This window comes from Schistocerca gregaria, chromosome 8 (assembly GCF_023897955.1).
Source record: "Schistocerca gregaria isolate iqSchGreg1 chromosome 8, iqSchGreg1.2, whole genome shotgun sequence".
In the NCBI taxonomy this organism is placed as follows: Eukaryota; Metazoa; Arthropoda; class Insecta; order Orthoptera; family Acrididae; genus Schistocerca; species Schistocerca gregaria.
The window spans coordinates 186,682,152-187,258,867 of NC_064927.1; the positions used below are offsets into that span (position 1 = coordinate 186,682,152).

General features: G+C 42.0%; 2 protein-coding genes across 4 annotated transcripts; both read right to left on the reverse strand.

Moving 5' to 3' along the window:
- Positions 1–157,086: 157,086 nt before the first annotated feature.
- On the reverse strand, positions 157,087–401,450 carry LOC126284024 (fatty acyl-CoA reductase 1-like). 2 transcript variants are annotated; one of them, XM_049982575.1, is made up of 11 exons: positions 401,378–401,449; positions 326,258–326,357; positions 285,070–285,167; positions 220,934–221,169; positions 209,632–209,880; positions 204,387–204,532; positions 194,968–195,077; positions 185,294–185,486; positions 176,482–176,724; positions 165,740–165,997; positions 157,087–159,141 (listed from the first exon to the last, which is right to left on the reverse strand). In XM_049982575.1, the coding sequence occupies exons 4-11, from the start codon at positions 221,153–221,155 to the stop codon at positions 158,922–158,924; spliced, it is 1,641 nt and encodes a 546-aa protein (XP_049838532.1). In that variant the 5' UTR covers positions 221,156–221,169; positions 285,070–285,167; positions 326,258–326,357; positions 401,378–401,449; the 3' UTR covers positions 157,087–158,921. The 2 variants fall into 2 exon arrangements, with proteins under 2 accessions (XP_049838532.1, XP_049838531.1); XM_049982574.1 differs by lacking the exon at positions 326,258–326,357 and having other exon boundaries at positions 157,198–159,141; positions 401,378–401,450.
- A 112,540-nt stretch (positions 401,451–513,990) lies between these two features.
- LOC126284026 (serine/threonine-protein phosphatase PGAM5, mitochondrial) lies at positions 513,991–535,138 on the reverse strand. Of its 2 annotated transcripts, none has more exons than XM_049982577.1 (5): positions 534,709–535,138; positions 534,347–534,519; positions 534,048–534,262; positions 528,454–528,584; positions 513,991–517,405 (listed from the first exon to the last, which is right to left on the reverse strand). In XM_049982577.1, the coding sequence occupies exons 1-5, from the start codon at positions 534,879–534,881 to the stop codon at positions 517,255–517,257; spliced, it is 843 nt and encodes a 280-aa protein (XP_049838534.1). In that variant the 5' UTR covers positions 534,882–535,138; the 3' UTR covers positions 513,991–517,254. The 2 variants fall into 2 exon arrangements, with proteins under 2 accessions (XP_049838534.1, XP_049838533.1); XM_049982576.1 differs by having other exon boundaries at positions 528,454–528,587; positions 534,709–535,106.
- Positions 535,139–576,716: the final 41,578 nt, after the last annotated feature.

The window sequence follows — 576,716 nt, forward strand, 5'->3', positions numbered from 1 at the left end:
CCCACTGATTAATAACTCACATCTATCTGGCCTCTGTGAGCTTCCCCTGTTCGTAACATATCACCACTATTACCATGTCATAATAAGCGGAGTAAATCTAATGAAAATCTGCTTGCTGGAAATTCAATCTGGGTTCCACGATATCCCTCGAACAATCTACTCATTTATGTCTGTTTAAGAACAATTGTTCCACGCATGCTTCTTGCTGGTTTACATTATCCTAGTAGAACATACCGTGATCTTCCCCTTTGTCATTATTTCATGCTTGCTATCACCTTCCGAAATTAATGATATCCTATGGATTCTCCCCTACATTAGTTTTCTAAGAACTTTCCATTTCACTGGGTGCGTGTGAGTGGTGGAACACGTCCATTAAGGTGGCAAATGTAATGGGATCCCTGCTAACATCGTCTCGGACCTCCTTTTGTCCGGTTTAGTGCAGCAATGCGACGTTGCATGGACTCAAAAAGTCGCTGTAAGGACGATGCAGAAACATTGAGCCATGATGCCTCCACAGCCTCCATAACTGCGGAAGTATCGCGGATTCAGGATTTTGTTCACGAACTGACCTCACGATTAAATCTCACAAATGTTCGACGGAAGTCACACGAGGCCATCTGGAGGCCCAAGTCATTCACTCGAATGGTTCAGAATGTTCTTCAAATCAACCGCGAACAACTGTGGGCCGCTGATATGGCAGATTGTCATCCATAAAAATTCCATCGTTGTTTGGGAATATGAAGTCTATGATGGGCTGCAAATTGTCTCCAAGTAGCCGAAAATAACCATTTCCAGTCAATGATCAGTTCCGTTGGACCAGAGAACCCAGTGCATCCCCATGACCAGCCTGCACAGAGGATTGTTGACAACTTGTGTTCATAGGTTTGTGGGGTCTGCTCTACACTCGAAACCTAGAATCAGCTCTTATCAACTGTAATCTGGACTCATCTGAACACACAATGATTTTCCAGTCGTCTAGGGTCCAATTGATATTGTCACGATGGCAGTAGAGGCGCTGCAGTCGATGTCCTGCTGTTAGCAAAGGCACCAGCGTTTGGCATCTGCTGCTGTAGCTTATTAACGTCTAATTTCGTTGCACTGTTCTAACAGATACGTTCGTCGTACGTCCTATATTGATTTCAACGGTTATTTCGCTCAGTTTTGCTTGTCTGTTAGCACTGACAACTCTAAGTAAACGCTGCTGCTCTCGGTCGTTAAGTGAAGGCCATCGGCTACTGCGTTGTCTGTGTTGAGAGGTATTGTCTGAAACTTGATATTCTCGGTACATACTTGATAGTGTGTGTCTCGGAACACTGAATTCCCTAACGATTTCCTCAACGGAATGTCCTATGCGTCTAGCTCCAACTACCATTCTGCTTTCAAAGTCTGTTAATTCCCGTCGTGCTGCCTTAATCACGTCAGAAACCTTTGCGCATGAGCCACCTGATTACAAATGACAGCTCTGCTAACACCATGCCCTTTTATACCTTCTTTACTACCTTGTGTACATGGTACTACCGCCACCTGTATATATCGCTGTCCCACGGCTTCCGTCACCTCAGTATAAAGTGTCCATGTCTTCCTGTTACCGGGAATCTAATTAGTATATAAAATCGTTCTCGGTCAATTTATTCTGATACTATGTCGTATTAGGAGGGTTGGTTTTAACGACTGAGTTCAATAGTCAGGTTTAACTCAGGCTGCATCGACGCTCCTCGCCTGGTCAGTATGGAGGTGACTGGCTGCGATCAACTATGATGGCCCATAGCGTACAGGGGCTGCCGCACAACGGTTTTCTCGTCCACGCAGACACAGTAGACAGCAATGGCAGACTGCAGCTGTGGTCAGCAAGAACGTAGCAGACTGTCCATCATCTATCAAATTAGGTGGCTTCACTAGAATTCAATAGACTGTCATTCTCTCTGGTTCTAGTGCAGACTTAATGTCTGTTTGAGATTTGAAAACCTCGCTATTTAAAGGGCCGAGACCGCGCCTGTGACGCGCTGCTACAATGGGCTCCTTCTTACGTGTGGCATTGTAGCAAGAAGGAAGCGACCCTACATTTCTTCTCTGATTTCTTTATTACTAACCTGGTATCCTGCTGCTTCGGTTGTCCCTCGTTGCAGTAGTAGCACTCAGGCGCCAGGTTCAATGTAGGTTTGTGCTCCTACTGAAATGGGGTGTATCGGGATTCCAGTTGTTAACAACGTTTTGTAATATAATCTTTTTAATGAAAATGACTTTAAAACATGTGTCACAGACTTTCCAATGTGGCAGCTCTTGGCTGCGCCGTTACACTCAAGACTTTCCAACACCGTTGTCACTTTCAATACTCGTTATAGGTAGTGCCCACAACATGAGGCATTGACTGATAATTAATACCGTTCACTTTAACTGTATATCTTGTTTATCACTTCTATATTGGTGGTCAGTGGTGCATTCTGCTACTGCCACTGCCTACTCGCGACCGTCCTTTTGGAGCCGCCTCCGGTTACTCGACCGTGCGTTTTGAGTGGCACCTTGCTACTAACTTCGCACCGTCTTCCCGACGCATTATTTGAGACCCCACCTTTCTCCCTCAACCAGTAGGGATACTCCACTTGTCTCCCACGCATATAGATATCAAAACTCTCAGCCAATGGGCGTTCAGATCGCTGTTGCCAGGCGGATTTGACGTCACGTTTGCGGACAGTATCACGGACGTTTGTGTCGGAACACTTTCTCAGATTGTTAGGTCCTACTCCCGAATAGGTGGATCTTGTCTCTGCTAAGGTTGCACAACATTGTCTCTTATGATGTTATCGTTAATGCTCCTTGCTGATGCATTGTTGTCAGATGGACATGTATCCTGGATGTACAGAGCATTCCCGAGCGTTTACATCTCGAAAAGCTTCATAAAAGTGCGCAACAATTAGCATAAACACGTGAAGGGAATGCACATATGCACTGCAGTGCCTCTTGGCATATGAGCGCAATGCAATGCTTGAATTTCTGCTTACCTCACTCTGAGGTCGGTTGCACTGACGGTATACCTTGTTGCCTTTCTATATCACCAACTCTGAGGTAACCTTAATCTGAGCTCATCTAGTAGAACTTTTAAAGAAATTAAACCATGTACAATAATATTATTTTTCTGCGCAACAGTAAATAGACGGCCACAAACAACTGGATCCTTCCAGCTTATTCCGTCTTGGTCATTCGTATTACATGCTTTTTCATTTTTGTGAAAGTATTACACAGAAACTAAGGAAATTCGATAAAAAGATGAATAATATGATGCAAGTTAAAGAGGGAGGCAGGAGAAAGGAAGGGAAAAGGAAGAAACTAATAATATCAGCTGCATCAGGTCTTGTTGCGGATTCAGTGGCGATGAGTGAAAAATGTGTACTGAATTGGGACTCGAATCCCGGATCCCCTGTTCACTAGGCAGGTGCGTTATCCGCAGCGTCACCTGCACACAGTGTTTACCGTAAATGCGAGGACTATCTCGACACACTCCCAGGTCACCTCACACTACCGCCTAGCGCCACCTATCCGGCCTATGCCCTCCATGGCCGCGATGTTTTAGATTCTTGCTAGACGTAAAACATAACAGTACATCCGCGCTGAAGGTTGTGGAACCATTTCTCATCGAGGCGAATCAGTTATAGGAATGCTTTTGTGTCTGTTCTGTTGGCCATGTGAATACTTCTACGGCGGGACTTCAAGAACTAACTTACAAATTATTGTAGCAGGTCAAGTAAGTTTGACCAAATGCAGCACTAAACTACAAAGTGACACACATACGTGACACTGTTTCTCAGCAGAGTCACCAAGTCTCTGCAGACAACGATCGGAAAGTCTACCCAGTGGCAGCTGTTGTGTAACAGTACAAGAGAACCCGAACACCCTAACTTTCGACACATTGGCGATTTATTGGTTATTTTTCTTTGAAATGCTGTTAAATGTAACATAGGAGCTACAATCCAAAAGATACGGCACTTAATCTACCGCACTGCTGCTCCACTTGACTCAGTGAAACTTGGCATCTGGGTGGCGAGCACATTTTCGGTTGTGCACGTTCTAAGGAGCTTCCGCGCATGCGCAACTCGCGCGACGTAATTGCTTTACGGGCCAAATACGTACGGATATGCACGTAAATGGAAGGTGGAGAGGGGAAGAAAGTAAAGGAAAGGGGAGGATTATCTCCGTCAGCTGCACTGGGGTATTAATGCGGAATCGGCGGCGATGAGTGAAACTGGGACCTCCTGCGCACTCGACAGGTGCAGTAAGGACTGCGCCATCCGGGACGCAGTGTTATCTCACCTGCAAGGATTGTCTCGGCCAGTCTCACAGCCGATCCACACTTCGAACGAGGGTCACCTGTCCGCAGGTCCTGCCCATTTCCTCCATATTTGCTCTTCCGAGATTCCCACAGGAGGTCGGACGTATCTGTGCATCCGCATTCGTGTCCGTAAGAACGGACACCACACATTCATACACACGGATTTGATAAAGAACTTTCACGGTTCACAATGTGCACAGCTAGTCCTTGCCACTCAACTAGAAGTTTACACCAGTGCCACCATGCGGTAGCACACTGCGGCAGACTTTTATCCCCATTCGCTCGGCATATCCTGCTGGATATGGTGATTCACTCGCAATACATGGTGCCCCATTTATCTCGACCACCCTAAATGACTGTTTGTCCAGTTGAAAATTGCAAAATGTCTCAAGCAAATGTTCTTTAGCAGTCAGGGGGACATCAATCGGCATGATTGCTTTTCTTTGTAGCTTTGTTTTTTACAAAGATATAAACAGCGCTATGACTTTTCTAAATGACACCCTGAATTTTTTATTTGGTAATTCATTTCCTCTCCTAAAGACCTATTCAGAATTTATCACAGTGTACCATTCACTGAAACACAACGTTATTAATTACGTAACACAACATTGACTTTGGGCCAGGGATCACAAACTCGCCCACTTGTTGGAATTGTCAGAAAACAAATTAAAACCAAGTAAAAACATAACACAAAATTGCCTTTGACTCTCCTGCACCACTGCCAAGGAGAAGAACATTCAAAGATGCTCAAATTGATGACCCTGGACGCCGATACACTGGTGCACTCGTTGAATGAAAGAATTAATTACCGCTTCCAATGTTGCCAGCAGAAGAGATTTACAAGCAAGCACGATACGTTACTGCATGTCCTCTGGACTTGTTGGAATACCACGATAGTCAACGTCTTTAATGCACCCCCAAAGAAAAATGTCCAGAGGATTTAAATCAGGAGACTTAGCAAGCCAAGTAACTGTTCCTGCTCGACCAATCCATCTGGCGGGGTACCTTCGGATCAGAACACGACGTGCACGCAAGGCATGATGTGCTGGACATCCATCGTGTTGATACCACATAAGCATTCTGGTTCTTAGCGGCACTTCATCCAGAAGAGGAGGAAGATTTCATCTGAGCAAGTTGGCATAAGCTGTGCCGTTTAGACTACCATAGATAAAATAAGGGCCAATAATTGCAGTACCAAGCATCCCACACCAGACGTTAACTCTCAATTGATGCTGATGTTCCACCTGTCTAAGCCATCGTGGGTTGTCGCTGGACCAATAATGCATGTTGCTTGTATTTATTTACCTGTTCTTTGTTTGAGAAGAAACATTCATCGATAAATAGAACTTTGGAGAAGAAGTTCGGGGTTGGCGAGGATTTGCAGCTGTGCCCTGTACACGATTCTGGAAATCATTCCCATGCAATTCTTGATGTAGGTGTACATCGCAAAGATGGAACCGGTGAAGTGTAAGAATACAATGTACACTGGTTTTAAGAATGCCAATCTCGTGTTCAAGTTGTCGTGTGCTCACATGTGGATTCATAGCAACGGAAGCGAGAACAGTAACTTCGGCACCTTCGTCTGTGCGAGTGCATTGTCGGGGGTTGAGACTTCCCGTTTCCTGAAGCGTTGCAACAAGACGAGAAAACATCCGTCGGGAAGGTATGTTCTTGTCAGGATATCGCTCTCTACACAGTTCCGCTGCCTACATAGCATTTTGCCTGCCTTCAACAACAACAACAACAATAAAAAAAGAAACGTTATGTCGATGCAGTTTGTAGGAAGGACAGCCTTTACTGTATGCCTACTCTACACAACACTATTTAAAAGGACTAAACTACTGTACTAAATGCACCTGTACATAAGAAAACAATATTGCAGTTAATGTTTTGCTAACTCACATTCAAATGGCTCTGAGGTCATCAGTCCCCTAGAACTTAGAACTACTTCAACCTAACTAACCTAAGGACATCACACACATCCATGCCCGAGGCAGGATTCGAACCTGCGACCATAGCGGTCGCGTGGTTCCAGACTGTAGCGCCTAGAACCGCTCGGCCATCTCGGCCGTCTAACTCACATTCCCCGTAGATGAGTAGGATTTCTACTTTCACTTCGTTGGTGTACATCCTACTCACATGACTTTTCAACTGATGATAGTTGACGGAATGACGGGTGCGTTTAAATTTGTTCTCTGACTACGTCAGCACGTTGATGTGTTCCATTACTTAGAGTACCTGTACTAAGCGCTGGGAGTGTCAACGCCAATGTTGTGTTACGTAATTAATAACGTTGTGTTTCAGAGGATGGTGCACTGTGATACATTTTTGAATAGGTCTTTAGGAGAGCAAATGAATTACCGAATAACAAATACAGAGTGCCATTTGAAAAAGTGATACCGCTGTTCATATCTTTGTAAAAAACAAAGCTACAACGAAGACAATCATGCTGGTTAATGTCCCCCTGACAGCTAAAGAACATTTGCTTGAAACAGTTTGAAATTTGCATCTGGACAAACAGTTATTTACGGTGGTCAAGATAGATGGGACACCCTGTATAGTGAAATAAGGTCGGGCGTCAGTATATGTTAAAGTTGTACTGAAATAAACCTATTTCGTGGGTTTCTAAATGAGTCGTAGTGTATTAAGTTATTAATTTTATCGTACAGTAATCCATTTGAGGCGCTGAGAATGATAAGCGCCTAAAGCACGTCACCGTCTATTGTGAGAGTGTAACATTTATTCATGCTTCTGAGATCTGTTGATTTTCAAATGATGAGTCAGGTTTTTCTGTGCTGTAAGCCCACATTGTGTATATGATAAATTCACGAAAAGCTGTATCACTGGTTTCTCTGACATTCACTTAAATGTGGGATAGACGTCGGTGTGCTTTAGGACCTCATGGATCTCAGCGCCTCATTTGTATTCTAGTCAAGCGACCATGTTGGCAGACATTACTTCTTGAGTTTAATCATTTCCACGAACGGCAGTTTGTGTTTGGAGTTCGTTGTTTACTGAAGGAACCGGCTTTCGTGTGCGGTGTAAAAATGAACTATGTAGAATCTATTTTCAATGCTAACTGAAAAGTAAAGCTGTGAGGAGTGGTCGAGAGCTGTGCTTGGATAGCTCAGTCGGTAGAGCACTTGCCTGTGAAAGGCAAAGGTCCCGAATTCGAGTCTCGCTCCGGCACTGAGCTTTAATCTGTCAGGAAGTTTCATTTCAGCGCTTAATCCTCTGCAGAGTGAAAATCTTAATTTAGGAACAGAAAAGTATTTTATCAGGAAAAGTTAGCCGCTAAGGAAATGGATCATCCGAGAACAGGTTCTTTGATTGAGAGAGTGTCGAAATCAAATAAGCGTGACTAGAAGCAAACATTTTAACAATGAACTGTACATTTAGCACCAGTTGCTGTGATGGTGAAGCCTATGAATATCTGATTTTCAGCCCGGAAGTAATACGTCTACAATCTAGTGTATCTGTCCGAAAAAAAGGAAAAGCACCTTATTTCGTTAGTGCCCTAAACTGTACTTAATTATGTACCAAACAATAAAATTCCACAAAATCAATTCTTTCTTTTGCCAGCTAAGTTATGCATATTATTAATACTATTTTCGATTATTCCCATTTAAAGAGAGCGTTTGAACTTGAATTCCTTTATGATGATTGCTTATGTTTTTTCTGAGCCCAAATTTTCTTCATCTGTTCACTGTGTTGTTTCTTTCGCTCCGCGTTCCATTTGCAACCTGGTCTTTTCCGTGTTGTGGTGTCAAATTTATGTTTTTTGATGATATTCCTGAATTCAGTTCTATTTTCTGCATCGTTTACTGTTATGTGTGCTTGTCTGAGGTCTTCTTCAATTTCTTTTATCCATTTTGTTTTTCCCCTGCCTGAGGTGATGACTTTAAGAACTCGCTTTGAAATTCTGTTTTCATTCATCCTGTGGATATGTCCATAGAACTGCATTCTTCTTTTCCTTATTGTATCCGTAATCATGTCTATGTATTTATATAATTCTGATGTTGGTCTCTTCTTCCAGATTCCTTGCTCTTGTATCGGGCCAAAAATTTTCCTGAGAGTTATCCTTTCTTGTTTCTCTATTTCTCTGATTTTAGTTTGGCCACTTATTTGTGTTGTTTCAGATGCTATTAATTTCACACTCTCAAATTAACGTGAATTCAAAAATTTGTGGACGTCCAGAATGTATACTCACGAGCCGCCAGCGGTTCTGCCGATATTTCAGTTCCTCGACTACAGAAATCTGCTCCTTGGTCACGAAGCTAGTCGAAAAACCGCCCTGTGAACATTCTCGCAGTCGGAAAAATCTGAAATTGCTGCGAATCAGTTCTTCGATTGTTTGGACATTGTCTCCTGCGGTCATCCGCGTCACCCACATATGTGCAGCCTTGGTCAAATTGTTGGTATCATTTCACTACGGTCGGACGATACATTGCGTTTGGTCCATAGACTGTCAGAATTTCACCGTGAATCAGTGTTCAGTTTTGCCCACAATAACCTTGCTACTCCGCCTACTTCACTTTGGAGTACGTTTCCATTTCACTTCCACTCTGCGATTGACCTGTCATCCATACTGCAGCATAACGATGTCTGCGGGAAACGGAGAACAAGTACTGTTTTCTGAAAATCCGCCCTCTCGTTACGCAACGGTCTTAGCGAGGGACTCCACGTGTAACTTTGTCTTTTGAAGTCCCCACGTAAATGGAGGCAGCTTGATGGTTGCATAGTCTACCTCGAATAACGATTCTCTAAAGGTGCTTAACAGGATTTCTGTGATTACAACGTCGACCTCCTTCCAACAGTTCCCGTTTAAGTTCTCCAAGCATTTTTGTCACATTTGAATAAGGGTTACACTGATCAATCACGATGCTATCAGTAAGTCCCTGATACCGACCGATATGCGGTGTCAGGTGTACTTCGTTATAATTCCATGCACTGGCGCACTAAACTTGATTATGTCGTAACTGTGTTTTGTGTTCGATTCATTTTACAAATGCACCGCAGTTTCTCGGAAACCTCCTAACAAATCTAAGCGCTAAATTAGCCTTCTGTATCTCCAACTATGCGTAACAGTCATTCATATCACTTCATTGTAATACCCCCAGGTATTTAAACCACGTGAGAGCATTTTAAAGTTCACTTCTAATGCTGTAATCGGTTACTGTACGAATACTTTCTCTGTCATTAAAATGCAGGCACTGTTATGTTAGAGAATTGATTTTTACACAGGATACACCAATGCTTTGCTTTTTAAGAATTACTGGTGAGGCTATCTCGATCATAGTCACCCTTTTATCAGTTTACTAACTGCATCAGTCTTTTCGGAAAGGCACAATATACACACAGCCTAATATCGAGACAAAAAAGATGAGTGACATACAGCGTTTAGCAGTGACGTCATGTATCTACTTCTTTATGTACCCAGTGTTTATGTGTTTTTCCCTTTAAAAGTCGATATTGTCCTAGAGTACTAAAATAATATTTATTATGTGTTCAAAATGGTTCAAATGGCTCTGAGCACTATGGGACTCGACTGCTGTGGTCATCAGTCCCCTAGAACTTAGAACTACTTAAACCTAACTAACCTAAGGACATCACACACATCCATGCCCGAGGCAGGATTTGAACCTGCGACCGTAGCAGTCGCACGGTTCCGGACTGCGCGCCTAGAACCGCGAGACCACCGCGGCCGGCATATTATGTGTTCACTCAGCAGTGAATGCATAACTGATATGTATAGGGCGTCTGACAGGGAATGGTCAATATTGAGTGATATGACAGGAAAGATCATTCTAAACGAAAAAGTGAGGTAAACATGGTATATAAAATCCGTTCATTGAGAGCTATGAGCACTTCTGCATTTTCGGCACTGTGAAACAGATCTCTTATATTGCAACCTCTGTGCTTTCCATATTCCATATTTTTGGGCCGCGGGGAGTGGCCGCGAGGTTCGAGGCGCCATGTCACCAATTGCGCGGCCCCTCCCGCCGGAAGTCCGAGTCCTCGCTCGGGCACGAGTGTGTGTGTTGTTCTTAGCATGGGTTAGTTTAAGTATTGTGTAAGTCGAGGGACAGATGATCTCAGTAGTTTGGTCCGTTAGGAATTCACACATCGTTGAAAAATATTTTTTTGAGGAGGCAGTACTGACCGAACCAAGGAAAAATGTCGAGTAAACATGGGCTCTAAAATGCATACCTTAAGAGCTATGAACTCTTAAGTAAAATGGATGTACACTATGTGATCAAAAGTATCCGGACACCTAGCTGAAAATAACTTACAAGTTCGTGGGACTCTCCATTGGTAATGCTGGAATTCAACATGGTGTTGGCGCACCCTTAGCCTTGATGACACCTTCCACTCTCGCAGGCATACGTTCAAGCAAGTGCTGGACGGCTTCTTGGGGAATGGCAGCCCATTCTTCATGGAGTGCTGCACTGAGGAGAGGTATCGATGTCGGTCGGTGAGACCTGGCACAAAGTCGGCGTTCCATAACATCCCAAATGTGTTCGATAGGATTCAGGTCAGGACTCTGGGCAGGCCAGTCCATTACAGGGATGTTATTGTCGTGCAACCGCTCCGTCACAGTCTGTGTATTATGAACAGGTGTTCGATCTTGTTGAAAGATTCAATCGTCATCCCCGGATTGCTCTTCAATAGTAGGAAGCAAGAAGGTGCTTAAAACTTCAATGTGGGCGTGTGCCGTGATAGTGCCATGCAAAACAACAAGGGGTGAAAGCCCCCTCCATCAAAAACACAACCACATCATAACACCACCGCCTCCGAAATTTACTGTTGGCACTACACACGCTGGCAGATGATGTTCACCGGTCATTCGACATACCCTCACCCTGCCATCGCATCGCTACATTGTGTACCGTGATTTGTCACTCCACACAACGGTTTTCCTCTTTCCAATCGTTCAATTTTTACGCTTCTTACACTAAGCGAGGCGTCGTTTGGCATTTACCGGTGGGATGTGTGGCTTATGAGCAGCCGCTCGACCTCAAATCCTTCTCACCTCCTGCGTGACTGTCATAGAACTTGCAGTGGATTCTGATGCAGTTTGTAATTCCTGCGTCGTGGTCTGAATAGATATCTGCCTATTACACATTACAAGCCTCTTCAACTGTCAGTCAACAGACGAGGTCAGCCTGTACGCTTTTGTGCTGCACGTGTCCCTTCACGTTTCCACTTCACTATCACATCGGAAACATTGGGCCTAGGAATGTTTAGGAGTGCGAAAATCTCGCGTGTAGACGTAGGAGACAAGTGACACCCAATCACCTGACCACTATCAAAGTCCGTGAGTTCCGCGGAGTGCCCCATTCTGCTCTCTCACGATGTCTCATGACTACTGAGGTCGCTGATATGCAGTACCTGGCAGTAAGTCGCAGCACAATGCACCTAATATGAAAAACATTTTTTTGCGAGGTGTCCTGATACTTTTGATCACATAGTGTAGTTCACAGTAGCGAAGAGGAACAAGTGCTCACAGCTCTTAAGGTATGTGCTTTACAGCCCACGTTTATCTGCCATTTTATTCTCGTTTTGGTCCATACTCTTGGCGTCCCTCCATTCTCGAAGGACGGTAGTGTATCATACTTGGCTCAGACTCTGCAACGTCTGCTGTGGCTGAAAATTCGTAGTCGGGAATTTCAGCCCATACTACATTTTGGGTGCTTGAAACGTCACGGACTTCGAACAGAAGCCTCTCTACCTTTCCGCCTTGTCCTCTTCCGCAGTTGTTGTTGTGTGCGTTCGTCCTCTGCTGGCTTGACCCCATTTCTCACAGTTAGTCGCCACACGACATGGTCACAAACAGTACTTTCCCAGCTACTTGCATTAATACTGGCCTTGGTCGTGATCTCTTTTGCAGACATCCTCGAAGCGAAGGTGCGATCTTCCCACTGGCCTCACACCCTCCTGAAGTACTCCGTACAGCAGTTTTTTCGGTATTCGCTGAGAATCCATGCGACTGGTGTATCTTAGCCGCCTTAGACGAGGGAGTGCATGAGTCCTGGTAGCGCCTTCGAGCTGTAAGACTTCGGTGTTGAGTATCTGAAGCATCCTCCGGAGAGAGCGGAGATGAAAGCTGTTCAGTCGAGATTCGTTATTAGCAAGAGATGTCCGTGTGTCACAGCTATAGAGAAGGCTGCTGATAACACAAGCGTTCCATACTAGTAATTTAGTTTTTATTGCGAGCAGGCCATTCTTCCATACTCTGCGTTTCAATCTAGCCATGACAGATTTGCTTTCGCGATTCTGTGAGTAATCTCAGTACCCACAGACAATGTTCTACGTATTATAGACACCAATTAGATAAGGTCATCAACTACGTGCACAGGATTTCCGTAAATGCTGATGGATGGATGGTTGGTGGTGCCCTTCGCTATTATCTAAGTGTTTTAGAGGCTGATGGTAAGACCAAATGTATCATATGTATGTGATAATTTGTTAATTTTATTTATGTATTCTTCCGTCGCTTCTTGATAGAACAATTCCATATTGAGGGTTGTATAACACTTAGGCGGTGTTTTGTTCTACTGATTTTTATTTGTATGAACCCACAACAACAGACAAAGTAATACCCTCATGTTCACAACACCCAATAACACACTAACATGCAGCCTTCCATTCCATCGTACATCGCCTCACATCCATACCAACGTCAAAACAGATTTTCCAAACAGAAGCAGACCCCATTAAATATATTGCATATAACAATGGCTATAACCCTGAATTAGTTGACAAAATCCTGCACAAGAAACAAAGATGGAAAATCTTGCCCTACATTTATGCCCCTTCTGCAATAACAACTACACCAAAGACCAACTGGTGTACTACTCCATATCTAGGTAAGCTATCAGACAAACTAGCCGAAACACCGAAATCTCAAAACTATTAAACATCATTATATGGAAGAGTTACTACAGCTTATCTCTTATTCAGCAGCAAGGACAAAACAGATAAACTAAGCAACAATGGGGTATACAAAATAACCTCCACTGACTGCAATAAACTGTGCATTTGTCAAACGAGCCGGGCCATATCAACAAGGCTGACTGAACATCAACGCAGCTGGAGATTAAACAAATCAGACTCCATCTTTGCTGAACATGTGCTCAAAAAAGGCACAAATACCTAACACACACAGAAGTGCTGCATATAGCCAACAAACGCAGAAAACTCAGCCTACTAGAAGCACTTGAAATTAACACTTTGCCATAAATCCCTAGCTGGTTCTAAAGGACCAATTGCAACTGAGCACATCACCACTCTTAAACTTTACACAATTAAGTAAACCTGCTACTAACCACTAATTGTCCCAATAGTAAACAAATTCACACCTCAATATAATGTAATATCCCTTATGTGTTTGTATTCCTAACTGCAACTCAACTGTACAATGCAATTTTTGGTGTATATTAATGCACAATTTTCTAATAACAAAATGTAACCCCCAAAGGAAACATCGCTGTTGTAAAACCAACAATTAATGTGCATTACAACTGTTTACAACAAATACCAAAAAATTGTAATTTTGGAATAATGTGTATTCTAAACAGTTCTAATTGTTGTCATACATGGTACTGACAAACCATAAAATGTGATTTATTATATTAAAGAACAGTTTTATAGAACAAAATGTCAAAAGACCCGTTTGACAATTCCAAAGAGAATACCACAACTAAAGACCGTATGTAAGTGCGTTGTGTCTTAATACAGAATGTTTGGTTCGTAAGAACACAAGCTCCTTGTTAACAATAGCCAGTAGTTATCTGAAGATGGCCTAATAAGGCGAAAACTAGTTCATAGAAATAAAAATGAGTTGAACAAAAAACCGCCGGTTATTCAATCCTCAATCTGTTAATTATATACTGGAGCTCATTTTCTGTGTTTTCAACCAGAGCTGCATCGTCTACATGTCTACAACTCACGAATAACAACTGTACTCGGTTTGGTCTTGAGGAGGGCAATGCTGAAAAGATTTTCGTCAGACCTCGTATGTAAATGCACCCCGTCCCCACTGTCTTCAAAGGAAAATATTAACAGAAGGGGAAAGAAGATCCCAAGCAGAGTAGGAGCTAACCCACACCCTTGCTTTACACCGATACCGACAGAGAGTCTTTCCGATGTTTTACCGTTGTAGCAGATTGTTGCTTGCGTTTGCTCGTGGCAAGAGGAAGGTAATTGTAGTAGTTTAAAAGGGCGTTCAGTCTTCTGCAGCAACTTGAAGAGCCCCTTTCTGCTCACCAGACGGTTTCACAAAGCCAATAAAAGCAATATAAAATTGTATCTGTTGCTCAAGACACTTCTGTTGCAGCTATCGTAGAGAGAAGATCACATCCAAGATTGTTCGGCCGTATCTGAAGCCATATTGAGATTCTGGGTAGATCCCGGGAGCTAGGATTTGTAATCGCATTAGGATTGTGCATGCATATGCCTTCCCGTTTACACTTAGCAGTAAAATGCCTCGGTAATTATTGCAGTCACTTGTGTCACCTTTCTGTTTATAAAGGGTGACAATCATCTAAATATATGACATAAAATCGTCGCAAGTTCCGAACGGCTTGCGTTAGCACGTTCAAACTGCACGATCACCCGCGGGACATGAAGGGAATTAGTATGCGCACGCCGGCCGCTGTGGCCGAGCGGTTCTAGGAGTTTCAGTCCGTAACCGCGCTGCTGCTACGTTCGCAGGTTCGAAGCCTGCCTCGAGCATGGGTGTGTGTGATGTCGTTAGGTTAGTCAGGTTTACGTAGTTCCAAGTGTAGTGGCTGATGACCTCAGATGTTAAGTCACATAGTGCTCAGAGCCAACCAGCATGCGGATGCCCACGTGCCTTGTTGTTGTCGGCCGTTTGCACATGAAAATGATATGGAACCGCGTGTCTGAGCGTATAGTGGTTGCGAAGGCCTACTATGTGAGCAATAACAGCCCAACTGCTGCTCAGAGGAAGTTTGCCACCGACTTCAAACTGAAGACAACCTGTCAAAGTGTGCTCACAATCAAGAATGTGGCTCGCAAGTTTGATGGAATGGGTAGTGCTAGTGATGACATTGTTGACAATGTCGGTCGTCCAAAAATGCTAAAAACGCCTGAAAACATCGAGGAGACACGTGCTGTGTTTCAAACAAGCCCCAGGAACTCGATCAGACGAGATTCACAACAGGTGGTAATCAACCGGGAGACACTGAGACAAATTGTTGTTGAAGACCTACATCTCTTCCAAACAAAATTCAAACCCATAAGCCATTATGCCTCAGGACCATGGAAGAGCGGTTGTGTTTCGCCAGTACTATTTTCCACTGAACTGACGAATAGGGCTAAGATGTTAATATGTTTTCCGGCCGTAGTGGCCGTGCGGTTCTAGGCGCTGCAGTCTGGAACCGCGAGGCCGCTACGGTCGCAGGTTTGAATCCTGCCTCGGGCATGGCTGTGTGTGGTGTCCTTAGGTTAGTTAGGTTTAACTAGTTCTAAGTTCTAAGGGACTAATGACCTCAGAAATTGAGTCCCATATTTCTCAGAGCCATTTGAACCTTTTTGTTAATATGTTTTGGTCTAGTGCCAAAGCCCACTTTCATTTGGATGGGTTCGTCAATAAGCAAAATTGAGGCATTTGGGGGGACTGAGAATTAAAATTTTGCGATCGAGGAGTCTCTTCACGCTCAACGGGTGACTGTGTGGTGTGCAAGGTCCAGTCACGGAATAATCGGTGCGATATTCCTTGATAGCAAGGCGACTACCGTAAGGTTTGTGAAGGTTTTGGCAGATGATTTCATCTTCATTATACAAAATGACTCTGACTTCGACAAGATGTCGTTCATCCAAGACGGAGCTCAACGCCATTGAAGCAGCAGAGTGATATATTGGAGGAGCACTTTGGGGACCGCATTTTGGCTCTGGGATACCCAGAGGCCACTGGCATGGGCCTGGATTCGCCGCCATATTCTCCGGATCTGAACACACGTGACTCCTTCTTGTGCGGCTATATTAAAGATAAGGTGTACAGCAATAACCCCAAAACCATTACTGAGCTGAAAACAACCATTCAGGATGTAATCCACAGCATCGATGTTCCGACACTTCAGCGGATCATGCAGAATTTCGCTATTCTCCTGCGCCACATCATCACCAATGATGACAGGCATATCGAGCAGATCATAACCTAAATGCGGATATCTGTAGTGACGTTTACATGTTGAATAAAGTGTGTGCACGCCGTAGTTTGTAATTAATTTGCGTTGTTTATATAGATCAGTAAATGTAAGGCTGTACAAAATGACCATCTTCGAATTCCGCACATTCAGTGGGGCGTAAGCTTCTTCCCAGCTGGTTGTGAGTAGTGAGTGTAAGTTTTTGAGAAGGACAGATTTGTCATACTTAACAGCGTCTGCAGGGCTCCCATCTTCACCTAGAGCGTTTTCTATAAGCAAGAGAATCTATTGCTCTGCTGAGCTCTTCTACAGCAGGCATTGCATATAGTTCTTCTATTACTGGCTTTTATGTGATGGCGTCATGTGCACCCCTGCTAACTTCATTCTCAGCTGCATACAGCTAGAGGTAGTGTTCAGCCCAGGGTTCCATTTACTTGCCTTCATCATTTATGGCTTCACCTGTCTAGGACTTCAGAGGAGTTATTTTTCTGACTGCTGGACCAAGTTCTTTCCTTATTTCATCATACATTGCATTAGTGTCCCCAGAATCGACTGCTTTCTGTATATCTATACATAAATTCAGCTAGTAGTTATTTACCCATCTCTAGGGTGTTTTTGCTGTGCTCTGGTGTTTGCTTCTAGCAAGTCATCCCGAGATCTTTCATTTGGCTTTCTTTTATGAGCAAGTAATCCTTTCCGTTTAGCCTCAATCAATAACTGGTTCCATCTCCTCCAAATTTTGCTCGTACTAGTCTTTGTTTCTATTTTCTTTTATTCAATTGGCGAATACTGCCAAGTTGTAGAGGGTGTCAGAACGTTGTGCGTATTTGTTATCACTGTTTCTTCCTGTTTGTACGTTTACTAGTAAAGCACTTTAATATTACTGGCAAATTCCTGTTTTCGATGTGAGTCATGAATATGATTTGTGTTGATACAGGGGTGAGCTCTCGATTTGGCTTGGTAATATTTCTTATGGGTGAGCTTCATTGTGCACGCCACGAGAGCGTATTTAGCACTGTGATAGCTTCATGTCAAAAGCACACTTTTGAGATCTGTATGCCTAGATAAGACAAAATCTAGAGATGAGAGCAGGGGTGTCTCCATGATGCTTTCTGCCGTTCGTTAAGTTGAAAAAGTCTGTTTGTAATGCACAGTCCATAAAAGCAGCATACTTACGACAGTCTCTGGCAATTTTCATTCACTTTTCCCACTCGATGATGACGCAGGCAAATCGGCCACATGTCATTATCTGATCCAACTGGAGCAGTAAGTCTCCTGGAATAAATAATGACACGGAACCAGGTACTTTGGTTATTCTTTCCCTGAGTAAATCATAAAGCAGATTCTTCTCTTCCATACTGGATGATAAAGTGAAAGCGTGCCCATTCAAAATGTTGATAGTGCCACTTGAAGAGCATATTTGTAAAGTAATAATACGCTCGGTTCTACCAGATGATCTCACAATACAGTTCAGGAGCGTGTTTTAACTGCGAATCCTACGCTGTGAACTCCTGGCTCGTCTTGAGATTTCCCCTGCCAGCAGAATGTGTAGTTAGCCTCTCTAACAGAGCTCGTGTCTGGGGTCTGCGACTCCAGCAGTCGCACAATGTTCAAATTCAAATGGTGGAGTTCTCTGTCAGTGACAGCAGTCTTATGAATGAAATCAACCTCTTACGTATCGTCAATATACCTTGGATACCTGGTTCTAACGTTTCAGGTGCAAGTACGAAATGGTTATTCCTTTATTATTCCCTCTTTGTCTTTAGTAGGTATACTATATCAACCCGCTTGTCGAAGATTACTTCTAAGTGCCACACACTCCACGAAGCTGGCGGGTAATAGCGGGACAGCACTTTATTGGTTGGTGGCTGCCCAGCCAGGGCAGACGGTAGCTGTCAAATGAGATACAATGACCTCTCCCACCACCAGAAGTGGCACATGGCGCTCGAATCTTACGCCAATCAGAGCATATAATCGGTAACTGCCTCTTCCAGTATCGTGCCGATCTCTTTGGACGTCGCTGAATCCTCTCCAGGATGCCACATGCCTGAGCGATAAATATAAATACACGTGAGTCGCCCAATCTTTATAGTGTCCCTCTCGACCTAAACGATACTGTCCAGTGGAAAGAAAAGCCAGTACGTCTGGTATCACTTTAGTTGCAGGACTGGTATCACTTTAGTTGCAGGAGCAGCTGGTTGGGGACGTAGTACGCCTTCCAGCCGCCTTTGGGTCCCCAGGTTTTCTTTCAGGGTGTTCTCTCCTCACTTAAATTACAGGCCCATATCATTAACGTCGATATGCAGCAGGATTTTAGAACATATATTGTGTTCGAAGATTATGAATTACCTCGAAGAGAACTGTCTATTGATACAGTCAACACGGATTTAGAAAACATAGTTCTTGTGAAATACAACCAGCTCTTTACTCACACGAAGTGTTGAATGGTATTGACATGGGTTTTCAAATTGATTCCGTATTTGTAGATTGACGGAAGGCTTTTGACGCTTTACCTCACAAGCGTCTGGTAGTCAAATTGCGTGCTTATGGAATATCGTCTCAGCTGTGTGACTGGATTCGTGATTTCCTGTCAGAGAGGTCACAGTTCGCAGTGACTGCCAGAAAGTCATCGAGTAAAATAGAAGTGATTTATGTGGTTCCCCAAGGTAGTGTTATATGCCTTCTGCTGTTCCTTGTCTACATAGACGATTTAGGAGACAATCTGAGCCGCCGTCTTAGAATTTTTGCAGATGATGCTGTCATTTATAGTCTAGTAAATCATGAAAAGATCAAAACAAATTGCGAATTGATTTAGAAAAGATATATGTATGGTGCGAAAATTGGAAATTGATCCAAATAATGGAAAGTGTGAGGTCATCCATGTGAGTGTTGAAAGGACTCCGTTAAGCTTCGGTTAATCCATAAATAAGTCAAATCTAAACGCCATAAATTCAAATAAATACTTAATTCCAATTAAGAAAAACTTAAATTGGAAAGAACACATAGAAAATGTTCTGGGAGACTAAAGACTGCGTTTTATTGGCAGAACAGTTAGAAGATGCAACATGTCTACTAAAGAGACTGCCTACATCACGCTTGTGTGTCCTCTTGTGGAGTACTGTTGCACGGTATGGGGCCCTTACCAGACAGAATTAACGGAATACACCGAGAAAGGTCAAAGAAGAGAAATACCGAGAAATAGGGTAGAGAGTGTCACGACGTGATACAGGATTTTGGATGGACGTCATTAAAACAAACCCTTTTTTCGTTGCGGCGGAATCTTCTCACGAAATTTCGATTACCAACTTTCTCTTCCGAATGCGAAATTTTTTTTTAATGCCTACGCAAACAGGGAGAAGCGATCACTATAATACAGGGTGATTCAAAAAGAATACCACAACTTTAGGAATTTAAAACTCTGCAACGACAAAAGGCAGAGCTAAGCACTATCTGTCGGCGAATTAAGGGAGCTATAAAGTTTCATTTAGTTGTACATTTGTTCGCTTGAGGCACTGTTGACTAGGCGTCAGCGTCAGTTGATGCTAAGATGGCGACTGCTCAACAGAAAGCTTTTTGTGTTATTGAGTACGGCAGAAGTGAATCGACGACAGTTGTTCAGCGTGCATTTTGAACGAAGTATGGTGTTAAACCTCCTGATAGGTGGTGTATTAAACGTTGGTATAAACAGTTTACTCACCTAAGGTGAACGTTTTCTGTGCCATTTCAGCCAATAAAGTTTTTGGTCCCTTTTTCTTCGAAGATGCTACTGTAACTGGACTACAGTATCTGGAGATGTTAGAGAATTGGCAGTTCCCGCAGCTCGAACAAGAACCACAACAATTCATATTTCAGCAGGATGGAGCGCCACCACATTGGCACTTACCTGTCTGTAACTACCTGAACGTCAACTACCCGAGGCGATGGATCGGTCGCCAGGCAGCCCGTGACAGAGCACTTCATCACTGGCCTCCAAGAAGCCCTGATCTTACCCCCTGCGATTTTTTCTTATGGGGATATGTTAAGGATATGGTGTTTCAGACACCTCTCCCAGCCACCATTGATGATTTGAAACGAGAAATAACAGCAGCTATCCCAACTGTTACGCCTGATATGCTACAGAGAGTGTGGAACGAGTTGGAGTATCGGGTTGATATTGCTCGAGTGTCTGGAGGGGGCCATATTGAACATCTCTCAACTTGTTGTTGAGTGAAAAAAACCTTTTTAAATACTCTTTGTAATTATGTATAACAGAAGGTTATCTTATGTTTCTTTCATTAAATACACATTTTTAAAGTTGTGGTATTCCTTTTGAATCACTCTGTATAATAAGGGAAATCAGAGCTCGCACGGAAAGCTACAGGTGTTGGTGTTCGTTTTTTTCCGTGCGCTGTTCGAAATTGGATTACTTGAGAATTATTGTGAAGGCAGTTCGATGAAACCTATGTCAGGCAATTAAGTGTGATTTGCACGGTATCCATGTAGATGTAGATCCCTCCCGAGACTAACCACAACGCACTCTTGCGTAATGTAGTTAGAGGAGGAAAAGGTAGGATACGGGATATGTAGGATATAAGATGGGTGAGTGTCAGGTAAACTATGTCTGACTCCTCTGCTGAAACCTGCCCGGCTAAGTTAGACCTGCCAGTAGCTACGCTATCGATTCCTCGGAGCACGCAAACTCTCTTGCCCATACGAATAGTGCTACGACAGCATGGTAACTTCTGGGAGAGTGATCCATAGTATGCCCTCTCAAAATATGGGAACAAAATACCTTGTAATAGAAGAGATTTGTTTCACCGTAGTGAAGAAGAAAAAGTGCTCACACTTCTTAAGGTACACATGTTATAGCTTATATTTACTAGAATTTTTCGATACGAATGATCTTTGCTGTCATATCGCTGAATATTGAATATTCCTTCTGCGACACCCTATGTTACTGTAGCTGGGATGTACTACGCACCTAGTAACGTTTTAGCCTATCAAACGTGTCCTCTTCTACAGGTGATGTTAGTATATCTCTGTAACAATGTAATGATTGCATGCAATGTATTCTACAGTCTTCTTGTTGTCATAGTTTCAATGCGTAATTCGATGAATGCCTTCATACTCCGACGAAGAGTCACATATTTCGTTCGACGTTTGGAAACTTAAGTAAAAAGTATTATTAACAAGTCCATCAATAATATTAAATGTGATCACTACATTTTTATCAGTTGCATGGAATCTGAGTTCTGGATAACTAGCAGAAATGAACGCTTCCTTTGACTGACTATCCACATGTCATCGTCGACTTATTGTAGAAATTCTTCCAGTCACTCCATAGTCACCATGTGGACTGTAAATCTGTTGTTCTGAACGTGGTTTACAATGAGACCTACTTGCATACCTTAACGCACAGCGCGCTGCCCTGCTAGACTGGGAGATGAGAAAGACTGTTGGTAAGGTACACTTCAAATGGTTCAAATGGCTCTAAGTACTATGGGACTGGGAGATGAGAAAGACTGTTGGTAAGGTACACTTCAAACGGTTCAAATGGCTCTAAGTACTATGGGACTTAACATCTAAGGTCATCAGTCCCCTAGACTTAGACCTACTTAAATCTAACTAACCTAAGGGCATCACACCCATCCATGCCCGAGGCAGGATTCGAACCTGCGACCGTAGCAGCAGCGTGGTTCCGGCCTGAAGCGCCTAGAACCGCTCGGCCGCAGCGGCGGGCTCAGGTACACTGTCAAGCCTTAGTGTGCGTTTTACGAGCTTTTCCACGCTCGTTTAGGTAACTACTGCCGGGGTGGTCCCCTATCTCCGTTTCAGAAAAGACGATCCACAAACAGTTAATATACAAGAACACACGGGAGAAAGTTTATGCGACTCGCAGGTATAGGGCGTAAACGACTTCCATCCATCTGATTAACTTCGGTCAGTGACGGGAAGGACGCCTTGCCTCAAAGTTAAATAAAATTAATTTACGAAATTATGAAAACAGCGACATGTACGACGGTACAAACATTAAAAAGAAGAGACAATTACAGTTAATTATATTTGTAGGCAAAGGTACCATATATACATATGGATTTCTTTTCTCTTCGAAAAAAGGAAAATAATTATTCAAGGCTTCATCGAAAAAAGAAAAGAAACAGAAACTATTGATAAATTTCGCTTAAACCAAAAGTTTTCTCTCCATTGTGGAATTTATAACACGATGCTTTTTTTTCAGCATAATTCAAAATTTCTATTACAAGCTTCTAGGGGTTGTAGAAGGGTCTTAGTAGATTAATTTCAGGAAAGGAACCCAGTCCGGAAACACACCGTTTGGGTGTAAAATCAGTTTTAAGATCGGACCGCTTTTTAGTCTCCCACTTCACGGTACGCACACAAGTTGAGATGAGGGCTCCATCTTCAGTCCCTATTGTGTGGCAACATGGATACCGAAGGGTGTTTAGGTAGCTACCACCTCTCTTCTCAGAAATATTAGTCGCGAGCTGTCGGAAGAGTTAAAGGCCTTCACGCTTGTGCGTTGCAAACAGCAAAGGAAAGAGTGACACTGCATACGAAGCACTTCTTGCGAAATAGATAGCATTAGGGTCTTCAGCAATCAGAAAGATGTTCATAATGAGCAGTTCTCTAAGACCTAACTGTAGATGTGTATTTCATATCGTCATAACTTCTCCCTATCTAGAGAAATAGCGAAGCTGCTGTTAGTCTTTCAAATGGTTTGATAGCCTCCATCGTGACTGTATCCTGCGAGTAACAGAAAACTCAAATATTGAATAAAACAACAAGTTTGCTATTACCATTAACTGTTTATGTCCACAACGGGTTTCAAATGTTTAAGCCTCCATCATCAGGTGGATCTGTATGTGTTTATATGACATGTGTGTTTGTTTACAACTTGGGTAATTTGTGGCACTGTCTAGTGGCCCAATAGTAGTAACACAACACGTACATGTCATATTAACCCTAGAACATTAAACTTAGGAAAATGTTAGACTGCTACTAAATCGTCGTAAAGTTTAATTCTCTACCTTTTATTCAAAGGAAATCGTCTACAGGTTACGCCGAAGTTGATTAAGAGTATTAGATCTCCAATAATAGGTAGTAGGAGTAATCCACTAAATTACAGGCCCATATTGTTAACGTCAATATGCAGCAAGATTTTAGAACATTATTAATGATCTAGAAGAAAACTGTCTATTGACACACAGTCAATATTGGTTTAGAAAACATGGTTCAACTAGCTGTCTATTCACATGATGTGTTGAGTGCCATTGACAAGGGATTTCAGATCGATTCCGTATTTCTGGATTTCCGGAAGATTTTTGACACTGTACCACACATGCGGCTTCTAGTGAAATTGCGTGCTTATGGAATATGGTCTCGGTTATGTGACTGGATTTGTGATTTCCTGTCAGAGAGGTCACAGTTCGTAGTAATTGACGCAAAGTCATGGAGTAAAACAGAAGTGATCCTAGCGTTCCTCAAGATAGTGTTATAGACTCTTTGCTGTTCCTTATCTATATAAATGATTTGGGGACAATCTTAGGTTGTTTGCAGATGACGCTGTCGTTTATAGACTAATAACGTCATCGGCAGATCAAAACACACTGCAAACCAATCTAGAAAAAATATCTGAATGGTGCAAAAATTGGCAGTTGACCCTAAATAACGGAAAGTGTGACTTCATCCACATGAGTGCTAAAAGGAATTCGTTAAACTTCGGTTACACGATAAATCAGTAAAATCTAAAAGCTGTAAATTCAACTAAATATCTAGGTATTACAATTACGAAAAAGTTAAATTGGAAGGAACACATACAAAATGTTGTGGGGAAAACAAACCAAAGAGTGCGTTTTATTGGCAGACACTTAAAAAATGTAACAGATCTACTAAGGAGAGTGCCTACACTTGTCCGTCCTCTTTTAGAATACTGCTGCGCGGTGTGTGATCCTTACCAAATAGGACTGACAGAGTACATGGAAAAAGTTCAAAGAAGGGCAGCACGTTTTTTATTACCGCGAAATATGGAAGAGTGTCACAGAAATGATACAGAATTTGGGCTGAACATCATTAAAAGAAAGAAGTTTTTCGTTGCGATGGTATCTTCTCACGAAATTTCAATCACCAACTTTCTCCTCCGAATGCAAAAATATTTTGTTGACACCGACCTACATAGCAAAAAAACGATCACCACGATAAAATAAGGGAAATCATATCTCGTACGGAAAGATACAGGTGTTCGTTCTTTCCGCGCGCTATACGAGATTGGAATAATAGAGAATTCTGAAGGTGGTTCGATGAACCCTCTGCCAGGCACTTAAATGTGATTTGCAGAGTATCCATGTAGACGTAGATGTAGATACATATCATGTTTATGTCCTAATTTAATCGTACATTTACGAGAGCATAGTAATCTTGAGTCAACAAATATAAATCCACCTGATAGTATAGGTTTAAACCTTTGAAAGACGTTTTAGTTTCAAGAAAAAGTGTCTAGTAACAGTAATCTTGTTGTTTCATTCGATATCAATAACAGTCACGATGAAGACAAACCATTTAAAGATTTAAATGTTTTTCATCGGTTCTAGGCGCTTCAGTCTGGAACCGCGCGACCGCTACGGTCGCAGGTTCGAATCCTGCCTCGGGCATGGATGTGTGTGATGTCCTTAGGTTAGTTAGGTTTAAGTAGTTCTAAGTTCTAGGGGACTGATGACCTCAGATGTTGAGTCCCGTAGTGCTCAGAGCCATTTGAACCATTTTACTCTTTCTTTTTTTCGTAACACATGCAAAAAGGTGGGCAAAGCCAGCGCATCGTCGGCTGAGCGTGCATTTTCCGGTAAACAAACTGGTTCTTGTACACGCATGCTTGGATCGTGTGGGGGCGCGATAAATTTGTGCATGTTTGAGCAGACGCGCTTGTGCGCACGTTCTCGTCAAGCACGCAGGTACACGTGCGGCCACCTATGCAGAAATGAATAAAATAATTATTCATGATTTTAATTTGCAGCTCCTTGTGTTGGCCGTGTTTGCAGTTAAAATTGTTGGATGTGAGTCCACCAGTTATGCAAAACACCGTTTTTTCTCAGTACCCAAACATGTTTCGGCACCAGTGTGCCATCATCAGTAGGTTTTAGTTTTTATTTAGTCTGTAATGTTAAGATTTTTGTTAAATGATTATAAAATTGTGTGCATCTTTAGTTCAAACAATAGGTCGTTTCTTTTTGCAAATACCTTTACCTTTAGTGTGCATGAATTCTCTGGACCACTTGTGTGTTAATGCTGCAGGTAGTTTGTCATCTGCAACCAAACGATGTTGGTGAGAAAGTTTTTTTTTTATGACCAACGGCTCTATAGGCTCTATAGGTTAACTCCTAGCAAAAAACTTTCTCCTAAAAAAATGTTCAAACGTGTGTGAAATCTTACTGGACTTAACTGCTAACGTCATCAGTCCCTAAGCTTACACACTACTTAACCTAAATTATCCTAAGGACAAACACACACACCCATGCCCGAGGGAGGACTCGAACCTCCGCCGGGACCAGCCGCACAGTCCATGACTGCAGCCCCTAAGTTTCTCATCAACATCGTTTGCTTGCAGATGACAAGCTACCTGTAGTAATTAACACACAAGTGATCCATAAACTTCATTCACACCAAATGTAAAGGTATTTACAAAGAGAAACGATCTATTATTTGAACTAAAGATGAACATAATTTTATAATCATTTAACAAAAGTTTCACATTATAGAATAAATAAGAATTAAAACCCACTAATGACGGCACATTGGTGCCGAAACGTGTTTGGGACTGAGAAAAAACGGTGTTTCGCATAACTAGCGGACCTCACATCCAGCAAAATAATTATTGTTTGCTTCCTGTACCAGCACCAACTGCCCGAGAGAAACCTGTGTAGCATAGTGCGATGCAGATTGGGAGCTGCTCACTGAAACATGTGAAGCGGCTGCCTTTTATGCGGTGGGTGAATCTGGCGCCGGGGCTAACTCGTTCACCAGTACGGCCGGCGCGTCGAGACCCATTCTCATCGGAAGAGGATGCGGCTCCGCGGTTGCGCAACGGCTCTTCCATCGGTTCGCCGCCGCGCCGCTTTCGCCCGTAAAACTCGCTCCTCTGTCAGCGAGAGGAATGAGCGTCGGTTATAATGGAAATTCCGTTGCAGTCGCTGGAAAGTAGCCGGCGACCGGTCGACCTCAAGGCGCGATCCGCTGCGTCTCCATTAAGGCGGATCGCCCGCGGCCTGTGTCTGGAGCACGCAGCTCTTTGTACACTGCTGCACAAGCAAACTGCGTCATCATCTCCCGCTGCTGTACACCGTCGAGTCACGTCCTTGCGGCCGCCTTCTACGTGTAACCCAGGATAACCTCACTTTGCAGCACACAACACACGCTGTCAGGTGCCCTATGGCTTCCCACCGTTCTTGAGAGACGAGTGAGTGATCTGAAAAGTAATGCCTTCTGATTTATTATGCGGAAATTCTTAAAAATTTGTAAATAAAACAAAATTTATTAACATTCTACATTTTTAGTCTTCATGTATACATGCATTGACAAAAAAAACCTCGCAACACCAAAAAGAAGTTGTGCAACGTAAACGAAAGTTCTTAGGCATGTTTCTGTACTTCAAATGTTATGTCTATTCAAATTTCGTTCCAGTCACATAACATAGGCTCTAGAGTGCCACTATGAGGATTCAGATCAGGTTGGCTTTAAATACACTCTGTAACGATCGTGAGCGTTCGTTACCTTTGAGACTGGACATGGTGAGTTGGTGTTAGTCAAGAATACCTTTAAGGCGACAAAGAGGCCATTATCAACACCTCTCTGAGTTTCAACGAAGGCGTATATTAGGACTAAGAGTTGTTACAGGGTAAACTCAAGCTCTGGCACGCCAGTCAGAAAAGATAGAGCAGAAAGGGCTGTGACAAGACGTCAGCCAATTAACTCCTGACCGACCCCTCTCCAAGACGACAACGCGATGGCAGCGGCCTCTATGCGGGGAGGACTTAAGCGGCGCGTCTGACTGGTCGAAGAGAAGTGTCGAGGCTACCGACCTGAACAGCAGTAACTGTATTACTTCGCTTGTATTAGGAATTATATGTAGTGAAGGAGCTTCTTTATAGCCCCCCCCCCCCCCCCCACTTCGTTTTTCATCTCCTCCCCCCTCTTTTTGCCCTCATGTCTCCGCAATATCCTTTCTTTCAGGAGTGCTAGTTCTGCATGGTTTGCAGGAGAGCTTCTGTAAAGTTTGGAAAGTAGAAGACGAGATACTGGCGGAACTAAAGCTGTGAGGATGGCGCGCGAGTCGTGCTTGGGTATCTCAGTTGGTACAGCACTTGCTCACGAAAGGCAAAGGCCCCGAGTTCGAGTCTCGCTCCGGCACACAGTTTTAATCTGCCAGGAAGTTTTATGAGCGCACACTCCGCTGCAGGGTGAGAATCTCATTCTGGTGCCCATGAATTGACCGACGAAGTGCAACATGCAGGGATCTTTATTCCACAAACTGACATCCAGTTCCTGTATTACACCATGAATGTACTTAAGCCGTGCGTTGCTCGCATTTGTGCCATCTCTTATTTAACGCCCTGTTTTTACCCTACTACCGCCTCGTTATGTTAATTTTCAATTACTGCTGTCAGTTGCTGTCTTGCCTGCCTGTGAGCGGCAGCAGCAGCGCTTATCGATATAGGTCCTACCGTATTATCTTTGCTGGAGTGCTATTACTTCCTGGTGGACGTGTGTCGTCCCACGGGTTGGAATGCGCCAGCAGTGCAGTTCGGACTGGGCATTGAGAGAGTTGGAACGCGCCAGCAGTGGAGTTTGGACCTGGCAGTCGGGCAATTGGGACGCGGCAGAAGTTTGGTCGGGTTGGAGCGGCAGTGAGGTCCGGATAGCCTTGACTCGCCCGACTGTTGCCGGCACACATGGCTTCAGTGGGGACGGTCTTGGTTCATCGTCGGTTGGTCGTCTTACCGGACGACGTGTATTTGCTCGCCGATCGCTTATGAGTCGGCGGTGTGTGTCTCAACACGTGGTTCGTCCTTGTGATTGCACACTGACTGCCGTTAGCATCGTCTATTTCTTCTTGCAAGTGTTCGTGAAACTGTGTATAGTTTATGTGTTTCTGACTGACAAGTTAATTTAAATGTTGTCGGCGTACTGGCCCTGAGTTGGTTGGTTGGCGTGGAGTAGCGCGGAAGGACAGGATAGCCATCACCCGCCCAGCGACTGCCGACATTCACGTTTGAGTGGCAACGACCTTGCTTGGCCGTTTGGTCGGTCGTCTGATTAGAGGACGTGTATTTGGGTCGTCCACCGTTTATGGGTGGTCTGTGATCCGTTCTTTTTGTTTTTCCAGTCTCCACTGTTAGCATCGTTGAGTTTTGGTGCAGGTGTGGAGCGGATCTGATCTTGATCATTCGCCTGTTGACTGTTTGTGAGTTGGGTTGCCGTGGGTTTGAGAATGGTTGGCCTGGCTGCCTGTCTTGTCTCACGTACGTCTTGGGAAATGAGTATCGTGAGAAAATCAGAAAATATGGAGCTCATGCGGAAGCTTTGCCATCATAATTGTTAACCCATGTTCTGTATTCAGTATCATCTCCATTCTACTAACCACCGCAAGTCTTCACGAATTCCGGCAAGGGATGCTACACTGAAGCCCAATAGAATTGCATCGCCAGGGAGGGCAGGACATAATGAATTTCACTTACTGTGAGTGTGGTGACCTGAGTGAGTCCCATAATGAATACAAGATTTCCAGGTGGTATGCAGAAATAAATACCCTATGCAAAAGTAACTGACAAAAACACTGACCTCGGGAACACAAATTCAACAAGTTTGATAACACACAAATGTTAATCTTCCAGATTTTGATTTGATAAAAAAAAGGGTGAGTCTCCAAGTTCACTGGTTCGTTGCCAGAAATTGACAACAGTCAGATTGTTCTGTGTCTAGTCGGACAACAACCTCTCATTTCAGTTAAGTGGCACCATTACAAAATAGAAGTTGAACTGTTGAGTAATGTCTCAGGAGCATTAATTCCGTGGGAGGCCAAGGGCGGCGGGGGGGGGGGGGGGGGGGGGGGCGCCGGACACTCGTTGAGGTGCTGCTCTGACAGTTCTCTGTGGTTTTTTGCTCCGGTTGGAACCGTCGATCTGTGGCCAGACGGCCACTTCTGTACAGGTTTTGTGGATTAATATTTGCTCGGTATACTTGGTGCCACATGACTGGTGAAGGTAAGTAGTATCGCACAATGCGTCACCTCCTGCGGCGATGGAAGCTCCTTGGGTGATACAGCTGGGGCTGCACATCCCACGTGGATGCTGGAGACTTTTCTGGATGCTGGAGACTATCTTGAAAACATACTTGCTTGTTTTGATCTGCAGCGTTGTTGACATACATTCCCGCCAGGGTAGAGAATCCGGCGAAAGTCCTGAGGTACAGGAAGCCATTTGTCGCATCCATGTAGTAGGTAGACGGGAGTACATTGTATTTCATCCCCTACCTCGTCCCCCCTCCCCCCTCGCCCCACCACACACACACACACACACACACACACACACACACACACACCTAGGTGAGAGAGTTAAAGAGTTAGGTCTCGTGGTCCTGTAGCCCTGGTGTGGTGGTTATGTCCGCTGGTGCGGATGTCCTGGGTCACTCAACACCAACGTTCATTAGGATGGGGCATCTGCCGTGCCACCGGAGTAGTGTTGACGACATACCTCCCTAAGTTGCTGATGCTATGTCAGCTATTGTTCCAGCTAGGGGACTGGCTGTGGTGTCTCTGGAACAGAAAAACTGGCAGAATTGTCGACGGAGACACCTCAGTCTCTGAAGTGTAAAGCTGTTTATTGTGATTGCTGGATCTAATTTGGTCTTCTGTGTGGACCATAGTAGGACAGCGGCACAAATTCTGGTTAGAAAATCGCTGATGTCTCCACCTTCCAGTATCAGCATTTCTACAAACCGCTCTTCCAGTACTAGGTTACTATTGAGGAACTTATTCTTGTCTTATGGCAGGCCACTGACCTCCCATCCTCTCTCCTCCTCTCCCCTTCCTCTCGTTCCCCTGTTTTGCTGTCGGTCGACGCTAATGCTAATGTTGATAGGGATATCCATCCTGGCACTGCGGTAGGTTGACAACGAGTTACTCACTGAAGTTGCTGATGGCCAGTGTGTGTGGGATCCCACTGTTCTCGCCCAATTTGCTTTCAGCCGATTGGGATAAATTCCCCCTCCCCTCCCCTTCTTATTATAAAAACCTAACATGCCTCTCATTCAATGTCTGCATGTTGCCGTGAAAGGATCGTTATGAAGTGCTACCAGCAGCGACCACCCATTGCCAGCAGCCAGAATACAAAGCAGACAAACACTGTACAACACCCCAAATACAGAGTCTCTAATGACATCCCTTTTCACAGCAAAAGATATAAAAACCAGTTATCCTGACCTTCGCGGTAGCTACTGGCAACAAAATATTAACACTATTGAAAGTTTGACCAACACAAATACTAGGGAACTAACAACATCTATTCCACGGAAAGAAGTAAATGAAAGACTATCAGATGATCACTTAATCTACGAAGCATGAAACTCTAAATAAAGGGTTCAAAATATATGGCTTAGGAAGATTAAAACCCAGACGAGATATAGCGATCAGAGATAACATTTATCCAAGGAAAGAGTTATAGCCGCATCGAGCTGTACGTTCGCTGCGACTTCAATGGAAAACTTCAATAGAGATGTTAATTCACTCTCTTATAGACGTCACGATAGAAGCACGCTTATTGACCGATACAAGATTGCCTCAGACCGATCTGGAATTTTAAAGTTTTTCAAGTATCGTCTTGACGTATTAGTCAAAGTTCTGAAGAAAAGTGATAGAACATTTACCGTTTAGCCAGACAACGGAAAAGATATTATACGCGAGGGAAAAGTAACTTGTCTGATACTTAATCAGTTCTAGGACTCAGTCGTCGTGATCTGTGATCGTCACGAACCTTGAAGGACCCAGCAATATACCAAACGCCGACATAAACTCTGCAAATAGACTTGAGTAAGAAACACATACAAGCAACCATGAAGAATTCACAGGTACGCCGTGTTGTCGGAATCTGTAGTCAATGTCAGAATTGATGATGCAGATCGTAGCTTCAGCTCCTTGAATGACAGATCGGTGTGCTTTCTAGTGCAGTGGTTAGATAATTCTGAAGTTCAGTAAACTCAGTTATAACTTTAATACTTCGTGTCGTCTACATTATTTAATTGAACTTTGTTGTGTAACTATGAAAGAATTATTTTCTGGATAGAAGGCCGAAGCTAAAGGTGATTGAGTGACATTATTAACAGTGAACAGTAATGGAGCATTTTACTACGACGCTTTCTGTACGTTATTTAGAGAATTCATTATCTCTGGATTTACGACGTAGGAGTTGTTTCATTGCCACCGTATCGATGCATTAACGACGCTATAATACTTCATAAATCAACATCCTGCAAGACAGTAATGTGGCATCGGCATCGGTACCGAGTGGTGCAGTCACTGTGTGTAGCAGTAAAGAAGACAGACGTCCTTCGAACATCATTCCTTCAATTATAAGCGAGGGCGTGCTGCTCCATCAATACGCGGATATCTGTTAAAGGGAGATAATACATGAATCTAAACAAACAAAGCGAGGAGTTTGTTTTAACAGTTACAGATCGGAGTTGTCGTGATCGACGGACGCCGACCAGTGTCAACCAGACTTAAACAACCATCCCCATCGAGCCGACACACACACATGCCACAACTGTTAGATCTGAAAGCAGGCATTTGCCCTCAATTATTGATAGTAACATTATTAATACTGTTTTTATTCATTTATTAATATAGTCGTTTATACTTATGTTATTGATTTTATTTTTGTCAACACAACACCCCACTGATCTGGTACTAGTAGACCTGCAGGACCAGGAGATGCAGGTATTTGACACACAACAGTCTGCACCTCTGAAACAGCAACAGTTCACAGGTGGACTTTCTGTTTTATTGGATCTGATAACAGCAGCCTGAGCCGGCACGTCCTTAACTTGTCGAGCCTCAGTCAAGTGCCAACAGAATACTGGTGCTCACCAATATATATAATTTGACTGTTAACAGGTCTATATGCACAAATGTTGGCCTAGCACTCGACAGTGACTTTGATGTGGTAACTGCAGCAGGAAATGTTCAACGTGTTGGGGCTAAAGTGCAGTATTCAAGGTATTAATTGGTCTGTCAATGCAGCTTTAAGAATACATAGTGAAGAACATAATGACAGAGTACGATCCATCCCATATGCCCATTTAAAAGTCGATATGGACGGAAAGTCTGTGCTTCAGTTAACTTCAAGGACACTCACATTTACCTGAAACATTTGAATGTTGTGAATTTGAGTGATCTGGTCTGTGTGTTAGTGATGGTGATTCACCGTCTGAATTTCTGGCTTTCGTATGTCAGAGGCGCATACTATGACTTCGTGAGCTATATCTGTGGGAACAGTGTAAATATGAAGCAATTAGAACAATGTATAAATGCTTACATTCAACCAGTGCCAAAGTGTGCATATGATAAGCATAGAGTCCATAGAAGCTGAATTCACAGCTGGTATATCTTTGTATGTTGTTAAACCAATAGGTCTGAATGCTATACAGGGGGAATTTAAGGTGTATAGAAGGCAACTGTTTGCTAAATATAACTGTAACAAATTTTTACGATGTATATATGTAAATAAAACGAAATAATTCACACTAAGTTGTTCTTATTTCCCCCATCCCCACCGCAGTATTAAAGTATGAATAAAGAGCAAACTGAAAGATGTAGTCATCAAGGCTTAGTGGGTATAGTCTTAGATAATTAAACAGAAACAGCTCTCCCAACCATCCTACTAAGCTGTGGTGACGACAAATTTCACCACGTTTAAGAAGAAAAAATATATATATTCAGGGGAAAAAAGGCTAGTTTGTCTTCTTTGTCTTACAACAGTCACGGTACAGTTGAGCTGGAGGAAGACCTCAATCTGACATCGTGAATTCACATCATAATATTTATAGCAGAACTCATAGTTTGATGTAGGCACATCACTCTTAAAACAGTTGAGGTAGCAAGTTATATCTGTTTGGGATATCACATGGCAAAGGTATAAGTTGTGTAAGGAACATAAGTCAACTATATTCAAACTACGACGTCTTTCAGTAAGTATCAAATATACACTTAAAAGCATTTTACCCCTGTTTGTAGATTTCAGCTACTTCAACATATAAGAAACATTAATACAATCCTCAAAATATCCACGGGTGTACTGCCGGTATATAGTGTCCAACGGGCACAATATTTCGGCTATCAAACATGTTGCCATCATCAGGTGAACTGACGGACTGACCGTGTGGTTAGCCGGGTGTGCTCTTTATACGTTTCCAAACATAAATTTCAGAGACTGGAAGGATATTCTAGCTTTACTTTCAATAAATTATTTTGATCACTCGATAAGCCTTTTTTCTGGACGACAACTGGAACATAGCTTCTGAAGTAAGTATATTACTTATACTTGGGATATGAAACATCCCAAGCAGACTTCGAGATAGCTAAACTATTAAGTTTCCTTTTTTAAAAAAAGTGCGTTTAAAATGCATCGTGTAATGCTGCTGAGTATGACCGTAGCCCGATATTAAGCCCGAAAACTAGTGATAACAGTAGGAATATTATTTACAAGTCATGGGATGCATGTGTCGATATCGGACGTAGGCTTTGACCAATGACGTAATGATGTGGCGTTTGCAAACAGAATGGACCACAAAAATGAAAATATTTGTTTCGCTTACATGTTATTATTTGGAAGCTATGTTGTGGTGACATCGTGATCTATAGCGTGGACAAGGTTTAGGTTAGGTTAGAAGGTGACAGTTCGGTAGAGAGTTGGCGTGACTGACGAATGTGATGTCATGAGAATAACTGCAATCCTTGTTATGACGTGTATGTTACGTGGATTGGATGACGATAAGTTTCTGTCTGTATGTTCGGTCTAATGTCTGGAAGTACTGCAGGGATTTTGATATAGTTTTCACTCATGCATAGACTGACTTACAAGGAACGTTTGTGTACGAAATTTATAAATATTTAGTGCAAATTAGCTGAACTATAATGAATTAAACACGCCTGCCATCGAGAAAACGAAGCCATTGCCATGTAGTGACAAATGACGGAATTTCTTTGAATCTTCCATACATAGTACAAGGTTCCTTCTGCGTTTTTACTTCTGTATGTAAAGGCTGACCTCAAAAATCGCTGGAGGTATTTTGATACAGTTTTCTCTAACAGACAGACTGATACAGCTCACAGCTTCCACCATTGCCTCTAGATGTCACTACAAATACTAAATGCCAGTAAAGATGGAAAGATAACCTTCCTGCCTCCTCAGAACTTCACTGGTGTACGCTGCTTAATAACAGTATGCAGGAGCCCATACACAAAACTTACTGCTGTGCCAGATAAGTCGTTTGGCTGTAGATACACTGTGTCTCTGCCGATGACCAACTCCTACGCCTCACTCCTCTCCCTCCAGCTTAACTCCCATCGCTCCGCCATTTTTGTCTCCCTCGACTTCGAAAAGGCCTACGACCATGTCTGCCATCCCGGTCTCCTGTTTAAACTCCAAACCTACGCCCTTCCTGTCAACTACATCCCTCTGATGGCCTCCTTCCTCTCCCGCCACCCCTCCTACGTTACCATCCATAATGCCAATTCCGACACCTTCTACCCCTCTGCAGGTGTGCCCCAGGGCTCTGTCCTCTCCCCTCTCCTCTACCTCCTATACACCTCAGATATGACCCAACCCCCCCCCCCCCTCCAGTACACCTCTTGCAGTATGCCAATGACACCGCATTCCTCGCCCTCGCTCCTACCCTCCAACGGTCCCAATGCCTTCTCCAGAATCACCTTGACCTCTTTGCCGCATGGTGTAACCAGTGGCTCCTGAAAATCAATCCTTCCAAGACCCAGGCAATCATCGTAGGTCATACCACTCGCTCCTGGATTTCTCCCTTGCCATCTGCATCCGTCCTGCGCACCTCTCCCCCACCCTCACCTACCTTGGTTTCACCATTGACCGTCACCTCACTTGGATCCCTCATCTCCACTCCACCCAATCCAAAGCCCACAACCACTTCTGACTCCTCAAACGCCTCTCTGGCCAGACATGGGGTTGCACCCCTCTACCGTCCTCCACACCTACAAATCCTTAATCTGTCCCATACTCAGTAATGCCAGTCCCGCCTGGATATCCCCCCCCCCCCCCCCCCCCCGATTCTGTAAGTCCCTCCAGATCCTCGAGCGCCATGGACTCCACCTTGCCTTCTGTACATACCTCCTGTCCCCCACAGAGATCCTCTATGACCTCATTCCTTTCCCCCATCTGCTCCTATTCCTTGAACATATCCACATACTCTACACCTCCGACCGCCTTGATCCCCCTCACCCCCTGGTTGCTCCTCTCCTCTCCCATCCCTGCCATCTGCCAGGCCTTCACTGTTGTGTCCCCCCTACCCTCCATCTCTACATCCTTCATCTCGTTTCTCAAGGTGGCTTCCATGAACTCCCCCTCATAGGTGATGCCCCCTCTCCCTCCATTTATCACTCATATCAACTCTGATCCTCACTCCCCTCCTTTCCTCTGTCCTTTCCCTGAGCTCCCCCACTTCCATCTTGTTTTCTCCCTGCCTAACCCCTCCCTGCCTCCCTTCTCCCCTCCTCTGCCTTTCCCTACTCCCTGCTGTCATGTCTGCCCAGCACCCCCCACCCCTCTTATGGGTCCTTATCCTCCATCGACACCTTTCCCCCCTCCCCTTCGTTTTTCGTCTCCTTCCCTCCCTTTTTCATTCCCATCATCTGTCCAGGTTCCCCCCATCTGCCCTCGGTTGTGGTACATCATATTTGCCAACTTTTTAGTGCAGTGTTCAAGTTATTGTTCATCTTTCCAAAGTGTTGCGAACAGAAATAATGCTGTTGCTGGGTGTGAATTTTATATCTCTTGCGAATAGAAACCAGACTGACGCTCTGTTTTTTAATTGTCTGTCTATTATTTTACTTGTCTGCTTCATATGTATGTTATTAGCATCATCATCCCTTTGTTACATGTTTTAAGTTCCACGATTTTCCGCCATGTTACCATTTAAGTCTCCGATTTTATCGCCAGTTTTTATTTTTTATTATCTTCTTCCTTTTAAAACAAATTGTGTTGACTGAAGAGCGGCATACTAAGCTGCTGGCAGCCCACCCCCTTCGGGGGGAATCGAAACTCAATAAAGAAAAAAAAATACACTGTGCCACTCTCGTGAAGCAGATAGGTCGTTAGTTGCATATAGTTTATTGTTATTAACGCAGTAGGCACATGTGGCAAGGTTTAGTGACCAGGGTGGGAGCAGTGAGACAGCAGCAAACTGGGACCTTCCCCACCTCCCACCCCGAGAGCCTGACCCTGATTCTGCACCTGAGCGGGTGGAGGGTAGGGGGAGGAGGGGGAGGTAGGGGGAAAGGAAAGCCATATTCTCCTTATACGGAGCTGTAACCGCTGCAACTGGTGGCTGCCACCTAGCGGAACGGCGCGAGGTCAGGAGACGAGGTGTCCGGTGGCTGAGCCGGCCTGTACGCTACGATGACGCGCAACCTGGCGCCGTATGGCGAGTCGCACGCTGAGGCTGTCATTCGGGCGCTCACCGTGCATATCACACAATAGGCGGGCGGGCCTGCCCGTTCTGATGGTTGGGCCTGCGGCGTTACCTAACGTGCCCGCCACAGGATGTCATTTTCCGCTGGCGGCTCACGCACCCGTGGGAAACTCTTTCAGGAGGCAGACGTTTCCCGAATGAACTTCGGAGGCCAATTGAAACGTTCCGGGAACGGAGAACTACAAGTGGACAGAAAAAAAAGCGGCGGAGCGCTTACGTTCTTTGCGACACGGCTCGTTCAGCCGCCGTGCGCCAACCTGAATGGCCGTCTGCAATTGCCGCTGCGAGCGACACCCGCAATAACCAGACGTAATGATATTGTTTACGTGGACGTGTGGCTGCACGAAGGCTGCACTGCGACCTAGGCTCAAGCACCATTTACACACCGGACTCTGGAGGTAAACACAGGGAATATAATGTCACGGGAGTTACGTAATTGCAGATATACCCATTCTCGCTGTGGCACCATTAGTGCAAGCTTCAACTGGAACATCAGGTACGTAGTAAATTATGTCGTTAACAAGCGACCACCACGATTATGTTAAGTTAAAGTTATTTTCTTACTGTTCCTGCCTCCAGGTTTTACGGCTGGTGACACATAATAAACTTCTAACTCACCCTCCTCTTCATTAAATTTAATGTCCTTTCGGTGCATGGACCGATATTAAAATCCCGACCGAGTTCCGACTGCTCTAAAAACTACTACTACAAACGAGCTCTTTGCCTTCCTTGCTGCGGCGGCTTTTGTTGTGGCTGTACTGCTCGCTAAATGCTGGTACCTGTGCTAACAAGGGAACCTCCCCATCGCACCCCCCTCAGATTTAGTTATAAGTTGGCACAGTGTATAGGCCTTGAAAAACTGAACACAGATCAATCGAGAAAACAGGAACAAGTTGTGTGGAACTACGAAAAAAATAAGAAAAATATACAAACTGAGTAGTACATGCGCAAGATAGGCAACATCAAGGAGAGTATGAGCTAAGGAGTGCAGTGGTCCCGTCGTTAGCGGGAGTAGCTGCGGAACAAGAGGTCCTTGGTTCGAGTCTTCCCTGGAGTGAAGAGATTAATTTCTTATTTTCAGACAATTATTATCTGTCCGTCCGTCCGTCCAATGCGAGGTAACTGCGCCGTAGTATGGGGACGCTACACCTAAACAAACATCGAAACAAAACATATGTTTTGACAGAGCACAGGGGAAACTGTACGACTGTGAAACTGTTGCATTCATTTGTTGCAGTTTATGTGATAGACTCTTATGTCTTCGTCACTTTTTTGGGAGTGATTATCACATCCACAAGAAAACCTAAATCGGGCAAAGCAGAAGAATCTTGTTACCCAGTCGCCAAGTGTACAAGTTAGGTGGGTCGAAAACATATTCCTGTCATCTCGTGGTCGTGCGGTAGCGTTCTCGCTTCCCACGCCAGGGTTCCCGCGTTCGATTCCCGGCGGGGTCAGTCCCATAGTGCTCAGAGCCATTTGAACCATTTTGTGACGCACATGCCGTCACCAGTGTCGTATAGAATATATCAGAATTGTTTTCCTGTAGAGGGATCGGTTGACCTATGACCTTGCGATCAAATGTTTTCGGTTCTTATTGGAGAGGCACCTCCTTTCGTCTACCAATCGCACAGTTTTGCAATGCGGTCGCAAAACACAGACACTAAACTTATTACAGTGAACAGAGACGTCAATGAACGAATGGACAGATCATAACTTTGCGAAGATAAAGGAAGTCAACTTTTCACTCGAGGGAAGACTTGAACCAAGGACCTCTCTTTCGGCAGCTGCTCACGCTAACCACGGGACCACGGCGCTCCTGAGCTTACTCTATTCTTGATGTTGCCTATCTAGCACATGGATTACTCAGTTTGTATATATTGCTTATTTTTTTCGTAGTTCCACACAACTTCTTCCTGTTTTTTCGATTGATCTGTGTTCAGTTTTTCAAGGGCTATCCACTGTGTCAACTTATAACTAAATCTGAGGGGGGCGCGATGAGGAGGTTCCCTTGGAAGAAACGGCGATCCGGATGACCGAAGTACTTATTATCCGATTTTTCGAAAACTATTAGGTGAAAAATCTGATTTTTGCACGTCTTACAGTCTGATATCTTTGCTTCATTAAGGACCGAATTTCTTTTCCGTACATGCCATAATTACTGTAAAGTAAAACACTACGCGAAATTTTAAATATTTTGCACAGATAAAAAAGCATTCTGTAAACTATGCGATTTTAGTTCATACATTGCAGTTAACGAAATGTAGATAAAATACCGAAATTTTATTAGAATTGAGAGCAGAAGGCTACCTAATTTCGTTCTTGGGGTTATTAGTCTTACATCCGAAGGACGGTTTCACGCGAGGCGACCATTCACGTCCTAGTGCCTTTCAAATCATGTAGTTATAAGCAGTCATCATATCTCATAACGCCGATGCAGTTGACCTAACTGTCTCGCCCTCTAGGTGGGAGAATAGCGGACTAATATTCAGCATTTGTTGAGCAGCCTTCATGATCGATGTGGAAAATATGAGAAGAAAATTATTTCCCACCCATGTAAACTGGCTGGTTGACTGCTTGTACTGCTTCTACACATTTCCCATCTTTATTTGGTTGAGAGAACAGAGACGACGATTTGTTGTGTGTATCGAGATGGAGAAATACAGGTGGAAGAGACATTTGCTGGTTCTGTAGATGTTACAGTCAAAACCCGTTTTTAGTTAAAACGCTTTCTTACTAGTTAAAACTAGTTTTTACTTAGACACTTCGTTGAAATGCGTTTTGCATAGTTAAAACTAGTTTGAACTGACTTTCGTTTTTGACCAGCAGTAAATTCTAGTTGTAACTAAGGCTATCAGTATCAATTAGTTTCAACTAGTTAGAACGCGTTCTAACTAAACTAGACAGAACTAGTTTTCACTAAATTTATTTAGGGTGAAATATTAAAATTAAGAGCAACTACGTTTTGATTGAAATAAAAAAACAGCATTTTTGTATTGTGCAATGCAATATTTATTGGAATATTGATCATACATCGAAGTCATTAATATTAACTCCAGCAATACAAAAAAAACCATACACTGAAGAGACATTTTAAGGAATATTACAGAGCCTTATTAACAGTATTAGCTACGAAAGTTAAAACAAAAAAATCATGCAGTAAAAGTATATTAATTACTCATACATTTGACAAAAGTTATTACAGCCTTAATAAAAGAGAAACGTACCAAACAAAAAAAACACACACAGCGAACAAATCCTTGTCCTGATCCTAAGCTTGCCGGCCGGAGTGGCCTTGCGTTTCTAGGCGCTACAGTCTGGAACCGAGCGACCGCTACGGTCGCAGGTTCGAATCCTGCCTAGGGCATGGATGTGTGTGATGTCGTTAGGTTAGTTAGGTTTAATTAGTTCTAAGTTCTAGGCGACTGATGACCTCAGAAGTTAAGTCGCATAGTGCTCAGAACCATTTGAACCAACCTGACTCTAAGGCTGCTATCTTGGCAGCAGTTCTTAATGATGCCTTTGTCTCCGGCTCGTCTTCCACGAGCAAGATGTTCTCTTTGGACACGTCCAATTTAGGATCTGGAAGAGAACTTTTAATTAGCTTGTTTGAAACGCGATTAGGTACTTAATACACGTTATAAAATATATTGAAATGTAATTATTAAAACTTAAAATATTAATTAATTACTTGAGTAGTTAGCAACATTTTCAGAGCATTAAATCAGTGATCTAATGAATATGTCTGACATTTGTCTTTAATTATTGAAATCAATTCAGAAATACATATCTCCAATGCAATTTGTTGAGTATCCCATATTTCGTTCCAGTCTTGTGCAAGCCCTGTTCATCTTCCTGAAGAACAACTCCAATAATATTGGGGGGATCTGCTTTTGCTCTATCGATTACAGGAATCGGTATAATTACATTGTCACTGATTTCTACAGTGGCGTGTATTGAATCTGAAGCCATCTTCATTCTTTAGGCCTGTTTCGTCAGGTTTTCATGAGTGTTTTCTCTAGTTTTTCGTATTTGAAATTGTCGTTTCGTAATAGCTACAGCTTCTGGATCTTCGTGACAAGCTGGAGTTATTTGAGGCTCTGCACTCGCACTAGCTACGGTTATGGATCCTCTTGATTGGCTTCTGCAGTTGTTGGAGACTGTATACTTGTACTGGGCAAAGCTCCTGCATCTTGTTGTCTGGATGCAGCTGTAATCTGTCCATTGCTACTAGCCATAACCGCTATCTCCTCTGAGTCGTGTGATAGTTAAAGTTCATCAGGCATCTCATTTAATGCGTCATTGTAAATTTTTTGTACGTTTCTCTTTTATTAAGACTGTAGCAACTTTTGTCAAATGTATGAGTAATTAATATACTTTTACTGTATGATTATTTTTTTCCACTGTTAGTATGGCTCTGTAACGTTCCTTAAAATGTTTCTTCAGTGTATGGTTATTTTTGTATTGCTGTCGTTAATATTAATGACTTAGATGTATGATCAATATTCCAATAAATATTGAATTGCACAATAGAAAAATGCTGTTTTTTTATTTCAGTCAACACGTAGTTGCTCTTAATTTTAATATTTGCCCCAAAATAAATTTAGTGAAACTATTTGTGTCTAGTTTAGTTAGAACGCGTCCTTACTTGTTGAAACTAGTTGATAAATCAGTAAAAACTAGTTTTAACTATGCAAAACGCCTTTTCACGAAGTGGCTCAGTATAAACTAGTTTTAACTAGTAAGAACGCGTTCTAATTAAAAACGGGTTTTGATTGTAACATAAACATGAGAAGCACATATGATTACGAGTATTAAAAGCTTAGTTGACTTTTTAAAGTACAAGTATGATCTAGAATGTTATATCATTGACATCAGCATTCGTTAAAAAATACTATTTTAGAGTTCTCAGTCAAAAATCTTCGCAGATGAGATGAGTTTCTAGTTACTCAGTGGTTTGCAACATGTTGCACATAATTCCCTTGCTAAAGTTTCGGCTTCCTAGTTATATAGTTTGCACTCTTTATCTTCAGAACTACAGAGTGCAAGCGATCGGAAGCATACTGCTGTGTGATTGATATCAAGAACAGACGCGTAAATGGTATGATATTCTAGCAAACCATGTGAAAATACATGAAATTCTGGAAATCTTGCTGTGGCCGAGCGGTTCTAGGCAGTTCAGTCCGGAACCGCGCTGCTGCTGCGGTCGCAGGTTCGAATATTGCCTCGGGCATGTACGTTACGTTAGGTTAGTTACGTTTAAATAGTTGTAAGTGTAGGGGACTGATGACCTCAGATATTAGGTCCTATAGTGCTTATAACCTGGAAATCTTCATATGCTACTCGGTGATTTCAGCATAAAATTATACAAATACGTAGTTTTTTTGCGTGTAAAATCGGATATTTCAGCTGATATCATTTTCGAAATCGTTAAATTAATTCATGATTGATGAGTATTTCTCATCAACAGAGCTCAGAAAGTGAATGTTCTTGCAATCCAAGAGTCTGAAGATGGTCACAACTCTTTGCACAAACGATGGCAGCCAGCAGGCCAGACCAGAAAGGCTACCATTGGCAGATGCCTTTGTGCAATGGGGAACAGCCCGGCCTTTGTGCACCACTTCAGTGAGTGATCACTGTCCATGGAGGGCACTCTCATCGCACACTTGCCAGCATATGTGGGGGCAGCTACCTTTTGCCCAGTGGCCGCAGTGGATGACCGACGAACCTCACAGGGAATATCTAGTACAGTGACTATGCATGGTACATGTGCTTATGTTTTTGGTGTGTCTGTAGTATGTGTATGACTGTCCGGTGGTTGATAGCTATATGAGGGATTCAGAAGTGATTATTTTGTATAGGACAGGATACAACTTGTGTTTACTACAATAATATGGTATGGTGGCACAATCGTTTGTGGTGATATAGCCTCCATGAAGATCGGTTTCACACCAAAAATTTCGCACTTATATCGACTGTAGCAGAGCAATGTAGTTGACAAAATGTGTCATTGGCGAAAGTTTCCATATTTCATGATCTGTAGATCACTTTTGCAGGGTCTAGCTGTAAGTGAAATGTGACTGATTTTTGTTTTTCGATTTGTGCAAAATAGTTTACCGCTGAAATTCCCATACCAGTAGCAGCAATTTGTCGAGTAAATTCAGTAACATTCACTCAGAATGCTCCATGTCGTCAGAGTGTCACAAGACATCCTTTGTGGGGGCACTGGAATCTCTACAGACCGGTCTGAACATGGCAGGGCCAGAACAAAGTATCTGTGAAAAGTTCCTTGACATCAGAGAGTCACGTGATGTCTTCTTTATTGGAGTGTTGAGAGGCAAGTCCAAGAGGACCAGACTCCTCTGGTTGCTGGGATGCTGTCCTCCACCTGCCATTGTGGCCTTTAGAGCATCTCCACACCAGCAGTTGTAGGACATCGAAAATTCACCAAAAATTGCAGGCATTTCCCTCATCTATCGGAGAGTGCCTCGATTTCTAGGAGAATCTTTCAGACATCAGATCTGCTTTGTGTCTAAGTCTTTTTTTTTTTCTTTCCTCACAATCTGTTGAGAGTTTTGACGTATGTCATGAACGTTTAGATATGTAATTGTTCTGATTTTTCCATCTGTACTTAGACACCAGGAAATTAAAAAATAAGTGCCTCAACATCCTTGACTCAAGCAGCAAATGTAAACTAAGCCCATTCAGCGTTTCTGAAACGTGATGAACACCACAAGAACCATAGAACTCAGAACTTTTCTTTCTCTTCCTTTTTTTTCTTTTTTTTCTAGAAGGTAAAACTTGAAAAGTAGTGAGCATATTACTTGAAGTTACAGATATATTTATTTATTTGTTTCGAGTTGTAGGTGAAAGGAGCTGTACTGTGATCTTTAGAAATAAATAAATAAAATCAGTTGTGTGAAATCCATCCCTGAAAACTGGTTAAATAAACAATGTTCTGCACTACCTTGTTCCTGCAAATTATTTAAACAATATTCCAATGTCCTAAATTATCCTACTGTCGTCAGATCTTTCCAGTCCAACAATCCAACACAGACTGAGCGATTTTTCCTGCCATTTTTCCTAGGAGAGGAGGGGAGGGAGTGAGCCATGTATGGGACATCCTCTGGTGGTGGCATTGCTAACTGTTCAAATAAATAAATACTGTGTGAAATTGTTTAAATAAATACTATATTGATCCTCAACGTCCGGCAGCTGAACACAGACTGAATGAGTTTCCCGCCATTTCCAGATATGGGGCTGGTGGGGGGAGGGATGGATGAGGGGAGTGGGGGTTGGGATGGGCGAGCTATGGTGGGTGAAGAGGCCCATATGCCTAATGGGGAAAGCCTGTGACATCATCAGGGTGTGTGGGTAATTAAGTTATCAATTAATTAATTTGCATAATCAAATTGATATCAAAAGTGGCTCACAACCGCTTTGTCCTAATACTAACGACATGCATAATGTGGCTGCTTTTCATGAATCACAATGTTCATCCTCCAAACTATGTGTGATAGCATGACATATTTTTATAAGTGTATATAGGTACTACCTGCGGAATTTATTTTGAATACAGTTAGTAGTACAGAAGTAATACATTTAAAGGTCATGCATGATGCAGCAGTTTGTCACACACCTTGTTGTTTATAACGTCGTATCTCCTGACCTATGATGGGTAGGTGAATCTTAGCACTGTAGTGACAGTTGCCAGACAATAACAGATATGTGTAACTCATTTGGTTTGAATCGATACAGTGGTTTAGAGAAGATGTCATACGCACTCATGACCACACACACACACACACACACACACACACACACACACACACACACACACACACACTGGACAAAAGAATTAGAGATTTCCAGTTCACTCACGATTTGTTGTTGTTGTGTCTGGAGTACATAAAGTGATTACATGTATCAATGTTACTACATGGTGTAGCCCTCGGAGACAACAGAGCAGGCATTGACTCTAACATCCACTAGATCGTGAAGATGGTGAATATTGTCTTCGGGTATGATGCACCATGCCTGTTTGACCTCTTCACATAGTTCTGTAAGAGTTATTGATTGACGAGTCCCATCATACCCCACACGTGCGCCATTGGCGAAAAGTTCTGAGATCGAGTTGACCAGTCTGGTTGCTCCACATCTTGGAGAGCATGTTGAGTTTCACCAGCAGTGTATGGGCGAATATTATCATGCTAGAACAACTCATCACTTCCCTGTTGCAAGAACGGCAAGAAACCAGGGCTGACTACATTCTGCACATGCTGACCACTCGTTAGTGTCCCCCCCAGAAGCACCAAGGATGAACAAAAGCTGTTGCTTATTGCACCCCAGTGTGTCTTGAACAAATACACTCTGGGAGGCAGCGCTTACCATGTGTAAGTCATAAGAGCAAACGACCGGCCCTTGCGTACGGGCAGAATTGGTTTCATTTTATCCATACTGGATGAGAGGCGATACCGCTTTTCAGACCAATAGTACGCTGCGTTTGAAACTAAGAAATAATTTACAGCGGAAAAGCGATAAATATGAGAGAGATGGAGTCTATAAAATTCAGTGTAACACGTGTAAGGGAAGCTATGTAGACCAAACTGGTAGGTCCTTTAAAGTACGTTACAAAGAACATAGGGATGTTTTCCGGCTTAATAATTTCGAAAAGTCAGCTGTAGCCACGTATATTTGGGAAACGGGACACCCCGTGTCGGCAATAGATCAGGATCTCGTTATTTTACATAGACAGGACAAAGGCAAAAAGCTGTATCTATTAGAACAGCTGGAAATTACGATACGTAGCGTGGATAATCAGAACACACTGAATGAACAGCTAACTGGTGATATAAATAACTTTTTCAGACATTTAACTGGTTTCTTTTAGTATCTACATTTTTAGCAATTGGCAGGATACCAACATTTCATGAGGTCCTTGGAACATGGATACGTTATCTGTTTGTATCGACATCTCTGTGACTTCCTTGTTTACTTGCGCGAGAGCTCACTCGCGTTTCAGTGTTGTGTTTGGCTACGTGGTGTGTGGTATTAACAAAGACACACGGGGGGTTTACGACGATAGAGGAGAGAGCCATGTGGTTAGATGCTGAATACCATAGGCGACACCATTTTAGAGTTTTTTATATTTTGACAACTATGTGGAGATGCACCTTGGAAGACACGGCTGCAACAAGGGAAGTAGCCACGATGATTTAATTTTATTATCAATTTCATTTTGCCTGGTGCATATTCCATCTTAGCGACTTTTAACAGGTTCTTCTACTTTTCATTATTCTGATGATGGAAGCTTGACTTCAGAAACGCGTCAATCTTGGTGTTTTACACTATAAACGAGTGGTTAAGCCGATATATTTTTTAACTTAGAATTGCTTTCATCGCTGAAGACTATGTTGCGCCATTCCACCTTCCAAGTGAACCTCTGACGGGACCATTCCAGTAGTTGGCATAGGTGCTATAACGTGAATGGAAGACAAGCTACAGGTGTGTGTTTCAATGGTCCCAATGCTAATAACCAGATCGCAAGAGTTCACGTCGACACGTCTGGGTTCACAAGCGCTCTTATCTTTGGGGTGGTAGCTGTACAACTGCCTCTGCTTCTCTTACAATACAGCAATTCTGGTGGGTGTCTGTGTTGCGTGGGCGTACAGCTACTCGTCTACGTGTATGTGAATGTTCACGTGATCATTGATACGAACGTAGCTGCATAACTGACGCAGCACATCCAGCTTGTAAGGCAATTCTCTGAAAGGTTCATCCTGCCATTCGGAAGGCCACAATCTGATTCCTTTTGGACTCGCTCACTTGGCTGTAGGAAGCGCCAGTGCGTCTACATGGCATGGTTACCGTCTTCCTTCACACGTTTGTACCACACTGAGATTTATGGCTGTGAGTATTCGCTACTAAAGATTAGACACAAATGGCGCTCTCGTAGGTACGCTACCAGCGTTGAAACCATCATCAGTAAATCAGTCTTCCAAGGTGGCACATGGCGTCATCGGATCAAAATCGACGTCGCACTTACAGGTGTGCTAATTTTTGTTTCTGGAGGTATGTATAAGGTCCACACTTTGAATGTAATGTAACATTAACTCTGCGTGGCTTATATTTGACGAGTCCTTGTAGGATTCTGGAGGTATGTGGCACTAGATGTCCACGTACAGATCACGCAGTTCCTTGACCTACGGGACTGTGGTTTACAGACTCGGATCTGGCACTCGATAGCGTCCCAGAGTTGTTCCATTGCGTTTAGATTAGGCGAATCTGGTGGTTGAGCCGTGGAAACTCACTGGAAGTCGATCCTCACCCCCTGTTTTCATCTCTGGTCGTCAGTTGCGACGAAGGTGGTACGCTCTGTCGGCGAGACAAGGGTTCGATCAAGAGATATCAGAGAGATATCAGGCTATTGTCTCGCGAAGTGGTAATCAATTTGGTCAGCGTCGTCAGTACTTGCGTTGTTTTTTTGACGGCCCAGGGAGCCTAAGCGCATGTGAACTGTCGAAGACTGTAGCTATGAGGACCTGGCTCGCTTATCTGCCAATTGGTTGGTTGGGTAATTGATTTGGGGGAGGAGACCAAACATCGAGGTCATCGGTCCCATTGGATCAGGGAAGGATGGGGAACGAAGTCGACAGTGCCCTTTCAAAGGAACCATCCCAGCATTTACCTGAAGCTATTTAGGGAAATTGTGGAAAACCTATATCAGGATGGCCGGACGAGGGTTTGAACCGTCGTCCTCCAGAATGCGAGTCGAGTTTGAAAATCTAAGCTGTCAAATGTAGACTCTTAGGTGTGTTAAGATGATTTTTCTGTGCTTACGTCGTTTTATATGAACATGTTTTCTGAACTCTGTATCTGCCTGTGCGTTTACCCTCAAGTTGTTTTAAGACCAGTTCTCTCCTGTACTACGGATTCATATTCATGATTTATTGCGCAGGTCGGTGTTACGATCCATTAAGTTCGGAGTGATGCTGAATAGTAATTCAGGATACCCACGCCAGGGTTTGAGATGTTTAACTGAAACTGTTGTCTTGATAATCTCTGATCATTGTGGGTTTTTGTTGCTTTACGCTCTCTCAGTACTGGCATTTAATCTGTTCCAGGAAACACTGTGTATTGCCGACAATCTAGTTATTCGGCCAGATATTTTTTAAGGAGTTTTGGGCGTTGCCTCTGAATGGGATAAGCAATAATAACTGTAAAGCAGATTTGGAACTGGATATTTGGAGAACTATTTTATGGCAATTTTCATGTGGCTTTGAACAGAGCGTAATAAATTCTTGTTCACGATTTGACTGTAGTTAACTATGTGTTCATAATTTATATTTTGTACACTCAGTTGAAAATTTGTGACCGAATAAGACTTCCTTAGAGTGTTCCGGGCTTATATGTGTTAATTTGATGTGGTGTGCACGGGATTGGCGTGTAGCTAACTTAAGATTTACTAATGCATGCTCTGTACTCCAGGTGTCTACGCTAAACTTGCTTACCTGCGGGCCTTGTACTGCCATGTGCGGGCGTGAGTGTTCGAGCTTGGTTGGGGACGGTGAACCTTTTTTCGCACGCCCATAGTCTATCGGTATACTGGTGGCCCCCCGCCGGCTGTCGATCGATCGCGCTAGCGGGTATTAGCTGTCTCTATTGTTATCTGCGACGGTATTATCGGTGCCCACTCTGTGCTTTAGTAGCTTGTGTTTTCCAAGAGGTCACTAAATTCTGTGTTAAAGAAAAGGGTTTTACAGTGAAGAGCCAAATAAATTGGTGCGCCTGCCGAATAACGTGTAGGACCCCCGCGAGCACGCAGAAGTGCCGCAACACGACGTGGCATGGACTCGACTAATTTCTGAAGTAGTTCCGGAGGGATTTGATACTATGAATCCTGCTGGGGAGTACGAAGGGTGGAGATCTCTTCTGAACAGCACATAGCAAGCATCCCATATGTGCTCAATAAAGTTAATTTCTGGAGAGTTTGACAGCCAGCGGAAGTGTTTAAACTCAGAAGAGTGTTCCTGTAACCACACAGTAGCAATTCTGGACGTGTGGGGGTCGCATTGTACTGCTGGAATTGCCGAAGTCCGTCGAAATGCACAATGGACATAAATGGATGCGGATGATCAGACAAGATGCCTATGTACGTGTCACCTGTCAGCGTCGTATCTAGACATATCAGGGGTCCAGTATCTACATCTACATCTACATCCATACTCCGCAAGCCACCTGACGGTGTGTGACGGAGTATTACTCCAACTGCACACGCCTCACACCATTACAGAGCCTCCACCAGCCTGAAGAGTCCCTCACTGATATACAGGTTGTTTCCATACCCGTACGGGTCCATCCGCTCTATACAATTTGAAACGAGACTCGTCCGACCAGGCAACATGTTTCCCGTCATCAACAATCAAATTTGTTGACGGGCCCAGGCGAAGCGTAAAGCTTCGTGTCGTGCAGTCATCAAGGGTACACGTGTGGGCCTTCGGCTCCGACAGCCCATAACGATGATGTTTCGTTAAATGGTTCACAAGCTGACACTTGTTGATGTCCCAGTATTCAAATCTGCGCCAGTTTGCGGTAGGGTTGCACTTCTGTCACTTTGAACTATTCTTTTCAGTCATCGTTGGCCCCGTTCTTGCAGGACCTTTTCCCGGCCGCAGCGATGTCGGAGATTTGATGTTTTGCCGGATTCCTGATATTCACGGTACACTCGTAAAATGGCCGTAAGGGAAAATCCCTTCATCGCATTTCCAAATAATCTTACCGAATGTAAGATGTCCTTTCCCCAGAACTCGCTATATCAGAAAACATCTATTTTGTAGATCCGTAAATTCTTCTTTTAAATGCCGCTATAATTATTGTTATTAATGTCACAATTACTATCATTATTAATATTATTATTATTAGTTTACTATTATTATTGGTATTATTATCGTTCTTAGTGGTTGCAGCGGCAGTAGTACAAGTAATACCAATATTAACTTCTTTAGTACGTAGTCCGTATAATTTACTAACACCGCCACTGTACATACTCAAATGATTTTAATATTAGATGTCATACTAAAATTATTGTTTACTTAGGTAAAACGAGGTACTGTATAAAGTAAATATGAAACCCTGGTCAGGACCACTAATCAGATGAGGTTAAATAAATAAATAAAATAATAATTTTTATGACGCAGTGACGAGTGTAAGTCCTTCAATAGGAGGCCGGTGAGTTGCGTATCCCTAGTCTACGACAGTTATCAATTTGGGGTACGGGGATAAAAAACACAGGGTGTCCCAAAATAATGTATACGCTCTTTGAAACTGAACATCTCTTTAATGAAAAGTGTTAGAAATACAACTTTAGTGGTGTTAGGTGCCTCATGGTCTGCGTTAAGGTGGTAAATGTTCAAACTGGTGTCCGTCCATCGCAATACACCGTCGAAAACGACCTACGACTGAGCGACACGCCAACTTAATTGTTACCAACGGCATAGCATCACAGGCTTGCTCAAGTTGCTCTCTAAGATCATCCAGTGTGTGTGGTATCGCAGCGTAAACTGTGTTCTTGAGAGTACCCCACAGAAAGAAGTCTATAGGAGTTAAACCTGGAGATCGAGTGGGATATTCCACATGCCCTCTTCGTCCTATCCATCTGGCAGGGAATGTACGATTGAGAAGTGCCCTCACATCGAGGTGAAAGTGAGGTGGTGCTCCATCCTGTTGAAAGTAATAATCTTCATTTCCAAACACAACGCTAAGACCAGAAGTTATCATTTCCAACATTTCCAAGTACGAGTCGCCCTTGACAGTGTTGTCAAAGAAGTACAGCCGATTAACCCTCTCGACGACAGACCACACCAGACTTACTGTTGGTAGATTAACATGCCTTTGCGTGCTACGTATGGATTCTCCTTGGCCCAGTACATTCAATTATGGTGGTTCATTGTTCCATAGGTACAAAGAAGGTAGCTGCGAAGAAACCATGAGTAACAGAAGAAATACTTCAGTTGATTGATGAAAGGAGGAAGAACAAACATGTTCCGGGAAAATCAGGAATACAGAAATACAAGTCGCTGAGGAATGAAATAAATAGGACGTGCACGGAAGCTAAGACGAAATGGCTCCAGGAAAAATGTGAAGACATCGAAAAAGATATGATTGTCGGAATGACAGACTCAGCATACAGGAAAGTCAAAACAGCCTTTGGTGACATTAAAAGCAACGGTGGTAACATTAAGAGTGCAACGGGAATTCCACTGTTAAATGCAGAGCAGAGAGCAGATAGGTGGAAAGAATACATTGAAAGCCTCTATGAGGGTGAAGATTTGTCTGATGTGATAGAAGAAGAAACAGGAGTCGATTTAGAAGAGGTTGAGGATCCAGAATTAGAATCGGAATTTAAAAGAGCTTTGGAGGACTTACGGTCAAATAAGACAGAAGGGATAGATAACATTCCATCAGAATTTCTAAAATCATTAGGGGAAGTGGCAACAAAACGACTATTCACATTGGTGTGTAGAATATATGAGTCTGGCGACATACCATCTGATTTTCGGAAAAGCATCATCCACACAATTCCGAAGACGGCAAGAGCTGACAAGTGCGAGAATTATCGCGCAATCAGCTTAACAGTTCATGCATCGAAGCTGCTTACAAGAATAATATACAGAAGAATGGAAAAGAAAATTGATAATGCGCTAGGTGACGATCAGTTTGGCTTTAGGAAAAGTAAAGGCACGAGAGGCAATTCTGACGTTACGGCTAATAATGGAAGCAAGGCTAAAGAAAAATCAAGACACGTTCATAGGATTTGTCGACCTGGAAAAAGCGTTCCACAATATAAAATAGTGCAAGCTCTTCGAGATTCTGAAAAAAGTAGGGGTAAGCTATAGCGAGAGATGGATCATATACAATATGTACAACAACCAAGAGGGAATAATAAGAGTGGACGATCAAGAACGAAGTGTTCGTATTAAGAAGGGTATAAGACAAGGCAGTAGCCTTTCGCCCCTGCTCTTCAGTCTGTACATCGAGTAAGCAATGATGGAAATAAAAGAAAGGTTCAGGAGTGGAATTAAAATACAAGGTGAAAGGATATCAATGATACGATTCGCTGATGATATTGCTATCCTGAGTGAAAGTGAAGAAGAATTAAATGATCTGCTGAACGGAATGCACAGTATAATGAGTACACAGTATGGTTTGAGAGTAAATCGGAGAAAGACGAAGGTAATGAGAAGTAGTAGAAATGAGAACAGCGAGAAACTTAACATCAGGATTGATGGTCACGAAGTCAATGAAGTTAAGGAATTCTGCTACCTAGGCAGTAAAATAACCAATGACGGACGGAGCAAGGAGGACATCAAAAGCAGACTCGCTATGGCAAAAAAGGCATTTCTGGCCAAGAGAAGTCTACTAATATCAAATACCGGCCTTAATTTGAGGAAGAAATTTCTGAGGATGTGACATGCTGTTGCCTCCTTGAGCCCCCCGGTTCTAGATGTACCCATGTCCGATTCTAAGCTACGCTACAGATCAGTTTGCAAAATAAAAATTTATTTATGGAAATATACAGTACAATCACCAACAAATTTTACATATTCACATACACCTTTGCCTTTAACCCAAATGAATACAGATTCGTTAACAGATATTTTCCTCCTGTTACGAGTATACAATGACAAGGAAGAAGGAGAAACATATGCAGATTTACCAAAATCCTTATTAGCTAATTCAGAAATATGGTAAGTGCGGAAGGCAATAATGTCTTTGTCAACAAAACTTTCAAGTCCAGGAACAGTATACAATGACAAGGAAGAAGGAAAAACATATGCAGATTTACCAAAATCCTTATTAGCTAATTCAGAAATGTGGTAAGTACGGAAGGCAATAATGTCTCTGTCAACAAAACTTTCAAGTCCAGGAACACTTGGTACTCCAGTACCTCCTCGAACAATGGCAACAGTAAACCATCCGTTACCATGACCAAACGTATCGTTTATATCTAAACTAAAATTAAGTCTACAACCGACGAAAACAGCAGGACCATCCAGCAGAGCTTGTGCAGCGACAGACTTAAATGGAATACGATTCTTCTTGTCTCCAGCTGTTGTAGCAAACTCGATGTTCTCGATGGTCTTGTAGACTGTTTGTTTAGAACGGCGGCCAATTCCGAAATATGGTAAGTGCGAAAGGCAATAATGTCTCTGTCAACAAAACTTTCAAGTCCAGCAACACTTGGTACTCCAGTACCTCCTCGAACAATGGCAACAGTAAACCATCCGTTACCATGACCAAACGTATCGTTTATATCTAAACTAAAATTAAGTCTACAACCGACGAAAACAGCAGGACCATCCAGCAGAGCTTGTGCAGCGACAGACTTAACTGGAATACGATTCTTCTTGTCTCCAGCTGTTGTAGCAAACTCGATGTTCTCGATGGTCTTGTAGACTGCCGTTCTAAACAAACAGTCTACAAAACCATCGAGAACATCGAGTTTGCTACAACAGCTGGAGACAAGAAGAATCGTATTCCATTTAAGTCTGTCGCTGCACAAGCTCTGCTGGATGGTCCTGCTGTTTTCGTCGGTTGTAGACTTAATTTTAGTTTAGATATAAACGATACGTTTGGTCATGGTAACGGATGGTTTACTGTTGCCATTGTTCGAGGAGGTACTGGAGTACCAAGTGTTCCTGGACTTGAAAGTTTTGTTGACAGAGACATTATTGCCTTCCGCACTTACCATATTTCTGAATTAGCTAATAAGGATTTTGGTAAATCTGCATATGTTTCTCCTTCTTCCTTGTCATTGTACGTCTGGAGTAGTGAAACATGGACTGTGGGAAAACCGGAACAGAAGAGAATCGAAGCATTTGAGATGTGGTGCTATAGACGAATGTTGAAAATTAGGTGGACTGATAAGGTAAGGAATGAGAAGGTTCTACGCAAAATCGGAGAGGAAAGGAATATGTGGTAAATACTGATAAGGAGAAGGGACAGGATGATATGACGGCTGCTAAGACATGAGGGAATGACTTCCATGGTAATAGAGGGAGCTGTAGAGGGCAAAAACTCTAGAGGAAGACAGAGATTGGAATACGTCAAGCAAATAATTGAGGACGTAGGCTGCAAGTGCTACTCTGAGACGAAGAGATTAGCACAGGAAAGGAATTCGTGGCGGGCCGCATCAAACCAGTCAGTAGACTGATCACCCAAAAAAAAAAAAAAAAATAAATAAATAAATAAAAAAAAAATAAATAAAAAAAAAAATGTTCCATCAAGATTAAACGTCGCTTCATCTGACCAAAGAATTCTATCTTGGTAACGTCGCTCTGCCTCACATCTTTTTATGAACCACTCACAAAATTCGCTTCACCTATCAAGCTCATTCTCGTTAAGAGCAGGGAGAAGTCTTGGAATGTAAGGCTTAAAGCTCTGAGACCGCAAAATTCCATTAACACTGCTTGTGCAGATCCCAGTCTCACGAGAGCATTGCCTCACAGTTTCCTTCGGGGATCGTGTGTATGCCTGGATTACTGGATGAACACCCTCATTGTCTGTTGTACTTCTCTTTCGTCCGCTATGTCCCTTCTTCGTATTGTACACCGTTCCTTCGACTTCAAACTTATCTTTTATTCTTGTAATTGTTATTCTTGTCTGTACTGGTGTTCCAAATTCATCTCTCCGACGTCGGCGTACCGTACTAGCGTTCTCTGTTTCCCAGTAAGACTTTAGCACCCATTTCCCTTGTTCAAACGATAACAACATATTTGCTGACAATCCTGAAACAAAAGAAAGCATTGTTATCTTTTTCACCGCCTTCTAAATTATTATCCATAACAATTGTATTTCTGCCTCCTTTAATTAAAGAGATATTCTGTTTCAAAGAGTGTATACATTATTTTGGCACTAACTGTATAACGTAGGATCCGAACCACGTGTCGTTTCTGGAGACTTTTCACATCATTAAGAGGTAAAGGCTAAGGTTATAGTCAGACTGAAAATTTCCGTGGTCTGACCGGAATTCGATCTCGCGACCTCTCGATTTCCCGTCACGGCTTTACCACTAGACCATCAGACCCGATACACCTTGTTGTCATAAGGGACACCTGAGTAGCTTCTGTATTATATATAAAGGTGTAATGTGCAACTACATGTTGCGGAGCGAGGCTTCAGTTCTCGTAAAGAAGTGCAGCGAGATGGCACAGAACATGCTTGCGGCGGGACTGGGTTCAAATGTAAGTTTCCCGTGATTTCTTTAAATCGCTGAAGAAAAATTTGTTGGGCGCTGATTTCAGCAGCTGAGATCACGTCACTATTACTATAATCTTTGTTTGTTATCGATGCTCCACGCACTTCTTTTTTTTGGCGACTGCTGTTAAGCTTCTTCCTAAAAAATCGAATCTTTCCTGAGGAAGCTGACTGCTGGCTCGTTTTATAACATACTCCGAGAGTCATATTGGCAGCAAAGTCTCAGAATTTACGGTCAATAAGGACATGCTTCTGTGAAGGTGGCTGTCACGAATTATGACATAAAGAGAGAATCCTTGATGCATTATGTGGAAATCAGAGTCATATGGCTGCGACAGGTCCTAGCACTGCGCACTTTCCTCGTCGACATATGCCGACGTTGGGTGATTCATGCTAAGAGCTAGTAGAATTCCTGGAAGAAGAGGCAGAGGGAGCTCGTAAAAGAAAATATATGGGAAAGGGCACAACGCAAGTAGCGTGCTGCCTCCTGCAGTCACCCATTCCCAAGAAGGTCGCACAAAACGCAACACTACGCGGACGTCAGAACTATAATGCGAATAACGCGGGCACTTGGTACATCACTGCGAGACGGTGTAAGACATACACGATCACCTCAAGATCTGAGATCGCACTATCGGTATTTCCTCTATTTTGAAATGGGACGGGGCAGCATCCTTTATGTAATTGTTAAGCATGGCAGTAATAGAAAAAATCAAGAATAAAACCGTATACTGTCTTTTCATTAGCGTAGGTTACTTTTTCATTATACATATTGAACCACAGCTTCTTCATCAGGGATTCAGTTCGTTATCAACGGTGCTTCACTGCGATCCCAATATGCCAGCAACACGAAGCTGTGAATTTTGCTACCTATGTCGTACGAGCAATCTGTGTGCTAATGGTCTCGCTCTATTCACCAAGAGCACGACTTTTGGCTCAGTAAAAAATGCCTTCAGGAATGCCCATGAAGGTTTGTTAGCATACTACCGCAAAATCCAGTTTAAACTAAACTCCTCAAAGACACAAGTTTGTGATTTTAATTTGAGGAACAGGAAAGTTGCTCACAGTTTAAAGAGCAAATGGTTAGGAATCGAGGTGGAGCACTATGGCACTCCAAAAAATCTGGGAATTGCTGCCGACTGGTCTCTTACGTCAACGATACATTTCAAGAATTGCATACTGAAAGACTGCACCAGGAACGATCTGTTGAGAAACTGACCGGATCACAATGGAGTAGCCAGCCTGAAACTATCCGAACTTGGTTTTATACTATATTGCAGCAGAGTCCGCCTAACGTGTTTAGTATATCTCAACGAGCACCAGACGGACGTAGTTCTTAATTATTATGCGAGAGTGGTTGAAATCCTATCCAGTCAAATTCGAAGAGAAATTGCCGCGAACGAGGAAAGAGAGGAAGTGGAGGGGTAAAGGACACATCTCATGTGTGTGCATGAACTGCACGCACCGCAACGGAAGTAAAGGGTATCATCTTGCCGCACTGACTTTTTTTGCTAGGGTAAAACCATTATATTGCAATGCATATTAGATATGACATGATGAAAATACAAAGCATAAACCAACAATTGGTTGTTTAAACGACTTAACCCGTTGACTGCATATACCTGGAAAGAGTCAGCGTATTTGTCTGCGTCACACAAGTTCTGACGTAGAGCGCGAGTGGTATGACATACAATAAAGTCAACACGCATTAAGTAAAGTTAAATATGTAAGAAGTGTTCAAATTAAAAGTTCTGCATATGCCTCTTTGGGATAAGGTAGTGACACATCTAGTGACGCGGCTGTAGCGTCGTCACCTCCCTCTCAAAAGTTAAAAGTTGTGTTACTCACCGTCCTTTTTGACGTCCGAGGTCGGATATTCATCTATTTCCTCGAGCACGGATATACCATTAACAGAGTGACGTGTACAGTGAGACATTCCGTAGCCTACGCAAGTCCAGAAAGAGCAAACGGCGTGGGCTGCTTCTGGAGGCAGTGATTCTGCTACACGATAATGCGTGTCCACACGTATCCAAGGTCACACACAATATAGTGGCAAAGTTCAAGTGGTAGACTCTTCAGCATCCGCCTACAACCCGGACATATCACCTGGCGACTTCCACGTATTCCGTCGGCTAAAGAATCGTTTCAAAGGGAAGAGCTTCAACTCGGACGACAGACTGAAGGACACAGTGGAGGAGCTGGCTCCTGTCACAGCCACAGCTATTCTGGGAACAGCGAATCCTTCGGCTCGTGAAACACTGGGATAGTTGTACTAAAATGTGTGTGTGAATTTCTAAGGAACCAAACTGCTGAGGTCATCGCTCCCTAGACCTACACACTAGTTCAAGTAACTTACCGAACTTACGCTAAGAATAACAGACACACCCCCACGCCCTGCGGAGGACTCGAACCTCCGGAGGGAGGGACCGCGCAAGCCGTGATATGGCGCCTCAAACCGAGCGGCAACTCCTCGCTGTGGATAGTTGGGTTCAGGCCTATGGTGGTTACTTCTGAATAAAGATTTCAGTTATACCAACACTGTTGTTTTGTGCCTTTTTTTAACACCCCTGATAGTAAGTATACAGAAGGGGAGGATGTGTTACAATAAAATATTTAACTGCATTACTGGACTTTAGAATATAATTACGCGGGGCGTTCAACAAATAATGCAACACACATTTTCCTGAAAGCAGTATGCTTTTATTCAGAATTCCAATACGCCATGTTATTCTCCACTCTTTTGGTTACCAAACCATATTTTTCTACATAATCTCCGTTCAATGTGACGGCCTTCCGCAACTTACTGGGAGGGCCTTTATGGCTGCACTATATTGGTCGACATCGGAGCCAACGTCTTGCTGCATGAACAAGTTGCCCATCATCCAGTACTGTTTGCTATAGAGTGCATCCTTCGTTGGATCAGACTGTTGTAAGGTGCGAAACAAGGGCTGTAAGGTGGATGAGGAAAAAGAGTCCAATGAAGTTTTGTGAGCTCCTTTCGGGTAGGCAGATTTGTGTGAAGCCTAGCGTTGTCACGGAGAAGGATAAGTTCGCTTGCATTCTTTGTGGCAGCGAACACTCTGAAGTCGTTTTTCGATTTCTTGAGAGTACCACAAGACACTTCACAGCTGATCGTTGCACCATGAGGGAGGAGCGGGCTGGTGTGGCCGAGCGGTCCTAGGCACTTGAATCTGGAACAGCGCTACCGCTACGGTCGCAGGTTCGAATCCTGCCTCGGCATGGATGTGTGTGATGTCCTTAGGTTAATTAGGTTTAAGTAGTTCTAAGTTTTATGGCACTGATGACCTCAGATGTTACGTCCCATAGTGCTCAGAGCCATTTGAACCATGAGGGAGGACATCAAACAGAATAAACCCTCCCGAGTCACAGAAAACCGCCGCCATGACTGTACCACCTAAGGTACGGCTTTGAACTTTTTCTTTACAGGAGAGGGTGTGTGACGCCACTCCACTGATTGCCGTTTTGTTTCCAGTTCGAGATTATGATCCCATTTCCATGGCTTGTGGCAATGTTCGACAAAAAAATTGTCGCCACCAGGTTCGTAACGTGCAAGCAATTCCGCAAAAATGGTTCCTCTTTGCTCCTTATGGTCTTTTGTTAGGCGGCGAAGAGCCCAGCGGATACACGCCTTTGAGTACGCCAACTGCTGGATGAATGTGTTAGCACCACCAATAGAGACGTTAGTTGAGCAGCGAGGTTTTTAATTGTGATCCGTCGATCACCTCGAATGAGAGTGTCCGCACGTTCCAACACTGCAGAGGCGACAGTTGCGTGTGGCCGGCCGGCTCAAGGGAAACAGGACAGGCCGTGCGACATTGTTGTGATGATGAAAGGCGCATCGCCCCACGACTCACCGTGCTTTTGTTCAACACTAGGTCTTCGTATACATTCTGCAAGCACCTACAAGCGCCTGCGATACTCCAGTTTTCCGCCAAAAGAAAATCAGTCACAGCTCTCCGCTTGGGACGCACCTCTGTTACAGGCGCCATTTTGAAGGCTATCTATAGCGCCGCCACCTATCGTAACTTCATGAGACTGTAGGAGCTGATGTGGAACCTTTCCAGGAAATCCAATGAAGAATTCCACATTTATTCAACCGAAATTGGCGAGAAAAAAGTGTTTCATTACTTACTGAAAGCTATATAATGTACATGGATGGAATTTCGAGCAACACCAAAAAATCTGGAGGTAGGTTTCCCACCAACAAAGTAAGAAACTTTTGAAGCCATCAAATCATTCAAAAACAATAAATCAAGTCGTGAAAATTCCATTACAGCCGAATTATTCAAATGGTTCGAAGTAAATACTATACAACAGATTTTTGAGAATATTTAGAAAACTGAAAAGATTGCGGAAGACTGGAAAATAGCATTAATCTACCTGCTACACAAAAAGGGAGACAAACAAAATATCAAAAATTACAAAGTGGCATACAAAATGTTATCAAAAATTCTCCTGGACAGAGGGATAGAAACTTTAGAGGACCAACTGGGAGAATATAGGGTGGTTTTTCGAAAGGGAAGAACCTGCACAGAACAGATTCTTAACCTAAAATCAATAATTGCTCACAGAATGTTAACCAGGCAACGTATAATAGTATCGTTCGTTGATTTTTTTAAGCGTTTGACTCGGTAGATAGAGGGCCAATAGATAAAACCATTGGAGAATTTGGTGTTAAAAGGAAGATTAGCGAATATAATTCATGCAAGTATAACAACTACATTATCTAAAGTTAAATTTATGCGGAGACTATCTCAGTCATTTGAAATAAAAACTGGTGTTAAACAAGCCGATGGTTTATAACCCTTACTGTTCAAATGCATTCTAGAAAAAATTGTAATGATCTGGAATTTGGAACAAAAATGGTTCATATGGCTCTGAGCGCTATGGGACTTAACGTCTGAGGTCATCCGTCTCTAGAACTTAGAACTACTTAAACCTAACTAACCTAAGAACATTACACACATCCATGAGCGGGGCAGGATTGGAACCTGCGACCGTAGCGGTCGCGTGGTCCCCGACTGCAGCGCCTAGAACCGCTCGGTCACAACGCCCGGCTTGGAACTAAATAATCACAAAACTGAACATTAATTCTAGGAATGAAAACAAATGGAATTAACATAATGTGAAGGACAGTCAACTTATTGAAAATCAGATTTAATAAAATAGGCTATATTAAGGTGAGTGAAAGTCCTAAATCCGCAGTGGATTTTATTGAGGTTTTCCCTGTATGACGGCCGCTCGTCTTTTGACAGAGTTTTGGAGATGTTTTACTTATCATGCATGGTTCGGACCGGATGCCCATCTGAGGGTTCATCCATGGTTTTACCAAGGAGTGACATGTTTTTATGCGCACTTGCACCATAGAATTAGTGGCACATGAAGTATTAGTTTTTGTGAGTTCATCGTTTTACTATCCACTTTGTTTGGTAGGTTTTGTTGATTATAAGCGCCTCTACTTACGTAGTTTCATTGTATATGCAGATATATCCTGAAGATGTACCTGCAGGGTATGAAATTGGTCGTTATACAGAGAAAAACACAATAAACAGCTATTGCGGATTTGGACTTTCGCTCAGCTTAATATAGTCTATTTTACCACCTTTGATTTTGCTTTTGTTGATTATCCTTCACATTGTGTACAAATTCTTTGACTGTGGCTGCCCGGCCTATAAGGTTATTTGTAGTGAATGGAATTAAGATAAATGCCTGGCTTTTGCAAGCGATTTTGCAATACTTTCAGAAAATCTGAGAGACACAGCTACTCAGATATATCTTTTGGAAGAAATAGCAAATATATCCGGTCTAAAATTACAGCTGAAAGAACTAAATTCAAGACAAAATGCAATAAATTCACAGAAACACAAAGCCAGAAAATAAAGCGAGTAAGTACATTGAAATATCTTGTAGAAAATATACAAGAGAATTGACTATAACAGTTTGCAGTAGATGTAAGACCTAAAAAATGGAAAGATCACATGGTTTGACAAAGAATATTTGGAACAAGAAATACATATTTAGAAAAACCAAACCAAAACACTATACCGGTACCACAGTGGTACGACCAGAATGTTTATATGCATGTAAATGCTTAACAATGAACTATAAGCTGGACGGAACAGAGGTACTTGAAAGACGGATAGTTAGTAAAACAATAAGTGCAACATAAACAACAAATGGCTGGGAAATGAGAAGTAATGAGAACATCTACAACAATATAGAGTAAATATCAGAAGTAATTGCTAAAAGAGGATTAATCTTTTTTGGAAGAATGAAAACAGGCTCACGAAACAAATATTCCTGTATTTCTGGAAAAAGAAATCGGCAGTGTCATTGATCACAGAAATAAGGAATGATCTAGAGGGAAACAACATCAAACAATCGGCAGTAACACACAGAAATCTTTTCAAGAATAAAATATTAAGTTTAGAATGCTTTCAATGCAGAAGAACTAAGATATCGGGAACAAAATAGACAGAAGAAAGGAAAAGACAACATGAGAAGAAGATGGAGTACTGGAAAAATTAAAACAAGGAAAGAAGAGGATATGAAGTTATTATGTGATCCTAGTTGGTCAACAATAAAATGGATGGTTTAAAAAACTTACAATAAGTTTATTACCAAACCCATTACACTGGACAGCTCAGGCCACCAATACACCAATACGACCCCGCCTCCCTCTGTTTAAGGAGTAAACGTCTCTAACAAAATGACAATAAGATCTTTTGATATGCTTCGAGACTTATAAAGATCTTCAGATTTTCATTTATTTTTGAAGGAGATGATCCTTTACACAAATTTTCGAAAGCTACGGAGAGAGAAACTTTATATACACTGCCTGCAGACAGTACACATGGAAAAACATTGCAACTTTGATCTTCAGGCATCAGAAGCGAATTGATTTATATCACATTACAGTTGCATTTTATTACGTTTCTCAAACACTGCAATTGTTTTACAAGAGCGTTTCCAAACATATAAAAATAATAGAAAAAATCGTTTATTAACTTACATGTTATTGGTGATTGTAAAGTAATATTAGGAATTCAAACATCTTTAGGAAAACTCTCTTCACACAAACGAACAATGAAAACCATAGTCCCTGCCACGCGTTTCCACGTGAAAGGTTTTGTTACAAATTCTGTTGTAGAGGGTGATCAGAAGCAGTCGGAAAACCTTGTGAGGGTGTTACATGGTAGGTTGTGCTGAGCAATAACTGTTAAGAAAAAAATGTTGCGCCGTTTACAAGTTAATCAGCATTGGAGTTAGCCAATTACGCCATTGCACGCGTAAATTCAAGCGGCCCGTTGTCGCCAAATGTGTTCTTCTTTTGGTTCCCAAAACCGAACAAGACAGCGATCCAAAACTTAGACATGGGACATTAGTAAGGGTCGAAGCCGAGCCAAATGCCTCCAGTTTCGGGTGCTGTCATCTATACTGTGAGAACGACTGCTGCGCCGACTGAATTTTGGAGGGTAAAGGCCTGATTGTCTAGATTCTAATTAGCTCGGTAACGGCACAACGTGTCGAATTATTTTCTTGTCAGTTATTTCTCAGCACAACCTATCCTGCAACACCAGAACATGCTTTCCAGACTATTTCTGATCACAGTGAATTTCTAGTCCATTAAATTCTTTACTTTGAGGGTTGTACTACGATCTGTTCTCAGATTTTAATAAAATTAGTCTTCTAAAGAGTACCTCCTAAATGTGAGTGTAGCGTTCTGTGAACCCCAGCATGATTCGTTTATTGTTGATCGACATTGTAGTTAGAAACATACACTGATAAGCTGAAACTGTATGACCACGGTCCACCAAATGTATCGCATGGGGCTTTGCAGGTTGGTGACATGAAAGGAAAGAAGGAGTATATAAGGGGGGAGACAAAAATGGGAATCATACGAGCCGCAAGTGGTTAATAGTCCACTACCATAACCGACTTTGACAAAGGGGAGATTGTTATGACTCGGCTCCTAATAACGAGAAAATCAGGACCGGTGAATCTTGATCGTGTGCTCGCGTGCTTCTGTGGCGAGCATCACTAGGAAGTGGGAAACCCATGAGTAGGCAAAAAGGGTTTGGACGTCTTTACGTGATAATTGAACTTGGAAATTGGAGGCTAGTCCCCTCTGTAAAAGAAGGTAGACGACAGTCTGTCGTAGATGAGATGAGAGAATACAATGCTGGTGCAGACACAGATGTTTCGCACCTCACTGTTCAGTGCACATTGTTAGCTACAGGATTCACTAGGAGACGTCCCCTACTTGTTGCTGTGTTGCCCCACAGCCAGTAGCGGTTGGACATGACAGAGAGATCATCGAGATTAGACTGCACATCAATGGTAACGTGTCACCTGGTCGGATTAATCGCGTTTCTTGTTACGTCAGTTTGATGGTCGAGTGTATACAGTGTGGTACATTGATCGTGACCGGGCCAAATATCACACGAAATAAGCATCAAACGAAAAAACTACAAAGAACGAAAGCTTGAAGGGGGAATTGAGATGGCGCTATGGTTGGCCCGCTAGATGACGCTACCATAGGCCAAACGGATATCAACTGCGTTTTTTTAAAATAGGAACCCTCATTTTTATTACATATTCGTGTAGTACGTAAAGAAATATGAATGTTTTAGTTGGTCCACTTTTTTCGCTTTGTGATAGATGGGATGTAATAGTCACAAACATATGGCTCATAATTTTAGACGAACAGTTCGTAATAGATAGGTTTTTCAAATTAAAATACAGAACGTAGTTACGTTTCAACATTTTATTTCGGTTGTTCCAATATGATACATGTACCTTTGTGAACTTATCATTTTTGAGAGCGCATGCTGTTACAGCGTAATTACTTTTAAATACCACATTAATGCAATAAATGCTCAAAATGATGTCCGTCAACCTCAATGCATTTGGCAATACGTGTAACGACATTCCTCTCAACAGCGAGTAGTTCGTCTTCCGTAATGTCCGCACATGCATTGACAATGCGCTGACGCATGTTGTCAGGCGTTGTCGGTGGATCACGATGGCAAATATCCTTCAACTTTCCCCACAGAAAGAAATCCGGGGACATAAGATCGGGTGAATGTGCAGGCCATAGTATGGTGCTCCGACGACCAAGCCACCTGTCATGAAATATGCTAATCAATACCGCTTCAACTGCACGCGAGGTATGTACCGGACATCCATCATGTTGGAAGTACATTGCCATTCTGTCATGCAATGAAACATCTTATAGTAACATCGATAGAACATGACGTAGGATAGCGGTATACAATGCACCATTTACATTGCCATGGGGTCCAATTATCCTTCCCCCCATAATGCCGCACCATACATTAACCCGCCAAGGTTGCTGATGTTCCACTTGTCGCACCCATCGTGGACCTTTTCCAACAGTCACGAAGCAAATACCGTCATCACTGGCGGAATGTTACGTGATACCACGTACTCATACGTTTGTGACAATTACAGCGCCATCTATCACAAAGCGAAAAAAATGGTACAACTAAAACATTCATATTCATTTACGTACTACACGAATATGTAATAAAAAATGGGGGTTCCTATTTTTAAAAAAACGCAGTTGATATGCGTTTGAGCTATGGTAGCGCCATCTAGTGGGCCAACCATAGAGCCCTCTGGTTTCCCCCTTCAAGCTAGACGAGTTTCGTTCTTTGTAGTTTTTTCGTTTGATGCTTATTTCGTGAGATATTTGGCCCGGTCACTATCAATGGACCACCCTGTACACGTCGTTATCCACGTTAACGACTTTTCGAAACATGCACCGAGACACAGACAGATGCCAGATGGCAATCTAAAACATCATGAAAGCTGTAGACTACTTTAACATAGTTGTGGCTTACGTGAGGCTCCTCATGTTTGATGTCTTGCACAACGGTGATGGCACCTTACAGAAAGGTATCGTGCTCTAGTGCTCTGGAGAAAGTAAAAGAGAAATTTGAGATCACTGTTGTTTGTTCTTAAAATCGTTCTACTGTAGTAACAGATTTTAAACGCATTGAAGTTTAGATTTCCTCAATAAATGAAAATTTTAACCGTGAGTGCGAAATGTGGGCTTTGACGCAGGTTCGCGAATAGAGGACTAAGAAGTGAGATTTGTTCAACCTATTTTCATTTGGGCAAACGCAGTGAGGAAGCCAGTGGACATTCTAGTTAGATCCTCTCCTGGAATTGCAGTATAATTAGCCAGAATAAGTTAATAGAGGAGCAGTAGCTTAATGTCTGTGTCCTTCAAATGCAGTTACAAAAGGCAAAAGAGGAACTAGATAGATGAGCAGTGACAAGCGGGCTAGAGAATGGGAACTGGCAGTTCACAAGAAATTAGGAAAAGGAGATATTCAGATACATGCGTGTTCAAAAATAGATTTTACCAACTGTCAGAGTCTAATGGAGAGGAACCTCTTACAGCTATAGGTGTAGGAAGCATGCAGTAGACCTCAGCAATGAGTGAGCCTATGTCAGTTGCGAACTGTAACAAGAAGAAGAATATTCTGCTGATAGGTAGTTCTCGTGACAGAGGTGTGGCCAGTAACTGCAGGAAGTGTTGGGGAGTGAGTACCATATCACCAGCATTGCGAACCCTGCAGCAGGGTTGGCTAATTTGACTGTTAACATAGGGAAGGCCACTCCGGCCGGCGAATAATCACATTTCATCAGAAAGTACAAGGTATTATAGATCAAATTAGTGAATGTTTACAGATGTAGACTCTGATATTATTGGTATTTCAGAGCACTTCTTATGTATTGTGATAATTCAGAGGCTTCCTTTACCAAGCTGTAGGTTAGCTGGCTGTTTTTCGAGGAGTTCTCTGCGGTGCGGGAGAGCGGCCATGTACATAAAAAATGGTATTCCTTTTGAGTCGATTGATGTTTCAAAGCACTGAACGGAACAGGTATTTGAATGCTCTGCAACTGGAGCTGAATTTAGTGGAACTACTAATTGTTGTTATTTAGAAGCCCACTGGCTTATATTTCACAACTTTTCTGCTCAAGCTAGAGAGGGCTCTTAGTTCGCTTTATGGGAAGTACAAAAAATTAAATGTATGTGGTGACTCCATTATTAATTGTGTAAGTGAGTGTGCAAGAAGGAGGATGCTGGTAGATCTCCTCAAATCATATCATCTAATTCTAATTATATTCTTTCCAACGAGAGCGCGGAGGAACAGCAGCACAGCGATAGACAACAGTTTTATTCATTTTTCATTAATAGAAGGGCATGCTGTCAACAAAAAAGCGAATGACCTTTCAGACCATGAAGTACAAATTTTTACTCTAAAAGCTTTTTCTGTTTAATCAGGTGTTAAATTTAGTTATAAACTATTTAGAAAGGCTAATCCAGTTGCAGTACAGACCTTCTTAAAACTGATTAAAGAACAAGAGTGGCAGGATGCTTATAGTGTTGATAACATATCGATACATGTAATGCTTTCCTCAACACAGCCCTAAAACTCTTTGAAAGTTGCTTCCCATTAGAACGTTCGAATCAGGGTACTAACACTAACAGGCAGCCTGAATGGCTTATTAGGCGGATAAGAGTATCTTGTCGAAGAAAGTGGGAATTATGTCAAAATGTTAGAAGCAGTCACAATCGAACTGTAGCAGCCCATTACAGACAGTACTACATGGTGATTACAAACGTTATTAGGAAGATAAAAGGTATGTGGCATACAAATAGAGTAGCTCTTTCTCAGCATAAAATTAAAGCCATACTGCCAGTCATGAAGGAAGTGTCTGGTCAGCAGCACCAGGTTGTTGCTAAAAAAGTCAATGCGTAGAAGAAATGTTTCAGTTACTGAAATGTTGGATATATGTACAGTATTTAATAACCACTTTCTGAACAGAAACTTAATTCCTATAGGGAATCATATAAGTCCCTTGGAAAGTAATTTTGCGGGGCTTTTATCTGAAATACTCCTCTCTGATACTGAAAAGGAAGATACTGAGTCAGTGATGAAATCACTAAAGATTAAGGACCCTCATGGAAATGACTGGGTGTCTAGCAGAATACTGAAGTACTGTTCTGCATATATTAGCCCCGTACCTAGCCATATCTGTAACCTTTCCTTTCGGGATGATCAGTTCCCTGACCAATTAAAGTACTCAGTTGTGAAGATACTTTACAAAAAAGGAGAAGTGGATGATGTAGACAATTTTCGACCTATTTCTATGGCATCAGTGTTTGTTAAGTTACTGAAAAGGCTGTGTATAAAAGCATAATTGATCATTCCAGTTAACATAATTTGCTGTCAAATGCACTGTTTGGTTTTAGAAGTGGTTCAACAACTGAAAATTCTGTATTATCTTTTGCCTGTAAGGCTCTGAACGGATTAAATAAAAGTGTGTGAACGCTAGGCGCCTTCTTTGATTTAACTAAGGTGTTTGATTGTATTAATCGCCAAATATTAGTGCAGAAGTTGGATCATTATGGAATAAAGGGAGGAGCTCAGAGTTGCTTCATGTCTAACTTTAAGCAGAGACAACAGAAGCTCCTTATCCTGCAGTATTGAGAATGGCTACGACGTGCGGTCACAATGGGGCACATTTAAGTGCGGTTGTGCCACAGGTGTCGGTGATGAGGCCACCCCTATTCTTATTTATACATTTTTATTTATGTAAATTATATGCCTTCTGGTATTACAGATGATTCTAAAATATTTGTGTTTAGCTAATGACACCAGCTTGGTAATGAAGGATGTTATGTGCAGTATTGACACAGTACCAAATAACGCAGTTGAAAACATATGTTCATGGCCTGTAGAAAATAAATTGGTGCTAAATCACAGTATGACTCATTTTTTACAGTTTCTAACACACAATTCAACAAAGACTGACATGATTATACAGAATGGGCATATGATTAGTGAAATTGAACTGTTTAAATTCCTGGGGGTTTAGATAGATAGTAAGTCAATCTCATGTTCAGGATCTTGCTCAAAAATTAAATACTGCTTTATTTTCCTTTAGAATATTGTCTGAAATAAGTGAGAGTTCAACACGAGAAGTAGTCTAATTCGCTTATTTTCGTTCGCTTATGGCTAATGAAATTATTTTTGGGGGTAAATCTTTTGAGTCAAAAGGGGTATTTTTGGCTCAGAAACGAGCGGTTCGAGCATTATGTGGTGTAAGTTTGCGAACCTCTTGACGGCCCCTCTTCAGCAGTCTGGGAATTATACATTGGCCTCTCAGTAAACATTTTCTTTGATGTTGCTTTTTGCTAACAGTATCAGTTTTTTCCCATGAGTTGGCAGTATTCACTCAGTTAATACTAGGCAGAAGTCCATTCTGCATTTGGAACGCAGCTTCTTGGCTCTTGTGCAGAAAGGCGTATGTTATTCTGCTGCATCCATTTTCAATAAGCTGCCACCAAAATTCAAAAGCTTAGTAGTAATTCACGCACTATCAAGTCCAAACAGTAGAGTTTCCTCGCGGCACACTCCTCCTTTACTGTCAATGAATCCCTGGAAAATTAAAAATTTAAGTTAATTCCTGTGTTACGTTGATGATTACGTTTCTTTAAACTTATTGCTTGTCGTCTGCGTGGGATTCATATATGTTTCATTTTATCTATTGTTATTTTTCTGTTATAGTTCCACGTACTGACGCGTTCCATGACCATGTAGAGTTGCTTTTTGATTTGGTCCTACGAAAAATTATATCTACACAGGATAAAAAATAATGTGTACGTTGATGCTTGGCCAACAAATTCCACTCATTTCAACACGATGGAACAGACCTGGGACGCTACCATATGCCAGTTCTGCACTTACAAACTGCTGTCCTCTAATTTACGGGAATTGCGGGACCTCTTAGTGGACATCAAGTATTACATGTATCCACAAATCTGCCAAGAACTTGTCGAATCCACCCCTCGCAGTATTGCTACGGCACTGCGTTCCAGAGATGGACCAACACGATATTAAGCAGGTGATCGTAATGTTTCAGCTCATCAGTGGATACAGCGTGATTAACCTGCCCTTAACCGATGTCTTCTTATGCAACCTGCAGTTCTATATCCACTTTCAAACACCACGTGCAAGTTTTTCACATTGTCTCGCTCTTTACGCGCGAATTATAATTCCTACAGAGAAAATGAACAGGACTTCTCTGTAGGAAATTTAATGTAGCTAAATTTTACACAAGGGTAAGTCTCCGCTAGAGGCCACTGTTTTCGAATTATTTAAGAAAAACGTACAAAACTGACCTTTAGATGTACCCCCATTAACATACTCACCCCTCACCAGTCAAGATTTCTAGTATGTTGTTCGTAGCACTCCCTCCTATCACCGTTCAAAAATCCCCCGCTTCACTAACTCTTCCCCTTTCTTGGTCTCTATTGATTGGGCTATTATTCCACCAGCATAATCGGCTATTATTAATTCAAATGTGTACATGAGGAAAATGAAAGAAAAACGACATTTCTAAACGTTACGCTACAACTGATTACGTTGAAAATTCGATCCAAACTTAGCCCTTACAAGCACAGTAGTTTCGTAGTCAGAAGTCGTGACGAATACAACCATGTGATTGTTTATTTTACGCTGTTAAAATTTACAACACTGTTAGGTAAAATCTGCAGAAACACCAATTTTAGAATTAGTAAGCGCTCTATTAAGCCGTTGACAAAATAAAGCTAGTCAATGAAGACCATAAAAGCTCGAATATGAGAAGTAATTCGTGCAGTCATACATTTTGGTAGAATTGCAGGAGGTAGTGATATGGGTAACATTCTACAAATCCTGACCGTTGGGGACTGAGTGTGGAAGTCTGGGGTGCGTTTGAAGCTCACTATTGTACTTTTTTCTTGAATAATTCAGCCTTTAGCGGAAATGTATTCCAGTACAGAGTTAAACTCCCCGCAACTCGTGGTCTTACGGTAGCGTTCTAGCTTCCCTTGCACGGGGTCCTGGGTTCGATTCCAGACGGGGTCCAGGATTTTTCGTGCCTCGAGATGACTGGCTGTTGTTGTGTCGTTTGCATCACCATCATTCATCCCCGTTACGGTCGGAGGAAGGCAATGGCAAACCACCTCCACTAGGACCTTGCCTAGTAAAGCGGTGCGGGTCTCACGCATCGTCCCCTACGCTCATCGAAGTATGGGACGTCATCATCACACAGTTAAACTACATTCAATATCTTACAAAGATGCCCTGTTTATTTTTTCTGTGGGACTAACAGTTTGCTGGTATCGAGCGAGTGAAAATGAAAATCTCGTGCGTGGTTTTTGAAGGCCACATATAGAATTGTGGGTTGTGTAAACTATATTGGTAGGAGCAATTAAATCACCCTCTACGTCCACTTCGCAAAGAGGCTAATCACGATTGGGTACTGTGAGTCAAAAATTCTACGAGGTGACCACCAACGACAGGAAAGTTTATTTGTTTGTGTAATTAGTCTTTGCGTAAAAGAACTTCGTTGTGAAAAAATCTTTTAGCTACTTTTTCTGTGGTTGACTTCGAGATAAAAACGAGGATTTGTGAAACATCTGTCACATGTCTTCTTCGCCGTATAACTGGTCTAGAGATGGATATTCACTTCTTCCAAAAATCTAATCATGATTATTTGGCCTGGAATCTCTTTGACTGGAGTAAAATAGTCTTCAGTGACGATTCCTCCTTCGAACTGAGTCTCGATGACAAGTGAAAACGTGTCTGGAGACGCCCCTAACAGCGGTGGAATATCAACCTTACTGTAACCTACATACGGCCCAATGGCCAGGACAATGGAATAATAAATAATTGCGAAGGTGGTTCGATGAGCCCTCTGCCAGCCACTTAAATGTGATTTGCAGAGTATCCATGTAGATGTAGATGTAGATGAGATAGTTTGGGCAGCCATTTCTTTTCATAGCAGAAACCTTTGACTGTCGACCGGGGCACTCTTACAATACAGCGGTACGTCGACGATATTATACGCCCCGCTTTGTTGCCTTTCAAGGCAAACAACCCTGGATTCACATTCCAGCAAGATAATGCCCGCCCTCACACAGCGAGAGTTTCTACTGCTGGTCTGCGTACTTGCCAAACACTACCTTGGTCAACATGGTCACCGGGTCTCCCCCAACTAAGAACATTTCGAGCATTGTGGACAGCGACCTCCAACCAGTTCGGGATTTTTGACGATTTAACGGGCGAATAGGACAGTTTTTGACGCGTTATCCACAATGGTTAAAATGGCTGTAAGCACTATGGGACATAACGTCTGAGGTCATCAGTCCCCTAGACTTAGAACTACTTAAACCTAACTAACCTAAGGGCATCACACACATCCGTGCCCGAGGCAGGATTCGAATCTGCGACCGTAACAGCAGTGCGGTTCCGGACTGAAGCGCCTAGAACCGCTCGGTCACAAAGGCCAGCACGCGTTATCCCTCAGGAGAATGACCTACCCTATCAGTCAATGCTAATTCGCATAACTGTTTGCATAAGCCGAGGTGGACCAACGAATATGCCTCGCCCAATTTGTGAACTTCTTTCTTTTGAATAAATCATCCATTTTTTCTAAAACCGTAATCATTTGTTTGTCCGAACATGTACATCATGTATCCAGATGTCCGTCCCTTTCAGATAATTTCCTTGGTGGTGCATTTTTTTTTTTTTCAGTAGCGTGTATCTGATGTAGATTCGAGAATGATGTGTGGCGCTTATATGTAGGCAGCTGGAGGTCTTAGGTTCGTGCTAATGAAGTGATTTCGTAGAACCGCGATATTTTAATTATGTGAGCCCATGTCTAGCTCTTTCACTCTATTTTGTATTTGCTTTCTATGGAGAGTTTCCTGTAACGAGGGAGTAAGATGATAATCATATGCTATGTCTCCTGTCTGTAAACATGGGCTTGTTAGTTCCACTCTGTGTCTGTAGGTATGCCTGCTTTCCATATTCTTGTATGGAGCGAATGAATACTTTTTATGTAAAATATGACGCTGGTGGGTCCGCACCGCGCGTTCCATACTCTCTTAGTTGTACTAGGTTGAGTCTGTTATCTGTTTGTCTTATTTTTCCAACATCTGCAACAAAGCGACGCTTTGTATTCACTTTCATCGATCATCTTCCGTACGGTCCCGACTTTCATATTTCCTTAATGAACACCATCGAGGGCTTCACTATTACAGTGATGAAACGGTGCAAGCAGGCTGAAGAGTGCAAGGTGTGGCTCCATCAACAAAGTTGATCATTCTTTAGTGACCGTATCAACACACTAGTTTCTCGTTGAGAAAAATGTGTTCGTCGCCAGGGTGACTATTCTAAGAAATAAATATGTAGACATGAAGAATAAAGATTAAGTTATGAAACTTCTTGGCAGATTAAAACTGTGGGCCCGACCGAGACTCGAACTCGGGACCTTTGCCTTTCGCGGGCAAGTGCTCTACCATCTGAGCTACCGAAGCACGACTCACGCGCCGTACTCACAGCTTTACTTCTGCCAGTATCCGTCTCCTACCTTCCAAACTTTACAGAAGCTCTCCTGCGAACCTTGCAGAATTAGCACTCCTGAAAGAAAGGATATTGCGGAGACATGGCTTAGCCGCAGCCTGGGGGATGTTTCCAGAATGAGATTTTCACTCTGCAGCGGAGTGTGCGCTGATATGAAACTTCCTGGCAGATTAAAACTGTGTGCCCGACCGAGACTCGAACTCGGGACCTTTGCCTTTCGCAGGCAAGTGCTCTACCATCTGAGCTACCGGTAGCTCAGATGGTTGCCGGCACGGTAGCTCAGCGTGTACGGTCAGGGGGTGAACTGCCCTCTGTAATAAAAAAACTGAGTGACTGGATCAAAAACGAACTTCAATGGACGTCAGGTGACGTCCGCCACGAACAATTGAAACGAACAATAACGAACAAAATGAGATTACCAAAAAAAAAAATGGTAGAGCACTTGCCCGCGAAAGGCAAGGGTCCCAAGTTCGAGTCTCGGTCGGGCACACAGTTTTAATCTGCCAGGAAGTTTCATATCAGCGCACACTCCGCTGCAGAGTGAAAATCTCATTCTGAAAGATTAAGTTGTTAATAACATTTAATTTATTTAAAAAATTTTAAGGCAATTCACATAAAAATCCGGCGTCATTACTTTTTAGCACGCCATCGAAGTTTGTCTAAATAATAACAAGGTATTTTACGTGTGATGGTAAGGTGGTTTCTTGCCCCCAGAGACAAATATTTAATTCGTGTTGCTTCTGTGACTGCAAATTAATACGGTGTCAGTGTTCGAACAGTACCAATTGACTTCTGATTGGGTTTAGTCGTTCCCTCCACTCGCTTAGCCAAGATGCCATCTTGTATATATAGGCGTTGGGCAGATTATAAAAGTCTGTCGCATGTTGATTGTTTATACAGGCGTTGGGCAGATTGTAAAAGTCTGTCGCATGTTGATGTGTGACCCCAGTATGCAGTACCATCTGCGTATAAGGCTGTTACTTCATTCCATCACCGACCTTTAGAGAAGTCAGCTGCGGAGATGTGATTGCTCCCTATGGTATCGCTGTGTGAAAGGGGGCAGAGCTTAAGCCTCCCGTAAGCAATTAGACTTAAAAGGCAGCGGGACCCATGCCTCCCGGACATGTATAACAAGTTGAGGCCGCTACGTTGGGATCACAGATTTACTTCAGACTGTGTACATCTTTAGTAGGCCGTCAAATCAGCATAAAGTGCCAGTAGTAAGATGCACTACTCTGGCAGTTCCGAGAAAATCGCAAATTCTATTATGTAGCTTGAGTATCTGTGGGTAGCTACTGCACGTTAGAGTTCGTGGTAGTCAAGTGATTAGCGTTCCAGCTTCGTAAGATCAGTGTGTATGACGCGACGATTCGACTCCCTCTCGAACTTGATTAATAATCAATTTTCCCTCATTGGTCATGTTATTGAATTTACATGATACTTGATACGTATACAATAAAAAACTACGTCTATTTGTATGAAGTTTCAATTTATGTTCTCCAGGTCTGTATGAGAAATGCTATCCTGCTGTGTCTCCTGCACATCCGAAGAGTAATTGTACATTACTCCTACGGTCTGACTCATTCTGACTTACTATTTATCGAGGTTTGGCTTTGGCTTCCCAAGCCAGTTCCTCGTCCTTGAAAATTTAATTACAAACAGTAAATAGTTAAATAACATATGAAATTCATTACAAGATATGAAAGTGCACGTCGTTTTTTAATTACGTCTGAAATGCCATATGCATCGAAGCGCCAAAGAAACTGGTACAGGCATGTATATTCAAATACAGAGATATGTAAACAGGCAGAATACAGTGCTGCGGTAGGCAACGCCTATATAAGACAAGTATCTGGATTAGTTGTTAGATCCTGCTCCTACAATGGCAGGTTATCAAGATTTAAGAGAGCATGAACGTGGTGTTATAGTCAGCGAACAATCTCTGCCATGCTGAACGATCCTCTTCAGTCATCGTAGGTCCCGTTCTCGCAGGATCTTTTTGCAGCCGCAGGGATGTCGGAGATTTGATGTTTTACTGGATTTCTGATATTCACGGTACTCTCGTGAAATGGGTGTATGGAAAAATCGCCACTTCTTCGCTACCTCGGAGATATGTCTTCCATCGCTTGTTCGCTGACTATAACAGCACGTTCATGCTCTCTTAAATCTTGATAACCTGCAATTATAGGAGCAGGATCTAACAACTATACCAGATATTTGTTTTATATAGGCGTTGCCGACCGCAGTACTGTATTCTGGCTATTTACATATCTCTGTATCTGTTCCCCTCGTCGGAGGTTCGAGTCCTCCCTCTGGCTTGGGTATATGTGTTGTCCTTAGCGTAAGTTAGTTTAAGTTTGATTAAATATTTAAATATTACATAAGCCTAGGGACCGATGTCCTCAGTAGTTTGGTCCAAAAGGAACTTACCACAAATATTCCAATTTCTGTACTTGAATATGAACCGGCCGGTGTGGCCGTGCGGTTCCAGGCGCGTCAGTCTGGAACCGCATGACCGTTACGGTCGCAGGTTCGAATCCTGCCTCGGGCATGTGATGACCTTAGGTTAGTTAGGTTTAAGTAGTTCCACGTTCTAGGGGACTGATGACCTCAGAAGTTAAGTCCCATAGTGCTCAGAGCCATTTGAACCATTTGAAGTTGAATATGCATGCCTATTTTCTTTGGCGCTTCACCATGTATAAACAAGTGAAAGGACAACGCACGGAAGAGATAATCATTAAAGAAGTCGACACCCTTCGTAATTCCATTTACAGAGCTAGGCGGAAAATTCCACCTAAGTTACCTACAAGTATTCAGTAGGTTCTGGCTGATCTGAATATATTATGCGTGAAAACTAGAGAAGGGGCGGATTTGTTGTTGCATAATGATGTTGACAATAACGTTACAATTATCCTTGAAGCTCAAGACTAAAAATATTTTGTCATTGTGAGACAATATATGTTGATGGAACTTTCAAGTATTGCACATAGTTGTTTGTCAATTGTTTACGACCCATGGCCCATGGTAATGTTAATGAACAATATAATCCAACCGATTTTTGCTTTGTTATCTTATCAACGTGTCTTTTCAACAGTTGTTGATAAATATGATAATGTATGTCTGAAATTATCACAGTCAACTATGTTTTCAGACCTTGATGAAAGCATTATGAAAGCTGGAACTGAAATGTGAACTGATGTAAGAATCCAGGGTTGTAAATTTCATCTAACAGAGATTTTAGTGGAAGATAAAATCACTGGCACTTGCACACGGTCACTATACCACAAATGAAAACGGAAAGTTTCTGTCTTATATATTTTGTTTGCCAGTGCTGAATTATGATGTGGTCGTTGACTGTTCTGTTGAGAGCTTAATGTCAACGATGCCTGTGTGTAAAATACGAAAAACGTTCTGCGACTACTCAGTGAATGCTTACATAGACGGAAACACACTCTTTCCTCCAAGTATGTGGGCAGAACTAAGCTGCAATAGACAGAGAACACCAATGCTTGAAAAAATTTCCACATCAAGTATAACAGTTAGTTCTACTCCTGCAGCCTAGATACACACAGATTTTCGAGACGCTGAGGCAAATTCAACTCGACACCAAAATTGTCTCGAATGAGAAACAACAGCCCACAGTTGCACTGAATTACGTTTATTTTAAACCATGACCATGGTTTCTGCTATAATAATATAGCCTTCTTCAGAAGTCCTAAAAATGATCAAAATAACGTCTAGACCAGTGATACAATCTACACGTAAACTTCAAAATTAAATAAGTTCAAATGGCCCTGAGCACTATGGGACTTGACATCTCTGGTCATCAGTCCCCTAGAACTTAGAACTTAAACCTAACTAACCTAAGGACACCACACACATCCATGCGCGAGGCAGGATTCGAACCTGCGACCGTAGCGGTCACGCGGTTCCAGACTGAAGGGCCTAGAGCAGCACGGCCACATCGGCCGGCATTAAGTAAGTGATAACATATTACTTACATACACACTAATAAATGAAAAATGTCTTAGCCCAGCGGCTGGTTCAAGACCATCAAAATAACTTCAACAGACATAATCCTGTTTCGGACATAAGTAAATTTACATATGACACCGTATGTCCTCCACCACTACCGCTGTTATACTGGGCGCACGGTGTCACCATAGGTGGCGCTCACCACAGTGAGAGACATCGCACCGTTTATCAGTCAACTAGTCAGTATGTACGACAATAAATCAATAACAAGCCTACATTTGCAACTGAAGGACCATATACCATTAATACGAATGTCTAACAGATGAAGTACTGTTGCATACGATCATTAGAGTGGTAGAACATTAACAATTTCATATAACAAAATGTAACCTATCACTATTTGATGCATGATTCAGAAACGAGACTATCATATGAAAATGTAACTTCAGCTTAAATAATACGCTCTAAAAGCTTATAGTGCTAATGCTACTAACCGACCGTAGTCTTTGTACATAGCCACACTGCCAATGACTGACATTATTTCTACGACTAACACCCTAGTGCATGAGTGCGACTACACGGTACAAGATGACAAAGGGCACATTAACGTATCTGTCTCAATATAAACGGCTGTTAACATAAAAGCAGTTCATGACTCATTATGACAAATTCCTACTGGAGCATTGTCCTAAAACATTAGTTTATCTCAAAATATAATCATACAATCCTATGGCACAATCGAGTAACGACTAGTGCCTATCTACTACGCCCAATACGAGCAGAAAATCTTCAAGGAAGCTGGAACTTTTCAAATAACACTGATTATTCAGTAAATTCCTACTGTCAAACCTTTTGTGCTTGTATATCTGCTCCTCCTCCAATAAATCTAACTTCATACCCTTTTCTTCTTTACACATTAGCTACGTGTCGTTAACAGCTTGGGGCCTTTGTGTTTCTTCGATGATGTGTTCAGCAAACATTGACACATTCTTATTCATACCCGTCCTCGACAGCATATGTTCTTTATATTTTATGGCCATAGGCCTACCTGTTTGCCCTATGTAATACGCCGGGCAATCATTACATTTCAATTTATTAACTCCTGATTGCAGTAGCTTATTATCTGTTAATGCAGAAATAAACAAAATTCTGTTTTAAGGTATTGTTGGTGGAAAATGCTACATTACAGTCGTGTTCACGGAGCACACGTTGCATTTTATATGTTTCCTGGAAGCGTAATAGCTAGAAATCTCTTACGTTCATCCCTGTTGTTCACAGACCTCATCAAAGTGGAAACTGTCTTTTTGTTTTGCGCTCAATTATATTATCGACTGTGTTGGTGTTACAACCATTATTACCGGCAATCTCTTTTAGGGTACACACTTCTTTTTGAATTTATTTTATTGGTCTTGACGCAGACGCTGGGCTAAGACATTTTTCATTTGTTAGTATGTATGTAAGGAATATGTTATTACTTACCTAATTTTGAAGTTTATGTGTAGATTGTATCACTGGTCTAGATATTATTTTGATCATGCTTTAGAACTTCTGAAGGAGGCTATATTAGAAAAGCAGAAACCATGGTCAAGGTTTAAAAATAAACATAATTTAGTACAACTGTGGGTTGTTTTTCATTCGAGACAATTTCGTAACGGTTGCTATTGTCGCTGCCATGATGAAAATAACGACACCAAAATCACAATTTCTCAAAACGAAAAAGAGGAAGAGAGCTTAACCGCATTTAAAATACATGAACAAACGGTATAAAACATCAAGGATCGAAAAATTACAAGAATTCCATATGAGAAATTAGTTTCCTATATAGAAAAACCTGAAAGCGCAAAACAAAATGGAAACTAGTGGCAATTTTAATGTTGGCCGTACGTTGTTGGCTAGTATGACAGTAAATTTGCAAGCGTATTCAAACATTTGAAAAATGTAAATTTGTAAATACTTTTGGGGTGTGAGACAATTCATCTCCTCGTCGTGCATCATGGATAACCCTAACCGAGCTGTTACAAAAATCAGCATCTCTCATTTCTGCAATAGAGGTTCATTTTCTTTTCACCTAGTGTGGGATAATCAGTGTCGTTTTTCCTTATTACTACGACAAAAAAATTTTTACAGCTTTGAGTAGAACGTGCTTAGAACGGGTGAAGTGGGTTCCTTCTCTGATTGAGGGAGGCTTTCGTCATGCGCCCGTGCGAAATCATGCAGTTCATAACAAACCTTATCTGCGACGGAAAAGTAAACGTGCAGGTGGGTGATCAGCTGCTGACATGCTCATATCAATCTCGTCTCCATACTCCTTTAGCAAGCGGGAATGGATTTCAGTCGAGGAACCGAATTATACGTCTCTGTTCTATACGCAACTCGATGTCAGACGTCGTTTTGGAATTCTCCTGCTGCTGCTATCAATCACCAGGCAGCAGAGGTACCGGATGTAGGTGGAAAGCTTTAAAAATTAGTACTGCGCCAAAACAATCTGGTTCGGACACTCGAACTCACCACATAAGACAGAGGCATTAATTTCAGAATGAGCCTCGTATTAATCTTATGACACATGACTTATACACTTTGATGCGTGTCTTCCATTTTTGACAAAACATACCTTTGCGAAATTCGTGCTTTCATAGCTGTTTAAATAATGTCCACACTCTAACGGAAAAGTGGACAGTGACGTAGCATTTATTATCTTGACAAAGACCGCTTTTGTCTGTGATGGCTACAGTGCTGGATGCGCTGGCTAGTTTTACTGCTGCCGGTTTGTTTGTAGCGTGGGAAAACACAACCAACAATTAACTGCCAGTGTTGTGCGCAGTTGTTTGATAGCAACTCTGCATGCCTTAATCTACATTGCAGCGTGAGGCAACTTCGGCGGAAGTCATCAGCGTATCTCACGAAGTGTGAACGTGTTTACGCAACGTGTACGCCTTTTCTGCAATCGGACAACAAACAACACTAGCCTGTTCTGTTTTTATTATCACCCTGGCAGCCCTAGGGAACACAAAGAGAAACCTCTAGAAACTACATATTCTACGTATAAGTCGGAGAAGAAAGGAGAAATGCTGGTTGAAACTCCGTTCCAAAGGAAATCGGTAACCACTAGCTAGAATTAGTCAATGAGAAGAAAAACTGCAGTCAGTCAGAATTTCCTTTTATAATTATTTTTCCGTAACTAGTTTCAAGCCTAAGCACGTCTTCAAAAGGAAGAATAGATTTCGTATGCAAGTTTTCGCTTTTCTCGTAAAAATAAAGTGTTATGTACCGGTATCTAAACAATATTGAGTTCAAGTTCTTTCCGCTACGTTGAACCACGACGCAGGGCAAATGCCAAATTGCATTAGGAGTGGGAATAATGTCATGGACCTCGTCAGGATGTTAATTAATTTACTGAAAGTAGCAATAAATTGGAATTGCCTCGTGGTCCATGGATCGTAGCTTCGATAAGTCTTTTCAAGTCGTCTCGATAAAAATTTGTGCTGACTGCATTTGGCAAATAAGGAATCAAGATTACCCATATCAGTGTATCATGTATTTGAGGCCAAAGTCTGAACTACGCAACAGCGAAAAGATTGAAAATTAGGAAATGAAAATGAAGTTATACAAGATCACATAATTTCACGGAATCCATATCCTGAAGACCTGGTCGAGACTATGAGACAAGCGAACTGGAGTAAAGAAGAAATTTCTGTCAACACATCATACACGAAACATATCAATTTGTGGATGCACTGTAATGATTGCTGCTACCGCAGAAAAGATTCGGTACAGGATGAAAAAATATGCCAAGTGTCGGAGAAGGGTTGAATATTAACAGGGTAAGGACAAGCTGAGACTTAATAAATATGGTGAATGAAAAACAACGAATATTAATAGTAATATAATCAACAAGTTGAGCAACTCGGGCACTTGGGGTAAATGACTCAGTCGAATGGATGTTCCAATTTCCGCCTAGTGTTTAGATTTTGGATAGCTAGGTATTTGGTACCACCACCATCTTAAAACCTTTTCAGACATATATTTATTATTCTGTCATGCAGTTTCTGTGATTACTAATAGACTTCTCTCCAGTGTGTCCTGTTGAGGGTAATCTTAGGTTTTAGAATATCTTTACTTTTAGTAGCTACTATTTTTGTTTATGTTATTTTTGTGTTGTAATTCATGTAAAAATTACATTGCAGTAGTTATTTATTTCGAGCTGTAGCAAGTAATCCAAATTTGGGCTATAGCCAGATTTTGGACCATTTTGTCAACCTGACCATCCCATGCCGGTTTCGTTTTAGAATACCGAGAACACAGACAAAATATATCCCGCAGAAAAAGAGAAGAAAAAAAGATATTACCAAGATGAATTCGTGCAATCAGAGATAAAACCATGAGGACAAACTTCTCAAGAGCTCTAATCCACTTGGATAGAGCTATGCTGGGAATGTCTGACGTCTCAGTCCTTTTAATTCAAACAGATCTATACCGTCAACAATTAGTTCTTACGAGATACGACAGTGCTTTCGTTCCTACGGCAGACAAGGCAAAACACAGCAAAAGACGTAAAGCAGTATGATCTGTCGTTATAACTGGCCCTTCCTACAAAACAAGAACAAAACACTGTGAAAAACAAACTGAAGTTTGAAAAAGAGATCAAATCTCATCCAAGAAAGTGAATGTGAAGAAAAATATAAGATAAAGAAAAAATATAAATGTAAATGGATGAGAAAACGACAAGATAGTTCAAATATGTCTCAGAGAGATAAACCGGCCACTCCATTCGTCGATGACTACTTGAGATATTTAGACTTCCCTGCTGAAAAAAAAGCCATGCACTGAAGACGCAGAATGTATTTTGTGTTACGGTAATTATTCTTTTTAAGTGCGCAGAGAGTCGTGTTTTATGTGCATCATGTGCAGTAAGTGGGCACACAGTGATTATGCAGGACCTGATAAAAACATTTCTATTGTGACTTTTATTAAGAGAGCAGAATGTTTTACGTCACGTGACTACATTTTATGACAAACCATAGTGATTTAAAAAGAAAAATAAGCATTTTGTTTTTCAGCATCTTTATAAAAAATTTCTAATGTTGCATTTCATGAATAAATTATTTTCCATTAATTTACAAAGTTTCTTCAATGATAACTCAATACTTTTAGTACTAGCTCAAATTATACCACGTCTCTAAGTTGTGTCAACATATTTTTATAAAACCAGAATAAGATAAAACAGTGAGGATATATTACACTTCACCATAATAATTTACAGCCCGATACTTTAAAGTATTGTTTACTGAAACATTCTTTAATTTATTATCAACAGAATGTGAGTGACGTCTTACAAAGTAAATGGCAGTCCAAATGCAGACCACTTCCTTTAATAATACAAAAATAGAGAATAAAAGACAATGAAGATAACTGTGATTCTAGCTGAGCAATTCAGGTACTTGGTGTAAATGAAAAAGACGAGTGGACGGTCTCTGAAAGAAATAATATAAATATGGCGATTGAAAAACGCTGAAGATTAACAGTACTAAAATAACTAGTTGACATGTGGGGTAAATGAGAAAGACGGGTGGATGGTCACGGAAAGAAATAATAAGAAGCGAGAAGGAAGAAAATACTGTGAATACATAAGAGAAACGGAAGAATTTGACGATATCGTAAGAAATAAAATGTAGATTGAGATTTAACCACCTTTTGAGGATGAAACCACTAAACATGGACAAAAGTCGAATTGCGGAGAAGAGGTAAGAAGAATGGCATGCTAAACCGTGTGTTTTTCAGAGAAGCCATCCATGCATTTTTCGTAAGCGATTGAGAGACACTACAGAAATTATAAATCTGGGATTTGAACTGTCGTCGTCGCGAATGCAGTGTCTTAAACACTCCGTGAACTTCTTCGGTTATTGATATCAAAGACATTTTGCTTTCATTATGATATTAAATGCCTGACATTGATACAAATAAATTGTAAATTTTTTTATGTTGCTAAGCAACAGTCATACAGTAATTTTTAAATGAGCACACTGCCATTTGACTGTATTATTATTTATTTAGTTACGACAAAGGTTTCGGTCTTTTGTGTCTTTTCAAGTGATTGAGTTTATGCCATTAACATATATTGGTTGATGTCCAGCAATATATGTTAATGACATAAACTCAGTCACTTGAAAATGGCATAAAAAGCCGAAAGCTGGCTGGTAATGAAATAAACTACAATACAGTCAAATGGCGGTGTGTTTATTTAAAAATTGTAAACTCGATATCAGAAATAGTTCCACGTATACAGTTTGTAAGATAACAGTCTTGTGCGTGTTTATATAAATGGAGTTAAATGGAATGTCCTACAGCACTAGACTCGGTTTTTGCAGTAGCCCCGTCTTTTTTAACAATTAAGGAATAGGTGGTTGAACTAATACGTATCGGACCTTTCACGGAAGTGATCACTGTCAAGGGCGTTCAGATACAATCGACAACATATTGGTGGACGACCGAGGATTAAAGGTGTATGAAATATCTGCTAATACCAAAGGGTTTTGCGTAGTATGGGTATTGCAGTTTTTTTAATTTTGACCAAAAGCAAACGCTAAAACCTACTTCCCACCATTGCTTGGACCTGTTTAAAAATAATTCAGTTGATTTTGTGCCCGATTTATTGATTCGTGGGAGAATACACACAACCTGACAAAAAACTAACCCACCCAAAGAGGAACACGAATGAAGTCACGGACTGAGAGCGTACTTGATGTTATTCCAGGGTTCACAAAATCGTTTCAAATATACAAAAGATTTCGAAATGTGAGCTGACTTATCACCCCCTCTGGACTGGATACATACGCCGGTTTTGTGAAAGGTGTCATAAAGACATTACACCCTCACCTGAGGAAAGTTGGCCTACAACTCTCGTCCCTAGTCTTAACATCCCTGATGCTAGAACTGGAATAGAGTTGACATCCGCGCTGCTCCCTCAGATGTTCTATCGGGAACAGTTCTGGGGACCTTGTTAGTCATCGGGTTACCTCAACCTCATACAGACAGTCCATAGACACACGTGTCATTTGTGGACAAGCATTGTCCTCTTGAAAAATGGTACCACTATACTGTCCATGAGAGGTAACATATGAAAACGCAAGATGTCGTGACTTACTATTGTGTTGTCGCAGTCCCCTCAGTCACTACCATCTTTGACCCGAAGTTATACTCAGTGGCTGCCCACATCTTGACTCCAGGAGTAACCCCGCTGTCTCTCTTCACAACAATAGAAGAATGGGGCCTCTCCCCAGGTTGCTGCCATACTCGATCAGCGACGGTCATCCGGGGCTATGCAGAAGCGCGAATCATCGCCGAATACAACGTGACGCCGTTCATCAGCAGTCCACGGTTCCCGATCATGGCACCACTCCAACTGCAGCCGTTCGTGTTGTGGTCTTAACGGCAGCGTGTATTTCGTACTGTAATTTCCTCTTCCGGTTGCTGCTAGTCCAGAACCAACGTTTCAGGATGACACAAAATGTCGGAGGGGCTCCATTTCTTGTTCTCGGATAACAGGCATAGCTGTGAAGGGACTACGATGTGCTTGGTGCAAATACGACGATCGTCCCTTGTGGTAGTCATATGTCGTCGACTGGAATCTTGAAAAAGAGTATACCTGCCCTCAAGTTATCATGCAGTCCAACATCGATCCACTGTCACATCCGAATGTCCCATAAATCTGAATATTGTACGATTTGATCAACTAGCCGAATTCTGACCCACAATGTGGCCCTTTTCAAACTCTGCCAGGAGCTGATAACATTTTATTACAGTGATCACTCATCATTTGAGGTTTTTCACATTATATGTCGTACCAGGTCTGGTAACAATACTAAACACAGACAACAGTAATGCACTTTGGTGGCCGTTCTACCTGTCAAGGGAATTACAATTCTTATTATTTACATACTGGCCGATGTTGTGTACCTGTACGAAGTTACATTGAAGTCCTACTATGTCCTCTGCGTGATCATCCTTTTCCGTCAGAGAGTGTGCAAAGACATTCGTGACTGTAAAATATTTTCAGCACAATGAAAAAGTTATGTCAGTTGTAGGTACAGGTAGGTGTTATATTTCCGTTAAGAAATCGCAGTTCGGGGATGGAGTGTATTAAATTTAAAAAAATAAAGAAACTACTACGAAGTACAGTGATTTAAAAATGGACCACATCGAAAAATAAGTCTTATTTGACTTATGAAACACAATATTTCATTGACAGTTCTACAAAGTAACTGTCGTAGCGATTGTTATGAAATTTCCCGGGATATAATAAGGTCAATATTATCTGAGGAATGCGCCTGACTGACCCCAGTGATCAGAAACAACCTAGACAATAACCTAACAGAAGTTGTGTGTGCCATTTCAGGAGGCAGGAAGCAGAATATGGTAATATGTGAAGATGGATCGAAGAGACTGGCTGGTAACGATGCCTTTAAGTTGTATCCACCAGTGATGACAACGGCCTCAATGTATTTTCTGGAGGTCATATCCTTCATACATTTGAAAACATCATATTACCGCAATGAGCTGCTGATAAAATACTTTATTTATACAACCAGTTTGTTGTCTGACTATCATCAGATCCATAAAAATATTTACAGAATCATGTTATGTGAAATATAAAATCGTTATTGTCAGGTGATAAAAACATGAATATCATATACGGACTGATAACAATGTCTCATGGTTTTATCACCTGACGCTAACTATTTTAAATTTCGCCTGACATGATGCTGTGAATACTGTTATGAACCTAATGGTGGTTAGATGATTGAAACTGCAGTACTTTACCAGCAGCTCAAGGCGGTAACACGACGTTTTTCAGATATCTGTGTCAGTTAAAAGTCCATCCTTACGTATGCTCTCCTAATAATTGACAACTGATCATGAACTAGAGGATGTTTCGGAAAGATCCATGCGATTTCACAAGACAATATTTTCCATGTGAACGAAGATAGAAACGTAGGGGAAATTTTAACTGATGCAAAGGACTACAAAGTTTTTATTTGCGAAAGATCCATCCGATTTCATAAGATATTACCTCTTACATACATACGCATACAACCTTGGGGCAGCTTTTACGACTACGTTTAGGGTCAAAGATTTCATGTACAAATCTCGAATGGGCGCTCCACCTGACAAATGACAAACGGCCACACGATACCCATACTCATCCCCTACTTTGGCGACGTAATGAATTCGTATTTTGCGAAATCGAATTGAAGTCAACTGTTTGCGACAGATGAAAATTTATCCCGGATCCGGAATCGAGCCCGGATTTCCCGCTTATCGCGAACTTTCACCTTAAACTCTTCGGTTGCTTGAGCACCCCTTCAGTACCGATCCGAACTTCCAAATGTGAAAGAGTCCACAGCATTACTCTCGCATATTTCGTGATTCCCGGACAGGGAGAGAGAAATATCGTTATTTCAGCCCGTGGAGGGATCAATACACCATTAATGATTACAATGTCCATGTTTATACAGTGTCGATATCTTAGGATTACAGTGTTCTCCAGAAGCATGCATGCATGGTAAGGCGACTGCTCGCCATAAGCAGAAAAGTCGGGTTCGAGTCTCGGTCGCTCACAAATTTTAATTTGGCACAAACAGCTGATCTCAATACAGATTAGAAATATACAAAGAAATTTCGTAATATTTCCCACAGTTGTAATCGTCAGACCAGTGTGTGTTCCTTCAGACATGCAACCATGTATGAAGAACGTTGTAATCTGAAGAGACAGCCACTGTGCAGCGTATAGCTGTTACAGGCCCAGACATTTTTATATGTGGTACCTTATTATATACACACATCAGTTTGTTGGATTTTTCTTCTCTCTATTGAATGTTATACCCACAAACACGTCACAAACTTTATAGCTTGATGTTTTGTGTATGGTCATAATTGCACCACAACGTGACTAATGCGTCAGTCAAAGAAAGTTACTTGGCCTGCCATAAAAAGCCCCTTCGTAGATTTTAATGTCAGTGGGCTTACAAACAGCTGAAATCGTGAAAACTGAACAATTCTCAAGCCTCTGTGGAATCCCAGTTAGATTCTACACTCCTGGAAATGGAAAAAAGAACACATTGACACCGGTGTGTCAGACCCACCATACTTGCTCCGGACACTGCGAGAGGGCTGTACAAGCAATGATCACACGCACGGCACAGCGGACACACCAGGAACCGCGGTGTTGGCCGTCGAATGGCGGTAGCTGCGCAGCATTTGTGCACCGCCGCCGTCAGTGTCAGCCAGTTTGCCGTGGCATACGGAGCTCCATCGCAGTCTTTAACACTGGTAGCATGCCGCGACAGTGTGGACGTGAACCGTATGTGCAGTTGACGGACTTTGAGCGAGGGCGTATAGTGGGCATGCGGGAGGCCGGGTGGACGTACCGCCGAATTGCTCAACACGTGGGGCGTGAGGTCTCCACAGTACATCGATGTTATCGCCAGTGGTCGGCGGAAGGTGCACGTGCCCGTCGACCTGGGACCGGACCGCAGCGACGCACGGATGCACGCCAAGACCGTAGGATCCCACGCAGTGCCGTAGGGGACCGCACCGCCACTTCCCAGCAAATTAGGGACACTGTTGCTCCTGGGGTATCGGCGAGGACCATTCGCAACCGTCTCCATGAAGCTGGGCTACGGTCCCGCACACCGTTAGGCCGTCTTCCGCTCACGCCCCAACATCGTGCAGCCCGCCTCCAGTGGTGTCGCGACAGGCGTGAATGGAGGGACGAATGGAGACGTGTCGTCTTCAGCGATGAGAGTCGCTTCTGCCTTGGTGCCAATGATGGTCGTATGCGTGTTTGGCGCCGTGCAGCTGAGCGCCACAATCAGGACTGCATACGACCGAGGCACACAGGGCCAACACCCGGCATCATGGTGTGGGGAGCGATCTCCTACACTGGCCGTACACCTCTGGTGATCGTCGAGGGGACACTGAATAGTGCACGGTACATCCAAACCGTCATCGAACCCATCGTTCTACAATTCCTAGACCGGCAAGGGAACTTGCTGTTCCAACAGGACAATGCACGTCCGCATGTATCCCGTGCCACCCAACGTGCTCTAGAAGGTGTAAGTCAACTACCCTGGCCAGCAAGATCTCCGGATCTGTCCCCCATTGAGCATGTTTGGGACTGGATGAAGCGTCGTCTCACGCGGTCTGCACGTCCAGCACGAACGCTGGTCCAACTGAGGCGCCAGGTGGAAATGGCATGGCAAGCCGTTCCACAGGACTACATCCAGCATCTCTACGATCGTCTCCATGGGAGAATAGCAGCCTGCATTGCTGCGAAATGTGGATATACACTGTACTAGTGCCGACATTGTGCATGCTCTGTTGCCTGTGTCTATGTGCCTGTGGTTCTGTCAGTGTGATCATGTGATGTATCTGACCCCAGGAATGTGTCAATAAAGTTTCCCCTTCCTGGGACAATGAATTCACGGTGTTCTTATTTCAATTTCCAGGAGTGTATATGTAATTTGCAGCTATGTTTGCCCCTCTCTTAACATATAGATCACGTGAACAAGTAACATCGTCCAGTCGGTTTAAGAAAGCATATTTCACAACAGACTACAAGAAGGGTAGCAGAACTGATCCATAACACTATATTCCGTTATTATTAAGATCCATTTGTTGTAAAATCTTAAAACTTATTTTGAACTTAATCATAACAAGATATCAGAAAAGCATATCTCCTCTGTATGAAACAGTATACGAATTTCTTAGACTTTCCCTGCGATTCGGTGTCATCTCGATGAATCGGGTGTACTGCCGGTGGACGTCGTAATTCGGCGTCTTCATCAGGTGTTTTCTGCAACTAATGAAGACGCAGAGTTACAACGTCGAAATATTGTTGGGAAGACGCAGACTACCGGCAGTACACCCGATTTCACGTGATGACAAACCGTAGACTGTCTGAAAACATTTACCATGCAAAACCTAGCTCACATTTCTCTCACATTGCATCCTGAAAGCCATGAATCCGGGCAATCAGGTGGATTTACTATGTACTGACTTCCAGAGAACATTTGATCCAGTACCACGCCAACGCTTATTGACCACAGAGGGTTTCGTGGTAGGGAGGGCGCGACCTGCTATCTTGAATAGACAGTCATGGAGAGATGTACAACTAACTTTAGGGCCGTCCCAAGGAAGTATTATGGGATCCTTGTTGTTCGTATTGTATATCGCAGGACGTTTTGAAATTGAAGACAGGTAGCCCGTTTATACACTGTCGAATATAACATTTTACGCTCCAGGATACAGTTAATACAAAGAACTGCCGAATTATCTTACTGTTATCTCGCGTGTTGTGCACGAAGAGGCTTTGCCACTATTCATGACTGTGTGGTGTTGATTTACAAGCGCCTATATTCTCTGTCAGTTCTTATATACAGACAATACATCTAGATGACCAGCCAGATGTATCGCTACGTCCGCACGTCAGTGAGACATGCTTGTACATCATGCGATTACTGCTTTGGAAAAGCGGGATTGTGTGGAAACCATGGTTTTCATGCAAGATGGGGCAACATCTCATGTCGTTCGACTTTTCAAGAACGTATCTCCCAAGGTTTCTAGGTTCATGGCCTGCAAGATCACCTGATCTGAATGTATGTGAATTTTTGGATCTTAGGATATCTAAAAGAACGCATTTACCAGGAACACGTTCCATGTCTGCCTGATGTGGTGGCCAGTATACAAGAGCAAGTTGCTCAAGTTCCACTGGAACTGCTGCGAGCAATTGCTGATCAGGTCATTTTACGGATGCAGCATCTCGTCGATGTCCCCGTTGCTCATATTAAACAAACTGCTTAAGAGGCAGTAAATAATAAAATCAACCTCATGCCTTTGTCAGTATTGTGATTTCCGGAAAGCATTTGACTCGGTACCACACCTACACTTATTGCCGAAAGTGTGATCATATGTGGTACTAAGCGAAATTTTTGCCTGGATTGAAAATTTATTGGTAGCATGTTATCTTGGATGTACAGTCATTATCAAATGTAGAAGTAATTTCGTGTGTGCCCCAGCGAAATGTGTTGGGACTCTTCTTGTTCATATTGTACATTAACAGCCTTGCAGACAATATTAACAGTAACCCCAGATATTTTACAGATGATGCGGTTATCTGTAATGAAGTGCTGTCTGAAAGAAGCTGCATATATTGTCAATCAGTCCTTAACAAGATTTCAGAGTGGTGCAAAGACTGGCAAATTGCTTCGAATATTCAGAAACGTAAAATGGGGCACTTCACAAAACAAAACAAAAAGTATAGTCCTATGACTACAATATCAGCGAGTCACAGTTGGAATCGGTCAACTCATACAAATAGCTGGGTGTAACACTTTGTACACATACAAAGTGTAATGATGACGTAGGCTCAGTCAAGGTAAAACAGGTGGCAGACTTCAGTTTATTGATAGTTGATAGAATACTAGGGAAATAAAATCAGTCTACAAAGCTGATTACTTAGAAATCACTCATGCAACCCATCCTAGAATATTGATTAACTGTTAGGGACCGCACCAAGTAGGAATAATAGGGTATATTGAACATATGCAGAGAAAGGTACCACAAATGAACACAAGTTTGTTCCACTTCTGGGAAAGAGTCACAGAAATGCTGAAGAAACTGAACTGGCAGACTCCTTAAGACAGACGTAAACTATCCCGAGAAAGATTGCTTATAAAGTTTCAAGAGCAGGCTTTAAATGACAACTCCAGGAGTACACAACCCATTACCTATAGCTGCCATAGAGATTGTGAAGCAAAATTATATTAATTGTAGGATGCACAGAGGCATTTAAACAATTATTTTTCCCGCGCCCCAGATGTGAATGGAATGAGAAGAAACCCTAATAACTGCTACTATGGGACGTACCATCTGGCATGCACACCACAGTGGTTTGCTGAGTATAGATGTAGATGTAGATAAGTGGTGCCTACAATGAGTATCTTAACAAAAATAATAAACGTGTAAGGCATCCAGATTTTACGGACCTGACATGAGCATGATCCATAACGCCAGTACAATAAAGTTTGAGATTCTCAGAAAATAATAAGTATGTTATATCAACAAAAAGCAATTGCATTAATCTCATGTACCGAAAACTAACAAAACAATATCTATCAATATAAGGACAGGGCACGCATAAGTAAGTTAAAGTGAAACGCAATTTGGAGACGAACTGAGCCGGTTGTTTAATGGCATGAGAAAACCTCACTTAACAAGAGGACGGCAAGCTTCAGCGGAGAAAGGGATAAGGCCAGAAGAATACATTGTTCCTTTTAATGTAAATACGGCCAGGACCGAGCGTAAGCTGCTGGATGGCTTTAACAGGGCTAGGCTGCGATCTAGCAAGAAAAATAAAATTCACCTATAATGAAATGGCAGTTGTCTGAAGCCATATTGGACGATGCAGACGCAACACAGTGGGGAGATCCCCGCATTTTGAGAACTAAAATTTCAGAATAAATCTCTCTCATCTCGCAGCAGACCACACAAGTGTGTGGAAAATAGCAAGGGCATTGCGATCTTTGCTTCTGCGAAGTGTGGACGATATGCTTCATGGTTCAAATGGCTCTGAGCACTATGGGACTCAACTGCTGTGGTCATTAGTCCCCTAGAACTTAGAACTACTTAAACCTAACCAACCTAAGGACATCAAACACATCCATGCCCGAGGCAGGATTCGAACCTGCGACCGTAGCAGTCGCACGGTTCCGGACTGCGCGCCTAGAACCGCGAGACCACCGCGGCCGGCGATATGCTTCATGTACTGTGGCGACAGATAGCAAAGACGTAGTTAATTATTCCTGTGGGAATTTTTTGCAGGCAAAGAAATTGTGCACACTGCTCCAACCCTTAGCGAGTTTGCAATAGCCATTATTTCGACTAGTGAAAATTAACATTCTACAGAACGCAGGAAAGCTGAGATTGAGTGAATTCAGTCAAGGCCAGAGTAGGGAATTAACGTTGCAGATAAAGCTCGGGGGTAACGCCATTGCAGATCCCGCTTGGTAAAATACCATTGCGCATTAGGCCACAGTAAATGTTGCGTCGAAATTTTGCCCACTCAAACTTTCGTACGCATTGACCATCGAAAATCAAAAGCTAGGATACTAACTTACCCTCACATTGAGTACATGAGAGTTTTCCATTGGTTTAAAAAGTAAAATTATTCTCCACCAACTCAGTGCATTGACAAGCTACTCGATTGTAGACGTAAGTTAGAGATGAAGAATTTTAATCATTCTTTCCTGTGATTAAATTTTCCATATGTAGAGATAACAAATGTAATAATCGCCAATTCAATATGTCCAAGAGTAAAATATTTTGTTATTGAATGTTGGAAGTAATTGAATATGATTGTTGTGCATCACTTGATCCTAGAAACACAGTGATAAATTATATGTAGAATGAAAAACAGAATAGATGTTTTGTCTTTCTAGAACAGATCCCAATCTTTCACTTTTATTAATTCATGCTTTCTAGCTACGTGACAGTAGCATTTCTAATTATTTTTGTTATGATCTGCACCTAATACACTCCTGGAAATGGAAAAAAGAACACATTGACACCGGTGTGTCAGACCCACCATACTTGCTCCGGACACTGCGAGAGGGCTGTACAAGCAATGATCACACGCACGACACAGCGGACACACCAGGAACCGCGGTGTTGGCCGGCTAATGGCGCTAGCTGCGCAGCATTTGTGCACCGCCGCCGTCAGTGTCAGCCAGTTTGCCGTGGCATACGCAGCTCCATCGCAGTCTTTAACACTGGTAGCATGCCGCGACAGCGTGGACGTGAAACGTATGTGCAGTTGACGGACTTTGAGCGAGGGCGTATAGTGGGCATGCGGGAGGCCGGGTGGACGTACCGCCGAATTGCTCAACACGTGGGGCGTGAGGTCTCCACAGTACATCGATGTTGTCGCCAGTGGTCGGCGGAAGGTGCACGTGCCCGTCGACCTGGGACCGGACCGCAGCGACGCACGGATGCACCCCAAGACTGTAGGATCCTACGCAGTGCCGTAGGGGACCGCACCGCCACTTCCCAGCAAATTAGGGACATTGTTGCTCCTGGGGTATCGGCGAGGAACATTCGCAACCGTCTCCATGAAGCTGGGCTACGGTCCCGCACACCGTTAGGCCGTCTTCCGCTCACGCCCCAACATCGTGCAGCCCGCCTCCAGTGGTGTCGCGACAGGCGTGAATGGAGGGACGAATGGAGACGTGTCGTCTTCAGCGATGAGAGTCGCTTCTGCCTTGGTGCCAATGATGGTCGTATGCGTGTTGGCACCGTGCAGGTGAGCGCCACAATCAGGACTGCATACGACCGAGGCACACAGGGCCAACACCCGGCATCATGGTGTGGGGAGCGATCTCCTACACTGGCCGTACACCTCTGGTGATCGTCGAGGGGACACTGAATAGTGCACGGTACATCCAAACCGTCATCGAACCCATCGTTCTACCATTCCTAGACCGGCAAGGGAACTTGCTGTTCCAACAGGACAATGCACGTCCGCATGTATCCCGTGCCACCCAACGTGCTCTAGAAGGTGTAAGTCAACTACCCTGGCCAGCAAGATCTCCGGATCTGTCCCCCATTGAGCATGTTTGGGACTGGATGTAGCGTCGTCTCACGCGGTCTGCACGTCGAGCACGAACGCTGGTCCATCTGAGGCGCCAGGTGGAAATGGCATGGCAAGCCGTTCCACAGGACTACATCCAGCATCTCTACTATCGTCTCCATGGGAGAATAGCAGCCTGCATTGCTGCGAAAGGTGGATATACACTGTACTAGTGCCGACATTGTGCATGCTCTGTTGCCTGTGTCTATGTGCCTGTGGTTCTGTCAGTGTGATCATGTGATGTATCTGACCCCAGGAATGTGGCAATAAAGTTTCCCCTTTCTGGGACAATGAATTCACGGTGTTCTTATTTCAATTTCCAGGAGTGTATTAGCGGCCTTACAGGGCCAGGTTCATATTTATAAAGAATATCTGTTTAATACCCTGGGCTTCAGAAGACAGTTCAGATGTTTCTCCTTTTGCGCACATTACAAACAGAAACATCACATCACTCATATTTGCAGATAATATAAAGCAACCAAAAATTTTCCTGCTAAAGAAAAGTAAAGCAGTAGATACAAAAAATTACTATCTCATTTATGTGCTGTCACCATTCTTAGAAATAAAGGCATCAGTTATGAAAGACAGATTAATGAGTTATTTGAACCAATACAGCCTTTTAAGCGAACCACAGTTTGGTCTCTACGCTACTCTTGCAGAGTAACTGTAATATTGGAGATAAAGTAATGACGTTCCAAAAAGAAACTAACAGGAAGTTTATTTATTACGTCACATAGTCCTCGTCAAAATCTTACATCCTAGTGGCAGTCTCTAGTCCTCCTTCTTACACTCTTTATACGCCTTTTATAACAATCACTACATTTTTACATTCAGTAAACTCGATGATTACCATTACAAAAGTTATCAGCAGATACGAAAAAACATCATCCGCTAGTTACAAATGAAATGCCTAGAATATGATTAAAAAAATCAAGCACAATCCTTCTGCTTTTAGGGAAATATCGTCGAAATGCTTTGAATAAGCACTACAAATAACATTTTTGTTAATTATTCAGAAACTCTTCCATCCCAAATCGTTCTCACATGTTAATGGTTTCAAATATAAGTACATTATTTTTTGTTGTGAAAAGTTTTTGAATAAATATTACACTAGTACAAATAACGGCTTTGATAATAAGATTTCGTTTCATAGTCAAAAATATTCCATTTCAAGAGTTTCAGTAATTGCTAAGTAATTAGGCTTCGTTATGATTATCAATTGCATAGTAATCTGATATTATATTATTCATAGTTGTTACAGGTTTCAAACATTACAAAAGCAGTATTTTTGATGCCCCTTTCACTATTTGATTGTTTGTAACTTAACTATTCTAGTTGTAATCAAATGGTTGATTATACATGTTCCTAGCAATGGGTAGATGTAATATTGACCAATACTTTGACATGATGTTATTGAAAACTATATTTCGGTGTTCAGAAAATGAAAATACCTACATTTTTCCTACCTTACGATATAAAATTTAACTAAGCAACATGAATTAGCTTCAGTGTTGTGTGAAAGATAAGCTAAATTAGTTCTTGAGATCATATGAAAAACTGGTTGTTATGTTTCAGTCTGCAGCTCGTTGTCTGTGCCAAAATGTTATCGTAGCCAGCAGTACCAGTGAACAGAGATAAAAATCAGAGGTAGTCAGTTTCGGGCTGTATTCTGGATGATAAAACACTTTCCATCAAAAAAGCTGCAGGAGCGTCTTCATTGCCCCTGCAGTCTACGGCCGCGAATTTTGATGAAGAAAGAAACAAATGACAGTTACATTATATGGGGTTGCGTGAAATCAGGCGAAATCTGTCGGCGGACGCCCATACTTCGCGGAAGACACTATTTTCTATGCACTTCACATGCTCACTGTGCGCTCAGAATTGCAAAGTGCAACGTGGCACAATCGCCGGGCATACTGGAGACACTGCTCTACATATCTGTGGTTTCCGTTTCGCGACCGACCAGAACTTGCATTTGAACACTTCTCACACAAATACCTGGATGTAACAAACAGTAAGAATATGAAATAGAATGATCATACAGGCGTAGCCGTACGTAAGACGGGTGGCAGACTTCAGTTCATTGGTAGGTATAATACTCCACTGCTCTTATCTGAGTGGGCATATTACGTTTCATCTTGCGCGTAAATTATCTTCATAATTTTCTTACCTCTTCAATGGGCCAGCATATCACCTTCTATGCGAAGAAATATGAAGGCTGAAGGTTAGTACTATAAAGAATACGGTTCGCTATATCCGCTTATTTTTGTAATTAAAAATTTTCAGTCAAGCTCACGTAAAACTGCATTGCTATGATATCCAGAAATACAAAATGAGTGGAGCGCTGATACTCGCAATTAGCTCAGAATTTCAATTGGTTGTTTAAACGAAAAGCTAACAGCCATTTAGCTTTAAATAATTTTCTCCAAATATCACTTTCAGGTAATTGTACAAATATTTTCAATAACAGATAGCTCCTAGATCCTCTTATCCCCCAAAGCATCAAATCTGCTGTATTCAGTTATTTAGAGCAGAGATCACTGTTGTTGTTGTTGTGGTCTTTAGTCCTGAGACTGGTTTGATGCAGCTCTCCATGCTACTTTACCCTGTGGAAGCTTCTACATCTCCCAGTACTTACTGCAACCTACATCCTTCTGAATCTGCTTAGTGTATTCATCTCTTGGTCTCCCTCTACGATTTTTACCCTCCGCGCTGTCCTCCATTACTAAACTGGTGATCCCTTGATGCCTCAGAACATGTCCTACCAACCGATCTCTTCTCCTAGTTAAGTCGTGCTTCTCTTCTCCCCAAATCTAGTCAATCCCTCCTCATTAGTTATATGATCTACCCATCTAATCTTCAGCATTCTTCTACAGCACCACATTTCGAAACCTTCTATTCTCTTCTTGTCTAAACTATTTATCATCCATGTTTCACTTTCATACATGGGTACACTCCATACAAATAAAGAACTTCCTGACACTTAAATCTATACTCGATGTTAACAAGTTTCTCTTCTTCAGAAACACTTTCCTTGGCATTGCCAGTCTGAATTTTATATCCTTTCTACTTCGACCATCATCAGTTATTTTACTCCCCAAATAGCAAAACTCCTTTACTACTTTAAGCGTCTCATTTCCTAATCTAATTCCCTCAGCATCACCCGACTTAATTCGACTACATTCCATTATCCTTGTTTTGCTTTTGTTGATGTTCATCTTATATCCTCCTTTCAAGACAGTGTCCATTCCATTCAACTACTCTTCTAAGTCCTTTGCTGTCTCTGACAGAATTACAATGTCATCGGCGAACCTCAAAGTTTTTATTTCTTCTCCATGGATTTTAATGCTTACAACGAACTTTTCTTTTGTTTCCTTTATTGCTTGATCAATAAACAGATTGAATAGCATCGGGGAGAGGCTACAACCCTGTCTCACTCCCTTCCCAACCACTGCTTCTCTTTCATGTCCCTCGACTCTTATAATTGCCATCTGCTTTCTGTATTTTACCACTGCCACCTTCAGAATTTGAAAGAGAGTATTCCAGTCAACATTGTCAAAAGCTTTCTTAAAGTCTACAAATGCTAGAAACGTAGGTTTGCCTTTCCTTAATCTAGCTTCTAAGATACGTCGTACGGTCAGCATTGCCTCACGTGTTCCAACATTTCTACGGAATCCAAACTGATCTTCCCCGAGTTCGGCTTCTACCAGACTTTCCATTCGGCTGTAAAGAATTCGTGTTAGTATTTTGCAGCTGTGACTTATTAATCCGATAGTTCGGTAATTTTCACATCTGTCAACACGTGCTTTCTTTGGGATTGGAATTATTATATTCCTCTTGAAGTCTGAGGGTATTTCACCTGTCTCATACATCTTGCTCACCAACTGGTAGAGTTTTGTCATGACTGGCTCTCCCAAAGCTGTCAGTAGTTCTAATGGAATGTTGTCTACTCCTGGGGCCTTGTTTCGACTCAGGTCTTTCAGTGCTCTGTCAAACTCTTCACGCAGTATCATATCTCCCATTTCATCTTCATCTACATCCTCTTCCATTTCCATAATATTGTCCTCAAGTACATCGCCCTTGTATAGACCCTCTATATACTCTTTCCACATTTCTGCTTTCCCCTCTCTGCTTAGAACTGGGTTTCCATCTGAACTCTTGATATTCATATAAATGGCTCTCTTTTCTCCGAAGGTCTTTTTAATTTTCCTGTAGGCAGTATCTACCTTACCCCTAGTGAGATAAGCCTCTACATCCTGTAGCCATCCCTGCTTAGCCATTTTGCACTTCCTGTCGATCTCATTTTTGATATGTTTGTATTCCTTTTTGCCTGCTCCATTTACTGCATTTGTATATTTTCTCCTTTCATCAATTAAATTCAATATTTATTCTGTTACCCAAGGGTTTATAGTAGCCCTCGTGCTTTTACCTACTTGATCCTCCGTCTTTGTAAATTTTCCGTCGTAATAGCAACATATATATTTTTGCTTCTGATTTACCAATGTTCCAAGAATTGTTTCTTCAGTACATAACTTGCCAATATTTATGATGAAAAGGTCTTCAATAGTAATTCATCTTGCAATAAAACATTGATGTTCAACGCTTCACAAAGATTTACTGCACTTTCGCAGTATTCATACTACTGCCACGTAATAAAATTGTTACGTTATTGCACAAAGGTCTGGAAGCACACTTGTCTGATCATGAATTCATATAAGATTATTACAAGGTAGACAATATTCATCTTTTTCATGTTTTAACAATTCTCAACAGTATATAGCCAAAGCTGAAAGCATCTTCTTGCGAGAAATGGCTGGCAGGTCGGCAATAACTTTGTCAACAGGGCTCGGCAGACCGGATGGTCACCCATCCAAGTGCTAGCCCAGCCCAACAGCGCAAAAATCCGGTGATCTATCGGGAACCGGTTTGATGAATGGAAGCTAGCTCCAAATGTTGAAAAATGTATGTTAACGAGGAAGACTAGGAGAAACAAACCCATAATGTTTGGATACAGCTTTAGTAGCGTCCTGCTTGGCACAGTCACGTCGTTTAAATATCTGGGCGTAACGTTGCAAAGTGATATGAAATGGAACGACACTATCAAGATTGCTGTAGGGAAGGTGAATGGTCGACTTCGATTTAGTGAGAAAATTTTGTGAAAGTGTGGTTCACACGTAAAGGAGACTCCATATAGGGCTCTAGTGCGACCCATTCTTAAGTACTGCTCCAGGGTTTAGGATCCGTAGCAAATCGGATCGAAAGAGGTCATCGAAGCAATTCAGAATCGGGCTGCTATGTTTGTTATCGCTAGGTTCGAACAACACGCATATGTTACGGTGATGCTTCGGGAACTCAAATGGGAGTCCCTCGATGGAAGGCCACGATCTTTCCGAAGATCACTATTGAGGAAATTTGGATAACCGGCGTTTGACGCTGACTGCAGAACGATTTTACTACCGCCAACATACATTTAGTATACGGACCACAAGATAAGGTATGTAAAATTAGGGCTCATACGGAGACGTATAGTCTTTCTCTTCCTCTGTTTGCGAGTGGAACAGGAAAGGAAATGACTCGTGTGATACCATGCTGAGTAGCCTTTGCCATGCTCTTCAGCCGGCCGGAATGGCCGAGTGGTTCTAGGCGCTACAGTCACAGGCTCGAATCCTGCCTCGGGCATGGATATGTGTGATGTCCTTAGGTTAGTTAGGTTTAAGTAGTTTTAAGTTCTAGGGGACTGATGACCTCAGAAGTTAAGTCCCATAGTGCTCAGAGCCATTTGAACCATTTTTGAACCATGCTTTTCACTGCAGTTTTCAGAGTATGAATGTAGGTTCATCACTGCTGCAGGACTCGAGCAACTTGAAACTGGCACTGTTCTAATTGATATGACACGACTGTTTAAACCAAAACAGATGGTGAACTGAAATGTTGATAATATCAAAATTGTGCTCAAGAGGTAAAACAAGAAAAGTTAAACTGAATCTGAAACGACAGTTTTAGGAGATACTCCGCTTTTCAACAGTTCATTACTTACTCGTGCATCGATATAATCTTGTTACTTGCTCCATGAAGTTTTGGGTGTCTCTTCCGGATAACGTTAACTTCTTGCCACGATATTTCGTCGACAACCGTTCAGCCGTCTCCAGGTGAGTGTTTTGCACCGGAGACTGCCAGTTCACAGCGCTAACTTTATACTAATAAGTTTCGAGAAGGTGTGCGAGAAAAAACAGCCGCTACATAAGCCACCTCTGTCGAGTTTAGCACCCTTCTCGAATACTGCTTCATAAATGGCACGCAGGCGCATGTGCCGTGGTAATGCTACGAGTAGACTGTGCGCTCCCTGTCGGAAAGCGGACTCGTGGAATTACAATTCAGATGACATATTAATGAAATTAACTGACACTAGATGAGTCATTTGTCATAAAACGTTTTCTTTCGGAAGATGTTAAAGAAATCACCGGGTCCCATGCTTTATTCAACTGAAAGCCGCCATCACGATTAATAAGATCTTCTGCCAAACGCATTTGAACCAATTCCTTATAACTGAATTCCAGGAATCAGGGAACATTCTATGGGTTACTCTGCCACGGAGATCTTGTCATCGGCGAGGCATCGGCGAGTTCCTTCTGAGATTCAATTATTAAGCTTTCACTACATGAGGCCTGAAACCCAGTGACTTATTCAAGTTCTTCAGAAAGAAAACATTTTATCACAAATGACAAGTCTAGCGAGGATTAATATTATTAATTTGACATTCGAATTTTTACTTCTCAAGACAGCTTTCCGACAGAGAGCGCGATTGCGAAGTGTCACCATTAAATGGCTCAAATGTCTCTAAGCACAATGGGATTTAACATCTGTGGTCAAAAGTCCCATGGAACTTAGAACTACTTAAACCTAACTAACCTAAGGACATCACACACATCCATGCGCGAGGCAGGATTCGAACCTGCGACCGTAGCGGCACGCGGTTCCGGACTAAAGCGCCTAGAACCGCACGGCCACACCGGCCGGCTTGTCACCATTACACAAGCGCCTGCACGCCATAGAAGGAGCAATATTCGAAATGGGGGCAAAGCACGACAGAGGTCGCTGATATAACGGCTACCTCTGGACATACGTTCCGGCACCTATATTTCGTATAAATTTAGTGATTCAAACTAGCAGTCTTCAGTGCAAAACATACAGCTGAAGTTGGCTTAATGGTTGCCAGCCGAAATATCGTCGCAAGCAGTCGATGTCATCTGGCTGCAAGCCCGAAACTCCATGGAATACTCTTCACCTCGAGAAAAATACAAGAATCACAATTACGGTACATGTTGTTACTACATACACTTCTATACTACGAGGGTTGCCCAGAAAGTAATGCACCGCGTTTTTTTCTCAGCCGAAAACAATGCTATGAATGTATTATTTGAAGTCTCCTGAGTGAGGGCGCCAAGTTTCCGTCACTTCCGACAGAGAGCGTAATTGCAGGACAGTTTCAATATACACTCCTGAAAATGGAAAAAAGAACACCTTGACACCGGTGTGTCAGACCCACCATACTTGCTCCGGACACTGCGAGAGGGCTGTACAAGCAATGATCACACGCACGGCACAGCGGACACACCAGGAACCGCGGTGTTGGCCGTCGAATGGCGCTAGCTGCGCACCATTTGTGCACCGCCGCCGTCAGTGTCAGCCAGTTTGCCGTGGCATACGGAGCTCCATCGCAGTCTTTAACACTGGTAGCATGCCGCGACAGCGTGGACGTGAACCGTATGTGCAGTTGACGGACTTTGAGCGAGGGCGTATAGTGGGCATGCGGGAGGCCGGGTGGACGTACCGCCGAATTGCTCAACACGTGGGGCGTGAGGTCTCCACAGTACATCGATGTTGTCGCCAGTGGTCGGCGGAAGGTGCACGTGCCCGTCGACCTGGGACCGGACCGCAGCGACGCACGGATGCACCCCAAGACTGTAGGATCCTACGCAGTGCCGTAGGGGACCGCACCGCCACTTCCCAGCAAATTAGGGACATTGTTGCTCCTGGGGTATCGGCGAGGAACATTCGCAACCGTCTCCATGAAGCTGGGCTACGGTCCCGCACACCGTTAGGCCGTCTTCCGCTCACGCCCCAACATCGTGCAGCCCGCCTCCAGTGGTGTCGCGACAGGCGTGAATGGAGGGACGAATGGAGACGTGTCGTCTTCAGCGATGAGAGTCGCTTCTGCCTTGGTGCCAATGATGGTCGTATGCGTGTTGGCACCGTGCAGGTGAGCGCCACAATCAGGACTGCATACGACCGAGGCACACAGGGCCAACACCCGGCATCATGGTGTGGGGAGCGATCTCCTACACTGGCCGTACACCTCTGGTGATCGTCGAGGGGACACTGAATAGTGCACGGTACATCCAAACCGTCATCGAACCCATCGTTCTACCATTCCTAGACCGGCAAGGGAACTTGCTGTTCCAACAGGACAATGCACGTCCGCATGTATCCCGTGCCACCCAACGTGCTCTAGAAGGTGTAAGTCAACTACCCTGGCCAGCAAGATCTCCGGATCTGTCCCCCATTGAGCATGTTTGGGACTGGATGTAGCGTCGTCTCACGCGGTCTGCACGTCGAGCACGAACGCTGGTCCATCTGAGGCGCCAGGTGGAAATGGCATGGCAAGCCGTTCCACAGGACTACATCCAGCATCTCTACTATCGTCTCCATGGGAGAATAGCAGCCTGCATTGCTGCGAAAGGTGGATATACACTGTACTAGTGCCGACATTGTGCATGCTCTGTTGCCTGTGTCTATGTGCCTGTGGTTCTGTCAGTGTGATCATGTGATGTATCTGACCCCAGGAATGTGGCAATAAAGTTTCCCCTTTCTGGGACAATGAATTCACGGTGTTCTTATTTCAATTTCCAGGAGTGTATTAGCGGCCTTACAGGGCCAGGTTCATATTTATAAAGAATATCTGTTTAATACCCTGGGCTTCAGAAGACAGTTCAGATGTTTCTCCTTTTGCGCACATTACAAACAGAAACATCACATCACTCATATTTGCAGATAATATAAAGCAACCAAAAATTTTCCTGCTAAAGAAAAGTAAAGCAGTAGATACAAAAAATTACTATCTCATTTATGTGCTGTCACCATTCTTAGAAATAAAGGCATCAGTTATGAAAGACAGATTAATGAGTTATTTGAACCAATACAGCCTTTTAAGCGAACCACAGTTTGGTCTCTACGCTACTCTTGCAGAGTAACTGTAATATTGGAGATAAAGTAATGACGTTCCAAAAAGAAACTAACAGGAAGTTTATTTATTACGTCACATAGTCCTCGTCAAAATCTTACATCCTAGTGGCAGTCTCTAGTCCTCCTTCTTACACTCTTTATACGCCTTTTATAACAATCACTACATTTTTACATTCAGTAAACTCGATGATTACCATTACAAAAGTTATCAGCAGATACGAAAAAACATCATCCGCTAGTTACAAATGAAATGCCTAGAATATGATTAAAAAAATCAAGCACAATCCTTCTGCTTTTAGGGAAATATCGTCGAAATGCTTTGAATAAGCACTACAAATAACATTTTTGTTAATTATTCAGAAACTCTTCCATCCCAAATCGTTCTCACATGTTAATGGTTTCAAATATAAGTACATTATTTTTTGTTGTGAAAAGTTTTTGAATAAATATTACACTAGTACAAATAACGGCTTTGATAATAAGATTTCGTTTCATAGTCAAAAATATTCCATTTCAAGAGTTTCAGTAATTGCTAAGTAATTAGGCTTCGTTATGATTATCAATTGCATAGTAATCTGATATTATATTATTCATAGTTGTTACAGGTTTCAAACATTACAAAAGCAGTATTTTTGATGCCCCTTTCACTATTTGATTGTTTGTAACTTAACTATTCTAGTTGTAATCAAATGGTTGATTATACATGTTCCTAGCAATGGGTAGATGTAATATTGACCAATACTTTGACATGATGTTATTGAAAACTATATTTCGGTGTTCAGAAAATGAAAATACCTACATTTTTCCTACCTTACGATATAAAATTTAACTAAGCAACATGAATTAGCTTCAGTGTTGTGTGAAAGATAAGCTAAATTAGTTCTTGAGATCATATGAAAAACTGGTTGTTATGTTTCAGTCTGCAGCTCGTTGTCTGTGCCAAAATGTTATCGTAGCCAGCAGTACCAGTGAACAGAGATAAAAATCAGAGGTAGTCAGTTTCGGGCTGTATTCTGGATGATAAAACACTTTCCATCAAAAAAGCTGCAGGAGCGTCTTCATTGCCCCTGCAGTCTACGGCCGCGAATTTTGATGAAGAAAGAAACAAATGACAGTTACATTATATGGGGTTGCGTGAAATCAGGCGAAATCTGTCGGCGGACGCCCATACTTCGCGGAAGACACTATTTTCTATGCACTTCACATGCTCACTGTGCGCTCAGAATTGCAAAGTGCAACGTGGCACAATCGCCGGGCATACTGGAGACACTGCTCTACATATCTGTGGTTTCCGTTTCGCGACCGACCAGAACTTGCATTTGAACACTTCTCACACAAATACCTGGATGTAACAAACAGTAAGAATATGAAATAGAATGATCATACAGGCGTAGCCGTACGTAAGACGGGTGGCAGACTTCAGTTCATTGGTAGGTATAATACTCCACTGCTCTTATCTGAGTGGGCATATTACGTTTCATCTTGCGCGTAAATTATCTTCATAATTTTCTTACCTCTTCAATGGGCCAGCATATCACCTTCTATGCGAAGAAATATGAAGGCTGAAGGTTAGTACTATAAAGAATACGGTTCGCTATATCCGCTTATTTTTGTAATTAAAAATTTTCAGTCAAGCTCACGTAAAACTGCATTGCTATGATATCCAGAAATACAAAATGAGTGGAGCGCTGATACTCGCAATTAGCTCAGAATTTCAATTGGTTGTTTAAACGAAAAGCTAACAGCCATTTAGCTTTAAATAATTTTCTCCAAATATCACTTTCAGGTAATTGTACAAATATTTTCAATAACAGATAGCTCCTAGATCCTCTTATCCCCCAAAGCATCAAATCTGCTGTATTCAGTTATTTAGAGCAGAGATCACTGTTGTTGTTGTTGTGGTCTTTAGTCCTGAGACTGGTTTGATGCAGCTCTCCATGCTACTTTACCCTGTGGAAGCTTCTACATCTCCCAGTACTTACTGCAACCTACATCCTTCTGAATCTGCTTAGTGTATTCATCTCTTGGTCTCCCTCTACGATTTTTACCCTCCGCGCTGTCCTCCATTACTAAACTGGTGATCCCTTGATGCCTCAGAACATGTCCTACCAACCGATCTCTTCTCCTAGTTAAGTCGTGCTTCTCTTCTCCCCAAATCTAGTCAATCCCTCCTCATTAGTTATATGATCTACCCATCTAATCTTCAGCATTCTTCTACAGCACCACATTTCGAAACCTTCTATTCTCTTCTTGTCTAAACTATTTATCATCCATGTTTCACTTTCATACATGGGTACACTCCATACAAATAAAGAACTTCCTGACACTTAAATCTATACTCGATGTTAACAAGTTTCTCTTCTTCAGAAACACTTTCCTTGGCATTGCCAGTCTGAATTTTATATCCTTTCTACTTCGACCATCATCAGTTATTTTACTCCCCAAATAGCAAAACTCCTTTACTACTTTAAGCGTCTCATTTCCTAATCTAATTCCCTCAGCATCACCCGACTTAATTCGACTACATTCCATTATCCTTGTTTTGCTTTTGTTGATGTTCATCTTATATCCTCCTTTCAAGACAGTGTCCATTCCATTCAACTACTCTTCTAAGTCCTTTGCTGTCTCTGACAGAATTACAATGTCATCGGCGAACCTCAAAGTTTTTATTTCTTCTCCATGGATTTTAATGCTTACAACGAACTTTTCTTTTGTTTCCTTTATTGCTTGATCAATAAACAGATTGAATAGCATCGGGGAGAGGCTACAACCCTGTCTCACTCCCTTCCCAACCACTGCTTCTCTTTCATGTCCCTCGACTCTTATAATTGCCATCTGCTTTCTGTATTTTACCACTGCCACCTTCAGAATTTGAAAGAGAGTATTCCAGTCAACATTGTCAAAAGCTTTCTTAAAGTCTACAAATGCTAGAAACGTAGGTTTGCCTTTCCTTAATCTAGCTTCTAAGATACGTCGTACGGTCAGCATTGCCTCACGTGTTCCAACATTTCTACGGAATCCAAACTGATCTTCCCCGAGTTCGGCTTCTACCAGACTTTCCATTCGGCTGTAAAGAATTCGTGTTAGTATTTTGCAGCTGTGACTTATTAATCCGATAGTTCGGTAATTTTCACATCTGTCAACACGTGCTTTCTTTGGGATTGGAATTATTATATTCCTCTTGAAGTCTGAGGGTATTTCACCTGTCTCATACATCTTGCTCACCAACTGGTAGAGTTTTGTCATGACTGGCTCTCCCAAAGCTGTCAGTAGTTCTAATGGAATGTTGTCTACTCCTGGGGCCTTGTTTCGACTCAGGTCTTTCAGTGCTCTGTCAAACTCTTCACGCAGTATCATATCTCCCATTTCATCTTCATCTACATCCTCTTCCATTTCCATAATATTGTCCTCAAGTACATCGCCCTTGTATAGACCCTCTATATACTCTTTCCACATTTCTGCTTTCCCCTCTCTGCTTAGAACTGGGTTTCCATCTGAACTCTTGATATTCATATAAATGGCTCTCTTTTCTCCGAAGGTCTTTTTAATTTTCCTGTAGGCAGTATCTACCTTACCCCTAGTGAGATAAGCCTCTACATCCTGTAGCCATCCCTGCTTAGCCATTTTGCACTTCCTGTCGATCTCATTTTTGATATGTTTGTATTCCTTTTTGCCTGCTCCATTTACTGCATTTGTATATTTTCTCCTTTCATCAATTAAATTCAATATTTATTCTGTTACCCAAGGGTTTATAGTAGCCCTCGTGCTTTTACCTACTTGATCCTCCGTCTTTGTAAATTTTCCGTCGTAATAGCAACATATATATTTTTGCTTCTGATTTACCAATGTTCCAAGAATTGTTTCTTCAGTACATAACTTGCCAATATTTATGATGAAAAGGTCTTCAATAGTAATTCATCTTGCAATAAAACATTGATGTTCAACGCTTCACAAAGATTTACTGCACTTTCGCAGTATTCATACTACTGCCACGTAATAAAATTGTTACGTTATTGCACAAAGGTCTGGAAGCACACTTGTCTGATCATGAATTCATATAAGATTATTACAAGGTAGACAATATTCATCTTTTTCATGTTTTAACAATTCTCAACAGTATATAGCCAAAGCTGAAAGCATCTTCTTGCGAGAAATGGCTGGCAGGTCGGCAATAACTTTGTCAACAGGGCTCGGCAGACCGGATGGTCACCCATCCAAGTGCTAGCCCAGCCCAACAGCGCAAAAATCCGGTGATCTATCGGGAACCGGTTTGATGAATGGAAGCTAGCTCCAAATGTTGAAAAATGTATGTTAACGAGGAAGACTAGGAGAAACAAACCCATAATGTTTGGATACAGCTTTAGTAGCGTCCTGCTTGGCACAGTCACGTCGTTTAAATATCTGGGCGTAACGTTGCAAAGTGATATGAAATGGAACGACACTATCAAGATTGCTGTAGGGAAGGTGAATGGTCGACTTCGATTTAGTGAGAAAATTTTGTGAAAGTGTGGTTCACACGTAAAGGAGACTCCATATAGGGCTCTAGTGCGACCCATTCTTAAGTACTGCTCCAGGGTTTAGGATCCGTAGCAAATCGGATCGAAAGAGGTCATCGAAGCAATTCAGAATCGGGCTGCTATGTTTGTTATCGCTAGGTTCGAACAACACGCATATGTTACGGTGATGCTTCGGGAACTCAAATGGGAGTCCCTCGATGGAAGGCCACGATCTTTCCGAAGATCACTATTGAGGAAATTTGGATAACCGGCGTTTGACGCTGACTGCAGAACGATTTTACTACCGCCAACATACATTTAGTATACGGACCACAAGATAAGGTATGTAAAATTAGGGCTCATACGGAGACGTATAGTCTTTCTCTTCCTCTGTTTGCGAGTGGAACAGGAAAGGAAATGACTCGTGTGATACCATGCTGAGTAGCCTTTGCCATGCTCTTCAGCCGGCCGGAATGGCCGAGTGGTTCTAGGCGCTACAGTCACAGGCTCGAATCCTGCCTCGGGCATGGATATGTGTGATGTCCTTAGGTTAGTTAGGTTTAAGTAGTTTTAAGTTCTAGGGGACTGATGACCTCAGAAGTTAAGTCCCATAGTGCTCAGAGCCATTTGAACCATTTTTGAACCATGCTTTTCACTGCAGTTTTCAGAGTATGAATGTAGGTTCATCACTGCTGCAGGACTCGAGCAACTTGAAACTGGCACTGTTCTAATTGATATGACACGACTGTTTAAACCAAAACAGATGGTGAACTGAAATGTTGATAATATCAAAATTGTGCTCAAGAGGTAAAACAAGAAAAGTTAAACTGAATCTGAAACGACAGTTTTAGGAGATACTCCGCTTTTCAACAGTTCATTACTTACTCGTGCATCGATATAATCTTGTTACTTGCTCCATGAAGTTTTGGGTGTCTCTTCCGGATAACGTTAACTTCTTGCCACGATATTTCGTCGACAACCGTTCAGCCGTCTCCAGGTGAGTGTTTTGCACCGGAGACTGCCAGTTCACAGCGCTAACTTTATACTAATAAGTTTCGAGAAGGTGTGCGAGAAAAAACAGCCGCTACATAAGCCACCTCTGTCGAGTTTAGCACCCTTCTCGAATACTGCTTCATAAATGGCACGCAGGCGCATGTGCCGTGGTAATGCTACGAGTAGACTGTGCGCTCCCTGTCGGAAAGCGGACTCGTGGAATTACAATTCAGATGACATATTAATGAAATTAACTGACACTAGATGAGTCATTTGTCATAAAACGTTTTCTTTCGGAAGATGTTAAAGAAATCACCGGGTCCCATGCTTTATTCAACTGAAAGCCGCCATCACGATTAATAAGATCTTCTGCCAAACGCATTTGAACCAATTCCTTATAACTGAATTCCAGGAATCAGGGAACATTCTATGGGTTACTCTGCCACGGAGATCTTGTCATCGGCGAGTTCCTTCTGAGATTCAATTATTAAGCTTTCACTACATGAGGCCTGAAACCCAGTGACTTATTCAAGTTCTTCAGAAAGAAAACATTTTATCACAAATGACAAGTCTAGCGAGGATTAATATTATTAATTTGACATTCGAATTTTTACTTCTCAAGACAGCTTTCCGACAGAGAGCGCGATTGCGAAGTGTCACCATTAAATGGCTCAAATGTCTCTAAGCACAATGGGATTTAACATCTGTGGTCAAAAGTCCCATGGAACTTAGAACTACTTAAACCTAACTAACCTAAGGACATCACACACATCCATGCGCGAGGCAGGATTCGAACCTGCGACCGTAGCGGCACGCGGTTCCGGACTAAAGCGCCTAGAACCGCACGGCCACACCGGCCGGCTTGTCACCATTACACAAGCGCCTGCACGCCATAGAAGGAGCAATATTCGAAATGGGGGCAAAGCACGACAGAGGTCGCTGATATAACGGCTACCTCTGGACATACGTTCCGGCACCTATATTTCGTATAAATTTAGTGATTCAAACTAGCAGTCTTCAGTGCAAAACATACAGCTGAAGTTGGCTTAATGGTTGCCAGCCGAAATATCGTCGCAAGCAGTCGATGTCATCTGGCTGCAAGCCCGAAACTCCATGGAATACTCTTCACCTCGAGAAAAATACAAGAATCACAATTACGGTACATGTTGTTACTACATACACTTCTATACTACGAGGGTTGCCCAGAAAGTAATGCACCGCGTTTTTTTCTCAGCCGAAAACAATGCTATGAATGTATTATTTGAAGTCTCCTGAGTGAGGGCGCCAAGTTTCCGTCACTTCCGACAGAGAGCGTAATTGCAGGACAGTTTCAATATACACTCCTGAAAATGGAAAAAAGAACACCTTGACACCGGTGTGTCAGACCCACCATACTTGCTCCGGACACTGCGAGAGGGCTGTACAAGCAATGATCACACGCACGGCACAGCGGACACACCAGGAACCGCGGTGTTGGCCGTCGAATGGCGCTAGCTGCGCACCATTTGTGCACCGCCGCCGTCAGTGTCAGCCAGTTTGCCGTGGCATACGGAGCTCCATCGCAGTCTTTAACACTGGTAGCATGCCGCGACAGCGTGGACGTGAACCGTATGTGCAGTTGACGGACTTTGAGCGAGGGCGTATAGTGGGCATGCGGGAGGCCGGGTGGACGTACCGCCGAATTGCTCAACACGTGGGGCGTGAGGTCTCCACAGTACATCGATGTTGTCGCCAGTGGTCGGCGGAAGGTGCACGTGCCCGTCGATCTGGGACCGGACCGCAGCGACGCACGGATACACGCCAAGACCGTAGGATCCTACGCAGTGCCGTAGGGGACCGCACCGCCACTTCCCAGCAAATTAGGGACACTGTTGCTCCTGGGGTATGGGCCAGGACCATTCGCAACCGTCTCCATGAAGCTGGGCTACGGTCCCGCACACCGTTAGGCCGTCTTCCGCTCACGCCCCAACATCGTGCAGCCCGCCTCCAGTGGCGTCGCGACAGGCGTGAATGGAGGGACGAATGGAGACGTGTCGTCTTCAGCGATGAGAGTCGCTTCTGCCTTGGTGCCAATGATGGTCGTATGCGTGTTTGGCGCCGTGCAGGTGAGCGCCACAATCAGGACTGCATACGACCGAGGCACACAGGGCCAACACCCGGCATCATGGTGTGGGGAGCGATCTCCTACACTGGCCGTACACCTCTGGTGATCGTCGAGGGGACACTGAATAGTGCACGGTACATCCAAACCGTCATCGAACCCATCGTTCTACCATTCCTAGACCGGCAAGGGAACTTGCTGTTCCAACAGGACAATGCACGTCCGCATGAATCCCGTGCCACCCAACGTGCTCTAGAAGGTGTAAGTCAACTACCCTGGCGAGCAAGATCTCCGGATCTGTCCCCCATTGAGCATGTTTGGGACTGGATGAAGCGTCGTCTCACGCGGTCTGCACGTCCAGCACGAACGCTGGTCCAACTGAGGCGCCAGGTGGAAATGGCATGGCAAGCCGTTCCACAGGACTACATCCAGCATCTGTACGATCGTCTCCATGGGAGAATAGCAGCCTGCATTGCTGCGAAAGGTGGATATACACTGTACTAGTGCCGACGTTGTGCATGCTCTGTTGCCTGTGTCTATGTGGCTGTGGTTCTGTCAGTGTGATCATGTGGTGTGTCTGACCTCAGGAATGTGTCAATAAAGTTTCCCCTTCCTGGGACAATGAATTCACGGTGTTCTTATTTCAATTTCCAGGAGTGTAGATACTGTAGGTGATGTACGTTACAAGCAACATGCTGTCACTGAATTTCTCACTGCGGAGATAGAAACTGTGGTGAATATTCACAAACGCTTGAGCAAAGTGTATGAAGCATCTGCTGTCGACAGAAGTATAGTTAGTCACTGGGCAAGGAGGCGGTTTGGTGGGGTTCGTCGATTTTCACCGGCCGGGGAGGCTTTCCACAGCCGTCGCACCTGACATGATGCAGCGAGCTGCAGTTGTCACTAGCGAGGGCAGACGCAGTACGACTCGGCAGCTGGCGCTGCATCTGTCAGTCAGTAAAGGAAATGTGTATGCAAGTATCCGCATTGTTGGATATTCAAAAGCGTGTGCCAGATGGGTTCCTCGGTGTCTAACGGCGCATCACAAGTCGCACAGAAAATACATTTGTCTTGATTTGTTGCAAGGTTTTGAGGCTGATGAGCAGGCCTTCTTCTCCTGGACTGTGACAGGTGATGAAACCTGGGTTCACCATTTTGAGCCCGAAACAAAACGACAGTCGATGGAAAGGCGCCATTCCCGCTCTCCACAGAAGGAAAAAAATTGAAAGCAACTGCTTCCGCCGGTAAGTTCATGATCACCATGTTCTGGGACTGTGAAGGTGCGATTGTCATTGATGTGATGCCAAGAGGTGGTACCTTAATACAGGACCATATGTCAACACATTAACAAAACTCAAGAAGCAACTCCGACGACTTCGGCGCCACAGAAAGCAACGAGATGTTTTGCTGCAACGCGATAACACACGGTCCATACAAGCGCGAGGATTGAAGAAACAAATGCGGTGCATTACTTCCTGGGAAACCCTCGTACTATAACCATCTTTCCTCTCTTCCCTGCCCCCTTCGCGAAGGGCGCGTGGGAAGGCTTTTTTTTTTTTTTTTTAGCTGCTCGTCGAGGCCCTGAAGACCCAAGGGACGTCGACCGACCTCAGTGTCATCCTCTGTCATACGGCGTGACTTGGTGCAGTATGGAGGGTCATCTGGTTAGCACACCGCTCTCCCGGCCGTTTTGCCGGCTTTCCACGGGAAGGATGGTTGCCGATAAATCTCAGTACGAGTTCTGTTTACTCTGATTTTCGCGACGTGCTCATTTCGAGGGACATATGAGGGAGGAAGCAATATGTTGCCCGACTCGTTCTGGAACGTACCCTCTCGGTATTTCAATAGAAACCTTTTTGTGGTTCAAAGCGCCTTTTTTGTAGCGTCTTCCACTGGAGTTTCTTAAGCATCTCCGTGAAGTTCTGGCGCTGACTAAATGAACACGTGATGAAACACGCAGCTCTTTGTTGGTTTTTGTCTGTCTGTTCTATTAACTCAAACTAAGAAAGGTCCCAGACTGCTGAGAGACACTGAAGAATACTTGTTATTCGCTTCTTTCGTGCATGAATTGCAATTTATTATTGTACTTATCCTACAATTTATTTTATGTTGAGATTCCAATTTAGAAATAGTTAACGAAAGTTTCTATTCATTTTCATTCACGCATTCACACATCCTCTTCCTTTCATTCCATCATGAGAGAGTACTTACAGGGATGTGGGATGAGTCAAATTAAATATTAGCTGGCAGTACCAGTCATTGCATGCTTTCAGCATCCAGTCTTTTGTAAACAATAATACTGAAACTTCCTGGCACATTAAAACTGTGTGCTGAACCGCGACTTGGACTTGAGACCTTTGTCTTTAGCGGATAAGTGGTCTACCGACAGAACTATAAAAGCACGACTTATAATCCGTCCTCTTGACTTCATTCTGCAAACATGATATTATACATGATGGTGGTTCTGCTTTGAATGTTCAGGGCTTTTTTTTAACGGGAATATTAAAAACTTAGTGAATAGAATGTTAAAAGTTACTTGCTGAACGTAATTACTGAAGAAAATGATGAAAATTAGGGGTAATCTCTTGCAAACGCTGTGGTCTCTAAGGATGTAATAGGTGTAACTTGGTATTCTCAGAAGATATATGCACACCCATTATATCGCAATTGATAGACCGTCAATAGCTAAATACTTATTTCTGTTCGAGAACTCGTTAAAAACAGTATACTGTTTACCAGATATTTTATATCTGTGACTACACTATCATGTATTTTTACCACTGGGTATTAAAGTCGCCGGCCGGGGTGGCCGAGCAGTTATAGGCGATACAGTCTGGAACCGCGCGACCGCTACGGTCGCAGGTTCGAATCCTGCTTCGGGCATGAATGTGTGTGATGTCCTTAGGTTAGTTAGGTTTCAGTAGTTCTACGTTCTAGGGGACTGATGACCTCAGAAGTTAAGTTCTATAGTTCTCAGAGCCATTTGAACCATTTGAATATTAAAGTCCTTCGGAAACATGTTCTCACTACAGGTTAGCGGTAATGAATACAATTTCTTTTTCCTAGTACAATTACTGAATGTTGTTTTTGTTGTGGTCTTCAGTCCTGAGACTGGTTTCATGCAGCGTCCTGTGCTGCTCTATCCTGTGCAAGCTTCTTCATCTCCCAGTACCTACTGCAACCTACATCCTTCTGAATCTGCTTAGTGTATTCATCTCTTGGTCTCCCTCTACGATTTTTACCCTCCACGCGGCCCTCCAATACTAAATTGGTGATCCCTTGATGCCTCAACACATGTCCTACCAACCGATCCCTTCTTCTAGTCAAGTTGTGCCACAAACTCCTCTTCTCCACACTTCTATTCAATACCTCCTCATTAGTTATGTGATCTACCCATCTAATCTTCAGCATTCTTCTGTAGCTCCACATTTCGAAAGCTTCTATTGTCTTCTTGTCTAAACTATTTATCATCCATGTTTCACTTTCAGACATGCGTACACTCCATACAAATAAAGAACTTCCTGACACTTAAATCTATACTCGATGTTAACAAATTTCTCTTCTTCAGAAACGCTTTCCTTGGCATTGCCAGTCTACTCCCCAAATAGCAAAACTCCTTTACTACTTTAAGTGTCTCATTTCCTAATCTAATTCCCTCAGCATCACCCGACTTAATTCGACTACATTCCATTATCCTTGTTTTGCTTTTGTTGATGTTCATCTTATATCCTCCTTTCAAGACACTGTCGATTCCGTTCAACTGCTCCCTGTATTTTACCACTGCCATCTTCATAATTTGAAAGAGAGTATTCCAGTCAACATTGTCAAAAGCTTTCTCTAAGTCTACAAATGCTAGAAACGTAGGTTTGCCTTTCCTTAATCTAGCTTCTAAGATACGTCGTACGGTCAGCATTGCCTCACGTGTTCCAACATTTCTACGGAATCCAAACTGATCTTCCCCGAGTTCGGCTTCTACCAGACTTTCCATTCGGCTGTAAAGAATTCGTGTTAGTATTTTGCAGCTGTGACTTATTAATCCGATAGTTCGGTAATTTTCACATCTGTCAACACGTGCTTTCTTTGGGATTGGAATTATTATATTCCTCTTGAAGTCTGAGGGTATTTCACCTGTCTCATACATCTTGCTCACCATATGGAAGAGTTTTGTCATGGCTGGCGATCCTGAGGCTGTCAGTAGCTCTAATGGAATATTGTCTACTCCCGGGGCCTTGTTTCGACTTAGGCGAATACCGCTCTTAATCTCAAATTTAAATCAACAGTTACTAATACCGTGTACCCATCATCTTAAACAGACTTCACACGAAATTTTCATTACTTTTTCTGGTACAAGAAAAATATTTCTTCGAAGTAACGATCTAACCCAAGATATTTCACAGCAAGACACAATAAACACAAATCTAGCCTGATTCCTGTACCGCTAAAAGCAGGCAATTATTCGTGCAACTGAAGTACTTGGGTCATGAAGCTAATCCTTTTAGTAGATCCATTATGCTACTTTTCCAGTTACATTTCCTTCATACATACGTCCAGATACTGTTGGAATTTTGTTCCCTTTTTAGTGATACTAAATTCGGTATTACCCTTGTGCAGTATGCAGATTGTCTATCTGGATCTTCCCAAAATCTAAAAGGAGTCCATTTGTATGAAACTATTAATAATTAACACATGTAAAGAACTTAGATAAAGAACGCGAATGAAATATACTAACGATTAATCTGTTAACTTTATTTTAATTCTTTTAATTCCTACTGATAATACTACCAGTTTCCTAATTTTTGCAAAAACGATTTATTTTGAGGGATTGCAAATAGTATCGGCAGTAGAGATCTCCAATCTTGTTTACTGAGTAGCAGTGTGAAAATATGGTATTTTATGCAGAGTCTGTGATGTTGTGATAATTAAAAAATTTTTGGTGTTACTCTTGCGAAGTTTTGAGAAAAGAAGCATTGCGCTCTGGATGACAACAAAAGCTTATAAAGAAAATTAAATAGAACTAGTAACTATGAGTATGTCACATAACCGAAAGTTCAGAAAACGTACGCATTCAGCATAATGGATGCCAAGTGCAGCAAGTGAGCATAGGCAGAGATTATCATTCCACTCTACAGCAGTTTCGTGATTAAATGAAGACCAGAGAACACAAAAGGAAATAGAGTTAATACATATTCGAATATTTCAATCTTATTGTTTTGTTTATCTTACAATACATGTTAATAAATTTTACGTATTTACCTTTCGTTATTTTCCAGAATATCTTGTAGCCAAGAGCAGTGAGTGGTACAGTCCAAAACACTACCCAACATAGTGTCTGACTGCGTCAATATGATCACGTGCGTTTTCAGAATCAAAGATACGGGAACAATTGTCGTGAGTAGAGAAACAATTTAGATCTATTTTGCACACCTCTCTCAGAATGCATCCAATTACAACTTTAGCATTCATATGGAAACAGAGCAGTACATATTTCCTGGAGTGTAATAATAATACAAACATCTGAATAACCGTAAGTTGAATAACCGTAAGTAAGACGCTTTCATGGGTGAATAAAGTAGTAGGTGACGCTTATCCATTGGTTGACATGATTCTGAGTAATTTTCGGCAGAGCATATATTAACTAGTGGTGTAAATAAACATGCTGTATACTATTTATTCTGTTGATGCTTACATCGACCACAAAGAATGAACATTTCAGCCTGTTTCAAAATATATGATTGTAGCTATTAAGAGCCAGAAATCAACGTGTGTGTTTAAGTAAGTATTCGGCTGTCATTAACAGAACTCATAACATATTTTTCACGACTTTCCGTCCTCCGCATACCATTATTTTACAGCACGCGAATCTTGAACAGCACGGCCTATTACTGAGAACGCCAAACAATTTTACTGTTTTCATTCTGCAGATGAATAACATACATTTCGTTATTTATTCATTCTAAAATAAATTCTTAATGAGAACTAAGAATAGTTACATAACAAATTACATTAATTACATCATTACGAGAATCTTAGTAGTGTGTTTTCATCTTTACTGAGTCTTAAACTATGTTCACAATATTCATCAACTTATTATTTCTTCATTGCTGTTTAGTGCTATTACTTATTCTTTCAGCGTTTCCAGTGGCATCTTCCTCCACTCTCAATCGGTTGTTCACAGAAAAAGAGCTCTAGATTTTCTGGTACTAAAACTCAATACCGCTACTATGACTGCTATTGATAACTTTTGATCACTAATCGTCTGGGCACAATCACGCATCATATTATCTGCTATCACTACACTAATTTTCTCTACACAGGACACTGAGAAGGACACTCACACTTTATTCTTACCGGATTGTATCTAGTTTTTCTGATTTGTTTATACGTTATGTAACAGATCACTCATGCTGTTAGGTCAGGCAATATCTTGCTGCCATCAGACTCCCTAGCGACAAACCAGAACACATTACTCTTGCATTTCCTTCACTGTTCCGTTACGCAGCCAAGCTCAGCTATTGGGCTACTTGCTCGTTCCCTGGGTTCGTCTACGGGCCTTTCTCGACATTGATGTGGTGTCTGTTGACTATATCATGGCCTTGCTTTTTCTGAGTAGCATCAGATACAGGATGTGGCATACATAAGTCGTCTTTCACTCTAATATGGTCGTAAGTGGTTTTACCTCTTGGAACCTGAAACTGCCTTGCGGTCGTCACTACACTGGCCAACAAATTAAAATATAAATTTTTATGACGCCCGTAATTGTCTCCCATTGCGAAACTTAAATTTTAAATTTGGCTCGAAGGTTGCTGCAAACTTCCACTGTAATGGCGCAAAGCGCGGTGCCCTTCGATGTCATCCTCGGTTTCGGCGACGCTGCAAACAGCCAGGTGTCGACACATGCGAAAAAAAGACCACTTCTCAGAAGTTCATGTGAGCTGTAAGATGGATTAATGATTTCATACTGGCACAAAATTTCATTGAAATTCTGCCAAACGCCACCGTGGTAGTGTCACACGATGAGAAGGTCGTCTGAACCCCTCTTACCAACATTTTAGCCCTTTTGCTCCTTCTTTCGAGGTTTTCTTCTTGGCCGAGGAAAGCGTTTGAGACATATCGCTACTCAGAAACGACACTAAAATGCTTCAGGCAGCGTCATAAACGGCGTCCCTGTAATTGTCCCTTTCCCTGGTGCATTGAACCCTGCACAAATTTGTGGCGGAGAACGATAGTTGGCACTGCGATGAAAAACAGGAAGATTGTCTTGACAACATTGGACACGGATGACACCCTCGGAGATTGCAAACCTTCTCTAAGGATGTTGTGGGGCTGCATACTCACCGAACCTGATCGCACAGATTTATACTGCAGAGCGACCACAGTTTTTGCGCTCGTGTACAACCTGGAACCACTAGGGACCGTTCAAAACCAATCAACGAAATATGAACATGATCCTAAGCAGCAGGGTCCTTATGTTTTTACAACCCTCTTTGTTTGTGACTTCCTTTGGCTTGATCACGTGGGAGTCCAATAGTAACGTACACGAATAAAACCGCAAAGTGTCACTGTTAGACCCACAAGTTCGGCCACATCCTTGGCGCCACCCACACAATTTTTCTGAGCATGTTTCAAATGCACCTACCAGAAACTTCGATACCAATTCGGCCTGGCAGCTGCTCTAGCGCCTGAAGGTAGGCAAACCCCACCCAAGTGTTGTCGAAAGGGTTGCCTAACCCTCAGGAGTTGGAGCCGCTGCCAGGCTGATTTGTTGTCGAACCAAATTTGTTTTCGAATGTGTGTATGTCACCATAACGTTACGTCCAGAATTTGCGTAAAATATCTTTATGATAAACAAATACTGTTTGCTTCCATTCTATAATGTGAACTGAGATACTGGTTAGTAAGCAATAATTTTTCAGAACTGCAACAATATCACAGAGAGAGTCATATATGGCATGTGATTAAATCATACTAAACAAACATTTCTCAACATCAATTTGCGCCACTCTGTAGTAACTAGATGATGAAGATCGAGTGACAGTGTAGTCCGATAGCAATAATTTGACGGCTGTAAAGGAATTTTGGGAGACCTTGACAGACTGACAGACATGAAGAGACCGGTGGGACATGTGTTGAGAGCAAAAAAGATCCGAGAGGGGCCAGTTAAGAGCTTAAATATTTGAACTGAGACGAGCGGACATCCACACCCTGCTCTTCCTTGTGAAGTGTCGTTTCCAGCTAAGCCTTTTCCCACCTTCAGTTCGGTAGTTACTCCATACAGAGAATTCCTCAACTTGCGCAAAACTTAACCTTGGTATCGGGTCTTTGGTATAGGTGTACTTTCTCCCTGCTGATTGTTTCATTTGAATTCCAATCATTCTGACATAAAATTTGACAACGTAGATCACTAACGATCTTTACATCGTCTCAGTTTAAATCCTAAGCATACTTACACAAAATTTTACTCCACACATCGCTAATGACAATTACTTCGTCTGGTAACAAGACGTGCAATGGAGTATACAGGATGTCTCATTTATCTTGACCATCATAAATAACTGTTTGTCCTGATGTAAACTACTAACTGTTTCAAGAAAATGTTTAGCCATCAAGGTGACATCAATCAGCATGATTGCCTGCGTTGTAACTTTGTTTCTTATAAAGATATGAACAGCGGTATGACTTTTTTAAATGGCACCCTGTATTTTTTATTTGGTAATTCCTTTCCTCTCCTATAGACCTATTCATAAATGTATCACAGTGTACCATTCACTGAAACACAACGTTACTAATTACATAACGCAACATTGATTTTGAACCCGGGATCACAAACTCCTCCACTTGCTGTAGTTGTCAGAAAGCAAATGAAAACCAAGTAAACATATAACACAAAATTGACTTTGACCCTCCTGTACCATTTCCTAGGAGTAGAACATTTAAAGGTGCTCAAGTGGTGGTCCTGGACACCAATACAGAGGAGCACTCGTTGAATAAAAGAATTATTTACTGCTTCCAGTGTTGCCAGCAAAAGAGATTTACAAGCAAGCACGATATGTTACTGCATGTTCTCTGGACTTGTTGGAATATCGCGATAGTCAACGTCTTTAATGCATCCCCCAAGAAAAATGTCCAGAGGATTTAAATCAGGAGACTTAGCACGCCAAGTAACTGTTCCTGCTTGACCAATCCATCTGGCGGGGTACCTTCGGATCAGAACACGAGGTGCACGCAAGGCATTATGAGCTGGACATCCATCGTGTTGATATCACATAAGCATTCTGGTTCTTAGCGGCACTTTATCCAGAAGAGGAGGAAGATTTCATCTGAGCAAGTTGGCATAAGCTGTGCCGTTTAAACTGCCATAGATAAAATAAGGGCCAATAATTGCAGTACCAAGCATCCCTCACCAGACGTTAACTCTCAATTGACGCTGATTTTCCACCTGTCGAAGCCATCGTGGGTTGTCGCTGGACCAATAATGCATGTTCCTTGTATTTTCCTGTTCTTTGTTTGAGAAGGAGCATTCATCGGTAAATAGAAGTCTGGGTTGGCGAGGATTTGCTGCTGTGCCCACTGACAGAGCTGTATACGATTCTGGAAAACATTCCCATTCAATTCTTGATGTAGGTGTACATGCTAAGGACGGAACCGGTGACCTGTAAGAATACGATGTACACTCGCTCGTCTTCAATCTGTCGTGTGCTCACATGTGGATTCACAGCAACAACAGCGAGAACAGTAACTTCGGCAGCTTCATCTCTGCGAGTGCTACTACGATTGCGTTGTCGTGGGTTGAAACTCTCGTTTCCTGAAGCGTCGCGACAAGACGAGAAAACATCCGTCGGGAAGGTGGGTTCTCGTCAGGATATCGCTCTCTGTACAGTTCCTCTGCGTGCGTAGCAATTCACCTACCTTCAACAACAACAATAAAAGGAACGTTACGTCGATGCAGTCTGTAGAAAGGAGGACAGCCTTTACTGTATGCCTTTACTCTCCTGCGCAGGAGAGCTTCTGTGAAGTTTGGAAAGTAGTAGACGAGGGACTGGCGGAAGTAAAGCTGTGAGGAAGAGGCGCCAGTCGTGCTTGGGTAGCTCAGATTGTAGACTCGCGAAAGGCAAAGGTCCGGAGTTCGAGTCTCGGTCCGGCACACCGTTTTAATCTGGCAGGAAGTTTCATATCAGCGCACACTCCGCTGCAGAGTGAAAATCTCATTCTACCAGGCTTTTAAGTTGGTACTGGCGGGTAGAGTTTGCAGGCTTGGAGGAAGCATAAACTACAGAAAAGTCCCCACCGTAGTAGTTACGCTACTGTCTGTGACGATTAATGTCGCAACGCCGAGGATGCACCCTTTAGAGACACAATCGTTTCCCATTCAGTCTTTTTCGACTAAATATATATAAAGTACCTGCGTGATAGGACGGGGCATATAATGATGGGGAGCCGTTCTCAGAGGCAACATTGATGGAGATGCCAACTATATTACCTCTCGAAATAGTGTTACAGATTTTTTAAGATCGAAAAATACACTCAAAATATATGTGGCTTGGTTAGGGCAGTATATTGTATTATTGTTTCTAGCAGAGCCAGAATGGTTTAACGAATACTGAAAGATACTAGTAATATATTTGGTTTAGAGAAACCAGTAAAACCAGGCATTCCCTTGCGGCTCCATATTTTTTCCTATGAGCTTGTGGTGACAAACTCTAATAGCTACACAATTCTTCCCAAATTTCAGGGACTCTCACGGTATGTTGAATTTGGCAGACAAGATTAATTATTGATTCATTATCACGTGCAGCATAATAACCCATATACAATGTCAAATCATTCTCACACGTGTGAAGTGACAGTTGTGAAATACCGTGTTGTTGAACTGCCCTTCTTGGTGGTGTGTTCCATCATCATGTACGTCATCTTTCTCACATTGATCTGCATACAGCCATTCTTCATATTACGTCACTTCACATGCCATGTCACCCAGAAATTCTCCTAGTGATCCGCCATACTGTTCTATACTTTACAGACTTTTATCTGGTGTCCGGGTGCTACATAAACCCACTGTCTCTTCTCGCTTTCCTTAACGCACTACTGGCCATTAAAATTGCTACACCAAGAAGAAATGCAGATGATATATGGGTATTCATTGGACAAATACACTCCTGGAAATTGAAATAAAAACACCGTGAATTCATTGTCCCAGGAAGGGGAAACTTTATTGACACATTCCTGGGGTCAGATACATCACATGATCACACTGACAGAACCACAGGCACATAGACACAGGCAACAGAGCATGCACAATGTCGGCACTAGTACAGTGTATACCCACCTTTCGCAGCAATGCAGGCTGCTATTCTCCCATGGAGACGATAGTAGAGATGCTGGATGTAGGCCTGTGGAACGGCTTGCCATGCCATTTCCACCTGGCGCCTCAGATGGACCAGCGTTCGTGCTGGACGTGCAGACCGCGTGAGACGACGCTACATCCAGTCCCAAACATGCTCAATGGGGGACAGATCCGGAGATCTTACTGGCCAGGGTAGTTGACTTACACCTTCTAGAGCACGTTGGGTGGCACGGGATACATGCGGACGTGCATTGTCCTGTTGGAACAGCAAGTTCCCTTGCCGGTCTAGGAATGGTAGAACGATGGGTTCGATGACGGTTTGGATGTACCGTGCACTATTCAGTGTCCCCTCGACGATCACCAGAGGTGTACGGCCAGTGTAGGAGATCGCTCCCCACACCATGATGCCGGGTGTTGGCCCTGTGTGCCTCGGTCGTATGCAGTCCTGATTGTGGCGCTCACCTGCACGGCGCCAAACACGCATACGACCATCATTGGCACCAAGGCAGAAGCGACTCTCATCGCTGAAGACGACACATCTCCATTCGTCCCTCCATTCACGTCTGTCGCGACACCACTGTAGGCGGGCTGCACGATGTTGGGGCGTGAGCGGAAGACGGCCTAACGGTGTGCGGGACCGTAGCCCAGCTTCATGGAGACGGTTGCGAATGGTCCTCGCCGATACCCCAGGAGCAACAGTGTCCCTTATTTGCTGGGAAGTGGCAGTGCGGTCCCCTACGGCACTGCGTAGGATCCTACGGTCTTGGCGTGCATCCGTGCGTCGCTGCGGTCCGGTCCCAGGTCGACGGGCACGTGCACCTTCCGCCGACCACTGGCGACAACATCGATGTACTGTGGAGACCTCACGCCCCACGTGTTGAGCAATTCGGCGGTACGTCCACCCGGCCTCCCGCATGCCCACTATACGCCCTCGCTCAAAGTCCGTCAACTGCACATACGGTTCACGTCCACGCTGTCGCGGCATGCTACCAGTGTTAAAGACTGCGATGGAGCTCCATATGCCACGGCAAACTGGCTGACACTGACGGCGGTGGTGCACAAATGCTGAGCAGCTAGCGCCATTCGACGACCAACACCGCGGGTCCTGGTGTGTCCGCTGTGCCGTGCGTGTGATCATTGCTTGTACAGCCCTCTCGCAGTGTCCGGAGCAAGTATGGTGGGTCTGACACACCGGTGTCAATGTGTTCTTTTTTCCATTTCCAGAAGTGTATATTATACTAGAACTGACATGTCATTACATTTTCACGCAATTTGGGTGCATACATCCTGAGAAATCAGTACCCAGAACAACCACCTCTGGCCGCAATAACGGCCTTAATACTCCTGAGACTTGAGTCAAACAGGGCTTGGACGGCGTGTACAGGTACAGCTGCCCATGCAGCTTCAACACGATACCACAGTTCCTCAAGAATAGTGACTGCCGTATTGTGACGAGCCAGTTGCTCGGCCACCATTGACCAGACGTTTTCAATTGGTGAGAGATCTGGAGAATGTGCTAGCCAGGGCAGCAGTCTAACATTTTCTGTATCCAGAAAAGCCCGTACAGGATCTGCAAAATGCGGTCGTGCATTATCCTGCTGAAATGTAGGGTTTCGCAGGGATCGAATGAAGGGTAGAGCCACGGGTCATAACACATCTGAAATGTAACGTCCACTGTTCAAAGTGCCGTCAATGCGAACAAGAGGTGACAGACACGTGTAACCTATGGCACCCTATACCATCACGCCAGGTGATATGCCAGTATGGCATTGAAGAATACACGCTTCCAATGTGCATTCACCGCGATGTCGCCAAACACGGATGCGACCATCATGATGCTGGTTTAAATGGTTTAAATGGCTCTGAGCACTATGCGACTCAACTTCTGAGGTCATCAGTCGCCTAGAAATTAGAACTAATTAAACCTAACTAACCTAAGGACATGACACACATCCATGCCCGAGGCAGGATTCGAACGTGCGACCGTAGCGGTCGCACGGTTCCAGACTGTAGCGCCTAGAACCGCACGGCCACTCCACCCGGCATGATGCTGTAAACAGAACCTGGATTCATCCGAAAAAATGACGTTTTGCCATTCGTGCTTCCAGGTTCGTCGTCGAGTACACCATCGCAGGCGCTCCTGTCTGTGATGCAGCTTCAAGGATAACCGCAGCCATGGTCCCCGAGCTGATAGCCCATGCTGCTGCAAACGTCGTCGGACTGTTCGTGCAGATGGTTGTTGTCTTGCAAACGTCCCCGTATGCTGATTCAGGGATCGAGATGTGGCTTCACGATCCGTTACAGTCATGCGAATAAGATGCCTGTCATCTCGACTGCTAGTGATACGAGGCCGTTGGGATCCAGCAAGGCGTTCCGTATTAGCCTCCTGAACCCACCGATTCCATATTCTGCTAACAGTCATTGGATCTCGACCAACGCGAGCAGCAGTGTCGTGATGCGATAAACCGCAATCGCGATAGACTACGACCTTTATTAAAGCCGGAAACCGGATGGTACGCATTTCTCCTCTTTACACGAGGCATCACAACAACATTTCACCAGGCAACGCTGGTTAACTGCTGATTGCGTATGAGAAATCGGTTGGAAACTTTCCTCATGTCACCCCCGTGTAGGTGTCGCCACCAACGCCAACTTAATGTGAATGCTCTGAAGAGCTGATCATTTGCATATCAAAGCATCTTCTTCCTGTCGGTTAAATTTCGCGTTTGTAGCACGTCATCTTCGTGGTGTGGCAATTTTAATGGCCAGTAGTGTAATTTGGTGAAATTTGGTCATTGCTAGTCAAAAGTGTGCATTAACAATAGGTGTTCATTGGCAATAGGATCTCCGCATAGCGAACCGTCTGCTCCTGGTTAATGTCTGGCTCTTCCCATTTTATTAGTGCACAGGAAATCTAATGGTCTTAGAATATACACATCAGAGAGTTAGTGGCTCACAGTTAAAGTGCGCCCCACCAGATCCTGGACGCCTTCTCCATATTAAAACAAACCCAATTGCCTGTACAGTGTGCAGCTGACCTTTCCGGGCAGTCATTTTGATAGGCTGTGTATATGCATATCAATAAATGGTGACTGCACTCCATATCAGTCACCACTTCTCATTAAGAGGTTCTGACGAGGGTGGAAAAGCATATCAAGAAATCGATGTCAGACAGTGACCGCACAGCAATTCTTAAATAAGTGCAGTGTTCAAAATTATAGGCCTGACTTCAGTCTGTAGTAGAATTTTGGAGTGTGATAAACACTCGAATATTATAACATTTATGCAGGCTGAAAATCTCCTCTGTAGGAATCAACATGGGTTCCGAAAACAGCGGTAGTGTGAAACTCACTTTGTTCCTCCATGGCAGTAGATACCGGCCCTCTGATTAACTGTGTGTTCGTTGACATCTGGAAGGCATTCGACACAGCTACGTACTGCCGTTTAATGAACAAAATCGAACGCACTGAATATCAGACCATCTGTGAGAAGGGATGAAAGAATTTCTAGCAAACGGAGCACAGCATGTCACTCTCAAAGAAGATAAATCTTCGGGCATAAGGTAACTTCGAGCGCGTCCATAAGTAGTGTTACAGAACCATAACTTTTCATAATACACAGTATATGAATGACCTAGTGCAGTGTTTCCTAACCTGGGGTGTAAGTACCCCCTGAGGGGTAAAATGTAATTCTCTGAGGGGTAAAAACGAAAGAGTTCAGTTGCATTTCGCTCATGAAACTAAATTATTTTTAAATGACCTGTACTATTTTCATTATTTCGAAAAACTGTAGTACTGCCTACATACGTTACCAATAATCACATTCTTTTTAAATACTGGAAGCTAAACGTGACACAATATCGTGGGGGTCATAGCTAGCGAAACGAATACATAACCATCATCTTCCTCACAAGTGCGCCTATGATAATAAAACTGAGACATACAGTATTTATATATCACATATGCTTAAATATTTCAAGAAAATGCCTTCTCCGAGCTGTACGTAGTTCCAGCAAGAGACCATAAATTGCCTCATTTTTAGCTTCGCAACAATAAACGAACTAGCCGGCCGGTGTGGCCGAGCGGTTCTAGGCACTTCAGTCCGGAACCGCGCTGCTACTATGGTCGCAGATTCGAATCCTGCTTCGGGCATGGATGTGTGTGATGTCCTTAGGTTAGTTAGGTTTAAGTAGTTCTAAGTTCTAGGGGACTGATGACCTCCGATGTTAAGTCCCATAGTGCTCAGAGCCATTTGAACCATTTTTCAATAAACGAACTAACTGACAGCAAAACACAACACTAACTGTGTAATGGTTACTACACTGCTGTAGAGGCTAAATTGTATTACTATCATTAGTGGCAGTACTCTGACACAAAGCACTGGCAGTCTGAAGTCTTCCAATTTCTGATAGCCCAGAAGTAAGGAGTCCGTCACTCAAGTGAGGTACCAACAGTAGGCATCAGTGTAGGGCACACGTTTTAGATCAGTTGAGTGTTGAGGCTGGAGAAATACTGCTAAAGCGCGCGCCTGGAAACGGAGAGGTTGTAGAATCCAATACCAATCAGACCGCGAATTTTTCAGTTTGCATTTTAAGCTAGCCTTTAACAATGTAATGAATCTCTATAAATGATAATTGCTTCGGATTCCAAGCTAAAATGTAGGTCCCCTTTCCCCGGTTGGATAACTGGCGTAGGTTAGGACCACGTAAGTTGCCGAAGTGGCGTCCAATTAAAAGACTCTCCAGCCTTTGAGCCACACGAAATTATTATTATATTGTCCGCCCCGATAGCTGAGTGGTCAGCGTGACGTATTCCCGCCCTACGGGCCCGGGTTCGATTCCCGGTTGGGTCGGAGTTTTTCTCCGCTCAGAGACTGGGTGTTCTCTGCATCATCATTTCATCCCCATCCGGCGCGCAGGTCGCCCAATGTGGCGACGAATGTAATGAGACCTGCACCAAGACGGCCGGACCTGCCCAGCAAGGGGCTACCCGCCCACTGACGCCAAACGCTCATTTCCATTTCTTCATTATTATATTTAATGGGAAGTAAGATGTGAGTGAATTAAGTGTCCTTAGGAGGGGAGTGGTGCAAAAGGATGCAAGTTTAGTAACAAGCGTCTACCCTCAATGGAGATAGTTGGCTTTCTTTTCTGAGAAGGAGTTGAGTACTGGTTCACCATCCCATAAAAAAAAAAAATTGCTAGAAATAAGCAGTACTAATTGTCTCACTGAAGCTTTAGTTCGTAGTTTAATAAAAGCACCCACAAAACTAAATATCATTTATCTTTAGTCATTTTACAAATAAAAGCGTCCAAAGAAAATTCTATTTCATTCTAAAGTATAATTAGGTGTCATTGTTTACAATGGTGCGGTGGGGGGGGGGGGGGGGGGGAGGGGGAGGGTAGGGTTAGAAAGAGGAGGGCAAGGTAATTGGTGCTGGCTAACATCTGATTCCACTCGAGGGTAATGATCTCAGAAAGGTTAGAAACCACTGACCTAGTGTATGACGTCGGAAATCCATGAGGATTTTCGTGGTTGATGTATACTACAGAGAAGTCGGAACGCTAGAAAATTGTAGCGAAATGCTGGGAGACCTGCAGAGGATCTATGCTTGATGCACGGAGTGGCAGTTGACCCCCAACATAAACAAATGTATCGTATTTTGCGTAAAAAGGCAGAAAGACCATTACTGTATGATTACACCATTGCAGAACAATCACTGGAAGTAGTTACGTCTATAAAGTTTCTATTAGTATGCATATGGAGCGATTAAAGTGGCACGACCACATAAAACAAATCGCAGGTAAAGCTAGGCTGAGATTCATTGGTAGAATCCTCAGGTAATGTATTACACCCGCAAAGGAGGTAGCTTACGAAACCCTCGTTCCATCAATACTTGAGTGTCGCTCATCAGTCTGAGGTCCGTAACAGACAGTATTGATAGAGAAAATAGAGAAGATCCAGAGAAGAGTAGTGCATTTCCTTACAGGTTCATTTAGTAAGGGTGAAAGCGTCACGAACATGTTCAGCCAATCCAGTGACAGACGCTGCAAGAGAGGCGTTCTGCATCATGGTATGCTGTACCGTTAAGGCTCCGAGAGCGAACGTTCCTTGAAGAGTCAATCAATGTACCGCTTCCCTCCTATGCATATCTAGCGCAAAGACCACCAAGACAAAATTGCAGAGATTCGAGCTTACCAATAATCGTTCTTCCTCTATACCATTCGCGACTGGAACCGGAAAGGAGGAAAGTGACAGTGGTACACGAAGTACCCTCCACCACACACCGCAAGGTGGCTTAAGGATTTCAGATGTAAAAGTAAAAGGCAAGAGGAAATTACCTTCTCAATAGCTCGATCTCTGCAATTGTCAATAGTGCGACACAAGACATAGGTGCATTAACGTGCCCATAAAGGAGGATGGAGCTGTGGAAGAAGTGCATTGAAAACTTCATTGTCTAGGATTTACCTAAATACATACATGTGAAAAATATTACACTGTCAAGTCGCATAACTACCCACTGCAACGCGGATCGCTGCGAGTAGTGCAGGAAAAGAGTGAATGAGGTACAGATAGGAACACGGGGCCACGTTGACTCCAGTGCCGTGGCAAGCTGCGCTAGGTTTCTCGGCTGAGGATCCGTGGCGTGAACAGCCCGATCCAAGTGGTCCCACAGATCCTCGATTGAGTTTAAATTCGGGAAGTTTGGTGGCCAGGGGAGAATGGTAAACTCACCCTGCTGCGCCTCGAACCACGCCTGTACACTGTGAGCTGTGTGACATGTCCCATTGTCTTGCTGGTAGACGCCTGGATGTTGAGGAAAAACAAACTAAATATAGCGGTGGACATGGTCCCCAATGGTAGCTGCATCCTTGTGCTGGTCCATTGTGCTTCGCAGAATGACGGCATCACCCGGGGAATGCCACGAAAACAACCCCTTAGACCATTACGTTCCCTCCTGGTTGCAGAGTGTTTGCTTTCAGATGTTTCACGCCATCTTTCCGATGGCGCATAAAACGTGATTCATCTGGAGAGGCCACCTGTCGTCACTCAGTTGCCGTCCAGTTGCAGTAATAGCGTGCAAATTCCAGCCTTCGTCACCATTGAATAGCAGTCAACTTAGGTGCATTAACCAGGCGCCTGCTGCGGAGGCCCGTACGCAGCGACGTTCGCCAAATGGTCGTCGAGGAAACACTGCTCGTGGCTCCTTGGTTCATCTGGGCGGTCACTTGCTCAACATTGTAGCAGGCTGTTAAACCGCACATCTCCGCAGCCATCGTTCACCCTTGTCATCTACGACCTGTGCTGCACTACAATTGCCTCGGCGACTGATTTGGATAGCGTCATTTTATCATGCACGGTATACGTTAACCATGGCGGCACTCGAACTGTTTACAAACTTAGCCTTTTCGAAATTGCTTCCGCTCATGGCCCGATCGCTAACTGATGATGCCCTTTTGAATGTCAGATAAATCGCTTCATTTCCGCAATACTACAACGATTGTGCTGATTTACGCGTCCCCCTACACGCTTTATACCCTCCGCTGTGGGTGGTTACTGCACGTTGACGTCGAACTTCCGCGACGATCACATTAATGTGACTGAATCGTGCATCACTGTAGCACTTGTGCTAGTGCAGCAGTTCCTTCCAAGTTAGTGTTCAAAGGAGATGAGTGGAATCTCTACTTGATAAACACATTCACTGCGTCGTTAGTCCTCTCCCCATAGAAGTCTACCGTTCTGTAGATACAATAACAGTTCATCAAAGGACCATAAGTGCCATCAAATCTGTGTCTTGGAGAAACAGACTCATTGACTTCGCCGATGCAAAGAGTCTCAGATCCTATAAAATGATCTAAACCGAATGAAGATACAATGGCACATGCATACCAAATTAAAAATGAGGTTTATCTGCCTCGCCGGCCGGTGTGGCCGAGCGGTTCTAGGCGCTTCAGTCTGGAACTGCCTCGGGCATAGCTGTGTGTGATGTCCTTAGGTTAGTTAGGTTTAACTAGTTCTAAGTTCCAGGGGATTGATGACCTCAGATGTTAAGTCCCATAGTACTCAGAGCCATTTTTTATGTGCCTCCTTCTTTTCACTTCATTGACGTGATGAACTTGCAATAGACAGGGATTTTTCAAGGGCCTAGAGGCACACTTCAAAATTTATCAAAATTTATATCTCTTAAATAGCGTCATCATCAGATCCCTTGAAGAATACGAGATGTGGAGGATCGGTGGTGTGGATATTGATCTTGGTGAGTTTTAATTTTTTATCGCTTCTAACCCTTTGTGTTTCAGGGCGGAATGACTTTTACAGTTGCTATTGTCAAAGCTAGTGTAGATTTTGCTACTTTTTGCTCTATTATGGACCAGATATGTTTGCAGGTAACTATAGGAGTAAGACACGTTTTGAATGTGCAGTTGCTACTGCAAAAGCTAGTGGTCTTCTCTGCTTACTGGGTCTGTGTTGCGGTATTTACTTTGGGAACCTGTCTCTACAAACGATATTGCAGTGTCTGTGTTTTACAGTGTACTGTATAATTATCCTTCACACATACATGCAACAGATACTTGCTAATTACGAAGTGCATTCAAGTTATAACAAAAATTCAAAATGGTTCAAATGGCTCTAACCACTAAGGGACTTAACATCTGTGGTCATCAGTCCCCTAGACGTAGAACTACTTAAACCTAATTAACCCAATGACATCACACACATCCATGCCCGAGGCAGGATTCGAACCAGTGACCGTAACAGCAGCCCGGTTCCGGACTGAAGCGCCTAGGACCGCAAGGCCACAGCGGCTGGATTTATGTTATAACACCTCCGACTTCTGTCGCAGGACTGGAAACACATAGAAACGTGTGGTTCGTTTGAAAATAAGCGTCCTCTTGTGTATGCATGACGGACTGTACGGCTCACACAGCCCTGGTGGCAGCGGTGAGAGTGAAGACTGTGTTTGATACTTAAAATGGTGGAGTTTTCATTACAATAACAAAGTGTAATCATTCTTTATCTCCCTTTGTGTGATGTGACTGAAACTCATCGCCAGTTGAGTGACATACACACATCATAAAAAGTTTTGCATCACCTCGGAATCGAGCGTTCCGGAACCTATACAGAAAATTGGAACAGAGATCAACATAAACATCATTTCCGTCCTTTTTATTGCTCATGAAAACAACACATTGCATGTTGTACCACCATACAGCGAGACCTTCAGAGGTGATGGTCAGGTTGCTATACACACAAGTACCTCTAATACCCAGTAGCACGTCCTCTTACATTGGTACATGCCTGTATTCGTCGTGGCATACTATCCACAAGTTCGTCAAGGCACTGTTGGTCCAGATTGTCCCACTCCTCAACGGCGATTGGGCGTAGATCTCTCAGAGTGGTTGGTGTGTCAAGCCCTCCATAAACAGCCCTTTTCAATCTATCCCAGCCATGTTAGATAGGATTCATGTCTGGAGAACGTGCTGGCCGCTCTAGTCGAGCGATGTCGTTATCCTGATGTGCACGATCGGGAGGGGAGGGGTGAGAGGGGGGGAGGACGAATTGTCGTTCATGAAGACGAATGCTTCGCCAGTATGCTGCCGATATGGTTGCACTATCAGTCGGAGGATGGCATTCACATTACAGCCGTTACGGCGCCTTCCATTACCACCAGCAGCGTACGTCGGTCCCACATAATGCCACCCCAAAACAGCAGGGAACCTCCACCTTGCTGTACTTGCTGGGCAGTGTTTCTAAGGCGTTCAGCCTGACCGGGTTGCCTCCAAACACGTCTCCGACGATTGTTTGTTTCAAGGCATGTGCGACACTCATCAGTGAAAAGAACGTGATGCCAGTCCTCGGCATGTTGTTGGTCCCACCTGTACCGTGCTGCATGGTGTCGTGCCTGCAAAGATGTGCCTCGCCATTCACGTCTGGAGTAAAGTTGCGCATCATGCAGCATATTGCGCACAGTTTGGGTCGTAACACGACGTCCTGTGGCTGCGCGAAAAGCATTATTCAACATGGTGGCGTTGCTTTCACGGTTCCTCCGAGCCATAATCCGTAGGTAGCGGTCATCCACTGTAGTTGTAGCCCTTGGGCGGCCTGAGCGAGGCATGTCATCGACAGTTCCTGTCTCTCTGTATCTTCTCCAAGTCCGAACAACATCGCTTTGTTTCACTCTGAGACAGCTGGACACTTCCCTTGTTGAGAGCCCTTCCTGGCACAAAGTAACAAACCGGACGCGATCGTACCGCGGTATTGACCGTTTAGGCATGGTTGAACTACAGACAACTCTAGCCGTGTACCTCCTTCTGGTGGAATGACTGGAACTGATCGGATATTGGACCCCCATCTAATAGGCGCTGCTGTAGCATGGTTGTTTGGGCGGGTTTAGTGACATCTCTGAACAGTGAAAGGGACTGTATCTGTGATACAATATCCATTGTCAACGTCTAGCTTCAGGCGTTCTGGGAACCGGTTCGATGTGTACGTGGTCATGGTGTCATGGGTGTGCCTAATGTGTGCTCGTGGGTGCGAAAGTTCAAAGAATGCAGAACGTTGTGCGACAACAAGCCGGGACAACTTCGGCCTCACATCAGGCAGTCTAACGACATGATTCAGAGAGCTAAGAAAGTTGTTTCGAAAGATCATCGAACAATTGTGGAACACGTCACTTTCAAAGATGGCATTTCGGTGGTACCTGTGCACGCGATCCTGCTTCGGACCCTGAAAATGCACAAAGTGTCCTCCAGGTGGGTGCCACGAATGCTGTGGGACACTGCGTGTGTGGCATATTGCCAGCCAATATTGATTCGCAACGACGGCATGAAAGAAATTTCCTTTTCATCGATTGTGACAGTGTATGCCACTTTTCAATCCTGAAAAGTCAGCTAAATAAAACGACACACACTCAGCGCTACCAAAAAGAATTCGGGTAAACTCCTGTGCCGAAAAACTAGTGGTCGCCATGTTCTGTGACCTTACTCATTGCGTTGCAAAGGGCCCTTTGGTGACAGGGTGAATCGCACCAGGATGTTTGGAAGAACGAACTCCTTTCAGCATTGAGTGAGAAACGGCTGGAAAAGGCTGTGTGTGTTCTCTTTTACGAAGACGAAGCACCAGCGCATCGTGTGGAAATGATGTTGCTGTTTTTCCGTGACAGCTCTGAAATATTTCTCATCCTCCCTACTCACCTGGCCTGATTCCCAGCGACTTTTTGATATTTCCAGCGATGAGAGACAGTCTCTGTGGTCGCATATTCATTTCTCATATCGCTACTGCATCAGCTATTCCAAAGTGGTCTTATCAGAATTCTAAAGAAACCGTCACAGCTGCCGTGGAAGCATGGTGTCGAAGATGTGAAAAATGTGTACGGCTGCAGGGAAATTACGCCGAGAAGTGACACCATCTTCATAGTTTTCGTATGATTACTTAATGAGAAAAAAAGTCGGACGTATTATAACTTGAATCACTTCATATGTTGAAAAATTGTGTCATGTATCTGAGTCATTTTTTAGTGAATGCAGCCATGGAACTGTGTAACTTACATTTTGAAGTCCTCTCGTATTTAGTAGTTAACGAATACAGAGTCATTACAAACAGTCTGATAAGCTTTATGTGTGTTGAAGTGGAAGTTGTCCTGAGATCTTATTGTTAAGAAAATAATCCGATATGTTGCACCATTTCAAAGTGATTTAACAGTGAATCAGGTTGTCGCACGTGCCAACTCAAGCACTTCCACGTATTAAAATGTGGCAATGCACGGACATTTATGGGTTCGTGAGTTACCACTAGCAAAAGCTATAGTTCTCGAAACGCTCGTTACCAGTTAAAACGTGCCTTTTTCGGTAATGATCAAATTAAAGTAGGTGAGCAAAAGCTACGGTTGGCGAAATGCTCGTCACCACTTAAAAAGTGCCTTTTTTGGAAGTGGTCAATTTAAAGTAGGTGAGTAAAAGCCACACTTGTTCAGTTCGAGAAAACCGAATGAAGAACGCGTTTAGCGATAGCGTCTCTTGCAGGCTGCTTGAGCTTGTGTACACAAGAACTTGATTGGCCAACTTCGATACTAAATTTCTAGTTGGTGTAATGAATGGCAGCTAGCTCTAAATGTGAAAAAATGTAAGTCCGTGCATAATGGATAACTAGTATGATCAACGGCAGCTAGCTCTAAAAGTGGAAAATGTAAGTTAATGCAGATGATTAGGAAAAACAAGCCCCACAGTGTGCGAATTCAGCATTAGTAGTGTGCACATTGATACAATCACAGCGATTAAATATCTAGGTGTAACACTGTAAAACGATATGAAATGGAACGACCATGTGAGGATTGTGGTAGAGGAGTCGAATAGTCTATTTTCGTTCATCTCTAAAGGAGGTCACATACAGAACACCAGTGTCACACATTCTTGAGTATGCCTCGAGTATTTCGGATCCCCACGAGCCCGCATTGAAGAAAGACATCGAAGCAATTGACAGTCTGGCAACTAGGTTTGTTACTGGTAGGTTCGAACAAAATACAAGTATTATGGAGTTATTTTGGGAATTCAAACGGGAATCCATGTAGGGAAGGCGACGTTGACATTCTTTTCGATGAACACTGTTGAGAAAGTTTACAGGATTGGTTTTTGAAGCTCAATGCATAACAATTCTACAGCCGGCAACATCACAGAGATAAGAGGAATTACAGGTCGTACAGATGCGCATAGATAGTCGTTTTCCCCACTCTCTGTTTTCGTGTGGAACAGGAAAGGAAATGAATAGTGTACCCTCCGCTACACACTGAACTGTGGCTTGTGGAGTATGTACTCCGCCCTCGACTTTCCAGGAAATTTCTCGGGCTTAAACTATTACCGGGACCGAGAGCTGGCTGAAACCCAAAGTAGGGAAGCTCTGACATATTTAGCGATTCGTGAAACATGAATATGAAAGACAGATTAGACGCCATAGGAGGGAGTGTGTTCACTGCAGTTGCCAAAAATATTGTCTCTATTGAGTTCGGATTTGAGTGAGACAGTGAAGTTATCTACACTCATGGTCATAAATTAAGGATAATGCTGATACATGGTAAAATAACGCTCTGGTGGGCAGTTTGCGGGTTTAAATCACCTCGGGATATAACCATGCGGTGCATTTGACCTTCGGTCGTCGCACGGTGGCGCTGGCAGCAGTCCACATACGCAGAGGTGTGTTGGCGCATGTCGGAGTACGGTGCAGCGAGTAAGTGTGCAGACGTTTTCAGACGTGCTAATGGTGACTGTGTGTTGAAAATGGCTCAAAGAACACATATTGATGACGTTATGAGGGGTAGAATACTAGGGCGACTGGTGGCTGGTCAAACACAGCAGGTCATAGCATGGGCCCTCCGTGTGCCACAAAATGTGATCTCAAGATTATGGCAATGATTCCAGCAGACAGGAAACGTGTCCAGGCGCTACAGTACGGGACGTCCACAGTGTACAACACCACAAGAAGACCGATATCTCACCGCAGACGGCCACGGAGTAATGCAGCGACCTTACCGAACAGTTGTCTCCAGACACACAGTCTACAGACGACTGAAGAAACATGATTTATTCGCCCGGAGATCTGCAAGGTGCATTCCACTGACACCTGGTCGTAGGAGAGCCCGTAAAGCCTGGTGTCAAGAACACAGTACATTGTCATTGGAACAGTGGTCCCAGGTTATGTTCACAGACGAGTCCAGGTATAGTCTGAACAGTGATTCTCGCCGGGTTTTCATCTGGCGTGAACCAGGAACCAGACACAAACCCCTTAATGTCCTTGAAAGGGACCTCTATGGAGGTCGTGGTTCGATGGTGTGTAGTGGGATTATGATTGGTGCACGAACACCCCTGCATGTCTTTGACAGGGGAACTGTAAAAGGGCAGGTGTATCAGGACGTCATTTTGAAACATGATTTCGCCTTTTTGGGGGGTGCAGTGAGTCCTACCTTTCTTCTGATGGATGATAACGCACGGCCACACCGATCTGCCATCATGGAGGAGTACCTTGAAACAGAAGATATCAGGCGAATGGAGTGGCTTGCCTGTTCTCCAGCACGTCTGGGATGCTCTCGGTCGACGTACCACTGCACGTCTTGAAACCCCCACGACACTTCAGGAGCTCCGACAGGCACGGATACACGAATGGGAGGATACACCCCAGCAGCTGCTCGACCACCTGATCCAGAGTATGCCAACCCGTTGTGGGGCCTTTATAGGTGTGCATGGTGATCATATCCCATATTGATGTCGGGGTATATGTGCAGGAAACAGTGGCGTTTTGTGGCACACGTGTTTCGGGTCGGTTTTCTCAACTTATCACCAATACCGTGGACTTACAGATCTGTGAGGTGTGTGTTCCCTATGTGCCTATGCTATTAGCGCCAGTTTTGTGTAGTGCCACGTTGTATGGCACCACATTCTGCAATTATCCTTAATTTATGAGCATGAGCGTAGATGTGTATAACAGGTCTAGGTGAAATCAAGTTCATTGTTGGATGTTTTTACTAGCTACTCAGTTCCACTGTGACAGTTGTAGAGTCTTTCAAGGAAAGTCTACGGTCGGTATTGCGGAAATACCCAGATCATGTAATATTAGTTTGAGATGACTTTAACCTACTGAGTACAGACTGGAACGTCTGTGGATTCACTGCTGATAATACTGACAGGCAGTCTTGTGAAGTACTTCTGAATACATTTTCTAAAAACTGCCTTGAGCCACTAGCTATACAAGCTACACATAATGGAAGTATTTTAGACCTTGTAGCGACAAAACTGGCTTGGCCTTATCGCCAGAGTCAGTATACTAACAGAGGCTAGTGATCTGCATGTCACCATAGCGACGATGGTCAGCGAAGTTAATAAATCAGTCAAGAAAGCCAGGAGAGTGTTTATGCTAGACAAAGCAGGTAAGCAGTTGCTAGCATCCCACTGAGACAGTGAATGGACTCCATTTAGCACCAATACGATGGACGTAGACAGATTATGGGCAAAGTTTAAACTGATTGTAAATCGCGCCAAGTAAATCGTGCCAAGGAAATGAATTAAGGATAGAAAGGACCCTACGTGGATTATTAGTCAAATTCAGAAATTGTCGAAGAAACAGAGACTGTTGCACTCTCAGTTCAGAGAACACATACATATTGACAGGCGAAAGTTAGTAGAAATCCGTGCGTCCGTAAGAGGAGCAATGCGCGAAGTATACAACTCCCACCCAAAAGATCTTGTCAAGAACCCGTGAGAATTCTGGTCATAAAATCACTAAGCGGTTCGAAGGCTTCTGTCAAAAAAAAAAAAAAAAAAAAAAAAAAAAAAAAAAAAAAAAAAAAATGAAATGTGTGTGAAATCTTATGGGACTTAACTGCTAAGGTCATCAGTCCCTAAGCTTACACACTACTTAACCTAAATTATCCTAAGGACAAACACACACACCCATGCCCGAGGGAGGACTTGAACCTCCGCCGGATCCAGCCGCACAGTCCATGACTGCAGCGCCTCAGCCCGCTCGGCTAATCCCGCGAGGCGAAGGCTTCTGTCCAGTCACTTGTCGACCAGTCTGTGGTGGCAATAGAACACAGCAAAGGGAAAGCTGAAGTTTAAATTTCACGTTTAAAAAAACATTCACACAAGAGGGTCGTACAAACACACCTTCGGTAGACTGTCACACGGACTCCTGCATCGAGGACATAGAAACTGGCATCTGTGGCCTAGAGAAGCAACTGAAAGAGTTGAAAACAAATAAGTCCCCAGGTCCAGATGGGATCCCAGTTTGGTTTTACAGGCAGTTCTCTGCGGCATTGTCCCCTTACTTGGGTCGCATTTATCACGAATCTCTCGCTAACTCAAAGTCTCAAGCAAATGGAAAAGAGGACAGGTGACTCCTGTATAAAAGAAAGATAAAAGAACAGGTTCACACAATTACATACCAACATCCTTAACATTGTTTTCCTGCAGAATTCTTGGACACATTCTGAGATGGAACATAATAAATTTCGGCGTGGCCGAGCGGTTCTAGGCGCTACAGTCTGGAACCGCACGACCGCTACAGTCGCAGGTTCGAATCCTGCCTCGGGCATGGATATGTGTGATGTCCTTAGGTTAGTTAGGTTTAAGTAGTTCTAAGTTCTAGGGGACTGGCGACTTCAGAAGTTAAGTCCCATAGTGCTCAGAGCCATTTGCACCACTTTTGAACCATAATAAACTTCCCTGAAATAAAAAAAGGTTCTGTCTACAAACCAGTACGGATTTAGAAAGCATCGCTCGTGGGAAACTCAGCTTGCCCTTTTCTCACACGATATCCTACAAACCATGGATGGAGGGCAACAGGCAGATTCCATATTCGTATATTTCTGAAAAGCATTTAGCATAGTGCCCCACTGCTGTTCCTTGACGAAGGTCCGAGCATAAGGTTCAGGTTGCCAGATACGTGAGTGGGTCAAAGACTTTTTAAGTAACAGAACTCAGTATATAGTCCTTGGGGGCGAGTCTTCATCAGAGACAAGGGTATGGTCAGGAGTGATCCAGCAAGCGTGATAGGAGCGCTTTTATTTTCTGTGTACGTAAGCGATATGGCTGACAGGGTGACTTGCAATTTACGGCTGTTTGCTAGTGATGCTCTGGTGCGCGGGAAGGCGTCGTCTTTGAATGTCTGTAAGAGTACACAAGATGATTTACACAAAATTTCTGGTTTACCTGATGAATGTGAGCTTGCTGTAAATGCATTAAGATGTAGGGTAATGCTGTTGTGTAGTAATAAGAGTCCTGTAATGTTCAAATACAGCATCAGTAGGATGCAGCTTGACACAGTCACTTCGATTAAATATCGAGGAGTAGCGTTGTAAAGCGATATGAAATGGAATAAGCACGTCAGGTTGGTTGTAGGTCAGGCGAATGTTCAACATTGTTTCATTGGGGAAATTTTCGGAACGTTTAGCACATCCATGACAGAGGCGGCATATAGAATGCTAGTACGAACCATTCTTACTCTTTGAGTGTGGTCCCCACCAGGTCGGATTTCAGGAAGATTCATAAGCGGGCTGTTAGATTTGTTACCGGTAGGTTCGATCCGCACGTAACTATTACGGAAATACTACGTGAACTCAAAATGGAAGCCCTAGAGGGAAGACGATGCTCTTCCCACAAGGCACTATAGCGCAAATTTAGAGAACCGTCATTTCATGCCGACTGCAGGACGATTCTACAGTCGCCGACGTACATTTCGCGTAACGATAACTTGCGATAAATTAGGGCTTGTACGGTGGCTTTTAGACAGTCATTTTTCTCTTGCACACTTTGCAAGTATGTATGTAGATGTAGACGAAAATGACTCGGAAACGATGCAATATATCGAATTATTTTTACAATTGCTTCTCAGCATAATCTCCCCTGCAACACCCTTACAAACTTTTCATACTGCTTCTGACCACCCTGTATATTTGGAGTGGTCGGTGGTAGCTGCCTCACTCTGAATACGATTTGTCTGTCTTCCTTAATCAATGTTCTCTCATCACATACCGGGAAATACCATAAAGTCATTCTGCTGCATTTTGTGCGTGGTTCCGTTAAATGCCATTAGTCGAATTGCGTCATTGTTCCAAGGACAATGTCCCCTTCGGTTTGTCTACTCTTCCAGGGGACAGCCACGGGACTCTTATACTGGTGGGTGATGATTCTAATGCTCGTCCAACCATATGGATTAAGATTTTCTGCGATTTCCCTAAATCCGCTTAAGAGGGGACGTTGATGAAATTGACCAAAAATGTCAATTTTCGATTTATTTTTTATTTGTTAATATAACTAATGCACAATAAGTTCTCAAAGTTTCAATGTTGAAATCGCATCCGAAGTGCCTGAAAATTAATTAAAAGCGTGACGCGGCCTCCCTGCCACGCTCACGTTTTGAAGAAGCATTTCAACACCAGCTTAGTGAACAACGATTCTGTCTATGACTTTCAACCAAAGGTGTGCGAGATACATCTAGAAAGCCCACTGACAGGTTTCTGGCCGATTCTGCACTTCTCAAAAAGTGTGTCCATGTCAAAACCCAAAATCCAAATGAATCTCTAAGAATTCACTCATACGGAAACGATGCCCTAAAAACACATTTGCATCTGCTAAAGTTGTCATAATTGCAACTTATGACGCAGTTACTGTATTTAATGATGGGAACGTCTGGAGGTTGAAAGTATTAGAAAGAATGGGCTTCAAGATACGAAATTTTACTCAAGACATCCTGAGAAAAATAGATTTATAGCGCGTCTCTGGAGCTGACAAGTCAGTTGAACATCTGGTAAAGGAAAGAAGACAGACAACAGGAAACCAGAAGAGAAGCCTTGAAGGGAAAGACGACCCAGAGTACAAATGTGGTGCCTTCTGAAGAAGAGACACAAGGGAAAAAGTTGGGTTGAACATTAAATTGTGTTTCATGAAAAGTTTGTTTTTAAAGTTTATGTTCCTTTTCCTCAGATTCTATGAATGTTAGAATTATGAAATTTTGTACACATGTTTCTGTAAACCTAATAAACGTTGTCTCAAGAGCAAATTTTGAAATTCTGATTGCAAGCTGAGATATGGGGCAAAGTGCTTGGAATTTTGCATGAATTCAAATTGTACTTGGGGAATTATAATTAAAAAATTATGAAAATTCTCCTGTTTGACCTATTCCGAAAACCTCATTGGAGAAGCTTACAACATATAAAGAGACGAAACAGAAATTTTTTTTGTAGAAATCTCTTGAATACTTTCTGAGAAAAAGGAACATGCATTATTTTTTAAAAATAAAAAAAAACACAAATTTCATTAAAAAAAAGTTGAATATATATAATCATGTGTTACTTTCATGTAAAGCGTGGTACAAAATTTCATTGTCATATCTCGAAAACTGTGGATTTGGTGCATTTTTGAAACAGTGAGTGTTTTACATCAACGTCCCCCCTTAAGCTGAATTCTGAGATGGTTCCTTCGAAAATAAACCTCCGAAACCTTCCCTAATCTGAGCTTGTGCTCCTTCCCTAATGTCCTCGTCACCGACTGGACGTTGGACACTATTGTTTCTTCCTTTGCAATGGCCTCGATGTCCGCTGAGCGCTGAAGCCTAGCACAGCCGCCTCTTTAAGGTCACTTCGAAGAGGACAAGCAGGCTGTCATACAACTGACAGCTTGTTTGCAGACCCTGTCCGAAGCACAACTTGGAGTTACGCAGAAAGCTGTGGCATTAAAAAGAGTTTCTGCGAAGTGTTTACATTGTACCTGACGCAGCAGTCGTCCTTTACTCGCCTGCCACGTCACTGTTTGCGTGAAGGCTGTCACACGTGATTTCATAGCTACCGTAGGTGACGTTTAATAACCAGAGCTTTCAGCAGAGCGATTGTCCCGTATGCTTGCAACCAAAAAATTGCTGTAAAAAATTATCAAACCTTATTTAATGCAGCAAATGACGCTCCCTGTAAATGTTTACATTGCTCTTATTTCCCCTATCATTAGCGTTATCAGCAGCAGCAGCCATTTGACGTAGATTGTTGAACAAGGGCCCCATATAGACTTTGTGCAAAACGCTCTTCAGCTAGACCCGTGCATGTTGCTCAGCATGGTTTATGATGTGTTAAACCCACCTTAAAACCTAACGCAAGATTTTAGAAAAATCAGGACACGTTCATAGGGTGTATCGAGGCGGGGAAAGGGTTCGACTGTGTAAAACGGAGTAAGATATTGGAAATTCTCAGATAAGTAGGTATGAGCTATAGGGAAAGATTAGTGACGAGAGGTCCGCCCCCAGTAGCTGAGTGGTCAGCGCGACAGACTGTCAATCCATAGGGCCCGGGTTCGATTCCCGGCTGGATCGGAGATTTTTCTCCGCCCAGGGACTGGGTGTTGTGTTGTCCTAAGCATCATCATTTCATCCCCATCGACGCGCAAGTCGCCGAAGTGGCGTCAAATAGAAAGACTTGCACCAGTCGAACGGTCTACCCGACGGGAGGCCCTCGTCACACGACATTTCATTTCAGTGACGAGAGAAAGACGAATGAACCAAGGGGGAATGGGAGGCCAAGAATGAAGTGCTTGGCTTAGAAACGATGTGGAGCACGAATGCAATCTTTCACCACTATTGTTCAATCCTTAGGTCGAAGCAGTAACTATAGGAATAAAAGAAAGTTTCAGAAATAGGATTCAAATTCAGGGTGAAAGAATATCAATGACGATACTGCTTAATGACAGTGGAGAAGAATTGCGTGACATGTTAAATGGAATGGTCTAATGAGCACACATCATGGGTTTGGACTAAACCAAATAAAGGCGTAAGCAGTGAGGAGCATCAGATATGAGACAAGCGACTGGTCAAAACAGGGAACCATAAAATAGATGAAGTACAGGATTTCTGCTACGTTGCAAGCAACGTAATACATGACGATTGATGCAAGGACATAAAGTCAGACTAGCTATGGCAAAGAGGGCATTCCTGCCCAAACGTCGGCCTTAACCTGTTTTTCTTCGGGTCAACGTTTTCGAACGAGAATAGAGGAAAATTCCCAAAACAGAAACTTCATGGTATTTTTTATTTTTTTAAAACAGAAAGTAGCAAAAAATTATGTTTTAAAATTGTGTAATATTTACTTTATAACGTTGTGCACCATTTAGATTGTACTCTTAGAAAAAATCATTAAAAGTTATTATCAAAAAAAATTATTTTCCGAAACCTTACACTTAGCGATTTTGATAAACTGTTGCCAAAATCGGACCCCTTCTAAAAATAAGCAAAATATCACTAAACAAAGTTTAAAAAAGGCACTGAATTACCTAAAATATAATCTAGTTTCAAAGTAGGTATAACATAGTACCTTCTAGAACGCTGCAGAATTACTCTGTGCCCGCCCCCTCCCCCCGCCCCACACCACGAACCATGGACCTTGCCGTTTGTGGGGAGGCTTGCGTGCCTCAGCGATACAGATGGCTGTACCGTAGGTGCAACCACAACGGCGGGTTATCTGTTGGGAGGCCAGACAAACGTGTGATCCCTGAAGAGGGGCAGCAGCCTTTTCAGTAGTTGCAGGGGCAACAGTCTGGATGATTGACTGATCTGGCCTTGTAACACTAACCAAAACGGCCTTTCTGTGCTGGTACTGCGAACGGCTGAAAACAAGGGGAAACTACAGCCGTAATTTTTCCCGAGGGCATGCAGCTTTACTGTATGGTTAAATGATGATGGCGTCCTCTTGGGTAAAATATTCCGGAGGTAAAATAGTCCCCCATTCGGATCTCCGGGCGGGGACTACTCAGAAGGACGTCGTTATCAGGAGAAAGAAAACTGGCGTTCTACGGATCGGAGCGTGGAATATCAGATCCCTTAATCGAGCAGGTAGGTTAGAAAATTTAAAAAGGGAAATGGATAGGTTGAAGTTAGATATAGTAGGAATTAATGAAGTACGCTGGCAGGAGGAACAAGACTTTTGGTCAGGTGATTACAGGGTTATAAATACAAAATCAAATAGGGGTAATGCTGGAGTAGGTTTAATAATGAATAAAAAATAGGAGTGCGGGTAAGCTATTACAAACAGCATAGTGAACGCATTATTGTGGCAAAGATACACACGAAGCCCACGCATACTACAGTAGTACAAATTTATATGCCAACTAGCTCTGCCGATGACGAAGAAATTGAAGAAATGTATGATGAAATAAAAGAAATTATTCAGATAGTGAAGGGAAACGAAAATTTAATAGTCATAGGTGACTGGAATTCGGTAGTAGGAAATGGTAGAGAAGGAAACGTAGTAGGTGAATATGGATTGGGGCTAGGAAATGAAAGAGGAAACCGCCTGATAGAATTTTGTACAGAGCACAACTTAATCATAGCTAACACTTGGTTCAAGAATCATAAAAGAAGGTTGTATACATGGAAGAAGCCTGGAGATACTGACAGGTTTCAGATAGATTATATAATGGTAAGGAAGAGATTTAGGAACCAGGTTTTAAATTGTAAGACATTTCCAGGGGCAGATGTGGAGTCTGACCACAATCTATTGGTTATGAACAGTAGATTAAAACTGAAGAAACTGCAAAAAGGCGGAAATTAAGGAGATGGGACCAAGATAAACTGACTAAACCAGAGGTTGTGCAGAGCTTCAGGGAGAGCAAAGGGAACAATTGGCAGGAATGGGGGAAAGAAATACAGTAGAAGAAGAATGGGTAGCTTTGAGAGATGAAGTAGTGAAGGCAGCAGAGGATCTAGTAGGCAAAAAGACGAGGGCTAGTAGAAATCCTTGGGTAACAGAAGAAGTAATTGAATTTAAGTGATGAAAGAAGAAAATATAAAAATGCAGTAAATGAAACAGGCAAAAAGGAATACAAACGTCTCAAAAATGAGATCGATAGGAAGTGCAAAATGGCTAGGCAGGGATGGCTAGAGGACAAATGTAAGGAAGGTTCAAATGGTTCTGAGCACTATGGGACTTAACATCTGTGGTCATCAGTCCCCTATAACTTAGAACTACTTAAACCTAACTAATCTAAGGACATCACACACATCCATGCCCGAGGCAGGATTCGAACCTGCGACCGTAGCCAAATGTAAGGATGTACAGGTTTATCTCACTAGGGGTAAGATAGATACTGCCTACAGGGAAATTAAAGAGACCTTTGGACAAAAGAGAACCACTTGTATGAATATCAAGAGCTCAGATGGAAACCCAGTTCTAAGCAAAGAAGGGAAAGCAGAAAGGTGGAAGGAGTATATAGAGGGTCTTTACAGGGGCGATGTTCTTGAGGACAATATTATGGAAATGGAAGAGGATGTAGATGAAGATTAAATGGGAGAAACGATACTGCGTGAAGAGTTTGACAGAGCACTGAAAGATCTGAGTCTAAACAAGGCCCCCGGAGTAGATAACATTCCATTAGAACTACTGATGGCCTTGGGAGAGCCAGTCCTGACAAAACTCTACCATCTGGTGAGCAAGATGTATGAGACAGGAGAAATACCCTCAGACTTCAAGAAGAATATAATAATTCCAATCCCAAAGAAAGCAGGTGAAGACATATGTGAAACCGAACAATCAGTTTAATAAGTCACGGATGCAAAATACTAACGCGAATTCTTTACAGACGAATGGAAAAACTGGTAGAAGACTACCTCGGGGAAGATCAGTTTGGATTCCGTAGAAATGTTGGAACACGTGAGGCAATACTGACCCTACGACTTATTTTAGAAGAAAGATTAAGGAAAGGCAAACCTACATTTCTTGCATTTGTAGACTTAGAGAAAGCTTTTGACAGTGGGGACTGGAATACTCTTTTCCAAATTCTGAAGGTGGCAGGGGTAAAATACAGAGAGCGAAATGCTATTTACAATTTGTACCGAAACCAGAAGGCAGTTGTAAGAGTCGAGGCGTATGAAAGGGAAGTAGTGGTTGGGAAGGGAATGAGACAGGGATGTAGCCTATCCCCGATGTTATTCAATCTGTATATTGAGCAAGCAGTAAAGGAAACAAAAGAAAAATTCGGAGTAGGTACTAAAATCCATGGAGAAGAAATAAAATCTTTGAGGTTCGCCGATGACATTGTAATTCTGTCAGAGACAGCAAAGGACTTGGAAGAGCAGTTGAACGGAATGGACAGTGTCATGAAAGGAGGGCATAAGATGAACACTAACAAAAGCAAAACGAGGATAATGGAATGTAGTCGAATAAAGTCGAGTGATGCTGAGCGAATTAGATTAGGAAATGAGAAACTTAAAGTATTGAAGGAGTTTTGCTATTTGGGGAGCAAAATAACCGATGATGGTCGAAGTAGATAGGATATAAAATGTAGACTGGCAATGGCAAGGAAAGCGTTTCTGAAGAAGAGGAATTTGTTAACATCGAGTATAGATTTAAGTGTCTGGAAGTCGTTTCTGAATGTATTTGTACGGAGTGTAGCCATGTATGGGAGTGAAACATGGACGATAAATAGTTTGGACAAGAAAAGAATAGAAGCTTACGAAATGTGGTGCTACAGAAGAATGCTGAAGATTAGATGGTAGATCATATAACTAATGAGGAGGTATTGAATATGATTGGGGAGAAGAGAAGTTTGTGGCACAGCTTGTCTAGAAGAAGGGATCGGTTGGTAGAACATGTTGTGAGGCATCAAGGGATCACCAGTTTAGTATTGGAGGGCAGCGTGGAGGGTAAAAATCGTAGAGGGAGACCAAGAGATGAATACACTAAACAGATTCAGAAAGATGTAGGTTGCAGTAGGTACTGGGAGATGAAGAAGCTTGCACAGGATAGAATAGCATGGAGAGCTGCATCAAACTAGTCGCAGGACTGAAGACCACAAGAACAACATACTCTGTGGGTTCTTTGCTGAACACATATCCTGCTATAAAATGTTCATAAAGGCTTTCTTTCTGACAGTTTGGTTTTGTGACTTTTAACAAAAAATACTAACACACTTTTCACTAAGAATTTCGTCTTTGAAAGTGAGTAAGCCCCGAGAATAAAATTTTCCGTATCAAGCTGCCTATTTTGTTTATGCTGCTTCCAGTGGTGTACCTTACAACATCTTAGACAGCCGCATAAGTGTTGTTTTTTTGGAGTATGAAACTGTTCACTGGTCTTCTTCAAACCCGATTTTTTTCTGAACGGCTTTGAGGACTCCACTTTCATTGATTAACCTTTCCCATTGTCCTCTTCTAACCTGCAACAAAATTCTAAGAGAGCAAGAGTGTGCACTATTACAGACACACGTTATACATGAAAAAGAAAGGGGTCCGTCTTAAGCAACTGGAGGGGCTCCACTTTACGCAACTACAGCCTAATTTTGCTAACCAGATAAATTTTTAGCCATTCATCTAAATGAAACTGTTTAATCGTAAACATTAATCTTAAACCTTACTATTAAAGAACACATATAAGAGTACCTTTAGAGGCGTACCCGTCAATATCTACGAGAAATAACGAAAAATGTAGCACAATGTAAAAACGTTTTCTATTGTCAAAACATGTAATGGAGAACTGACAAGCAACAAGCGAAGCGGACGACTTGTGGACTCTTCTACAGAATGGTAGAAGCCTAACTACTATTTAGACTTTGTTCCACTAGAGTTCAGGAGAATTCACAGCCAAAAATGAGGGAGTCCGCTTAAGCGATGGAAGTGGTATAATGGGCCTCCACTTCGATTTTTCATACTTACTGCCACAATTTATTTACTGTCTACTTAACAGTTCCTGTCCACATACTATGACATGTCTTTGACTTAATTGTCATATAAAATTTCAGGAATGATGCATGGGATAAAACATATAATTTGTTTTATGAAAACTTCCACAATCTGCAAGAGCTTCTGTAAAGTTTGGAAGGTAGGAGACGAGGTACTGGCAGAAGTAAAAGCTGTGAGGACAGGGCGTGAGTCATGCTTGGGTAGCTCAGTTGGTAGGGCACTTGCCCGCGAAAGGCAAAGGTCCCGAGTTCGAATCTCAGTCCGGCATACATCTGCCTGGAAGTTTCATACGAGGTGAATGAAGTCTAACAGAATCAAATAACTGTAACAACCTGTTGCTTAGAGAAGTAGATGACAAGCAAACCATAAATGGGCATAGACAAGATGCCAAAAAAAGAGAAGCTAAAGCGTTATTTCCTGTACCCATTACTTTGATTGATTCTGTTATGGCTAACCTGATGACTCTGTTGGTAAAGCAACAGAGGGTTAGTGATCTGAAGGTTGCTGTAAGGTTAGGAAATTAGTTAAATGAAAGATCTTTAAATATGACCAAGCTATGATTGGTTAGTGAAGCTGAACCATATGTTATGTACCATATGGAAATGGGTAAGTCAAACTCTTTAAAGAATTTGAAATGGTGTTTCTTTATCAGCGATGCCACAATAGCAGTGCAAAGTTTTTCACAGTGACTTAGTGGTCTATAACAAAACACAACAAATTGTAGAAGCATTTTCAGGAAGAATTCAGAAGGCCTGCACAGATATCCATGAATTAATGTAAAACGTGGAGGCAAATAAAATCATTTATCAAGAAGCTGAGAACATGTAGTTGGGTATGTTTTAAAGAGGATATGTCAATAAAGCTGTTATACAGGGTGAGTCACCTAACGTTACCGCTGGATATATTTCGTAAACCACATCAAATACTGACGAACCGATTCCACAGACCGAACGTGAGGAGAGGGGCTAGTGTAATTGTTTAATACAAAAATGCACGGAAGTATGTTTTTTAACACAAAACTACGTTTTTTAAAATGGAACCTCATTAGTTTTGTTAGCACATCTGAACATATAAACTAATACGTAATCAGTGTCGTTTGTTGCATTGTAAAATGTTAATTACATCCGGATATATTGTAACCTAAAGTTGACGCTTGAAACCTCCGACGTTCAATTGCGTGTTGTAACAAATACAGGCCACGGGCGGCCAGCAGCATCTGCAGGGACATGTTTACGATGACTACCGTGTTTACGAGTGTGGCTGTAGTGCACTGTTGTGGTTTGGTCTCCGCATGTAGCGCTTGCTGTTATTGTTATTCTGCATTCGTCTCCGCACGCAGACCAACTGTAGTACACCGTGTTACTAGACGTCTGTGATAGTGTAGTGTTGTAGGAACTGTGACCATGGTGTATTCGAACTCTGAAAAGGCGGAGATAATTCTCATATATGGCGAGTGTCGACGAAATGCAGCTGAAGCGTGCAGGGTGTATGCAGAACGGTACCCGGACAGAGAGCATCCAACGTGCTGCACATTGCAAAACATCTACCGCCAACTGTATGCAACAGATATGGTCGTAGCACACAAACGGGTCCGTAACGGGCCCGTCGCAGGAGAAGCGGGTGTAGTTGGTGTGTTAGCTGCTGTTGCCATGAACCCACACGAGTACACGGGACATTGCGAGAACCGGTGGACTGAGTCAAAGTAGTGCCATGCGCATACTGCATCGTCACCACTTTCACCCGTTTCATGTGTCGCTACATCAGCAATTACATGGTGATGACTTTAATCATCGAGTTCAATTCTGTCAATGGGCGTTGCAGTTCTACCTGTTTACTGATGAAGCGAGTTTCACAAATCACGGGGCAGTGAATCTACGGTCCGTGGTCCGTGGACAATCCTCGTTGGCTCAGACAAGTAGAGCGACAGCGACCGTGGACTGTAAATGTATGGTGACCACCTCATTGGTCCTCACTTAATTGCAGGGGCCCAAACAGCTGCAACATACATCGCGTTTCTACAGAATGATCTGCCAACGTTGCTTGAAAATGTCCCACTGGAAACGCGTCGATGTATGTGGTATCAGCATGAGGGTGCACCTGCACATTCCGCAATTAACACTGGGCTGACCATTGACAGGATGTTCGACGGGCGTTTCATAGGACGTGGAGGACGCATAAATTGGCCAGCCTGTTCTCCTGATCTTACACCGCTGGACTTCTTTCTATGGCATACGTTAAAGGAGAAAGTGTACCGTGATGTGCATACAATCCCAGAGGATATGAATAACGTATTGTGGCAGCCTGCGGCGACATTACATCAGATGTACTCCGGCGTGTACGACATTCATCACGCCAGAGATTGCAATTGTGTGCAGCAAATGATGTCCACCACATTGAACATCTATTGGCGTGACAAGTCGGGACACACTCTATTCCACTCCGTAATTGAAAACGGAAACCACGTGTGTACGTGTACCTCATTCCTCATGGTAACGTACATGTGCGTCAGTGAAAAAGACCAATAAAAAGGTGTTAGCATGTGGACGTAATAAGCTGTTCCAGTCTATTCTGTACCGAAGGTCCATCACCGTTCCCTACGTAATTCGGTGCTCTCCGATACACACGATCGAACAGCGGAGGAGCGGTACTCAAGCGTCAAATTTAGGTTACAATATCTCCAGATATAATTAACATTTTACAATGCAACAAACGGCACTGATTACTTATTTGTTTATATGTTAAGATGTGCTAACAGAACTAACGGGATTCCACTTTAAAAAAACGTAGGTTTGCGTTAAAGAACATACTTCCGTGAATTTTTTTTATGGTTTGTATTAATCAATTGCACTACCCCCTCTCCTCACGTTCGGTCTGTGGAATCGATTCGTCAGTATTTGATGTGGTTTGCGAAATATATCCAGCGGTAATGTTAGGTGACTAACCCTGTATAGTGGCTACATAACTTGAAGAAGCAACATACATCGCGTTTCTACAGAATGATCTGCCAACATTGCTTGAAAATGCAACAGTGGCACCAGTGGTCATCCAAAATCACAGTGGGCTTGGAGATAATGGTTTTGGCTTATCAGTGTATTTGCACTGAATGAAAACGTGAAAAATTTAGTGGGGAAAGATAAATCTGCTATGGAAGTTCTGTTGTTAAGATTTGTGGATCTGTTTACTGTGGAGACACCACTGCCTGCAACATCAGTTATCACAGAATACCTGTGCACAGAAAAACTGTACAAAATTCCATGGCTCTTGCAGCCAGTAATGGAGGAGTTTATTATTCAGCATTTGGCTGATGGTCTCATTACGAATAGTGATAGCCCATGGGGAGTGAGCATTGTAACTGTCCCAAAGAAATCAGAAGATGACACAAAAAATATAAATTTTGTTTGATTACCATTACTTGAATGCAAGGTATATTGAAAAAGCGTATTCTATACTGAATGCGACAGACATTCTGAACAACTTGAGTCAGTGTAAATGTGTCTCAGCAATGGATTTAAAAAGTGGCTATTACCATTTACAAGTAGTTCTGAAAGACCATCTAGGACCATGTTTACTGCTCTTTGAGGCCCTTACCAATACTGCTGGTTCGTGTTTGATGTTAAAAATGCATCAGCTGCATTCCAATGTCTACTAGATGAAACGTTCAGAGAAATGAAACCAAAATGGTGTATGGTTTATACCAATAACATCACTGTATTTTCAAAAGATGTCGAAGAGCATAAGCAGTTACTGGAGGAAATTTTCAAGAGGACACAGGCACAGTTGGAGGAAGCAAGGCAGGAACTCATAAGGATCAAGGGAGATAGGGGCAGGAGGTTGGTTGAGAACTGGCATCTGGCAGGATGATAGGAAGAAAGAGAATGCAATCTGACAGTTTTATCATCAACGCTAAACACAGGTATCTACCACTGCCAGAGTTAAGTTGATAAGAGCCTCAGGTAGAACGAGGAGTAGGAAATGTGCAGCACACTTCAACTGAGGCAAAGAAGCCTAGAAATGTACAAAGTGTTAGGAAGAAGAAAGTGCTGCTGCTAGGTAGTAGCCATGGATGAGGTGTAGGCCCCCACTTACAGGAAAGTTTAAGGGCAGCATACCAGGTCACCAGTATCTTCAAGCCAAATGCAGGGTCTTTATGTAAAGACTTTACAAAAGAGGACCATGTAGTGATAGTGGGTGGGGCGGAAAACAGTTTGGACAGGAATGAGACATATGTCATAGGTGGTGATCTTGACAAGATAGCTTCCCTGACTCACGGCACCAATGTACACTTTGTTGAGCTGTTCCAACATCATGATCGACCACAACTTGATGGAGCTGTGAAGCGAATCAGTGTGGCGTTAGTGACGGCTCTGAGGACAGCCAACTCTACTCATGTTTCTCTGGTGCTGTCGGGACTACCAACATATGGGTTTTTACTGGGCATGGCCTACACCTAAACAGGATTGTGAAGGGAAGATTGGTACAGCTGATTCATGAATGTATAGGGGTTGGATCTCGGGCCACGCATGGTCAAATACAAATACCTGTTGTCGTAGGTATGAAAAGTAGGCCTTTTTTAGTATAAATCCAGACAACACGTTCCCATGCCTAAAGAGTATCTCCAGCAGTTTAAAAAATATTGAAACAATCACTCACAAGACAGATTTTAACACTTCAAATATCACACATACCAAATGTCACAGAGAAAAACAAACCATTGGAAAGAGTAACATGGAGCATTTCACAGATTTAACAGTCCTCCATCAAAACATGCAATCAATAAAAAATAAAATACAACTATTAGAAGTTGAGCCCCGATCTTTAAACTGCACAGTAGTTTGTGTTACTGAGCACTGGTGTAGAGACACAGAAATCCAGCATGTAGTATTATCATTGTATGAAAGGACAAACCCTTACCGCAGAACTACTTCAAGGAGTGGAGGATCATGCATTTATATCAGAAAAGGAACACAGTTCAAATCAAGACATTACCTCAATACAGTAAGTGAAGACAAAAACTTTGAAATATCAGCTATTAAATTAACAGGGCTTGATATCACCAAGAAATTAATTATTTTGTGTGTATATAGATCACTCAATTGTAGTTTGAACACTTTTTACAATAAATTAACAGAAGTTCTAGATAAAGTCTCAAACAGAAAGATCAATATAATTCTGCGTGGGGACATTAATATCAACACTAATATAAATGAATCCAGCAGTACCTTCATAAATATCCTTCAAACTATTGTCATGTCGCTATTGGTCAATAGGGCAACAAGGGTTGTTACAACGACTGCATCAGTAATTGACCATGTTGCCACAAATATAGACAGGGGAAAATGTGATGTATCTGCAAAGGATCTCGGACTATCAGGCCATCTCTGTCAAATAACAACAGTAAAATCACACCTTGAATCATTCGCCAAACTACAAGCCTACAAACAACATCTATCAGAAATCAAAATAAAAGATTTTTCAAAAGAACTAGAAAAAGAAAGCTGGGATGAAGTGTATAAGGTAACCAATGTGAATATGAAATTCTCTAAATTCTCCACATTGTTTAAATTGAACTTTTAAAAGGAATTTCCAAAAGTATACATGTCTGTATCAACATCTCACAAAAACAGATGGATAACAGCATGTATTTAATAAGTCCTCCCAAACACTTAAACACCTCAGTTCCATGAAAAAGATTTGCAATGATCCATAATTTTAAATTTCTCTCATACATACAAATAGATCTATAGTAAGGCGCTGACTGCTGCAAAAAAGTCATTTAATGATAAAATAATATATAATACAGAGAATAAAAGCAAAACAGTATGCGATGTTATAAAAAAGGAAATGGGGAGAGGCAAACAAATGCAGAATAACATACTGCCAAGGGAGGGGGATAAGGCAATAAATGATCCACAACACATAGTAAACTATGTAAATGAGCATTTTTCAAGCATTGCAGAGAAACTACAGGAAAAATTCCCCAAAACAAATATAACACCTGTAAGTAATGTTGCACTAAATACAATGATGTTACTTCCAACCACAGAGAATGAAGTCAATAAAACTGCTCAAAAACTAAAAAAATAAAAAGTCAGTAGGCTTAGATGAAGTACCAATGTGTGTACTGAAACAACACATAGGGATTATACAAGGCCCCTTAACAAATATAATAAATGAATCCTTCACATTAGGGACATTTCCAGAGCAGTTAAACCACGCAAGAGTTGTTCCTTTGCTTAAGAAAGGTAATGCAGAAGACATAGAAAATTACCAGCCCATTTCCCTACTGTCAGCATTCTCAAAAATAATATAAGGAATTATGAAAGACAGATTAATAAATTACCTGAATAAATACAATATTTTAAGAGAATCGCAGTTTGGTTTCTGAAAGGGCAAAAATACAGAGTCAGCCATAGTAGAATTCACAGAAGTTGTACTTGATGCTCTTGATGAAGATGAGTGTGTCACAGGCATATTTTTTGATCTTTTTAAGGCGTTTGATACAGTCAACCACAAGATTCTATTAAATAAATTAGAAGCATTAGGAATAAGAGAAGTAGCTAATGACTAGTTTTGATCATACCTAACAGATAGAGTACAAAGAGTAGAGATAACACATACTTCAAATAAATCTAACCATTTAGTATAACACTTATCAGAATCAAAATACATTGATATAGGGGTTCCACAAGATAGCATATTAGGGCCAATACTGTTCCTGACATACATCAATGACTTTCCCAGTAGTGTTACTCATGGTGAAAAAATTCTCTGTGCTTGTGACAGCAATATTATAGTCACTGAGAAAACAAGAGAACTCGTTGCTGAGAAAGCAAATGAAACTCTCAAGGAAGTTTATGATTGGTCAATAAGCAATAAAGTGACATTGAACACAAAGTAAACTTGCCATGAATTTCAGCTTGAAGAGGAAAAATGACAATGTTAAATTAAATGTAGATGGCACCTCTATAGACTGTGTAACAAATGTAAAATTTCTAGAAATGAATATTGATTCTTGGTTGAAGTGGTGTGAACACACAAAGGTACTTGCAAACAGAATGTCATCAGCATGTTATGCCCTTAGAATCCTGTCATCAGTGTGTAACATGCAGTGTCTTTTAGTTACATATTATTCATATGTACACTCAATACTTAGCTATGGCATTCTTTTTTGAGGAACAAATGCACAAAATATGAACAAAATTTTCAAACTCCATAAAAGAGCAATAAGAATAATAACCAAAAATACTAGTTGAGCTCATTGTAAAGATCTGTTCAAAGCACTGGGGATTTTAACTGCTCCATGTGAATATATTTACCAGTCAGTTGTACACATCAAAAACAACACTGCACAAACAGCTCTGTCCATGACCACGCAACAAGAGATAGACTCAACTCACTTTTAGTAAGAAAAAATAATCATAAAACTCAAAATAGCATTTTCTATCAAGGAATAAATTGTACAATAAATTACCAAAAGAGATTAAAGAAGTTTCAAAAATACACTTACTTAAAAAGGCAGCTAAAAAGTACCTGTTATGCAATACATTTCATACATTGAAGGATTACTCAGATAAAACAGAGTAGGGGTTTGAGAAAAAAATGTTATACAAATAAATAATAATAATGATTATAAAACATCCAACATTCAACATAACACCTTCACTTTCCATCAAGAACCTCAGTGCCACAGCAGTTTCACTCCTATCCAAAGGCCTCATCTTTAGCCCTACACCCAAGTTTAATTGTGTTGGAACTTTCAAAGACCTACTCTCCTTCTCCCAATCCTTACCATGGAAACACTTCTTTGCCCTAATTCCTCCAACTAAAGACATTCTAATACCAACATTGAACCTCACCTCTCCTAGTTCACTCTGCCGCTTGTAATAAAAATTGCCTCCCCAGAACTTTCATACTTCAGTTGAAATGTTCGATTCCATATAAATTTCTGCCTGACTTGAGTTCATGTTTATACTTAAATTATATGTCCCACATCTAAAGAGAATTTTGCATGTCCCTGACCACCAGAACACTCTATTTCTGATAATATAATTTTATTTTTCATATCAATCCATTTAGCAACACTGATCTTGAACCATGAAAGTTAGTAATCACAAATGTTAACTTACATGAGTCAAAAACTACTTTACAGTGAAACTAACATTGTTTTGCTTTAATTTTCATGTAAAACTAATTTCTGTTTCCATTTATAATTTTTCTAATTTTATTATTGATAATCAACAGTTATACAAAGACAGAATGCTGATAGTTTTTTTATAGTCTCAAACTTTGCAACCTTCATTATTAATTATTAGGTGCATAATAAATAATAATATACAAATAAATAATAATGTGCATCACACAGCTTCAAAAATACTCAGCCATTATGTGAACACTCATCAAAACTATTCGAACATCTACCTTCCATTCATTATGTCAGCATAAAACTTGAAAATTCATAGTACGACTGGACTCTCAGGACTGGGCTCTCACCATATGATACAGTATACAACAGGAAAGTGCCTTCACCCTTTAAGGTAGTGAAATCTAGGGATGAAAGAAACAATGATTTAGTAAAATAAGTTTTTGAAAATGTTACGCGATATTCAGCAGATTGAAAAGTCTTCTTCAGGCAGGAAACACAGACACTTTCATACAAGCAAGCGTACTTCAAGCACACATGATCACTATCTCCAACTGCTCCAGCAGAATTCTGGCCAGAGTGGCTGGACATAGTGGTCATATGCCTTACTTTTATTTCTGACTCTGCTATAAACTTATCATTAGCCATTAGTTCTGCCTGATGTACAGCTTTTCTATATACTTGAACGTACTTGACTTAGAATGTAATCAGATTCTAATAATACAAAATACTATACTGTGAATGTTTTTAGTAATACCAGAACATAAAAAAGCCAATGGCATTGCCATAGTGGTAACATCAGTTCCTGTCAGACCACCAGAATTAAGCATTGCCAGACTAGGCTAGTACTTGGATTGATGACCATTCTGTCTGTTGAGCGCTGTTGGCAAGCAGGGTGCACTCAGCCCTTGTGAGGTAAACAGGAGCTACTTGATTGAGCAGTAGTGGCTCCAGTCTTGTAAACTAACGTACAGCCAGGAGAGCAGTGTGCTGACCACACGCCCCTCTATATCTGCACCCAGTGATGCTTGTGGGCTGAGGATAACACAGCGGCCGGTCAGTACTGTTGAGCCTTCATGGCAAGTAAGGGAAGGTTTTGGTTTTAGAACATAAAAATTTGTGTCATATACATGAATATAATATCAGCATCTAACATAACTGCTTGACTATGCAGAAAGAACCTCTGTATTTTAAGTGAAGTTAGGTATTTCATCAACCTGAGTTACTTCCATTCAACGAACTGCAGTATAAAAGTGGAGCATTATTCAATATGTGTGTAAGACAGCATATGTTGGAACATCTTAACAAAGGACTTTTAAGCTCTTTATGTATTTTCCGACACATTAACATCCCACATGACCAAAAGGATTATCTGTATTAAACTTCCCCAACTGCCCACCAGTTTTTGTTGGCTTCAAATATGTTATCTCATTCCACATATATGTAGCAAATTATATCTGTGACCACAAATACTTCTCCATTGAGTGGAACACATATAGAAATACCTGTGGCACATCAACTGATACTAAAATTCCAGTCTCACATATGAAGTTGTTTTTGTACCATCCATAACACTCTTTTAGTTAACAAAATACTCACATGGTTGATATATGGTGATGATATCTTCATAATCTAAACCCAGTACAAGACACATTCTCTTCTCTTTCAGACAACCTTAACACCTTATTTTATTAACATTTTATTTTCTCCTACTTGTTTCAACCAGTCAATTGGCTGGAGATTGACCACTGTGTTTCAGTGTCTTCTTAAAAATCTCTGTAGGTATTAAGCCTGCCAACTACAAACCTCACCTCCCTTCTATAATGTGGCACCAATAATGTATGGTACATCTGTGGTGATGAGCAGTTCCTCTTACAATTTGCTTTATACATGCATAGATTCATTTTCCAGTAATGATACGAATGATGCTAAGTATAAACAGATCTTATTAGTTGCAGATATGGCTTAGTGTTATATATGTCTCCAAGAATATGAGAAAATCTAGTAATCATTTGACTGTCAGTACTTACTCAGATACATTTAATTATTTGACATTTTGGTTTGCGTTTTAAACTTCTGAGTTTTCTAGCTATAGGGTCTCACTGTATAGAAAATTCAAACTGATTACGATCAGACACTTTGATTATGGCTCGTATAATTACACCAGACATAGGAGAAACATTACAGATAATAATAGCTCAAACATCTCCACCAGAGACAAAAGCACACCTTGTCCAAAGAACACTGAGTCCAAAGACAATTTAGTCTGCACTTGGCAGGTAGCAGTTACTGGTGGTTGATGGTCATCACAGACTGGTTGTACTATGGGAAAAATAATTAAGCAAACAATTAAGTTGAAAGTTGTACTTCCATGTATTATTACAAAAACATTTTATAAATATTATGAATATTATTTATGTTACAAGACTTTTTTTTCAAGAAACAAAGTAAAAATTATAAACATATAAATTATGGGAACTTGTTTCTATTGTATGACTACAGATCAGTTCCTATTCGGATGTTTCCTATTGTTGATAACAAAAGTTTACATAATAAACTAGTAGAAATCTGAAGCTGAGCTTGGCATAAAATACAAAACAAAAAAGTGATAATTTTTAGAAATTTTCTCTTATATTCCAGTGTTTTTACAGCTACTTAAAAAAACCAGAGATGAACATATTTTTGAAAACTTACTAAATTTGAATATTCATTTAATAGAACACTAGCTACAAAACATTTTCTTAATAGATGTGAAACAGAATGGCTACTAACAAATTCTAACACAAAAACATTTTAATGCAAAAATAAAAATAAAATTAGCACTCCTTTTTGTTAGTAGCTCATATGTCACAAAGTGGAATGTAATGAGTATCACATCTTCCTTTTAATACTTCTTTGCCACAAACTGATAAGAATAAAAGAAGATTAAAATTAGAAAATTTCCCTTTGGAAAATATTGATAGATGGAACAGACCATGACCTACATTAAGAATGAACTGATGATCAAAGAACAGTCATCATATGTGTGAGATTTTCTGTACACACAATCCTCTTATATGTTCTATGTAGAAGAAGAGTTTCCATATTCACTCTTTTATGCCCGTTAACATGTTTATCATTTTAATTTTAATTTGAATATAGGTCTGCCACATCAATCAATCATCAATCTTATTCCACTCTGTACTTCCCACTTATATTTTAAAATAAGTTATTTTTAATATTCTTCAGCAAATCTGTTATTTCCTTTCAACATGGCATTTAAAATATTTTAGCCACATGCAATAACATAAAAACTTCTCTAGTCAGAAAACTACACATCTTTCTTGATGATTAATGTGTGTCTTCCCATGTTTCCTGAGCTTCTCATAAATACACTCTTTCACATTAACTTGAACTTCATCACGGCTTCACAATGACAGTCTCGTTCCTGAGATTCCTCATTCTCATGAGACAACATGTATTTGGATCACAAAAGAATCTTGTTTCTAATGTGTCTGCTTCCTCCTTTGAAGCAACAGTTACAGCACAATGAGATATAGTTTCATGAGAATGGTTAAAAGAGTTTCTAATAACCCCTCTTCACATAGAATTTTAAAAGTTCACATTATTCGCATGAATAAGAGAATTCAGTGAGTTAAGTTCATGGGAACCATACACTCTTCATGTAAAGCTGTAGCTTATAAAAAATCATAAACAGAACATTTCTTAATTTGTTCTTCCATTCGTAGTTGTATTATGGAACAATAACCTATAACATTGCTAACAGAGGTTTTTTTCAATCTTGGACCATATGAGATGTGTCATAAATTAAATCTTCTGGAGACACAGAAATGTCATCTGCAAGTACCCTAACAACAGGAACATTGTTGAAAAGTGTTACAATGTGTCCCATCACAAATTCCAGCGTCGCCAGTATAGGTTCTGACCATGTGTACAAGGACCAGATGAGGAGGCCATAGAAAATTGCCAACACTGTATGATGTAGCCAGTATAACCTAGAAAGAGAAATATATTATCAGTAAAATACAGCATTTCCAAATACAACTAAAAAAGTGTTTATCAGGAATATACTTAAGAGAGAATAGTTTAGTTTAATCTTATACAACCTCAAATAAGACAAACTGAAACTGCTAAAAAGAAGTGAAATAAAACAATAATGTACTATATGAGGATGTTGTATGTTTAACACATTTAAACATTTGCCCCTTGTCCACCTCGGAACAGAAGTTAAATAAAAAATTTTATTCCATTTTTAAGTGATACCACTCACTTTTTTATAGAAATTATAAAATTCACTCATGAAAAGTAAGGTTTTCCAAATGTGAAAAATATTCCAGTCATTTTAAGTAATTCTACCGAGGGTTCTTGGTGAAACATTGTATATTGTATTAACTGAATGAAACACTTATTTAGGCTTGTTTCACAAAGTTTAATATTGGTGAATGGCAGCATTGTGCACTAGCAAATGGGCTAGTAACCCAAAAGGAATACAGGAAAAAATGTTGTGAAACAATGCTAAAAAATATAATTCTAAAAGCAGTCATTAGATTGAATCACTGACCATGAAATGTGTGGTCATAGGTACACAATCCTCAAGGTACAACACCTTCCCCTAAATTATATGATTATTGTAATTTTTTTGTTTTTCTAATGGATAAAAGAACTAAAATGAAATTAACAAATCTGCAGATTCCTATTACAGAAACTTATTGATATGTAGTTTATTGAAGTTAGATACCTCTATAAATATCAAATATGCTCCCATTATTAATCTTAATTGATTTCAAGTCATAATTGCAGACATCATTTATGAGGTGGGTAGTTCCAGACTTTATGACCATCTTCAGACATATAGTCATCACAATGTGATCCATAACAGCAGGATCATAATTAAAATAAAAAATGTCGTGTGACGAGGGCCTCCCGTCGGGTCGCCCGTTCGCCGGGTGCAAGTCTTTCCATTTGACACCACTTCAGTGACTTGTGCATTGATGGGGATGAAATTATGATGATTAGGACAACACAACACCCAGTCCCTGAGCGGAGAAAATCTCCGACCCAGCCAGGAATCGAACCCGGGCCCTTAGGATTGACATTCTGTCGCACTGACCACTCAGCTACCGGGGATGGAAAGCACGATCATAATGAAGCATGATCATAGTTATGATCAAGAAGCATCTCTCTCTTAATGAAACGGATCTGTTGTAATGCCTAAAATTGGTCTTCCTCCAAATAACATAAGCAAAAATGACTGGAAATTAACTGATTTATACACCAAATGATGTCAGTTATCAATGGACAATACATATTCTCTAGTTAGTGTTTTCATTGTATTTATTCTCTAAAAGAGGTCAGTATCATCATATTACAGCCTTAATTATCATTTTTAACCATTTTGTTTTGCATTATACAGTTGTCATTTATAATGTCTACCCATCTACCCACTCAAAGATTCTTATACTGACTTATGACATTATGTTGTTCAGCCATAAATTCATTATTCACTCTCTCATCATTCTTTTTCAGTACTATCAGTGACGAATGAATCTTTCATTCTGTTTGCCAGATTACGACTTAAATACCTGCCCTGCCTTTTGCAGATTCATTGAAACTCAGTACATGCTAGGTCCTGCTTGAAAATTTTAAAAACCTGTTTTTTTTTTTCTTACATGTCATGTCCTATAAAGGCTCTTTTGCATAGCTTGCTCAGCATTGTGTTCTGGGAGAGCAGGTATACTCAAGGATGGACTAGGAAATCCACCTTGTTTTTACTTCAAATCTTATGGTCATTCCTATGTTATGACATAGCTAATCAGGACTTTGTATAATTTCTTCAGTCTCTTCGCCACCTTCTATAAACAGTCCAAAAAATTTATATTTAATCACAGAATAAGTGACTTCTTCCTATTCACTGCAAAACATTTATTCTACGTGGCAGATTATTGTAGACTTCTGAAGTGAGGAATGAAACATAAATGGAAAACAACAAGCAAAATCAGATTACATTTATGTCACTGGCATGCTTGGTATTTAATACATGCCATAAAATCTGTTGGAAGAGGATTATGAAAAACTGTTACTGGACTGGACTATCCTTTATGACTTATCAGTTAAGCAGACATATTTTTCTTCTTTTTTCTGTTTTCATCATGTTATGAAAATCATTAGATTAGCAGGTTTTTTGTGTGTTGTATGGACCATAATTGTAACCTCAATAGCTCTTAGTTTACAAACGCAAAATACTCTCTCAATGAAAAATATCACAAAGAAATTTGATTTCAGTTTGAAGTTAATTTCATTATCTATAAGAATCTTCACATCACTGGCAGAAATCAGTTTGGTTATTTATTTGTCATTCACTGAACTATGTAGTTCATTTATCTTGTAATTGATCTATTAGGAAACTTCTTGTTATTGTTATTTGGACAAATATGTATTGTATCCATCTTGTATTATTATGTTATAATTAAAAACATTTATCATGTCCAAGTTTTTATTTTTATTATTATTATTGTTATTATTATTATGATAGCACTGATGACACCAATTGCATGTAAATATGCTGAACGGTGGAATAAAACATTTGTATTTTTATTTATTTGTAATACCTTACTGCTTTCTGTCCCACTCTACAGAAGAGTGACAGATAATAAATAATTTTTCTTTCTGCTATTAAATTTAGGATATATATATATATATATATATATATATATAGAATAGAAAGAAACTTCCACATGGGAAAAATATATTAAAAACAAAGATTCCAAGACTTACCAAGCGGGAAAGCGCCGGCAGACAGGCACATGAACAAAACACACAAACACACACACAGAATTGCTAGCTTTCGCAACCGATGGTTGCTTCTTCAGGAAGGAGAGGGAAAGACGAAAGGATGTGGGTTTTAAGGGAGAGGGTAAGGAGCCATTCCAATCCCGGGAGCGGAAAGACTTCCCTTAGGGGAAAAAAAGGACAGGTGTACACTCGCACACACACACACATATCCATCCGCACATATCCACATGGATATGTGTGTGTGTGTGTGCGAGTGTACACCTGTCCTTTTTTTCCCCTAAGGGAAGTCTTTCCGCTCCCGGGATTGGAATGACTCCTTACCCTCTCCCTTAAAACCCACATCCTTTCATTTTTCCCTCTCCTTCCCTCTTTCCTGACGAAGCAACTGCCAGTTGCGAAAGCTCGTAATTCTGTGTGTGTGTTTGTGTGTTTTGTTCATGTGCCTGTCTGCCGGCGCTTTCCCGCTTGGTAAGTCTTGGAATCTTTGTTTTTAATATATTTTTCCCATGTGGAAGTTTCTTTCTGTTTTATATATATATATATATATATATATATATATATATATATATATATATATATATATATATATATATATATATCACACATATATACACACACACAAACACACTCTCCAGTATGTGATCTTCATTTAACAATGTATATGGAATTCTCAGAGAGGAACAGACACTCTTACTATGTCATGTGTTGATGTACACATTATCTTGAGCTATTGTACCACAGTGTCCTTCTTCATTTTCTGTGTTACATTCTCCTTCTCTATGTTTAAAAAATTATTAATGTGATCCCTTTTCTATCTGTACACTCTTCTATTTGAAAGAATAATGATACCAATGTATGCAGTTTTCTTATGTGGCTTCTTCTATTGTTTGGTAGTCTTTGTCAATAATTGAAACATTTTTGCAATATGTTGTATTTTGATGATTCACACGGCTCTGAGCACTATGGGACTTAACATCTGAGGTCATCAGTCCCCTAGAATTTAGAACTACTTAAACGTATCTAACCTAAGCACATCACACACATCCATGTCCAAGGCAGGATTTGAACCTGCAACCGTAGTGGTCACGCGGCTCCAGACTGAAGTGCCTAGAACTGCTCAGCCATAGTGGCTGGCCTGTTGCATTTTAAGTCAGTTTTTAGTACCATCACAAAATGATTTGCTGATCTTTTATCATTTGTACACATGTACCAAGTTCCACGTTCATATTCTTTTTCCATATGTATATGTACATTCATATGTTAAATTTTTACATTTTCCTTGGCATGCAGAGCTGAAGTTTTAGCAAGTTTCTCAGTGATAAGGCTCCCTTATGCTACTGTAGGAGCATGAACACAATCATGCATTCTGCCAACCTGCATTGTGAAATTACATTGGAGGGTGGTTGCCATTGGATGCTATTCAGTTATATGTTTTGAGTCCTCTCATTTCGTGTTATTACCCTCTTTCCTTATCACTGTTTTCTTTATTCTTCTCTTGAGATATAATTTTTGCTGAATTCCTCCAAAGGTACCAGATTTTCTCTCCATCTGTCTATCCACATGCTATGAGACATATCGCTTGCCTTGAAGCAGAGTCCAAATTGGTATACTTTACTCTTGTGTTTATGCTTCTGGCTATGGTATTTTTTTTTTGTACCAAATTAGCTGTAGAATCACAAAATTACACAGATTTGAATGGACTTTTCTTTGCAAGCAAAGCTAATATTTCATGAGTAATAGAATATCTATCATGTAACAAAATAGACATGCAAGTATATTGCCAATGACAATCCTACAATTTTTTTATGTTTACTATAATTTGTACCACATTTTTGAGAAGAAGTAATGGGGGTTATGTGCTCTTTCAAGAATTGTCAGTTTTCATTTTATAATTTGTTTATGATGATAACTTCCAAAAATTTTCAACCTCAAATTTTAATAATATGTCTTTGTATATGCTTTGTATGTGTCTAGATACTAGTTTAATTCTTGCACTTTTTGACTTATGTTGATTGTTTAAGAATCTTATACAAACATTTGTGTTAATTGCGTCTTTGTCTTTGATCTCTTCTTTTTTGCCTAAATAACGCAACAAGAGAAAGTTTTATTGGTCTATTTCTCCCAAATACTGAGTCAAACCTAAGTTTTTAAAGCTGTATTCTATTTACTTATGCATGTCTGCTGAAGTCCCCAATGTTCATGCAAAGAAATGTTTTAACAAGAAAGGGTGCAAAAAAGGGACTAATACACTGCAGCGAATATAATGATATGTTACTTAGGACACAGGACGGATGAAATAAAACTAAAGTGAAGTCAGTTTTGAAAATGACAGTAAACAATCACTATGAGCATAAAACTAAGACAGCAAAGTATAAATAATTATAGAAAATGATCATGAACTTACTTTTACTTGTTATAAAACTCATACACACATTAAAGACAATTGAAGTATTGTGCACTGAGACACTATTCAAAAAAATGTCATGGAATGTTATAATACTATTTTGTACACTATTAGAATTTTACTTCTGCAACTGATTAATAATCATTTTGTTAGTTTTGCATTGCATTGTTATGAAATGCCACATAATTAGTTAGAGTGATTTAGTTTTCATGCACTAAACTAGTGTAGCAAATGTGTGACTATCTTTTTCTTTTTTTTCACATAGGTTCAACTGATAACTGTGAAGTTTACAAATATAAACATTGCTATGTTCTATGTAGGAAAGATCTTAATTATGTTACTTATGCACAAAAAAATAATGGACAATGTTCCAGCTCAATAACATAAGTTTTGTTAATTAAATATTATTGTTGACACATCACTTACATATAGCTTGCATATTTGAGCTATCAGAAAATTGTTTTTCAAAAATTTAATAATTTCTACATTTTCTTTTTTTTCTAAATTAAGCTTTGGGCAGTTCCATTATTTTGCTGTCAACATTTTGCTCACGTTTGCATGCTTACAAAATTCTTGCTGGACTACATAATGAAACTGCTCAGTGCACCTTATTTCATCATGTAATGTAGAATACAATACACTGTTAAATATACAATATGATCCAAGAGAATATAAATTGAAATGTTGCTTTTAGTTTCATTTTAGCAACATTAACATAGTTTCTTACACATTTATTAACAGAAAATATTAATTTAACAAAAAAAAATTATCAGCTATCAGGAAACATAATTATTTTTATATTTTCTATGTTATTTCAAAATAGTAATTTCATTTAGTCACTGGTATTTACAATTATTATGATTGTATTTAATGTTTGAGCAATTTTTTTGAAAACTAGCTTAAAAGACTTTTTCTACATGAACACATAATCAAATGTAAGTTCCTCTAAATGTAAAAAAAAAAAAAAAAAAAAAAAAAAAAAACTGACATGTGATTGTAGCCACTTTTAGTGATTGTGTAAGTTGTTGTAAGTTGTTGTTATGAAGATACTGTTCAGATACTGTTCAACACTAGGTAGTAGTGCATAATTAGAGGAATATTTATTATCCTCCTAGATGTTCTTGTAACTAGCTCTGGATCTAATTTGGATTTGGGTCATACTGTCAGGAGACAATAGTGGTCAAGTTTGTGTGAGCTGTGAATGTAGGTATTAGTGAGTGTGTTTTTCTGTCTGATGAAGGGCTTCATCTGATCACTAATGTCTAATAGTCCACTATTAATTGCACTTGTCTGCTGATCAGTGTCTCTTTAATGTGGTGATTATCAATTTATCCAAATATTTATATCATTATTTCATTCCATATTTTCCATTGCCAGGCTGTAATATAAATACCTACCGTCTCATGTGCCGTTGAGCATTGGGCAAATTTTCTATGTCTTCCTTCAGGATATATAATTTTGCCCCAGTAATTGCTTTTCTGCAAAAATCAAACCAATCAATTGGTTTTATATCAGTGTAAAATGTTTCACGATCTTCGGGAACCATGGAGTCAGCTAGTGCATGAAGTCTATCATTGTAAAATAACCATTCATGCACCATGTAGTAACTCAGCATTCCTTGACCCACTTGCAAACGATTCTGTACATTAACCAAGCTGCAAAAATGTTTCAGTCATTAGTAAATATTCAAATCAAATATTGTGAGACAAATAAAACAGTGACAGAATTTGTGAAGACTGTTACACAAAAAGCATACAGTTTTGAAGTTTCATAGTGTTAACGTTCACTAACAAAAGAAAGACATGGAATGTCACTTTTTATTACCAAAAGTATCATTCTGTATTAAACTTTTGAGATTTGTCAGATAAAGCTCTAAGTAACATATGTAAGCATATATACAAGAAGAGATCGAGATGGTGTTTAAATACTTAGCTAAGTAACTGGTCTGCATTCATCAAAAATTATGGAAACAGTTATGAACCCCCTAAGTTTGTATTGTAAAGTTAACTTTTTCTGATATTAAACATGCAACCTTATTCAGATAGAAAAGTCAAACAGTATCTCACTGGGTAGCATATAATACAGATGATCTTAATGCAAATACATTTCAACACTAACATTAGTGGATTCCATGGCTTACTGAACTGGAATCTAATGTTGTGATGGCATGTACTGATAAGTCCATTTTGATCATTCCTTTAATAATAGAGTGCCTAGAACACTTAAAAATTAATATTTTGTAGGCCCACCTAGAAAAATGAAAGTTTATTCTTTCTGCAACATATGATTTAGATAGAGGTGTCACTTTAAAAAATAGTGAGTATGTTTAGTAACTTCACTTTGCTAATATCAAGAGAACAATATTGAACATTTGAAACGTTGAGAAAAATCTTAAAGTTTATATTATGTAACTGAATCAAACTTTTTTCAAAGTTTAAAAGAAAGATATGAGGGAGGATCAGAAAGTAATACACAATAATCTTTTCCACCCCTGGTATTGCAGCTGGAATGTTGAAATTTCATGATGATACAGTTTGAAGTTTATGTTACGGAGGATATTTAGCTTTCATGTTCAACTCCAGTGAGAGAAGCCTGAATTACAAAATGGTGGCGCACATCCTACTGTCATGAACTTGTGAAGAGCATTAAAAAGTGGGCCAAAGAGCATAAACCTAGTGAAATTCATGGGGGCATGTGTACCATGTATGGAGATGACTCTATGGACCATAGCAGTGTCTCCAGGTAGTGTACATTCCACCAAGAATGCTGTGTGAACCTTAGTTATTTGCCACCTTCAGGCAGGGAGTAACAGCTGCAACGTGGCAGAATGTCTAAGACATTGAGGAGGCAATTTTGAACGATTGGCATGGGCAACTGTGGACCTTATCACAGCAGTTCAACATTTCCTTTTGCATGGTGTATAATATTGTTTGTAATGCATTGAAATTTTGTAATGGTAGTGCTTGGTGGGTACCTAAGAAACTGATAGACAACTACAAGGGCCAGCAAATGACAACAAGCTTGGCTCACTTAATATATAATGCCAAAGAAGAACATACCTTTCTGAAAGGAATCATCACTGGTAATGAGTCATGGACAAAACAAAGCAAGTATCTATGGAGTGGAAATATGCTGATTTCCCAGTACGAAAAATGTTTGAAGTGACTCAATCTGCTAGGAGAGTGCTTGTGACAGTGTTCTGTGACATGCATAGTTTGTTACTGGTGGACTTTTCTGAACTTTGAATACTGAAATTAAATTATACATGTGCAACAAATTGGTAAAGAAAGAGTCTAGTGTAAAATTCCTTGGCATAACAAGCCAAAGCAACCTGAAATGGGACACACATATTGACTCCCTAGCAACTAAGTTGTCAAAAAATATATTTGCAATCAGTACTATTAGCAAGTTCTGTAGAGACACCGTAGTCCTAAAGACTGCATACCACGCTCTTTTCTCCTGTCACTTGAACTACAGTATTGAAATTTGGGGGGCAACAACCAAAGCTAATCTAGATGAGCTACTCATTCTTCAAAAAAAGGGGTGTGAGAATAACCTGTGGAGCAAAATATAGTGAATCTTGTCGCAACTTGTTTCCAAAAACAGAGGTGTTAACTGTTATAAACACATACATTGTAAAAGCCATATTGCTTGTGAAAAGACTGCACCCAAACACTTATTCAGATTTCTACCAGTACAATACTAGAAATAAAGAAAGATTTTACATTGGCAGCCACAGAACAGCACTTTATGAAAGGGGGTCTCAGTACACAGGCATCAAATTAGCTAATGCACTGCCACGTGCAGTCATGGCTCTTCCTACAATAAAACTGAAACATCAACTTAAGAAATTTTTAGTAAAACACCCTTTGTACTCATTAGAAGAGTACCATACTTATATGAAGAACAACAAATGCTTTGTGAAATTATGTGAATAGAAATCAGTAAACATCTTATTGTAATTTTGTTGTAAATTAATGACGTATTCAGAAGAATGTGTCTTGCATATTGTACAAATAACTTTAATCATTACTGTTTCTTTGTACATGTGCAGTGTACCATTTGATGTTGAATAAAGATATTATTATTATTATTATTATTATTATTATTATTATTATTATTATTATTGTGAAGGCTGCAGCTTACATTTACACTTTGATTAAATTGTGTCATGTCCTTCATGACAAATATCACAACATTAATGCTGATGGTGTCAGATTTCTTTATGGAAGTGGTCTCTTTTATATTGCTATTTCTGTTCATGAAAAAATTGCCAATTTGGGTGAGAGTGCTCCAGCTTCCAGCATATTGTCAAGACCTTGCATCATCAGACTTTCATCTGTTTGGTCCCATGAAGGAATTCCTGGTTATCCAATGGTTTGTGACAGATACAAAAGTGAAATCAGCAGTCTGCAGATGGCTATACTCCAACCAAATGGACTTGTACAAATAGGGCATATAGAAACATGTACCATGATAGAAGAAGTGTGTTGAGAATGTTGGTGACAATGGAGAAAAGTAGGTACAATATAAAAGTTCATTTGTGATTTTTTTATTTTGTTACCCTAAAATTATTGTGTGTTACTATCCAATTCTCACTCATATGTTTGCCAATATTAAATATCTTGACTGAGATAAAAATAAACTGACAGGACTTTTTGTATTACACATTAAATAAGCTTCTGGAAGACATGAGACTGAAGAGAATCTTGAGAATGAAAAGAAAGTTGTCAGAAAACAAAAATGTAAAAGATGGTACATTAGTAAGCACATTTCTAGCTTCAGTTTGAAAATGATAAAGAACAGAATGGAGAATCTTTGTGAGAAACAAACAAAATTAAAATCAGGAATTACAATACTAATACCAATAAAACACAGTAAATAGGTCAAACGAAAGTGGGAGGAGGAAAATAAGTACATAAAAATAAAATTTCTCACAGAAGTGGCTGATTTGTGTTGAAAACAGGATGTTTGCAGAATAAGAAGATATAACAGAAAGCAAATTCCAGTTTTCAAGAGAAAACAGTGCTGGACAAGAGGATCCAAGTGTAGAGTGTGATATATTGTTGTGTAGCAAGTAAGATGTATACAACAGATGCTGTCAGGGGCCACCACCACAATGGCATAAGTACATGCTTGGCAGCTCGCAATTTCATAAAGCAGCCTCCAGATGGTGCACACAAGCACAAACCTCTTCTTTCCTGTATGCAACTTCCTTAAGTGTGTTGTGTACATTCATGTGCCACAAACACTTAGAGAGGCCTGAACCAGCTGTTAGACAGTTCCATTCAGTGCCTGCAGCCCACTCTGTCCAGTGTTTTAAGACTACCTTCTGACTTATTAGTAGCTATTTGTGGAATAATTGGCCTGTATAGTGTGTCTTAATCACTATTATCAGTTATAGTGACAATATCATAGAGTGACAGCAAATGTATTAGAGATAACATTGCGTTATGTTTAGGACATCAAGTGCCACACCTCACAGTGTACCCCATGTGCTTAACAAATGTTATTGCTTTATTCCCTATTTTGTTGCCACAAATGTTTACTTAAAAAGTGTGCAATCAACCAGTTTCAAGGAACAATAGCAAGGAAATACATTTCTGCTATCACAGATGCTTGGATGAATTAATAGTAGCATTCTGTTACTATGTTCTAAACATGAAGCATATACCCAAGCCTTTTGAGTCATGTCTTAGAGCATGCTCAACAAATGGCTGCTGGATTTACTTAAGGTATACAGTTTGACTAGGGGAATTCATGGATTTCAGTATTTTCTGGTGGCCTTTGCAGTGAACACACTATAAGTGGTGAATGGTGTGACTATTTTTTTGATATGGCACAGCTTTTAATGTTTTTGTTAGTGATAGTGAAATGAAGCCCTGTTGACAGTTGTGTCTAAGGACATTATTTCTCACAGTGATACCACAGACGTTCTCACGTTACAAAAAATGCACCTAATAGTTGATGCCAGTGTTTGTTGTTGTTGTTGTGGTCTTAAGTCCAAAGACTGGTTTGATGCAGCTCTCCACAGTACTTTATCCTGTGCAGGCCTCTTCATCTCTGAGTAACTACTGCAACCTAAATCCTTCTGAATCTGCTTACTGCATTCATCTCTTGGCTTCCCTCCATGATTTTTGCCCTCTATGCTTTCCTCCTGTATTAAATTGGTGATCCCTGGATGCCTCAGAATGTGTCCTAGCAACCAATCCCTTCTTCTAGTCAGGTTGTACCACAAATTTTTCTCTCTTCGACTTTATTCAGTACTTTCTCATTAGTTACACGATCTACCCGTCTAATCTTGAGAATTCTTCTGTATCACGGTATTTCAAAAACTTCTATTCTCTTCTTGTCTAAACTGTTTATCACCCATGTTTCACTTACATGCTTGGCTACACTCCATACAAATATTTTCAGAAAGAACTTCCTGACACTTAAATCTACACACAATGTCAGTGTAGGTAAGCCATTTCCAGGAGTGTCAGATATCAAAGGTGGAATGATATATCCTGAACCCACACTGACAGTGACTAAATAGGATTTTGGGTTTGAGAAGCCAGGCAAGAGGGTGACTCACCATTCAATCCAAAGTCTTTTCTCTACAGTTAATGAGGGCAACACTACAGTAACCATCGGGTCTAAATGGTGCTTTTCTGGTTTCAGTAGAGGCAGTGGGATTACACTCCTCCATGGGTTGGAAAAAGTTCCAGATTAGGCTGAATAGTGCGCAGAAGATTTTTCTAGTTACCCAGCACCATACCACAACATGGCATAATGGTGTGTCATTAACCACAGACAATTGTCCATTCAGCTCCTACATAGAGAAGGGACAATTGTAATTGTATATTTTTCATTGTCAGTATTATATTAGTAATGAAGGGCCAAATCCTGACAGTCTGTGTCGACAGCCGTTCATTCAGTCAGAGCGCAACTGTCCTTGAGTATGAAGTAAACTAATAAATAACAGTCAACATGGCTTTCGAGTGGGACACAGTACAGAAACAACCATATTGGACTACACAACAGAAATAGTAAGAAACTTGGAGTCAAATAAACAGTTTGTTGGAATTAATCTAGATTTATCCAAAGCCTTCAATACTGTGAACCATGTAATATTACTAGAGATACTTGAAGCAATAGGCATCAGAGGCACTATTAAAAAATGGTTTGAATCTTATCTGCAAAACAGGTCACAAGTTGTTGAGCTAAGGTCATCCAACAATCTTCACAACTATAAACTCATATCTGAACCAAAACAAATTGAAATAGGCATTCCACAGGGCAGCATTCTGGGCCCATTGTTATTTCTAATTTATATTAATGATATCCAGGCTCCAGACAGCTCAGCCAAAATTCTACAGATTTGCAGATGACATGAGTATCATAATTAGTGATATAAAAGAATCATTGTGTACAACAGCAGAAAAAATGCTCTCATACATACAGTCATGGTTTTATTCAAACAAGCTGACATTAAATACAAACAAAACAAACTTTATACAGTATGGAAGCAAGTGTCAAGGGGAAAATATGTGCCTTATTCTGGATAGCAAACAAATAGAAAAACTGTGCACGGCAAAGTTCCTGGGAATGCGAATTGACCAAGATTTAAACTTGACTCAGAAACTTAGCTCAGCATGTTTCGCCTTAAGAATAATATCCAAGGTATGTAGCAAAGAATGTATTAGAGTGGTGTACTTTAGTTATTTCCAATCAGTTGCAAGCTATGGCGTAAGTTTTTGGGGAAAAACCAAGTCAAGACTAAATGACATTTTTATTATGCAAAAAAGAGCTATTCGTATCATGACACACAGCCCACCACAAACTCACTGTAGACCCTTATTCAAACAACTAAAGATACTTACAATACCATCAATATATATTTTTAAATGCCTGGAAATGATCAATAAAAGTAACTGCGATCTCCAAACCAACTCAAGCTACCATGATCACAATACAAGGCATTGTAAAGACTTCAACATTCCCTATGTAGCAAAAACTAGAAGTCAGAAACATGTTAGCCATTTAGGAATAAAGCTTTTAAATGCACTTCCATCTCAAATGAAAGAATTGAAAGTCAAAAATAACTTCAAGCGTCAAGTAAAAAATTACTTGATGGAAAAATGCTACTACAGTGTAAATGAATACCTGTCTCAGAGTGTGGATTGAAACCTGTACTTACTTTTTAAAAAAATTCAAACTAATTTAATTATGTTTTCAACTTCATAATTATGGTACTTAGGAAAAATCTGTTAAATACCTGTAATATGTTTTGTGTATTAGACATAGTTCATGAGCTGTAATTGTTTATCATGAGCACCTAATTTTGCTTTTGGGTAATAAGTTCATGTACACTACTTATGTACTATGTGTATGTAATTTGTTTGCTGTTTGTATATGTTTGTCAATTTATTATGTGTGAGTGTTGTTATGTGTTACGTGTAATCAAATGACAAATCCTGTATCACATGTGTGATCTATTGGATGCTAAATAAATAAATAAATAAATAAAATAAATACATTTTCAGAAGTTTCTCTAGTCTTGGCAATCTCAGCTGTTAAGCCAAGTTCCTCATTCTCAGATATCTATAAAATTCTATCATCATACCCAAGTTACTAAATCACACATACAGGGTGAAAAGTATTTAAACTGACAAACTCTGGGAGGTTGTAGGGGACGTCAAAACAAATATTTTTCTCTAATGCCATTTTTTCTTATGAGGAGTATTTAAACTGGCAGAGGAAAATTTCTCTGGTGGAAAATTAATTAAACCAACAAACACTTCCATTTTTTATGACCAAGAGACAACACACTAACACAACCCAATTTCAATTACAGTAGATTTTCAAAAATGCCTCCATTGACATGTAAACAAAGGTTCTGCCTGACACAGGCAAAAACCCCAGGAGTATCCTGAATTGTTCCTGCTGCTGCTACTAGCAGGGCAACCAGATCCTCTTCTGATGCAAGAAGAGTTGCATAAACAAGGTTGCACATCTCTCCCCACACAAAAAGTCCAGAGGGGACATATCTGGGGATTGACCAGGCCATGGTACAGGACCACCTCTGCTAATCCACGTTTATGGGAACCATCGGTCCAGGAATCAATGCACACAACGACTGAAAAGTGCCAGCGCCATGTTATCTTGGAACCACATGCGTTCTCTTGTAGGGAGCAGGACGTCTTCCAGCAATTCTGGCAATGTTCTGGCAAGAAAATTGTAATAGTGCCTGCCATTTAATGGCCTAGGTAGCGGATACAGCCCAATTAAACAGTCCCCAACAACACCAACCCACACATTAACAAAAAACTGCACTTGATGAGCACTAGTAATTGTGGCATGTGGGTTATCCTCACTCCAAACATGCGAATTGTCCATGTTGAAGACTCCATCACACCTGAACATTGCTTCATCAGTAAACAACACAGAGGATCGAAACATAGGATGCATTTCACACTTTTCTAAGTACCACTGCTAAAACTGTGTTCTGGGTGCTGGGTGGATAATCAACTGGTTCCAGCTTGTGGACAACCTGTAAGTGAAATGGACGTAACAATTGCTCTCGAAGGACTGTTCTTACATTTGTCTGATTCGTCCCCATGTTACGTGCAGTTGCACGAATGCTGATTCAAGAATCCCATTCCACATGCTGCAAGACAGCTTCCTCAAATTACAGAGTTCTTAATGTGCGATGACATCCCTGTCCCGGTAATCTGCTAAGTGACCCAGTCTCATACAGACATTGGTACACAGCAGCAAAGGTTATATAATGCGGGATACGGCGATTAGGATATTGTTCTTGATAAACCCGCTGTGCAACTCGTCTGTTGTGATGCGCTACGTAGTACGCACCAACCATATCATTGTACTCACTCCAGGCGTATCGCTCCATTAGTAAACAGAGACAATGCACTACTACACTGGTGGACAGCAGTTGCCTACAACTGAAGAACGTAATACGCCCTCTAACAACTGAAGATCGTAATACGGCCTCTAACAATTAAAGAGCGTAATACGGCCACCACCGGTTAAATAATACTCATAGGAAAAAATAATTTTTGGGAAAAATATTTGTTTTGATGTCCCATACAACCTCCCAGAGTTTATCGGTTTAAATACTTTTCACCCTGTAGAGTCTACAGCAACAGAGGAAACAAAACTGGACATTGAAAGCTAGTTTGCTATGTGGCAAATCATTCATTGGCAGATGAGTGACTACCTTCCTGAATTTTTATTAACTACTTATGTCCTGGAATTTCCATTATTAAACAATCATATATTGTAATGATTTTTAATATGTCTTATCTTGCAACGTTGCTCTGCATGTTGTTACAGGTGTCACTAATCAGTAAAGACTTACAAATCTTATGGCCTCCAGCTTATTTTTATTTATGATCTATGTCATTCCAACTGTATCTTCATTCTCTGGCAACTACTAACAAAAACTCAGTTCTTTCCATTTAAAATACCTTGCCTTTCCCTTTATAATGCTACTGTGGGACGTAATTTAAATATGTATATTAGTACAAAATTAAAGTAAGACCTATGTAGCCATGAAAATTCATACAAAATGAGGCACTGATACAGCACAGTAAAGGCAATGATTCAAGTCCCATGCTGTGAGCCAACTGGGAAATATTCTGAGATGATAACACTGAGACCATAACAACTACTTTATTTTCTAAATTATGAGCCTTTGCTTTCAGGTTTTTACTTGGTTAGTAGATATTATAGGCATGCTAAAATGCACTGACAGTCACCATTGTATCAATTAAATGAACTTCTGTGATGTGGTCCTCAGGGACAATACATGGTATTTCTGAAGAACTGTGCAAATATTGAATATGATATGTCAGCGAAGTATCTGTATTGCTCCTAGTAGTCCTAGAAAGATGTATAGAGTTGCCATTTTGATTGCATATGACAACAGTGTTATGAATCATGCCTGGACTGCCAATGAGCCATTGCTCACTGAATAGTGACTGACTTAGAAATGAGGATCAATATTCCAACTGGGCCTTCAGCTAGAAAAGTCAGGAACCATTTATTGACAGTTTGGCACTGAAAAAGGTTACTATATATTCAACTTTTGCTCACATCTCATCACTGTGGAAGTCACCTCCTATGGCGCAGCAACAGACACTACTCAAGAGATGAATGGTACAAATTTGTGTCTGGGTCAACGCCTGCATTATATACAGTAATGATCATTAATGGATGAAGCATTGACAAGATAGTGGCAAATGCCAGAATTATAAGAGGGCAAAATGCAAGACCTGCTCAAGTGCTGGACACACAACTTACAATGTTCATACAACTGTGATGTTTTCTGAGAGAATACTGGACAGTGAGAGCTACATCCAAGTCATCACCCACTCCTTTCTGTTACCATTTGTACAATGTCAGGGCAGTCCATTCATACAATGTCAGGGCAGTATGCTTTTCTAGAAGGACATTTTACATATATGTACAACTCATATTATCCAATGCATTGTCCAATATGTTTATTGGATCTTCTGACTGCTATGACCAGTAGAATTTTCCCCATTGAGGATGTATGAGACATGGATAGATTCTGTCTGCTTTGATCTCCATTATAGCCAACACACTTTGATAACTTTTGAGAACAAGTGAACATTATCATGCAAGTTGACTAACCACATGTCTTTGAATGTTTGCAGAATTACTTTTTAGATACAAAACACTATACAAAATGTTACAACTTCTGCACAAGATAATCTGTTCATAGGTATATAATCAGAAAGTTTCATCATATGCAGTATACAAAATTTATAGTGTGTGACTAAACCATTATTAATCTGAAAAATGTTGCTTTGGTGTTCCCTTTATTCATCTTATTCCAGTATACCAATATCTATTAATCTGTTTTTTTTCTGTGTGAAATAGAGTTATTTTTAGAAACATCATATTTTAAAACAACACAATCAAAATACTGAAGAATAAAAGCAGTGACTGCCATAAATGTTTATGACTAACTGTAGTATGCCAAGAATAAAACTTATCAAATGTTCTAGAAAATTAATATGATGAATCGCTATTTTTACTCTGAATGTTGTAGGAAATAAAAAGAAAGTCTCTTTGTTGTAAATGAGTGTGTCTTATTTGGTATACGTACAAAGGTTTCTTGCCAGCTAGAAACACAAAAAAGTCAATGATGTAAGCTGGTATCATGTGGAAGAAGATATGGCGAAGTTTGTGCAGGAATGGTGATGATGTCATATCTCCAACTGGGTACCAAATGCCTCCTTCAAGAGGAATTTCTTTTAGTATAATTGATCTCAGGATTTCCAAAACACCACCCCATGTTACAGGGTTATCTCGTCCATTTGTAATGTTGCAAACATAAGGGCTTTTTGGCCTGTAACAGAAAATAATTTCAGTGCATCATTATAGATAGATGTTCATTAACCACACAGCAAGAAAGAGAAGAATTTGTGGTAGACATTTAGTAGTTTGACAATTTTTTGAAGTCATGATAATAACTGAACAGGCTTATAATAGGTATGTAACAATCTACTAATTTCTTCAAACCTCAAATTACACATAAATAAAACTACTATTAAATAAATATTGTCTAATACCAAGAAATGATAAATTGTAGGTCACTGACATTGATAAGAATGCTTTTATTTCAACAGTGGTTATAATGAGAAAGGTTTATAACATTATATCACCAATGGCATGGTAGTCCAACATATGTGCATAGAGAACAGCATTTTATGCAGCAGATGCATCCCCTGGCACCATGTGGGGTCATGTGGCATGAATCAGTGATTACCAGAGCCAGCTGGAAAGGGAGGCACCTCTTTACAAGTAGGGTTGCTATACTACTTGGATAGAAAACACTGGTCTTGGGGCACAGAACAGTCATGTTCCAACAGATTCCTGTTTTCAGCATCATGTGGCATATTTTCCTTATTCAAAATGTTCTGCTCAATCTATACATAATTGAGGATTACTTATGTTGCCAATTTTTGAATCTGCCTATTGTTAATCATCATTTACATATTTTTATTATAGCCCATTTGTATTGACAGTAATAGCGTCAAACTGAGAACTAACAGATCACAAAAAGATTGCAATATTTCATTAAAAGTATGTCTACATAATCAGAAAAATACCCTTTTTCTTAGAGACTATGAATTTAAAAAATTCTATTGTGATTTTGTTCCTTCAAATAACTACAGAAAATTTAGTGGTGTATCTAAACTGTGTGCATCCTGCATGAAACTGACAAGCATTTTCATCAATATTCCATAAATCCATTATCTGTAACCTTATACATGTAGCATATCTCTGTTGATGAAGTGACCACTTATCTACATCTACAAAGGTACTCTGCAAACCACTGTGAATTGGGCAGTAAAAGGTACTTCCCATTGGTTCATGTTTTAATTAAAGTTTCTACCTATTATATTCATGTCTGGAGAATGGGAAGAAAGAATGCTTAAAAGCCTATGAGAGTGGAATAATCAATCCCAGAAACGGAAATAATCTTTCTGAAAGCTCTATATCTAATTTTCTATTCAAAGAAATGTACTGTCATATTATATGTGCTGGCTCTTCTAATACTGAGTGACAATGTAAAATCTGTATATAGTGCATCCCTTCAGATACCATTTATGTAAAAATACATTTCTCTTTAGGTTTAGAAGTGGACACACGTGACATTTTAACATCAGTTTTCAGTTAATGAGAACTTGCTTAGCTATTTTGTACTTCTTATCATCAGTACTGGAATGTCTGAGCAAGTGATCTCAACTTTGATGAATGGGCATCTCAATTGTTTAATGTTCAAGCACCTATGTATAAAATGTGCAACCCAATAAAATTGTTTTGCACTGTTCCATTGTTGTTTCCCTTTTGAGCCCATAACCATTCCTTTATTATTGCTTCAGTTAACACAGTGATAAATTGTTTTCATGTGTCCAAGTGAGCAGTAGTAATAAAACAAACAGTTAATTAGATGAGAAAAAATTACAGTATGTGCAAAATGATACATATTACAAGCTAGCAGCACAATCCTGTATGAGGCAGCTGTCTATGAGGTAATTAGTAATCAAATAAGTGGTTGGGTGGGATCTGATGCAACTGTGCTGTGTGATGTTTTAAGAGGGTCATTAGTGTGGTGTAACATCTGTCCGTGGCCACAGACTTATATAATGAAATTTATTTCAGTATTGTTTAATTAAACAGCACTTTAGGTCATATTATGTAAATTTATTTTGTCATTGTTTAATTAAAGTAAGATTAAACTGTGATTTTGCTCATACCTTGGTAACATAGAGACAGCTCTTTATATGTGTAGAAAGTATGCTGGGTGGCTGCTCATGTTATGAAAAATAGTGTGCCTGTTCGAGGATTAAAATACTTTAACTTACAAATTACATTTAGTTAAAGGTGTAGGCAATATAGTATCAAATTTATTCATTTATACTGCATTTAATGGCATTGTTTTACCTGATAACAGAATGTACGACTATAATATAAGGTCAATAAAGGAGAAATGATTTTCTGAACAATCTGTCACCATCTGGGTCACACTAAAATTTTAAAATAATATAATAGTACCGTCACAGTCTTTTGCATTAGTTTTGAAACTGTTAATTTTGCTGTTCTCTGTATTTGTAGAACATCCAATGAATTATGGAAATTTCTGGCAGAATGTAAACAATGTACGAGTGAAGGAGACAGCTTATCAAATATTAGAGCCATTGATTTGCCAATGAGTACACACAAAAGAAGGAAAACTTTGCTGGGTTTTGTAGGAATCCTTTAACAAGCTAGAGTACATATACATAAGCCCCCCCCCCTCCCCCTCCCACACACACACACACACACACACACACACACACACACACACACACACACACACACACACACACACGCACGCACAGCTACATTGTGCCAGCTAAACCCACAATGCTGAGACTGCAGTTCACCAAGTTAACTGGGGCTAGGGTTTGTATTGGGTAGAATGGATAGAGGGAGAAAGGAGTGGGAAATGGGATGATGAGTTTGGAAAGTGTAGCTGATAGATTGAATGGAAGCAGCAGGTGTGTGGGATAGGAATAGAGGAGGGAGACAGCAACTGCACAGAATAAGTGAGCATGGGTGCAGGAAGACGATGATGTGGAGGCATCAATTTGGAGGAGGTTACTGAACAGTGGAAGAACACTTTTAGGTAGAGGGCATGGGTGCTATAGGTTAATGGAGACAGAGCTTAGGAGAGTTTTGTGGATGAAGGATGTGTTCCAAGCATAACTGTGTAGTTGAGAAAAGCTGGTACTGGGAGGAAGGACCCATTGGCATGGATTGTGAAGTAGCCACTGAACTTGAATACGCCATTTTCAATGTTCAGTAGTGTGTTTTGTCTGCTCATGGCTACTTCTGGCACTTCATTCTGATGGACAGCTGGTCAGTCACCATGCCCACTCATAATGCAGTGCAGAAATTGCAGCATTGCTGGTATATGACCTAGCTGCTTTCACAGGCGGCACTACCTCTGATGTAGTAGGGTAAGCCTGTTATAGAGCTAGAGTAGGATGTGATGACTTGGGTAATCAGGCGGGTCTTGCATCTGAATGTCCCACAGGGAAACGACCCATGTGAGTCATAACAGCATATTGATGGACCAGGATATTGTGTGAGTTGAATTGGTGATGAAATACCACTTTAGGAGGGGTGAGAATGATCATGGATAGGATTTCCCTCATTTCTGAGCATAATTATAGATAGTCAAAGCTCTGGCAATGACCATGGTTCCATTTACCACTGGCAGATACTTGATGGTGGGAGGGGGGGGGGGGGGGTGCTCCTTTGCACTGAGTTCTTGGGATGGTGGGAGGAGCAGGTATGTATGAGTATATGGGATGGAAAAACTGTTTGTGAACTAGTTCTGTATTTTGGGGTGGCAGGGATGAGGGGGCAGGGGGCACGGGGAGGGGGGGGGGGGAGGGGAGGGTAGTAGTATTTGTTTATGAAGATTTTTGTGAAAGCTTCAGTGTAATGTGTAAGGCAATTCTTGTCACTGCAGATACACCAGCCATTCCTAAATGGGAGCAATTTTGTGGTGTGGAACGGAGGGCCAGCTGTCAAAATGCCACTACTGTTGATGGTTAGTGGGCTGGATAAGGACAGAAGTATTGGTGGAGCCATCAAGGAGGTGGAAGTCAAAGTCAAACTCTATAAAGTGACATATGAGGCTGAGAAGTACCAAGTGAATTGCAGTGAGAGAAGGTGTTCAGGCTATGCAGGAATGTGGACAGGGTGTCTTGACCTTAGGTTTTGATCATGAAGATATCGTCAGTGAACATGAACCAAACAAGAGGTTTGAGGTTTTGGGAGGCTAGGAAGGTAGTCCATTCCATTCCACACTTGAATCAACAAGTCCTACTTTATTGAACTGACAGTTTCAGCAATTCAATTTCTCAGATTTTGAAGAGTGGTTGTCATAGGTAAGACAAAAAGTCTGTCTTTTTTGTACACCCAGATAAAAAATCACAAGGTGTGATGTCTGTTGACCTGGAAGGCCAGAAGCAGTGAACAATATTTTGTTGTTCATCTCTTCCAGTCCATCATTGTGAGATGGTATTGTTAAGATAAAGCTGCAGTTCAAGGTGAATGTGAGGTGGAGTGCCATCATGTATAGAAATGAAATCACTGGAATCTTCATGAAGTTGAGGAAACAACCAATTTTGCAGCATGTCCAGGTATAACATTCCCATCAGTTTTCTCCACAGAAAGGTCCTTAAACCTTTGTGAATAGGAACAGTACAAAAAACATTCAGTTTTTGTGTCTGTTTCATTTTCAGTGATTACAGCATGATTTTGTGACCCCCAAATTCTTGCATTATTGCAGTTTACTTTACCCATTAGATCTTTTATTTAGTTTGTCTGTAATAAACAAATGAAAACTGCTGTTTCTTTTTGAATCGCCCAGTGTAATGTTAACATGATATTTTAAAATTCAAGGTCCATTCTATGTGCTTGTGTTTATGCAAAAGTGATTAAATCCATTTCATTATTTATACAACAAATATTCTTGACTGGATTCTTGATGTCTTCGAAACATCCAGTAGCTCTAGTTGTTCCACCTTTTGGTACTTGATATCACCAAATTAGCTCCTATATGTGACGAAAAACAAAATTTGCTAGATGAAATGTTTGTACTCAGAAAAAGATACCACTGCCACATTACTTTCTGAGCCATATTTGTTTTATGCAGACAGCCATAAAACACCTTAGTATAAGCTATTTTACATTTCAGTAACTTCTGATCACAGATCAGTATACTGTCTGTTCTGTAGCCCAAAAAGAGATTACATTGCTATTGAAAATATCTCTAACAGAACCATGACTGTTTTCCATTTTCTTGTATGGTCCATTCTGCCATAAATTTTATCTTCAGGCTTTATCCAAATTCTTGGTTTATTCTCTTGCTTAACATTGCATGTTCTTTCAAAATAGATAAATAGCCCATTGAAAATTTTGATAATATACAGAGTGGTTCCCTTAAACGCTTCAGCAGAAATATCTGTGGGACAACAATAGGTACTGAACAACAACTTTTGTGGGTATGAATGTAAGGCAAGGGCTCTTGAAAGCCAATACTATGAAACACTCTCAAATTCAATCAAATATTACTTACAATATAAACTTATGTCTTTTTTTTTCTTTTTTTAATGGACAGCCCATATTATTTCTTACTCAATTAGTAATGTGAAAAATCACAAAACTATTGGCATTGGTTGCATAGTAATATGTCAATTACATTCTGGGAAACTACAAAACTGACACATGAGATAAAGAAACATGACTCTATTCCAGATTCTGAGATGCAAGCATGAATCCCATGTTGCTCATAATTGCCATGATAGATGGATGTTATTTTTCTTTTACTATTATCATGAAGGACAAAAATATTAATAGGATTTCCTGCCACAAACAGGGATATATGCTTAATGTTTTCAGTGTTGCACATGCTGCTTACCTGTGTACAGACTACAGAATGGTACTGGTCAGTCTACTAAACCAACAATTCCGAAATCAATGGGTAGGATGGGGCAGCCCTTTCCAGAGACTTCCAGTGTGGGCACCAAACCTTGTCCCATGAGCCTTTTTGTCTGAGGACATGTGAAAAATGTGGTGTATCAGAAGTTTCAACAACAATGAATAACATGAAAGCCAGTATTGGCACTGCATATGCTGCAGTAACACCTCCAACACTGACACCAGTGAGCCGACCAGTCTTTGTGCATGCTCAGCGGAGTTGCCAAGTAAATAGTGGTCTCTTCAAACATGTGTTGTAGTGTTTCTGCTGTGAGAAATACAATTGCATACCAACATACATTCTGTGTTTCACAGGTACTGTTGTACATTTATTTTATCAGTTCACCGTGTGCAAAGGTTTAATTGTAATGTAATCATTAAAAATGTCCTGTGGTATATTCTGTATGTGTCATGTTCCATTATGTAATTGATGTAGAACTATGTACAACTATCATTTATCCTTCTCTTAGATCCTTGGCTATCCATTACTTATGTTTGCTCTGGCCACTGATATTTGGAATTGTGTTACTGTTATGTCCATTCTAATACTGTAGTGAAGATTAATAAAGTGCAATTGAGTAAACCCTTTCCTTATTTTTCATTGCAGGTAAATGGACATTTGTATTGTTTCCAGTAAATAGCAATAAGTACAGCGTCTGTCACAGGAATGTGCAGCAGCAGCACATTTCTTTTATTTCAAGTGTCAATTTCACTTTGCATTTTCTTCGGATGTAATTGAAGTATTGCAATGCAACTAACATCATTCTTTTTGTGATTTTTCATATCGTTCATAGCATAAAAAATTTACCCATTTTAAACAAACATAAGTTTAGGTGGAAAATAATATTTGCTTACATTTTAGGATGTCTCATAATATTTACTTTCACAACCCTCTGCCTTCATTGATACTAACAAAATTCACTTTTCAATATCTGTTGTTGTTCCAGAGATACCTGCACTCAAACATTTAAGCGGGCCATCCTGTACATAAACTATGTATGGATCACCTAACTGATTTGTTTAGTTGCTTGTTTTGAGTTGAAGATGTAAATGTCATGTGACTAGGGTCTCCCGTCAGGTAGACCGTTCGCCGGGTGAAAGTCTTTCGATTTGACTTGCGCATCGATGGGGATGAAATGATGATGAGCAGGACAACACAACACCCAGTCCCTGAGCAGAGAAAATCTCCGAACCTGGGCCCTTAGGATTGAAATTCTGTCGCGCTGACCACTCAGCTACCGGGGGTGGACTGGGTTGAAGATGCATACCAGATTGAAATTGATAATCATATGAACAATAATGGTTATCCTAATAGAATTGACTTCAGTACCTGTGACCAGAGTTCTCAAGGCAGTATGTCTGTATTTGTAGAAAACATTTCTGTTACTACTAAATGTGGCGATATTCCTGTCACACTGCCACTCATACTTAAGAGTAGAACTTGCAACCTGAGGTCTTATTGATGTCAGCTTAAATTGATGTTATTATCCTGTTCATTGGCATAAATAGTTACACACTTCTGATTCAGATTCTTCATTCGTCATTCAGCATTATTACATGCAATAGACCTCATTAGTTCACTTAACCTATTAACTTTATAAAATACATTTTTACATATTTAAGTTCATATTCAACATTTCTAAAAATTCTACTAATGAATAGAATGGGTTAGTTCACAAGAAGTAGCTTAACTTTTCGTTATGTACTTTGATTGGTATGCTTGAGGCATGTTTAGATAATTTGTTATATATTTTAATTGTCATATACTTATGCTTTGTTAGTTTCTGCTCATCTATTTTGTGGCAAGAGCACAGAAGTACAGATTCTTGTATTGTAGTCATGCCTTTGATTTGCTAGACCTAAATTTGGTAGTTCAGTAAGTGTATAGTTAACACTATCAAGAACATATAGATTAATAACTGTTAATATTCTATATTTAATGAACAATGGTTTATAATATGCTGTGTTATCTAACTTTGCATTACTCTAATTATTACAACAAGATATTTAAGAAAATATATATCCTTTTGCTATATGTATGCACTAGACAGGATTGCCTCAAATGTTACATTGTATGCCTATGGATTGGCTGTTGCCAATACTTTTTATATTCCTTGTCCTTATTACCTTTGTAATATGAAGTAAATCTGTTATGGTCTAAGTTTCATTCTTTGCAGCCCCAGTGCCTTGGTTCTTTCACACTATTTTTAGACCATGTGTGCAGTTCTAAAGAATAGCATGCCATTTTTTTTTTATTTTTACTCCATCTCAAGTCTAAGATTCAATTGTATGGTCTTTTTGAGCCAAGGACATGTATTATGGAAAAGATAACTTCAGTTTTCACCCACCACGTCATTTGTCTCAAATTGCAAATCCGTTTACCACAGTGCATTTGTTACTTTATCAGTCTTATCACATTTGTTAAAAGTCACACTTTTCTTCTATCTGTTTTATAGCAATACTATACTTTTTATCTGCTGCAGCTTGCTTGTAATAGGCCTTAAAGGGTAGTTTTATGAACAACTGTCTGTACTGCTGTAGGTATGTTATTTAGAGAGATTTCATATTCATAGGCTCTGAATATGTTATCAATTTTTTGAAATATATGCTACTACTAGTACTATTACTGTTATCATCATTTTAATTTTAGAAGGTCTGGATATATAACAGCCTAGTCTATAATCATGTGTAATTGGCACAGAGGTCAAGTGAAATAAAAGTAAAGAAACCGAAACAACTAAAATCACTTTATTTCAATAGAATTCATCACTGAAAGTGAAATGATGAGTCTTGATTTTATGCAGTATAAAATGAAAATGAAAAAAGTAAAACCACTAAAATAAATAACTGAATTTAATAGTTATTATTGCACCAACCTGTTTTCTCCAAGATGCCAAGCCAGGGCAATTATGGCATTTGCTGTGCAGTCTATAGGTACTACATCTGCATAAATTCCAGGATGTCCAAGCACTGTCCTCAGAACACCTTTACCTGCTGCTATTAACAGACCAACTGGTCCATTTGTATTATCTGCCCATCCTGGCATGGGTTCCTTCCAGGATGATATCACTGTTGAAAAGAAAATCATTGTCAACATGCTTGGTTCTAAAAAAGTTCAGTAAAGAACCCGAGTAATACAGCATTTAAATATTTTAATGACTAAATGTATTGGTAACTGAAAACTTCAGAAGTTAACATAGTCAAAATATTATGGATTTTCTTAATGCCAATTTCAGTAAAGAACTCAAGTACTACAGCATTTCAGTATTTTAATGACTAAATGCATTTGTAACTGAAAATTTCAAAAGTTAACGTGGTCAAAATATTGTGGATTTGCTTACTGCCAATTTCAGGGATGTAGTATTCAGTAGTACAATCATCAACACAAGTTTTGCCACAACTTCTTTTCCTCCTCCTCCTCCTCTTCCTTCTACTACTACTACTACTACTACTACTACTATTAATAAAAATAATAATAATAACAATAAAAATAAATCAGTTACACTAATGGTGCTAGAATAAGGTACACAGAAGAGACCTGCTCTGAACAAGTGTCAGTATTACATTCAGACAATGTAAGTATTGTCAAATGTGCAGTGCAAATGGTGTAGTGACTTCTGTAGAAACAAGAATCAATCTGGTCTCAATTTGCCAATAACTGGTAAACAAGAAAGTTGTAATATTCCTCTCCATTTGAACAGAAAAGTGATACTGAAGATAAAAAATATCTGTTCAAAGCTATGGAAATGGTTAATGGTGCAAAAAGTATGTTTATGAGAAAATTCTCAAAGCAAAAGAGCCAACTACATCATGCTCCAAGTACACACTGCTCAGGAGGAAACTGTCAGAAAAAAACCACTTAGTTACTGAATGATAGGCATTTCAGTCTTGAGAAAAAAAAGTAGACAGTACTGATATTAGTTTTGCATGAGCTGCTCATCATCTTTCTTTTATCAAATATTTATTAACCTAAACTCTTCGGACCTATCACACACTTAGATGTGAACTACATAAATTAGCCAGAAAGCTAAATTGTATTCTTCTTAACGATAGCAAAATGTGACAAAGAGTTTCAGATAAAGTTTCAGCTAAAGGGTATTTACTGCTCTTGGAAGATAATACACTACTGGCCATTAAAATTGCTACACCGACAAGAAATGCAGATGATAAACAGGTATTCATTGGACAAATGTACACTCCTGGAAATGGAAAAAAGAACACATTGACACCGGTGTGTCAGACCCACCATACTTGCTCCAGACACTGCGAGAGGGCTGTACAAGCAATGATCACACACACGGCACAGCGGACACACCAGGAACCGCGGTGTTGGCCGTCGAATGGCGCTAGCTGCGCAGCATTTGTGCACCGCCGCCGTCAGTGTCAGCCAGTTTGCCGTGGCATACGGAGCTCCATCGCAGTCTTTAACACTGGTAGCATGCCGCGACACCGTGGGCGTGAACCGTATGTGCAGTTGACGGACTTTGAGCGAGTGCGTATAGTGGGCATGCGGGAGGCCGGGTGGACGTACCGCCGAATTGCTCAACACGTGGGGCATGAGGTCTCCACAGTACATCGATGTTGTCGCCAGTGGTCGGCGGAAGGTTCATGTGCCCGTAGACCTGGGACCGGACCGCAGCGACGCACGGATGCACGCCAAGACCGTAGGATCCTACGCAGTGCCGTAGGGGACCGCACCGCCACTTCCCAGCAAATTAGGGACACTATTGCTCCTGGGGTATCAGCGAGGCCCATTCGCAACCGTCTCCATGAAGCTGGGCTACGGTCCCGCACACCGTTAGGCCGTCTTCCGCTCACGCCCCAACATCGTGCAGCCCGCCTCCAGTGGTGTCGCGACAGGCGTGAATGGAGGGACGAATGGACATGTGTCGTCTTCAGCGATGAGAGTCGCTTCTGCCTTGGTGCCAATGATGGTCGTATGCATGTTTGGCGCCATGCAGGTGAGCGCCACAATCAGAACTGCATACGACCGAGGCACACAGGGCCAACACCCGGCATCATGGTGTGGGGAGCGATCTCCTACACTGGCCGTACACCTCTGGTGATCATCGAGGGGACACTGAATAGTGCACGGTACATCCAAATCGTCATCGAACCCATCGTTCTACCATTCCTAGACCGGCAAGGGAACTTGCTGTTCCAACAGGACAATGCACGTCCGCATGTATCCCGTGCCACCCAACGTGCTCTAGAAGGTGTAAGTCAACTACCCTGGCCAGCAAGATCTCCGGATCTGTCCCCCATTGAGCATGTTTGGGACTGGATGAAGCGTCGACTCACGCGGTCTGCACGTCCAGCACGAACGCTGGTCCAACTGAGGCACCAGGTGGAAATGGCATGGCAAGCCGTTCCACAGGACTACATCCAGCATCTCTACGATCGTCTCCATGGGAGAATAGCAGCCTGCATTGCAGCGGAAGGTGGATATACACTGTACTAGTGCCGACATTGTGCATGCTCTGTTGCCTGTGTCTATGTGCCTGTGGTTCTGTCAGTGTGATCATGTGATGTATCTGACCCCAGGAATGTGTCAATAAAGTTTCCCCTTCCTGGGACAATGAATTCACGGTGTTCTTATTTCAATTTCCAGGAGTGTATTATACTAGAACTGACATTTTATTACATTTTCACACAATTTGGGTGCATAGATCCTGAGAAATCAGTATCCAGAACAACCACCTCTTGCAGAAATAATGGCCTTGATACGCCTGGGCATTGAGACAAACAGAGCTTGGATGTTGTGTACCGGTACAGGTGCCCATGCAGCTTCAACACAATACCACAGTTCACCAAGGGGAGTGACTGGCGCATTGTGATGAGCCAGATGCTCAGCCATCATTGACCAGACATTTTCAATTGGTGAGAAATCTGGAGAACGTCCTGGCCAGGGAAGCAGTCGAGCATTTTCTGTATTCAGAAAGGCCCGTACAGGACCTGCAACATGTGGTCATGCATTATCCTGCTGAAATTTAGGGTTTCGCAGGGATAGAAGGAAGGGTAGAGCCACGGGTCGTAACACATCTGAAATGTAACATCCACTGTTCAAAGTGCCGTCAATGCGAACAAGAGGGGACCAAGACCTGTAACCAATGGCACCCCATACCATCAAGCTGGGTGATATGCCAGTATGGCGATGACGAGTACACGCTTCCAATGTGTGTACACCGCGATGTCGCCAAACACGGATGCGACCATCATAATGCTGTAAACAGGACCTGGATTCATCCGAAGAAATGATGTTTTGCCATTCATTCACCCAGGTTCGTTGTTGAGTACACCATCACAGGTGCTCCTGTCTGCAATGCAGTGTCAAGGGTCTCTGAGTCTCCAGTCATTGGATCTCGACCAACGCAAGCAGCTATGTCGCGATCCGATAAACCGTAATCGCGATTGGCTACAATCCAACCTTTATCAAAGTCGGAAATGTGATGGTACACATTTATCCTCCTTACACGAGGTATCACAACAATTTTTCACCAGACAACACCGATCAGCTGCTGTTTGTGTATGAGAAATCGGTTGGAAACTTTCCTAATGTCAGCACATTGTAGGTGTCGCCACTGGCACCAACCTTGTGTGAATGCTGTGAAAATCTGATCATATGCATATCACAGCATCTTCTTCCTGTCAGTTAAATTTGATGTCTGTAGCACGTCATCTTCATGGTGTAGCAATTTTAATGGCCAGTAGTGTAGTTGATGAAATTTTGGTAAAATTGCTAACTACAATACCTTACTACCTATGACCATAAATACATAATTAAGAAAATAGATACAGCTATCTGAAATAGTTTAATGTACGGTACTGTACTGCACAACAGCATACCAATGGTATCAACTCTTATCCCGCCCCCTTCTCAACCAATGCTTGACTTTCATACCCTTTGGCTTTTATAACTGTAGTCTCATTTCAATACAACTTACAGTTGACCTTTATTTTATAACTGTTGCCTTCAGAACTTGCAAGAGTATATTCCAGTCAACGTTGTTAAACATTTTCTCTGAATTTACACATTCTATGAATGCAGGTTTGCCTTTGCTCAATCGATCTTTTAAGATAAATTCTAGGATGAATATTGAGTCACAAGTTCACATATTTCTCTAAGTGCAAAATTGATCTTACTGATGGCCAACTTTACCTGTCTTTAGATTACTGTTTTGATATTTCATATTAATATTTTGGAACATGACCATTCTAAACTGCACTAAAAGGCACCAGCCTTGTTTGGAAATTGTATTACTTCATTTTTCTTTAAGTTTGAGGGGATTTGCCTGCCTCATATACTAGGTGGTTACAATTAAAGTGCAGATACTCATGGCAGTCCAATGTGGGCTGTAATTATTAAATGGCAGTAAAACTTTGTAGATATTATAATGTGTTAATGTGGTACTAATTTATGCTGGAAAAAAATTGTACACGTAGAAATGCTTCCATTATGTAATGGATTAGGAATGGAATATGGGCAGAAAAGATCAAGCAAGTGAGAAAGGCATAATATTTATTTTATTATTAACTACCACTTACATAGTTTGTTCAATATAAGCACTGGAGGCATTGTTGAGATTTTGTTCAGACCAGATTTGCACTCGGGGCCAGTATTGGACTAATTTTTTCTAGTGTAAATCAATTTTGCATTAACGTTCTAGCAAATCTATCAAGTTTTGCTGCCATACATTAATTACAGCCCACACTGAACCTCTGTGAGTTATAACCACCCAGTATGTAGATATCGAAGTAGACGACAGAGGGATAGAGAAACAATTAAAATCGCTCAAAAGAGGAAAGGCCGCTGGTCCTGATGGAATACCAGTTCGATTTTACACAGAGTACGCGAAGGAACTTGCCCCCCTTCTTGCAGTGGTGTACCGTAGGTCTCTAGAAGAGCGAAGCGTTCCAAAGGATTGGAAAAGGGCACAGGTCAAGAAGGGACGTCGAACAGATGTGCAGAACTATAGACCTATATCTCTAACGTCGATCAGTTGTAGAATTTTGGAACACGTATTATGTTCGAGTACAATGTATTTTCTGGAGACTAGAAATCTACTCTGTAGGAATCAGCATGGATTTTGAAAAAGACGGTCGTGTGAAACCCAGCTCGCGCTATTCGTCCACGAGACTCAGAGGGCCTTAGACACGGGTTCACAGGTAGATGCCGTGTTTCTTGACTTCCGCAAGGCGTTTGACACAGTTCCCCACAGTCGTTTAATGAACAAAGTAAGAGCATACGGACTATCAGATCAATTGTGTGATTGGATTGAGGAGTTCCTAGATAACAGAACGCAGCATGTCATTCTCAATGGAGAGAAGTCTTCCGAAGTAAGAGTTATTTCAGGTGTGCCGCAGGGGAGTGTCATAGGACCGTTGCTATTCACAATATACATAAATGACCTGGTGGATGACATCGGAAGTTCACTGAGGCTTTTTGCAGATGATGCTGTGGTGTATCGAGAGGTTGCAACAATGGAAAATTGTACTGAAATGCAGGAGGATCTGCAGCGAATTGACGCATGGTGCACGGAATGGCAATTGAATCTCAATGTAGACAAGTGTAATGTGATGCGAATACATAGAAAGATAGGTCCCTTATCATTTAGCTACAAAATAGCAGGTCAGCAACTGGAAGCAGTTAATTCCATAAATTATCTGGGAGTACTCATTAGGAGTGATTTAAAATGGAATGATCATATAAAGTTGATCGTCGGTAAAGCAGATGCCAGACTGAGATTCATTGGAAGAATCCTAAGGAAATGCAATCCGACAACAAAGGAAGTAGGTTACAGTACGCTTGTTCGCCCAATGCTTGAATACTGCTCAGCAGTGTGGGATCCGCACCAGGTAGGGTTGATAGAAGAGATAGAGAAGATCCAACGGAGAGCAGCGCGCTTCGTTACAGGATCATTTAGTAATTGCGAAAGCGTTACGGAGATGATAGATAAACTCCAGTGGAAGACTCTGCAGGAGAGACGCTCAGTAGCTCGGTACGGCCTTTTGTTAAAGTTTCGGGAACATACCTTCACCGAAGAGTCAAGCAGTATATTGCTCCCTCCTACGTATATCTCGCGAAGAGACCATGAGGATAAAATCAGAGAGATTAGAGCCCACACAGAAGCATACCGACAATCCTTCTTTCCACGTACAATACGAAACTGGAATAGAAGGGAGAACCGATAGAGGTACTCAGGGTACCCTCCGCCACTCACCGTCAGGTGGCTTGCGGAGTATGAATGTAGATGTAGATGTAGATACATATACATCAACATTTATACTCTGTAAACTACCATGAGTTGCATGTCAAAGGGCACATCCCACTGTACCAGTTATTAGGGTTTATTCATATTCTATTCACATATGGAGCATGAGAAGAATGATTATTAGGGTTTATTCCTGTTCTATTCACATATGGAGCATGAGAAGAATGATTGAATTCCACTGTGAATGCATAATTATCCTAATCTTATCCTCACGATCCATGTGCGAGTGATACATAGGAGGTTGTAGTATATCCTTAGAGTAATCATTTAAAGCTGGTTCCTGAAACTTTGTTAATAGACTTTCTCAAGGTAGTTTACGTCTGTCTTCAACAGTCTACCAAATCAGTTCCTTCAGTATATCTATGGCGCTCTCCCATGGATTAAACAAACCTGTGACCACTCATGCTGCCCTTCCCTGTAGACATTCAGTACCCTCTGTTAGTTCTATATGGTGTGGGCCACAGACACTTGACCAATATTCTAGAACACGTCACATGAGTGATCTGTAAGCAATCTCCTTTTTATACTGATTGCACTTCCCCAGTAATCTACCAATAAACCAAAGACTACCACCTTCTTTTCTCATGACTGAACCAATGTGACCATTCCATTTCATATCCATAAAAAGTGTTACACACATGTATTTGTATGAGTTGGCAGATTCCAGGATACTACTTTTTTTCATTTTTGAAATGCAAAATTCTACATTTCTGAACATTTAGAGCAAGTTGCAAATCTCTGCACCATGTTGATATCTTATCAAGATCTGATTGAATACTTATACAGCTTCTATTAGACAGTACTTCATTATAGATAACTGCATCATCTGCAAAAGGCTTGATTTTACTCATAATATTGTCTGCAAGGTCATTAACATACAACATGAACAACAAGGGTTCCAAAACACTTCCTTGGGGCACACCCAAAGTTATTTCTATTTCTGATAATGACTCTGTGTCCAACATAACATGTAGTTTCCTCCCTGCCAAAAAGTCCTCAATCCAGTAACACATTTTACTTGACACCCCATATGATCATATATTTGACAGTAAGAACTGAGTCAAATGCTTTTCAGAAATCAAGAAACATTGCATCTACTTGGTTGCCTAGATGCAGAGCTTTCAATATGTCATGTGTTAAAAGTGCAAGTTTTGTTTCACATGACTGATTTTTTCAAAAATCATACTGGTTGGTATTGAGGAGGTCATTCCATTCAAGATACTTCATTACGTTTGGGCTAGGAATATGTTCTAGGAGTCTACAACAAATCAATGTCAAGGATACTGATGGTAGTTTTCTGGATCATTTCTTCAATCCTTTTTGTAGACAGGTGTGACCTGTGCTTTCTTCCAAGAATTGGGCACAGCCTCTTCTTCAAGGGGTCTAGGATAGATTACAGTGAGAAGATGGGCTAACTCAGCCACAAATTCAGTACAGGATCTGACAGAGATTCCATCAGGGCCTGGAGCTTTGTTCAGTTTTAACGATTTCAGCTGTTACTGAACACCACTGATGCTAACATTTATTTCATGCATCTTTTCAGTAGTAATTCTCCTAAGTTTTCTTTTTTAAAGGAGCATTTTAAAACTATGTTAAGCATTTCATCTTTTGAATTGCTACCTTCAGTTTCAGTTCTTGTCTTATTTGCTAGGGATGAACACTACCTTTGGCACTACCAACAGCCTTTACATATGACAAGAATTTCCTTTGATTTTGTGAAATGTCATTTGACAATATTCTGCTATCATAGTTATTGAAGGCACCACACATTGCTTTCTTGTCAGACAAATGTGTTTCATTCAGCGTGTCTTATCTTTAGCCCTATGCTTTGTTTTACACCTATTATGCAGTAGTCTCTGTTCCTTGAGAAGTTTCTTTACAGTGACTGTATATCATGGAGGTTCCCTCTCATTATTAACTGTTCTACTGGGTACATATCTATCCAGTGCATGGTCAACTATTCTTTTAAACTTGAGCCAAAGCTCCTCTACATGCTCCTGCACTGTGCTGAAAGTTTCAAGTTCCTCATTAAGATATGACACTACTGATTTTTTTATCTATTTTGGTACTCATTGCCGCCACAACCAAGTCATGGCCATTGATACCAGTTTCAATGTAGACATCCTCAAAGATGTCAGCTCTATTCGTTGCTATTAGATCCAATATATTTCCCTCACAAGTAGGGCTCCTAACTATTTGTTCTAGGTAGTTTTCAGAGAAGGCATTTAGTAAATTTTCACAGGATGTCTTCTAATACCCACCACAAACAAAACTTAATTTTTCCAATTAATTGTTGGTTGATTAAAGTCTCCACAGATGATTACAGTGTGATTGGGGAACTGAGGATTTCTCTGAAGTTTTTGGTTACATCAGAAGATGAGTCTGAGTGCTCAGAGCCATTTGAACCCTTTTTTTTTTTTAGTGTCGTCTACTCCAGGTGACTTGTTTTGATTAATGTCTTTCACTGTTCTGTCAAATATACCTTAGCATGTCTGCTTCTACTTCTCCTTCTCTTTCCAAAATACTATTTTCAATTTCAAAGAACTAGCTGTTTCCAAACATACATGGCATACTGTAACACATTCCCTTTAAATATGTAAATTCAACCCAGAACTCGGATATACTAGGCCATGCTATAAAGTAATGCATCAAATTTTTTATGTGAAAACTCTTAAAGTTTTTAACATTTATATTTTTATTCTTAATGTCTATATATTTTTTTTTCTCAACAGTTACTCTGGCAATGAACACATTTCTCCCAACGAAAGAGCAGTTTTTTGATACCATCACTGCAGAACGTTTGACTTTGTTGACAAGCCACACAACCTCACCTCTGCTTGCATTGCTTCATCACAATCAAAAAGTGTAGTCCTAAAAGGTTTTCTTCAAGTTTTGGAAAGAGATGAAAATTAGAGGGGGCAAATCAGGACTGCATGGGGGACACCTGATGACAGTGAACAAGGCACAGTGGTCTTGTGTGGTCTGGAACTGCCATGCTGAAAGAGTGTGTGTTACATGTGTGGATGAACTCTTTGAATTTGTAATTTGATTACAGCATGCTGTTTTTCATGCACCAATTTAGTTACATTACACACCACCATCTTACATGTTACAGTCCAGTGCCCTTTAGGCAGAGGGCTAATTACACACAAAACTTGCATATAATTTAAACGGAATTGTCACAGTTCTCTTTTATATTGTATTTTTCCTCACAGACACTTCTGTTAAAGGAAGTGATTATAGAACTAGCACTTCATAAAATAATGGCTTCTGCTTACCTATGGATGGCCTGGCGATTACAATAGGCAGCTTCTGTGCATAATTTGCAACTAACTGTTCAGCAAGATTCTTGGATAAGGCATAAGTATTTGGAAGATCACCCACTAACCTGCAGAAAAGAAAGAGCACAACTGAAAACTGCACATTACATGCTAGTAATTATCAATAATAATTTAAACTGGCTGTTCCATGCTGGAAGAAATGAGGGCAAATCAACTGGCAAGAGGGAATCACATAGTGACAATCAACAGTTTAATAGATACATATCCTGTATGTTCTACAAAATACTGTCTGGTGGCAGAGATGAGAATTTTGTATTCAACAACAATGTCACTATTGTTACAATGATAAAGTGAAAAGGCAATCAGTTTTTGACCCATACATATTGTATGATTTGAAGTTTCCAAACAGAACATTATACAAATTTTGTATGATGTCAGGTAATACATTTGGTAGCTTGTAAGCATTGACTCAGTGTGGTAACACAACAGCTTGTTTTCTATTTCAATTCATTGATTCAGATAACTAAATTAGTTAGAATGGACCACTACTGTAAGTATCTACAAATTATGCCATTTTGTTGCAGAGATTGAACTGGACTTACACATGTAAAGTTTTGGTGTTATCTATATTATAGTGCTACGGAATCACTAAATGTGGTCTCCGTTCTGGTAGACCTAGCATATAAATTAATACATACTGACAGTCACGAAACATTCTTGTCTACTACTACAGAGGTCTTCTGCTACAGTCACGTGGCATTGTTGAGTAGGAGACTCTTGAGGGATTATTCAGCCACTTAACTGTAAATGTGTTTTCTTCCTCTGTACATAATACCCCTCTTTATGTGATGTGTGAGAGGTGAATCTCAAGTACATCTGTTGAGTGTAAGTGGTTGTAATGGGTGTGTATAAAGTGTGGTGTGAATGTTATATGATAATGAGAGAGAATAGAAAGGATGGAATCTAATGCTGGAATGTAGCCTTCTCCTCTCCAATAGCCCCAAGAGGCCACTGAGCTTAAATGACCCCATCTAACTGATGTATCACCATCAACAGAGTCATACTCTCACTTCATGAGACATCATGTAGAAGTTTGGAATTTAATCCAGGACATTGATGAACTATCTGGAGCTCAAAACTTTACAACACCTCCTGTCCTCCCCTTGCTGGTAAAATACCCATGGTGAAAAGTTATTCCACTATCAGTATTCAAATTAGCAACATGCTAATCAGCATCACCACAGACACATTCCTGAGTGACCTCAGCTGTGGTGATAGGTATGAGGATTATTATTTTGACAACATTTTAATTTCTATAATTCCATTTTATTGGGATGCTGAAGCTCGTAGAAGTAACACTGCCTTAAGCAGTGCTGCAGCATACAACAACACCAAATAAGCTATTTCCCATAAACACACTGGTAATGGATGGACCATGTAGCACTGTCGTGAGCCATTGCCGTGAGGAGACACTTTTGAGCCATGAGAAACAATCTTGCTTGACAGTCCATATGCAGGGGTATCATAAATGTATTACTATGTAGTAATTGTTAATATCCGCTTTTGGCATAGTAAAATTCAAATAGATAAGCTACTTTAGACACACAGGTTGCATGCTTGCATCTCCAAACAAATCCATGGTGCTTCCAGAACTGCTTTGAGGGATTATGTCAATGACAGGGTTATGGAGGCCAGATAGGAGGAAGCCTTATTTGCCAATTGATTAATGTAATCCAAGAAAGGGTTAACTTTACGTAAACAGTCTTGACAAGAGAGGTATGACCATTTGTACTGTTTCACCTACACTACTTTCTATGGGCTCATGGCTAAAGTAAGAAAGTTTTATGGAAATTTTGTATCATTAGGTATTCTTGCATATTGCGTCCCTTGTGTGGGGCAAATGCTATTGAAAAACCTGTGTAATGGGTAGTAAAGAAGATGCAGTTACTCACCAAGTACTGTGTAGGAAGTGAACTGTGAATTAAAAGTGACTGAAATATGTGGCTTGCAAGTAACAATCTTGAGTTTGAATTGCACACATCTCATTGTGCAAAAAATTTGTTTCAAAAGATAAAAAGTTCACATCATGGAAAGTTTGAATTGTGTCCAAGTGTTACGAACATTTCATGAGTGAAATATAATGAACAAACATCAAAAAGACATTATGAGGAAGAAGAAAAGAGATGGTTGGAGTAAGAGTGGCAAGAATAGCCATGTAAACAGAGGAAGAAATGCTACACAAAGCAGCATGTAGAAAGTAGTTTGGCTGTGAATGGGACGTACTTGAAGCACACACACAGATGTCTGGAGTTTGATGAAACCATGCAGTTTTCTCCTACCAGCTTTGTCATCCAAAAAGCAACAAAACATACCTAAAATTAAAGTTCTTATCAGATATAAGAAAGCATAAATAATAACAATTTTGTAGCACTGGTATATGTATAAGGTTATACAGCTTAACCCTTGAATGTGTGCACATATGTATAAATCAAACAATGTAAAATCCAGGATTGAATGTAATGATACCATAGAAGGAAAGTTTCTACTCACACGTACACACACACACACACACACACACACACACACACACACACACACACACACATGCAAACACAACTTGCACACACATCTGCAGTCTCAGAGAACTGAAACCACACTGCGAGCAGCAGCACCAGTGCATGATGGGAGTGGCTACTGGGTGGGGGTAAGGAGAAGGCTGGGACAGGGAGGGGGAGAGATAGTATGGTGGGAGTGGCAGACAGTGAAGTGTTGCAGTTTAGACGGAGGGCACGAGAGAAGGTGCGGATGGGGGAGGGGGTAAGTAGCGGAAAGCAGAGAAATAAAAAGAAATTAAAAGACCGGGTGTGGCGGTGAAATGACGGCTGTGTAGTGCTGGAATGGGAAGAAGGAGGGGGCTGGATGGGTGAGGACAGTGACTAACGAAGGTTGAGGCCAGGAGGGTTACGGGAACGTAGGACGTATTGCAGGGAAATTTCCCACTGTACAATTCAGAAAAGCTGGTGTTGGTGGGAAGGATCCATATGGCACAGGCTGTGAAGCAGTCATTGTGATGGGGGATGTCATGTTTGGCATCGTGTTCAGCAACAGGGTGGCCCACTTGTTTTTTGGCCACAGTTTGTCGTTAGCCAGTCATGTGGACAAACAGCTTGTTGGTTCTCATGCCTACAGAGAATGCAGCACAGGTGGTTGCAGCTTAGCTTGTAAATCACATGACTGGTTTCACAGGTAGCCCTGCCTTTGATGGGTTAGGTGATGTTAGTGACCGGACTGTAGTAGGTGATGGTAGGAGGATGTATGGGACAGGTCTTGCATCTAGGTCTATTACAGGGGTATGAGCCATGAGGTAAGGGATTGGGAGCAGGGGTTGTGTACCGATGGATGAGTACATTGTGTAGGTTCAGTGGGCAGCAGAATACCATGGTAGGAGGGGTGGGAAGGATAGTGGGCAGGACATTTCTCATTTCAGGGCACGGCAGGAGGTAATCGAAATCCTGGCAGAGAATGAAATTCAGTTTCTCCAGTCCCGGATGGTTGTTTTTGACAAGGATGTGAAGATAATTGTGGTCGGTGAAGGCTTAAGTGGGACCCGGAGTATATTTTGAGAGAGACTGCTTGTCACTGCAGATGGGATGACCACGGATGTCTAGACTGTACGGAAGGGACTTCTAGGTGTGGAATGGGTGGCAGCTGTCAAACTGGAGGTATTGCTGGTGGTTAGTGGGTTTGTTATAGATGGAGGTACTGATGTAGCCATCTCTGAGGTGGAAGTCAGCATCTAGGAAGGTGGCTTGTTTGGTTGAGTAGGACCAGGGGAAGCAAATGGGGGAGAGGTTGTTGAGGTTCTGGAGGAATGTGAATAAGGTGTCCTCACCTTCTTCAGTCCAGATAGCAAAGACGTCATTAATGAATCTGAACCAGGTGAGGGGTTTACGCTGGGTTTTTAGGAAGAATTCCTTTGGATGGTCCATGAATAGGTTAGCATAGGATGGTGCAATGCGGGTGCCCATAGCTGTACTGCAGATTTGTTTGTAGGTAATGCCTTCAATGGAGAAGTAATTGTGGATGAGGATGTAGTTAGTCATGGAGACTAGGAAGGAGGTTGTTGGTTTGGAATCCATAGGGCATCCGGAAAGGTGGTGTTCGATAGCAGTAAGGCCATGGTCATTAGGAATGTTAGTGTACAGGGAGGTGGCACCAATAGTAACAAGCAGGTCACTGTGTGGTAAATGGACAGGAGCTGTGGAGAGTCGGTTGAGAAAGTGGCTGGTATCTTTTATATAGGATGATAGGTTTGGGGTAATAGGTTGAAGGTGGTGGTCTATGAGAGAAAAGATTCCCTCACACAGTAACTGGCCACAATGGGGCGTCCTGGGTGGTTGGGTTTATGGACTTTAGGAAGCATGCAGAAGGTGGGAGTGCAGGGAGTGGTAAGGGTAAGTAGAGAGATGGACTCTGGGGAGAGGTTCTGGGATGGGCCTAAGGATTTGCGTAGTGACTGGAGATCCCGCAGAATTACTGGAATGGGATCATTGTGGCATGGTTTGTAGGTGGAAGTATCTGACAGATGACGGAGTCCTTCTGCCACATAATCTTTGCAGTTCAAAATAATGGTGGTGGAGCCTTTGTCTGCAGGCAGGATTATAAGGTTGGAATCAGTTTTTAGATTATGAACTGTGGTTCTTTCTGCAGATGTAAGGTTAGTTTGCATGTCGAGGGATTTGGGGAATGATGGTTAGGCAAGGTTCGAGGTTAAGAAATTCTGGAAAGTTAACATGGGGTGGTTTGGAGGCAGTGGGGGTGAATCACAGTTGGATAGAGGAGTGAACTGACTGAGGCAAGGTTCAATATTAGTCTTTGCTTGAGTCTCATTGGTCGGGTTGGTGGCGAAAAAGTGTTTCCACTGTAGGGATTGGGAGAAGGAGAGAAAGTCTTTAACTAGTCCTGCATAGTTGAATTTGGAGTGGGGCAAAAGGTGAGGCCTTTAGAAAGGACTGATATTTCTGTGGGACTAAAGCTTCTGGAGGAAAGATTCATAACTGTGTTGCAGGTCTGTTTAGGTTCCGGGTTCTGTGTGGTGGTGGGTGGAGGGAGGTGTAAGTGTAGTAGGGCAGCGAGACAGGATTTGTCAGCTCTGAAGGGGTGGGAGGGGGGAAGGGGTTGGAGGGTGTTGCAGAAGTAGTGGACAGTGGTACTTTGAAGCGGGAATAGGAATTGAGCAGGATGGAGAGCTTTTTGATGTGGCGTTGTGCATGTTGCTCAAGTCCCTGCACGGCAAGAGTTTCAGCGTGTGTTAGGGGTTCCAGGAATTTGGGATTACATAGCAGGAGAATTTTGTGGATGGAGAGAATGTACTGTAAGAAGGATTGGGCTTGGTTGATGTGGTTTTCCAGGTTTTGCAGGACTATGTTGGTGAGAGCCAAGGATTGGAGGAATCTGAACAGGTGGAGGTCACTGTGGAAGGAGGGGTGGCAAACTGAGATGGGTAATTTGATGGTAAGGTGTTGTTGCTTGGCTCATGAAATACCCCCTACTGGCCTCACCATCCAATCTGTGCCAGGAAGGGCTCTCAACAAGGGAAGTGTCCCAGCACCTCAGAGTGAACCAAAGCAATGTTGTTCAGACATGGATGAGATACAGAGAGACAGGAACTGTCAATGATATGCCTCACTCAGGCCACCCAAGGGCTACTACTGCAGTGGATGACTGATATCTACAGAACACTGACAGCAATGCCACCATGTTGAATAATGCTTCTCATGCAGCCACAGGACGTTGTGTTATGACTCAAACCGTGTGCAATAGGCTGCATGACACACAAATTCTCTCCCAACATCTGTGGCGAGGTCCATCTTTGCAAGCACAACAACACAACACCATGCAGCATGGTACAGATGTGCCCAACAACATGCAAAATGAACCCTTTAGGATTGGCATCATGTTGTCTTCACTGATTAGTGTTGTATATGCCTTCAACCAGACAATCATTGGAGACGTGTTTGGAGGCGACCTGAGCAGGCGGAACGCCTTAGAGACACTGTCTAGCAAGTGCAACAAGATGGAGGTTCCCTGCTGTTCTGGAGTGGCATTATGTGGGGCTGATGTATGCTGCTGGTGGTCATGGAAGGCACCATAATGGCTGTACGATACGTGAATGCCATCCTACGACCAATAGTGCAACCATTACAGGAGCATATTGGCAAGGGAGCTCTCAGAAACAAAGTAATGCAAAACTTTTTTTGATGTGTGTAGATAATAAATCACAATACCTGTATATTTCATCATACTCTTTCTGCACCCTTTGGTGTGGAGTTCAACCAACTTTTCTTCTTGATCTAAATAGTTTATTTCCTTAGACATCTACATTTTGCATCTGCATCTATACTCTGCAAACCACTGTGATGTGCATGGCAGAGAGTAGGTAGCATTGTACGAGTTACTCGGGTTTCTTCCTGTTCCATTCATGAATGGAGTGTGGGAAGAATGATTGTTTGAATGCCTCTGTTCACAATTATTCTAATCTTGTCCTCGTAATCCAACAGTGAACGATATGTGGGAGGGATGGATAGAGATTCTCATTAACATGATCTGCCCCACCATCACCATTATGTTGCTGTCTACAATACATGTTTGCAAAGAAGTAACCTTCTAGTTTGCAATAAATAATTTCATCAGATTTTTAACCCATGCTCATTTAACACTAATACATGAGGTGCGTGTTCATTTACAAAAACCTGTAATATATTAGGCTTATTTCTAAGGTACTAAATATTTAGGTGCATGACACTTAGTGGTACTTTTCACTAATCACACTTATTTTATGGGTGAGGGCTATGTAGCCCATGTATGTGTGCTGTACAAATAATGTGTATATCTCTGTTGGGGACTGAAAGAGGTTTTTCTGTAATACTGTTTTCAGAAATTTCGATGTTACTTAAATACTCTGCAGTAACTATTGCATCTGTATCGTGACAACTATCATCTATGAAATTATTGCCCATAGCAAGAAACACAAAGACTTGGAAAAATACACAGCATACTCTGCACAACAATGCTGATTCAAGAGAAGACTGAGACATGTTTCCATTCTGTACAGACTGCAGTTTAATGCATAACTTTTGACTCATTATAGATGAACCTCAGACATCCACTATGTTAGAGAGAGAGAGGCTCTGTCAGTTAATTAAGGTTTTTAACATGCACTATAACTGGAGCATTGAAGTAGATATCTTCTATCACATTGCAGCTGAAGATCTCTGGAGTGTGTAAAGTCTAGCAACTGTCTAGCAGAATTGTATGATTGGAATACATCTGTTCTTAAGGGAAAAAAGTGTAGTAATATTTGTGATAGGAAAATTACACATGCTGTAAATTTTGAAACTATATTAAATCATTTATCACTTCTTTTAAGTGTTGTTGTTGTTGTTGTGGTCTTCAGTCCTGAGACTGGTTTGATGCAGCTCTCCATGCTACTCTATCCTGTGCAAGCTTCTTCATCTCCCAGTACTTACTGCAACCTACATCCTTCTGAATCTACTTAGTGTATTCATCTCTTGGTCTCCCTCTACGATTTTTACCCTCCACGCTGCCCTCCAATGATAAATTTGTGATCCCTTGATACCTCAAAACATATCCTACCAACCGGTTCCTTTGTCAAGTTGTGCCACAAACTCCTCTTCTCCCCAATTCTATTCAATACCTCCTCATTAGTTATGTGATCTACCCATCTAATCTTTAGCATTCTTCTGTAGCACCACATTTCGAAAGCTTCTATTCTCTTCTTGTCCAAACTATTTATCATCCATGTTTCACTTCCATAAATGCCTTTTAAGTGTACAGACTTTTTAATACATGCTCATCTTTTGCCCATCAAAACCATTTGCCATACAGCAATATTTACCAAATAATTGTTTATACACACTAAATTTGGCATATATGTAATCTTTCCCAGTTACTGCTATAAACTCATCCAGCTCAGAACCAACACACAAATTTCCCTATACTTCTCGCAGTGTCACTGAACAAATTTTTCACATTTTCAGTTACTGGTCATCATCAAAACACATCACATCAGTAACACCCACATGTTTGTGACAGTTGTTTTGACAATACACTGTATGTTATCACCCAGTCCATTGTTAGTTTAAGTGCACTTCCACGAAAACTTCTTACTATTTAGGCCCTAAGAGAATTGTTGCTGGTGTTGTCATTGCTTCTGGTGGAGAAAACACTGACACTGTTTTGGTCTGGTGTGATCCCGTCAAACATAATTGTCTACCGCACCGGTGATAAATTCACTGAATGTGAGTGAGCTGAACCTTTCTATAATGTACCACATCCTCTTATCTCAACAACTAGTTCAATTGCAGTGTCTCATGAAATACCAACACTGACATGTTGCCACCTACAATCGGGCAAATAAAACACATACCAGTATGTGAACAGCAGCATGGCACTAATGACTAGGTGAACTGCTGGGATCTTACAGGATTGTCAGAAACTGTCTGAACAGCTTGTAAGGGTATTATAGAGGAGATTGTGCTTAGAAATAATTGTTAAGAAAAAAATCGATATGTTGCACTAGTTCCACGTTATTTAACATTGAAGTTAGCCAATCAGGTTGTCGCATGCGCAAATTCAAGCAACCTGCCTGAGGCAGTGTAGCCAAACGTGCTCTTCATTTGACTTGCTGGAAATGAAAACAGGGAAATCATTGGATTACATTGAGGATCGAACCTGCCGTTCACCTTGTTGGGCTCTCGTTTGCAAGTAATGGACGAAAAAGTACCGTATTACGAAATTCCACATGATACACATGGCACTTAAAAATAATAACATTGCAAACGGTAGTGAGGTAGCATATTGGTGAAGGGACATTCGTAACATGCATAAGGTTGTGGGTCGAATCTCGTCAAGTGATTTTAAATTTTTATTTGTAACTCGTTATCGCAATGACTCGTATGTACTTATGTACTTTATGAACTTTGTACGCAGTTCATTGCTTTTAAAGTAATGTCTTTTTATTTTTGCTTCTTTTTAACGATTGTGAATTATCACAATAACATGTCCCTTCTTTCTTCCTATCTTTTGTTTACATATTGAAATCTCTTTTCAAGTGATTTGGATTATTTTTATTCGTCTATCACAACAATGAAACATTTGAAATTGGCGATCTATCGATTAATAACCAAAATGAGAAATAATCTATTTATAAGACCTACTTAAGACATTAGACATACAGACAGTTTTAAAGTATAAGCAGGAAAGAATTAAGTTGATTGAATCAGTTTGAGAGCAATGTGATTTACAATTTTAATTTGTATGGGTCCTGCACAATTTTTTGAAAGGCTTTGCTCAAGCAAAACTTTCCTGGAATCAGAGCTTTTGTTGTTACTTACTTGGGCGTTATCGCTGCTAACTGGTCATCGTCCATCCATGAGACAATATCTATTATCTTCTCTGGGTCTGCTCTCGCTGGATACAGTTTCTCCTCAAGAACAGAGTTGTCACAGTGGCAGAAAGACGTTGATATGTGTAAGAACACCTGAAAACAACCAAACTTTTTATCAGTACCTAAAATTAGAAAAAGAACATAAAACACATTTATGTTGCATCAGACCTATGTCAGCAGTACTTCTCTTAACAACCAATCGTCCAAGCTTTTGAGTACCGTAACATTTGTTTTTCGGAAAACTATTAAAGCCGATTTGAATGTGGCCCAGAAATTTCCTAGACCATTAAAAACGAAACGTAGGTCAACTTAACCTTTCTTATAGAAATATGATTCAAAACCTCTGTGGTTTAAAGAAAAACAACAACGTTTTACTCCTTTTGGTACATGATACAGGTTAATTATATTAAAACAATGTACCTGTCTCTGGGGAGGTTAATTAGCACTTAAGCGAAGAAACAGGAATTTTGTAGGATAATGAATCTACTTTGAAGATTGATGTGTTTTCATTGTTGAAGTCAGGAGCAAAACTTTGTCTTCCACTTCCTATTTTGGACATTTTAAAGATAAAAAGTAACACTTTTTTAATCTAAATATTCCTTTTGTTTAGAAGGTATTACGAAAGGTCAGAATGAATGTTGCCTATTCAAAGTGCATTCATGCGCAGCCTTCAGACACTTTGGCTACCTCAAAACAAGGTGATTAGCTATGAAGCATTTCTCTAGATGGCAGCAACCAGAATGCTTCTCGAATTCACCCTGTTTAGTCAATCGTTTAGAGTTTTGTGATACTGTCGATACAGTATTTTTTATGTATCTTGGAAAGTTGTAACAAAGCTTAATTAAATAAAATTGGTTCCATTCGACGTAAATGTATTATATTGAATGATGAACTAGTTAGCAGAAACCAGTCTTATTGTGATATTATGGTACCCAGTATTCCAACCTACCAATAGCTTTTATTGCGAATGTGACGATACCTTTTTTATTCCTTATCTTTTAACTGATTTTATAGGTCTAATTTTTTAGAGTCATTTCAAGTATTACTGCTTGAAAGGTTTTAAAAAATTTACGCTTTATAGATACCTTTTTACCCATATTAGTTTTGTGTTTCTGCTCCTATTTTATTAATATCATTGCACGAAATTTAAAATTGATGTTTCATTGCTTCACCTGTTTTGTCTTCCGAACATGTACTTTAGTTATGCAATTGTTTTTTGGAAGCACATTGGTTGGCCAACGTTATCTACCTTTAACATCTAATACTATGGTCGTATAATCTTGCTTCTACACCTTTGTTTGTGTGGCTGGCTTTGAGGGCTGACACCCTATTCTCGATCACATTATCTGCTACTTGTCAGCTTTATGCAACGCTCCATGCTGTACACGCAGGAACACAATTGGCTACGTGGTACGTTAAGATTTCTTAAATTTCCCTGGTTTTTCATAGTTTTCCTGTTCAGCAGACACTGTAGCTACACCTGGCAATGTATTCATGGTTCCAGGTTCCGTAATACTTTTATTCATCCCATGATGAAAGGCGATAGTTCTTTATAAGATCTTATTTTAAGGGGAGGTTTACTATCTTTTGGTTTAAAAAATCGATTTTTTAAAAATTGCATTTTTGGATCCATAAAAGTGTTTAGAATCCGCCCCTAAAACGGTTTTTCCAAATACATAAACGGAATGTTTGTTATTCGCAGTTGAACCAAAAAATGCACCTGCCTGAAATCGGCCTTCTTCACGCACCAGTTCTTTTTCTTTCAGAGGACGAGCTATTGTACGATGCTTGGGAGGAAACACACAAAATTTAAATGAAAGTTTGAACGCGTGTGTTTAGAATTTAGCCCCCAAGCATTTGCATCTTGGTGCGAAGACTGTGGAGATTGCTAGTTTCCTGCCAGTGAGCAGCTTCAACGAAGGGTATTCAGCAATTCTGAAGACCATGACAACGATGGACGTCACCCTGGGGCTTTATTCGACGCAGTTCGCCAAGGATTCGGACGACCACCGGATTCAAGCGGCCGAAAACCGCTTGTCACCGGCCGTACGATCGGCTCTGGAGCTGCGCAGAATGGTTCAGAACACGCAGAACGCTGTGAGGAAGAGGAAGTATAGCGAAGCAGCCTACTCACGCCTTATAAAATTCACATCAGTCTTTCCATTGTGTGCCAGCTAGTCCGCTGTAACTAGCTCTGACGTCATAAATGTTTCGCAATACTTTAAAAATCAAGTAAATAGCCTGAAACGTTTCTAGCATGTCAGGAGTAATACTAAATCAATATGTGTTGAATATCAGTTCAATAACTTTAACCATTTTCGAAATTTGGACGTTTTTCTGTAAAAATCATTGGTGCAACAGAAAAGAGCTAGAAACTCAAAATTTGTGTTTAAATTCCTTTTGCATAATAATTTAGTAGAAACAGTATTTTGGATCTCACAAATTAAAATTTTAGTTGAAATTCATGATTTTATGGTTTTTGTCTTAGAAATTAAGGAAGCAAGATAGATTAAGTATGCGAATAAATAAAGCTAGGATGTTTAAATTTAAGTAGATGGGAGATCCGCTATAATCATAAAGATGTGAGAAGTTTCAACTGAATAACTATAAAACTATAGCGATAGCGTATCTCCAAAGAGCAAATTCAGAGCTCGTCTACTGCGTGTAGTGTAATTAAATTAATTCTCTCGCCCAAAATATTTGACTTAGCCACGTCAGACTTTTATTATGCTTACTTACCTATGTGCTGATTGCACATTTAAATTGAGAGCTTCATCGGCCATCAGCAAAGGAAGCAATGATTTATTCGATAACTTAAAGTGGTGCATTACTAGCCCAGCGGCTAGTCGGGAGAGCAGATTTGATCAGGCGTTCCCTTAGCCGTCCGCACAGCGGCTTTATATGTAAGAATGCTGCACGAGAAGAGAAGAAAGGCACCAGTTCTCTCCAGACGCTGATTAGCGCACCACCTGTGTCGGGAGTCGCGTCGCGTCGGTATCGTTGATATGTATGTCGTATTTTTACGTGCCGCTACAGGACAGACATTCTACCATTATTAGAGTGGCGTTTGATGAACATTATCATCAAATTATTGCGAGCATTCACTTAAACATTTAATTTGAACAGTTGTAGTTGCATCAGCGCATTAGACTCTGAACTGCTCTGGGAGTTGGATTGTGTGGATTCTTTTTGGTCTGTGACTTTCAGAATATATTGAACATTTTAGAGAGAATGGTTTTTGGTTATGAATCCCAGACAATCTCCTAATTCCTCAGAGCTATAAGCTGTAGCTATAAATGTATTTCTCAGATGAAGTGGGCACTAGGAATTCTAACTACAGGCTTCACGTTTTGCTAATCACTTTCTGGTTGCCAATATTGTAGTTAGAGAGCCAGTGTTGAGAACGGCAAACAACAGCATAAATACAAAATATTTATTCTATTAATCCACCCGCCGCCCCACAGAAGGACTAGTTTATTGATACGGAATATCAGATTGAACGTAAGTTGCACAATATTGCATTTATATATAGTCAAAACATCAAATGCGTTTTTTTATCGCGTGGAATGGTAACTTCAAATCTACTCAACCGATTGACATGATTCTTTGTTTCCAACGAAGCTAATTAAATTGTCTAGGGGTTGTACCACTTTTATTCCGAACCATCAACTATAAATATTTTTACTTGGCCGACGAAGGCGAAAAATCGATGAAGAAAAGAACCCTATTTTTTCAAATGGCTGCCATTATGTTTCCTATGGTCCAAATAACTTAAGCGAGGTACAACTCCTATAGAATCTTATATACTTTTCTAACGTCAACTCAATTTTGATTTCAGACGGGTTGGCTGACCTGTGACATACCGCGCGTGGAGGTCTACATCGAAATTTTGTTTCGTTCCGACGGCAGTTCCGCCTTTTCTCTTCGATATTTCTGGTCGAAAAAATTCCAATTTGTAGAGGAAATATCAATAAACATTTTGACCAAATTTGACGTTGATATGTGTAACACATCCCGAGAAAAAAATTCTCAGAGAACACGGTTTTTTCGGGTCAAAGATAGTAAACCTCGCCTTAATGACATGTGTGGGCATTAATGAACCAGTGTTGGTTTTCCACATTAATTGCAACGTAAGTTCACAGTTATGGTTAATTGCAGAGATGGCTGCACAGCCTGGAACTTTGCAACTTTCGTGGTTTTTTTTTTATCGACTCCATTTTCCATTTTTAGTCTGCATATGTCTCAATATTGTTATTTTTATTTACTAAGATGGTGCCTATTCTTTCGGACATGTCCGAAAGAACAGATACCATCGGTGACCACGCAGCTCGTTAGAATGAAATTACAATGAAATGAACACCCTTAGCTGCAGGCTTTGACATACGTCAATATACGTAAATATATAGCTAAGGCTCACAGGCCACTTGACCATCTTCTTCTTATGTGCGAATGCACAAACAGTGCCCGAACTCTAACGGGAATCGGCAACGCGCCGCGAGTAATGAGTATAATGGGCGGGGGCACTACGAATGTAGTGCAGGACAATACGTTGAGAATGTGGGTTTCGGGGGAGGCGTGTGAGTGATAAATCCCTGCAGTCGCGCTATCCTCTGTGTCCTCGCTGACTCAGATGAACGCCAGCACGGTAACTCAGCGTGTTCGGTCAGAGGGCTGCTCGTTCTCTGTTATAAAAAAAAAACTGAGTTAATTGATCAATGACGAACTGAAACGGGTGTCCGCCACGAGCAGATGCAACGAACGAAAACGAACAAAATGAGAATTTTTAAAAAAAGTGGATAGAGGGTCTGCCATGTAAGCAGGAGATCCCGGGTTCGAGTCCCGGGCGGGGCACACATTTTCATATGTCCCCATTGACGTATGTCACGCCTGTAAGCAGCTAAGGGTGTTCATTTCATTGTAATTTCATTGTTATTTTTCACCGTTAGGCCAATATGATGATGCCCCAAAAGAGCGAAACGCGTCATTGCCTGTAAATAAAAAATATGTTGCATCCGAGACTGTCTTATTTCAAGAGTGTTAATTAAGTCTGGTGGAATGTTTATGTGACGAGACAGATGAGCCACTGGGAAATCAGAGTACGGAAAACTGGAATTGGGAACCCACAGAGTTGGAGTCTGTGTACAGCATAGCTTCCGGTTAGCGGCAGCACTTCCGTCCGGTTGGGCTCTGACCTGCAAGTGCGGCAGCTGCTCGGCCAGCTGCAGGGCGCGCTTCGTGCCCACAACGTTGGTGACGACGGCGACTCGCAGGCTGTCGTCGAAGCGGACGCTGGCGGCGCAGTGGAAGACCACGCTGACGTCACGGCGGAGGGCGGCCAGGTCCTCATCCGCCAGCTGGAAGTCCGGCGCACTCAGGTCGCCAGCCACCACGGATAGATGGCGTGCGAAGTCTGGCCGCTGCGCGCGTAGCTGTGAGAACACCTACACAAGCAGGGAGATCACCAAGTCACTTTCGACAACAGTCTAACATAACAATAACGACACTCAATCTCATTTTTGTCCTCCCCAGCGATCGCAGCGCCCCAAGCGGCCAGCAAGCGACATTTTTGAATCCGATATCGGATGACTGCGAATACTAACGGTTATATTCATCTGTAAGATGGTTTTTAGAATTGAGGGTGTATGTATTGCCATAAAAATCGACCATACCAAAAAATTACTCCACATTTGTGATTATTTATCTTCCTAAGGACCCTGGGAGATACGAAACGTTACATTTATTTACGATTCTCGTGTAACATACATACACTACTGGCCATTAAAATTGCTACACCACAAAGATGACGTGCTACAGACGCGAAATTTAACCGACAGGAAGAAGATGCTGTGATATGCAAATGATTAGCTCTTCAGAGCATTCACACAAGGTTGGCGCCGGTGGCGACACCTACAACGTGCTGACACTCTTCAGAGCATTCACACAAGGTTGGCGCCGGTGGTGACACCTACAACGTGCTGACATGAGGAAAGTTTCTAACCAATTTCTTATACACAATCAGCAGTTAACCAGCGTTGCCTGGTGAAATGTTGTTGTGATGCCTCTTGTAAAGAGGAGAAATGCGTACCATCCGGTTTCTGACTTTGTTAAAGGTCGGATTGTAGCCTATCGCGATTGCGGTTTATCGTATCGCGACATTGCTGCTCATGTTGAGCGAGATCCAATGACTGTTAGCAGAATATGGAATCGTTGGGTTCAGGAGGGTAATACGGAACACCGTGCTGGATCCCAACGGCCTCTTATTAGTAGCACTCGAGGTGACAGGCATCTTATCCGCATGGCTGTAACGGATCGTGCAACCACATCTCGAACTCTGAGTCAACAGATGGGGACGTTTGCAAGACAACAACCATCTGCACGAACAGTTCGACGACGTTTGCAGCAGCATGGTCTATTAGCTCGGAGGCCATGGCTGCGGTTACCCTTGACGCTGCATCAAAGACAGGAGCGCCTGCGATGGTGTGTGTACTCGACGACGAACCTGTGTGCACGAATGGCAAAACGTCAATTATTCGGATGAATCCAGATTCTGTTTACAGCGTCATGATGGTCGCATCCGTGTTTGGCGACATCGCGGTGAATGCACATTGGAAGGTTGTATTCGTCATCACCATACTGGCGTATCACCTGGCCTGATGGAATGGGGTGCCATTCGTTACACGTCTCGGTCACCTCTTGTTCGTATTGACGGCACTTTGAACAGTGGACGTTACATTTCAGATGTGGTACAACTAGTGGCTCTACCCTTCATTCGATCCCTGCGAAACCCTACATTTCAGCAGGATAATGCACAACCGCATGCTGCAGGTCCTGTAGAGGCCTTCCTGAATAAAGAAAATGTTCGACTGCTGCCCTGGCCAGCACATTCTCCAGATCTCTCATCAATTGAAAACGGCTGGTCAATGGTGGCCGAGCAACTGGTTCGTCACAATACGCCAGTCACTACACTTGATGAACTGTGGTATGGTGTTGAAGCTGCATGGGCAGCTGTACCTGTACACGCCATCCAAGCTCTGACTCAAAGCCCAGGCGTATCAAGGCCGTTATTACGGCCAGTGGTGGTTGTTTGGGGACTGATTTCTCAGGATCTATGCACCCAAATTGCGTGAAAATGTAATCACATGTCAGTTCTAGTATAATATATTTGTCCAATGAATACACGTTTATCATCTGCATTTCTTCTTGGTGTAGCAATTTTAATGGCCAGTAGTGTAGTTTCTACAATACGATGTGTATGTAGTGCCATAAAAATCGACAGTACTAAAAAATTACTCCGCATTTGTGATTATTTAGCTTCCTATGGAGCCTGGGAGATACAAAACGTTACATTGCAGAATAGTTTATTTACGATTCTCGTTTAACATACGTACATTGTAGAATAATATCTTTTTCCTTTAATAACAAAAAAATGCTAGTAAACACCAGGAGACCTGATCTTTTTCAGGAAGACGTCGTATATCCATCCAACAAATCAGAGCTTTCAGCCAAATCAATGAATGTGGGATGTAGGAAACCTGTATAGAATATAAGACCTACATTATTTAACGTGATAAATAAGACACCACAGCTGTAGCTCAAGGGAAACCTGTACAGAGGTAAAATAAAATGTCAAAAACAATGAAACTATTTCCCAAAACAGGAGAAAGTAATTCCACAATTGTTGCTAAATCTGAGCCACAAACGGCAAGAATCTTCAATACTTCCACTTTCGAAGGAAAAGTAATTACATTTACAAGAAAAATACTGTGTCTTAGATAGTCGAGTGAAGTGTAAGAAAGGGCAAATCAGTGTCCTCCATAAAAAAAATTTTAAAGTGTCAGGGAAAGTACCTAAAACAACATAAAAATATATGCTCCCCTGCATCAAATCTGTTTACATTTTCTTTTTTTCAGTGGAATAAGCTGCAAATACAGACATATTCAAAATTATTTCTTCATGAATGAGTTGCAACTTATGTCACAGAATCAGTGTGATTCTGCTCTTTTTACATTTATTTCATGATAATTTATTGGTAAGTTACTAAGGCATGGAATCCAAGAATATAACAACTGCCCCCTTAATTAAGTAGAAAATAATTAAAATTAAATATTCTTGTAATGCTTATAAGTGTCTGCTTTCTCACCGCATGCAGCGCTAGTGTCGCCCCAGCTGTCAAAGTGTAACAAATTTCGCGCCAGAGAGTGTCAGGACTGTATTTATTAGACTGTGCTTTCGGTCTAAATTTTTCACACCAGCGTAGGTAAGACGCCTGTGAGTCACATGTAAAAGAATTTATGATACTTTCGAACACGCTCCGTCTGCACAAGCGATGTTATTACTCTCAAGTCAGCAAGATGCTTGTGGGCAGACCTTGCGTCATATCATAATCACGTGCCTTTGAAGGCGGTGTCTGTTGGCCAAAAAAGTTCTGTTCTGCGCATCTGAATGCTCACTCCGTTTATATTTGTACTCTGTGGTAATGGAAGAGTAGTAACCTGACTGTATCAAAAATAGGCACCTTGTGTACTGAAACAAATGGGAACGTAAAATAATTGCAGGTTTTGAAGATTAAGGTGAAGTGGGGGGGGGGGGGGGGGAGTAACAGCTTGGGGAGTGTACGAATACAGCTCAGAGCCTGTGTTGTTCACTATGTGTAGCGTGACGTGAAGTCTCTATGTAGCACAGTGCAACTTGTATGAGTAGCTTTACGTATATCAAAGTTCATTCAGAAAATTAAGTTGCTGGGCACAAGTATCTCCATATATCGTGATGTTTTCTTTTACATCCATAATTGGCAAGCCTCGTGACAGTGTGTGGAGTAGGAAACTTTACATATCATTATCATTTTCCCCTTTTCATGTTCGAATCATAATGATGTGCAGTGGTTGCTTCCCTTCAAATTGTTACTACTAGAGGAACTGAAGAGCCACAACGTTATGACGACCTATCTAATAGCATGTTGGCTTACATTTGGGATGGAAAAAAGCAGCAATTTTGCATGGTATGGTCAAGACCTTGGCAGTTTTCAGGAGGTACGTAACACCAGATGTCTAATCACACGTTACACAGTTCCCATTATTACGATCTGGTGGTCTGTAGGTACAGAGCTGGAACCCAATAGCGGCTCAGATGTGTTCCATCAGATTCAGATCAGGGGAATTTGGTGGCCTAGATATCACTGTGAGTTCACTATAATGCTCCTGATATAACTGTAGCACGACTCGAGGCTTATGACATGAACAACTATCCTACAGAAAGATGCCCTCGCCATCGAGGAAGGCATCAAGCATGACGGGATGCAAATCAAGCATGACGGGATGCAAGTGGTCCAAAATATTGTTCACGCGGTCTACAGCTGCCATGATGCTACCATAGGTCTCATGAGAACCACGTGAATGCCCTCCATAGCATACTGTGTCCCCAATGGTCTGCGTCAGAAGTTCGGTGCATCTTTCGAGCACCGGTTAACTTGAGTGACAGTGTATGCAGCCACAATCATCAACCTGGTGTAATAAGAAGCGTAACGCCCCGACCAGGTGACACTTTTCCATTGATTCACGGTCCAGTGTTGATGATCCCATGCTCGTTACAACAGCAACTGACTGTGTCGTTCGGTCAACTTGTGAATCCGTAGGGATCGTCTGCTGTGGAGGACCCATGTTCAATAATGTGCACCGAACGAGGTGGCGCAGTGGTTAACACACTGGACTCGCATTCGGGAGGACGACGGTTCAATCCCGCGTCCGACCATCCTGATTTAGGTTTTCCGTGATTTCCCTAAATCTCTTCAGGCAAATGCCGGGATGGCTCTTTTGAAAAGGGCACGGCCGACTTCCTTACCCATCCCTTCCCTAATACGATGAGACCGATGACCTCGCAGTTTGGTCTCCTCTCCCAAAACAACGATGGCATTTCCATTTTTTTAAATTTACGTCCTTCAGATGGCGTCCTCCTGCACGAATGCATTCGTGAAATCTGCTGTTGAGATACCTCATTGGCCGCTGCAACATCTCAGCTGGGATACTGTAAATTGCATCCAAAATTCCCTGTTCTAACTCATCCAGGGTTCTTGGTCGAGTCGTGTAGACTTTGCTCTTGAGGTAGCCCCAAAAGAAAAAAGTCACAAACGGATAAATCGGGCGATCTAGAGGGCCAGGGAATGTTACCGAATCGTGAAATCACACGGTTGCCGAACAATTCTCGTACATATGCCATTGATTGCCGTGCAGTGTGCGATGGCGCCCCGTGCTGTTAAAACCAGGCTTCTTGAACGTTTGGGAAGTTGTTCAATGCAGGTGTAACGAAAGTTCATAACATCTCCACTTAACGATCAGCATTGATAGTTATAGTGTTTCCCTGTTCATTTGCGAAAAAATGTGATCCGATAATCCCATGTGATGAAACACCACACCATACTGTCACTTCAATAGCGTGTAAAGGGCGTTCATGAACGTCATTAGGATTTGTGTTTGCCCAGAAACGGTAGTTCTGTTTATTCACATAACCTGTGAGATGAAAATGTGCCTCATCTGGCATTCACAACTTCTTCAGAAATTCGTCATCATTGTTTATTTTTGTTATTATTTGTTGACAGAATCCTAATCGTAACCGGTAATCTTTGTCGTTTAATTGTTGCACCATCTGCAGTTTGTACGGATGAAATTTTAAACGCAGATGAATTCTTTGAACACTCTCTCGGGACATTCCAACCACGAATTGCTTACGAATTGAACGCTGTGGGCTCCATAAGACAGACTTGCGCACAACATCAATGTTCGCTAGAGAACGCACACTTCTTGGTCGTCCTGTTGGCTTCTTCTTGAGGACAGATCCAGTCGCTTCAAAGTTATTAATCCAACATTCTATCGCGTGTTTCGACGTAACGGCATCATGACTCCCTCTGCGCCGCTGCCAAACTATCATTGTTTTTATAAAACATTTTTATAGCTAAATGACGCTATTGTCCGTTCACTGACCCATGATTACTGAAATGGCGGATTGTTTACTCGCTAACTGTCACGAACCAGCATTGCTGTCACCTGCCCATGACTGCTACTACTCATTTCATACATTCCCATGATTCTGTCACCCTATATTTTTTTTCCTGTCATAACTGTTGACCAACACTTTCAAATGAGCGTTACACTGAACATGTGACCTCGCACTCAGTGGGTTCCTTAGAGAGTGGTCTTCGCGACTTACTTATATGCACTGGACATGGATTCATTTCCCAGTACAGCCAAGAATTTTTCCATGTTGGGAGCCCTGCACCAGGTAGACTCAAGTACGTCTTGCCAACTGAGGAGCTTCCTGAATGAGAAGTAGCGATCCAAGGTGTGCAAAGTTGTCAACGGCCGGGAAAGCGGTCTGCTGATCCCATGCTCCTCCATGTCCCATTCAAACGACGTCAATGGTTGATACGACGCGACGTTTGGTCGGTTCCGATTGTCCTATCGGAGGCCAGAACGGCGCAGCTTTTTGTCTTGTTAGTCCGAGAGTATAATAAGATTATGGTAGGGGTGGTTCGGCCTGACCAAAGTGTAGCAGTAAACTGTGTGGAGACACTTTGAGAAGTGGTCCACAGGATTTTTTAAAACAATTATTTAATACATTTAGCTGTTGTTGCCAGTAACATCCAGAAGGTAATAGCTGCGTACTAGAGTTTTTGATTTAGCCCGGACTAGCGTCCATTTATGTAGCCATTCAAACATCTGTCTTAGCGTTCCTATTTTACAGTATATGAAGGAAGGTTTGAACGACGAACCGGAGCTGTCTCCCAGACAAATTGTTCGAATCGATTAATTCCTTTTGCAAAAGATTTTAATTAGGCTATAATTATTGTTCAGCTAACAGCACCATTTGTTTGTGCACCGTTAGGATTTCGTTTGCAAAAACAGTCACCCTCGTTCAGATTTTACCTGCAAAAAGAATCACTCTTAAATAACTGCGGACTAGAGACAGACTGATGGTTCAAATTTGGTCGACCAGTGTAGCAGACTGTTGGTCTAAGATAAGTTCTAACTATTTGAAAAGAAAAATTGTGGTTCTTTTCGATTTTACGTGCGATTTATATTTTTCTGGGCTAAATGGATAAAGTCAAAACAAAATTTTTTATCCAGTATACTATCTACGTTTTTCTGGGAGGTTTTTGGAGCGCGCCACTTGTATAGTTCGAACTTGTACTAATCGGTTCAAATTTTGCACAAATGTAGATAAATTGATAAAATAAGAACGAAATTCTTTTTATCTAACAATTTTACCCGTTATCTAGATGCGATAGATTAAAGTCGATCTAAATTTAACACGTCAAATTTGTTTCCACACGTGAACGGAATACGCTGAAACGATTTGAAGTTAATCAAATAAATAAAAAAGCTTTCTTACGCCAATATTGAAAACTCGCTTTGAAAGATATAGCTTCACTTGGATTTAAGTGCAAGAAACGTGTTATTTGTGATTTTTTTTTTTTTTCGCGCTCCACTTCTGTGATACAAACTTGTGCGAATCAGCTCAAGTTTTATAAGAGGGTAGATGAATACATGTAATTAATGGTCGTCCTGTTGTTTTGTGAAAGACGTATCCGTTGCCACAATATAAGCAACATGCTTCGAAAGACAATAAGGGGAAAAATACCTATAGCCGCGCTGTTAGAGGCGCCATGTCACTGATGGTGCGTTCCCTCCCGCCGGAGGTTCGAGTCCTCCGACGGGCATGGGTGCGTGTGTTGTTCTTAGCATAAGTTATTTTAGGCTAAAGTCCCTGATCGTGTGCCAAAATCTAGAAGGTTCGCCAGCCATAGTAAACAATACATAATATGTACGAATATCATACACACAATAGCTGAAAAGTTTTTATGAGGGGATAAAATTTTTGGGGTGGATTTGTTGCTGGCAGGGTGGCAAAAATTTTTGGATGTCTGTTGAGGGTGGCAGGAGGGGGTGGGGGGATTGATTCTTCCTACAAACCCACCGCTTGTTACACGTTTGGTGAGGGGTGTAAGGACGGATAGATAAAGTTATGTGCGTCGAGAGTGGGATGGATCTGCAGTAGGAAGTATCCGAGAGTGGCAGTACATCTACAAATAGGAATTATCCCAGAGTGTGGGTAATGCATCTTATACTTTAATGACAGATTGTGTCATATTGCGCATGACAAATGCCATTTTGCGTGACATGATCGCATATGTCATGTTATACGACAACACTGTGGTTACTTCACTTGACATGTTGCATTAAATTACATGAAATGTGTACTAATACTCAGTTGCGGCTCGTGTGTATACAGTCTGGGTGTTCACAAATTTTTACATTCAGAAAAAATCTGAGAGTTTGTAATTAATAGCATCTGCTGTATATTAGACATGCATATGAATAAGTCTATGCAACTACAGCGACTGCCAGTAATAATCACAACAGAAATAATGATAATAATAATAAGATGTATAACTTATATGGCAAAAGCAAGAATTATTTTTGTGGAATTTTGTTGTTTTCTACACAATTACGTACAGTTTAGGACAATAAAGAAATAATGCCTAAGTTTTCGCAATCCTCCATCTTGCATTTTTGTGTAAGTGGGAGTTTTCGTGCTTTTCCATTTTATTTTTTTTCGGACAAATGTGTAATACCCCTATTAGGTCACGAATTTATTTCCGGGCTGAAAATCAGATATTTTTACGCTGCATTAACAAAACAACTTCTGCTAACTGCACGCTTCCTTCATAAATGTCCGCTTGAGTGACGCTTATGTGATTTCGTCACTGTTTCAATCACAGAATCTGTTGTCCGAAGCCCTAGTTCCTTAGTGGCGAACTTTTCCTAGTAATTTAGATTTTCACTCTGCAGTGGAGCGTGCGCTGATATGTAAGTTCGTGGCAGAGTAAAGCCGTGTGCCGGACCGACACTTGAACTCAGGACTTTCGCCTTTCGCGGGTAAGTGCTCTACTGATTGATATACCGATACACAACCCGCGCCAGCCGCAGTGGTCGAGCGGTTCTAGTCGTTTCGATCTATAACCGCGCGACCGCTACGCTCGCAGGTTCGAATCCTGCCTCGGACATGGATGTGTGTGATGTCCTTAGGTTAGTTAGGTTTAAGTAGTTCTAAGTTCTAGGGGACTGATGACTTCACATGTTAAGTCACATAGTGTTCAGAGCCATTTGAACCATTTAACGGTCCGCTCTCACACCTTGACTTCTCTGTTAGCATTTAAAACAGATTCAAGATAGTTCATGTTTACACTGTACACGAAATCCGATTCCTGCACAGTAAATAACCAACGCCAAACACAAAGTGCCGTTTATGGAAATAATTAAACTCAAGTAGTAATGTCTATTAACATGGTCACTTGATTAGAATAAAAATGAGGCGCTGAGATTCATAAGGCCCTAAAGCACGCCGCCGTCGGTCCCACATTCGAGTGAATACCAGAGAAGACAATGGTACAGCTTTTCATAAATTTTTGTATATACAGTGTGGGTCTAGAGCACAGACAAACGTGACTCACCATAAGATCAACACAGTTCAGATGCGTGAATAATTGCTACAGTCTATATCAATTGACGCTCTATCTGAGCGCCTTAATATACTTTAACTCATTCAGAACCCATGAAATAGGTTTACTGTCACTACAACTTTAGCATACAGTAACGTCCGATCTAATTTTACTACAATACAGTGAGTGAACTAGCATATATGAGAAGTGTGCTATCATCTAACACGATTTACCTTACTAGACTTTAAAATTGCTACACCACGAAGATGACGTGCGCCAGTCGCGAAATTTAACCGACAGGAAGAACATGCTGTGATATGCAAATGATTAGCATTTCAGAGCATTCACATAAAGTTGGCGCCTGTGGCGACACCTACAAAGTGCTGACATGATGAAAGTTTCCAACCGATTTCTCATACACAAACAGCAGCTGACCAGCGTTGCCTGGTGAACCGTTGTTGTGATGCCTCGTGTAAGGAGGAGAAATGCGTACCATCACGTTTCCGACTTCGATAAAGGTCGGATTGTAGCGTATCGCGATTGCGGTTTATCGCATCGCGACATTGCTGCTCGCGTTGGCCGAGACCCAATTATTATCCACATGGCTGTAACGGACCGTGCAGCCATGTCCCGATCCATGAGTCAACAGATGGGGACGTTTTCAAGACAAGAACCATCTACAAGCACAGTTCGACGACGTCTGTAGCAGCATGGACTATCAGGTCGGAGACGATCTGCAGTTACCCTTGATGCTGCATCACAGACTGGAGCGCCTGCGATGGCGTACCCAACGACGAACCTGGGTGCACGAATGGCAAAACGTCATTTTTTCGGATGAATCCAGGTTGTGTTTACAGCATCATGATGGTCGCATCGGTGTTTGGCGACATCGTGGTGAACGCACATTGGAAGCGTCTATTTGTCATCGCCATACTGGCGTATCACCCGGCGTGATGGTGTGGGGTGCCATTGGTTACACGTCTCGGATTACCTCTTGTTCACACTGACGGCACTTTGAACAGTGGACGTCATATTTCAGATGTGTTACGACCTGTGGCTGTACCCTTCATTCGATCCCAGCGAAACCCTACATTTCAGCAGGATAATGCACGAGCGCATGTTGCAGCCCTTTGCGGGCCTTTCTGGACACAGAAAATGTTCGACTGCTGACCTGGCTAGCACATTCTCCAGATCTCTCACAAATTGAAAACGTCTGGCCAATGGTGGCCGAGCAACTGGCTAGTCACAATACGCCAGTCACTACTCTTGATGAACTGTGGTATCGTGTTGAAGCTGCATGGGCAGCTGTATCTGTACACGCCATCCAAGCTGTGTTTGACTCAACGCCCAGGCGCATGAAGGCCGCTATTACAGCCAGAGGTGGTTGTTGTAGGTACTGATTTCTCAGGATCTATGCACCCAAATTGCGTGAAAATGTAATCACATGTCAGTTCTAGTATAATATATTAGTCCAATGAATACCCGTTTATCATCTGCATTTGTTCTTGGTGTAGCAATTTTAATGGCCAGTAGTGTACAGTACATTTAATGGCATTCAGAGAAAAATAACCAGTAAACCCGCAAGGTGTCGAAAGTTAGGGTGTTCACGTACTCGTACACTGCAGCCGACACTGCTGATACTAACAAGTAAAATGGCGCGAAAATGCCAAGATGGTTTGATTTAAATGTCTTTTAAGCTTCCAGATGAGTGTAAAGTCTAGTTCCCTTCTTTTACACCCCTAACTCTAATCGCCTTTTCTGTGTTACGAAAGAAGCCTTTCTCATTCTGGTCAGAATTATGGAACAAGTTTTCTGGCGGGATCAATTTCCGGTGTTGATGTCTCGCAAGTGTGCTTTTGCATGTTCACTATGGTCTCTTGTTAGCACAGAGAAACTAAACGCATGTACCTTTGAGAGAACAATTCAGCGGTTGACACTAGACCCGTTTTTGGGTGTACACGTCTTCTAGCGACAGTAGTGTGAGCTCGCCGGCGGTAACTCACCACGCTGGAGGCGTAGGCGTCGGCCCTCTTGCGCGGGTCGAGGCCGCGCTTGTGGCGCACCAGCAGGTAGACGGTGCCGACGTCCGGGCACGAGCGCAGCAGCTTCTCGACGATGGCCTTGCCCAGGAAGCCGGTGGCGCCGGTCACGAGCACGCCACGGCCCGCGTACCAGTCGGCCACGCGGCCCGCAGGCGTCCGACGGTCCTCGCCCGCCACGCACATCGGCCCTCAGCTACCTGCAACCCACACGCGGCGCCTCTGCTGGAGTTCTAGGGCAATGCAGCTCGTCCCCGAAACAAGTGGCTTAGAGAAGGCTGGTTCGAAAGCTTCCTGAGTAATGTTCATCAGTCTGGGATGCTTAGCGGGAGACGGTGGCAGAAATCACAAAAAAATCACAAATTTTATTTGCTTATTTGAAAGTAGATACAATTTAAATCATCATCCCAAAGTTTTACTTTGAAATTCGAGCTACAAATGGCATAAAAAGATTAAAACCGTTAACAGACCACTATGCCATGCTCACTTTTCAATGTACCCAGTGGAGGAACAATTTTGTTGCTCAATTTTGCCTGTGAACCTGGAAAATATAAATTTAGAAGGCTGTGATATTTTTGTATATAACACGCAGTGTTGCATAGAAGGCTGTGGAGCCATTTTGTGGTCCAAGCAGTGTAGTATAGAAGGCTGTGGCGCTTTCTAAACAAGTTTTTTGATGTTTAGTGGAATTTGAGTGCATTTGGATTTATTGTGTCATTCTTTCTGCGAGGCTGAATATATTGATCGTTTCTACAATGACTAGGTGTAGTAAGGTATTTAAAAATATAGTTAGTCCCATATTTCCAATAAAGCGAAAAACTGACAGTGAGGTTAGAGTTGGGCCTGCATATGTAAACATTAGCTTGCCTCCAAGTGCATCTAAACTAAAACTTGGGAAGCCTACTGAGTCAGAAGAGTGGTCTAGCGGTTCTAGGCGCTCAGTCCAGAGCTGCGGGACTGCTACGGTTGCAGGTTCGAATCCTGCCTCGGGCATGGATGTGTGTGATGTCCTTAGGTTAGTTATGTTTAAGTAGTTCTAAGTTCTAGGGGACTGATGACCACAGATGTTAAGTCCCATAGTGCTCAGAGCCATTTGAGTCAGAAGAAACAAATCATAACAGAAATACAGCTTTCAGTATTCTGTATCTGGACTTGGTGGCTGAGGCATTTAGAAAAGCCTCAAAGTGCTATTTTTGTGGAGGAAGTGTGAATTTGGTGGATGATGAAAAGAGACAAGGTTTTGTTTGCATGTTGCATATTTTATGTCAAAATTGCCATGCTAAGACATCGAAGGCCAGTAATAGATTGTATGGAGCCAATATGAGATTTGCTTATGGACTAAGAGCATAGGGATTGGAAGAGATGGTGGAAATCGTTTATGTGATATAATGAACATGCCTGGTACGCCCATAAAATTTATTGCAATGAACACTACTCTCCTCAATGCAGCTGTAGAAGTAAGTGGTGGCAATATGAATTTGGCAGTCAACAGGACAGTTCAAGGAAATTGTTATGCAACTAATATGAAAGATATAGCAGTTTCTTGTGACAGTTCCTGCATGAAGAGCAATCATACTTCACTGCATGGAGTTTCAACAGTTATTAGTGTCAACACTGCAAAAATAGTAGACTTACAGGTGATGTCTAAATATTGTTCTGCATATTCCTTGCACAAGAAATATAATGTTGCAGGTAAAGAAACAGAATGGCAAGAAGCTCACAAAGCTGTTTGTAGCAAAAATTACGTAGCCTCCAGTGTGGGATAGAAGCTCCTGGTATGAAACATAGATATTTGCGAAAGTATGGAGTAAGATAGAAATATTATTTAAGAGATGGAGACTCTACTTTCAGAAATGTAGTTGAAAGTCAGCCCTATAGAAAAGACTGCGCTATTGAAAAACTGCAGAGCTTAGGCCATATTCAGAAGCGGATGAGTGGATAACTCAGAAGACTTGTTGCAGGTAATTAAGGCAAGCTATTAGAGGATGGGAAAATACTGAGAGGTAAAAACAGACTAAAAAAGTTTTGATAGTACAAGGAAGGCAGTATAGGCTATATGGTTTCATTACTTGTCAACAGACACTACACCTCAACATAGCCCGTCTTCTAATGAATGGCGCAAATTTCTGAAAAGCAACGAAATTGAGGAATCTCACAGCCACAAAATAACCTTCCTTATGACGTTGCGATGACCATTAAAACAACTTTTTGAGTACTGGCTTCACAGGAACTGCTAGAAAAATGTCAGCGTGGCAAAATACGAATCCAAATGAATGTTACAATGCTCTTATTTGAAAGAGATGTCCAAAGCTTGTGTTTGTTTCTAATTTGGTTGTGAAGATTCATGATTAGGAAGCTGGAGCAGTGTTTAATGATGCAAGACTTCACATCCTCAGCAAGTTGGGCCTTACACCTAGAGTCTTTACTGAGCAGATACTGCCGATCATCGATGAGCAACGAATTGCGAAGATGGAGATTTCAGTATAGAATATAGGTAAAATTGCTAGGAAAAGGAGAACAGGAGATAAAAGTGCTGCAGATGGTGATAAGGAAGATCGGGAATATGGATATAGCTATGGTATGACTTAAATCTATTTAAAACATTTCATCCAAACATTACAACGACTTTTCTGCAACTTAATGTTTCCTCTTTCAGAAACACATATATGAGAAACTATTGGAAGAATTTCGATGAAATTGGTACATCTGTTCTTTTACGTGGAAGCAATATTTAAATAGAACAAAATTTTAATTTATCCATTATAAACATTTCATGGCTGATAATATAGAGAAAATATGTCCCTAAAAATGTTGAAATCCAAAATATCACACAAAATAATAGAAATAATTTACCAAAATGTCATTGCACGTAATTGTACATTCATTAGTGTAGATTACTTTACCATAGGAAAAAATTGCCAAATTTGCCTCGAAATAATGAAAAAGTGTACCTTAAAATAACACTGTAAGAAAAAATTCAAAATTCTCTAACAGTATTACATTTTATTAACATTTCTGTAAAAATTGTTTAAAGCATATTGGATCCCTTTATAAGTGTGCAATACTTCCGTGAGGTTGAACAAAAAATGACTGAGGTATGGATTTACAACGATATCAGTGGAAGACTGCTACTGTCTCTGCTTAAGCTGTCGTTACATGTGACGAGGCAGCCCAACATCGCTGTGCACGTCGATGGGATATCCGATGTCACGAGACACAGCGCCGTCGATACACAGACGAGTAGGTTGATATGATTTTAAGCTGTTAGCGCTCTCTAGCGGCAGTTGTCGGTTGTACTTGGCTTGCAAACCATCCAGTTTGTTCACGAAAATGGACGATCGTATTATAAAACTTCACCAAATCGAACAAACTTACTAACACACTCACTCCTGATACTCCTGACTTACATTTACATAACATCAAATATTACGGAAATTATACCTATAACTTTCATAGGAAACTCCAACAACCACTTAGCAAATGCGAAGACCCAAAAAACTGAATATAGTACAACGTGAGCCCTCTATCAGTTTACATTCTGTTCCATAACGTAGTGCATCTACTAACTACGCTACGATGAAGCACTGCACATAGCGATCCTGTTTCTTGTGTTACGATTTTCTAACAACTTTAATCACCGAAATGCTATTGACATTTAATGTAAGAATTCCGCATAAGAACGACATGTTTTCCATGAATCTTGTGCCATTACCTTAAAACGGCTTACTTTCACAATATGCGAGTTACAACTTGAAAATAACTTAATACGAAAATCCTTTAACCACAAATATGGCATTGTTTTACAATAAACCATAGCAATAAAGATTCGGTCTCGAGACATGTTATGTGTTGGAGCCTAGAAACAGCATAAATTTATAGAGTGTAAGGTAATAACATAAAATCCACCGAATTTGGGATTCTACTGGATATGACAAATACAATATGTCGTCTTGCTTCCAGCTTGTGATGTAGGGAGACTTCTTGATTCTACTTTATGTAACATGTTGCTGAAATATCACAGAAATTATTTGGTATTCCTCATGACGAAACGAGTCCTCAACGTGAAATAGCATGAAGTGACGTCGCAAAACTCGTAGAGCGCCACTTCAACGTTAGCTAACTCGTTCCGTGTGACGACGGCTTTACCACGGTGGATGTCGGCCCTCACGGTCCAACGGCAAAGCGCATTCCTGGAAACAAAGTTCGTGAGATTGAATCCCAATCGGAGTACAGAATATTTCAGTCTCCTTAGACATGAAAAGCACTATATTGTGCACGTGTTCTGCGGGCCATTGTTGGATGTGATGGTGTCTGGCGCACCCTTCTTAGCGATACCCCCCCTCCCCCCGTCTGAGGTTCGAGTCATCCCTCGGGCATAGGTATGTGTGTTGTTCTTACCGTAAGTTAGTTTGAGTTAGATTAAGTAATACGTAAGCCTTAGCACCGATGATCTCAGTAGTTTGGTCCCACAAATTTCCAATTTTTTTTTTAAAAATTCGATGTCGATAACAGTCACGGTAAAGCCTAACATAAAATGTTCACATTGGCCTAGAAAGAGAAAAATAGTTTACTTTTTAAAATCGTTAATATTTTTAGATGTGTCAATTACTGTAAAAGAAACAAATACCATAAAGCTATCTCTTAAATGTTTATTAGTTTTCGATTTAAGATTCAGTAAAATTTGCGTTATTTTCCACATGCGACAACTTGTTTGCTGTGTAATTCAAAAACTTTACAAAATGGCTCTGAACACTATGGGATTTAACATCTAAGGTCATCAATCCCCTAGACTTATAAACTACTTCAACCTAACTAACCTAAGGACATCACACACATCCATGCCCGAGGCAGGATTCGAACCTGCGACCGTAGCAGTCGCGCGGTTCCGGACTGAAGCGCCCAGAACTGGTCGGTCACAGCGGCCGGCTATAGCGATATGCAGGTATGCAGATGGCAATAGTATCGCCTACACAAGGTATGAAAGGGCAGTGCATTAGCGAAGCTGTTACTTGTATCAGGCGATTCGTGTAAAAAGGTGTCCGACGTGAATATAGCCACACGACGGGAATTAACAGGCCTTGGAACTAGAGACACAGGACATTCCGTTTCGAAAATCGCTCAGGAATTCAACATTCCGAGATCTACAGTCTCAAGAGTGTGCTGAGGATAGGAAGTTCCAGGCATTACCTCTCAACACGGATATCGCAATGGGCAACGGCCGTCATTTAACGACCAAGAGCACCGGAGTTCGCGTAGATTTGTCAGTGCTAACAGACAAGTAACACTGCCTGAAGTAGTGGCAGAAATAAGTGCGGAACGTGTGACGAACGGACATTCCGGCGAAATGTGGCGTTAATGGCACATGACAGCAGACGACTTACGCGAGGGCCTCTGCTGACAGCACGACATGGCTTGCAGTGGCTCTATGGGCTTGTCAACATGTCGATTGGACCACAGGCGACTGGAAAAGCGTGTCCTGGTTACATGAGTTTCGATTTCAGTTGTTAAGAGCTAATAGTAGGTACGGATCTCTCTGTAAGTGAGCGGTTGTATGTTGTTGTTGTTGTCTTCAGTCCTGAGACTGGTTTGATGCAGCTCTCCATGCTACTCTATCCTGTGCAAGCTGCTTCATCTCCCAGTACCTACTGCAACCTACATCCTTCTGAATCTGCTTAGTGTACTCATCTCTCGGTCTCCCTCTACGATTTTTACCCTCCACGCTGCCCTCCAATGCTAAATTTGTGATCCCTTGATGCCTCAAAACATGTCCTACCAACCGATCCCTTCTTCTAGTCAAGTTGTGCCACAAACTTCTCTTCTCCCCAATCCTATTCAATACCTCCTCATTAGTTACGTGATCTATCCACCTTATCTTCAGTATTCTTCTGTAGCACCACATTTCGAAAGCTTCTATTCTCTTCTTGTCCAAACTAGTTATCGTCCATGTTTCACTTCCATACATGGCTACACTCCAAACAAATACTTTCAGAAACGACTTCCTGATACATAAATCTATATTCGATGTTAACAAATTTCTCTTCTTCAGAAACGCTTTCCTTGCCATTGCCAGTCTACATTTTATATCCTCTCTACTTCGACCATCATCAGTTATTTTACTTCCTAAATAGCAAAACTCCTTTACTACTTTAAGTGTCTCATTTCCTAATCTAATTCCCTCAGCATCACCCGATTTAATTTGACTACATTCCATTATCCTCGTTTTGCTTTTGTTAATGTTCATCTTATATCCTCCTTTCAAGACACTGTCCATTCCGTTCAACTGCTCTTCCAAGTCCTTTGCCGTCTCTGACAGAATTACAATGTCATCGGCGAACCTCAAAGTTTTTACTTCGTCTCCATGAATTTTAATACCTACTCCAAATTTTTCTTTTGTTTCCTTTACTGCTTGCTCAATATACAGATTGAATAACATCGGGGAGAGGCTACAACCCTGTCTCACTCCTTTCCCAACCACTGCTTCCCTTTCATGCCCCTCGACTCTTATTACTGCCATCTGGTTTCTGTACAAATTATAAATAGCCTTTCGCTCCCTGTATTTTACCCCTATAATTCCTAAATGTGGAGCTATTGTATCAGCATACTCTGAGAGGAACCTGACTGGTATACGATCTGGACCCGAAGCCTCGCCTTTATTAAGTGATTTATGCTGCTTTGCGACACCGAGGATATCTACTTCCATGTTTCTCATATTCGCATTTGTTTTTGACTGGAATTCAGGAATATTTACCTCGTCTTCTTTGATGAAGGAGTTTCGGAAAACCGTGTTTAATAACTCTGTTTTAGTGCCACTGTCATAAGTGACTTCACCGTTGTTATAGCGCAGAAGGTATCCGCCGCGCGGGGTAGCCATGCGGGCTCAGCGCCGTGCCACGGTTCGCGCGGCTCCCCCGTCCTCCCTCGGGCATGGGTGTGTGTGTTGTCCTTAGCTTAAGTCCGATTAAGTAGTGTGTAAGCCTAGGGACCGATGACCTCAGCAGCTTGGTCCCATAGTAACTTACCACAAATTTCCAATTTTGAAGGTATTGATTGCGTCTTGCCACTGGTGTGTTTTATGTACGACCAGAATCTCTGGGTTTTCTGCCAGATTTCGACACAGAGTTTCGTTATGGAAATTATTAAAAGCATCTCGTATTGAAGTACGCACTATATTTCGAACTTCTGTAAAACATTGCCAGTCTTGGGGATTTTGCGTTCTTTTAAATTTGGAATGCTTTTTTTCGCTCCTTCTGCAACAGTGATCTGACCTGTTTTGTGTACCATGGGAGATCTGTACCATCACTTATTAATATATGTAGTATATATCTCTCAGTTGCCTTCGATACTATCTCTTTGAAATCATTCTACAACTTTTCTACGCTTACATTACCAGATCGGAAGGAGTGAAGACTGTCTCTTAAAACGGCGCTAAGAGCATTTCTATCAGCTTTTTTTAAATAGATATACTTTGCATATCTTTTTGATGGTTGTAGGTGTTACTGCATTCAGTCTAGCAGCAACGGCTTTGTGGTCGCTAATGCCTGTATTCGTCACGATACTCACTATTTGTGCAGAATTATTTGTTGCTAAGAGGTCAAGTATGCTTTCGCAAACATTTACGCTTCGAGTGCGCTCATGAACTAATTGTACAAAATAAGTTTCTGAGAAAGCGTTCAGTACAGTTTATGCCTGTCGCCGGCTGTAAACGTGTAATTTTTCCAGAACATCGAGGGTAGATTGAAGTCACCACCGACTATAACTGTACGAGTGGGGTACCTATTTGAAATGAGACTCAAGCTTTCTTTGAACTGTTCAGCAATTATATCTTCTGAGTCGTGGGTCGGTAAAACGATGCAATTAATACACTCCTGGAAATGGAAAAAAGAACACATTGACACCGGTGTGTCAGACCCACCATACTTGCTGCGGACACTGCGAGAGGGCTGTACAAGCAATGATCACACGCACGGCACAGCGGACACACCAGGAACCGCGGTGTTGGCCGTCGAATGGCGGTAGCTGCGCAGCATTTGTGCACCGCCGCCGTCAGTGTCAGCCAGTTTGCCGTGGCATACGGAGCTCCATCGCAGTCTTTAACACTGGTAGCATGCCGCGACAGCGTGGACGTGAACCGTATGTGCAGTTGACGGACTTTGAGCGAGGGCTTATAGTGGGCATGCGGGAGGCCGGGTGGACATACCGCCGAATTGCTCAACACGTGGGGCGTGAGGTCTCCACAGTACATCGATGTTGTCGCCAGTGATCGGCGGAAGGTGCACGTGCCCGTCGACCTGGGACCGGACCGCAGCGACGCACGGATGCACGCCAAGACCGTAGGATCATACGCAGTGCCGTAGGGGACCGCACCGCCACTTCCCAGCAAATTAGGGACACTGTTGCTCCTGGGGTATCGGCGAGGACCATTCGCAACCGTCTCCATGAAGCTGGGCTACGGTCCCGCACCGCACACCGTTAGGCCGTCTTCCGCTCACGCCCCAACATAGTGCAGCCCGCCTCCAGTGGTGTCGCGACAGGCGTGAATGGAGGGACGAATGGAGACGTGTCGTCTTCAGCGATGAGAGTCGCTTCTGCCTTGGTGCCAATGATGGTCGTATGCATGTTTGGCGCCGTGCAGGTGAGCGCCACAATCAGGACAGCATACGACCGAGGCACACAGGGCTAACACCCGGCATCATGGTGTGGGGAGCGATCTCCTACACTGGCCGTACACCTCTGGTGATCGTCGAGGGGACACTGAATAGTGCACGGTACATCCAAACCGTCATCGAACCCATCGTTCTACCATTCCTAGACCGGCAAGGGAACTTGCTGTTCCAACAGGACAATGCACGTCCGCATGTATCCCGTGCCACCCAACGTGCTCTAGAAGGTGTAAGTCAAATACCCTGGCCAGCAAGATCTCCGGATCTGTCCCCCATTGAGCATGTTTGGGACTGGATGAAGCGTCGTCTCACGCGGTCTGAACGTCCAGCACGAACGCTGGTCCAACTGAGGCGCCAGGTGGAAATGGCATGGCAAGCCGTTCCACAGGACTACATCCAGCATCTCTACGATCGTCTCCATGGGAGAATAGCAGCCTGCATTGCTGCGAAAGGTGGATATACACTGTACTAGTGCCGACATTGTGCATGCTCTGTTGCCTGTGTCTATGTGCCTGTGGTTCTGTCAGTGTGATCATGTGATGTATCTGACCCCAGGAATGTGTCAATAAAGTTTCCCCTTCCTGGGACAATGAATTCACGGTGTTCTTATTTCAATTTCCAGGAGTGTAGTTAAGCCAGATTGTCAGGTATAACCTCTACCCATACTATTTCACTGGAACTATATACTTCAGTTTGACTACAAGGCAATCTACTTCTGACAGCAATAAATAGTTCACCACCAACTGATGATCTATCCTTTCTAAACACCGTTAGATAGTTTGAAAAGAAATCAGCTGAACTTATTTCCAGCTTTATCCAGCTTTCTGCACCTATAATTTTTGAGCTTCAACTCTTTCTATTAGGGCTTGGAGCTCCGGTTCTTTCCCAAAACAGCTATGACAATTTACAACTACAATACCGATCGTTTCTACAACTAACTTACTGTGTTTTACCTGTCACATTTCAGACAGACTCCCTTTCTGTGGTTCCCTGAGGCCCTCTAACCTAAAAAAAACCGTGCAGTCCCTTCCACAAAGCCCCCACTACCCGTGTAGCCGCGTCCTGTGTGTAGTAGACACCCGGCCTATTGAGTGGAACCCGGAAACACACCACCCGATACCGCAACTCAAGGAATCTGCAGCCTACATGGTCACAGAACCGCCTTAGCCTCTGACTCAGACCCTCCACTCGGCTCTGCACCAAAGGACCACAGTCGATTCTATCGACGATGCTGCAGATGGTGAGCTCTACCTCAATCTCGCATGTACGACTGGCAGCAGTCTTTACCATTTCCGCTAGTCGCCCGAAACCAGAGAGAATCTCCTCCGAACCAAAGTGGCACACGTCACTGGTACCGACTTGAACGACCACCTGCAGTTGGCTGCACGCTGTACTCTTATGGCATCCGGAAGCACCCATTCTATATCTAGTATGACTCCCCCCTGTATGTACACGGAGTGCACACTGGCTTCCTTACCCTCTTCGGCAGCCATGTTCCTAAGGGGACCCATTATGCGCCTAATGCTGGAGCTCCCAACTATTAGTAAACCTACCCTCTGTGAATGCCCAGACCTTGTGGGCTGAGAAGCTTCCTCTGGAACAGGGTGGACGACTGCATCTGAATAAGAGACATCGTCAGCCACAGATAATGTCTAAAACCTGTTCATCAGACGAACCGGGAGGCCCTGCTATTGGCCCCTCAGAAAATTTTTTGATGCCTGTCAGAGTTCGGAATGATCTCCCACTCTACCACAGGTGTGGGGTCAATCTCAGTGCAGGCAGTACCTGGGGCGGCCACAGCGGTGGACCGATTGGGGGACATGTAAGACGTGCCCGACGTCCCTTGCGTCCCCACATCCGACCCCCCACAGTGATGCACCTTGGCAGCAGCCTCAAGCCGTGTGACGAAGTCAACACAACCTGGAGCTGTGAGTGGAGGGTCGCCAATTCAGCTCGCATCTGTATACAACAATCACAGTTCCTATCCATTACTGCAGTCGCTGCTATTTGTATCTTGCAAAAATATGTAACAAACGAATGGTGTACTTGGGTTATTAGCAGCAGGAATTCGAAGAGCTTTTACACTAATGCTCTAAACGGCACTGAGCTACAATAACAAAACAAACAAGAGCCTATCGATACGAGGGTCGATATCAACAGCAGTACTGTACGCAAAGCTGTTATTAAAATAAAAGCTTGGGCCTAGTAAGCACTCAAACACGCAAGAAATTACAAAAATAATCTAGTAACTACACAGTTATCTATAAATAAGTCGCTCCTGTTGGAAGCTCGTAAAAATATACAACAAACGAACGGTGTACTCGCATTATTAGCAGCAAGTACACTAGGTGCTCTGTCTCTGGCAGTCTATCCGACCTCTCTGGTCAAGGAACGATTCACTGCCACACACATTGGGTAGACGATCTACGAGTACTTTACCGTTCCCAAATAATATACAAAGCAGTTTCCTTTTACTGCAATGCCGTCATTCAATCTGTCCTTTTTTAACTCTTAAAAAAATAAGTTTTTTTTCTACCACTTCGCACCGAGTTGGAAACGAGGACATACTTGGTAAACCGAATGTGCTTACACAGTCAGACGTCAGCTGCCTTCGAAGACAGTTGTCTCGTGGCACTCCTTTTCGGCATTCGGTGTTTGATGGATGCGCAAAGACGCAGTCAGCTGCAAACAGAGAGCATACCATCCAAATATACTCGCAAACATGACGACATACGTCAGAAGAAGATAAAACACTTCACACCTGTGGTTTCTAGGTACACTGCGACTTATACCGTATGTTGCAGATACAGGGTGTTTCAAAAAGAGCATACATGTTACAATGTATTATGTACCAAAACTATCGATCGCTGCTCCAGGGCACGGTTTTTGGAGGAACGAGTGCACTGTCTAGTTTATATTCATTGCCGCTGGGTGTTTGTTGTTTTCTGTTTGCTTGGTTACCGTCAAATGTTGCAAAATGGCTATTCCGCAGAAGAAATCATTTTGAGTTCTAGAGTTTTCGGAGTGTAATTCCCTGATTACAGTGTAAAGACGTGTCATACTGAGATACCAAACTATCATCCGAATGGATGGAACATTGGCAGAGGGTATTGACAGTTTGTAGACACAGGCTGTGTGTTTAAAAGTCGCCCTCTTGTTTCTGACGAAAACGTTGTACGAATTTAAACCGCTTTCCTACATAATCAATTTGTCATTCCAGTTGAAAGTTACAACTGTCAACCACAATAGTCTGGCGTGTTTTGAGACATCGATTTGTTATGAAGGTGTACAAGTTGCAGCTGTTAGAGGCACTACGTCACGACGACAATCATAAACGTGTAGCATTCTCTGGCGAGCTTCAGAATGTTATTAACAATGAAAACACTTTCGCACAACATAACATGTTCAATGAAGAAGCGTCTTTCCAGCTCAGTAAGAAAGTAAACAAACACAATGTTCGAATTTGGGACTTACAAAATCCGCGTGCACATACTGAAGATGTGCGAGATTCATCCAGAGTCAGTGTGTTTTCTGAAATATGCCATGCATCTGTTTACTGTCCATTTTCCTTTGATGATTATATGGATAACGGTCAGCAGTATCTCACTGGTTGTTTCAGAGGCTGAGCGAGGACAACTTCATTTTTCAACAAGATGGGGCATCCCTTCACTGGAGTCGCCAAGTACGTGAATATCTGAATGAAACTCTATTGACTCGTAGGACTCGTCGTCCACTGTCACTGGATTTGACTCCTTGTGACTTCTTCCTGTGGGGTTTCATGGAGGAACACGTTTATGAACGAACACTACCACAGAGCCAAGAAGAGTTGAAGAACCGGACTTGTGCTGCCATAATATGAGCGATGATGATGGACATGCTTACTTGAGTATGGAAGGAATTCGAGTATCGATGTGTTACGGTTCGTATCGCTGCTGGAGGACATATTGGATATCTGTAATCTAATCTTGAAAAATTCGTAAATATGTGCCCCTAATTTCAAAGTTGTATGTCTTATAGATTAATAAATATATGCGTTCGAAATACAGATATTCTTTTTGAAACATCCTATATTTCACTGATGAAATGAAATGTTGTGTGGCTAGGGCCTCCAGTCGGGTAGACCGGTCGCCTCGTGCGAGTGATTTTAGTTGACGCCACTTCGGCTACCTGCGTGTCGATAAGACTGATGTGGTGACGAAGACAACACAACACCCAGAGCACGCGCGGAGAAAATCTCCGACACAGCTGGGAATTGAATCTAGGCCCTTGCATGGCATTCTGCCACGCTAACCACTCAGTTATCGAGACCAAAATATATAAGTAGACTACCACCTGCATAGTTCTGTGTCTGCCAAAGGTTGTTACCATGTGGACATTTATATCCATCTCATGACGCTTCCCCTAGTGGCCAACTGTATCCAGTTTGCACTGCTTTCATTTGACGATCGTCGATGAAGGATGTCTTGTGTTTTAAGGCAACAGGATAAATTCTAGTGCAGCCCAAGTAGTTTTACATTTATTGTTGTTCGACGAACCTAACCGCCTTAAACTGATGTTCCGATTTAACAAAGCATATCCGTTTTGTTAACGTTCTTGATGGAATGGGGTGTAGATGGGTTTATTGCAGTTTTTTTTTAAAACTAATTTTTTATGCAATTCATGGTATGGTCTGCAAATGTACTGTGCTTTGTTACATGGCGAAATACTGAAAAACGCTCTGTTCTCAAAGTTTTGAGGAAACATCTGAGCCCAAGGTTTTCCTATAAATGACATGCTTTGATGCAACAGCCTAACTGTTGTGTATTTCGTCTGGAAGGTGTTGAACATTTCGTAGGCAGACGCAGCGGCTTCCAGGCTGAATGATGCCCACATATGGTATCTTTCTTTTTAGGGTAAATAAAGATAGCCTATGGTACAAAATTTGGGATGTAATCTGGATTCGGAAGTAAAAGGATGTGGAAGTCCTCAATAAATGGTGGCATTCACGTCTTTTTGTTGTTGATGAAAGCCGTTCAGGCCCTCGACATCTCGTATTTTAGCGCTTGTGTCAAAGAAATAAGGGACGAACTTAGTCTACAGTTTTGACATTTACAAGATTAAACAATGCTCGTCTCGTTGTCAGCTAGCGTAGAGAGCTGGTCTGTACTTAAAGTTGCTTAAGAACTCGTGCGAAGTAACCGACTTTCTCTCTAAAACAACATGAGGAGAGGGGAGACCAGATAAATGAAAGACTTTATCTCTAAAATATTGTAGTGTGATGAAAACTCAGAAAAAAGAACGTGGGAGCATCCTCGAAAGCCAATGGGTGGAACTGCTCAAGAATATTATGTCTCAGACTATATCGTAGAGCTTTCTTAAGGACAAGGAAAATACCTACTGCTTGGTGCCCATCCAGATAAGTCAGTGTATAATGACATCTGCTAAATACACACTGGAAGCGACTAAGGCGCTCTCTTAATTTTAAGCTCCAGACAAACACGCTGTTGACTATCCTCTGCAAAGCTGGTAAGGGGAGTACTATGTAGGTACTGGGCCTGTCCAAGAGAGATTTAAATAGCTTCTTTGAAGGGTCAGGAAATTGAAAAATCGAGCAGAATTTCCTTAGCACTTGCAGTGAGAAGTCGCAACTTGCTGTGTTGCATTTTGTCGTGACCTAGTGACGGGTGACATACCTCAGTCAATGCCTTATCCAGTCTCCAGATTGAGAACAGGGGTCATAGGTAACTATGTGTAGAAACAAAGTTTTAATCATCAACCCGAAAAAATAAAGTTTCGTAATTCATTATTTCTTTAATTGCAGGCAAGTGTCTGCAGCCACCGTACACACTGAAATCCCTCTGCCACAGTACCGTAACACGCGGCTATGGGTGCCAAAACGAAATGGTACAGCACAATGATAATGCCGAAATGCGCTGCAAGCATGTGCCTACAAGTAAAGGGATGAAAATAATACCCTTACCTTCATTCTTTCGAATTGGTGGTTAAAACTCTATAGCTAGCCTTTGCATGTCGAACCTACAACTAAAGACGCAACTGCTGCTCTCATCTATTACTAGATGGTGACGGATGGTATTCCCTGGCTGGCGACATTCGTGACTCTAGCAAAGAGCATCACCATGGTCTGCACAGTATCTTCTTTGGAGCTCTGCAGAACCACCTCCTTTCTATAGGACTGTCTAGTCACTTTTCATCTCACCCAAAAATCTTTCTGAAGGCGTCTCGCATATTCGATGACTCATTGGAACGAATAGAGTAGGCCCCACCTGCCAACATCTCGTCTTAATCTCTTTTATAATATGGTACCACTATACTCCAGCAACCCGCTGGGTTGCCAGGTTTTCGGCAGATGCTGCGCGCTTTTACCTTGCCAGAGCCGAGTGCTTCACCTTGATCGCAGAACGGCACTCGCCACCCCACTGCCTTCTGGACTGACTCATCAGCGTGATTTGCGGGAACTTTCAGCGTGTAGAGTCGTCAGAAAGACAGGCACTGATGAGTCACTGAGAGAAATTGCCGACACCGTATGAGTTGGCGGACGATAATCCATTCATTTCGAAATGCTGTTTTGGAAAGGCCCGTGTAATTCCATCCACAAACACTGGGCTCAGAAATGAAAGTCATCACATGACAACAGCACTTATGTTACAATCGTGCAGTGCTATTGAATGAAATTTTACTGTTTCTTTGCAAGTGGAAAGGGCCTTACTGACTATACGCCCACTTCCACTTCTCTCTGTCTAGTGTACTTTTTGTCCATTGATCAATGGACATCTCCTAGGTGTTATCTCACTACCTAATTCTGGGTCTACCTCTTCTTCTCGTTCCACCTGCTGTCTTGCAGAATGCTATTCTAGGTAAAACTTCCTGGCAGATTGAAACTGTATGGTAGATTGGGACTCGAAAGCAAGACTTTGGCCAAGAGCTCTGGGAGCTGAGTTACCTGAGCAGGAATTACGACTGTGCTCTCAGCTTTACTTCCGCCTGTACCTCATCTCATATCTTCCAAACCTCACAGAAGTACTCCTGCGAAACCTTCAGGATTAGCACTCCTGTAAGAAAGGATATTGCGGAGATATGCCTTTGTTAGTCGCAGCCTGAGGGGTCATATGTAGAATCATAGGCAGTCTATTCTCTGACAATCTTCATGTATGACCAAACCAGAACAGCCTTCTCTTCTTTCACGTTTTGACGATGTTTCGATGCCTGAACGACTATCAGTTCTTTATTTTTATTTATCCTCCATCCCATGTTATTTCCGTCAACTGCAGGTCCAAATGTTTTCCTTAGTATTTTCCCTCTCGAATATTAAATTTTCTCTTCATCATTATTTTCAACTATTAATGCTTCACACCCGTATAATGTTACCGGTACAACAGTTGATTCATAAAGGTGAATTTTGAAATTAGTATTAACAGATGTTTTCTTTAAGATACTGGTAAAACTAAGAAATGTTCCCTCTGCTGCTATTAAACGGGCATCTGCTTCTATACCTGTTCCGTTGCTTTTGCTGAAATGGCTCCCTCGGTACTTCAGGCGGTCAACTGGCTTGCACTGAGTGCTGCATCAACGGTAACAAGATGAGAAACAACGGCATTCTGCGAGAATGTTTTTTTCTGTGGGACCACGCCTTGTCTCCCATTTACAGTACACCAAAATGTCGGAAGAGAATATACAAGAAACATTACCATTTTCTGACTGGAATACCATTGCCATGTTCACAGTTCCACATAATCATGAGTCTGAGTCGAAGCGAGCTCTGGACGCGTTTACGACCATGCAGGACGTAGGTCAAGAATAATCCTTAGATTTGTACGTTGTTGTCGTTGTTGTTGTGCTCTTCAGTCCTGAGACTGGTTTGATGCAGCTCTCCATGCTACACTATCCTGTGCAAGCTTCTTCATCTCCCAGTACCTGCTGCAGCCTACATCCTTCTGAATCTGCTTAGTGTATTCATCTCTTGGTCTCTCTCTAAAATTTTTACCCTCCACGCTGCCCTCCAGTACTAAACTGGTGATCCCTTGATGCCTCAGAACATGTCCTACCAACCGATCCCTTCTTCTGGTCAAGTTGTGCCAAAAACTCCTCTTCTCCCCAATTCTATTCAATACCTCCTCATTAGTTATGTGATCTACCCATCTAATCTTCAGTATTCTCCTGTAGCACCACATTTCGAAAGCTTCTATTCTATTCTTGTCTAAGCTATTTATCGTCTATGTTTCACTTCCATACATGGCTGCACTCCATACAAATACTTTCAGAAACGACTTCCTCACACTTAAATCTATACTCGATGTTATCAAATTTCTCTTCTTCAGAAACGCTTTCCTTGCCATTGCCAGTCTATATTTCATATCCTCTCTACTTCGACCATCATCAGTTATTTTGCTCCCCAAATAGCAAAACTCCTTTACTACTTTAAGTATCTCATTACCTAATCTAATTCCCTCAGCATCACCCGACTTAATTCGACTACATTCCATTATCCTTCTTTTGCTTTTGTTGATGTTCATCTTATACCCTCCTTTCAAAACAGTGTCCATTCCGTTCAACTGCTCTTCCAAGTCCTTTGCTGTCTCTGACAGAATTACAATGTCATCGGCGAACCTCAAAGTTTTTATTTCTTCTCCATGGATTTTAATACCACTCCGAACTTTTCTTTTGTTTCCTTTACTGCTTCCTCAATATACAGATTGAATAGCATCTGGGAGAGGCTACAACCCTGTCTCATTCCCTTCCCAACCACAGCTCCCCTTTCATGTCCCTCGACTCTTACAACTGACATCTGGTTTCTGTACAAATTGTAAATAGCCTTTCGCACCCTGTATTTTACCCCTGCCACCTTCAGAATTTGAAAGAGAGTATTTCAGTCAACATAGTCAAAAGCTATCTCTAAGTCAACAAATTCTAGAAACGTAGTTTTGCCTTTCCTTAATCTTTCTTCTAAGATAAGTCGTAGTGTCAGTATTGCCTCACGTGTTCCAACATTTCTACGGAATACAAACTGATCTTCCCCGAGGACGGCTTCTACAATTTTTTCCATTCGTCTGCAAAGAATTCGCGTTAGTTTTTTGCAGCTGTGACTTATTAAACTGATAGTTCGGTAATTTTCACATCTGTCAACACCTGCTATCTTGGGGATTGGAATTATTATATTCTTCTTGAAGTCTGAGGGAATTTCTCCTGTCTCATACATCTTGCTCACCAGATGGTAGAGTTTTGTCAGGACTGGCTCTCCCAAGGCTGTCAGTAGTTCTAATGGAATATTGTCCACTCTCGGGGCGTTGTTTCGACTTAGGTCTTTCAGTGCTCTGTCAAACTCTTCACGCAGTATCGTATCTCCCATTTCATCTTCATCTATCTCCTCTTCCATTTCCATAATATTGTCCTCAAGAACATCGCCCCTGTAAAGACCCTCTATATACTCCTTCCACCTTTCTGTTTTCCCTTCTTTGCTTAGAACTAGGTTTCCATCTGGGCTCTTGATATTCATGCAAGTGGTTCACTTTTCTCCAAAGGTCTCTTTAATTTTCCTGTAGGCACTATCTATCTTACCCCTAGTGAGATAAGCCTCTACATCCTTACATTTGTCCTCTAGCCATCCCTGCTTAGCCATTTTGCAACTCCTGTCGATCTCATTTTTGCTTCACTTACTGCATTTTTGTATTTTCTCCTTTCATCAATTAAATTCAGTATCTCTTCTGTTACCCAAGGATTTCTACTAGCCCTCGTCTTTTACCTACTTGATCCTTTGCTGCCTTCACTATTCCATTACTCGAAGCTACCCATTCTTCTTCTACTGTGTTTCTTTCCTCCATTCCTGTCAATTGTTCCCGTATGCTCTCTCTGAAACTCTGTACGAGCTCTGGAAGTCAGTTTATCCAGGTCCCATCTCCTTAAATTCCCACCTTTTTGCAGTTTCTTCAGTTTTAATCTACAGTTCATAACCAATAGATTGTGGTCAGAGTCCACATCTGCCCCTGGAAATGTCGTACAATTAAAAATCTGGTTCCTAAATCTCTGTCTTACCATTATATAATCTATCTGAAACCTTCTAGTATCTCCAGGGTTCTACCATGTATACAACCTTCTTTCATGATTCTTGAACCAAGTGTTAGCTATGATTAAGTTATGCTCTGGGCAAAAGTCTACCTGGCGGCTTCCTCGTGCACTTCTTAGCCCCAGTCCATATTCACCTATGTTTCCTTCTCTATCTTTTCCTACTCTCGAATTCCAGTCACCCATGACTATTAAATTTTCGTCTCCCTACACTACCTGAATAATTTCTTTTATCTCATCATACATTTCATCAATTTCTTCATCATCTGCAGAGCATATAAGCTTGTACTACTGTAGTAGGCGTCGGCTTCGTATCTATCTTGGCCACAATAATGCGTTCACTATGCTGTTTGTAGTAGCTTACCAGCATTCCTATTTTTTTTATTCATTACTAAACCTACTCCTGCATGACCCCTATTTGCTTTTGTATTTATAACCCTGTATTCACCTGACCAAAAGTCCTGTTCCTCCTGCCACCGAACTTCTCTAATTCCCACTATATCTAACTTTAACATATCCATTTCCCTTTTTAAATTTTCTAACCCACCTGCCCGATTAAGGGATCTGACATTCCACGCTCCGATCCTTATAACGCCAGTTTTCTTTCTCCTGATAACGACGTCCTCTTGAGTAGTCCCCGCCCGGAGATCCGAATTGGGGACTTTTTTACCTCCGGAATATTTTACCCAAAAGGATGCCATCATCATTTAATCATACAGTAAAGCTGCATGCCCTCGGTAAAAATTAGACTGTAGTTTCCCCTTGCCTTCAGCCGTTCGCAGTACCAGCACAGCAAGACCGTTTTGGTTAGTGTTACAAGGTCAGGTCAGTTAATCATCCAGACTGTTGCCCCTGCAACTACTGAAATGGCTGTTGCCCCTCTTCAGGAACCACACGTTTGTCTGGCCTCTCAACAGATACCCCCCCCCCCCCTCCCCGTTGTGGTTGCACCTACAGTACGGCTATCTGAATCGTTGAGGCACGCAAGCCTCCCCACCAACGGCAAGGTCCATGGTTCATGGGAGGGGGGGGGGGGGGTAGATTTTTACGCTAGGCATAATATTACCATGTTTTTTGGCGTTGTCGGAACCGTGAACTGGTGAAAATTCACACTTCCACGTCACCCTAAGCAGCCTGGTAAGCGACGTAAAACACGCAGTCATTGTAACACATAGGGTTTGGTCTGAGGACTGTGAATTCACTTAAATTTTGTACAATTTTATGAAGGTCTGATAAAAGAATTAACGAAATCGTACTGGTGGAATAATAAACATGTATAATGTGACATGTATAATTCCCTAACCCTCGCTTCCTTCCCTATTAACAGATAAGGTTTCCCTTGCATCCTGTCATTATGACCGTCGCGGCATCGAACTTCTGGTCGTAGTGCAAATGTTTCTTCCACAATTTGCTGTATGAATTTTATTGTGACAGTTTTGGTGATTACAGCCAGGAAACAGGGTGAATTTTTGCGAAATACAGGTATCTTCTTCAAGTAAAAAGCAATATTTGAGTTGATCTTTCCATCATATCAGCCACACGTCTACAATGTCGGACTATGAGCTCAGATAGGAGGTTGCATACGGGAATAGCTTTGATCCGAAAAGAATTGAAAAAATATGTTCGCTTACGCCAGCCCAAAGCCTGTTAGAACGGAACGACAGTATAGCAGTAGACAAAGTGACTGCCATGATTTCATAGAAATAAAGAAAATGATTAGAATTTCAAATGCACTCTGGGAAAAACTATACGGAGGCAGAATGTAAGTCGGTAACTAACCATGGAAGTTTCATTCGTTGCACGAGGCAGTAGAGGCAGTAGCTCTTAGCAGCTTAGCACGAGGACAGTGCATCCGAACGTTGAGAATTAAACGAGCCGAGTTTCTGACGTCAGAGCGTGGAATAGCACATTTGGGCGTCTTTCCGAACGTGCAGAGCTATATGTAGCATGTCACATATTTTGAGCGTGCGTCTGAGCGTTGACCAATGAGATGGGACAACCTACGTCACATGCACGCCGTCTCTTTTCAGCACAATTCGTCAGGCGCCATATTGTCATTTAGTTCAAGCCTATACGTATGTATGTCGTTTCTGAGCAGCAGCAAATTGAGAATCACTCGAAAACGCGTAGCTATCCGTGTGATTCGTTGCAATAAAATAATGAGGAACATCATATTCGTGGCAAGAGTTATTGTAACTTGAGTATAATGAGAGTATGCCATTTGAAGGCTACAACACACTGAGAATCCACCAAAAACACATTGTTCTTGGTACAATTTGTTATAATTAAACTTCAGTTATTAATTAATGCTTTTAGCAAATGGGAATATTGTATAATTAGCAGTTATTAGTATTTCGTAGGTGTAGCATGGTGGATAGCGTGACCGGTTCTCAATGTGATGTGTGCTGTGGTGGTGGTTTGCGTCTCGCCACATCTTAATCTTTTTTCCTAAAATTCGCGTTTTTAATAAATTTGTGGTAAGATCTTATGGGACCAAACTGCTTAGGTCATCGGTTTCTAAGCTTACACACTAATTAACATAATATAAACTGACGGTATGGACAACACACACACCCATGTGCGAGGGAGGACTCGAACCTCCGATGGGGGAGGCCGCTCGGACCATGACAAGACGCCCTAAACCGCGAGGCTAACCCGACGGCCGCGTTTTTAATATTTTCTAATGCTTTATTATTAGTTTAATATATGTCTATACCATAATATTTGCTCAGTCTGGAACCTCGCGTCCGCTACGGTCGCAGGTTCCAATCCTGCATCGGGCATGGATGTGTGTGATGTCCTTAGGTTAGTTAGGTTTAAGTAGTTCTAAGTTCTAGGGGACTGAGAACCTCAGATGTTAACTCCCATAGTACTCAGAACCATTTGAACCATAATATTTGTTGTGATGTAAATACAAGTTCGCCTTTTTTTTTTTTAGGACTGAGTTTGTTCGATTGGCTTAATCTACAGGACAGCTTGCGCTACTTGTATAAAGATATTTTGCTCCTTTTTCTTTTAAGTTTCGTTAATTCACATGTTGTAAAGATTCTGTTACTGGGTAGCAACAGTGATCAGGTAAGAATGACCTTAGGATTTAACTGAAATGTGGGAATGATGAAATAATGTTTTTTCTTATGTGTACAACTATTGCAAATTTGTATCGCACTGTTTGTAATGGAACTTTTATAAGCATGTGTGCTTATTGATTGGACATGTACTTTCCTTTTTGTCTTAAAATATGTACATGGATATTATTTCTGTATATTACATATCAAACAACGTAACTACCATATGGACAATGGAAGAAATGTGCGTTTTAATAGAGCTAACTTCGGAATTTTTCGAGCGCCCGTTTAGTAAATAGTGTGATTTACAAACTAGGAATATCTCACAACTGCCGCTGGAGTGCGTTGCGATCGCCTATACCACACTGGGAACCACGTACCGTGTGCACAAATCGCATAGTTTCTGAGCGTTCAGCAGCACGCTGAACTCAGCACGCTCACCGTTGACGTTCGACAGCGCGGTCCGTGTGCCGACGACTTCTGCTTCAGCACGTAGCTGGCGTGCACGGTGTGCAAGCGAGGTCTCAACTCTAGCCTTTGTCGGTACCATATTGTTGCCGCGTGAATCAGGTCAGACTCTCCCTGTTGACTCCAGAGTAATGGAGGTCAGTGCATGCTCTTATTTATTATGACGCCGACTGCTGGGCCATTGTCCACGCTACCAAAAAACGAACGAGCACCTGCAAACTAATGAAACGGAACACATTGTCTGTGGCTCCTTTTCTTTTAACCTAGGTAGTGTGCTTCTATGGCTAAAAACATAGACCGCATTGCAAACCTTACGGCGAGGCTACTCTGACTTATCTCTTTTACGCCTTTACTCAGGGCCACGGAGTTTTACAGCATGAAGGTTGTCCCTCCCCACTCGGCGCCAACTCTCGCACGCGAAGGCATATGTCTCCCTCCTTAACAGCGTGAAACGCGGCCAAAATTTGAACAGAAAAAGCTTTTCTTAACGGTCGACACAATACTGAGAATTTTAATAAACATCATTCATGGTAATCACGTAACCATTCTGACTTGACATCTGATAATCCTAGTAGTTTCATGATTTCGCGCATAGTTAATTAATTTAATCGATGAAACTTGCGTATCACTTTTATGGATTTAGTTAACATACATGTTGTCTAGCTGCGCTTCGTATCTATGGTGTAGGGGTAGTGTCTCTGACTACTAATCAAAACGTTATGGTTCCCGCATACGAACCTCACCTCTGCATCGGTTTTGAATAAAAATGGCCAGCAATGGCGGCAGAAGATTTCCCACATAAGAAGTCACATTCGTTCTTCCAACGGAGTTGTCAAAGAGGGCGGAGGAAAGGACACATGTTCAAGGGAATCTCTTGACTGTGGGGTGGCAAACTGACGCTAAAAGACGGAATAATCACCAGTGTTTAACGACGTGAGAAAGCAGAAGGCAATGGAAACCACTGCATTAAAAACACATTACATGTATCCACAAGACATGTGGCCCGTAACTGAAAAAGTGTCATGATGCTCTCTCCATTGACAAAAGATTCCGAACTAGTCCTCTATTCAGATCTCCGGGAGGGGACAGTCAAGGGGGAGGTGACTGTGAGAAAAAGATGGAATAATCTAACGTTCTACGAGTAGGGGCGTGTAAGGTCGGAAGTTTGAACGTGGTAGGAAAGGAAGAAAATCTGAAAAGGGAAATGGTAAGGCTCAGTCCAGATATAGTGGGGAGTCGGTGAAGCAAAATGGAAAGCAGACAAGGATTTCTGGTCAGACGATTGTAGTGTAATATCAACAGCAGCAGAAAATATTATGACTGGAGTAGGATTAGTTATGAATAGAAAGGTATGACAGTGAGTCAGTTACTGTGGACTACTGACGGCGCTATTTTCATAAGATTCGACATCAAACCAACACCGACAACAATAGTTTATGACGTCTGGACAATCATTAATGCTTAACTCCTCGTCTGATGGGCGTCTCTCACCTTCCGCTCTAGGTTTTACGCGTTGTGTTTCAGTTTCAACAGTGTACCTTTTTGCTCTCACTCCCATGAATTGTGCAGTATTGTCCCCCCAGTAAGTCATTAAACCACGTCTCCTTTATTGGCGCATGTTATTCCGTATACGTTAATACCAGGAAAACCCCAATAGTCCAGACATATATCAAAATAACTTTTAAAATCATCATAAATATTTGAAACACTGTAGTTACATGTTACATTAAGCTATTCATATCTGTGTAACACATTTTGTCATATTTTGACTCAAATTTCTTCAACATATACCCAAAACGGAAACCTACAATAAGCATTAAAGAAATATCTAAAACAGCCAATCTGACAGCTATGGGGTTGTTGAAAATAATGTTAAGTTTAGTTAATATAATAACAACCAAATTATCCTTAAATACAACACCGCACGTGAAATCCGATCTTGCAATCAGAGCAGCAGCTCCATGCCTATCTTTCAACTAATTGCTAGCTTCACATCACTCATTTTATGCACGTTGTGCATAGTTTTGGTAAAAACACTGATATTCTTAAGTTTAAGGAAATTCGTTCCAAATTCTTTTTACGCATTCATATATTTCTCAGCATTAATATCGATATTTGGTTTCATTCAAGTAGCTCAACGGAAGGGATAATATCCGTTGAATTTTGTTTAGAATAAAATGACTGTTCAGATATTACTTTAAATTTCTAGCGTCTGGAGCTCCTCGAAATTTATCAGTTAAATGACAATGGTCTCTGCGCTTTAAATCAGTTTGCTTGCAGATGTGGAAAATTTGGAAGCAATGTGATTGCTTTCAAACAAGTAATTTTTTATGCACACAGCAATCAAATACAGCTGTTTGTTGAACTATTCCATTCAGTCAGCGCCTCGATACAGCTGAAACTCTGAATATTCATCACAGTGATCACAGTATGCACAAAGAAATATAACATGGATTATGAACATGAATTATGTCAGTAGCACTCAGTTCTAACGAACATTCAATAACCGCGTATACTTTATGATTGAGTAATAGTAGCTTTAATTGTTTGCTACAATTGTCAGATTTTATGTACTGTCTTCTCTGCTCTGGGAATGACGCTAATGACTCGCCTGAATTGCTCAGAATCAGCTAAATACGCAGCCAATTCGCTATTTTTCACTGCCAGCGAAGAAATTCAGACGTTTCTCGTGAATATGCTGCGATACACACAATGGAACCATTTAAAACTCATATCCTTCTTATTCTTTTTTCTCTCCGACACCGAGCGAGGTGGCGCGGTGGCTAGCACACTGGACTCGCATTCGGAAGGACGACGGTTCAATCCCACGTCCAATCATCCTGATTTGGGTTTTCCGTGATTTCCCTAAATCGCTTCAGGAAAATGCCGGGATGGTTCCTTTGAAAGGGCACGACTAGCTTCCTTCCCCGTCCTTCCCTAATCCGATGAGACCGATGACCTTTTAGTTTGGTCTCTTCCCTCAAAACAACCCAACTCTCTCCTAGAACCAAACACTCGTGCTCAGAGTACTCGAACACAAAACACATTAACGGATATATTTCCGACGTTTTCCTCAACTACTTCCACCTGATTCAGATTGCTGGGAAGTGAAATATTTGGAAGGTTTAATGCATCTCAATACAGGCGATAACTGAAGACGTAGCTTGCAGTGTTGTTTGCTGGGAACAGGCCAATTATAATTGACCACTTGCAGCAATAATTATCGTTCTTTGAATCAACATTTATCATGGCATATTTTTTGCAATTAATTTTGGCAATCTTCTTTGTGTTCCTGCATAAAAGAATTTATTCATATTCATGTTAACACAAAATTTCAAAATGTATTTTAATACCCATCCGGAATAGCAAACCTGGAAAGTTTCCAGTGATGTTACTAGCCCTTCTTTAACATGGTTTGAATACCATTCGCTGATATCATAAAACAACGATAGAGACGCATTTTTGCTGTTCATTGTATCTCCTAAGCTCACCTGACTCGGGAGTTAGGAATTTACAAATTGAAACATTTATCTTAAGCTGCCAAACTCGCGTGTTCTACTGGCGAAAACTGAAAGATTTGCATCAAGAAAATGTTTAGTATCATTAAAACAAGCATTACTGACTGTTACGCCAGTTCATATTATTCGTTTGGAAACAGAATCCAAGCAAATCCTTTCAAAAGTACCATCTCTGATTTTAATGTTCTTCTCCAAATGCTTTACTCGTTATTTATAATTATATACTACTGAACGATCTATAGAGAGCTTTTGTTGATCAACAGCTTGGAAATGAAGATGTCACAGTATTCCAGAATTTCGTGATCACGTTCCGTAGATACAAGAACGAAAAGATTCTCTTAAGCTATAGTAACATTTTAGTACAGAAGATTTAAGAACTGCAATTATTGGCAGTAAACATCCTTTACGCTTACGTTCTGAAGCTGAAATGAGTTTTGTATACTCGAGCGGCGTTCAATAAGTAATGCAACAGATTTTTTTCTGAAAGCAGGGTGGTTTTATTCATGATTCCAATACACCATATTATTCTCCATCTTTTCGCTACAAAATCGTATTTTTCAATATAATTTCTCTTCACAGCGACGGCCTAAAGTCACATTACTGGAACGGTCTGTATGTCCTACTCGTCCACGTAGGAGCCAACGCCTCGTTGCATCAATAATCTCCCCCGCCATCCACGTACTGCTTCGCGCGGAGTGCGTCGTTCATTGGGGCAAACAGATGGAAGTCGGAAAGTGTGAGATCCGGGCTGCAGTGCGGATGAGAAAGAACAGTTTAATGAAGTTTTGAGAGCTTGGGTCAGGTGCGCATATTTGTGTGATGCCTTCCGTTGTCATAAAGAAGGAAAAATTCGTTTGCATTTTTGTGGCAATGAACACGTTGAAGTGGTCCTACCATCTGAGGGTGCGACTTCGGGCTTCGAACTTTTTCTTCGGAGGAGAGGGGGTGTGGCACCACTCCGTGAATTGTGTTTTGTTTCCTGTTCGAATCGATGAACCCACGTTTCATCGCTTGTAACGACGATCGATAAGAAAATTGTCATAATCAGCCTTGTAACACGCAAGTAATTTCCGCACAGATGGCCCTTCGTGGTACTTTGTGGTCTTTTGTTGGGCGGCGAGCAATCCAGCTGTCACACACCTTTGAGTACACCAACTGGTGGACGAATGTGTCAGCACTACCAACAGAGACGTCCATTGTTATCTGTTCGACTGTTATCCGTCGATCACCTCTAGTGAGAGTGTCCGCACGTTACAACACTGCAGGAGTCATAGCTATGTGCGGCCGGCCTGCACGCGAGTGATCGGACAGGATTGTGCAACCTTGTTGCGATGTTGACACACATCTCGTCCAATTACACATCGTGCTTTTGTTCACTGCCTGGACTCTGTAGACATTCTGAAAGCACCTATGAATATCTGCAATGCTCTGCTTTTCAGCCAAAAGAAACTCAATGAAAGCTCTCTGCCTGGAACGCACCTCCGCTACAGACACCACTTTGAAGGCTACGTATCAATCGGAACTTCATGAAACTGTAGGGGCTGAAACTGGAATATTTCACTATGTTCGGCAACAAATTCCACATTTTTCCAACCGAAACTGGCAGCGAAAAGAAAATGCGTTGCATTATTTATTGAACGCCCCTCGATGACACACACACACTCACTCACACACACACACACACACACACACACATACACACACACACACACACACACACACACACACACACAGCAAAAATACACTACTGGCCATTAAAATTGCTACACCACCAAGATGACATGCTACAGACGCGAAATTTAACCTACAAGAACAAAATACTGTGATATGCAAATGATTAGCTTTTCAGAGCATTCACACTAGGTTGGCGGGGTGGGACACCTTCAATTTGCTGACATGAGGAAAGTTTCCAACCGATTTCTCATACACAAACAGAAGATGATCGGAGTTGCCTGGTGAAACGTTGTTGTGATGCCTTGTGTAAGGAGGATAAATGCGTACCATCACGTTTCCGACTTCGATAAAGGTCGGATTGTAGTCTATTACGATTGCCGTTTATCGTATCGCGGCATTGCTGCTCGCGTTGGTCGAGATCCAATGACTGTCAGCAGAATATGGAATCGGTGGGTTCAGGAGGGTAATACGGGACGCCGTGCTGGATCCCAACGGCCTCGTATCACTAGCGGTCGAGATGACAGGCATCTTATCCGCATGGCTGTAACGGATCGTGCAGCCACGTCTCGACCCCTGAGTCAACAGATGGGGACGTTTGAAGACAACGACCATCTGCAAGAACAGTTCGACGACGTTTGCAGCAGCATGGACTATCAGCTTGGAGACCATGGCTGCGGTTACCCTTGACGCTGCATCACAGGCAGGAGCGCCTGCGATGGTGTACTCAAAGACGAACCTGGGTGCGCGAATGGCAAAACGTCATTTTTTCGGATGATTCCAGGTTCTGTTTACAGCTTCATGATTATCGCATCCGTGTTTGGCGACATCGCGGTGAACGCACATTGGAAGCGTGTATTCGTTATCGCCATACTGGCGTGGTGGTGTGGTGTGCAATTGGTTACATGTCTTGATCACCTCTTGTTCGCATTGACGGCACTTTGAACGGTGGACCAGTGGACGTTACATTTCAGATGTGTTACGACCCGTGGCTCTACCCTTCATTCGAACCCTGCGAAACCATCATTTCAGCAGTATAATGCACGACCGCATGTTGCAGGTCCTTTACGGGTCTTTCTGGATACAGAAAATGTTCGACTGCTGCCCTGGCCAGCACATTCTCCAGATCTCTCAGCAATTGGAAACGTCTGGTCAATGGTGGCCGAGCAACTGGCTCGTTACAATACGCCAGTCACTACTCTTGATGAACTGTGGTATCGTGTTGAAGCTGCATGGGCAGCTGTACCTGTGCACGCCATCAAAGCTCTGTTTGACTCAATGCCCAGGCGTATCATGGCCTTTATTACGGCCAGAGGTGGTTGTTCTGGGTACTGATATCTCAGGATCTATGGACCCAAATTCCGTGAAAATGTAATCACATGTCAGTTCTAGTATAATATATTTGTCCAATGAATACCCATTTCTCATCTGCATTTCTTCTCGGTGTAGCAATTTCAATGGCCAGTAGTGTAACTGCCAGCAACAACATCAGTGACTTAACTTCCGCTAGTGATTGCCTTTCTTTCACCATCTATCTTCCTGCTGCCTCAGCAACTTTTCTTATTAGCTGTGACTTGTTGAAATTTGCACATGTACATGTAATGAATAGTTCACACAATCCACAACTGTGTCGCGCCTCACTAAGTTGACTAAAAGGCACAGACGAGAAGCATTTGCCCCATCGCCTGTGAGCTGTATAGCTTCATGCAACCAACATGTTTAGAAAACTTGTAACAAAATTCCTGTTATTTCGATGTTTCTGTTTCTTTTCGATAGGTTTTGATATTTTTCTATACTTTGAAAGATAGTTCATAGCAATAACAAGTAAAAATCGAGAAATATTAACTAGCTTTGTGGCAATGACTACTGGTTTTGAGAATTACCAGTGCGAGCTGTGGCAAACATCATTATCTGCAAGTGTGAATGTGTGGAAGTTTTGTAAGAGGTTTGTATCGTAAAATTAACTGCAGCATTATTCCCTTAAGGCTAGCTGTGCTTGGGGCACTGCGTACTGCTGAGCTAGCATGGTCTTTAGAGGCGTGAGTGCTGTCTAACATTGGGCCGGCAAGGTCTTCAGAAATGCTCTCTCATTCAAGACGATTCAGTTGGGATGTGAAGAAGTTCGCAGACAGATTTCATTGTATCATTTCATCTTTCATGCATACACAGCAAGAAACACCTTCCAGTTACGTAACGATATGCAGAGAGTGCGTACTCTTTGATGCGTCATCCAGTCCCTTAGACCCCACCAGTTGCATGTATGCATCAAACCTCACAAGCTTTCATGAATTAAATTGCAAGTCACGCCTCTGCGAGTATTTCTTGTTATTACCTCCCATGAAGCATCTGCACAATGGAATTCTTCAGTCAGCTAAGCAGCTTAGGAGAGGATTACATCTGCATGTGATAGGTTTTCAAATTTCCTTGTCATCATTTCTTATTACTGCAAGGTGGATTTGTTGTTGTGGGCGGGTGGGGATAAGCTGTGAGATGAACAGCGCCACGTAAGCATTCTGCTTCCATATTTCGTTGTGACTGCAACCATCTGCTAGTCTGGAGCACGTACTGTATGTTCTTGCAGACTGAGTGAGAGAGGGAGAACGAAGAAGTTATGCATACACACAATTTGCGTACTGAGTGATGAGTTGAAGTTTCAAGAGTTCACAGTTTTGTTGCCATTAGCAGTCTAGTAAGCTCTCGTTTTCAAATAGATTTTTTTCTTTAACAGAAATATGTCTCACTAAAAATGGGGGCAATTATGAGACATTTGATCGCACTGAGTGGATTTTCCAACAGAGCAGTGAGCACAGGCGTGAATATTTGTAAATAATGTATGTATCAATATGGAGACTTAATTATATAAATTAGCACCTGTTGTTGTTACTGATAAACTAATTTTAGTGCATTACGTTGACTAAAGTACAACACAGAATAGATTATAACATACTTCTGAGTTTTAATGAAAACATTGTAAACAATTTCATAGACTTGTAATGACACCATCAGATTTTGTCACATACGGAATACACACTCTGTGTTTTTGAAAGTGGAAGTAACCTACGTTAGTCAGAACTTGATAACAGCTGCAAATTCTGATTCTTTAAGTGAACCATTACTGAGGAAATTCAAAAAGTGTTGTCGATTAAAGTACCATTTTTGTACCTATCGTTTCTTGAACGTTATTTGAAATACCATATTTTAATGCCCCACCCGCTACCCGCTTCGAAAATCGCAGACAACGCTATTACATCAAAATTCAGTGTGTATTACTCGGAACAGCGCAAGACTGTAGTACACACTAAGTAATCGAGCCATTTTACATTTTTTCCCACTCCAATATAGATTATCGATTTATCTGTGGAGATGATTGTAATTTCAGTTTTTTTTCCTTACAAAATGTTAAAATACGAAATTAAAGCCGCTATATGTTGGTGATGCCCTTGAGGTCAACATCCATATGTTTTGGCACTTACCAATAAATAAATATCCAAAAGAAGCTGTCGATGCTACAAAAAAGGGCCTGAAGCTGAGTCTATATAGTAAAAGCATTTAAACCCGATTCTCAACTGCTACAGAGACTGGTTCATAACAATAGTGTGGATGATTGGTGTTTCACCGGTAGATGTCTATAGAAATGGTTGAATAATTCACAATGTGAGGTACGCTGGAATGAGAGAGCGCATAAGCTATTGTTTAAAACTGAGCCCAATAAAGAGAGTTACAAAACACGCCATCTTCAAACGACGATAAAATTATCAGGGCTACCCACGTTTATGGGCGACACTACCTCTCCTGTAGACCGATAAATTCCAACAGGGGCTCCAACTATACCAATATCGTTAAGCATGCAATACGTAAACGTGTTGGGTCAACACTGAGAGATGATGAATTGTGTATCAGCATGGGAATGTACAGGCATGGAGAGACGAAAATGAACTTGACGTTAAATGTTGGAAGATGTCTCCAAAAATCGTCAGCACATATCAGCTACATCTGTTGGAATAATCACAATAAATTGGTAGAACAGGTATTTTTCTCACTATCATGGGAAGTGATAGACAATATTCACGTGATAATGGAATAATAGCTACTGGAAGAAAAAAGTGAGAAGCTTTGATTATTGTCTGAAGCTTGAGATGCTTGCAGAATCATTTCCACAAATGGAAAAACATTTCACCACTTGAAAGACACCCGCAAAAGAAACAATTCACATATTCGAAACACAAAATTTTGTGAGTATTTCATATATCGCACAACACACATTGGAGCTTTAGAACAGGTAGATAGAAGTCATTTTAGGCATAAATATTCTAGAGAGAGTTAGTAGATGTATATGCACATGCACAGGCATTGAGTTGGCTATCATGTATCAGCTGAGCTACATATTGATGCATGTCAGCAAATGTGCTAACCTGCATCGGATTGAATGACTGAACAATTGCTGTCACAACTACACTCCTGGAAATTGAAATAAGAACACCATGAATTCATTGTCCCAGGAAGGGGAACTTTATTGACACATTCCTGGGGTCAGATACATCGCATGATCACACTGACAGAACCACAGGCACAAAGACACAGGCAACAGAGCATGCACAATGTCGGCACTAGTACAGTGTATATCCACCTTTCGCAGCAATGCAGGCTGCTATTCTCCCATGGAGACGATCGTAGAGATGCTGGATGTAGTCCTGTGGAACGGCTTGCCATGCCATTGCCACCTGGCGCCTCAGTTGGACCAGCGTTCGTGCTGGACGTGCAGACCGCGTGAGACGACGCTTCATCCAGTGCCAAACATGCTCAATGGGGGACAGATCCGGAGATCTTGCTGGCCAGGGTAGTTGACTTACAACTTCCAGAGCACGTTGGGGGGCACGGGATACATGCGGACGTGCATTCTCCCGTTGGAACAGCAAGTTCCCTTGCCGGTCTAGGAATGGTAGAACGATGGGTTCGATGACGGTTTGGATGTACCGTGCACTATTCAGTGTCCCCTCGACGATCACCAGAGGTGTACGGCCAATGTATTAGATCGCTCCCCACACCATGATGCCGGGTGTTGGCTCTGTGTGCCTCGGTCATATGCAGTCCTGGTTGTAGCGCTCACCTGCACGGCCCAAACACGCATACGACCATCATTGGCACCAAGGCAGAAGCGACTCTCATCGCTGAAGACGACACGTCTCCATTCGTCCCTCCATTCACGCCTGTCGCGACACCACTGGAGGCGGCCTGCACGATGTTGGGGCGTGAGCGGAAGACGGCCTAACGGTGTGCGGTGCGGGACCGTAGCCCAGCTTCATGGAGACGGTTGCGAATGGTCCTCGCCGATACCCCAGGAGCAACAGTGTCCCTAATTTGCTGGGAAGTGGCGGTGCGGTCCCCTACGGCACTGCGTAGGATCCTACGGTCTTGGCGTGCATCCGTGCGTCGCTGCGGTCCGGTCCCAGGTCGACGGGCACGTGCATCTTCCGCCGACCACTGGCGACAATATCGATGTACTGTGGAGACCTCATGCACCACGTGTTGAGCAATTCGGCGGTACGTCCACCCGCATGCTCACTATACGCCCTCGCTCAAAGTCCGTCAACTGCACATACGGTTCACGTCCACGCTGTCGCGGCATGCTACCAGTGTTAAAGACTACGATGGAGCTCCGTATGCCACGGCAAACTGGCTGACACTGATGGCGGCGGTGCACAAATGCTTCGCAGCTAGCGCCATTCGACGGCCAACACCGCGGTTCCTGGTGTGTCCGCTGTGCCGTGCGTGTGATCATTGCTTGTACAGCCCTCTCGCAGTGTCCGGAGCAAGTATGGTGGGTCTGACACACCGGTGTCAATGTGTTCTTTTTTTCCATTTCCAGCAGTGTAGATGAAAATGTTCTACTGCTCCACCCCCAACTTGAAAATATAACACACCGCCTGTAGGTGTAAGGGGTAGTTATAATTAAACTGTGAGTGTTCCGAGTGTTGCGGTGCGGGATGTATACCTCGGTGGATGCTTAAGCATAGTAGGTATGAGACCTGAGTTTCACCTGGCATTTACAGTGTTCAAATAACTTACGAGAATGGAATCCAGTGACGTCGTCGACAACCACTAATACTTCAACAGAAGCAAATACTGCCGTTTTGAAGGCACAATTGCAGCAAGTAAGCGCTGTGCAAAGGAATTTCAAACCTCTGTTTGCGGAGAAACTGCGGAAAGATCACACACACACACACACACACACACACACACAACACACACACAACACACACACACATAAGTCTATCATGTTTGGTTTGTGATGTCGCTAGTGTTTACATTTGCGGGAATATCGCCAATAGAAACAACTGCGAAAGGCCGCCTGTTAATAAATGAGCTGAAGAATATGATAAAGATATCTGAAAAGAGAGATGGTGCACAAGGGAATGGGGAGGCGGCAGATACCCGTGGCTGTTGTTGACGGAGTTCTGGTTAGCTATAGCAGCGCTTACCTCAAATTCTGTGTGTAATTTTCGATATTCTACGACTCATGCCTTCTCCACCGATTATCATGCCAGGTTCGACGTCAGTTAACTCTCAACATGCTGCCACTTAACTACACACCTAAGAGACGGCTCAGATGTCGTGCCTACATTCCCACCATATGCTATATATGGACGCAATATTCAGGCGCCATACACGGCACATCTCCAAATGCGACTGCCCTTCGCCTGCCTTTAGGCAACTTAGTTTACATTTCGTGTCCAGAGATCTAATAGGAACAATAGAAAACGTCAAAAGTGTCACGGAAAGCTGACATGCCACGAAATCGACATCAGATCTCTAGCACATTTTTAACACTTACGAATGCGCACTGAGTGTTAACGGTGGGGTTTCGTACGAACTGCCGCAACTAAGCAGCAACCCACACTCATACTTGCTACACCTAGAATAAATGCAGATGATAAAAGGGTATACATTCGACAAATATATTACACTAGAACTGACATGATAACATTTTCACGCAATTTGGTGCATAGATCCTGAGGAATCAGTACCCAGAGCAACCACCTCTAGCTGTAATGACGGCCTTGATACACCTGGGCATTGAGTCAAATAGAGCTTGGATGGTGTGTACAGGTACAGCTGCCAACACAATACCACAGTTCATCAAGAGTAGTGACTGGCGTATTGTGACGAGCCAGTTGCTCTGCCACCATTGACCAGACGTTTCCAATTGCTGAGAGATCTGGAGAATGTGCTGGCCAGGGCAGCAGTCGAACATATTCTGTATACAGAAAGGCCCGTACAGGACCTGCAACATGCGGTCTTGCGTTATCCTGCTGAAATGTAGGGTTTCGCAGGGATCGAATGAAGTGTAGAGCCGCGGGTCTTAATGAATCTGAAATGTAACGTCCACTGTTCAGAGTGTCGTCAATGCGAACAAGACGTGACCGAGACGTGTAACCAATACCACCCATACCATCACGCTGGGTGATACACCAGTATGGCGATGACGAATAGACGCTTCCAATATGCGTTCACGGCGTTGTCGTCAAACACGGATCCGACCATCATGATGCAGTAAACAGAACCTGGATTCATCCGAAAAAATGAAGTTTTGCCATTCGTGCACGCAGGAGCGTCACTGAGTACACCATCGCAGGCGCTCCTGTCTGTGATGCAGCATCAAGGGTAGCCGCAGCCATGGTCTCCCAGCTGACAGTCCATGCTGCTGCAACCGTCGTCGAACTGTTCGTACAGATGGTTGTTGAAAACGTCCCCATCTGTTGTCTCAGGAATCGAGACGTGGCTGCACGATCCGTTACAGCCATGCGGATAAGATGCCCGTCATCTCGACTGCTAGTGATACGAGGCCGTTGGGATCCAGCACGGTGTCCCGTATTACCCTCCTGAACCCACCGATTCCATATTCTGCTAACAGTCATTGGATTTCGACCAACGCGGAAACGTGATGGTACGCATTTCAGCTCCTCGCATGAGGCATCACAACAACGTTTCACCACGCACGCCGGTCAACTGCTGTTTGTGTATGAGAAATCGGTCGGAAACTTTCCTCACGTCAGCACGTTGTAGCTGTCGCCACCGGCGCCAATCTTGTGTGAATGCTCTGAAATGCTAATTATTTGCATACCACAGCATCTTCTTCCTGTCGGTTAAATTTCACGTCTGTAGCACGTCATCTTGGTGGTGTAGCAATTATAATGGCCAGTAGTGTAACCTGTTTCTCTGTGGTGAACGCTTTGATCTGTCCCAGACCTCGTGGCAAGGGCCGCGGAGCGGCAGCCGTTATCCGGCCTTCGCCATGCGATGCTCTGCCGGGCCGAGGTTCTGGCGCCGGCCTCCACACCGTTATTACCAACCAGATGGGCGGACCTGAGCACAGCGTCCCCTGGAGTTCGTCTCATTAACGCCGCGCGTGTCGAAACCCGGGGAAAAACCGACGTACTGCTCGGGTCTGCGCAGTTTCTGCGGACGTCATTCGGCTGGCGTAAGGGCACCGACCCAGTAGCAGGGCGGCTCCAATCTCGAAAATTATAGCCGTGCAGCTCACGGATCGTGTACGAGGGGTGGATATAAAGTTTTAACCACCACCTCGAAAGTTACGTAATAATTTTTTGTTTGTTTACCGGTAAATGTTTGCAGTCCTCGTAAACAGGTGAAATTACCGCTCCACAGTACCGCAGCACGGCGTTAGAAGGCCCAAAAACAAACTGGCGTAGCCCGTTGATAAAGTGCAGCATCATGCCGAAATTCGTTTCCGTCTTCTGAAGCGGAACATCGCTGCGACAATCCACGCTGAGTTGGTGGAAATGTACGCTAATAATCTACCATCATATACTGCTGAGTCACATTAATTACCGCCCATGTTCGACGTCAGTGTACAATAACCAGTCACAGGTGGCTGTTGGTACCACTAGCGGTGGAGTGTACACTTCAGTCATTGTTTAATGCGGAAACGAAGCGAGATGTCTGTCGTCCAAAAGGGCATGATCATTGTTTTCAGACCAAGAGTGGAAACATTTCCGAAATAGCTAAGGTTGTAAACTGATCGCGAAGAGCTGTAGTTGCTGTACACTGCCATCCATAAGTTTGCAAACATCATGATGCGTATTACAACGGAGCAAGATGTAAATGATCCATGTGCGTTATTGGAGTAGCAAGCTCAAATAACGGTTAATAATGACAAGTCCAGTATTGTACACTTAATTTTGTACATATACATACATACTGGAACATACTACACTACTGACCATTAATATTGCTACACCACCAAGATGACGTGCTACAGACGCGAAATTTAACCGACAGGAACAAGATACTGTGATACGCAAATGATTAGCTTTTCAGAGCATTTACACAAGGTTGGCACCGGTGGCGACACCTACAACATGCTGACATGAGGAAAGTTTCCAACCGATTTCTCATACACAAACATCAGTTGACCAGAGTTGCCTGGTGAAACGTTGTTGTAATGCCTCGTGTAAGGAGGTGAAATGCGTACCATCACGTTTCCGACTTTGATAAAGGTCGGATTGTAGCCTATCGCGACTGCGGTTTATCGTATCGCGACACTGCTGCTCGCGTTGGTCGAGATCCAATGACTGTTAGCAGAATACGGAATTGGTGGGTTCAGGAAGGTAACACGGAACGCCGTGCTGGATCCCAACGGCCTCGTATCACTAGCAGTCGAGATTACAGGCATCTTATCCACATGGCAGTAACGGATCGTACAGCCACGTCTCCATCCCTGAGTCAACACATGGGGACGTTTGCAAGACAAGAACCATCTGCACGAACAGTTCGACGACGTTTGTAGCAGCATGGACTATCAACTCGGAGACCATGGCTGCGGTTACCCTTGACGCTCCATCACAGACAGGAGCGCTTGCTGTTTGCACGAATGGCAAAACGTTATTTTTTCGGATGAATACAGGTTCTGTTTACAGCATCATGATGGTCGCATCCGTGTTTGGCGACATCGCGGTGAATGCACATTGGAAGCGTGTATTCGTCATCGCCATACTGGCGTATCACCCTCGGCGTGATGGTATGGGGTGCCATTGGTTACACTTCTCGGTCACCTCTGGTTCGCATTGACAGCACTTTGAACAGTGGACGTTACATTGCAGATGTGTTACGACCCGTGGCTCTACCCTTCATTCGATCCCTCCGAAACCCTACATTTCAGCAGGATAATGCACAACCGCATGTTGCACGTCCGGTACGGGCCTTACTGGATGCAGAAATTGTTCGACTGCTGCCCTGGCCAGCACCTTCTCGAGATCTCTCACGAATTGAAAACGTCTGATTAATGGTGGCCGAGAAACTGGCTCGTCACAATAAGCCAGTCACTACTCTTGATGAACTGTGGTATCGTGTTGAAGTTGTATGGGCAGCTGTACCTGTACACGCCATCCAAGCTCTGTCTGACTCAATATCCAGGCGTATCAAAGCCGTTATTACGGCCAGAGGTGGTTGTTCTGGGTGCTGATTTCTCAGGATCTACGAACCAAAATTGCGTGAATATGTAATCACATGTCAGTTCTAGTATAATATATTTGTCCAATGAATACGCGTTTATCATCTGCATTTGTTCTTGGTTTAGCAATTTTAATGGCCAGTAGTGTAACTGCCAGCAACAACAGTGAGACGACTACTGGCAGACGACAACATCCGAGATTATGTATCAACCAGGAAACCACTGTTGAGCTCTGTTAACAAGAAAAAAGGCTTCAGTGGGCTAAGACACACCAACATTGAACAGCGGAGGATTGGGTAAGAGTCTTATTCACTGATAAATCCAAATTCGAAATATTTAGAAGTAAACCCCGTCAATTTGTACGCCATTTACCCCATGAACGCTTCAATCCTCAGTGCGTAATTCCAGCAGTAAAGCATGGAGTGGGTTTTGTGATGGTATGGGGATCCTTTGGAGGGAATTTGGTGAAAATAGATGGAAAAATGAACCAAAAGGATTATCATACCATTCTCCAGCGACATGCTAAGACATCTGGTTTGCGTCTGATTGGGAAAGGGTTTGTCTTGCAGCAAGACAACGACCCGAAACATACGTCTCGCTTGTTTCATAACGATGTGAAGTCTCTATTGAAGTTCGTAAAATATTGGAAAACATAGAATGGCCGCCACAGTCCCCTGATTGTAAGCCAATAGAGCTTCCATGGGTTGAATTGGACAACAGGATCCGAAAACGGGAAATTATGAGTGGGTCACAATTGTGGGAGGTCCTGCAGGTAGAATGGAGATTAATTCTAACTGAAACCTTGGCAAAACTGACGCAGCGCATCACGAGAGTGTGCAAGACAGTGATGAAAGCAAAGTGTGTCTATTTTGAGGAATCGTAAATTTAGTTGTTACATCTTCCTGTGTATTATTTGAGTTTAATAAACATTTGGAAAACAATAAAATGCATTTTATACTGTATTTCGTTTCCGTTGTCTGTAATTACTAGGTGTTTCCAAACTTATGGAGGGTAGTGTCTATCGTGCTTGGCAAAATAGTACTATCAAAAACCGGCGCCATAGCAACGCTGGTGCACAACAGACCACGGTAACGGAGTTGAACGACGGCTGTGGAGATGTATATGGGCGAAAAGAAGTGCAAGTGTTGAACAACTGACCGCCTAGATGAACCTAGGGGCTAACAACAGTGCCTCCTCAATGACCTTTCAGCGAACGTTGCTATGTGTAGGACTCCGCAGCAAGCACCTTGGTTCATGCACCCATGATGCCTATTGTTCATCAGTGACGAAGGATGGAATTTGGACGCCAGCATCGCAATTGGACGTCTACTGTGTGAGAACACATGGTCATAGTCATTAGTATACACTATGATCAGTAAGGGTCTCAACAGACCTCCCTCGGCCACATGCAAAGTTACTTCTACATCTGTCCACTACTTTCCATCCAAGATGACATGCTGCGTGCTCCCTACCAATAAATGCTGAATGCAGTGGCAAATTTCACTTTATAGCTTTATAGTACTTTTAATGACCAGCGTAGGTCTGGCACTGAGTCAAATGCTCTAGAGAAATAGAGAAAACCTGCACCTATCTGTCAGCCTTGATACGTGGCTGTCAGAATGCCATGTGAAAGAAGTGTAAATTGGTTTTCACATGATGGATGTTTTGGACATCCAGGCTGGTTGGTATGGAGAGGTCATTTTGTTCGATATACCTCATTACGTTTGTACTCAAAATTTCTAAGCTTATGCAACGCATGTATATCAAGGACGTTTGACAGTTGTTTTGGGGATCACTTCTGGTGTTCTTCTTGTAAACGGGCTCGCATTCGGGAGAACGACGGTTCAATCCCTCGTCCGGCCATCCTGAATTAGGTTTTCCGTGATTTCCCTAAATCGCTCCAGGCAAATGCCGGGATGGTTCCTTTGAAAGGGCATGGCCGACTTCCTTGACCGTCCTTCCCTAATCCGATGTGACCGATGACCTTGCAGTCTGGTCTCCTCCTCCACAACAACCTCAACCTCTTCAAAGTCCTTGGCACGGTTGTTTGTTCGGTGCGTCTACGGAACATTGCGGTTAAAACATTTATTCGGTATACAACAGAAACCGACTGTTCTGGGAAACAATGGGAATCTCTTTACCAGCTCCATCCAATTCCCTGAACTGACAGCGGCGAGTGCCTAAGGTCGCGGGAGTTTCTCTCGTCGCATTATCTCTGGCCGGCGCGCAGACAGGCGAAAGCTGGTTGATAAGAGGCAGGTGTCGCCATCTGCCTGGCGCTATCGCCGCTAAAGTGGCTCGCGGGCATTGCGTGGACGGCTGCGGCTGCTCCGTGCAGAGTGGCACGAGCCGGGAGGTGGACACGGCGTTAATGGCGCCTCTATCAACGACCTCCCGCAAAGGCTGTTGACTAGTTCACGACCGTAGGTGACGAAACTCGGGATGCTGACTTACGCAGTCGCACACACATCGTGGTGTTACGCCGTAAGGGTCAGATCATGAGAGTTGCAGGTATTACTTACAAGGGAACCTCCCCATCGCACCCCCCTCAGATTTAGTTATAAGTTGGCGCAGTGGATAGGCCTTTGAAAAACTGAACACAGATCGATCGAGAAAACAGGCAGAAGAGTGAAACTATGAAAAAAATAAGCAAAATATACTAATTGAATAGTCCATGAGCAAGATATGCAACATCAAGGATAGTGTGAGCTCAGGGGCGCCGTGATCATGCCGGCACGGTAGCTCAGCGTGTTTGGTTAGAGCGCAGGCTGAGCTCTGTAATAAAAAAAAATTGACTGAAGGGATCAACAACGAACTTCAACGGATGTCATCTGACGTACGCTACGACCAAACACTACGAACAATAAGGAACAAACTGTAAAAAAAAAAAATAATAATAATAATAAAATAAAAATAAATGGTCCCGTGGTTAACGTGAGCAGCTACGCAACGAGAGGTCCGTGGTTCAAGTCTTCCCTCGAGTGAAATGTTTACTTTCTTCATTTTCGCGAGCTATATTTGCTGGATTCATATTGCCCACGGAATACATCTCACGTATTTAATACACTCTCGTCCAAGTAGCGAATAGTCAACTGCCAGCCACGGAGCCTCGTTAGCAGGAATACTCTCTCTTCCGTGCGCTGTAGTCGACTGACGTAGTGTGTTTCGATGTTTGTTTAGGTGTAGCGTCCCCATACTACGGCTCAGTTACCTCGCATCGGACGGACGAAAGGACAGATAATAATTGTCTGAAAATAAAAAATTAAACTCTTCACTCGATGGAAGACTTGAATCAAGGACCTCTCGTTCCTCAGCTGCTCATGCTAACAACGGGACCACGGCGCTCCTGTGCTCAGACTATCCTTGATGTTGCATATCTTACACATAGACTACTCAGTTTGTGTATTTTTCTTATTTTTTCGTAGTTCTACACAACTTCTCCCTGTTTTCTCGATTGATCTGTGTTCAGTTTTTCAAGGCCTATCCACTATGCCAACTTATAACTAAATCTGAGGGGGGTGGGATAGGGAGGTTCCCTTGTTACAACATTCAGATCGCGTTCTGGCGCGTAAATTTGCACTGAAAAAATTGGTAACTCCCAGTGGCATTATGAACTCAAAATGTCGCTAGTGTATATGATACCATAATACGTCTTGGCACGTTACAACCCTGTGCTCAACCGGAACTCCAACCAGAAACCCTACGAGTTATGTTCTTACCGACTGAGCTATCCAGGCATGATTCAAGATTTCCCCCAACCCTACCCCTCTCCCTCGACCGAATAGTAGCGGTTCCGGTCAAAAGAAAATCATCATAACGACCGGGAGAGCGGTGTGCTGACCACACTACCCTCCTATCTGCATCCTCAACTGAGGATGACGCGGCGGTCGGATGGTCCCGATGGGCCACTTGTGGCCTGAAGACGAAGTGCTTAGTCCTTTACAGGTATAAGGTTTCCATTTTGCTCATTTTTTTTTAATATTTCAGTGTTTTTTATATTAAAATGCCTGGTAGCCACTGCACTAAAATATCGGTAAATAAATTATTGCTTAACTTATTAACTGAGTGAAATGTAACACAACTAATAATTAATATATCATGCGCAGCATATTACGTAGATTAAAGAGAAAAAGTTAAAATTGTGACAGGGCTTAAATAAAGAGAATGAACAATAAAGGTTAGCTAATTAGTCATTAGAATATGAGTTTATATACTTACACACAAATACTTAGGGAACACTTAATTCAGGTTATTTCAATGATCAGCAGACGGTGGAGACACAATGGCTTCATTATTATATACCTGCAGTAAAAGATATCCTAGAAGGGCAGGCTCTAGCCACAGAGACAAAGCCTCATCAAGCTAACACTCACTGACACGAAGTCCAAAGTAAAAATTTGAGAAAAATATCAGAGCCCTTTCCAATTAAGACCAGTGTCCAACAAGGAGGTGGGCTGTCACAACTACTCTTCAATCTCATCTTAGATAAGTCATTAGAGAATAGGAAAAAGAATTAGAAAACCAAACTCACTGAAAGCCTACCCGACTTAAACTGACTAAAGATGACATTAAAGTCAGTTGATTAGCTTTCAGAGACGATTGAGCGATATTTACGGACAGTGAAATCTCAGCAATCAAAGATACAGAAGTCCTCAAAAAATGAGATTAAAAAGCTGGCCTACAAACCTTTTTTGTAAAAATTGAATTATTTGCATTAAATTTAACTTTCATAAATCGAACTCAAAATACGGACAAATAAAGACTGTCAGCATTTTTCTGAGATATTATAACCAGCGGGGTTATAAAAGAAGCACAGATAGTTCGATTACAGAAACTCTATAGAGAACGCATAACATCGGCAACAAGAAGTCCATTTCCATAGACACATGCCTTGGATTAGACTCTATAACACGACGATCAAACCTGGTCCATGCGAAACTTTAATTCCCAACATAAAAGACGTTCTGGGAAACATACTGGAGGATTATGAGAAAAATTCTTGGCATAGAAATAAAAGAAAGAACGGAGGAGGGATACAGACTGAAATTCCGCAAAGTAACAGAGAATTTATCAAACCTGGCAGCAGATATTAGAGAACGAAAACTAAACTTTTATTGACATGTTGAAATACTCCCAACAGTGAGACTTACTCACAAAATTACCACGCATATACGAAAATTAAAGAATATACCATGGAGCTAACGAGTAAAAACGACCTCGCTAGAGCTCAGAAAGGCCAGTGGAAGTAATAGACAGCAAACAGTTCAGTAAGAAGGTAAACTGTTGGGAAAAGAAACGGAGAGAGAATTACAGCCACATGAACGATCAGGAAGTTTAATGTACAAGCACTGCGTTATCCAATAACGTCCGTGCGCGAGCGTGTCATTGTTTGGTTTTAGTTCCTGACAACCGTGTGGTGAGGTATGGCAACGCCGTTCGTTATTGGGTCCATGGCACGTGCGATGTCTGAAAATATCTTGGTATTATGAGTTACTACGTTAGCTGGCTTTATGTGTGTAAACTAAGTTCATCACTTCACCGGTGGTCTGGTCGTTAGCATCCATATCCAGATGGTTTGTTAATACGTCGTCCCTGGTTTCCACCTACGGTCGAATTCGACTGTTATAATAAGTAATTTACGCTTGATAAGTCATTTTGCATTCCGTCTAGAACTGAGTATGAACTTCATATTAGTTGCATGAAGCTATGACTGCACTGTACAATGCTCAATAGCGAAGACCAGTGAAAGAATCTCAATGAAGTGCGCAGATTTTCCATACAAATAGGATATACTGTGGTAGAGAACCGTTTGTAGTATGTGCCTGTTACAGACGTTCCCGGGGACAAAATGTTTTGCAACCGAAAAAAGAAGGCCCGACATGCCTGAAACTGGTGTTCTCGTTTTGCATGATAACGCATGACCGCATATTGCCCTACTAGTGAGAGAAATGATCCATAAATATGTATGGGATAATCTTTCTGACATGAGCCCAATGCAATCTGATTTGTTTCCAGAATTGAGGGAACAACACCGTGGAAAACGTTTTGTGAAGCTTCCAGTGAGGTGATTCGTGTAACCAGACAGCTCAACACTGTAGGTACCCTACCTAGAATACAGAAGTTGCTAAAGCGTTGGGAAGCTGCCATAGGCACGAATTGAGATTGTACTGACGGCCTGTAAAAATATTTTACGAGGGTTGGAACTTCAATGGTGGCAACTATTTATTTACAGCTCGCACAAAATAGATAAGTGTTTAAAAGTTTCACTGAGCTTCAAACTAGTCACCAGCATTGTATATAACCCGGTGCAAGCTATGTGGAAGTCGTAGGATACTCTTAGCAGTGCTAGTTGTGTTGACAGTTCGAGCGGCGCGGTCTATTGCCCGACGAATATGTAGCAGCTCTGAAGCGAATGCCGTGAAGTGTTTTCTTCAGTTTAGAAATTTAACTCACGAGGGCTTCAGTCAGAGGAGTGCCGTGGGTGGTATAGCACTTAGCAGCCCCATCAGTCAAACAAATCAGTAAGAGCTTGCACTGTACTTGCTTGAGTATTGTCCTGCAAAATGATGGTCAGGTCCTGCAGAAAGTGTCATCACGTCTTTAAACTGGTAATAGGTTGTGTTCGAAAAATGAACAGCATGGAGACAGAAGTGATGACACTTTCTGTAGGACCTGACCATCATTTTGCAGGACAGTACTCAGGCACGTAAAGTGCAAGCTGTTACTGATTTGTTTGACTGATGGAGCTGCTAAGTGCTATACCGCCTGCTGCACTCCCCTGACTTAAGCCGTCGTGAGTTCAACTGGCTCTGAGCACTATGGGACTTAACTACTCTGGTCATCAGTTCCCTAGAACTTAGAACTACTTAAACCTAACTAACCTAAGGACATCACACACATCCATGCCCGATGCAGGATTCGAACCTACGACCGTAGCAGTCGCACGGTTCCGGATTGAGTTCAACTCGATTTATAAACTGAAGGAAACACTTCACGGGATTCGCTTCAGAACTGCTACAAATTCGTCGGGCAATAGACCGCGCCGCTCGAACTGTCAACACAACTAGCACTGCAAAGAGTATCCTACGATTTTCCCATCGCTGGCAACGGATTATACACAGTGTTGGTGACTACTTTGAAGATCAGTGAAACTTTGAAACACGTATCTATTTTGTACGAGCTGTAAATAAATAGTTGCCACTATTAAAGTTCCAACCCTCATATAAAATAAATTATTATCTTCGGTTTTATCCTACAATGTGCTGAAATTTTGAACTTATGTCCGGAAACCAATACCTGTTGAGATATGAGCTGTTTTATTTGTGACGAGTGACGTGTAGTATTTGGTAGCACAGGCCGTGTTACTTTTGCCAAATCCGAATGGTTGTGATTTACAGGCCACTGATGATGGTACAGATGCCAGTCACAGCAGTGCAACGATCTACTACATCGGTCAGTTGAGGCTGTGCAGCTCGTACGTTAGCAGAGCAAGATAGTGGTTCAGCGCTGTGTGTAGAAACTGTACTGCAAACACTGTAATGGTACTATTCCGCGAGAGAAATGAGAGACTTGGTAGTACTGGTTAGTCGATGGCTCTAACCGCCACGTCCATAATCCGTACAAGTCCGCAGCGCGCCATTTCACCTGCAAGAATGTGCAGCCGCCTGTTCCAGACACTGGATCATTCACAGCAAGGACGAAGGACCGCGGTAAGTCTCGCGGTAGTTCGCACGATGGAGATGGAGGAACAGGAATTGTGACATTTAGAAGATGGCTCTAGAACGAGTGTCTGTGGAAACTAGCGTTTAGTCCTGCTCGAGAAGTTACCTTATCCCTATTGTCTGCAACGTGTGCAAGCTTTTTGGCCAGCAGACCATCATGTCCGATTACAGTTCTGCCAATGACTTCTGCAACAGATTGATGAAAATACAGTTCACAGCCTACATTTTACTGACATTTGAGGACGGATTCACAAGAGGTGGCATAATAGATTACCACAACACGCACTTGTGGTTGTTTCAACTCCCCGAGCAGTTGCGGATATGAAGTTTGAGGATAGCTTCAGTGTCAGTGTATGGGTAGGAATTTTCGGTGACGGATTTTTGGTATCTGCAAGGAAAGGCACCATCCTGTGCGACAATACCTCACTTCAACGTTTCAAGAGCAAAGAATTGGTTGAGGCCTCCTTGTTCAACGGATCTCAAAAAGGTTGCATTTACGGCTATGGGGACATTTGTAGGCGCAGGTGTATCTCCAGTCCATCGACTATGTGCAGTCTGACTGGAGCCACATATACAGAGGGGTCCAAAAACATGTATCCACTGTTTAAAAGTCCATAAAGTCCATAACTTGCAATTAATTGTCGGAGTTGTCTCATTTTTGGTGAAAGTGTAGCTTAAAGTCCAACTTAAAGATATCACTGTAGGTATTCGAAATGGTCACACAAACGATGCCGCCGAACTGCATCACGAACTACTGACTGCAACGTGTTCAGTTGGATATTTGCACATGAATGTACGATGGATTCTCGAAGTTCATCCAATGTGCGCGGCTTTTGTCGATAAACGACGTCCTTTAGTGTTCCCCACAGGTAAAAGTCCAGAGGAGTTAGGTCTGGCGAATATGGTGGATAGTCTACAGCACCTCTACGGCCTATTCATCTTCTTGGTAGATTATCGTCGGGATACTCCCTAGCACGATTTTGGTAGTGGGCTGGAGCACCATCTTGTTGAAAGTAAACTCTTCCGTATCCATATAAGTCTTGGGTGACAGGTAAAATTGAAACGTCCCCTTAGAACAATTATACATAACTCTGCTTAAACTAACACACAATATTTTTTTAGCGCAACGCAATCTGACTTTCAGTACTCCCTACAAGAGAATGGCTCTGACTAAAATTAACCTATACCTTTCACAAATCACTTACCTCACAAAAATCTTCGTTACTCTAGATACTGCAATACAGCGAGCACCACTACTGCCAGCTAAATAAAAGATTCGAACTACTGAAGGCACTAACTACTGATAGGCATAGTTAGCAAATGAAAGATTTTAATACAGAACAAACAATGTATTTACCTTAATACTCATACTATATGTAGCAGTTCATGACATCCAGTCTTACAAATTTCAAAACTCCGCCATCTCTCTCCCCACATCCACCATTGCTGGCGGCTCCTCCAACTGAGCAACGCTACGCGCTGTTCACATCCAGCTGCCGAACACTACAATGGCAGACGACAATGCAAACTAGCCACAGACTGCACACAGAACAGCCAGTGATTTTCATACAGAGCGGTACGTGGCGTTGCCAAAATAAAAAAAAGCTAAACAGCCTACCAAGTGGCTGTATTTATTACCAAAGCTGACGTATGCTATGTTAATGTGTTTTGTTATTTTGCTCTTCAAATTGTGCTTTTCTGTGTTGTCATGTGAAATATTGTGACAATAATGGCGTGTGAAAAACGTAATACTAGGCTCCAAAGTAAACTGACAAATGACATGAAGACGAAAGCAGTGTGTTAGCGCCACCATGTAATGAATTAACTAATGTTCAAAGTAGTAATTTGGTAATTGTGCATAGGGAAATAGAGCGGGCTGCAAATAATGGTGTAGGCAGTGAAACAATTAGTGAACAGGGAAGCATTATCGATCGATCGGTCGGCAACAGCTCGCCTCAGGATTCCGAAATGACAGGACACAATCTTACAAATCCTGTAGATTCAGGTTTTGCGTCCTCACCGTTTTCTCAAATAAATCAAGACACATTTTCTGCTTTTCAATATGCGAATATAGCCGGTTCAAATGCACTGCCGAATAGCACTGAGGAACATGTTTCAGACGCCAGTGCACTGTTATTACAGTTAATGCAACAAATGGGACAAAGGCCACAAAAGTTAGACACAACGCTTGAACAAAATGAGAAACAAATGGGACAAAATCTTCAAAAGTTAGATACAATGGAACAAAATCAGAGACAAACAAAGCAAAAGCTTCAAAAGTTAGACACCACACTTGAACAAACACGTGAAGATTTAACTACTGAGTTACATAACATTGAACAGAAATGTCAAAAAGTCTGTAATGACGTAAAAACACAAATTTGTGAGCATTTCCAACCTATTTTTTCGCGTCATGAAAATGCATTACAGAATCACGAAGCAGCCATAAAAGAACTGCAAACTATTGTTCGTGAAAATCACGACTCCTTGCAAGCTAAAATGGACTCAGTTGCATCCACCGATTCGGTTACGCAACTTGCAAGAACTCAGGAAAATTAAAGGACACGATTGGTTGGTTGGTTTGGGGAAGGAGACCGGACAGCGTGGTCATCGGTCTCATCAGATTAGGGAAGGATGGGGAAGGAAGTCGGCCGTGTCCTTTCAGAGGAACCATCCCGGCATTTGCCTGGAGTGATTTAGGGAAATCACGGAAAACCTAAATCAGGATGGCCGGACGCGGGATTGAACCGTCGTCCTCCCGAATGCGAGTCCAGTGTCTAACCACTGCGCCACCTCGCTCGTAAGGACACAGTAGATTCGATTTCAACACAAATGGACACTCTGAAACTTGGTTCAGAAAAACACACAGAGGAAATAATTTCACTATCGGATAAAGTAGCCGAACTTTCAGATCAGTTCACTAACTTATCTACAAAGGTAGATGATGATGTGAATGATACAAGACCTGTAACCTTCACGGACACTGAAGATTATGAACAAATTAGAAAATTCAAACAAAATCAAAATCAAATTAATACACAGTACAAAAGAGAAATCCGGGAAGTACGAGATCAGTTGGCACAAGTAATACAAGAATTATCTATTCAGAGGACACTCGCGCTCCAGTACGGGAAGAGGGACATAGAAATACGGAATATTCACAAAATAATAACACAGGACACTTCGGAAATTGTGAAAGAAATTGGCAAGGCGCAATGGATTTTGAGATGGAACCGCCGAAACGAAGTAACAATGAGCGTAGTGCGACTCGCCGACACGATGATTTTGACTATAAGCTGTTCATTACTACACGTAAATTCAAAACATTTAAGAATTCTGGGAACCACATTCATTCACAAGCATGGCTCCATCAATTCTCTTATTGTTTTCCTCCCAACTGGTCATTAGAGCACAGATTAGAATTTATGTGTGGCTACTTAGAGAATGAACCAGCTGAAAGAATGCGATCGGTCATTCACAATTGTCACAATGAAGGAGAATTTTATCATGCCTTCCTCTCAGCATATTGGTCTCAAGCTGCACAAGACCGAGTAAAACGTAGCACCATAATGATGAAACATTTCGAACAATCGCAATTTTCTAGTCTTGTCAAATATTTCGAAGACATGTTACATAAGAATCAGTATCTTTCAAATCCATACAGCCCCTCAGAACTCATCCGCATTTGCTTAATCAAATTGCCCGAACATTTACGACATATTATTTTGGCAGGACGTTGCAAAGACGACATTGAAGCTTTTCAGGGACTCTTACAAGAATTAGAAATTGGAAGAGACTGTCACGGGATGCAAAAACAGGAAAACAATCGCTACAGGTCACATCCGTCACAAATCCGTGATGACAGAAACAATAACTTTACACGACAGGGCTATTCTTACAACGTAAATCGTGACCAAAACAGACACCACCCGTATGACAACCGTTGGCAGAGCAGTAATAATTACAGGGAAAGATCACCTCTCCGCATTAGTGACTATCACAGAGACAATCAGAGAAAGAGACAATATGGAAACCAAAATAATTATTATCAAGGGAGACAGAATAACTTCAGACGCAACGGTCCAGCGCGCAGTAACGATTCAGGGAGAAATTCTCCACCACGTGACCGACAAACAAGAAACTATGGAATCTACCGACATGACGACAGACGATATGATCGTAACGACAGACCTGAATTGCATCAGAACTGGCGGGATTCAAACAGAGCAGGGCCCTCCCGACAAGGTGAATTTGTAGCAGTTAGGTCTCCTAATTCCAATAACGACGCGCGCCAACAAAGAGACAGACAATGACTCGCACCGCAGGCAGCCACGTGTGCCGGCTGGCTCAGAGAAAAATAACATAGACGCTAACCTTGAGAAAAAATTGAGCATTCTTCCTTTGAAACTGTTATCATGCAACAATGTTTTGAAGTTAACTATCCAGTCTAGACACTAGGGAACATATTTATACAGTAATTACCACTGCATTGTGATAGTGAACAGAGGACACAGTGTTACTGTGTGTGTACATTCTTGCTTGTTAGTTGCACGATTACGCAACGACTATAAGGCTAACATAATTAGAACATGTACTGCTAATGAGATTTTAATGCAACATTTTGGTTTACTTGAAAACGCATTCTGGATTTAAAGTACTTTCTGAGAGATGCAGATGACACAGTGGCTAGTTTATGTGACAGCTACACGATTTTATCACGACGCTACTAATGAGTGACAATTTACAATGTTGCTTTTGCGGTGTTTCTGCTTTATATCTGCACAGTTTTTCTGAATTATTCTGAGAAGTAAAACATGTTTTAGTAGTAACTTTTGTTGTATAGCTACAATGAGACAGCCTTTTCCCTAGCACAACAATACGTTACATTATAGTACTTTCTTGATCACGGTAAGGTACGTAATAACTACGATATCTATACGCAAAGCGTTTCACTTTCGTTTATGATGAGGTAAGTACATTGACTTCAGCAGAACTATGCTTACAGAGGACGATAACTACGACAGTTCCACAGAATTATCTTACAGCAAGACGCACATTTAGCACTACAGGACACGCATTTGAGTGATTAATTTTGTACTTAAATCATTTATTTTTCGAAGGTTTTTGAATTACAAAGAAAGTTTTTCGTGATACATTTCATTCCATTGCTGTAATCTGTAACACCTGAGGGTATACTTACATTAACCCTCAGGGGGGTAAACGTTTACTTTGTGTACCATGTGTGTGGCAAGCACAAGGAGCCCTAGCTAATATGGTATTTGCTTATACAACTTTACTCATCGGTACCATATTTCTCTAAGGCAGAATTAAACAGCTATCTGATTATTTAACAGAGAAACAAACCTTTTTTTTTACTACATCAGTGACAGATGTTTAAGAAATTACACAGTTGGATAATTTCACACTTACGAAATTCTATTTTGTCTGTACTTTGTGAACTGTTCATATTTTTTCGGAACCATTGTGATATCATGAGAGCTTTGAATGATATGTGGTATGGGATCATGATTTTTAAAGTACGTTTGAGGTAGATGACATTATTGAAATGAGCAAAGAATTTTCTTTACATTTTGAAATTATTGGAGGAAGCTACGATGATTTTGAGATTCGACTGAGGTGTTATGACGTTATTATTACGATGACTATGTGAATTATGCTGTTGCGGTATGTTTATGACCAATATGCTGATGCTATATGAGGAATGTGATTATGTGTTTATATGTACATGAATAATGAATAGAAGTTAGGGACTCTGGTTTGTGAAACAAGATGTTGGAAACCGAGAATCGTACTTTAAGAGTTATGAAGTGTATGTAAATGCGTGAATGTATTACAACGCCGCCGAAATTTTTTTCGACACTGTTATATCAATAGGATTTTGTTTCTACAGATTTGTAACGCAAATTCTTGACCTGTGAAATTTTTTATATGGGACTGACACTGTAGCGGAAACTGCTGTCGTAAATATTTCGGTAAGAAAGTTAAGTGACCACCTGCACGTAATGCGTCGTGGGCACCCAGCTGCACGACAGTCGCTTGGAAAAAAAGTCACTAGTGAGTGCCTTTCAGAGGCACAGGTGGAGAAAAAAAAAGGAGGCCATTATCCTCGCTATTGACATTCCTTTGTAGAAAGCATCGCATATACGACACGCTCAAAATTGAAAACATATTATTATACTGTGGAGCTCTTAATTTATGATATTTACTAAAATGCCTAATGAAACGATGAGAAACATTTCACGGCTATTGTCTTGCTAGTTGAGAGAAATGCCATATGGCTTGCTTTATGTATTTATTTACTCATTTTGTTTAATATCTAGTTTCTATCTGCACTGCATATTGGTTAAAATAAAATTTAATAGAAGTACTAATATAGATATTTTATGCCTACAGATCCAGTAAATAACCATCTACTTCCAAAAAAAAAGAGGGAGCACAAAAAGACATTTCCCTTCACAGGAACTGCATACATAATTTTTGTCCATGACTGGTAACTTTTTAGTAGTGTAAGTTAAGGTGATGCATCCCCCTAGTGTTAAGATGTGACATAGGTATTAAATATGGCCATTTTTACTGTAATATTTTTTTGCTTGAGCTTTATCATGTTAAGATATAAGTTATTGCATTTTTTGCTGCTTTCTTTGACAATTTCCATTTTTGTCATTGCTGTTTGCGTTGTTTTGTGCTGCTGCATTGCCTCGTCCCTTAGTTTAGCATCTGAGCTCAGTAGATTTAAGTTAGCTTAAGAGGGGTAGCCTATATAAGAGAATGAGTTGCGATGAATTGGAAGAAATGCACTGAGAGGTTATACGAGAAAAGTACAGAAAGCAGGTATAGATAGGACTTTTTGGAAATAATGAAGAACGAAGGGAGTCTCCAAGAAGTAACGAAAGTTTTGTTTGCAAAATATTGCAGTAACACAAACCCTGTCCTTTCCTTGTGTTATCCCACTATGTGTTTGTGTACCCATGTGTATTTATGTTCTTCCTGTCTTTATTTGTTTATCTTATAAGACTTATGTTGTAGAATGTTTCTAATACTCAGCTACATGAACTATGATGAGGAATACTGTTATCCTCAAATATAATTTGCACTAATAATATGTTATTTACTTTGTAAAGATGTTAGACATTATTAATTCTGTTCTGTTTTAATGCTCATGTGTGAAGTTGATGTTTCAATAGTTATTCTGATCTTTTATGTATTTACTTATGTCATAATTCCTGTAACACTGATGTATATGTTTATTTCTATTCTTTTGTAAAGCCTGTTTTACTACAAATGTTATCTGTATTGTTACGTTCTTTAATGATGTATTTTGTACCTTTCTTATTGTATTCTTATGTTATAAAATTGTAATTGACACCAGTTCATCAAATTAAGTTACTTGTAAGTTACATTTCACTGCACACATTTCTGTTAGTCATAGTATATGGACAATATGTGAGACGTTGGGACTAATAGTGTTTGCACGTGTGTTAATAATTCAGCAAGGGACTGGATAACAGCATTGCTGGTTCTGAGAACATTTCAAAAAAAAAATTTGTGAGTGCACAGGTGGTAGTTCATGGACTTGCTTTATTCTCCGAAAGACTCTTCGTTGGTGATTGTGCACCTGCGCAGTCGCAACAGTTGCCTGATAGCCATCTCTACAAGGGCTACAGTGGGTCTGCATCTATGATGGCCCACCAACACCATTATCTCTACAAGGAGTATAGTGGGTCTGCATCTTTGATGGCCCACCAATACCGTAATCTCTTCCAGGACTACAATGGGTGTACTCTGTGTTGACCTACCTACGAATATTCTTCAAAATTTTGACTGACTCTGTTGTCGCCCCCATTACCTGTCTGCATGTCAAGAGTCAGCACTGTCTTTCTGTTGGAAAGATAACACTACTTCTTCAAGACTGTGTGGAAATCCACTAGTTTCATGTGCATTTTCTTTTACTACTCAGACTTTGAGAGAAAAACACTGCAATTTTTCTGTGATGAATGATCAGGACTGTCTTTATGGACTGTGAGAAAATTTTAGCTTTTGACCAACATTGTATCAATAAGTGTGTACATTTGATATCTTTGTTATTGTAATTATGAAAAATTTTGTCAAATCTGTATTGACCAGTGCCCAAAACAATATCTAAAATTTTTTGTGGGGAACATGGGGGCTATGTAAGTAGGCTGTTTAGGTTTTTTATATTGGTAACGCCACGTAGCGCTCTGTATGAAAATCACTGGCTGTTCTGTGTGCAGTCTGTGGCTAGTTTGCATTGTTGTCTGCCATTGTAGTGTTCGGCAGCTGGATGTGAACAGCGCGTAGCGTTGCTCAGTTGGAGGTGAGCCGCCAGCAGTGGTAGATGTTGGGAGAGAGATGGCAGAGTTTTGAAATTTGTAAGAATGGATGTCATGAACTGCTGTATATATTATGACTATTAAGGTAAATACATTGTTTGTTCTCTATTAAAATCTTTCGTTTGCTGACTATGCCTATCAGTAGTTAGTGCCTTCCGTAGTTTGAATCTTTTATTTAGCTGACAGTAGTGGCGCTCGCTGTATTGCACTAGTTCGAGTAACGAAGATTTTTGGTGAGGTAAGTGATTTGAGAAAGGTATATGTTAATGTTAGTCAGAGCCATTCTTTTGTAGGGATTTTTGAAAGTCAGATTGCGTTCCGCTAAAAATAATGTGTGTCAGTTTAAGCCTAGTCCTGTATAATTTTTCTAAGGGGACGTTTCAAAATGGATGTCTGAAGCTTCTGAAGGTACACCTCACCGGTAACTGTGCCGTCAAAGAAGAATTCACTGCTTTGTCTACATAGACGTTCGGATTTTCGGTGGCCCAGTAGATGCAATTGTGGCGATTTACTGTACCATTGAGTTTGAACTGTGCCTCATCAGACCACACAATCATCTCTGCAAACTCTTCATCGTTCCGCACCATGTTAGTAAACCATTTACAGCACTCCATTCTACGATCTGGGTCGTCCTCGTTCTTTGCGTGTAGCAATCATAGGATGTAGCACTTCCACTTTGCTGTCTTCAAAATTCGCCGAACACTTGAGCGACTCACTCCAGTTTCACGGGCACAGTGTCTCACAGACTGCTGTGGTGAGCGAGTGAATTGTTGTAACACACGACGGGAATTAGCTGGACTTGTTACTGTTACAGGTCGTCCAGCTCGTTGTTTGTGTACCTCTTTCATACAGCCTTCGGCTTCAAATTTGTCTCGAATGCGACGAATCGTTAAACGTGTCGGTGGCTCTGATACTCATTTCGCCATTGCCGTTTAACCTCATTGATGTTTTCGTACTTAAAATAACACTTCAAAATTGACTTCATTTCATCGAATGTAAGCCTTGCGCCAGCCATGTTTACTCGAGTAACTAGGTGCAATTAAAAACAAAACGCTGACTATCTGACGACTGTCGTCTGACAAAACAAGACAACAAAATACAACGCTTGTGTGGCGATTTCCGGAACTACAAACTGTTACACTACCAAAGATGAGACGACTCCGTCAATTAGTTTGCCTGTTATGGACTTTTAAACAGTGGATGCATTTTTTGGACCTCTCTGTATTTGAAAGAATCAATGATTGACTGCGAAGAAGAACTGAAGGATGTGTCAGGATGAGTGTTAACCACGTTCGGCACTGCCTATAGTGTCTACTTCTCCGTAACATTATAGGTAAATTAAAGGGGGATCACTCCTGTCAAGTGCAGCGGGAAACTAAGCGGAATCAGCGGCGACGAGCGAAAATGTGTACCAGACCAGGATTCGAAACCGAGATCTCCCGCTTATTAGGTAGGTGCGGTAACCATTGCGCCATCCAAGACACAGCGTTATCGTAATTACACGGACTATCTCGGCACGCGCCACGGCCATTCCACACTCCCACCGAGCGCCACATATCCTCAGTCCCTGTCCATTATACTCCCGTTCGCTACTCACAAGGGAAAGGCCTCAGACACGGCCAACCGATTCGACTCAGATTTGGCAGGTCGCTTGTGTACAATCTAAAACGAAAGAATCAGATATTTTGGGGCAACACCCCCCGCGTTTTTGAGAAAATCACTTCTAAAGGTTACGACGAGCGATCGACTCAAAGTTGGCGGGATCGATAGATAATTGTAAATAGAGCATTTTTCATCATGAGGTATGGGGGCCGAAAACACATATTTTTTCAGAAATCGAGGTAAGAAACTTTTACAACTGCCGCCTCTTTACCCACATGGTTAACGCCTGTCGCCTACAGCGCCGATTGCGGTGCTTGGGTAGCTCAGTAACCGGCAAGGTAACTCAGCGTGTTCAGTCAGAGGGTTATCTGCCCTCTGTAACAAAAAAACTGAGTTAATGGATCAACCACGAACTGAATCGGGTGTCTTCCGACGTCCGCACCGAGCAGATGAAACGAACGAAAACTAACAAAATGAGATAACAAAGAATAATAATAATAATAATAATAATAGCGCAGCCACCAAGGTAACTGGCTGGGAATCGGAAAACCCGGGTTCGAATCTCGAAGAAACCTAGCGGATGTTATTCTTTTCGTTAGCAGTTTTCCATGTCTCAATTGATAGGGATAGGAGGGTTAACAAGGTAAGTAAATCAATAAGGAATGCTAATAATAAGGTAGGCAAACTAATTTCCCGAACGCCGTGAGTTATTAAAGTATTAAACTTTTAAGCCTTGTCACATGAAAACAACTACGAGTAAAAGTGCTGCGACTTCCTCACGAGGGATCACATATATCCAACCGTGAACGCTTGTTTACAGCGAGGCACGGGATAGAATGCACGCGGGGAGAGTTATGTTGTCCCGGTTGCCTCTTCGTCATATCATAGGGAACAGTGTACCTATCGAAAGACTGCATTCATTAGATGCTCTTGGTGCCGTGAGTATATTTGTTTCGAATTTTTATAAGACAAGTACCATCCATCTAGTTGTTCGAAGAAAAGTGAGGACACGTAACAGTGACTGGAAGAACCATTGTAAAGTGACCTAGAGTAACATTTTTGTTGTTTACTATTCCAAGAGAAATTTATTTGCCTACCTTATTATCATTCCTTGTTGATTTACTTACCTTATTAACCATCCTATCCCTATCAATTGAAATATGGAAAAAGGACAAACCAAAATAATAACATCCACTACGTTTCTTCGAGATGCGCAGCTAGTTACCTCGGCCGTTGCTAGGCGACAGGCATTAACCATATGGGTACAGACGCGGCAGTTGTAAAAGTTTATTACCTCGATTTCTGGAAAAGTATGCGTTTTCGGACCCCATACCTCTTGATGAAAAATGCTCTATTTACAATTATCTATCGTCTCCCCCCCCCCCCCCCCACCCTCCCGATTTTGAGTCGATCGCTCGTCATAACCTTTAGGGGTGATTTTCTCAAAAACGCGGGGGTGTTGACCCAAAATATCTTAGATTCCTTCGTTTTAGGTTGTACACAAGCGACCTGCCAAATCTGAGTCGAATCGGTTGGCCGTCTCCGTGGCCTTCCCCTTGTCAAAGGCTCCCACAAGAGGCGAACTTAGGTAAAAAAAAAAAAAAAAAAAAAAAAAAAAACCAGATGGGAACGAGGGGACGGATGTGCCCATATCTCAAGAGGTATTGGTGTCTGGAACATATAATTACAGAAACAATTCTTGTGGTTTTGACTAATACTACATCTTGTAGCTTTATTTTGTGTCGCACTGTATATTAGGCGAAAGAACGTACATTACTATGAAGATAGCTCAACGTGTGGCACGTGTTAGACATTCTATATAGATGACGTGTGCAAGAGATTGACAGCAATAAATTGAACGGAACAGAAATTGAATTAACGGAGTCGACAGCGAAACTATGAACACGTTAAAATGTTTCATTTAAAGCTAAACTACTACTACAGACTGTGTTGTTTATGTTTTGTATTGTTGCGTGGCCTGCTTACACCTGTTAGTCACGCCTTGGCTGTGAGCGTCGGCAGCAAGGAAGTGCCGTTTCACCGCATCAGGGACCTTGAGAAGCTGCAGAATGCACAAGTGTTCTCCGGGCGTCAGCGGGGCCGCCGCTTCTCGTGACAACAGCACGTTCTTTGCATCAAAAGGCTGTACGGTCTCGCGTTACGAGTACTCTAACATCTTTATGAATTATGTCCATGTGTTATTCGCTAAGCAGAAACGGACCTAAACGGAGATCAGGTGACGAAAATAAATACGATATGCATAAAGAAAGGGACCTCATTTCCCTGCAGTGAAAATAGCGAAACAGGCTTCTGGCGATTCACTAACGGATGTGAAACATGCCAGCGTAACCGTGGAGATGAAACTTGTGGTAATTAGCGATAATTATGGACGAACTTTTTCCCAAAATCAAGTTGCGTGTTTAGCTGCTTCCTCTTCCATCTCTTCTTCTTCTCCTCTCTTTCACGTAATTTGTGCCCATATGAGTCATTTCAACCTCCTAGGTTTGTATATGTTTTCTCGACCTTCTAATAACTTTCTGCTCACTGGCTTACAGTCGTCAACTCTTTTCATTATTCAGCTATTTTCCATCCCGATTACATGCTCCTTTCAAAAAATGGTTCAAATGGCTCTGAGCACTATGGGACTTAACGTCTGAGGTCATCAGTCCCCAAGAACTTAGAACTACTTAAACCTAACTAACGTAAGGACATCACACACATCCATGCCCGAGACAGGATTCGAACCTGCGACCGTAGCGGTCGCGCGGTTCCAGACTGTAGCGCCTAGAACCGTTCGGCCACCCCAGCCGGCTACATGCTCCTTTCGCTTTCCCGTACTTTGTCATTGGCATTAAAATTATTAAGATCTCCTCTGACAACACAGAGGTGTCTTATGGAGTGCATATCTAGCTGCGAAAATTCTGTGGAAGTCGAAGTTTCCTCACAGTGCTTTAGAACGAGGAGCTTGTAAATATTGCTTGAATGAGCGAGACAAGAAGATGGACAAATAGCAAACATATATAATGTTTGAATGAGTCATATGCCAACAGTAAATGATGCATTTACGGGCAGGTCGATGTGGCCGTGCGGTTCTAGGCCCTTTAGTCTGTAGCCGCGTGACCGCTACGGTCGCAGGTTCGAATCCTGCCTCGGGCATGGATGTGTGTGATGTCCTTAGGTTAGTTAGGTTTAAGTAGTTCTAAGTTCTAGGGGACTGATGACCACAGATGTTAAGCCCCATAGTGCTCAGAGCCATTTGAACCATTTTTTTTTTTTTTGCATTTACGGCCTACCCAATCGAAATTGTGAGCCTGACGATGAGCAGGGTAAATAATAACTTAACATCCCTTCGACTTAGGAGTAATTAGAATCGAAACACAATCGCGCGTAGGACAAGGATGAGAGAGGACTTTCAGAGCATCGTTTTCAAATGAATCAATCTCACATTTGCAATAATCTCTTTCCTAGCGTGGAATCTGATGCACGCAGCTACCGTTTTCCTCAGCTGAAACATTTACTTTACAGCGTCTTTCTGAAAGATTCGTCATCTAGTTTCGCAAGATTATGTCTTCTACTCGAATGAAGACAGAAATTTGAAGTAAATTATAAGTTAGACATAGGACTATAAAGTTTTTCTTATCAAAAGAACCATCTGATAGTCCAAGATAATAACTTTTAAATGCATGCACATTCAGCCTTGTAGTACTTTTTCAGTTGCCACTGGGATCAAACTTCTCATTAACCTATCACAATGTTGAATGATGGCTCCACCGTACAACGGAAAGACATGTACTTGGTAGCCAAACTCGTCCCACGTATCTGGAGTGACTGCAGTTACCGATCTTGGTGTGCGGAGTTACACTTCAGCCAAAGTTGTTGCAAGCATAGCTACACAAACGAAGTTTTTTCACAAACACAAAACAAAATCAGATAGCATAAGATCAGGCAAAATTGTTGGCCAATGGCGTTACGCTCCTTGCCCTGCAACAGGTGCAGTGCAGTATCCTCTATGAAAATCACAATTCACGATTGTACCTGTTGAAACTGAAAACGCAAAACACCTTCTGATATTGTGTTACCGTCATATCTCTGAGTCTGCTAGCAACCACATGAACTGGTGAGTTACAACTGGCACGAAGATGCAGGTTTACTTTCATTGCTTAACTTAAAATTCGCCTCAAGTTACTACCTTCAATCAGGAATCCTTTTGAAACTACCAGAATTTCAAACTTGGTTGCCGTATGCTATTCTTGTCGCCACAGTAGAAAAATAAGCTAAGGGAAAGAAATTAAGTGGGCCATCTGTCTGCGAATTAGGTAAACTTTGTTTTGCGTCTTATAGTATCCGAGGCGTTTCTGTATCACGTTTTCTGTGTCGGAAATTGGCCAACAGTCCAGATTTTGCCTTAACGAGGAGTAAAACTGCCTAAACGCCACGCTTCGGATCAAATGACATCATGTGGTTCCAGAGGCCTTTTCAAGTTTCAAACATCTATGACGTATATATGCAGACTGAAGTGACAAATGAAAATTTGTACTAAGACTGGGATTCGAGTCTGCTGTTCACTAGGGACATAACTGTACGGACTACCCTAGCACGTCCGCTTCTCTCAATTCAAATTCCTATTAGCAGCCCACTTGGTATTCCCATAAACTCGAATAGCATTGCAGAGACTCTCCAGCTGTGTTGGAATAGCACCTCAACATCGAAAAACGGGGACCCTGCCTGAGTCCCAGGAACAAATACTTTAATCAAATGACACTGTGCGGCCGGCCGGAGTGGCCTTGCGGTTCAAGGCGCTACAGTCTGGAGCCGAGCGACCGCTCCGGTCGCAGGTTTGAATCCTGCCTTGGGCATGGATGTGTGTGATGTCCTTAGGTTAGTTAGGTTTAATTAGTTCTAAGTTCTAGGCGACTGATGACCTCAGAAGTTAAGTCGCATAGTGCTCAGAGCGACTTTTTTGACCTTTCAAGTCTCAAGCATCTATGATATACAGGGTGTTTCAAAAATGACCGGTATATTTGAAACGGCAATAAAAACTAAACGAGCAGCGATAGAAATACACCGTTTGTTGCAATATGCTTAGGACAACAGTACATTTTCAGGCGGACAAACTTTCGAAATTACAGTAGTTACAATTTTCAACAACAGATGGCGCTGCAAGTGATGTTAAAGATATAGAAGACAACGCTGTCTGTGGGTGCGCCATTCTGTACGTCGTCTTTCTGCTGTAAGCGTGTGCTGTTCACAACGTGCAAGTGTGCTGTGGACAACATGGTTTTTTCCTTAGAACAGAGGATTTTTCTGGTGTTGGAATTCCACCGCCTAGAACACAGTGTTGTTGCAACAAGACGACGTTTTCAACGGAGGTTTAATGTAACCAAAGGACCGAAAAGCGATACAATAAAGGATCTGTTTGAAAAATTTCAACGGACTGGGAACGTGACGGATGAACGTGCTGGAAAGGTAGGGCGACCGCGTACGGCAACCACAGAGGGCAACGCGCAGCTAGTGCAGCAGGTGATCCAACAGCGGCCTCGGGTTTCCGTTCGCCGTGTTGCAGCTGCGGTCCAAATGACGCCAACGTCCACGTATCGTCTCATGCGCCAGAGTTTACACTTCTATCCATACAAAATTCAAACACGGCAACCCCTCAGCGTCGCTACCATTGCTTCACGAGAGACATTCGCTAACGATATAGTGCACAGGATTGATGACGGCGATATGCATTGGGCTTTGGGCTATCCGAAACATACAGGAGGCGGCGTGGATTGGCCTCCCTATTCGCCAGACATGAACCCCTGTGACTTCTTTCTGTGGGGACACTTGAAAGACCACGTGTACCGCCAGAATCCAGAAACAATTGAACAGCTGAAGCAGTACATCTCATCTGCATGTGAAGCCATTCCGCCAGACACGTTGTCAAAGGTTTCGGGTAATTTCATTCAGAGACTACGCCATATTATTGCTACGCATGGTGGATATGTGGAAAATATCGTACTATAGAGTTTCCCAGACTGCAGCGCCATCTGTTGTTGTCAATTGTAACTACTGTAATTTCGAAAGTTTGTCTGCCTGAAAATGTACTGTTGTCCCAAGCATATTGCAACAAACGGTGTATTTCTATCGCTGCTCGTTTAGTTTGTATTGCCATTTCAAATATACCGGTCATTTTTGGAACACCCTGTATATATATGCAGACTGAAGCGACGACTGAAAATTTGCACTAAGGCCAGGATTCGAACCCGACTCTCCTGCTGTCTTTGGAACCACATCGTTTCATTTGATAAAGGCATATACGTGTGTGTCTTTAGCAGGAGACCACGTCTCGTTCGATACTGAGGTGGTACTATGCAATTCTGTTCGAGTTTATGGTGAATACAAAGTGGGCTGAGACGTAAATGGGAATTTTGACTGCGGAGGGAGGCGTGCTAGGGTAGTCTGTGCAGCTGTGCAAACCCACTGTGCCAGGGTGGCGTAGTGGTTAGCACATCTGCATAGTGAGCGGGAGACACGGTTCGAATTTTAGCCTTGGACAAATTTTCATTCGTCGATTCAGTCTGCATATGTACATGTCACTTAGAGTCAACATCATGCAGACGGAAGCATTGTGTGCAGTTTGTTAGTGAATCGTATAAACTTTGGTCTGTGGGTTATCGTGTTTTAACTGGGCAGCAGCAAGGCTTTACGTAGAGGACCTTGGAAAACTTGTAAGTAGGCTGTTATGCGTTTGTATGGTGGCACCGCTATGTAGTGCTTCGCATTAATATTTCTGACAGTACTGTGCGCACTCTGTCAGAGACTCTCTGTGGCTGGTCGGACTAACAGTTGGAGGTGAACAGCCAGCAGTGGTGGAATTTGAGAGTGAGGAGCCAGCGGTGATGGAGGTTAGAGGTTTCAAGTGTTAGCCCGAACGGACGATCTGGACATGTGTCCTTCATCGTAATGTAATTTGTCGATGATTATATAATTTTTGGAACTGGATGTCATGGACGATACTATAATTTTTGGAACAGAATGTCATGCACGATTATATAATTTTTGAACAGGTTGTCACATTATTAACGTAAATACATTGTTTTCTCTGCAACAAAATCTTTCATTTGCTAACCACATGCCTATCAGCAGTTAGAGCCTACAGCAGTTAAAATATTTTATTTATCTGGCAGTATTGGTGCTTGCGTCATTGCTGTAGTTCGTGTAATGAAGATTTTTGTGAGTTAAGTGTCTTATGAAATGTATAGGTTACGGTTAGGATTTCTTGTAATTCAGGGCCATACTTTTGTATTAATTATTTGAAGTCAGATTATCATCTTTTGAGCAGTCAGATTGCGCTGCGCTAGAATATTGTGGATCAGTGTTGAAACGATAAAGACAAGCAAAGATACAGTATAGTCAAAGTCACTCAGCAGTTCAAGTATCATTTTTATGATGAAGTTTCAAACTGTCCGGCCGCGCGGTCACAGGCACCTTTCACGGTCTGCGCGGCTGCCACAGTCGGAGGTTCGAGTCTTCCCTCAGGCATGGGTGTGTGTGTTGTCCTTAGCGTAAGTTAATTTAAGTGAGATTAAGTAGTGCGTAAGCTTAAGGACCGCTGACATCAGCAGTTTGGTCCTGGTCCCATAGGACCTTACTACAAATTTCCAATTTTTTTTTCAAAACTGTCCATAAACAAAGGCCCTCAGTCTGCCGCGCTGACTAGAGCCAGATCTCGTTCACTCGCTTGTCTCGAAAGTTAACGCTTTAATCTGTAAGCATTTTCGGCAACCCGTTTGCGAAAAGCACGGCAAACCTCTCTAAGACCTCTCTGGGAATTTAACCCCGCTCCTGGTGCATGCAATCTGTGCATCTCACTAACTGCAAATAAAGACGCAGTTCAAACACTTGTTAAATCAGGATATTCGCAAACCAAATGAAGATGAAGAACTGACAATGGGTGATAATTTACAGTCAATAATTTTACTTTCGGGTGATATGTAAGGACCAGAGACACACCAGGCACCAAATAGTTCTGGAAAGCAACAAAAATCATCAAGAATGAGATTTTCACTCTGTGCGCTGATATGAAACTTTCTGGCAGATTAAAGCTGTGTGCCGGACCTTTGCCTTTCGCGGGCAAGTGCTCTACCAACTGAGCTACCCAAGCACGACTCACGTTCCGTCGTCACAGCTCCACCTCTGCCAGTACCTCGTCTCCTACCTTCCAAACTTTACCGAAGCTCTCCTGCGAACCTTGCAGAACTAGCACTCCTGAAAGAAAGGATACTGCGGAGACATGGCTTAGCCACAGCCTGGAAGATGTTTCCAGAATGAGATTTTCACTCTGCAGCGGAGTGTGCGCTGATATGAAACTTCCTGGAAGATTAAAAATCATCAAATATACCAGCCGTGTAGTTTTCTCAGTATTATCAAATGCGCGGTAAAGGTTGTACACTTGGATACGGTTTCGTAGACGAACATGTGAAGACCAGGAGTACTGGTGTGTAGAGTACTCACAAGAAATGGTCCGCTGTGATGCTGGAGCAGCACCGCTGGGACGACTAGGCACTGGCGGGGCGAGAGGTTTGCTGCTAGCTGCGATTCCGGGAGCGCCTCTGCAAAGAGAGAGAGAACGGTTACGGCAGAAGTCAGCGTCGCCGCCTGGCTGCGTACACCAAGCCACGCGTCCCACAGTGCATTGCTCAGGGCAGCGGTGAGCTTGGAGGAGGTTGGCCCACCTCATTAGGCGCGGAGCACAGCCTCATTTCTACATCTACATCTACGTTTATACTCCACAAGCCACCCAACGGTGTGTGGCGGAGGGCACTTTATGTGCCACTGTCATTACCTTCCTTTCCTGTTCCGGTCGCGCATGGTTCGCGGGAAGAACGACTGCCGGAAAGCCTCCGTGCGCGCTCTGATCTCTCTAATTTTACATTCGTGATCTCCTCGGGAGGTATAAGTAGGGGGAAGCACTATATTGGATACCTCATCCAGAAACGCGCCCTCTCGAAACCTGGACAGCAAGCTACACCGCGATGCAGAGCGCCTCTCTTGCAGAGTCTGCCACTTGAGTTTGCTAAACATGTCCGTAACGCTATCACGCTTACCTAATAACCCTTTGGATCTTCTCTATCTCCTCTGTCAACCCGACCTGGTACGGATCCCACACTGATGAGGAATAATCAAGCAGAGGTCGAACGAGTGTTTTGTAAGCCACCTCCTTTGTTGATGGTCTACATTTTCTAAGGACTCTCCCAATGAATCTTAACCTGGCACACGCTTTACCAACAATTAATTTTATATGATCATTCCACTTCAAATCGTTCCGTACACCTACTCCCAGTTATTTTACAGAAGTAGCTGCTACCAGTGTTTTTTCTGCTACCATATAATAATACAATAAAGGATCCTTCTTTCTATGTATTCTCAATACATTACATTTGTCTACGTTAAGGGTCAGTTGCCGCTCCCTGCACCAAGTGCCTATCCGCTGCAGATCTTCCTGCATTTCTTTGCAATTTTCTAATGCTGCAACTCCTCTGTACTCTACAGCATCATCCGCGAAAAGCCGCATGGAACTTCCGACACTGTCTACTAAGTCAATAGCGAGGCAATGAGAGCATGTTTAAGGAACCACTCTGGTATTCGCCAACACTGATAACATTATGACCACAGCCTACCGCGAGGCTGGATCCTCCGTGGTGACGCTGTGTGCACGTGACTCAGTAACAAAAATATGTAAGCGGAGCAGAGACGGACGTGGTATTACCCTAGTGAAAAAAAAGGTTCAAATGGCTCTGAGCACTATGGGACTTAACTTCTGAGGTCATCAGTCCCCTAGAACTTAAAACTATTTAAACCTAACTAACCTAAGGACATCACACTCACACATGCCCGAGGCAGGATTCGAACCTGCGACGGTAGCGGTCTCGTGGTTCCAGACTGTAGCGCCTAGAACCGCTCGGCACCCTAGTGAAGATATGGGGTTTAAGTGGAGATATGCCTTGAGATAAGCGACATTGACAGATGGCAGATTATTATTACGCAGAGCCTGTGAACGAGTGCATCGAAAACGATGAAGCTGGTCGAATGAACATGTGCTACTGTCGTGAGCATCTACGGAGAGAGGTAGGACAGCGAAACTACAACTAGGTGCTAAATGGTTGGACGTCCACAACTTTTCACAGGACGTGGGGTTAGGAGGCTTGTCTGCTCGGTAAAGTAGGGTAGATAGTAATGTGTGGCATCTCTGCCGAAAGAACACAATGCTGGTGCACGCACAAGTGTTTCGGAGAACACACCCTTCAGCTTACATTGTTAAACATGGAGTTCCGCAGCAGACCATCCCTGACTTGTTCACTTGTTGACCCAACGACATCGACAATTACGATTGCAGTGGGCACGGGACCATCGGGATTCGACCGTCGATCCGTGGGAAAGTGTCGACTCTTCGAGTGAATGACATTTCTCCTACACTAGGTCGCTGGTCGTCTCCATAAACGCCATCTTCGAGGTGAACGGCGGCTGGAAACTTCCAGCGTGCCCCGAACGTAGGATGATAGGAAGAGTATTATAGTATGGGAGACATTCTCCTGCGCTTGCGTGGGACCTGTGACAGTAATTGAAAACACACTGATAGCTGTGAGTCACCTGCATCGCTTCATGCTTGATGTCTTCCCCGTCGGCGATGCAACATATAAGCAGTCTCCGAGCCAAAATCGTGTTACAGTGTGCCGCGTGGGTTAGTCGCGAGGTCTCAGCTGTCCTGTCATGGTTCGCGCGGCTCCTCCCTTGGGCGTGGGTGTGTGTGTTGACTTAGCGTAAGTTAGCTTAAGTAGTGTGTACGTTTAGGGACCGATAACTTCAGCAGTTTGGTCCCATAAGATCTTACCACAAATTTCCAAAACTTCCGTGCTAGAGTGGTTTGAGGAGCAATAAATTCAACTCTCGGCGACCAAATTCATCTGACGTAAATCCTATGAAACCCATTTGGGTTACTATCGGGCGCCGTCACCCCGTACGCAAAACAGCGGCCTGTTATTTACACGAATTACATTAACTGTGCGTAGACATATAATGCCGCATACCCCCATAAACCTACCAATAAACTGTCGGATCCCTGATACGCAGAATCAGTTACGTATTTCGTTACAAAGACGGACAAAAAGCTATTAAGCAGGTGGTCATGACGTTTTGGCTCATCATTGTAGATCCTTTCCTAAAGACTGGAAAGTTGTGGGGGTCACACTAATACACAAGAAGAGAAATAGAAGTAATCTGCTGAATTATAGACCCACTAGCTTACAAACAAGATACTGCCAGGGTATTCGTTTTGCCAATTTTCTATTACAAGCGAAAAATTATATGTACTTCTGCAGTAGATTCGGTGTGAGACGGTCCCGGATAGTTTCTGCAACGCGCTTTTGGAAACGTCTGTAATGTTTTCACCTGCAGCCGCTCGCGCTTCGCAGTTCTGTCAAAATTTCTGCCTGGTGTCAGGGATTTCTTAAGTTGACATGATTGCAGGAATGTCTTACAAGTAAATTCGCCCAAGGGACATTCTTCGATGTTGATGAGCTTTGTATATGTTGTACGTCCCCATATGGCTGTTAAGGGGTCAAATGAAACTGTAACACATATGGAAAAAAATCTTCAAATAAAAGTTCTATGGTTTTTAATGTACGTTATAATAATACATCCAGGTTTGTCGAACAAGTCTTTTTTTTTTAAATCCCCTCTCCCACACTATTTTGTTTTTCACTCTGGCAGTTGGCTAACAGCAAAACATTGTTTATCTTTAATACCCGGTTCAATAGTATACAACAAGCGTTTGACGCATTTGTTAGATCGGTTCCTGCTACTACAACGGAAGGTTATCAAGATTTTAGTTAGTTTGAACGTGGTGTTATGTTATAATAGGCGCACGAGCGTTGGAACACAGAATGTCCGATGTAGTGATGAAGGAGGGCTTTTCCCGTACAACAATTTCACGAGTCTACCGTGAATATCAGGAATCTCGCTGTGGCCCGAGAGAGATCCTGCATGAAAGGGGCCAACGACGACTGAAGAGAATCGTTCATCGAGACAGAAGTACAACCCTTCCGCCGATAGCTGCAGATATCACTGCTGGACCATCAAAAGTGTCAGCGTGCGAACCATTCAACGAAACATCATCTTCAGTCCGGAACCGCGCGACTGCTACGCTCGCAAGTTCTAATCTTGCCTCGGACTGGATGTGTGTTGAGTAGTTCTATGTTCTAGGGGACTGATGACCTCAGATGTTAAGTCCCAAAGTGCTCAGAGCCATATGAAACATCATCAATATGGGCTTTCGGAGCCGAAGGCCCACTCGTGTACTCTTGATGACTGCACGACACAAAGCTTTACGCCTCGCCTGGACCCGTCAACACCGACATTGGACTGCTGATGACTAAACATGTTGCCTAGTCGGATGAATCTCGTTTCAAATTGTATCGAGCGGATGGACGTGGATGGGTATGGAGACACCCTCATGAATCCATGGATCATGCATATCAGCAGGGGACTGTTCAAGCTGATAAAGTGACATGGGACCCCTGATACGTCTAGATACGACTCTGACAGGTGAGACGTACGTAAGCACCCTGTCTGATTACCTGCATCCATTTATGTCCATTGTGCGTTACGACGGACTTGAGCAATTCCAGCGGGACAATGCGACACCCCACACGTCCATAATTGCTACAGAGTGGCTCCAGGAAAACTCTTCTGAATTTAAACACTTGCGCTGGTCCCGAAACACCCCAAACATGAACGTTATTGAGCATATCTGGGATGCCTTGCAACGTACTGTTCAGAAGAGATCTCCACCCCCTCTACACCTACTAACTTATGAACAGCCCTGCAGTATTCACGTCATTTCCTTTCAGCACTACTTCAGACATTAGTCGAGTCCATGGCATGTCGTGTGGCGGCATTTCTGCATGCTCGAGGGGGCCCTTCACGATATTAGGCAGGTGTATCAGCTTCTTTGGCTCTTCAGTGTATATCTAAATTCAGTCATTGCGGTTCCAATTTCAGATTTTCTATCGTCCTACATCATTCAATCTTCTGGCCTTCCACAGTTGTACCCGTAGGATGTTACACTTTTGTTGATTTTTCAATTCCTTTCTCAAGATTGCCTCTAGATTGTCAACTCTCTCCACGAAATACGAATGGGGAGCCAATCCAGAATCTTGTTGCTAATGGAGAGAGCTTCATGAAACTTAGAGAGTTACAAGCTGAATTTCCTTCTGTACAATGGTTTGCATTACCTTTTGCATCTTCATACTGTTGATCGTTGTTGATACTTCCACTAGAGGCAACTTCCTACCCCAAGACAAGAGGGTGCTCCGAACATCTGTCCGCTCTTCTATCCTCCTTGAAAAGGATGTTGGCAGAGAAGGGTGAGTCCTTATGCCAGAAGTCTTCTGCTGACATTTACGATGATGTTTATTCAAAAAGTACGCTGTGGCTGTGATCACATTTGACTTAAGACTTTGTTTTCATAGTGAAAGACACGTGCTTTACAGAACACGAATTACTTGGTACAACGAAAATAGTAGTTGGAAGGTTGACGGCTGGAAAATCGTTTTCTCAGTAAGTCATGCTTTTTACACTGCTCCGTGAGCGTGACAATGGCTGGAATCAGCTTTATGAGATTCCTGCCGAGCGGAACGCCGCAATGGTGAAAACGCTGAATCGTAATCAGGAAGAACAAAATTCAAGTCTGAATATCATTTCGGAATAAAAACAGTCTTGGCTGCAAAGTTATTTAATACCAATAACCCGTTTCATCCTTTTGGCACATCATCAGATTGTCTACAAAAACGAGAAACCAATGTAGTAGAAACAAATAGAGGAAGCAATATGGTCCTATCTTGTACGCAGGTAAAATGAAGTAAAAGTAACAGAAATTTACGCAAAAGTAGTTAGATATGTAACCCATCTATTATAAAGACATACAAAATCGAAAAAGCACGCAAAAGTAACTATATATAAAATGCATCCGTCATAAAAACATATAAAATAGAAAACGGTCCTAGTTAAAAGAAACCGTCAGTATATCATCAAGAAGGTTCGAGAAGGTGGCTGAAAAATTTCAGCGACTATTGCATGATTATTTAGTGTAACAGGTGATTTATCTCCTGTAAAAATGCACTTGATGGAAGCTACTGCTGCCATAGACCATGAGCACTTAGAATCAGTCCATCCATGATGTAACATTCAAATACGAGTAAACATCTAACCAAAGAGGTGTGATGCCTGTGGAGAAATGTCTCCGAGGGCACGTCGATTGCATTCAGCAACTCCGGTGGCTTCCAAATTCACTTAACACCAACCCTGTAGTCCAGTTACTGGAATCAACGATAAGACTGACCCTCCACCGTACATACACTCCATCTCCGTGTTCGTTGCAACATGTGCGTTCTGCTCAGCGTCTCTGGAAGTATAAATCTCCTAACAGTATATCAGTGCCACATGGGATCACTATCACGCATTAGCTACCAGTGGTGCCGTGTTTAAGACATTGGCCTCGCGTTTGGAAGGAAGAAAAGGGGAAAGATTTGGATCTAAGGTGTCGTCGGCTACGTGTTCTTTCCAGACGGATCAGATGCTCTTATTGGGAAACATGGGGTAGGATATCGACCGTATGCATTTCAAAGAAGCCGTCCTGGCGTACGCCAGATGAAGCACCGCTCTCCCATGGACGAGCCCAGTGCGGTAACCACGATCCCACTCTGCGTGACTTGCACTCGGAAGGGGCGGGGATCAGATTCCTTCCTGCTTCTGGCGGTACCTTGGGGTATGACTCTATGGAACAGAATCACTATTTATGTTTCTCCAGCATTTGAACTCGCTCCGAATATTCGGTTCCCGATGGAAGTGAGAAAACACGACACGTTACCATTTCTGGATGTAATGATCAGATGAAAACCTCCTCTTATGGCACTAGGGTACCGTAGGTACTAGACTAGAAAAGGGTTTAAAGTGACTGAAAAAAAGTCAGGTCATTCCTGTTTACAAGAAATCTAAAATATAGGCCAGTATATCTGACGTTGGTCTGTTGCAGAATTTAGGAACACGTTTTATGCCCGCGTATTACGACGTTTCTGGAGACCGAAAAGCTCCTCTGTCGGAATTAACCTGGGTTCCGAAAACATCGATTTGTGGCACCCAGCTCCCTCTATTCGTGCTTCAGACCCAGGAAGCAGTAGATACTGGCACTCAGGTAGATGCCATATTCCTTGACTTCAATAAGGCACTGCCCTGTCGCTTAAAGAAGAGAACACGAGCGTCTGGAATAACAGACCAGCTGTGGGACTGCAAGTAGAGTTTCAAGCAAACTGAACATGGTGTCTCATTATAATGAAGAGAAATGTTCAGACATAAAAAAACACACATCAAAAAAAGTTTTGCATCATTCCGGTTCACAGAACTCCTGAAGATAGACGTTGACTGTGGATATTGTATCACACACACTGTCCCTTTGACTGTTCAGAGATATCACAAAACCCGCCCAAACAACCACGCATGAGCAGCGCCTATTAGACGGAGGGGATCCGACAGACGATCAGTGCCAGTCATTTCACCAGGAAGCAGGTGCACGACTAGTGTCGTCTGTAGTTCAACCATGCCTAGACGGTCAATACCGCGGTTCTCTCGCGTCCGCATTGTTACTTTGTGCAAAGATGGGATCTCAACAGGGGACGTGTCCAGGCGTCTCGGAGTGAACCAAACGGATGTTGTTCGGACGTTGAGGAGATACAGAGAGACAGGAACTGTCGATGATACGCGTCGCTCAGGCCGCTCACGAGCTACTACTGCAGTGGGTGACCGCTACCTACGGATTATGGCTCGGGGGAACCCTGATATTCACGGCACTGTGTTGAATAATGCTTTTCGTGCAGCCACAGTCGTGTTACGACCCAAAATGTGCGCAATCCGCTACATGATGCAAAACTTCATTCCCGACGTCCATGGCGAGGTCCAGCTTTGCAGCCACGACATCATGCAGCGCGCTACAGATGCCGAATGCACCGCTCCGTTTGGGTGGCAGTATGTGGGTCCGGCGAACGCCGCTGGTGGTCCTGGAAGGCGGCGTAACGGGTGTACAATATGTGAATGACGTCGTCCGAGCGATAGTGCAATCATTCGTCACCCAAGGTGCACATCTTGTGAATGACTTCCTTCAGACATGAACTGTATCGGACATGTCTGGGATAGATTGAAAAGGGCTGTTTATGGGCAACGTGACCCACAAACCATTCTGAGGGATCTACGCCGAATTGACGTTGAGGAGTGGTACAATATGGACCAACAGTGCCATGATGAACTTGTGGATAGTATGCCACGACGAATACAGGCATGCATCAACGCAAGAGGTCGTGCACAGCAATCTGGACCACCATCTCTGAAGCTCTCTCTTTATGCTGGTACAAAATGTAATGTGTGGTTTTCATGAGCAATAAAATGGGCGGAAATCATATTCATGTTGATCTCTATTCCAATTCTCTGTACAGGTTCCGGAGCTCTCGGAACCGAGGTGATGCAAAACTTTTTTTGTGTGTGTTTATATTTTTCTAACGTAGTGTAACATGAAATATTGGACTAAACCAAACTAGAGCATGTACACAATATACTACGATCCTATTTCAGAGGACTAACAGCTAAGGATACAAACTACCGCTATTTACTGAAGGAGAATACACGCTCAGTGCTTGTAGTACTGTATTACTACTTGTTTTTGGTAATCGAATCTTACTTCCTAAAATTGTCGTACACGCACTGACGGCACGTGCTCTTGCATTGCATAGTGTTTACAATTTAAGTGAAACACGCTCTGCTATAAGTTTTACAGAGACGTTACACTCTGCTCTGAAATACAGAACAGTAACAACTGAAACATTTTGGATCTAACGCACTACTTTTCGTTGTGTTTGAATCGTGTGCCTAGTCACAGAACATTATCATCCACCAACCTAGTAGCCGGCATGTCCATCTTTGGCATGAATAACAGAGACGATGCATCATGGCGTGGAAACAATGAGGTCTTTGTAGGTCGCTGGAGGGAGTTGTCACCACATTTGGACACACAACTGCAAATTCCGGGATGTGGGGCGATGAGCTATGACTCCACATTCGATCACATTCCAGATGTGTTTGATTGCGTTCGGATCTGGGAAGTTGAAAGGCCAGCACATCAACTGGAACCCTCCACTGTGTTCCTCGAAACACCCCATCACATTCCTGCCCATGTGACACGTTGAAAAATACCAGTACCGTTGGGAAACCTGATCGTCATGAAGAGGAGTACGTGGTCTGCAACTAGTGTACGATACTCCTCGGCCGTCAAGGTGCCTTGCACGAGCCCCACTGGCCCCACGGATGGCAACATGCCAACGTGAATGTTTCCCAGAGCATAATGGAACCGCCGCCAGTTTGTCTGCACCCCGCACCACAGGTGTCAAGGAGCTGTTCACCTGGCAGACGCACCGAGCGAGGTGGCGCAGTGGTTAACACACTGGACTCGCATTCGGGAGGACGACGGTTCAATGCCGCGTCCGACCATCCAGATTTAGGTTTTCCGTGATTTCCCTAAATCGCTCCAGGCAAATGCCGGGATGGTTCCTTTCAAAAGGGCACGGCCGACTTCCTTCCGCGTCCTTCCCTAATCCAATGAGACCGATGACCTCGCTGTCTGGTCTCCTTCCCCCAAGTAATCCAATCCAATCCCTGGAAGACGAAGGATTCGCGCCCTCCCATCGACGTGATGAAGAAGGTATCGGGATTAATGCTCTGCTACTGTGACAACGTCCTGTGCCGACAGTCACGTGCCCATTTCAGTCGTATTTGACGATGTCGTGGTGTTGTTGGCAAAGAATGGGTCGTCCTCTGCGGAGGCTCATCGTTAGGAGCGTCCGGTGCACTTTGTGTTCATTCAGTTCCGTCACAGTTCGCCGCCTGTCCTGTTTTAGCAGTGTGCAAAGCCTACGACGTTCTACATCTGTTAATGAGAGGTAGTTTGATGTTAATGAGTGGTGGCCACCCAACCCCACGACATCTGCACGTGGTTTCATCTCGGTTACGCCGCATTTTAAAGACACTCTCCACAGCACTCCTCGAACACCCTACAAGTTGTGCAGTTTTCAAAACGCTCGTGCGGAGCCTCCGTGTGATCCCAGTATGCACTCGGTTAAACATAGACAGATCGCGCGCATTTCCCATTCTACACACGGACAACACGCTCACTGAAATTACATGCATCATGCGTATGTCTGACTAGCAGACATACTTCGCCAGGTGACTGGACGATTTTATATCGATGGTAGATAGGTGGTCATAATGTTCTGACTGATCGGTGGACGTTCCAGTTTTTCTCTTTTCACAGTTACGCTCAGCTTTTGGACAGTACTATAAAGAGTAGCCCTGTTGTAGGCCGAGGAGCCTTCAGTGAAATAAATGTCAACCGTGCACTGTACCTGTGCACGGACTGCCAACCTATGGCCTGGAGTACACGATCCGCAGGTCTTTCTCGCGACCCGTCCTCCAGCTGCTTCTCGGCAGTTTCCGCCTAAACTTTCACTCTCCAGACCAGCGGGAGATAATTTGGCAGGAGCTGCAGTTGCCTCACCGGCAAGGTTGGCTAGCGGTGCCAGTCGCATCACTGCCTGAAACCTTCACCCTCTTTCAAATTCTCTTCACGTCGCCCTGTCTGTTTCAAACTCATGTGCCTACGAAATCTGTTGCAGCTATCGTATTGTTGTTCCTATTCCACAATGGTATATATTCAGCCTGTCCATTCAGAAATTAAGTATTTCATCTAAAATTTCATGACGAAACGTATCTTACTAGAGAAGCTAAATATTCCGGGATGTTAAAGTTAAACTATAATAGACAGATATGTTAATATTACAGAGCGTGATTGCATAATTGTTGAACACATTTTGTGGTCATGACTTTACTTTTCGTTGTAGAGATTATAGTCTTTTTTTTTCTTCTGTATTTAGATGTTCGGCGCCTGAGCTGGGTGGTCAACGATGCTCATTTCTATGCAAAGGACACGGGTTCGCTTCCCGGTACTGACGAACTTTTTCCTTCGCGGGAGGACTGAAACATGGCGCACTAAGCCTCGTGAGGACATCTGGGAAGCTACTTGATCGAGTGGTAGCGGTTCCCAGGTCCATGAAACCCGACGAGCGGTGTACTGACCATATGGCTCTTCATACACATGCAGTAGTGACGTCACTGATGGAGGATGACACGGCTGTCGGTCGGGCCCGATATGCCCTTCTAGGCCCAAAGCATGGAACTTTACCTTATCTACATTTTACAGTATTTAAATATGGGATGGACATCCATGTCTGTTGCATTTGGTCGGTCAGTACGGGGACACTAGAGTTGTCGTCCGATGACGTCCTTTATGTGATCGGTAGGTGACAGATCTGGCGATCGTGGAGGCCAAGACAACATGTTGACATTCTATAGAGCATGTTGAGTTACAACAGCGGTATGTCAGCGAGTGTTATCCTGCTGGAAAACATCTGCTGGAATGCTGTTCATGAATGGACGCGCAACATGTCATACCACCAGACTGCCGCACAATTTTTCAGTCTGGGTGGTTTGGGTAGCCACGAAAGTGATCTTGCTGTCTTACGAAATCGCTGCCCAGACCAAGATTCCAGGCAGTCTAGGTCCAATGTGTCCAGCACCCAGGCAGGTTGGTTGCAGTCCCTCAACTGTCATTCTTCTAACCAATAGACGCCCATCACAGGCACCGAGGCAGTGTAAGTAGGCTGTTTAGGTTCTTATATTGGTAAAGCCACCGCCACGTAGCGCTCTGTATGAAAATCACTGGCTGTGCTATGTGCAGTCTGTGGCTGGTTAGCATTGTTGTAATATTCGCTATTGTAGTGTTGGGCAGTTGGCTGTTAACAGCGAGTAGCGTTTCGCAGTTGGAGCTGAGCCGCCAGCAGTGGTGGATGTGGGGAGAGAGATGGCGGAGTTTTGAGAGCGGATGATCTGGTCGTGTGTCCATCAGAGACAGTAAATTTGTAAGACTGGATGTCTTGAACTGTACTGTTATATATATTATGACTTTAGAACACTATTAAGTTAAATACATTGTTTGTTCTCTATCGAAATATTTCATTTGCTAACTACGCTATCAGTAGTTAGTGCCTTCAGTAGTTTGAATCTTTTATTTAGCTGGCAGTAGTGGCGCTCGCTGTATTGCAGTAGTTCGAGTAACGAAGATTTTTTGTGAGGTAAGTAATTTGTGAAAGGTACAGGTTAATGTTAGTCAGGGCCATCCTTTTGTAGGGATTATTCAAAGTCAGATTGCGTTGCGCTAAAAATATTGTGTGTCAGTTTAAGCACAGTCATTTATAATTTTTCCAAGGGGACGTTACAGCAGAACCTTCTTCATCAGACCTCGCCCTCCAATGGGCTCTCGCTGGGCACCACTGAAGTCCCAAATGGCGGCGGTTTGGGATGCACGCTACAGGGAGTCTGGTTCGGAGGTGTCTTTGCAATAACCGATTCGTAAAAGTTTGTTGTATCACTGTGGTGTCAACAGTGCTCAAATTGCTGCTTCAAATGCAGTACGATGCGCAAGAGCCATACGCTGAACGCGATAGTCTTCAAATGGTTCAAATGGCTCTAAGCACTAAGGGATTTAACATCTGCGGTCATCAGACCCCTAGAACTTAGAACTACTTAAACCTAACTAGCCTAAGCATTCGAACCTGTGACCGTAGCAGTCGCGCAGTTCCGGACTGAGCGCCTAGAACCTCGAGACCACCGCGGTAGTGCCTGCTCTTCTTACGACCGTACATTCTCGTGACCTCCACTGACAGCAGTGATGTACAGTGGCTACATTCTTGCCAAGTGTACCAGCAATATCGCAGAAGGAACATACAACTAATACAACTTCTCGTAGCGTTATTACGCGATCACGTTCAAACTCAGTGAGTGTTGATAACGGCGTTATGTCGCCTCCTTTCTTAACCAACAACTCAAAGGCAACTAACGCTCACCACTGTTATAGCACATAAAATTTGAGTAAAATTTGTGACTGTCGTGTGAAGAAACTAGACCATTTGATACATAATCACCCAACATTAGACGTCAAGTAAACAGATGTATGTGGATCATGTAATTTGGTAGCTGCGTAGCGTTCATTTTCCAGTCAGTAATGAAATATTCAAGGTCACCCTCATTTTGTCACATATAGCGCATAGTTGGGAAACACCGTTTAAGTTCTTCAGATACGTTGTTACGGAATAGTTATCGAATAACATAGCAGAACAGCCAGTACTATATTAGTGTTCAATAGGACACCCAGTAGAGCCCTATAATACTATCTCAGAAAATATCATCTCAAATTCATAGGACTTTGTTTTATATGCTCAGTCATAATAGGAAGAAACACTCCGTTGTATTGAAACCTAACAGTTTTTACCGTTAGTAAATAAATTAGAGAAACTGAGGAAGCTTTTGAATTTCATTGAGAACTGTCAGAAAATTTCGCATAAAGCAGGTAAACTGTGATAAATTTCAAAATCTTCGTCCACGAAGGAATCAATTTACTACAATATCACTTAAGTAAAATCTGTCAGTAGATGAATAGATGTGTGTGCGACAAAATCGAAGCAACATTTAAAACAATAAGTATTCCAAAGTATATGAATCTTAAGCGAAAGCTATACGAAAGCTATATATTGTGCAGCCACAACTGGTCCTCATTTCTAAACACACACTCGTCTTCTCAAGGAGATTAGTCTCTGGGAACTGTTAGGAATGACCTAATTCCATACTGTTAACATTCAACAGAAGACGAAATGGGAAATGACCCAGGGAAAAGCCTCTGGAGAGTGTAACGTCCATAAATGGGATAGCCTTATCCTCTATCTGTGACATTCAATAAAATGCCACATTATTATAAGTGTATGCAGGAGTTATGCCAGATACTGCAATTGAAATTTGCAATCATAAGGACACACAGTGTCGTAAGTGTTCCTCATACGACACAAGAAGCAACTGAATGATGCCTGCTTGATAGACATAAATCTGTAACAAGAAATTAAAAGTGGTATTTCCGACAACTGTATCATCTAACTGATGGTTCGACCTTGGCTGCGTAGGTACTTTACAAGAGTTTTGTCAACTGTACCACAAATGAAAATAATTACCTGAATTTCGAATGGACGTTGAGAACTGTCTCTGCAAAGTAGGAGCGCTACAAGGAGAACGAGATGGCCCAACTTCTAGTTCCCGGAACGCAGTGGAAAGCTCTCCAGTCGCAGCTCAGCCGATACTGGAATCTGGATGTACAGAGAGGCTGCTGCACGTTGGACGACTCTGATGGAAAAGCGACTATGCTGAGAGCGAATCAGTTGCGAGGGATTCAGAGTTGTCTGGTGTAGAAAAGTTCAAGGCAGCTCTGTGCTTCAAGAAGCTATTTGACTGTTTCAAAAGTCGTCACAACATGTAAAGCTTACTCATGTTATTGTTTTGAAAAGGATATATTACTAGTCACCTTATAATGGAGATGTTGAGTCTGGCCTTGGCAGCCAGAGACTCTGGTCATATGTTGGCGTGAGTGTGTTCATGTATGTGGTTTAATGCCGATTGTAAGTAGGCTGTTTAGGTTTTTATGTTGGTAATGTCACCTAGCGCTGTACAGCCCAACACTACAATAGCGACTATTTCAACAATGCTCTCAAGCCACAGACTGCACACAGCACAGCCAGTGATTTTCATACAGAGCTCTTCGTGACGTTACCAACATAAAAACCTAAACAGCCTACTTACACGGTGAAGGCCTTCTTGGCCAAAATGCTTACCCGTTCGACAGTCTTCTTGTTGTGTATGTCATCGACTCAGCATCAACATGATATAGTATCAACCTATACTTTCCATAATATTGTCATTATTCCATCCTCGAGTTTCCATGTTGATGGAGTTATTTTTGCGCAAATTGTACCCATTTACTCCTCAGAAACTACTGCACTATTGGCCGATCAAATCGAAACACCTTGAAGACAACTTGCTAGAAACTAAATATAGCATAAAGTGTATTTACATGACGATATCCAAAACATTAGCATTTCAACACAACCGCACATAGTAGGCAGGTGTACTATATCCAAATTACAATAGATTACACTAAGGTGGCAAAAAGCTATGTAATAGTGCGCATTTACAGATGGCGGTAGTATAAAAGGGCAGTGCATTGGTAGAGCTGCGATTTGTACTCAGATGATTCATGTGAAAAGTTTCCGAAGTCATTATAGGTGCACCACGGGATTTAACAGACTTTCGACGCGTGGTGTTGTACCAAGACCCATGGGACATTATATTTCTAAAACCGTTAGCGAATTCAATATTCCGAGATCCATCGTGTCAAGAGCGCGCCGAGAATACCAAATTTCAAGCATTACCTCTCTCCAAGCGCAACGTAGGGACCGAGAGCAGTGGCGTTTGCATAAAACTGTCAGTGCTAACAGACAAGCAATACTGCGTGAAAAAACCGCTCAAACCAATGTGGGATTTACGACGAACGTATCCATTAAGACAGAAGTTAGGGGTTAATGGGCTATGCCAGCAGACGACCGACGGGATTGCCATTGCTAACTGCACAACATTGCCTGCGGCTCCTCTTCTGGGCTCGTGACGTTATCGGTTGGACCCTAGACGACTTAATAATCGAGGCGTGGTCAGATGAGTACCGATCAGTTGGTCAGTGCTGATGGTAGTTGTCAACAAGGCATTGTGCGAGCTCCATATTGGTGCGGGCTGCGTTTGCATGGAATAGATTAGACCCTCTGGTTCAAATAAACCGATTATTAAGTGGAAATTGTTATGTTCGGCTGCTGGAGACCATTTGGAGCCATTTGTGCACTTTCTGTTCTCAAAAGATGTAATTTTTATGCATGTAGATGATCCACGTCCCAATATACACTCCTGGAAATGGAAAAAAGAACACATTGATACCGGTGTGTCAGACCCACCATACTTGCTCCGGACACTGCGAGAGGGCTGTACAAGCAATGATCACACGCACGGCACAGCGGACACACCAGGAACCGCGGTGTTGGCCGTCGAATGGCGCTAGCTGCGCAGCATTTCGGCACCGCCGCCGTCAGTGTCAGCCAGTTTGCCGTGGCATACGGAGCTCCATCGCAGTCTTTAACACTGGTAGCATGCCGCGACAGCGTGGACGTGAACATTATGTGTCGTTGACGGACTTTGAGCGAGGGCGTATAGTGGGCATGCGAGAGGCCGGGTGGACGTACCGCCGAATTGCTCAACACGTGGGGCGTGAGGTCTCCACAGTACATCGATGTTATCGCCAGTGGTCGGCGGAAGGTGCACGTGCCCGTCGACCTGGGACCGGACCGCAGCGACGCACGGATGCACGCCAAGACCGTAGGATCCTACGCAGTGCCGTAAGGGACCGCACCGCCACTTCCCAGCAAATTAGGGACACTGTTGCTCCTGGGGTATCGGCGAGGACCATTCGCAACCGTCTCCATGAAGCTGGGCTACGGTCCCGCACACCGTTAGGCCGTCTTCCGCTCACGCCCCAACATCGTGCAGGCCGCCTCCAGTGGTGTCGCGACAGGCGTGAATGGAGGGACGAATGGAGACGTGTCTTCTTCAACGATGAGAGTCGCTTCTGCCTTGGTGCCAATGATGGTCGTATGCGTGTTTGGCGCCGTGCAGGTGAGCGCCACAATCAGGACTGCATACGACCAAGGCACACAGGGCCAACACCCGGCATCATGGTGTGGGGAGCGATCTCCTACACTGGCCGTACACCTCTGGTGATCGTCGAGGGGACACTGAATAGTGCACGGTACATCCAAACCGTCATCGAATCCATCGTTCTACCATTCCTAGACCGGCAAGGGAACTTGCTGTTCCAACAGGACAATGCACGTCCGCATGTATCCCGTGCCACCCAACGTGCTCTAGAAGGTGTAAGTCAACTACCCTGGTCAGCAAGATCTCCGGATCTGTCCCCCATTGAGCATGTTTGGGACTGGATGAAGCGTCGTCTCACGCGGTCTGCACGTCCAACACGAACGCTGGTCCAACTGAGGCGCCAGGTGGAAATGGCATGGCAAGCCATTCCACAGGACTACATCCAGCATCTCTACGATCGTCTCCATAGGAGAATAGCAGCCTGCATTGCTGCGAAAGGTGGATATACACTGTACTAGTGTCGACATTGTGCATGCTCTGTTGCCTGTGTCTATGTGCCTGTGGTTCTGTCAGTGTGATAATGTGATGTATCTGACCCCAGGAATGTGTCAATAAAGTTTCCCCTTCCTGGGACAATGAATTCACGGTGTTCTTATTTCAATTTCCAGGAGTGTATTTGGAGAACATTCTGGACAGTTTGAGCGAATGATCAGACGACCCATATTGCCCGACACGTATCCTATTGAACATTTATGGGATATAATCAAGAGGTCACTTCCTGCACAAAATTGTGCAGTGACAACAGTTTCGAAATTATGGACGACTATGGAGGCAGCATGGCTCAGTATTTCTGCAGGACTTCCACTTGAGTGGATTCAACGTCTAGCTGTTTCACTACTTTGGGTAAAAGGCGAACCGTCACGATATTAGGAGGTATCCCATGACTTTTGTCACCTCAGTGTAAACAGCAGATTTCTCAATCCTAAATTGGATTTGAATGCTGATTTGTTGTTAGAAGATCGTGGTGTGTCTCGAGCTAAAACGAGGAACGACTACAGATGTCGGAAGTCGGGAGCGACAAGATCTTGGTCTATCGAGACTGCGGTTTGTTGTTCTAAGATATTGTTGCCTTCGATGGTTGGGAAGGGACGACTGTCAGGCGCATATGGGATCTATGGGGTCAGCTATGTAGGATCACACGCAAACGTCACATAAGGTCAGTGAAGAAATAGGCTTATTTGAACCATACGAGTATCCATATGAGCAGTCTAACCACGTATGTAACAACACGGGCTTTCAGAACGACGGTTCTAGGCGCTTCAGTCCGGAACCGCGCCACCGCTACGGTCGCAGGTTCGAATCCTGCCTCTGGCATGGATGTCCTTAGGTTAATTAGCTTTAAGTAGTTCTAAGTTCTAGGGGACTGATGACCTCAGATGTTAAGTCCCATAGTGCTCACAGCCATTTTTTTTCTCCAGCACAACGATTTCTGCAGCTTCCTTTGACACGGCGGGGGGCGTCCAGCACCAATATTAGGCACAAGATTGGCATCGTCAACGTCTTTTCAGATGAGTCCCGATCCTGCAAACAACGTCACGATAGGCGTATCCGTGTTTGAAAGTTCTCAGGCGTACGAAAGGGGACCCGCATTTGACTTACGTCGTTTCGGAGGATGCTGAGGAAGCAGAGGCTGTTGTACTCTCGGTTCAGAAGAGAACGCATAAATGACGCCGAGCGAAGGTTAGTAGAGATTCGTGGGTCTGTGAAAAGAAGCGTACAACTACCATCGTCACACATTTTAGCAATAGGTCTGGTAGAGAACTAGAGAAAATTCTGGTCCTACGTAAGTTCGCCAAGTGGGTCTAAGGCTTCTATTCAGGCCCTTGTTGACCAGTCTGATGTGGCAGTTAAAGATAGCAAAACGAAAGCAAAAGTTTTAAATTTCACGTTCAAGAAATTATAGGAGAATCGTACAAACATATTGTCATTTGACCATCGGACAGACTCCCGGATGGACGACATAGTAATAAGCATCCTTGCTGAAGACAAATAACTGAGAGATTTGAAAGCAAATAAATCACCAGGTCCGGGTGCAATCCCACTTCGACTTTACAAAGAGTACGCTACGGCATTGGCCCCTTACCTAGATTACATTTCTCATGAATCTCTTGCCCAGTACAAAGTCCCAAGCGACTGGAAAACAGCGCAGGTGACTACAGTATCTAAGAAGGGCAAAAGAACCAACCCGCAAAATTACAGACCAGTATCCTTAACTTTTGTTTGCTGCAGAATCCTTGGACATATTCTCAGTTCGAATATAATAAACCTTTTTGAGACTGAGAAGCTTACGTCCACGACCCAGCATGGTTTTAGAAAGAAATGCTCGTGCGAAACTCAGCTTGCCCTTTTCTCACTGAGAACTATGGATGGAGGGCAACAGGCAGATACCATGTTTCTAGATTTCCGGTAAGCACATGATACAGTGCCCCACTGAAGGTTGTTGACGAAGGTACAAGCGTATGGAATAAGATCAAAGATATGTGACTGGCTCAAAGACTTCTTAAATAATAGAACCCAGTTGTCCTCGACGGAGAGTGTTCATCAGAAACAAGGATATCGTCAGGAGTGCCCCCAGGGACGTGTGATAGGATCGCTGTGGTTCTCCATGTAAGTAAATGATTGGCGAACAGGGTGGGAAGCAATCTGGGGCTGTTTTCTGATGATGCAGTGGTGTACGGTATGTGTCGAAGTTGAGCGACTGTAGGAAGATACAAGTCTCGACTTAGGCAAAATTTCCAGTTGGTGTGATGAATGGCAGCTAGCTAGCCCTAAGTATGGAGAAATGTAAGTTGACGCGGGTGAGTAGAAAGATCAAAACTGTAATGTTCGGATACTGTATTACTAGTGTCCTGCTTGAAGCAGTCACGTAGTTTAAATATCTGGGCCTAACGTTGCAAAGCGATATGAGAGAATGTGATAACTGTGGTCACCTTCGGTTTATTGGGAGAATTTTAAGAATGAGTGGTTCACCCGTAAAGGAGGGTGTATATAGGACGCTGGTGCGACCTGTTCTTGAGTACTGCTAGAGCGTTTGGGATTTGTTCCACGTCGGATTGAAGGAAGATATCGAAGAATTTCAGAAGCGGGCTGCTAGACTTTTTACCGGTAGGTTCTAACAACAGGACTCTAAAAATATGCAAATTAGATGGGCAGAGCGTGTGACTGTATCGAGTATGTGTAAGGGCTTCACAGAGAAACTTCTGCAGGGTATTCGAACAACCTTTGCACAATCTCCATACAGTTCCGATCTCTCTGCAGTCCATCTCCAAAGCTTTGGAGCCCTGAATAATGATCTACGTGACCGTCGGCTTTTTCTTCGGACGAAGAGGTGCATGCCTAAAGTCATAGTTCCATAGGCAACCGCAAAAACTTTTCCATCAAGGGACTGACCCTCTTCTCTCACAGTGTGAAAAGTGTTAAAAGTTATGGGGTTACTTTTGAAGTAATAAACAGTTTACTTACTTTTTTCCATCTGTCTTGTTTTCATTTGACTGTCCCTTCCACAAGCAGTGTAAGATCAGAGTTCTAGCAACAGTGGCAAAAGTAGCTCATTCAAGAGCTCGAAGTCGCTGCCAACAGTATTCTGGGCACTTTCAAAGAAAAGAAAAACTGTACACATGAGTGGCAGCTTCCGAAAAACTGAAACCAAATAAACGATTAAATCCACTTAACATCTACTTGGATACTCTGCAAATCAGATTTAAGTGCCTGGCAGACGATTCATCGAACCACATTCACAATTCTCTGTCATTCCAATCTCCTATAGCGCGCGGAAAGAATGAACACCTATATCTTTCCGTACCAGTTCTGATTTCCATTATTTTATCCTGGTGATCGTTCCTCCCTAGGTCGGTGTCAACAAAATATTTTCGCCTCCGGAGGAAAACGTTGGTGATTGGAATTTCGTGAGAAAATTCCGTCGCAACGAAAAACGCGTTTCTTTTAATGATGCCCAAATCCTGTATCACTTCTGTGACACTCTCTCCCATATTTCGCGATAATACAAAACGTGCTGCCTTTCCTTGAACTTTTTCGATGTACTCCGTCAATGCTATCTGGTAAGGATCCCGTACCGCGCACCAGTATTCTGAAAGAGGACGGACAAGCGTATTTTAGCCAGTCTCCTTAGTAGGTATGTTACATTTCCTAAGTGTCCCACCAATAAAACGCAGCCTTTGGTTAGCCTTCCAAACAACATTTTCTATGTGTTCTTTCCCATTTAATTTGTTCGTAATTGTAATACCTAGGTATTTGGTTGATTTTACGGCTTTTAGTGTGGTGTCACCGCCAGACACCACACTTGCTAGGTGGTAGCCTTTAAATCGGCCGCGGTTCGTTAGTATACGTCGGACCCGCGTGTCGCCACTATCAGTGATTGCAGACCGAGCAATGCCACGGCAGGTCTAGTCTAGACTCCCTGGCACTCACCCCAGCTGTACAGCCGACTGCTAGCGATGGTTCACTGTCTACATACGCTCTCATTTGCCAAGACGACAGTTTAGCATGGCTTTCAGCTATGTCATTGCTGCGACCAAGCAATGCGCCATATTCAGTTACTAACAGATAATATTGTGAATCATGTACCATCAAGAGCGACGTTCATCATTAATGGAATAAAGTTAAGTATGAAACTAATTACGTCCGCTTTCTGAATTCTCATTCCTGGTCATGTTCCAGACCTCACGTCAGTATAGTTCTTCCCTCCTCACGCCAGCCCGCGTGAGCTAAAACGCGTGCCTTTCGGCCTTCTTTAGTAACACGATGTTGGCTCTTCGGCCAACCCAGTATTTAGATTATACTGATTTATCGTGTAACTGAAGTTTATCGAGTTCCTTTTAGGACTGATATGGATGACCTCACACTTTTCGTTATTAAGGGTCATCTGCCACTTTTCGCACCATTCAGATATTTTTTGTAAATCGTTTTGTAGTGATGTGATGACTTTATTAGTCGATAAACAACTGCGTCATCCGCAGACAATCGAAGAAGGCTGCTCAAATTGTCTCCCAAATCGTTTGTATAGACGAGGAACAGCAAAGGGCCTACAACACTACCTTGGGGAACGTCAGAAATCACTTCTGTTTTACTCGATGACTTTCCGTCAATTACTACATACTGTAGTCTGTCTGACAGGAAATCGCAGATCCAGTCACATAACTGAGACGATATTCCATAAGCGCGCAATTTCACTACGAGCCGCTTATGTGGTTCAGTGTCAAAAGCCTTCCGGAAATCCGGAAATACGGAATCGATCTGAAATCCCTTGTCAATAGCACTCGACACTTCCTTATGAGAAGCTATGTGCGATCTTAACACTTGTCTCTTTCCGGTAAGAAATGTTATACGAACTTTGTCTACGGTTAAGACACAGCGTAAATATCCTACTTTGTAAAACACCAAGGTCATCCGTTAATCGCAGAGCACACTGTTACACCGCAACAGGTTTCCGATGGCATTGACTCTATAATACTGGAATTAGTGTCCTGGATCCGTAAAGAAAACTGAAAAAAATTCTAAACGTAATTATGAAACTGAATTCAAAACATCGAACAGCCTGTTGATGAAACGGGCTAAAAATGTTTCACGTGTTGCATCACTCGTGCAGGTGCGGGCAGTACCAGAAAATAAACCATTCTGTGTAAAGGCCAAGAGAAAAGTCGCCTGGTGGCATGATGAATGTGAAAAGGTTATTACGTAACAATACGCTTGTCGTTTTTTTTAACAGCTCGATATTAAGAAAGTGCGTCCAGCTGCGATCCACGCATAGAAAGTCTTTGCAACGCACGTCAATCCCACTGTGTAAAGTAACTGCATCACTGCCTACAAAAGCACTGTGAACTGAAGAAACCATGTGAAATCCGAACAGTGGTATATTAGTTGAATAGTTTTTTATCAGGGCCGCCTGCAGACTAGTTTAAAAAGTCAGATCTCTATCACATCAATCCGATTGCACTCACAGATAATTCCCAAGAAACAATAGCTGGAATGGTAACATAGCATGGAAACAATCTGAAAGAAGAACTGGCTCTTTTCCAATGTCTTCAGCAATACCAGCAAAAATATTCTAATAAATGTATAGTTTTTCGAATATACAGCGTTTTACACTGAAGTGTCAAAGGTGATGGGGTGGTGATAGGCGTACTTACTAATGGTAGTAGTACGGCTTACGCAAGATATACATGGGCAGTGGATTGGCGCAGCTATCATTCGTACTCAGGTGATTTATGTGCAAAAGGCTTCCGACGTGATTACCGCCGCACGACGGGAATCAAAAGACTTGATGGCGAAATATTAGTTGGAGTTAGATGCAAGAGACATTCCATTTTGGAGATCATTATGGGATTCAGTATTCAGAGATCCACAGTGTCAAGAGTGTGCCGAGAATACCAAAATTTAGACATTACCCCTCACCACGGAAACGCATTGACCGACGGCCTTCACTTAACGACCGAGAGCAGCTGCGCTTGGATAGAGCTTTCAGTGCTAACAGACAAGCTACACTGCTTGAAATAAGAGCAAAAATCAATGTGAGACGTACGTCGAACTTATCCATTAGGACAGTGCGGCAAAATACACCGTTAATGGGCTATGGCAGCAGACGACTGACACCTTTGCTAACAGGACATCTCTTGCAGCGCCTCTACTGGGCTCGTAACCATTGCGGTTGGATCCTAGACGACTGGAAAAATATGGCCTGGTCAGATGAGTGACGATTTCAGTTGGTAAGAGTTGATGGCAGGGTTCGCGAGTGGCGCATACCCCACGAAGCCATGGACTCAAATTGTCAAGAAGGCGCTCTGCAATTTGACGGTGGCTCCATAATTGTGTGAGTGTGTTTACGTAGAATGAACTGGGTCATCTGGTATGTTCCGCTACTTGGAGAGCACTTCCAGCCACTCATGGATTTCATGTTCCCAAACAACGATGGAATTTTTGTGTATGACAATGCGCCATGTCACCAGACCACAATTGTTCCCGATTGGTTTGGACAATTCCAACGATTTGGCCCCCAGACCGTTCGGCATGAATCCTATTGCACATATATGATACATAATCGAGAGGTCAGTTCGTACACAAAATCCTACACGGACAACATTTTCGGAATTATTGACGGCTATGGAGGCGGCAGGGCTCAGTACTTCCGCAGAGGACATCCAACGAGTTGTTGAGTCCATGCCACATTGCGTTGCTGCTCTGCGCCGAGCAAAAGGAGGTCCGACACGGTATTAGGCTGTAACCAACGACTTTCGTCACTGAAGCCAAACTTCGGCAGCCTGTCTTCCACAGATGACTGTCTTCTCCACAATCAAACTCTAAACTGGTGCTATATACACTGATAATCAAAACATTGTGGCCACTGGTCAGCACGTGATTGAACACTGCCTGGCGGCGCGGAGTGCACGTGACGCGATAAAGAAAGTACACTCCTGGAAATGGGAAAAAGAACACATTGACACCGGTGTGTCAGACCCACCATACTTTCTCCGGACACTGCGAGAGGGCTGTACAAGCAATGATCACAGGCACGGCACAGCGGACACACCAGGAACTGCGGTGTTGGCCGCCGAATGGCGCTAGCTGCGCAGCATTTGTGCACCGCCGCCGTCAGTGTCAGCCAGTTTGCCGTGGCATACGGAGCTCCATCGCAGTCTTTAACACTGGTAGCATGCCGCGACAGCGTGGACGTGAACCGTATGTGCAGTTGACGGACTTTGAGCGAGGGCGTATAGTGGGCATGCGGGAGGCCGGGTGGACGTACCGCCGAATTGCTCAACACGTGGGGCGTGAGATCTCCACAGTACATCGATGTTGTCGCCAGTGGTCGGCGGAAGGTGCACGTGCCCGTCGACCTGGGACCGGACCGCAGCGACGCACGGATGCACGCCAAGACCGTACGATCCTACTCAGTGCCGTAGGGGAACGCACCGCCACTTCCCAGCAAATTAGGGACACTGTTGCTCCTGGGGTATCGGCGAGGACCATTCGCAACCGTCTCCATGAAGCTGGGCTACGGTCCCGCACACCGTTAGGCCGTCTTCCGCTCACGCCCCAACATCGTGCAGCCCGCCTCCAGTGGTGTCGCGACAGGCGTGAATGGAGGGACGAATGGAGACGTGTCGTCTTCAGCGATGAGAGTCGCTTCTGCCTTGGTGCCAATGATGGTCGTATGCGTGTTTGGCGCCGTGCAGATGAGCGCCACAATCAGGACTGCATACGACCGAGGCACACAGGGCCAACACCCGGCATCATGGTGTGGGGAGCGATCTCCTACACTGGCCGTACACCTCTGGTGATCGTCGAGGGGACACTGAATAGTGCACGGTACATCCAAACCGTCATCGAACCCATAGTTCTACCATTCCTAGAGCGGCAAGGGAACTTGCTGTTCCAACAGGACAATGCACGTCCGCATGTATCCTGGCCACCCAACGTGCTCTAGAAGGTGTAAGTCAACTACCCTGGCCAGCAAGATCTCCGGATCTGTCCCCCATTGAGCATGTTTGGGACTGGATGAAGCGTCGTCTCACGCGGTCTGCACGTCCAGCACGAACGCTGGTCCAGCTGAGGCGCCAGGTGGAAATGGCATGGCAAGCCGTTCCACAGGACTACATCCAGCATCTCTACGATCGTCTCCATGGGAGAATAGCAGCCTGCATTGCTGCGAAAGGTGGATATACACTGTACTAGTGCCGACATTGTGCATGCTCTGTAGCCTGTGTCTATGTGCCTGTGGTTCTGACAGTGTGATCATGTGATGTATCTGACCCCAGGAATGTGTCAATAAAGTTTCCCCTTCCTGGGACAATGAATTCACGGTGTTCTTATTTCAATTTCCAGGAGTGTATATATGCAGAGCAGAGACGAATGGGGAAGTGTCCCAGCGAGAATACGAGACGCAAGTAAGGAAATCTACTTAAAGAAGTTGCCTCTATAAAGGTCAGATTACTAGACCGACATCTAGGCATCTCGGAAACAGTAAAGTGGTCGGCTGCTCTCGTGAGCATCTGTGGAATGTGGTTGAAGACTACCATGAGCAGGCGTCCATACCTCATCACAGAAAGTGGAGGTCAAAGGCTGTCAACTCTGGGAAGCAAGACTGGCAGCGGCCAGTGACAGATCTGATGACAGAGTAGAATACTGGTGCAAGCATAAGTGTTTCGGAGCACACCGTTCAACGCGCATTATTGAACACTGAATCCACAGCGAGCGACTACTGTGTGTTCCCACAGGGACCCAACGACATCGTCAATTACGATTGCATTGTACACGGGGTCATCGAGATTAGAACATGGACCAATTAAAACTTCTCGACAAGTCAGAAAAACCACGTATACTCCCCACGTTATTCCATGTTCGTACATAGTCATTCTGGCATTCGTGCGAATAGCTTGGTGTCTTCCCCACGACGATGGCGTATTTCAGCAGAGTAACTACATACACGAAAAAATGTTTTGCATCACCACGGTTTCGAGAGTTCTGGAACCAGTACAGAAAATTGGAATAGAGATCAACATAAACATCATTTCCGCCCTTTTATTGCTCATGAAAACCACACTTTGCACGTTGTACCACCGTACAGAGAGACCTACAGAGGTCGTGGTCCAGATTGCTATACACACAGGTACCTCTAATACCCAGTAGCACGTCCTTTTGCATTGACGTATGCCTGTATTTGTCGTGGCATACTATCCACAAGTTCATCAAGGCACTGTTGGTTCAGATTGTCCACTCCTCAACGGCGATTCAGCGTAGAGCCCTCGGAGTGGTTTGTGGGTCACGTCGTCCATAAATAGCCCTTTTCGATCTATCCGAGACAAGTTCGATAGTGTTCATGTCTGGAGAACATGTTGGCCACTCTAGTCGAGCGATGTCGTTATCTTGAAGGAAGTCATTCACAAGATCTGCACGATGGGGCCGCGAATTCTCTTCCAAGAAGGCGAACGCCTCGCCAATATGCTGCTGATATGGTTGCACTATCGCTCGTAGGATGGCATTCACGTATCGTACAGCCATTGCGGCGCATTTTCATGACCACAAGCGGCGTACGTCGAACCCACACAATCCCACCCCAAAACAGTAGGGAAACTCCACCTTCCTGCACTCGCTACACAGTGTATTTAAGGCGTTCAGCCTAACCAAGTTGCCTCCAAACACGTCTCTGACGATTGTCTGGTTGAAAGCATATGAGACTCCCATCGGTGAAGAGAACGTGATGCCAATCCTGAGTTGTCCATTCAGCTTGTTGTTGGGCCCATCTAAACCGCGCTGCATGGTTTCGTGGTTGCAAAGATGGACCTCGCCATAGACGTCGTGAGTGAAGTTGCTCATCATGCAGCCCGCTGTGCACAGTTTGAGTCGTAACACGACGCCCTGTGGCTGCACGAAAAGCATTATTCAACATGATGACGTTGCTATCAGGGTTCCTCCGAGTCATAATCCGTAGGTAGCGGTCATCCACTGCAGTAGTAGTAGCCCTTGTTCGGCCCGAGCGAGGCAGGTTTTCAACGGTTCCTTTCTCTCTGTACCTCCTCCATGTCTATATAACACCTCTTTGGTTCATTTCTAGACGCCTGGACACTTCCTTTGTTGTGAGCCCTTCCTGGCACAAAGTAACAACGCGGACGCAATCGAACCGTCTAGGCATGGTTGAATTACAGACAACACTAGCCATGTACTTCCTTCCTGGCGGACTGACTGGAACTGATCTGCTGTCGGACCCATTCCGTCTATTAGGCGTTGCTTATGTATGGTTGTTTACGTGTTTGGGAGGGTTTAGTGACATCTCTGAACAGTTAAAGGGAATGGGTACAATATCCATAGTCAACGTCTGTCTTCAGGAGTTCTGGGAACCGGGGTGATGCAAAACGTCTTTTGATACGTGTTGCATTGTCACAAGGGCAGAATCGTGATTTGAGAAGCATGATACTGAATTCTTGCTGATGTCTCGGCCACATAATTCGCCTGATGTGATCACGTTGGAACACATCTGGGACGCTATCGATAGCCAGCAATCTACGGTCTGTAACTTTCTGGAATTGCGTGATCTCTGCGTAAACGTCTGGTGCCATATACTTCTCAAACCTAAAAGGGGCTTGAGGAATCCATGTCGCTCAGAATCAGTGATGAATTGCGTTCCAGAGGTGGTTGAACGCACTATTGAACGGGTGGGCATAATGGTTTGATTCATCAGTGTAATAACATCAGCATGTGCTAAATTTCTTCATAGTGGACTCAGAACTCACCACTGCTGATCTGCTATTGTTACAGCATAGCAGTCTGTTAAAGATTACACCCACTGGTACTAAACGTTCTTCAACGACTCTGAACTGGTGATATCACCTGCTGATATCCTGCTGGACAGGTCTTCTACCCACGAAAAGAAGCCGCGACCCATTCGCCGATTTCGGGAATTCAGAACCACTCCCAAATTTTCTTTCGTATTTAGGACTTAGTGGATGACGATCGGTTTGGCTTTAGAAAAGGTAAAGGTACTAGAGAAGTAGTTCTGATGCTGCGCTCGATGATGGTAGTAATGAGCAATAAAAATCTAGAGACGTTCACAGAATTTGTCGATCTAAAAAAAGCGGTCTTTCAGTTTAAGCAGACACTGAAAAAGCACACGGAAGAGTGTTGCTTCTTACAATGCTAATTCTGGAAATTTTGCAGAGCGCTGACAAAATTAATGTCTGAGAGGTAACTGGCTAATAAACACAAAGATCTACCACCGAATGAAGATCTGAACCTTGAATCAATATTATCCTAATTATTCTGCAATATGTATACCAAAGAATCTCGACTAACTGCTGTTCATCAGTTCCTTTGTAATAGATCCCACGTTTAACAAATGTCCTCAGTTTTCCTCAGAGTTACACCCTGGTGCAACTTTTAGTTGACAATGTGTTCACAAGCCGTTCTCTCCCATGCCGATGTCGCCTGGTTTCCGCTCCATCCAGTTCTTATCAGTCACTCCAGGTCCTTAACGCTATGCGCTCCGTTTTGTTTACTAGATCGCATTATCAGCTCCCTACAACTTATGAAATTTGCCTCCTTCTCCACCTCAAATAAACATCTCACCATAATCCCAAACATTCCACAAATACGATTTCAATGCACCTATCATTTCTTCGGGATCTACCAATCCTGCCATGCTGCCCATCCAGTACCAAAACACCCCAACCACACTTCATCTACACGCCCTCAAGATTCTCAACAGAATTCCTTCTCCTTTGCAACTGCGCACTTTTCTTTCCATTTCGTATACCATGGTAAGTTCTCTATTCAAATTATTTGTCCCAATTCACGTATCTTCTGCTACAAAATTTCTCACATAACTCAACTCAACATACCACACCAGCAACTAAATTGCTATGAATCTAGTTATAGAGGGAACACAACGCATTACCATGCCAAACACGGTGTAGGAAACTACACACATCAAAAAAAGTTTTTCATCACCTTGGTTTCGAGAGTTCCGGAATCTGTACAGAAAATTGGAATAGAGATGAACATAAACATCATTTCCAACCTTTTTATTTCTCATGAAAACCACGTGCTACATTTTGTACCAACATACAGAGAGAGCTTCAGCGGTGGTGGTACCTCTAATACCCAGTATCACATCCTCTTGCATTGATGCATGCCTGTATTCGTCGTGGCATACTATCCACAAAATGATCAAGGAACTGTTGCCGGCCGGTGTGGCCGTGCAGTTCTAGGCGCTTCCGTCTGGAACCGCGCGACCCCTACGGTCGCAGGTTCGATTCTGCCTCGGGCATGGATGTGTGTGATGTCTTAGGTTAGTTAGGTTTAAGTAGTTCTAAGCTCTAGGAGACTGATGACCTCAGAAGTTAAGTACCATAGTGCTCAGAACCATATGAACCATTTGATGTCGTTATCCTGAAGGAAGTCATTCACAAGATGTGCACGATGGGGGGGGGGGGGGGGGGGGGGGATTGTCGTTCCCCTGTTGAGAGCCCTTCTTGGCACGAAGTAACAATGCGGACGCTAGCGAACCGCGGTGCTGGACCGGTCTAGGCATGGTTGAACCGCCTGCCTGGTGGAATGACTGGAAGTGATCGGCTGCTGTACCCTCCTCTCTCTAACAGGCGCTGCTCATGCACTGTTGTTTGCATCTTCGCGCGGTTTTTGTGACATCTCCGAGCAGTCAAGGAACTGTGTCTTTTATACAGTATCCACAGTCAACGTCTATCTTCAGGAGTTTTGGGAACTGGAATGACGCAATGACGCAAATGATGTGTGTAGTTGGCATCGATATCCTTTTCCAGTCGTCTCGGAATGGATAAACACAGGTTCTGTATCGTTTTAAAGGGATTCTTTTACGATCTTTCATGCAAAACAGTGACAAGTCGAGGTAACGATGATAGAGATGGACAACGATCACGCACGATTCGCTCCAAAGTAGACCACGAAACCTGAATAAGATCAGAATCCGGTAATTGTGGTGGCCATGGGAGATGCGACAAACCGTCCTCGTTAGATTAGATTAGATTAGATTACTTTTTCGTTCTATGGATCCGTGCTGAGGAGATCCTCGTGGATGTGGAATATGTCAACTTTTTTATTTTAAAGCTGAAATAACAATACTAATAGTATGAATATATACATACATTATTTCTTTCTATTAAAGAATTCGTCAATGGAGTAGAAAGAGTTGGCCTCTAGTAAGTCTTTCAGGCTCCTTTTAAACTGATCTTTATTTATAACTAAATTTTTTATGTTTGCTGGAAAATTATTGAATATAAGTGTTCCTGAGTAGTGGACCCCTTTTTGCACTAAAGTAAGTGCTTTAAAGTCCTTGTGCAGATCATTTTTGTTCCTGGTATTGTTTGTATGAACTGAGCTGTTTGTTGGAAACAGAGATACATTATGTAGGAAAAATTTCATTAAGGAGTAAATATACTGATAGGCAGTAGTTAGTATACCCAGTTCTTTGAAGAGTTTTCTACAGGACGTCCGTGAATTTACTCCACAAATAATACGTATTACACGCTTTTGGATTCTGAAAAGAAAGTAGGCAAATTATGCAAGCTTTTTCATTTTTATGTCGCCTATGTCTGCTAACACTCGAATTGCAAATACAGATTTGTTAAGGCGTTTCTACAGTTCTGTGGTGTGCTCCCCCAAATGACTTTACTATCAAGTTGTAATCCTAGGAATTTGTCAACCTCTTCTATCTGTTCTTCTTCATGCTTTATGCATATGCTGGGTGGAAACCTCTTACAGGTTCTGAATTGCATATAGTGAGTCTTTTCGAAGTTTAATGTCAGTGAGTTGCCTTTAAACCATGTATTAATATCCATGAAAATATCATTAGCAGATCTTTCTAGAACTACACTCGACATACTATTTATTGCAATACTTGTGTCATCTGCAAACAAAACTAACTCATCTTCTGGGAGTGTATCTGATGAGAGATCATTAATGTACACAAGAAAAAGCAATGGCCGTAAGATGGATCCTTGTGGGACACCACATATAATTTCTTCCCATTCTGATGATGACTGATGATTTAATTCACTAGTCCCTTGCACTGACACCCTTTGTTTCCTGTTAGCGAGGTATGACTTGAACCATTTTGCAGCACTGCCCGTGACACCATAGAATTCTAGTTTATTTAAATGGATGTTGTGGTTCACACAATCGAATTCCTTTGACAAACCACAGAACATACCTGCTGCTTGTAACTTGTTATTTAATGAATTAAGTACATTTTCACTGTAGGTTTAAATAGCCTTCTCGATATCAGATCCCTTCAGAAATCCAAACTGTGTTCATGATAATATGTTATTTGTGGTCAGATAGTTGAGAAGCTGCCTGTACATTACTTTTTCTAAAATTTTTGAGAATACTCAAAACCTGTCCTAGACAATACGAGCTGTGTAAACAGAGACCCAGTAGTCTTGGAACACAGCATCACCATTGGGGAACAAACGTTGTATCATGGAAAGCACCTAACCAGCCAAAATGGTCACATAATCCTTGTGCAGTAATGCAACCTTCCAGCATCACAATGCAGCCAATGGAATATCACGATATGGCTTCCAAAAATGCTCACCGAGCCCCCGCCATGTATAATTCTTGGGATGTAAACTCGTCCAGAAGTTGGAAACAGTGTGAAGAAAGACTCATCCAGTCAAATGACATTCTTCCTTTCTTATGGCTTCCGCACGACATTTTGCTGTTATGGGCATTTGCATCGCTCTCGAGTGGCTTTGGAATTCCAGCTCACTGTGCAGCTCCCTGCTTATGAGGTTCCCTACGTCTTGTTTTTGTGCCGACAGGGTCCGAGAATCAGTTCTGCAGTGACCTCCGCAGCTGTCTTCTCTTTAATGACCGACCACCACAATCACTGAACACACATTTTTGTCCACGTTGTGACTTACCAGATCATGTTTTTCCGCTTTCACTTTATGCGATATGAATCTTCGATACGGTGCCTCTTGAAACAACAAACTCTTTCACTGCCTTGGTCACGGAAATACCTACCATACGAGCACCAAAAATTAACCCACTTTAGACTTCACTTAACTCCGACATAAAGCACTCACAATTACACAGAATACCTTTCTGACCGCGACTGACACGTGCAACGTATTGAGGAATTGCAAAAGTGTCGTTCTTGGCCGAATATAGCAGCCCAAGCTGCACGCTTGGATAGCATCTGCTTTGATATTCATGCACGCTTTTCTTGTGGTGTTTTCATATTTTTTTCCAGCCCCTGTAAGTCTCACTCAACCCTCAGACACACCACACAGTCTTTCGTCAGTAGGTGTTATGACTCCATCCACATCCACATGGCCTACTTCATAAACCACTGCAAAGAGCATGGCAGACGGTACGTGCTTATACTGCCTGTAAGGTCTGTTACTTACGTATGGATCTTGGAAAGAAAGAGTGAATCCTCGTAACTGTCTCTGGGCGCTTTGTAGTTAATGCAGTTTTATCTTCATTGTTTCTATGGGAGCGATACATAGGGCGCGAAATATATTTCTAGATTCATCACTCTATACCGGTTCTTAAAACTATGTAACAAGGCTTTCACAGGATTTTTTCCTTCCACCTTCAAGTGTCTTCCAGTTCGGGTTTTCCACAACTTTCGGGACGCTTTCCCGCGAGTGAAATAAATCTATGACCATTCGTGCTACCCCACTATTAATAACCCCGACAGTCCTATTTGGTAAAGATACGATACAGTCGAGCAGTATGCTAGCATAGGATGCACATGTGTTTTGTAAACAGTCTCCTATGTAGATTAGCTGCGTTTTCTCAGTATCCTACCAATGAACCGAAGTTTGCCACCTGCTTCAGCTACAACCGATCCTATTTGATCATTCTGTCTCATTATTATTGCATCCAGGAATTTATATGAGTTGACTGATTCCAGTTGGGACTCACTGATATTGCAGTCATAGCAGTTCCAGCGTTTTTGAGAGTGCACTATTTTACACTTCAGTTCATTTGCCAGTCTTCGCACCACTTTCAAATCTTATCAAAGTGTGACTGGACATTTGCGTAGGTTTGATTTCAGATGGTACTTCATCGCAGATAATTGCATCATCTGCAAGGAATGTAAGGTTACTGTTTATATTGTATGCCATATCATTAACATACACTATTAATAGCAAGGTCACAGTAACCCTTCTTGAGAACACCTGAAGTTACTGCCACTTTTGTTGATGATTTTCCATCCAGCATAACGTCCTGCGTCCTCCCGAATCCACTCATAAGTTCTGTCCGATTACCAACATCATAGTTCTTTTCTTAATAAACAATGGCGCGAAAACGATCATATGCTTTGTGGAAGTCAAGAAATACTGCATCCACCCGGCTGCCTTGATGCATGGCTTTCAGGATGTCGTAAGAAAAAAGCACGGATTTAGCATGACCCATGTTTTCAGAATCCAAGTTAACTGGCGTGGAGATGGTTGTTCTGTTCTGTGCAGTGCAATGAATTGCCTTGGGTTTATTGTATGGAATATAATCAGTATTTGTTTTTAATAAATCGCAAACAGTTTTTTAACATCGTCGATGCCCAACTGACTTTTCAATAAATTAAAAAATATGTAGGTATTGTTTTAAATGTTTAATTCTATCCCTGTTAGTCATTATAAATGCTCTCGACTGAAGAGCCCTAATATACAGCAGTGTACCACTGACGTTCCCTAAAGAGAAAAAGTATTATACAGACAGAAAGTCGCCACAATCGCGAATGCTTCTTCAACGGCTTCTGTGCCGTGACGTAGCTTCACTGAGTGCGGGAGAGGGGAACAACAGCAACAGTGTAGCTTTCCGGATGTGGAACCCGTCCTGTATGTGGTTTATGAGAGCGGAGTGAAAGTGGAAGTCCAGTTGGGTCGTCGTCAGCGTTGCGCCCTTGACAGTGTGTGGGCGCCAGCGCTCGTGTGCAAGCGCACGTAACACATAGAAAGAGAGAGAGAAGAGAGTACTGTTGTGGTCAGTCTTTCTGGTCAAAATGCGTCATATGGCTTGAACTGACGTGTAGCGTGCGCGTAAACGGAAATAATGGACATCCCTTTACCATTTCGACTGGTTTGGCTCAGGGAATAATATTTGCCAGGGAATAGCGGCCTAAAAAAAAAAAAAAAAATATGGTTCAAATGGCTCCTAGCACTATGGGCTTTAACAGCTGAGGTCATCAGTCCCCTAGAACTTAGAACTACTCAAACCGAACTAACCTAAGACATCACCAACATCCATGCCCGAGGCAGGATTCGAATCTGCGATCGTAGCGGTCGCGCGGTTCGGGACTGAAGCACATAGAACCGCTCGGCCACTACGGCCGGCAGAGGCCTACATCTCGGCAATAAATTATGTAGCTAACGGCATCTATTTGAAACATAAGCGGCTACATTTTAATTAATAGTAAATTCATATAGCCACATTAAAAATGGATTCATTTTTTAATCCAAGACGCAACGCTTACACATATATTGCAAGCGAATAACACTAAAAAGCAAATACTTTTGACAATTTTAAATTTGAAAATAAGTATTTTTTTATTTTCATATGTCACACGTATTCTCCCCATCTCGTACATTCGGTACGATCAAACTACTGTACACAGTGATACAACCCCCACAATAACTGGCATTTTGGGGAGTATCATTAAACATTGTAATATTTTTATGCACGTTCAAATCTGAACATCAACCACGAACAATGTTGCTTGGAATGTCTCTTGTATAAAAGACGACATAACTGAACAGCTTCAGTCGGAAGTCGAGTTCGTTCTGAAGTACCCTACGAACCAGATTTTCAAGTGTCGTTTTATTTTATGAGTTGTGATCAAAACCAGTAATTTTCGAACAGTAAACCCTTGGACTTGTTATGTTAGACGCCACAGCCGAGCATTAAGGTAAACTCCAAGACTTCAGAAAGAAAGTAAACATTATTATGGTAGCCCAAGTAACTTTTACTGGATGCTGCACTGCATGTCAAAGTGACACAAATACATGACAATGTTCAGCATGATCACCATGTCTGCGTAAACAATGATCGGAACGTGCTAGCAATCGTTCATTCCTCGGCGACCCAAACCTGCGCCTTGGTCAGTGAGTAATTCGAGTACTATTGAGTGAACGTCCCCACTGTTGGAAAATCACTTCCCCCCCTCCCCCCAGACGTTCTATCAGCTTGCGAAAAGACAGTAATCGCAAGATATGGACAGTAGGATCCCATGTTTGTAATCAATTTGTTGCCGCTGTTTCGCTACTGCTGGACTCGACATTGCATTTAGTCCACTTATCGCCAGCCTTTCATGATTAATTTGTGTACAGTTTTAGACGCTTGGCGCACAGGATTCGTACTATCCTGCGTACTTTACATTTGGAATACGTCTCCAATTGTGGCGCCATTCCGCACTCACAGTATGACGCAACTGTTAACGATACCACAGCAGAACTGTCTCTGCAGGAAACTCTTTTGATAGTGCATCACTCTTGTTGCGCTATGATCTTAAAATGGGATTACGTGTTTGACATGCTTTCTGAACATAATTGCGTGGCTTTCCGTGGCCATAGTCAGTTAACATAAAACTCTTTTGGGTGTGGTATGCGTCACAATGTAAAAAACTACACTTGAGATACCACAGTTACAGCGGTCTACTGGTAACCCAGACCCAGGCACAGAAGAAGGCCACTGCTATCGTAGCCGAAACGTTGGTATCTCCAGTGTAGTTTTCTTACATTATGATGTGGTACCACGCCCAGAAAACTTTTATATTAATTTGTTTCCTGAAGTTCTGCGTGTTTACAACTATTGAGCAAATGTGCATTCCTACACTTGTAATACTTACCGCAAGTATGACTAAATGCACATAAAAGGTGTCGGAACTGGTCAACAATGCCACATGTTGCACTGATTTCCGTCAGCAGTGATATGGAGGAGCAGCTACAATATATCTCTTATATAATTTAATCACGGACGTTCGCAAATGTTGAGGTTGGGGGATTCCTAGATATGAAAGGAGGAGTCACAAAGTTAAATCCAGTCTCACTTTTAGGCAGTGAACGTTGGGATCAGTGTGAGAACGTGATTGACTTTTAGGAATAGTCTTATAACAACGAATTAACAAAAAAACTGTGTGTGATGTTGAATGTTTCAGGGAATACATGTTTTGAAAATTGAAGGTATGATCCCTTGGTACTGTTCGAGTGCAATAAACTGTGTACCGCGTCACAAAGCTGATTCCAGTTTTCATCCACAATCGCATTACGACAGCAGTTTGAATACAGTGCTTTTCAGAAAGTACCTGTTACATTTCGAGTTGCACTGCTGAGACAGTACATTTGTGGGCACATATATTAGGGTATTGATTCCGTAACTACCTACAAAAGAACAGACTGACACAATGTTCGTACTGTCACCTACTGAAAACATTCAGAACAGTTTTCCTTCTTATAGTTTCACTGCAGCTTTGTATCCCAGGAGGTCCGATAGACCTATGTTTCCCTGCAGTCAAAGAACGAAACCAAAATTTTTTTCCTATTGTTTTTCATTTTTCCTAAATCCAATTCTGAAATATTCTCGCACGTGAATTTTTCATCAGAGAAGAATCAAACTTCAGGAGCTTTATTGTTTATCCTTCTGTATGACATATCTGGCACCTCAATAGCCTCGTGAATTTGGAAGTGACGGACTTCTATCCAGTTGCCGTGAATTTTACCGTCGGAAGACATCTCAAAGTCCAGAATGTACAAAAACGACAGTGTCGATACGAATATGTTTGTATTTACTAATACAGTGATAAACGATCGTGAGTGCTAATGCTCATTCCACCTAAACTTCCCTCAACTCGGATAGTATGTGGCTTGTAAGTCAGCTCTTTCTATTGAAAATATTTTGTAACTAGACGGTATTCATTTTCATACAATTTTACGAATGTCTTAAATCTTTCATTTTCTAATTGGCAGACGCTGGCCATACTGGATTCGCCCGATGTAGAGTGCTGTTTCAGGGATTCCCAGCTGGGATTATTTTGGAGAAGAGTTCAAGTTATGAGCCATACAGCCAGGGGAAACCTCTTAAAAACTTGCTTGAAACAGGATGACTGGGGGTATTTTTAAAATGCTTCTGTGACAATATTCTGTGCTGGAAGTAAAGAAGTGGTGCTCTCGACCGGAATTTTTGGGTGAAATTTCGAAATCTGGCATTTGTCATGCAGGCTAGAGAAAACATGAAAAGCGGGTGTCTGAAACTATTTCTAACTTGTTTCTGCGACAGTGTTATCTTAGCTAGGAGTAGAGAAGAGAGGTTCCCAATGGGGAATATTTGGAGGGACATTTCGAATTATGGACTTTGTGTTATAAGCAAGAGAAACCTTTCGAAAACCTTAGCTTTAAATCAGATGATTGGAACTGTTTTTTAATTTCTTGCTTGGGACAATATTATCACTGCAGGAGACAGAGAAGTAGGGTTCCTAAATCAAAATATTTGGGAGCAGATTTATAATTCTGGCGTTTACGTACATCCAAGGGAAATCTCTCAGAAAACTTGCTCGAAAATGAAGGATTAGAGCTATCGTTACTTTGGCTTTGAGGCGATATTGTGTCAGGCAAAAATATGAACACTGCGCATGCGGGCGCGCGTTTGTGTGTGTGTGTGTGTGTGTGTGTGAGTTTGAAAGTTTTAACAAAAACTCTTCTTGTTCTGTTTGGCTGATTCGGGACAGAGGCCCAAAGAACGAGTTCATCGGTCCCATCGGATTAGGGAAGTATAGAGAAGGAAGCCGGCAGTGCTGTTTCTAAGGAACCATCACGGCATTTGCTTGAAGCGATTTAGGGAAATCACAGAAAACTTAAATCAGGATGAACGGACGAGGGTTTGAACCGTCGTCCTCCCGAATGCGATTCCAGTCGGCTAACCACTGCGTCACCTCGCTCGGTAGTTCTTGTTATGTATTAATAACCTGACCGTTCTCCATAATGAAGTTATAACTGTCAAAAGCTGCACAAATATTCAGTCAAACATTGAGAACATTGCAAAGTGGTGCAAAAATTGGAAACTTGCATCAAATATTCATAAATACCAGACTGTGCTGCTCACAGAACGAGAAAAGGTAATAATTATAATGTCAATGAGTTCGCTGGAATCATTCATCACATACGAATATCTAGGTATGACAGGAACAGAAAATATAGTGATCATGTAGGTGAAGTAGTTTGTAAGGTACTGGGAAAATTTCAATGTCAACAAAGCTGAATGCTTACAAACCAATCGCTCATCTCATCATCGAACATTGCTTAACTAGGTGGGAAACGATTCCAAAGAGGAAAATCAGGGGATGAGCTTATACAAAGAAGAACAGTGTGAAAGGTTTTTCTCACTCAGTGGAAATCGTCATGGACGTCCTCAAAATCCTTAACTGGCAGACACTTGAGGACAGACACTAAGCATCTGTATACTGCAGAGTAATTTTTGGAACTGGGTAAAACTGTTCAAAAACGGCTGAACCTCAGTGACTAACGAGCAACTACTAGCGAAGGTTGCCTATGCTACTTTGGTTCCAGACAAGCCCTTTAATTTGTCTACAAGAAGAAAGAAGAAGTGTAAGTGTCAACTCCATCGCTTGAAACGCGAACTGACGTCACTATTCTTGAAGATCGACGATTTACAGTGGAATATATGTCAAAAACAGTTGCAGCATATGCTGCCACAGTCCATAACTTCATCAGTCACATGCTCAAGGAGAGCCAAACAAACGCAAAAGAGGGTCGCGGACTGCCTCGTGATTACTGGGTGTTGTGTGATGTCCTTAGGTTAGTTAGGTTTAAGTAGTTCTAAGTTCTAGGGGACTGATGACCATAGCTGTTAAGTCACATAGTGCTCAGAGCCAATTGAACCATTTTTTGGGTCGCGGAAGAGTTAACACAGAGGAACAAAGAGTGTGTACAGATTTGAAAGAAAGAAGATTTTAACGCGTGATGGAACCTTGGTTACCATTTTGAATCAGAGTCCAAGAGAGAAATCATAGAATGAAAACACGGTAGCCGCCCGCTGTGACCGAGCAGTTCTTGGCGCTTCAGTCCGGAACCGCGCTGCTGCTACGGTCATAGGTTCGAATCCTGCCTCGGGCATGGATGTGTGTCATGTCCTTAGGTTGGTTAGGTTTAAGTAGTTCTATGTCTAGGGGACTGATGACCTCAGATGTTACGCCCCATAGTGTTTAGAGCCATTTGAACCATTTTTTGAAACACAGTAGCTCACCTGTCCAAAAAAACTCTGAACACTAGCGGGAAATGCAACGTTTAGTGTCTTTTGGTTCAAATGGCTCTGAGCACTAGGGGACTTAACATCTGAGGTCATCAGTCCCTTAGACCTTAGAACTACTTAAACCTAACTAACCTAAGGACAGCACACACATCCATGCCCGAGGCAGGATTCGAACCTGCGACCATAGTAGTCGCGCGGTTCCGGACTGCAGCGCCTAGAACCGCGCGGCCACCGCGTTCGGCTAGCGTCTTTTGGGATGCCTAAGGTGTCGTCATTTGTGTTTATTTGGAAGATCAGCGTACAATAAAGTTCCTACTACTCAGACATGCTAATGAACAAAGTAAAGCCAGCAATGAGATGAAAACGTCCTCGGATGTCAAGGAAAAGGCGTGATATTGCTTCACGACTATGCTCGCTCCCACACTGACCAGCTGACCCAACAAACCATTTACAACTGTCGCCTCATCTCTACAGACCAGATTTGCATCGCTCACATTTTTGCTTGTTTGGTGCACTCAAGAGGACATTATGTCAGGAAAAGTGCAGCGACAACGTGGGATATATGTCAATAACAGTTGCAATATATGTTGCCAGAGTTCATAACGTCATCAGTAACAAGATCAAGAAGAGCCAAACAAATACAAAAGTGGGGCCGCGGAAGAGTGAACACAGCAACACAGGGGAATAAGACTCAGAGAATTTGTAGCAAAGTGACTCAAACAATGAGACAAAGACTTCTTTGCATAAGGCATAAAAAATAGTACATCGTTGGGAGAGGTATATTAATATTGGTGGGGATTATGTTGTGAAGCAGCTAAAGTGACATTTTGTAAAAATACAGTTCTTTTTTCTCCTTCAATTTGTCTCTTCAATTATTGGATGTCCCTGGCAGAAATGCAGTACAATCCTGTATGTATTGCTCCCGTTGGCACAACGAAGCGCCGGCCATTGTGACCGAGTGGTTTTAGGCGCTTCAGTCCGGAACCACGCTGCTGCTACGGTCGCAGGTTCGAATCCTGCCCCGGGCATGGATGTGTGTGATGTCCTTAGATTTAAGTAGTTCTAAGTCTAGGGGAGTGATGACCTCAGAAATTAAGTCCCATAGTGCATAGAGCCATTTGAACCACAACGAAGCCAAGATTATATCTAGTAACAGCGCACACAAAAGCATTTAAACAATCATTCTTCCAGCACTCTATGCTCGAATGGAATTGGAAGGACTTCTACACTGAGAAGTACCCTCTGCCGTGCCCGCCCAGCTAGCTGCGCGATCTTACCGGCTGCTTCCCGAGCGGGAAGCCGTGCCTGTCCCCGATACGAATCCGGCCCTGTGGACTAGTGTCGAGATCCGGTGTGCCGGGCAGCCTATGGATGGTTTTTAAGGCCGTTTTCCACCTACCTCGGCGAATGCGGGATGGTTCCCCTTCTTCCGTCTCAGTTACATTGTGTCTGCGATTGCTGCGCAAACACCGTTTCCACGTACGCGTACAACATAATTATTCTGTCACGCCAACATTTGGGGCTATATTCGTCTGGTATGAGACGTCCCGGGGGGTCCACTGGGTTCGATGTGGGGCGGTGGTGGAGTGGGTGGACTGCTGTGACCTGTTGTGGGGGTTGTGAATCACTAAGGGCTACTGTGGGGTCAAGCCTCTCCGTCGTGTATAGCTCCAAGGTTTAATAAATACACACATACCCTCTGCCGTGCACTTCACATTGGTCTGCAGAGTGCAGCTTTAGATGTATCATGCTTGCTAGCAGTCGCGCCGCTCTCTATTTCGTCATAATTTCCCATAATTACAATCTGCCTTTGCAGTTTGTTTAATCTGTGAAACTAAAGTTGTGCAAATGTCTATAATTTTTGATGAATTTCGTACGAACATTAGGCCATGGACACGATTTCACGACCACATCATTGGGTGCATATGTACAAATGCTATAAACTCGTATGAGTTTAAAACTAATACCTGACCCTACAGCCGCTAGTGATATCACCAACATTAGGAGATGTAAGTTTAAAAGACACAGAAACATTTCCTACGCTACAGCCTAACATCCATATAACAAATATCGTCAAGGTTGCAAATACCGGCGTGACGGTCTGTATTTTAGCAGAGTTTGATGAAGAGGTAGTAGAATCACAGTAACTGTGTGTACTCACGTTTCTAAACAGTGTTGGTCTGCCAGAGTTCGAGGCGCTCAGCATCCAGGGCGGTCTCTGAGTGAAGAGATGTCCACGCGGCACAATGCACGGTCCACACCTGCAAGCGGGAGAAATTAGTCCCGGAATACGGCGCCCCTCCGCTTTTGACGTCCGTATCAGGAGAATGCGGAGCGAGCCCATCCGAAAGCGATTAGTATCAGGAAGTGAGCGAACGGGTAGTAAACAAGGTGGGCACTTCCGTGTCAACTTGTTGGAGTTACCATTACCGTACTCAGTGTAGCCGAAGGTCAGCCACAGAGCTCAGTGAAAACAGGCAGAAACGCAGGATCACAGTATTGGGGAGACTGGTTTCATTCTTTTTTTTTTCACCATGGAATAAGGAAACGTGAGCATTCTGTAACATATTCTCGAGGTGGACAAAAACTAAGAGCGGTAGACTGATGTCCATAAGAAACGAATCGGTGTCTACCACTGTCGTATCGTTTGCACTGAAAGTGCAGGAAGTCTTTATTCCGAAACATGACATGGTATTAACCGTTGCTTCGCTCTTTACGCTTCTGTTTTGTCACAAGCCGTATCTAATGAAATCGTGTGCCTGTGAAATACTGTCTCAGCTGTTTCCAGTCAGAAGAATCACAGGTCGCAGTAACTGACCTAGCGAAAAGTGACGTTCTCCATGAAGGGCTCACTGTGCCTCTTCCGTTCTTAGTGTATTTAAACGATTTAGGAGATAATCCGTCTAAAATGTTTGGAAATGTTGCTGTCATTTACATTCTAGTAGGGTCATGAGGAAATGAAAAGGCATTATGAAACAATTTAGCCAAGATCTCTGCGTAGTGAGAAAAGAGCTAATTGATCCTGCACAATAAAAAGTCTGAGGCCTTTTCGATTAAATATCTACGAATGGAACAACCATTGAGAAGTGTTGGAGGCGTGAGGAGGAGGAGGCGAGCAGACGAATCAAAGAGCTATTTGAAAAGAAAAAGAAATAGAAGACGCAAGAAACCTATGGCCTACAGTACACTTGTCCGTATTTGTCTGGAGCATAGCTGCACCTTATGGGATCCTCACCAGTTCAAAGGAGGACAGTTAGTTTTCTGTTACCACTAAATAGGGAAGAGAGTTTCACGGATGTAATGATCGAATAGAAGTGGCAAAAACTGTAACAAAGACGTTTTCCGTTGCGGTAAGATATTTCCACGAAATGAGAACCATCAGTTTTCCCTTCCAAATGTCAAAATGCTTTGTTGACTCCCGCCTACATAAGAACAAATGACCATCCTACCACGCGTAGAAAGATAGGTGTTCATTTATTCCACGTCCTAATCGAGGGTGGAATGTTAAAAAAAAAAAAAAAGAACGGATGTTTAGCGTCTTGTAGTTGAAATGATAAAAAAATATTGTGAACGTGGTCAGTGAAGACAGTGATAAACACTTACGTGTGAGCCGCAGAGGAGTCATTTAGATGCAGATGTAGATGTCTGCACATAGTAAGGCGATCCATATTTAGCTACTTGATCTTTCTGTCTTTCGTTACTTTGGACTATTTAAGTTATTGGTTTATGTTTATAACTTCTACAGTTTTGTATGACTCATGTATGAGCGTAATATTGTTGACAATCACGTGCATGGTGCGAAGTGATCAACTTAAAATAAGCTGACGTTCAGGGTAACACGGATACCCCACGAGTAGTATTGTCCGCAATGATATGAAAGTAGACTGCACTGCCAGTTTCCGTCGTCGTAGATGACCTTAAATAGTTAGTTGTGCTACACTTCCCCTTTGGTATACCAAAAACTACCCATACAATACATTAGTATGGACAGAATCTTCAGTTACTGTCGTAGCAAGGTACATTCGCAGGACTTGTCCAAACATATGATGATGTAATATCGTTTGTTAACGCTGTAGAACGCTTATTGATTACGCCAACAGCAAAACGAAAGCCAGATTGTGGAGTTTTCTTTTGAAACGTTTGTCAACAAAAGAAAATCATGTACTGCAGACACGACAAATTGCTCATATAGCTGGAAGGACACGCATCTTAATAATCAGTCCAAGTTGTGTTGGAAAGCACTTAAATTTTCCAAGCTCATTAACACACGAGAGGTCAGCCATGTGACTATAGCGTAGATGCGAATGTAGATGAATTATACAAGAAGCTTCGTTCAGCATTATATGTCCTTAGAAGGATCTCTCATTGTGTTAATATAAATACCAGAGTGTTCGCTTGTATTTACACATTTTCACTCTCTCGTGGGCCACTGCACCTAAAGTAAACATCGGAAGCGACGAGTAAGAATTTGTGAAGAGTCCAGGCTGGGCAAGAATTCCCCTACCAACGTAACACCAGTTTAGTATATAATGTTATTATTCAGCATTGGTAGCTATGTTACTTCTAATCAGTCGTTGGAAACAATTGTCGGAATTCATGCTTACATGTTTTTGCTACCATAGCCATAGTCGAGCTGGAAGATGCGAGCGGTCATAGCTACCGAGGAACGACAAAACACAGAACGGACAATGAGACGGATTATGGGAGCATTCCACGAAAGATTTAGTAAGGCTCCACAGCCAAAGTCATCTGGATTGGTAAAGACCTGCTTTTGCTTTTGGCAGTGCTAAAGGCAGGCCGCGGAATGGAAGAAAGAAGGCACAACAGGAAGGAAACATGTTCCGGAGTCTCTGCTTCGAATGAACAATCTCCTATGAAATGCCATGCAGTCTAAGGCGCCTTGTCATGGCTCGCTCTGGTACCCCTGTCGGAGGTTAGAGTCCTTCCTCGGGCATGGATGTGTGTGTTGACCTTAGCGTACGTTAGTTTAAGTTAGATTAAATAGTGTGTAATCCCAGGGACCGACGACCTTAGAAGTTTGGTCCCATAGGAACTTACCTACGAAATCGTCACGTAAACGTGTTTTAGAAAACGATATGCCGAGGACAATAACGCGAGCTCACATCACAAAATATATTAATATGAGAGCTTTTCGATCGACATTCGTAAATGGGCGCGTTTTAGCATGCCACGCTTTGTTAACTGAATCTCCAAATGCAGTGAACCGTGCCAAGGTTATGTTTTCAGAGTAATATGCCATTTGTCGCAGCTTACGTGCTAAACCTATTTGCGATTGGTCCAAAGAGAATTCTCGTTGTCCGATCAAATTAGTAAGGAACCCTCCTCACGTGATGATATGGGCAGCGATGACGTCAGAACGTTTGCTTTGATGTGAATGGCGCAAATTATTTAAACGTGTTACAAACGTGTTTGTCCGCAGCTCATGATCTCGCACTAGCGTTCTCGCTTTCCGACCACGGGGTCCCGGGTTCGATTCCCGGCGGAGTCAGGGATTTTTACCTGCCCCGAGATGATTCATCACTCCACAAACTTTTTCCCCCTGTTCAATCGTCCAATGTTAGGGCTCCTTACACCAAGCGAGGCATCGTTTGCCATTTACGGCTCATGAGCAGCCCCTCGACCATGAAATCTAAGTTTTCTCACCTCCCACGTATCTGTCATAGGACTTGCAGTGGATCCTGATGCAGTTTGGAATGCCTGTTTGATGGTCTGGATAGACGTCCGCCTATTACACATTACTACCCTCTTCAATTGTCGGCGGTCTCTGTCAGTCAACAGACGAGGTCGGCCTGTGTGTTTTTGTGCTTTATGTGTCCCTCCACGTTTCCACTTCACTATCACATCGGATACAGTAGACCTAGGAATGTTTAGGAGTGTGGAAATTTCGCGTACAGACGTATGACACAAGTGACACCCAATCACTTGACCACGTTCGAAGTCTGTGAGTTCTGCGGAGCGCCGCATTCTGCTCTCTCATGATGTCTGACGACTACTGTGGTCGCTGATATGGAGTACCTGGCAGTAGGTGGCAGCAAAATGCACCTAATATGACAAATAATGTTTTTGGGGGTGTGCGGATACTTTTGATCGCATAGTGTCATCCCGACACGGCCTCATCCGACTTCCATATATTCCCAGATCTCGAAGAACACCTTTGGGTAGTCCGTTTGAATAGTGGCGAAGACTTGCAAGCAGAGGAGAGGTTACGGCTCCGCCAACGAATATTCTAGATGGGAGAAATGTGTTCTTTGCCACGGTGATTATGTTCAGAAATAAATGGGCAGACATGAAGAATAAAGACGTAGAAAGGTAATGAAGTTGATATTATTAAAAAAAGCTATCAGAGTGTACATAGAAAAATTCGGAGGTATTACTTTCTAGCACACACTCGTACAATCTACTTAAGAGACAGAAATGAGAGGAAATATGTACTCTGCATCACAGGAAAGTAAAACATCAATAAAGCGTGGTCAGATGTCAATGAAACTGTGCACACACCGAGGGAAATGGCGCTGTGATTAGCACACTGGACTCGTATTCTGGAAGACGACGGTTCGAAACCCGCGTCCAGCCATCCTGATTTAGGTTTTCCGCGATTTACCTAATCGCTTCAGGCAAATGCTGGGATAGTTGCTTTGAAAGACACGGCCGATTTCCTTCCCCATCCTGCGCTGATCCGAGCTTGTGCTCCGTCTCTAATGACTTCGTTGTCGACGGGACGTTAAACACTAATCTTTTCCCCATCCACAGCATTGGCAGGTATGTTAATGATTAGAGTTCCAACATTCTGTGACAAGTAGAACGGCCATTAGGGTACATTAGTGTTTTTCGTGCTTACTTTTGTTACCAGTACTGGTACAGTATAGAGAGGAATGAAGAGCTGAGTGATCACTGTCAAGACCAAGGAGACGCCGTGTATACGTATGAGGCAGCGTTATCAGAAACTGCCAGAGTTTTAAAGGGGCCTCACTGTAGATCTCCATTCGGTCGGCTGGTTGAATTGTACAGTGTTCAGATTTAGGGGCATTCGGCCGTGACAGTCGCCCAGTGTTGGACTGCATCGCAATGTGAGGGCAGCCATATTCGTCATCATGCTTTCAGTTGGTCCACATCTGAACACCACAAGGGAGGATAACCGTACTGAGCACAGAGCACAACGTAGCCCTTCTTTACATCTGCGATAAAACACCAAAAAACAAATGGTTGCGTCTGGAGAAGTGCCATGACCAGAAAGTATGGATTGCTGATGCATGAGTTGGTTCAAAAATGGCTCTGAACACTATGGGAGATAACATCTGTGGTCATCAGTCCCCTAGAACTTAGAACTACTTAAACCTAACTAACCTAAGGACATTACACACATCCACGCCCGAGGCAGAATTCGAACCTGCGACCGTAGTGGTCACAAGGTTCCAGACTGAAGCGCCTAGAACCGCACGGCCACACCGGCCGGCTGCATGAGTTGCATTGTATTCAGCGATGAATCATGATTATGCACTATTCAGAATGATCTTTTTTGACGTGTTGGCTTCGTAACAGTTCCTATTCCTCCAACTTTTGGAGAGGCACAGCGGTGCTACTTCTGGCTTCACGGAGTGGGAAGCCATCGTGTACGGCTGATAGCGATTGAGAGGAAACGGTTGACGGCAAAACGATCCATCACGGACATCCTGCGGCCTCATGATTTCCTTGATAGTATCGTGGTGCCGTCACGCTCTGCGTGATGTTGAGAACTTCTTTGACCAACAATATTTCCCTGTCTGTTCCCGATAAAACATTCCTCTGACCAGATTGGATGTCAACTCCGTCACAGTGAGAAGCGTATCAAGGATTACATTCAGCAATTTTGGACTACGTTGCCTGGGGAGAAGGTACAGAGGGTTTACGGTCCGCATTCCAATCCGGTCACTGCATTCATCCTAGCCAGAGGAGATGTAACGTTATAGTGCTGAACTGGCTCATACTGCCAAGTTCTTTGTGAATTTTACTCGAGTTTGTAATCACTGAAATAACATCAGCCCGTGAAGTGTCATTACGTTTCCTCTCCCCCTTTGGGTGCTTCTTTTTTTTGCGGGCAGCAGAGATTCGTCGAGATTCGAAGCGGAAGGAAGTCTAGGTTTCGGTATCTTGCGTATGTCAACAACTCGCTCAGCAGTATTTGCGTGGAGAGGCGGAATGCAAATTCTTATCTCTGAGACGTGGTGCGTGCTGCCGGAATCCCGCGCTTTCGCCCTCGTAGCGAGGTCGCCACACGCGTTCCTCTGGGGAAAGTAGGGGACGCACTAGCGAAAGTACTTTACAGCTGCGAATTGCCTTTATCGCACTGTATGCCAGCCCTCCACACAGGGACAGGGCACTGGCGCTAACGAGTGCGTGTCAGCGGGCTCACTAAGATACGAGATAGAAACAAACGACTACGGAACCAGTTGGCATAGGGATGACGACTTTGCGCCACCAAAAGATTTCCCGAGAATTTTACTGTTTTTCCCGGACTAAGTTCCAATTTCATATGAACCAATTTTTGTTGTATGTGAAAGTAAGTTCGACTTCAGTAGGGTCGCAGTTTTCTCGATCGTTTTTGAGACCCCACGTCCCTTACTAGAGATCATTCCAAGTACACTTGTGACTGAAAACAGTACATGTCTAAAACTGTACGAAATAGATTTCATTGTTGTTCAAGGAAGAATGTTCGGTCGTTTCTTCTCATACGTCTATGACGTTGGCTGCTACAAACAACTTTAATCATCCAATATCACACTGTTATTTCTATCTATGAGTGTGCATTTGTAGTTTTGGGGCGTCCCTGACACGCATCATCTTGAAGAGAAGTCCTACACGGTCGAGACCAGCCACACATTTCTTAAGTGAGGGGAAGACGCTTTATGAAGTTTCACGTACTTTGAGCATATTTTCGTCGGTGATAAACAGTGGAAAATCAAACATTTAATGACAGAGCGATTTTCCAGTCCACCTATTTGAATGAAAGGTCTTCGTCAACTAAGCTATCCCATCGATCAAGTCGACAGTTGATATACGATATTCCGCAACGTGTACCAACACGATAAAAATAAAATTTCCTATATTATCAATTACATCTGCGTACCAGGTCGAGAAATTTGACCCTGTCCGCGTATCCGTGCCATCACTTTCACTTTTGGATCGAAATTCTCACTTTCAGATTATCCTCCTTCCCAGTTTCGCCTCTTGTGGAATGTTGGGAGAACGCAATGAATCATATAGCGTCAATGTGAACACCAGTGTATGTATGCTCATAGGAAAACTATGAGCAACAAAGGCCGGCCGGGGTGGCCGAGCGTTTCTAGGAGCTACAGTCTGGAACCGCGCGACCGATAAGGTTGCAGGTTCGAATCCTGCCTCGGGCATGGATGTGTGTGCTGTCCTTAGGTTAGTTAGGTTTAAGTTGTTCTAAGTTCTTGAGGACTGATGACGTCAGAAGTTAAGTCCCATAGTGCTCAGAGCCATTTGAACCAGTTTTTTTTATCAACAAACTTAACAGTAATAGCAGTAAAATAATTACTCAAATTACCACTAACACTGACTGTTCGAACAGTTTTTCTATCTGCAAACTATAACATATAAATATAAACTCGTACAGTTTTAGCACTGAAGGAGAAGCTACGTACTGTATCAACTCTCCTCCACCAACAACTTAGGAGGTAAAGTTAGTCAAAAGATCGCCATCAACAACACAGAGTTCATCAGAAACATCAGAAATGCTTTTTTTTCTTTTTTCATAATATTTCTTTAGCATTTAATATTTTCACATAACGACATCACATAACAGAGAATCACAGAAATATACTTATTTTATTAATAATTATGTACTCTACAACACATTCACGTTTCAATCTTCAATATGGAAATCTGTAAGAAATTGTCCATTGAGTTATTTATTAGGCGACAATTACATTAAATCCACATTACAGGATTTTTTTACGTAAGGTTTTGTATCAGAAATATTATCATAAGCTTTACTTATTGGTATCTTGAAAATATTCTGGTATGTATAATATTCTGGGTGACGAGTTATTTTCTCGTGTTCATCCCACAAATAAGCCTGATACTGTAGGTTGTCCAGAAAATTGTATGAATTATGCGTCCCATGATCCATGTTGTTGCGTGTCGTTTTCCTGTGGGAAACTTTCCATTCGGATACCATGTCGATAGGGGCCTGAATATTGCGTATATCCGTTCTATTGATCAGTCGAATTATGTCGCTTACTGTGTTCAATACCAACACAAATTTTGAGCGCGCAAAACAATGTTCAATTAAGTCCTACATATTATAATTTCGGCCGAAGGTTTTAACTGGATGGATTAAAGTTTGGAGTTGGGCATTATTGTCCGGTTTACCATTTTGTACCATGTCAGTCTGGCGCCTTCTGGTATTTTCATCGCCAAATTTTCCATAAGATTTTCCAGTTGTGCTGAGGTAATCTTAGTTCTCATTTATTAGAAACTGGGGTTCCTTCGAGAGCGGTGTACTTTTTGGGAACTTTTCCTTCTTTTAGGACGTTCATTGGTATGTACTCCAAAGAGAGATGATAATTTCAGGTGAAATTTAATGAGTCTAGTGTATTCTCATTATTTACCGGCGTTAGTTGTGATGTCGTGCAGTATTTAGAAAACAGTAGAGCAGTTGGCGATTGTGGTCTCTTTTCTATTACACGCCTAATTCTGTTGACGAGTAGTGACGCGTATTTTGCGTGCAAGCCCATTAGTCTCCGTCTACCCTCACATAAGAGGAGGGTACAATGTTTGCAAAGAAATCTTAAAAACTTCGCTCCTCCATATAAACTAGTATACACTGATCAGCCAGAACATTGTGACCACCGACCTATATCTTTATAAACCCGTCCAGGCGAGAGCAGCGTCACTTGCTAGTCGGATACCTGCACGGTGCATGTACACTACTGGCCATTAAAATTGCCACACCAAGAAGAAATCCAGATGATAAACGAGTATTCATTGGACAAATGTATTATACTAGAACTGACATGTGATTACATTTTCAAGCAATTTGGTTGCATAGATCCTGAGAAATCAGTACCCAGAACAGCCACCTCTGGTCGTAATAACGGCCTCGATACGTCTGGGCATTGAGTTAAACAGAGCTTGGATGGCGTGTACAAGTACAGCTGCCCATGCAGCTTCAACACGATACCACAGTTCAGTGACTGGCGTATTGTGACGAGCCAGTTGCTCAGCCACCATTGACCAGACGTTTTCAATTGGTGAGAGATCTGGAGAATGTGCTGGCCAGGGCAGCAGTCGAACATTTCCTGTATCCAGAAAGGCCCGTACAGGACCTGCAACATGCGGTCGTGCACTATCCTGCTGAAATGTAGGGTTTCACAGGGATCGAATGGATAGAGCCACGGGTCGTAACATATCTTAAATGTAACGTCCACTGTTCAAAGTGCCTCAATGCGAACAAGAGGTGACTGAGACGTGTAACCAATGGCATCTCAAACCATCAAGCCGGGTGATACGCCAGTGTGGCGCTGACGAATACACGCTTCCAATGTGCGTCCACCGCGATGTCGCCAAACACGGATACGACCATCACGATGCTGTAAACGGAAACTGGGTTCATCCGAAAAAAAGACGTTTTGCCATTCGTGCACCCAGGTTCGTCGTTGAGTACTCTATCGCAGGCGCTCCTGTCTGTGATGCAGAGTCAAGGGTAACTGCAGCCGTGGTCTCCGAGCTGATAGTCCATGCTGTTGCAAACGTTGTCGATCTGTTCGTGCAGATGGTTGTTGTCTTGCAAATGTCCCAATCTGTTGACTCAGGGATCGAGACGTGGCTGCACGATCCGTTACAGCCATGTGGATAAGATGCCTGTCATCTCGACTGCTAGTGATACGAGGCCGTTGGGATTCCAGCACGGCGTTGCGTATTACTTTCCTGAACCCACCGATTCCATATTCTGCTAACAATCATTGAATCTCGACCAACGCGAGCAGCAATGTTGCGATACGATAAACCGCAATCGTGTTAGGCTACAATCCGACCTTTATCAAAGTCGGAAACGTGATGGTACCCATTTCTCCTCCTTACACGAGGCATCACAACAACGTTTCACCAGGCAACGCTGGTCAACTGATGTTTGTGTATGAGAAATCAATCTGTTCGAAACTTTCCTCATGTCAGCACGTTGTAGGTGTCGCCACTGGCGCCAACCTTGTGTGAATGCTCTGAAAAGCGAATCATTTGCATATCACAGCATCTTCTTCCTGTCGGTTAAATTTCGCGTCTCTAACACGTCATCTTCGTGGTGAAGCAATTTTAATGGCCAGTAGTGTAGTATCAGTGAGCGCGCTATTCATGCGTAGAACGGGGAAGCCACGAGATCTATCCGAGAAGGCAAGAGTACTGCTTTGGGATCATAGATTTACCTGAAACTTTGTATACCTATCGTAGGTCATTAAAACAACATAATGTGCAAGTAGAAAGGTGCACTACTCTGGCAATTCTGAGAAACTAGCAAGAGAAATTTTAAGAGTCTATTATGAAACTGATGTATCTGCCCATTGATGCCGGATGTTAGGGTCCGTGATGATCAAGTGGTTAGCCTTAGATGTACGAAAACTAACATGTGTGAGACAACGGTTCGACTCCTGCTCACACATACTTTTTAATGTATATCTTTGTCATCACTGGTCATATAATTTCATTTCTATGACATTCGAGGGATAATATATGTAAAAAAATCACGTGTATCTGCGTGAAGTTTCAATGAATTTCATGTCATTTGACTGCTTAATACTTGTAATTAAATTTATTTGTTAGAATAAGCACATTTGTAACTATCTACGAGTACACGAAGAAGCGTATTGAGTTTTCCTGAAAAAGTATACCTATAGTGATTTGCGAAATCCCCTATACATGTTGTATCGCTTGCTGTATAGCAGTACCTACCTTTTTGGGCATCAGGAGGACATGAGCTAAGCATCAAACTATTTGCTTGTTGATTCACCTGGCAATATCCTCCTTCAGTGACACATTGAAGCATAAGAGGTAAGTGTTTCAAATACCTCAGACAACGGATAAACTCGATCAATAGCTACACCAAAGTGGAGAAAGCCTACCACCTACGTAAGAATATTAACAAATCCAAGTCCGTTTCCCTACATTTTGGCTGGCCGAGCTGTTCTAGGCGCTTCAGTCCGGAACTGCGCTGCTGCTACGGTCGCAGGTTAAAATCCTACCTCGGGCATGGATGTGTGTGATGTCTTTAGGTTAGTTAGCTTTAAGTATTTCTAAGCCTAGGGGACTAATGACCTCAGATGTTAAGTCCCATAGTGCTCAGAGCCATTTGAACCATTTGAACCTAAATTTAAAATTCTGACATTACAACACCATGCCGTGACCTTTACTTTAGGCCGCATTGTCAAAAAGGACAACTCGAGAACCTCGAAGTAAAATATGGAAAGAATTCGAGAAAAATCGTGAGCTCTATCAAAGAAAATGGTGAATATAGCTTCAGAAACTAGGAGCTCACTTGCATGTAAAGCGCATTATAACAGCCATGAAATCTTCTGCGGTTTTGGAGACGCGGTGGACTAGTGGACACTCACTTCAAGCATTTTCACCACTGTTTCTAGAGACACCTACGTCAAGTGGACAAGACTAGTTAACAAAGGACTTCAATGACTAAAACTCGACGACAACGACATTAACGGCAGTGATCAGAACCGAATACTGATTAGAGCATCAGATTCTGTCCAGTCACTAACAGCAGTGAAATTGCGTCTGGGAACTAGAGTTGCATTTCAACAGCGCCCATAGCGCCAGGTTGAAAGAGCACTGGGGTAAGTAGGAAGCTCGCAAAAATTAAAAACTTCGTGATCCAGTGAAGACCTAGACAGAATATCATAGTAAACTCGCACATGTGCTTTTGCGAATCGTAAGCAGTGCCGTAAACCAGAACAAAGGTAATCCATTATCATTTAGAAGGGCAAATGAACTGAAAAGCAGCGCCTGAAATCGTGTTCAATTTCTGGCAGGAATGTGAAAATCACAAGGAAAACCCAACAAATGGTTCAAATGGTTCAAATGGCTCTGAGCACTATGGGACTCAACTGCTGTGGTCATCAGTCCCCTAGAACATAGAACTACTTAAACCTAACTAACCTAAGGACATCACACACATCCATGCCCGAGGCAGGATTCGAACCTGCGACCGTAGCAGTCGTACAGTTCCGGACTGCGCGCCTAGAACCGCGAGACCACCGCGGCCGGCGAAAACCCAACAACCGTTGATTCAAATAAGGGTGGAAAATTACTGCACCAGAGGTGAGGATATGAAAGATTTTCAAATTTTTCGCAGATACTGTTCGACCTTCTGGAAACAGAGTGAGGGGCAGCAGGAACGGGGGACATAAAAGATTTACGGAGTGAATACACGAGTGTAGTGATGTTTGTGCGTCATTACGGCACATTGGAGAGATTGCTGCCTGACGATACCGTGGCAGAGGATAGGAACGATGAAAGAGGGGGTAGGGGAACCTGTTGCACAGATGGCCTTGGCTGTTGGCTGGAGTGTGACGTCAGACACCCCCCCTTCCCCCCCTTCCCCCCCTCCTTGCGGGCAGAGGATAGGAACGATGAAAGAGGGGGTAGGGGTACCTGTTGCACAGGTGGCCTTGGCTGTTGGCTGGAGTGTGACGACAGACACCCCCTCCTTCCCCCCCCTCCTTGCGGGCAGAGGATAGGAACGATGAAAGAGGGGGTAGGGGTACCTGTTGCACAGATGGCCTTGGGTTTTGGCTGGAGTGTGACGACAGACACCCCCCCTTCCCCCCCCCCCCCCCTCCTTGCGGGCAGAGGATAGGAACGATGAAAGAGGGGGTAGGGGTACCTGTTGCACAGATGGCCTTGGCTGTTGGCTGGAGTGTGACGTCAGACACCCCCCCCTTCCCTCCCCTCCTTTCGGGACAGACTTAAACTGTAGTGGAGCCCGACCTCTAGGTTAGGTTGAAAGGTGATAATTTTGTTGAGTGTTGGCGAGCCCAACGAATGTTAATGCCAAATAAAGGTTGTGGTTATAGGCTGACTTGTAACGTGGCGTAATGTTCACGCCCGCGCCACAGTTAAACCCATTTCCCCATATTTAACGAATTTTTCATCACAAAACCTAAAACTGTGAGCTAAGCTCAAAACTCTGTCATTGGACTGTCAAGAAGAATGGTCGGCAACACCTAAAATTTAAGACTGTTACTAGACACTAATTCAGTCCACGATTCCAGGAGCACCATGTTATAATAAGACACAAGCATCGAGGAGCTTCACGGCAGCTACAGCACAGCTGTAACTGCAAGTTCAATAAACACCTCTGTCGGATCAACCTACACGCCTCTCTCTCTAAGTGTTTCGCAAAGAGGAAGGAGAGCCAAACCATATATTCCTAGCCGGTCGGAGTGGCCGAGCGGTTCTAGGCGCTACAGTCTGGAACCGCGCGACCGCTGTGGTCGCAGGTTCGAATCCTGCCTCGCCCATGGATGTGCGTGATGTCCTTAGGTTAGTTAGGCTTAAGTAGTTCTACGTTCTAGGGGACTGACGACCTCAGAAGTTAAGTCCCTTAGTGCTCAGAGCCATTTGAACAATATATTCCTACAATGTCCTCGGAAGTCATTAGTTTCCAAGTAGCCCCAAAACCGTGTTAGGATCCACCGATACGGGAGGTAAGAGTTCGTCAACAATGCCAACATCTCAATGTAGCTCCCTGCGCTGCTAATCTAATGCTCTTGATAATAAGACGTCCTGGGGAAGACCAAAGCACACCTAACGGACTATATTCCCGCGTGCTAGTCAATACGATATGGGACGCTGAGCCTTTAAGTACTATAAGTGTATGTCACTATGCACCTCCTACGTGCATGCGGGAATACTGGTGCATCTATAATATCCAAATCCGGTTCTTGTATATTGTTCTCATGTTTTCTCTAGATGGTACTTACAGACCTGCACAAATATTCAAATCTCTATCCCCAGATTTCGAAAAAGTTCTTATAGGATATACGAAAGGACATTTTATTTTTAATTTAGATACATACTCATTAAAATGAATCCATTGTAATATCTCAAATGTCTACCAACAGCGATCTATCATTTCTTTTACGAGTTGGATTTTCATAGCATTCTACCTCTACATATCCTGTGTTACATTTTCGTCTTGTCTATTCGTTTCGGGATACTGTGGACGTAAAATTTGTTTTATGTCGGACTCTGTACTTTATTAAGACTACGTAACTTCGTAACAGGGTACGACTTAAACTAATGTACACAACAAATTGCAGTACAACATTTCCAATGTTGAGATGGCTATATAGGCATGTTCCGACAGTCAAATTAAAAAAGGAAAAAAACTCAAATAGCATGTATTATTCATTTGTATTTCATTGCTGAAGAGCATTTTGATGAATCTTGTATACATACAGGATGATTCCGTGATGATATTACAAAGCTTCAGTAACGATCGAGAAGAATAAATGTACAAATTTGATGCAGGGAATCCTGGCACATAAACAACCGAGTCAAAAGTTATATCGAGAATCGTTGTGATATCTCTGACTGTGGAAAACATAAACCGGTACTGTTCTTGCTAAGACTGCAGAGTAGGCAACTTTCAGAGGTGGTAGTATGGACCAAAACAAGCAAAAATTGTAAAGCAAACTTGGGTCGTGCATACCATAAGGGCTGTGGGCACTTGTTTAGGAGAAGAGATGTGCTTCACAATAGCGAGAATGAACTAGTGCTCATACTCCTAAAGTTATGTATTTTAAAGGCCTCATTTGCTGGAATTTTTTTCCTTGTTTTAGTCCATACTGTCTCCTCCGAACAAAACGGAAACCAAACAATTTGCAGTGCAAGAGATGTGTTTCACAGCACCGAAAATGAAAAAGCACTTGTAGCTCTTAAAGTGCGTATCCACTTTAGAGCCCTTGTTTACTAGACATGTTTACTTGTTTTCGTCCATACTGTCGCCTCTGAAAGTTGCCTATCCTAAAATCGTAGTAACAATAGCATCGGTACGTGTATTCCGCTGTCAGAGGTATTAGGAAGATTTTTGCTAATAACTTCCGACTCGGTCATTTCTGGGCCGCTCCCATATCCCAGACTGATACATTTACCCTTCTCCATCATCCCTGAAAGTTTGTAACATCTTTACGGAATCACGCTGTACATCGCACATAAAACACTAAAACTGAAAGGTGGGAAGGAGGGGGAAATCGTAACTTCTAACACGGCCTGTTTCGCGGCTTTAAGCCGCATCATCAGGTGGACAACATTAAAAGATGATAGGCATAAACATCGCTCCTAGTCAAAATTTGCTATTCAGAAAATATCGTCAATTCTACGTTAAGGATATTGGTCTGTAATTCTGCAGGTTCGGTCTTTTACCCTTCTTATATAAAGGAATCACCTGCGCTTTTCTCCAGTTCCTTGGAACTTTTCGTTGCATGAAAAATTCGCGATAAATGCAAACTGAGTAATGGGTGAATGACGTGGAATACTCTTTGTAAAACCTAACTGGGATTCCATCCGGATTTGGCGACTTACTTCTTTTCAGTTTTTTTTTTTTTATTTCTCGCCAGGGACGCTTATTATTATGTCATCCATACGGGGCTCATGTGCGGTGGTCAAATGACGGTAAGTTTGTACGCTTGTAGGTTCAGTGAATGGTCGGTGAAAAGGCACTGTTGGTAGCCCCTTGGTTCATCAGCGCAGTCAGCTGTGCAACCGTTCCAAGTCTATTCGCCTTTACACATCTCCGCAGCCATCATTCATTCCTGTCATCTGTGGCCCGTGACGCACCGCAATTCCTCGGCACCGGTTTTGGATACAGACATTTTGCCATGCGCAGGTGGCACACGAACAGTATACAAACTTAGCCGCTTTCAACGATCATTTCCATTTTGAGGTCAGATAAGTCGTCCCGTTCCACATCTTGACAACGAATGCACTGTTTGCCGCGTCCCTCCGACTCTCTTTATTTGTCCTCCACTGCCAGTATTCCCAAGTGCCGATTGTGAGCCGTTATTGTACGATGACGTCGAACATAGGCGGCGGTCACGTAAATGTGACTGTACCATCTATTATATCCAGGTGCCACTGACCACACTCCTTCGTGGTGTTGCTGTTTATTTTTTTTTTTTTGCTAGCTTAATTTTTACAATAAATGTTCGGAAAAGTTTGTATATCGTGGGGAGCGGGGAACCTGGTGATGGCATACGAGACTGCTGACTAGCCAAACGGTAGAAACGGCAGCGGAGCTTTCTCCTTGGTGATGCACCATCAACACTGGCAGTGACTAATGATACACTTTCCTCTCTGCGTTACACACTCGCGTCTCTTAGCGTACGAGCAGGCTGCGGCCGGCTCTTGAGAAACGGCGTGCTGAGAGAGTAGCCGACGAGTACTGGGCGCCCGCTAAATGACGGCTCTCGTCAAATTGCGTCAATCAGGCGGCCCTGAAACCTAAAAGCCTTAGCGCCATTTTCATAATCGCATAGCGGCGCTTGTGAAACGAATGCGTCGGCACGCTTCATTCTGCGCTTCTCTTCCACGATTTACCGTCTCTTGCTTTCTGAGAGACTATTTCACTTCTTTGCTACTCTTTTATTTGGTGTTTTCGTTTGCCAGTTGTAGGGGAAGTCCAGGCACAGGCTTAGCTTTCATTTTGTCAACTGACAGTAATGGGTGAGTGATGTATCTTACCAAAGACGTGGTAGTGAAGATGTCAATATGACTACTACCAGCAACCCAATGACGAATTGAGGGCGATCAAAAACTTTTACTTCACCGGTATTTGTCCTTGTATATCATTTAATACGTTCTGCTTCTTTTGTTTCCATGTTAATCGCAGAACTTTGAAGCTTCGTTCCCACCTGTGATAAACTTCTGGAGTGATGGTATAGTCCATTCTGAAGTGGAAAAGAACGGCGGAACCAATAAGTTTAGATCATACTTAAAAACATTACGCGGTTCGAAATCGTCTATCCAGTTACTCAGCGACCACAGTGGTACCAAAACGGAAGATAACAGGGAGAAGGGCGAAATAATGAATTCGATGTTCTAAAATTGTTTCACCACTCTAGATGATTACACTGTACCTCCTTTCAGTCACCGTACGAACGACGAACTAGCATGTTCTGAGATGACCTAACGCGGAGTAGTAAAGCATCTACAATCGCTTAGTAGTGGTGAGGCATCGGGACCAGATGAGATACCTATAAGTTTCTACCAAGGTTATGCGAAAGAATTCGCTTCCCTTCCAGCACTAGTGTATCACTGTTCACTGGAACAACGAAGGGTACCAAGCGACAGGAAGAAAGCGCAGGTCATTTCTGTTTTCAAGAAAGATTTTACGACGGAGGCCTATTTCGTTGACGTCAGTCTGTTGTAGAATTATGAAATATGTTTTGTGCTCAAGAATTACGACGTTTTTGGAGAACTAAAATCTCGACAGTAAAAATCTACATAGAGTCCGTAAAAAGAGATCTTGCGAAATTCATTTCGCTCTGTTCCTTCGTGAGATTCTTAACGCTGTTCACAGAGGCACTCAGGTTGATGCCATGTTCCTTGACTTCAGGAAGACATTTAACACAATCCCAAGTTGCAGTTTAGTGAAAAAAAATTCGAGCTCAGCTAGTATCTGCCTAGATTTGGCCTTGCCGCAGTGGATGCACCGGTTCTCGTCAGATCACAGAAGTTAAGCGCTGTCGGACGTGGTTGTTGCCATTTTTCGGGGTGCACTCAGCCTCGTGATGCCAATTGAGGAGCTACTCGACCGAATAGTAGCGGCTCCGGTCAAAGAAAACCATCATAACGACCGGGAGAGCGGTGTGCTGACCACACGCCCCTCCTATCCGCATCCTCATCTGAGGATGACACGGCGGTCGGATGGTACCGATGGGCCACTTGTTGCCTGAAGACGGAGTGCAAGAGTTCCTTGGAGATAGAACTCAACACGTCGATCTTAACGTACAAAATGCACAGATGTAAAGGTAATTTCCGGAGCACTCGGAGGAACTGTGGTAGGACCGTTACTGTTTACAGTGTATATAAACGACGTAGTATGAAACGTCGGAAGCTCTTTATGATCACTCGTAGATGCTACGGCTGATCGATGCATAGTGCACGTTCTGGCAGTTGACCCTGAACGTAAACAAACGTAACATATTGCGCATACACAGGAAAAAACCCACTACTGTACAAGAACACTATTGATGTCAAATTGCTGGAAACAGTATACAACCACAAAATGTCTAAGAGTAACCATACAGACCTATCTTAGGTAAAATTACGTAATGAAACAAATAGTAGGAAAGCAGTTCCCAGACTGAGATTCATAGAAATAATCTTAAGAAAATGCTGCTCATCGGCGGAAGAAGTAGGTTACGAGTCGCTTGTTCGACCGATTCTTGACTATTGTTCATCAGTCTGGGAACCTTACCAGGTAGAACCGATAGAACAGACGGACGAGATCCAACGAAGAGCGGCGCGTTTCGTCACGAAATCGTTAGGTTCGTGAGAGAGTTACAGAAATGCTCAACAAACTCCCGAGGCGGATGCTGCAAAATATGTACTGAGAAGTTTCGAGAGAGTACTTTCCGGAAAGAGTCGGACTTCCTCCCACATACATCTCGCGAAATGACCACGTTGAGAAAATTCCAGAAATTATAGCTAATACAGAGGCTTGCCATTGGCGAGTGGAAGAGGGAAGGGGTTCAGCTAGTGGCACCAGAAGAACCCTCCTTCACACACACAGTCACCTGGCTTGCGGAGTATTGATGTAGCTGTAGGTGTCACTACATATATGGAATAAGAGGGATATCCGTGATGTTGGAACCACTCTGATCGCCTTACGTCCAGTGAGACGTTTTCCGGTAATTGCGGCAGCAGCTTATCTTAGGAACTCGAGATACTTGAGTTTATTTAGATGTCCATCAGTGTAACAGGGATCAATGACGGGGTCTTGAAAAACACGTATCAAACATTGAAAGACCAAGAATCACGTGGATTTTCAACAGACGATTAGTACACATCGCGAAGTTTGACTTACCCATGATTTGCAAATAATGCTTCTTCCTTAAAAATTTTTTTGCATTGATTCGCCGCGTCAGTCTGAACTTTTCGTAGATAAAATTCCGAGAAACGTAACCAATTTTAGAAGTCATCACTGCGAAATTCTAGGTGCAGAAAAACGTGACGAGGACGAAATGCGATTAAATGTAGTGTTCGTAGAAGACTCGTACATTGTTCCTTCTCGTGCTGCTCAGATGACTGTTAGTAACATTTGCACTGTGTGTTATTGCTGTTAAAACGTTAACTTCATTTCTTTCATCAGGTGCTCCTCTCTTTCCTTGGCGCATTATATTCTCCACACTTACAGTTTCTAGAACTCTTTTATAATAATATTTACAAAGACAGATCATGAGTGCTTGGCACGATCTGGATACTCTTCAGCAAATAACAGCTTCCCTGCTTTACAGTTTGGCGATATTCGGCAGAAAAGATAATCACTTTTTCGACTGTCATATACACTGCGAATGTTTCATTAGCTTTATGAGCAAGTTCTTGATTGCTACATCAGCAGAACACGGATTGATGGGCTGCAAGAGGATGGATAAACACAAGAAGCATACATAGTTAAATGTTTGCTTACATTTGGTATTATAGGGCAGGTGTTTGTGCAACGTCTTCACCTGACTGCGGGGCATTGGTTAGGTCGCTATCACTTTGATACTATTTCATCAAGTTCCAACATGTTATCTCGCTATAGTTTTCTTAGAAGCTCCTTTCAAATGTCACAAAAAGTATATATGTCCATTAAATATATTCGACGTCGTAATTAGGCGACCCTAAACGATAAACATTACTTGCGATCGTCAAAAAATTCGCCACATTGTCAACTACAGCGAAAAACGCACCTCGACATATTTATTCATTCTTGATGTGGTTGGAGTGGCCTGTCTTAGCTGCTTCACCTTGTAAGTTGTTCAAAGTAATGTTTCATCCTAATACCCTGTTTTTTCGTATTCGCTTACCGCATGACTCCATTGAAAATGACGTGGCCGATCTTCTTCGCTAGAGGTTCACTTTAAACCCAAGTATATTATCACCCAAATTTATTGTCACCAAAAAAATACACTGAGAAAAACGATTAAAACAAAGCACTTTAACAGTGGAAAAAACACGGTGAATCAGCTAAGGAAATTATTTTGACCATTATGAACAGAGTTAAGCATCACAATAAAACATCTGTACGCTCGGCTACGTACCTTTGAACTAGTTGGAACATTTCAAACTTGAGTTGCTCTTAGACTATCAGAAGTTCAAATAACTTACGGGAATATACCCGAGTAACGTCCTCGACAACTGGCAATATATCGGCAGATCAGACTCTTGTCATTTTCAAGGTAAAAATGTATGATCTCTGTGCAAGGCAACTTAAACTGTTGGCTGAGCGTCCTAAGCGATCCAGGAATCCGGGAGTCCAGTAAAAATGTACTCAGAGTGACAACAAACAACGTACGCGAAAGTTGGAGAGCAATTGTATGTGGCTGAGTTTTTGTCCATACCGTACTCCTTGGTGGGTAAATTAACAGGAGCGACAACTTGGCAGAAAGACAAGGGGCCGGCCGCGGTGGTCTAGCGGTTCAGGCGCTCAGTCCGGAACCGCGCGACTGCTACGGTCGCAGGTTCGAATCCTGCCTCGGGCATGGATGTGTGTGATGTCCTTAGGTTAGTTATGTTTAAGTAGTTCTAAGTTCTAGGGGACTGATGACCATAGATGTTAAGTCCCATAGTGCTCAGAGCCATTTGAACCAAAGACAAGGGGTGTGATTGATCTATGACAGGGAACCGTCTTATTTTATACCCTTCCACGACAGCACCCAGCACGAAGGTTTTGCGAACAATTATTTGGTAGAGCAGGTCCAGTAGTATCGTCTGGCCACATTAATCTCACAGACTGGGGACACCCACAAGCGTTTCTGTGTTCCGGGTTCTAACAACTCTACCACAACAAAGATCAAAATTTAATAATGATTGTGGTGTTGCTCACGCTGCTAAATACTGCATTTTCGGGCAACAACAAAGTTATTATGTGGCAGGTGTCATTAGAGCACAGTTAATAAAGTCATTTCATGTCATAATGAATAAACTAGGCACTCATCGTTTCGTGTTCCCCACGCTGGTCTCGTTGTAAAATCATGGCTCAATCGTCGAAAATCTAGGTGGTGATGATTCCAAGCTCGGGTGCAAAGAGGCCTAGGTTTTATTCTGCTATATTCAAAAGTTTTGTAGGTGCGCTCCACAAACCATTCTTGAAGATTAAACCTTTCAAAGTTAGCACAATGGTGATGTAAAAAAATAATCAGCACTCCTAATTTACGTTACACTTCCTTCTTATTGCTTTTGTTGCAATATCACGCAACACACAAAACATCACTTCATAATACAAAACATACTTGAAAACATCTTCCTCACTGTTAAAGTTCACATTTTATAAGCTGACTACAATATGCGTCTTTCCAGCATGACGTCCAAAACTGAACCTTCTCAAGGTCCGACTCTCTAACAACTAATAATCGCTTACGCGCCCAAAAATCAAGAGTTACAAGTACGTCAAAGATCATAGTGACAAAAGAAAGAATACACATAACAATAATATCACTGCAATATAAACATATCGATATATCACAAATGAAATCAAATCTGAATGCTGTCTCAAAAATATGTCAACTACTTTACAGAAACACAGTAGAATATTGCTGGTATCGAGAGGTTAAGTTGAGGTGCCGTAATGGTTACGTAATTCAAGTACCATTACAGGGTCCACCGTCACTGTGACACGCTATAGAAGCGTTTGGTTCGTGCATGTGAGAAAATCCCGTCGACACCGCGGCCGCTAGTTACGGACAAATTCCGAGGGCAGACAGGTGCGCTTGTACGCGTTCATGATTCTTTGAGAATGAAGATGAAGGATGAGTAAGACGAAGTTGCAGCCACATTGCGCAACACCTGCTGTGTCAACGGGCAGAAGGATATCATACGACGGGACTATCTTCTGTATGTACTAAATGTTAAAAAAAAGAGGGGAGAGGAGAAATAAACTTCGCCTTCTGAGAGCGTTTGTGATGTTGTTTCAGTGATAACAAAATCCAGTCAAATTTACAAAGGACTTGGCAGTATGAGGCCACTTCCTTGTATGGTGTTGCACTCCATGTGACATGGATGCATGCGCTAAGGAGGTCATGAAACTGTTGCACCCTCTCCTGCACCAAGCTGGCTCACAACTGACGTAGCTGGTTCCTTATATCTTGGACACTGGCACTGGGACAGCCAGTCAAACACATGTCACAATGGATAAGGTCTAGGCATCTTGCTGGCCGCGGGAGTATCTCGACATCATGCAGACAGTATTCAGAGATTAATACTTAGCCAATTTACGAAAACAAAAAGGACGATAGAATAAAAAATATATACAATATGATCAAAAATGCATTCCATATTTTGAATGGTGGTGGTAAGGATCAAAACAAGACCAAAATATCGAAAATATATGGGCTCTAAAATCCAGTATGTGCAACTTTTCATCTTCGGTACTGTATAACATTTCACTTCTACCGCAAGTTGTTTGCCTTCCGAATTACCTACAGAATGCAGTAAACAAATGAATCGCCTGTCCTGCTAGAGGAGCTACCATACAACAACTGTTGGAGGTGTGGTTGATGGATGATGTAGCACCAGCCCACTGTCTCTCAAAAGTCCGAGAACACCTCGCACAGGAATTTAATGGGCAATAGATTGGATAGGGGGTTCAGAGCGTTGGTCAAATGGTGTAGAAACACTCTAATAACACGTCATCAACGACTTCCAGTGCACTCGTGACCAACCTGGAGTTTTCCAGAGAGTGCATGGCTCCTTAGACACTGGGCAGAAGAGTGCCTTCCTATGAATCGACACCATACTGAGGACTTGCTTTAGCGACGGCTCAGAAGTAGAGGTTGTATGCAGTAGCAAGTAGATTACATTATCTCTGATGTTTTACGTTTAAAGAATAATGTCCTCACATTTGCTTACTCACTTGTTTATTTCATTCCGTAGGTCGTTCGTGACAGCATATCTTGCAGCATAAGGCATGTGTTTCATAGTAGCGAAGATAAGCAAGTATTCATTGCTCTTAAGGTATGCGTTTTAGAGTCCATGTTTACTGAACGATTTTGTTCTTGTTTTGCTCCAAACTACCAGCTCTCAGAATATGGAGTACTTATTTTTAACGCCCTGTGTAGCTCTGTAGGTCTTTTTATAGCTGTAAAGAACACCGTTTGCTTGAAGAAATGCATGTTTAAGAATGCAGTACTCAAGTCTTGGAGTTAGACTCGTGTCAGTACATAGTTTACTACTATTCATTTTTAGATATGCAGTAAGGAAGGGCTTTTTAAGTGCAATTAGTTGATGAGTAACAAAACGAATCAGGATCGTTATAAGAAGAAGGAGAATGATGTCTCCGTGTGAGCTGTCTGTTGGCGGGAACGTAGCTCTGGAAGTGGGCAAGATGGCTTTCTCTCTTGAATGTAGTACGTATTTGTTATCACGGCGTTACAGTTGCGGGAAGCGAGAAGAAACGCAAAGGCCCGTGTTGTCGCTTGTGGATGCTTGCTTACCCTCAGCACGCTCACACAGCGGCGGCGAGGCGTCGTTGTTTAAACTCTCTCAGCAGCAAGGACAGCACCAGTTCACAGTGACAGCGGATTGTGTCAGATATCTGATTGCTCACAAGCGCCTTCTAATAAAATTGCGTGCTTATGGCGCATCGTCTAAATTGTGTGACTGGATACTTGATTTCCTATCAGAAAGGACACAGTTCGTAGTCATTGACGGAATGTCATAGTGTAAAACAGAAGTGATATCTGGCGTTCACCAAGGAAGTGTTGTAGGCCCTCTGCTTTCCCTAATCTATATAAGCGATTTAGGAAACAATCTGAGCAGACTTCTTAGATTGTTTGAAGACAGTGCTATCATTTACCGTCTGCTAAAGTCATCAGAAGATCAAAAACACTTAGACAGGGAATCTGTACGGTGCGAAAAGAGGCAATGGACCCTAAATAATGAAATGTGTACGGTCATCCACATGAGTACTAAAAGAATCTGTTAAATTTCGCATACATTGTAAATCAGGCAAATCTAAAGGCTGTCAGTTCAACTCATTATAACTGACGTTGAAACGATCACATAGATAATGTTTTGTGGAAGACAATGATACGATAATGAGGCGCGGTATTCAACTATCGGTGCAATCACAGTTTTAAAAGCTTTGTCGATGTACTTCCGATCATGAGGATTCTTCCAACGAATCTGTTTGAAATCTGCCTTCCCTGCGCTTACTTCTATGCCGTCGTCCCACTTAAAATCGTTCTGCACACATGTTTACATATGTTAAATCGGTGACTATATTCATACAAAAATGGTTCAAATGGGTTTAAGCACTATGGGACTTAAAACCTGAGGTCATCAGTCTCCTAGACTTAGAACTACTTAAACCTAACTAACCTAAGGACTTCCTGGCAGATTAAAACTGTGTGCCCGACCGAGACTCGAACTCGGGACCTTTACCTTTCGCGGGCAGGTGCTCTACCATCTGAGCTACAGTTTTAATCTGCCAGGAAGTTTCATATCAGCGCACACTCCTGTGCAGAGTGAAAATCTCATTCTGGAAACCTCCCCCAGGCTGTGGCTAAGCCATGTCTCCGCTATATCCTTTCTTTCAGGAGTGCTAGTTCTGCAAGGTTCGCAGGAGAGCTTCTGTAAAGTTTGGAAGGTAGGAGACGAGGTACTGGCAGCAGTAAAGCTGTGAGTACCGGGCGTGAGTCGTGCTTCGGTAGCTCAGATGGTAGAGCACTTGCCCGCGAAAGGCAAAGGTCCCGAGTTCGAGTCTCGGTTGGGCACACAGTTTTAATCTGCCAGGAAGTTTCATATCAGGGCACACTCCGCTGCAGAGTGAAAATCTCATTCTGGTAACCTAAGGACATCACACACATCCATGCCCGAGGCAGGAGTCGAATCTACGACCGGGTCGGCAGCGCGGTTCCGGACTGAAGCGCCTAGAACCGCTCGGCCACAGCGGCCGGCTATATTCATACAAAAACATCTCTTCCCAACTACATATCCTCAGTACGTTACAACAGTTCATATGTTGGTTAATTGGCAAGCGCCATTTCTCTGCAAGTCTTCTTGCATTTCGCCACAGTTTTCTACCAATGAGATTTTACTGTATTTAGTACCATCATCCGAGAAAGAAGCAACGACAAAGTGAAACGTTATAGAGCTGTACATCCTGTGATAACGACAACTCATAGGTACGTGCAGCAAACGGTGTTAAAAGGATTTCATACAACTACTGCACGAAAGAAATCCAGTCACGGTCGTTTGAAAGAAAAGAAAAAAGACTTACATTCCCTCGACAACTCTCTTTGTACTTGTGGAGAGACATAATATGTTAGACTGTCCCGAAGAGACATTATGTCAGCTGATGTGTTACCACTCTATTAGGAATAACAGACATTATGGTGTATAAATTCATACTCTCAGCTATCAAGGAATTAAGAGTGTCCATATAATCAGTTGTGAAAAAAAGTAGGTCCAGCAAGTACGGCAAGGTCCATTTTTATGAACTGGGGAGAAACTTTATGCGAGAATAGCCACTCCAAAGGAGCACAGCCAAAACAGAGAATCTCTCTTCCCGGGGGACAGACCCCCCCTTACCCAATGTATCAGAAGACAAACCGGATATATATATATATATATATATATATATATATATATATATATATATATATATATATATATATATGGTGAGTCACCTAACATTACCGCTGGATATATTTCGTAAACCACATCAAATACTGACGAATCGATTCCACAGACCGAACGTGAGGAGAGGGGCTAGTGTAATTGGTTAATACAAACCATAAAAAAATGCACAGAAGTATGTTTTTTAACACAAACCTACTTTTTTTAAATGGAACCCCGTTAGTATTGTTAGCGCACCTGAACACAGAAACAAATACGTAATCAGTGCCGTTTGTTGCATTGTAAAATGTTAATTACATCCGGAGATATTGTAACCTAAAGTTGACGCTTGAGTACCACTCCTCCGCTGTTCGATCGTGTGTATCGGAGAGCAACGAATTACGTAGAGATCCAAAGGGAACGGTGATGGACCTTAGGCGCAGAAGAGACTGGAACAACACATTATGTCCACATGCTAACACCTTTTCATTGGTCTTTTTCACTGACGCACAGGAACATTACCATGGGGGGTGAGGTACACGTACACACGTGGTTTCAATTACAGAGTGGAATAGAGTGTGTCCTGACATGTCAGACCAATAGATGTTCAATGTGGTGCCCATCATTTGCTGCACACAATTGCAATCTCTTGCGTAATGAATGTCGTACACGGCGCAGTACGTCTGGTGTAATGTCGCCGCAGGCTGCCACAATACGTTGTTTCTTATCCTCTGGTGTTGTAGGCACATCACGGTACACATTCTCCTTTAACGTAACCCGCAAAAAGAAGTCCAGAGGTGTAAGATCAGGAGAACGGGCTGGCCAATTTATACGTCCTCCACGTCCTATGAAACGCCCGTCCAACATCCTGTCAAGGGTCAGGCTAGTGTTAATTGCGGAATGTGCAGGTGCACCATCATACTGATACCACATACGTCGACGTGTTTCCAGTGGGACATTTTCGAGCAACGTTGGCAGATCATTCTGTAGAAACGCGATGTATGTTGCAGCTATTTGGGCCCCTGCAATGAAGTGAGGACCAATGAGGTGATCGCCAATGATTCCGAACCATACATTTACAGTCCACGGTCGCTGTCGCTCTACCTGTCTGAGCCAGCGAGGATTGTCCATGGACCAGTAATGGATATTCCGTAGATTCACTGCCCCGTGGTTTGCGAAACCCGCTTCATCGGTAAACAGATAGAATTGCAACGCATTCTCTGTTAATGCCCATTGACATAATTGCACTCGATGATTAAAGTCATTACCATGTAATTGCTGATGTAGCGACACATGAAACGGGTGAAAGCGGTGACGATGCAGTATGCGCATGACTGACTCAGTCCACCGGCTCTCGCGATGTCCCGTGTACTCATGTGTGGGTTCATGGCAACAGCAGCTAACACACCAACTGCACCCGCTTCTCCTGTGACGGGCCTGTTACGGACCCGTTTGCGTGCTACGACCATACCTGATGCATACAGTTGACGGTAGATGTTTTTCAATGTGCGGCACGTTGGATGCTCTCTGTCCGGGTACCGTTCTGCAAACACCCTGCAGGCTTCAGCTGCAATTCGTCGACACTCGCCATAGATGAGTATCATCTCCGCCTTTTCAGAGTTCGAATACACAATGGTCACAGTTCCTACAACACTACACTATCACAAACGTCTTGCAGCACGGTGTACTACATTTGGTCTGCGTGCGGAGACGAATGCAGAATAACAATAGCAGCAAGCGCTACATGCGGACACTGCAACAGCTAGACCAAACCACAACAGTGCACTACAGCCACACTCGTAAACACAGTCGTCATCGTAAACATGTCCCTGCAGATGCTGCTCGCCGACCGTGGCCTGTGTTTGTTACAACACGCAACTGAACGTCGGAGGTTTCAAGCGTCAACTTTAGGTTGCAATATCTCCGGATATAATTAACATTTTACAATGCAACAAACGGCACTGATTACGTATTTGTTTATATGTTCAGATGTGCTAACAAAACTAACGTGGTTCCATTTGAAAAAAAAACGCTAGGTTTGTGTTAAAAAACATACTTCCGTGCATTTTCGTATGGTTTGTATTAAACAGTTACACTAGCCCCTCTCCTCACGTTCGGTCTGTGGAATCGGTTCGTCAGTATTTGATGTGGTTTACGAAATATATCCAGCAGTAACGTTAGGTGACTCACCCTATATATATAATTTTTGTTCATAGATAATCGTAATGTATACATACAAATTTTATAAAAGTTGTACGTCTTTTGCTGTCAATGGATTTAAATGTTGTACATAGCTAACAGTCAAAACAAAAAACAGACAGTTGTTAACACGTGTAGATTATGGTTATAGTCATGAATAAAACAAACAGTACCAACCGCGAAACGCCTTATGCAGGGATTCCAAAGTTATCCACTAAGGTATTTATATATTTTTAACAATAATGGCCCTACAACACACCCTTGTGATGCGGTGCATTGTAGCAACTAATGAGTATGTCAGCAGGAAGTGAAGCAGGTAGTACAACACGCACACATATTATCAGTAACTTACTAAAACTAGAGCATGATAAATACTTGACTTTAGAGGAAATCAGTGTCCACGACGATAACATAATATTAATAACATTTAGCGCTTCGTCATTGTTGAAATATTGTTTCACATCAGAGTACAGTAACTGGAGATAAAGTTCTGGATGACTATTCTATTCACATGCAGCCGGATCTGTGCTAAGAAGATACTGTCTTCGTTATCCATGATTAAAAGATAGATAAGCGGCTGGTAATATAGACTTGACTGAGCGACACAAGACTCGGACATTAATAATTTTCCGACTGCGGCTGCGTAAGGAAACACTTGGGGAAGTGTCTAGGTCGACGCTTCCAATTCACTGTTGCTTCTGCCAACGACTTTCTTTACTTGTGTTGCCGTCGAGTGGCACCAACTTTTACATGAGTGCTACATGTGATACACCCGAAGATGCAATTACGCCTCGAGGTTTCCCTCCATTAAGAACAACATGTTATGTTCTACACTGGTGCAAAACTTAAGGATGAACTTTTGCGTGATGTGTCCCTCGCAAGCAACGTAGTTCGATGAAACTTTGATCGTACACAGAAAGAACTGCTGCAGTGCAATATAGAAGACAACTGAAATAAATATGCAATGAGGGGAGCAGAAATGGCACTTTTATTCAAAGGCAATAATGACACTGAAGTCACCGAGATTTATGATGGTCCACTGGAGATCACAAAAGGCGTTGAATTGTTCTTAATATGATGAGTGATCACTACGGATTGGAATGCATGCTCTGCATCGCGCCCCATGATGGCTACAATGTTGGTAAGGAGTTTTTGTGGTGGGGCATTTGACTCCTCCACCAGCGCGGTTGACACTTGCTTGTTGTTCGTTGGGGCATGTGCTACAATACGTCTCTCCAGGGCATCAGGCACGTGCTTGATGGAATTTAAGTCGCGGGGCAGGCAGGATAGTCCATTTGCCAAATATTCTCTCGTCCCAAGAACTCCTTCGCCTAAGCTGTCTGACGCGGTCGTTCTTTTGTCATCCATAAAAATGACGACAGGGTTGAATGCGCTACTGAAAAGATGCACATGGAGAAGAAATACAGTGTCACCGTCCCGTTGCCCAGTGAATGTAGCATGTTCCAACATTTGGTGGTCAGGACACCCATGCACGATTATGCCTCCCCACACCGCCTGGACCACCGAAACGCTCATGATTGACGACGTTCCTTGGTGCATTATGTGTTCCTACTTTTCGCTGTATGCGGGTACTTCCAGCATTTGCGAACGTTACGTGGCTTTTATTGTGTGGAGGAGCACAATGTTTGCATGAGCGTACTGACCTGCAAAACTTTGAACACGGTTCATTCACCAGTCAACGTCGTTTTGACAGTATGCTCCCCTTTCCCATGCGCGCCTTCTCAGTTTATTTTTATGGATGACAGAGATCCAGTCCAACAGCGCAGGTGGAGCATCTCTTGGAAGAATCAAATATTCGCCGAATGGACTGACCTGCCCGTTCCCGCCACTTAAGTCCCAGAGAGAACGTTTGGAATGCGTTGGGGAGAAGTTCTGCACATCCACATGCACCGAAGACCATCCAGCAATTGGTAACCGCGCTGTTGGAGGAATGGAACGCATACCGTAAGAAATCATTACCAATCTTGTGGACAGTCTGGCAGCATGTTGCAGAGCATGCATTGTTGTCCATAGCGATCAAACATACTGCGCCGTTTTTGTACAGTATAATTACGAGTTTAACTCAATTATTATCAGCAAAGTGGTTATAAAATTTTATTGTAATCAAATAGGAAACGTATAAGTATATCATTTTTCGACGTAGTCTCCTTGCGTTTCAACGCACTTGGTTCAGTGTTGTACAAGCATCCTGATGCCCCCATAAAAGAAGGTTCTCGGTTTAGCTGCGAGCAGGAATGCACCGCTTCTTTCACTGCTTCGTCCGAGGCAAATCGACGGCCCCTTAATGCCTGTTTGAGTGGACCAAACATGTGATAGAAGGGGCAAGATCGGGACTACATGGAGGATGATCCAGTACTTCAAATTTGAGTTTCTGGAGCGTTTCAGCAGTGTGGGCAGCAGTATGCGGACGAGCATTTGCTTCGAATTGCAAGGTTTAACTGGGCAGTAAGCACTCACTGCAACGTACACTGTTTATTGTTGTGCCCCTTTCCCCATAACGTTCCAGTACTGGATCTTGTGCGTCCCAAAAACCTTAAGTATCAGTTTTCCTGCGGGTGGTTGGGTCTTGAACTTTTTCTTGCACGGCGAATTTGGATGTTTCCATTCCACACTCTGCCGTTTACTCTCCGGCTCGTAATGATGGATCCATATTTCGTCATTAGTAATGATCCTTTCTAAGAAGTTGTATCCTTCGTTGCCATAGCGATCCAATTTTTTTTTTCCAGATGTCCAAGAGCGCTTATTTATGTAACTGTGTGAGTTGTTTTGGGACCCATGTTGCACAAACTTAATGAAACCCAAGTCTCTTGTGGATGATTTCGTAGACGGAACCGTGACTAATTTGCAGACGATGAGCCACTTCGTCAATAGTTAATTGTCTGTCTAAGAGAATCATTTCACGTGAACGCTCAATGGTTTCTTCATTTGTGGCGGTAAACGGTCGTCCGGCTCCTTCATCGTGCGTAACACTTATGGGACCATTTCGGAATTTTTCAATCCATTTTTAGACACTCCGTTATGCCAAACACTGTACTGTACCGAAAGTCTTATATCAATTTCGGCTCCTGCTACGCCTTCTGACCACAAAAAACGGATCACTGCACGTTGCTCTTTTATGGTACAAATAAACAGGGGAACAGCCATGATTAACAGCACGGCAACTATAACGAAACTAACCTAGCACCTTGAAAATTGCAAACAACAAATAAACAAAGCATGCGTCATCAACGTAAAAAGCCGGCCGGGGTGTCTGAGCGGTTCTAGGCGCGACCGCTACCGTCGTAGGTTCGAATCCTGCCTCGGGCATGGATGTGTGTGATGTCCTTAGGTCAGTTAGGTTTAAGTAGTTCTGAGTTCTAGGGGACAGATGACCTCAAAAGTTGAGTTCCATAGTGCTCAGAGCCATTTTTTTTCAGCGTAAAACGACAGTACTACCGAAATAAACAAAAATATAACTAAATGGCGGATAATTATTGACTTACTCTCGTGTTATCTTTGAATAAAAGTGTCATTTCTTTTCGCGTCATTTTGTATTACTTTCAGCTACCTCTGTACTATACGGCAGCAGTTCTTTCAGTGTGAGGGCCAAGTATCATCAAGCTGTGTTACTTGGCAGTGACACATCCTGATTATATTACTTTCTTCCTTAAACTATGCATACAATTATCTTTGCGGGTAACCCTTCACCCACAGCGCTGATCTAATATTGCGTATATTCATATATTGCACATTAATCAACAGTGTGCAATTATGTCGAACGCCTTCCGTTAGTCAAGAAATAAGGCGTCCGTCTGGGAACCATTCTTCTGCAAAAGGTCGTTGAGTTATAGCAGTGTGTAGCTTCGCCGAACGTCCTCTGGATTCCATTCCATCAAAACGAGTATGTGGATCTCTTCGCGAAGGAGGCAACACACAATGCCTATCTCCTTAAAAGTGATTTCACCCCATCCGACTACGCCCGTGAACCTTAAGCCATGGTATGGTTCAAATGGCTCTGAACACTATCGTTCTTAACTTCTGAGGTCATCAGTCCCCACGAGCTTAGAACTACTTAAACTAACCTAAGGACATCACACACATCCATGCCCGAGGCAGGATTCGAACTTGCGACCGTAGCAACCGCACGGTTCCAGACTGTAGCGCCTATAACCGGTCGGCCACCCCAGCCGGCAATGGCATGGTATATAACGTGAGGAAAGAAGAGTGGGGAAAGTGCGATCATCCAGATGGCACCCGTACTTCAGCCTTTTCCCCCTAGATGGCAGTGGTTTATGGACTGGACGTGCCGTAGACGGCACCTAATGGCCATAATAAGTGTATGCTTCTTCGTGAATTGCAAAGATGTCAGAAAATCCTGTATTTGATAGTGAGATTGCACAAGATGATTCTAATCATCCGTTTTCGTATAAACTATGCTGCGATGGGAAAGTTACTTTGTGCAATAAAATAATCGCCTTGAAACCTTAATTTTTCACGAATAGAATCACTTTTGTTACTTTCGAAAATCAGGTAACGTACAGAATCACCAACTACATTTAAGATATTGTAATCTGCACATGTAGTCGAATGTATTCCCACGAAGAGCTTCTGCAAAAACCCTTGGACTGCCAGAAGATAGTATTTACATAATGTTTAGTTTTATTGAAAGTATCACAACATATGGTGCAGAGTTGTGGGAACTAACTCAGAGGCAGAAAGATCGCCTGCTGGCTGTCGAGATGGATTTCTGGAGACGGAGTTGTGGATACCCCAGACTGGACGATATTAGAAATGATAGGATCAGAGAGGTTATGAATGTCAAAAGCACAATCCTAGAATACACAGAAAGGAAGCGCCTACTCTGGTATGGTCACTTATAGCGTATGCCAGACACAAGATGGCCAAAACGGGTATTGGAATGGACTCCACATCAAAGAAGAAAGCGCGGTAGACCTGCGAGATGCTGGGAAGACGACGTCAACGAAGCAATGGCGGCGAGAGGTCTTAATGAAGGAGACTGGAATGACCGTGAACGATGCGAGAGGCGGGGCAGCCGTAGACACCTCGCTCATATATATATATATATATATATATATATATATATATATATATATATATATAATTTTTACCTGATATCGTTGTATAAATGAAAGATTATGTCGCAATATTACTTCACAATGATTTAGTGTATTTGTTTCATTCTCTACCTTCTCCTCTTCAATTTAGAATAATTGTATTGCTATCACTTACCATCATGTGTTTAATGAGCTTTTACCAGCCACTAGTGTATTTGTTGTATTGTTTAGCTTTTCCTCTTAACTTTTCTACAATAATAAATGACATTTGTCATCAGTTACCATGCTGTTTTTAACGATCTCTAATCAGCTACTATGTTCTTACACGAATTTCGTTTTAGTCATCCCACGTATTGGTCGTGTAATATGGTGCTGACTTCATGATATGGACATCAGTGCCAATAAAAAGAAAATATATAAATTTAACTTTTCGGAGCTCGGAACGTGATCTTAGTGTACCTGTGTTCCCATTCGTTAGCTCAGGAACTATACTGTTCAGCGTGCGATGCGATTCCATCCAATCAATGCACTTTCTATATTTCTGTAGATTTCATCATTTTCTTCACTACTTGTCTGATAAAGCACCAACATGCCAGCGTTTAATGGTATTAAGAGCAAAGGATTTTGCTCAGTTGGGTGCAGGTCAATTCATTCCTTATCGCGACAAGATATTGGTTATTTTATTCTTTCATTTCATTCTGTCGTTTCTTTAACTTGCAATTCAATTTTTCTTTGTATTTTCCTCTATGAAGTTACTTTTGATAAAATGACGCTGACGCGTGTGGCTCTGTCACATCCATAGCAGTCATATAATAAGTTTATTGTTTCTTAACATTGTAAAAGTGTAATGTTCTAAAAAGTTATTTTTATTTATAAAATTATTTTTCATAAATCTGGATTGTAGTGGTAATCATCCGAAATTTTAAATATAAATGAAGTATACAAAAGTCTGACACGTTAAAACATTCGTTGTACGAGTCTTCTTTGTCTCTGATTATTACTTCATGTCTGGCGAGCACATGTAGCTTCAAATATTTCATTTCTGGCGACAGATTTGTTAGATGTGTAATGGCAAGTTCTGTGCGTAAATGTAACATGTTGCAATAAAAAGGAAATACCCATCGTGCTCGTCGAAAACTAAGAAATAGAAGGATTAACATGTAAGAGAATCTAAAATCACAAGTTCGTCTTCAAGCGCTCAAAAGTTAGAAGAACCCACAATGGTAAAGAAAACTGCATATGATCTGCCCACAGCGAAGCTCAGTGTCCAACGAAATAGGATCAACTATAAATACGTTGTGCTTACTGTTCTCAGACATTAAAATATATTTATTGAAGCAAAATTTAATCAGGCTCGAATTTAAAATGTATAGGTGAGAACATCATGAAGCTTACAGGCTTCTGTAAGTGCGTAATTACATTTCCACAGCAAAGTTCCATTTCGTCAGTCATAGAGATAAGGAAATCCGCGGCTTGTGCACACAGACTGTAACAACGAGTGGTTGCCACCTGTGTAGATAACCTCGGCTTTCGTTCTACATTTGGTCCTTGTAACTCACGTAGTAGTGGTAACGTAACTTTACGCAGAGGCGGACTGCGGACAGTGGCAGGTGCTTCCCGCAAGAAAGTTAAGATAACGGCGAGGTCGCATCGGTGAAACGCAGAACACAGCTTTGGTTTCCCTCCACTTGTTACGGGGCCGCCTCCCCGCTTCCATTGCCCCTGCGGTATCTGGAGTAGGGTCGTAGCCGATAGCTTAACGAGTCTGCTTGCCGACCGCTCGGTCGGCCTGGAGCCATAATTATTGGTCTGCCTCTCAAGCTGGAGCTATGCCAGACACGGAAGCGTCAATGAAGCGCTGTAAAGTTGTCATGATTCTTCTACACAGACTTTGGGAAAGAATTTACTCCTATCAACATTCTATCGTTTACGCTGGAGAAATGAAGCTCTCCTAATGACAGGACATAGGCAGAGGCCATTCCCGTTGGCAAGAAGGGCCAATGAACAGAGGCACATAATGACTGGCCTATTCGCTGGCGTTAGTATTTTGTAGAATTAATTTAGAACGGGTCGTGTGCTAACGCCTGTAGGGTAATATCGATATCAGCGGAAAATGCTGGATTTGTTAAGAGTAGGAAGACAGATCAGAGAGTGAGAGCGAGTGAGTCAGTGATATCATTATTCTAATCAGAATAGACATTAAACCAACGATAACAACAACAGTTAGGGTACACATGCCAACGCCACAAGCAGAAAACAAACAAATACGGAAAATATATGAGAATATCAAACGTGTAATTCAGAATGCAAAGAGAGATTAAAATCTAATACTCATGCATGATTAGAACTCTTTCGTAGAGGAATCAATTCTAGAAGATGTTACGGAGAATATGAGGACGGTGGGAAGATTGCACCCATGGTCTAGGGGTACCGTCCTCTGTCCCGTATACGAACCCCGCCAAGGTTTAAAATTTGAATAATAATCAGTATTGACGACCGAAGACTTCCTGCATAAGAAATCGCCCTCATTCTGCCAACGACCTTGTCAAAGAGGGCGAAGGAATTGACAGAGGTTCGATCACTCTCTTCTCCTTGGGGTGAGAAACTGTAGCTAAAGGCGGAAGAATAAACAATAATTAAAGGCATGAGGATGCAGAAGGCAATGGAAACTACTCCATTAAAGACACATAATGTGTGTGTCCACAGGACATATGGCTGTAATTGAAAAAGTGCCATGATGGTCTCTTCATTGGCAAAAGATTCCGGAATAGTTCTCATTCGGACCTCCGGGAAAAGTCTGCCTAGGGGGAGGTGACCATGAAAGAAAGATTGAATAACCAACGAAAGGCTAACGTTCTACGAGTCAGGGAGTGCAATGGCAGAAGTCTGAATCTAGATGTAGTTGGTGTCAGTGAAGTGAAATGGAAAGAAGATAAGGATTTCTGATCATATGAATATAGGGTAATGTCAACAGCAGCAGAAAATGGTACAATGGGAGTAGGATTCGTTATGAATAGGAAGGTAAGGCAGAGAGTGTGTTACTGTGAACAGCTCAGTGATAGGATTGTTCTTATCAGAATCGACAGCAAACCAATACTGACAACGATAGGTCAGGTATATACGAGTCAGGTATATATGCCGACGTCGCAAGATGCATATGAAGAGATAGGCTATTGAACCAGTTACGCAGTAATGGGAGATGAAAATCTAATAGCCGAGGAGGGGGTGGGGGTGGGAGAGGACCACAGTGCAGTTGTAGGGGAAGGAGTAGGCGAAAGGGTTACTGGAGAATATAGACTTCGTACAAGGAATGAGAGGGGAGAAAGTCTGAGTTCTGTAACCAGTTTCAGCTCGTAATAGCGAATACTCTGTTCAAGAATCACTAGATTATAGAGGAGTGACCACGAATTTTAAATATTTGATTGATGTCTTCATCTCCATCACTGTTACAAGATTCTTATATAATAATTCTGATGATGAAGGCTTGCTCCCTCCAAACGCATCAGTGCTTTTGCATTGTGAAATATGGTTGAGCCTACATTTAAACAATGATTTTAACAACTGCGACCTCGTATCCACCATGGATAAAATCAAAGCATCAATCATAATTACACTATTATTTCGCAATGAGACACGGCTGACCAAGTCAAAATACTATGAAAACATCCGTAAACAAACTACGAAAATTTGTTGGTGAGGTTTCAGTTCACATTGTATACATTGTGGGGGTCGACAAAAACGTAGAAACACCAAAACCACAAAATATTACCATGTCATTACAGCTGTTAGCATGAGTGACATAAAAGTTGCGAAACAACTCAAACTACTTAAGACAGGCAAGTCATCCGATCCAGATGGTATACCATTCAGGTTCTTTTCAGAGTGTGCAGACACAATATTGCCTTTCTTAGCAGTCATATGCAACCGCTCACTTGACGAAAGGGCTGTTCCTAAAGACTGGAAAGTAGCACAGGTCACACCAATATTCAAGAAAAGAAACAGGAGTAACCCACTGAATTACAGACCCATATCACTGACCCCAATTTGCAGTAGGATTTTGGAGCATATACTGTACTCGAACATTATGAATCACCTTGAAGAAAGTTACTTATTGATACATAACCAACACGGATTCAGAAAATATCGTTCTTGTGCAACACAGCTAGCTCATTGTTCCCATGAAGTAATTAGTGCTGTCGACAAGGGATCAGGCGCTACAGTCTGGAGCCGAGCGCCCGCTCCGGTCGCAGGTTCGAATCCTGCTTTGGGCATGGATGTGTGTGATGTCTTTAGGTTAGTTAGCTTTAATTAGTTCTAAGTTCTAGGCGACTGATGACCTCAGAAATGAAGTCGCATAGTGCGCAGAGCCATTTGAACCATTTGACAAGGGATCTCAGATCGATTTCCAGAAGGCTTTCCGTTCCTCACAAGCGACTATTAATCAAATTGCGCGCATATGGAGAATCGTCTCAGTTGTGTGACTGGATTTGTGATTTCCTCTCGGAGAGCTCATAGTTCGTAGTGATAGACGGTAAATCTTCGAGTAGAACAGAAGTGACATCTGGTATTCCGCAATGTAGTGTCATAGGCCCTCTGCTGTTCCTGACTTATACGGGGTGTTACAAAAAGGTACGGCCAAACTTTCAGAAAACATGCCTCACACACAAATAAAGAAAAGATGTTATGTGGGCACGTGTCCGGAAACGCTTAATTTCCATGTTAGAGCTCATTTTAGTTTCGTCAGGATGTACTGTACTTCCTCGATTCACCGCCAGTTGTCCCAATTGAAGGAAGGTAATGTTGACCTCGGTGCTTGTGTTGACGTGCGACTCATTGCTCTACAGTACTAGCATCAAGCACATCAGTGCGTAGCATCAACAGGTTAGTGTTCATAACGAACGTGGTTTTGCAGTCAGTGCAATGTTACAAATGCGGAGTTGGCAGATGCCCATTTGATGTATTGATTAGCACGGGGCAATTACCGTGGCTCGGTACGTTTGTATCGAGACAGATTTCCAGAACGAAAGTGTCCCGACAGGAAGACGTTCGAAGCAATTGATCGGCGTCTTACGGAGCACGGAACATTCCAGCCTATGACTCGCGACTGGGGAAGACCTAGAACGACGAGGACACCTGCAATGGACGAGGCAATTCTTCGTGCAGTTGACGATAACCCTAATGTCGTCGTCAGAGAAGTCGCTGTTGTACAAGATAACGTTGACCACGTCACTGTATGGAGAGTGCTACGCGCGAACCAGTTGTTTCTGTACCATGTACAGCGTGTACAGGCACTCTCAGCAGCTGATTGGCCTCCATGGGTACGCTTCTGCGAATGGTTCATCCAACAATGTGTCAATCCTCATTTCGGTGCAATTGTTCTCTTTACGGATGAGGCTTCATTCCAACGTGATCAAACTGTAAATTTTCACAATCAACATGTGTGGGCTGACGAGAATCAGCACGCAGTTGTGCAATCACGTCATCAACACAGATTTTCTGTGAACGTTTGGGTAGACATTGTTGGTGATGTCTTCATTGGGCACCATGTTCTTCCACCTACGCTCAATGGACCACGTTATCATGATTCCATACGGGATACTCAACATGTGCTAGCGATCACGAGTCCTTCTCGCCAAAGAACATCACAAAGGCTCAATAATATTGGTATCTGGTGACTTTTGTGGCCTGGGGAAAGGCAACGATTCATGTTCGTGCTCACAAAACCCGTCCTGGACTATGCGAACCGTGTGAACAGCGGCCCTGTCATTTTGGAACACAGCTTCATCACTGGTGAACAAACACTGCTCCATGGGATGGACCTGATCAGCAATATCGTCACATAAACCTTGACAGTAGCGAGACCTTGCAGAGTAGCCATGGGCCCCATGGAATACCAGAATGTTACACAATATACCATCCGTTTCTATCACTCATCCGGTCGCTGTGGCCGAGCAGTTCTAGACGCTTCAGTGCAGAACCGCGCTGCTGCTACGGTCGCAGGCTCAACTACTGCCTCTGGCATGGATGTGTGTGATGTCTTTAGGTTAGTTAGGTTTAAGTAGTTGTAAGTCTAGGGGACCGATGACCTCAGATGTTAAGTCCCGTAGCGCTTTTCCATTTTCTGTCACTCGTCACACACTTTCGTCCCGGTTGTGACTTACCGGATGAAATTTTTCCGTTTTCCCTGTATGCGATATAAATCGTCGATACTGCACCTCTTGAAACACTAAACGTTTCGGGCACCTCGGTTACGGAAGCACCCACCATACGATAACCAACTTGCCCACGTTCGAATGCTCTGAGATCCGACGCTAAATAGAGCACTGTTCTGACCACGGCTGGCACTTGTTACGTATTGAGAACATTTCACACGTGCTGTTGGTCAAATACAGCAGTGCAACGTACAGCATTTGTACTTATGTAGAAGCATCGATTTCTTGAGGCGTTTCCATATTTTATCCATCCCCTGTATATCTCACGATATGTTCAAGAATCAGATATCCATCTCTTAGTCTTCAAGTTGCAGAAATGCCCCCAATCACCAAGAATGTCTGTGGGGAAATCCGCACGACAAGAGTCACGGAGAAAGTTCACCACGAAAAGTTGCTGCTAACAGTAACAACACGAGTAAGACATTTTTGTGTTCTTCCTTGTAATTAGTCAACATATTCCAGCGGTTACACCTTGCCCCCCCCCCCCCCCTTTCCCACCAAACGGTGTCGACCGTACAATTTTCAGCCGTAATGATACAGAAGTTCCATCGCCGTGATAGTAAACACGTTTGTGATCACGAGCGTTAATATTTCCTTTCGGCATGTTCAAGGAAACATGTAGATTAAATCTCTAATCATATAGATTGGTAAAAAAAGCTGCTACACAGCTGGACCCCAAAGGAAGACATGTAAATCGTAACATTGGCCTTTATCTTACTTTTGTGCGCGATCGATAAGGCTTAATTGTGAGGAGAGATTTTGGAGGCACCTAAAAGAGATTAGCTATTCCGCTAAGGTGCGTGCACGTGCCGGCTTTCACCAGAGAACGCAGAGCCTCTGGTTCGGCCCTGCAATTTACTTCCGCGCGTCCCGAATCGGTTCCGCCCGGCTGGAGCCGGTGTTCCCGCCTCTCTTCCCGTAACGGGCCTTCTAACCAACGTCTCGTTTTACATCTGGGAGTGGTCTCGTTCGCTCCCAAAATTTCATACTAGCCTCGGTACGTAGGCGAGAAGAGAAAGTACACGTGTAGAAATCGCACTTTCTGAATGGTGTCCCAAGCCGCGAGGACACAGCGCATACCTAGCTTAGTAGCATTACAGTGTGTGTTACACGTATTATGACCACCTTCCTAATTAGCCAGCTACCTTCATGTCCCACTTTCACCTTTAACATAGCAGCAATCCGTCGCAGCAGAGCTTGAACGACTTGCCAGTGGTAGAGTAGGCTTGTGTTTATGTTCAGTTCTACAGTATACGATGGGGCGTTTAATGTCAACCTGGATTGACGTTCAGCGTAGCGGTCGATTAGAATCACTGTCACGCAGTCATCCTCGAAGTCACACGTTCTAGTTACATGTATGTGGCCACCGCCTATGTTCAACGTAGACGTCAAATAACCATTCACAGGCGGAAGGTGGCAGCACTAGCATAGGAGGGTATATAAAGCGTATCACGGGGACGCGAAAACAGTGCAGTTGTTGTAAATCGGAAACTGAGCGATTTATGTGACGTAGGGGTGATCATTGGCTTAAGGGTAGAGCCATTTCCAAAACGGCTAGGTTTGTAAACGGTTCACGTTTCGTTCAAATGGCTTTAAACACTATGGGACTTAACTTCTGAGGTCATCAGTCCCCTAGACTTAGAACTATTTACACCTAACAAACCTAAGGACATCACAAACATCCACGCCCGGGGCAGGATTCGAACCTGCGACCGTAGCGGTCGAACGGTTCCGGACTGAAGCGCCTAGAACCGCTCGGTCACAACGGCCGGCTTGTTCGCGTTTAGTCGTGATTGGAGTATACCATGCATGGCAAAATGGTGATACCCAAAACTGGCGTCGAAGCAAAGGTGGTGCACTAAGGCCATAGATAACAAGGGTGAAAGATGTGTATGGGCCAATAGACGTGTAGCTGTTGAGTAATTGACCCAGATGAACCAAGAGGCTACCAATAGCGTCTCCTCAATGACCGTTCAGCAAACATTGCTGCGTATGGGCCTCCACAGCAAGCACTGCCTCATCCCATGCTGACTGCTTTTCATACGAGACGAAGGGCTTTTTTCAGATGAATCATGTTTTATGCTCCATCGCCAGAAGCGTCAGGCCGCAGGAGGTAACTTTATGGTCTGGGGAATATTTTCGTGGTATTCCCTGGGTGTTCGCCGGCCGGAGTGGCTGTGCGGTTCTAGGCGCTACAGTCTGGAGCCGAGCGACCGCTACGGTCGCAGGTTCGAATCCTGCCTCGGAAATGAATGTGTGTGATGTCCTTAGGTTAGTTAGGTTTAATTAGTTCTAAGTCCTAGGCGACTGGTGACCTCAGAAGTTAAATCGCATAGTGCTCAGAGCCATTTGAACCATTTGAACCCTGGGTGTTCACGTCATTCTTGATGACACAATGGATCAACACAAGTATGCACCTGTCCTGTTGCCCATGTCCACTCCTACACGCAGTCTTTTTTTTTCTTGGCATAGTGGTATCTTCCAGCAGGACACTGCAACGTGTCGCAATGTTTGTAGTGGCCAACCGATATGTCCGAGCAGTTCTAGGAGCTTCAGTGTCGAACCGCACGACCGCTACGGTCGCAGGTTCGAATCCTACCTCTGGCATGGATGTGTGTGCTGTCCTTAGGTTAGTTGGGTTTAAGTAGTTCTAAGTTATAGGGGACTGATGACCTCAGATGTTAAGTTCCATAGTGCTCATAGCCATTTGAACCATTTGTTTGTAGTGTATACGCGTGGTTCGAAAAGCACCAGGGTGAGTTTACAGTGCTCGCCTGGCCACTAAACTCCTCAGATTTCAATCCAATCGAGACTCTGCAGGATCATCTCGATCGGGTTGTTCGCCCCAGCACAGCTGGCCACGTCGCTGCAGTCGGAATGGCTCCACTTTCCTATCAGTGTCTTTCGGAACCTCACGACGCTCTTATTACACGTCTCGCAGAAAAAGTAATTCTCTCACAGAATTACAATGTCATCGGCGAACCTTAATGATTTTATTTCTTCTCCATGGATTTTAATACCTACTCCGAACTTTTCTTTTGTTTCCTTTACTGCTTGCTCAATATACAGATTCAATAGCATCTGGGAGAGGCTAGAACCCTGTCTCACTCCCTTCCCAACCACTGCTTCCCTTTCATGTCCCTCGACTCTTATAACTGCCATCTGGTTTCTGTACAAATTGTAAATAGCCTTTCACTCCCTGTATTTTACCCCTGCCACCTTCAGAATTTGAAAGAGAGTAATCCAGTCAACATTGTCAAAAGCTTTCTCTTAGGCTACAAACGCTAGAAACGTAGGTTTGCCTTACCTTAATCTTCCTTCTAAGATAAGTCGTAGGGTGAGTATTGCCTTACGTGTTGCAACTTTTCTACGGAATCCAAGCTGATCTTCCCCGAGGTCGGCTTCTACCAGTCTTTCCATTCGTCTGTAAAGAATTCGTGCTAGTATTTGCATCCGTGGCCTATTAAACTGATAGTTCGGTAATTTTCACATCTGTCAACACCTGTTTTCTTTGGGATTCGAATTATTACATTCTTCTTGAAGTATGAGGGAATTTCGCCTGTCTTATACAACTTGTTCACCAGCTGGTAGAGATTTCTCAGGACTGGCTCTCCCAAGGCTGTCAGTAGTTCTAATGGAAAATTGTCTACTCCCGGGGCCTTGTTTCGACTTAGGTCTTTCAGTGCTCTGTCAAATTCTTCACGCAGTATCGTATCTCCCTTTTCATCTTCATCTACATCCTCCTCCATTTCCATAATATTGTCCTCAAGAACATCGCCCTTGTATAGACCGCTATATACTCCTTCCACCTTTCTGCTTTCCCTTCTTTGCTTAGAACTTGGTTTCCATCTGATCTCTTGATATTCATGCAAGTGGTTCTCTTTTCTCCAAAAGTCCCTTTAATTTTCCTGTAGGCAGTATCTATCTTACCCCTAGTGAGACAAACCTCTACATCCTTACATTTGTCCTCTAGCCATCCCTGCTTAGCCATTTTGCATCTCCTGTCGATCTCATTTTTGAGACGTTTGTATTCCTTTTTGCCTGCTTCACTTACTGCATTTTTGTATTTTCTCCTTTCACCAATTAAATTCAGTATCTCTTCTGTTAACCAAGGATTTCTACTAGCCCTCGTCTTTTTACCTACTTGATCCTCTGCTGCCTTCACTATTTCATTCCTCAAAGCTACCCAATCTTCTTCTGCTGTATTTCTTTCCCCAATTCCTGTCAATTGTTCCCTTATGCTCGCCCTGAAACTCAGTACAACCTCTGGTTCTTTCAGTTTATCCAGGTCCCATCTCCTTAAATTCCCACCATTTTGCAGTTTCTTAAGTTTTAATCTACAGTGCATAACCAATAGATTGTGGTCAGAGTCTACGTCTGCCGCTGGAAATGTCTTACAATTTAAAACCTGGTTCCTAAATCTCTGTCTTACCATTATATAATCTATCTGAAACCTTCTAGTATCTCCAGGGTTCTTCCATGTATACAACTTTCTTTCATGATTCTTGAACCAAGTGTTAGCTCTGATTAAGTTATGCCTTGTGCAAAATTCTTCCAGGCGGCTTCCTCGTTCATTTCTTAGCCCCAATCCATATTCACCTGCTATGTTTCCTTCTCTCCCTTTTCCTACTCTCGAATTCCAGTCATCCATGACTATTAAATTTTCGTCTCCCTTCACTACCTGAAGAATTTCTTTTATCTAATCATACATTTCATCAATTTCTTTATCATCTGCAGAGCTAATTGGCATATAAACTTGTACTACGGTAGTAGGCGTGGGCTTCGTATCTATCTTGGCCACAATAATGTGTTCACTAAGCTGTTTGTAGTAGCTTCCCGCAAGACCAAAAGTCTTGTTCCTCGTGCCACCGAACTTCACTAATTCCCTCTATATAACTTTAATCTGTCCATGTCCCTTTTTAAATCTTCTAACCTACCTGCCCGATTAAGGGATCTGACATTCCACGCTTCGATCCGTAGAACGCCAGTTTTCTTCCTCCTGATAACGACGTCCGCTTCAGTAGTCCCCGCCCGGAGATCCGAATGGGGGACTATTTTACCTCCGGAATATTTTACCCAAGAGGACGCCATCATCATTTAATCATACAGTAAGGCCGTTCTGGTTAGTGTTGCAAGGCCAGGTCAGTCAATCATCCAGACTGTTGCCCCTGCAACTACTGAAAAGACTGCTGCCTCTCTTCAGGAACCACACGTTTGTCTGGCCTCTCAACAGATACCCCTCCGTTGTGGTTGCACCTACGGTACGGCTGTCTGTAACATTGAGGTACGTAAGCCTCCCCACCAACGGCAAGGTCCATGGTTCTTGGGGGGAGGGGGGGGGGGGCTGGTGTCGGAGGGGTGCTCTGTTCCCGGGTGGGGGGGATTCATGGAGAACATCAAAAAAATTCACTGAAGAGCTGTTTGTTTTGTATTGTCGCCAAATAGGGCTAAGATAGACTAATACGATAAGCAGGTATGGCGTAGCTGTAATTAAAACAAAGGCGTTTTTGATTGCGGCTAAATCATTTCACCAAATTTCAATCACTACCTTTCTCTCCCGAATGCAAAATTAATTTGTTGAACCCGACCTACATGGGTAGAAGTGGCCATAGAAATAAAATAAGAGAAGTCAGGACTCTAATGGAAATATTTAAGTGTTTATTTTTCAGACGTGCTGCTGGAGAGTGGAACACTAGAGGATTAGTCTGAAATTGGTTTTATGGACCATCTGTCAAGCACTTACGTTTATCTTACAGAGACGTAGATGCCTTCTCTTTTTTGGGATTCCCCGTGGTTTGTTTACTTTCGAAAAAAATATTCCTCCAACATGTCTTTTAGTAACATAAAGGGCCAAAAAGTTTTGTTTTCGTTATTGGATAATTCAACTAGAAACAGCTATGTATAAGTTATCTTCGGTCACACAACTTTGTTAAATACGAGTTGCGGACACGGCTGTGTGGTAAGTGTCTTGGCTTTAACCTTTACATTATTCTGTACCGTCATTTTCCGGAAATATACTCTCATCTCTCGGATACTAGTACCTATGATATTAAATACTGTGATTCCAAAAGGCTCTCGTTCGGCCGTAGCGAATAGAGTATAACAAGCACACTCATAAAAACATAGCTAAGGAACGAACAAGGACTATTTTCTTACATCGGTTAATATCCACATTTAGAAATGAAACTGGGTTCATATGTTGTTTAATTTTTGAATAAATCCAAGTTATTTAAAATCATGGCCCAGTTGATGTCAAGCATGTAGGTCTCTTCACCTAGTAAACAAGATTCCAGGTATGATGCCGCGCTGACACACACACATCTCTCTCCCTCTTATTATGCAGCTGTGTTTCATTCACTGTAGTAGATGGTTCCCTCTCTGTTTTCAAAGCCGTTGTCACATTTAAGTAATGTGGGTCGAAAACGTCGCGAAAACAAAAAAGACGAGACGAATCAGTATCAGGTTTTTTCCAAAAAGGAAAATCATGTCAATAAGTCGTCGAAACCATTGGTAGATCTACCAATACTGTAAAGATTATCATATACAGCTTTAATCAAAACAAAACATGCAAAAACCAGTCAGGAAGTCGTCGCCCTGTAGATCTTTTTTTCTGAGCACTATGGGACTTAACTGCTATGGTCCTAGAACTTAGAACAACTTAAACCTAACCAACCTAAGGATATCACACACATCCATGCCCAAGGCAGGATTCGAACCTGCGACCGTAGGAGCAGTGCCCAGAACCGCTCGGCCACTCCGGCGGACCCTGTAGATCTTCTCGAGATGGAAGAACGACAGCTGCCTAGAGAAGGCAACAAAAATCTAAACCTAAGCACTCCCAAACTTGTTACTGGAGTTGAAATGCATGCAGGTAAATCTGTTTAGCACAGACTGTAAGAAACGTACTTTATGAAGCTGGGTTTGGAAGCCGAACAGCCCGTAGAAAACCATAAATCAGTAAAACCAACAGAAGAGAGCGAGTTGCATTTGCAAGAGAACTTAAATCCGATGTGTTTGATTTCTGAAGGACGGTTGTATTTACTGACGAGAGTCGATTTGAGCTCTTTAAGTCAAACAGCGAGTAAGAGCGAGGAGAAAGAGGAATTGTGAACTTGAAGAGAGAAATATAACAGCCTCAGTTAAACATAGAGGAGATTTTATAGTTATGTGTGGCTGCGTGAGTGCAAATGACGTGGAGAATTTGTGTTTTATTAATCGAGTTATGGGCCACAAAGTTTACATAAACATCCTAATAACACATATATCCAGAAGTGTGAAAAATATGAATCTTTCTGGGGACCATACACTGTCAGAAAAAAGTTAATACACTATTTTAGAGGTTTCCAATTCACTCAAGATTTATTGTTGCAACAGGGTGTATGGAGTACATGAAATGATTACATTTACAGATCAATATCACAAGCGGTTCTATGGTACCAGGTATCGACCCATACTGGCACACCCATATTGGAACGTGGTGTAACCTTCATGGGCGTTAGTATAAACGCTGACTCTGGCGTCCAGTCAATTGTACAGATGGAGAATACTGTCCTGGAATACGTTATGCCGTGCCTGCTCGAACTATTCATGTAGATCTGTAAGAGTTGTTGGTTAACAAGTCGCATGAGTCACTTCTCGTCCCATGGTCCTCGATGGTGAGTGTTCATCGGAGGTGAGGGTATCATCTGGAGTGCCGCAGGGAAGTGTGGTAGGTCCGCTGTTGTTTTCTATCTGTGTAAATGATTTTTGGATAGGGTGGATAGCAATGTTCGGCTGTTTGCTGATGATGCTGTCGTGTACGGGAAGGTGTCGTCGTTGAGTGACTGTAGGAGGATACAAGATGACTTGGACAGGATTTGTGATTGGTGTAAAGAATGGCAGCTAACTCTAAATATAGATAAATGTAAATTAATGCAGATGAATAGGAAAAAGAATCCTGTAATATCTGAATACTCCATTATTAGTGTAGCGCTTGACACAGTCACGTCGATTAAATATTTGGGCGTAACATTGCAGAGCGATATGAAGTGGGACAAGCATGTAATGGCAGTTGTGGGGAAGGCGGATAGTCGTCTTTGCTTCATTGGTAGAATTTTGGGAAGATGTGGTTCGTCTGTAAAGGTGGCCGCTTATAAAACACTAATACGACCTATTCTTGAATACTGCTCGAGCGTTTGGGATCCCTATCAGGTCGGATTGAGAGAGGATATAGAAGCAATTCAGAGGCGGGGTGCTAGATTTGTTACTGGTACGTTTGATCACCACGCGAGTGTTACGGAAATGCTTCAGGAACTCGGGTGGGAGTCTCTAGAGGAAAGGAGGCGTTCTTTTTGTGAAGCGCTACTGAGGAAATTTAGAGAACCAGCATTTGAGGCTGACTGCAGTACAATTTTACTGCCGCCAACTTATATTTCGAGGAAAGACCACAAAGATAAGATAAGAGAGATTAGGGTGCGTACAGGGGCATATAGGCAGCCATTTTTCCCTCGTTCAGTCTGGGAGTGGAACAGGGAGAGAAGATGCTAGTTGTGGTACGAGGTACCCTCCGCCACGCACCGTATGGTGGATTGCGGAGTACGTATGTAGATGTAGATATAGATATCCCACATGTGCTCGATCAGAAACAAGTTCGGAGATCGTGCTGGCCAGGGAAGTTGCTTCATGTCTTGCAGAGCTCGTTGAGTTTTACAGAGTGTGTGTGGGCGAGTGTTATCCTGTTGGAACAACACGCCACATTCCTGTTACAAGAACGGCGAAAGAGCGAGTCTAACAACATTCTGCACGTACCGAGCGCTCGTTAGCGTCCCCTCCAGAAACACCAAAGGTGCATGAGAGCTACAGCTTATCACTCCCTCAACCGTAAGACATGGGCTGGGGATAGTGTGTCTTGAGTGAATGCACTCTAAGAGACAGCACTCACTAGGACTTCACCTGCGTGCAGGCAGAATCTGCTTTCATTGCTGAAGACCACGGTGCGCCATTTCATCTTGGAAATGATCCTCTGATGGCACAGGTCGAACCCTGCACGTCGACGCTGTTGTGTGAATGGAAGGCGGTCTAGACATTTGCGTGCCCAGTCCAACTGCTAATAATCATTTCACAACAGTTCGTGTTGACAATATCTGGGCTCACAAGCCCTTTTGTGTGTGATGTAGTAGCTGTACGATCTGCCACTGCCGCACTTACAATACGACGACCACGGCGTGCATCTGTGTTGCGTAGACGTCCAGAACCACATCTACAGCTGTGAGAATATTTGCGTCTCCACTGATACTATCATCGTTTCACAACTGATGCAGCACGTCCATCTTGTGTGGCTATTCTCCAACAGGACTATCCCGCTACTTGGAAGGCCATAATTGAACTCCTTTTGGAGTCTCTCCATTGGCTGTAGGAAGCACGTGTGCGTCTCTGTGGCATGGCTGCCTGCTTGCTTCACACGGATGCACCAAACTGAGTCCTCTGACTGTAAGCATTTCCTATTAAAAGATGACGCTCTGGTAGCTATGCCACTACGCTGTTTCTTGGCGGACGACATTGAAAATGTAATCACTACTTCTACCATCCCTCAGGTGGCATACGCCATCATTAGATCAAAATCGACGTCGCCTTTCCTGGTATACTACGAGGGGGGTTTGAAAAGTCGGTGCAGAAATAATAACTACTTACATGTTTGGGGTAAAACATTTTTTATTTTTCGACATAGCCTCCTTTTAGACTTATACACTTCGTCCAAGTCTGTTCTAAATTGTCGATCCCTTCCGAATAATAGGAATTGTCCAAGTCTGCAAAATAGCTATTAGTGCCTTCATCTCCTCGTTTGAATAAAATCTGTGTCCCACCAGTCATTTCCTCAAATTCGGGAACAAATAGTAGTCAGAAGGGAACAAAGTCTGGAGAATATGGGGGATGTAAAAGGACCACAAGTGCTGAGGTGTGTGCTGGTGCATTGTCATGATGGAGTTTTTGAGGTCCAATCGCAGGCGGTTTCCTTGCAGCTCGGTTTTCAAACGGTCCAATAACGACGAATAATATGCACCTGTAATAGTTTTACCCCTTTCCAGATAGTCGATGAGGATTATCCCTTGCGAATCCCAAGAGACAGTCGCCATAACCTTTCCGGCCGAAGGAATGCTCATCGCCTTTTTTGGTGCATATTCTCCCTTCTTCAGATTGTTGTTTGGTCTCAGGAGTATAATAATGTATCCATGGTTCATCCACAGTGACTAAACGACGCTTAAAGTCCTTCGGATTCTTCCTGAACAGCTGCAAACACTCCTTGCAACACTTCACACTATTCCGTTTTTGGTCAAGCATGAGCAATCGCGGAACCCATCTCGCGGATAGCTTTCTCATGTACAAATGTTTATGCAAAATATTATGTACCCGTTCATTCGAGATGCCCACAGCACTAGCAATCTCACGCACCTGAACTCTTCTGTCGTCCATCACCATATCATGGATTTTATCAATGATTTCTGGAGTCGTAACCTCCACCAGGCGTCAAGAACGTTCAGCATCACTTTTGCCCATATGGCCACTACGAAAATTTTGAAACCACTTATAAACTGTTCTAATCGAAGGTGCAGAGTCACCATAATCTTTATCAAGCTTCTCTTTACTTTCCTGAGGCGTTTTGCCTTTCATAAAGTAATGTTTAATCACAACACGAAATTGTTTTACGTGCATTTTTTTACAATCACTCGACTTCCTTGATTCACACGAATGCCAAACACAAAGAAATTGACCAATATGGCTGAAACTTGGTGTGCATTCTTTCCAAAGATGCTACTGACTAAACATGACCTCGATACGCGCCGGTGGTGCCATCTCTCGGACTTTGCACGGACTTTTCAAACGCCCCTCGCATTTTTTTCCGGCAGATAATGATTCAAAACATATAGCTCTAAACGTAAGGCTGTTGTATAACACTGCTGCTGGAAGCCGCCACTACTGCAGTCCCCAAACATTAATTCAATAGAGAATTTGTGGAATACACCCGCCTAAAGTATGGGGAATCACCAGATATCGAAAAGAAACGATCTTATAAAGCTCTACTAGATGAATGGCGTAAAATTACCGTGCAAACACCCAAACCTCTGGTGAAATCCGTGCCAAGGAAAATGCAAGAGATCATGAATCGGAAAGGAAGGCCTACTTAGTACTAACCGTAACATTCTATGTTGAGAGTATCATTTTCATTATTGCAGACGAACACCTATTTTGCATCCTGAATTGACTATATTCACTTTTGAATGTGTAACTATGTTTTTGTAAATAGAAATGTGTGTTTCTTTCTGTACTCTCTTTTTCACCGATTAATAAACGCGTCCATGTCCTCGTTGTACTTCATTCTGACAGTTTTCCACTATCTGCACACGTTTAAACATAAACTCATTAATTATACAAATACTTTTTGCAGTAATCGTACGTCGGTGCTCGCAAACAGCAGAGCGCCCCTTATTACGACTATTTGCCATGAAGGGCTGCACTACCTGCTCTGAACAGGTGTAGCGCAGGGAACGACGCCGTACCTCCTGTGACAAGGTGAGATGGCGTGTTGAGTCAGCGTCACTTTCGTCAGCAGAGCCGAGAGGGAAAGGGTCGCAGCCGCCGGCTGCGCAGACTTACCGCTCCGAGGCGCGTAACGCTGTGTCGCAACCGATTATCCACAAGACGCCGCCGCGAGCAAAGTGGCTCTTCTCGTACTTTTCTGCCTAGCGTCAATGTTGCCGAACAACAACGTACCTTCCAGACTGTAGGCACTAGAGGCTTTGAAACACAGACACTTCCTGACTGGTCTTCGCAAGTTTTGTTTTGATTAAACCTGTATATATTTGTCTTCGCTGTGTTGGTGGGTCTGCCAAAGTTTACGACGATTTATTGATATGACTCTCCTTTTTGAAGCAACCTGATGCTGATTAGTCTCTTCTTTTGAAATTTCGCGACGTTTTCGACCCGCATTATTTAAATGTGACTCAACGGCTTTGAAAAGAGAGAGGGAATGAAACACAGCTGCACAAGAAAAGGGATAGGGGTACGTGTGTCAGATGTAGCACCACACCAAGGATCTTGTTTACAAGATGAAGAGACCTATATGTTTGACATCACCTGGTCCACGATTTTAAATAACTTGTATTTATTGAAAATTTCTAAATGTAGATATTAATTGATGTAAGAAAATTGTTCTTGTTCGTTTCTTAGCGATGTCAATGTATTTAATAACGTAGGCACTAGTGTACGAGAAATGGGAGTGTATTTCCTGAACATACGGTACAGAATAATGGAAAGATTAATGAAAAGATATTTAGCACACAACTGTGGCCGCAACTCGCATTTACAAAAATACTGTAACCGAAGATAATTTATCCAAATCCGTCCTAGTTGCAACTATAACAAAAACAAAACTTTTTGAACTTTCATCCGAAGATGATGTTTTTACCAGACGTATTGGAGGGAAATTTTGTTTCGAAAGTAAACCACGGGGGATCTAAGAAATAAAGAAGTCACTACGCCTACATAAATGCTGTAAATCACACGTAAGTGCTTGGCAGATGGTTTATCAAACAAATTTCAGACTATTCCTCTACCATTCGCGTGAAAAATGATCACTTAAATATATCCTTATGAGTCCTGACTTTCTATGGTCATTTCTCCCCCTGTAGGTGAGGGGTCAACAACTTAATTTCGCATTCGGAGGAGAGAGGCGGTGATTGAAATTTCGTGAAACGATTTCGCCCCAACGGAAAACGCAATCGTTTTAATTATTGCTACACCACACCCGCGTATCATATCAGTCAACCTTTCCCCTATATTGCGACAACACAAAACGAGCAGTTTCTCTTTGAACTACACTCCTGGAAATTGAAATAAGAGCACCGTGAATTCATTGTCCCAGGAAGGGGAAACTTTATTGACACATTCCTGGGGTCAGATACATCACATGATCACACTGACAGAACCACAGGCACATAGACACAGGCAACAGAGCATGCACAATGTCGGCACTAGAACAGTGTATATCCACCTTTCGCAGCAATGCAGGCTGCTATTCTCCCATGGAGACGATCGTAGAGATGCTGGATGTAGTCCTGTGGAACGGCTTGCCATGCCATTTCCACCTGGCGCCTCAGTTGGACCAGCGTTCGTGCTGGACGTGCAGACCGCGTGAGACGACGCTTCATCCAGTCCCAAACATGCTCAATGGGGGACAGATCCGGAGATCTTGCTGGCCAGGGTAGTTGACTTACACCTTCTAGAGCACGTTGGGTGGCACGGGATACATGCGGACGTGCATTGTCCTGTTGGAACAGCAAGTTCCCTTGCCGGTCTAGGAATGGTAGAACGATGGGTTCGATGACGGTTTGGATGTACCGTGCACTATTCAGTGTCCCCTCGACGATCACCAGAGGTGTACGGCCAGTGTAGGAGATCGCTTCCCACACCATGATGCCGGGTGTTGGCCTTGTGTGCCTCGGTCGTATGCAGTCCTGATTGTGGCGCTCACCTGCACGGTGCCAAACACGCATACGACCATCATTGGCACCAAGGCAGAAGCGACTCTCATCGCTGAAGACGACACGTCTCCATTCGTCCCTCCATTCACACCTGTCACGACACCACTGGAGGAGGGCTGCACGATGTTGGGGCGTGAGTGGAAGATGGCCTAACGGTGTGCGGGACCGTAGCCCAGCTTCATGGAGACGGTTGCGAATGGTCCTCGCCGATACCCCAGGAGCAACAGTGTCCCTAATTTGCTGGGAAGTGGCGGTGCAGTCCCCTACGGCACTGCGTAGGATCCTACGGTCTTGGCGTGCATCCGTGCGTCGCTGCGGTCCGGTCCCAGGTCGACGGGCACGTGCACCTTCCGCCGACCACTGGCGACAACATCGATGTACTGTGGAGACCTCACGCCCCACGTGTGGAGCAATTCAGCGGTACGTCCACCCGGCCTCCCGTATGCCCACTATACGCCCTCGCTCAAAGTCCGTCAACTGCACATACGGTTCACGTCCACGCTGTCGCGGCATGCTACCACTGTTAAAGACTGCGATGGAGCTCCGTATGCCACGGCAAACTGGCTGACACTGACGGCGGCGGCGCACAAGTGCAGCGCAGCTAGCGCCATTCGACGGCCAACACCGCGGTTCCTGGTGTGTCCGCTGTGCCGTGCGTGTGATCATTGCTTGTACAGCCCTCTCGCAGTGTCCGGAGCAAGTATGGTGGGTTTGACACACCGGTGTCAATGTGTTCTTTTTTCCATTTCCAGGAGTGTATTTTGACGTCCGCTGTGAATCCTGACTGGCAAGGATCCCCTATGGCGCAGCAGTATTTGAGAAGATGAATGATAAGCGTATTGTAGGCAGTCTCTTTAGTAGATCTTTTCCATCTGTCAACAAAATACAGTCTTTGGTTTTCCTTCCCATAGCATTTTCTATGTGATGCTTCCAAGCTAAGACGTTTGAGATTGTAATCCCTTGGTTGTCTGCTGAGTTGACAGTCTTTAGATTTATGCTTTTTATAGTGTAATCGAAATTTATCGGATTCATTTTAATACTCATGCGAATGGCTTGTCACTTTTTATTGTTTAGAATCAGTTGTCTTTTTCGCTCCGCACAGGCTACTTGCTAAAACATTTTGCAATGGCCACTGTCAAAGAAAACGGAGACGAAACAAATTAGGAAATTAGACCCTCTAACAGTGGATTTTAGACTTTGTCGTTAATTGATCTTGTGAAACAACTTTCTACAGCGTACAGGGGTGGACAAAAATGTAAACACAAAAGAAAAACACGGAGGCATGCCTAATAAGGTGTAGGAAAACCGTTGAAATTAAACACAGCTTCTAGTCGTCTCAGAATGAATAAATGCAGGCTCTGTGTGGCTTTCAAGGCAATGTAATAGCATCCTTCATGCAAAATAACGGCAAGTTCAGACAGTGATGGTGGACGTGGATGAAGCTGACGCACCGTTCTCTCCGAAGTAGGCGGCCAAGGTTCAATAATATTCAGATCTGGTGACTGTGGCGGCCATGGAACATGTAATAATTCATTCTCGTGCTCACGAAATCAATCCTGAACGATGCAAAGTGTGTCAAGCCCCCTGCCGTCTTGGAACGCAGAATCATCATCAGGGAACAAGCACTGTGCCATGGGATGGACCTAAGCAGCAGTTGGCAGTTGGCAGTAATGCGACCTTACAGGGTTCACGCGGGAAACGTGGAATAAGCTATGAATGCCTAAATCACCATTCTTCGGACGTAAACTCGTCCAGAAGTTGGAAACAGTGTGAAATAAAACTCATCCGACCAACTGCCTTTCTTCTATTGCTCCACAGTCCAGGTTTTATCGTTCGTCACCGGTTTTCATGTTACTGGCATTTCCACCACTGATGAGTGGTCTTGGAATTCTAGCCCACCTGCAGTTCACTGCTTATGGAGCTCCCTTCGTGTTGTTTAGGTGCTGACGCGGTTCGCGAGTATCACGTTCATTTCTGCAGTGACTTTTTCAGATGTCCATTTATTTTTCGTCACAAACCCCCTCAATGACTGTCCGTCGTGATAACCCAAGACGTACTTCCTTCCGCGATGTGACTTAGAGGATGATACGGGGCTCTTGAAACACGAAACACTTCGGCTTCCGGAAGTTACGTCACTATTTCTAGCTGAAAGCTGGCTGCTGGCTGGCTGTGTGACAAGTAGATGGGATATGCTTTAATGTATTAAATGAACCAACTGTGAACAATCACCCACAAACAAGAAGACCTCATTTATAAGCCTGACTTTCCTAGGGAAGATTTTTCACCAAACTGCAAACTGCAAAATACAAAGTAAAATTATACACAGCACCAAACTCACTAAACGACAATATTAAAAGTCAGACGTATACAATCTCATCTGCAACTCATGTCCAAACTTCTATATTAGACAAACTGGTAGAAGCTTCACAACAAGATTTAAATAACACAGGGATGCACTCCATCTTAATAACCTGAACAAGTCAAGCTTTGCCTCACATCTTGCCGAACACAATCATTCTGCAAACAACATAGACCAAAACTTCCAAATATTCCATGATACTTCAAAGGCATGATACTTCACCTTCTTGAAGAAATTGAAATCTTTATCAACACAAATCCAGCAGCTGACTACCCACTCGATGACCAAACTGAACTGAGAAACAAATTTTTCTTTCAGAATTTCGAAGACTTATTACTTTAAAATAACTAATCAATCAACCAACCCTACACCGCCTTCCAACCCCCCTCCCCCAAAACCCCCTCTCCCCGAAGCCCTCCCGCTCCCCTACCCCCCCCCTAATCCCTCTTTTTACTTCCTAACTACAGTAGTGTGAATGTAAATATCCTACTACAGGAAAAACCTTTACTATATTTCTAAATGTCGAATCCCTCTTGTCAACATAAATCAGTATTTTTATACATTTACCTCTAGCTGAAATAAACAGAATCTGCCTTTACTAATATTCCACATCATATTAATGCAGGAAGAGAAATAAGTCAGCAGTTCAATTTAAATTTTGTTTTAAGTGTAAAGCTCATGTTCATATGAACAGCTGCAGTTCAATGCAAATAGTATAAATTCTGTACATATTGTCTCTAGCTGAAATAAACAGAATCTGTTTCAACTAATATTCTACATCTACATCTACATCCATACTCCGCAAGCCACCTGACGGTGTGTGGCGGAGGGTAACCTGAGTACCTCTATCGGTTCTCCCTTCTATTCCAGTCTCGTATTGTACGTGGAAAGAAGACTCTTCGGTGAAGGTATGTTCTCGAAACTTTAAGAAAAGCCTGTACCGAACTACTGAGCGTCTCTCCTGCAGAGTCTTCCACTGGAGTTTATCTATCATCTCCGTAACGCTTTCGCGATTACTAAATGATCCTGTAACGAAGTGCGCTTCTCTCCGTTGGATCTTCTCTATCTCTTCTATCAACCCTATCTGGTGCGGATCCCACACTGCTGAGCAGTATTCAAGCAGTGGGCGAACAAGCGTACTGTAACCTACTTCCTTTGTTGTCGGATTGCATTTACTTAGGATTCTTCCAATGACTCTCAGCCTGGCATCTGCTTTAACTACGATCAACTTTATACGATCATTCCATTTTAAATCACTCCTAATGCGTACTCCCAGATAATTTATGGAATTAACTGCTTCCAGTTGCTGACCTGCTATTTTGTAGCTAAATGATAAGGGACCTATCTTTCTATGTTTTCCAGGTCACATTAATATAAGAACAGAAATAAGTCAACAGTTCATTTGAATTTTTGTTCTTTGTTTTAAAAACAAAGTGTATGGTCATGCAAATAGCTTTAGTTCATTACAAGTACTATAAATTTTATACATATTACCTTTAGTTAAAATAAAAATAAAATGCGCTTACTAATATTCCAGATCATATTAAAGTCAGAACAGAATAAGTCAACAGTTCATTTCAAGTTTTGTTATTGTTTTAAATTAAAATATAAAATTCATTGTCATACCAACAGCTGTATCTGACAGAAAATACTGTAATTCTGTATTATTTTATTCCTGGGAATTCATGTTTATGCCAATCTTGATTAAAGTATTTTCTCAGTAATGTAAAAGTGTGTGAAGTGATGTACCAACTGGCCGTCAAAATGCAAGCAGACAGAGGGACTCTAATGGAAAAAAGCCGTCCATACTGTCCCAGTAAGTACAAAACTGAAATTTGACATCCATATCGACAGATAGTGCTAATGGCGATACATTTAAGCATGTTCCACCTTCTTGTCACGGAACCAGCACCCAGAATTATACTAGAAATAGTGATGTAACTTCCAGAAAACCATCTGAAGATGAGCCTGAAAAGGTTCGAAAACCGGTTCATGGAGTAATAAATAGCTATTCAAAAAATTGACTGGTTGCAGGTTTATGTATTTAAAAAAGGAATACAGCCTACTTGGACCATATTTTCAATCTTAAAACACGTTGACGCTGTGGAACCCCAACAAATACACGTTTAAAATATGTATTTATGATCAGGCATGCATATCTCGCGGTGTTTTTATATATATATTTTCTAGCCCCTGTTTGTACTTCTACCGGATAAGTCACCAATTTTTCAGAGCGTGGAAGGTGAATCGTTGTATCAGGAATCAAAGAACTGAGACTCATCAAAACGTAGCGAATTATACCTCACTATAAACTCGAACTACTAAAACTTCATTTCGTGGGCGGTATGCTTACCGTATTTGTTATCTAGGCTGACTCACGACCGGCCCAAAACTCCTGTGAAGTTTTGTAAAGTGAGGAGCAATTGGCTTAAGGACACATAAAAGGAAAATTTGAAACCTGATAAGATAGATTCATTATCACTTTCCACAATCGCTGAAGCTATATATGAAGATTATCGCTGGGCAGAGCGAATTTTGTGCAGCGTTAAGGAATTCAGAAGTTGGTCCTGGACAATGAAAAGGCATCAGTTCTCCTTCATAACCGGTCTCACTAATTTAATCGCGTTATAAATTTTGTTATACGAGACAGTCTGTTGCGAAGTGCAGCTCAATAGTTCCCTGCCCACACAGAGGCGCAGAGGTAAGACACTGGACTCATATTTGGGAAAACAGTACATTTACATCTACATGTACATGATTACTCTGAAGGTCACACTTAAGTGTCTGGCAGGTTGTTCATCGAACCACATTCACACTATTTCCCTACCGTTCCACTTTAGGTAATGGTGCGCGAACAACGAACACTTAAATCTTTCCGTGCGAGCTCTAATTTCTCTTATTTTATTACGATGATATTTCTCCCGATGTAGATGGGTGTCAACTAAATATATTCGCATTCGACGGAGAAAGCTGAAGTTTGAAATTTCGTGAAAAGTTCTCGTCGCAACAAACAACGCCTTTGTTTGAATGATTGCCACCCCATCTTGGAGAGTAGCACTAGAAACCTACGTCTTAAATTATTTGTTGGATGTATTCCAGTCTCTGTCTTTCTCTTCAGCTTTTACCTTCTACAGCAACCTCTAGTACAGTGGAAAGTATTCCGCGATGTAACAGATATCCTATCGTCTCGTGCCTAGCACACTGGACTCGCATTCGGGAGGACGACGGTTCAATCCCGCATCCGGTCATTCTGCGTGATTTCCCTAAATCGCTCCAGGCAAATTCCGGGATGATTCCTTTGAAAGGGCACGGCCGACTTCCTTAACCGTTCTTCCCTAATCCGACGAGACCGATGACCTCGTAGTTTGGTCCTCTCACCTCCCCCAATCCAACCCAACGCAACCTTCTTCTTGAAAGGGCACGGCCGACTTCCTTACCCGTCCTTCCTTAATCCAATGAGGCCGATGACCTCGCTGTCTGGTCCCCTCCCCCAAACAACCTAACGCAACCTTCTTCCTGTCAGTTTTTTCCATACATTCCTTTCCTCGCCTGTCCTGCGGAAAACCCCTCATTCCTTACCTCACCAATCCACCTACGAGGGTAATACCAAAAGTAATGTCTCCTATTTTTATAAGTACATAGACATGTTTATTTCTACAATGATTTATATCAGTTTACAGCTTGAACATTTAGCTATTTCTCGACGTAATCACCAATTCTGTCGATGCATTTTTGTAGACGCTGTGGCAGTTTTTGTATGCCCATGTTATACTAGTTCGCCTGTTGTTCCCTCTTGGTTCTTGTACATATTATATATTACCTGTCCTTCCTTTACTTATCCCTATTTTTCTCATAATTTCGAACATCTTGCACTATCTTACACTATCGAACTCTTTTTCTAGGTCAAAAAATCCTATGAACGTATCTTGACTTTTATTCGGCCTTGTGTTCATCACCATCCTCAACGTTAAAACTGCCTCTCTCCCCTGTTTCGCAAATGTACAAAACGAGCTGTCCTTCTTTGAACTTGTTCTATATTCTCCGTCAGTCCTATCTTAAAACGATCCCATTCAAATTCCCGCCCTAGCATGCAGATTTAGGTTTTTCAACGTATCTCAAGCTGCCGGGATGGTTCCTGATCAGGTTTTCCTTTCCCATTCTTACCAATCAGTGCTTGTGCTCAATTTCCAATGATAACGTCGTTGACTGGCGAAGGTCCGTTATCTTCCTTTCTTTCTTACCCACTCCGGGACCAACCAAAGATGGTATTCGCTTATGATGGAGCAACAGGGAATGGTCAGGAGGCTACACTGACGAAGTAAGGATGATAAACTCAAAGACAGAAGCAGAAAATTTTCCAAATATGGATGTGTTCCACTGTCATAGAATGAGGCCAATCCATTGATAAGACAAAACATTATGACCAACTGTTTAATACCATGATGGCCCTCCTTCGGTTCGCAGTACGCCAGCGATTCTACGTGGCATGAATTCGACAAGTCTTTGGGAGCTTCCGTAAGTAGGTGACACCAAATGTGGGCGCATAAGTCCCGCAAATTACGGGCCGGTGGTGTGCGGGCGTCCATCTGATGCTCGATAAGGTCCCGAATGTCTTCCAGGGTGTTCTGATTAGGCAAGTCTGGTGGCCCAGACGTCAATATGAGTTTACTACCATGCTCCTGAAACCAATGTAGTGGGATTCTGGCCTTGTGGCAAGAGCAGTTATTCTGCTGGCGAATCAAGTATAAAAGGATGCAAGTGGTGCGTAATAATGTTCGAGTGGTCCTCAGTTGTCATGGTGTTTTTGATTACCACCTCAGGTCACATGAAAGCCCAGATGAATTTTCCCATAGCGATACGACCATCGGCTTGGTGTAGCACAAATGTGATTCATCCGACCGACACAGTTTCGCTTCATTGATCCACGCTACAATCTCTGTGGCTACTGTAATCGTAACTGACGAATTCGTTGGCTCACTTCTGCAACATGTAGGGGTCGTCTGCTGTGTAGCCACACGCTCAGCACTATTTGCTGAATGGTGCGCACTGAAACACTAGAGTGTGCATCAGTAATATATGTTGTCGTCAGATCTGCCACAGTCACCGCCACTCCTGATTTACAGAGTGGGTAAGCCTCCGACCATGTTCTGTGATGAGGCGTGGTCGTCCAGCACTCTGTCATGCTTTCATCGCCCTCAATACTTTCCGCTGACGACAGCAGCACGCGGACAGCTGACCTGCTTCGCAGCTTCCAAGATGCCCGTTCCCTGACACTGAACCATGACAATCACGGATTTTTCTCCATTAGCGGCCCGTATCGTCGCTAGACTAACCCCCACGTGTTCTGTTGATCTTACATACTTATTGTATCGCGTCACAAGCTCGTAGCGCCTCCAGATGTCATCCAGTCTGAAGGTTGGTTATGGCCATAATGTTCTGGTTCATCAAAGTACAATGCGGTGAGTGAACACCTAAGGGACAACAATCCCTTACATAAAACAGTCTGGAAAAACGAACTCTTGAAAGAGATTTAACTGGATTGGAACAGGCACCACTTAACACACTTCACAAAAAATATCCACAAGACTGTAAAATCAGATACTGAAATGAAGCATGAAATCTGTTTCAAAAGGGTACTTGGCGTCACGTGGAGAGGGGTCATGAACAAGTGTGTCGGAATGCATCCCACATCTCGTTTCAGTAGACACGGACGTGTTACAGCATTGAAGTGGCGGGCTCGTTGTTGGAACTAGCATGACCGAATCCTAGTGCTGGAAGCAATTACTCGCTCGTGTCCCAAACGTGCAATAATTACTCACATACAGCAGATGGCAACACTAGCAGTGAAGGTTATATAACTCGTGTCGGGGAGGGGCGCGCGGAAAACAGTGCAATGGTTGTCGTAATGCGGAAACGGAGCGATTTATCTGATGTTCAAAAGGGCTGGATCAGTGGCTTTCTGGTCAAAGGTGGCATTATTTCCGAAATGGCTATGTTTGTTAACTGTTCGCGTGCCGCCGTAGGTTAAAGTATTCCGTGCATAGCAAAGCGGCGCTATCCAAAACCGGCGCGGATGCGAATTTGATGCACCACGAGCCACAGATGTCAAGGGTGAACAATGGCTGGGAGACGTGTACGGGTGAATAGGTGTGCAGCTGCTGAGCAACTGGCCGCCCAAATGAAACCAACAGTGTCTCTTCAATGACCGTTCAGGGAACGTTACTGAGCATGGGCCTCTGTAGCAGGCACTTGTTTCATGCACCCATGTTGACGGCTGTTCATCAGCGACGAAGCGTGAAATTTGCGTGGCAGTGATGCAAACGGACATCTGCTGAGTGGCGACACGTGGCCTTTTCAGATAAATCACGTTTTATGCTCCATCTGACAGGTGGTCATTGTCGTGTATGGCGAGAAACGTATGAAAACAAACACCCTGTAGCAATCGCACTAAGTGTTCAAGCCATAGGGGGGAACCTTATGATCTGCAGCATTCCCTGTATGATCTCGTCATTCTGGAAGGCACGATGTATCAATAGAAGAATCCATTTATCGTTGGGTACCGTATCTATCCCTACTCACAGTCTACTTTTCCTTGGCACAATGGAATCTTCTAGTAGGATAATGCAACCTGTTGCACACAGATTGCAGTGTATGTGCGTGGTTCCAAGAGAACCAGGAAGATTTACTGAGCCCTCTGGCCATCACGCTCTCAGGTTTTAAACAAAATCGGGCTGTTCGTGCTACAGATCCCCAATCTTGAAACCTGGCGCATCTGACCACAGCACTGGAATCTAAATGGCCCCAAATTCCTGTTGGTACCTACCAGAACATCACTGACTCTCATCGTGCACGCCTTACAGCAGCGCGCGCTGCAAAAAGTGGCCATTCGGCCTCCTGACAGACACATTACTGTGACTGGACATTGTACAAGCTGAATCTGAGCAACGAGAGAGAATGAGGCGGCGTATAGTTAGTGTTCTATTTTTATACGTTAAATGTAATCGAGTTTAAATAATGTGCGAGAGTGCGACCGAATAGAATCATTAACACTAGCTTATATTTCGACAGACAACCTCTCAGTCATTCTGAAGGCCATTAGAACATTTTATATCCTGGTGCAAATTCCATCCTTAACAGGCTGTATAATGGAGTGATAATACGTGACACAGTTGATCACGATGTGAACAGTGTAAGGATCGTTAACGTCTGAGGCCCTCTGGTGATACTCGAGAGAAACAGACGGCTTTCTTCCACTTTCCTCCGTTTTATATCAATCCATACAACATTATCGCATTGACACACACCACACGCATCAACACGATGCAGGTTCTCCTCGTGGCATTAGTCGCCGTGTTGAACACACACACAGTGCTGACTAGTGAAAAGTTGGCATTTTGATCACTTTCTTCGTGTAGCAAAGAAAATGTTACTTTTTTTCTTTTTTTGGTACCTTTTTTGTTCTTTTTCCTTTAAGGATCTCTGTGGAGAGAGGTAGTTATGATTCATCCCACACAGTACCCAAAGTAAGTCACGTACGGAAAAGTAAGACATTCATTCATTCATTTCCGTGTCCGGTCAGCATTTCCAGTAGGCAGCAGCTCCAATGGCCTTGTTGTTTCCCTCGATCAGGCCCTGAGTTGGGCAGGTTGTTCACGTTGAGGACAGATTGGCAGGTGGGCCGGGTCTTGTGTTGTTCCGCACTCGCAGGATCTATCTCCATCAGCTGGAAGAATGCCCCATTTTCGTATGTTGGTCTTGCAAAGAGGAACGCCCACCCTAAGACCATCTCCAAATAGAATAGGACAAGTCATTTCCTGGAGCTAGCTCTTCCTTTACAGATAGCTTGCTCATCCACTTGGTGATGCGGTTAGACTCTGATGTTCCCTCAAGTAAGACATAAAAACTAGAAAAATGCATATTTGTTAAGCAGATGAGGTTTACTGTCGTTCCACATTTATAAGGGATTATCAATTATTTTTCTGAAATTACATATGTAATCCTCATCGTGTTGCACCAGCAGAACAGCTTCTCTTTCTTTGGTTAGGTAACATTGCTGAGGAAGAAGCTTACCAAGATGTCTTTATAGCAAAATAAGTTGGCTGATGTGAGTGTTTTCCGGGAAGCATTTGACACGGTGCCTCTTTGCAGTCTGTTAACGAAGGTACGAGTATAGGGAAGAAGTTCACAGATATATGAGTGGCTCGAAGACTTTTTAAGTAATAGTACCCATAATGTTTATCAGAGACAATGGTACCGTCAGGAGTGCCCCAGGGAAGTGTGATAGGACCGCTGTTGTTCTCTATATACATAAATGGTTTGGTGGACAGGGTATGCAGCAATCTGTGGTTGTTTGTTGATTGTGCCGTTTATACGGTAAGGCGTCGAAGCTGAGTGACTTTAGAAGGATATAAGACGACTTAGACGAAATTCCAGTTGATGTGATGAATGACAGCTAGCCCTAAATGTGTAAAAAGGTAAGTTAAGGAAGGTCAAACCTGTAATGTTTGGGTACAGTATTACTAGTGTCCTGCTTGACAAGTCAGTTTAAATATCTGGGCGTGACGTTACAAAGCGATATGAGATGAAACGAGCATGTGAGAACTGTGGTAGGGAAGGAGAATGGTTGACTTCGGTTTATTGGGCCAATTTTAGGAAAGAGTGGTTCACCTGTAAAGGAGACCGCATGTAGGACGCTGGTGCGACCTATTCTTAAGTTCTGTTGGGATACGTTCCACGTCAGACTGAGGAAGGACAAAGAAGCAATTCAAAGTCGGGCTGCTATATTTGTTTCCGGTAGGTTCGGGAACTCAAATGGGATTTTCTGGAGAGAAGGCGACTTTCTTTTCGAGGAACTCTATTGAGAAAGTTTAGAGAATCGCCATTTGAAGCTGACTCCCAAATGATTCTACTGCGGCCAACATGCATTGCGCGTAAGGACCACGAAGATAAAATACTGGAAATTAGGGCTCATCGGAGACGTACAGACAGTCGTTTTCCCATCGCTCTATTTGCGAGTGGAACAGGAAGGGAACGGAAAGTAGTGTTACTGGTTACCCTCCACCACCCACCGTACGGTGGCGTTTGGAGTATCCATATAAATGTAGATGTAAGGATGTTCTGTGGAATTAGTTATCAGTTTTCATGGCACTAGGAGGTGGAGAAGGTGTGCACAGATGAGTAGATCGGTAAAGGACAGGAAGAACAAGAGAAAAATGAAAGCAGAACTCTTCGTTTCTTAAGTATTTCTGTAAAAGTTGCTATATGCGGAACGTGTGAACAAGTGCTGTTCATTATAATATTATTATTATTATTATTCAACTATGTCCGCACGTACTAGCTGTTCATTTCCTTGTTTCAAGCTAAATAAGACCTTATGAACAGTCTCAAGCAGCGTGTTACATCAGTTGTGAAAATACTACTCACGTTTAAAAATAAGGATAGCAGAACCCCAGAATTAATTCATGCATCTGCGCCCGTTCTTACTTCCAGTAGTTGCCACTAACTTGCCAGAGAGTCGCGTTGAACACAAATATCGCAAGTATGTCTCTGCTTCTTGATTAACAGTAAAACGAGAAAATAACGAAGCTAGCTGTGAGTACATGATACTGATTTCTTTTAAGGAAGAAACGGTACCCATTCTAACGATCGCATCTGATACCTCTCAAATACGTTATTATAACAATAACGGTGATAAATATCTGGCTGTGTACCTGTTCCCAACAAAAAAGATCCCTCAAAAGGCCTGTCGTCTAAGCAGTGGCTACAGGAAGAAAACCTCAGCGAAAATAACGGTACAAGATTTTGTAATATAAATGCTCGTGAAGGAGGACTTTAAGACTTCGAACCCAGGACTAGCGGACCGGCGGCGAAGCCTACTGCCAGCCGTAGCGCAGCTTAGTTGTCCGGTGTACTCCATTTACAACAGCACTGGAGCCTAGACATAACGGTGAATTAGAGCTACGACGCGCTTCTTCAGTTCCGGGAAGATTCTCGCGGTGTTTCGCTCAGTAATTTTCCGCGCTGACAGAATTTACATTACATCCATGAAGGACCGATAATTTATTGTCACTTAAGAGAGAATACGTAAATCTGAAAGAAACGTAAACTGGTACATCTGTTAAAGCAGGCTCTTAATTGCCGCTATCGCTCATTACAAGGTTTGCAGCAAAATGTTTAAGATAATAATCCAGACGTAGCAGATCAACACATTATGAGTAGAAGATAGGCACATCGCGCTACGAAATAAAGACAGCTTGTAATACAGTGAAGGAGTAAACACGTAGAACCATAGATGAGGGACAGCACACGGCTCTAAGGGAAAATACTATAGTGCTAACCGACATTTGCAGCGTCGAAAAATTTGAACGTGTATATTATATCTGTAACAGGCTCCGTAATCGCTGCCATGGAATACCTGAGATCAGTTATTAAAAATAATTTCTGTACTACGAATATCACTCTCATTATGTCAGAATGAAGTTCTGGTGGTTATCATAAAATATCCACTAAGTTAATTACGGAGTAGAACTCTGCTGAAATTTAGTAACATGTTATTTGTATAACGAGCAGGGTACCACTACAACATTTCCCGACTGACTTAAATACGCCGTATTTAAACATCTGAAAAGGGAGCTACATAAATACCACTGAACTTGTTTCTAATCTTTCTTATGCCAGCATTCCTCAAAACTTTAGGAAAGGTAATGCACAAATTGCTTATTAACCATCTGACTACAAGTAATATATATCATATAATAATTGACATAGTCAGAGTTTGAATTTCTTACGGGTTCCGATATTGTGAAGGTTATTTACACATACAACAAGAATGTTGTTAACACATTCGACTGTAAATTACAGATTAATAGTACATTCTGTGGTCTGTTAAAGGCGTTGATCGCTCAAATCACGGTATTTTTTAAGTAAATTAGAATATTATGTTGTCACAGGAAATATTTCAAGTCAGTCTGTTTAACATGAAACAAAGAATGTCAACTGGAAACAGCCCTTTATTACACTATAAATCATCATCTAAGTTGGAACTAATTACATGTAGCGTGCTACAGGTTTCTGTCTCAACGCTATTACTTTTTATGTGTGGTAATGATCTCCGCTTCATAACATTAGCTCACGCTAGATCTGTTTTGCTTACATATGAGACAAACATTAAGATAACAGCAAATCTAGAGCAGTTCATGACATATTCATGGACTTCAAGAAGTTGTTTCTAGCTAATCCTTTGTCACTAAAATTGGAAAAGACACATTATATACGGTATAAAACTTGTTTCCATTTGTCTAACGTATGATGAGAACCAAAACAGAAGACGTTGACAGTGTGAAATTAATAGAATTTCAATCTATAATAAATTCAACTGGAAGGAACAAAAAATAGAACTTCTGAACACGTAAAGAAATCTTTATATGCAATGGGGCTGTTTTCATCAGTAGCCATATAAAATAGAAAAATCAGGCATATTTTGTTTATTTTCATTCCATAGTGCTATAAGGGTCATATTTTGAGGTAACTCAATAAGTCAAGCTAAAGTTTTTCGCGTCCAAAAAATACGTAATCCGAGTTATTTGTAGTGTGAATTCTATAACGCCCTGCAGAGGCCTGCTCAACAAAGTGGAAGCAGTAACTATTGCTTCCGGTAAATTTATTCCTTAATTATTTTTATCATAAATATTGTATCTCTTTTCCAATCCAATAGCTCTGTTCATATCATCAGTTAGAAATTAGAATATTCTACTCAAAGGAAAATGTCCATTGTTCAGTAAGAAATATACACAGTAACTCGCCAGCAGCCATAAAAAATTTAGCTGCAAGTAAAGTAGAGCTTAAGAGAAACTGCAAGGATCTATGGCTGGCCAGCTTCTGCTCCATTAACAAATTTGTCAGAAGAACGATTTTACGCACATATTAATAATATGAAATAATATGTGTGTTACGTAAAATCTGACTGCTGCATTTCTGGAAAAGAGACATTTGTTAACATCACACCTACTTAAGTGTTAGAAGAACTATACGCACTTTTCTGAAGGTATTTACAGTGTAGCCATGACCTGAAGTGAAACGTGGACGACAAACAGTTCAGATATGAAGAGAATGGAAGCTTTTGAAATCTGGTGCTAAAGAAGAATGCTGAAGACTAGATGGGTAGATCGTGTACCTAATGACGACGTACTGAAAATAATTGGGAGAAAAGAAATTTGTAATACAATCTGATTAAAAGAAGGGATCGGTAGAAAAAAAAATGGTTCAAATGGCTCTGAGCACTATGGGACTTAACATCTGAGGTCATCAGTCCCCTAGAACTACTTAAACCTAACTAACCTAAGAACATCACACACATCCGGATCGGTAGACAGAACGCGTTCTGAGACATTAAAGAATCACCAAGTTATTCTGGAAAGTGTGGAGGTTAAAAATTGTAAAGGGAGACCAGGTAATGAATACAGTAAGCAGGTTCAAAATGATGCAATTCGAAGTAATTATTCGGAGAGGCTTACAGAGGACAGAGTAGCATGAAGATCTATATCTAATCAGTCTTAGAGCTGAAACCACCTCTACCACAACAACAACAACAAGAAGAGAATGTGGACAGTGGTTTGTGGCGGCTGCAGTAGGGATGGCTTTGCTCTGTGTACACACATTACCAAGAACTCGCCCTTCCCGCCGGAGGATCGCGTCCTCCCTCGGCCACGGGTGTGTGTGTTGTTCTTAGCATAAGTTAGTTTAAGTTAGTTTATGTAGTGTGTAAGTCGAGGGACCGATGACCTCAGCAGTTTGGTCCCTTAAGAATTCATACACATTTGAACCAAGAACTCGCACCTATTCCAAGTTTGTTTTCCCAATCATTCAACTGTAAACAAAATATGCGATTTACATTTTACAGGTTCACGCTTTTCTCGTAAATCACTCATGGATTTCCTTTAGTTTTTTCCAATATATTCGGTGTTGATTGACTTTAGTAAGTGAACGATACTACGTGCCAAATTTCGGTTAAGTATAGCAGTGATTTACTAACGCTCCTACTTCCAAGATATCTGTGACTGTTTTGTTGTTGTCCTACGTTAGCTAAACGCAAATGTCTCACGGCCTGAAGTATGTGACATGCGTCTCAGTTTCGTTGCTTACTCATTCCAGTAGCTTATTATTTGGCCTCATGTCATTGACAGGATCCCGTACCAGACATTTTCACAGCATAAAAACTACTGGAGCTCAGCGAGAATCCAACCTTGCACTTCGCTGTAGCCTAAGAAACTAACCCGTTTCCTTCTGTCAATTCTTTCTTGGAACTGTCCGCCTGCTTAGCTGGGTGGTAACGTGCTTGCCTCCCATGTACTGGGTCCGGGTTCAATTCCCGGCCGGGTTGTAGATTTTCACCGCTCGGGGACTGGGGGTTGTGTTCTTCTCATCTTCATTTCATCCTCATCATCTGCCGCGTGGTCTCGCGGTAGCGTTCTCGCTTCCCGAGCACGGTGTCCCGGTTTCGTTTCCCGGCGGGGTCATGGATTTTCACGCGCCTCGAGACGACTGGGTGTTGTTGTGTCGTCTTCATTATCATCATTCATCCCCGTTATGGTAGGAGGAAGGCAATGGCAAACCAGCTCCACTAGGACTTTGCCTAGTACGGCATTGCCGGTCTCCCGCATCGTTCCCCACACTCTGTTACAGAGTGTGGGACTTCATCACCATCAAAAAATAGTTCAAATGGTTCTGAGCACTATGGGACTTAACATCAGTCCCCTATAACTTATAACTACGTAAACCTAACTAACCTAAGGACATCACGCGCATCCATACCCGAAGCAGGATTCGAACCTCCGACCGTAGCGGTCGTGCGGTTCCAGACTGAAGCTCCTAGAACCGCTCGGTCACACCGGCCGGCTTCATAATCATCAGCTGCAAGTCGCCTAATATGGAGCCGACTGAAATAAGACTAGCACTTGGTGCCCAAATCCGAATGGGTCGTCCTGGCCAACTATGCCATACGATCAGTTCATTGGAATTCCAGTACTTTTGCCAACAACAAAAGGTATAACACAGACAACGACTTTCACAAGGCCTTAATAATTTCCTGTCGATTTCATTTACATTCAAATGAGGTAAAATCTTCACTGAGCTGATAAAAGTCATGGGATACCTCGTAATATAGTGCCGCACCATCTTTTGCTCGGCGTAGTGCAGCAACTCGACATCGCATGGGCTGGGTTGGGTTGACTTCGGGGGAAGAGACCAAACTGTGAGGTCATCGGTCTCATCAGATTAGGGAAGGATGGGGAAGGAAGTCGGCCGTGCCCTTTCAAAGGAACCATCCCGGCATTGGCCTGAAGCGATTTGAAGAAATCACGGAAAACCTAAATCAGGATGGCCGGATGCGGGATTGAACCGTCGTCCTCCCGAATGCGGACATCGCATGGGCTTAAAAAGTCGGAAGTCCCCGTAGAAGTACTGAGTCATGCTACTACCTCTACAGCCGTCCACAATTGCGAAAGTGTTGAGGGTGCAGGATTTTGTGCACGAACTGATCTCTCGATTATGTTTCATAAATGTTCGATCGGATTCATGCCTGGCGATCTGGGTAGCCGAATCATTCGCTCGAATTGTCCACAATGTTCTTCAAACTAATCGTGAAATATTACGGCCCTCTGACTTGGCACATTGTCATCCATAACATGAAGTCCATGAATGGCTGCGAATGGTCTCCAACAAGCCGTACGTAAACATTTACAGTCAACCATCGGTTCAGTTGGAGCAGAGAACCCTGTCCATTCCATGTAAACGCATCCTGCACCATTATGGCTCTAAGCACTATGGGGCTTAACATCTGAGGTCATCAGTCCCTTAGACTTAGAACTACTTAAACCTAACTAGCCTAAGGACATCACACACCCACGCCCGAGACAGGATTCGAACCTGCGACCGTAGCAGCAGCGTTGTCTCGGACTGAAGCGCCTAGAACCGCTCTGCCACAGCGGCCGGCCGCATCATCATGGAGCCACCACCAACTTTCACAGTGCCTTGCTCACAACTTGGGTCCATAGCTTCGCAGGGCTGTACCACATTCGGACCTACCATCAGTTCTTACCAGCTGAGATGCGGACTCATCTGACCAAGCGACGGTTTTCCAGTCGTTTAGCGGTATGGTCACGAGTCCAGAAGAGTCGCTGCAGGCGACGTCGTGCTGTTAGCAAGGCACTAGCGGCGATCGTCTGCTGACATAGTCCTTTAACGCCAAATTTATCAGCATCGTCCGAAGGGATACATTCGTCGTACGTCCGCCATAAATTTCTGTGGTTATTTCACGCTGTATTGCTTGTCTGTTAGCACTGACAACTCTACGCAAATGCCACTGCGCTCGGGCATTGTCCGTAGTGAGAGGTAATGCCTGAAATTTGGTCTTGTCGGCACACTCTTGACACTGTGCATCTCGCAATACTGAATTCCCTAACGATTTCAGAAATGGAACGTCCCATACTTCTAGCTGAAACTACCATTCCGCGTTCGATGCCTATCAGTTCATCACGCCGGAAACCTTTACACACGAATCACCTAAGTACAAATGTACAAATGACAACTTCACCAATTCACTGCCCTTTTATTCCTTACGTATGCGATACTAAAGCCATTTGTATATGTGCATATCACTGTCCCATGACTTTCATCAGCTCTATGTATGAACACATAACGGAACTTAGGAAAGACAAACCCTTTGAAATGACGAGGGAAAGTAAACGCGCCATTATTCCATAGATATAGTTTAAAGAAAGCACTGATAAAAATCGGTAGCCCCGGTTGTGAACAAGTGTTCTTCGTTTTAGCTAGCGCTCAGACGTTAGAACTCACAGCGGGCTGTTTAATGAGAAAGCGTCATGACCTCGCCAAGAAGCTAGCACCTGAGAAACCGCTGGTTGAAATTCTGCCTTCTCACTCCCTTTGCTCCAGCAGCATAAATTGTCCAAAGATGCTGAAGCTCTATAGAACTCCAGGTACTTTCGTCCTAAAGGTGGCGAAATGTTGCACCAGATTCTTTAAGAAACACAAAGGAAGGCGTTTATTAGCTCGCATTTATAGTCGTTGAATTAACGTGTTCGAAAGCAAATAACCTCGTGTTAAGCATAAAGATAAAGTAATACACGAGAATAAGTGTCTAACAAACCCTTTATTAGGGGGACACAAGATGAACATCTACAAAAGCAAAACGAGAATAATGGAATGTAGTCGAATTACATCGGGTGCTACTGAGGGAATTAGATTAGGAAATAAAACACTTAAAGTAGTAAATGAGTTTTGCTATTTGGGAAGCAAAATGACTGATGATGGTCAAAGTAGGGAGGATATAAAATGTAGACTGGCTATGGCAAGGAAAACGGAAGGAATTTTCTTAACTTCCGGTATAGATTTAAGTGCCAGGAAGTCTTATCTGAAAGTATTTGTATGAAGCCACGTATAGAAGCGAAATATGGACGATAAATAGTTCAGAGAAGAATAGAACAGAAGCTTTCGAAATGTGGTGCTGCAGAAGTATTCTGAAGATGGGTAGACCACGTAAGTAATGAGGAGGTACTGAATAGAATTGGGAAGAAGTGGAAATTCTGACACAACCTAACTAAAAGAAGGGACTGGTCGGTAGGACACGTTCTGAGGCATCGAGGTATTACTAATTTAGTATTGGAGCGTATCGTGGAGGGTAAAAATAGTAAAGTAGACGAAGAGATGAATACACTAAGCAGATTCAGAAGGATGTAGGTTGCAATAGTTACTCAGACATGAAGAAGCTTGCTTAGGATAGAGTAGCATTAGGAGCTGCATCAAACCAGTCTCTGGCTGAAGACCTCAACAACGACAACAAACCCTTTTTTAGCAAGAACACCAACAGACTGTGGCCGTAGTAAGGAAAAAGCCAGGAACAATGTTAGGAGAAGACAAAGTTTCATTCAATTAAAGATACCTGACTTCGACATTTGCACTTAATTGTCCACCCACTTTCAGGAGACCAACAGTTAATCCTGAACTTCGAGCCATGACGCAACTCCGCATTTCTCACACATACTAATTATTATTATTATTATTACTATTATTATTATTATTATTTCCAAACAGAACTCAGTTGTATCAATTGTGCTTTCGCCAATAGATAGAGTTCAGGACACACGAAAAGGCTAAACCTGATCATTACAGTAGACGAAAACTGTGTTAGTACCTATTAGGATTGACTGTGTATTGTATATTAGTACTGGCAGCAGTAGGGTTGTAGTAACTTGTCCTGACAAAAAAAGAAGCAAAAAAACAGTTATATTTAATTATGAAAATTGAATTAACGTACAAATCGATACATAGTTAGCGTTGCACAAATTAAAAAACCTACCATGTTTATTGAACGCTGTCTTAAGAATTTATTTTATTAATATTGTGTTTTAAGTTTTCTTGCAATATAAGAAACACAGTTTACTAATATTTACGGTCCTAGAAAAGAATAACGTGACGTGGAGTGGTTGTAAAGTAAAGTTTACGCCTTTTTGGAAGCATGCAGAAATTTATAGATCTTCACTAATTTCTCGAGACGTTTCTCTCCCAAATTATTGGTTAATTTTGACAAAACAAGGCCGCTGCGGAGAAGATACTCGCAATGAGTATAGTGCTCACACATCAAGAAAAGAGGCATTAAAAAAAGTAGTTGTAAGAATAGGCTAGTGTTTTGAATAAATTAATCATAGGAATCGACTGCACTATTTAATTGTTAATACAAAAAAATCCCCAAAAAATCGATAAAACCCATAAAAACCTAATTTCACCCACTCGGTTGATTTTTTTAATACCCGGGTTTTTTCTCAATCCTGGGCAGCAGTGATGCAGGATACATTTTTTTGTGGTGCCTGAAGACGATCGAAACTGGCAGTAACTAAATAATTATCTTACCAGCTCTTGAAGCTTTTGAAGTGCAACATTTTGTTTCAAATGCATTTAAAAAAGTCGGAGGTATGCCTCTCTACAGCCAAAATTGTTCAAGACGGTCAACATTCTGAACACCAGTTCTGTATTAGTGAGCACGTGTATCAGGAGAATTTTTATAAAATTTCGTAATATGTTTTCGTACACAAGACAGTGTTCTGCCGTTGTCGGAGTCGAATTCTAAGAGCGAAGAGGTGCGCCAATAGCAAGTACCGTAGCACGGTAGAAAACATACTGTGTAGAAGCAGGACACACATTCTGTACGACACGCACGTACACATCTGTTCAGTATTCTCAGTACTACACCAACAAGCTACACATGTACATCTAACTTAAATCTATATTCTGAAAGCCATCTTCTGGCGTGTGGCGGAGGGTACTTTGTGTACCACTCTCACTTCTCCGATTTCCTGTTCCTGTTACAGTCGGGAATTGTGTGTAAGAAGAATAATTGTTCATAGACGTCTATGAGAGCTCTAATTTAACATTCGTGGTCTGATAGCGAAATATACATAGGAGGAAGCAATATAATGCTTGACTCTTCCAGAAACGTGCGCTCTCGGAATTTAACAATAAACCACACCGTGTGCGAAAAGCCTCTCTTGAGCGTTTATCACTGGAGTTTGATGAAAACATCTAAGAAACTCTCGCACTTACTACGGGAACCTATTGCGGCACGCTCTGCTCATCTTTGGATCTTCTCTATATTTCTCATCAATTCTATCTGGTAAGTGTCTTAGATTGACGAGCAGTACTTAAGCATTGGGTGAACGAGGGTTCTGTAAGCTGCCTCATTCGTGGATGGATTACACTTCCCGAGGATTATTCCAGCGAATCTGAGTGTGACACCTGCCTTTTCTACATTAATTTTATGTGATTATTTCACTTTAAATCGCTACGTACGCATACTCCTAGATGTTTAATGGAAATGACTGATTGCAATGATTGTTCGGCAATCGTGTCATAACGTAATCTAGGAAATTTCCTCTTATTTATACATAATACGCTACGGTTGTTCATTTTTAGATTCAGTTGCGAGTTCCTGTACCAAAACTCGACCACTTCAAGACTTCTCGTATTTCGCTTCAATTCTCTAACGTTGCGACATCTTTTCACGAGGTGTCGTAGGATATGACGGGAACATCATTTGAAGCAAAAAATTTCATACGGTCATACGCCCTGTTAAGAATAGTTTCCCAGATAGAAGACATTTAATGTGTATCATTATTTATTTTCTGTATTGCATGGTACATTGTCATTGTTTACAACGCACCACAGTAGTATAGGGCAAACCGAGAGTACATCTCGGTTTGATATTGGATACTTGTCGTGGGGAATCAAGCTCAAACTGGCCCACAAAAACTACCTAAGGTACAGCGCTTGCACGTCGAGCGAGTTTTTCAGTATTCTGTCGCTGGCTTCGCGCAAACAGTCCTGAAGAAAAAATAAAAAGGCCAGTTTTGTAGGACACTTAATGTAGTTTATTACCAGGTTTCCGCTATAAGCGGTTTTCAGGTTATTCAAGAAAAACATGTAAAAGTGGCATTAAATGTGTTCTATTTGGGAAATCACCCGAAATAGAACATAGGTCCATATGCAGCTTTTCGCTTCAAATGACCGTTCCTATCATATCGCTGAGTATTGAGCAATCCTCCTGGGACCTCGAACAGCCGCATGTATGATTTTGTGACGATAACTAGAGACTAGTTTTAAAATGTTCAATAACCCATCCAGAAATTTGTTGGCAACATTATAGATCAAATCTAATATTTTTCAGCTACTACGCGGAGCATCAGAGATTTCTGGTAAGGTGTGCGCTCCCGAAGCGACTGAGAAGCCACAAGCATTGTTTACTATTTCAAGCGGAGCGAGAAAACTTACAACCAGAAGTCTGCATGCATTTCTGCTAGGAGTAAAGAGTGACTTTTCAATCGATACGTGTAGCTAGCTTTTTCACGAAAATGTGACCTGTCGAACTCTAACCGGCCAACGGTACGCCCTTTTACAGGCCAGGAGTCGTCAAGTAATATTTCCTACGGAACTGGCTGCGCTGAAGTTATCTGCAGCAGTACGGAGAGGCATCATTAGAAAGCCGTCGCTCCGCGCTCCTACCTGTGTTGTCTGGACGCCGCTGCGTGCTACCGGGTGCCGACTGCCGCTGGTGCAGTTGCAGCGACGACTGCCGCCTCCGCCTAGACTCGGCGTCGGCGCTGCCCTGGTCCACCCCCACCCTCTAGCTCGGGGAGACCGAACAACAGTAGTCTCGGCCTTCGAAGCGGCCGGTCGGACGTTCCGCGAATAAACAATTAGCTACGCCACTACGTCACCTCATAGCTTCTCGCGTACTGCGGGAAAGCCTGCAAACGTCACAAACCCTTGCCCCGACGCATGCAAGGCCAGTATAAGGCCTGAGCGACACAAGTGGCCGTTTGGGGAGCCAAACTGAAAGGGATACCAGAGTACAGGCTTACCCAGGTGCTCCTGCGCCCTTGACAGAACTGCCAAATCTGCGCTCCTCCCTTCTGAAAGCTACATTTTTTTTCGTGAATAAACAAATATTCCCCCCCCCCCCCCCCCGGATGAACCATGGACCTACCGTTGGTGGAAAGGCTTGCGTACCTGAGCGATACAGATAGCCGTACGTAGGGGCTACCACAACGGAGGGGTATCTGTTGAGAGGCCAAACAAAAGCGTGGTTCCTGAAGAGGGGCAGCAGCCTTTTCAGAAGATGCAGGGCCAACGTCTGGATGATTGACTGATCTGGCCTTGTAACACTAACCAAAACGGCCTTGCTGTGTTGGTACTGCGAAGGCTGAAAGGGAAACTACAGCCTTAGTTTTTCCCGAGGGCATGCAGCTTTACTGTATGGTTAATGATGATGGCGTCCTCTTGGGTAAAATATTCCGGAGGTAAAATAGTCCCCGATTCGGATCACCGGGCGGGGACTACTCAAGAGGACGTCGTTATCAGGAGAAAGAAAACTGGCGTTCTACGGATCGGAGCGTGGAATGTCAGATCCCTTAATCGGGCAGGTTAGAAAATTTAAAAAAGGGAAATGGATAGGTTAAAGTTAGATATAGTGGGAATTAGTGAAGTTCGGTGGCAGGAAGAACAAGACTTTTGGTCAGGTGAATACAGGGCCATAAATTCAAGGTCAAATAGGGATAATGCAGGAGTAGGTTAAATAATGAATAATAAAAATAGGAATGCGGGTAAGCTACTACAAACAGCATAGTGAACGCATTATTGTGGCCAAGATAGACACGAAGCCCACGCCTGCTACAGTAGTGCAAGATTATATGCTAACTAGCTCTGCAGATGACGAAGAAATGGAAGAAATGTATAATGAAATAAAAAAAATTATTCAGATAGTAAAGGGAGAAGAAAATTTAATAGTCATGGGTGACTGGAATTCGAGAGTAGGGAAAGGGAGAGAAGGAAACATAGTAGGTGAATGAAAGAGGAAGCCGCCCTGTAGAATTTTGTACAGAGCAGAACTTAATCATAGCTAACACTTGGTTCAAGAATCATAAAAGATAGTTGTATACATGGAAGAAGCATCGAGATACTGACAGATTTCAGATAGATTATATAATGGTAAGACAGAGATTTAGGAACCAGGTTTTAAATTGCAAGACATTTCCAGGGGCAGATGTGGACTCTGACCGCAATCTATTGGTTATGAACTGTAGATTAAAACTGAAGAAACTGAGAAAAGGTGGGAATTTAAGGTGTTAGGACCTGAACAAACTGACTAAACCAGAGGTTGTACAGAGTTTCAGGGAGAGCGTAAGGGAACAAATGGCAGGAATGGGGGAAAGAAATACAGTAGAAGAAGAATGGGTATCTTTGAGGGATGAAGCAGTGAAGGCAGCAGAGGATCAAGTAGGTAAAAAGACGAGGGCTAGTAGAAATCCTTGGGTAACAGAAGAGATTCTGAATTTAATTGATGAAAGGAAAAATAAAAAAAATGCAGTAAATGAAGCAGGCAAAAAGGAATACAAACGTCTCAAAAATGAGATCGACAGGGAGAGCAAAATGGCTAAGAAGGGCTAAAAAATAGCTCTTAGGACTATGGGACTTAACTTCTGAGGTCATCAGTCCCCTAGAACTTAGAACTACTTAAACCTAACTAACCTAAGGACATCACACACATCCATGCCCGAAGCAGGATTTGAACCTACGACAGTAGCGGTCGCGCGGTGCCAGACTGTAGTGCCTAGAACCGCTCGGCCACCCCGGCCGGCAAGGCTAAGCAGGGATGGATAGAGGATAAATGTAAGGATGTAGAGGCTTATCTCACTAGGGGTAAGATAGATACTGCCTACAGGAAAATTAAAGAGACCTTTGGAGAAAAGAGAACCACTTGTATGAATATCAAGAGCTCAGAGGGAAACCCAGTTCTAAGCAAAGAAGGGAAAGCAGAAAGGTGGAAGAAGTCTATACAAGGGCGATGTACTTGAGGACAAAATTATGGAAATGGAAGAGGATGTAGATGAAGATGAAACTTGAGATATGATACTGCGTGAAGAGTTTGACAGAGCACTGAAAGACCTGAGTCGAAACAAGGCCCCGGGAGTAGACAAAATTCCATTAGAACTACTGACGGCCTTGGGAGAGCCAGTGCTGACAAAACTCTACCATGTGGTGAGCAGGACGTATGAGACAGGCGAAATACCCTCAGACTTCAAGAAGAATATAATAATTCCAATCCCAAAGAAAGCAGGTGTTGACAGATGTGAAAATTACCGAACTATCAGTTTAATAAGTCACGGATGCAAAATACTAACGCGAATTCTTTACAGACCAATGGAAAAACTAGTAGAAAGATCAGTTTGGATTCCGTACAAATATTGGAACACATGAGGCAATACTGTCCCTACGGCTTATCTTAGAAGCTAGATTAAGGAAAAGCAAACCTACGTTTCTAGCATTTGCAGACTTAGAGAAAGCTTTAGACAATGTTCACTGGAATACTCTCTTTCAAATTCTGAAGGTGGCAGGGGTAAAATATAGGGAACGAAAGGCTATTTACAATTTGTATAGAAACGAAATGACAGTTATAAGAGTTGAGAGGCATGAAAGGGAAGCAGTGGTTGGAAATGGAGTGAGACAGGGTTGTAGCCTCTCCCCGATGTTATTCAATCTGTATATTGAGCAAACAGTGAAGGAAACAAAAGAAAAATTCGGAGTAGGTATTAAAATCCATGGAGAAGAAATAAAAACTTTGAGTTTCACCGATGACATTGTAATTCTGTCAGAGACAGCAAAGGACTTGGAAGAGCAGTTGAACGGAATGGAAAGTGTCTTGAAAGGAGGGTATAAGATGAACATCAACAAAAGCAAAGCGAGGATAATGGAATGTAGTCAAATTAAATCGGGTGATGTTGAGGGAATTAGATTAGGAAATGAGACACTTAAAGTAGTAAAGGAGTTTTGCTATTTGGGGAGCAAATTAACTGATGATGGTGGAAGTAGAGAGGATATAAAATGTAGACTAGCAATGGCAAGGAAAGCGTTTCTGAAGAAGAGAAATTTGTTAACATCGAGTATAGATTTAAGTGTCAGGAAGCAGTTCCTGAAAGTATTTGTATGGAGTGTAGCCATGTATGGAAGTGAAACTTGAACGATAAATAGTTTAGACAAGAAGAGAATAGAAGCTTTCGAAATGTGGTGCTACAGAAGAATGTTGAAGATTAGATGGGTAGATCACATAACTAATGAGGAGGTGTTGAATAGGATTGGGGAGATGAGGCGTTTGTGGCACAACTTGACAAGGAGAAGGGATCGGTTGGTAGGACATGTTCCGAGCCATAGAGGGATGACAAATTGAGCACTGGAAAGCAGCGTGGAGGGTAAAAATCGTAGAGGGAAACCAAGAGATGAATACATCAAGCAGAGTAAGAAGGATGTAGGTTGCATTAGGTACTGGGAGATGAAGAAGCTTGTAGAGGATAGAGTAGCATGGAGAGCTGCATCAAACCAGTCTCAGGACTGAAGACCACAACAACAACAAACAAATATTTAATAGCAAAACCATTAGTTTCCCAGATCCCAATAGGTGAACACCGGGCCGGTCCCAACATCCCGCCTCCGTTACACGGCTCACAGACAGTTGGAAACGTTCGCACTCATGGCTTACGCTAGACACAGAAAGCTGGGGCACACAAATTCCGTTCCGGGGGATGAGAGGTGGCGACGAGAAGGGCATCCGGCCACTCTCTGACGCTAACATCGCCCAATCCTCAGTAATATGGTCGACCCCGCGTTGAAGTGGGACAAAGGCCCCCAAAAATGATGGTGATGAGCGCAACCCTTTCATGTCATACGACCATATTTGACATATAAACACGAATTTGTTTAAAAATGATATCTATGTATAATTATAACAATGAGCCGTGCTCACTCCCAACTATGCGCTTTCGTGAACTTTGCTGTCTATCTGCGGTTGGTTACCCGCCCTTGTCGTGGTTCTTCTTCCTTCCACATGTGGCAGCAGTGATGTGTATCGATATTTGGGTCGTGTACCATCTTTGGTTTGGTACATATAGCATCCGGCTAGGGGGTCTGCAGGCACTCGGTCTGTTGTTGCGGACGAGGGAAGTTATCTCCGCGCAGTGCAATCGGCTGGGTCCGCTGGTAGCTCTGCGCAGCGTCGGAGCGTGCGTGGAGCTGTCTGATCGTCACGAGCTTCGTGGTTCACCGACCCTGGACGTCAAAGTTGAGTAGCGGTTTCAATTACCCAAGCCACGTCCATTCATGTTGTCGTGGTTCTTTTTGTTGGTTTGCTGTTGGGAAGGTTTTCCTGGGAGCAACACCGAGTGTTTCAACTGCTAAAATTTAGCCGCAACGTGGTGCATTTAACTATTTTGGTTGACTACAGTTCGAGTGCATCAGTGGAATTTTCTGCCTTGTGGCCGTTAGTGTTCTGCTTACCTGCCCTGGGCACTGACGTAATTTCAGGCAGCGCCCTTTCCTCACATGTTGTCGCTGTCCAACATGGTGTGTAATTTTGACAGCTAATACATACTCCATTCTGGATTTTCACGTTTGTAACTTTTTCTGTTTGAGTTCTCATGTACTGATTAATGGGAAGCAAGTTGTTGTGTCGGTCGGTCCGTGGCTGTCCCCTGATTGGGTCCCGATGGAAGTGTAGTTGGGCTCACCACCTGTCTCACCTACCTGAACGAGGGCAGACAGACCTCCATGGAGGCTACTGAGTGCCACCGGTGTTTATCTGTTTTCAGCTACTTAAAATTTATGACTTATGGTTATTTTTCTTTTTTCTTAAAAAATTTACAAAATTAATTCTTAAATTTATCTTTCAAGCTTAAACATTGTGGCCTTCTGCCTTTAAAAGATTACGGTATATATTTTAAAATTTTAAACTTAATTGTGGCGTTCAGCCATTGGTATTGGTATTGCACCATTAGACCCAGAAGAAGGCCGCTGCAATCGTGGCCGAAACGTTGGTTTTTCTATAGCAGCAGTAGTTTTTACATTATAACGCGGTCCAAAACCCAGAAAACTTTTATGTCGACTGACTCTGGTCGCGGAATCCTACGCAACTATATTGCATATGTTTGTTCCATATGCTTTGCCTTGAGACTTTCCACTTAGCCGTGATATGTTTTTTTAATTTATTTTATTTGCCTTTTGATTGCAATTTGTTGGTTTTTAAGATTTCTTCTTTTTAAACATGCTGACCTTCTGCCTTTAAAAGTCTACGGTAATATGTTCTAAAATTTTGAAACCTAATTGTGGCCGTCAGCCTTTGGTATTGCACCTTGCATATGTTTGTTTTATCTACTGTGCTGTGATGTTTTTGATTATTTTATTGCTATCTTGATTAGATTTTTATCTTGTTGATTTGTTAAGATTTCTTGTTCGGAGGCCTTCAGCCGTGAAAGAGTTGCATTCGGTAAAGGTCCGGCTATGTGCCGCTTTGGTTGTAAAAATGCTATTAAATTACAATAAATTACAATTAGAAGGTGAAACTGACCCCAACCTTATTTGGCCCTTTCCACAAACCTGATTACCTGTTCTGCCCAGCGGGTTTAGCGGGCATATAAACAGCTTTGTATCTTCTTTGAAATACTAACACCTGTGTAATTGTACAAATGCAGCATCTTCACATTTGAAATACTTTGGCTTGTATTGACTTGTGTTTACAAATGTACTGATGCGCTCTATTATGGAACGTATGTATTCAGGGTGTAACGTAAGAAAGGGCAGATATTTCTATTGGTGACTGAGGACGGTATACTGAACAACACTACAGTAGTATTTTTTTGTCATTTGTAGACTAATAATTATAGCCATTACAAATTGTAAGTTTTTAGGGGGTTACTACCTCCAATAAAATGTGGAAAGACCAATCTATTAATGTTGCAGTAGGTTAGCTATTGATGTGTGAACACTTGGTCGTGAAACGGATAGTCCACACTGAGAGGCATAGTGCACTTACTGATGTAGTGCGACTGTGCATATAACAGCAAGTCGTAAAGTTTATGGCATGTTCGTGCGAGAACTGTGCAACGAAGAGAAAAAAAACAACACACTGATGTGTCTACATATTACGGTACATATAAAAATACCTGGAATTATACCCATTACACGCCGTCCCAGCCACAAGGACGGAGTTCAGGTAACGTGTCAACGTGAGTATAGTCAGAAGAAGTGCTCTCAATCACTGAATGCTGCATACTCACCGACGACTCCCTACCCGGAAGCGAAGTCCAGAATCGTACAAGTTCGAAATAGTACAGTGCCTAGCCGTTCTACCTATAAAATCTCCTGAGAGCAAAGACAGCAAGTCCATCTGTACCAACAAAAGCTGATTCTGAGCGACTGTCAAACTCAGGAGCTCAAAACGGAAGACGTCATCTCTCCACCACTGGCTTCCCAGCAAAGCTCGGCTCACCTCCCTCGTAGCTCAGTAGATGAATCATATTCCCGAATCCACGGAATATTCTCTCTCTCTACAGATTCTTCCGAACGCCGACCAACCATATTTTAGTCTTTTGTCGTCCAGCGCGTAAAGTTTGCGAGGAAATACCTATACTCATACAATGGTACACTTTTCAGGGTAAAAATCCTCGGAAATAACCCAGTCTGCTATTTCCGAGGTAAGGCTTCCTCGTTCCTCTCTTCTGGATCCAAGATTTTCAGAGTTTCCGAAGTGTTATCTGGATATCATTCCGGCCGTACTCCCTACCTGCTGGACGCCTGAAATGAGACCTCCTATAGCAGATATTGGTGATAAATATACCAGAAACATCGACATAGATGAGGTAGGTAAAAAAATAGTGGCTTTCAAATTCAAAAGTAAACAGACACGATGCCCCATCTGGACATTATGAAGTGCTTTTTTCCCCTCGAAATTTGGGTTACGAGACGATTATCCAAACACCAAAATGATTTTGAGGCCATCCTTGATAATTCCAGTGACTGTAGCATCTTGTCAACGCGGTTTCAGAAATTAACTGAGTAAGGCCGAGTACAGATTAAGTTGACGATCAAATTCAGTTATCTCGTCAATAGAAAACAGTACAGCTACTAAATTTGACTTCAGTGCCATAACCAAGTGTTTACTTTGCGCAAAGCAAGGAAATGAAAAATAAAATTATATTAAAAACTCAGTTGTTGCAAAGAAATGCGTTCTGAAAACTTGGTAATAGTCCATTTTCTTCTATTTTTAACCATCTTAGCACCCAATGCTTTGTTCACGTAGACTGCATTTTCTACTCATGCCCACATAAATGTGCACAGAGCATAATGGAGCCTCTGCCACTTCCTCCATTCCACAGTCTAGGTTCAAGGAGCTGTTCCAAAGGTATCGGAATTCATCAGACCATGCCATGCTCTACCACCGCTCCATCAGACATTGGTCACCGACTGTGGAGCCCATTGCTAGGAGTGTTCGGTGCACTGTGTGTTCAGAGACATTTGTACTCTGCCATAGTTCGCCACCTGTCCTGTTTTATCAGTCTCCCCAGCCTATAACGTCCAATATCTGTAATGAGGGCTAGCTGTCCAACTCTACGACGTCCGGACGTGGTTTCACCATGTTTTCGCGTTTCGCCATGTGTTGGAGCACTCACCATAGCACTTCTCGATAGCCTAACAAGTCTTGCAGTTTCAGAAATCCTCGAGCCGAGCCTCTTGACCATCACAATCTGCCCTCGCTCAAACTCAGATAGATAGCACGCTTTCCCCATTGTACACACAGCCAGCAGGCTTATTGATTCTACATGCACCGTGCGTGTGTCTGGACGCTGCTATCACCTGGACGAGATTATACCGATAGTAGGTCGGTGGTCATAATGTTCTGGCTGATCAGTTTATTTGATAAATTACTAACTCAAGGCATTTTTCCAGAGGTACTGAACTATCTCGTTCACACACTCCTCTCTAAGAAAAATGATAGGAGAAATGTCAATAACTATAGATTTGTTTCGTTGCTGACATAATTTTCCACAATATTTGAGATGGTGATGTATTCTAGAATTATGTCTCACCTGAGGAACAATAACATTTCAGCAAATCACAATTTGGCTTTCAGAAGAGTTGTTCTACTGAGAATACCATTTGCATATTCACTCACCAAATTTTACAAATATTAAATAATAAGATGCAGCCAGTTGGTATTTTCTGCGATATATATATATGAAGAATCTGACTGCATGAATTACAGTGTTCTTCTAGATAAATTGAAGCTCTATGGGTTTGATGTTATAGCCAACCAATGGGTAATGTCAGACGTAACCATAAAAATGCAGAACGTTGTATTTAGTAAATCTGCAAATATCTGGGGTCTTATTCTGACCCGGGAGAAATCACATATTGGTTTCCCAAAGGCTCAGTCTTAGGTCCACAGTTGTTCCTCATATATGTAAATTAACCATCTAATACACAATAGACAGAGTTGGTTCTTTTCGTAGAGGGCATGGATGTGTGTGATGTCCTTAGGTTAGTTAGGTTTAAGTAGTTCTAAGTTGTAGGGGACTGATGACCACAAATGTTAAGTCCCACAGTGCTCAGAGCCATTTTTCTGTTCGTAGATCAAACTAGCATTATAAATAATCCAAACATACATATAGAAAGAAAATAAATGGTAAACAATGTTCTCACAAGTATCATTGACTGTTTTCTGCAAATGACCTCAGTCTCAGTTATAAAAAGACAGCATATTCAGTTCTACATATTTAGGTGCACAGTATCAATGATAAGTGTAACACATGATGAGGATGTAACAAGTAGGGTGAAAACTTCAGAGTTTTTAGGTTTACAAACTGATGAGAATTTAGACTGGAACAGGCACATTTTGGAACTTCTAAAACAACTTCTTTCATCCACATCTGCGCTTATAATCATTGCAAATCTTGCAGAGAGACGAATCAATAAGGTGACATATTTTACATATTTTCATGTAACAATATGATATGGAATAATGTTCTGGGTAGCTTATCTTTAAGAAAGAATCACAGCCTTCATAGCCCAAAAACGTGCTGTAAGAGTAATATGTGATGCTCATCCACGTTCATATATAGACATCTGTTTAAGGAGTTGGGCATTCTGACTATTGCTTCACAGTATATTTATTCCCTCATGAAGTTTCTTGTACATAACACACTGCACCTAAAAAGGAGCAATAACGTACATAATTACAATACCAGAAGGAAAAATTACATTACTCCATATTAAGTTTGTCCTTAGCATAAAAAGCGATACATAATGCTGCAACTACAACCCTATCACTGAACTGTTCACAGTAATGCATTCCCTGCCCAACCTCCCTATTCATAGCTAATCATACTCCAGTCATACCATTTTCTGCTACTTCACGCCGCCCCTCCCCTCATCATCCTCTCGTTGGCTATTCAAGCCTTTTCATGGTCACCTCACCTTTGGCAGTCACTCCCCGTGATCCGACTGCGGGCTAGTCCGAAATCTTTTGACAGTAGAGAAATGATCACGACAGTTTTTCAATTACAGGCCACATGTCCTGTGGATACACAAAAAGTGTCTTTAATGCAGCGGTTTCCAGTGCCTTCTGCAGCCTCATTCCGTTGATCATTACTGATTCTTTCCACGCCAAGGGCAAGAGTGTGCCCTTAACCTCTGTCTGCTCCTACGCCCTCTCTGACAAGGCCGTTGGCTGAATGAGGGTGATTTCTTATGCCGGAAGCCTATGACCACCATTGCTGATAATTTTTATTCAAAATCTAAGCGGTGGCGGGTTCGAAGCCGGGACCGACGACGGTTTGGGTACTAAACAAATACGCAACCTCTAGACCACGGGTACGCTACCCGGCACTGAATAAAGCACTGTTCTGACCACCCTATAAAAACGGCAGTAGAGATTGTCCACAAAACTGTCGTCCTATATTACTCACGTCTATTTTCAGAGAAATACTGGAACGTATCCTGAATTCAAAAATTATGAATTACCTGGAACACAATAACGTTATCCTTGATAATCAAAGTGCATTCCGGAAACACCGACAGGCGGAACAATGGCTGCATTCTCAATGCAACGAACAGAGAAAACTAAATTGTTTCGCTATTTCTAGACTTCAGAAACTCTTGATTTATTGTCATGTGGACTGCTTCTAAAAAAGCACCTTTCTGAAGAATATCAAGCAAAGTTTGAGAATGGATTCAGAAGTTGTTGGTTTGCAGGACGCAGCACGTTAGCTTGTACTGAGAGTCATCGGCAGATACTGAGGCAATATCTGGTGCGCTCCAGCGGAATTTAATAGGACCGCTTCGATTCGTAGTACATATTAGTGGGTGCTGCAATCTCAGGCTTTGTATGAGTGATGCAGTCATTTATGAGGAGATTCCTTTCGGTTGGTTGGTTGGTTGATTCGGGAGAGGGATCCAAACAGCAGGGTCAGCGGTGCCACCGGATTAGAGAAGGATGGGGAAGGAAGTCGGCCGTGCCCTTTCACACGAAGCATGCCGGCATTTACCTGAAGCGATTTAGGGAAACCACGGAACACCTAAAACAGGATGGCCGGACGTGGGTTTGAACCGTCGTCCACACGAATGCGAGTACTCCATTTGGAAAGTTGCAGTAATGACCAGTTCTTGATACGATTTCTCCATGTGTAATGCCTTCAGACTTGCTGTTAACGGAGATAAATGAAACGCTGTGCACTCAAAGCATCGTATTCTTTCACAAGACTAGAGTCAGTCATGACTTAAAAATACTGGGAGACACAACTTTTAGAGATATCGGGTAGAATACCATACAGGCTGCTTTAAAGGTAAAACAAATGGCGAGCTACTGTTCATTGGTAGAACACTGCAAAACTATTGTTTGTCTACAAAAGAGATTTCCTATTAAATATCTGAACGATCCAAACGCGAATACTACTCAACGTGCATGGGACCCACCCATTTCAGATCCACTAATGGGAAGAGTGTCACATATTCCTACACATAGTAGAAAGGTTGCTATAATTATATGTCCGAGAACCAACACCTGTTGAAATATGGGCTAACCTCTTCTCTCACTCCAGTCTGTCTGTTACGTGGAACAATACACTATAAGAAGTGCTTCATGTTGTAACCACCCATCCTGACACATACGTCAGCCCTTCCTCGCAGTTAGTCACGCGCTGTTTCAAATACACCTGGATCCATTCGGATTGCGTCACTGGCATTGGTCACATGCTCTTGTAACGACTGCGCATTTTCGGTGGATTGAACATACACCAATACCTTTAAATGTCCGCACTGCCAATAACCGAACGGACTGAGATCCGGTGAACCAAGTTACGGGATCTCCTCGACCAATCAATCTCTCATGAAACCTTTCAGTGAACTGCTGTTCCACGATCCGTAGAATATGGAGTCGCACCTGGTGTGCATAAACCACAATCGTTGTCTTGCTGCAAGGCTAATGTTCTCCAACAACCGTGGTAGTAATTCATTTAACAGATATGTGTGATACATAGCAACTGTCATCTGATAAAATGTATGGTCCTATGAGCCCGTCACCCACGATTCTTGCCCATACACTGATACTGAAGCGATCCTGGTGTCTCACTTCCATGATTGCTCGAGTATTTGGGTCCTTCTAAGCGTGCGTATTGTGGTAATTTACTGTGCCATCTGCAGTGAATCCTGTCTCATCTGCAAATAAAATGAAGTTGTGAACTACGAGTGTTAAACGACATACATCTCAAGAGATACGGGTTTCCGGACATCTCATTTCAGGAACTTTTCTTCTAGTTATGACCAATACTAACTACTGTAGGCATGTGTGTCAACTTTTTTAAAACACCTTGCACAAAGCAACGCGGCTCGAAATGTCACAGGCTTTTTGACTGAGAAGAGGATTTAACGGAAAAATTGGATAATATTAACTCACAAACAGATGCCTGTACAGCCAGCGAGACCCTGCTTACAAAACCTCGGAATCCGTCTTTCAGGTCAGAAACTACGAATTACCTTCATATAAAGATGTAAGTATCACCCATGTGCAGCAATTGTGAAACTGTGATGTGTACATACTGTGGAGAAAACATTGACGACAAGATACATTTTGTACTAAGCAGTGGGAAAAATTTGTATGTTTGCATATCGTCGCTGTGTTACTCGTAGAAGTTATTCAGATGAGAATTTTAATCCATTACACTTAGAGTAAAATTTGACGTAAAATGACCATCTGAGAGCAATCGTATGCTTTATATAATTTTTAATTTAATTGTCTCTCTCACACAGTTTTTTTAACAAGATTACGGGTTTCTTCAAAATCTCTCATTCTGTTGTACTGCAGTGAACTAAAAACATGTCAATGACTTGCTGCACTGCAACACAATGAGAGATTCTGAATGTGGCTATTGCACAACCGAAACCGGTAATCTTGCTAAACAAACTTTGCAATAAAGCCAGTTAAATAAACAGTTATTCATTATATTTGTTGTAACTAATTGTTAACTGCAGTTTTTTCTTTTATATTTGTTGCAACAAATCTGAAGATGGCTAACGCCGAAAGCGATACTAATCGTAATAAAGTGAATACGAGAGCAGCCACTGTAATTAATTAGTTTCAATGTACAGCCTATTAATATGCTCTACAGTTTTATAAGGGTGTACTAATAAGGTCCTACCTTTTTCTAGAAAGTATAAAGTTAGAATTATGAAATTACCCATTCATTACACATATTTCCCCTTAGGGTGATACACTTGGTAAATGGTTGTTGCAGCTTTTCCAGTCCGGGCACATAAGTCATCCTCTCCGTTGCCTCTTTGACGTCCTCATTGTCCTGAAAGCGATAATGCTTCAGTTGTTTCTTCAAGTTTGAAAACAGATAACAGTCCTAGGGGGATAGACGATTAGGGAGGGTGGTTGACATGTTGGACATCCAGGGCCGTTAATTTGGCACATAACGTTGGATATGTGAGCAGGTGCATTGTGTTGCAACAAAAGAATTCGTTTGCTCATCTTTCTTCAGCGTTTATTCTTAATTGCTTCCTTCACGTGATCCAGCAGGATAACATAATACTACCCCTGAGGTAAACGGCTCGTCAACAGAATGCTGTCCTTCTCTGTTGATCATCATGGACAGGTGACATCGGTTGGTTAAGTACTTGTCAAGATCAATGAAATTCTCCAACAGCCATGTAACTAAGGTGTAGCCATATTATATTTTGAAGACTACCAGTTTCGGCAGAGTGGAATGCGCGAAACTAGTAGCCTTCCAAATAAAATAAACTAACATCTTAATTACACGGCTGTTGGAGAATTTCATTGATATTCACCAATGCTGTCTTTGTGGCAAAAAAACGGTCGCCACCACTTTTTAGGCCGATTTCTGTATACGGAAATACTTCGGCCGTGGGGATCCGTTATGGCGACATTCTTTTGATTCTTCTTTCGTTTCAGAGTCATAAATGTGAAGCCAAGTTACAGCCTCACACAGTAGCCTCGCGAGAAAAAGGCTCTGGAGCTTCAAAATGGCACCAAAGGGCTTTCCGTGTCTCAACGCATTCCTTGCGCTGATAACAGTTCAAATATTTCGGCACCCATCTCGCTGAAAGCTTGCGCATGTCTAGGGATGCGGTGATAATGATACCAGCACCTTCCGTGAGATATCCAATATCTAGGCTATCTTTTAGGCGGATATTTGTCTGTCCTGAAGAAGCAGCTCATGTTCAGCATTGGATGTTGCAGTATCTGTTGCGGTTTGAGGACGACCACTGACAGGCTCATCTTCAACAGTGAAATGGCCAGTCTTGAAACGAGAGTTTTTGCAGTGCTGAAGGTGGCACACTTCTCTCCCAGTGTTTGCGACATCTCATTGTCAATGTTCTTTCCGAACATTCCCTGGAGGAACAAAAACGGCCCGTAAATCCAATGAGGAGTAACTTGCTTGTGACTCCGCCAACTCGGCAATCACATGCAACAGTACAAATTGTAAGAATATTGAACACTCGATATTTACACAGTTACTTAAAGAGATTTCAAAGTTTTAGATGAGCCTCCATTGTTTCTTCTTATTTATTTCTACTACCAGGCCACAAAGCTAGGAACTTTTCAGTATCCTCTCGTAAGAGGACTTAATTTCGAAGATAAGAACGCAGTGCGCATTTGAAGTGTTCCTGACAGCTAGGGGAATACTAGATGCACTTCGTTCGTCAAGGTGCGAGAAAATCTGGAAGACCTTCGTTCCACATATGCGTTATAATGGCTTTTACTCTGAACCATGCTCAAATATTAGTTTTTATTATAATTTTGTTGGATTTTGTTTCCTACATACACAACAAAAACTTGTAGTTTTATTTCCGTGACCGAGCGAGATGGCGCAGTGGTTAGCACACTGGACTCGCATTCGGGAGGACGACGGTTCAATCCCGTCTCCAGCCATCCTGATTTAGGTTTTCTGTGATTTCCCTCAATCGTTTCAGGCAAATGCCGGGATGGTTCCTTTGAAACGACACGGCCGATTTCCTTCCCGCTTGTGCTCCGTCTCTAATGACCTCGTTGTCTACGGGACGTTAAAAAACACTAACCTAACCTAACCTTTTATTTCAGTACATTGCACTGGTCTGACAGCAGCCATGTAATCGCTCATCAGCCTAAGAGTTTTTAATGTAAGAGTCGCACAGAAAAGTGTTCATAGGTAATAAAAATTATACCACTAAAAACAGGATGCTCGTGATTCAGTGGGGTTGACTATGTTTGACGAGTTGCTCGGAGGAGATGAGGTGCTAAAGATGATGTTGATGACGGTTCTCGCTTGATGACTAGCTGCAGGTAATGAGGAGATGAGACATATAACTCAACACACCGCTCTTAATGTAACGAAATCGACATATGTAAAGGTAATTTCCGGAGTACCTCACGGTAGTGTGATAGGACCGTTATTGTTTGCCACATATATAAATTATCTAGTAGAAAGCGCCGCAAGCTCTTTAACTCCATTCACAGATAATGCGATTGTCTTTAAGAACGTAGCAACGCTAGAACACTGTATAGATTTGCAGAATGATCTGCAGAGAACTGATGAGTGGTGAAGGCTCTGGCAGTTCGCCCTGACTTAAATAATTGTAACATATTGCGAATAAGTATGAAAAGAAATTCAGTACTGCACAACTATACTCTTGACGAGAAACTTCTGGAAACCGTAGCTACCGTAAATTATCTGGGAGCAACTATCCAGAGCGACCTTAAGTGCAATGACCACATAAAACAAATAGCAGGAAAAACAGATGCCAGGCTGAGATTCATTGGATGAATCTTAGGGAAATGTAATTCATCCACGAAGGAAGTGGTTCACAAGGTGCTTGTTCCACCGATTCTTGAGTAATGTTCATCAGTCTGGGACCCGTAACAAGTAGGAGTGATAGAAGAGATAGAGAAGATACAACGAAGAACGGCGCGTTTCGTCACAGGATCGGTTAGTCGGTGGGAGAGCGATACAGAGATAGTCAACAAGCTCCATTGACAGCCGTTACAAGTCATACGTTTGGTTCAAAAATGGTTCAAATGGCTCTGAGCACTATGGGACTTAACAACTGTGGTCATCAGTACCCTAGAACGTAGAACTACTTAAACCTAACAAACCTAAGGACATCACGCACATCCATGCCCGAGGCAGGATTCGAACCTGCGACCGTAGCAGTCGCACTGTTCCTGACTGCGTGCCTAGAACCGCGAGACCACCGCGGCCGGCCGTCTCAAGTCGAGATTTGTTTATAGTGCAATCTTTGCTGAGCGATTTATACTGTATAAGAATCAATAGGTAACGAGCTTTTTTTTTACGTAGCAGATCACAATGCTGCGTTATGCGTGACTTCTTTTTTCTTTGAAGAAGATAATAACTTTTGAGTTGCTCAGGTGCTCGGACAAGTTGTAACCGAGTGCTGGTCCTCTTTAATTTTAAATAATTGACCTAAAATTGATAATTCATAATCCGGAGTTGGTTTGGAAAACATTCTAAAGAGCCACAGCCAAACTTCGTTATAAACAGATCGCGCGCGGACTTTGAAATAACGGCACGAAGTTGAGATACGCGGTAGGCTCCCGCGCGTTATAGTGGCGTGAAGGATTAATTGATACTCCCCGTACTTTCTTGACGTTAACTTGGTAATAATTATTAAAGAATTATTGGAAGTTATAGTAACCGTTCTTGGTGCTTACAGTAAATGGGGTTTGATTTACTGTTTGAATACGCCATATATTAATCACGGAATAGTCGATTGATTGATACGTTGGTTAGCAACCAATAAACAGATTCTAATGGAATTACCGAAACGATCATTTCAATCATTGGTGACGACTTTAAGCACACCAGAAAACTAACTACTCTCGTTGCGAATGACATTTGGAAAGGATGAGTTTTGTTTCAGCTCCTTGGGATCAACAAACTTCATCCGAAGTTGGAACTTTATAAACTGTGCGTGTTCCTTCAGCTAAGTAGATCGATAAAAATTATAGTCTACACTACAATTTTCACCTTTTGAAAAAGAGGCCACTTACCTTTTTAGAGAAATGTTTCAGCTTTAGTCATCAATCTTCCCAAAACGGAGATAAGGGTGACACACATAGCACTACTTGATCAATCACATATGTGCCCCCTTCTCCCTCCCTTTTCTCGAAAACCCTGAGATATAGCCGCGGTACGACGAAGGAGAAAGAAAGAGGCTTTGGACAGCCGATGAGAAAAGAAGAAAAAGACGACGTCGGAGCAAGAGAGAGAAAGGAGAGGGGAAGTCTCATGTGGACGATCAGTTCAGGTTTGCTTGAAGGGGATTGTCTTTGTGTTAAGTGTTACAGATAATAATTATTTTAAAGCCGACTGTAACAGGCACCTTTCAACAGCTGTGTGTAGGTGGCATTTGTGGCGATGCATCACGAGGTCATGTACCTTGACAACCGCGCTATGTATAAACGCGCATGGCTCTCGATTTTTAACTGACAAAGATCATGCATCCACTGCTATTATAGATGCAATTGCATATGAGTTAAACTAGAAGCCAGTGGTGCTTAACAGAGTACAATTATAACTACAGCCTGGTGGAACGGTGTCGTTCTTCAAATATATAAGACTGTGATGCCCACCCACAAGAATTTTACCGCTGATCTACTCGAAATGGAGAAAAATGGCTCCGAGCGCTATGGGACTTAACAGTTGCGGTTATCAGTCCCCTCGAACTTAGAACTACTTAAACCTAACTAACCTAAAGACATCACACACATATATGCCCGAGGAAGGATTCGAACCTGCGACCGTAGCGGTCTCGCGGTTCCAGACTGACGCGCCTAGAACCGCACGGCCAAAGCGGCCGGCAGAAATGGAGACACGCAACTGGGACAGAATCATCCGATATAAAGCATTGGACACTATAATTCCAGAATCGTTTAAAAGGCTACCTCAAGAACTTAGTAAATTATTCATAATCAAAAGTTTAACACTGAATTCATCTCTTACTCGGTTTAAATAGCACCTCAGTGTAAGTAAAAATTAAGATGTGGACACGAAGTTAAGGTACCCAAGAATGGAAAATACACTTCACAATGTCAGGTCTTATTAAAAATCAGACAGACGGACACGACGCTAATTTGCACACAAATGAACAATGCACATTTTTCCCATGGGTAATAGATGGGAACGATCTTTGTACCAAGACTAGAGAACCCGACAAAGCTTCGGAATTGCTAAATATACAGGAAACATTTTTCGCGGTGGAGTCCATCCATAAGAAGTTCTCGGTTTACTTGTCGCGTGATATTCGGATAAAATTTCAAGCTTTCGAGGACCGCGTCGCTCATCAGCGTCAAGGGTTAAGACTGACTGACTGTCATTACGAGATGAGGGAGGCAATAATCGAAAGCCTGGAATTCTATCCGAATTTGAAGCGACAAGTAAACCTAGAACTTTTTATGCGTATATGAGAATTGGATAAAGGCCCTAATCTTTTCCTCACCTATCTGTCCACCTCCTTCCCTGTTCCGTCCCTCTTCCTTCATCTCCACCTGTCCTTCACTCGGTCCATCTCCTTCCGCAACTGTATATCCATCTACTCTTCCCCCCCCTCCCCTCCCGACTCTGACCTTGTCTTGTTTATTGTCATTAGGAATTAAGATTCCGTAGAAATATTCTAATCAAATGGTTCAAATGGCTGTGAGCACTATGGGACAACATCTGTGGTCATCAGTCCCCTTGAACTTAGACCTACTTAAACCTAATTAACCTAAGGACATCACACCCATCCATGCCCGAGGCAGGATTCGAACCTGCGACCGTAGCGGTTACGCGGTTCCAGACTGAAGCGCCTAGAACCACACGGCCACACCGGCCGGCGATTCTAATCATAATTCTATAAGCCACAAACACAAAATTACTGTTTTCTGTGGAAACCGACCGCGAGCATGAAAACAAAACGCCAGATTGTTATGTATACAGTTTTTGTTTGAAAATATACATAACGAGAAAGAATATATATATGGGAGAAACAGCTTGTCTAATAGTTTAAATGCCCTGCTATTGTAGTGAAACCTGAAAGTGAGATACAAAACAGAACCACACGTTTTTACAGCATTGTACAGCACAAAATTTTCTTTCTTGGCTTTAACAGAAAACCTGTACCTTGTTCTTTAAAAATATATATGTAGCCTCTCTCCGTCTGAATAAGTATTATATCACTTATAAAAATTTTAACTAAGTCGGTCTAGAACCTTTCGAGTTTCGCCCATGTACGTCCGAATGTTTATTAGAAAAAAAATGGTTCAAATAGCGCTGAGCACCATGGGAATTAACATCTATGGTCACAGTCTCCTAGAACTTAGAACTACTTAAACCTAACTAACCTAAGGACATCACACAACAGCCAGTCATCACGAGGCAGAGAAAATCCCTGACCCCACCGGGAATCGAACCCGAGAGCCCGGACGCGGGAAGCGACAACGCTACCGCACGACCACGAGCTGCGGACTGTTCACTAGAGTAGCACGTAAAAATTTCAAGCACATCGGCGAAAATTTTCGAGATTTTGGCTAATAGCTATTATACGTTATGGATGTAATTACATACTACACTGAAGCGCCAGAGAAATTGTTATAGACGTGCGCACTCAAATACAGAGATATGTAAACAGGCAGAATACGGCGCTGCCGTCGGCAACGCCTATATAAGACAACAAGTGTCTGGCGCAGTTGTTACATCGGTTACTGCTGCTTCAGTGGCAGATTATCAAGATTCAAGTGAGTTTGAACGTGGTGTTACACTCGGCGCACGAGCGATAGGACTAGCATCTCCGAAGCAGCGATGAAGTGGGGACTTTCCCGTACGACCTTTTTACGAGTATACCATGAATATCAGGAACCCAGTGAATATCAAATCTCCGACATCGCTGCGGCCGGAAAAAGATACTGCAAGGACGGCACCAACGACGACTGAAGAGAATCGTTCAACGTGACAGAAGTGCAACCCTTTCGCAGCTGCTGCAGATTTCAATGTTGGGCCATCAATATGTGTCAGGGTGCGAGCCATTCAACGAAACATCATCGATAACGACTTTCGGAGCCGAAGACCCACTCGTGTAACCTTGAAGACTGCACGACACAAAGCTTTACGCCTCGCCTGGGCCTGTCAACAACGACGTTCGACTGTTGAAGGCTAGAAACACGTTGCCTGGTCGGACAAGTCTCGTTTCAAATTGTATAGAGTCGATGGTCGTGTACCGGTATGGAGACAACCTCATGAATCCATGGATCCTGCTTGTCAGCAGCACTGTTTAATTAAGGTGGTGGAGGATCTGTAACGGTGGGGGGCATGTGCAGTTGGAGAGGCATGGGACCCCTGATGCGTCTAGATACGACTCTACCACGTGACACGTATGTAAGCTTCCGGTCTGATCACCTACATCTACATCTACATCTATACTCCGCAAGCCACCCAACGGTATGTGGCGGAGGACGCTTTACGTGCCACTGTCATTACCTCCCTTTCCTGTTCCAGTCGCGTATGGTTCGCGGGAAGAACGACTGCCGGAAAGCCTCTGTGCGCGCTCGAATCTCTCTAATTTTACATTCGTGATCTCCTCGGGAGGTGTAAGTAGGAGGAAGCAATATATTCGTTACCTCGACCGGAAACCCACCCTCTCGACACCTGGACAGCAAGCTACACAGCGATGCAGAGCACCTCCCTTGCACAGTCTGCCACTTGAATTTGCTAAACATCTCCGTAACGCTATCACGCTTACCAAATAACCCTGTGATGAAATGCGCGCTCTTCTTTGGATCTTCTCTACCTCCTCTGTCAACCCGACCTGGTACGGATCCCACACTGATGAGCAATACTCAAGTATAGGTCGAACGAGTGTTTTGTAAGGCAACTCCTTTCTCGATGGACTACATTTTCTAAGGACTCTCCCAATGCATCTCAACCTGGCACCCGCCTTACCAACAATTAATTTTATATGATCATTACACTTCAAATCGTTCCGTACGCATATTCCCAGATATTTTACAGAAGTAACTGCTACCAGTGTTTCTTCCGCTATCATATAATCATACAATAAAAGATCCTTCTTTCTATGTATTCGTAGTACATTACATTTGTCTATGTTAAGGGTCAGTTGCCACTCCCTGCACCAAGTGCCTATCCGCTGCAGATCTTCATGCATTTCGCTGGAATTCTCTATTGCTGCAACTTCTCTGTATACTACAGCATCATCCGCGAAAAGCCGCATGGAACTTCCGACACTATCTACTAGGTCATTTACATATATTGTGAAAAGCAATTGTCCCATAACACTCCCCTGTGGCACGTCAGAGGTTACTTTAACGTCTGTAGACGTCTCTCCATTGATAACAACATGCCGTGTTCTGTTTGCTAAAAACTCTTCAATCCAGCCACACAGCTGGTCTGATATTCCGTAGGCTCTTACTTTGTTTAGCAGGCGACAGTGCGGAACTGTATCGAACGCCTGCCGGAAGTCAAGGAAAATGGCATCTACCTGTATCTAATATTTTGTGGGAATCATGAACAAATAAAGCGAGTAGGGTCTCAGAAGATCGCTGTTTCCGGAATCCATGTTGATTGCTACAGAGTAGATTCTGGGTTTCCAGAAATGACAAGGTCCAGTGGACTTTCCTCTGTTGAGTGATTTCAGTTGCTTTTCTATTAGTTAGACACTTATTTCGACGTCAGCCATTTTTTCGTTTGTGCGGTGTCTTAGAGAAGGAAGTGCAGTGCAGTCTTCCTCTGTGAAACAGCTTTGGTTCAAATGGTTCAAATGGCTCTGAGCACTATGGGTCTCAACTGCTGTGGTCATCATTCCCCTAGAACTTAGAACTACTTAAACCTAAGTAACCTAAGGACATCACACACATCCATGCCCGAGGCAGGATTCGAACCTGCGACCGTAGCTGCAGTGCGGCTCCGGACTGGAGCGCCTAGAACCGCACGGCCACCGCGGCCGGCGAAACAGCTTTTGAAAAAGGTGTTTAGTATTTCAGCTCTATGCGTGTCATCCTCTGTTTCAATGCCATTGTCACCTCGGAGTGTTTGGATATGTTGTTTTGATCCACTGACTGATCTAACGTAAGACTAGAACTTCCTAGGATTTTCTGTCAAGTCGGCACATAGAATTTTACTTTCGAATTCACTGAACGCTTCACGCATAGTCCTCTTTACGCTAACTTTGACATCGTTTAGCTTCTGTTTGTCTGAGAGGTTTTGGCTGCGTTTAAACTTGCAGTGGAGCTCTCTTTTGTTTCGTAGTAGTTTCCTAATTTTGTTGTTGAACCACGGTGGGTTTTTCCCGTCCCTCACAGTTTTACTCGGCACGTACCTGTCTAAAACGCATTTCACTCATGTCCACTGTGCATTCCGACGGACTTGGCCAATTCCAATGCGACATACCACACGTCCAGGACTGCTAGAGAGTGAAACCAGGAACACTCTTCTGAGTTTAAACACTTCCGCTGGCCACCAAACACCCCAGATATGGACGTTATTGAGCATATCCGGGATGCCTTGCAACGTGCTGTTCGGAAGAGACCTCCAACCCCTCATAGTCTTACGGATTTATGGACAGACCTACAGGATCGGTGGTGTCAATTCCCTCCAGCACTACTTCAGAGATTAGTCCAGTCCATGGCACTTCGTGTTACGGCACTTTTGCATGTTCGCGGGGCCCTACACGATATTAGGGAGGTATATCAGTTTCTTTTGCTCTTCATATATATAAAAATATGTCCAGCCAAACATTTATTACAGTAACTCGTAAAAATTTGGAGTAAATCGGTCATTTGCTTTTCGAGAATTTTGGTAACAACGTTTCCTCTTCATATAATACATATTGATATTTATACTATATATGTTAAAATATATACCGTACGTCTGTCTGAATATTCATGAGAATATCATGTAAAAATCTGAGATAATTCGGTCAAGATATTTCCAGATCTTCGGCAACTACCTGAAACAACCACTTATATGGTAGCATAAATTAAACGCGATTTGTTTAGTGCAACGTGCGGGTTTTTCTTCACTGTCTGGCGAGATCCTCTTGATGAAGCAGTCAGACACTCATGTTTCGCATTGCTTCTGCCTGCAGAGTGTGGTTTTCTGACAGTCGGTCATTCCCACTGTAACGGAGCAGGGGTACATTAGCGATAATAGCGGAGCGCACTCAACTGGGACTTCCCCTCTCGCTCGCTGGCTCACACGTGACATTGGCTGGCATGCTGGGCAAAAGCCGCACACAGTTTTATCAGCAGTTCGTCTCTGTATATGCACAGTCATTCTACACTTCAATTTTGTAATAATAACTGCAATATCCTCAACCCCCTAATCTGCCTCTACACATTTACACAACTGGCCATTAAAATTTCTACACCACGAAGATGACGTGCTGCAGACGCGAAATTTAACCGACAGGAAGAAGGTGCTGTGATATCCAAATGATTAGCTTTTCAAGGTTGGCGCTGGTGGCGACACATACAACGTGCTGACATGAGGAAAGTTTCCAGCCGGTTTCCCATACATAAACAGCAGTTGACCGGCGTTGCCTGGTGTAACGTTGTTGTGATGCCTCGTGTAAGGATTTCGATAAAAGTCAGATTGTAGCATATCGCGATTGCAGTTTATCGTATCGCGACATTGCTGCTCACATTGGTCGAGATCTAATGAATGTTAGCAGAATATGGAATCGGTGGGTTCAGGAGGGTAATACGGAACGCCGTGCTGGATCCCAACGGCGTCGTATCACTAGCAGTCGAGATGACAGGCATCTTATCAGCATGGCTATAACGGATCGCGCAGACACGTCTCGATACCTGAGTCAACAGATGGGGACGTTTGCAATACAACAACCATCTGCACGAACAGTTCGACGACGTTTGCAGCAGCATGGACTATCACGTCGGGGACCATGGCTGCGGCTACCCTTTACGCTGCATCACAGACAGGAGCTCCTGCGATGGTGTACTCAACGACGAACCTGGGTGCACGAATGGCAAAACGCCTTTTTTTCAGATGAACCCAGGTTCTGTTTACAGCATCGTGATGGTCGAATCCGTGTTTGGCGACATCGCGGTGGACGCACATTGGAAGCGTGTATTCGTCAGCGCCACACTGGCGTATCACCCGGCTTGATGGTTTGAGATGCCATTGGTTACACGTCTCAGTCACCTCTTGTTCGCATTGAGGCACTTTGAACAGTGGACGTTACATTTCAGATGTGTTACGACACGTGGCTCTATCCATTCGATCCCTGCGAAACCCTACATTTCAGCAGGATAATGCACGATCGCATGCAGCAGGTTCTGTACGGGCCTTTCTGGATACAAGAAATGTTTGACTGCTGCCCTGGCCAGCACATTCTCCAGCTCTCTCACCAATTGCAAACGTCTGGTCAATGGTGGCCGAGCAACTGGCTCGTCACAATACGCCAGTCACTACTCTTGATGAACTGTGGTATCGTATTGAAGATGCATGAACAGCTGTACCTGTACACGCCATCCAAGCTCTGTTTGACTCAATTCCCATGCGTATCAAGGCCGTTATTACGGCCAGAGGTGGTTGTTCTGGGTACTGATTTCTCAGGATCTATGCACCCAAATTGGGTGAAAATGTAATCACATGCCAGTTCTAGTATAATATATTTGTCCAATGAATACCCGTTTATCATCTGCATTTCTGCTTGGTGTAGCAATTTTAATGGCCAGTAGTGTATTTGCCTTTTTATCCCCTCTCGATTATCACAATATTCATTGTCACCTGCCTATTGCACAGATTTTAATTTGTGGTGTCTCGTGCATTTAAATGTAACATTGAAGATGGTTAAAACTGGAAATACTTCAAATGTTTCAAATGGCTCTGAGCACTATGGGACTTAGCTTCTGAGGTCATCAGTCCCCTAGAACTTAGAACTACTTAAACCTAACTAACCTAAGGACACCACACACATCCATGCCTGAGGCAGGATTCGAACCTGAGACCGCGGTCGCGCGGTTTCAGAATGTAGTGCCTACAACCGCTCGGCTACTCCGGCCGGCCTAGAAATACTTATTTATTACAGAGTTACTTTTTCAGTAGTACTAAGAATTTGCATTCAAGAATCATGTACACTTTCCAAATGACTTTCAAGACATTTCTATTTTCATTAATTTTTTAAATGATGCTAGTCATCTTCATGGATGAAACCTTAGTGGTGTTAACCTTCATTTCATTCTTATATCATTGAGTAATTCATTCAGTTGTTTTACTGGAGAGCCAGCTGGCGCAGTGGTTGCAAACAAGGTTTGCATCCTGATGGATGACAGTTCAAATCCCCGTGCGGAAGTCCACATTTAGGTTTTCCGCGATTTCTCTAAATCCCTCCAGGCAAATGACATGATTGTTCCTTTGAAATGAACACGGTCGATTTTCATCCCAACCCTTTGGTATTCCGAGCTTGTGTGCTGTCTCTTATGACCTAGATGTCGGTGGGACGTTAAGCTCCAATCTTCCTTTTTTTAGCTGTGTTATTGATAGTACGTAATTCAAATTATTGATTTTGAAATCAAACAATTTCATCTTCAGGAGAGTCTATTTCGTCCGAAATACTGAAATATAAGGGCGATCAAAAACTTTGCGTTTGAGGGCATTGCTGAAGCGTATATGCAACGTAGCGCGACTCCGATGCTCCACATACAAGGCCTAATCGGAAAGTAAGTTGTTTTCGGCCGCGAAATGGAAATAACTGTGAAAATCAAAAATATTTTATTTGCAACGGTCAGCTACAATCTCCAGCTACTAATCTACATAGTCACAGCTCGTCGTAGCGTTGTACCAACTTTCTAATATCCTCGTCATAGAAGGCAGCCGCCTGCGCTTCCCACCAATTCTCTACGCTGATTTACAGCTCGTTGTCAATGTCAAAATGTTGTCCTCATAGCCAGCGGTACATGTGAGCAAAGATGAAACTCAGAGGGCGCCAATTACGGGCTGTATTGCGGGTGATCAAACACTTCCCATCGAAAACGCTGCAGGAGCGTCTTCATTGCCTCTGCAGAATGCAGCTAAGAATTGTCTTGAAGAAGGAAACACATGAAGTTATATTATGTGGGCTGCATAGCTTCAGGCGAAATTTCTCACTAGGCCATCATACTTGGCTGGAGATACTATGTCCTAGGCATCTTTATGTGCTCACTGTGCGTTGAGAATTGAAGAGACTGACGTGACACTATCGAAGGGCGTACTAGAGACACTGTCCAACACATATGTGCTGATCGTCATCGGATTTTCATATTGCTTTCCATATCGCGACAGATCGGAACATATGAATAGCCCTTGTCTATCCATGGACATGTAAACAAGGGATTCGCGTGACTTTAGTGCCTTCCCGACTGCCTGAGGTACATGTGGAAACGTGAATTATAGCAACGTTATTATTAAATGCGTCCAAACAGGACGAATGTGCTGTTATTCTTTTCTTGGCTGCCAAAGAACAGGCGCCGGTAGGCATCCATCGGAGTATGGGACAGTATGTCTGTCGAAACCACCGCTGTGGAATGGTGTGCCAAATTGCTTCTTGGTCGCAATTCAATATAAGACGCCGGGCGATCTGGAGGGCCCATTGCTTATTGGTTTCAAGGGAACTGTGTCTTCATCACGGGGGATTAGAAGTACGCAACCCTGGTGAAAATACGGCGAGCAATTAAGGTGAAACCTCTTGCAAAACTGCGAGAAGCAGTGCTGCTGTTCATGATAACGCACGTTCCCGTATCGCTAATGTCGTAACGCGGAAGTTACGCCAACTCAACTAGTAGACACTCGAGTATCCTCCCTATAATCCTGATCTCTCCCCATGCCATAATCACGCATCCGATCTCTTCCTCAATGTTCACGATGATTTTCCATGATTGGCATATCGATTCTGGAATGTACTGCTTCGAACGAAATCTTTTTGATCGACCCTTATGCATAAAGTAATTCAAAACGTAGCCACATCTAAGAGCAATGCCTTATGCAAACATAAAAAATTATATTCTCGTGTGTACTATGTATGAAGCTCGTCAATAAAGTCTAATAAATATGCAGTTGGACTGTATATTTAGCATTCCTGCTGAGTACACGAGAGAACTGACATATTTCTCATTTGATATAGCACTACTGATATTTGATGGGGCTACTTTTTGGATCAATTTATGTAATTCAATAGTTCGACTGAGAAGGACTCCTACAAGCACGTCTGAAATTTAAATCCTATAATTCGATATCGGTCATATGGATTAAGTATCTATTCTATATTCCAACATAATTGTCGTAAGAAGCGTGACCAAAATATAACTTAAATGTTTATTTGGCACTGCTATGGCAATAGTTACAGTACATAATTTTTTTTCTTTAGAAATAAAGGGGTTACAGTATCGGTTTCAACGAATTACGTCGTCATTTTCAAATTAAAGTATCAACTGGAGAATACATGATGGGAATTATGACCATAATTATTTATCGTAGTTTTTGTAAGATGCTTAGTCATAGTTCCCATTCTATATCCTCCAACTTATGTTTTACATTTGAAAATGACGACGTAGTTCGTTGAAACTGGTAATGTAACCTTCTTTCTTATTTTTAAGAAAATTTTTTATATATTGTGACTATGGCTTCACTATTGTAGTGTCAAATAAACATTTAAAACATCCACCCGTATTATAAAAATAGATTGTTCATACACTAACAGAAAAATATCGCAACACTATTAGATAATTAATGTAGAGTAATGAAATTTCATCAATAGATATGTCTAGGTAACATATTTAAATGATTAACATTGCTATATCACGTGTTAATGTAAGAGCGAGATAAACCATTGCAAGTGTGAAGTGCTAGTACATTAGAAATTGGTGTAGCCACCAGACTGTTGAATGCAAAAGTATATGCCTTGGGTTGTACAGGTGCTGGATGTCAGTTTTAGGATGGATTTCCGTGCCTTTTGCCCTTGGTTGGTCAACACAGAGACTGTTTGCTGGATAAGGTTCAAATGGTTCAAATGGCTCTGAGCACTATGGGACGTAACATCTGTGGTCATCAGTCACCTAGAACTTAGAACTACTTAAACCTAAGGACATCACACCCATCCATGCCCGAGGCAGGATTCGAACCTGCGACCGTAGCGGTCACGCGATTCCATACTGAAGCACCTAGAACCGCACGGCCACATGGGCCGGCTGCTGGATAAGGCTGGAGGTGTTGTCGACCGATGATGTCCCATGTGGACTGGAGACAAATCTGGTGATCGAGCAAGGCAAGGCAACATGTCGTCACTCTGTAGAACATGATGGGTTACAAGAGCGGTGTGTGGTCATGCGTTATCCTACTGAAAAATACCACCATTCTTAAATGGCATCACAACAGGTCAAATCACCAGATTTACGTGCAGTTTTCGAGTGAGGGTGCGTGAGATAACCACAGAAGGGCTCCTGCTGTCATACGAAATCGCACCCTAGAACTCCAGGTGCAGGTCCAGCGTGTCTAGCGTACACGCAGGTTCGTTGTAGGCTCTTAACTGGTCTCCTTCTAACCAACACACTGCACCATTGGCACCGAGGCAAAACCAGCTTTCATCAGAAAAGATAATAGACTCGACGCTGGCTTCCAGTGAGCTGTCACTTGACATACCTGAAGTCGCAAATGGCAGTAGTTTGAAGCATGTGGCTCGGAGATGTCCTTGAAGTAACGGATTTTTAAGGGTCATTGTGTCACTGTGGTGCCACCTGCTACTCATAATGCAGTGGCAGGTGTAGTACGATGCGGCAGACCCATCTGTCGGACACGATGGTTTTCCCTCTCGGTAGTGTCACGTGACTGCCCAGATGGTGGTGGTGGTGGTGGTTAGCGTTTAACGTCCCGTCGACAACGAGGTCATTAGAGACGAAGCGCAAGCTCGGGTTAGGGAAGGATTGGGAAGGAAATCGGCCGTGCTCTTTCAAAGGAACCATCCCGGCCTTTGCCTGAAACGATTTAGGGAAATCACGGAAAACCTAAATCAGGATGGCCGGAGACGGGATTGAACCGTCGTCCTCCCGAATGCGAGTCCAGTGTGCTAAGACTGCCCAGAGTCCGGTCATCTTCCAACTGACATTCTCGTGACCATAGCTGCCACCAATCATGCACAGTGGCAACATTTCTGACAAGTCTTCCTGAAGCATCGCAAAAGGAACACCCAGCCTCTCATAGCCCTATTACACGACCTCATTCAAACTCAGTGAGATGTTGATAATGGGGTCTTTGTCACCTTAGAGGCATTCTTGACTAACGTCAACTCACCACACGCAATCTTAAATGTAACAAACGCTCACGACTGTTACAGAGTGTATTTAAAGCAAACCTGATTTGCACCCTCACTGTGGCGCTATCAGTGGCACTCTTATGCGACTGGTGCGAATTTGGAACAGACTTTATCTTTCAGATGAGGAAAAACGCCTACCAACTTTCGTTTATGTCGCACAACTCCTCTCTGTTGCAATTTTTTCCCCGTCAATATATGTATCCCACGTATATTTCAAGTATCCTCCAAAACCGGCCGAGTGATTTCAACAAAACTTGGTTCACATATCAGTTACTGTGTGGATGAATCACTGTAGGGATGAGAAACACCTACCTGTCAAAAGGATGGGGGTATAGGTGAAAAAGCACGGTAGTCCATAACGTGTGAATACCCATAATTTAATCATCCAGTATCTGCGAATGAGAATTCTTAGTGATATGCAACAAAAATTACAAATAAAATCAAACCTTTACGAATTTCCTTCTCGATGAAAATCCCACAAAATGACGAAAGGAAAATAGTTTATGGCTTAGTATATTTTCGCTGTTCATGCAGCAAAACTGCTGCATGAAACATAATGTTTTAATTTATTACTTCTTTACTATAAATTGTATTCGCGATACATTGTGCATACACTAATCACTTATATCATTGAGTGTACCTGCAAAATTATATCATTGTACTTCACATAGTTCAAGAGGTATAACGTCATAAACATTGAGACGCGCGAAAAACTGTCACATCATACATCACGTTTTCATTTTTTATTTGTTTACAGCTAACTTTATTCACAAAACTTCTCGCACACAGTCGCCACATATACTCAAATGGTTCAAATGGCTCTGAGCACTATGGGACTTAACAGCTGCGGTCATCAGTCCTCTCGAACTTAGAACAACTTAAACCTAACTAACGTAAGGACATCACACACATCCAGGCCCGAGACAGGATTCGAACCTGCGACCTTAGCGGTCTCCCGGTTCCAGACTGAAGCGCCTACAACCGCACGGCCACACTGGCCGGCCCACGTATACTGAAACTTCTTTTTTTAAATGTGTGTATCTGTACTTAAATTGCTGAATGAATGAGAAGATGAAACTTCTACGTTATTTGATTCTGAAACAGCCGAGTAAAACTGAACTTACTGAGCCTACTTTCTCTTTACTTTCTTTTTATCATCTCAACACTGACCCACAATATTCTATCGCAACGCAATATGACAGCTCAAAAAATTACAATCTGACTTCAAATAATTAATTAAAAAGAATGTCCATGACTAAAACGAAATCTTGACAATAACCTATACATTTCATTAAGCACTTACCTCACAAAAATCTTCATTACGCGAACTACTGCAACACAGCGAGTGTCAATACTGCCAGCGAAATAAAAGATTCTAACTACTACTAAAGCCACTAACTGTTAATAGGCATGTGATTGGCAACTGAAAGATTTTGTTTCAAACCAAATAATGTATTTTTTACCTTAATAATGAGACATCCAGTTCAAACACGAATATAAATCGTCATTGACATCCAGTACAAAGATATATAATCATGAATAATTTTCAGAGTCTGATACTTCCAGATCGTTAGCCTAGGCTAACACTTCAGACCTCTACCCTCCATCAATGCTAACATGTCACATTTAACATCCATCACTGCTGGCTGTTCACCTCCAGCTGCCCAATAGTACTTCCATCACTGCTGGCGACTAACTTCCAACTGCCCAACACTACTGGCGACTAACTTCCAACGAGTCCAACCAGCAACAGAATCTTTTACAAAGAAAGCGCAGATAATAACGACTAACAGAGTGCTGTAGTGGAAGAGTGTGTGCAGAAAAGTTGTTTTGTGATCTCTTGTAACTACCACAAAAAATGAATACATTTGAGAGTACGTTTTATTAATAACGTAATAATAATTTTTGTCATACATATTTACTTTCAAGACATCAAATACACATTCACACCTCTGCTACAAACGTGATTGAAAAATACCTTCTAAAGGACATATTTTTAATTTTTCTTTCAATCTTGTAATTAAATAATTACTTTCTATGAGGACCATATAATGGAAAACGAATATAGTATTATGTATCAGATAAATAATGTTGGTTATGGCCCACAGACTGTATACAGCTGACACGTCATGGGTAATCTTTAGATCTCTTTCAAGATTTTCTCCAAAGCAGAAATTGGGGAACGAGAACTTTCTCTTCTTTGATGATATGTTCAAATGGCTCTCAGCGCCATGGGACTTAACTTCTTTGGTCATCAGTCCCATAGAACTACTTAAACCTAACTAACCTAAGGACATGACACACATCCATGCCCGAGGCAGGATTCGAACCTGCGACTGTAGCGGTTGCGCGGTTCCAGACTGTAGCGCCTACAACCGCTCGGCCACTGCTGCCTGTCGATGATATGTGTATTGAGTTCTATGTTGTGTCTCATTTATGAAATAGCTAGCTGGGGTACCTGGCTTCACTCAGGGAGTTGACATGAGATTGTGTGATAGTTGCAATAAAACGGTATACCTTAAAGTGTAACAGATATTAAATGAAAACATATTCTAACTATTTACAATACTTGTTAAAGTACGAGAGGGAAAAAAATTCGTTGTAAACGTATTCTAGCGCTACACAGCGCTGCCAACACAGAAGCAGCCCACTTACAATAGCACTAGAATCATGCAAAAATACCGCTGGAAGGACCTGTAAAATTACACAGAGGTGACAAAAGTGACGGGATTGTGATATGCACAGCAGCAGTACCGCGCACACAAGGTATAAAAGTGCAGTACATTAACGGAGCTGTCATTTGAACACAGAATGATAGTTGGAGCTAGACGCGTGGGACATTTCATTTCGGACTTTGTTAAGGAATTTAGTATTCCGATATCCAAAGTGTCAAGAGTGTGCCGAGAATACCACATTTCAGGCATTACCTCCCGCCATGGACAGCGCAGTGGCCACCGGCCTTCTCTTAACGACCGGGAGCAGTGGCGTTGGCGTAGAGCTGTCACTGCTAACAGACAAGCAACACTGCGTAAAATAAGCGCAGAAATCAACGTGGAACGTACGGTGAACGTATCCGCTTGGTCAGTGCGTCGAAATTTGGCGTTAATGGGTTGTGGCAGCACACGACTGATTCGAGTGCCTCTGCTAAAACTACGACAACACCTGCAGCGCCTTTCCTGGGCTTGTAACGCTATCAGTGGGACACTAGACGACTGAAAAATCGTGGCCTGGGCAGAAGAGTCCTGATCTAAGTTAGTAAGAGATTATGGTAGGGTTTGAGCGTGAGGCATACCTCCCAAAGCTGTAGACTCAAATTATCAACAAGGCCCTGTGCAAGCTGGTGATGGCTCCACAAGGGTGTGGGCTTTGTTTACATGGAGTCGTCTGGGTCCTCTGGTCCGTCTGAATCGATCTTTGAATGGAAATTGTTGTGTTCGGCTAACTGGAGACCATTTGCAGCCGTTCATGGACTTCATGCTCCCAACTAAGATTTTTGAGATAGCAATGCGCCATGTCAGCCGGCCACAATTGTTCATGACTGGTGTGAAGAGCAGTATGGACAATTCGAGTGAATGATTTGCCCACTCAGATCGCCCGACATGAATCTCATCGAACATTTAAGGGACCGGCAACACTTTCGCAATTGTAGACGGATATAGAGGCAGTATCGTTCAATATTTTAGCAAAGGACTTCCAACGCCTTGTTGAGTCCATGTCACATCGAGGTGCTGTGCTACACTGCATCAGGCACCATATTAGGAGTTACATATGAATTTTGTCAGCGCAGTGTATATCAATGTACGACAAACAGGTCAGGAAATAAAGCACCATCAACACTGAACCCTGTGAAAATGAAACTGCAGGGAATACTCGCTAGAGATACAGGTGAAATATTTATATGAATACATCTGAAATAAATTAGATATGTGTGAGATATATTTTGCACATACACATGCAGACAAGGCCATTGTAAAAAGATCACCCCAAACCACTGAAACGATTTCAACCACATTTGTTACATTCATAAGTTACGACATGAAAAGAAATATTTGAGAATAAGAACTACTCCTGCTATGCTAGAGATAATAACGTTGAGAGAGAAGGGGGAAGAGGAATGTACAGACAAAAAGGGGCTGGGAATAGATGGACACAGATAGGGGAAGGAGAAAATAGGCAGAGAGATTGAGGAGGGGTTAGGAGATGGACAGAAAAAGGAAAGAGGAGGAAGTGGACAGAGATATGGGAGCAAGAGAAGGACAGAGAAAGGGGGGAGAATGAGATGAACAAAAGAAGGAGAAGGAGGGGAAGAAGAGAAGAGAGAGGAGGAGATGAATAGCGAGAGGGAGAGGCGGAGATGGACGGCGACAGAGAGAGGGGTAGGAGGTAATGGACAGACAGTGGGGCTGGAGGAGGTGGGGTTGAAGGAGAATGACTGAGAAGGCGAAGGAAGAGATGAACTGAAAGAGTGGGATGGAAAAGATGTACTAGTAGAAGATTCGAATAAATTCCTATCTGTGCAACGCCAGGTACTCACCTAATCACCAAAAAAACTGCAGAATACACAGTACTGTATAAACTGAAGGTAGTCTAAGCACTAGTAAAAAAATACTTAGGAAGAAAGTCAGTTATAGATTATTGCGTAGCAGATGAAGTTCTAGACTCAGCTGCAGTGTTCTTCAATTTCTTGATCCACAAAACGTCCATAGCTGTTGCTCTGATTCTTATGCTTAAGGGCAGTATCAAAAGCGTTTTAGGCGTCGATGTGGGATTCGTCATCACCGTCTGGCCCTCGCTCGCAGTTTCTTCGCCATTTTTTTCCAAAATAGCGAGAATAATCTGGTTGTGATCGAGCTCTTCACTGGTCTCGCAGTCTTTGTCGCATTGGGCAATCCACTCCTCAACTACACTGGCAGGGACATTCTGCTGCACAATTTGCAGATCTACAACGATTTCCTGAGTGTCGTTGTTTTGTCGACCTTCGATCTGGTCATTTTCGGTCATAACCTCCGGTCAAAACTGAAGCTAAGGTTTTCGCAGCGTGTCAGGTTTTACTTACTCCCATAACTCAGTAATCGTATAGATAGCATCTTTGATGTTGAGGGATTTCATAGCTTCAAGTACAACTTACTTGGAACTCTTCTAAAACTGAGCTGATGTACCTTTTGCGATCTCACCTGTTGTAATCATTCTATCACTCCCTGATTCGTTAGTTGGATAAGTGATGTGATATTTGATGGAAGGAAGAAAGCAAGCTTTTATGTACCCTTTCACTAAATACTCCTCTGATGCATGTGATGATGCGTTATCCAACAGCAGTAGAGGACGAACAGGGAACTTTTCTTTTTTTGTTTCAAATTGTTTTCAAGCCATAATGGCTTTTCCAGCGATGAATCCAGCCTTCACTAGCTGAAAATTCACTTCCGGCTTCTAGTCTTTTGTGCAAGGTTATTTCCTTTTCTTTTATAATGGGCCCGGATATTGGGGTTCCTGTCCTTTCTTGGTGGATCCACATCTATAAAGCGTTGTCAAGCACTTCAAGTTTACGCTTTTTCAATTTTTTGCGATTCTTAAGAGCGATTTTACCATCTGTCATACTGTACATGTTTGTGTTTGAAATTTCTTCGCCAGTCTTGAGTTTCTAGGCAATTCTGTGGAGTGGTTCCCCTTTGTCCAGTCTTCGTAGCACCGCTAAATTTTCATTTAATGAAAGAGCAATGTGTTTACGTTTTACTGATGATATGTTGAAAAAAAACATACAGAACTATACAGTGCACAGATTGTAAGACAAATACATTCAGTATAGTTCCGCTGGAACAGGAGTAATATTATACAGGGCTGGCCCACGCGCTTTTCCACTGTGAGGCTGACGTAATATCACCTGTGCTGCTTTTGTTGTCTGCTCATCTTCCCTTGTCGCTATGGCTGCAGCTGAAAGGTGCCTAAACTGTGCCGTTCCAGGAGCGGTGGCAGTCTTTTTTTTTACAGTCGGTATACTGAAGATTTATTCTTCCGTCCTACTTACGCTGTCCTATTCCAGTATGTGTGGTCGACACAATTATGACAACACACTCTCTTTATGTCATTCTTGTGCGTTGGCGCATTGGACATCCAGCCAGTGGCGTATTGTGTGTTCACAAATTTTTAAATTCGGGTAAATGTGGGAGTGTGAAATTAATAGCTTCTGCTCTAAAACAGTTTTACTTATCAACATATTTATACAATTTCAGCCACTATCAATAATAATAATAACAGTAATAATAGTAAATGCATAACTTGTATGGAAAAAGAAATAATTGTTTTTGTGGAATTTTGTTGTTTTGTACATAATGAAGTACACTTTATGGCAAGAATGAAAAAATTTTTAAGCTTCCACTACTCTCCATTTCGCATTTTCGTGTAAGGGGGAGTTTCCGTGGTTTTTTATCTATTTATTTTTTGAACAAATGTATAAGATACCTAATACGTATATTAGTTAATCAATTAACTTACGGGCTGAAAATCATTCTTACGTTGCACACACACACAACTTACGCTAATTATACACTTTTTTTGTAAAATGTTCGCTTGTAGTCACGCTTATTTGATATCGTCACTTTCTCAGACAATGAATCTGGTCTGGGAGGCCCTAGTTCTTCTGCAGCAAACTTTTCCTGGTAATTTTCTTTTCTCTTAGTACTTAAAACAGATTCAACAGAGTTCGTGTTGACACTGCACATGAAAGCCGATTTCTGCACAGTAGACAACAAACTCCAAACCACCGTTTGCGGAAATGATTAAATTCAAGTAGTACTATCTACCAACAAGGTCACTTGACTATACTACAAATGCGCTGAGAGCTATAAGGGCCAAAAGCACATCATCTCCACATGTAAGGGAATATCAGAGGAACAGGTGAGATAGCTTTTCTTAATGTTGATATATGCATACAGTGTGGACATACAGTACAGATGACCCTGATCCACCATAAGATCAAGAGGCGTCAGAAGCACGAATAGATCTACAGTCTTACAGTCGATTGTGATTTGCTTTATAATTCTCAGCGACTCAAATTGATTACCGTACTATAAAATCCAAAACTTAGTACACTGTATCTCATTCGGTGTAACTATAACATATAGTGATGTCCGGTCTAATTTTGATATATAGTAAGTGAATTGGCATATCTGAGTAACGTGCTAACGTCTATCAGGATAAAAATCTGCTGTTGTCTGCTACCACCTGGTGGAACTGACGTAAACTTGTAGCTGAGAAGTAACGGCTTACTGTGCACACCGAGAACCGTGCACGACGTTTACCAAATCCGTGCGTATTCGGCCGTACGGCAATTACATCACGCCAGTTGCGCATGCGCGAAAGTTCCCTAACGCGCCCAACTGAAGGTGTGCCCGTGACCCCGACGCCATGTGTGACCGAGTCTAGAAGAGCAATGTAGCACTATGTGGTAGATTTAGGCCGTGTATTTCAGATTACCTCATCTACATTATGTTCAACAGCATTCAAAGAAAAATAATCAATACATCCGCAGGCTGTCAAAAGTTCAGGTGTTCACGTGTTCTTGTGCTCTTACACAACAGCTTCTACTGTATCCAGCTCTCAGCACTGTCTTGCGGTCGTATTACATGCAACTTCAACAGCTCTTCTATGCTGATATTCCATCCGGCTGTTGCATACTGGCCTGCTTTAATCGCCTCTTGTTTTACCAAACGAAGACTTTAAAATGTTTACTCAACTGCTTAAAGCCTATTATTCTATAATACATCTCATAGTATTCACGGAAAAAATCTTGAAACATAATTACAAAAAAATTCACATTCTACATTGTGGTCTTCTTTTTGTGGTCAAGCTTGAACCTCAAAGTTATCTAGTTTAACCTACATTTGACAACATACTCCCTCAGGGATTAACTCACAGAGCACTGTACCTTATAACTATTCGTTTCTTCAAAGTCAAACATAGTCTTTTTCCTACAACACAGCCCATGCTCGCTCACGTTTACAATCTCATTTACTCCTCACTTAATTAGTAATGTATTACGCTCATTTTCACTAAGATAATTATCATTGCTACTGATAAACCAATTAACTTCTATCGTTTTCACACATAAACACCAATATATGAAATCATTGTGTGAAAACCACTTGCTCCTCAGCAAATCGTTTCACAGCCAATGGTCCCCCTTGTTATTTCTTCTATTCGTCATCTTCCCGTATCTATAAGGTGGTTTTTTAAACCCATTATTTCGATGCATTATCTGGCACTTTGTCTCTGAAACAAAAATTTCTCTTACGTTTCTCTAGAACGCATATCCTTAAAACTACTCTTATACAAAAACTACTTACAGTACTTCCACATACAAGATACTGGTATGTAGCTGTTTTATTCTACAGTTACTCACACACTGACCACACATAAAAGCGCCATGTTGTCTTATATCTTTCCTGTCTACAGCCAACTTCCTTGAGCTCTTAACATTTTACCATTTTCATTAAACTTAGTGGTGCTGTATGCAGGCTAACGGGTTCAGCTTTCGTTATAAAAGACCCTTTAGACGATGTAAGACTTGTAACTGTGTCCATTGTCTGCAACCACGTCTCCCCAAGTTTTACGGTACGTTTCAGAACAATTACAAGACGTTCTTTCTTACCCGTATTACCTGTAACATTGCAAGTATCATCAAAGTTATCCCGACCCTCAGGCGCACGTTCCTGAAAGGTTTCAGTCTTGTCGGCTTGACCATTACCCTTACAAGCATCTATCCTCCTTCCTCTCCTCTTTCGTCACCACTTTGGAAAAGGTGTTGCCATTACAACTGGCGACGAAACTGCGTCCTTTGGAAATAAATTCTTCTGTACTACTTCGTTATCCACATCATTCACAATTCAACTAACATCAGCAGTAGTTACCTGGACATTCTCCGTAGTATTTACAACAAAATCACTGTTGCAGGTCCACTCTACATGACACATGAACCAGTGCACATGTACATCTGGCCCAGTCCTCACTAGCTCAACACACTGACCTTTATCATTCACAGCCGCAGATACTATTGCACACAAATCAATATCAGCCATGTTGGTACTCACATGTTTATTTACTTCATGACAGCCCACACTTGCTTCGTCTAGTGCTACAGCAACTTCACGAGATAATGAAGCTGATTCTACTACACAGTCACAGGCATCCTAATCTTCCCTTTCATGCAATCGTCCAACAAGTAGTCCCGTTTTTCACTACTAATTTCAGGGTCCTCAGCTTTAACTGGATCAACGGTAGCTGGACGTACCTGGGGAGTAAAAAAAACACACAATGTGTTTTGTTCAACATTTCTCTCAACTTTCTTTTAACCTGCTATACCAGGGTGACCTCCTATAGCACTAATCACCAATAGTGAAACGACTGATTGTTTAACAATTATAGCTTTTTTATCGATAAGTCAGTCATCTGACTGGATTGCAACCAACGTCTTGCAAGACTACACTGGTCTTGCAGTGTGATTTGAAAGACTACACGTGATTATGTTTGTGCCCTGACAGCAGTCAACTTTAACATGTAAGCCTCCCATGTGTCTGCCTGGCCAAGCAGCTACTAAATTGATTCTGCCCTCTGACAGTGGATGTTGTTGCTAGCCTTCATGGGATGTTATCACTTTTATCAGAATCCTAAATAATGCTGAAATAATTTAATGAAATGGTGGCCACAGTATCCATTTCTCGATGCATATCGCTGTTTCAGGTGACAATTGTGGTGCATGCGTCTGCAGAGTAGCGATGTGCAGCGCCTGTAATTCATCGCAGTCTGCCGATCTATCAGTCAAATCGCAATTACTCACTGATGTACCCCTGAAATATCTGTAGATTCCAGTATGTAACTCTTCCATTCGCCGGTCATACCATGGACCAATTTGACTCACTCATACAGCAGTGTGCACAAGGAGATGAAACGTCAAGGCAGCAGACCTGATAGGAATAAAATCATCCTCGGCAGAGCGAGTTGTCTGGGATGACTAAGGTGTAAACTGTTGGTGCAGTTAAGCTCTCACCACAGGTACCCCAGTGAAGAACAATGCCAGTGCGAAGTCATGCTCAGGACGAGTGTCCTAAGAGCAACCCACTCATAACAAGAGCCAAGACCTATTCTCCCCTGGTTGGAGACTGAATGAAGAAGCACCCATTTCTCCACTCCTCCCTTTCCATCACACCTCAGTACGCCCCGGTAGCTGAGTGGTCAGCGCAACAAACTGTCAATCCAAAGGGCCCGGGTTCGATTCCCGGCTGGGTCGGAGATTTTCTCCAATCAGGGACTGGGTGTTGTGTTGTCCTAATCATCATCATTTTCATCCCCATCGACGCGCAAGTCGCCGAAGTGGCGTCAAATCGAAAGACTTGCACCAGGCGAACGGTCTACCCGACGGGAGGCCCTCGTTACACGAAATTTCATTTCATCACACCTCAGTAAACTCGAAAAAAGCACCCATGCAACTACCTCCACAAGGATTCTGGGCCAATCACAAGACTCCACGAGCATCATGTCTTCCCTCTCGCTCATTCGCTCTCCCCTGTGGCCAATCCTAATCAAATTTAATAATATTCTTTTTCCTGCTGAAGAAACAGCCAATCCCTGACTCGTAAATTCCCACGCAGGGAGGAGAAGACATTACGCTCCCAAACGGTTTTATCCCACGACCACATTAAGCAGAATGTTCTGAGTTTCAGCTCAGGCATTAAGTGAACAACACATTTATCACAGAGGTAATTAGCCGGTCGCCGTGGCCGAGAGGTTCTAGGCGATTCAGTCCTGAACCGCGCTGCTGCTACGATCGTAGGTTCGAATCTAGCTTCGGGCATGGATGTGTGTGATGTCCTTAGGTTAGTTAGTTTTAAGTAGTTCTTAGTCTAGGGGACTGATGACGTCAGATATTCAGTCCCATAGTGCTCAGAGCCGAGCCACAGAGATAATTATCTGAGCTGGTCAAACGTTACAGTATATTCGACTGGGGATCTCGGCTAAAGTAAGAGAACTGCTTTTGTGTCCCAATATAGACCATTTCAGAGCCGCCAAAAATTTTGCCTTTTGTTCTAAACTTCTGCCGAAGGCCTGAGGCTTCCCAAAAACCTTGGCAAGCGGAGGGACAACACCAGTAATAACTCCATAAATAGCGTCCGGTCCAAGGTGAAAATGGAAACTCGCGTGTTTTTGGACACCATCTCTTTACACAATGGGTATTTACGACACTATCGAATTGTCTTGGCTGAGAACCCAGTTCTCTCCTGTGTCCCTATCCCTGTTGTGACCAGACTGGTAGATCCAGGTAGACAATTTTTCTCCTCTTCGGCCGAAAGCATTGTCTGCCTACTGGTGCGAGAAATTCTTTGGACCAGCGTCCTGTCCCTGGTAAATGCACTGAGATGTTCCTCTCCATAATAGCTGCCATGACGTCCAAGCGCCAAATGTCCACTGCAAGATTTATTTTTAAATAACCAAACTGCCTGCTTGTTCTCAACTCCAGAAAATACTATTCGAAGGAGAGATACCATAAAGATCCTGCATGTATTAACACTGTACATGCTCCCATCAGCGCCTGCTCATGTTGATCACTTCCTGTTATCTCACAAAATTGATGTCTACGGTGTAATAACAACATTAAAGAGTAGCCTTGAATGTGAAAATAAGTGAAAGAGTGACATGTCCTCTCTCAGTCTTCAGTTAGTTACCTGATGTATTCCAGTCCCTGTCTCCCTCTACTACCACTAATATCTTAAGAGATGTCTATCATTCTGTTCCTGCTTCTGTTCAGTCTTTTTCCACATCCTTTCTCGTCGATTCTGTGGAGAACCTCCACGTATTTTACCTTATCAGTTCACCTAATTTTGAAAAATCTTCTGTAGGACCGCATCTCAAAAGCTTAGAGTCTCTTCTGTTCCGGTTTACCCACAGTCCATGTTTCACTGTCATAGAGTGCTGTGTTCCACCTGTACATTCTCAGATATTTTCTCCTCAAATTAGTGCCTGTGTCTGAGTCTAGTATACATTTCTTGACCAGGAACGCCCTCTTTGACTGTGCAAGTCTGCTTCTCTGTCCTCCTTGCTTCGTCCGTCATAGATTATTTTGTTTCCAAGCTAACAGAATTCCTTAACTTTGTCTCCTTTGTGATCACCAATTTTGATATTAATGTTCTCGCTTTTCTCATTTCTGATACTTCTCATTACTTTTGTCTTTTCCTGTTTGTTCGCCATCCTTCTTCTGTGCTCATTAGATCATTCGACTATTAATTCCGTTCAACAGATCCTGTATTTCTTCTTCACTTTCACTGAGGATAGCAATGTATCAGCAAATCTTATCACTGATATCCTTTCACCTTAAATTTTATTAGTCACTGGACTCGCATTCGGGAAGACGACGCTTCAACCCCGCGTCCAGCCATCCTGATTTAGGTTTCCCGTGATTTCCCTAAATCACTCCAGGCAAATGCCGGGATGGTTCCTCTGAACAGGCACGGCCGACTTCCTTCCTCATCCTTCCCTAATCCGATGAGACCGATGACCTCTACTGTCTGGTCTCCTTCCCCAAACAACCCAACCCCAACCTTAAATTTTAATCCCGCTCTTGAACCTTTCTTTTATTTCCGACATTGCTTCCTCAATGTATAGATGGAACAGTAATGGCGAAAGACTACATCACTGTCTTATACATTTTTAATCCGAGCACTTCATATGTGGTCTTCCACTCTTATTATTCCCTATTAGCTCTTGTACGTATTGTAAATTACCCGTCTTTCGATATTGCTTACCCCATTATTCTCTGGATTTCGAACACCTTGCAGCATTTTATATTGTCGAACGCTTTTTCCACGTCGAGAGATTCTACGAACGTATCTTGATTTTTGTTCAGTTTTGCTTCCTCTGTGAACTGCAACGATAGAACTGCCTCTCTGATGACTTTACCTTTCCTAAAGCCAAACCGAACGTCTTCTAACAGATCCTAAATTTTCCTTTCCATCCATCTGTATATTATTCTTTTTAGCAACTTGAATGCATCAGTTGTTAAACTAACTGTGCAATAATTCTCGCACTTGTTGGCTCTTGCGAGCTCCGGAACTATGTAGATGAAGATTTCCGAAAGCCTGATGGTGTATCGCCAGACTCACAAGTTCTGCACGCCAACGTGAATAATAGTTTTATTACCCCTTCCTCTAGTTAATTTAGAAATTCCGATGGGATGTTATTTATCCCTTCCGCCTTATTTGATCCCAAGTCTTCCAAGGCACTTTTAAATGCTGATTTTAATACTGGATCCAGTATCTCTTGCCTGTCGACTACTGTTTTTTCTGTCACCTCATCAGACAAGCCCTCCCTGTCATCGAGGCTTCCAGTCTACTCTTACCTCCTATCCGTTCTCTCCTCTGCATTTAACTGCGGAATTCCCATTGCTCTCAATGTTCCCGCCCTTGCTTTTGATTTCACTGAAGGCTGTTTTGACTTTTCCAGATGTTGAGTCAGTGCCTTAGCTTCCATGCAGTTGCTATTTATTTCATTGTTAAGTGACTTGTATTTCTGTATTCGTGAATTACCCATAGCTTCTTCCTTCCGCCTGCATTCTTCCTTCCAGCATCTGTGACTTCCCTTTTTAGAGATGTTCATTCAACTTCAACTGAACTGCCTAACGAGCTGCTCATTATTGCAGCGTCTACAGCCTTAGAGAACATCAGCCGTATACCTTCATCCCATGCATTTCCGTATCCCACTTCTTTGCGCATTGATTCTTCCAAGCTAGTCTCTTAAACTTAGTCTATGCATCATGATTACTACATTGCGATCGGAACCTATATCTGCTCCTGGGCACGATTTACGATCCATGACGTAATCTAACTGAAATCCTACAGTATCTCCCGGCCTTTTCCAAGTATACCTCCTCTTCTTGCGATTTTTGTATAGTGTACTCACTATTACTAGCTGAAATTTATTGCAGTACTCAATTAGTGTTTCTCATTTCTCATTCTTATCACGAAGCCAATATTCTCCCGTAATTCTTTTTTGTACTCCTTCCCCTACGACCGGATTCCATACCCCCATTACTATTAGATACTACCAGAAATCCTTGTCTTTTTTCAATTTTGCTTCATTGACCCCACACTACATATAAACTGAGGCTTTCCATTTCCCCTTTCAGATTTTCTAATTTCCGTACCACGTTCAAACTTCTGAGATCGCATGCGCCAACTCGTAGGACATTAGCCTTTTGTTGGTTATTCGATCTTTATCTCATGGCCACTTCCCCCTTGGCAGTGCCCTACCTGAGATCCGAGTGGGGAACTATTCCGGAATCTTTTGACAGAGGAAAGATCATTATGAGACTTTTTCGATTACAGGCCACATGTCCTGTGGATACTCATTATGTGTCTTTAATGCAATAGTTTCCGTTTCCTTCTGCATCCTCACGCCGGCGATCATTGCTGTTTCTTCCGCCTTTTAGGGGCAGTTTCCTACCCCAGCGAAAGCGGGTGTCCTGAATCTGTGGGTCCGCTTTCCCGCCCTCTTTGACAAGGCCGTTGGCAGAATGTGGGTTACTTCTTCTGCAGAAAGACTTCGGCCGATATTGTTGACGATTTTTATTCAGAATGTGAGCAGTGGAGGGATTCGAAGCCGGGACCAAGGATGTTTTGATTACTAGTCACAGATGCAACCCTTTTTTCGGTGAAATCTTCCCTCTCGCCCAAAGGGTAGGGAAGGGGCAAAGTTGGCAAGGATCACAACCCGAGGCCTGGCCACAGGAGCCAAGGAAGGTGTAGGGAACGTGGATTAGAGTTACAAAAACCATTAATGATTTATTTATTTGCGTTTCCTTCCTTTTGTATTTTTTAAATTATTATTTATAGCACCGAGAATAGCAGGAAACCGACATTGCGAGGAGGAGGGTGCGGCAAGTTGCCAGACTCTGTGAGACTGTCGATGTATAGTTTTACAGGGAAGAACATTCCGATGACTGAGAATAACCGGTTCTAAGTGTGCAAAATGAGTCGATCAATTTCTCATTGCAGAACATCACAGGCAACCACATTGGGAGATGCACAAGATGAAGCCGGTGAAGGCGTGAGTTTCTTCACATTGATCGTGAGGTACCATGCAGACTGGACGTCAGTGTCTAGATAAGGAGTCGACGTGGAAATGCTTCCTCTCAACCACATTCGGTGTTCTGTTCTGCTGAACAAAGCCATAGGTGGACATCAACCGTGTTTGCAACAGCGCATTACAGGCATAGCTCAGTTAGAGGAAAGAAAAGTAGTAGAAGTGCTGCGAGACGTCTGAAAGCTGGATGGGGGCTGACAGAGAACGTGAAGCGAGCGCCGCCAGCAACAGGCCGGTAAGGCGCGTAGGACAACGGCGTCACAGCGGATTTGAAACCTGACGAAAAGGGCTACCGTTCTATTAGGGACCTGATACAGACCTAAACCACCCCTGCACCGCGGTAGCGTGAGAGTCTCGTACCTTATCTTGAACAGCAAGCCGTGGCAAACATATGAACCCATGGATGGCATAATAGGAAGTGTCTGTGCCAAACGGGGCATAGGTGACACCAAATTTACATTAACATTTTGCGTCCGTTGCAGAAGACCGAGGGCTCGTAAACGATGATTTAGGGTCCCAGCTCGTAATTGGACAGTAGTCGCCGGCAGTTGAGGTCAAACATGCGCTGCAGATCACTCGCGAAATCGAGTCCTAAGCATCAGATAGAAGCAGATACACGCAATGGTGCAGCGGTATTCTCCGGAAGCCTCGTATCTATAGCCATAGCGTTCGATCTGCAGCCGTTAAGGCAGCTACCAGTTCATCGTAGTTGACCTCAGCACTATTACGAAGATAGCAACAAAGGGCAGTGCGGATGTTATTGGCACCGCCCCAAGCGGTTTGGACTAAAGGAAACAACGTACCTGCTCGTCTGTTTAACCCTTTCGGTCATGGCGTCCTCATACAAGGACATTAAAATTCGTTAATTTTTACCATTTGTGATTGTTGTCCTAATATTGTTACAAAAAAAATGGTTCAAATGGCCCTGAGCACTATGGGACTTAACATCTGAGATCATCAGTCCCCTAGAACTTACAACTACTTAAACCTAACTAACCTAAGGACATCACACACATCCATGCCCGAGGCAGGATTCGAACCTGCGACTGTAGCACCCAGAACCGCTCGGCCACCGCGGCCGGCTAATATTGTTACAACCAGAGAGTTTATTTGAGCACAGTCTCGACATCTCCTGTCAATCTGTGGTACCACAAAACAGAACTGAATGTGCCCAGTCACATGGACGCTTCCCAGTAATCTTTGTACCTCCCACCAGCCAGTTAATACCTTCTGAGTTTAGGTAAAAAAATTTATTTGTGCGTAGAGAGGTGCATTCTTGAATGTGAGAACTAAAGGTGTCTTTCGGAACGAAAGGTAAGTGACATATTTATAGCTTTAGACACGTCTCTAAATGGGAACACTGTGATGGAAAGGTTGTAATAGCATAGAAATTTAGAACATTATTTCGCTGTCCTTTCAGTCATCTTGCGGTGATTTCACAATGTCCCGAGTCCAAGATGGACGAAGGATACTTACAGAGGAAGAAGTTATAGAGCTCCTTACTTCATCTGAAACTGACTATCTATGCGATAATCCTTACGATAATTTTGAACAAGAAGACGATGATGAAGGTAATGTTAGACGTTTCATATCATACGGTATATTGTAAGTTGAGTAGCCTAGACGCAAATCTCGCTAAGTGCCTGGCAAGTGACACTGAGAATCACGAAACATTCGTCCCATCCAAACAACAATGCATTGCCAGCGTGAATGTTATTGTTGCGTACGAATTTGTTACAGCGCAGCCAACCTAAGGCTGAAAAAAATATCCATTCTAACCGTAACAGACTGAAAGGTAGCTTTGAATCTCCAGATTGGTAAGTCTGATGTCTGAACCGTGATTTATTTTCAAAGAATATTCTTAAGAATTTATTTTATTTACTAGCGATTCATCAAGAACATTAACACAAAATCCAATGGGGCACTGCACATTGCAGGCAGCCAAGGTAGAAGCAGGGCAGAGGCCGGCGCTGGCTGTGTTGTGTGGCGTGCAGTGTGCTCTGACCAGCAGAGGTCCCGCTGATATGCTCCGCCTCTCTCTCTCTCTCTCTCTATCTCTCTCTCTCTCTGCTGTGGGAAACGATTGGAGCTACCGTTCTTTTTTTCTGAATCACTGATTGTTCACTCCTTTGAAAGATTCAACTATGAATCAGTTCAGGAGTGGATCCCCCATCTCTACCAATGACCATTGCCTGAGCAAACTCGAGCAGACTGGCGGCCTAATGCGCAGAGTCAGATGCAGGATCTAAGCCCCGACCGGGTGACCACTCGCTGAGTTCTCTTACTGGCGAAGTGGAAAGATTCTCATTTTTCTGGCTTTAAAGGTTGATCCGAACGACAGACAGACATTAACTGCCTACGAAATGCGGACGAGAGACAGACTAGCAAGCTGGGGACGAGAGATTTACCCAGAATGACCGACTGGCGAGCTCATAGCGTCCCTTAAATGCACGTGAACAGGCAACCTTTCCCCTTTCCCACCAGAGGGAGACACCAAAGCTGTGATTGCCACAGCAGCGCCATCGCCAGAAACGGAGAGCGACTGCTTTACACTACGCGTTGCGGCGGGCTCTTCAAAACAGCAATTTTTACCACGGCTCATTGTCTGTTCACGTGCTGTGGATCGGGATCTGACAGGGCAACAGCCACGGCTATTTGGCATTTACACCCGAAGACAACATGCAGTCAGCTGCTTTTGAAACCGAACACTATTTTCGTCAGCCATTTTCGACGGTTTATAGCCGGTTTTCCAACCTGAAACATATTCCATCATGTAGGAGTTGAAAAACTCTAGACGGCCGTGTGCCCACTTCAAAATAGACATAAAATTAATTTAGCGTCGTTTCCATCTCTACTACAAAGATTTACTTTTTTATAAGGTTTTCCTTTTTGTAATAGCATTTTTATTGTAGGTTCTGAAGATCCCCTTACCATCAGAATTAGGTATCCTATAAATTAGACACCTGATTTATTTTAATTTAGGGCAAGTGTGGCGAAAGTTCTGACAAAAATACATAAGCCAGGTGCCGGGGAAAGGAGACATCCCTCTAGCGAGAGCCCAACCCCATTTTCAAGTACTGGGTGATCAAAAAGTCACGGAATAATGTAGATAGAGAGGTACAAATTGACACACATGCTTGGAATGACATGGGGTTTTATTAGAACCAAATAAATACAAAAGTTCAAAAAATGTCCGACAGATGGCACTTCATCTGATCAGAATAGCAATAATTAGATTAACAAAGTAAGACAAAGCAAAGATGATGTTCTTTATAGGAAATGCTCAATATGTCCACCATCGTTCCTCAACAATAGCTGTAGTCGAGGAATAATGTTCTGAACAGCACTGTAGAGCATGTCCGGAGTTATGGTGAGGCACTGGCGTCGGATGTTGTCTTTCAGCATCCTTAGAGATGTCGGTCGATCACGATACACTTGCGACTTCAGGTAACCCCAAAGCCAATAATCGCACGAACTGAGGTCTGGGGACTGGGAGGCCAAGGATGACGAAAGTAGCGGCTGAGCACACGATCATCACCAAACGATGCGCGCAAGAGATCTTTCACGTGTCTAGCAGTACTTTTTTTTTGTTCTAGTGAAACCCCAAGTCATTCCAAGCATGTGTGTCAATTTTTTACCTCTCTGTAAACATTATGCCGTGGTTCATTAAGTTTTCGAATTTATACTGACTTTTTGATCACCCGGCACTTCATAACGAGCCAATGTGGAAGTTGGTCCAGGGCAACGTTGGGCATCTTCCAGTGGTCAGCGACAAAAATCATTTGACAAGTGCAAGGAACCTGTTTGCAAAGGCAAAACTAAATTTTATTGTGTAATATGCGATAGTCACTTATGTATGGATAGAAAAAAATTGTTTCTTTGACTATCATTTTTCACAAGTGTAAAAACATAGTTTATGTATATAATAATTAAGTAAGCTTTGCGTAATTGATGTATTTTGGTGAAATAAAATACTTTGACTTTTCGACTTAAAGTGCACCCACTTGAACGTTCTCATCTGGGGACGCGTTGTATCCCATCTTAGGGGGCACCTCGGAATATTTTATACATCTGAAAAATCACAATTTAACTTGAAGAACTGGAAATCAAAGCCATATATTTTTTCAGGAAAAAAAATACTCGTGATCGAAAGTGTTAACCCGTGCAGCCAGTACCCAAGTAAACATCTTCATGTCGCTGTTGAGTAACCTCAAGAGGCGATAATCGCACATCTGTGATATATCCTGAGGATTGTGGTGGAAAAGAGGAGATTGTCGGGGAAATCACAGGCGACAGTCTCGACAAATTTCCCTCCACGCCAGCCCCAGTGGGGCACGAAATGTCCGATAGAACTCTAGTGGAAGGCTGTCAGGGCCAGGTGACTTGTTCTCAGAATCAGCCCTGATAGCATCATGGACTTCATCCTCCGTGACATCGGCTAGCTGATTCATAGTTGCATCTCCAGAAACTGAGCCAAAGGAGAGTGAGGAGACTGCCACAATGTTGGCAGTGACTTGACGTTACGCAGAGTACAGCTAAACATAATGCACTTGTAGAGCAGACCCTGTATGAGGTTGCTCATCTAGATGCCATCCATCATCAGTTGAAAGAACATTAATCAAATTCATCTGATGGTGGCACCATTCCGCTATCACATGATACATAGACTGGCGCTCGTGCCTGTGACCTGGCTGCAGCTCTATCAAGGTGGCGTGGAGAGAGGGCAGTGACCTGTGCCTTGACATGACTCATCATCGTCTGATGCTTTGGAAAATACAGCATCACAGCACATTCGCTGAGAATGGTGAAGCAGAAATCCTGTGTTCATTGCGGCCACGCCGCGACCTCCTATCCATAACCAATCAAGGCCTTGCAGAGAACAGACTGCACAGAGGACCCAACATGACAGGGCAGACTGATATGCATCGCGGCGCAGACGACAGGCTGTCCACATTGTCTCGATGAGCATCTGGCGGTCAGGTGAAGTACGATGGATTGTGTTCAGTTTCCATTGTCCTCGACCGCCCCACACCTTTTGGCAGCAGAGATTGATGGTACAGACTTCATGGTCAGAGAACACATTGGGCCAGACTGGAAGAATGGCTAGTGAAATGTGTAAACCCCAGACGGTCACTGTGAACAAGCTTCCAAGAATCCACAAGATTGAGGTGCTGGACAACTGCCACTAGCGCTGCACGTGGAGAGTGACGTGGCTGTTTGTCTGGGCGCCTGGATGGATTTGCCTCCCATGATAAACGCATACTACCGATCCAGGAACAGAGATGTGCTCGCCTCGGAAAAGACAGTGGAACATTCATAGTGGCGATTTGAACCAGAAGGTGATCCTGATGCCACCAAATGTAAGAGCCATAGCCTGGGCATCCCAGAGAGAGGTGTACCAGCGGGGGTACCCTCATGTAAGAAGATCTCTACCCCAATACCAGTGCGGAAAGCATGGGAGACGTGTGACGTAAAGCCGTGGGGAGTGCAGAAAGCAGCAATATGCACCTCCTGAAGGAGGGCAACGTCAGCGTCTGCAGCATGTAGCATTTCATGGAGTAATGTCAATTTATAGAGTGCATGAATGGTGTTGACATTGACTGTGGCTATGCAATAAGTTTGAAATGCTGCCATCACCAGGTGGGCAGGTGAAGCAAAGAGGGAGGAAGCACAGAGAGCTCCCAGCTAGGCCCTTGTGGAAGGGCACATAACTGTGACAGCGATGGACTCCGCAAGGGGTTCCACTGCTCTATACACATCCATCCTTAGCATCAACATCATCCGCCAAGGAGACCAACATCTCACCATGATAGTTCAGCGGAACATTTTCAGAGGTGTTCCCACAGGTAGCGTCAGATACAGAAAAGGGGGCAGCCACATCAGACACATGTGGGGGAAGGTTGGTGTCCATAGATGGTTCCTGAGTGGAGATACTGGTGGGGAAAGACACCACGTTGTCTGGTGTCAGGCAACTGGAGAACAGTGCAGACTCAGTAGGAGAGTCAACACTCCATGCACACAGCCACCAGAGGTAGTTATCAGAAGGAATACAACGTTGTCTCTTCCATTTCCAACGCGACAGTCACTTTCTAACATACTGCTCCGTGTTGGATAGTGGATGGCTGTCGTCTAACATATGATCAGGCGGCAGAAAGGTGGAGGATGGTACAGTTCCCTGATCAGTAACCATGGGGTCGGGACACACGTCCAGTTGCTGCTGACGGTCATCAAATGGCTCTGAGCACTATGGGACCAGTCACATAGTACTTAGAACTACTTAAACCTAACTAACATAAGGACATCACACACATCCAAGCCCGAGGCAGGATTCGAACCTGTGACCGTAGCGGTCCCGCGGTTCCAGACTGAAGCGCCCAGAACCGCTCGTCCACAACTGCCGGGTGACGACCATCGTCCGTTGGTGCTTCCGTGGCGGCAGTGTACGACAGACAGGCAAAACATCCATCGCCTCATCGAGAGGTGTCATCGCCGGTGCCTGTGATTCAGAGTGGGCGCATCAGGCAGCTCTGCTGCACAATGGGGCCAAATCCCAAAAAGCTGGACAAACGTCGAGAATGTTATAAATTTGGCTGAAAGTGTGAACTCAGGTATTTTCGGGCTCGCTGATGAAGAATTCGAAGTCAAAATTCAGAGAAACAAAATGGCGGATAAAATACGACGGAAATCTCTTCAAAAACGTCTTAAAGTCGAGTGAGTCTCGTTTCTGGTGTTTTTAGGTTGCTGGTTGCGAATAAGAGGTCAAAATTTAGAATAACAGAATGGCGGCCCCAGTACAGTTAAAAAAAATGGCACCAAGGCGAATAAACATTAAATATCTTTCAAATTTCCCTCATAGAGATTTTCAAGGTCACTGATTACAAAGAAGTAAAGAGACTCCCAAAAACCAAAATTGTGGATTCGACGTGGACGGTTACTTTGCGGAACATCATTCGATTCGCACAGAATCAAGCTTTTAGGAGTGTTCAACGTTGCTTATTATAAAGTCTGTTGAAATATTAGGTCCTGTCTCTATGAAATGAGATAACACTTTTGAGTAGGTTTGATTTCTCAATTCATTCTTCTCTGAGCAGAAGGCACATCTGGTTCTTTTGGAGAATTCTGTGAGACTGAGGAAGACTCGCCAGAGTCCTGTGGCAAAACTTCTTCTGCCATAAAACTGCCCAGTCCGGCAATCGAGAAAGCGAATCTCGGGTAATGAACAACAATAAACAGTCTACTACTGCACAGACTTTTGGTGACGGCGAAAGATTGGTTTTTGTAGATATTCAAGTATGGGAATATCAACAAAGTCAAAGTTTGGAAATTATGATTATGAATAAATCAAATATTAAATGTAATGACAGTTGACATTTGAAGATTTGAGAAGAGGATTTAAATACAATAATTAATCATTATTTGAATGCTAACATTCCTAATATATATAACCTTAGCGTCTCTTATAATTAATCACTGTCCTGTGACTCTTATCACAGATGCATCGCTCGTATTATTTGAAGAAATGTGACTTGATTCTGTAATTGATGGTTGAATCAATAGTTGAACCGCACATGGGGATAACGATCTTACTTCCTCTGGAGGAAGTTTCCACAAACTGGATATTATTGGATTTGACCTTACCAAAAGTGTGCAGAAAATGTCTTCCAAGTTTTTTATGGGATCTCAATTTCTTGAAAAATCTTCTCGGAATCTTTTAATAAACTTATTACATAATTCCTGAGCCTCTTCAGACATTTGTCCAATAGGAAGTAGCGAAGATTCCGCTATCTGGTGACCGTGAATAAGAATTTTGTGTATTGTTGTTGGCATGAAGTACCACAAAATAGAGTTCGACAAATTTGTGTGCAGTATCTTGACTGCAATTGCGAAATTTGAGTACATTGATTTCGAAACCACAAGAGATTATCTACAATTCAGTATGAAATCGCTTTATTAATTCTTCATCAATTCCCTTATCGAAGCGGAAATTCAGAATTTTCTAAAAATCTCCGAGCTGCATTTCCGTCATTCGAACCTCCATAGCCTGGTTTTGCCTGATCGACAATAAGCCCTAATCTGTCACGAAAACTTAGTTGTATGTTGTTTTCTTCTAGCAAAATTTTGTATATTCTCTTTGTAATTTTGTCACTTTTATGTTTCTAATTTGTAAGCTACATGCAAGCAACATTCAAAAAAACCATATCCAAGCATGCAGCGACGATATTTCGAACTCGACGCGATCTTCATAAATAGGGCTTTGCAATATCGATATCACAGAATTCTTTGGACGTACCACCTCAAAGGTAGCAGCGTGCACTAGACAATGTATTCGTAATAGAGTTGCAAACTTCACTATCATTGTCAACACAAATTTGAAACTGATGTTAAATTTTTTCCGCCAGTTACAGTTTGAAAGGGCGCGAGGTGCCTCTCTTGCGCTTCGATATAATCAACTTCTGCCCTAGTTGCTTCGGCAGCTACGAACAGGAACTAAATTTTAATTGGGCGACAAAATCTTGGAGACGAAGGACGTGGATTTTTCCAAGTAATAACGTATGGGTTGACGCTGTCAAAGATTTGCAGGGGAACAAATGAATGAAAATTTTGGCATTCGATTTATTGCCATCTCCATGGTTAAATTTTTGTATGTACGTTCCCACGGGACCAAACTGCTGAGGTCATCGGTCCCTAGGCTTACACACAACTTAATGTAACTTAAACTAACCTACGCCAAGGCAACAGCCATGCCTGAGGGAGGGCTCGAATCTCCGACGGCGGGACCCGCGCGAATCGTGGCAAGGCGCCTAAGACCACGCGGCTACCCCGTGCTGCTGAAAAATAACTTTAACAGAAGAATTATCTTGACCAAGTTACTATAAACAATATGTCAGTCGCAAAATTTAGGAACAACTGCAAAGAGAGCACACACCATCGCATTAAAAATATAACCGAAAGCGAAGTCGCAGCTAGTTGCATCTAATTATTGGATATGTTTTGAAGAAATGTCTAAGCAAGAACTTCTATTCTGATTCAGAGCCGGGGTCGACAATGATTTTGAGTTATTACTTTTTTCAACAGGACTTCCCAGAACGTGACCAAGAAAACTACCACTATTTTCAGTCATGATTTACTATTTCATACATTGTCAATAATAATTTCGAGCAACACATCCAAATTGTACTTACTTCCTGGATAAAATCCATTTTGCGGAATCTAAGTCCATCAATGTTTCGCAATCTTACACGCATCTGAACTTTGTGTTACTTTCGAGCCGCGCCAAGCGCCGCGTGGTTTAAGGCGCTATGTCACGGATTGCGCGGCCCCTCCCGCCGGAGATTCGAGTCCTCCCTCGGGCATGGGTGTGTGTGTTGTTCTTAGAATAAGTTATTTTAAGTAGTGTGTAAGTCTAGGGATCGATGGCCATAGCAGTTTGGTCCGTTAGGAATTCACGCACATTTGAACATTTTTTTGTTAGTTTCGACACGCGACGAGTAAATAAAGCGGCAGAACCGATGCGTACGAACGGAATGCGTTCCTGAGTCAGGTAGGGACCATTCCCATTTATTAACGGTCATGATACTTATTGAGTGTACAATTACAACTAATCTACGCATTAAAATTCCCTAGAGTAAAAATACACGTTTACCTACTTTTGGCCAGGTTTTTGGCGTGCTGTGGGCATGTACGATAGAAGTGACACAGCTAGTGCCGAGGGAAAGCACCGTCTCCGATAGGCGTCGGAATCAATTAGAGTCAGAGACATTTCAAACATACATGGACTTCCTGGCCACAACCTGAACGAACGTGTAGCTGGCCATCGTACATGACGACAGCCCTGCTGACGGCAGTAACCAAGTAAGAATACACGTGTTTCCTCCGCACAGCTTTTATCTGACGGACACAACTGAAGACATGGTAGGTTTCCAGTGTCTTCAAAGTTTCAGCAACGTGAATGGCGACGTTGCCGTAAGGTTTGAAGGCAGCTACCACATGCACCCGTAGTCTAGGAGTGAAAAAAGGTGGGTAACGTCTTTGATTAGTAATCAAGACGTCCTTGGTCGTGGCTTTGAACCCTACCACCACTTAAATTTTGAATAATAATCAGTACTGGCGGCTGAAGACTTCCGGCATAAGAAATCACCCTCATTCCGCCAACGGTTTCTTTAATCATGGTGGAGGAGCGGGCAGAGGCTCAGAGCACTCTCCTGCCGTTTGAGACGTAACAGTCCATTTAGACTCGCTTAAAACATACATTCTCCAGATGAATTCGGAATTACACATGCATACAAAAATATGAAACTCGTCTAGAAAAAATTATAACTGCAAAAATAACTGTTTGATTTCATTTACACCAAAGTTTGGAAGCTCTGTAAATGAAGGGAACAATTTCCATGAAGGGATACTCAAGTAATTAACGAGATATGTAAGTGCATTATTGTAATTATGTGTTCGAGAAATTATACTCAAATAATATCACAAATACGACCCAACATAGAACTGCAATTGTTCTGGAGTAAACATACATTTACATATCTATTTTCAGTTTTTATATGTTAATTTTAATTGTTAGTTAATCAAAAAATGATTCTAAACAATGCCGAGGATTGGTCGGAATTGTTTGGAATATACAAAAAGGTACGACCACACTTTGAGGAAACATTCCTCACACACAAGGAAAGAAAATATGTTATGTGGACATGTGTCCGGTAACGCTTACTTTCCATGTTAGAGCTCATTTTATTATTTCTCTTCAAATCACATTAATCATGAAATGGAAACACACAGCAACAGAACGTACCAGCGTGACTTCAAACTCTTTGTTACAGCAAATGTTCAAAATGTCCTCGATTAGCGAGGATACGAGCGTCCACCCTCCGTCGCATGGAATCCCTGATGCGCTGATGCAGCCATGGAGAATGGCGTATTGTATCACAGCCGTCCACAATACGAGCACGAAGACAAGAGCTGTCAAATGCCCCCTTAAATGAAAGTCAGGAGGGTTAAGGTCAGTAGAACGTGGAGGCCATGGAATTGGTCCGCCTCTACCAATCCATCGGTCACCGAATCTGTTGTTGAGAAGCGTACGAACACTTCGACTGAAATGTGCAGGAGCTCCATCGTGCATGAACCACATGTTGTGTCGTACTTGTAAAGGCACATGTTCTAGCAGCACAGGTAGAGTATCCCGTATGAAATCATGATAACGTGCTCCATTCAACATAAGTGGAAGAACATGGGGCCCAATCAAGACATCATCAACCATGCCTGCCCAAACGTTCACAGAAAACCTGTGTTGATGACGTGATTGCACAATTGCGTGCGGATTCTCGTCAGCCCACACATGTTGATTGTGAAAATTTACAATTTGATCACGTTGGAATGAAGCCTCATCCGTAAAGAGAACATTTGCACTGAAATGAGGATTGACACATTGGTGGATGAACCACTCGCAGAAGTGTACCCGTGGAGGCCAATCAGCTGCTGATAGTGCCTGCACACGCCGTACATGGTACGGAAACAACTGGTTCTCCCGTAGCACTTCCATACAGTGACGTGGTCAACGTTATCTTGTACAGCAGCAACTTCTCTGACGCTGACATTAGGGTTATCGTCAACTGCACGAAGAATTGCCTCGTCAATTGCAGGTGTCCTCGTCGTTCTAGGTCTTCCCCAGTCGCGAGTAATAGGCTGGAATGTTCCGTGCTCCGTAAGGCGCCGATCAATTGCTTCGAACTTCTTCCTGTCGGGACACCTTCGTTCTGGAAATCTGTCTCGATACAAACGTACCGCGCCAGGGCTATTGCCCCTTGCTAATCCATACATCAAATGGGCATCTGATGTGCTTGATGCTAGTACTGCAAGGCAATGAGTTGCATGTCACCACAAGCACCGAAGTCAACATTACCTTCCTTCAATTGGGCCAACTAGCGGTGAATCGAGGAAGTACAGTACATACTGACGAAACTAAAATGATCTCCAACATGGAAATTAAGCGTTTCCGGACACATGTCCACATAACATCTTTTCTTTATTTATGTGTGAAGAATGTTTCCTGAAATTTGGCTGTACCTTTTTGTAACACTCTCTCTCTCTCTCTCTCTCTCTATATATATATATATATATATATATATATATATATATATATATACGGATAGCCATATTGACATAGGTGGCAGTCTGGTTTTGTTTTTTGAGCAGTCACCATGTAGCTGCTCCTTTTGTATTGTAGGTATTATTTGCCTTTATAATGATGCTTTGATTTTGTTTTGAAAGTATAATAAATATGATGAAACTTTATACAAGATAAATTTAATTTAACTCTCCAGTAGTTAATTTACAGTGTCCGTTAATGGGTCAGGACGACGACTGCGGCAGATCATGAGTAACTATGAGTAAACCCATTATTACGAGTAGTTAAGTTGGCTTACAATGGGTTAAGGAGCTGGAATGCAGTGTAATTCTGTAAATTAATGTTGTATTTTGTTTCAGAGTTAATTTGTTTGTTGAAGTATTATTCCATTTTTTGACAACTGGACAATTCTATAAATTTTGGCTTAATGATGCTAACGTAAAACGCAACGCGAAAAAAACTGTGAGTACAAAATTTATTTAATAGTTTACTTGTGGATAACTTTGACTGCATTTGTCATTATGGAGAACAATAGGAAAGTTGACCATAACGGGGAGGTTAATGAAAACATGGAAAATAGCGTAGATGTTACTGATAACAATACAAGTATTAATGCAACAAACGAGGAAATAGATAACATGGTAGAGGATAGTGGTCACAGTCGTATATGCTCACCCTGTCGTTGATCTGAATCAAATGTATCAGCATTGGATAGGTTAGTTCCGTTAATGGAAGAACAAAAAAGATCAATTGATGAACAGAAAACTTTTCTTGATTCAATTGATAAAAAATCAGACAACCATGGAACCTAAATTCGAGAGACAGAGGAGAGTTTAGAAATATTCTGGGAAAAAGCAGACGAGAATGCCAGAAATGTGTCGACTATAGAAGGGGAAACTGTTACTTTAAAACAGGGAAACCAAAAATCGAAGAGAGGCTGGATTCTGTGGAAAATTTCGAAAAAGTTGCTTATGCAGAAGTGCTACAATTGAAAAAGCTCAACAAAGATTTCGTAAAGAAAATCACAGAAACAGACCAAAGTATACAAAATTTCACTAAAATCGCAAATGCGAATTTCACAGAATTAAAAGAAGATGTAGGCACTTGTTCAGACAAAATTTCGAACTTCGAATCTAAATTTCAATAAATCGAAGATTCTGTTACTGTGAAATCTTTCTGTAGTTACAGTCCGTTGTGGAACAATGTCAACATAAAAACATTTTCAGTGGATGACAATACACATCCAGTTGATTTCATGTGCCAGATAAAAGATAACTTCAATGATCAAACGAGCGATAATTTGAAAATTAATTTTTTTTAACAGTAGATTCAGAAATGACGACGGAAGAAATGGGAATGTAAATGATAGACAGAGACCAGAGAATAGGAATTTTGAACCAAGAAATAGGCAGTGGGGACAAAACCAGGGAAACAATAGCAACAATTTTGAAAATAGAAGAAATGGTGCGGTAATCAGGTAACTTCAGAAGGGGAAGAGACGGAACAAATAGAACATTCCAAAATGTTGTACCCAGTATACAATCTGAAGTGAATAAAATAAAGTTTTATGGGGAATTTTGGGAAATTTTTTTATCTGAAGATGAACAAAAAAGTAGAAAATCTGAATTTGAATTAGAAGAAAACACTTTGACTAATTTCTTTAACTGTGGTAATGCAGTAGTAGTTGCTGATACTAAAGAGAACAGATCTGATGGATATGGTTTACTGAGAATATTTGGTGACTGTGAAATGAGTGGAAAAGCTGATATTGGTGCTGCATGTGTGGAAGCTGATGTTCATTTACTTGGCAACGAAAATAAGAATGACAGTGTAATTCCAGTAGATATTAGACAGAAAATGAGGATGTCATAGAACAGAGTGGTCACAGTGTTGAGGTTGTTGAAGAAGGGTATGAAGAAAGATGAGTTTGGTGTTGAAAATAACATGAAGTATGATGAGAATGTTTCTGATGAGAATGGCTCAGACGATGGTGATGGTGAGTTACTTATCATCATCATAATCACCATCGTCTGAATTAGATGAGATGGTATATGTAGAAGTTAAAGTTGATGATTTAATGCTGAAGGATTCTGGAAAGTCTAACGAGTGTTCGAGTAATTAGTTAGAAACCAACAGAGCAGTGCCAGATAGATTAATGTTGCCAGTTGATGTTAGTGATGTTGTGTCTCAATGTGTTGGTGAAAATGGAAAAGAAGATATAATTAGTGATAGAGTACCAAGTGTAGTTAGTTACTATAGTAACAGATGTAAACATAGTGACCAATAGTTTGAATTCATAAATGAAATTTGTCAAAATGTGCATTTAGGAAAGTAAAGTTGTTTTGGAAATTTGGAACAAGTACCTAATAGTAATTCAGTCAGTGACTGTGTACAAGTAGTGGAGGAAGGGAGTGTGTGTGTGTGTTGAAATCAGAAGCTTAGAGACAGATTTGAGGGACCTTTGCAAAAAAAAATTACCCAGTCATTGAAAGTACCGCAAAACCGAATGAACAAGCAGCAAATAGTAAACTTGTGCTAAAGAAGTTATACCCTTTGTCACTCAGACAAATCCATTATATACACTTTGTCATGCCATGCTATGAATAATTTGATCCAATTTTTAAAAAAACACTAGTTGAAAGAAAATTGCGACTCATAAAGAGCTCAGTTAATGTCCACTGCTTTTTGCAAATTCAAACACTGAGAAGTGAGAAATCGGATAACTTAACACATTTGAAGCTAATACCGTAAAATATTTTGTTTGTATTCATATTTCTTTTATGTGTGAATGTTTGCACGTTTATGCCTATATTTTGTCTAATCATAGAGTGGGGATTGAAACGGTATTGAGCCGTGCGTGGCTCGTGTTCCCGCCATCATGTGTTTTACACCCTGTTTTGGACGTATTTCCACCTCACTATGTTAATTTAAATTACTACTGTCACTGAGTTGCTGCTTTACCTGACCGTGAGCGGTGTTAGCAGCGCGTATCAATATATCCCCTCTCGTAGTATCTTTGCTCGACTGCTATTACTTCCCGGTCGTTGTCAGTCGTAAACCAGTTGAGTTCGGAAAGCGAATTCGGGTCCGCCAGTGAGATGGAACGCGTCTGGAGCGCAGTCCGGACCTACCAGTCGGTGAGTTGCATTGCGGCACTAGTGCAGTCGGGTTGGGGGAGCAGTGAGGCCTCCTTCGACATTGGTCGCCGACCATTACTGCCACGCATCACTTGAGCCGGGCCACGGTCTTGGTGGATCGTCGGTCGGTCGTCCTACTGGACGACGCGTTTTGGCTCGCCGGTTGTTCATGAGTCGGCTGTGTGTGTGTGTGTGTGTGTGTGTGTGTGTGTGTGTGTGTGTGTGTGTGTGTGTGTGTGTGTGTATGTATGTGTATGCGCGCGCATCGTCTCCCGATTTGTCTCCGTGCGTGTATCGTTCGGGTCTTCGTACAAGTGTTCGTGAGGTGTATGTATAGTAGGCCTTATTTCCACTGACGACTATTTTAGATGTTGTCGGCGTTCTAAGCGGAGTCGGTCGGTTGCTGCGGACAAGGTTACCTACGCGCGATGCAGTCGAGTAGGTCCACTGCCGGTCCCTGCGCAGTGTCAGAGCGTGTGTGGAGCTCACCGATCTCTAAGAGCTTCGTAATTCACAGGCCCGGGACGTCAAAGTTGATAAAGGGTTTCAACTACCCAAGCCACATCCATTCATATTGTGTGGTTCGTTTCGGTGGTTCGCTGTTTGGGAGGTCTTCCTGTGAACAACACAGTGTTTCTACTGCTAAAATTTAGCCACCTTGCGGTGCTCTTGTGCAATTAATTATATTGGTTGACTACAATTAGAGCACGCTAGCGGAATCTTCTGCCTCGTGGCCGTTAGTGTTCCGGTTACCTGCCCTGGCGTTAACGTAGTTTTAGGCAGTGTCTTTTCCTCACCTGTTGTTGCTCCCCAACATGGTGTGTAGTTTTGGCAGCTGTTTACATACACGTTTATATGGGGATAGTGACACTTGTAAATTTTTTCTTGGGGGGGGGGCTTGAATTCTCGTGTACTGTCGTGGCAAGCAAGCGGTTGATCGGTCGGTCCGTGACTCTTTCTTGGTTGGGTTGGCACGAATTAAGTGTAGTCGGACTCACCACCTGTCTCGCCTAAGTGAACGAGGGCAGACCGATCCACTGGAGACTCCTGAGTGTCGTTCTCTTAATTATCCTTTTGGAAGTGTTAGTGTTATAATTGAACAGTATTTTATATGTTTAATTTATCGAGGTTAGTTGTGGGCCTTCAGCCCTGGAAACATGTTCTCAGACTTTCCTTTAAGTCGAAGCATTCTCGCTTTCTGCTCTTAAAGGTTTTTGTAATTTTCTCTGAAATATTTTACAAGTTATTGTGGGCCTTCCGCCGTTGGTGTTGCAAAAAGGAAGTTATAATGTATTGTTTTACTGACTGTTGCAATGCATACTTCCTTACTTTGCGGCCTTCAGCCATCTTATTGCGTTTATCTCTTTTTGTGCACCTTGTGGGCCATCAGCCCTGTTGCTATCTTAAAACATAGTGGCCTTCTGCCTTCAGTAACCATAATGATATATTTGGAATTTTGAAAATTTAATCCGGCGGTCTTCAGCCACTCCGCATGCTGATCTCATATACGTATACGATTTATCTTATTCGTAAAATTTAACTGTCATGTCTTTTCAAAACTGAACTTATTCTAAAGCATCTATTTGTAGGCCTTCAGCCGCAAAGCAAATGAAATTCTTTGAGAGGTGTATTTGTGAACTAAATGGTAATAAATTACAACTGTGAAATGAATCCAACCGCAACTCCTTTGGCCCTTCCACAATCCTAATTACCTGTTAGCCCTGCGTGATTTAGCGGACGTTTCAGGTATATTTTAACATTTGTGTATGCTTTTACCTGGCATAGATTGGGGATTATATTTATGCAGGACCATTTGAATTCGTTATTTGGACTCAGGAATGGTACACAGCTGAAATTATACAAACTGTCATCACTCGTATAACATCACAAGAATTGTTTTTCCTCAGGAGGTTGCAAGCTCTTTTTCCAATTTGGGGGTGCTGAACCCAAGCCTCCGAGCTGGTGTGACTTTTTTTTTCCCTCCAAGTCACATCCTCTCCTACTTGTCTGTACAGTGACCCTTTTCCACTTTGTTCCTGACCAACAATTAGAGACTGAATGCCAAAAGGAACTGGTGCACGTAGCTCATACTTCGCCAGCTGCCTTTTTCTGGTTATCTGGATTCGCGTACAAACTCTGGGCGAGTTTAATAATGTGTCGTTTAATAATGCAACATATGTATGAATTTGTGGAGAATTGGTGTAATATTTACTTATGTCAGTGCAATTAAAATGAAGCTGTTACTTCACATTTTGGGTATAATACTATCATTGTGCTGATAATGTTACTTTCATTATGCTGATAACTCGGTAAGAGGTTGACACATATATGAATTTGGAGGAAAATTGATGGAAAATTCACTGGTGGTGTGTGCGTAGTTATTATGAAACTTCGTCACTTTGCAACTGGGATGTGATTACAATTAGGTTAGACTGTTTGTAGTCTTATATATGTGTTCTCATTTGGCTTGTCTTGTTACTATACCAGTTATGTGAAACTAACTGGTTAGATGTTGATTTACTATCAAGTATGAAAATATTCTATGTCATGATCTTGTCCTTGACATATATTGTCAGAGGAACATTTCTCAGAAAGAAATTTGTTTATATTACTAGGATGGCTCAGTCTGTGGAGCATGAGGAAGATGGAAAATTTTGTAGGAGATAGTTTTTGGGCTGCAAGAGTTTCTGATTCCCAAGTTTTGAGATTCACAGTTTTATCTTCATGTTATTTCTACAGCTTCAATGGCCATTATGATCAACCATTGGTAGTCTTATTTATTTATTCTTTTGCCATCTTAGTGCTATAAGATAGGGATAACGTTTACTATGTGTCTGGTGTCTGTATATGTAATGCTATCTCCTTGGTATAGATACGAGGTGTTCTTTGCCACGTCTACACAAATCTGAAAAAAACAGCTGTTATCCACTTCATGTGATACAAAATGTTTGAGTTAGATACTGTTCAACACTGCTGTATGTTACACCAAAACGATGCTTTACCATATATATATAGTAGGTTTCTAAGCATCGTAACTTGAGATCTCCAGGGATAAATGTTAGCTTACAATCTGATTTCTAATGAAAACTGGTTAAATTTTTTCATTATCTTATTGAAAATACTCTGATGACCACTTGAGATTCTGATGTAATGAGTAGCAAAGGAAAAACTAAAGATTAAGTATTTGCATTCATAATATTGTTGTTGCAGACATCTGCTTTCAATTGAAGTCTAGTTTATATTTTCTCATCAGTTACATAATAATGAATAATCATATATATCATACCTCTAGAATGGCTGAACTAACCATTTTCTCCTAATTTTTTTTACCCATTCATGTGTAACTAGTGGTACTTTACCCTTTCCCTTAACCTATGTGGGACTTTACCTTACCTATAGCCCAGTTCTCTGAGCTGTCAGAGCTGATCCTGCATTATGTGAAATGTGGTGATCTATGAGAAAACTGTCAACTAGTTGTTGAGTAGTATGTGTTCTGGAAGTAACCTACTGATATTCAATTTAATGGTTCAAACGGCTCTGAGCACTATGGGACTTAACTGCTATGGTCATCAGTCCCCTAGAACTTAGAACTACTTAAACCTAACTAACCTAAGGACATCACATGACACCCATGCTCGAGGCAGGATTCGAACCTGCGACCATAGCAGCAGTGCGGCTCCGGACTGGAGCACCTAGAACCGCATGGCCACCGCAGCCGGCTATTCAATTTACCAATGTAAATTAAATTCTATAGTTGAGTGTGACCATGTTGACTCACTGTCTCTACTGAAAAAGGGTGACAATTTGGAACGACTACATCTAAGCTTCAAGAACATGATGCCTTTGACAGTTGTTGTAGACAAATCCTTCTATCTGTCCTTGTGGTTTCCTGACCTGAAATGTTCATATCAGTTCAGTTAATCTGAAGTCTGTTTGATTTATAAATAAGGACTTTTGATCCCAAAAATGGTAGTCATTATGTCTTGATGTATTTCAACAGTTGAAAATTGACTTAACTTTTACACAAAAAATGTCTGAAAGACTAACAATTATTGTTTCTTGTAAGTTGCTTGACAACCACTTTTACATGATGTAATGCATGCTGTAGTCATTTTGTTTGATCTGATCTATCTAGACTTCATATAATGATATACTGTTATGTGCAATATAATTCTTTTAAATCACTCATTGTCAATGAATTCTCAAACTTTCCAGAGTTTATTTATATGTGCTGCTGCTTGAAATATTTTCCACCTCTACTTATACAGTGATATACTGTCACGTGCAACATGGTTCTCAGTAATCACTCATTATCAATGCTCTTTTCCTTTCAAAAGAAAATTATTTACTTTATTAGATCTCTAACCTATGGGAACAAAGTTAGAACTAGCAGTGTATTGTCATATATTATACCATGATATACTGTCACATGCAATCTAATTCTCTGTAATCATTCATTGTCCAAGTGGTAAACTGCTTTCTTGTGTCATACAGTATACCCCGGTGATTATTAACATTGTCTTGATTATAATTCCATCACTCTGCTAACAACTGTTTATTTATTTGTACTGCACCTTGAAAAAAATATATATATACACGGGTAGCCATATTGGCATAGGTGGCAGTCTGTTTTGTTTTTTGAGCAGTCACCATGTAGCTGCTCCTTTTGTATTGTAAGTATTGTTTGCCTTCGTAATGATGCTTTGATTTTGTTTTGAAGTATAATAAATATGATGAAACTTTATACAAGATTAATTTAATTTAACTCTCCAATAGCTAATTTAGTGTCCGTCAATGGATTCAGGAAGACTGTGGCAGATCATGAGTACCTATGAATAACCCTATTATGAGTAGATAAGTCGGATTATTCATTGGAGCGAGAACCTGCCTGTAAAGGCGGAAAAATCAGTAATGATCAACAGCATGAGGATGCAGAAGGCAACGGAAGCCACTTCATTAAAGACGCATAATGCATATCCACGGGACATGCGGCCTGTAATCGAAAAAAGTTCCATGAAGATCTCTCCATTGGTAAAAGATTCCGGAACAGTCTCCCATTCGGATCTCCAGGAGCAGGCTGCTAAGCGGGAGCTGACCAAGAGGAAAAGATTGAATAACCAACGAAAGGATAACGTTCTTCTGAGACGGGGCCCGGATTGTCAGAAGCTTGAACGTAGTAGTGAAGCTAGATAACCTTAAAAAGGAAATGCAGAGGCTCAGTATATAGTGGGGGTCAATAAAGTAAAATGGAAAGGAGATAAGGATTTCTGGCCGGATGAATATTAGCTAATTTCAATGCTATAATGCGAGTAGGATTCGCTCTGAATATGGAGACAGGACAGTGTGTGCTATTGTGAACAGTTCAGTGATAGTTGTTCTCATCAGAATCGACAGCAAACCAACACTGACAACGATAGCTGAGGTGTACATGCCAACGTCACACGCTGAAGATGAAGAGATAGAGAAAGTATATGACAATATCGAAAGGGTATTCAGTACGTGAAGGGAGATGAAAATCTCGTAGTCACGAGTGTTTGGAATGAGGTTTTAGGGGAGAATATTGGCTTGGTACTAGGAATGAGCGAGGAGAAAGACGAATTGAATTCTGCAATAAATATCAGCCAGTAATAGCAAATATTGTGTTCAACAATCACAAATGAGGAGATATACTTGGAAAAGGCCAAGAGATACGGGAAGATTTTAGTTAGATTACATCGCCGTCAGACAGAGATTCCGAAATCAGATACTGAATTGTAAGGCATATCCAGGAATAGATAGATCGCGATGTAGTAGCGATGAAGATTAGCTTGAAATTTAAGATTAGTCAGGAAGAATCAGTACGCAAAGTGGAATACGGAAGTACTAAGAATTGAAGATAAAAATTCGAAGTTATCTAAGACTATAGATACTTCAATAAGGAATAGCTCTGTAGGCAGTTAAGTTGAAGAGGAGTGGATATTTCTGAAGAGAGCAATCACGGAAGTTGGAACAAAGAAGGTAATTGTGAAAAAACCATGGGTGACACAAGGAATGCTTCAGTTGATCGACGAAAGAACTACAAAAATGTTAAGGGAAATTCATGAATACAGAAACAAAAGTCGCTGAGAAATTAAATCAATAGGAAGTGCAGGAGGGCTAAGACGAAATGGCTCTATGACAAAAGTGAAGAAATCGAAACAGAAATGATTGTCGAACTACTGTCTCAGTACATAGGGAAGTAAAAAAAAAACCTACTGTGAAATTAAAAACAAGGGCGGTAACATTAAGAGTGCAGTGGTACTTCCAGTGTTAAATGCAGAGAAGACAGCGGATAGATGGAAAGAGTATACTGAAGGCCTCTATGAGGGGTGAGATTTATCTGATGTGATAGAAGAAAAAGGAGTGTATTTAGAAGAGACAGTGGTTCCACTATTAGAATCAGAACTGAAAAGAACTCTGGAAGACTTAAGAGGAAATAAGGTAGAATACACAGATAATGTTCCATCATAATCTCTAAAATCATTGGGGGAATGACAAGACTATTCACGATGGTAGGTAGACTGTACGTGGTTGGCGACATACCATCTGACTTTCGGAAAAATATCATCCACACAGTTTCGAAGCCCGCAAGAACTGATGAGTGCGAGAAATATCGCACAGTCACCTTAACAACTCACACAAACAAGTTTCTAACAAGAATAATACACAGAAGAATGGAAAAGAAAATTGAGGATGTATTAGGTGACGATCAGTTTGGCTTCAGGAAAGGGAAAGGCACAGACACCAGAGAGACAAATCTGACGTTGCAGTTGGTAATGGAAGCAAGACTAAAGAAAAACCAAGACACATTGATAGATTTACAGACCGGGAATAAGCGTTCGATAACGTTAAACGTGGTGCAATTCCGAGGGAAATGGGTGAAAACTATAGGGAGAGACGGGTAATATACAACGTGTACAAGAGCCAAGAGGGAACAATAAGAGTGTAAGACCAACAACAAAATGCTCAGATTAGAGTGTAAGACAGGGATGTAGTCCTTCACCCGCACTGATAAATCTATACACTGAATAAGCGATGACGGAAATAATAAAAAATTCAGAACTGGAAAACATTAAAGGTCAATGATACCAATTATAGGATTTGCTGATGACATTGCTATCCTCAGTGAGAGGGAAGATGAAGTTCATGATCTACAGAATGTAATGAGTACAGACGATGGATTGAAAATAAATCAAAGACGAAAGTAATGACAATTTTAGAAATTTGTGGTAAGTTCCTATGGGACCAAACTGCTGAGTAGTAGCAGAAATGAGAACAGTGAAAAACTTAACATTAGGATAGAAGGGCAAAAAGTAGATGAAATTAAGGAATTCTGCTATCTAGTCAGCAAAATAAAGCAGACTAACGCTGGCAAAGAAGGCATTTCTGGCCAAGAGAAGTGTACTAGTATCAGTCATAGGCCTTGAAGAGGATCAAAGCATTTGACTTTTTTTAAAAAAAAAAGAGAAACAAAAAACGTCGACGACACCATCATTCGAAGGCCACACTAGAATGATCAACCACGACAGCCTCCACAGCCCCAAAATGGCCATCAGGGTATCGGAACTTAAGATCGTGAGAATTGTACCGCACGATACCGGCGCACAGCCCTTCGTTCGCCACCTATGTGTACAAAGTGCTACTAATAATAGAAAAATCTTAAAAAATGTTCAAAGGTGTGTGAAATCTTATGGGACTTAACTGCTAAGGTCATCAGTTCCTAAGCTTACACACTAATTAACCTAAATTATCCTGAGGACAAGAACAAACGCCCATGCTCAAGGGAGGACTCGAGCCTCCGCCGGATCAGCCGCACAGTCCATGACTGCAGCGCCATAGACCGCTCGGCTAATCCCGCGCGGCTAGAAAAATTAATCCTGAGAACTTCTTGCGGTTGGAGTCGCATTTCGTCCCGTGTAAATCATTCGACTTCAAACTCTTTTGGTCTAGCATGATCCAAGGCAAAATGTTATTTAACCGTGGCTTGGCGCTAGGAAAACGTCGTACGATCGATGAATACGGAGACAACAGGCAAGACGCAAACAAGTGCCCTCCTCATCACTGCCAAAGGCAGGACCCTAGACCACGGGTGGACTCCAGTTACATAAAACCCAACAAACAAGAAACAAAACGACTTTGACCACACTCAGACACTACTCGGCCTACTTAACCTGACGTTCCGCCCGAATGGCTACCAACGAATATCACTACTACATACTTAAATACGTAGCTCTTCCTCGTAACAAAATTCTGTGGGTTTTGCAATCGGTACACTCACACACAATCGTTCAACATCATCAGCGTTCGCTTTGTTCCTCTTTTACATTCAATTACATTTAGGCATCTGGTAGGACAAAACTCACAGGCTCTCCAAAAACGACTGTCCTGTAGTAGTCAGGCCATCTTCTTAAGAGTGGCGGCAGTCGTTGTTCAAGTGTCACCGAAGTATACAGGTGACAAATTGTCTATTGATGCGGGTTGCAGTGTGTAGTGGGCTGATGCCCATTGGATGCATGGCACAGAGTACTAGTGAAACAACATTGACAAGGAAAACATTTATTGCTCAAAGATTCACAGTTGTCTTGACTCCTGGCTGCTGGAAGCAGAGATGGCACAGAAATGGAACGTGCTACGCCAGAATGCGCTGACGTTTGGGTATGGTGTGCCATGGCAGCAGAGGGAGCTGAAGAGTCAGAACCCAGCGATATCATGGCTTCGCTGGTCAAACCATACTGGTGTTGTCACTAACAGCTCAAGAAAGTTGACCTCCATGACACACTCGATCACATCACAGACGGCGCCTCTATAGGCACCCACTCATTCTGCTAAAGTGCATGTAATCATACAAGGTTAAGCTAACAGGAGAAAGGGCCAAAGATTCGAACTCTGCCTACTGGAACAGAGGTGGGATGCGGCAATGGCACACCTCCATAATAATTGTCTGCTCCTTGCACCCACTGGTTAGGTCACCAGAAAGCCTGCTGGATGATGGCACCTACAACTCCCTATTGGTTTTCACTCGGATGGCAGTGCTGTGGTTCGAAGTAGCTGTGTCCCCAAGGTGAGACTCGTTACACCACCAAAGACTGTAGATGGCAAAATGGGCAGGAGTTACACTGGCATAGGTCCCACACCCAGGCCACACGGCTGTGAACTGAGTAGATGCGAGATACTGGTTCCTTCTTGAGGTTGAGGCTCGCCATCTGCAGATTAGCATACTATTGTTGGAACAGAAGTAATATTTACTCAGGGCTGGTCCACGTGCTTTGCCACTGTGACTAGACCATGAACTTACCAGACATGCTTTTCTTGTCTGGTCAGCTTCTCTGTGTCGCCTTAGCTGCAACTGAAAGGTGTCTCAGCTTCGCTTTTCAGGAGAACTGATGGACTTATTTTGTATAGTCAGTGAACTGAACATCTTTTCTTGCATCCGAGTTACATCTTCTAGTCCACTCTATGTGGTCAACACAATGTTAGCAACCTCCTTACTTTGTCTTCCTCCTGCACTGGCGCTTTGGACATTCAGCTCTTATGGTATGTAACAAATCAATGTGTTCCACAATTATGAAATATATTTTGTACTCAGTCAGGAGGACGGTTTTGAAATGGGAGGATTTTCTTTTTTTTTCAGAATTTGGTAAGGAATGTATAAACAAGTCATGTAAAACCTCCTTCCATACAGACAGTTCGAAATACCAGGAGCTAGATCAATGTGTTTCACTATTATTACATGCAGCATCGGCAGTCCTTCCTCAGTGGCATTTCACTGGCTATTGCGAACTGTCCTGCTTTGCTCATCGATTGCTTTGCAAAGGAAATTTTTACTCAGTTAGGTAAAGCCTATTAGTCTGTGGCACTTCAGTATCTATGGAGGCTGTTCCAAACTTTGCTCCATAAGGCAAAGTAGAAACCTGTGTCACTCAAAGCTTACAGTGAAGTGACATCAAAATGACGTGTCTTCCATGCAACTCGATGCCACACCACAAAACCTGATAGCAGTCGACAAATGAAGATCTATGGAGAGGCCATATTTTATTTTGTCATATTTCGTTGTTTTCGTATTGTATCGCGTGTGTTATTACAGGCTGCCACTTAAAGGCAATGGCGTATTGAAGATTTATCACAAACAAATCTCTTTTTGTATGCCTCTAGCTTTCAGGAGAATCTAAAATGGAAGACACTGCGTTGAAAGTTGAATGTGTTAATCATGGTGTAGTGGTTATACCTACACACATAGTTACGGAGTGAAAAGAAGTAGGTTCATATTTTGATATACTCAAATACTTTATTTTATGCTTCACATTTGTTAAAGATTGCGGTATTTTTTTAATTGTTGTTGATGTATTGTTAAATCCAATTCTTCCTTGTTCCTTCCGTTATTTGACCTGTTCCTTCACCTACGTTTTCAATAACACTATATGCTACGCTTTCAAGCAAACTAAAGTGAATACGAATAACCTGCTTAGACAGATCATAAATTCCGTTTGGGTAAAAACAGGCAGGGATGTCGAACACGTTTTTAAAAAAGAGGAACTATAATCCTGGCTGCCACCTCAAGCGGTTTAGGGAATCATGAAATATGGGGCAGGAATTTTAACCCCACTGCTTCTGGGTGTGAGCACAGTGCCTTAACCACTTCTGGGAACGGTGACTTCCTCCACCATCAGCACTGCTCCCTTTTCTGTTTAGATGGGCTGCGCATGCCCGGAATTTCGTGTCCCGTTCTCTTGTGTGAGTAGTCAAAATAACTTCACCGAACTCGTGTTTATATGGTGGAGTTATTTTCGGTTTATACGTAAGTACAGTAAATTCCAGTTTATCAGAAATGATCGGGACGGCGGCCGGTTCGGCTAACGAAAATTTCGGATTAACCGAAGTCCCCCTGTATCCACGCGCAAAGCACCCCGAATTGCGTCAATACCGTGGAATATGATAGTAAAACGTGCGTAGGGTATTGATATGTTTGTGAATAAGCCTGCATGTTTTTGACTAATAAAATTGTGTTGACGCGTTAAAAAGGCGCCAAAGCATGATTGAAAACTCAAAATTTTTAAATGTTGAGTAATAAAGCTCGTTTATTTTGCGTTCTTGCAGAAAAAACCGCTTATTTGCAGCAGGAAAAAACAGTAGTTTTAATTTTCTTACGTACTCTTTTGAATAAAAAATGAACTACTGTACAAAATTATGGAACGAATCTAGATTACTCAAAGGAAGAAAAAGTTTGTCTAGAGGAACAAAAAGTAAAAAAATTAACTTATGGATGTCGACGTTGTAGGACGCTTCATTAGAATTTATTTTTTGATAAAAGAAGTCTGTAGTAATTTTTTGTTCCTTGGCTTCAGAAAATTTTGTTGCGGAAATATAGCTCCAACGTAGGGAACAAACGATTTTGGGGTAAGTCGCCTCCTCCTCTTGGCTGATGTACTCCAAGGCGGTTTGGATCGCTTCGTAGCTGACTTCACGAGGAATCTTTTTCTCTGCTTCGTCATCAGAGACATATTCTTCTGACTATTTCTGATTGGTCGCAATTTGGACGATTTCTATCTCAATCAAATCAGAAAAGTAGTTTTCCAGCTACTCTTCAACGTCTTCGAAGTTCACATCTTCTCCAGTAAATTCACCAAAATTACGTCATTTTCATCTGTTTATGACACTTTAGCTTGAGTTTTGGTGTTACCTCCTTCTTACCACCACTGACAAGTTGCTTTCTGATCTAACAGTTTTTTTTCCAAGACCTAACGGGAGAAATTGGAGGAATTAGATTCTTAGTTTCAGCAATCCAATGAATCGATTTTTTAGAGATTGCACAAAATCTTCTTCAGCACCAATCGCACCGATTAACTATTCCAGCAGCTTGCGTCTGTAATGTTTTTCAGTCGCCTCAATAACACCTTGGTCCATTGGTTGACATAGTGACGTGACGTTTGGTGGGAGAAATACAACTTTGATATCCCCATCTTGTAGCTCATCTGGGTGAGAAGGAGCGTTGTGTCGCTTTTCGAAGAGGTCCATTTTCCTCCATGTACTTTTTTACAGGTGAAACACTCTATCTGGAAACGCTCTTTGAAGATGGCACCGTTCATCCATGCCTTAGACTGATTCGTGTACCATAGCGGCAAAGTTTTATCAGCTGATTTGCCATCTAAATGCTCTAGGTTTTTTGGATTTGCCAATTAAAGTAAGGCGCAGTTTATGATTGACAGTGGCATTACTGCATGCGAGAACAGTAACGCTTTCTTTGCTTATTTTATATCCGGATGCCGTTTTTTTTTTTCCTTGTTTAGAGGCAAGAGTTTTTGTTGGCAACATTTTGTAGTTCAACCCGGTTTCATCAGTCGTAAAGTTGATCGCCAGCATAGCCTCCTTTGTCGATGATTGTTTGCAGTTCCTTCTTAAAATCAGCGATAGCAGCTTCATCCCTGCTAAATGATTCGCCGATGATAGCAATTTCACGAATGCCATGCCGCTTCTTGAACCGATCCAGCCAGCCATCAATCCCCAGGAATTCTTGCTCCTTTCCTTCAATCAACTCATAAAAATCATCGCTTTTTGACGAAGTAGAGGATGTGAAACTGGCACACCTTTCGCTCTTATTTGTTCATGCCACAAAAATAAGGCCTCTTCTGAGAACGTACAGCTTTTCTCCTTGTTTTTCGAGATTTCACTGCGCTGTTTGACGCTTGGATGCAATAAAACTTTTCAATTTCTGATCGATTTGTTCAAAATGGTTCAAATGGCTCTAAGCACTATGGGACTTCAAATCTGAGTCCCCTAGACTTAAAACTACTTAAACCTAACTAACTTAAGGACATCAATGCCCGAGGCAGGATTCGAACCTGCGACCGTAGCAGTTCCAGACTGAAGCGCCTAGAACCGCTCGGCCACAGGGCCTGATCGATTTGTCTTCCAATCAGTAATCGTACTCCTACCGATCTTCATATTCGGAGTAACTTTCGAGTGTGGATCACCAGCATCATTTCTTTGCAAAGCGCGAAGCTTTTGTTCCAACAAGATCACATTATTTTTTAGCGGCCCTAGTCACATTCAGGGTTTTTGCCGCCCCTAAACTGATTATTTTTTGGTTTTCAGCCACTTTTATCTCTGGACATTTTAAAGCGTGTAGCGCGAGTACGAAACGTTAAATCGAAAACATACAGACGCACGACTTAACAAGCGAGACTCACTAGACAAAGCTTTTGACTTTTGAAACCAGGTTGTGGCAGCCATCGAATGAAAACATTCGATACATCTATCTCCTCTCCCCTGTCCTACCCAACCCTACGCACCAACACAATAGTGCGCTGTGCGTTCATTGTTAAATTGTTAAACGCTCGGCTTCGTCTGACATGACGACGACAACAGGCGAGAAGTGTTTGGCGACACACTCACATTGACGGATTCGGCAGGGCTACGTCGGGGTGCGTAGAGCAATGCTGTACGTACTGTACTTCCAAAGAGTTCCAATAGATGACAATGACATGAAACCACGCAATACCAACAAGAAACACGCTAAAACCTCAACCAATATACACACGAAATGACGACACACGGACTTTAGATACGCGCCAGTGCACTTATCAGAAGAAAACTGCCGAGAAGCAACGGCGAATGCATGGCTTCAGGCGCAGACAAGTCGAAACATGTTAAAAGGCCTCTGTTGGATTCCTTTCATGTTAATTTCTTAAATCTGTTGTCATTTACGGCATAAATTCCTCTTTCAAATTTACTGTGGTGTTTCTGACTATCTGGGAGGAGACTGAGCAGTGAAATGTGTTACTTCTACACATAAACAAGAACGATCTGTCACACTACTACACTTTAAAACACAGTTTATATGCAATTCATGTCACACAGTCTCATACGGAACCTACATCCGCTTTCTTTTATATACTGTATATGATAATATACTGTCATCCCCCTTCCCTTCCGTGTGAGAGGATGAATGAGCAAATGTATTTCTAGTTGCATGCTGGATGGTAGCAGACAAGCCTGTCTGCTAGAGAACAGTAGGACCAACGTCGGAACAGGTAGCTACGCTCTCTAAAATGAAAAAGGTTTCTATCTTTAGCATTGTCCTGTCCGTCCCTTGTCATGTTGGTATAAGAAGCTGCCTCTCTGGTCACTTTCGTTTTGTATCTGGAAGCACCCTTGGTAGGAGCTCACGACAGTCTGTCCGCGGCGAATGTCTGAAGTGGTAAGATCTCCGGCGAAGCGCGTGTCTGTTAAGTCTGTAGGACAACGGATTTCTTAAGTTCAGCCTAACTGAAAATTTAATCACCTTTATTTTAGGTTTAGCTCTAAAATATCTAATGTTACCTTAAATTGCAACGCAATTCGAGTGTGAAGTTCAGAATATATTCCGGTAGTTGCTTTGTCACTACTTTGTGAGTAAAGTGGAACCACGTGGTGATCAGTAACTCTAACTAAGATCATCAATCTTAAATGCGAATGTGCGTGAGATTATAACGTCTCGTCTTGACAATATTTTTCAATATAGTGACTTTTCTTTATGTTCAACCCACGTAGGGTGTCCTTTGTGAGACCAGTACGACGTGCTTATACAATTGTTTGACCCATCAGGTTAATAGTAAGACGACATAATCAGTTCCAGGTTGTCCTTTTGTAAATTGCTTTTCGATTTAATTTATTTTAATTATCAAAATTATTGTGGAGTTACACTCTTAGTGTAAACCAAGTTGACCACTTGAAGCATGTGGTGCAATCATCAGTGGCCCTCAACTATTCTTTTCGGGAAGATTTTGTGGTAATTACATGACGGACAGGATTGCGCTACGAACGTAACTTCTTTGGGTGGAAATTGAATCGGTTAGTTGTGGTTAATTTCCTCTTGAATACGTTTCAACGTTCTTCGTGTGTTTTATGAATGCAGTGTTGTATGCAGTCTCCCAATCTTGGCTCCATATTTGATGTGTTCCGTAAGATTACAATCTCAAATTTTAACAATCCTAAAGAAGGCACCAGTTTAGTTATGAATCAAGTTTAAAATGCTGAAATTTCAATGATCAATGTTAAAATAAATTTCCAAATAAAAACTAATTTATTTCTTTTTATTTAAATTCTCATATAATATATATATATATATATATATATATATATATATATAGAGATTATAATTAATGTTAGTCTGGTTGAGAATTTGGTAAGCTAGGCAGTAATGCAAGGTTAACTTCCCCCAGACAGCTCACAGCTTTTAACCCGCTTTTATTGCCTATCAGCACCGCCTTCACAACAGATTAAAGCAACAGTTACAGTGTTGAGTGTCAGTCTAGCTAGCCAAAGGCGTAGCTGTGCGATGCGTCAGACAGCGCTAATGTTAGCCGCGAAAACCGAAAAAATTTGTCCGGATAAAGCGAATTTCGGATAAACGCGATTCGGATTAACGGCACTACTTAAGTGAGTACTTATTTGCAGTTCCTAAGAGAATTAATACGAGTTTGTAAAAAAAGCTTCAATAGCTCGAGCTATCAACTGTCCAACACACTGAAGAGCCTGTCCTAAGTGTAGCATGCCGTCAATATGTATTCGACAACGTCGATTTCCTTGTCTACACTATCGATGGCTGGAGTACCTTCAGCAGCATGAGGAGCATCAAATGCATCACTCCATCCTCAGCTCTACCAACATCCCAAGAGGTTCAGAGGCTTCAATCAGCTCCATCTGCAATAGAAGCAGGTCACCTAGGTATTGTGGAACTTAAGATATTTCAACATAAAACAAGCAATTCACTACAGTGGGTTAATGTTATATACACTCCTGGAAATTGAAATAAGAACACCGTGAATTCATTGTCCCAGGAAGGGGAAACTTTATTGACACATTCCTGGGGTCAGATACATCACATGATCACACTGACAGAACCACAGGCAACAGAGCATGCACAATGTCGGCACTAGTACAGTGTATATCCACCTTTCGCAGCAATGCAGGCTGCTATTCTCCCATGGAGACGATCGTAGAGATGCTGGATGTAGTCCTGTGGAACGGCTTGCCATGCCATTTCCACCTGGCGCCTCAGTTGGACCAGCGTTCGTGCTGGACGTGCAGACCGCGTGAGACGACGCTTCATCCAGTCCCAAACATGCTCAATGGGGGACAGATCCGGAGATCTTGCTGGCCAGGGTAGTTGACTTACACCTTCTAGAGCACGTTGGGTGGCACGGGATACATGCGGACGTGCATTGTCCTGTTGGAACAGCAAGTTCCCTTGCCGGTCTAGGAATGGTAGAACGATGGGTTCGATGACGGTTTGGATGTACCGTGCACTATTCAGTGTCCCCTCGACGATCACCAGAGGTGTACGGCCAGTGTAGGAGATCGCTCCCCACACCATGATGCCGGGTTTTGGGCCTGCGTGCCTCGGTCGTATGCAGTCCTGATTGTGGCGCTCACCTGCACGGCGCCAAACACGCATACGACCATCATTGGCACCAAGGCAGAAGCGACTCCCATCGCTGAAGACGACACGTCTCCATTCGTCCCTCCATTCACGCCTGTCGCGACACCACTGGAGGCGGGCTGCACGATGTTGGGGCATGAGCGGAAGACGGCCTAACGGTGTGCGGGACCGTAGCCCAGCTTCATGGAGACGGTTGCGAATGGTCCTCGCCGATACCCCAGGAGCAACAGTGTCCCTAATTTGCTGGGAAGTAGCGGTGCGGTCCCCTACGGCACTGCGTAAGATCCTACGGTCTTGGCGTGCATCCGTGCGTCGCTGCAGTCCGGTCCCAGGTCGACGGGCACGTGCACCTTCCGCCGACCACTGGCGACAACATCGATGTACTGTGGAGACCTCACGCCCCAGCAATTCGGCGGTACGTCCACCCGGCCTCCCGCATGCCCACTATACGCCCACGCTCAAAGTCCGTCAAATGCACATACGGTTCACGTCCACGCTGTCGCGGCATGCTACCAGTGTTAAAGACTGCGATGGAGCTCCGTATGCCACGGCAAACTGGCTGACACTGACGGCGGCGGTGCACAAATGCTGCGCAGCTAGCGCCATTCGACGGCCAACACCGCGGTTCCTGGTGTGTCCGCTGTGCCGTGCGTGTGATCATTGCTTGTACAGCCCTCTCGCAGTGTCCGGAGCAAGTATGGTAGGTCTGACACACCGATGTCAATGTGTTCTTTTTTCCATTTCCAGGAGTGTACTTCAACCTGATGAGTCCAATTCCATCAGAGGTATTCTCACCCACCTTGCAAGATATACTGCGGTTGCGGCAGTAACTTCTAAATGGAAGATGTTTAATTCAGTTTACTAGCAACACAGTTGTGGTGAGAGAAGTAGCTTTCTGCTCATTCATTAATACACCACTAACTAATTAAAACACAGCTACATAGCTTTGGAATACGCTTTTAACGACTGAACCAATTACACATTTACCAATCCAATCATTGTCCCACCAAAATTAAATAGGTCAGTGATAAAATCGCACTTAACATAAATCACTTCTTACTCTCTGCTTCTTCGACGGTATTTTACATAACAAGTGCAAATAAGTACTCAGTTAATAAATTGAAAATAACTCTAAAACATAAACACGAGCTCAGTGAAATAATTTTGTATACTCACCCCCCATGAACCATGGACCTTGCCGTTAGTGGGGAGGCTTGCGTGCTTCAGCGATACAGATAGCCGTACCGTAAGCACAACCACAACGGAGTGGTATCTGTTGAGAGGCCAGACAAACGTGTGGTTCCTGAAGAGGGACAGCAGCCTTTCCACTAGTTGTAAGGGCAACAGCCTGGATGATTGACTGATCTGGCCTTGTAGCAATAACCAAAACGGTCTTGCTGTGCTGGTACTGCGGACGGCTGAAAGCAAAGGGAAACTACGGCCGTAATTTTTTCCGAGGGCATGCAGCTATACTGTATGATTAAATGAAGATGGCGTCCTCTTGGGTAAAATATTCCGGAGGTAAAAATAGTCCCCCATTCGGATCTCCGGGCGGGGACTACTCAAGAAGATGTCGTTATCAGGAGAAAGAAAATGGCGTTCTACGGATCGGAGCGTGGAATGCCTGACACCTTAATCGGGAAGGTAGGTTAGAAAATTTAAAAAGGGAAATGGATAGGTTAAAGTTAGATATAGTGGGAATTAGTGAAGTTCGGTGGCAGGAGGAACAAGACTTCTGGTCAGGTGATAACAGGGTTATAAACACAAAATCAAATAGGGGTAATGCAGGAGTAGGTTTAATAATGAATAAAAAATAGGTCTACAGGTAGGCTACTACAAACAGCATAGGGAAGGCATTATTGTGGCCAAGATAGATACGAAGCCCACACTTACTACAGTAGTACAAGTTTATATGCAAACTAGCTCTGCAGATGACGAAGAAATTGAAGAAATGTATGATGAGATAAAAGAAATTATTCAAGCAGTGAAGGGAGACGAAAATTTAATAGTCGTGGGTGACTGGAATTCGAGTGTAGGAAAAGGGAGAGAAGGAAACATAGGTGAATATGGATTGGAGCTAAGAAATGAAAGAGGAAGCCGCCTGGTAGAATTTTGCACAGAGCACAACTTAGTCATAGCTAACACTTGGTTCAAGAACCATGAAACAAGGTTGTATACATGTAACAACCCTGGAGATACTAAAAGGTATCAGATAGATTACATAATGGTAAGATAGAGATTTAGGAACCAGGTTTTAAATTGTAAGACATTTCCAGGGGCAGATGTGGACTCTGACCACAATCTATTGGTTATGACCTGTAGATTAAAACTGAAGAAACTGCAAAAATGTGGGAGATGGGACATGGATAAACTAAAAGAACCAGAGGTTGTACAGAGTTTCAGAGAGAGCATAAGGGAGCAATTGACAAGAATGGGAGAAAGAAATACAGTAGAAGAAGAATGGGTAGCTTTGAGGGATGAAGTAGTAAAGGCAGCAGAGGATCAAGTAGGTAAAAAGACGAGGGCTAGTATAAATCCTTCGATAACAGAAGAAATATTGAATGTAATTGATGAAAGGAGAAAATATAAAAATGCAGTAAATGAAGCAGGCAAAAACGAATACAAACGTCTCAAAAATGAGATCGACAGAAAGTGCAAAATGGCTAAGCAGGGATGGCTAGAGGACAAATGTAAGGATGTGGGGGCTTATCTCACGAGGGGTAAGGTAAATACTGCGTACAGGAAAATTAAAGAGACCTTTGGAGACAGGAGATACACTTGCATGAACAAAAAGAGCTCAGATGGAAAACCAGTTCTAAGCAAAGAAGGGAAAGCAGAAAGGTGGAAGGATTATATAGAGGGTCTATACAAGGGCGATGTACTTGAGGACAATATTATGGAAATGGAAGAGGATGTAGATGAAGAAGAAACGGGAGATACGATACTGCGTGAAGAGTTTGATGGAACACTGAAAGACCTGAGTCGAATCAAGGTTCCCGAAGTAGACAATATTCCATTGGAACTACTGACGGCCTTGGGAGAGCCAGTCCTCACAAAACTATACCATCTGGTGAGCAACATGTAAGAAACAGGCGAAATACCCTCAGACTTAAAGAAGAATGTAATAATTCCAATCCCAATGAAAGCAGGTGTTGACAGATGTGAAAATTACCGAACAATCAGTTTAATAAGCCACAGCTGCAAAACACTGACACGAATTCTTTACAGACAAATGGAAAAACTGATAGAAGCCGACCTCGGGGAAGATCAGTTTGGATTCCGTAGAAACACTGGAACACGTGAGGCAATACTGACCTTACGACTTATCTTAGAAGAAAGATTAAGGAAAGGCAAATCTACGTTTCTAGCATTTGTAGACTTAGAGAAAGCTTTTGACAGTGATGACTGGAGTACTCTCTTTCAAATTCTAAAGGTGGCAGGGGTAAAATACAGAGAGCAAAAGGCTATTTACAATTTGTACAGAAAGCTGATGGCAGTTAGAGTCGAGGGGTATGAAACAGAGGCAGTGGTTGGGAAGGGAGTGAGACAGGCTTGTAGCTTATCCCTGATGTTATTCAATCTGTATATTGAGCAAGCAATAAAGGAAACAAAAGAAAATTTTGTAGTAGGTATTAAAATTCATGGAGAAGTAAAAACTTTGAGGTTCGCCGATGACATTGTAATTCTGTCAGAGACAGCAAAGGACTTGGAAGAGCAGATGAATGGAATGGACAGTGTCTTGAAAGGAGGATATAAGATGAACATCAACAAAAGCAAAACGAGGATAATGGAATGTGGTCGAATGAAGTCGGGTGACACTGAGAGAATTAGCTTAGGAAATGACACACTTAAAGTAGTAAAGGAGTTTTGCTATTTAGGGAGCAAAATAACTGATGATGGTCAAAGTAGAGACGATATAAAATGTAGACTGGCAATGGCAAGGAAAGCGTTTCTCAAGAAGAGAAATTTGTTAACATCGAGTATTGATTTGAGTGTCAGGAAGTCATTTCTGAAAGTATTTGTATGGAGTGTAGCCATGTATGGAAGTGAAACATGGATGATAAATAGTTTGGACAAGAAGAGAATAGAAGCTTTCGAAATGTGGTGCTACAGAAGAATGCTGAAGATTAGATGGGTAGATCACATAACTAATGAGGAAGTATTGAACAGGATTTGGGAGAAGTTTGCGGCACAACTTGACTAGAAGAAGGGATTGGTTGGTGGGACATGTTCTGAGGCATCAAGGGATCACCAATTTAGTATTGGAGGGCAGCGTTGAGGGTAAAAATCGTAGAGGGAGACCAAGAGATGAATACACTAAGCAGATTCAGAAGGGTGTAGGTTGCAGTAGGTATTGGGAGATGAAGGTTGCACAGGATAGAGTAGCATGGAGAGCTGCACCAAACCAGTCTCAGGATTGCAGACCACAACTACAACAACGACTCACAGAAGAGAACTGGACAGATGATGCGCATGTGTAGCCTGTCTGTAAACTAAAAAGCGCTCATGGTGGGGAAAGTCGTCTTTCCCGAAAGAACGCTGCAACTGCCCTACAGAATGATTCTGAATCTATATCCCCTCTCGCAATACGGAACAGTGTGCAGAGATTTACGTAGAATTTGTCCGTATGCATTTGTTGCGTTGTTATTGTCAGTAACTGATATATGTATTCCATGCAGTGTTAAATACTTTATGGCAGTGCGCCGTCAGCTGACAAATACAGACGCAACAAGCAATATCCTGTGAACCAAACTTTCATCAGTAACTATAGTGAGCGTTTTCCACAAGTATGGTTTCAGTACATGATATGTGGCGTTACACTGGTGTCTTCAACGAGCTGCTCTCAAACATGTTTATGACTAGATGGAAGAGCATAACATTGAGTGGCACGATGACTGATGTATGTAGATGATCTGAAGATGACAATTTAAATGGCCTACACTAGTTTTCTATTTATGTACTAATTGTGTTCAGGGTAAACAAAACCTCTTTAATAAGAAGATTACGTTTTTCAAATTCGCCCTCCTGCTAACAGTGCCAGGTAAGTAATCTTTAAGGGCCCCCGATCTACGCCCACACCCCATAGGTGTACGTTGTTCATGGGACGCCCTACTACTGCAACTTCACCAATTTTTCCACTATTCGACTTCTTCGCTGTTTATTGACTGGGCTATACCGCTGACTGTACTTTCTGTCTTAAAGGTGTCTGGTGTTCGCGCTCTTTGAGCTGTTTCACTGTCCTTCCAGTGTCGCCGATAGATGCAGGGTGATTTTAATTGAAGTTAAACTTTCAAGCCGCTATAGAAATAACATCACTGGTCAGAATGACGTCAAATTGCAACTGAATATTATCAGAGAAGGGGGAAAGCGTATGGCAGAAGAAAAATAGTTACAAAATGTAGCAATAAATGCTGTTCTAAGCATCATAATTTAATAATGGTCGACTACAAATGACAGGTGAATCATACAACAATGTCTAAGGTGTACATTTGACATAAAACAAATTGTACTACTCAATGTGCATGGGTGTAAGGGTGTGATACTGTTAGTTGCGTAAGCCCATCCGCCACGGCAAGGTCGCATCAAATGGGATGGGAAAAATCGGTTTTTAATTGTCCCGAGGCCAAAAGCTGCATAAAAAGCGTCAATCATATCGGTTTGTAATTGTCCTGTGGCCAAAAATCGCATAAAAAGCACCAATCAAAATGAAATCGGATTATTATTTTCCGTGTGACTGGCGCAAAACGTGTTCAGTATGCTGTCCAGTTTTCTGCAAGTGGAAATCGAGAAGCAGCATGTCCCACAACTGATTGAAGTGTTTCCGGGATTACGTTCAGAATGTGTTGCGAAATGCGTGCCTCCAATGCAGTCTGCAGTCGGAACAATGAACACACAATCTTTCATATAGCCCCCACAGCCGGAAGTCACACAGATTATGATCAAGTGATTGGATCGGCCAGGCTGTAGAGAAATGGCGGCTGATAATTCTAGCATTTCCGAAATGGCGCTTCAGCAGCTGCTTAACTGGACTTGCAGCGTGCAGAGGTGCGCCATCTTGCATAAAAATGATCCAATCCACACACACTGTTGGAGAGCTGGAATGACGTGGTTGCGCAAAGACACTCTAGAGCGCTTATCACTGACGGTACAGGTAACAGGACCGAAAGCACCTGTCTCTTCGAAAAAATATGGCCCTATGATAAATGATGCCGAAACCCGTACCACACAGTGACTTTTCCAGCATGACGGGATACTGGTTGATTTGCGTGTGCGACCGCGGTGGTCTCGCGGTTCTAGGCCACAGTCGGGAACCGCGCGACTGCTACGGTCGCAGATTCGAATCTTGCCTCGGGCATGGATGTGTGTGATGTCCGTAGGTTAGTTAGGTTTAATTAGTTCTAAGTTCTAGGCGACTGATGACCACAAATGTTAAGTCGCATAGTGCTCAGAGCCATTTGAACCATTTGCGTGTGGATTTTCTGTTGCCCATATTTGACAATGTTGAGTATTGACATACCCTGTCAGATGGAAAGGGGCTTCACCTGTTCACAAAATCTTCCACGGCCAATCATTCTCCACTTCCACGCGAACCCAAAGCAAATCTCTCTCTTGCTGGCAAGTCAACAGAGAGTAACTTGTGCACATGGGTAATTTTGAATGGATAGCAAAGAAGGAAGTTTTGTAGGACTTTACGTACCGGGCTCACGTGTATGTCCAATGTTTGGGCAGTTCTCTGTGCACTACACGTTTGCACACCACCACTCGTCTCCTCCTGCATTGCTGTGGCCGCTGATTTCACTGACGTTGAATCAATTCGCGTCTTCCTTGTACCAGGCTGATCACCAAAAGAATCACTTTTCCAATTTCCGAATCATTTTCTGCAGACCTACGCCAGTTATCTGACGACGCCTTTTTTCAAACCCTGCAGTGGCCGGAACTTCTGCAGAGCGATGTGCGCACAGTCATCATTCTTGTAATACAGCTTTACAAGCAGAGCGCGATCCTGCATTGAGACAGTCATGGCGAACGTCGCAGACGCGAAAGGAGGAAAAGCCGTGTACCAGGCGTGTTTATACCAACTTCAATGGATCGTGCGCATGACAGGTGTTTTCATTTACGAATTCTGACACACAAAGCGGCACCTAATTGATCAGTTTTCACACTATTTTTTCTTCTGTCATAAGTTTTCCCACTTCTCCAACAATATTCCGTTGCAATTTGATGTCATTCCGACCAGTGGCGTTACTTCTACAGCGTTTTGAGAGTTCAACTTCAATTACTGTATAATCACCCTGTACTTTGCCAAAACCACACGTCGCTTCATAGACTCCCGAATGTGGAGACGGTCAGGCACATCTGTTGTACACTCCTGGAAATGGAAAAAAGAACACATTGACATCGGTGAGTCAGACCCACCATACTTGCTCCGGACACTGCGAGAGGGCTGTACAAGCAATGATCACACGCACGGCACAGCGGACACACCAGGAACCGCGGTGTTGGCCGTCGAATGGCGCTAGCTGCGCACCATCTGTGCACCGCCGTCGTCAGTGTCAGCCAGTTTGCCGTGGCATACGGAGCTCCATCGTAGTCTTTAACACTGGTAGCATGCCGCGACAGCGTGGACGTGAATCGTATGTGCAGTTGACGGACTTTGAGCGAGGGCGTATAGTGGGCATGCGGGAGGCCGGGTGGACGTACCGCCGAATTGCTCAACACGTGGGGCGTGAGGTCTCCACAGTACAACGATGTTGACGCCAGTGGTCGGCGGAAGGTGCACGTGCCCGTCGATCTGGGACCGGACCGCAGCGACGCACGGATGCACGCCAAGACCGTAGGATCCTACGCAGTGCCGTAGGGGACCGCACCGCCACTTCCCAGCAAATTAGGGACACTGTTGCTCCTGGGGTATCGGCGAGGACCATTCGCAACCGTCTCCATGAAGCTGGGCTACGGTCCCGCACACCGTTAGGCCGTCTTCCGCTCACGCCCCAACATCGTGCAGCCCGCCTCCAGTGGTGTCGCGACAGGCATGAATGGAGGGACGAATGGAGACGTGTCGTCTTCAGCGATGAGAGTCGCTTCTGCCTTGGTGCCAATGATGGTCGTATGCGTGTTTGGCGCCGTGCAGGTGAGCGCCATAATCAGGACTGCATACGGCCGAGGCACACAGGGCCAACACCCGGCATCATGGTGTGGGGAGCGATCTCCTACACTGGCCGTACACCTCTGGTGATAGTCGAGGGGACACTGAATAGTGCACGGTACATCCAAACCGTCATCGAACCCATCGTTCTACCATTCCTAGACCGGCAAGGGAACTTGCTGTTCCAACAGGACCATGCACGTCCGCATGGATCCCGTGCCACCCAACGTGCTCTAGAAGGTGTAAGTCAACTACCATGGCCAGCAAGATCTCTGGATCTGTCCCCCATTGAGCATGTTTGGGACTGGATGAAGCGTCGTCTCACGCGGTCTGCACGTCCAGCACAAACGCTGGTCCAACTGAGGCCCCAGGTGGAAATGGCATGGCAAGCCGTTCCACAGGACTACATCCAGCATCTCTACGATCGTCTCCATGGGAGAATAGCAGCCTGCATTGCTGCGAAAGGTGGATATACACTGTACTAGTGCCGACATTGTGCATGCTCTGTTGCCTGTGGGTCTGTCAGTGTGATCATGTGATGTATCTGAGCCCAGGAATGTGTCAATAAAGTTTCCCCTTCCTGGGACAATGAATTCACGGTGTTCTTATTTCAATTTCCAGGAGTGTAGTTCAGGAGATGTCTTTCATCTTGTATTCACTGAAAAACATACTGCTTATACTATTCATCTGACGAAGACAAGCGTGTGCCACAGATATAACACGCGAGTTGGATCATTAAAACAAAGGTGCTTTTCGTTACTGCAGGATGTTTCCGCGAAACTTCAATCATTAACTTTCTACCTTGAATGCGTATTAAAATAAGAGAAATCAGATCTCGCACGGAAAGACTTAACTGTTCGTTTTTCCCGTGCGTTGTTCGGGAATGGAGCAGTAGAGAAATAGCTCGATGTTGCTTTGGTGAACACTCTGCCTGGTACTTAATTACTAATCGAAGAGCAGCTATAAAGATGAGATGTACATTCTGCCTATGTGCTTGGTTACTCCAGAAATAAACGCTAATCTTACAGAATGTGAGAGAGGTTCCTCATTCTTCTTGTTTGCGCTGTAATTGATGCCGCTTCATTTGGAGAATCTATTTATGGAAAGGGCATCATAATCATTGGCCATTAATAGTCCCCTAGGAAGTCTAGCTTTGATGGCAGTTTCTTATTGCCAACGATGTGAAATGCAGGGTGAAACAACGGGAAGAACGAAGCACGAGGGAAATTCTATTCGCCTCAGCTTCGACAACTGTACTCCTCCTTCCACAACCTGGTGTGCGGAAACAGCAACCACTACAGCAAAGGCGAGCTACTACTCGACTATCTACTAGAAACTAGCCCGGAAATCTTGACTAGGGATGGGGGATCTATCTTCAAAAACAGAAGGAGTAACTGATGGAACACTCAAGTCCAATTTAATAGCTAGTTATGTCAAACAGCAGCGTATGTGATGAAGTTATCCTGATCTGACTGCATGTATCTTAAGTTTGAGGCTGAGATGGGTGTTAAACTGACCATGGCCTATAGGAATCCTAAGAAGACTGGGACTTATAGTGAAAAGACGTAAACTCACGATTATTTGAAGTCAGAACTTCGATAAGACACCGAGTAGATTTTGAGGAAATGGTACACATCTGCCATTACGACCTACCATATCACCAAAAACTGCACAAACGGAAATGTACCTTGGTGGAGCAATAATCTGGAAGTGTAAAGGAACCAGGCAAGAAGGCAGTTCAGCCTTACAACGAAGAAAGGAAAATGGGCCAAATGTCGGGAGGCCATTGTCAAATACAACCTTGCGATCATGCAAGTGAAGCTATCCTTCTGGAAGGTATTCTATGAGGAAGTGAAAGGTACAGCTTGTTGCACTCGACTTCATAAAATCCACCGTAGAGTACCAACTAATCCAGGAACCACTCTAAGGAAGGAGGATGGTGTTATACAAGGACAGCGAGTGAGACGCTGGATGTGCTCCTCACGATGCACTTCTCTCAGTGCCGTCTGGCAGATAACACAGACCATGAGTCAGTCCCTGAGAGGCACTGCTTTACAGGCAGTCAGAGGGAAAACTGGGAATCTGTCAGAGTATGCGCTGATTTAAAAAGAAACTTGGTGGGTTACCACCAGGACCAGAAGGTATCTTTCCAGTTCTACTATAACAAGTGGAAAAGAATTAAATTACATTCCTATGTAGACAGTTTTGGGTCAGCCTAACAGCAGGAATCATTCATAATGCTTGGAAGACAGTGAAGGTTGTTTTCATTCAGGGGGAGCTGATCATACTAAGGCTAAGAATATGAACTCAGTCAGCCTGCCCTTCTTTCTCCTAAAGACATTAAAAATACTGGTTAATGTGCACTTCAGGGAGACGAGGTTAACTGATATTCATCTACACGTAAACCAAAACGCATATCAACCACGTAAATAATGTGAAACATTTCACCAACAGGGAAGATAGAAAAAGCTCTACACTCTCTGTAACTATCTCTCTGCATCTTCCTAGATATCGAGGAAACTTTTAACAATACGACCTTAGAATCCATGAGTAGAGCTGCAAAAGAGCGTGGCATTAAGACTACCATTACAGGTGGATTAAGATCATGCTGAGTAGAAGAAAGGTAGAAGTCACCATGATGAATGTGAAAATGGCGATCAAGACCACCACAAGGAAAGAGTTTTGTCCCCACTACTGTGGAATGTAGTTGTGAATGAACTCATTGAAGAGTTAGGTACTAGAGGCTATTTTTGCAAAGAATACACAGACGATTTAGTCATAGTAATGCTTGGAAAATTTGATAGTACTGGCAGAACAGCAGCTCAATGTGCATTAGACATTGTGGAAAACTGGTACAGAAGCCGGGGTCTAAGGTTCACTCTAAGGAAAATTGTTGTGTAGTACGATTTATCAGGAAGCAAATCCAACACACTTACTGGAATTTCAACCTCCCTGATGAAGCTCTACAATTAGAGGGGTAATGAAGTATCTAGGGATAACATTGGATGCGAAATTATCATGGACCCCTCATATAAAGGATATATGTTCCAAGGCAAAAAGATACTCTGAGCACTAGAAGGGCCTGTCATAGAAACAGGGGTCTAAATCGCAGCCGCGTGGGATTAGCCGAGCGGTCTAGGACGCTGCAGTCATGGACTGTGCGGCTGTTCCCGGCGGAGCTTCGAGTCCTCCCTCGGGTATGGATGTGTGTATTTGTCCGTAGGATAATTTAGGTTAAGTAGTGTGTAAGCTTAGGGACTGATGACCTTAGCAGTTAAGTCCCATAAGGTTTCACACACATTTGAACTTTTTTTTTCTAAATCACAGGAGTATGTACTGGATACACAGTACTATAATAAGGCCTCTGGTAATTTATGAGGCTACAATATGGCAGAGTAAAGTAAAACAAAAGGTGGCTGCTGAGGAGTTTGGTACGGCCTGCTTAGCCATAACAGGTGGAATCACCAGTATACCCACTGTTGGAATGGAGACCATGCTGGGCATGACCTCATTACACCTTTGAGTTAGAATGAAAGCAGCAACATGGGCGTTCAGGTTAAACACTGAAAATAACTTGTTTCCTTTATGATATCTATGATCTCGCGCCTTTATAGTGAGTATGGTTAAGATAGAAACGGTCTGGGAAATGCCAACTGACCATACAATAAATTCCAACTGTGTCAGTAAACTTTTTTGGCATAACCATTGTAAGAAAGGAGCAGTGGAAGAATGAACCATGACTTAGTTCATGAGACATAGTCTGGTTGACTGATGAGTTGAAAACAGATGAAGGCACCAGGGCCAAAGTATATGGGCTACACCCTAGAGTAGAGAGAGGAGTCTGTCTAGAGAAGTGGGTAATAGTGTTTGAGACGGAAATATTTACTAAAGGAGTACAATTTGCATAGGTACTACAAGGATCATAGCAAAGTCTAAGGGAAACCAACAGGATATATCTGCTGTGGCCCCTAGTCATTCAGGAATCAGTGGCAATGAAAAATCTGACGGACTGGCCATGACAGGTGCAACAACTGGAACCTGTCCTAACGATCAGTAAGGCAGTTGTAAACTCAAAACTATGTAGCTGGATCAGGAGGCAGCATGTAGATTATTGGACTATGGACCAAAAACAAAAACGTGGAAGGCTAATGGTGCCTAAGCCATGTTTCAAGAGAAATTTTGTAATCTTGAACTTAAATCGGAAAATGTTATGATCTGACGAAGCTACCGCCTATGACACATGAACCATTAGTTTACTTTATTATAAGAATGATAAAAGATTTACTTGACCTTACACAATCCACTGGCACAGGAATGTGACAAATATTTACAACTGTCTTTGAATATTAGAGTATCACTTAATACACCCATTTACAAAACTCTTCTCTTGAAATACATAGTTCACAAAGTTCAGAATGACAGCTGTAGCAGCCCTTTTTCTGTTTTCGCTTTTTCGTCTAATAGGTAATTTTATATTTTACACATTGTCTGTCATTGAAAGGTTTTACTTTTGTTTAATATTGTCCCGGCTAAGATTCAGTTTGATTACTTTTAAAATCCAATGTTAAACGTATACTCTTCCCAACTCTGAGAGAAAAAATCTTTAGTAGCATTTACTACTAATGTTTACAGACGACGATACTTTAACATTTTGTTCAATTGTTTTAGTTACGAATCGCTAGTTTGTTCTTGGCACAGATCACGTAACCTTAACGTTTATTAACCTTAGTTAAATTAATGTTCAAGACTCGTATTATGTTTCAAATTAACAATGTCAGTTTATTGACAAGAATTATTAATAAATAGGTTCACTCATACGGTCTCATTCAAAGAAGTTCTTTAATTAGTTGTCTAAGTAGGATTCCTGCTGGCATCAGAGATGTTAGATAATATCCTGTCAATTTCAGTAAATAAAGTATTTCTATTTAATATCTGCAAACTTTCATTAACTATGATCACTAGTCGTGTGAAGTTAGTTTCCCACTATCACAATTCGAAGTCCGAATCCGGTTAAAATTCTCAATTCAGTAAACCGTTCAAATATTCACATGACTCGACATTAAATCCAAAGAGATTACTATTCACCTTCCCGTTTATGTTGTTGTGGTCTTCAGTCCTGAGGCTGGTTTGATGCAGCTCTCCATGCTACTCTATCCTGTGCAAGCTGCTTCATCTCCCAGTACCTACTGCAACCTACATCCTTCTGTATCTGTTTGGTGTATTCAGCTCTTGGTCTCCCTCTACGATTTTTACCCTCAACGCTGCCCTCCAATACTAAATTGGTGATCCCTTGATGCCTCAGAACATGTCCCACCAACCGATCCCTTCTTCTAGTCAAGTTGTGCCGCAAACTTCTCCCAAATCCTGTTCAATACTTCCTCATTAGTTATGTGATCTACCCATCTAATCTTCAGCATTCTTCTGTAGCACCACATTTTGAAAGCTTCTATTCTCTTCTTGTCCAAACTATTTATCATCCATGTTTCACTTCCATACATGGCTACACTTCATACAAATACTTTCAGAAATGACTTACTGACACTCAAATCAATACTCGATGTTAACAAATTTCTCTTCTTCAGGAACGCTTTCCTTGCCATTGCCAGTCTACATTTTATATCGTCTTTACTTTGACCATCATCAGTTATTTTGCTCCCTAAATAGCAAAACTCCTTTACTACTTTAAGTGTGTCATTTCCTAAGCTAATTCTCTCAGCATCACCCGACTTAATTCGACCACATTCCATTATCCTCGTTTTGCTTTTGTTGATGTTCATCTTATATCCTCCTTTCAATGCACTGTCAATTCCGTTCATCTGCTCTTCCAAGACCTTTGCTGTCTCTGACAGAAAAACAATGTCATCGGCGAATCTCAAAGTTTTTATTTCTTCTCCATGGCTTTTAATGCCCACTCCGAACTTTTCTTTTGTTTCCTTTATTGCTTGCTCAATATACAGATTGAATAACATCAGGGATAAGCTACAACCCTGTCTCACTGCCTTCCCAACCACTGCCTCCGTTTCATACCCCTCGACTCTAACTGCCATCAGCTTTCTTTACAAATTGTAAATAGCCTTTCGCTCTCTGTATTTTACCCCTGCCACCTTTAGAATTTGAAAAAGAGTACTCCAGTCATCACTGTCAAAAGCTTTCTCTAAGTCTACAAATGCTAGAAATGTAGGTTTGCCTTTCCTTAATCTTTCTTCTAAGATAAGTCGTAAGGTCAGTATTGCCTCACGTGTTCCAGTGTTTCTACGGAATCCAAACTGATCTTCCCCGAGGTAGGCTTCTATCAGTTTTTCCATTCGTCTGTAAAGAATTCGCATTAGTATTTTGCAGCTGTGACTTATTAAACTGATAGTTAGGTAATTTTCACATCTGTCAACACCTGCTTTCTCTGGGATCGGGATTATATTCTTCTTGAAGTCTGAGGGTATTTCGCCTGTCTCATACATCTTGCTCACCAAATGGTAGAGTTTTGTCAGGACTGGCTCTCCCAAGGTTCTCAGTAGTTCTAATGGAATGTTGTCTACTCCTGGGGCCTTGTTTCGACACAGGTCTTTCAGTGCTCTGTCAAAGGGTTTCTACTATACCTCATCTTTTTACCTATTGGTCCTCTGCTGCCTCAAAGCTACCCATTCTCCCTGAAACTCTGTTCAATCTCTGGTTCTTTCAGTTTATCCAGGTCCCAACTCCTTTTTGCAGTTTCTTCAGCTTTAATCTACAGTTCATAACCAATAGATTGTGCTCAGATTCCACATCTGCCCCTGGAAATGTCTTAAAATTTAAAACCTGGTTCCTAAATCTCTGTCTTACCATTATATAATCTGTCTGATATCTTTTAGTATCTCCAGGGTTCTTCCATGTATACAACCTTCTTACTTGATTCTTAAACCAAGTATTAGTTACGATTAAGTTATGCTCTGCGCAGAATTCTATCAGGCGGCTTCCTCTTTCATTTCTTAGCCCCAATCCATATTCACCTACTATGTTTCCTTCTCTCCCATTTCCTACTGACGAATTCCAGTCACCCATGACTATTAAATTTTCATCTCCCTTCACTACCTGAATAATTTCTTTTATTTTGTCATACATTTCATCAATTTCTTCGCCATCTGCAGAGCTAGTTGACTTATCAACTTGTACCACTGTAGTAGGTGTGGGTTTCGTGTCCTTCTTGGCCACAATAATGCCTTCCCTATGCTGTTTGTAGTAGCTTACCTGTAGACCTATTTTTTATTCATTATTAAACCTACTACTGCATTACGCCTATTTGATTTTGTATTTATAACCCTGTAGTCACCTGACCAAAAGTCTTGTTTCTCCTGCGACCGAACTTCACTAATTCCCACTATATCTAACTTTAACATATCCATTTCCTTTTTTAAATTTTCTAACCTGCCCGATTAAGGTATCGGGCATTCCACGCTCCGATCCGTAGAACGCCAGTTTTCTTTCTCCTGATAACGACATCTTCTTGAGTAGTCCCTGCCCGGAGATCCGAATGGGGGACTATTTTACCTCCGGAATATTTTACCCAAGAGGACGCCATCATCATTTAATCATACAGTATAGCTGCATGCCCTCGGGAAAAATTACGGCCGTAGTTTCCCCTTGCTTTCAGCCGTCCGCAGTACCACAACATCAAGGCCGCTTCGGTTAGTGTTACAAGGCCAGATCAGTCAATCATCCAGACTGTTGCCCCTGCAGCTACTGAAAAGGCTGCTGCACCTTTTCAGGAACCACACGTTTGTCTGGCCTCTCAACAGATACCCCTCCGTTGTGGTTGCACCTACGGTACAGTTATCTGTATCGCTGAGGCATGCAAGCCTCCCCACCAACGGCAAGGTCCATGGTTCATGGGGGGAGGAGGGACGCAGCATTATCGTCAAATAAATTTGTAGCAGGCACTGCCACTGCTTTATTGGGGTGATGATTTTCAATTTATGATGCAAGTGATTCCCATGTTTTCAACATTTCTCTTATTGCAACAGTAGAATGCTGCTTTGTTGTTACCGCCGCCTCCTCCTCCTCCTCCTCCTCCTCCTCCTCCTCCTCTGAAGAACTCCTATTGATGAATTGAAACTCATCAGGGAGATGGTCTTGTAGGCCTGGAGAATGAGAAGGAGTGTTGTTCATAACAAGCAAGACATGGAGTGTTAGGATTCATTTCAAGCAAATATTTTTTCACCTAAGGACCAAACACTTCACTGGTCCAATCACAGAAAATATTACGTGTCACACAAGTCTTGTTGTTGTACCTCCACATGAAATTTAACCCCCTTCTGGACTTCACACTTCTCAAAGGCTCATGGAGTTTCTGAATGGTGAAGAAGCAGCGGTTTTATTTTCAAATCTTCACTTGCATTGGTACAGAATAGCAGTGTGAGACGGTCTTTCATTGGCTTGTGACCAGACAAAGCATTCTCCTCTGCTGTTGTAAAGGTAAGTTGCGGCATCTTTACCCAGAACAGACCTACTCATCTCAATTAAGAACCTGTTGCGGCAGATGACCCTCAGAATCTATGATCATCATGAAGTTGTTGAAGAAGTTCACTGCTGCCTTTGTGCCAAAGCTGGCTGTTTCACTGTGCCTCACAGTGCTGTGGCTGCTTGTTCTTCCCTTAAATTTCTCGAAACACTCACAGCTTTCCTTAAACACTCCTTCAGCCGCTGAGGATCCCAGCATCCTCTTAACGAGGTCGGCCTTCCAGAATGAAATTTTCACTCTGCAGCGGAGTGTGCACTGGTTTTGAAACTTCCTGGCAGATTAATCATGGAATGGAAACACACAGCAACAAACCATACCAGCATGACTTCAAACCCTTTGTTACAGGAAGTGTTCAAAATGACCTCAATCAGTGAGGATACATGCATCCACCCTCTGTCGCATGGAATCCCTGATGCGCTGATGCAGCCCTGGAGAATGGCGTATTGTATCACAGCCGTCCACAATATGAGCATCAAGAGTCTCTACATTTGGTACTGTGGTTGCGTAGACAAGAGCATTCAAATGCCCCCATAAATGAAAGTCAAGAGGGTTGAGGTCAGGAGAGCATGGAGGCCATGGAATTGGTCCGCCTCTACCAATCCATTGGTCACCGAATCTGTTGTTGAGAAGCGTACAAATACTTCGTCTGGAATGTGCATGAACCACATGTTGTATTGTACTTGTAAAGGCACATGTTCTAGCAGCACAGGTGGAGTATCCGGTATGAAATAATGATAACGTGCTCCATTGAGTGTAGGTGGAAGAAACTAAAATGAGCTCTAACTTGGGAATTAAGCATTTCCGGACACATGTCCACATAACATATTTTCTTCATTTGTGTGTGGGAATGTTTCCTGAAAGTTTGGCGGTACCTTTTTGTAACACCTTGTATATACAACTGGCAGTAGGCTCATTTATGTAGTGCATTTTCAGCAGTTATTACCAAGATCTGGACAAGTGGGATAAAAACAGACAAATTGGAAATCTATCCTCAAACAAACGAAGCATATGAAACTTCCTGGCAGATTAAAACTGTGTGCCCGACCGAGACTCGAACTCGGGACCTTTGCCTTTCGCGGGCAAGAAAGGCAAAGGTCCCGAGTTCGCGTCTCGGTCGGGCACACAGTTTTAATCTGCCAGGAAGTTTCATATCAGCGCACACTCCGCTGCAGAGTGAAAATCTCATTCTGGAAACGAAGCATAGTTCATCCTTACATCATAAAAGTAAAAACTAGTAATCATTCGAAAAAGTAAGAACGTGCATAATTTCTTTTAAGAAGAATAACACAGTGAGCTAACAAAAATAGGTCTACAACAGCACTAAGGCAAGTACATTTTCGCTCCATAGACAGTTTTTCGAATGACAGCATTGTCATTATTTCAATGAAGTCTTCAGAGAGATTGTGGCGCCTATCTGTCAATAATTCATTATTCTCCCTGTCAACATTAGAACATGGGAATGCTGCAGCTGCAAATTCCTGATTGTCAACTGCAGTTACCTGCAGACATTTCACTACGTCAACATGTCCAACTGGATTGATATTTGCTTTTGAACAAAATTCTTGAGACACTGTTATCCCCTCCAGAGTATCTGCTGTACTAAAAACAGTCATTCCAGGTACAGATTGCAAGATCCTGGCAATTTTGAAATTAATAGAAATGAGAATTATAGTCTCTGTATCAAAACAAGAATCCAAGGCTTAGAAAACTTGTTTACTTGGATCTGTAGCCATGGTGCAGTCCATTTCTCTTCAATCCCTCCTTAATTTCTGCCTGAATCACTTCCTTCTTTGTCATTTTTAAAATAGCACTGGTTTCACTGTCACATATTCCTTTTCCCCAATATTGAATCATACTTCAAGATGCTTCAACTCTGAATAAAGTTCATGTGAAGTAGGATGCTTTGAAGTCTCTACGAATACAGCCATACTCATCAAGTCTCTGGCATTTTCTTTAACAAATATGGTCTCGGCAAGAATTCTAGTTACATCATTATCTGACAGTGAAACTCAATGTCTGCATTTGGCAGCTCTCGCATATCATCTCTGCGGAAGAATTCTATCATTACCTCAAAATATGCTGCTATATTAAAGGTTGAGGAGAGCCAAGAGTTCCATCATGTTAAAAACTGGAAGAGGAAAAACCTTTGGTTTTCTATTTTTCTCTTTAAGAAACTGCAAATATAAATGTTTCCTCTTCCTGGTGTTTAAAAAAGTACTCTTTAAATAACTGACTGCAGTATTTAACTTACTAAGTTCCTTGAAATAAACATTAGCAATTAAATTAATTTTATGTGGCCAACACTGAACGTGGATTAAATTATCACCTATTATTGTTTACAAGGAGTCGACACATTTGTTCATATACCTAGCACTGTCACTCACTAATGCTTTGAGATTATGATGCTGTGTATTATATGTTTCAAGAGCCTCAAGAATAGCATGAGCCCATTGTGTCGAGTTTGCTGCATTGACAACTTTCACACTTGCCACAGAAAGTTTCTGTTCATTCCAAGCTTCAATAGTTCTCAACTAAACACCAACAACACAACAATCTCTTCTGTCAGTGGTCTCATCGGCTAGTATAACATCTTTCCCTGTCAATTGTTCTATTACCCCAGTTTTCCTCTGCTCTTGTACTGAAGGCACACTAGTCTCTCTTTGTTTTAATACATGGGATGTTACCAGCACCTAAAAAGAACAGTCAGTTAGTTATCTGAACTTTTAAAATAATAATATACTGTACAAGAGCAAAATAGGGGGGAGCCAGGGTAATTTGAACACCAGGTTGTGGGGTGGCGGGTGGAATAATAGACTAAATATTTTTAAGTTATGCTGTTTGCCATTCTCAACACTGGCTCTCTAAGTACAATACTGGCAATCAGAAAGTGATTAGCAAAACGTGAAGCCCGTAATTAGAATTCCTAGTGCCCACTTCATCTGAGAAATACATTTATAGCTACAGCTTATAGCTCTGAGGAATTAGGAGATTGTCTGGGATTCATAACCAAAAACCATTCTCTCTAAAATGTTCGCTATATTCTGAAAGTCACAGACCAAAAAGAATCCACACAATCCAACTCCCAGAGCAGTTCAGAGTCTAATGCGCTGATGCAACTACAACTGTTCAAATTAAATGTTTAAGTGAATGCTCGCCATAATTTGATGATTATGTTCATCAAACGCCACTCTAATAATGGTAGAATGTCTGTCCTGTGGCGGCACCTGAAAATACGACATACGTAAACTAAAGATAGATCATTGTCATCCCAAAATTAACACTTCACTCGAAAACGATTTCATGGTTACACGTATCCCGAGTAACTTATTACTGCATCCGAGGCTGTTTATATCAACGATACCGACGCAACGCGACTCCCGACACAGGTGGTGCGCATAATCAGCGTCTGGAGAGAACTGGGGCCTTCCTTCTCTCGCTCAGCGTTCTTACATATAAAGCCGCTGTGCGGACGGCTAAGGGAACGCCTGATCAAGTCTGCTCTCCCGACTAGCCGCTGGGCTAGTAATGCACCACTTTATAGAATAAATCATTGCTTCCTTTGCTGATGGCCGATGAAGCTCTCTATTTAATTGTGTAATCAGCACACAAGTAAGTAATCATAATAAAAGTCTGACGTGGCTAAGTCAAATATTTTGGGTGAAAGAATTAATTTAATTACACTACATGCAGTAGACGAGCTCTGAACTTGCTCTTTGGAAATTTTTATGATTATAGTGGATCTCCCTTCTATTTAAATTTAAACATCCTAGCTTTATTTATTCGCCTACTTAATCTATCTTGCTTCCTTAATTTCTAAGACAAAAACCAGAAAATCATGAATTTCAACTAAAATTTTAATTTGTGAGATCCAGAATACTGTTTCTACTAAATTATTATGCAAAAGGAATCTAAATATAAATTTTTAAGTTTCTAGCTCTTTTCTGTTGCGCCAATGATTTTTACAGAAAACATCCAAATTTCGAAAATGGTTAGTTATTGAACTGATATCCAACACATATTGATATTGTATTACTCCTGACATGCTAGAAACGTTTCAGGTTATTTACTTCATTTTAAAGTATTGCTCAATATTTATGACGTCAGAGCTAGTTACAGCGGACTAGGCTGGCACACAATGGAAAGACTGATGTGAATTTTATAAGGTGTGAGTATGCTGCTTCCCTACAGGGTTATTAGAGCAATGGCCTGTAAACAGTAAACCAAGCAATTTAAAGGTACTAGGAAGTAGTTGTGGATTTGTAACAATCAGCTCTTATACCTAGATTAATATCATTATTTAAGATTCACTAATTAGATTTTGGTAAAAATCTCAGGGTATGTAGTGCTAGGGTTAGGTACATTCCTAACAGCCCTACAATACATACATACATCATAAATATGAAGGAGTGGGACACACTGTTCCAATACCCACAAATGTGGTAATTAGGACTTGCAGTTGCAGCCTTAACATTATTGTTTTTTTTTTTAACTATTAATGGTTTGTCCCTAACGTAAGACATAAAGATGACTGAATTGGGAAAGTCTAAGCATTAATATAAATTTCAACCGAAATACCTAGGAACGTTTGTTTTAAACTTTTGCAAATATTTAAAATATATATATTAATTTCTGTTGTAACTGTCCCAACCCCCCCCCTCCCCCACTATTTTATCAAAGATAAGAGGTACAGACTGCACAATTGTGAACTGATCAAGAGTACATGTAAAGTGAAAATTTACCAAAATAATTTTGAGGCAGGCTGTGGACACAATATAAATAAAAAAGTAGCACCACTGCTCACCTTCAATGAACTCGTCCATCCACTGCCAAAAGTGTTCATTCTCCAGTGTGTGGAGTGGAATGTGCGAGCTAACATCCCGAAGATGTTCAGTTCCTCTTTGTCGATACGTCTTGGCTCAAATTCGTCTAGGGGTTGAATCGCAAGTGTCACATTACACACCCTAAATTAGACCTTTGTCACCCTTCTGTTAAATTGTCTGGCTGATGGCGAGTTTGAGAAATACAAAGTTAACAATTTATAATAACATTAATAATATTGGGAACTAAATTAACGACCTGTAAATTATGTAGGCCACACAGTTGTGATTTGGTTAGAATAATGTTTACTCAGAAAGCAAACTAATAGCGAAAGTGGTCGTATTTAGAGTTATTGTTACACTCGAAGGCATATCCATTGGACACAGTTCGATCATTCACAATCTCATCGAAAAATAAAAGATATCCATGCGAAAAGTTAAGAGTTCACACCAGGCACGCGGCTGCTCATTGCTCAGAGACAAAGTCCCGCAATACCACACTACACTGTTGATTCACTGAAAGGGTGTAATAGGAAGAATGACCTGGAAGTCTTGCTCGATTCTTCCAATTTGACATCTGTCATTAATTTTCCTACTTGGGTAATAGAGTACAGCAGCCCATTAATAACACTTTTATAGACCAAGATAAGTATAAAAACATAAATTCTTGTCCTGTTGAGAATGGCCTTTCTGATCATGGTGCTCAGCTAGTTACAGTATACGACATAGCTCCATTCAGTAATTCAAAACTACCCTCCAAAGTTGTGCATTCAGTTAATGACTCAACAATTAGAAATTTCAGAGACAATCTTCAGCAGTTAGACTGGGTTAAGGTGTACAAGGAACCCAATGCTAATTTAAAATATAACTTATTTCGGATACACTTGTAAGAGAATTTGAAAACTGTTTCCCTAAGAAAGTAGTTAAATCTAATTATAAGAAACTCCACAAAAAACCTTGGCGTACTAAAGGAATAAAAATATCTTGTAACCACAAAAGGGAACTGTATCCAACAACAAGAAAGAGTAATGATCCAGAAACAGCCAAATATTATAAAAACTACTGTGCTGCATTAAGAAAGGTTATTAAAAAGTCCAGAAGCATATGCATCATGTCTAAGATTAATACCTCTGATAACAAAATCAAAATGATTTGGAATACTATTACAAGGGAGACAGGGCAACCAAGAGCACAGGATGATGGCATTACCATCAAAGCGAATGGAAACCTGACAAACAACAAGCTGGAAGTCGAAAATATTTTGAATAATCGTTTTTTAAATGTTGTAGAGAAAATGGGATCTAAATGTTCATTAGAAGAAGCGAGGCAGTTAATGAAGAGGCCTTACCCACACCATTTGATACAATTGAAATTCCACCCACATCTCCTCCTGAAATTAGGAAGATAATAAACTCTCTCAAGAATTAAAGCTCACATGGAATTGATGGCATTTTCAGCAGCATAATAAAAGCTTATTCCCAAGAGATAAGTGGGATTCTTAGCCACATATGTAATAGCTCTCTGAAGCAGGGTATTTTCTCAGATAGACTGAAGTATACCATTGTTAAACTACTGCATAAAAAAGGTGATAGTCTGATTTCAACTACTGCCCAATCTCTCTTCTGACTGCCTTATCCAAAATTCTGGAAAAAGTAATGTATTGTAGAGTAGCTTCACATCTTTGTAAAAATAAAGTTTTAACAAAATGTCAGTTTGGTTTCCAGTAAGGTTTTTCAGGGGGAAATGCTATATACACTTTTACTAATGAAATATTAAATGCTCTGAGTAACCAGAAGTCACCCATTCGGAATTTTAGTGATCTCTCAATGGCATTTGATTGTGTAAATCATGGAATACTTCTAGATAAGCTCAAGTACTGTGGTATGAATGGGTGGGGTTGGTTGGGTTTTTTTTTTAGGAGGAGGCCAGACAGCGAGGTCATCAGTCTCATCGAATTAGGGAAGGACAGGGAAGAAAGTCGGCCGTGCCCTTTCAAAGGAACCATCCTGGCATTTGCCTGGAGCGATTTAGGGCAATCTCAGAAAACCTTCATTATGATGGGCGGACGCGGGATTGAACCATCGTCCTCCCGAATTTGGGTATGAATGGGACAGTGCTGAAATGGTTTAAATCATACCTAACTGGAAGAGTGCAGAAAGTTGAAAAAGCAGTTCACATAATATGCGAAAAACTGATGATTTCTCAAACTGGGGAACAATCACGAATGGGGTGCCACAAGGTTTGGTCTGGGTCCTCTGCTGTTCTTAATATCTATTAATGAGTTGCCATTCTATATTCACGAAGATGCAAAGCTGGTACTTTTTGCTGATGATACGAGTGTAGCTATCACACCCAACAGACAAGAATTAAATGGTGAAATTGTAAACGATGTTTTTCAGAAAATCATTAAGTGGTTCTCTGCAAATGGGCTCTCATTAAACTTTAACAAAACACAGTACATACAGTTCCACACTGTAAATGGAATGACACCATTAATAAATATAGACTTCGATCAGAAATCGGTAGCTAAGGTAGAATATTCAAAATTTCTAGGTGTATGCATTGATGAGGGGTTGAACTGGAAAATACACAATGAGGATCTGCTTAAACATTTGAGTTCAGCTACTTATGCTACACTACTGGCCATTAAAATTGCTACACCAAGAAGAAATGCAAATGACAAACGGGTATTCATTGGACAAATGTATTATACTAGAACTGACATGTGATTACATTTTCACGGAATTTGGGTGCATAGATCCTGAGAAATCAGTACCCAGAACAACCACCTCTGGCCATAATAACGGCCTTGATACGCCTGGGCATTGGGTCAAACAGAGCTTGGATGGCGTGTACAGGTACAGCTACCCATGCAGCTTCAACACGATACCACAGTTCACCAAGAGTAGTGACTGGCGAATTGTGACGAGCCACTTGACCACACGTTTTCAATTGGTGAGAGTTCTGGAGAATGTGCTGGCGCTGGCCGGAGTGGCTGAGCGGTTCTAGGCGCTAAAGTCTGGAACTGCGCGACCACTACGGTCGCAGGTTCGAATCCTGCCTCGGGCATGGATGTGTGTGACGTCCTTAGGTTAGTTAGGTTAAGTAGTTGTAAGTTATAGAGGACTGATAACCCCAGAAGTTAAATCCCATAGTGCTCAGAGCCATTTGAACCATTTGACTGTGCTAGCCAGGGCAGCAGTCGAACATATTCTGTATCCAGAAAGGCCCGTACAGGACCTGCAACGAGCTGTTGTGCAGTATCCTGCTGAAATGTAGGGTTTCACATGGATCAAATGAAGGGTAGAGCCACGGGTCGTAACACATCTGAAATGTAACATCCAGTGTTCAAAGTGCCGTCAATGCGAACAAGAGATGACCGAGACGTGTAACCAGTGGCACCCCATACCATTACGCCGGGTGATACGCCAGTATTGCGATGACAAATACACACTTCCAATGCGATGTCGCCAAACACGGAGGCGACCATCATGATGCTGTAAACAGAACCCTGATTCATCCGAAAAATGACGTTTTGCCATTGGTGCACCCAGGTTCATCGTTGAGTACACCATCGCAGGTGCTCTTGTCTGTGATGCAGCGTCAAGGGTAACCGCAGCCATGGTCTCCAAGCTGATAGATGCCTGTCATCTCGACTACTAGTGATAAGATGCCGTTGGGATCCAGCACAGCGTTCCGGATTACCCTCCTGAACCCACCGATTCCATATTCTTCTATCAATCATTGGATCTCGACCAACACGAGCAGCATTGTCGCGATACGATAAACCGCAATCACGATAGGCTATAATCCGATCTTTATCAAAGTCAGAAATTTGATGGTACGCACGTCTCCTCCTTATACGAGGCATCACAACGTTTCACCAGGCAACGTCGGTCAACTGCTGTTTGTGTATGAGCAATCGGTTGGAAACTTTTCTCGTGTCAGCACGTTGTAGGTGTCGCCACCGGCGCTAGCCTTCTGTGAATGCTCTGAAAAGCTTATCATTTCTATATCACAGCATCTTCTGTCAATTTTCTCGTGTGTAACACATCATCTTCGTGGTGTAGCAATTTTAATGGCCACTAGTGTATTAGGGTCATTGCAAAATTTGGCGATATACATCTCAGTAAATTAGCTTACCACGCCTATTTTCTTTCTCTGCTTTTGTATGGCATCATAGTCTGGGACAACTCACTTCTAAGTAAAAGAGTGTTCATTGCACAAAAGCGTGTAATAAGAATAATTGCTGGAGCTCATCCAAGATCATCCTGCAGACACTTATTTAAGGAGCTCGAAATGTTCACTGTAGTCTCACAGTATATATATCCACTTAGGAAATTTGTTATTAACAATCCGAACGAATTCAAAAGGAGTAGCAGTGTACATGGCTACAACACTAGGAAAAAGGATGATCTTCACTGCTCAAGGTTAAATCTAACTTTGGCTCAGAAGGGGGGTACATTATGCTGCCACAAAAGTCTTTGGTCACTTACTTAATAGCATCAAAAGTCTGTCAGATAGCCATATAGCATTTAAAAGGAAATTAAAAGAATTTATGAGTGGCAACTCCTCCTACTCATTAGTTGAATTTTTGGGTATAGTAAGTGAGTAATTTCCCCAGCCCCCCACAAAAAAAATTTAAAAATATTAAGGGTCATGTAATACTTTGTGTAATGTAATATCTTGTATAGTCACATTTTATTGACCTGACACGTTCCACATCATTACGAAGTGTTTTATTCATGATCTATGGAACAAGTACTAATCTAATCTAATCCAATCCAACACTTTCGTGTCTGCACCAGCACTGTTCCTCTTCCCATCCGCGGCTGCGTTTTCCCACGCGTCGAACGTCCTCACTCAACTGACTAGGGCAGTTTCCTTCCCTGAAGCTGCCCATCTGAATAGCTACAGCATACATTATTTTACATTTGAACGAATTTAAATAGTCAAAGCTTGACCAATTTCACGTTCTAAATAAATAACGATAATATCCATTAAATAATAAACGTTAAATTCTTTTACATAAAACCAATATAATTTCCTTCTTAGCTTTGACTGCCATAGCCAGTAGCCTTGCACCAATGTGCTTTCCCATAAATAAATAAAGAACAAAAATAACTACTATGCACTTAACTTTACAACAAATATTCTATTACCTAATGATTCAATAAGGTGTCATGCTGTCATCGTTCAATGTGTTTAGTGTGGAGAAAATGATTTGATGCTTAACTGAAATTACTGATAATTTAAATTTACTATACTTTTAAATAAATGAAGTAACAGGGTTGATATTTACAATGTTTGTTATTTTAATGATGCGCTTCTATATGAAATGTCTATCTTTAAGATCGACTAAAGCGTTCAGATTTTAGCTTTCAGGTCTGTTACAAAAGTTGTAAATTTCACTTTAACAGTAAATCTTAAACTATTACAGGTATCATCAATATTCAAGTTTTTTTTTGGGATTGCCATGAAAATTTGTGAAGGATAGCAGATTAAGATTGCTGTGGCTTCATTCCCTGCATTAATACAGAATTAAATAGTTTCCATAATTTTTTTCCTTTACGGCCAATCTTAGGTCTGCCATATTTAACACTGCTACGTCTCTCTGACCACAACCGCCTTCTACTAGGTTCCCCTATGACACAGGTTCTTGTCTGTCTCACTCGCACACTACAGTGCTTAGGCCTCAGTAGGCAATAGACGCCTGTGCGTTTCCCCACGTCGTCGTGAATCTGCGCCCGTTGTGGCACACGGTCCTGAACCATAGGGTTCTTTTCACAATTCCTGTAAGCTGAGTCTTTCGGGCATATAATTAAATGAGAGCGTAGTGCTCGTTAATTCTGGCCTATGGGAGTATGGAAACATTTTTTATGTTTCCATAGTCCTTTGAGCCACATATTCACAATCTTTCTTCTTCAAAGCTGCGGCTAATTGTAGACTGCCACTTTATTGAGAAACTGGTCTGCTTCAATTTGTTGCCCTTGATTTTCGGTCTGCACATGTTTCACTATAGAGTCTACGCGCCCGTGAAAGTGTGATATTGCAGAATTTACAAAACACCAAACTTATCGCGAGCATATACACCATAGATTTCAAATTCTCACACCCTTTCATCAGCGGTTACTTCAGGCTTCGGCGTTTTCACAGAACAAAATGAGTATCTGAACACGGGAACGGCAATAGCTTCGATATGGTTGAAAAACGTGCCACAATCAAAACAAGAGTTAAGTGAAGCGTACCCCCACTAACTCAGGCAGCTATGCGCATGAACGAATTTGGCAGCGTCAGAAAAAAAAATTTCTGGCTTTCTCTCACTGGTTATGCACCAAACAGCCTCACTGCACGTAGCCGGAAGCGGGAGTAGATGCTGCTTATACGTGATTTCAGCACTGCGCTTGCGCGGCGAGCCTTCTGGTAACTGCTTAAACCAAACGTATTTCTACGAATTTGAAAACAATTGTATCGATATTAACCTTTTGCCATTACTGGAGGTATATATTAAATTTTTTATTTAACGTAGTAGCTTTTTAATACTTGTTAGCAACAGCTGTTACTAACAGGTATTTTTGTTTACCTTCAGATCCAACCTGAGTTCACAGAAGACCTACAATTTGGAAAATAAACATGATAGGGAAATTGCACTCTGACTGCTGTTCGAGGAATCTGATGATGAGTTAATACACGCAGAAAAATACGCACTCAGCCTTGAATAGCACAATGCTATTGATATTGCGCACAATATAGTTTATTTGCAAGGGCTGGAAGTGAGCATACGTAAAACAGTTGTTCCTGCCAATGAATAGTCTCTGTAAACTTGACTAAGGGCTTAAACACAAGCATGCACATTATCAACGTGGTGTGCGTGCTACCACGGACACGTTTTTCTCCGTTTGGATGATTTGAGAATGGGTTCTACTACGTGAAACCTGTCATCAATTAAACGAAAGTAACTGAATTTTGCAACTTTGGCTGTTTTCTACATCAAACTGGTTGCCACAAGTTGCTGTCCTGTTATTAATCCAGCATGCTGGAAATTCAGAAAGATGAATTTTATAGCTGCTCGTTTCCATCACAGAAATCAATGCTGTTCTGTAAGATACCTGCCTCCACCAATCATTCAGAACTCATCAGATATTTGGAAATAAAAACCCACATATTTCATTCTTCGATCTCTAATCAGACGGAAATGTTAACACAATTTATTGCAGAACATACTTGTATTATATTTTCCTTTACTTTTACCATAAAAAGTGGTAGAGTTGTAAGCTCAATAATTGAGGACGGTGTTGACAGTGTTCGCGCCCACCTCCTTCCAAATACTTGCATTACATTCATAACAAAAGACCCGGACTGTGTTGACAATGCTACGATGGAAAAAAAATACTTATTAGCATGCAGTGGACACAAACCTACATCTGTTCATATCGTAAACCACGAAACTATCCTTTTGGTTATGGCTTAGTCATTCGGCTACTGTCTCAAGTCTCAATGATCACATTTCTTTAAGCCTTATATCTTTGCTGCGTTAATAACCCCCATTTAATGAGCAGGGTGACATGTTTGTGACACATTTTCACTGTGCAATTGGTTTGAAATGGCATACTGCTGCACATACACAACAAAAGAAACAAATAATCGAAATTCACAAAGTGGTCGTTCGCAAAAGTCGATAGTCGAGAGGTCACTAGTGATATCACGACTGTAAAAAGTAGATAGACAGTTGAACATAAAACACTTCAACATTAAATGTGTCACTGACAACATTAGGTTTACGACACTTCTTACAAGAACAGAGAAATTTTGTTGAAATAATGCCCATTTCGCATTACTTCCTTAAAAACTGCTGAATTTGTTATTTCCTTAACGACAAAATGAGAGTTATTGGTCGCGTTATCGTTTAAACGATTTTCTCTGTCCCTATTCATTAGCACACAATTCGATTACAAGCTGCTGGGAAGATACAGTGTCAAAAGCCTTCTGGAAATCTATAAATGTGGGATCAATTTGAAATCCCTTGTCGATAGCAGTCAACACTTCATGTGAATAAAGAGCTAGTTGTGTTTTACAAGAACAATGTCTTGTAAATCTCTGGTGATGCATCAAAAGACCACTCTCTTCGAGGTAATTCATAATGTTAGAACTCAATGTATGTTCCAAAATCCTGCTGCATATTGACAATGATATGGACCTGTAATTTAGTGCAAATTACTCCTATTACCCATCCTGAATATTGGTGTGACCTATTCAACTCGTGGACAGACCCAAACTTCCATCTGTCATCAACAATGTGCCTTCAACCTGTATTCATTCATCCATTATGTATATTCCTATACAGTTGAGACAATTTACTTGAAAGTCACTTCCCAGTGTTAGCAGATAAATATGATATGCATGAATGTCCAAAGGGACACTGCATCATAATTCGGAATAACTCAGGCACTGGAATATCGTATAAACGTATGGGTCAGGTACATATTTCAAATTAGACTCAATTCTTCGTTGAAGCTTTCAACAATTGTATGCGCTGAGTTGGGAGGTTGATAAAATGATCCAATTATTATTTTATTCAGGTTGCCAAAAATGACCTCCACTCATTCTAACTTACAGGAACTATCTACTTCAATTCCACTAAAAGATAAACTCCCAACAGCAACAAACACCCATCACCAACTGCATTTTAGCCTATCCTTTCTGGATATTGTTGGGCCCTTTGCAAAAATTTTGGCTGAACTTATCTCCGGCTTTAGATAGCTTTCAGTGCCTAAACAATCTGAGCATCAGTCCTTCCATTAATGTTTGGAACTCTAGTACTTTCCTAACATAGATACAACTGTTACCTTGATGGTTCTCCATGCTTCCTGTGTTCGGTTTGCACTTTTTTGACACTGAAGCCCTTTTTGCGTTTTCCTGAGACCCTCAAACTTAAAAAAAAACACCCAGCCCACACCACCCGTGTTACTGTGTAACGGGCTCCTGACTTACATAGTGGAACCCAAAATACCACCACCCTGCAGCCTACACGGTTGCTTGATAAGGCCGTTGGCTGAGTGAGGGTTACATCCTATGCCAGAAGTCTTCGGCCATCGTTGTAAGATGATTCGTATTCAAAATTTAAGCAGTGACAGTGTTCAAACCAGGGATCTAGGACATGTGGATTACTAACCGTAGATGCTACACCTAGACCATGGTGTTTCACTAGCTCACAGTGATTGCTATTCTTCTGTTTTCGATATTTCTTTCGGAAGTTTCCTAACCTGACATATTTCACATTACACACAAAAAAATTAAAAAAAAATCACCTCCTGGATGAGGAACTCAACAGTTTTTGTACACAAATGGTTACATCACCAGTATTTGAATATCTTATCCCCAACAGCTATATAGTTGTTTCACACTCTGAACAACACAAATCAAATATACTTCCTGAATGTAAAAATCCTTTCCTTCTGCAAACTGTTCTTCCCATGGTTCAGTCAACAGCTTTCAGTAGAAAGTGTTGTGAATACTCATACTGGAGATATTACTTTCATTCTAGATCACATATGGCAGTACAAATGCCACTATTAACCAAATTAAAACCATGTTATGTATTTTCACAAACACCAGTTTCAAAAGCTGCCAAACACACAAAATTAGATGAGTGCACGATCTGCTTCATTTGTTGGTAAACTCTGGCAATTTCACACAAACATTACTCATTCTTACCACTCTGCAATGTCCATGAGTGTCAAAGTATTGGGTTTTAATTTTAGTGCTACAACATCACAAACGAATAAAAATTTGATACAGCATTTCACTATATACTCTTAAATATAAACTGAATATAACAAATGAAAACACATTCATTAGTCAATATTCTGAACAACTTATTTCAAATAAAAAAGAGCAGTAGACTGATTTTCTAAGGGTAACAAACCACATCCTTTCACTGATGTTATTTATATAATTAACTTCACTTTCTGCATTATATTTCAATTTCCAAGAAATGAAACAATAAAGACTGACCCTAGAGAAGTAGTGTACTACATCATATCAGTTATTGCCTCAAAGGATCATGTGGTACTCCATGGACATTTACTTAAACAAAAAATTCTAAGTTTACTGCCACATACATTAAATACAAGCCCCCGTGCTTCGCCTGTGGGCACATATTTCAAATAAGTCCACCTACAGACTTGGCAGGAGAATAATATGTAACTGTTAGCACATGGATATTGTTACAAAAGGAGCACAATGTTACTTCAAAAGAACGAATCACATGCTGGTGAGCCAGGCATTTCAGACGTTACACATGAAGAAGTCCCAATGCTTATGGAATATCCACAAACAAGATGATTTGAAAAAGTTACAATTACTAACAAAGAGATAGAGGGGCTGGCCAGTACTTACCTCAGCTCAGTACAGCCGATAGAAACACAAAAAACAACCGAAAATTTAAGCTCCTAGCTTTCGGAATAAATGTTCCTTCATCAGGGAGGAGAGAGGGGAAAGAAAGGGAAGAAGGGAAAGTGGATTTAGTTACTCACAACCCAGGTTATGAAGCAACAGGGAAAGGAAAACAGGGAAGGTAGCAAGGATGGAGGCATGGTTGTCAGAGGGAAGCCAAAGATATTCTACTGCAGGTACTGTGCCAGCTTCAAACCAAAGAGGATGCATACAGAAGTAAAGAGGTGTATAGTATAAAGATGTAGGATGGAAAGATGCATGAATGGCTAAAGAGGAAAGGGAAAGAGGAGAAGACTGAAAAGTAAATGGGAGTGAGGTTGTTTAACGTAGGTTTAGTCCAGGGGGATGGCGGGATGAAAGGATGTGCTGGAGTGCAAGTTCCCATCTCCGCAGTTCAGAGGTACTGGTGTTGGGTGGGAGAAGCCAAATGGCACATACAGTGTAGCAGGTTCCTAGGTCCCTAGAATTATTCTGGAGGGCATGCTCCGCTACTGGGTATTGGACATCTCCTAGGCGGACAGTTCGTCTGTGTCCGTTCATGCGCTCAGCCAGTTTAGTTGTTGTCGTACCAATGTAAAAGGCTGTGCAGTGCAGGCATGTCAGCTGATAAATGACATGTGTAGTCTCACACGTGGCCCTGCCTTGAATTGTGTATGTTTTCCTAGTAGCGGGGCTGGAGTAGGTGGTTGTGGGGGGGGGATGCATGGGGCAGGTTTTGCAGCGGGGTCGGTTACAGGGGTAGGAACCGCTGGGTAGAGAAGGTAGTCTGGGAATATTGTAGGGTTTAACAAGGATGTTACGGAGGTTAGGGGGACGACGAAAGGCAACTCTGGGTGGTGTGGGGAGAATTTTGTCAAGGGATGATCTCATTTCAGGGGTTGACTTGAGAAAGTCATATCCCTGGCGGAGTAATTTATTGATGTATTCGAGGCCAGGATAATATTGGGTGACAAGGGGGATGCTTCTGTGTGGTCTGAGGGTAGGAATATTGTTGTTGGATGGGGAGGAATGTATTGCTCGGGAGATCTGTTTGTGGACAAGGTCTGCAGGATAGTTGCGGGAGAGGAAAGCACTGGTCAGGTTATTGGTGTAATTGTTGAGGGATTCGTCACTGGAGCAGATACGTTTGCCACGAATACCTAGGCTGTAGGGAAGGGAGCGTTTGATGTAGAATGGATGGCAGCTATCAAAGTGAAGGTACTGTTGTTTGTTGGTGGGTTTGATATGGACAGAGGTGTGGATGTGAGCTTCAACAAGATGAAGGTCAACATCCAGGAAGGTGGCTTTGGTTTTGGAGAAGGACCAGGTGAAATTCAGATTCGAAAAGGAGTTGAGGTTATGGAGAAAATTAAGGAGTGTTTCTTCACCATGAGTCCAGACCACAAAGATGACATCTATAAACCTATACCAGGCCAGGGGAAGCAGCTGTTGGGTCTTCAGGAAAGCCTCCTCCATGCGGCCCATGAAGAGGTTGGCATAGGATGGAGCCATCCTGGTTCCCATGGCAGTTCCCCTGATTTGTTTGTAGGTCTGGCCTTCAAAAGTGAAGTAATTATGGGTGAGGATGAAGTTGGTAAGTGTGATAAGAAACGAGGTTTTTGGAAGATCTTCGGGTGGGCGTTGGGAGAGGTAGTGCTCAAGGGCAAAGAGACCATGGGTGTGTGGGATGTTTGTGTAAAGGGATGTAGCATCCATGGTGACAAGAAAGGTTTCAGGTGGGAGAGGAGTGGGAATGGATTTGAGGCGTTCTAGGAAGTGGTTTGTGTCCTTGATGTAGGATGGGAGTCTGCAGGTGATAGGTTGGAGGTGTTGGTCTACCAGAGCTGAGATACGTTCTGTTGGGGCTTTGAAGCCTGCTACAATGGGACGGCCAGGATGGTTCTCTTTGTGGATTTTGGGTAATAGGTAGAAGGTAGGGGTACGTGGCTCAGGTGGAGTGAGTAAGTCTATGGAAGCCATTGTGAGGCCTTGTGAGGGACCTTGGATTTTTAGGATTTTCTGCAGCTCAGTCTGAATGGAGGGAATGGGATCCTGGGTAACAGCTTTGTAGGTTGAGGTGTCGGAGAGTTGACGCAGTCCTTCTGCACATACTCCACACGGTCAAGTACCACAGTTGTGGAGCCTTTATCCGCCAGAAGGATTACAATAAAGCGGTCTGTTTTCAGCTGCTTAATGGCACGGGATTCAGCTGGGGTGATGTTGGGGGTTGTCGGAATGTTCTTCAAGAAGGACTGGGAGGCAACACTGGATGTGAGGAATTCATGAAACGTCTGCAAGGGATGGTTTTGGGGGAGGGGAGGAGGATCCCTTTGAGAAGGCGGTCGGAACTGTTCTAAACAAGGTTCAACACTGGGTCTAGTATTTGGGGGCTGTGTTTGGGTGGTGAAGTGATATTTCCAGTTGAGGTTCCGGGTGAAAGAGAGGAGATCTTTAACCAGGACAGTGTGGTTGAATTTAGGTGTGGGGCTAAAGGTTAAGCCTTTTGATAGAACAGATGTCTCTTGAGGAGAGAGGGATCTGGATGAGAGGTTTAGAACTGAATTGGAGTTTGTGATATGTGGCATTTGACTGTGGTTATAGTTGAGATTTGGTCTGTGTGGGGTATGTGCTGGGATGGGGAGATTGAGTAGGGTGGCTAGGCTAGGTTTGTTGGCTATGAGGGGGGTTTGTTGACAGTTCTGTTGTGGTTGGTGTTTGTGAGGGATAGGGAGAGGGACCCCACTTCTTAGGTGTTGCACTAGCACTGTGGATAGTTTTTTCAGGTGGTGTGTGGCATGGGACTCAAGTTTGCGGCTGGCTTCTAGGATGATGTTCCTGAGTGTGTTCTCCAAGCAAGGGTTTGAGAGGTGGAGGACTTTGAAGAGAGATAGGAGCTGTTGGGAGTGGTGGTTACATGAAGTAGTGTAGAGGTTCAGGACAAGTTGGGTAAGGGCTAAGGATTGAAGGTTCTGGAAGTCCAGGAGAGATTGGTGGAAGGAGGAATTGCACCCAGAGATGGGAACTTTTAAGGTAAGTCCTTTAGGGGTAATTCCAAAGGTTAAGCAGGAACGGAGGAAAAGTATGTGGGATTGCAGTTTGGCTATGGTAAATGCATGTTTCCGGAATGAATGTAAATAATGTGGTATAGGATTAGGGTACATAGTGGGTAACTGGTGGGTAGGGAAATTAAATAACTAAAGTTAGAATAGTAATCATAAGAAGGAATAAAACACGGAAGGAAGGGCGAGAAAGAAAGAAATTGTGTTGGTAACGTTAAATACCAAAGAAAGACCACCGAATAAGAAAAATATGGAAACAGTTGACCAGACCAAGCCAGTATGTCCAGATCAGGGGAAAAAGAACACACGCTGCTCAAAAACAGAGATAGCGAGTGGCGAGAGGGAAGAAAAAAAAAAAAAAAAAAAAAAAAAATATCGCGCGTGCCGCAAAAAAGATCGTGCGTGTGCAAAAAAGATCGCGTGTGCCGCAAAAAGGTACGCGGGTGGCGCAGAAATGTTCTAAAAAATGTTTCCTGTGGCAGAGAAAGATAGGCAATGGCACAAAAATATCACCAGCAACACGAAATCGACGGAATTGGATGATACTGATAGGTGTGGAAGAGATTGTTGGCAGTGATTGTTGGCTGGAAAACAGCGAATAACGAACGTTAAAACTATGGACTGTTAAATAATGGAATGTTAAATAAATAAATCAATAAATAAAAAAATAGAAAAAAAGAAGTGGACTATAAACCGAACAAGACAATAGGAGGCAAATGAAACTAGCACAGTTGGTGACGAAAATATATATATATATATATATATATATATAAACACTGAAGAAGAGAAAGTGTTTAGATGACAGATGTAAGTGATAGCTAACAAAAGGGACAAAACAATGAAGAATGTGGACCATATAGGTGATCTAACTAATTAATGGAAAATTTTCCATTAATTAGTTTGAAAAAGTTACACATTTTTATGGTAGGCCATGCAACTTTTATTGAATGCTGCACCACACTTGCAAGTGGCACAGGAACATGACACTATTTTTTAACATAGTCCCCCAGTCTCTAAAACAATGGTCTGAACTACCTACTAATAGTTCAGTTCCTTGATGATAGCACTCCTTGGTCACTGAGCCATTCAGAAAACGCTACCCTTATCCTCTGAAGACCTGTGAATCATTTTCTTGATAGCCTGGACATTGTCACCTATGGTCGATGAAGACGATCTTCCTTCCCAGTCAAACCTAAGCCACATATGTGCAGCCTTGGCCAAATTGTTGGCACCATTTCACTATGGCTGGATGCAACATTGTATCTGGCTCGTATATTACCAGAATTTCACAGAGAATTTGTGCACAATTTACATGTTTTGCCTAAAAGAGTATTTCTGTTCTACATATTTTAACTTCGGAGTATGTTTCCAGCTGCTGTACCAGTTTCCCACACTGTGATGCACTGTTATCCGCATTGCAACACTATGGCTGTAGGAAACCCAAAAGATGTACTATCCTCCTAGTTACTCAATGGTCTTAATGTCGGATGACATGTGCAGCTTACTTTCTGAAGCCCCATCCAACTACCATCTCTTGTACTACTGGAGAACAAGAAGACATCGATGTAGAGGCAAATTAGAAACTGTCTTGCTGAGCAATACAGCAAGACTTCCTACTTCATAATAGGAAATAAGAAAATATCCCAGTTCCATAAATAGTTAAACATATATTTTCTAATTTAATTAATTTTTTATATATATAAAAGTCAGTACAAAAGTCAGCAACACATAAAATGCAATTTATGCTATTCACACATTAAAATTATGGATTGGAAAACGTTACATATATGACAAGTGAAAAATATATGTGTAAAATTGTGTTTGTAGAACAATAATCTGAGTAATCCACATTATTTCTGATATATTCTCACAATATTACTTTCATATGCTTCTACAACAAAATACCACAGAGTGCATCAAAAAATTCACAGTTTAATAGATGTTCTGAACATGTCCTGAGCACCTTTATGATTTCAGGCAATTTTTCTGCTAAATCTTAGAGCACCAATAGATGATATGAACTATTTAAAAAATTAAATTTATGTGACCACTATGACATGAATAATACTGTACTGAAAGTAATACTATTGCCACTAAAATACAGATTTTTCATATGGAAATTATGATGCTCACTAGTCAGCTCTGAAAGGTAACACTTCTTTATCACAGTACAGAATCACTGTTCCTTCTTATTGTAGATGAAATTATATTATCACAGTCCTGTTACAGATATGTTTCTACTTGATGTCCATGTTCCTTTCAAACCTGTTATAGCATCAGTTCGTCATAAAGTTGCAGAAAACAATGTAATTCACATAAACATGCAAAATGAGATGACGATGAAAATAAATGCTTGTGAATAATGACAAGATCTGGCAAATTACGGAATCATAATTTAAAAACACAAATAAACATGAACAATTGAAGACAAAACTGAAAATAAACTGTACATTACTAAAATGGCAAGACATTACACACAAGAAAAACTTAGAATTGCTATACAGGCAATATGAAAATGTAGGTACCTTCAAATCCAGGAGCATGAAAGCTCAAACATGGAACTGCTATGGCAATGCTGGAATTTTAAAAACCTCTATTACAGCACACTTAATTTTCTCACCTATACTTAAACGTATTTATCCCAACACAAAACAACATAAATACCACAAAGTTCACTTTAAATGGAAACATTGACAATCTGAGCACTGATATGTGAAAGCATATTCTGACTAGTTCTTTCTAACACATTATCTCATCCACAGCATATTGTTTCATACATGAAATTTTTCAAATATAACTTTAATAACAGAATAATAAAATAAATTACTTTTACTGCAATAGTTGTTACCAGTTGGGCTACATCTTCACAACAAGCTATTAACAACAATGCTGTTGTCTCAACTGCTTTTTGTTTCTAAACATTTGTAATTTATTCCAAATGGAGTGAAAATAGTAATTTCCTCCAAAGACATGTCAGGTAACTTAAGAGAACTGCAAATTACATTCTCCCACTATCGCACGCTTCCATAGATAGCAATGGGAAAAAATGTGACTGGGTTAAATGTCGACTTGCTGTGATGTGTTACTGAATCAAAGCAATCATTTTTGCCTATTTCTGTACACCGTTACTAAAATGGCCAATCTCAAATGAGTCAGCATTAAACATTCAACTTCATGCTGAAGAATGGAAGCAAAATGAAGGTCGCACTAATCGCAATGAGGAAATGGAACTAGATATGAATATAAAAAAACTGTTTCAAATTACACTACCATCATCCCAAAATAAAGCAACTATTTGGATTATGAAACATTCAGTTTTCCACAAGAAATAGGTCCAATCTCAAGAATGAGTTTTTGATACTTGAGAGTGAAGAAGCATTCTATTGTGGATTTCTACCACGAAAGTTGTGTGCTCTGACACTAATCTGGTAAATTTCATTGCAAATTTGTGCAAAGTGAGGTTTGACCAGATGCCAATACTAGTATGTTTAACTTCCAATAATATTCAGTAGTCCAGCATTTATCACTTTCTAGGATTCTGTCACAAATTTAACTGCCGCATCTTTCATTTACATACGCTACTGAAGTACTATACGGCAGCTGATAGCAAGGTAAACCTATCATTCTGTCATACCTCTCCTACGTCACACACTGTACAAAAAGACTACTTTCATAATATGCAGCTGCCATTACAAAATGTCTTTTGAAACCTTCCCTGGTATAATCAAGTGCTCCTGACAATTTGAACCACAGAATGAAGAAATTTGTAACTGCAAATGAGATTAAACCATAAAGCTTTACAGCAGTACTACGTATACTTCACAGCCTGTCTTGGAACCATTCTGCAAATAATGTGATCAAACCATATGTCATTACTCCAATATGAAATCAGTGTGTTTTAATTTGTATTGATATTTCTTCCAAATGTTTGTGTCATAACAGTTAACCTGAAGTAGAAAACTATATGAATTGTTCCTAATGTGTTCTTTACTCATGCATATACTGAGAACCTGTGATGGGAGGAATGTTACTACACTAACGCACTTCATAATTAGACAACATATGATAAACAACATGAACAAGAAATCTGAGAACAATATTCCTGGACTGATGGGCACGTACAAAACTATATGCTTGTATCATAGAAAGAGGTAGCAAATACACCTTCTCTGACTCCTCCAGCTTTAAAGAGAACTATTTAATAACAGAAATGAAGGAATCAGCCTTTCTGTTCAGTGGATATCTGTCTAGTTGCCATATGTATTGTAAAATTTTTCAAAGAAAGCCTATTTGACTTGCAGAATAAATCTTACATAAACTAAAATTTTCAAGCAGCTCAATGTGTGTGTCTTCCAACAGTTTTATCCTATTCATCAGTCATCATTTCACATCAAGTTGGCATCTGGGGACTTGCCTCAATGGTCTGCATGATAGGCAGTGCTATGACTATTGATCCTCATTATCTTCAATGTTGTCTTTTCGATACACAACATTTCTAATTTTACTAACTGTCCAATATTTTAAATCAATTTGTTAACTAAATGAACATACAGTAAATAACACATTCCAAATGTCACACAAAATGTTCAAATGAAATACAACACCATATTTTAGTGCTAAAATGTTCAATATGTCTTGTTGGTAAAAAACAAATGCAGCTCAAGGATAGAAGGTGGAAGTCTCATTTCTGTTAATAACACAAAAAATTTCCCTACAACAGGCACTAAATGTCTGAAGTTGCCTTAAAAAGCTGGTTATCAAACACACACACACACACACAAAAAAATGTCACTTCACACAATCTAATTACACAGCAAACAGATCAAAAGTACACATATTTTTTCCACCGTTGTGCTCAGTCCAAAAATAGCAACAATAATCAACTCCACTCAAACAAAATAGTTTCTCCTCTCAAAGTTTATGTGGATGTAATGTCTGCTGCAGGCATGTGACCAGTGTCACCAAGAGAACGTAAGTAAACAAATCCGCTGGGACGGATGACAATCCATGTAATACTTGCATGGTTCAGGCTCAGACGCAACCAAGCTTCAGGAGGAAACTGCAGTGCTCTAGAGAAATGAAAAAAACAATTTCAAACATCAGAAATGAATAAACATAAATGGATAATTTAAAGGGTGTACATAAAGTCCGGAAATACTTTCAATTATTTATTGCATAAGAACCAAACATTGTACAGATATCATACATGTCATTTTGAAGAGTGAACCCTGAAAGTAGGGTCACTCATGGTTCACAAATCAAATGTTTGTAAAAAAAGACTAAAATGTTTAGTTCTTGTGCAATAAGTAATTGAAAATGTTCCTGGACTTTATGTACACCCTTTACACACAACAAACATGAGTGAAATATTCCTATTTGTGTAAGGGGTACATTGGCCAATTGTTCATTGAATTATGAATTGACTTTTTGCTGCTCTACATATTAATTGTAAAAACATCGTTCTCCATTCTTTCACTGCTGAGGCTATTTCTTTACTGCCATATTCATGTTGGCCAAAGTACAAATATACAAGCTACCTATTCACTATTTTTCATCAACATTCACAACAGCTCCTGTCAAAAGTTACTCAAGATCCAAAATCAATTACACAGTAAACCATGAAACATGTACAACTCTATTACACACAAAACATTTCTCATAGTTTATCTGTTTGCACTATCACCTTTCCTCATTTGGCTGAACACCCAGAATGTAATTATTAATTTTTGTATGACAGCTTTTTGAGATTTTTTTGAGATTCTTTGGAAACGAGAAAAATTAATTCAGTACAATACTAAAAAAAGTAAGACAGGTGGCTGGAAGAGCTACTGATTGCCTTTGTGGAGGAAATACTAATAGTTAGTTTGGAGTAGTTAAGTTGTGGTTTAAGTAAATGACAAAATTTAAGCCGTAGAGAAGTGAATAACAGATCAATGATGAAGCAGTTTCCTTTCAATTATTAGTCAAGATGACTCTTATGACACTTCTCAATGTAGCCCACAATCTTATGATTTTACTCCATGTCTGATGGGCAAGACACCAAACATAAATACAAGGTGACTTACCTAAATAAAACTTGCACCACAAATATTGTGGAAACGGAAAATGCTATTGATGTGCAGTTTTCACAGTATGGCTTGGGAGTCACGGTCTCATATTGTTAGCCAATAAATAGATTGTAATAATGTTTATAAAGTGTATTTTTATGCAAACATACACTTTTTGAATGGAACAATGCCTATTGCCATTAACAAACTTAAAGTAGGGTAAATTAGAAGTGGTGTTGGTTGCACAATTCTAGTGGGAGTCATTTGAGAGATGAAACTTCCTGGCATATTAACACTATGTGCCGGACTGAGACTCGACCTCGGGACCTTTGCCTTTCGCGAGCAAGTGCTCTACCAACTGTGCTACCCAAGCACGACTCACGGTCCAGCTTTACTTCTGCCAGTACCTTGTCTCCTACCTTCCAAACTTTACAGAAGGTCTCCTGCAAACCTTGCAGAACTAGCATTCCTGAAAGAAAGGATATTGCGGAGACATGGCTTAGCTACAGCCTGGGGGATGTTTCCAGAATGAGATTTTCACTCTGCAGCGAAAGGCAAAGGTCCCGAGTTTGAGTCTGTCTGGCACACAGTTTTAATCTGCCAGGAAGTTTCATATCAGTGCACACTTGGCTGCAGAGTGAAAGTGTCATTCATTTACAAGATATCTTATTTCAAAAAGTTTCCTTACCAACACCTTTTTGTGCCATTCAATCAGCATAGTTGCTAGGTACGATGATGTTATGTTTTCTTACAGTGTACTTGTATGTTCCTTGAGTGCAATGTGACTTGTTAGTCAGTCAGTGTGTGACTGTCCAAGCACTAGGTCATGTGTGGATGATAGAATTAACCAATGCAGAAAAAGCCAACATGCTCAGGGTGTAAGGAGTGTGTACAAAGAATGCAGTTCATTTTTGTATGATGTATGCGGGAAGATGTCCTGATAGACGTCAACCATCTCGACAATTATTTATCAATCTCTTCAACCAGATATCTGAAAGTTGTAGTGTAACACACAGACAGTGTAACAGAAGAAAACAAGTGATGACAGAAGACAGGAAAATTAACGTTCTTGCTGCTGTTGGAGTTGACCCACATGTTACCTCCCATGCAATCTCATAAGAAAGTGGCATGAATCAGGCAAGTGTCCTCTGCATTCTCCATCGATATAGGTTCCATTCCTATCACATATCTCTCCATCACTAGCTGCAGGGAAATGATTATCAGAATCATGTTAACTTTTGTACATGGGCATTACAACAGGATACTCCTGATTAAACCACAATTACCAATCAAGGCCATGTAAACTGCCAGAACATGGATTACTGACCTGTTGACAAACCCCGTTGGCTTTATCAGGTGAACATCACCATTTGTGGAGTATAAAACGTGCTGAACCATCAGTTCACAGACCTGTTTTTCACAGATGGAATACTAATTTGCACAGGTATTGCTACCTCCTTATAGTCCACCTTCCAAGGCCACAGCAACCAGGAGAAACCTATAGTACCAATATGATGGCTGGTCCAGCTAATAATGCATAAAGTGTCAGAGCCTGCCTTCAAAAATTATTTCCAAATCCTTTGACTGGACACACAGGACTTTTACTTTGGCTGGCCCATTCCCAGGATTTGATGCTTGTAGACTTTTTTCTAGGGGGAAGCTGAAAGATGTTGTCTACAAGGGCATATCAACTACAACCAATGATATGCAACAATGTATTACTGCAGCCTGCTCAAACATCTCCGTTGAAATGCTAGCATGTGTACAGCAGTTGTCCCATAACAAATTGGAGGTGTGTATTAACACTCGTGGTCATTTTGAATACTTGTGACAATTGTCTTGTTACTGATCAGTCCACACACATAACTACTGTATGGACTTATGTTGTTCTTTACTGTGTGCTACCACAGGTATTATACAAGTATCAAGATGCGGACTTTTCAAAATAAAATATCTCATAAACAACTCACCTTAGAATCCTGGCAAACAAACATGTCTGACATACTAATTTACCCTACTTTTAGTTTTTAATGTCAATAGGTACTATTCCATGTTACAAAAAAATGTTTCCAGAAGAAACACACTCTCTAAGCATTACTACAATCTGTTAATTGGCTAACAACATAAGCTCCTGACTATCAATCCATTCTGTGAAAACCGCTCATCAATAGCCAGTTTCACCTATGTAATATTTGTGGTGCAAGCTAAAGTGATTCATCCCACATACAGTATATCTATAGGCATGACCTCCATGATAACTTCAGTGCTGATACACAAATGAAACTGAGCATCTTGCAGCAATAAAGTGTGGTGTCACCGCCATACACCACACTTGCTAGGTGGTAGCCTTTAAATCGGCCGCGGTCCGGTAGTCTACGTCGGACCCGCGTGTCGCCACTATCAATGATTGCAGACCGAGCGCCGCCACACGGCAGGTCTAGAGAGACTTCCTAGCCCTCGGCCCAGTTGTCCAGCCGACTTTGCTAGCGATGGTTCACTGACTTCTACGCTCTCATTTGCCGAGACGATAGTTAGCATAGCCTTCAGCTACGTTATTTGCTACGACTTAGCAAGGCGCCAGTATCTGTACTATTGATATTGTGAATCATGTACCATAAAGAGTGACTTTCTCCATTAATGGATTAAAGTTAAGTATTCCACCAGCTACGTCCGTTTTTCTCAATTCTAATTCCCTTGTAATGTTCCAGACCTCACGCCAGCCTGCGTGAGCTGAGACGCGTGCATTTCGGCCTCCTTTAGAAAAACACGGTTGGCTCTCCTGCCAACCACAACATAAAGGACTCACTGTGAGCAAGTAAGTGCATGGGCAGTGGACACTACTAGTGTAACAAGTTTAGAATTTGCGGTGGAAGGGAAGTGTGTCCATATGATCATGGCGGTTAACCCTGCAGTGGTCGCACAGGATATTGTTTCATTGTAGGTCGCATAGCATCTCACAGATGCCATAAGCATTACTGCGCCAATAATGTACTTTTAGTTCCATCTGTTCAAGTTATTATTTGGAAAGACACTAAACAAGTACTATAAAAGAGAGGAGTGCATTATGACCAATGGAAAATAATTTATTGTTCTTATTTTTAAGTATAAATGTGCTTCATAAAACTGCTGACTGTCACATATGTAATTTTTAATGCCTTTCATCACAAATGTGGAAAACTATCATACACTTTTCAAAAGCTTGCAGTACAGTCTTTGTATGGAAACGTTGCTATTTAATTGCGTTGTACAAATTATAACAGAAATATCACATTCAGTGAGCACTACTCTCAGCAGTCAGCACATACTTGCTGTGCACATTGTAAACACAAAAATTTCTTACAGCTGCAGCATCTATACTCGGTGTACCGATTTTTTGAACTACCACATTTACAGCAACTCTGTCTTTTTGAGCTTTGGTCCTCTTTTGTAGGTTGGACAGCGGCCGCATCTGGAAAAAGATTCTGAATATCTTGTCTGAGATTTCTTGGCAACGATAAGCACTGGGAATGTTAACGCAAGTAATCGTCAGCTAGATTATGTGCCAGAAGTTTCAGAAACTAGCTGTGCCTGATGCGAGCACTGCTGTTATTTGCGCACTTATACCTGCAATGTCCATCATGGCATAAAAAATCACCAGCATAGCTGATCGACAGTATCAACTCCTGATTTGCTTGCATTATAAAACGTTATCATTTCTGGCTTTTTCTTCTCGCCAGAAGTGGCATCAGTTCCATTATCATGATGCATTGTGGATAGTATCAGAACCATTTTTTTTTTTTCTTGGTGACATATGACATCAGAATTGAGTTTTTCTGAAACCCAAACAGTGTGGTTCTTATTTCCCTGTTCTTGCTTGCGTAAACTCTGGCGGAATCTCAGATTTATTCTTCCCTATAGTTCCAACCAGAGTAAGAGTCTTCTGTTGCAAGAAGTCAGCTAACTCTAATGACGTGAACCAATTTTCTAGTTATATTACATCCAGTTCCCGAGATCTCATTAATGAGACGTTTCGAAACATCTGTTGGTTTGTTGCTAACTGCAAATGGCCCTGTAGGCTGCTTACCAGCATAAATTTCCAGGTTGGCTGTGTAATACATCCTAACATCCACCAAAGCAAATATTTTGAGCCCATACTTATTTGGTTTGCTAGGGGTGTAATGTCTGAAGAAACACTTGCCCCTGAAAGCTTCCAGCTTTTCATCAGTAGTACAGCGCTCCCTGACAGAATAAGCATTTCTACAATTTTCCACAAAGGGAGAAAGCACCTCATATGGGGGCTAAATTATCCACCTTCTTCCTTTCCTATCGGATATCCTTGTTGTTGAAATTCTAGCAATACAACAGGAACCTAAATCGTTTTTCAGCTATTATCAGACAACATAAATCAATTCCCATTTTATTGGCTGCCCATCTATCTTGGTTGTTAGTATTATCTTTGCTTGCAGCACATAAATACAATATTTCTAACAGAGCTTTTACTTCAGATACATCGGTCAGTTGAGCATCCCTTTCCCTGGAATAATTTTTCTGTACTTCAAAAATCTTTTTATTTGTGTGATCAACAATACTAGAAAGTAATGCACCATCGAAAAGTAACTGCCGGTGTTCTGGCATTTTTGGTGGCTCCTTCCACTCCAGGTAGATGAGTAACAATGTTTTGTCGTTGAATACGAACATTTTGGGGGGAGGGGGGGGACACTTTTGACCATTTTGTGGATTTGTTTCTTCCCAGAAAACATTCGTCGACATGATCATCACCGTCACTCTCACTGGAGTCCACATCTTGCTCAGTGTTTGAATCTTCTTCTCTTGTTTCCACATTGTCTTCTTCCACATCACTGTAAATATCGAACTCATCATCAGATTCCTCGAACAGCAGTCAGAGTGCAATTTCCCTATCATGTTCATTTTCCAAATTGTAGGTCTTCTGTAAACTCAGGTAGATCTGAAGGTAAATAAAAATACCTGTCAGCAACAGCTGTTACTAACAAGTATTAAAAAGCTACTACGTTAAATAAAAAATGTAATATACACCTCCAGTAATGGCAAAAGTTCGCATGGCATCTGGTAGACTCCAGCGATGCAGCTCCGAAAACAATCTCCCACAGCGACTAATGTGATACTGATTAGCTGAATACGTCTGTATCTAGTTAATTGACAGGCAGATGGCACCACACATCTGCCAGTGTATTGGTTGTACAACAGTGAGTGAACGAAGTGCAGCTGGTGTGTCTCAGACACTGACCATCCCAGGGTTAAAACAAACACTTGCATTGTCAGGAGATCCAAATTTGAGTGAAACTTTCAATTTTCAACATTGAAATGTCTGATTGCAGCTAGTGTTGGTCTTCTCTTTGATATGCAAGAAGTCATGCTTTTAGTTACTGTGGCTTTAAAATGCTAAATTGTTGATTTACTTGCATGATATGTTACCTTTTTATCCTCCTCCTCCAAAAACATACTGGTAATTATTAATATGAATAGGCAGTGGAGAAGAACGGGATCTGGAATGAAGTAAATTTATGGACATGGAGAAATAAACCATCAGTGCAATGTGGCCAGAATACATATGGAAAGCATAGTGAGGTAAGACAAAGGAAAATACTATGCAAGAAAATAACCTAGAAACGACTGAATCTACAACATATATATAATTTCATGGCAAATAGCAGAGGAAATTTACAAAAGCCTCAGTAAAAGAAAAATCAAGAGCTTGTCTGAAACAGCAAGTCATAGAAGCCAAAAAACTAAATCGAGACAATTTCCAATCATGTAACTACTGTTCCACCTTGTCTTTTTGCTGACAAATTCCTCTTCAATTAATTTGTGTAGTCGATCACTTGCAAAATGTGATGGCGAACATAAATTTCAAGAATTGGAACTTATTACCCAATTCTACTGATTTTGATGTAAAATATATTGCAGGACATGAGAATGAGATTGCAGTGTGTGGAATGTAATGGAGGATGTAATGGTTGGAAGAGGGTAAACTTACAGAATTCGTCTCCAAACGATGGTAAAATTTAGTTGAAACAATTATTTACTGTTATATCCAAAAGGAAATTGCATGCTAAACTCTTGGCAACACTGAACGAAGGGGTACATAGAACATACAGAGAAGTTCACTGCAACTTGACTTAGATACTGAGATTGTAAAGTTTTGTTAATGGCTTGCATATCAATTTTGGGGACCATTATAATACAGCCTCAGTCCCACTGCATGGTATATATGAGGGCTGTTCAATAAAGAATGATAATAATTTTTTATGGTCATAATTTCTCATGCTAAAATTTAATCTTATGATATTCTGTTAGCAAGCCCACATCTACTACAGTAATACAAGTTTATATGCTAACTAGATCTGCAGATGACGAAGAAATTGAAGAAATGTGTGATCATATAAAAGAAATTATGGTGGAAGAAGAATGGGTAGCTTTGAGGGATGAAGTAGTGAAGGCACAAGTGGATCAAGTAGGTAAAAAGAAGAGGGCTAGTAGAAATCCTTGGGTAACAGAAGAAATATTGAATTTAATTGATGAAAGGAGAACATATAAAAATGCAGTAAATGAGGCAGGCAAAAAGGAATACAGACGTCACAAAAATGAGATCGACAGGAAGTGCAAAATGGCTAAGCAGGGATGGCTAGAGGGCAAACGTAAGGATGTAGAGGCTTGTCTCACTAGGTGTAAGGTAGACACTGCCTACAGGAAAATTGAAGAGACCTTTGAAGAAAAGAGAACCACTTGCATGAATATCAAGAGCTCAGATGGACACCCAGTTCTAAGCAAAGGAGGGAAAGCAGTAAGGTGGAAGGAGTATATAGAGGGTCTATACAAGGGCGATGTACTTGAGGAAAATATGGAAATGGAGGAGGACGTAGATGTAGATGAAATAGGAGATAAGATACTGCGTGAAGAGTTTGACAGAGCACTGAAAGACCTGAGTCGAAACAAGGCCCCCGGAGTAGACACCATTCCATTGTAACTACTGACGGCCTTGGGAGAGCCAGTCCTGATAAAACTCTACCATCTCGTGAGCAAGATGTATGAAACAGGCTAAATACCATCAGACTTCAAGAAGAATATAATAATTCCAATCCTAAAGAAAGCAGGTGTTGACAGATGTGAAAATTACTAAACTATCAGCTTAATAAGCCATACTAACATTCTTTACAGACAAATGGAAAAACTGGTAGAAGCCGACCTTGGGGAAGATCAGTTTGGATTCCGTAGAAATGTTGGAACACGTGAGGCAATACTGTCCCTACGACTTACCTTAGAAGCTAGATTAAGGAAGGGCAAACCTACGTTTCTAGCATTTGCAGAATTAGAGAAAACTTTTGACAATGTTGATTGGAATACTCTCTTTCAAATACTGAAGGTAGCAGGGGTAAAATACAGGGAGCGAAAGGCTATTTACAATTTGTACAGAAACCAGATGGCAGTTACAAGAGTCGAGAGGCGTGAGAAGGGAGTGAGACAGGGTTGTAGCTTATCCCTGATGTTATTCAATGTGTATATTGAGCAAGCAGTGAAGGAAACAAAAGAAAATTTCGAAGTAGGTATTAAAATCCATGGAGAAGAAATAAAAACTTTGAGGTTCGCCGATGACATTGTAATTCTGTCAGAGACAGCAAAGGACTTGGAAGAGCAGTTGAATGGAATGGACATTGTCTTGAAAGGAGGGTATAAGATGAACATCAACAAAAGCAAAATGAGGATGGAATGTAATCGAATTAAGTCGGTTGATGCTGAGGGAAATATATTAGGAAATGAGACACTTACAGTAGTAAAGGAGTTTTGCTATTTGGGGGGCAAAATAACTTATGATGGTCGAAGTACAGACGATATAAAATGTAGACTGGCAATGGCAAGGAAAGCATTTCTGAAGAAGAGAAATTTGTTAACATCGAGTATAGATTTAAATGTCAGGAAGTCATTTCTGAAAGTATTTGTATGGAGTGTAGCCATGCATGGAAGTGAAACATGGATGATAAATAGTTTGGACAAGAAGAGAATAGAAGCTTATGAAATGTGGTGCTACAGAAGAATGCTGAAGATTAGATGGGTAGATCACATAAGTAATGAGGAAGTATTGAATAGGATTGGGGAGAAAAGTTTGTGGCACAAATTGACCAGAAGAAGGGATCGGTTGGTAGGACATGCTCTGAGGCATCAAGGGACCACCAATTTAGTATTGGAGGGCAGTGTGGAGGGTAAAAATCGTAGAGGGAGACAGAGACATGACTACACTAAGCAGATTCAGATGGATGTAGGTTGCAGTAGGTACTGGGAGATGATGAAGCTTGCACAAGATAGAGTAGCATGCAGAGCTGCATCAAACCAGTCTCAGGACTGAAGACCACAACAATAATGTGCAACAAACACGCTGTAGTAGTTTCACTGTTGGGACACCTGGTTCCCACCTGGGAGAGGCAGGCAAGGTCAGACATGTTCAGTATCGCCTACCGCTACAATGGAAGTAACACACACGGAACAATATGCAGCTTTTAAATTCTGCTTTCGCCTCAACAAATCTTCAGCCGAGGCCTATGGAGAGTCTGTTCTTTCCTACAGCACAGCTTGAAGTTTGTTTAAATTTTTTAAAGAGGGGAGGCAATCAATGTCAAAGGAAGTTGGACCTGGTGGTCCAGTTACTGCTCTTAAGGAAGGCAACATCAACACTGCTGCTGCCATTGTGAGAGAGGATTGACGAATTACCTTAAGATCACATTCTGAAACACTGAACATTTCATTGGCTGCCACCCACATGTTGGTGACAGAAAAATTACACAACATGTTTGTGCACGACGGATTCCAAGACTGTTGATTCCTGAATAAAAGGACATTCGTTTGCAGGTCTGCACAAGGTTAAAATTGATGTTAGATCCAGAATTTCTTTCAAATGTAATCACTGCTGATGAAACTTGGCTACATCATTTTGATCCTGAGAGCAAACAGCAAAGCTCATTGTGGGAATCTCCATCACCAACTCCCAAAAAAGCAAAAGTGGTTGCTTCTGCTGGGAAAGTTATGGTCATATCATTTTTTTGATATTCGTGGAATGGTTTATCAGCATGTTGTACCTGCACACAAATCAGTAATTGGACAATACTAGAGGGATATCCTGAAAACATTGCAAGTCCATATCAGGCACAAAAGACCACATTTCCGTGATGCAGGCTGGATGCTGCACCACGATAATGCGTGGCTGCATATTGCCAATGTTGTTGAGGAATATCTTGCAAAACTCAATGTGAAGTGCATCCCTCACCCTCCCTAAAGTCCGGATTTAGCCCAATGTGACTTTTCTATTCCCTAACATGAAGTAATGCCTTCAATCATCAGAAGCAGTGGTGAAGGCTGCAAATGAGATTTTATAGGACCTCTCAAAAAGTGGTTTCCAGCATGTAGTTGAAGACTGGCAGAAACGCTGGGACAAGTGCACCACATTCATGGGAGACTACTTTGAGAAGGACCATCAAAATTATGAGGATGAGTAAAGGTATGTTGTCAAAAAAGGTATGTTGTCATTCTTTATTGAACAGCCCTGATAGATGCAAACTGCAGCACCTGCATAACCACAAGAAAGTTCTTGGAAGAAACATGCTGAAAAAGTCAAATGAAGTTACGGGACATCTGATATCTTTATAATATGTATAAATCCCCAAACTGGTTATTGGTGCAACAAACCAGCTATTATTGTACAGCAACCATGTGTATCTTGCTTGAATACGGAAGAGCTCTTAATCTGAACAGGTAAAAAGTTTTACTGAAACAGTAATTTTACTTCTAGACAGTAATTTTTGTATGGAAATTGCAATACATTGAAATGCTGTCGCATTACAAATTGTTTTTTCCTCATGACTAAACTGTATATTTTCATAAATGTTTCCTCAAGTCACTCTACTCAGACCATGCATTTACTATCTGTGCTAAGAAAATAGTATTGAGCATACAGTGAGATGATGATCTGGTCACAAATCATTTAACATTATTAATTAACATAATTATAAAATAAAATAACTATCAGACTGTAATATGTTAACACAAAAATTCAAAATACACACCTGCACACAAAGTAGCGAATGACATTTGCATGACAGACAAGGATCTCATAGCTGTCCGAAGTTTGACTGGGTTTGGCTCTATGAAAATACTTCCTGAATGCACCCTCAATTCGAGCACCATCGCGATGAAACTGCTGTCAAACAGAAGAAATGTCTTAATATTCATTCAAAAGATTGTATTTAATTAAATTAGTGCCCCCCTCTCTCTCTTTCTCCCCCCCCCCCCCTCTCTCTCTCTCTCTCTCTCTCTCTCTCTCTCTCTCTCTCTCTCTCTCTCTCTAGAGGGGGAAAAAAGGGGTCATTCACTCAACTAAACAGAGCAGTTACCAGTTTGTGAGAGCAACAATATTGTAACTACTGTGAGGACAGCAGATTATCACTCAAAAGTTCTGAGGGGAAATTTAAACACATCAACTCACTTCTTTGAAACATTAAAATAATTTCTTTGTGATATCTGTTAGCATAAAACTACTCCCTACAAGAGCATAAGTCAAGTTTAGCTGCATACCATACTGACTTGCCACCACAGCCACAGTTGTTGAGAGCATTTAACGAAGAGTGGTGCAGAGGTTTAAATGGCTTCATTTTCGGTTCATCTTATGCAACATCTGCTACATGTTAATAATGGAAACTGCCAAACTGAGGCAGCAACGGAAATGTTGCAGTTGTATCAGATCAATTAAAATTACTTCTTTAGCCATTTAGTCACAGTTGATAGGTGCTGGGTGTGTTACTATGAACCTGATGCAGAGGAGTAAATCAAGGTGTGTAAATATTTGGATTCATAAATGAAGAAAAAGGCATAGACCCAAACATCATAGGGCAATGTGACACTGAGTGTTTCTCAGAGATTCCCTCATGTGGTGCTAACAGATTTTGCTCTCACAGTGCAAACCACCACACAAATCTCCCAATAAGGTTACGAGAGAATGTGGAGAAAAAGAATCACAAATAGCAGTCCAAAGTGGTGTTTTCATTCCACGACAATGCCCCAGACCATTCTCCACAGGACAGCCACGTATTCTGTTTATTTGGCTACCAAATTTCCCCTTGCTCCCATATCCTTCTTTCCCTTTTCTTGAAGGAAGAAAACACTGTGTTACTGGCATTTTCAGAAAGATAAGATGATTTGTAAGGTAGCACATTTCATCAATAGCCAAAATGCAGTCTTCTGCAACAAATGTTTCCACCTGGTCATCCAATGTTGGAAAAAATGTACCTCGCTGAAGAGTGATTATGTAGAAGGGCCAACACTTTACCAAGTTTCATTGTTACACTTTTTTTGTTTTCATTGTGATGGTTGAGACTTTATAACTAACCCCTGTAGTATGGCCCATGTAGTCACAATCTTTCCTCTTTCCAAAAGATGCAAGGTGTCAAATGCAGTTCAAGGGGGAGACCATGCAGTTCAAGTGAGAGACCATTCAATGATGTGCTTGGAGAGAGAGATAGAGAGATATATAGAGATACCATACCATGAACTGGGCCCACTCATTTAAATTACTGTGAACACAAACCAGGACTTTTTTTTAATTTCAATATTACTATTGCTGCTCCTACACCTTTGATTAGTATGCTGTGGAGACTTTCTTCTTAAAAGATGAAAACCATGTCCACAGAGGAGGAGGATGAGGAGGAGGCTAGTGTTTAAACATCTGAAAAACAACTATGTCATTACAGATGGGGCACAACCTCGGAATAGGGACAGGTGGAGAAGGAGAGCAGCCATGCCCTTTCAAAGCAACCATCTTGGCATTTGCCTTGAGTGATTTAGCAAAATCACAGAAAACACAAATCAGGATGGCTGGATGCGGGTTTGAACCATCATCCTTCCAAATGCAAGTCAAGTGTGCTAAGCATTGCGTTTCCTCGCAAGGTCTGTGTTCACAGTTGCATGCATAGACTCCTGGTTTGACAGACACTCGTGCACTCTACCAAACATCCCCATAATGTGGTAATTCTACAGGATCTAATTATCAACTACAGGCTTCAATTGGATATGGTATACACACAGAAACTTGCACACACACTTCCTCACAGAACTCAAGGTCATTGTTGACTGGGGACAGTATTGCACAGTATCAGCACACGATCTCTCATGGGGGGAGGGATGAAACATACATTCACCTGCCTTAGACATACATCAACTTGTTTTTGTGCAGCCTGTAGTTGCCAAACATAGGTAAGTCAGTGGTTTTGAAATCGGTTTCCCTAACATTCATACAAATGACCCTGTACTATGCCAGGAGTTTGAAATCAGCTTTTCTTCTATTTTCCTTTTGCAAAGTGCAGGAGGTTATTACAGTGGTCTGCAGTGACACAGACTGAAATCTAAAAACTTACACTACTCCTGCAGTTTTATTTTGGCTGCAACTTCCTCTTGCTTCAGAGACAGTAGTAGTCTGTGTCACAGGTGCTTCTTAGCAGCAGGAATTGCTTGTATCAGTGTTCAGATATAGAACCAAACTGCTTTCACAATAAAGGCAAATGATGATCTAAAACAGAGGGTTGCGATTCTTTATCTCACTTTTTGGCATTCATCTCCTTATCTTCCTCTGAACAAGAGGAACAATAGGTAGGTTTTACTCAGATGAGGTCACAACCTAAACAGTTTGTACAGGATCAATAAGAAATCGCATCAGCCAATGTTCACTTGTGATACCACATTGATGGTTAAGAAATAAGAGTAAACTTAACAGGTATAAAACAATTTATCATGTTGGTGTGCTCAACTGGTAGATTACAGTTAAAAATATGGAACAAATACAGATGGCACATCAAAGTCCTGTCACTAATTATCAACGGATGCTGCACAAAACTTTAAAACTTGTGCTCATTTTGTCCCACAGACTGCTAAAATAGAAGGCAGATCATGAGACAAACTTAAGCCTATCCTTCATTTCACAAACAAACAGTTAATACATTGCCTACACTGCTCTGACTGGACCATAACATACATTGGTAATCAGTTACACTACCCAAGTCACTACTGTCCTCCTCTACTAGTTATAAGATGCAAGGGAGCAGTCATTGGAGGATATAGAATACAAGGAGGGAATAGTTGCTGTATAGCCCCTGCAAGATACAGTGGGTGTGATATCACTTATTTCCGATGCAGTGCCCTATGAGGATAGGAAAATCTCCCACACAGTGGGTAGTGTGATTGGTTGAATGCATCTTGAGAAAAAGGCAGAAACACTCTAAAGCCTTTAGCATGTATGCTAACCACAACAAAGTATTACAATAGCTTACAAAGTTCAAGGGACAAGAATTAGGTGGATGCATAAGTTCACAGAGCTTTTGTTTTGCGTGTTGGTATTCCGGTTGCTCTAGGTTTTTTTTTTTTTTTATTGATTGTTACTTTTCATTTTTAGTGTGCACAACTGGTAGATTACAGTTAAAAAATATGGAACAAATACTGATGGCACATCAAAGTTTTGCCATTTTGTTGTTTGGAGACAGTGGGTGGAGATGTGTAGGCTAGAAAATGGAGTGCCAAGTGGAGAAATCGCAACACTCCCAACATATTCTTCTGTTTGAGTACAATAGAGGGGTGATAGCAGAAACATTTGTATGAGGATAATGTCATTGGACAGAGCACAGCAAGAAAACGGTTTTCTCAGCTTAAGGAGGATCACTTTGATGTCAGTGACTGCATTCACAGGAAGACCTCCAGGGTTTCGTGAAGATTGTTTAAAAGCTTTAATCCACAATGAGCCACATCAGTGTACTCAAGAACTGGAAAATATGATTAACTGTGATCGCCCCGCCATCAGGCGACATTTGCATGCAATAGGGAAGGCTCAAAACTCTTGTGTATGCATACCACATCCTCTAAGCCAAAATCAGAAAAATCAGCAGGTGCCAAATGTGTATCTGCTTGCTTGTCATGAATTAGCTTGTAACACTTGTGTTGGAAACATGTGTTAATTCTCCACAGAAGTCTGCTATGCAATGTGCACATGAAGCGGGGGTTTGCATTCTGAAAGCTGCAAAGTGGACAGTTTACATTCCATGATTACTGCACACGATTAATGACGACAATCCTGATTGCCGAATGCAATTTTGCGAATGTTATCAGCAAATGGTAACTGATGACTAACGATTTGTGACGAGCCACAATTTAAACTTAATGGAACTGTGAATCGGCATAACAGTGTGTACTGGGCACCGGACAATCTGCATGTTTATGTGGATAAAAAGCAGTCAATCTACGAGAGGTTCATGTGTGGTGTGGACTATCACTAGGTGCTTAGTAGGACCCTTTATCTTTGACACTACTGTCACTGGGGAAGTGTACCTGGAAATGTCACACACATCAATGTTGCCAGGTATACGTGCGTTCTATGGAGGTGGTGAAGAGGTCTTCTAACAACAGGATGGGGCGACACCACACTACCACTAGCCATACGAGCTTTCCTGGATGACAATTTTCCAGGGCATTGGATTGGACGAGGAGGGCCCATTGAGTTCCCTCCAAGGTTGCCAGATCTGACACCTATGGACTCTTCACTTGTGGGGCTGTGAAAGATATTGTCAATTGACATAAGCCACACACGCTGGAGGAACTTCACCAGGAGATTACAGTGACATGCAGCAATCTCCACTGTAATACTGATTGAGGTAGTTGCGGTGACCAACTGTCGTTCTGTTATATGTATAGCCACCAACAGTGAACATTTAAAGTAAACGTGTGCTAAACTGGAAGTACAACATGTGTGATCAATTAGTAAATGTAAAATAAACACATAAGTAATACTTTTTGTGCCTTAAAGTGTGTGTACATTTTTCTGGCAGACTCTGTATTATTGATGAAGTCTCTTTTACATGTATCCGTTGCATTTATTAAACTTGTGGAATAACCCTATGAACTTCTGCACCAGTTTTACATGAACTTTTTGGGGATGTACATCCTACAGCTTGCTCTTCCAGACAAGCTCTTTTATGGTATTTGTTTTGTAAACAAAAGCTGCCTTTCTTGCTGCAGTGTATTTTATGTATCCCAGAAGCATTATACCCTTTTACTCTTCAAGGCATCATCATCAGTGAACTCTACAATGATAAAATTTAGTTTTGATATGTGCTATTTGTAGTAGTTAGTAACTTCCTTTTCACATGACATCCTGAAAGCCACAGTTCAAGGCAATTCTGTGGATGAGTTGTGTGTATCCTAGAGCCTGGCAACTTTGGGCTGGTGTCAATTTGCCTCCATTACTGCCAACATTTCCTGACAAACAAATGTGACCATCACCACTAAATAGTCATTTTCTTATGTTTCATCTGTATTCACAGCAGTATTATGACAGTACAATGCAATTTCAACTACAAGACTGAAGCACTTAAATATGCTGCCTTCTCTGCAACATGATTGATATATTCATGCTGTGACACTTCTCTTTCCACATCAGTGATCACTTCCAATCCCTGCACCTTGCACTAAAAGTGAAGTTCTGTAACTGTCAGTGGATACATTCAATATTATGGGAATTGATAAGTGGATGCTATTTTCCAAACAACATTCTTGTTAAATGATCAAATATGGTTTTAGGAAAATTTCTTTCTGCAATAATTCGATTTTTTAAAATCAGACATACAAATACTTCTGGTTTCCAGTGTCCAACTGGTGGCTCCGGTGGTATTGGCGCACCCTCCTCCAACATATTGCAATCCTGCACTGGTACATTTGGCAAGTAGCTATGTATAATTTTTGCAGTTTCCACAGCTCGTGCCATTGTGGAGCGAATAAGACACGTATAAGGCATATCAAGTTCCTTCAATCTCTGCCCTGTCAGAGCTGCTTGCTTCCTTCCTGTAACAGAAGACAATCGTTAGTTCATTTAATGTCTTAATTTGAATCATTAAATCAATAATCAAAAACTTACATCTGACTTACCCAGTTCAGTTAAAACTCTTTCGGCGTCCGTTTCGCCAGATAGGTTATACTGACCATGACGTATCAGTATTAAATTTCGTGTAGCAGTTGACTTTTGTTTCTCTAACTCCTCGTTATACCTATTGTCATCTGAATTCCCTTTGGAAGATTTTACAAGTGAGGTTGGCTCCATCCTGTAAGAATTGAGAATATACGCTAAGTCCAACATCACAAAAGTAAGGAGGGTTAACGTTTACAGAGTCAAATAGATTTTTGCAACTGTAATAAGTTAAGGAACCCTAACGCCAGTCAGGGTTTTTCACGGCATGAGAACATACAATAACAAACACTTTAAGAGTTATTTTGATATAAGCTATACAAACCTATCCCAGTTTTTGTCCCATTTGACACTTGGTGTGAAATTATCCGTGTAAGCTGCCTGCAAAGCCTGTTTCCTGTTCCTATCGAAAATAAGTCCATAGTATACTATAGCTGCACCACCACAAGCGCTAAGACCTGCAATCACATAATTCTTCAGCCTTGCAACGGAAACCATAATTACTGCCCGCACATCCAATCTCAATCGCGCAATTTATCTCCCATGTGCCTGCCCACACACACGCACGCACACAGTTGGTTTGTTTATATCCCTGGCATATCTTCCCTGATAAACTCTCAAGATTACTGCCGCCAAACATCATCAGAGGGAAACACGCGTATCGCAGTACTTCCTGCTAATATGACGTCAGCACAGTCGAACATGAAAGTCGCGACCGTCGAAGGTCGCAACACCCCAGATCCCGTTTCGTACGTGATCTGGGGCGACACCTCGCCTCGATTTTGTTGCCTACTACGCCCGCAGCGCGCCAAGCGGCCTACTGTTGAGTTCTGCGTGATCGTGAAAACGAAAGTGAATTGTAGTTGTTTATTTTGTTTTGTACAGTGGTTTTTAAAATAGGAACGTAGCGTAGCGCACTAAATTGCAGCAACAAAAAGGAGATACCACATCTGTCTTTTTTAGGTTTGCTAAGGACCCTGAGAAGTATATCGTATCATGTTACTAAACTGTATCCTTAGGATTCGCTTGCAAACTAAATGTATATTAATGATTAATGTTTTGTTGTAGGAGTAGAAACTGGATGGTGAATAGCCGACGATAACATCTTATGAAAAAGGCCCTGTTTACCTTTATAATAATGTGAAGTTTTGTCTGCTACACGTCGAACAAAACCAGTTCATGAACTCAGACATTATTAATCTCACGTGGCATGCAGTTAACCACATTAACATTCCATATTAGCTACCTCAACTGATTATTTGAAGAGAGAACTGCCAGGGAGGTTCGACAATCCGTCTAAAGCTGTACAACACTCCTATGGCACACAAGCAGCCAGTCAGCTCTCCATATAACAGTGCTAGATTCACCTGAATCGTCAACACAGACTGCTTTGACGATGAAGTGGTAAAATTAAGTGAGGTTATTTGTGTTTAGAAACAGAGTGTAGAGTATCAGAATGTGCAGATCGCAAGACTACAGCAAAACTGTTATGGGACAAGGAAAGTGCCCATCATTTTAAGTACAGATAACTACAGAAACTGTATCAGAAGGATCAAATGAAGAATGACAAACAAATCTTGAAGACTATAGGATCCCAACATTTAAAAAGATATGACCTTGACTTGTTGTTAAGCAAGATTAGCGTGCCATCTGCAAGATGGAAAGACAAAAATAAGCTGTTTGCTGTTTTATAATTCCATCAGTGTGTGCATTACAGAGGTATGGGGAAGGCAAAAATAAAATTTGGGGTACGTGACAATATGTTCCACCTCCAGCAGGTACAGAATTTCTCTGATGCTGATAAACTAGTGCATATGTCATTGGATGAAAAATCTCTAGTGGCAAATTGAACATGTGACAGCACTGCTGACAGTGTTATTGGCTTTGAGGACTTGGGGTTTACATTCACAGTATATTTCTGCCGCCATTTGACAGTTGCTCGTCCCACTTAGAATAATATAAAGATGAAGGTTGTATTTGTGGCCACAAGCGACAATGAGTAAAGCGCAGTGGGAATACGGAACAACAAATGGGTCATCGATCGCTTTTGCACATATACATACATGTATGTGTTTCTTATGTGTGAATGTGACGATACACTAACTCTTGGAGGCAATAATTAAAGTATTTGGTAAATCACATAGGAAAGGGATGCAAAACAAACATTCTGCTTACGACGCATCAGAAGCTCTCCTTTCTCGCCGCTTGGAGCGCTAGTGTCGCTCTAGCTGTCAAACGGCTACAATTTTTACAGCAGTGGGAGTCGCGATTGTTAGACTGTGACGTCACTTTAACGTTTCGTGCAATATCGATGACCAAAGGAACAGCTCATTCAGTCCTTATCGGCAGAAATATACCTACTGGAAGTGCCATTGGTTTCCAGGAGCACTTGTGAGATGATTGTTACCAACGAAAGATTTGTGACAAGGAAGAATATGAATGATATTGCTTCTTGTTCACTCTTGGAAATTTAAGCTGTTCTCTTAGGTCCCTGCTTAACCACACTCTCGAAAATCGCCACTTATCTGGAAATAAAGAGCCAAATGTTCGTCAGAAGGAAGAAGGTGAATTTTCTTGCTGCTTGTGTCATTCGTAGCTGTACTCTTAGGTTCCTCCCTAACCATATACTCTGATATCACCACATATTCGGAAATAAACAGCTAAATATTTTTTACAAGGAAGAATATGAATTTAATTGCTGCTTTTTACATGTGCAGCAAATTAGACTGTCCTCTTAGGTTCCTACCTAACCACATACTCGCCCCATCTTCGGAAATAAACCGCGGAATATTTATTTCGTATTTTTTTCTTTCTCTAATCAGACAGAAATGTTAAATAACATCGAATTTTGCATGAAATACTGGTATGGTATTCATAAGAAAGTCCCAGTGTCTTGGGGTTAACAACTCTAAGATATAAAAATATTAGCATATTTGGAGATGCGAACCTATCATTCTTTAGTTCTATTACCCAAGACCTTATCCATTACACTGCAGCCTACTCATGTGACACATGTCTTAGACCTTAATTATCACAGCATCTCTTGAAGGCTTATGTCGTTGATGGGTTACTAACTGACATTCGATGATAAGAGTGATATGTTTGTGATACATTTTCAATGTGCCATTGCCAAGAAACGGCATGCTTCAAGTTATAATACACCAACAGGTAAATATGCCAAAATAAATATGGTGCCTGCTGAATCGATTGTAGGTATTTTGGTGGGACTTGCAACACTATGTGTGCCGTCAAAACGACGTTGCAATTGCAGGAGGTGCTCTGAGACGAGTGTCACCGTCCATAAATTCATTCAGATAAGCTGCAGATTGACGATCAAACCAGAAAACCATCAGGTCATTCGCGCAAACAGTTTGCCGAGTGTAGAGTGTTCAGTAGCTGGTATTTTGGCTGCACTAACGTAACTCTTTTTTCTAGCGCACATTAAACCCAACGATCGACAGTTACTAAAAAGTTTCTCTTGAAATTCGAGTTTACTGCTGACAAATTCTCATTTACGCTATGAAAATGCTTGCTGATGCAGTTAAAGAGTATAATGCAATGGCTTTAGCATTGTGTATGAAAAAAAGAAAACACCTATGGACCAAGGAATGGTTGAAATTGTTAAGGAAAGACACCCATGAAAATCTGCTGTCTGAAATGTTAACCACAGATCCTGACGATTATAGGAACTTCCTAGGAATGGACAGTCAGATTTTTAATAACAAGCTGGAATTACTTCGCTCTGTACTGAAAAGAAGGACACAGTATGCGAAATTCCATTCCAGCAACTTCACGTTTAACTATTAATCTGAGATTTTTGCCAAGTGGAGATGACTTCAAAGACCGAAAATTTCAATCCCGTATTGCAACTAGAACACTGAAGTGTGAAAGGACAATATTCACCAAGTATTTCACACACACACACACACACACACACACACACACACACACACACCACAGCACATGTAAAATCACGTGTCATACTTTTTTTGCTTGATAGTAAGTAGCTGTCCCTCCCACTTCAGATCCCACCACTTCAGTTTGAGTCTACATGACCTTGAATAGTTTCACTTGGTGCAATGTGCACTGGAGTTACTAAATGGATATAGGCAGCGAGCGTCACTTGATGCAGTTCTGATGTTGGTGAGAGCACGCAACTGTCAGGCTGGCTGACATTAATTGTAACTGAAGTTTTCTGTAAATTTCCAATTACAGCTTCACATAAGAAGTCGTCAATAAACTTCTCTGCTAGAGCTTACTGTTCGGGTGACATGCATTGTAGTTTCAAAGCCCAGAACAACTTCATTTTCTGTTTCTTCTTTTTGCAAATGTTTATAGGCTAACTTCAACAATTTGTGGTGAATGTCTTCTTCCCCAAATTTGTTATTGTTTGTGAAGATATGGGATCTGATGAAATTAATTCCTGAAACACTGATTATTTTTAGATTGTGTTCTTTATATAAATAATTATTACTTCATAATTGTTTTTTTAGCTGTTCAGTACAGAGGATGGTTAGAAAAAAACTACCAGAAATTATGAAGTCAAATCGAATTTTAATAATTGTATTGAAATTGTTGATGGGAGGCATGTAACTACACAGAGGCCTGAACATTCTGGGTCGTATTATTATAATTATAAGTGTACCTACAGCACTGTGCTTGTGGCTCCAGCCAATACAAACTACAAACTGCTTGTGGTGGATGTTGCGAAAAATGGATGAATCTCTTATGGGGAGTATTGAAAAATAACCCCTTTTTGGACACTACTGCAAAACAACTAGTTACACATCCCGCTGCCAACAGAATTTCCTAACACAAACATAAAATTTCCTTTTTTGTGCGAGACGAGGCTTTACATCTGTATCCCAATCGCCGGGTACCATACAACCAAAATGTACTAAATAGTGAAAGATGATTGTATAACTTCCATTTGCCTTGTGTGCATTGCATAGTGGAATATGTGTTTGTCATTAAAATGTCAAGATCAAAAATGTTTCGAAGCCTATTATTCTGTCACCAAAGAAAATAAAAGATGTTGAGTTGATATGTTGCCATTTACATAACTTATTAATGAGGCAGAATAATAGTATTTGGCTTCGACATGTAGGTGCTGAAGATTCCACTGCAGGTACTATAATACCAAATAAATGGAGGAATAAAGACAATGAACTACCAGAAATTCATAGATGTAGAACAGGAAAGAAGTATTACAGGCAAAGCAAACTCGAGGCAAATTCTGTGAATACTTCAACACAGTAGGAGCAGTTCCTTGGCAAGAAAAATGCTTTCAGTAAATGTAATATAATATAAGCCAAATATCATCTGTAATCATAATTCTGTAACAACAAGAGAAGCATTAAATAAAGATTTCTGTGATACGTATTGCTGCTTCCTCCTCCTCCTCTTGGACTTTCAAAAATTTAAGTAATACCACAGAGTTGTTACATAAATATTGTCTGTGGAAGACAAGACATCCCAGTTCAGAGCTCTCTTAAAGATAAGTGTTTAACTGTGTAATAACAATTAATTAGGGCAATATTAAATCATGAATATGTAAATTAGTACCTACTGTAAACTATCTATTGAAGATTTCACTTTTACTTGCTTATTTTATGGCAAACGAAAATGTCTCATAGACAGGAATTTTGGCCTAGGTTTTGTTTATGTTATCGTATACTGTAAAATACGTGATTAATTTAGTAAAGTACAATTTATATTGTTAGTATATTCTTACACTCTGTCAATTTGAATCTATAGCAAGTAGCCCAAGTGAAAAAGTTCGAAAATAAGTGTAAAGTTGATATTATGTAGGTTCAGTTCTTTGTTTACCTTTGTTTCATTATGTAACCAATACAGGTTTAATCGTCTTTTTCTGCAAAAGTTTTGAATTAGAGTCCAAACTTTAGGCATAAACGTTTTAAGAAATTTACCTAATTAATTGATTAGGTAAATGGGTTTGATTTGTTGTCATAGTTGGAAACTTATGAGCCACAAGTAGATGTAGGAGTAGAAGGGACACAATAAACTTTCAAATGTTGTTTGAGAAACAAAAAGTTTTATTGTTACATGGTTCACATGGTAGGGGTGCTCAATAACTGTTGCAGGCTGAAACAGGGTTAGGTTACCAGGTCACAAGTTTCTTTAAATCTAGTGCTAATGTTGAAGGTGATGGAGCATGTAGGTTCACTTTGCAAACACTTCACAAACGAAGATACCATGGTAATAATTGGGGGGGGGGGGGCAGGCCATTGCATGTACAGGATCCTAATTATTCGACTGAGGGTGACCTGATAAATATAATTTCAGCAATGAGACACATTGGTTTGGGTTTTTTCTGTTGTCAGAAGCCATAATTGGCCTCATTTAAATCCTTCTATTAGGACAGTTATTTAGAGTGGGAATGGTTGCTTGGATCCAGTATGGGTCTCATACTGGTGTGGTAACTGTCGATTCAGTTGGTGGTACTATACTAGGCATGTCCTTTAGCTCTACAGGAAAGGGAAGTGAAAACTGTCTGGGCTAATGGCAAATAACTTAATGGGGGGGGGGGGGCGCACTGTCACAGGTGGTAATTATCAGTGGTAACAGTGACAGAAAAGCAGTCTTTTCAGGATAGGAAGAGCCAAAACAAAAGGTGTTCAGAGACAGTTTGAAAATGACATTTGCATTGATAAAACAAGCAGCCAGAAAGCAAATTTTGTTATACACAGTTATTGCAGACACTAATTTAAACTGGAGATATTCAGAAAATGATAGAAAAATTAGGTCCATCCAAATATAATTCAGTTATTGCACAAAATCAACTATCCTTATCGGATCATAACATACAAGGACTGAGGGGTAAGCATAATGAGTTGCTTATTGATGTTGAAAAATTGGAGTAGAGTACACCAGTCGATATAATCTGCCTCTCTGAACATCATGTGACCACTGATACAGATATATTAAGTGTTACAAGATTTAAGGTAGCTTCTTATATGGAGAAAGAAGGAGTAGCTACACTTCTCAGAAACTACTTTAATTTCGAGGACACAGAGATTTATACATTTTGCATAGAGCAGCATTTAGAAACTTGTGCAACATTAGTAGTATTCCATAATAAGCCCTTTATAATAATAATTATATACAGAGGACCTTCAGATAACTTTAACTTCTTCATCAAAAACCTGGAAACTCAGTGGTCCCATTTCACAGTCGAGGGAATGGTGGCTGGCGGTGATTTTAATGTGGATATACTGAAAAATTCTGTCAGTGAACAATTATTGCAATCAGTAACACTGTCATTCAGTTTAACTCCTACTGTGAACTTCGTGGCTAGGCTATGTATATGCTCTGAGACACCTAATTATAATATAATTGTAGACAAAGCTAGGGAAAAAAACCAATAGTAAATGTGCTATCTGATCAAGACATGCAGCATCTTATGTTAAATGTTGAAACTTTTCAGGATATAGAATCTTTAAAGTATGAGTATGGGAGGGTAATAAACCAGTCAAAAACTGAGAATTGTAAGAGATTGCTGAAAGACATTAACTGGATAGATGTTTCCAACATTTATGACTCAAAACAGAAAATACAAAATAATCATTAATAAAATTATTTCCTTATTTGAAATTTTTCCCTAAAGGTAACGTAAATCTAAAGAAGTCTAAATAGAAACCAAAAGTTACTCGAGGGATATAGGTATCTTATGGGATGAAATCAAGACTGTAGCTACTAAGTAGGAACAGCTCTGATGTTACCGTTGCAATGTATTACAACGAATACTGCAAAATTTTGAGGCAAGTTATATAGAAATATAAATGGGGGCATTATGAGAAAAAGATAATTACAACAGGTAACAAAATAAAAACTACATGGGATATAGGGAAGACAAAAAAACTGGATTCACAAAGAAAGTTCTAAAAATAAATAACACATTGGAATAAGTGTATGTTGAGTTGCAACCCTCTTAACTAAGTACATTATTTCTGTTATTGACAGCCTGGGGTCATCATGTGCAGAAAAAGTGCAATGGAATATCTGGGATCAGTCTCTACAAATAACTTCAGTAAGATGAAAATGACATTTGCTTCTCCCAAAAAGGTAGTATGCACAATAAAGACCTTAAAATCACAGTATTCTACTGGTTATGATAACATATCAACAAAGTTAATCAAACAATTTTCATGTGAATTGAGTTCTATCTTCAGTTATTTGGGCAATCCATCTCTTATCAGTGGATGATTTCCAGGCTGGCTAGAATATGCTGAAGTTAAGCCTCTTTGCAAGAATAAGAATGCAGAGATACCATCAAACTATCGACCATTTTCACTTTTGTCGACATTTTCAAAAATGTTTGAAAACGTTGTGTTCAGGCATCTTCTTAAGCATCCAGCTGCAAACAATATATTGTCCAAATCATAGCTTAAGTTACTTAACAGCTCTGGTACAGAGAAGGCTTTTTACACATACAGTGAGAATGTACTTAATTCATTAGATAACAAATTAGAGGCTACTGGCATTTTATATGACCTGTCAAAAGCCTTCCACTGTGTGAATTGCAGCACTCTCTCAAGTAAATTAGAATATTATGATGTCACTGTGCAATGCTGCAAAACGGTTCGAGTCTTACCTAACAAACGGGGAAACAAAGAGTGTGGTTGTTAAATATCTGTAGAGTAAGAAGTCAATCTGAAGACTGGGAACTGATTACATGTAGTATTCCACAAGGTTCCAGCTTGGCTCCATTGTTTTTTCTTGTTAAATGTTTTTTATTCCAGTGTCTGACCACAATATCAATTCTTTAGACAATGACTGGTTTCAGTCCATATTGACCATCCTCTTGTATCTATTAATGACCTCTCGTCTGCTATGTTGCCAGATGCAAAGTTTTGTTTGTTTGTAGATGATACAAATTTTGCAATAAAGAGAAAGTCAAATCCAGATTTAGAAATGACTGCTTCCTAAATTTTCATGGGCATTAATAAATAGTTTAAAGTTAATTCACTGTTATTAAACTTTGAAAAGACCCATTAGATGCAGTTCAGGATCTGTACAAGATTTCCTTCCAAAATGTGTATAACATACGAAGACATGTAGATAGAAGAGATTGGCAGTGTTAAATTTTTGGGATTACAACTAGATAATAAATTCAGTTCGGAAGGGCATACCACAGAATTGTTGAAGCACTTAAACAAGTCTATATTTGCAGTGTGAATGATCTCGAATGTAGGAGACACAAATTTAAAGAACTTGCATACTTTGCTTATTTTCATTCTGTTATGTCATATGGGATCATATTCTGGGGTAACTCATCGAACTGGGCAAAAGTTTTTAGAGTGCAGATGTATGTAATACGACTCATTTATGATATAAATTCAAAAACCTCATGTGGAAACCTGTTCAAGGACTGGGTATTCAAATTGCTCCTTCTCAGTATATTTAGTCCATAATGAAACTTCCAACCAATAGCTCAATAGATAGTATAAGTACTAGGAATAAGAACAATCTACATAAAGACCACAAATGACGTACCTTGGCTCAAAAATGGATCCAATATTCCAGAACACACTTTTTAAGTATATTGCCTGCAACTGTTAAGAACTGAGTTTCAGGTAAAGAATAGTTTCAAAAGAATTTGAAAGTCTCTCTGGTAGACAATTCCTTCTTATCAGGGATTGTTAGACGTGGTTAAGTAAAAATGTCTGTTAGATTTCAGTTCTAACAGCAGTTGGTCACAACAGTCAAGTCTTGGTGCTTTGTGCATGATAAATTTATTAAAAGTGCATAACTATGTTTCGTTCTGGCAGTGTACTAATTCTATAAATACCAGCAGTTAAAGGTAATATATTCACACATCTTGAGTATCTCCTGACAAATAACCATGGAAGTGAGTACTGTATTCAAATGTTTTGTTTTTTATATGATCTTTTTCATAAGTTTCAACACTAACGATAATCACCTTATTTTTGCACCATATAACGAAAAATAAATCTAATCTATCTCGACACTATGATCCTCCTTTTTTTACTACTATAGTGACTGAAACACGTACACAAAGTCTATTTTCTTTTTCACATCATCCTCTGTAATATTTCCTGCACTGGTGCAACTTTTCCATCATTTTTCTGATGGCAATAGATCTTTTATTTTTGTCCATGTATTCCCAACTCTGGAAATTCTCTGTACACAGAAATATATTGTAAGGTCTATACAAAGAGAGAAAAAATACATAGAGAGGCTGTGGCATGTTATTCAGTGTTCCCTGTGGTGCCACGATGTACTAATAGTTGGCATGTTCCAGGAAATCGTTCTGCAGTTGTCTGCAGTTGTTTTGCAGGTTAGAGAGTTTGTGTAAGGTTTTGTAAGCTACACAGCTGCTGATTTTCTTTTGGAAATCATACCTGCTGTGTATTCAGAGTGTAAATGTACTCACATATCTAGAAAAATATTGAAGATTGGCCTAAATATTTATACATATTGTGTTCTATAACTGTGCTGTGTTTTGTGAACAGCGATGTATTTGTTTACTTGCGTAATGAAGCCCGTTTCACATGAGAGTTTTGTGATGATGAGGAAGCTAAAGGCATTACTCCAATAACTGACAAAAAATGTTTCAAATGGCTCTTAGCACTATGCGACTTAACTTCTGAGGTCATCAGTCGCCTAGAACTTAGAACTAATTAAACCTAACTAACCTAAGAATATAACACACATCCATGCCTGAGGCAGGATTCGAACCTGCGACCGTAGCGGTCGCTCGGTTCCAGACTGTAGCGCCCAGAACCGCACAGCCACCCTGGCCGCCAATAACCGACATTGTTACTTTCTGGAAACTAAATGAAGTATTCTTCCATATTAGAAAGTAATAGCCTGTGAATAGGTAGTTATTTGTTTGAAATTATAACTTCACATTATGATAGGAGTCCTTTAGGTGCAAAGTATAAAGTACGGATTACTCTGTGAATAAATCCTGGTATAATTTCAATATGGATACTCATGCTGAACTTATAACTTGGATGTTTTCACTGAAAGTTCGAGAAATGCTGATATCTTACATAACATCTTCTGGCAGTACAGTAAAAGCTACTGGTTGTTTTGCTAACTCCAAAAAAACTGTATTGTTGCTAACTGCAAATAAAAAGTGGAACATACAGTGGAATTTGTTTATTATCAGAGATCAACACCAAATGTTAGATCTCATTATGACAAATAAGCCACAAAGAATGAAGGCTCTCAACTGCTACATGGCACCATATAAAATAAGAATGTTAGTAAAAATACATACAGGTAGAAATTTAGCTATGACAGAAAAATGTAAAGCTAACCAACAGACAAAAATTCGCAAAACTGTGGTACATATCTCAGATTCTCTCAGTGCCCAAAACAATAGAGGACTATTCAGCAAGCGATATATTGGTTTATATGGAGGGCAGACTAGCACAATCATTGTAAACAAGGGAGGACTGGACCTAATGGACTTGCACGCAAAATGTACATCACTATTCATCAAAAGAATTGAGTGTGTAATAGAAAAGGGAGCAAAATCACAAACTACTGTATTGTTTCACAATCATCGCCCAACGTCAGAGCTAATACCGATTAATATTGTCAGTATTCTATAGTCGTTAAATTTAATCCAAATCACTATCTTAATAAAAGTTGCTTATCAAGAGCATCGTAATACAAGAAAAAGTTAGTAAAATGGCCATAGCTCTCAAAGGGATACCAATTCCCAATAAATGGGAGCTCTGATTATCGCAGCACAACAGGTAAGTCCAGTGGGAGAAATTGCCAATGAAAATCATACCAGAAGATGCAATATCGACTTGATACAAAGTGATAAACTGGACAATAGTGGCCATTTCCAAGCTCTGCTCCATTCAGTTAAAGCCATCAGCTGTATGTGGAAATAGTAAATTAGAGGAAACAACTGAACACCATTTTGAGTCTCCAAAATTTCCAGCGATATGGAACACAGTGAGGGACATCATTCAACTGGTCAATGGAATGGGCATAAACAATATACAGGTTCCAAACACAATGGTACCCAAATGGAGACTGTTTTGTCAAAGTAAATCAACATGCAACAATGTAGATTTTAGGACAAGTAATTTTTCTACTTAACTTAATGGACAACTTATATTATCTGGTGTACCTATGGGATGAAGATGAGAAGCAACCTGTCATCCCAACTACAGGGTTATGTACATGTATTTTCCCACAATTATAATATTTTAACTTTATGATACTATTTTGACCTAAAACCTAATGTAATGAGAATTCTAAAAACATCATCTAAGAAATATCTCAATGAACAATTCTTTACGAACTTCCTTGCTAAAGACTGAAATATAAATGTTTCAGCTTGTATTAGTATTTACAAAATGAGTTTGCTTTTTATTATGTAGTATTGTTATGTGAAGCTGTTAAATGGTAAATAAATACTTTGTAAAAGTGGTACGATTTTTATTATCTTAGAACTTCTAACACAGTCTGGAACTTTCTTATTCATGTGATATAGGTATGTTTTGCAGTATTCGACATTATGCACATTTAATAGTGTGCTGTCTCAGGAATGGATTACTTCGATTTTGGGATTAGAAAACAAAGGATTAAATCGCTGCCAGTGAAATAATGCAGCAGTGGCATCTATATTGCTCAGTTGTCACAAATATTTGGCTGGTTTTTTTTTCCAAATTTGCGTAATTTCTGAGGGTGTTGTTAGTCACAAACCTAAAAGGGGAAAATTTTTGTTGGAAATGTGTATACTCAGAGTGACGTTGTCTATCAATAGCACTATGTGATATCGTAAAATGTTCAGTTCATTCAAATGATTCTTCCTAATGAGTATCTTTCGCTGCGAAAAATATCACTAAGCAACGATTTTAGAAATTATCTATGCCCAGAGATTTTTTGTTGGTTGGGGAGACCCTAGCTTCATCCCATTAAAGATGACAGCTCACGGAACAAGTTAGTTAACATTGACGTGGCGCTCTGTTTTTTCTCACTTTACTTTCTGCTATTTCTCGATGAGGAGCCATTGTCTCACATGAACCATAAAACGAGTTCTTCGACGTTTGGGCAACGTACAATGTAAAGCAAAATTAACAGGAAGCAAGAACGCTCCCTCCACCACAAACAGATTTTGCTGCTTCAATAAACTCACCTCAGTAAAGCCAATAGCTCTTGGGATGAGTTAGTTAAAGTTGACATGGTGCTCTGTGAGTTTTGTGGCAGACGCCATGCTATATTTATCAGCGGCAGTAAAAGCCCATTTTCCTTGGGTTTGATGTTATACATTACATGGTATGAATATACAGGGTGTTTCAAACTGAATACATGGGTTTCAAGGCTTTGTGGCATTTATTACATTCAAATTAAAATGGTACATAATACATTAAGTGAAAGAGTAACTCAAACAGTTTTCCTACAAGTGTTCAACACGAGCATGATGCGTCACACATCGAGTCGGTAGGATATTTCTTCGCAAACCTTGATCAGTCCATCTGGAGTTATTGTTGCAATAATGCTGTTTCTAAAATCGTGTAGGTCAGCTGACAGTGGAGGCACATACATATGAATCTTTATGACCCCTCAAAGGGAAAATCGCTTGGTGTCAGACCATACGTAAACATATACATCATGCAAGACAAGCTCTGTCATCCAGCCCCTTGTTGCCAATCCAGCGATCAGGTACAACAGTTGCGGAAAGGCCATAATTCTAGGATATCAACATAAGAAACACCTGTTACAGTTGCTGCGCCGAAAAAAAAAGGCTCGTAAAATCTGTGCTGGCGTATGGCAGAAAAAAATTCAATTTAAGGGAGTCTCGTTGCTACTGTTCCATCCCATGGGGATTTGCTCACACCTAGATGTGCAGATTAGTTCATTAGGTTCACATTTCCACTTATGTGAAATATCGATTCATCACTGAAGACACACAATCCAGAAAACTCTTCGTCGTAATTCAGCAACAATTCCTTCTCAAAGTTGACCTTCATAGTCTGCAGGCCTTAGACCTTGTAACAACTGAAAACGATATGGACATAGTTGTAAGTGTCTTCTTAAAAGCTTCCACACAGATGTCACTGGAACTGGTCATTCAAGAATAGCCTTCAGAACTAGTTTCTTGGGGATGCATGTAAATAGACTCTCACTAGTTCAACACATTCTTCATCCACGCTTGACCGTACCATACTCTTCTTTTTTGACACAGGTATACAAACAAAACTGTCTGAATTGCTCTTTCATCTGACGTATTATTTATAATCATCTATTAAAACTAGTAAATGATATAAAACCTGAAAACCAATATATTCATTTAGAAACACCCTTTATACTGTTTCTAAGTGTTAGCACTCTGAATGTCTCAAGAAAGAATCTTATTAGTATCATTTGCTGTCATAAAATGACGGGAAACGTCATATTGACGATTAAAGAATTTTCGTATTTAGTTACTTACGCATTATAGCTCGCTTGTTACGAAAGTAGCCCATTTTAAGGCAATGGCCAGCTGAAGATTCAGGAAAATCTGTTGTTCTCGTTAGGATTTGTTAGAATTAAATGTCAATAACACTTTGGCCATTAATACCTTTAGAATATTGTGAGATAAAATACGAAGCCCATTGAAGCTGAGTCTCAGCATAGCACAGTCTGTTGAGGCACCACGTCGAGAACCAGCAGTGGGTGAAAAGAGGGTTTGCATGCGACTGTAACCATTTTTCTTTTCACCTTCATATTCGCTAAAAGGTTGTGGAAGTTAACTATGTATTTAATCGAAATCATTTCCATAATACTCGATCTTATGTAAATAAAGAGCTAATTTGTCCAATTTCGTAAACTTTAATAAGCTGAGTAGGTATGTATCTTTCATTTTTGTCTTATTACATGTTCATGGCCACTGAAGATTTTATTTATGTATACCACTGTCAGAATAACATGAGAAGCATGTGGACAAGAAAAGAAATGAGCTTTTTAATAGAGCTAACATAGGAATTCCAGAAGTGTCCATTTTCCTGAACAGCCTATATGGTTTTTGAGATAAATAAAGACAACTGCTGCTGAAGAGCGCTGGGAGAGCAAAATCGCATTTACAAGCTCATGGTGTGTGCTGACGGCGCTGTGTCTCGTGATTTTGGATATCCAGTCTGTGTGCATGTCGACATTAGCTGCCTTAACATTTATCTGTGACATCGTTATCAAGCTTGCATGCCCAGTTCCAATCGTCATGGACATCTATCAACTTTCGTGGTCTTATCAACTTCTGAGAAGTTGGAGAAGTTATAGCCATGATATTTGATAGTTTTTAAACTACAACATATGTCCGATGTATATATCCGGCTTCAAATACTGAGAATCTCTTGAAGGCGTATCGTCATTGTACAATTTGTTGTAATTATTATAAGGTAAAAAGGTAATGGCAGTTGATGTCTTCAGTGTCTCTAAAATGGAAACCAAGTGCCATGTTAGCTCGTGTCCACAGTAGCGTTATGGATAAAATGTTAGGTTATGAACAAGAGAGCCATTGCCGCATTGGTACATGTGCTGCTCCTTTTAATTTATTTTTGCCCTTCGCTTTTCTAAATGAATCTGTGATCTTCTTAATTTAAGGAAAGTATGTTCTGTAATATTTAATATTACATAAATATAAGGGCACTCTCTTCCAGGAGTAGTTGTTGTTGGCAATAATTAAGAAATAATCATGAAACACTAAAATGTCAGTAAATGATTTGAACATGTTGTTCATTTGGTAAAACAATATAAGTACCACTCAAAATAAAAATCATAGAAAAAACTGATACATCAGAAAAAAATTAAAAGATAACTTAGTCTCAGCTGTGGACAAATTATAAAAGAATTCTAACAAGTTAGTTATTTTAGCAGAATTATTCTCCATATAAGAATATTTTATACACATGCAGAAGAAATAGATTCTGGTACTGGTGAAGTAGAGTACCTGCATCTGTTTCTTCTCATTGTTTTAGTTACTTTCAAGTGCAAAGGAAGAAGGTCATTTTACTCACAGTGAATTGTAATTTTTCACACATATAAGAACATATTTCACACAATGAGCACACTTTTACAATTGAGAAGCTTATTCCTAAGTACTTCTCGTAATCTACAATTATGTACATAACGAGCATGAATTTGGCACAAAAGATAACAATAGTTTCCAAAATTGCAATAAAACTACCAGTAAAAGATATGAGTCGCTGCTTCAATTCATGAGCAAGAATGGTTACCAAAGTGACAATGATATTCCATAGTTACAATCTTTTTATAGCATCAGAAGAATGTTGTGGTAATATTACATTTATTATGCAAAGCACATATAATGCAGTATATGTAAATACACAAAATTACATATTCACATGGTACTCAAGCAAATAAAAAGATCAGTTAGAACAAAGTTAACAAACAGATCAAAGTAAAAGCGTTTAAGATGCTGGAAGATATGATTTATCCACTGCTGCACATCCAATCAATTAGTTTCATCTGTTTAATGCTAATGAACCACACACAATGATTTTACGTTTGAAGCCGTTTCTGAAAAGAACTTAACCTTTTTATCCACACATTATTTTCATCCTTGAACACAAATATGTATTTAGAACAGCAACCACTTGTATTATTTCAGTTTGGTAAACGTTCTCTAGGTGATGGCATGTGTCAACATGATGGCAATGCCAACTCCCAGGTGAAATCATGAGGCTGTACACTCACAGTGGTGATACGTTCCCATACACACGACGTGGATGACTATTCTATGAGATGCTCACTGCACTGAGACTCGATACAATTGCGAAAGTCGCTAGACATCTCTGAAAGTCGAATCTGGGCACCTCCATTACTGGCCATTAAAATTGCTACACCATGTAGATGACGTTCTATAGACCGAAATTTAGATGCTGTGATATGCAAATGATTAGTTTTTCAGAGCATTCACACAGGGCTGGCGCCAGTGGCGACACTTGCAACATGCTGACATGAGGAAGGTTTCCAACCGATTTCTCATACACAAACAGAAGTTGATCAGCGTTGCGTGGTGAAACGTTGTTGTGATACCTCGTGTAAGGAGGAGAAATGCGTACCATCACGTTTCCGACTTTGATAAAGGTCGGATTGTAGCCTATCGCGATTGCAGTTTATCGTATCACGACATTGCTGCTCGCATTGGTAGAGATCCAATGACTGTTATCAGAATATGGAATCAGTGAGTTCATGAGGGTAATACGGAACGCCGTGCTGGATCCCAATGGCGTCATATCACTAGCAGTCGAGATGACAGGCATCTTATCCACGTGGCTGTAACGGATCGTGGAGCCACGTCTCGATCCATGAGTCAACAGATGGGGACTTTTGCAAGATAAGAACCATCTACATGAGCAGTTCGACGACGTTCGCACCAGCATGGACTATCAACTTGGAGACCGTGGCTGTGGTTACCCTTGATCCTGCATCACAGACAGGAGAACCTGTGATCGTGTACTCAACGACGAACCTGGGTGCACGAATGGCAAAGCGTCATTTTTTCGGATGGATCCTGGTTCTGTTTACATCATCATGATGGTCTCCTCCATGTTTGACGACATCGCGGTGAACACACATTGGAAGCGTATATTCGTCATCGCCATACTCGTGTTTTACCTGGTGTGATGGTATGGGGTGCCATTGTTTACACATCTCGGTCAGCTCTTGTTCGCATTGACGGCACTTTGAACAGTGGACGTTACATTTCAGCTGTGTTACGTCCCGTGGCTCTACCCTTCATTCGATCCATGCGAAACCCTACATTTCAGCAGCATAATGCACGACCGCATGTTGCAGGTCCTGTATGGGCCTTTCTGGATACAGAAAATGTTCGACTGCTACCATGTCCAGCACATTCTCCAGATCTCTCACCAACTGAAAACGTCTAGTCAATGGTGGCCGAGCAAATGGCCTGTCACAATACGCCAGTCACTAGTCTTGATGAACTGTGGTATCGTCTTGAAGCTGCATGGGCATCTCTACCTGTACAAGCTTTGTTTGACTCAGTGACCAGGTGTATCAAGGCCGTTATTACAGCCAGAGGGTGTTGTTTTGGATACTGATTTCTCAGCATCTATGCACCAAAATTGCATGAAAATGTAATCACATGCCAGTTCTAGTGTAATATATTTGTCCAATCAATACTTGTTTATCATCTACATTTCTTCTTGGTGTAGCAATTTTAATGGCCAGTAGTGTAGAAGTTGTGGTTATATCATAGTTACATCACATAGAAAAGTTACCAAGGCGAATCGAGCATCTCCCAGGAAATGAGACTAGTGACTAAAAAGTACAGTACAGGGTGTCAATTAATTAACTACATGAAAAAAAAATTAGTTACAAACTGAGGCATGGACACACTTTATTCAGCATGTAAACGTCACTACCGATATTCGGATTTAGGTTAATGACACTTTCGATACACCTGCCGTCATTGGCAATGAAGTGGCACTGACGAATAGCGAAATACTGAATTATGCACTGAAGTGTCGGAATATCGATGCTGTCGATGGTTATGGGGCTATTGCAGTATGCCTTGTCTTTAATATAGCACTACAGAAAGGTGTCGTAAGTGTCTAGATCCGGAGAAAATGGCAGCCAATCGAGGCTCTTTCCACTGGCCTCTGGGTGGCCCAGAGCCAGAATGCGGTCTCCAGAAAGCTCCGCCAGGACATACACCTGCTTCGATGGTGTCGAGTTCCATCTTATATGAACCACATCTTCTCGAAATCAGGATCACCTTGGATAACGAAGATGAAATCTTCTTACAAAACCTTCATGAATCGTTTGCTAGTCACTGTGCCAAGAGGGAATATCGCACCAGTTGTTGGTGACTGAATATCGCACACCCCAAGTCACTCGTTGAGGATAAAAAAACTTCTAGATCGCGAAATAAGGACTTCCAGTCCTTCAAATGCCCAATTTTACACTGTACCATGACATTTTCATGAGCAAATTGCAAAAGAAGGCGCGTGTGCAAGTGCATGCTAATTCCTGTAATGTCCCACAGCCAACTATACAGTTTGGACGTCCTAACGCACACCATTCAGGAATTATGACGATTTTGTTTCATATAGTTCAATAATTGTCACCATGTATGTGTCACATAGGTATCAGATAGATTATATAATGGTAAGACAGAGATTTAGGAACCAGGTTTTAAATTGTAAGACATTTCCAGGGGCAGACGTGGATTCTGGCCACAATCTATTGGTTATGACCTGTAGATTAAAACTGAAGAAACTGCAAAAAGGTGGGAACTTAAGGAGATGGGACCTGGATAAACTGAAAGAACCAGAGGTTGTACAGAGTTTCAGGAACAGCATAAGGGAACAATTGACAGGAATGGGGGAAAGAAATACAGTAGAAGAAGAATGGGTAGCTTTGAGCGATGAAGTAGTGAAGGCAGCAGAGGATCAAGCAGGTAAAAAGACGATGATGAAAGGAGAAAATATAAAAATGCAGTAAATGAAGTGGGCAAAAAGGAATACAAACGTCTCAAAAATGAGATCGAGAGGAAGCGCAAAACGGCTAAGCAGGGATGACTAGAGGACAAATGTAAGGATGTAGAGGCTTATTTCTCTAGGGGTAAGATAGATACTGCCTACAGGAAAATTAAAGAGACCTTAGGAGATAGGAGAACCACTTGTATGAATATCAAGAGCTCAGATGGAAACCCAATTCTAAACAAGGAAGGGAAAGCAGAAAGGTGGAAGGAGTATATAGAGGGTCTATACAAGGGTGATGTACTTGAGGACAATATTATGGAAATGGAAGAGGATGTAGATGAAGATGAAATGGGAGATACGATACTGCGTGAAGAGTTTGACAGAGCACTGAAAGACCTGAGTCGAAACAAGGCTCCTGGAGTAGACAACGTTCCATTAGAACTACTGACTGCCGTGGGAGAGCCAGTCCTGACAAAATTTTACCATCTGGTGAGCAAGATGTATGCAACAGGCGAAATACCCTCAAACTACAAGAAGAATATAATAATTCCAATCCCAAAGAAATCAGGTGTTGACAGATGTGAAAATTACCGAACTATCAGTTTAATAAGCCACAGCTGCAAAATACTAACGCGAATTCTTTACAGACGAATGGAAAAACTAGTAGAAGCCGACCTCGGGGAAGATGAGTTTGGATTCTGTAGAAATACTGGAACACGTGAGGCAATATTAACCTTACGACGTATCTTAGAAGAAAGATTAAGGAAAGGCAAACCTACGTTTATAGCATTTGTAGACTTAGAGAAAGCTTTTGACAATGTTGACTGGAATACTCTCTTTCAAATTCTAAAGGTGGCAGGGGTACAATACAGGGAGAGAAAGGCTATTTACAACTTGTACAGAAACCAGGTGGCAGTTATAAGAGTCGAGTGACATGAAAGGGAAGCAGTTGTTGGGAAGGGAGTAAGGCATGGTTGTAGCCTCTCCCTGATGTTACTCAATCTGTATATTGAGCAAGCAGTAAAGGAAACAAAAGAAAAATTCGGAGTAGGTATTAAAATCCATGGAGAAGAAATAAAAACTTTGAGGTTCGCCGATGACATTGTAATTCTGTCAGAGACAGCAAAGAACTTGGAAATCAGTTGAATGGAATGGATAGCGTCTTGAAAAGAGGATATAATATGAACATCAACAAAAGCATAACGAGGATAATGGAATGTAGTCGAATTAAGTCGGGTGACGCTGAGGGAATTAGCTTAGGAAATGACACACTTAAAGTAGTAAATGAGTTTTGCTATTTGGGGAGCAAAATAACTGATGATGCTCGAAGTAGAGAGGATATAAAATGTAGACTGGCAATGGCAAGGAAAGCGTTTCTGAAGAAGAGAAATTTGTTAACATCGAGTATAGATTTAAGTGTCAGGAAGTCATTTCTGAAAGTATTTGTATGGAGTGTAGCCATATATGGAAGTGAAACATGGATGATAAATAGTTTGGACAAGAAGAGAATAGAAGTTTTCGAAATGGGGTGCTACAGAAGAATGCTGAAGATTGGATGGGTACATCACATAACTAATGAGGAAGTACTGAATGGGATTGGGGAGAAGAGAAGTTTGTGGCACAACTTGACCAGAAGAAGGGATCGGTTTGTAGGACATGTTCTGAGGCATCAGGGGATCACCAATTTAGTATTGGAAGGCAGCGTGTAGGGTAAAAATCGTAGAGGGAGACCAAGAGATGAATACACTAAGCAGAAGGATGTAGGTTGCAGTAGGTACTGGGAGATGAAGGAGCTTGCACAGGATAAAGTAGCATGGAGAGGTGCATCAAACCAGTCAGTGTCTGGACTGAAAACGATGACAACAACAACAATGTGTCACATTAGGCTGAAATCGGAAAGTGGTCACATGATGTCTGTCACTGCTGCTTTTGAGCCACCATGTTGGATTCATCATATTTTTATTGTTTCTGTATTAAAACTCACTTGTTATAACCGTATGCCATTTTAAGGCAAAGGTGCAATGAACGAGTATCACTCTCAGTGCGATTTATTATAATTAAATGCCAGTTACTGACACACTGTGTTCAGAACATCTTTTTTTCATCTTCGCATTTGTAACACATTCTGCGAGTTTCTTAGTCATATAACAGAAGTACATGCTCCAATATTCGATGTTATTTATATACAAGAGCATACTCTTTCAGTAATGAGCTCCTCCCATTTTATGACTGCACTCTGATTAAAAAACAAAAGATGAAATTGCTGTGAGTAATACAACTGGCAGTGACATTTATATTCTTACTTGCCACAAACTTCTGAACGTTTTTTTCTGAATATGTAGCGATTTCTGATGGTGTGTTTAGGCAGGAACCTAAAAATAAGGCTTAAATTGCTATGGGTAAAACCAATGGTAATCATGTTATAGTCCTGCATGTCAGCAATACTTCACTGTTTATTCGCAATAAGTCACGAATTTCGAGAGTGTGATTGGGTAGGAACCTAAGAGCACAACTTAAACTGCTGCGAATGAAAAGAACAGCAATGAGATTTACAGTCTTGATTGTCACAAACATTTAGCTCCAATCGAATCCTTAAAAATGCTTTCGTAAATTTTTCAGTCAAGACGAAGATCGCATCACATGAGTGTGGAATGGTTGACAGAGAGCTTGTAGCTTCTCCCACTACAGTTGCTCTTGCTACAGAATCTCTTTACCTGAGAAGCTCGTCGTTCGCTAATAGTGTAGCTAGTTTCATTGGGGAGAAAGAATTTTATGCTCAAGATACAAGAACTCCTAATAATAATATTGAGTGAATATAGAGAAGGCCAATTCACACTGATCATCATGTCTTGTCAAGACACATTAAGGCACCATCATCTCGGGGTGTATTCACTCTGCCCATCACTTTACACCAATTCACCTAGCCCAGTGAAAGTGAGGCCATGAGTTACCATCCATGTAGAAAAGATTGGAATATAGTAATGGAAATGAGGAACTAACAGTGGTACAGTTTATTAATGGCCAAAGCAAAGATCGTAACGTATGTCCTTGATCAGTTTTATGCAGTGGAATGTTGAGAAGCGAAGCAACATTTCAAAACATCGACATTTGTGTACTAACGAAAATGTACATACACAAACATCATACAATATTCATAAAGGAATAAACAGAGTCTGTTTACCTTATCGGTTACATTTCTTTTATGTAACTAATAACATTATAAACGGCTATAATCCTCTCCTTCATTACATCTGACATTTAAACTTAAAATGTTATTTAATGAAAACTGCTTCATCAATTTGTGTTTCTTATTTATACAGGGTGTTACCAAAAGGTATGGCCAAACTTTCAGGAACCACTCCTCACACACAAATAAAGGAAAGATGCTATGTGGACATGTGTCCAGAAACGCTTAATTCCCATGTTAGAGCTCATTTTAGTTTCGTCATTATGTACTGTACTTCCTCGATTCACCGCCAGTTGGCCCAATTGAAGGAAGGTAATGTTGACTTCGATGCTTATGTTGACATGCGACTCATTGCACATCGGTATGTAGCATCAACTGGTAGTGTTCATCAGGAACGTGGTTTTGCAGTCAGTGCAATGTTTACAAATGCGGAGTTGGCAGATGCCCATTTGATGTATGGATTAGCACGGGGCAATAGCGGTGGCGCGGTACGTTTGTATCGAGACAGATTTCCAGAACGAAGGTGTCCCGAAAGGAAGACGTTCGAAGCAATTGATCGGCGTGTTAGGGAGCACGAAACATTCCAGCCTACGACTGGCGACTGGGGAAGACCTAGAACGACGAAGGACACCTAAAATGGACGATGCAATTCTTCGTGCAGTTGACGATAACCCTAATGTGAGCGTCAGAGAAGTTGCTCCTGTACAAGGTAACGTTGACCACGTCACTGTATGGAGAGTGATACGGGAGAACCGGTTGTTTCCGTACCATGTACGGGCTGACGAGAATCCGCACGCAATTGTGCAATCACGTCATCAACACAGATTTTCTGTGAACGTTTGGTTAGGCATTGTTGGTGATGTCTTGATTGGGCCCCATGTTCTTCCACCTATGCTTGAACATGTGCCTTTACTAGTACGACGCAACATGTGGTTCATGCACGATGGAGCTCCTACACATTTCAGTCGAAGTGTTCGTACGCTTCTCAACAACAGATTCGGTAACAAATGAATTGGTAGTGGTGGACCAATTCCATGGCCTCCAGGCTCTCCTAACCTCAACCCTCTTGACTTTCATTTATGGGGGCATTTGAAAGCTCTTGTCTACGCCAACCCGGTACCAAATGTAGAGACTCTTCATGCTCGTATTGTGGACGGCTGTGATACAATACGCCATTCTCCAGGGCTGCATCAGCACATCAGGGATTCCATGCGACGGAGGGCGGATGCATGTATCCTCACTAACGGAGGACATTTTGAATATTTCCTGTAACAAAGTGTTTAAAGTCACGCTGGTACGTTCTGTTGCTGTGTGTTTCCATTCCATGATTAATGTGATTTGAAGAGAAGTAATAAAATGAGCTCTAACATGGAAAGTAAGCATTTATGGACACATGTCCACATAACATATTTTCTTTCTTTGTGTGTGAGGAATGTTTCATGAAAGTTTGGCCCTTCCTTTTTGTAACACCCTGTATACAGTGTGGGCATCAACTCTGTTATGTTATTGTAAAACTGTAATAATTTTTCGTTTTCAGTTATCTGATCTCACTTGTGGAAGAACACTCAAAGGAAAAAATATCAAAATCGTCATAGAAAATTTGCGATTTTCCTCTAAAACTAAACACAGTAATAAAATAAAAGTTAAGATGATATAAAAGCAGAAAAACAACTACTATAAAACGAGAGAGTGCGGCGAAAATAAGGTAATTTCTGTTATTTGCAGACAAAGACACCGTCAAAACTTTCTTCACGTGATTCGACAGTTTGTCGACAATCTGTGTGAATGCTGCCATGTGAAATGCATTGTGGAACATTTTGATGTGACGTATTGTGACCTGATAGCCTGTGTGAATTGGAATTTTTTCAAGCATAATCACTTTTACAGTGAAGCTGGACGTGTCTTGGAGAGCTTAATTGTTCACAATAGTACTCATGCATTAAATCACAACATAATTATAATTTTCTGTTGTTCTGGCACCAGAGAATATGACGATGTGTGACTAATGTGATGTGATAGACAGGAGTATGGTGTGAGGTACTGCGCGTGTGGCTTTTACTTGGGGGGGGGGGGGGGACAGGAGAGTGGTAAGAAGCGGTTGAATGGTTTAAGAGGTATGTCGTTGTACCTAACATGTTAGAAATTAAGCATTGTGTCTTTGTATTACAATTTAAGAACAAGAGAAATAATTTGCTTCCTATATACAGACATTTATATACGTACAGATATAGACTGACAAGGATGGGATAGGTATCGGCCATGACCTTATAGTAGAAACCATTACAGCGTTCGCCTAAAGTACGCTAGGTGACAAAAGAAATGGAATACCTCCTAATATCGTGTCGCACGTCCCTATGCCCAGTGTAGGGCAGTAACTCGATGTGGCATGGACTTAACAAGTTGTTGGAAATCCCCTGGAAAAATGTTGAGCCATGGTGCCTCCGTAGCCATCCATAATTTCGAACAAGCTGCCAGTGAAGGATTTGATATAAAGACAGCCCACACCATTATGCAGCCACTACCTGCTTGTACACTACCTTGTTGACAGCTTGGGTCGATGGTTTCGTGGGGACTGAGCCATACTCGAACCCTACCTTCAGCTCTTTCCAACTGTAATCGGGACTCAGCTTACCAGACCAAAGTTAACGAGTCATCAGAGGTCCAACATTTATGACATTTGGACGAGGGAAGCAACGTAAAATAAATAGCATTTAATAACAAGACGGTTTTGTATACATTAGAAATTCCTAGACAATGAAACTTATTTCAAGATTTCGGAGCACTCTTTTCTCGCAGAAACGAAGTAGGAGATTTGTAGAAGACCTGGACGCCGCATGAAAGAAGACATGTTAACCTGGTAAAGGATGAAATCTTATCTACGCCATTTCCCCCTGTTAGTTACATTTGTTATTCTCTGTCTTTTTTCAAATAATTTTTGTAGTTGAAATTGGTTTGACCTTTGCTCAGAAACGCCACAAGGACCACCCAATAGCCTTTCCGAATCACGAAGTCCGATAGCTTTTCTGCAATACGAAGTCCAATTTGCATTTCATTCTTTCCCTTTTACGATTTAAAAAACCCCTTTTTATTCACCATTTCTTCCCACATTTTCAACCTTTTTCTTGTCTTTTGTTCTCTTTTTTCTTTTTTATTAACCTCTACAAACAGATATGATCACGAGCGCAGGAGAGGAGCTGCAGACGATGCTGTGCTGTTAGAAAAGGCACTCGCGTCCGTCGCCTACGGCCATATCCCATTTACACCACATTTCGCTGCAGTGTCCTAATCGATACGTCCACCGTACGTACGACGTTGATTTCTGTGGTTATTTCACTCAAGTGTTGCTTATCTGTTAGCATTGACAACTGTACGCAAATTCCACTGCTCTCAGTTGTTAAATGAAGGCGGCTGCCCACTGTGTTGCCCATGGTGAGATGTAACGCCCGAAACTTCTCACACTCTTGACACTGTGGTTCTCGAAATATTCTAACGAGATCCAACATAGAATGTCCAATACACCTAGCTTTAACTATCATTTTCCGTTCCTGTTGTGCAGCAATAATCACGTTGGAAACCTTTTCAAATGAATCCAACGAGTAAAAATGACAGCTCTACCAACGCACTGCCCTTTTATACCTTCCATATGCGATGCCACTTCGCATATCGCTACCCACGATTTTTGTAACCTCAGTATAATTTAGAGAAACCACAGGAAACCTAAAGCAGGACATGGACAGACCTGTTTGTGCAGTAATGATCAATGTTTTTTTAGGCATACAACTGATTGTTAAACGTATTCACATGGAGTTATTACAATCCCCAGTGTTTTGAACAGGTATTCACTACGGGCTCGAGTAGTATTTTTGATTATTCTTCATATGTCCCCTTTCTATGATTTTAAATCTGTGTTCATATGTTGTGCATTTGTTCCCAAGAAAAGAATTTCATAGCACATGACAGGACTATAAGGACATAACATACTCATAACAGTCTCTTTGCAAATATCTATGTGTGTTGTACTACTTCAACTGAGAATCAATATCCATTCCTAAAAATTTTGGGATTATTTTGCAGGCAATAGAGATGGCATCTACATTTAATTTAACAATGTTTTTTTACTTCAAACTTAATTTCATAGCAGTTTTTTAATTCGTTGTCACTTTATTGCATATTGGGCAATTGTAAGCTTCCATGAAAGTTTAATTTCCTTTCTCTGTAACAAAATCTAATGTTTCCTCAGTAACTATAACATTGCTGCCATCAGCCAATGGAATTTTTACCCCATACTAACATTATTGGGAGAGTTATTGATGTTTATCAGGAATTATACTGGTCTTAATATGCTATACTGAGGAAATCGTATTTTTGTTCTGATATGTTTTTAATAAAAGTTTAGACTTGTTAGAGATATTCTATTGTTTGCATCCTATCTGCTAGATATGATCAGAATCAGTCATTAGATTCGCCTCTTATTCCTAATGCTTCAAGATTATTTAATAGAATATTACTGTCAGCAGCATCAAAAGGCTTAGAAACATTTAAAGTACGGCTGTGACACACTCATCTTTGTCAACAGCATCAAACAACCCTTTGTTAATTCTACTAATGCTTATTCTGTACTTCTAGCAGTTGAGAAACCAAATGGTGAATTGTTTAAAAGATGGTATTTATTTATTTAATTCAATAATCGTTTTTCATTATTGATTCTCTTATTCTGTGTACTGACAGTAGTGAAATGGGACCATAGTTTTCTACGTGTTTTGCATTACCTTTCTATGGCACATGTGCAAATCTTGCCTGTTTTGAATGCTCTGAAATTTCCCTGTTGTTAATGAATCCTGTATTATGTTTGCTGAGTAAGATCTGTACACATTGCTTCAGTACGCACATTGATGCTTCATCTAAGCATACTAGCGTTTTTTTAGGTTTTGTATGGTTCTTCTGCTTTGATGCTCTCTTGTTGGTAGTAAAATCATTCTACTTAGTGCATAATTATTTACTGGTGCTATATCGGTTTTCATGATTTTTTGTTGTAATTTCGATGCAGTTCTTGGAAAACGCTCATTCACCTAGTTTGCTAGGTAGTGTGGGTACTTTATTATCTTCTCCCCTTCCTTAATAGCATGTTATTTTGTCTTTGTTTGTCTCATCCTGTAACAGTTTTAGTGACCTCACACATTGCCTTGCTTTTATTTTGTCATTCCTATGACAACGTTCTACAAAACCACAATAATTTTCAGCGAAATCTGTCTCTACTAGCGATGTACTAAGACTCACACATATATGTGAAACTTATTTCACACGTAATTCGCATGAATTTGTAGCCACTGTGTGCCGATGTTTCCACAGGCAGTGAAAACTTGTACATGTATCCCTCCACTATCGAACCTGCTACATAACTGGTCTGTGGGTACACCATACTGTCTCACTACCATGACTGCTGGTATGACAGTCAAAAAACTTAAAAAAGCCATTTAACTTACTGGGCTTGTGCATCTTCCCCACTTATTGGCCAACAGCTTCCTTCAGCAACTGGCATTGGGTGGATATGCTCTCATTATGCATTTCTTCATTAGGCGTCATAGTTCTTGAACCATTTGCTTCTGGGAGTGAATAGTTAACACTGTGGTCCAAATTCTTCAACCATATAAATACATATATTGTGAAGTGGTAAAACGTTCTTAAACATTATGATAGAAATCTCATTTTACCCCTAAGCAAGTCCTTTTAACCACTGAACAGTATTAAAGTAACACATTGTCTTTCAGCGTAAGCTTTCCAAAAGTTATTATAACTTAGAGTGACATGGAACTAGAAAATTTTGTTTTACTTTCCTGTTTAAGCACAGTAGTGTCCATTCGGCACAACCACTGAAGGATGACATGTTCTGCACAATTGTACTAAGTTTGGAGTAAAAATGAATACTAGAATAGTTATACTTCAAGCATCAGTGAACTCTCATGACACTGACTGTGAATAAAAACAAAGTAGAATTCTTACACTAACAGTGATACTTTCATAAATAGCTTTGAATGTTGTAAACAATGGCCAGTTTCGCATAAAAATTAAAGATCATGCAGTGGTAGTGATAGCTAATGTGTCCCCAGCTGTCAGGTACTCAAATGTTATTTTTAACACCCACTAGGATGACTTGTCCCATACATGTATATGATTTTTGTACTGAGAAAAAAACACAGCTCACAAGAAATATAAAATTTGTTCTACTCATTCAAAAGTGACATTAGATCGGCATTCGTTTCCCCACTGATAACTGTTATTAGCATGTCTGACACCCACAAATTTTTATGAAGTACCTTTCTTTCGTATGCAGTATTTGTGATGTTGGTATGTGGGAGAACTGTTTTCTCGTTGGTAACATTTCTGTAAGGTCTTGACCTAACTTCTTCACAACTAAAATTATGCAGGATGAATCATTTCATCTGATGTGATGAAAATTTACCTGTAGAAATTCATACCACAAGATGGAAAAGATTAAGTACGACTTCTTCAATGACAAATCCTAAATACAAATTTAGATTGTCCTACTCTTCAGAATAATTCGAGCGATATGTGACTTACCCTTCCTTTTTCCATTTAACAAACAATTCTATTAAAATCTTATTACTGAAGTTTTATTCTAAAATTATCCTGTTATTGTCAAATTTGCTCGAAACCATCAGTTAACGTATCCAGAATTTTCCATGCTGTATGACATATTTCATGCGCTATTCCGAGAATAGTGGTTAACCAGCTGTTAAATTGAGTTTGTACAACTGGCCTCTCCTGGTGTTTTGAGTAGTAGAAGTAGCTCTTTCTTAAGATAAATGCATACAACAGATTCCCCTGTCTAAAGAGTACCTCCAACAGTGTGAAATTATCACTTACAAGATAGACCCTAACACACTGAATGACAGAAATACAACATCTGAAAGAAAAAGAAACTGTTGCAAAAAGTAACATGGGACATTTCACAGATGAACAATCCTTCCCCAAAACACGCAATCAATAAAAAAATGAAATACAGTAAGTCAAAGTTGAGTTTCCAGCTTTAAACTGCAGCGTATTTTATTTCACTGAGCACTGGAACAGAGACATAGAAATGCAACATGTAGTAATAATGTTGAATGAAAAGACAGGACTGTAGGACTGCTTCAAAGACTAGAGAATCGTGCATGTATATTATAAAAGGAATACAGCTGAAATCAAAACAAGCGTAAGTAGAATAAGTGAAGACAAACACTTTAAAAAATCAACTATTGAATTAATGGGGCTTGACATTACTAAAACATTAATCATTCTGCAGTCTACTGATAATGAAAAATTAACATGTGGATACATCTATCAAAAAATTAATATAATTGTAGATAAAGTGTCAAACATTAAAGTCAAGATAATTTTGTGTTGAGACATGAAAATAAACACAGATGTTTTGAATGGAATTAATAACACTATCCAAACAATCCAAATATTATAGTTTTACAAATATGAAAGTTTTACAAATGTTTACCCAAATATTTGAGACAACATTTGTAAAACTCTAATTCCTCTCTCTCAAATCCGACCCTATGAGGAGAGAGAGAGAGTTTTAGTTTCAGCGAATCAAAATTTACGAAGTAAATAAGTATTTTTTGTTTATCCATAACCATTTTCTATGGAAAAACGAGAACATGGATTTTCTTGAAGTATAGTGCCAAGTACCAAGAATAAAAACAAATGTTTAAGACAAAATGTACATGGTTTTTAATGTAGAATCTGATTCTGCAATAAAAATGGGGGTTCCCATTTGAAATTTTAAAGTTGCCTCCAGCCCCACCCTCAGGGGGCTGGGGTGGTGGGCTAATTTTAGAACCAGCAGATGTCCCTCGTGAAAATAATCAACTTTGGATTCTACCCATTTTTTTCTTGTCAAGCTTATTTTTCGAGTTACTCTATTTTTCCAACTTAAAATTTACACCCTGTATATTAAGAACAATAAGGGACCGAAGACTGAACCCTGTACAACGACATTATTGATACCTCCCCAGTTAAATGACTTTGTTGGTTTTTGCGGACAATCTGTACTGTTAATTACAACCTTCTGCATTCTTCCAGTTAACTATGAATTAAAACAATTGTGCACTGTCCTACTTATAGCACAATACTTATGCTTATCTAGAGGAATGTCACGATTCACACAATCAATAGCCTTTGAGAGATCACAAAATATCCCAATGGGTGATGTTCGTTTGTTCTATGCATTTAATATTTGATCAGTGAAAGCATATATAGCATTTTCTGTTGAAAAGCTTTTCTGAAAACCATTTTGACATTTTGGTAGTACTTCATGTATACAAATATGTGATTTGGCTCTTGCATAAATTTCTTATTCAAGAATTTGAGATAAAGCTGTCAGAAGTGAGACTGGGTGGTAGCAGTTATCATCAGATCTATCCCCTTTTTATGTAATGGTTTAACAATAGCGTATTTCAGTCTATCTGGAAAAATGCCTTGTTTCAGAGAGCTACTATGCATGTGACTGAGAATCCTACTTATTTGTTGGGGGTGCAAGCTTTTAGTACTCTGTTGGAAATGCCATCAATTCCATGTGAGCTGTTACTTTTGAGTGAATTTGTTGTTTTCCTAATTTCAATAGGAGAGGTGGGTTGAATTTCAGTTTTATCAAATTGCATAGGTACTGCCTCTTCCATATACTGCATTGTACTGTCTAATGAATAGCTGCATCTTATTTTCTCTTAAACACTTAAAAATGATTATTAAAAATATTTTCTACTTCTGACTTCTTCTTAACAAACTTTTCATTGTGTTTGATAGAAATACACTCTTCCTGTGATCTCAGTTGATCTGTTTCCCTTTTAACGATATTCCAAGTCGATTTAATTTTATTATCAGATGTGCTAATCTCAGTCATAATGCACATACTTTTGGACTTTTTAATAACTTTTCTTAATACAGTGCAGCAGTTTTTATAATGTTTCACTGTTTTGGGATCATTACTCCTCTTTCCTCTAAGATAAATTTCCATTTTCTGTTTACAATATATTTTTATCCCCTTAGTAAGCCATGGCTTTTTGCATGATTTCTCACAACTATATTTCACTGTTTTCTTAGGGTATTTTTTTCAAATATATCAAATTTATCCTGAAATAGGTTAAATTTTAAACTAGCATCATGTTCCCTGTACACCTCATCCCAGTGTAACTTTTGCAAGATTTCCCTAAAATTTTGAATTCCTAAATCGTTAACTGAACGCACCATTTTGGGGGACTGTTTTGCATTACTGTATGGAGCCGCATCATATACTGTAACTAGTTGTGCATCATGATCACACAGACCACTCTTAACAGGAAAAGTTTTTATTTGATTAAATTTATCTTAATCTATGAAAACATTGTTCAGATTAGTAATTTATGTTTGCCCAATATTTTTAAACAATTTCTGTATTCATTTTTCTCTTTATAATGGGCACTCATAAAAGGACTGTAAGAGCAATGCAATTTGCTCAACAAACACCCTGTTTAAAACGGGGCTATCGAATACAGATTTCATAAACTGACTTCTCAATACCGCTTCTGGATGGTCATGCAGACACTCCAAAATCGATTTTGAAAATCCGCTTATAGTTGAGGATTTTCCAAATGTACAATCGATTTTCACTCCCATTTAAACGCAGCCTGATTTGAAACGTGCTTGGGCTCTCAGGTTTCGACTTGTTTTTAAAAACTTTTGGCTAATATGAATGGAGAGGCTTTTTGTGCAGTGGAGGATAAGTAGGAATATTACACTGAAGCTCTATACAACTCGTCTAATTGAAGAGAAACAGTCAGCACGACTAAACAGAAACTGCAACAATGCCAGGCTCTGTATTCAACTGGGCTAGTAAATCCGCTTCACACCTTAACGTGTAAACACGACAGTGAAAAATTGTTTCCGAAATACTGTTCTCGTCTTTCGTAAGATGTGTCGCATGTAAACAGAGATTCTTGTAAATATCCCTTCTGAAATCGTCAATCGTTCCGCTTCCCTTTTTGTAGAGTGTGATCCACATAAACCTGAACTATTTCAACGGGTCATAATTTGCCCCCAGAAGAAGAAGGTCCTGCTTTTGTCGATATTATCGAACACGACTCAGTTGAGCTTGAAGTTTCTTCATTGTCGTCACATATTTATGGTGGTTCCACTTGGCATGATGTCCACAAGCAAGAGTCCTTTGGAATCGAAAAACACCGTAGCCATAACTTTTCCAGCAGAAGGTGTTGATTTGAATTTTTTTCTTGGGTGAATTTGTATGGTGCCACTCCATTGATTGTCCCTTCGTCTCTGCTGAAAACTGATAGAGCCATGTATTATCACCTGTCACAATTCTTCCAAGAAATTCATCTCCACCATTCTAGCTATGTACCGTCTTTCTTGTTTCTTTGTGGGCTACTCTCAACATCCTGGGAATCTACATGGCACAAACTTATTTTTTTGCCGGCATCGGTGGTCTAGCGGTTCCAGGCTCTCAGTCCGGAACCGCGCGGCTGCTACGGTCGCAGGTTCGAATCCTGGCTCGGGCAAAGATGTTTGTGATGTCCTTAGGTTAATTAGGTTTAAGTAGTTCTACGTTCTAGGGGACTAATGACCACAGATGTTAAGTCCCATAGTGCTCAGAGCCATTTGAACCATTTTTGAACAAACTTTTCTTAACGCCAACGCTTTCAGTATTCTGCAAACACTTCCTTCCCCTATCCCAATGTAGCATGACAATTCGTTCACTGTGATGTGTCTGTCAGCAGTCACCAATTAGTTAACTCTCTGCACATTGTCTGGAGTGTGTGCAGTACAAGGCCTGCCGCTGCGAGGACAATCCTCAATATTGCTGTGCTCGCTTTCATCACGTAAACCTGCTTGTCCACCGACTAACTGTACTACAATCGACAGCGGCATCTCCATACACCTTTTTCAACCTTTTGTGGATGTTTCCCACTGTCTCGTATTTACAGCACATGAATTCTATGACAGTACGTTGCTTCTGACGAACGTCAAGTGTAGCAGCCATCTTGAAGACATGCTCTGACAGCACCACTCACGGGAACAGGTTGAACTAGGTTAGATAACAAGCGAGAAGGCTGTATCTACACACTGCAAAACTTCCAAACATGCAAAATGAAAACTGTATTTTTACAAAAATAGTGTGCATTTCTTTTGGAGTGATCCTTGTATATGACTGTCAAATGGAGCTTCGTTGTGGAAACTGTTATAAGCGCTGAAATCCGTCCTACATTTCGAGTTTCTGTAAAAGATTGCCAGTCTTGAGGATTTTGCGACTGTTTAAATTTGGCATGTTTGTTTCTCTGTTTCTGCAACAGTGTTCTGACCTGTTTTGTGTACCAAGGAGGAACAGCTCCGTCGTTTGTTAATTTATTTGGTATAAATCTCTCAGTTGGTGCCGATACTATTTCTCTGAATTCAAGCCACATCTGGTCTACACTTATACCATTAATTTGGAAGGAGTGGAGATTGTCCATCAGGAAGGCGTCAAGTGAATTTTTATCTGCTTTTTTGAATAGATCTATTTTTCGTTTATTTTTGGAAGATCTGGGGATTACAATATTCAATCTCGCTACGACAACCCTGCGTTCACTAATCCCTGTATACGTTTCGATACTCGTTGTTAACTCAATATTATTTGTTGCCAAGAGATCAAGTGTGTTTTCACAACCGTTTACTATACATGTGGGCTCATGCTCGAAATAATTTTTCAGCACAGATTTGGATGATGTCTTATGCGTACCTCCAGAATTAAACATGTATTTTCCCCAACATCAGGGCGTATACGAGCCTGGACAACCGGGATATCCGGGAAAAACCCGGTAATTTTTTCATCCAGGAGATAACCGAGAAAAACCCGGGAATTCTTCGGAATTGCAGGAATTTTTCATTGTTTTAGCTTTCAGTTAAATTTTTGTAATTTTGACTGGTAAGAATTGACACTCTAGCAAAGAATGTTACTATGTCCTGCTACTGGAGAATGATACTCCAGCAATAGAATATAAACGAGGGAAAAAGTAAAAGTTTAGTGGCAAAGGAAATACGCAATTTACAACAACAAAACACCATGCATGCACAAGCGTCTGTATATAGCAAAACTATGTCAAAGGCCGTAGGGTGAAGTCAATGTAATTCTTCGTAACAATAAACTGCTTGCTATAAGCATGTCATCACAACTGTTCACATTAGGTTCGTTTGACCAGTCGCCAGTGGGCTAATGCCCATACGCAGTTGACCCGCGTATGAGCAGTACCTTCTCCGCTTCCCGCTACTTGAAGCGTGGCTTTTCGCTGTATAGGCAATGGCAGCAAGCAGCCAGAAGCTAACGAAAAATTTATTTTTTTGCGCGCCCTAGCTGCCAGATTCGCTCATGCGCAGAGTTGTCTGAGTTGTACTGTAGAGGGGATTAGTCTCCACTTCACCTGTGTTCACATTAAGTGATTTCGCTGCGTTTACAGCTCACATGTCAAACGAAAACAAAACGGTTTTCTATCAAGTGAATTAAAATACGTTCATACAATTACAGAGGACAAAAATATATTTTTAGTTTCAGTTTACTGATGTTATTTTATTTTAAATTTATTAGCAATCAAGCATTAATCGCCTTGCAGAACAATGAAGCTATTTTTGCAAGTTTGCTAAAGAAATTTGGCTTTGTTAATCTTTCGCCTGAGGCAATCATTTTATTTGAATTGAAGTTTTTCATTCTATGGTATTGGTTAGTTCCATCTGTTCGCTGAATTCAAGTGCACGTTATCTTCTGCCGTGTGTGGAATTATGCCATAATAAAGAAATAAAAATGAGATAGTAGAGTACTGGTACTCCAAGAAAGTTTACATCCCAAAAACCACACTGAAAAACTTAGTATCAGGTGGGACCTACTTAATTGTGAATCTGGAAAAAATCAATGTGCACTTTAAGCCGAATTATGCATTTTAGCATAGTTTACGAAATTCTGATGCTCTTGGGAGTATCCTCTGCTGCCCTGTTTCTTTTACACTGCAATGTAAGCTCTCTTATTGCTTTATACATATTTACATGCGGACTTCCTTCACCACTGCAGCTGCTCACGCGCAATAATGCCTGTTTTTTAGCGCTCTCTGGCAACTGGTAAATCGAACCTATTTCTGACGGTCTCCAGGTAGTATTGCGAATGGTGGTTCAAAAAGCGTAGCTTTCAAAGTAAATTTCTTTTTACACAAGATGAATTATGCTATGTGTGAGAAAATGGGATGGATTTCTAAATCACAGAGCGTTTAAAACTGTTCAGTTTGAGGATCAGTCACTTACAAAAATTTCGAGCCCAGACATTTATGTCATAATTTTGAATTTACTGGCACATTTGTGTGATGTATCTTAAAGTATAGCACAGGCAAAAAAGATCAATATTACATGTGAAAGCTTAGCTATTCTTATAGCTATCCTATGTACATTAACAGAAACCGTTAACTTTTTCTCTTTGTGTGTTAGCGCTACATAACCAGTGATCTTGCTATTGGCTGACTATAACACCTGTCTTATGCTCTGAATATCTCCTGTCATCGGGTGACGAGATCACGTGGCATGAGATACTGTTTGATTGGCTTACAAAAGGACATCGCAACCTCAGTTTCAATGCTCGGGAAACTAATGCGCTGTGTTTGGTGCAATTCGAATTTATACTTTCGTAATACGAAAATATGCAGCGTATGTTGCTGCAAATCAAAGGTCTTTCCAAAACTTTTCTTTTTTTCATTAAGTCTCCAAAAGTTCTTTCCCCCTTCTTTTTTTTGGGGGGGGGGGGGAAGTTCTACGTGAGTGTATAAAAGTTAACCATTCAAAGAATTGATAAGTTTTACAGCTCCGAGAGGAATTTACGGAAAATCTACTGTCACCTAGCACGGAAAAAGTGGATTTTCGCCCGAGAAAAAGCATATTTTTTAAACGGGATATTCGGGAAAAATCAGGGAATAACTGGGAATTTTTTTTCCTTGTCCCCGTATACACCCTGAACGTTGCTGTTGTCTTCAGTCCTGAGACTGGTTTGATGCAGCTCTCCATGCAACTCTATCCTGTGCAAGCTTCTTCATCTCCCAGTACTTACTGCAACCTACATCCTTTCGAATCTGCTTAGTGTATTCATCTCTTGGTCTCCCTCTACGATTTTTACCCTCCACACTGCATTCCAATGGTAAATTTGTGATCCCTTGATGCCTCAAAACAAGTCCTACCAACCGGTCCCTTCTTTTTGTCAAGTTGTGCCACAAACTCCTCTTCTCCCCAATTCTATTCAATACCTCCTCATTAGTTATGTGATCTACCCATCTAATCTTCAGCATTCTTCTGTAGCACCACATTTCTAAAACTTCTATTGTCTTCTTGTACAAACTATTTATCGTCCATGTTTCACTTCCATACATGGCTACACTCCATACAAATACTTTCAGAAACGACTTCCTGACACTCAAATCTATACTCGATTTAACAAATTTCTCTTCTTCAGAAACGCAATCCTTGCCATTACCAGTCTACATTTTATATCCTCTCTACTTCGACCATCATCAGTTATTTTGCTCCCCAAATAGCAAAACTCCTTTACTACTTTAAGTGTCTCATTTCCAAATCTATTTCCCTCAGCATCACCCGATTTAATTTTTCTTTTGTTTCCTTTACTGCTTGCTCAATATACAGATTGAATAACATCGTGGAGAGGCTACAACCCTGTCACACTCCCTTCCCAACCACTACTTCCCTTTCATGCCCCTCGACTTTTATAACTGCCATTTCCTTTCTATACACATTGTAAATAGCCTTTCGCTCCCTGTATTTCACCCCTGCCAACTTCAGAATTTGAAAGAGAGTATTCCACTTAACATTGTCAAAAGCTTTCTCTAAGTCTACAAATGCTAGAAATGTAGGTTTGCCTTTTCTTAATCTTTCTTCTAAGATAAGTCGTAAGGTTAGTATTGCCTCACGTGTTCCAACATTTCTACATCTACATCTACATCCATACTCCGCAAGCCACTTGACGGTGTGTGGCGGAGGGTACCCTGAGTACCTCTATCGGTTCTCCCTTCTATTCCAGTCTCGTATTGTACGTGGAAAGAAGGATTGTCGGTATGCTTCTGTGTGGGCTCTAATCTGTCTGATTTTATCCTCATGGTCTCTTCGCGAGATATACGTAGGAGGGAGCAATATACTGCTTGACTCTTCAGTGAAGGTATGTTCTCGAAACTTTAACAAAAGCCCGTACCGAGCTACTGAGCGTCTCTCCTGCAGAGTCTTCCACTGGAGTTTATCTATCATCTCCGTAACGCTTTCGCAATTACTAAATGATCCTGTAACGAAGAGCGCTGCTCTCCGTTGGATCTTCTCTATCTCTTCTATCAACCCTACCTGGTGCGGATCCCACACTGCTGAGCAGTATTCAAGCATTGGGCGAACAAGCGTACTGTAACCTACTTCCTTTGTTGTCGGATTGCATTTCCTTAGGATTCTTCCAATGAATCTCAGTCTGGCATCTGCTTTACTGACGATCAACTTTATATGATCATTCCATTTTAAATCACTCCTAATGAGTACTCCCAGATAATTTATTGAATTAACTGCTTCCAGTTGCTGACCTGCTATTTTGTATTTCTGCGGAATCCAAACTGATCTTCCCCAAGGTCCGCTTATACCAGTTTTTCCATTTGTCTGTAAAGAATTCGTGTTAGTATTTTGCAGCTGTGACTTATTAAACTGATAGTTCGGTAATTTTCACATCTGTCAACACCTGCTTTCTTTGAGATTGGAATTATTATATTCTTCTTGAAGTTTGAGGGTATTTCGCCTGTCTCATACATCTTGCTCACCAGATGGTAGAGTTTTGTTAGGACTGGCTCTCCCAAGGCCGTCAGTAGTTCTAATAGAATGTTGTCTACTCCCGGGGTCTTGTTTTGACTCAGGTATTTCATTGCTCTGTCAAACTCTTCACGTAGTATTATATCTCCCATTTCGTCTTCATCTACATCCTCTTCCATTTCCATAGTATTATCCTCAAGTACATCGCCCTTGTATAAACCCTCTATATACTCCTTCCAACTTTCCGACTTCCCTTCTTTGCCTAGAACTGGGTTTCCATCTGAGCTCTTGATATTCATACAAGTGGCTCTCTTATCTCCAAAGGTCTCTTTAATTTTCCTGTAGGCAGTATCTATCTTACCCCTAGTGAGATGAACCTCTACATCCTTACATTTGCCCTCTAGCCATCCCTGCTTAGCCATTTTGCACTTCCTGTCGATCTCATATTTGAGACGTTTGTATTTCTTTTTGCCTGCTTCATTTACTGCATTTTTATATTTTCTCCTTTCATCAGTTAAGTTCAATATCTCTTCTGTTACCCAAGGATTTCTATTAGCCCTCGTCTTTTTACCTACTTGATCTTCTGTTGCTTTCACTACTTCATCCCTCAGAGCTACCCATTCTTCTTCTACTGTATTTCTTTCCTCCATTCCTGTCAATTGTTCCCTTATGCTCTCCCTAAAACTCTCTACAATCACTGGTTCTTTCAGTTTATCCAGGTCCCATCTCCTTAAATTCCCACCTTTTTGCAGTTTCTTCGGTTTTAATCTACAGTTCATAACCAATAGATTGTGGTCAGAGTCCACATCTGCCCCTGGAAATGTCTTACAATTTAAAACCTGGTTCCTAAATCTCTGTATTACCATTATATAATCTATCTGATACCTTTTAGTATCTCCAGGATTCTTCCATGTATACAACCTTCTTTTATGATTCTTGAACCAAGTATTAGCTATGATTAAGTTATGCTCTGTGCAAAATTCTACCAGACGGCTTCCTCTTTCATTTCTTCCCCCCTATCCATATTCACCTACTATGCTTCCTTCTCTCCCTTTTCCTACTGACGAATTCCAATCACCCATGACTATTAAATTTTCGTCTCCCTTCACTATCTGAATAATTTCTTTTATCTCATCATACATTTCCTCGATTTTGTTATCATTTGCAGAGCTAGTTGGCATATAAACTTGTACTACTGTAGTAGGCGTGGGATTTGTGTCTATCTTGGCCACAATAATGCGTTCACTATGCTGTTTGTAGTAGCTTACCCGCACTCCTATTTTTTATTCATTATTAAACCTACACCTGCATTACCCCTATTTGATTTTGTATTTATAATTCTGTGTTCACCTGACCAAAAGTCTTGTTCCTCCTGCCACCGAACATCACTAATTCCCACTATATCTAACTTTAACCTATCCATTTCCCTTTTTAAATTTTCTAACTTACCTGCCCGATTAAGGATCCCCTGAACGTACCAAGAGTAAATTAAAGTCATCACCAACTTTTATCATATGAGCCAGGTAAGTGTTTGATATCAAATTCCAGTTTTCTTTGAACCTTTCAGCAACTGTATCATCTGTGTTGGGAGGTTGGTAAGAGGATCCATTTATTATTTTATTCCGGTTGCCAATAATGACCTCTGCCCATACTAACTCACAGGAACTATCTACTTCAATTTCGCGACAAGATAAACTACTTCCAACTGCAACAAACACGTCACCTTCAACCGTGTTTAGCCTATCCTTTCGGAACACCGTTATGTTCTTCCCAAAAATTTCGGCTGAGCTTATCTCCGGATTTAGCCAGCTTTCACTTCCTATAACGATTTGAGCATCAGTGTTTTCTATTAGCGCTTGGAGCTCTGGTACTTTCCCAACACAGCTAGGACAATTTACAACTGTTATACCGATTGTTCCTGTATCTACGTTCTTCCTGTGTTTGGTCTGCACCCTTTGTGTCTGAAGCCCTTCAGGTGTTTTCCCGAGACGCTCTAACCTGAAAAAACGCCCAGTCCACGCCACACAGCCTCTGCTCTCCTTGTAGCCGCCTCCTGCGTATAGTGGACACCTGATCTATTCAGCGGAACAAGAAACCCAGCCAACCTTTGGCGCAAGTCAAGGAATCTGCAACCTACACGGTCGCAGAACCTTCTGAGCCTGTGATTCAGACCCTCCTCTCGTCTTTGTACCAGAGGTCTACAATCGCTCCTGTCGACTATGCTACAAATGGTCTACTCTGCTTTCATCTTGCAAGCAAGACTGGCACCCTTACCACTTCTGTTAGACGCTCGAAACCATAGAGAATCTTATAAATTATAGAGTGCAGCAATCAGTCGTCCTTTTTTAGATTTTATTACACAGATCCAGATTTTGGCAAGTGACTAGCCATTCTCAATGCACTATTTCTTTTTGCATATACGTCCCAATTGTTTGAGCGTCAGTCACATTGTATTGTCATTGTATTGTATACGAGTATTCAAAGAAATGTGACTGAGGCCCAAACAACAAGGACTTACATGCATCGAGGATAGAAAATAGTGCATTGCGAATGGCTAGCCACTAGCCAAAATCTGGCTCTGCATAATAAAATCTAAAAAAGGACGACTGATTGCTGGATTCTACAATTTATAAGCGACATAACAGTCACTGAGTGCACCCACTTTCTGAATGGAAGGTAACCTGCTGAGAGAATCTCTTCTGATCCAAAACGACACACATCATTGGTAATGACGTGAGCAACCACCTGCAGTTGGCTGCACCCTGTGCTCTTCATGGCCTCCGGCAGGACCCATTCCACATCTGGAATGACTCCACCTGGTATGCACATGGAATGCACATTGGTTTTCTTTCTCTTCTTGGCAGTCATGTCCTTAAGGGGCCCCACAACGCGCCTAACTTTAGAGATTCAACTATCAATAATCTCACCCTCTAGGATTGTCAAGATCTTTCGGGCTGAAAGGTTTCCTCTGAAACAGGACGGGCAACAGCATCTGGCTCAGCGGCAACGTCAGCCGCAGACAGCGCCTGGAACCTGTTTGTCAGACAAACCAGGGAGGCCTTACATGCTGCTGCCTGGGAAGTATTTCATCACCTGCTACGCCCAGGGGCGACCTCCCTCTCGAACATAGGTGAGGGGTCAACCTCAGTGCGAGCAGTGACTGGGCTGTCTACTGGTGAAGACCGATCGGAGGACTCGGACGTACTGGACGTCCATTGGATCCCCACGGCTGACCCACAACTGTGGTGTCCATTCACTGCAGTAACCAAAGCCATCACAGGCTGAAGCTGACAGCGAAGTGTCACCAACTAGGCTCGCATCCGCACACAACAATAGACAGACTATCAGCATGTGCTGCAAAACTCTACTGTAGACCCCGACGACAACGCAAGAACTGTGTCTAATAAATTAGATTAACAAGCAGAGATCCAAGTCCTAACTACTGAAGCATTCAGGCGAAACTAAATAATTCGCCCGTGATTAGGTACTTGTAATAAGTCACAGAATCGATTTACTTTCCGACACAAACGAAAACGCGACAACTGTCGCTGTCAGATATTAAATTTATACGCAGAAACACATGAAAGTAAACTATTAAAGTACACAGATGATATTATAAAATTCGCTCCTGGTTAGGAACTCGTAAAAGTCACAAAATCGATTACATTCCTGTTGCTACTTGTGTCGTGACTGGCTACTGCTGCCTCAAATATTTAACCATCAGGATTGGAATTGATGGAAGCTGTTCCTGCTACTGGATAGACCAGTCCAAGAAGCGGAAAAAGAAGTTGGATCAGAGCAAGGTCAAATCCTTGTCTCAGGCTCAGAAGA

Bases quoted from the DNA above. Each gene is read 5' to 3' on its own strand.
- LOC126284024 (XM_049982575.1), bottom strand. From the start codon at position 221,155: ATGTGCGTGGCGGGCGAGGACCGTCGGACGCCTGCGGGCCGCGTGGCC. The intron at 185,487-194,967 runs GTAAGCAGAAGC...TCTTTTCAACAG, and splicing joins AATCGCCAGGCCATCCATAG to TGATATCATCCTGGAAGGAA. The intron at 176,725-185,293 runs GTTGGTGCAATA...TTTCTGTTACAG, and splicing joins TGGCATCTTGGAGAAAACAG to GCCAAAAAGCCCTTATGTTT.
- LOC126284026 (XM_049982576.1), bottom strand. From the start codon at position 534,881: ATGGTTTCCGTTGCAAGGCTGAAGAATTATGTGATTGCAGGTCTTAGC. The intron at 534,520-534,708 runs GTTTGTATAGCT...CAATTCTTACAG, and splicing joins TGGGACAAAAACTGGGATAG to GATGGAGCCAACCTCACTTG. The intron at 517,406-528,453 runs GTGTGTATTTTG...TCATTTCTCTAG, and splicing joins ATTCGCTACTTTGTGTGCAG to AGCACTGCAGTTTCCTCCTG.